Source organism: Zophobas morio, unplaced genomic scaffold, assembly GCF_036711695.1.
Source record: "Zophobas morio isolate AGI-343-1 ecotype UQ-CSIRO unplaced genomic scaffold, CSIRO_AGI_Zmor_V1 ptg000008l, whole genome shotgun sequence".
In the NCBI taxonomy this organism is placed as follows: domain Eukaryota; kingdom Metazoa; phylum Arthropoda; class Insecta; order Coleoptera; family Tenebrionidae; genus Zophobas; species Zophobas morio.
Window position 1 is genome coordinate 581,737 of NW_026972113.1, and position 427,914 is coordinate 1,009,650.

Below are 427,914 nucleotides of genomic sequence, written 5' to 3' on the forward strand. Positions count from 1 at the left end.
AATTGTCAAAAATCCGCATTTCGTACCGATTCTTTCGAAAACGTTCGTCCGTGACCATCAACATGTTATATTTTTGGAATCAGCATGTCGAAATCTACGTCCCTGAATTTTTTCGCAATTTTTAGACGACTTTTTTGAACAGTGAAATTTTTCCAATGGTCCCACCTTCTTCAAATTTCGGCCAATTTTTGACATTTTCGAAACTTAACTAAACACATTTTCTTGAAGATTTCGAGCTCTAGAACTCATTTCCGGCCTGGATTCTTTGATGACTGCAACCGTTTTTCCGGAATCGACCGTTGAAATATCGAAATTTATAGAAATTGTCAAAAATTCGCATTTCGTACCGATTCTTTCGAAAATGTTCGTCCGTGACCATCAACATGCTACATTTTTGGAATCAGCATGTCGGGATCTACGTCTCTGAATTTTTTCGCAATTTTTAGACGATTTTTTTGAACAGTGAAATTTTTCCAATGGTCCCCCCTTCTTCAAATTTCGGCCAATTTTTGACATTTTCGAAACTTAACTAAACACATTTTCTTGTAGATTTCGGGCTCTAGAACTCATTTCCGGCCTCAATTCTTTGATGACTGCAACCGTTTTTCCGGAATCGACCGTTGAAATATCGAAATTTATAGAAATTGTCAAAAATTCGCATTTCGTACCGATTCTTTCGAAAATGTTCGTCCGTGACCATCAACATGCTACATTTTTGGAATCAGCATGTCGAGATCTACGTCTCTGAATTTTTTCGCAATTTTTAGACGACTTTTTTGAACAGTGAAATTTTTCCAATTTCGGCCAATTTTTGACATTTTCGAAACTTAACTAAACACATTTTCTTGTAGATTTCGAGCTCTAGAACTCATTTCCGGCCTCGATTCTTTGATGACTCTAACCGTTTTTCCGGAATCGACCGTTGAAATATCGAAATTTATAGAAATTGTCAAAAATCCGCATTTCGTACCGATTCTTTCGAAAATGTTCGTCCGTGACCATCAACATGTTATATTTTTGGAACCAGCATGTCGAAATCTACGTCCCTGAATTTTTTCGCAATTTTTAGACGACTTTTTTGAACAGTGAAATTTTTCCAATGGTCGCCCCTTCTTCAAATTTCGGCCAATTTTTGAGATTTTCGAAACTTAACTAAACACATTTTCTTGTAGATTTCGAGCTCTAGAACTCATTTCCGGCCTCGATTCTTTGATGACTGTAACCGTTTTTCCGGAATCGAAAGTTAAAATATCGAAATTTATAGAAATTGTCAAAAATCCGCATTTCGTACCGATTCTTTCGAAAATGTTCGTCCGTGACCATCAACATGTTATATTTTTGGAATCAGCATGTCGAAATCTACGTCCCTGAATTTTTTCGCAATTTTTTGACGACTTTTTTGAACAGTGAAATTTTTCCAATGGTCCCCCCTTCTTCAAATTTCGGCCAATTTTTGACATTTTCGAAACTTAACTAAACACATTTTCTTGTAGATTTCGAGTTCTAGAACTCATTTCCGGCCTCGATTCTTTGATGACCCCAACCGTTTTTCCGGAATCGACCGTTGAAATATCGAAATTTTTAGAAATTGTCAAAAATCCGCATTTCGTACCGATTCTTTCGAAAATGTTCGTCCGTGACCATCAATATGTTATATTTTTGGAATCAGCATGTCGAAATCTACGTCCCTGAATTTTTTCGCAATTTTTAGACGACTTTTTTGAACAGTGAAATTTTTCCAATGGTCCCCCCTTCTTCAAATTTCGGCCAATTTTTGACATTTTCGAAACTTAACTAAACACATTTTCTTGTAGATTTCGAGCTCTAGAACTCATTTCCGGCCTCGATTCTTTGATGACCCCAACCGTTTTTCCGGAATCGACCGTTGAAATATCGAAATTTTTAGAAATTGTCAAAAATCCGCATTTCGTACCGATTCCTTTGAAAATGTTCGTCCGTGACCATCAACATGTTATATATTTGGAATCAGCATGTCGAAATCTACGTCCCTGAATTTTTTCGCAATTTTTAGACGACTTTTTTGAACAGTGAAATTTTTCCAATGGTCCCACCTTCTTCAAATTTCGGCCAATTTTTGACATTTTCGAAACTTAACTAAACACATTTTTTTGTAGATTTCGAGCTCTAGAACTCATTTCCGGCCTCGATTCTTTGATGACTGTAACCGTTTTTCCGGAATCGAAAGTTAAAATATCGAAATTTTTAGAAATTGTCAAAAATCCGCATTTTGTAACGATTCATTCGAAAATGTTCATCCGTGACCATCAACATGCTACATTTTTGGAATCAGCATGTCGAGATCGACGTCCCTGAATTTTTTCGCAATTTTTTGACGACTTTTTTGAACAGTGAAATTTTTCCAATGGTACCCACTTCTTCAAATTTCGGCCAATTTTTGTCATTTTCGAAACTTAACTAAACACATTTTCTTGTAGATTTCGAGCTCTAGAACTCATTTCCGGCCTCGATTCTTTGATGACTGCAACCGTTTTTCCGGAATCGACCGTTGAAATATCGAAATTTATAGAAATTGTCAAAAATCCGCATTTCGTACCGATTCTTTCGAAAATGTTCGTCCGTGACCATCAACATGTTATATTTTTGGAATCAGCATGTCGAGATCTACGTCCCTGAATTTTTTCGCAATTTTTTGACGACTTTTTTGAACAGTGAAATTTTTCCAATGGTCCCACCTTCTTCAAATTTCGGCCAATTTTTGACATTTTCGAAACTTAACTAAACACATTTTTTTGTAGATTTCGAGCTCTAGAACTCATTTCCGGCCTCGATTCTTTGATGACTGCAACCGTTTTTCCGGAATCGACAGTTAAAATATCGAAATTTATAGAAATTGTCAAAAATCCGCATTTCGTACCGATTCTTTCGAAAATGTTCGTCCGTGACCATCAACATGTTATATTTTTGGAATCAGCATGTCGAGATCTACGTCCCTGAATTTTTTCGCAATTTTTTGACGACTTTTTTGAACAGTGAAATTTTTCCAATGGTCCCCCCTTCTTCAAATTTCGGCCAATTTTTGACATTTTCGAAACTTAACTAAACACATTTTCTTGTAGATTTCGAGCTCTAGAACTCATTTCCGGCCTCGATTCTTTGATCACTGCAACCGTTTTTCCGGAATCGACCGTTGAAATATCAAAATTTTTAGAAATTGTCAAAAATCCGCATTTCGTACCGATTCCTTCGAAAATGTTCGTCCGTGACCATCAACATGTTATATTTTTGGAATCAGCATGTCGAAATCTACGTCCCTGAATTTTTTCGCAATTTTTAGACGACTTTTTTGAACAGTGAAATTTTTCCAATGGTCCCACCTTCTTCAAATTTCGGCCAATTTTTGACATTTTCGAAACTTAACTAAACACATTTTTTTGTAGATTTCGAGCTCTAGAACTCATTTCCGGCCTCGATTCTTTGATGACTGCAACCGTTTTTCCGGAATCGACCGTTGAAATATCGAAATTTATAGAAATTGTCAAAAACTCGCATTTCGTACCGATTCTTTCGAAAATGTTCGTCCGTGACCATCAACATGCTACATTTTTGGAATCAGCATGTCGGGATCTACGTCTCTGAATTTTTTCGCAATTTTTAGACGATTTTTTTGAACAGTGAAATTTTTCCAATGGTCCCCCCTTCTTCAAATTTCGGCCAATTTTTGACATTTTCGAAACTTAACTAAACACATTTTCTTGTAGATTTCGAGCTCTAGAACTCATTTCCGGCCTCGATTCTTTGATCACTGCAACCGTTTTTCCGGAATCGACCGTTGAAATATCGAAATTTATAGAAATTGTCAAAAATCCGCATTTCGTACCGATTCTTTCGAAAATGTTCGTCCGTGACCATCAACATGTTATATTTTTGGAATCAGCATGTCGAGATCTACGTCCCTGAATTTTTTCGCAATTTTTTGACGACTTTTTTGAACAGTGAAATTTTTCCAATGGTCCCACCTTCTTCAAATTTCGGCCAATTTTTGACATTTTCGAAACTTAACTAAACACATTTTTTTGTAGATTTCGAGCTCTAGAACTCATTTCCGGCCTCGATTATTTGATGACTGCAACCGTTTTTCCGGAATCGACAGTTAAAATATCGAAATTTATAGAAATTGTCAAAAATCCGCATTTCGTACCGATTCTTTTGAAAATGTTCGTCCGTGACCATCAACATGTTATATTTTTGGAATCAGCATGTCGAGATCTACGTCCCTGAATTTTTTCGCAATTTTTTGACGACTTTTTTGAACAGTGAAATTTTTCCAATGGTCCCCCCTTCTTCAAATTTCGGCCAATTTTTGACATTTTCGAAACTTAACTAAACACATTTTCTTGTAGATTTCGAGCTCTAGAACTCATTTCCGGCCTCGATTCTTTGATCACTGCAACCGTTTTTCCGGAATCGACCGTTGAAATATCGAAATTTTCAGAAATTGTCAAAAATCCGCATTTCGTACCGATTCTTTCGAAAATGTTCGTCCGTGACCATCAACATGCTACATTTTTGGAATCAGCATGTCGAGATCTACGTCTCTGAATTTTTTCGCAATTTTTAGACGACTTTTTTGAACAGTGAAATTTTTCCAATGGTCCCCCCTTCTTCAAATTTCGGTCAATTTTTGACATTTTCGAAACTTAACTAAACACATTTTCTTGTGTATTTCGAGCTCTACAATTCATTTCCGGCCTCGATTCTTTGATGACTGCAACTGTTTTTCCGGAATCGACCGTTGAAATATCAAAATTTTTAGAAATTGTCAAAAATCCGCATTTCGTAACGATTCTTTCGAAAATGTTCGTCCGTGACCATCAACATGCTATATTTTTGGAATCAGCATGTCGAGATCTACGTCTCTGAATTTTTTCGCAATTTTTAGACGACTTTTTTGAACAGTGAAATTTTTCCAATGGTCCCCCCTTCTTCAAATTTCGGCCAATTTTTGACATTTTCGAAACTTAACTAAACACAATTTCTTGAAGATTTCGAGCTCTAGAACTCATTTCCGGCCTCGATTCTTTGATCACTGCAACCGTTTTTCCGGACTCGACCGTTGAAATATTGAAATTTTTAGAAATCTTCAAAAATCCGCATTTCGTACCGATTCTTTCGAAAATGTTCGTCCGTGACCATCAACATGCTATATTTTTGGAATCAGCATGTCGAGTTCTACGTCCCTGAATTTTTTCACAATTTTTAGATGAATTTTTTAAAAGTTGTCTCAACCGGGCTTAATAAGTATTAATTCCAGAAAAAATATTTATCTTCGGGAAAAGAACACAGATACAACAACGAAAGAATCTCACGTAGATATTTGTTCGATTTGAATGAGTTTATCGCATCAAAACAGATGACTAAAACTATTATAAGCCTGAATTGAATAAAATACGCAAAATGCATCTTGCCAGAGGAACATTTTGGTGTGCGCTCCCCTACCACAAGTTCCGCTACCACAGCCGTGTTTGGTCGATAAAATTTTCTCACTCGCCTCGTCCATTCCCATTATTTTTATTTATTTCCTCCCAAAATGAAATCAGAACAAGAGCAATCCAACCCAACACCAGCCAATATCAACAAACAAATGCTGGAAATAAAAAAAAAGATCCAACTTTCCGGTAAGTGTAACACATTCCACCAGTCCCACAGCTAAAATAGGAAATTATATTCTAACGGATAAAGTCATTACCGACTGCGCTAAGACTGCAATTTGCAAAATTGATACATAATTCCGTGTGCCACAATAATTCACCAACAAACTCACACCAAAAAAGAATAGATAAAAGTCAAGGAATTAACAGTTCACAAAGTTAGAATGTTTACAAGAGCTAATTCATTCGGGCCAGCATTTCTCACAGGAAAAGGCGTGAATACACTTTTTACACGCGTCGAGAGCTGTCCAAATATTATGCAAGCCAGTGGCGGAGCAAAGTGGGGCGTGATTAACGGGGGTTTTGAAAAAAGCGTGGTTTGTAGAGGGACAAAGAAAAGCGGCGTTCGAGGACTGCGAAGTCGAGAGAAAAACGAATTGTGAGGAAATCCACAAGCTGAAGAAGGAGATCACGGAGTTGGTGAAGGAGTTGAAGGATAAAACGCAGGCTACGGCGGGGGTTAAAGTGTTGAGTAAGCGATTGGAGCGGCTGGTGGGGCCCTGCGAGGACAAGGATGTAGGAGAAATTAAAGAGTTGTTGGATTTGCAAATTATTGACAAATCGAAGGCGCTGAATCTGGTAACTTATAAAACCAAGAAGGTAAATAAAACCAACTAGTAATTACTGAGCAATTTACGTTAAGATAATTACATTTCGTTCGACAGTTCTCTGCTTTTTGTATTATTTTTGAAAGAGGCGGGGAACTTCCTAGTAAACAACTTTGTAAATTTTTTAAGAAGTACATCTTCTCAAATGTCGATTGTTCTTGAAATTTCGCTACTTTCACATCTTGACGTTAATTATAGGTGTTGGGGAATTTGTAATTGTTCTTTTTGAAAATGGTCGTGGAATTTTTTATGCCTTGAGACTCGTACATTTCGTTTATTTGTTTACCTAACGTGTGTGATGGACTTACCTACCTTTTCCTAATTTTCAGTGTGATATAACCACTCCTAATGCAACATCTGAAGTGTCCATTTTCAGAATAAACTTGCAAACCCAACCATTTTTTCACACAAACAAAAACTTAATAATTAATTCAAAAACAGGACTAATAAAAATCACCAAAAATGTTCAGAGTCGTAATATTTTGCATATTTTTAGACAGGATTTATTCGGCAAAATATTGAGATGACGTCATTTTTCGTATTCTAGGGGTCCTGATGGAACGTCATAGGTTACGCTCAGGAAATAAAAAACAATTCTAACCCAACTATATTTAAAAAAATTAGGTTATACCATGACAATATATCAATTTCAAACCTGAATTAATTTACTCATTTTATCCTCCCGCCGCTAATCGCCAATTAGCTCGGTCGCATAACGACAAACGCCGAAAAATGAACACCACATTCTTGAACATCCAGTTGAACGCCCTCATTATACCACATTTTCGTTTTATCCTTTCCAGCGCCAGAAGTTCCTATCCGAACTGGGAAAAGACTACCAAACCCTCGTTTCCCAAAAAGCGCAAAAAGAGGTGGTGGAAAAAGTCGACAAACCCACAAGAAAAGTCCTACACTTTATTTAAACCGACCAATTTTATAATCGAGCTCAATTTCAGGCAACCTGTGATTTACAGAACAGCATTCACGCTGTCGAAATTCAATTGCGTGAGGCAAATCACATTTCAGTCCGTTATCGTGATATAAAAAAGTCGCTGATGAGAGATGCGGCGAGGTTTGAAAGTAACATTAAAAAAATCGAAGAACAACTGGAGGAGCAGAAGAGCGACATTAATGCGCTGCAGCAGGTGAGTCAAAAAATACGAAAAAAAAAAAAAGATAATTTGCCAGGAAATATCGACTCATCGCGGTCTTTACATCCAGGTGATGAACGAAGCCACCCAGAAACGCGGGACGGCCCGAAACCACCTCCTTCGTGAGGAAAAGCTCGCCACAGCCAAAGCCAACTCCCGAGATCGTCAAACCTCTGAGGGGCGCCGGTTGGTGACCAAACGGCGCCAAGAACTAGAACTTCTGGAAAAACGTATTTTCCAAGTCACCAAATCGAACCCGCGCCCGTCCACTGGGACCGCCGAAGACGTACAAACTGCTACTGATGATGAAATACCCGAAACGCCGTCTCCTCCTGAAAATGTGCTTTCTAGAGCTTTCGAGGTGCTGAAGCAGGCTACTGGAGCCAGTAGTACGGAACAGGTTTTGCAGAAGTTTAGTGCTCAGAGGGATACGTTGGAGAGGTTGATTATGCTGAGGGAGAAGGCGGAGGAGGAGAAGATGACGCTGGAGAAGGAGTTGGAGGATTTGACGTCGGAGTTGGAGTTTTATAAATATGCGGAGGTGAAAGATAGCGAAAGGTAGGTACCGAATTTATATATTCCCTCATACCTGATGCTTGTCAGGTCAGGTCAGGTTTCTTCGCTGAAAAAAGACGCTTAAAATGCGAGCGCAGTGTGCACGTTCAGGTGTAATATAAAAAAAATTGGTCTAAAGAGTTTAGACAGTACTTCCCTCGCTGTCGGAAACTTGACGACTGCATGCCTATTGTGTTTTTTTCTCATTACATTTTTGTAGTGGGAATTTAAAAAAAAATTGCGATGACGTCATCAACATTTTTGCAAGGACACGTATATCAGTTGGGATAGATGTAGTGTAATACTAAGAATAAAATTATTATATTCTCAAATTTTCGGGAAAATGAATTGGGTCGTTTTGAATATTGATTTGTAATAATCAATAAAATAACGAAACAATTTACTCACGTATACCTACGTATCAGAGGCAACTGAAAATCGTGTATGTATAAACATTCTTAATTTAAGATGACAGGCGTAACAGTATACGTGAGAGTCAAACAGAGAAACTGTAAACAAAACGACCATGGGTTTTATTGCTTCGACTTCCGCTTATTATATAAAACATTGGGTTTTATTTTAATTCTTGACGGTGAAATTCACAATTGGTTGATTATAAACATGTCTATTTCACATTCGCGGAACCAAGTGAGCGCATAAAACAAATGCAGGTCTGTAATGTTAAAGTCGATGTAAATAAGAGTGCTACCCTTATGTTTCAACCGAGTTTTTCCTTTAACAAATTTTGTGTCTACCAAATTGGGTTGGTTGGGGTGTAATACTAATAATAAGTGTTGCCTTTAATTTAATCAATAAAATAAATTGACTTCATTAATTTTTTTGAACCACCTCTTAAGAAAATCTAAAAAATATGAATGGAATGATAAATCACAAGTACAAACTCATCATATTTTTTGCATTTTAGATAGGATTTATTCAGCAAAATTTAAGGGTGACGTCATCAATTTTTTTAGGAGGGATGAACAAATACATTTTGAACAAAAGTTTACCATGCTTATAATAACTTTAAAATATTCCCAAGATTTCAAAGCATTCGGTTTTGTAATTCCTGATTAAATCGATAAAATAAATTCACGCCTTCATTAATTTTTTTGAGTCACCCTGCATATGCAAATCCAAAAATATGAATGGAATGATAAATCACAAGTACAGACTCATCATATTTTGTACATTTTAGACACGATTTATTCGGCAAACTTTTGAGTTGACGTCATCAGTTTTTTGTAGAAGATAACCAAATATATTTTGACTAAAAATTTATTATGCTCTTTATAACCTTAAAACATCTGCAAGATTTCAAAGCATTCGGTTTTGTAGTTCCTGATTAAATCAATAAAATAAATTTACGCATTCATTAATTTTTTTGAGTCACCCTGTATATGCAAATCGAAAAAATTTGAATGGAATGATACATCACAAGAAGAGACTCACCATATTTTGTACATTTTAGATAGGATTTTTTCAGCAAAATTTTGTGGTGACATCATAAATTTTTTAGGGGGGACGACCAAATACGTTTTGATCAAAAATTTACCATGCTTATGATAATTTTAAAATATCTTCAAGATTTCGAAGCATTCGGTTTTGTAGTTCCTGAGTAAATCAGTAAAATAAATTTACGCTTTCATTTATTTTCTTGAATCACCCTGTATATGCAAATCCAAAAAATATGAATGGAGTGATAGATCACAAGTACAGACTGATCATATTTTGTACATTTTAGATATGATTTATTCGGCAAATTCTCGAGCTGACGTCATAAAGTTTTTGGAGGGGATAAGCAAATATATTTTGACTAAACATTTATTATGCTCTTTATAACCTTAAAACATCTGCAAGATGTCAGAGCATTCCGTTTTGTAGTTCCTGATTAAATCAATAAAATATATTTACGCATTCATTAATTTTTTTGAGTCACTCTGTATATGCAAATCCAAAAAATATGAATGGAGTGATAAATGACAAGTACAGGCTCATCATATTTTGTACATTTTAGATATGATTTATTCGACAAACTTTCGAGCTGACGTCATCAAGTTTTTGGAGGGGATAAGCAAATATATTTTGACTAAACATTTATTATGCTCTTTATGACCTTAAAACATCTGCAAGATTTCAGAGCATTCGGTTTTGTAGTTCCTGATTAAATCAATAAAATATATTTACGCATTCATTAATTTTTTTGAGTCACCCTGTATATGCAAATCCAAAAAATATTAATGGAGTGATAGATCACAAGTACAGACTCATCATATTTTGTACATTTTAGATATGATTTATTCCACAAACTTTTGAGCTGACGTCATCAAGTTTTTGGAGGGGATAAGCAAATATTTTTTGACTAAAGATTTATGATGCTCTTTATAGCCTTAAAACATCTGCAACATTTCAAAGCATTCTGGTTAGCAGATTAAAAATTAAATTTCAAAATGTTGTTTTATAATTTTGATTTTTTTTCCAAAAATCTGGACGTTTCGGGTGAAAAGTCGATTCAGAGTTGTAAACTACATGTGTAGGACTATGTTATTTTATACAATTGAAAACCCATTTACTATGTACAATTTTGAAGTGACGTCATCGCATTAGTGGTGGGGATGATTAGACAAATTTTGGTTAGCGTTTTACCATCTACATGATATTCTTAATATAAGTACAAAATTTCACAACAATCGGTCGAGTACTTTCGGAGATTATCTGTCTAATAAAATCCGGGACAACAGACGGACAGACGGACAGACAGACGGAAATGGGAGACCTATTTCTTCGTCTTCTAGGGGTCATGAAAGATCGAGAAAACGTAAAAGTAGAGAGTCGGCCGACGGACTCGATTACAATACTTCCTTTGCTTACGCTCGGGAAGTAAAAATATTTATTGTGCGTTTTAATGTGTCAAAAAAAAAAAACATAAAATTGAACGATATTTCAGAAAATCGATCAAGATGGAACAAATGCAAACCCTCATCGACGTCGAGCACCAGCGCTCCCAAAACCTCCGATCCCTCAAATCCACCAAAGACAAAGCCATCACAACAATTTTAACAGCTTTACAAGACCTCCACCTCTGCATCAACCCCCTGGCCATGCCCAAGACCGACATCCTCCTCATCGTGAGCTCCATCAACTCTGACTTGCGCACCGTTTTCGAAAAAATCAAGAACGAAAATATCGAAGACGCAGTGGAGGAAAACGTACTCTCGTTTCTGGTTTTTGTAGCTTTAAATTATCTTGTGTTTGCAGATCGTGACCGTGGAGGCGGTGGAGGAGAAGTGGCTGCCGGCGCCGTACAGCGGCCTCGTGCGCCGCACCCCGCTGCCTCAGCCGGGAGCGTCTCCGGCGCCGCCGCCGCCCCCGGGCTCCGACGAAGAGGAGGAGGTGCCGTCGAGGGGCTATCTCAAGCGGCAGGCCCAGCTCGTGGTCGACGCCAAGCTGCGTCGAAAAAACGTGCGTTTGGGACAAAAAAGGAACTAATAAAATGGGAGAGTATAATACAAGTTGCTTTATTAACAATTATCGTTAATATTAATAAAAAATACAAATTTTGACTGAAGACAGTGGCGTTACACGCGCACTTCAACACATCTGCAAATATAGAACGGCCTAGGCCAAATTATTTACACTTTTTTTTACAAATAAAAAGGGTGTTTCCACGCCGGATAAAAACTAGTAAAATAAGTTCAGTCTCATTAACTACATACTTAAGATAAGAGGTGATGAACAAAATATACTTATGTCCCAACTAATATTATTGAAAATATGCTTCGCGATTTGTGTATAGAAATGTCAAGGCCATGTAATTTTCAACTCCAAATACACGCTATGGCGAGTAAATCATCGAACGATTAAAATTAATATTCCCTAATTTTTTCCATTTTTTTATATCACAACTTTAGTTGGATTTACACTAAATCTGCTCTGTATATACATCACATATGAAATTTCTACATCCAATTACACTTTTCATACACCGTGTACGCACAAGTGTTACAACTGTTAAAGAAAAATACATCAAATGAATTACAATCATACATTTAGGACTCATGTTATTTTTCAATAATGGCAGTGACTCATAATATTGTTTGGCAGTAGTTTAAAATTACGGTACGACTATATATACATTTGATTTTCAGCTACGCAAATAAAAGACATACGATTAAACGGCCGCCATTACTCCATCTTTGGCAACATGGAAATTTTGTCCAATTGTAGTGACGAGGAACTCAAAGAGAGACGACAAAGCCCCCATTTTGTGGCATCTGAACCCAACTGGCAATACCGTCCAACCATCGACGCGTTTCACCAGCGTAGCTGCTGAAACCCGTCGACGATTTCCCACCCTCGGCCACAAACCAAACATTCGTCACAATTTTATTTACAAAGCACCAGAATTCCAAACAAATCCCACCAACAAAAACAGCTAACAACTGCTCGTGGCAATCCGACGACGAACTTGCCACAACAAGATCTCTAATTCTCTACATCCTTAACGGCCGACGCCCACACGCTAAACAAAATAAATAAATATTGTTCGATTTGACCATGTGCGCCGAAATGAACATAGATTAATGGTCACATGAACACAATGAAAGTAGTATAGTCTATTACTTGGATCAAGTCATCCCGTTTCCGGGTCCTTCCCATTCTATCAGGAACTCCATCTTTCCCGAAGGTCCGATCCGTTTCGCCCTCACTGTGAATCGCTCTCCGGCGGCGATCCTGTTCGCCGCACCGAAATACATGTTTACTGAAGTCTTGAGGTCGTCCATGTTGATGTCGGGCTCTTGCTTGACGGGACTGGGCTTGGAAGGCGGCGTTGGCGGCGTTTTTTCTTTCTCGGGGGGCTTCTCCGGACGTTGCCGCAACCTTCACGAACAACATTAATTATTATCGCCAGTTCTTATAGGTTAAGCGAAGTGTACACGTACGCGAGTCGTGCAAGCAACGTCGCCAGTCTAGCTTGGAGAAAACTCGTACGTGTATTCGGGGATTTAGAGGGCGGCATTGGCTATACGCAAGATTTTCACGCATTTCAAAAAATAAATCAAGGTCACGCCTATGAACCACTCACTCAGATGAAGCTGGCCAGACACGGTTTTTAAATTTTAATAATCAGAGCAATCCCTATAAGGCTTAATGGACTAATTGTCAATAAAGTTAATTAATTTCTACAGTTTCCGACAAAAAATTTCAAACATCACTTTTCTGTCATGTCAAAAATTTTAATGTAGTCTATGCTTTATTGTCATTATTTTGGACAGCTGAAATGTCAAACTTTCAAAATTCCAGCTTACGCTACAGCTATAGTCTTTGCCATTTCTATTGAAACACCACCTGTTAATCGTAAATTTGGCAACGTTCATATTCAGACAATTTTGGAATTAAAAGCCGTTGTCAATCAACCGAAAGCTGTTACCAATTGCTAAATTTTAACCAAAATCAACAGGTGGTGTTTCAATAGAAATGGCAAAGACAATACATTCATGTAAGTGTCAAATGTAAAAGTTAAAAATGACTATCAAATATTTAGGTTAGAAACATCTAAAGGTTGCTTTACACCATCTGACGACTGAATGACATTGACGTCTGAAATTTTTTGGCGGCAACTGTATGTTCATTATATTTTTTCTCGATATACATTAATTTATAATGTTCTGTGTGGCGTCTATATTAGATTTCCTGGAGAGATTGGACACCTACGATACTTTACTTCTATGTAATGATTACATGGCCATGTTTCTTGGAGGAACTGGACACCTACATTTTAATATTATATTTTACTTCTGCCTCCATATATTGATTTGTGGTTTCCTGAAGGAATTGTACATCTATTCTATTCTTTTATAATATTTTATCCTTGATATATCGAAGGAAAAGATAAAAATTTCCTTGTGAAATTAAAACATTACTGCATCAACTTTCCAAGTGGTACCTGTTTTTGGAGATTTCCTGGAGAAATTCGACACCTACTACATTTTTTTATTCCTATATGATTATGTGCGAACATTTCCTAGAGAAACTGGACACTTACTATACGGGGTGTCTAGAAAATGGCGAATTAACTCTTCAGTACGTTAGTATGGGGGTTCGGGAGTCCCAAAAAAGTAATAAATTTTTTTGATGACGTAGATTGCGAAAAAAAAAAATGTAATTTTATAAAGGTAAAATTGTCTTGTGGATGAAAGTAAAATCGTAATGTTTCCAAATTTTGACCATTTTTATCATCGTCTAAGATAAAATTGATTTGGCAATGACATACCCTCTAAGAAAAGAGAGGGCGGGTGGGTGGGGCTAGTACCTGCTAAGATAAGACTGATTCTGGCAAATGACATACTCCTAAGAAAATAGGGGGCGGGGTGTAGCAGCTACTAGCCCCGCCCACCCACCATCTCTTTTCTTAGAAGGTATATCATTTGCTAAAATCACAGTTTTCTTAGCAGGTACTAGCCCCGCCCACCCGCCCTCTCTTTTCTCAGAGGGTATGTCATTTGCCAAAATCATTCGTATCGTAGCAAGCACTAACCCCGCCCACCCACCCTCTCTTTTCTTAGAGGGTATGTCATTTGCCAAAATCGATCTTATTTTAGCAAGTACTTACCCCACCCACCCTTTATTTTCTTAGAGGGATCTCATTTACCAAAATCAGTCTTATCCTAGCAAGTACTAGCTTAAAACTTTTTCAAATTCATAAGAAATTAAAACACCAGGGATCTAAAATTAATTGCGAACATTTTTTTATGAAAACCAAAATGTGAGAAGGAATTTTTTTACTATTTTTTCCAGACTCACCAGTTGAGTGTTAAGAGCGTAATGGAGAGTTAATCCGACATTTTCCCGGTATTGCATTTCTATGTAGTAACTGTCAAGTTAATCGTGGTGTAGTGTCTGTATTGAAGTTTCTTGGAGGAATTATTCACCTATTGAATTTCACCTCCGTGTGATAACTGTGTACGGGAGTTTCCTGATCGAAATTAACATCTACTGTATTCATAGTATTTTTTCCAATACGCGTGACAGACACACTAGTGTAAATTTTGTAAATCATTGGAGTGTTGAAGTTCTTTTAGCACAGCATGTTACCGTTGGATGAAACTTCTTGGAGGAGTTAAACACCTACTTATTTCACCTTCGCGTCGTAAATGCATGTGGGGACTTCCGTCTTTGTCTAGATTGTGTTAAACTCTACTCCATGGTCTGGGCTAAGAAAAACCCAAAAAGAAATGGAACCAGGAAAAATAAGCACGGAAGTTTTAACCTGGAAGTTACGAAATTAATGTTAAAATTACTAGAAGTTTTTTGGGAAAATATAACGAAGACCGACTAGATAATTCGTACAGGGGAAAAACTTTTTTTTTTATTTCAACAAGAAATGTCGTTCTATACCACGTGACACTTGCGTGTTTTTTACTTGCCACAACAATCACTTGTATGGCAGTAGTTATATAGTGGAGGTTCTGGCTCAATTTTCGCGGGAAAATTTGAAGTACGAATTTAAAATTTTCGCCAAAATGTGACAGAAACCCCACTATACCTATGACTGCTCACGATCTTGCATCGACTGCAATTTTCGCCTCTACGTACTCTCCCCTGGGGATAGCGGTCGCCCAAAAAATTCTCTGGCATTCCTGACATCCCCGTTACAAGTAATAAAATTTAATGGGAATGCAACTACAACGTACAGCCAATTCCATCGACGCAAACGTATATTGTTTTCGAAATTCGAAGAAATACTTTACCTTCTCCCGTTGAGGGCATAGTCCACGCAGCCGTTCAATTGACTGGTCCCCGGTTGCGCCCCTCTCTGCCCCCACTCCTTCGCGTCCGTCCGCACCGGCATCACCGTCGCCGTCTTACTGGCCGTCTGCCCCGCCACGTACATCTGGTGACACCTATTCCTCCTCAGCCTCCTCCTCTTCACCTCCCCGTTTGGTCCAATGAAAATGTCTTTTTCACTCAGCTGACGTTTGGTCGGTCTCATGACAGGTTTGCCCGGTATCACAGCAGTTAAAGGTAATGGTAAAGTGATCTCCTTCCCCTTCTTCTTCGTCCTGTCCTCCCCCGCGCCCCTCAGCAACGTCAAGAACGGATTATTCTTCCCCTCGAAGTCCTTCGGCGGCGGTATGATCAAATCCAGCGTGCTCTTCGACGACGTCTCGTCTCCCGACGTGTCGCAGGGCGTGTTCTCCCCGCCGTTCTCCTTCGCCTTGCCCCCCTTCGCCGTCGAGTGCTCCGAGAAGTCGTCCGACAGCAGCGAATTCGAGCCGGACGCCGGCGGCGTGGGCGGAGCCGAGACCGACGTGGGCGGGGTCAGCGGCAGCGACTCGCTGTTCTTGTAGCTCTTGTTGTCGAGGCTGAGCCGCGTCAAGTACCCGCCCTCCGACTCGTTCCGGCACACGCCGTCGTTCGTGTTTCTCCGCTTCGGACGGCCCGCCCGGTCCCGGTCGCGCCCGCTGGCCGACATCAGCCTCTTCCTCCGCTGGCTGCCGATGTTCGAGAACGGCACCGTCTTCTTGGCGCAGCCGGCGAGGATGGGGGCGGGCTCCTCGCGGTCCACTTCGGGACTGGGGCAGGGCGAGTCGGTCTCGGAGGGGTTGCTGTTCTGTTGGTAGGCGAGGCCCATCATGAGGCCGCGCATGTGGTTGTCGCACGGCACGACCACGCCTTCAGCAGGGGAGAGGAACTGCAAGCGCCGGTTCCCCTGCCACATCTCGCGGAGCTCCTCCTCCGAGACGCGCCCGCTGAACGTTATCGTCACGGTGGGGGCGGGCGGGGGCAGGCGGACTCGGAGGCCCCATATCGTGGTGCGCTTCTTGATCTCGCGGCCGCACTTGAAGCGATTCCGGTTGTTGGTGAGGACCGAGAGGATGTTGTCGCGGCGCTCGGATCTGCTCACCGAAGCGATCTAAAAATACAATTGTGAAATGTACATAGAGCATCAAGACAAGAATAGAAAGAAAACACCCGGAGTAGTGAACTTGATTTAAAAGTCGCTTTTCTGTTGCCGGAAAAACTGTCCGTTAAAATGAAAAGTGCTCTATTGTCTATCTAAATTATTATTAGACGCTAGAAAAAACATTTGAGCATCGAAAACAAAAATAAAACACATCCAGTCACTACTTGATGCGCAATGTTTTTTAAACGGATGTCGTAACTGACATCGTATTCTTCACATCTGTCAGTGTCAAACTCGTTCTGACGCTCTCATCTGTAGACTATCTGTCACAATCAGCGTTGCCACCTATAAAATAATTATTGGTATTACACAATAATTTTAAGGGTTGGTTATTTAGTCCTTCAATTCTTCAAAAAGCATTGTGCACTCGTTTTTGTTTTATTCCTTGTGTAACATTGCTGTTCGTGTGTTGGTAACAAGGTAGCATTGACGCACTGACATTTCATTGAACGATTTGACAAATGACAGAATTTTTACTTGCCTGTTCAAGCCTTCATTTATTTGTTATATGTACTGCGTGATCAGAAATTTACAGGGTCTGTTGGTAGTACTTTTTAAACAAAATTGTGTACTTTTCTCGTGTTTATGTTGGCATAACGGAAGTAACTGTGATATACATTTTGCAAAATTAAAAATGTCGAAATCGAAAGATCATGAAATCGAAACATGAAGAAACTGAAAAATCTAAAATTTATAAGAGGACCGAAAATCGAAATAGCCCAAAATCGATAAATGGAAAAATCGAAACATATAAATCTTGATAAACCGATGGATCGGAAAGTTGAAAAATCGAAAATCGAGATATAGAAAAGTTCAGAAGTCGAAACAAACATATTGAAAAATTTGAAAATCGAGTTCCCAAAACATACAAAACGAAAAATCCCTGTCTGTTAAAAATTATGGACAAATTTTAAACATGAAATGCCAACTGCGTGAACTATTAATTTTTTAAAACTTATAAACAAAGTCACTTATTTTATTGCAAATGAACTACTGCTTTTATTATTGTTATAAACTTATTATAGGTGACAGCACGAGTCTTCGAGGGCGGGAAAATCAAATTTGAATGTTACGAGTTACAATATGTACTATATAATAAATTTGTTTAAATAATCTTAATTATCCATCATAAATCAAAAACTATGTATCTAGAAAACACTAACAATAAAATTTAAGTGGACTTTTTACCTAAAAATAAATAATAATTTGACTGATTTACCACAATAAAGCCAAAATAAATAAAAGATATTAATAGAAATTTTCATTTATTAGTAGTTACATAATTCTTACGTTGAGCAAAACCCGGCGATAAATTAATTATAAAATTAGACCATAATTTCACGATTAATTTAAAATCACGTCCAAGTTAAATCGAACTTGGTATATTTAACTGCGTCTTGCGTAGAAGTGTAAAGAATTTTTGCTAGCAACTCCAGTAGGTACTTATCGTGTTTAAAACTTTTCCTTACCACATCCTAATGTGGTACGATATCAACTTCAAGCATCTATTCACTCATTTATTTTAATGTTAGCTTTTTTTTCTAAAAAAATTTTAATATTTCGTGTCCAACAAATCCAAAAATTTTTTTTACGTCTGCTATAATTAAAAATGGAATTATTCTTCACCTTATAAACATGTTCATACCAATTACATACGCATGAAACAAATAAACATTCCTGTGCATCGACTGGTTTTATCTACCGATGAATCATTCTACGTCATATCGAAAACGATTTCAAGTTTCAATAAATTATTCCACTTGAAATGAAAACAAACATCGCAACACTGCGACTCTCAACTTGCCATTAAATCAAGCTTTTACTCCGTCTTACCTTTGGTGGAAGCTGTAACGCGTGCCAGTTGTCGTTAATGTAAGGAATGATGATCGTATCCAGATCGTAATACTTCTTGCTATTGTACACAGTCAAATTGAACAACATCAAATGGACCAAATCCACCCACTTCATCTCCAATCTTCTCAAAAATTCCTTACCGTGGTTGCAAATTGAACATACGAAAACGTAAAACCTGCGAATCCAAATAATCGTAAAATTAAAAACGCAAAAATTACTAGTTACCTGTCGCCACAATACAAAGGATATTGCAAACAATCTAAACATCTCTCATGAAACCACTGTTTGCACCTACCACATTGCAACATTTGTTTGTACCATTCGCCATTATCCCCGCAGTAACAGTAGGTATGTTCCGTGTTCACTCTGTGATATGTATCCCAAGTAAGCGAGTTTAACTGCAATAATACGGTTTATAACGTTCTTACTTTTTTTTTTTGGTGGATTGACTTACTTCATATGGTAATACTTTTGTTATGGGAGCAGTAAATGAACTATCAGTACTTGATGAAGCTGTGTTTCGAGAAGATTCTCGTTTGAGATGCTTCGAATCACTTTTTTTCAGTCTATGAGGTTCACTGCTCAAGCAGCGTCTGCACACCCATGTCGCATCTATTTAACAACAGAAAATTATTCTTAATATACTTTAAAGCTCAAAAGAATAAATATAAAAAATATATATTTAATAATTTTCTGACATGACGTCAACAACTTTTAAGAGGGGATTTCTAGTTAAGAAAATGAGCATTCTTTTAACTATTCCGTGGGAACCTTCTACTGTCGGTGAATAATTGAGACCGGAAATGCATTAATACAAATAAAATTAAAAACGCACAGTTCACGACTGTCGCGTTTTTCACAATGGGGGGAAATTCATATTCATAAAAAATTCAAACCGAAGAACATGCCACGAATCAATAACATCCAACCTCCAAATTAATAACAGTGTACCGATTAGGGTTGCATCCCTCAAAACATCCGCACAACTGCGACCCCGACCCTCCGTTAAAATCCACACTCGAACGAAGATATCCAACTTGTGGACATCCTGTCTACTCAAGCAAATCAGTCAAGCGTCAATTTCCTCTCCCTGTCTCTTTTCCACATGCAAACGCGATACCGTAACGGTTATTTCCGCCCAGAATACACGAATTATAACGCGATAAAATTTCAACTATTTGCTTAATTAGCTTTAATTTACAAATACTGGAAATTGATAAGGACTTAATGCGTTACCCTGCGGCAGCTTCGTTCTAATTGGACGAAATTTCTCGAAACGAAAATTAAGTCTCGTTTTATTTGTGGACGCGTTAAAAACACATTTCGTGATGATAGAATGCAAGTCATTGGAGGAATTCGCGATGAAACTTATCTGCTTTGAGTCACGGTTTGAAATTGTGGCTCTAACAATGGAATTTGATTCAAGGGTTTAAAAAAGCTTTCGGAGATTTGCGAAAATGTGTTGTCTGTGGAAGCACATTTTCATTGCAGGATTAAGCCGCTAAAAGAAATAGTGTGTACCTCGTAATGAACTTATCTCGGCTTCGCCTCGGTAATTAATACCCACATTCGCATTAAAAACTTTACACTTGACTGCCCCGATACACAACATTTTTGTTTGTTTTTATTTCTCCAGCGCAAACTAAGGGAGGAATGGGGAATTTTTTGACGTTTCACAGTTTATAGAAGGCGTAAATGCCAGACTCCCATTTCCGTCAGTCTGTCTGTTGGTGACGTTATTACAAACAACATCTCAATCTTTTTCAAAAATATGACCTTTGGTATTTTTTTTTATTTTTTCCGAATGATACTATATATTTCAGACAATCATAATAGGCCATGAAATTTAGTTTTAAAATAATGATGTTGGTATTGCAGCTTTTTGACACTTTATTTAACAGTTTTCTAACAGGAACTGTCAAACCAAACACGAAACGTGTTAGTATTGCCAATATAATTTTTTAATATTAAATTTCATTGCTTACTAGACGACTTTTTCGCTTATTTTTCACGACAGAAATTACTATTTTTTGAAAAATCGACAAATTGACTCCCGTTTTAAGACCAAGAAAAAACAAAAGCCTAAATTAACAAATCCCAGCCTTGTAAAAATTGTTCTACTGAAAATATTTTCCAAATATGGCGGCCTACACAGAAAAATATCATAAAATATTTACATATATGTACTTCTGGAAAAATTTAAAGCTCTTTAATTGCGGTTTTATGCAAGAGACTTCTGTGGTGTTTTTTCTTGTTGAATAAATTTTCTAGTAACAGATCGGATTAACCAGTGGAAACCAGCTTTTAACCTAACTAAAGAATTCAATTGTCCAGCAAAGACGATTTGGTTGATTTAAAACTTGTGCTTAATTAAATTACAACATGTTTGACATATCTGAAAATAAATATTTTGTGAATAATTTTTGGTTATTCATTTGTCATTTGGCTGCTTCCATTTTCTGGTATTTTTGTATGAGTGTATCTGCTTAGCTCCGCCCACCACTGCAATCTTTAAAAAAAGATGAACCCCAAATAAACCCACCACGAATGAGTTCAGAACTGAATCATTCGGCCGAAAAGAATTTCAACCTATCCCGCATTACCTTCTTTCTGGCACTCAGCTGGAATCTCCGGATGATGACACTTCTGGTGATACCCTCTGCCGCACTTGTCGCACACCGTGATCTCCCTCTTGTTCTTGGGCGCTGACTTCTTGCACACGACACACAGCAGGTCCTCCTGCTGGGGCGTGCTCAGCTTGGTCAGATCCTTGAAGCTTGACCAGCTGTCTGTGTTGTCCCCAAACTTGACCAGACATTGCTCCCTGATGCCGTCCACCTCGACCACCGTCCCCAAGTAGTACCTGCCGTCCTTCTGCTTCAGGAGCACGTCCTGGCCGGGGCAGAACTCCGCCTCCCTGGTGGTGGAGTCCGGCACGGCGGCCTCCTCGGGCTCGGCGCCCTTTCTGCCCTTCGCCTTCACGGACGTCATCGCCAACGCCAACTCCTGCCGCCAGGTCACGGCTTACATGGCCCCCGACGCGAGCGCTCCACTCCCCTGGCTCTGGGGGCTGCGATCACTGCAACAGACGGGGGCGCATGAGGGGCGGCTGGCGCGCGCGGACGGGTTACCTGCTGTGGCGTCGCTCTTCAGCAAAGTCCATCGAGAGCGATTACATTTGCGGCCATTAAAACAACTGTTTGTTCAAAGCGCGCCAAACGGAATGTCGAAATTTGGGAGAGGTTTCGCGAGGGGAAATGGGGCGGCCGGCGCGGGTGGGGCAGGGGGTGCACTGTGCGGGGGGCGAATCGGGGGGGTTTATTCAAAATACACAAGAAAATTGCACCACGGGAACGATTGCTTTCAAAATTAACGACATTTTCAACTGCTGACACTTTGTGGAGAGGTAGGGGGCGCCACGGGCACCAACACAAACGCGACAGGGGGGCCAACGTGACGGACGCGGTTTGTTTGTTTTTGCCGCAACGGGGAGGAGGGCGTCGGATTGGGGCGTCTGGGGGCCACGGTGTGGATTGGGCGGCTGCGGACGCACCAAAAGCGAATTTAGCGCCCAAAGTTTACGCAAAATTGGAAAAAATTACACGCCTCGTTGCCAACCTAAAGTACGTAAACACTAAATGTTTGCGCAGCAGTGGCGTAACATTAAAGTGGGGGCAGTAAATATTTAATGAAAAATAAATCTTCCGCGAAAAGAGGTCACTTAAAATCTTTGTCAAAACTTCCGCGTTACAAAGATTTTTTTTAACGCAATTGAAAATACAAATTTAAATTCTAACCTCAATCTCTTTGGCAACAAAACTCAACAACCCTGCAGCGAGTCAAAACCAACTACTAACGAAACGCTTTGTTACGAAAAAGAACTTTATTATAAACACAAAACAAAAATAAATTCTGTAAATTGAACTTATGTGTCAAACTAACATCAAAGTGAAAAATTACAAGTGGCATTACTTCATCTGTGATAATGTCCCTTCCTATATTTACTATGTTCTCTATCAATACTAGACTGGCCCTTTCTTTCTCGATACGGACTCCTTCCTTTGTTTGGACTTCTCTCTCGTTCTCTATATCTATCTCTATCCCTTTCTCGTTCTCTACTTCGTTCCGTGAATTTCTTATCGTATCTAGATCCCTCCTCCCTGTATCTATCTCCTCGCTCTCTTCTATCCCTGTCGTTCCTCCTTTCACGGTCGTTATCCCGCAGGAAATCCCTCCTAAGATCCTCCCTAACGTTGTGGCGCTCTCTCTCTCGTGGCCAGTCCTTTCTCTCTCTTTCCACGTTCCTGGAACGGTCGTTAACCGCCGCTGCTGCTGCCTGCATCGCATGCGGGGGAAATCTTTCCTAAAAATAGCACAACCACACCAATAGAATAAAAATCCCTCAAAATGAACCCAAACCCTAATTCGAAACCCAGTTTCAAAATAATCACTAACCTCCAAGTGTTTCTGTATCTTCTGCTGTATGGGTACCGGTATTCTGGGAAACAGCGTCGAAAACCACTCGAGCTTGACCAACCACTGCCTCAGCATCGTCCCGATGGTCATCACCTGTCCACCACCTGCTTTTACATCAAGTTCCTGCAACACTCCCATTAATTTCATCATCAAGTTGGCAATAAAAACCCCCGAATTCGTTTAAATTACGATAGGTCACTCTACCTGTTCGTACGCACCTCTTCATCTTCTAGGTAAGATTCGTACCATTCCAGCAAGTCTTTGGGCGGAAGTGTATATCTGATGTACATGAATCCTAACGCACGAATGAACGGAGAGTCGCAATGATTGATAAGGCCGTTTACTTGTTTTCTGGTCAATTTTAAAGTGAAAAGTTTGTAGAGGAGGCAATAGGCCGTGGAGACGATGCCCCCGGCGCCGACGCCCCTGACGCCGCCGCACATTCCCGTTTGGCCTGAGGTGCGTCTGGACCCTTTCTCCCACGGTTCCAGGTGGTTGACTTTGTAGTAGATCTCGTCGACGACTTCGTGGTAGGTCTTCAGCTCATAGAGATTGACTGTAAGTTTGTAAATTCAACGTCAAAAGGCACTTTCACCCCACTCGAACTCACCCTTAAAATAATGCGAACTTTGTATATTTGTCAAAATTAAAGGATTCAAATTCATCGTCCTCTCGTTGCCCCACAGAGGTAAAACGTTGCTCTGCTTCGAATTGGGCTTTGAAGAATATTCTGAAACAAACCATAAGCTTTCACTTGTGGAAAAACACCCAAAACATGAATCAAACTACCTTCATCGCTATTCCCACCCTTGTTGTCCATGGTAAACCAAAAATACCGTAAAAACTCGCAAACGAAAGCGCGTAAATGCCAAAATGAGCAATTTTTGCAATTTATTTACACATTACGAGACGTGAGATCGCCATTGCAAATAAAAATTCACCATTTGGGGAGTTCAGGAATACCAACAGTAGCAACTGTCGTCTGAAAGTCGTTTGCTTTTATAGGTTATGTTTACGATTTTGTGTTATTCTAAAAAACATGAGCGAAGAAGTGAACTCTCTCGAAGAACAAGCCAGAGCAAGGCAAGAACGCCTAAAGTCGCTCAAGCGAAAGCGCGAAGAGAAAAATGAAGACAAAAACGAAAAAGACGACCCGAAGCTGACTCTTCCTAGGTAACTTAATGCACAACTTTACCGATTTGTCACTTAATTCAATTTATTAGGCCAAAATTCCGAAGCTATAAACCACAGGATAAAGAACTGGGTGAATTCGTGATGAAAAAGCCTGACGTTGCCGATGCCCAAAACGAAGTGAAAGATTTGTTGAGTTTGGCCAAAAGTGAGATGGTTATCGACCAATTGGACATCTCTGCATTGGCCCCGCGACAACCAGATTGGGATTTAAAGCGTGACGTTGAAAAAAAGTTGGAAAAGCTGGCTAGGAGGACGCAGAAAGCCATGGCAGAACTTATAAGGGAGAAGCTTAAGGAGAAGCAGGATTTGGCGGAGGTGCCGAGTGCTCCAGTTGATGTCTAATACAATCTGTTATAATAGGAATTAGTTGTAAAGATGTATTTATTTCCATATTGTCATTTTATAATTTGTTTTCTAATGAATCAGTTTGAAATTTCGCGCCTAAGTATCTTTGATATAGGCAACACATTATACATCAATTAGAATAATTAGATTGTAAAAAATTAAAATATAAAAAAATATTTTCAACTATACAGTGTGTTTTGTTTTAAGGCGAAACCAAATTTAAAAGCGGAGAGTTAATTCGTCATTTTCCAAACACCTGGTATATTACTAATATAGGGACTTTGCACGCGCATTACCAACGCAAGTCACTACCAACCTAGCGCGCCGAAAACAACCACGCACAGTCGCCGCAACAACCAACAACACTGTTCAGCAGCCATCTTGCGAAGTGTGACGCCTTGGCATTGTTGTCGCGTCTCCTTCACAATTTTAAACTAAAATTAAGTACAAATAGTCACAGTTTATCAAGTTTCGGGCAAATTCCAAGGTAAGAACCCCCCCGTTCCATTTTTGCGCAAAGCACGTTTTTCCGCGCCGCTTCGTCGAGGGCGTACTTTCACCAAACCAGTTATTCTTCATTCCACAGAAAAATGTCGCGTTACCGTGAATGGGATTTATCTTGCAAAGTTTACGTTGGAAATTTGGGCTCATCGGCCAGCAAGCACGAAATCGAGAGTGCTTTCAGTAAGTATGGACCTTTAAGGAACGTGTGGGTGGCCAGGAATCCTCCAGGTTTCGCTTTCGTGGAATTTGAGGACCCGAGGGACGCGGAGGACGCCGTGAGGGGTCTGGACGGAACGTAAGTGGCTTGTGGAGGTGTGATGGGTTTTTGAGGATTGGGTTGCAGGCGGTGCTGTGGGACGCGCGTCCGGGTGGAAATGTCCAACGGGAGGTCCAGGAGAGGAGGCGGAAGGAGGGGACCCATGAGATACTCCAGGTTTGTAAGGGTTTGGTGGTAACGTGATTGGAATTTTTGAGAATGTTCAATTTAAGCACAGTGGATTTGAAGCTAGCGTGTTATTAACTCATAAGGAAGCCACCTGAAATTGCTTGCGAATTTAAAAACGTGTTGAATTATTTATTTTCATTTGAACGGTTTAGTTATTTTGATGCGTTTGTGTCGGTGCCAGGTGAGTCATTTTTTGGCGCTTGTGCGCCTTCAAAATAGTGCACTGTTTATTTGAAAAACGGACGTATTTAAAGCGGAATTTGCTTTTTTTCATTTTAAAATATGCAACCAGTATTACTAGGAGTTTATAGATGGAGACAGTGGTGTTTAAAAAAAAATCGAGCTGGAGTCGGTTGTAAAAAAGGTTGGTTGGTTAACGGGGGCGAATTTCTTTTATGAGTTAATAACGCCGAATCGTTAGGCGGCAGCAGTTAAAGTGCTTTGGCGCACGTTGCAGGGCAGCGCCACTGCTGTTGTTTTCTCCCCCCGACTGAGACCCACCCCCTCCCCGGCCACACATCTCATCTTACATCGACACACCCAACTACTACAGCTACATCCACCATCTGTGGTGACCGCCCTCCTCAATCAACTATAATAACGAGACCGCGCGACTACTACTACTCACCAGCTGCATTTTACAACCTCTATTAAAAATCAACGTGTGGTTGAAAAAATTCCAGCTCAAAGTTTCAAAACAACATGCAACATAGCAAGGCATAGCAAAACCAACTATAATTTCTCCTCTTCCAAAAACGTCTCTTCATTATATTGGTGGGATTATTGAAACATTTTTTCGTTCGAATATATACGGCGTGTCGCAAAATGATTGGCTACCCGAAGATGGTAATGTATCACATTTATTTACACAAGTGCCAGTCAATCATTTTCGAACATCCCAGTATATCAATGTTAGTCATTTTTTTCATTGTCTAACTCTACTATGAGATGTTTGTGCCTGAAAACTTTAAATTACTCCCATCGTAAAATTGTTATAGATAACACTTTGATTTTGTTTTGTTTTTTTCTTTTAAAGCGGTAGTGGGCAAACGGATTTCTGTTTGGTTTCGTTATTTCGCGAAGATTTATAAAAGTTCTTACAAAACTTGTGTATTTGTAGGTCCAGATCACCAAGACGCTCACGTACACCAAGGTCGAGGTCACGCAGCAGGGACAGACGCAGCCGATCAGACTCCAGGGATCGCCGTTAAGTGACTTTTTTCATTGTATTCTGATTATAACAATGTGTAATTTACATGCTTTTTTTTATCAAACATAGCGATTAGGTACATATGACATTATTTCATTTACACGTGAATGTTCAGTTAGGTGTGAACTGATCTTGTACAAACCAGAATTAGCGATTTTTCGTCTACAGTTGGTCACACTGTACGGGGTTTACCCGATTTTGTCATGAATAAACATATTTTAGTGGTACAAATTTTACTCATCTCCTACAATCCACCCAGGTTCGAGGTTTCGGGGATCAGTCCACCACACCATACTTGAAAAATATATTTTATTCAGAATAAAGACAAGAAGAAATTTAAGGGAACCTGAAATGTACATTCAACAACGGATTGTATAAATACGTTAAAAACGCCTTCGTCGTCGAGTAGTCTGTATCGAGACTGTTGCGTAAAAATTTCAAGATCCTCGAATTAAAAAATGTCCTAAAATTAGTATGGAAATCGTTCCCGATCGTACAATCCTCGATAAACTTTGAGATACATTTAAAAACACAAATCACAGTACGTTTTGTTTGTTTGTCCATCATGGGCGATGGTACCTTGATGAGTGAGTTGAGCACGACGGTAGTGATGAGAAGGGCTTGTTCTTCCAGGAAGATGGAGCGGTCGTCGCAACGCACGACGTCATTCAAATTCCACAGCAGCGTATGTAGGACTTTAGCGGCGCTGTGTGTGACTGGAATATTTTCGGCGAAGGTGTTCATCTCGCCGCGTTCGTACACCTGAAAAGAGTGTCATTTCCGGCGAAACTGAAACGAACTACTCACCTCTGACGTGTCTTTAGTCACCTCCGGGAGTCGTCTGAGGGCCCACGACGTCAAACAACAAATAGCAACGTCGTTTTTAAAATCAGAACAACTGGTTAGAAGAAGAGTGTACCTAGCTCTATTCGGAATAACGTACCACAGAGTCCTACAAACACATTTAAGACGCACATGACTAAGTATGACCATTGTTTAAGTATATTATAGTTGGACAACCTATATGGACAATCACTTTCCCATGTAGAAAAGAATGAACATATATTTTACACCTCACTCGCTTCACTATGAAGTGGCGGTACCTTACGAAAGGGAGTAAAAATAGTCTGTAAGCACGTGATGTCGATAAGGTAGTAAACGGACGTATTAGTCAGTACGTTGTACGGGTAGCAGTCACAAAATAAGCAAACGTACGTGTTCAGGACTTTACATATATGTAATATATGTATATGTAGTGCATACCTGTTTCATGTGTGTGGTAGCACGTATATTTGCACAAAAACAAATAAAGGTTAAGGTAACAAAAATTTAATATTATCGCGGTATATGTATGTATTATCCATGAACTGCATGGCTAAGAAATATGCGTCCCTTCGTCCATTTTAAAGGCACGAAATTAAACGACCACTACTTTAATTAATAAGTAACAAGTCATCTAATTTGCCTCCAGAATAACTATGGATTATCATCAAACTATGAACACCAAATTCATTCAATATGAACATCTTCTTACGTATTTTTTTTATTAACAGTAGTCAAATCATTAAATACATATTATTATCTTTGAAACTAAAATGCATTTTACCACAAAATATTTATTACCATTTAAATATATACGATTTAGACATCAAGAAATAAATTTAAAATCGCAAAAATTAAATATAGCAGACTTAAAACAGCCTTAAATGCGTCTTGTATGTACGTGCTTATCAGTATGTAGGCATTTTAACGCACATCAATAATCGTTCTTGATGAGTAATGACTGATGACTACTGTAACACAGTAAATCCTCGAAATCGAAAATTTAAAACATTGAAAAATTCAAATATGGGAAAATTGTAAAATCGAGAAATCGAAACATAAAAAATCAAAAAAATAAAAATTGGAAAATCTAAAATTTAAAAATCGAGAAATTGAACAATCGGTTAATTCAAAAATCGAAACATCGAAAAATTAGAAAATCGAAAAATAAAAAAAAATTGGACAGTCGAAAACTGAAAAATTTCGAAAATTAAAAAATTGAAATATGGAAGAACTGAAAACAAAAAATCGAAAAAAAATAATTATTTAAAGATTGAAAAGTTAAAATTGAGAAATCGAAAAATTGAAAAATCAAAAACCTGAATAATCGAAAAATTGAAGAACTGAAGAACTGAAAAATCGAAACTTTGGGAAATGGGGAAATGGGAGTATAAAAAATAAGATTAATGGAGAAATCCGAAAACTAAAAAATTCGAAAATATAAAATTTAAAAATCGAAAAAGTGAAAAATCAACGAATCGAGAAGTCGAAAATTGAAAAAATTGGAAAATTGAAAAATCGGATAAATCAAAAATCGAAATATCGAAAAATCGAGAATCCGAAAAGCAAAAAATCGAAAATTTAGAAGTCGAAAAATCGAAGAATCGTAAAATTCAAAAATTGAGACATCGAGAAATCGAAAAATCAAAAGACCAAAAAATCTAGGAGTGGAAAAATTGAAAAATTGGGAAACCGAAATAGGCCAAAAATATGGAAAAATTGATAAAGCGAGAGATTGAACAATCGAAACATCCGAATCTCAATAAATTGAGGTCTCAAAAAATTTAAAAATTCGGAAATTTGAAAAATTAAAATATAGAACTGAAAACTCGAGAAACCGAAAAATCCAGAAATTTAACAATTAAAATATGGAAAAGTTGAAAAATTGAAAAATCGAAAGTATAAAAAATGAAAAATTGAAAATCCAAAAATAAAAATCGAAAATCTAGAAGTCGAAAAATCAAAGAATCGAAGTATTGAAAAGTATCAAAACTGAAAGAAAATCCAAAAATTGAGAAATCGAAAAACCAATAAAGCGAAGTCGAAAAATCGAAGAATTGAAGAACTGAAAAATCGAGAGAAGTGGGAAAATCAAAAATAGAAAAATTTAAATACTGAAGAACTGAAAAGTCAAAAAATCGAGAAATCGAAAAATCGAAAATTTAAAACATTGAAAAGTTAAAATATCCTAAAACTGAAATATGGAGAAATCCAAACATCAAAAAATCAAAAAAATTAAAATTCGAAAATCTAAAATTTAAAAATAGAAAAACTGAAAAATCAACGAATCGAGAAGTCGAAAATTTAAAAAATTGGAAAATTGAAAAAGCGGATAAATCAAAAATCGAAACATCGAAAAATCGAGAAACCGAAAAGCAAAAAATCGAAAAACCAACAAATCGAAAAATCAAAAGACCAAAAAATCTAGGAGTGGAAAAATTGAAAAATTGGGAAACTGAAATAGGCCAAAAATATGGAAAAATTGATAAAGCGAGAGATTGAACAATCAAAACATCGAAACATCCGAATCTCAATAAATTGAGATCTCAAAAAATTTAAAAATTCGGAAATTTGAAAAATTAAAATATAGAACTGGAAACTCGAGAAACCGAAAAATCTAGAAATTTAACAATTAAAATAAGGAAAAGTTGAAAAATTGAGAAATTGAATTATAAAACAATCGAAAAATTGAAAAATCGAAAGCATAAAAAATGAAAAATTGAAAATCCAAAAATAAAAAATCGAAAATCTAGAAGTCGAAAAATCAAAGAATCGAAGTATTGAAAAGTATCAAAACTGAGAGAAAATCCAAAAATTGAGAAATCGAAAAACCAATAAAGCGAAGTCGAAAAATCGAAGAATTGAAGAACTGAAAAATCGAGAGAAGTGGCAAAATCAAAAATAGAAAAATTTAAATACTGAAGAACTGAAAAGTCAAAAAATCGAGAAATCGAAAAATCTAAAATTTAAAACATTGAAAAGTTAAAATATCCTAAAACTGAAAAATTGAGAAATCCAAACATCAAAAAATTAAAAAAATAAAAATTCGAAAATCTAAAATTTAAAAATAGAAAAACTGAAAAATCAACGAATCGAGAAGTCGAAAATTTAAAAAATTGAAAAATTGAAAAAGCGGATAAATCAAAAATCGAAACATCGAAAAATCGAGAAACCGAAAAGCAAAAAATCGAAAAACCAACAAATCGAAAAATCGAAACATCGTAAAATTCAAAAATTGAGACATCAAGAAATCGAAAAATCAAACGACCAAAAAATCTAGGAGTGGAAAAATTGAAAAATTGGGAAACCGAAATATGCCAGAAATATGGAAAAATTGATAAAGCGATCAAAACATCGAAACATCCGAATCTCAATAAATTGAGATCTCAAAAAATTTAAAAATTCGGAAATTTGAAAACTTAAAATATAGAACTGGAAACTCGAGAAACCGAAAAATCCAAAAATTTAAAAATTAAAATACGGAAAAGTTGAAAAATTGAGAAATTGAAATATAAAACAATCGAAAAATTGAAAAATCGAAAGTACAAAAAATGAAAAACTGTAAAATCAAAGAATCGAAGTATTGAAAAATATCAAAACTGAAATAAATGTCCAAAAATTGAGAAATCGAAAAACCAATAAAACGAACTCGAAATAAAGAAGAATTGAAGAACTGAAAAATCGAGAGAAGTGGGAAAATCAAAAATAGCTTCTTTGAGAAATCAGAAAACTGAAAATTTAACGTAAAAATTTGAAAAATTGAAAAATTTAAATACTGAAGAACTGAAAAGTCAAAAAATCGAGAAATCGAAAAACCTAAAATTTAAAACATTGAACAATTAAAATATCGCAAAACTGAAGAATCGAGAAATCCAATTCAATTTAAAAAATTAAAAAATTGAAAAATCGGGGCATTGAAAAATTGGAAAATCCAGAAATTGAAAAGCTCAAAAGAAAAAAATCGAAAAATCGAGAAATACAAAGATCGTAACATCGAAAAATTCAAAAACTGAGACATCGAGAAATCGAAAAATCGGAGGATCGAGATATGGAGGACTCGGAAGCCGAAACGGAAAGTTAAAAATTGAAAAATTGAGAAATTGAACAATCAAACCAACGAAACATCTGAATTCGATAAATTGAGAAATTAAAAAATTGAATAATCGAAAAATTTTAATAAAAGAAAAACTGGAAAATCGAAAATTAAAATTAAAAAAATCGAAAAATTGAAATATAGAAGAATTGAAAACTCGAGATATCGAAAAACTTAGAATTTTAAAAAATGAAATATTAAAACATCGAAGAGTTGAAAAATTGAGAAATCGAAGTATAAAACAGTCGCAGAATTGAAAAATCTAAAGTTTACAATAAATACAAATACACCCAATAAAATCGAACAGACAAAATAAAGCTTCAAACATGATTATTTTTATACTAAAATTCTGAAGTTTATAAACTGCACATTTTATTTATTTATTTATTTTATCTTGTTTTCGAAATATAATAAACATTTCAAACAATGTCTGTAACTTATTTTAATGTAAATTATATTCATGTGGTTGACAAAATCAGATGTAATATTAGTCTGATTTTGACCTTATTCTAGATTTTATTACAGCAGAACTGCGTATCCTTTTTAAATTTTAGAAGTTACGGAAACTAGTTCAAGAAACAATTAGTTATCTCGTATTTTTGGAACAAAATCTACCAAAACGTGGATAACAGCAATTGTTTTTCATAGAAACAGTCTTCAAAGGAGCCTTTAACAACTCGATATTACAAACATGCCTCTTAAGTTCTTAATGCGTTTTCTTCTGTCTTGTAATTATTTGTAATGTCAACGCCCAAAGTTTATGTCATTCTGTTATTTACTTTGAATATATATTTTCATTTTGTGTTAATATTTTTGTAACACCACGAATCTAAATTTTACTAAATCTTGTAAAACTAAACAATTATACTAGTTTAAAAACTCTTGGAAAGTTTCTGTCAGTCTTCAGATATAGTCAAATCAAAATAGGCCTCAAATTCATTTAAATTCAATTCTTTCGTATCACGTTGCGACGCGTTGCTTCATATTTTTTATGTCAAGTACATTTTCATATTTTGTACATATATGTTTATACACATTACTGTTTACGGAACAATGTTAGTTATGGATTTATGGATAACTCCTCGTATTAGAGCAGAATGAAGGGTGTTTGTCTTTGCTAATGTTTGATGGCGCCATCTGATGTAGAGTAAAATAAACCTAATACATTGGTTCACTGTGGTGAAAATGCGCGTTGATGAAAAATTTGTCCCACGCCCCCTGGATTCCTTGTCCTAAAGCTCACTATTTAGGCGAAGTAAAATTTGTATTAGGTTGTCCAACTATAATATACTTAAACAATGGTATAACTATAAAAACTTACGGTGTCGTTTGAACTCGGTTTCGTTTCGTCGGAAACACGCTAATCGTTTCCCTAATGAGGACTTCGTCGTCCTCTAACAACACCATAATGATATTCAGCACGTTGTACCTATCATATTCTAAAAACACACCGTAAGTACGAGTACCACCACGAATTATAAAGTACCTGTGAAGATTTTGTTTTTGAATAAAACCTGAGTACCGATAAGGAAGTGCGCAACCGCGAGTCGTCTGAAATCGGCTGCGCTCGGACTCGCCGACTCCATCAGCAACCTGATCAGATCCGAGTACCTCAAGTGCTTCATTTCTTCGTACTCCAACGTCATGATGAAAGTCTTCAGACAACAAATCACTCCCGCCGTGACTTCCTCGTTGTAAACTTTCGTCATCGTGAGGAACCAATCGAGAACGTTCTGTTTCCTCTCCGTGCGCAAACTATCGAAGAAACACGGGTAGAACCTCAACAAAAGGAACACCAAGATAAAGTAGTCGTTCTCCTCTTTCAGTTGCGCTTTCAACTCGGCGTAGAAGAACGATATTAAGTATGGATGAGTGAAACTTAATAGTTCTTTCTTGCTCTTGAAGTCGAACGAATGGACTAGACTTTTGATTTGAGGGGAGATTTCCACGTCCCCGCTCGTGATTAAAGGGTGTTCTTTGTACTCGTCCTCGCTGAACTCTTGGTTGAGGTAGATGAACAAGTAGAGACACTTTTTTTTCATGTCGATGTCTCTGCCGTAGAGCGATCGGAGGATGATCCGAGTGATGATGGCGTACGTCGCCCCTACGTGTTGGAATTTAGTTAAGAGGATGAATAGGATGAGCTGGAAGCGGCTGTAAGCGAACGACGTTCTACAGGTCGATAGCACGTCGTCTTCGGTGCCTTCGTTGCTTTCTAGAGCTAAATACCCGACGACCTGTTTCAATACGTCCAAGTCGGTGTAGTCTCGGTATCTGGAAGACGGCTGCTCATTAGGACTGAGGAAGAAGATTTTAGTTTGTCATACTGCCAAACGCTCTGTGTAAATGTGGTTGTTAGAATAAAGGGAATTTTGAGGCGTTTTGCTTTCACTCTTGTGACAGAGTTGAAGTGCGAAAATGGATTTAAAAAAATAATTTATTGAATGACGGCATCAAAATATACTTATGTTTGAGTATTATCAAGCGTTTATTTTTGCTACTTATAAACTGTTGTTCGCTAAATTAGTGTTCTTTGTTATAATCACACTACTAAATGGGCTTTCTGTGTTTCCCGAGACTTAGTACTTTTATAGCGACGCAAACACAGAAACACTACGTTTTGGATAACAGTGTCACGTGTATTGCGCGTTTATAATTTTCAGTGTTTGAAGAAAATTTTCTTTGTTTTGGTGCCCCTATTTGCAATATTATTTGTACGCCAGATTCTGGTCGATATTTTTGGCGCTTTTCTAAATGGCCACCCAGACTTAAACGACAACATCGTAAATGCAAATAAACCCGACTTTGTACAATTTTGTCAAAATATTTTTAGACTGGGGTCATTCGAAGACATGTAGGTGTGCACGAAACTCATCAAACTCAAACTGAAGACGGTTACATTTTGACTATTTTTCGAATACCAAAAAACAATCCTAAAGGGATAATTTTATTTCAACGTCCCATTCAATATGATGCAAGGGTGTGGATGAGTCAACACAACGAATCGATTGCTTTTTTCTTCTGGAGAGCAGGATACGACGTTTGGCTGGGGAATACCCGAGGTAATTTCTTTTGCAAGGAACACGTAACCCTAAAATCCATCGAACGAGAATTTTGGAATTTGACGTAGGTTTTTTATCGTTTTTATTAAACAAAACCAGGAATCGTTTAGATTTAACGAGATGGGTTACTACGATAATCACGCCATAGTTAATTATACCCGAAAAAGCACAAAGGATTCCAAAATTGTTTATTTGGGGTAATTATCTTGTTACGGGTAAGGATTGGTCAGAATCAAAAAAATGTGTTTTTCCAAAACCAGTAGTCGATTTTTGCAGAAATTTTTCAACTTCCCAGACATATTGTCCACGCTAAGTCGAGATGACGGTTTTTACGAGGTTTCAGAGCTCTGTATGTCCTTTTTCCATGCAGAACATGCGTGACCTGTTTGGTTCAATCGTTTTGTGGAAAAAGTTCCGAAACAGATTTTTACCCGAAACGTCCAAATTTTTGGAAAAAATCGAAATTATAAAACAATATTTTGCAATTTAATTTTGAATCTGCAAAACCGAATTCTTCGAAATCTTGCAAATATTTTAAAGTTATATTAACTTTTAATCAAAATGCATCCGTTTATCAACCCCAAAAAATTGATGGCGTCATCTCAAAATTTCGCCGAATAAATCCTATCTAAAATGTGCAAATTATGATCCGTCTATGCTTGTAATTTATCAATCCATTAATATTTTTTAAATTTGCTTATACAGGGTGACTCAAAAAATTAATGAATCAATCAATTTATTTTATTGAATAAATCAAGAATTGCAAAAATTAATACTTTGAAATCTTGCAGATGTTTTAAAGTTCTTGTAAACATGTAACCAAAATATATCTGTTTATTCCCCCCCAAGAAATTGGTGACGTCATCTCAAAATTTTGCCGAATAAATTCTACCCAAAATGTGCAAAATATGATTTATCATTGTATGCATATTTTTTAGATTTGCCCCGTATTTTCTTAGAGGATGTGTTATTTGCCAAAATTAGTCTTATCTTAGCAAATACTAGCATTTTGGAAAATGACATATCCTTTGAGAAAATAGAGGGCAGGTGAACGGGGCTAGTACTTGCCAAGATAAGACTTATTTTGGCAAATAACATACCCTCTGAGAAAATAAGGGGTGGGTGGGCGGGGCTGGTACTAGCTAAGATAAGAGTTATTTTGGCAAATGATATACTCTCTGGGAAAATAGGGGGCGGATGGGCGGGGCTAGTACTTGCCAAGATAAGATTGATTTTGCCTCTATTAATCTTGTAAAAACTTATTAAATTTAAAGGGTGTTAAATTGCAAAATTTCCATAGTAACGAGTTAAATTTCTAAAACTGATTGGGTGTTTATTTTTTATGCTTCATTCTACTGCAGGAGTGAGGGAAGTTCTGATGAAACAACTTTGGACCATTTTTTTTTAAAGTAAAACCTCGGGGCTGCCAAATGTAGATTTTTAACAATGTGAAACCTTATGGGGGTTCGCAATTGTTTATTTAAAAACGTAGAATTTTCTCCTAGGCCCCAACTGTCTTTTTCTAAAATTGTGAAACCTTGTCGGGTGTCCCAACTGTCTATTTTAAAAATGTAAAACCTTCTCGAGGGCATCAAATGTAGATTTTAACAATGTAAAACCTTCTCGGGGGTCCCAACTGTTTTTTTTTTTAATGTAAAACCTTCTCGGGGACCCCAAATGTCTTTTTTTTTAATGTGAAACCTTATCGGGGGCATCAAATGTAATTTTCAACAATGTAAAACCTTCTCGGGGGTCCCAACTGTTTTTTTTTAATGTAAAACCTTCTCGTAGGCCCCAACCGTTTTTTTTTAATGTGAAACCTTCTCCACGGTACCAACTGTTTTTTTTTAATGTAAAACTTTCTCGGGGGGCGCCAAATGTCATTTTTTTAATGTGAAACCTTCTCGAGGGTATCGAATGTAGATTTTTAACAATGTAAAATCTTCTCGGGGACGCCAAATGTCTTTTTTTTATCTGAAACCTCGGGGATCCTAACTGTCTTTTTAAAAAATGTAAAACCTTCTCGAAGGCCCCAACTGTCTTTTTTTTAATGTAAAACCTTCTTCAAAGTCCCAACTGTCTTTTTGAAAAATGTAAAACCTTCTCGAAGGCCCCAAATATCGTTTTTTTTAATCTGAAACCTTCTCGGGAGTCCCAACTGTCTATTTATAAATGTAGAACCTTCTCGTAGGCCCAAACTGTCTTTTTCCAAAATTGTGAAACCTTCTCGGGTGTCCCAACTGTCTATTTTAAAAATGTAAAACCTTCTCGAGGGCATCAAATGTAGATTTTTAACAATGTAAAACCTTCTCGGGGGTCCCAACTGTTTTTTTTTTATGTAAAACCTTCTCGGGGACCCCAAATGTCTTTTTTTTAATGTGAAACCTTCTCGGGGATCCTAACTGTCTTTTTAAAAAATGTAAAACCTTCTCGAAGGCCCCAACTGTCTTTTTCTTAATGTGAAACCTTCTTCAAAGTCCCAACTGTCTTTTTGAAAAATGTAAAACCTTCTCGAAGGCCCCAAATATCGTTTTTTTTTAATCTGAAACCTTCTCGGGAGTCCCAACTGTCTATGTATAAATGTAGAACCTTCTCGTAGGCCCAAACTGTCTTTTTCTAAAATTGTGAAACCTTCTCGGGTGTCCCAACTGTCTATTTTAAAAATGTAAAACCTTCTCGAGGGCATCAAATGTAGATTTTTAACAATGTAAAACCTTCTCGGGGGTCCCAACTGTTTTTTTCTTTAATGTAAAACCTTCTCGGAGACCCCAAATGTCTTTTTTTTAATGTGAAACCTTCTGGGGGGCATCAAATGTAGATTTTCAACAATGTAAAACCTTCTCGGGGGTCCCAACTGTTTTTTTTTTTTAATGTAAATCCTTCTCGTAGGCCCCAACCGTTTTTTTTTAATGTGAAACCTTCTCCAAGGTACCAACTGTTTTTTTTTTTAATGTGAAACCTTCTCGGGGACCTCAAATGTCTTTTTTTAATGTGAAACCTTCTCGGGGGCATCAAATGTAGATTTTCAACAATGTAAAACCTTCTCGGGGGTCCCAATTGTCTTTTTAAAAAATGTAAAACCTTCTCGTAGGCCCCAACCGTTTTTTTTTTAATGTAAAACCTTCTCGGGGGGCGCCAAATGTCTTTTTTTTTAGTGAAACCTTCTCGAGGGCATCGAATGTAGATTTTTAACAATGTAAAACCTTCTCGGGGACACCATATGTCTTTTTTTTTATCTGAAACCTTCTCGGGGCTCCCAACTGTCTTTTTTTTAATGTGAAACCTTCAAGGTCCCAACTGTCTTTTTGAAAAATGTAAAACCTTCTCGAAGGCCCCAAATATCGTTTTTTTTAATCTGAAACCTTCTCGGGAGTCCCATCTGTCTATTTATAAATGTAGAACTTTCTCGTAGGCCCAAACTGTCTTTTTCTAAAATTGTGAAACCTTCTCGGGTGTCCCAACTGTCTATTTTAAAAATGTAAAACCTTCTCGAGGGCATCAAATGTAGATTTTTAACAATGTAAAACCTTCTTGGGGGTCCCAACTGTTTTTTTCTTTAATGTAAAACCTTCTCGGAGACCCCAAATGTCTTTTTTTTAATGTGAAACCTTCTCGGGGGCATCAAATGTAGATTTTCAACAATGTAAAACCTTCTCGAGGGTCCCAACTGTTTTTTTCTTTAATGTAAAACCTTCTCGGGGACGCCAAATGTCTTTTTTTTATCTGAAACCTTCTCGGGGATCCTAACTGTCTTTTTAAAAAATGTAAAACCTTCTCGAAGGCCCCAACTGTCTTTTTTTTAATGTGAAACCTTCAAGGTCCCAACTGTCTTTTTGAAAAATGTAAAACCTTCTCGAAGGCCCCAAATATCGTTTTTTTTTAATCTGAAACCTTCTCGGGAGTCCCAACTGTCTATTTATAAATGTAGAACCTTCTCGTAGGCCCAAACTGTCTTTTTCTAAAATTGTGAAACCTTCTCGGGTGTCCCAACTGTCTATTTTAAAAATGTAAAACCTTCTCGAGGGCATCAAATGTAGATTTTTAACAATGTAAAACCTTCTCGGGGGTCCCAACTGTTTTTTTTTTTATGTAAAACCTTCTCGGGGACCCCAAATGTCTTTTTTTTAATGTGAAACCTTCTCGGGGGCATCAAATGTAGATTTTCAACAATGTAAAACCTTCTCGGGGGTCCCAACTGTTTTTTTTTTTTAATGTAAATCCTTCTCGTAGGCCCCAACCGTTTTTTTTTAAATGTGAAACCTTCTCCAAGGTACCAACTCTTTTTTTTTTTAATGTAAAACCTTCTCGGGGGGCGCCAAATGTCATTTTTTTAATGTGAAACCTTCTCGAGGGCATCGAATGTAGATTTTTAACAATGTAAAACCTTCTCGGGGACGCCAAATGTCTTTTCTTTTATCTGAAACCTTCTCGAGAATCCCAACTGTCTTTTTAAAAAATGTAAAACCTTCTCAAAGGCCCCAATTGTCTTTTTTTTTAATGTGAAATCTTCTTCAAAGTCCCAACTGTCTTTTTGAAAAATGTAAAACCTTCTCGAAGGCCCCAAATATCGTTTTTTTTTTAATCTGAAACCTTCTCGGGAGTCCCAACTGTCTATTTATAAATGTAGAACCTTCTCGTAGGCCCAAACTGTCTTTTTCTAAAATTGTGAAACCTTCTCGGGTGTCCCAACTGTATATTTTAAAAATGTAAAACCTTCTCGAGGGTATCAAATGTAGATTTTTAACAATGTAAAACCTTCTCGGGGGTCCCAACTGTTTTTTTTTTAATGTGAAACCTTCTCGGGGACCTCAAATGTCTTTTTTTAATGTGAAACCTTCTCGGGGGCATCAAATGTAGATTTTCAACAATGTAAAACCTTCTCGGGGGTCCCAATTGTCTTTTTAAAAAATGTAAAACCTTCTCGTAGGCCCCAACCGTTTTTTTTTTAATGTAAAACCTTCTCGGGGGGCGCCAAATGTCTTTTTTTTTAGTGAAACCTTCTCGAGGGCATCGAATGTAGATTTTTAACAATGTAAAACCTTCTCGAGGACGCCAAATGTCTTCTTTTTATCTGAAACCTTCTCGGGGATCCCAACTGTCTTTTCTTGAAGAATGTAAAACCTTCTCGTAGGCCCCAACTGTCTTTTTTTTAATGCGAAACCTTCTTCAAAGTCCCAACTATCTTTTTGAAAAATGTAAAACCTTCTCGAAGGCCCCAAATATCGTTTTTTTTTAATCTGAAACCTTCTCGGGGGTCCCAACTGTCTATTTATAAATGTAGAACCTTCTCGTAGGCCCCAACTGTCTTTTTTTTTTAATGTGAAACCTTCTCGGGGGCCCCAAATGTAGATTTTTAAGAAAGTGAAACCTTCTCCGGGATCCCAACTGTCCATTTTTAACGAAGGCGAAACCTTCTCGGGGGCCCCAAGTGTCTTTTTTTAAGAATATTAAATCTTCTCGGGGCTCCCAACTGTCTTTTTTTAAGATGAACCTTTTTTTTTTATTTCACCTTCGATATTGTTTTACTCCATAGAGGTTATCACAAAAAAGTAAAATTCCCCAAAATCAAATTTTATAATTTTTCAGAGAAGCAGTATTTGTTGGACTGTACTTGGATTTTTTAATACTTCTTGACATTTTCCAAATTTTACTGTTTTTTAGTAGTTGTACCTTACGTAATGTGAAAATTTCTTGTAATAAAAAACCCCATTTTTGTGTTTTTCATATTGTCGGTTATTAATGTCAAACATGTTTTATTTTACACAGTGTATGTTCAATAATGCATTTGTCATGTTTTCTTATATTCTATATTTTTATATCAACGTAATTTATACTTTACAAAAGCAATACATAAATTACGTTTACTTCGTCTCCACCTTTGTACACAAACCATTCTCGCAAAAATGAACACGAAAATTGTTTTATTTGTTATAGTGCCCGTACTTACAATATTTTTCGCTTCTCGAATCACACGCAACTTTCACCGCCACCCAGACTTAGACGACAACATCGTAAGTGAAAATAAAACCAACTTTGACCACCCCTGTCAAAAAATTTTAGACCGGAATCATCCGAAGACATGTCGGTGTACACGAAACTCATCAAATTCAAACGGAAGACGGTTACATTTTGACTATTTTTCGAATACCAAGAACGACTCCTAAAGGGGTAATTTTATTTCAACATCCCATTCAACATGATGCGAGGGTATGGGTGAGTCAACACAACGAATCGATTGCTTTTTTGTTTTGGAGAGCAGGATACGACGTTTGGCTGGGGAATACCCGAGGTAACTACTTTTGCAAGAAACACGTAACCCTAAAATCCAGCGAACGAGAATTTTGGAATTTTACGTAAGTTTTGTATTGTTTTTATTAAATATAATCACGAATCGTTTAGTTTTCATGAGATGGGTTACTACGATAATCACGCCATCGTTAATTATATCCGAAAAAACACAAACGAGTCCGGAATTGTTTATTTGGGGCATTCACTGGGCACTACTAACGGTTTAATTTACGCTAGCCTCAGACGTGAGGAAAGTATGAGATTTATTAAATACATGGTACTGTTAGCACCAGTTGCTCACATCAGAGTGGCAGGTTCTTTCGCTTTAAATGCGATACCACGAATCGTGTTATTACGGGTAAGAGATGAAGTCGACGAAGGAGATAATACCAGATTTTTGTAGAATTTTTTCAACTTCCCAGATCTTTTGTCCACAGTAGGTGGATATGACGGTTGGTTTTTTCGAGGTTTTAGAGCCCTCTATGCACTTTTACCATGTCGAACGTGTATGATCTATATGTGTCAATTATTAGGTGGGGAGAGTTCCGAAACAGATCCCGTAAGATGAAAAATAAAAATGTTAATCATTATTCAAATTCTAAAATATTTCAGGACTTAATGGATATGCTCGTACAAGTGTACGGTTCCGAATTTCCTGTTAAACTTTCAGAGCACTTTAGGCAGCTATACTTTAATAGGACATTTCCTATGTACGATTTTGGATCGGAACGAAACTTGGAGGTGTATGGGACTAAAAAACCCCCGTTATACCCCATTGAGAAGATAAAAATCCCACTTCTTCTGGTATATGGACAAAACGACAGTTTTGCTGATCCTAGAGTAAGATATTAATTTCAGTTAGTTGTTTTATTCTTTCAGAAACTTTTAGAATTTCGACTACACCTACCGTCATTTACCCACAAATCCCAAAAGTGGAAAAATGTTAGTCGACGGATTCAGTCATATGGATTTCATTTATGGTCGTCGACGAAATGAAAAATTGTATGCAAAGATTCTTAAAATACTCGACACGGTTTAAATGAAAATGTAGTTCGGGTGTCCCATACACAACACTTAGCTCAAAAATCAAACCTACTGCAATAATAAAGTACTTACTTTGACAACATCATAAAAACAATATCCATGTACAGGGTGACCGTCAAGTGGCTGTACTTCTTACCAACTTCCCCCAACAAAAACATACTTTTCGTCAAGTAGTCCGAAATAGGTAATCGTGTCAGCGTCGTAGTATGAAAAATATGTAAAATCTAAAACACCACGTCACTACCTCCAACCCAAAACCCACCAATCTTACTTGAAGCAGCAACCCATGACACTCTGTATCCTTAATAGTTCTCTCTGCAATCCTATCAAAATTCTTGTTCAGCTGTGCCGGTAAGCAATGCTCTGAAATAAGCGACACCGACGCCCTCGCTGCCAAATCCCTCGTTCTATACACCGGATTCCTAATACACACATTTATATACGGCACGTGCTCCTTCACCTACAACCCAAAAGTCACAAAAACCCACACCCATCTTTCCACAAACCTTCTCATTTATGGCCTCGTTGTGCGACGGATACAACCTAGACAAAATCAGCAGCACTGGATGCAGAATCAAGCTATCAGTCTTCTCGCACTCCTCCTCTAGTGTCTTCAGCAAAAAATCGAACAATTGTTTAAAGCGCAAGTAGAACATGGCCAAGGTCATGCGATTTTCCTCCTGTTCCGAGTCGGCCACGGTTCGATTGGGCACTCCGAACATCCTGGTGATCAAGGCCGAGAGGAGGAGGGTGGCCGAGTTGCGGATGCCCCAGGCTTTGCTGCGGAAGCCTTCGAGGGCGGCGATGGCGCCGCGGGCCACGTAGATGTTGACCCGCTCGCTTAGTTTGGAGTTTTTGAAGATGAAGCGGAGGACGTTGAGGCTGTGGATGCGGTGCTCTTCGGTTTGGACCTGCGCGGCCATGAGGAGCGGGCCGATGGTGCGGCGGACGTAGTCGGGGTTGGTGTCGGCGAGGGTGGGGATGATGCTCTGGAAGAAGTCGGGGCTTGTTTGAGTTTCGTTTGGTAACTTTTTCACAGGTTTCCTAGGTTCATTTTTCAGTTTAACAAAAACACCACGAAGACCTTGCGATTATAGTTAGAAATGAATTTTTTGTGAAACTGATCATTTTTGCGCTATTTTACAACCTATTTGAAGGTCTAGTCGCACGTATGATACACAAAACTGAAAAATCCGAAAATTGACAAATTCGAAATTGAAAAAATTCACATTGAAAACAAAAAATTATAAAATCAAAACAGTGAATAAATGCGGGAATGAGCAAAGAGGAAACGGGGGAAAAGGGGAAAAAGAGAGAAAGGGCGAAAGGGCAAAAGAGAAAGGGGGAAAAAAGAAAAAGGGAAAGGGGAAAATGGGGAAATAGGAAAAAGAGAAAAGAGAAATGGGGAAGTGGGGGAAAGCGGCAAAGGCAGAAAGTGGGGAAAAAGAAATTTTCTTGTTTCCAAACACTCAAACATTGAAGAATTGGGAAACGAGAAATCGAAAAGTCTAAAAATGGGAAATCTAAAAACTTGAAAAATAAAAAAATTGAGAAATCCAAAAACTGAAAAATCTGGCAATCGAGAAATGGGAAAATTAAAAATTCGATATATCGAAAAATCGAAATCTCAGGAATGCTTAAAATTTGAAACATCGGAAAAAATCTAAAAATAAAAAATAAAAAATCGACAAGTATAGACAGACAGATAGACGGAAACGGGAGACCACTTTTTTCGTACTCTAGAGGTCATGACACATCGAGAAAATATGAAAGTGGCAACTCGGCCGATGGACTCGATTACTATACTTCCTTAGCGTACGCTCGGGAAGTAAAAACATAAAAAAAAAAAACACGAAAAATTCATAACCGAAATATAAATAAAAAAATTGAAAAACTGAAACACTGAAAAATTGAGAAATCGAAATATTCCAAAAGAAAAATTAAAAATTCAAAAATCGAGAAATTGAAACATCAAAATATTGAAAAATAGAAAAATTGAAAAACTGAAAAATCAAGAATTCTAAAAATATAATATTTAAAATACTGAAAAATTAATATATCGAAAAACCGAAGAATGGAAGAATTGAAAAATCGATGAATTGAAACACCAAAAACTCGAACAATGAAAAATTGAGAAATACAAAAATCAAAGAACTGAAAAATCGAGAAATTGAAAAACCGAATTTTAAAAATCAAAAAATTAAAATATGGAAAAATTGCAGAATCGAGAAATTGGGAAATCGAAAAATGGAAGAATCGAAATATGTACCGAAAAATCCCAAAAATGAAATACTGAAAAATTGAAAAATCGAGAAATCGAAAATTTGAAATATCAAAAAATTGAAAATTCGAAAAATTAGAAAATCGAAAAATCGAAAAGTCCATTAACTGGGAATTCGAAAAATAGACTAATGGAAAACTGAAAAACGCCAACAATTGAAAAACCAAAAAACGGGAAATCAAAAAATCGAAAAATTCCAAAACTGAAATGCCGAAAAATTGAAAAATCGCAACATTGAAAAATCGAAATAGCCCAAATGAAAAATTAAAAACTGAAAAATTGAAAAACTTAAAATTAAAAAAAAATGTTTAAATCGAAATTTTGAAAAATTGAAAATGATCAATCGAAAAATCGAAACTTTGAAATCTCTATAAATCGAGATATTGAAAAATTGAAAAAACGGGAAATAGAAACATTAAAAAATCTGAAATCAAAAGATCCAAAATTGAAGAATTTTACGTGGTAAAAAAGAAAAATTATAAAATCAGAACTTTAAAAAACCGAAAAACTTAAAAATAGAAAAATCAAAGAACTGAAAAATCCCAAAAATCGAAAAACCGAAAAGTCCATTAATTGGGAATTCCGAAAAAAGAAAAAATTTAAAAATCGAAAAACTGAAAAATCAAAAAATCGAAAAATCTAAAATTTACAAAATCGAAAGATTGAAAAACAGAGAAATTGGAAAATTCCAAAACTGAAATGTCGAAAAATTGAAAAATCGAAATGGCCCAAATGAAAAATTAAAAGCTGAAAAATTGAAAACCTTAAAATTAAAAAAAAATACGGTTGAATCGAAATTTGAAAAATTGAAAATTCGGGAAATTAATCAATCGAAAAATCGAAACATTGAAATCCCCATATGTAAATCGAGATATTGAAAAAATTAAAACTAAAAAAAAAATTGAAAAACTGAAAAATCTCAAATCGAAATATACAAAATTGAACAATTTTACGTAGTAAAAAAAATAAAATCAGCACTTTAAAAAACCGAAAAATTTTAAAAATAAAGAGATAAAAAACCGAAATGAAAAACTGCAAACAGAAAAATGTAAAAATTCGAAAAATTAAAAAATCGAAGAACTGAAAACTCGAAAAATTGAAAAATCGAGAAATCGAAAATTTGAAAATCAAAAAATTGAAAATTGGAAAAATTAGAAAATCGAAAAGTCCATTAACTGGGAATTCGAAAAATAGACTAATGGAAAAGTGAAAAACGCCAACAATTGAAAAATCAAAAAACGGGAAATTAAAAAATCGAAAAATTCCAAAACTGAAATGCCGAAAAATTGAAAAATCGCAACATTGAAAAATAGAAATAGCCCAAATGAAAAATTAAAAACTGAAAAATTGAAAAACTTAAAATAAAAAAAAATGGTTAAATCGAAATTTTGAAAAATTGAAAATAATCAATCGAAAAATCGAAACTTTGAAATCTCTATAAATCGGGATATTGAAAAATTGAAAAAACGGGAAATAGAAACATTAAAAAATCGAAAAATTTAAAATATACGAATAATTGAAAAACAGAAAAATCTGAAATCAAAAGATCCAAAATTGAAGAATTTTACGTGGTAAAAAAGAAAAATTATAAAACCAGAACTTTAAAAAACCGAAAAATTTAAAAATAGAAAAATCAAATTACTGAAAAATCCCAAAAATCGAAAAACCGAAAAGTCAATTAATTGGGAATTCCGAAAAAAGAAAAAATTTAAAAATCGAAAAACTGAAAAATCAAAAAAACGAGAAATCAAAAAATCTAAAATTTACAAAATCGAAAGATTGAAAAACAGATAAATTGGAAAATTCCAAAACTGAAATGTCGAAAAATTGAAAAATCGAAATGGCCCAAATGAAAAATTAAAAGCTGAAAAATTGAAAACCTTAAAATTAAAAAAAAAAATACGGTTGAATCGAAATTTGAAAAATTGAAAATTCGGGAAATTAATCAACCGAAAAATCGAAACATTGAAATCCCCATATGTAAATCGAGATATTGAAAAAATTAAAACTACATATAAAAAAAAAAATGAAAAACTGGAAAATCTCAAATCGAAAGATACAAAATTGAACAATTTTACGTAATAAAAAAGAAAAATAAAATCAGCACTTTAAAAAAGCGAAAAATTTTAAAAATAAAGAAATAAAAAAACCGAAACGAAAAATTGCAAACAGAAAAATGTAAAAATTCGAAAAATTAAAAAATCGAAGAACTGAAAACTCGAAAAATTGAAGAATTGAAAAATGTACCGAAAAATCCCAAAAGTGAAATACTGAAAAATCGAGAAATCGAAAATTTGAAAATCAAAAAATTGAAAATTGGAAAAATTAGAAAATCGAAAAATCGAAAAGTCCATTAACTGGGAATTCGAAAAATAGACTAATGGAAAAGTGAAAAACGCCAACAATTGAAAAATCAAAAAACGGGAAATTAAAAAATCGAAAAATTCCAAATCTGAAATGCCGAAAAATTGAAAAATCGCAACATTGAAAAATAGAAATAGCCCAAATGAAAAATTAAAAACTGAAAAATTGAAAAACTTAAAATAAAAAAAAAATGGTTAAATCGAAATTTTGAAAAATTGAAAATGATCAATCGAAAAATCGAAACTTTGAAATCTCTATAAATCGAGATATTGAAAAATTGAAAAAACGGGAAATAGAAACATTAAAAATTCGATAAATTTAAAATATACGAATAATTGAAAAACTGGAAAATCTGAAATCAAAAAATCCAAAATTGAAGAATTTTACATGGTAAAAAAGAAAAATTATAAAATCAGAACTTCAAAAACCCGAAAAATTTAAAAATTGAAAAATCAAAGAACTGAAAAACCCCAAAAATCGAAAAACCGAAAAGTCCATTAATTGGGAATTCCGAAAAAAGAAAAAATTTAAAAATCGAAAAACTGAAAAATCAAAAAATCGAAAAATCTAAAATTTACAAAATCGAAAGATTGAAAAACAGAGAAATTGGAAAATTCCAAAACTGAAATGTCGAAAAATTGAAAAATCGAAATGGCCCAAATGAAAAATTAAAAGCTGAAAAATTGAAAACCTTAAAATTAAAAAAAAATACGGTTGAATCGAAATTTGAAAAATTGAAAATTCGGGAAATTAATCAATCGAAAAATCGAAACATTGAAATCCCCATATGTAAATCGAGATATTGAAAAAATTAAAACTAAAAAAAAAATTGAAAAACTGAAAAATCTCAAATCGAAAGATACAAAATTGAACAATTTTACGTAGTAAAAAAAATAAAATCAGCACTTTAAAAAACCGAAAAATTTTAAAAATAAAGAGATAAAAAACCGAAATGAAAAACTGCAAACAGAAAAATGTAAAAATTCGAAAAATTAAAAAATCGAAGAACTGAAAACTCGAAAAATTGAAGAATTGAAAAATGTACCGAAAAATCCCAAAAGTGAAACACTGAAAAATTGAAAAATCGAGAAATCGAAAATTTGAAATATCAAAGAATTGAAGATTCGAAAAATTAGAAAATCGAAAAATCGAAAAGTCCATTAACTGGGAATTCGAAAAATAGACTAATCGAAAACTGAAGAACGCCAACAATTGAAAAATCAAAAAACGGGAAATCAAAAAATCGAAAAATTCCAAAACTGAAATGCCGAAAAATTGAAAAATTGCAACATTGAAAAATCGAAATAGCCCAAATGAAAAATTAAAAACTGAAAAATTAAAAACTGAAAAATTGAAAAACTTAAAATTAAAAAAAAATGGTTAAATCAAAATTTTGAAAAATTAAAAATTCCGGAAATTGATCAATCGAAAAATCGAAACTTTGAAATCTCTATAAATCGAGATATTGAAAAATTGAAAAAACGGGAAATAGAAACATTAAAAATTCGATAAATTTAAATTATACGAATAATTGAAAAACTGGAAAATCTGAAATCAAAAAATCCAAAATTGAAGAATTTTACATGGTAAAAAAGAAAAATTATAAAATCAGAACTTCAAAAACCCGAAAAATTTAAAAATTGAAAAATCAAAGAACTGAAAAACCCCAAAAATCGAAAAACCGAAAAGTCCATTAATTGGGAATTCCGAAAAAAGAAAAAATTTAAAAATCGAAAAACTGAAAAATCAAAAAATCGAAAAATCTAAAATTTACAAAATCGAAAGATTGAAAAACAGATAAATTGGAAAATTCCAAAACTGAAATGTCGAAAAATTGAAAAATCGAAATGGCCCAAATGAAAAATTAAAAGCTGAAAAATTGAAAACCTTAAAATTAAAAAAAAAAAATACGGTTGTATCGAAATTTGAAAAATTGAAAATTCGGGAAATTAATCAATCGAAAAATCGAAACATTGAAATCCCCATATGTAAATCGAGATATTGAAAAAATTAAAACTAAAAAAAAAATTGAAAAACTGAAAAATTTCAAATCGAAAGATACAAAATTGAACAATTTTACGTAGTAAAAAAAATAAAATCAGCACTTTAAAAAACCGAAAAATTTTAAAAATAAAGAGATAAAAAACCGAAATGAAAAACTGCAAACAGAAAAATGTAAAAATTCGAAAAATTAAAAAATCGAAGAACTGAAAACTCGAAAAATTGAAGAATTGAAAAATGTACCGAAAAATCCCAAAAGTGAAATACTGAAAAATTGAAAAATCGAGAAATCGAAAATTTGAAAATCAAAAAATTGAAAATTGGAAAAATTAGAAAATCGAAAAATCGAAAAGTCCATTAACTGGGAATTCGAAAAATAGACTAATGGAAAACTGAAAAACGCCAACAATTGAAAAATCAAAAAACGGGAAATCAAAAAATCGAAAAATTCCAAAACTGAAATGCCGAAAAATTGCAAAATCGCAACATTGAAAAATCGAAATAGCCCAAATGAAAAATTAAAGACTGAAAAATTAAAAACTGAAAAATTGAAAAACTTAAAATTAAAAAAAAATGGTTAAATCAAAATTTTGAAAAATTGAAAATTCCGGAAATTGATCAATCGAAAAATCGAAACTTTGAAATCTCTATAAATCGAGATATTGAAAAATTGAAAAAACGGGAAATAGAAACATTAAAAATTAGATAAATTTAAAATATACGAATAATTGAAAAACTGGAAAATCTGAAATCAAAAAATCCAAAATTGAAGAATTTTACGTGGTAAAAAAGAAAAATTATAAAATCAGAACTTCAAAAACCCGAAAAATTTAAAAATTGAAAAATCAAAGAACTGAAAAACCCCAAAAATCGAAAAACCGAAAAGTCCATTAATTGGGAATTCCGAAAAAAGAAAAAATTTAAAAATCGAAAAACTGAAAAATCAAAAAATCGAAAAATCTAAAATTTACAAAATCGAAAGATTGAAAAACAGATAAATTGGAAAATTCCAAAACTGAAATGTCGAAAAATTGAAAAATCAAAATGGCCCAAATGAAAAATTAAAAGCTGAAACATTGAAAACCTTAAAATTAAAAAAAAAAATACGGTTGAATCGAAATTTGAAAAATTGAAAATTCGGGAAATTAATCAATCGAAAAATCGAAACATTGAAATCCCCATATGTAAATCGAGATATTGAAAAAATTAAAACTAAAAAAAAAAATTGAAAAACTGAAAAATCTCAAATCGAAAGATACAAAATTGAACAATTTTACGTAGTAAAAAAAATAAAATCAGCACTTTAAAAAACCGAAAAATTTTAAAAATAAAGAGATAAAAAACCGAAATGAAAAACTGCAAACAGAAAAATGTAAAAATTCGAAAAATTAAAAAATCGAAGAACTGAAAACTCGAAAATTGAAGAATTGAAAAATGTACCGAAAAATCCCAAAAGTGAAATACTGAAAAATTGAAAAATCGAGAAATCGAAAATTTGAAAATCAAAAAATTGAAAATTCGAAAAATTAGAAAATCGAAAAATCGAAAAGTCCATTAACTGGGAATTCGAAAAATAGACTAATGGAAAACTGAAAAACGCCAACAATTGAAAAACCAAAAAACGGGAAATCAAAAAATCGAAAAATTCCAAAACTGAAATGCCGAAAAATTGAAAAATCGCAACATTGAAAAATCGAAATAGCCCAAATGAAAAATTAAAAACCGAAAAATTGAAAAACTTAAAATTTAAAAAAAATGTTTAAATCGAAATTCTGAAAAATTGAAAATGATCAATCGAAAAATCGAAACTTTGAAATCTCTATAAATCGAGATATTGAAAAATTTAAAAAACGGGAAATAGAAACATTAAAAAATCTGAAATCAAAAGATCCAAAATTGAAGAATTTTACGTGGTAAAAAAGAAAAATTATAAAATCAGAACTTTAAAAAACCGAAAAACTTAAAAATTGAAAAATCAAAGAACTGAAAAATCCCAAAAATCGAAAAACCGAAAAGTCCATTAATTGGGAATTCCGAAAAAAGAAAAAATTTAAAAATCGAAAAACTGAAAAATCAAAAAATTGAAAAATCTAAAATTTACAAAATCGAAAGATTGAAAAACAGATAAATTGGAAAATTCCAAAACTGAAATGTCGAAAAATTGAAAAATCGAAATGGCCCAAATGAAAAATTAAAAGCTGAAAAATTGAGAACCTTAAAATTAAAAAAAAAAAATACGGTTGAATCGAAATTTGAAAAATTGAAAATTCGGGAAATTAATCAATCGAAAAATCGAAACATTGAAATCCCCATAAGTAAATCGAGATATTGAAAAAATTAAAACTAAAAAAAAAATTGAAAAACTGAAAAATTTCAAATCGAAAGATACAAAATTGAACAATTTTACGTAGTAAAAAAAATAAAATCAGCACTTTAAAAAACCGAAAAATTTTAAAAATAAAGAGATAAAAAACCGAAATGAAAAACTGCAAACAGAAAAATGTAAAAATTCGAAAAATTAAAAAATCGAAGAACTGAAAACTCGAAAAATTGAAGAATTGAAAAATGTACCGAAAAATCCCAAAAGTGAAATACTGAAAAATTGAAAAATCGAGAAATCGAAAATTTGAAAATCAAAAAATTGAAAATTGGAAAAATTAGAAAATCGAAAAATCGAAAAGTCCATTAACTGGGAATTCGAAAAACAGACTAATGGAAAACTGAAAAACGCCAACAATTGAAAAATCAAAAAACGGGAAATTAAAAAATCGAAAAATTCCAAAACTGAAATGCCGAAAAATTGAAAAATCGCAACATTGAAAAATCGAAATAGCCCAAATGAAAAATTAAAGACTGAAAAATTAAAAACTGAAAAATTGAAAAACTTAAAATTAAAAAAAAAATGGTTAAATCAAAATTTTGAAAAATTGAAAATTCCGGAAATAGATCAATCGAAAAATCGAAACTTTGAAATCTCTATAAATCGAGATATTGAAAAATTGAAAAAACGGAAAATAGAAACATTAAAAATTCGATAAATTTAAAATATACGAATAATTGAAAAACTGGAAAATCTGAAACCAAAAAATCCAAAATTGAAGAATTTTACATGGTAAAAAAGAAAAATTATAAAATCAGAACTTCAAAAACCCGAAAAATTTAAAAATTGAAAAATCAAAGAACTGAAAAACCCCAAAAATCGAAAAACCGAAAAGTCCATTAATTGGGAATTCCGAAAAAAGAAAAAATTTAAAAATCGAAAAACTGAAAAATCAAAAAATCGAAAAATCTAAAATTTACAAAATCGAAAGATTGAAAAACAGATAAATTGGAAAATTCCAAAACTGAAATGTCGAAAAATTGAAAAATCGAAATGGCCCAAATGAAAAATTAAAAGCTGAAAAATTGAAAACCTTAAAATTAAAAAAAAAAAATACGGTTGAATCGAAATTTGAAAAATTGAAAATTCGGGAAATTAATCAATCGAAAAATCGAAACATTGAAATCCCCATATGTAAATCGAGATATTGAAAAAATTAAAACTAAAAAAAAAATTGAAAAACTGAAAAATCTCAAATCGAAAAATACAAAATTGAACAATTTTACGTAGTAAAAAAAATAAAATCAGCACTTTAAAAAACCGAAAAATTTTAAAAATAAAGAGATAAAAAACCGAAATGAAAAACTGCAAACAGAAAAATGTAAAATTTCGAAAAATTAAAAAATCGAAGAACTGAAAACTCGAAAAATTGAAAAATGTACCGAAAAATCCCAAAACTGAAATACTGAAAAATTGAAAAAACGGGAAATGGAAACATTAAAAAATCTGAAATCAAAAGATCCAAAATTGAAGAATTTTACGTGGTAAAGAAGAAAAATTATAAAATCAGAACTTTAAAAAACCGAAAAATTTAAAAATAGAACTGAAAAATCCCAAAAATCGAAAAACCGAAAAGTCCATTAATTGGGAATTCCGAAAAAAGAAAAAATTTAAAAATCGAAAAACTGAAAAATCAAAAAAACGAGAAATCAAAAAATCGAAAAATCTAAAATTTACAAAATCGAAAGATTGAAAAACAGATAAATTGGAAAATTCCAAAACTGAAATGTCGAAAAATTGAAAAATCGAAATGGCCCAAATGAAAAATTACAAGCTGAAACATTGAAAACCTTAAAATTAAAAAAAAAAAAATACGGTTGAATCGAAATTTGAAAAATTGAAAATTCGGGAAATTAATCAACCGAAAAATCGAAACATTGAAATCCCCATATGTAAATCGAGATATTGAAAAAATTAAAACTACATATAAAAAATAAATTGAAAAACTGGAAAATCTCAAATCGAAAGATACAAAATTGAACAATTTTACGTAGTAAAAAAAAAAAATAAAATCAGCACTTTAAAAAACCGAAAAATTTTAAAAATAAAGAAATAAAAAAAAACCGAAACGAAAAATTGCAAACAGAAAAATGTAAAAATTCGAAAAATTAAAAAATCGAAGAACTGAAAACTCGAAAATTTGAAGAATTGAAAAATGTACCGAAAAATCCCAAAACTGAAATACTGAAAAATTGAAAAATCGACAAATGGAAAATTTAAAATATCAAAAAATTGAAAATTCGAAAAATTGAAGTGAAAAACTGAAAAATCGAAAAATAGGAAAATCAAAATATGGAAAAGTCGAGGAAAATTATAAAATCGAAAAGTCCATTAATTGGAAATTCAAAAATCGAAAAACTGAAAAATCAAAAAAACGAGAAATGAAAAAAATCGAAAAATCTAAAATTTAAAAAATCGAAAGATTGAAAAATGCCAAACCTGAAATGTCGAAAAATTGAAAAATAGCAACATGGAAAAATCGAAATGGCCCAAATGAAAAATTGAAAAACTTAAAAAATGGTTCAATCGAAATTTTGAAAAACTGGAAATTCGGGAAATTGATCGATCGAAAAATCGAAACATTGAAATCTCCATAAATCGAGATGTTGAAAAAATTAAAGATTTAAGAAAAATCGAAAAATTGAAAAATCTCAAATCGAAACATCCAAAATTGAAAAATTTTACGTGTTAAAAAAGAAAAATTATAATATCAGAATTTTAAAAAACCGAAAAATTTAAATAAAGAAATAAAAAATGGAAACGAAAAATAGCACACCGAAAATTTGAAGAAACGAAAAATTGAAAAAACAAAAAAATTATAAAATTGTTAACATTGAAAAATCGAAAAACTGCAAAAACCATAAAAAACCCAAACGAGAAACTGAAAATCGAAAATTTGAAGAAATGAAAAATTAAACAGTCGAAAAACTCAAAAATTAGAAATTGAAAGCTCGAGCAATTTTAAATGGAAAAGCTGCAAAATCTAAAAACTGAAGAAATGAAAAATCGAAATATTGAAAAATAAATTTTAGAAAAGGAGACAACTTAAGATTTTACCCATAATCTCTGTTACCAAGTTTGACAGTTATTTTTCTATTATAACCAATTAACACATTACAATTTAAACAAAATTTTAGTAATATACCAGCGTTCACTAATTTCTGCAATGGTCTTATTGTTGCTGAATTACATTTACTTCGCCAAAAAAAAAAAAATAGTGATCAAATTGTGTCAAAACTAACATACCAGGATTAGGAATGGTAAACCAGCGCTCCGTCGGGTTGGACACAGTCTCGTATCTACTTTTTGTCCCGTAGAGAGAGCTATACCTTCATTCATCCATGTAACAGTCATGTTATTTAATTTTTCACTTTTAGAACTACAAAAAAAAAAGACAAGAAAAATATAGTGTGACCAGAATTTATGATCACTCACTGAATAAAACTCCTACAAAGCGATGTAAACGCGTTGTGTGCCTGCTCAAACACGCCCCTATGTTTCGTCGTGATAAAAATTTCCATAAAAAATTCTCCTATTCCTATCAAATACTCTTCCTCTAACATTTCAAGGACGTTTTCTAAAGTAATAGTTTGATTGGCAAGTTCGGCCAACAATGCCATGATCTCTTTCATAGTTTTCCACGAATAAACCAAAATCCTTTGCGCCCTTGGCGACTGATCCGACTCTAAAAAACTATCGTCGCTGTCGTCACTCCCATCCGGAATATGTCCTTCTGGTGACGTGTTACAAACCACCGGCATTATGTGGTTCTTCATCGTTAGGCACAGGTCGGCCAACTTATGAAAAATGAAAGAGTACACGTGGTTATCCTCTCTACAAGAAGTTATACAACGAGGCGAAGCTGCTTTTGTCTAACTTACCGGATGTCCCTGTTCTGCAACAAATTCCTACAACTCAACAACAAACCGTAAAACGGCGTCGACTTCGCCGCCTCGACGACGTTTTGCTTACTCGAGGCGAACATGCTCTCGAGTTTCTCCGTCATGTCGATCAGCATCAAGCACTGACTTTTATTAGTCAGTTCCATAGTGCTGCGGTCGTGAGTCCTGAAAGGAAATTCTGATTGAAGAATGACTTGAAACATGTAACTGGCCGAAACACTTTGACTGGGGCGAATATCGCACGCCATATCCAAGCACTTGTCAAAGAACCTGCGGGTGTTCTCTTCGTTGTCGAAACCTATAGCCGCCGCAGGCAGCGTCCGCAGCAGCGCCACCGCCATCGCCTTGTTACTCTCATACCCGTCGTTCAGCAAGTGCTTCAAGTTGCGAATTTCGTCTTGCTGGAACGCGCTGAAACAACGATTTAGTACAAAAAAAAATCATGATTGAAGCGCACTTTTGCCACAGATCTCGACCGGCGAACCCCCGCACGAACATGAGGAGCTCCAAGCAGGTGGCTCTTCGGGTGGCGTTGGCGTCGGGGCTGAGGTAGAACGTGAGTAGTCGCAGTAAGTGTTTGAAGAAATATCTGTAGGATTCGACGACGGTTTTACATTCCTCCCACTGGGCTCTGGCTTCTTCGTGGGCGGCGGTTTCCTCCTCGGTCACAGGAGGCCTTTTCAGGATGGCTTTCAACCTGGTTTGACGTTTGTGCACGTTTTGGTCGGTGACGCTGAAGCGGGTGAGGATTTTCTTAAAGTAGTTGGCGACACGATTTCGAGTTGAGGGGGTTAGTAAACCGACGTTGCACTCGAAGTACTGGATGATGAACTGGAGCTCCCACTCGGTGAACTCTTCGGTGGTTTTGTGGCACTCGGCCACGACTTGGAGGGCGGCGGCGCGCACCTGAAGAATTGAGCAATTGCAGTGACATCTACAACCCCAATTTTGGGGTAAAATTTACACTATCTAAACTGATTTACAAAGTCGTCTAGCAACCTTTGAAATTCAAGTGTCAAATACTACCAACATCAATATTTCAAAAATAAATTTCATGGCCTACTACATGACTTGTTTTCGATCATAACGACGATAATTGTAATTTTTAAAGCAAAAAAAAATGACAACAAAACAAACGGTACTACTACGCACATCCTCTCGCTGGTGTATCATGTACAACTCCAGTTTGGCCTTCACGATGTAGTTCCTCCAATAATGACTCTGGTTGACCTCCGGGTCCATCGGTATCGAAATCCCCTTCATCCTCGCGTTATGTATACACCTCAAAAGAATGACGCACTCGTTTCCGGTGCCGGCGGTTTTCGGCGAAAACAATTTCCGAAGGATTGTCGGTTTTAAGTCGAAGGCGTTGGCTACGATTGATGAAAGGACGTTCGTGTATTTGCAGTTTGGTTGTCTGAGGGCGTTCAGACCGGGTCGGAGCCACATTCGTATGACGTCGTCTTCTGACTGATTTTGGAAGCTGCTTCTCAACATGTTGATGTAAGCTTGGCCAGCCTGCGGGTGTTAATCGTGAGGAGACATGGAGTTTTTTCGGGTTGTACCTACCGTTTCTCGCTCGGTGGCAGAGGTTGTACAAAGAGTCAGTAGGTGGCTTTGAACATGTGGACAGTTGGCAACAATGAGCTCGCTGTTGAGGATCTGACTGACACAGAGTAATGCGGTGACGCGGAGTCTGCTGAAAACCGGCAGGCAGTTTAGGCCCGCGTAGATCTGTGCCAGGTAGTGGTCCTCCCCTGCTCATAGTATGGTCAAAAAAAATCGGCCAGTAGATAGATTTATTTTTAAAACAATGATGTTGAAACTGACAGTTACTTGTCAAACTTGTATTGCCAACATCATTATTTTAAAAATAATGGCTTACTAGAGGGCCATAACTAATAACGATTATGACATTCATATGAAAGTATTACCATTGTTTACGTATATTATAGTTGGACAACCTAATACAAATTTTACTTCGCCTAAATAGTGAGCTTTAGGACAAGGAATCCAGGGGGCGTGGGACAAATTTTTCGTCAACGCGCATTTTCACTACAGTAAGCCAACGTATTAGTTTTATTTTACTCTAAATCAGATGGCGCCATCAAACATTAGCAAAGGCAAACACCCTTTACTCTGCTCTTATACGAGGAGTTATCCATAAATCCATAATTAACATTGTTCCGTAAACAGTAATGTGTATAAACATACATGTACAAAATATGAAAATATACTTGACATAAAAAATATGAAGCAACGCGTTGTAACGTGAATAGAAAGAATTGAATTTAAATGAATTTGACGCATATTTTTATTTGACTATATCTGAAGACTGACAGAAACTTTCCAAGGGTTTTTAAACTGGTATAATTGTTTAGTTTTACAAGATTAAAGTAAAACAAGATTTTAAGTAAAATTTAGATTCGTGGTGTTACAAAAATATTAACACAAAATGAAAATATATGTTCAAAGTAAATAACAGAATGACATAAACTTTCGGCGTTAACATTACAAATAATTACAAGAGAGAAAAAAACGCATTAAGAACTTAAGAGGCATGTTTGTAATATCGAATTGTTAAAGGCTGCTTTGAAGACTGTTTGTTTCTATGAAAAACAATTGCTGTTATCGGAAATTTTGGTAGATTTTGTTCCAAAAATACGAGATAACTAATTGTTTCTTGAACTAGTTTCCGTAACTTCTAAAATTTAAAAATATACGCCGTTCTGCTGTAATAAAATCTAGAATAAGGTCAAAATCACACTAATATTACATCTGATTTGTTAACCAAATGAATATAATTTACATTAAAATAAGTTACAGACATTGTTTGAAATGTTTATTATAGTTCGAAAACAAGATAAAATAAATAAATAAATAAATAAATAAATAAATAAATAAACTGTGCAGTTTATAAACTTCAGAATTTTAGTATAAAAATAATTATGTTTGAAGCTTTATTTTGTCTGTTCCATTTTATTGGGTGTATTGGGCCCCTCTCGGGATATAACACCGATATCAGTGCACCAACCCAACGTTCTTCAACCGGTGGGATGATTTATTACTTCCGTTATGCTGGCCCTACACACAACGATTTGGTTTTCGGATTTTCGGCTAGATCTGCACAGTTAACTCTTTGCGCACTGCACACTGATATAGAGTATTTTGTTCACGCGAGCATCAAAAATATTACGCCGAAAGCACTTCTTCAAGTGTTATTTTTTTTTAAGATGTCATATTTGTCAGCGTTTCCAAAATTTTATTCTTTGCACAGGTCAACTAATTTTTCGTAAACCGCATTTTAAAATTTTTGTCATTGTATTTTTTACTTTTTAATTTTCTAAGGCATGAAAAAATCCCATATAGGTTTCTATGAATTTATTAACGAAATCAACTGATAATTTGCGCGCCATTTTGTGTTAATTAACACCAATAGTGATTATGATAATTTTATAATTATCATTTTAATAAAATTGTGTTCTTCACTTCGCGAACGACAGCAAACAATTTAAAATTACCGCTAGTCAAGCACCTGAAAATCCATCTCTCCCAAATATGTCTTTCTTGGCACGATTTGTAATCCGAAGTCTCCCTCCACATGCAATTTTTCGTCGCCTGAGAACTTGTTTGATCTACAGACCAAAGCTCACTCAGGCCAATATCGGCTTTAAGCGATTTATCTATAAACCGATATTCGTTAGAGTTGATGTGATACAATACATCCACTACGAAGAACTAACCCATTTCGACCATTGGACTTTACAACGAATAAGTGAACAAAGTTCTTGAACATCTTAACGATTTAATACATAATGTTCCCGAATGACAAAATTTACATTTCAAACTGTATTATCAAATTACACTCTCCAAAATTTGTCACGAACAATGAAATGACGCAGTCTCCAAATTTTACAATAGTAAAATTGTAGTTTCGCCCCGTTTACGGTTTATGCATCCGTGTCGAGTTTTCACCTTAGACGTCAAGATTTTTGGAAAAAAAAAATCAACATTTTCCAATTTATAATGTTATGTATTTAAATTTTAAAAAGTAGAATAGTCCTGATCTTGTGATTTATACCTAAATACGCTATTGGGATTTTTCGGCTTGTCGATTTCTCGATTTTTCAACTTTAAATGTCTCAATTTTTCAATATTTCAATTTTGGGCTTTTCCGATTCCTCCATTCCTTAAATTTTCTATTTCTCGATTTTTTTATTTTTCGATTTCTCAATCTTACGATGTTTCAATGATACGATTTCTCAATTTTTGTCCTCTTCAATTTTACGGTTTTTAAATATTTCGATTTTTCAATTTTTCAAATTTTCAGTTTGCCGATTTCTAAAGTATTTTTTTTATTTGTCCATTTCTGGATTTCCTAAAGTTTCGATTTTTCACATCTTCAATTCCTCAATTTTTCGATTTTTTAAGATTACGATTTTTCAATTTTGCTTTTTTAGATTTTCGATTTCTCAATTTTCCAATTTTTTAATTTCTCAATTTTTTGAATATTTCTTTCAGTTATGAAATTTTTCAATATTTCAATTTTTCGACTTTTCGATTTTTGAATTGATGGATTTTTTTTGATTTCTCGCTTTTTCCTTTTTGGATTTTCAATTTATTGTAAACTTTAGATTTTTCAATTCTGGGACTGTTTAATGCTTCGATTTCTCAATTTTTAAACTTTTCGATGTTTTAATATTTCATTTTTTAAAATTCTAGGTTTTTCGATATCTCGAGTTTTCAGTTCTTCTATATTTCAATTTTTCATTTTTCGATTTTTTGAATTTTAATTTTTGATTTTCCAGTTTTTCTTTTTTAAAATTTTTCGATTATTCAATTTTTTAATTTCTTAATTTATCGAATTCAGATGTTTCGTTGTTTTGATTGTTCAATTTCTCAATTTTTCAATTTTTAACTTTCCTTTTCGGCTTCCGACTCCTCAATTTCTCGATGTTTCGATTTTTTTCTTTTGAGATTTTCAATTTCTGGATTTTCCAATTTTTCAATGCCCCGATTTTTTAATTTTTCAAATTGAATTGGATCTCTCGATTCTTCAATTTTGCGATATTTTAATTATTCATTGTTTTAAATTTTAGTTTTTTCGATTTCTCGATTTTTTGACTTTTCAGTTCTTCAGTATTTAAATTTTTGAATTTTTCAAATTTTTGCGTTAAATTTTCAGTTTTCTGATTTCTCAATTAATCTATTTTTGATTTTCCCACTTCTCAAAGTTTCGATTTTTCAGTTCTTCAATTCTTCGATTTTTCGACTTCGCTTTATTGGTTTGTCGATTTCTCAATTTTTGGATATTTCTTTCAGTTTTGATATTTTTCAATACTTCGATTCTTTCATTTTTCGACTTCTAGATTTTTCTATTTTTTATTTTTGGATTTTCAGTTTTTTGTTTTTTATTTCAATTTCTCAATTTTTCAACTTTTTTTCTTCTAGATTTTTCAGTTTCTCGAGTTTCCAGTTCTATATTTTAATTTTTTAAATTTACGAATGTTTAAATTTTTTGAGATCTCAATTCATTGAGATTCGGATGTTTCGATGTTTTGATTATTCAATCTCGCTTTATCAATTTTTCCATATTTAAGTTTTCGATTTCTCGATTTTGGCCTACTTCGGTTTCTCAATTTTTTGATTTTTCGATTTCTCGATGTCTCAATTTTTGAATTTTACAATGTTTCGATTTTTCGATTTGTTGGTTTTTCGATTTTTTGCTTTTCGGTTTCTTGATTTTTGGATGTTTCGATTTTTGATTTATCCGATTTTTCAATTGTCCAATTTTTAAATTCTCGACTTCTCGATTCGTTGATTTTTCAGTTTTTCGATTATTAAATTTTAGATTTTTAATTTTATTTTTATTTTTGATTTTTTGATGTTTGGATTTCTCCATTTTTCAGTTTTAGGATATTTTAACTTTTCAGTGTTTTAAATTTTAAATTTTTCGATTTTTTAGTTCTTCACTATTTTTTTATTTTTCAAATTTTGACGTTTCTGAATTTTTAGTTTTCGGATTTCTCAATTAATCTATTTTTTTATATTACCATTTCTCCACTTCCTAAAGTTTCGATTTTTCAGTTCTTCAGTTCTTCAATTTTTCGATTATTCAGGTTTTTGATTTTTCAATTTTTCGATTTTTTAAGTTTGCGATTTTTAGACTCTGCTTTTTTGACTTTTTTGTTTCTCAATTTTTTAATTTCCTAATTTTTTGATATTTCGTTCAATTTTGTGATTTTTCAGTTTTTCGATTTCTCAATTTTAACTTTTCGATTTTTGAAATTATTATTTTTTTTCGATTTTTTGAGTTTTCAGTTCTCTATATTTCAATTTTTCAATTTTCGGAATTTTTAAATTTTCGATTGTCCAATTTTTTTTTATTTTTCGATTTTCCAATTTTTCGATGTTTCGATTTTTGAATTAACCGATTGTTCAATTTCTCGGTTTTTAATTTTTAGATTTTCCAATTTTAATTTTTTGATTTTTTTATGTTTCGATTTCTCGATTTTACAATTTTCCCATATTTGAATTTTTCAGTGTTTTAAATTTTCGATTTCGAGGATTTACTGTGTTACAGTAGTCATCAGTCATTACTCATCAAGAACGATTATTGCTGTGCGTTAAAATGCCTACATACTGATAAGACACATTTAAGGCTGTTTTAGTATAATTTTTGCAATTTTAAATTTATTTCTTGATGTCTAAATCGTATATATTTAAATGGTGATGAATATTTTGTGATACAGTGTTAGGATAAAATGCATTTTAGTTTCAAAAATAATATGTATTTAATGATTTGACTACTATTAATAAAAAAAATACGTAACAAGATGTTCATATTGAATGAATTTGGTGTTCATAGTTTGATGATAATCCATAGTTATTCTGGAGGCAAATTAGATGACTTGTTACTTATTAATTAAAGTAGTAGTCGTTTAATTTCGTATACCTTTAAAGTGGACGAAGGGACGCATATTTGTTAGCCATGCAGTTCATGGATAATAGGTATACCGCGATAATATTAAATTTTTGTTACCTTAACCTTGAAACAGGTATGCACTACATATACATATATTACAGTAAAGTCTTCAACACGTACGTTTGCTTATTTTGTGACTGCTCCCCGTACAACGTAGTGATTAATACGTCCGTTTACTACCTTATCGACATCACGTGCTTACGGACTATTTTTACCCCCTTTCGTAAGGTACCGCCACTTCATAGTGAAGCGAGTGAGATGTAAAATATATATTCATTCTATTCTACATGGGAAAGTGATTGTCCGTATAGGTTGTCCAACTATAATATACTTAAACAATGGTATTACCAACCAAATTTTTAAAAAGACAGCCCGACCCTATTAGAGATTAATTTGAAATACTAATTTTACTTAACGCAGTATAGAATACTATAAAATAATTCTTGCGTCTTACCTTTTTGGAGCCGAATTAATGACTCCTTAGTTAAAGTCATCAAAAGATTCTTCATACTGGTAACTACGATTTCCATAAAATGGTCTAAATGATCCCAAACAAAATTTAAAGCCATATCAAACAATTCAGGAAATCTTTCCAGCTGATAGATGAATTTACCCAACCCACTTAAAGCTCTACTAATAGGTACAATCTCGTCTTGATGACTTGACATCCTACAAACAAATAACGAAAATTTTGGGGAACAATTATTACAAAAAAATTTTACTCCACTCCCAGATCCAGAAAATTGCGAAATACGAATTCCAGAAGCGTCATTCCTGCGACTTTTACACTAAAATATCTTGTTTCTCCGAGTGTGATATACACAACTAGGTTTAAAACAACTTTCATTGGGGGTGTAGTGAATATGTTAGTGAGAGTCTTGCTTTTCAAAACCATGCAATAATCGTTGTCCGGGTTATCCAGAAAATCCACCAATGGTTGTTCTTTGTATTTCTTCAACGACAAAATCAGCGAAAATTTCGTTGACGTGAAAACTTACCAAAAGCTCGATTTCTTCCTCAGGTAAACAAGTGCAACAATGTGCTAATAAAAGAGCACATTTAGATATGCTATCAAACTTTAATTGACTATGGAATTGTAAGATTTCGTGGGTCATTATGACCATTTTCGCAGCAATAATATTTAAAGCTTTAAATTTCGCTTTTGACATAGATGAGGACAGTTGTTGGAGAGTGATATTTAAGATACCGTAACAATCTTCGTATTCTAAAATACTTTTTTCTGTAGAACCGTCTCGACAGAAATTATTGTTACTAAAAAAAAACGTGTCAAGTTCGAACAAGTAATTAATTAAAACCTTACAATAATTGACTATTATACACTTCCATGATGCACAAATAAAACGGGAACACGTTATCCAATACGTAAGAATGCTTCTCACCACTGGTGAAATTGCACGTGAAATTCCCCAAAAAAACTAAAGTTTTATAACACAGCCTTATTGTAAAAATGTTTAAATTGTTTATGTTCTCTTGGATCTCACTTATCACGCTTTTCACGACATATTCAAACAAGGTATTCTCGCCTACGATTTGTGAATTTAATCTTTCATACATGTATTTTCTTAGATTCTTGCGACAGCCAGAGCGATTAAAATATTCTATAACGACGTTTCTGATGTAGGGGCCGTTCGAGGTATTGTACTCTTTCGCGCATCTAGACAACTGCAACGAAATAAAAAAGATTAAATAACTGATGACCCAAAACAATAAACAGTGCTCAATAAAAACAAAAAAAGGGAAAACTTTTTACAAAAAAATCACCAATCTTTCGTAATGAACTCGAGTGAAAATAATTCCGTTTTTTCGCCTTGTAACTAACCAAGATAAAAAATGAATTCGACAAAAAGTACAGCTGTGCCAAAGCTCAACCCACAAACTTACAACTTTATCAATTAACTCCTTGTAATTAGGATCGCTGTTGCATTGATCCACTTGCTCTAAAAGAATATTTAGGTCGGAATCTGGGGGGCACAGGTGGTATTCCGAAATAAATTTAAGATCAGACACCGAAGCCATTTCCAAGAAACAAAAATGCTGATATTAAAAGTCACATCAAACAAACCACTCTGCAAACATAAAAAAAATAGAAAAAGTGTACGCACTGACGCAACAAACGCGTACTTACACACAAATTTTAAGTTAAAACACAAGACACGGCACTTTTTTAAAAATATGCTCAAAAAGTAAGGTTAGTTAGAGTGCCAACAAAAACAAAAACCATAGCTGCCAACGTAGCACCGTGAAGAAACCAAACGAATTTTTTCGTAAGTGAAATAACACAACAACTGCACGGAATAAACAAACACGGCAATTTCGAGCGAGTTGTGGTTGCATTTGGGGGTTATTTAGTGAAAACTAGTGCCACTTGTCGTTGGGTTTATTAAAATCTGAAATGAATTCAAACGTAGCGCCGGTGAATCGGCCTCTGATTGGTGGCAATTTTTGACAGCTGATGTTAGAGGTCATCAAAAATGGTATGGATCCGATAAGAACTTTCTTGTGAATAATTTCTTTATGGTCTATGGATTATGGGTTTATGCGCTGTGATTGTGTCCCATTTTGATAAATATTCTGTGATCTACATTAACTGAAGCCTTAAAACCGCCAACTCTTGATATCCTTGTTGTTTTATTTTTGTTGTGAAAAGTGGGCATTTAATATGAGTTTCCTTTTGTAAGTAGTAGATTTCGCTAGTTTGCGTTTTGCTAAAGTTGATTTTAGTGGCAGCCGTTCTTCCAAGACTTTCAAGCCAAAAAAGAACATCCCCGAAGGTACTCATCAGTATGAGCTGATGAAACATGCAGCAGCCACCTTAGGTTCAGGGAACTTGAGGCTTGCTGTGATGTTACCAGAGGGCGAGGATTTAAATGAATGGGTCGCTGTTAATAGTACGACATTACAAATTTCGGTGTGTAAATAATAACCGATGTTTTTTCAGCTGTGGACTTCTTTAACCAAATCAATATGTTATATGGCACTATAACAGAGTTTTGTACAGAGGAAAGTTGCCCCATCATGTCTGCAGGCCCTAAATATGAGTACCACTGGGCGGACGGACACACAGTAAAAAAACCCATTAAGTGTTCAGCCCCCAAATATATTGACTATCTCATGACATGGGTTCAGGATCAGCTGGACGACGAGACGCTTTTCCCGTCAAAAATAGGTGCGTTTTGGCGACATTATTTGCATTTGTTAGTGTGATCGATTTTAGGGGTCCCCTTCCCAAAAAATTTTCTCTCGATAGCGAAAACGATCCTAAAACGGTTGTTCCGGGTATACGCACATATTTATCACCAGCACTTTAGTCAGGTCGTTCAATTAGGAGAGGAAGCACACCTTAACACTTCCTTTAAACACTTTATATTCTTTGTTCAGGTATGTGGTCAAGATTTCCTGTTGGAGTTACGGCGTAAGTTTGGTTTTGTTTTTTAGGAATTTAGTTTAATTGAGAGACGGGAGCAGGCGCCTCTGCAGGAATTGATCGATAAATTGACGGCAAAGGAGGCTCGATGAGCGTGTCGCGTCGCCTGTTCTCTTTCTACGTATCTCTTTAATGCTTGTATTTTTTTCCAGACAAGGCAATAACGAAACGAGTGCAGGGGGCGCCACAAATGCTAGACCAAAGCAAGGGCTAAGTACAGGGTATGTTTTTAGGGAATGACCAGTTTTTGTGGCGCTGTTTGTACTTAAGTAACTTATTTATTGCACTTAACCATATGTAGGCATCAACATGACTAAGCGATAGTTTATAAATGTAAGTAACAAGCGTGTTTATTGTTTCAATGTTAATGTTTGTTAATTTTTGTATGCACATGTACGAGGCTTCACTTTTTCTACTATTTATTTCTTGTTCCTGTTTTCAAGCCTAAGAGTAGGTTGGGACTTTGTATTTTATTGACAATAAATTACTTTTATTGGAATTTTTGTTTCTAGTCGGTACGACATGCCTATGCGCTATGAATTTGCTGCGTTTTCTTTTGTTGATAGGTCAGCTTGCTTATGAACCAAAATCTAACCCTGTGTAGACGTAGGACCATGTATATTTATAAAAGAGTATTTTTAGAATCAATATACACATTCATAATGCGAGTTTTTTGTTTGTATTGATTACTGATGTTTATAACCTCAGATTTTAATAATAAAGTTCGTCTTAACGGCTTTTAAACATTCCAAATCTCCCTAAGTTACTTCACCCAGCAGTGGCGTAGTTACCACGATGTAAAAATAAAAATTTAATTTAAAAAAAGTTAGGTTATGATTGATATTTGTGACGTGACAAGACAATTACAACGAAGCGGCAAAACCTTTTATGATCATTGATTGAACTACATGATGGCGCCACTATTGCGAACTAATCGGGTAATCAATGAAACAAAAACCTGATATTCCATATAATTTATATACTAAAAAGTAATGCTTTATAAAACTGCTCATATTGTTTATACAGTTAGTATCATAAACTGAAAAATAAAAATGGAGGGTTCTCACAACATCTTCAAACAACCAACTCAATACTCACACAAACAAACGACTGTAAAGAAACGAATCCGAATTGCATGCACAGCCAATATGGAAAAACCGAAAATTCGCAACCCAAAAATCTTGTGGCCGGTTCACTTCAATATTGTACGTTTTCATTAAACAGAATATAAAAATAAGATACAATTTAAGTAAAAAAATATATACCTAGATAAATACTTTAAGTCTTTGTTAACATACGGTAGAAAAAATTATTTCTAGTGGCATCGTAAACGTAAGTCTACCAAACGAAAATGGGAGGAAAAAATTACATCCTTCTCCGACCGTACCCCGAGCCCCCGTTATCAGCAGAGTTCAAGAACAACTCGATGTAGCGATGTTGCATGTGGCCCTTGTCCTTGCTCATGGCCCTCATTGCGTCATCGTGCGAAGCGAACTCCACGTCGGCCTCCCCCGAAGCCCTACCTGTGTGATCCTGGAGCAGGCGCACGTTCACGGGAACCAGGGGCTTAAAGAACTGCTTTTGCGTTAAAACTGTATGGTTTAGCATTAATTTTCAACGTACTTCACTTATGTCGGCGGCCGTGGCCTTGAACGGCAGCCCCCTCATGTGCACGCAATGCATGCCGCTTCTCTCTCCGGTTGTTTGGTTGGTCTCGCCCCACGAATCGATCTCGTAGGGGCTGCGCGCCCCTCCTCTAGTATCGTTTCCGTTCTGGTTATTGCCCATCCAGTTCGACCCTCTATCGTAATTGTTATATTCTGCATTATTCGAAAAATTTGCTCCTTTGAAATTTCGGGAGCCTCTAGATTGGAATCTATTAGAGTTCCCAAACCTATCTCCACGATCGTATGGACTCGGTCTGGAATTGTACATGCCAGAATTGGAACCACCTCGTCGACCTGAGTAGCCCAAGACGCTATTCACTTCAGATAAACTGCTTCTGAATATTTCGATGTATCTGTGGGAAAACATCGAAAAATAAAACCGTGAAATGGAGCAAGCGAATTCATCTTAGGATTAATTTTTTCGAAAGGATTTGAGAACGACGCAACTCAAATGGTTTCGAAGATTTTTACAATTTCTGTATTTGGATGTTTTTTTTTTTTTGAAAATGGAAATGTGTATACACGAAAGTGGAAAAGAAAATATCAAAGACATTGAGGGGTTTTATAAATCACACAAATTTGAACTCGCTTACGCTTTGTCATTTTAATATCTTTAACCATAAGCGAGTTCTCAACATCTACTCTTACATACTATACACTGTAGTGACCATCTAGATCATGTCAAATCCGTCTATCTTGTAATAACACCAAAAAAATATATACCGGGTGTCTGGAAAATGGCGGATTAACTCTACGTTACGCTCTTAAGCAGTGTTTTATTTTTTACGAATTTAAAAAAGTCTTCCATTAATTTTTTTATTGTTTTTTTATTCCTTCGATTTTTCAGTTTCTCAATTAATAGTTTTTGGAACTTTCAATTTCAAATGTTTCCAATTTTTCGATTTTGCAACTTTCGAATTTTTCGATACTTTCATTTTTCGATTCTCAATTTCTTGTGTCTACAGATTTTCGATTTGCAATTTTCGAGTTGTTTGTTTTTTAATTTTTTTTTTTGTTTTCTTAATTTAAAGTTTTTCAATATCAAAATTTTTCAAATTGCAAATTTCGAATTTTTTAATTTTTCAATCTTTCAGTGTTTCTTCGATTTCCCGATTTTTCCATTTTCAAATTTTTTAAATTTTATTTTACGATTTTTTAATTTTTCGATTTTGCAACTTTCGAATTTTTCGATACTTTCATTTTTCGATTCTCAGTTTCTTGTTTCTTCAGATTTTCGATTTGCAATTTTCGAGTTGTTTGTTTTTTCATTTTTTTTTGTTTTCCATTTTTCGATTCCTCAACTTGTAAAATTTTCGGTTTTTCTCTTTTATTTTTTAGTTTCTCGATTTTCAATTTTTCGTTTAGCCATTTTTCTAGTTTTCCATGTTAAATTGTTCAGTTTTTGAATTCGTCAATTTTGCGATATTTTTAATTTTTAAATTAATTCATTTTTACTATTTTCGATCATTCAATTTTTCGATTTTTGATGTTTCAATTTTTCGATCGTTCAGTTCTCCTCTTCTTCGATTTTCCGAATTTTTCATTTTTCGATTTTTGATTTTTCAGTTTCTTAATTTAAAGTTTTTCAATATCAAAATTTTTCAAATTGCAAATTTCGATTTTTTAAATTTTTCAATCTTTCAGTGTTTCTTCGATTTCCCGATTTTTCCATTTTCAAATTTTTTTAATTTTATTTTACGATTTTTTAATTTTTCGATGTTGCAACTTTCGAATTTTTCGATACTTTCATTTTTCTATTCTCAATTTCTTGTTTCTTCAGATTTTCGATTTGCAATTGTCGAGTTCTTTGTTTTTTAATTTTTTTTTGTTTTCCATTTTTCGATTCCTCAACTTGTAAAATTTTCGGTTTTTCTCTTTTATTTTTTAGTTTCTCGATTTTCAATTTTTCGTTTAGCCATTTTTCTAGCTTTCCATGTTAAACTGTTCAGTTTTTGAATTCGTCAATTTTGCGATATTTTTAATTTTTAAATTAATTCATTTTTACTATTTTTGATCATTCAATTTTTCGATTTTTGATGTTTCAATTTTTCGATCGTTCAGTTTTCCTGTTCTTCGATTTTCCGAATTTTTAATTTTTCGATTTTTGATTTTTCAGTTTCTTAATTTAAAGTTTTTCAATATCAAAATTTTTCAAATTGCAAATTTCGATTTTTTTAATTTTTCAATCTTTCAGTGTTTCTTCGATTTCCCGATTTTTACATTTTCAAATTTTTTTAATTTTATTTTACGATTTTTTAATTTTTCGATTTTGCAACTTTCGAATTTTTCGATACTTTCATTTTTCTATTCTCAATTTCTTGTTTCTTCAGATTTTCGATTTGCAATTGTCGAGTTCTTTGTTTTTTAATTTTTTTTGTTTTCCATTTTTCGATTCCTCAATTTGTAAAATTTTCGGTTTTTCTCTTTTATTTTTTAGTTTCCCGATTTTCAATTTTTCGTTTAGTTATTTTTCTAGTTTTCCATGTTAAACTGTTCAGTTTTTGAATTCGTCAATTTTGCGATATTTTTAATTTTTAAATTCATTCATTTTTACTATTTTCGATCATTCAATTTTTCGATTTTTGATGTTTCAATTTTTCGATCGTTCAGTTCTCCTGTTCTTCGATTTTCCGAATTTTTAATTTTTCGATTTTTGATTTTTCAGTTTCTTAATTTAAAGTTTTTCAATATCAAAATTTTTCAAATTGCAAATTTCGATTTTTTTTTATTTTTCAATCTTTCAGTGTTTCTTCGATTTCCCGATTTTTCCATTTTCAAATTTTTTAAATTTTATTTTACGATTTTTTAATTTTTCGATTTTGCAACTTTCGAATTTTTCGATACTTTCATTTTTCTATTCTCAATTTCTTGTTTCTTCAGATTTTCGATTTGCAATTTTCGAGTTGTTTGTTTTTTCATTTTTTTTTGTTTTCCATTTTTCGATTCCTCAACTTGTAAAATTTTCGGTTTTTCTCTTTTATTTTTTAGTTTCTCGATTTTCAATTTTTCGTTTAGCCATTTTTCTAGTTTTCCATGTTAAATTGTTCAGTTTTTGAATTCGTCAATTTTGCGATATTTTTAATTTTTAAATTAATTCATTTTTACTATTTTCGATCATTCAATTTTTCGATTTTTGATGTTTCAATTTTTCGATCGTTCAGTTCTCCTGTTCTTCGATTTTCCGAATTTTTAATTTTTCGACTTTTGATTTTTCAGTTTCTTAATTTAAAGTTTTTCAATATCAAAATTTTTCAAATTGCAAATTTCGATTTTTTTTATTTTTCAATCTTTCAGTGTTTTTTCGATTTCCCGATTTTTCCATTTTCAAATTTTTTAAATTTTATTTTACGATTTTTTAATTTTTCGATTTTGCAACTTTCGAATTTTTCGATACTTTCATTTTTCTATTCTCAATTTCTTGTTTCTTCAGATTTTCGATTTGCAATTGTCGAGTTCTTTGTTTTTTAATTTTTTTTTGTTTTCCATTTTTCGATTCCTCAACTTGTAAAATTTTCGGTTTTTCTCTTTTATTTTTTAGTTTCCCGATTTTCAATTTTTCGTTTAGCCATTTTTCTAGTTTTCCATGTTAAACTGTTCAGTTTTTGAATTCGTCAATTTTGCGATATTTTTAATTTTTAAATTAATTCATTTTTACTATTTTCGATCATTCAATTTTTCGATTTTTGATGTTTCAATTTTTCGATCGTTCAGTTTTCCTGTTCTTCGATTTTCCGAATTTTTAATTTTTCGATTTTTGATTTTTCAGTTTCTTAATTTAAAGTTTTTCAATATCAAAATTTTTCAAATTGCAAATTTCGATTTTTTTTATTTTTCAATCTTTCAGTGTTTCTTCGATTTCCCGATTTTTCCATTTTCAAATTTTTTAAATTTTATTTTACGATTTTTTAATTTTTCGATTTTGCAACTTTCGAATTTTTCGATACTTTCATTTTTCTATTCTCAGTTTCTTGTTTCTTCAGATTTTCGATTTGCAATTTTCGAGTTGTTTGTTTTTTAATTTTTTTTTGTTTTCCATTTTTCGATTCCTCAATTTGTAAAATTTTCGGTTTTTCTCTTTTATTTTTTAGTTTCCCGATTTTCAATTTTTCGTTTAGTTATTTTTCTAGTTTTCCATGTTAAACTGTTCAGTTTTTGAATTCGTCAATTTTGCGATATTTTTAATTTTTAAATTAATTCATTTTTACTATTTTCGATCATTCAATTTTTCGATTTTTGATGTTTCAATTTTTCGATCGTTCAGTTTTCCTGTTCTTCGATTTTCCGAATTTTTAATTTTTCGATTTTTGATTTTTCAGTTTCTTAATTTAAAGTTTTTCAATATCAAAATTTTTCAAATTGCAAATTTCGATTTTTTTTATTTTTCAATCTTTCAGTGTTTCTTCGATTTCCCGATTTTTCCATTTTCAAATTTTTTAAATTTTATTTTACGATTTTTTAATTTTTCGATTTTGCAACTTTCGAATTTTTCGATACTTTCATTTTTCGATTCTCAATTTCTTGTTTCTTCAGATTTTCGATTTGCAATTGTCGAGTTCTTTGTTTTTTAATTTTTTTTTGTTTTCCATTTTTCGATTCCTCAATTTGTAAAATTTTCGGTTTTTCTCTTTTATTTTTTAGTTTCCCGATTTTCAATTTTTCGTTTAGTTATTTTTCTAGTTTTCCATGTTAAACTGTTCAGTTTTTGAATTCGTCAATTTTGCGATATTTTTAATTTTTAAATTAATTCATTTTTACTATTTTCGATCATTCAATTTTTCGATTTTTGATGTTTCAATTTTTCGATCGTTCAGTTCTCCTGTTCTTCGATTTTCCGAATTTTTCATTTTTCGATTTTTGATTTTTCAGTTTCTTAATTTAAAGTTTTTCAATATCAAAATTTTTCAAATTGCAAATTTCGATTTTTTTTATTTTTCAATCTTTCAGTGTTTCTTCGATTTCCCGATTTTTCCATTTTCAAATTTTTTAAATTTTATTTTACGATTTTTTAATTTTTCGATTTTGCAACTTTCGAATTTTTCGATACTTTCATTTTTCTATTCTCAGTTTCTTGTTTCTTCAGATTTTCGATTTGCAATTTTCGAGTTCTTTGTTTTTTCATTTTTTTTAGTTTTCCATTTTTCGATTCCTCAACTTGTAAAATTTTCGGTTTTTCTCTTTTATTTTTTAGTTTCTCGATTTTCAATTTTTCGTTTAGCTATTTTTCTAGTTTTCCATGTTAAACTATTCAGTTTTTGAATTCGTCAATTTTGCGATATTTTTAATTTTCAAATTAATTCATTTTTACTATTTTCGATCATTCAATTTTTCGATTTTTGATGTTTCAATTTTTCGATCGTTCAGTTCTCCTGTTCTTCGATTTTCCGAATTTTTAATTTTTCGATTTTTAATTTTTCAGTTTCTTAATTTAAAGTTTTTCAATATCAAAATTTTTCAAATTGCAAATTTCGATTTTTTAAATTTTTCAATCTTTCAGTGTTTCTTCGATTTCCCGATTTTTCCATTTTCAAATTTTTTTAATTTTATTTTACGATTTTTTAATTTTTCGATGTTGCAACTTTCGAATTTTTCGATACTTTCATTTTTCTATTCTCAATTTCTTGTTTCTTCAGATTTTCGATTTGCAATTGTCGAGTTCTTTGTTTTTTAATTTTTTTTTGTTTTCCATTTTTCGATTCCTCAATTTGTAAAATTTTCGGTTTTTCTCTTTTATTTTTTAGTTTCCCGATTTTCAATTTTTCGTTTAGTTATTTTTCTAGTTTTCCATGTTAAACTGTTCAGTTTTTGAATTCGTCAATTTTGCGATATTTTTAATTTTTAAATTAATTCATTTTTACTATTTTCGATCATTCAATTTTTCGATTTTTGATGTTTCAATTTTTCGATCGTTCAGTTCTCCTGTTCTTCGATTTTCCGAATTTTTCATTTTTCGATTTTTGATTTTTCAGTTTCTTAATTTAAAGTTTTTCAATATCAAAATTTTTCAAATTGCAAATTTCGATTTTTTTTATTTTTCAATCTTTCAGTGTTTCTTCGATTTCCCGATTTTTCCATTTTCAAATTTTTTAAATTTTATTTTACGATTTTTTAATTTTTCGATTTTGCAACTTTCGAATTTTTCGATACTTTCATTTTTCTATTCTCAATTTCTTGTTTCTTCAGATTTTCGATTTGCAATTTTCGAGTTGTTTGTTTTTTAATTTTTTTTTGTTTTCCATTTTTCGATTCCTCAATTTGTAAAATTTTCGGTTTTTCTCTTTTATTTTTTAGTTTCCCGATTTTCAATTTTTCGTTTAGTTATTTTTCTAGTTTTCCATGTTAAACTGTTCAGTTTTTGAATTCGTCAATTTTGCGATATTTTTAATTTTTAAATTAATTCATTTTTACTATTTTCGATCATTCAATTTTTCGATTTTTGATGTTTCAATTTTTCGATCGTTCAGTTCTCCTGTTCTTCGATTTTCCGAATTTTTCATTTTTCGATTTTTGATTTTTCAGTTTCTTAATTTAAAGTTTTTCAATATCAAAATTTTTCAAATTGCAAATTTCGATTTTTTTTATTTTTCAATCTTTCAGTGTTTCTTCGATTTCCCGATTTTTCCATTTTCAAATTTTTTAAATTTTATTTTACGATTTTTTAATTTTTCGATTTTGCAACTTTCGAATTTTTCGATACTTTCATTTTTCTATTCTCAATTTCTTGTTTCTTCAGATTCTCGATTTGCAATTTTCGAGTTCTTTGTTTTTTAATTTTTTTTTGTTTTCCATTTTTTGATTCCTCAATTTGTAAAATTTTCGGTTTTTCTCTTTTATTTTTTAGTTTCCCGATTTGCAATTTTTCGTTTAGTTATTTTTCTAGTTTTCCATGTTAAACTGTTCAGTTTTTGAATTCGTCGATTTTGCGATATTTTTAATTTTTAAATTAATTCATTTTTACTATTTTCGATCATTCAATTTTTCGATTTTTGATGTTTCAATTTTTCGATCGTTCAGTTCTCCTGTTCTTCGATTTTCCGAATTTTTCATTTTTCGATTTTTGATTTTTCAGTTTCTTAATTTAAAGTTTTTCAATATCAAAATTTTTCAAATTGCAAATTTCGAATTTTTTTATTTTTCAATCTTTCAGTGTTTCTTCGATTTCCTGATTTTTCCATTTTCAAATTTTTTAAATTTTATTTTACGATTTTTTAATTTTTCGATTTTGCAACTTTCGAATTTTTCGATACTTTCATTTTTCGATTCTCAATTTCTTGTTTCTTCAGATTTTCGATTTGCAATTTTCGAGTTGTTTGTTTTTTCATTTTTTTTTTGTTTTCCATTTTTCGATTCCTCAACTTGTAAAATTTTCGGTTTCTCTCTTTTATTTTTTAATTTCCCGATTTTCAATTTTTCGTTTAGCTATTTTTCTAGTTTTCCATGTTAAACTGTTCAGTTTTTGAATTCGTCAATTTTGCGATATTTTTAATTTTTAAATTAATTCATTTTTACTATTTTCGATCATTCAATTTTTCGATTTTTGATGTTTCAATTTTTCGATCGTTCAGTTTTCCTGTTCTTCGATTTTCCGAATTTTTAATTTTTCGATTTTTGATTTTTCAGTTTCTTAATTTAAAGTTTTTCAATATCAAAATTTTTCAAATTGCAAATTTCGATTTTTTTTATTTTTCAATCTTTCAGTGTTTCTTCGATTTCCCGATTTTTCCATTTTCAAATTTTTTCATTTTTTTTTGTTTTCCATTTTTCCATTCCTCAACTTATAAAATTTTGGGTAATTCTCTTTTATTTTTTAGTTTCTCGATTTTTCAGCAATTTTTTTTAGTTTTCCATTTTAAATTATTCAGTTTATAAATTCGTCAATTTTCCGATATTTTTAATTTTTAATTCATTTTTACCATTTTCGTTTAAAATTTTTCGATTATTCAATTTTCTAATTATAAATTTTTCATTGTTTCGATTTTTGATGTTTCAATTTTTCGATCATTCAGTTTTTCTTGTTTTTCAAATTTCCGAATTTTTAATTTTTCAGTTTCTTAATTTGAAGTTTTTCAGTATCAAAATTTCTCAAATTGCAATTTCGAATTTCCAGACACCCGGTATAAATTGTCAGAAACGAAATTTTATTTTTTGACAACTCAGACAGACTACGCCACTGTTCGGTGACAGCTGAAGTCACTAAATGAAGTTCGCAAGGTACTCCATCTATGGAAGCGGCACATTCCAATCTAAATAATCACTTGCACACAGAACTTTTGGCAACAAAAACTGTCTTTAAATTCTAATTGTAGATCTCTGGCAATAGAAAAAAAAATATTTTAAATCACTTTCGTATACAGAACTCTAAAATAAAACATACAGGGTGTCCCATCACTTATACCAGAAGTTTTTTTTATTAATGTGTCAAAAATTACTAAAAAACGTAAAATTATTTCTGAATTTACCGGCCATGTTTTGGGACACCCCTGTAAAGCAATAATTTCCCTTGAATCCCACATTTCAAAATAATCATTTTCGAGTAGATTTCAAAAACGGGACAAGATATACCCTCGAATATGTAAATTTTTTTAAAATTCTGAATTTGAATGAAATGAAAACCTTATCTCGTTTTTCAAAATCTGCAAAAATTATCGCATTTGTGGACAGCAACGCATGAAGCGAAAACTATGAATAAAAATGAACATTTATGGATTGCTGTACCCAAATAGACGATAGAACTCGTAATTTCTTACTTTCGTAATGAACTTACCTTACTTGCACATCTATTGCATTTTTATAAAGCGCATAAATAAAAAAACGACACACTAATATAAAAATGCAACAGTGAATAAACAAGTTGTAATTTAAAAAAATTGAAATCGGTTCATGGAAAAAAGGAGGATGACCCTTTCCCTCCCATACCCCACCTGTGTCCAATTTTTTCCCGATGTTTCAGCAGAGCTTTCTCTGCCACTTCTTTGTTAACAAACTGAACGTAAGCCTCCCCAGAACTCCGCCCTGAGTAGTCTGTCAGAAGAGTAATTCCGTTGGGCACTATCTCCAACCCTACCCAAATAACCCAATCAACCCTTGAACTCAACATTTTTCTTATATTATCTCAAAACATATCTAAATTTGAGTGATCACAGCAAACCTTCCCCAACAGAAAATGATTGATCATCGACAAAACTCAATCTTAACAAAAGATGCAATTATTTCCTGTTGCTTTGAGGTCGACGCACCCAGAAAAATGTCACATGAATGTAAAAAAGTTGACAGTGACACTGTTTTGGGCGTTTTTTACTTTTTCATGAAAATGCCAGAGAAATGAAAGCGACGTACCAGTGAAGAATTGGGCGATTTCTTCTTTAGAACAGCCGAAAGGCAGACCTCTCAATCTAACACAACCGTCATCATTGATGCCGTAAGTCGGGCCTGACCTTTTAATCACCCAGTCCATTTCGGCTTTATTCACTTTAAAAACTAAAAACGCGGGCTTAGGGCGGGTTTGTGAGTGTGGAAGACTCACCTTCAATGTATCTGCTGCCGATGTGCTCTCGATCCTTATTCAAAGCGCAGTTTAGGTCATCGTCGCTTTCGAATTCTACGAAAGCTTCGCCGCTGGGTCGCCCCTCACGGGATGAAGTCATGTGGATTCCGTGCTTCCCGTTTAGGACTTTGCAGTTTTTGAAAAATTTTAGGATGTCGTCGGTTGTGGCGGACCAGGGCAAGCCTCGGAGTTTCACTATGTAACCTTCATCGTGGTCACTCATAGACATGGTTGTCTGGTAAATAAAGGTGTTATTTACGATTACTGAATAGCGAATACTTACTGTTTTGTATCGGCGAGGTTTTTATGGAAATTTGTTAAAAGTAAGCAACTTTTCACCGCTTTACTACACCAGACAAAATGGCGGCGTCCTGTGGAAAACAACGAAAAACGAAAATTCCTGTAACTAAATGCGAATAAAAGTCACCAGAAATCTGTGCAACCAACCCAACAGCCGTAAATTACTATATATTTCGCATGTAAAATAAAAAATTTCAACGATGCACATGAAAACAAAATTGTTCTAAAGCACAGTCTAAAGTTACTCAATTAAAAGAACTTCCCTCGTTCCTGAAGTACAACTAAACAAATCAGGTTTCTTAAACAATTAAATTTGATTTTGTGAGTTTTATGAGGATTTTTTTAACTCTGCGTAATGAAGCATGCTACCGATTTTTTTACCCATAGATACCTAAAATAATTTTTAATAACGTCTTCAACAAAAGAAAAAAAAAGACGAAAACCAAAAGGCATAAAAAACGCTAAAAAAGAGGCAAAAAGGCTATTAAAAATGAGACAAAAAAAAAAAAATAAAAGCAAAAAAAGGAGTTGAAAAAACGACAAAAATTGTGAGAAAAAAGATGACTAAAAGCAGTGACTATGTATGACTCTATACTCACTGCTAAAAGTAAAAAGAGACAAAAAGAATGCCTAAAAACCTATGCATAAAAGCAAAAAGGAACAAGAAAATACGAATAAAAATAGACGAAAAAAGAATATGAATATGAAAAATGAGATGAAAACAAAAAATGCGGCAAGAAAATATTAAAAAAAAAAACAATAAAAAAAGGTGACAGAAATGCGAAAAAAAAACAAAATAATGCAACAAAAATTAAAAAAAAAATTGGTCTAAAGAGTTTAGACAGTACTTCCCTCGCTGTCGGAAACTTGACGACTGCATGCCTATTGTGTTTTTTTCTCATTACATTTTTGTAGTGGGAATTTAAAAAAAAATTGCGATGACGTCATCAACATTTTTGCAAGGACACGTATATCAGTTGGGATAGATGTAGTGTAATACTAAGAATAAAATTATTATATTCTCAAATTTTCGGGAAAATGAATTGGGTCGTTTTGAATATTGATTTGTAATAATCAATAAAATAACGAAACAATTTACTCACGTATACCTACGTATCAGAGGCAACTGAAAATCGTGTATGTATAAACATTCTTAATTTAAGATGACAGGCGTAACAGCATACGTGAGAGTCAAACAGAGAAACTGTAAACAAAACGACCATCGGTTTTATTGCTTCGACTTCCGCTTATTATATAAAACATTGGGTTTTATTTTAATTCTTGACGGTGAAATTCACAATTGGTTGATTATAAACATGTCTATTTCACATTCGCGGAACCAAGTGAGCGCATAAAACAAATGCAGGTCTGTAATGTTAAAGTCGATGTAAATAAGCGTGCTACCCTTATGTTTCAACCGAGTTTTTCCTTTAACAAATTTTGTGTCTACCAAATTGGGTTGGTTGGGGTGTAATACTAATAATAAGTGTTGCCTTTAATTTAATCAATAAAATAAATTGACTTCATTAATTTTTTTGAACCACCTCTTAAGAAAATCTAAAAAATATGAATGGAATGATAAATCACAAGTACAAACTCATCATATTTTTTGCATTTTAGATAGGATTTATTCAGCAAAATTTAAGGGTGACGTCATCAATTTTTTTAGGTGGGATGAACAAATACATTTTGAACAAAAGTTTACCATGCTTATAATAACTTTAAAATATTCCCAAGATTTCAAAGCATTCGGTTTTGTAATTCCTGATTAAATCGATAAAATAAATTCACGCCTTCATTAATTTTTTTGAGTCACCCTGCATATGCAAATCCAAAAATATGAATGGAATGATAAATCACAAGTACAGACTCATCATATTTTGTACATTTTAGATACGATTTATTCGGCAAACTTTTGAGCTGACGTCATCAGTTTTTTGTAGAAGATAACCAAATATATTTTGACTAAAAATTTATTATGCTCTTTAACCTTAAAACATCTGCAAGATTTCAAAGCATTCGATTTTGTAGTTCCTGATTAAATCAATAAAATAAATTTACGCATTCATTAATTTTTTTGAGTCACCCTGTATATGCAAATCGAAAAAATTTGAATGGAATGATAAATCACAAGAAGAGACTCACCATATTTTGTACATTTTAGATAGAATTTTTGCAGCAAAATTTTGTGGTGACATCATAAACTTTTTAGGGGGGACGACCAAATACGTTTTGATCAAAAATTTACCATGCTTATGATAATTTTAAAATATCTTCAAGATTTCGAAGCATTCGGTTTTGTAGTTCCTGAGTAAATCAGTAAAATAAATTTACGCTTTCATTTATTTTCTTGAATCACCCTGTATATGCAAATCCAAAAAATTGGTCTAAAGAGTTTAGACAGTACTTCCCTCGCTGTCGGAAACTTGACGACTGCATGCCTATTGTGTTTTTTTTCTCATTACATTTTTGTAGTGGGAATTTAAAAAAAAATTGCGATGACGTCATCAACATTTTTGCAAGGACACGTATATCAGTTGGGATAGATGTAGTGTAATACTAAGAATAAAATTATTATATTCTCAAATTTTCGGGAAAATGAATTGGGTCGTTTGAATATTGATTTGTAATAATCAATAAAATAACGAAACAATTTACTCACGTATACCTACGTATCAGAGGCAACTGAAAATCGTGTATGTATAAACATTGTTAATTTAAGATGACAGGCGTAACAGCATACGTGAGAGCCAAACACAGAAACTGTAAACAAAACGACCGTCGGTTTTATTGCTTCGACTTCCGCTTATTATATAAAACATTGGGTTTTATTTTAATTCTTGACGGTGAAATTCACAATTGGTTGATTATAAACATGTCTATTTCACATTCGCGGAATCAAGTGAACGCATAAAACAAATGCAGGTCTGTAATGTTAAAGTCGATGTAAATAAGCGTGCTACCCTTACGTTTCAACCGAGTTTTTCCTTTAACAAATTTTGTGTCTACCAAATTGGGTTGGTTGGGGTGTAATACTAATAATAAGTGTTGCCTTTAATTTAATCAATAAAATAGATTGACTTCATTAATTTTTTTCAACCACCTCTTAAGAAAATCTAAAAAATATGAATGGAATGATAAATCACAAGTACAAACTCATCATATTTTTTGCATTTTAGATAGGATTTATTCAGCAAAATTTAAGGGCGACGTCATCAATTTTTTTAGGAGGGATGAACAAATACATTTTGAACAAAAGTTTACCATGCTTATAATAACTTTAAAATATTCCCAAGATTTCAAAGCATTCGGTTTTGTAATTCCTGATTAAATCGATAAAATAAATTCACGCCTTCATTAATTTTTTTGAGTCACCCTGCATATGCAAATCCAAAAATATGAATGGAATGATAAATCACAAGTACAGACTCATCATATTTTGTACATTTTAGATACGATTTATTCGGAAAACTTTTGAGCTGACGTCATCAGTTTTTTGTAGAAGATAACCAAATATATTTTGACTAAAAATTTATTATGCTCTTTATAACCTTAAAACATCTGCAAGATTTCAAAGCATTCGGTTTTGTAGTTCCTGATTAAATCAATAAAATAAATTTACGCATTCATTAATTTTTTTGAGTCACTCTGTATATGCAAATCCAAAAAATATGAATGGAGTGATAAATGACAAGTACAGGCTCATCATATTTTGTACATTTTAGATATGATTTATTCGGCAAACTTTCGAGCTGACGTCATCAAGTTTTTGGAGGGGATAAGCAAATATATTTTGACTAAACATTTATTATGCTCTTTATGACCTTAAAACATCTGCAAGATTTCAGAGCATTCGGTTTTGTAGTTCCTGATTAAATCAATAAAATATATTTACGCATTCATTAATTTTTTTGAGTCACCCTGTATATGCAAATCCAAAAAATATTAATGGAGTGATAGTTCACAAGTACAGACTCATCATATTTTGTACATTTTAGATATGATTTATTCCACAAACTTTTGAGCTGACGTCATCAAGTTTTTGGAGGGGATAAGCAAATATTTTTTGACTAAAGATTTATGATGCTCTTTATAGCCTTAAAACATCTGCAACATTTCAAAGCATTCTGGTTAGCAGATTAAAAATTAAATTTCAAAATGTTGTTTTATAATTTTGATTTTTTTTCCAAAAATCTGGACGTTTCGGGTGAAAAGTCGATTCAGAGTTGTAAACTACATGTGTAGGACTATGTTATTTTATACAATTGAAAACCCATTTACTATGTACAATTTTGAAGTGACGTCATCGCTTTAGTGGTGGGGATGATTAGACAAATTTTGGTTAGCGTTTTACCATCTACATGATATTCTTAATATAAGTACAAAATTTCACAACAATCGGTCGAGTACTTTCGGAGATTATCTGTCTAATAAAAATCCGGGACAACAGACGGACAGACGGACGGACAGACGGACAGACGGACAGACGGACAGACGGACAGACGGACGGACAGACGGACAGACGGACAGACAGACGGAAATGGGAGACCTATTTCTTCGTCTTCTAGGGGTCATGAAAGATCGAGAAAACGTAAAAGTAGAGAGTCGGCCGACGGACTCGATTACAATACTTCCTTTGCTTACGCTCGGGAAGTAAAAAGTCAAAAAACAACCAAAAATGCATAAAAAAACTTATTTGATTTGCGAATTACGTCACTATTTTTTTAAAGAGGATGAAAAAACGTGCATAAAAATTAAATTTTGCCTAACGTTATATCATTTTGGAGATAATTTTAAAACTTCAGCGTACAGTATTTTCTAATAATGGAACACGAGAATACGAAAAACTTAATCACTTGGAAAATGAAAAACCAGTTAAAATTTTACTCTGTTGATATTAATTGATGGTTATCTATCCTTGATTTGACAAAATTACAAAATTTAAATTTTTATTTCAATTTAAAATCTCAGAATCAAAGGGCGGTTATTGGTAGTTTGGTTGGCAACACTGCTGTTATGTCACGACTGTCAAACTTGTCAACACATGAAATTTCAGACAAAAAACAAAAATAAAAAAATAAGGACAATTTTTTAAGAACAGTGGCGGCATAACATCGCACTTAGTTTCTTCACCATGATTTTAAGCAAATTAAGACCATTACTAACGAAAAACACCACAGGTAACCTATTTGTTGCTATTACATAACCCTAATGTTTGTGCAGCTTTAGGATTATGGAGACCCATGTCGGAACACCGTGTCTTCCCTATGGAACCCTCCAGGTGGCAATGGAACAAATTCAAGGACCTGTTTCACTTTTATGCATTGGTTGGTATAATTCCGTTGAGTCTTCTAACTCTATATGCAAACGTGTTCATCGGGCCTGCGACTCTTCAAGAAATACCAGAAGGTTACACACCGAAGTATTGGGAGTACTATAAGGTAAAGCGACTTTGTTAAGCCGGTGGGTTTCTCATCTGTGTTTGATTTAGAGCCCCATCACTCGTTTCATCGCTAGATACATGCTCGCAGATCCCCAGCAAGACTACGAGAAATACCTAGCGTACATTTTCATGGAAAACGAGAAAAAGCAACTGAGACAATTGGAGAAAAAAATCAAAGATAAAATGGCGGAGAGACTTGACTATCAAGCCTACTATTACAGGCCAGTGATGGCGAAATACCACAGAATTTCCCGTGAAGCCTTTGACTATCTAGAATCCATTCGCGGTGACTAATTTCATGTACATAATCTAGTATAATAAAGGTAGTTTACGGTTTGCGCATGCGTGTCTGTAGAACTAGCTTTACTCAGTTCTGTACCCGCCATTTCGACTTCATATCGCCCACTCCATGAAACAAACAATTCGCGTTGCTACGGCACCGAAACAACAATTTTATTTGTGCAAAAACCAAAAAAATACGAATAGTCTTTAAGGGTTATATTTTAAGTTGAACCGTGTTAGAAAGAACAAGCAAAAACGTGACGAATGACCTCCCGCCAAGGAATCCTTTTTCCTTTGACATCCTTGTACGTCGGCGATCTTCACCCAGATGTTACCGAAGCCCTCCTCTACGAAAAATTCTCCCCAGCGGGCCAAATCCTCTCCTTACGGGTATGCCGCGACTCCCGGACCAAGCAGTCCCTGGGGTACGCCTACGTCAACTTCAGTCAGACAGGGGAAGCGGAAAGGGTCCTAGACACCATGAACTTCGACCTCCTCAAAGGCAAGCCCATCAGGATCATGTGGAGCCAGCGCGACCCTTCTCTGCGCAAGTCCGGGATCGGGAACGTCTTCATCAAGAACCTGGACAAGAGCATCGATAACAAAGCGATGTATGACACGTTCTCGGCGTTCGGGAACATCCTGTCGTGTAAGGTGGCCACCGACGAGGACGGACTGTCCAAAGGGCACGGGTTTGTCCACTTCGAAAACCTGGAAGCCGCGAATAAAGCCATCGAGAAGGTCAACGGGATGCTCCTCAACGGGAAGAAAGTGTACGTGGGCAAGTTCATCCCGAGGAGCGAACGCGAGAAAGAAATCGGCGAAAAAGCGAAGAAATACACCAACGTGTACGTGAAGAACTTCGGCCGAACACTCACTCAAGAGCAGCTGTTTGAAATGTTCAAGAAATTCGGCAAGGTCACGTCGTGCGTGGTGATGAAGAACTCCGACGGCAGCTCGAAAGGGTTTGGATTTATAGCTTTCGATGACCCCCAAGCCGCTGAAAAAGCCGTCGTGGAGATGAATAACTTCGAATTAAACGGGTCTAATCTCTACGTCGGTCGTGCTCAGAAGAAGTCCGAACGTGCCAAAGAACTGAAGAAATGTTACGAGCAAATGAAGCTCGAGCGGTATAATCGTATCCAAGGGGCCAACGTTTACATTAAGAATTTGGACGACTCCTTCGACAACGAGCGTCTGCGTAAGGAGTTCTCGCCTTTTGGTAATATTACTTCGGCGAAGGTTATGATGGAGGCGGGGCGAAGCAAGGGGTTCGGTTTCGTCTGCTACACCACTCCAGAGGAGGCGGCTAAAGCCATTTCCGAGATGGACGGGCGCATGATTGGTAACAAACCCATTTATGTGGCGCTCGCGCAGCGGTACGAAGACCGGAGGGCGTACCTCAGTGCGCAGTGCATGCAGCGCATTCGTCACCAAACACTGTCGCCGCCTTTGACCACGCCCCAGTTTCTCATTCCGACCATTCCGCAAGGGCCGCGGTTCTACAATCACATGGCGCAGATACGCCCCACGCCGCGTTGGACCACTCAGAACTTGCCACGGCTAAATGGGACGTACAATTTGCCCATTCTCCCGGCCACTGCGTACAGGTCGACGTCCAGGCCCGCCATTCAGGTTAACAATGCGAGGAATAACGTGCACGCGAGACCCATCACGGGTCAGCAAGTGCCCATTTCCCGACCCAATAGTAAGTATACGGCGAACACCCCCATGGTACGACCGGTTAACGTTTCGGTGGGTAATGGGGGGGATTCGAGCACCGAAAGCGTCTGCAATTCTGAAGATAAGAGGATGTTGGGGGAGAGAATGTACCGAGTGATCGAAAAAACGTATCCTGAGATTGCTGGCAAAATAACAGGGATGCTTTTAGAGATCGACATCAGTGAGTTGAAGGCTCTGGTGAACAATCAGGACTCGTTGAAGGCTAAAGTGGAGGAGGCGGTGGCGGTCTTGCAGGCCCATCAAGCCAACAAAAGGCTAACAGTGCAAGATTAAGTAGATTTACAAGTTTTAATTTATTTAAATTTTTAAAAAAAGTTCGCTGAGGATTTATCTTATGTATTAAGTGTTGCTAGAATTAAAATTTTGAAATGTTTCTGGTTTTGTTCAAAGTGTGAAAGGTGGAAATAAAATAATAACAACGCTATATTACAAAGAATTATAACAATGTTCATATAATAAATTACGTAACATTGGTGACCAACATTTCAACTACATTTATTATCAGTCGGTGGGTAATATCAAAAAACTTTCTTTGTCCTAAGAGGAAGTAACGACTCTTTTGCGTAATTGAAAAATGTAAGTAACCCATACTTTCTCTTTTTCGAGAAATAATTGGATACAACGTCGCCATCTGAAACCAAAAAATAATTCTTTGCCACCTCAATTCAACTATATCTACCACTGTGCTCAGTTACTGTAGGTAAAACACTATCATTTGCCGATAGGGATACGAATAAAGCAAATGGAACCAGCCACAACCACAACACGAAGTAAGCCATTACCTAAAATAAAAATTACAAAAACTGAGAAATACACCGGGGCTACGTTACTTCTGAAAACACATAGTGCACCTCTGCAAAGTACTGGAACGCGAAATAATGGTTAAGGACAAGGAGAACCACAGAGGCAATAAATTCGGGCGACGTCAAAGATACCGATGGGAAATGTCTCAGTATGAAAAAGTGTGATATTTGCGCTAAAATTCCAAACACAATCATGAACGTCGGGAAATTTTCAAAGAGCCAGAGGAGGACATAGAGAACAGTCACAATCTACAAATCACCAAATGTAGTTACTTTTTTAGTGTCACAAGTATGCTTACGGTGTTTGTCCACCATATACATTTTTTTGCGACGCTGGAGTATTCCTCCACCAATTCCGCAAGGTAGTAAAGGCCAGCGGCTTCAAAGAAAAATTTTAGGTTAGGTTAGGAAATGTTAAAACTCACCTATTGCTATTGTAATAAATATCAATTGCACTACTATTGCAAAGTAACTAATATAAGTTAAAAACCACATTATAGACGCGTCGAGTGCGCTTTAATTTAATTTTCATGATAATACAAGAATTTCTGTCATTTGTCCGTCTACTGTCATGTCTTGTCTTCATGTCATTCGGTCATTGCACCCAACCCGAAACGCAAAACCCCTAGAATTCTAATTTTCAATCCATAAATACGTTGTTTTGTTACAAATAAACCAACGCGTGTGTTTAGTGTCAACATTTGGTAAGCAAATAATGCAACTATTGATAAAAATATACCACTTTCAATTTTCGATGTAAAAAGAATTTCGTGCAGGCAACCAGTAAAACACCGCTTTTTCCAACTTGTCAAAAGTGACATTTCAGTCAACAAACCTTGTGTTTCAAAAATTATCAAACAACGTTGAAAATGCCGGATTCCGACACCAAAAGCATGGATACAGAAACCGAAGAGGAGCCCTTCGGGCTAGGTTGTGCCTTGGAGCTATTCACCGAAGCCAAAGAAGTGCTCGAAATGATTGACTCTCTCAAAAACACCTACAACGATAAGTCTCTCAGTGAAAAAGCTTACGAACGTTTTAGTGTGATTATTGGTCAGTATAAAGAACAGCCGCATTTACTGGACACCCATTTAGACGAATTGCTCGCAAAATGTATCAGTATCATACGGAGCGAAAACAACATGGATGTTAAACACAGCGTTTTTAAATACATGTTTGTCGTTGTAAATGTGAGGGGGTATAAGGTGATTGTGCGCCACCTTCCACACGAGGTACCTTTAGTTTTTTTCTGACTATTACAAAAAAATAAGTTTGAGGTTATGTTTCCAGGTTTCTGATTTTGAAGCCGTTTTAAGACTTTTGGAAGCGCAAAACCCCAATGATGCTGAAACCTGGACCACGAGATATGTGTTGCTGCTTTGGTTTTCAATTATTATTATGATACCATTCCACTTGAACCGCTTTGATGGGTCCATAGAGACTGGTGATAATTCCAAGACTGTGATGTGTAGGGTATTAGACGTAATAAAACAATATGTCGTTGTCTCTGACAAGTGTAGAGACGCCGCTGCCTATTTATCAGCACGCTTTATCACACGGTAAATTAATTTTAAAAACCTATAGTCTGTCCATTATTTGACACTCAAGGCCACAACTGTCACGCGATTGAGTATCTTATTGGTTACAGAAATGACGTAAAGGAGCAACACTTGTCCGAATATTTTAATTGGGCGATTTCGCTAAGCACCGCCCCCGAAAGTAACGTTTTTGTCAAACAAGGCATCCTAGCTTCGGTAGCTATGATTATAAAGCATGGTAAACGCGAGGATTTGCTACCATACGCCAACGATTTGCTAGCGTGGGTTATAAATGACGATATTAAGCAAAACGCAGGAACGAACGTGCAAAAACTGGTGTACAAACTCGTTCAAAGAATAGGTACGATTTATTTATTTCGCGATTTGTGTTTTATTTGTGGGTGTGCAGGTTTGACGTTTCTGCCTCCTAGAGTGGCTGCATGGCGCTACAAAAGAGGGAGTCGATCTTTGGCGGCTAATTTAAGTGCGGGGGATGGTACAACTTCGCACTTACCCGAAACTGAAGAAAACTTAGAAGATGAAAATATTGAAGTGCCTGATGAAGTTGAGGAGGTGATAGATCAGTTGATTCAAGGGTTGCGCAGTGGTGATGGAGTTGTCAGGTAACTATTTATATTATAAGTTGGGTTATACAATAATACATCTGATTTGTGTAGATGGTCGGCTGCTAAGGGTATAGGCCGTGTCACCGGTCGCCTACCCCAAGACTTGGCAGACGAAGTTGTGGGTTCAATTTTGGAGTTGTTCAGTCCGCGGGAAGGGGATGGAGCCTGGCATGGGGGGTGTTTAGCTTTAGCAGAATTAGGACGAAGGGGCTTGCTCTTACCCAAAAGACTTCCAGTAGTGGTACCTGTAGTACTCAAAGCACTCGTCTATGACGAACCCAGAGGTTACTCATCCGTTGGTTCTCATATAAGAGACGCAGCTTGCTACGTCTGTTGGTCATTCGCACGTGCTTACGAAAAAGAAATTCTCAAACCTTTTGTTAACACTATAGCCTCAACTTTACTTATAGTCACTTGTTTCGACAGAGAAGTACTTGAATGATGACGTGGTGGTCAATTTTTGTTTAGATTAATTGCAGGAGGGCGGCGTCGGCGGCGTTCCAGGAAAACGTAGGCCGCCAAGGGACTTTCCCGCACGGCATTGATATTTTGACAGTCGCCGATTTTTTTGCTGTTAGTGTTCGAAATAACGCTTATTTGAACATAAGTTCGTATATCGCTCAGTTCAATGAGTACACGGTACCTATGATTGACCATTTATTGCACCGGAAAGTCGACCATTGGGACTGTATTATTAGGGAGTTGACAGCCAAGACGTTACACAATTTAGCTTCCAGGGTGAGTATTTTATTTCTAAACTCGGTGTTAATAAAATCGATAAACATGAAGGCTCCCGAATACATGGTCACAACAGTGCTGCCAACCTTGTTCGAAAAAACGAACAGCATTGATCTGAATAGCAAACACGGCGCAGTTTTAGCCATTGGTGAAATCGTCCACGCCCTTTCGATAACTGCGAAATCTCAACCAATCGAAGACGTTCTGACCACGCCCATTCTGGACAAAATCAAAAATTTGGTTCCGCATTTCCGCCAGAAATTCGCCTTCCGGGGTTTAGGTGGCGAGCTAATGAGAAACGCCTGCTGCGATTTTATCGCAAAGTGTTCTCTAGCGTCCCTCGCTTTAACTAATGACGTCACGGGTAACCTAACCTCAATACAAAACCACAAAATCGACATATTTGTTGTAGACGATTGGCTCAATCTTCTCAATGAATGCATCAGTTACAACGTCCCGACTATTCAATCCGCTGCCATTAAAGCGTTACCCGTACTTCTATCCAAGTACTACTATTCGAACAAAGCGGCACAAAAACACCTCGTTGATACGTACATCCACGAGTTGGCTTCTACGTCGCAGCAGGAAGTACGAATGGGGCATGCTTTAGCTCTCGGGGCGTTGCCTAAGTTCATGTTGACGTCACATTTGAGTAGTGTGATTGGTGCGCTCGTGCAAGCTGCGCAGATTACGCCAATTACGAGCAAGTGGGCGGAGAGTAGGCGGGATTCGATTAAAGCGCTAGCGGGTTTGGCGGTGACGATGGCCGATGAAATAGGGGAAGGTAGAGAAGTGTGGTGCACATGATCATAAAATGATACATAATTTTCAGATTTTCACAAAGAGAGTGTTTTAAATATTTACGACGTGTTTCTGGGGGGTTTGAAGGATTACACGCAGGATAAAAGAGGGGATGTGGGGGCGTGGGTGCGCGAAGCTGCCATGATAGGTCTCCAGACTTTGACCTTCAAGGTAGTTGAAAAAAAATCGGACTTGTTGGATGGAGTGTTGGTTAGTAAAATCGTGGCTGGAGTTGCACAACAAGCAGTGGAAAGAATAGACAGAACGAGAGCATTGGCGGGAAGAATTTTTTACAGTTTTCTTCACCAGTAATTATTTTCTTAGTATGACTAGCTTAAATTTAATCGTCGTTTTTAGTGAAATTCAAGTTCCGAAAATCCCGTTTTACGACGACATAGTCACAATTTTTTCCAAAGACTATGAAAATCTGAATTGGAATTCGGCGTCAGACACGTTTCCTAAATTCGTCGAACTGTTGAAATTTCCAGAATACACCTATAACGTGATGCTTGGCTTAATATGTAGCATAGGCGGTTTGACTGAAACATTAGTCAAAAATTCCAGTTCTTCGCTCTTCGCTTATATGCAAAGAGAGAAGAAAAGTAGCAGAATTGAAGAAATCAATCGTCTGTGTGAAGTTATTTACACGATTTTCAAAGACCACCAGAAAATGGACAGAATCACGGTGCCGACGCTTCGCTTCTTAGAAAAATTTTTCAGCTCGGGGTGCATCGATCACCTAACTGAAGACCCCGCTGCCGATTTTTGTAAAAGACTGTTAAAATTAATTTTAGCGGAAATCTCAGGGTGCAAAGATATCTACAAGCTGATCGACGGAATTAATCTTTTGGCCCAGTTTGTTCAGGTATTGCAGCAGTGATTAAGTCAAAAGTCACTATATGTTTGTTGTTTAGGTGAAAAACGACGCTTGTCAGTCAGCTTTGGTGCAGTTAAGTATTCTGTTGTGCCACCGCCAGAGCTACATCCGGAAATCCACGGCGTCCATTTTGTACGAGTCCCTCCTGGTATACGGTGATGGGGCCGTTTTTAAGACGGAAAATTTGGACGAGATTATGCAGGTTTTGAGCAGTGCGGACTGGGAGCAGCCTGTCGACGTGGTCAGACCAGTACGGAATCAGCTGTGTGTTCTGATGGGAGTGCGAGTGCCTGTTCCTAAAGCCGCAACGACTTCGTAATTCTGAGCTTTAATAACGTTTGCCTTTTATACCAGATTTATCAAATTTGTACTAATTTATTTTATTTACTAATTGAGTTTTTTTAATAAATTCGATTACTTTACTGGGGACTTTTTTACGTCGTTTAAAAAAAAAGTGTAGAGGGCAAAGTCGGGCACCAGTTTTTGAAATTTGTTAATTCGTTGTGGGTTGACAGAGTGGCGTTCAAAGATTGATTGATAATAATAAAATTCTTCCATTGTCGACAATCGGGTCGACTACAAATTTATTAAGTAATTTTTTTTTTGTTTATTAGACGACTCAGTATTATTTTGATAACACAAATGTATTTGTAAGACCATCCATTTTACTACTACACAACGCAATTACCATTATCAGTAAATTTTTAATCATTATGGTTTGAAGGTTTTGTACTTGTGTTACTTGAAACATGGTGTATAATATTTGTCTGAGTTGTAGTTTTAATATTATTATTCATTTTCACATATTAACACTATTAGGTAATTATAGTCGGAAATAAGGATAAGATTAGAAAATTATTAATCAACTGATATTGCAGTAATTACACTCGTTTAGGTTTGTGATTGCTAATTTTTTCTTGGCGCGAAATTTAAATTTCAAAATCAGAACACCACAGTGTATTTAATTATCTACAAAAAAAAACTGTTTTCAGTTGCTTGATGCAATTAAAGTTATGAATTTCTGGTCATCTTTGGGAGTTTGGAAATATTTCTAAATGGTAAGGAAACAAAATTTTAGTTAATTTTTTTCTCTATCTATCTCTATCAAAACAACCTTCGACCAGTTTTTTTTAATTAGATTTATTGTAATTTATTTCTTGTTTATTTATTGATATGTTCCTGTCTGGCTGCAGTAAAAAGCATTATTATTATCACGTATAATTTCACCACAACACATTAGCGATATTTAAATATCACTTTTGTAGTTAGTAGTTAGTAACTGTTTATATTTAAGTGTTCACTGTGAACTTAGTACCATTATAGTGACGACTCCTGAGGTTGTTAAGGTAAGTATGGGCAATCTTTCCATCAAATTGAATCCAATTGCACGTAATTTTGCAAAAATATAAAATTTTTAACAACGGCACTTTGCAACCATTACTCAATTTTCCCATCACCGCGTCATGCAACTTTTCATGTTCACAAGCTCGTCGGATTTGCTCGATAATTTTATATTAAATGCAATCATTAATCCTGAGTCACTCTTTCTCCATAAACATCCACACCAGCATGCTAATAACGCCTCTAATTGCGACATCGTTATTTTACCACTGTTTGATTTCGCGGCGGTCACATCCACAGCAACACTTGAGCTATTATCGCTAACAAGTGCGATGTGTCGTCATGTTTCTTTTATCACGCAACGAAAATTCGCCAGTATTCGATATCAGTTGCCGGTGTTGCGGTCTCTGCAGAAGTGCGGGTCCTCTGCGGACGATGAAAAGGGAAAGCTCTGAGTTGGGCTATAACTGAGTACAAACGTTGATAGAATTTTTTGGGTGAGTATGAGTTGTTTATCTGGATTTCCCCTGATTAGGCGCCTTTGTAAATAGAACGACCGATAAGTGATAAATACCAGCTGATGATGAATCGAGGAGAATTGAAATAATTGGTATTGTTACTCACGCAGTGGTGGTTTAGTTAATTTAGTCCTTGCGTATTTTGTGAATAATTTTGCGATTCATGTTACATAATAATAGTAATACAATACTTGTGTTATCGGTGAAGTGGATTCCTTTGAAACAATTCGAGTGACTTTTGTAGTTTGAACAAAACCTTTGTTTGGAAAGATTTCGTGTGAGTGGAGATAATTACGACTGAATTTCAAGTGAGACGTTTTTTCTATTAATTACAAAAATTGTTAGTAGTTTAATTTTAGAATTAATCTATTTTAATCCAATTTACGTAATAATAATTATCGATTTTTTATAACATCAAAAAAGCAATTGATAAGCAATATTTAAATACATAGTTTATTTAATATTGACATTATTCACTCTACTTCAGTTTCTATAGCTCTATTATTAATTCTTGATATTCTTTCTTAACTTGATAAGGAGTATTTGTTGTTTCCATAATTAAACAGTGCGCTTCAGTAGGTACACCACACAGAGGTGTGGTAGTGTACACAAAATTGATGCTGTTTAATATGTAGGCTGTCCGTAATGCACCCATAACCGGTGTGTTAAAAAAAAGACAAACAACAATTACTAAACAAAATTGTCATTTATAAACTCCGCTGCCAAGTTGCCATATTTAAAGGGGTTGTAGAAAAAAAGTGGAGGATTTAAGTTGATTACTACAACAATTTACCATTTGAGACATGTTTTAAATTACTGGTTGTCGAAATAAGTCTACACATACTAAGAAAAACAGGCTAAATGAAGCCCCGCCCACCCACCCTATCTCAATTCTGATGATTTTTTTTATTCGTTGTGAGCCAAAGAGACGGAGCTTAACTGCAAAATCCCTATTTCTCTGCTAGAATTTAAAAACATGTTTTTGAAAATCGTGTTATTCAAAGAATATGATGTATATTAAGAAAAAAAGTAAAGCCAAAAATTAAGCCCCACTCATACCCGCCCCGATCTCTATTCTCAGCTGTCATGAATTTTTCATTCGTTGTCAGATCGAGGGGCGGGGCTTAATTGCAAAATCCATATTTGTCCACAAGAATTTACCATTTTAAATATGTTTTACGTTTCTTGTTATGAAAAAATTGCTATATACATTTTTTTTAATCATCGATATTTTTTTTAGAATTTAAATGCAAAATTCTTATTATTTCTCTACAAAAAACTACCATGTAAGACATTTATTTGAGTATCGTGTTATTCAAAGAATACTACGTATGTTAAGAAGAAATTAAAGCCAAAGATTAAGCCCCACCCATACCCGCCCTTATCTAAATAGTAATGAAGTTTTCATTCGTTTGCACCTAGGGGCGGAGCCTAATTGCAAAATCCATATTCCGTGTTTTAGGTTTCTAAGAATAAAAAAAATCGTCACAATTGAGACGGGGTGGGTGGGCGGGGTTTATATTTTGCCTTTTTTACTTAATATACATGGTATTTTTTGAACAACACGACACTCAAAAACATTTACTTTTTTAATTTCATGTAAAGAAATAAGTATTCTGCAGTTAAGCTCTGCCACCTTGGTTAACAGTGAATAAAAAAATCATCACAATTGAGATCGGGTGGGTGGGCGGGGTATATATTCTGTCCATTTTTTCTTAATGTACGAAGTCTTTTTTTCATAACAAGAAACTTAAAACATTTTTAAAATGGTAAATTTGTATAAGGAAATATCGATTTTTCAATTAGGCCTAAGTTTCTTGTTGTAAAAAGATGGCTATGTGTATTAAGAAAAAACGCGCAAAATATAAGCCCCGCCCACCCGCCCTATTTCAATTCTGATGATCTTTTTTAATCGTCGTTAGCTGAGAGGCGGAGCTTACTTGTAAAATCCTTATTTTTCAACGAGAAATTACCATGTGAAATATGTTCTTAAGTAAACAAAGAAAACCAAAAGAGAAGCCCCACCTATCCGTCTCGATCTCAATCGTGATGAATTTTTCATTCGTTGTCAGACCGAGGGGCGGAGCGTAATTGCATAATCGATATTTTCCTAGACAAATTTACCATTTTAAAAATGTTTTACGTTTCTCGTTGTGAAAAGATGACTACACATATTAAGAAAAAACTGCAAAATGTAAGCCCCACCCACCCGCCCTATCTCAATTGTGATGATTTTTTTATTCGTCGTGAGTCAACGGGGTGGAGTTTAATTGCAAAATACTTGTTTTTCTACAAAAATGTACCATTTCAAACGTGGTTTGAGTTTTTAAGTTTAAAAAATCATCACAATTGGGACGGGGTGGGTGGGCGGGTTTTATATTTTGCCTTTTTTTCTTAATATACATGGTATTCTTTGAACCCGATACTCAAAAACATGTTTTTAATTTCTTGTCTTGGTTCACGACGAATAAAAAAATCATCACAACAAATCGTTTCTTTTTAAAATTCAAGACCTGACCTGACCTGACCTGATTGTGTCTGGGCGTCAGCAGTCGTGGATGCAATGTTTGATTATCGAAATTTCGCGAAAAAACTATTCTTCGACCACTAATTTGCATAAAAACTAGAAAAGAAAAACTCAAGGTAGCCACATCTGCGTGAAAACTTTTGTAATTGAGTGGTATTTCGCTATTTTTTCTTCGAATTAGCTTTTCCATGGATTTATTTTCCGCTAATTAAAGTAACTTTTATTTAACTGGAACTGATTGAACGATTAAGTTTTTATCAATCGACCTCCAGACGTCAAGTTAGTTTTGAAAAAGCTCTCTCTGCAACGTTAATAGGAATGTGCCGCTTCATTATTTCACCAACCAATTTATTACACTCTAAAAGAACATCATAATCTAACACAAATGACAATATGCTTTCGTGTATTCAATCAGACATTCCTACAACAAATGTTCAAAGAAGCCCCCATTTTGCTGCACGCACGTTCCCACACTTTAGAAAATTGGTTTATAATTGACATTGTGACAAACGCAGTCATCAATCATCACAACGAAGCGGCAAATTCACGAAATTTCAAAGCCAACTTGGTGTAGCAGTTGTTTAAATACTGTCAAATTAAAACTGCGAGACGTTGGAGACTGATGACCTTGCCTTTATCTCACACACTGTCATCAAAATCATTAAAAAATGTGATTTAGATGTTCGTTGATACCGTTTCGAGAAAAACAGCGAGTATTGATTGTTCGCTGACCTTTTTTTTCGATTTTTGATTTATGATAGCACAAAATTAATCGAGAATTACGTCAGGTGTTAACTAAATTGGTGAACTTTCATCGAAATCAGACTAATCTTTTGACTTTGACCAACACAAATTACGTTGAGTCATACAATGTGTTTATAATGAAGTACAAGCGGTGGATTTATCTAAGTGGCTTTGAAAGTAAACTAAGTATAAGATACATATTCATTGTTTGGAAACAATAAAGGCATAGTTTACGCAAGATAACAAAGTGTACTTAACTTAAGTCAGATTTTATTTCTGCGGTTTGAATGAATGAAGTGCTAGTGTGTGAGATCCAGGTACAGACGTGTATTTTTAATTTTTAAGTACGCAGTGACAGTAATAACAATGATGTTTGTCTGTTTAGTCATCAGATTACGTAATCTAGGAAAAGAACCGACCGTTAAGTGGGAAGGTTATGTAAATAAGTTCGAATTTTGAAAAAAAATGTACCAGTTTGAGTGATCAGTAGCATTAAGTGTCAGTTAATGTTACTACACAGATTTTGTTGTCGCTTTTATTACCAGTTAACTTTTCCAATTGATTGCTCATGCACATTAGTTCATGACCCGTTTACATAAAAAAAATGCCAACATTGGAAACTTGTATGAAAATTCACCAGTAGTAGAACACAATAGCAGCACGTAGATCAGTGAAACGTTTGTAGCAAACTGACGTCAATGTAGCGATCGTTCCACGCCTTGAAATGTTAGAAAATTTTCACCAAATTCAATTAAACGAAGGCCACTCGAGAGCGTAAATTGAGGCGATTTAAAAGTGTTGACTTAGCGCAGTATTGTGTGATTGCCGCTATAAATCTTCCATCGGTACAATTCCTGCGCACTAAATTTGTCAGAAAAGGCGTTATCACTGTTAACACAACACAAGTAAACATAGTTAGTGTCACGTTTTAGACACCTTTAATTTCAGCCTCTCCCAACCGGTCTGTATAAATTTATTGTTGTTTAAACGTAGCGCCAAAACCCGTGACGTCAGTCTCATTACATACCTACCAACAATCGTGTCAAAATTCTAATTTTCGTGTTTTTCAGCCATGGCTCTCCTACTTTACGTCGTAATGCTGATCATCATCATCACCATTCTCTTCAAAATCAGCCCCATCGCTCGCTACTACCTAAAATATCTTTGGTTCGGCGCGGCAAGTGGTGTTTTTGCCTCGGCCCCCATTCCTCTTATGCTTCTGAGACCAAGGGACAGCCGAAATGCCTTGTAAGTACCCACCCGGCAGCCACCACTCCACTACACATAGGTACATTTCAGGATTCCAGCAGCTGGAATTTTATTCGGGTGCCGCCTCTTGGGGGTCACCACAAGCCTCGAAGGCCACGAAAACATAATCCGAGATTCTGGCTGCGTGGTCCTCATCAACCACCAATCCATGTTGGATTTGTTGGTTCTGGGAAAACTGTGGCCCGCCATGGACAATTGTGCTGTCATTTCAAAGAAGGAGATTTTGTATTTTCAGCCGTTTGGTAGTGCGGCGTGGTTGTGGGGTACCATTTTTATTGATAGAGTGAAGAAGGAAAATGCGCAGGCTGCTGTTAATAAAACGGGGGAGACCATAAGGAGTAGGAAGGTGAGACGGTGGTTTTTGGTGGTGGAATGGTTTTTGATTTTGAGGTTGCAGGCTAGAGTACTTATGTTCCCGGAGGGTACTAGAAATTTTACTGATAAGCTTCTACCTTTCAAAAAGGGTGCGTTTCATCTTGCCATTGCGTCCAAGTGTCCGATTCAGCCTGTTGTGGTCAATAGGTATAGGTTTTTGGGGAAGCATAAGTTTGATAGTGGTGAGTGAATCAGTGGACGTTGATTCCGTTTGAGTTTTGTTTTTTTTTTTTTTTTTTGTAGGACATATAAGGATTAAGATTCTTCCAGCAATTTCCACTGAGAATTACACAACAGAGAATATGCAAGAACTTATGGATAAAACTTACAAGATTATGTCGGAGAATGTCGATTTACTTACAAGGGAAGAAGATGACAAAATTAAAAAGACTAAATAATAATTTTAGGGAAAGTTGTTGATGTTATTATTTATATGATGTTGTTTTTAGTTTGTGTACAAAAATTTTATAATTTATTAAAAATGAACAGGGGTTGGTGTCTCTTACTTTAAGCACAGTAATCAAAAATTGGTGCCCGAGTGGTATCTGTTACGCATCAGTTTACATTATTTACGTCATTCATTTTTCGAAGGGGTGAGGAACCAAGTTGGGTTCATGTTTTACAGTCTGCGTGATAAGGTTCACAGATTTGCCACTTCTTAGTAATGGTAAACATTTTTAAAGATTATGACATTTGAACTTTCGTTACCATGGAGATGGTTAAGACGTTGGCATTATAGTTGCACACTCTAAAAGAGGCGGAACACTTGGATGCTAGAATTATTTTTGAAAGCCCTGTATATTATACGATTAGAACAAACTGCAACGCTGAGGTAATAATACTTTTATTGCACGTTTAACGTAATAACAAGCTGCGATTTTGTCAATAATAATTTGTACGCCACTGAATGATTGTCCATACATTTTTTGCTTATCCTTTACAACCGACGTTTGTTTACATTGTTTCTACGACCTATTTTTGACTTTGTCGCAGGAAATACTGATTAGGTTATAGAGCGAAATTAAAAATACTGGAATAAATAAAGCGCTTAGTCAGGAACGACGCGTCATGTTCATTTTATTAAGTGCACTTCTCCGAAGAGCAATAACTCTTCCCCACATGATGAATGAACCCTCCGCCCCTGCCCTGTGTCCCCGTCGCTTATGCAACCAATAAAACATCGCTTTCCAGGCGCATGTGCCGCTGTATTGATACGGGCAACAGTTTTAAACGGGTCGTTTGAAATTGTCGCGTTTGACAAATTCTCATCTGTCCGCTTATCACAGAATCTAATCTTATCAGTTCCGCCAACAGCGTCTCTGCCCATCCCCCCGAAATCTCGCTAAAAATCGTCGGTATCATGGTTCGAAATGCATGAGTCATGCGCGTTTAGTTATTATTCGGCCATGTTCGTTGGTATACATTGGTAGAGTGTCCAAGTGTTATTGGTTTTTTTCGAGGGAAATTCGCACCTTTCCGGCCTAAAAATGGCAGGAAACACGGGAATGGAGCAGCTTATTCCCATCGTGAACAAGCTGCAGGACGCTTTCACCCAGCTGGGGGTCCACATGACCCTGGATCTGCCCCAAATCGCGGTGGTGGGCGGACAATCGGCTGGAAAAAGCTCCGTCTTGGAGAACTTCGTCGGCAAGTAAGTAGGGCCGTGAGCCCCCCGCGCGAGCCCCCGGCGCCGGCCCGCCGCCAATTACCACGGGGTTTCATTTGGTAATTGTTGTGGTTGACGTCACACTTTTTGCTTTGTAGTCCCGACGTGGGTATGTGGGTTGTGGGTATTGATTTTTGAAGAATTTTGATAACGGGGTGAATGACACGGTATCTTGTTACAGAGACTTCCTTCCTCGAGGCTCAGGGATTGTCACTCGGAGGCCGTTGATCCTACAGCTGATCAATTCAAATTCCGGTGAGTTTGAGCGTCCTGAGCGAGCATTTATTATTTAAGGGTTGAAACCGCCCACTCGTGGACAGAATTCGTCAATTTGTTAAATGGGAAAAGGGTTATTTGTAAAATCAATGTTGTGATAGGGAAGTAACTAGGGCAGGTTGGGGATTGTTGTGTTGGGTTTGTGGCGGGTGGCACCACTGACGCCATTAATGCTATTGATACTAGATTTTGATTAGATGTGGGTTGTAAACAAAGACGTGGTTGGCGTGGCACGAGAATTTATTGGACATTTAAAACCCATAAAACACAAAAGATATTCCTTTGTTGAGTTTTTACACTTATATGCAAACTTCCTACAAAAAAATTAATTTTAAAAATCGTCTGCACCGGTCAGAAGTGACACCTGTCACAACTGACCTGTCAACTTGAATATACAGGCTGTTTCTTCTCAACTGATCAATCATGCTATTTTTGTATGTGAAACAAATTTAATATCAGAGAATCCGTAAAAGAAAGTCTAATTAAGGACATCGTAAAATTCACCGGAAACGAAGACGACGTTTTTACTCCAAGGCGATAATTAGGGATGAATGCAGCCATTTGAAGCACGTTTGAATACATGTTGTGTTACCATGACTTACTTTTAGCTTTATGTATGCGAGTTGAGTGGTCTTAAAAAAATAAATGTGCTATAAAATTGTACCTCGTACCTTACGAGTCTACACAAGGTACTTCGTACAATAACCTCGATAGTTTAACTTTTCTTATCGAATGTTGACCAAAAATTCTTATTTTATCCCCTCTACAAAGTTGATGACGTCATCAAAGATTATTAAACTTGGCTGAAAACTTCTCGCTACATTTTGGTGTTAGTTTTCTGTATTTTAATGTTTCCTCTGTTTATTTTGTTTATCGTATATTTGTTATTTTATTAGAAGACAAATTTCAGAAATTATCGTACTGATAACTTTGGAATTTTCGATGTACTTTAAAGTTGTCGACAAATTGATGAAACGATAATCAAAGCGTGCTCTTTTACTTAGCTATCTGTTGGTATTTTTAACTTTGTATAGAGGTTTTTGAAGGTTTTTCGAAATTCGAAAAAAAGTTTAAGATAAACGTGATCCGAATGATTTTTTCTCTGCATTGTAGTCAATTTACACGGCATATTTGCGCAGAAACAAGGAAAAGACGGTTAAAAGCAAATTTTAATGTTGGAGATCTCCAAAATCTCAGTTTGAACGTTATTTATTTGTTATTTAAGGTTTATTTTTTTTATGTTATACATTATAATACTTAAATAATTCCAACATTTTTTCAGAATTTCCCATTGAATTAGTCATAGTTTTTTGGATTCCATTTCAACCCGAATGTTTTTAAAAATCCTGTCCCGGAATCAAAAGAAAGCTGTATTTTTGAGGATTTTTAGCCAATTTTTTCAAAAGCGAAGTTTTTCAATTTTATGAAAATTTGGAATTTTTGACCACCTTCGAAATTTAAATAAGACATTTTCGTGTCCATTTCGGCCTCTACAAGTTATTTTCGACGTCATTTCTTCAATAACTCCAACCATTTTTCCAGAATTGTCCATTGAAATATGAAGCTTTTTTTTTTAATTTGCATTACAAACGATTATTTTTAAAATCTTGCCCTGGGAACATAAAAAAACCGTATTTTTGGAATTAGGACATCGAAATCTCTATCCCACTTTTTTTTTGAGGATTTTCAGACAACTTTTTCAAAACCAAAATTTTTCGAAAAAATGAAAATTTCGAATTTTCAATTTTGACGAAAGACATTTTGTTGTACATTTCAACTTCTAGAAGTTCCATTTGGTCTCATTTCTTCGATAATTTACCATTTTTCTAGAATTGCCCTTTGAAATATGAGAGTATTTTGAATTTGTTTAAAAAATTGTATTTCAGACCGAATATTTGTAAAATCGTGCCTCGTGATCATAAAAATGCTATATTTTTGGCAATCAATGTCCTAGCATTTTTTGAAGATTTTTAGACAACTTTTTCAAAACCAAAATTTTTTAATTATGAATAATTCGGAATTTTTCGACACTTAACTAAATACATTTTCTTGTACATTTCGACCTCCAGAAGTTACATTCAGTCTCATTTCTTCGATAAATCTTACTATTCTCCCAAAATCGCCGTTTGAAATATCACAGTTTTTTTTGGATTTTTTTAAAAATTGCACTTCAAACCAATTATTTCTAAAATCTGGCCCCGGGGACCGTAAAAATGCCACGTTTTTAGAATGTACATGTCCCAGAATGAATTCCCCTTTTTATGAAATCTTTGAAACTTGACCGAAGACATTTTCTTATACATTTCATAATTCCCACCATTTTTTCCGGATCGCCATTTGAAATCTGATGTTTTTTTTTTGGATCTTTTAAAAAATTGCATTTCAAACCGATTATTTCTAAAATCTGGACTGAGGAGCATAGAAAAGCTATATTTTCGAAAACAGCACGTCGGAATCTATATCCTAGAATTTTTTGAGGATTTTTAGTCAACTTTTTCAAAACCAAAATTTTTCAATTGTGAAAATTTCGGAATTTTTCGGCGACCTTCAAAGACATTTCCTTGTACATTTTGACCTCCAGAAGTTATTTTCGGTCTCATTTCTTCAATAATAACTCTTACCATTTTCCAAAATCGGCCTTTAAAATATGAGTTTTTTTGGATTTTTTTTTAATTGACCTAACTGATTATTTTTAAAATCTGCCCTCGGTAGCGTAAAAATTCCATGTTTTTGGAATGAACACGTTTCAGAATTTTTGGAAATTTTTGGACAACTTTCTCAAACTCACAATTTTGTAATGGTCCCTTTTTATGAAATTTTAGGAATTTTTCCACCATCTTTGAAACTTGACTGAAGACATTTTCTTGTACATTTCGACCTCCAGAAGTAACTTTCAGCTTAATTTTTTAGATAATTCCCACCATTTTTTCAGGATCGCCCTTGAAATGACAGTTTTCTGGATTTAAAAAAAAATTGCATTTCAAACCTATTATTTCAAAAATCTGGTCCCGAGACCATAAAAATACTATATTTTTGGAAACAGCACGTCAGCATCTATATCCTAGAATTTTTGAGGTTTTTTAGAAAATTTTTTCAAAACCAAAATTTTTCAGTTATGAAAATTTCGAAATTTTTACTATGTATAGTAGTATTTATGGGATATATTGAAAATATAGGTAACATAATTTTACCTAACCGCTGTAAATTTTTTGAAATCCAATTACGTGTATTTTAAAGTGAAAATTAGAAAAAAATTAATAGCGTTCATTTTAAATTTCAACTTTTTTTTCCTCTTTCGAAACAGGAAAGACGGTTTATAAAGTTTGAAAATCGTGTTCTGTCTATCTTTGGATATTTTTATTAAAACAGATAATCTCTGAAACTACTAAACCGGCTATTGTGAAATTTTTGGTGTACTGTAATTAAAATCTATGTATCTGCCCCCTTCAAAAAGTTGATGACGTCATCTTAAAAAACGAGTACGTGTTTATTCAAAAATTTTATTGTTTAGAGTAAATATGTGTATTGTTGAAACTGTGGGACGCCGTAGGATGTAATACACTCACACAATTATTAATTCATAATGCTTCGTTTTAGCTGTCGTGAAAACACCCCCACTAATAATCAATAATGCTAACACTGGTTAATACTTTATGTTGAACAAATTTTGTATCGGTAATTCGTTTTTACACTCACAGAAGATTGTATATTTTTTATGAAGTAATTTTAATAATTTTTCTATGTTCTGACTGGCATTAAAAGCTCTTTATTGTATGATTGTTGTATATTTAGTACCACCTGTCGTTAAAATGCAAAACGTCGTGTTTTTCAAATTTTATCGGAACTGTGTTTTTCCACCATCTTTATAGTTAAATATTTAGCAAAAATATTTAAACAGAGATAACATAGTCAGTAACTAAATAGCGAAACAGAAATGTCGGAACGTTTTATTATACATCGATACAGTCGAACTTTTTTTTTCGAATAAAGCATTTCTATACTCGAACAATTTTATAAAGTAAAAACTAAATTCAGTGAATATTAAAGCGTCCCGTCACAATTATTCCGATCATGAACGAGACGTGGCTCCAGAATTCTGCAGATTGTATTGATCTGGAAACTTAAATTGACCTTATATCATTTAAGCGAACGCAGAAACCCATTCAAACAATGCACTAACTTGTATCTTCGTAAAAATAAAGTTGACTTTTTGTTTTGGAACTGTTCCAGTTGGATTACTTTAACACCGCGAGAGAAAAAACAGGGTTGTATAAGACAGATTTATAATTATATTACTTATATTTTTTAAACCGGCGTAATCTTGGTGCGAACGAAAAAATTATTACTTTATCACGTTTTTAATCAATCGCGCTATACGATGTTAAATGTGGAGATTTCGTGTGCGATTAGGTCGGTCGACAAGAGTCGATACCACACTCGAAATACCAGAAGTCATTGTTTTTCCTCAATTGAAGCCGTGTCATCAGTGACTAACACAACAAAAATTGTTTATAACCGTTATTATTTTTGTTAAGTTGCCTATGATTCATCCGTATTAACAAACATTGGGTTTTGATGTACGTTATCGTGGTTGACTTCGCTAGATCAAACAACGGTGTTTACGACATTCCTGACGTAGAAAAAGTAAAAGCGGTTACATTTTTCACACTTTGTAAAGTTGGAAATTTCGACGATGTGTGCTCTCGAGTGGAAATAATTCACGTTCGGCTTGGTGCACGGTTTCACGGAAAAGGAAAAACGCTCAGTCGGAGTTTCGCAAGGAAAATATTTTTTTCGGTTAAGCCGATTGTCGGAGCTTTGTTTTGATCTGATGTTTACGTGTGTTCTTTTAGTATCTGTTGACCGGATTTATCGAATATGTAAGAATTTTGAGCTGATTTTATTCTTGAATAAATAAATCCGGTAGCGAATAACAAGCAGCTGTCTTGCAACAAGGTAGAGAAGACGAAATTAGACTTATAAATATAATCAATCAAGTTTTAGTTACATTGAATTGATAAAAACAAGGTTTTGGAAGAGTGTTTACGTCAAAAAATGACAACGTGATGAAAGTCTAATGTATTGAGTGTCTAGCAGACAATTTAATGACATCGTCTCAAAATGTTGCTAAGTAATAATGTGGCTTTATACTTGTGGTTTATTAGACCGCCTGTATTTTTAACTCTTAAAAAAAATTTAAATTGTACAAGAACCAAATTAAACTGTACTGACTATTTAAATTTTATAAAATAACATACCTCTGTACTTGTGGTTTAAGAATTTGCCTTGAATTCTTAACCTAGATATCCAGATTTTCCCACAAAAAAAATCAAATTATACTAGGTGTATCAAAAATGGCACAACTCTATGATACGATGTTAAGGACTGTTTATTAAGCAAATAAATTTAAAATCCTTGGGCCCAAATGATTTTTTTTTTTAATATTTGACTTTTTTTATTCACTACTTTCATTATTCCAAATAAACTTAAAAATTGTTCTACTTATTATTATTATTTTTTAATATACTTATCTGTCTAAATTGATATTTTGTTTTTGTAAGTTGGCATTGATTTTTTTTCTTACATTGTGACTGGTATTTTCGATAATTTACTTTCCGAACGTAAACTAAGAAAGTATTACAACAAATTTTATAAAATAACATACTTCTGTATTTGTGGTTTATGAATTCGCCTTGAATTTTTTCCACTGTCAATCGAAACAACAAAAAAATCGAAAAATTGAAAGATCCAAAAGTTCCCAAAATTGAAATGTTTAAGAATTGATAAATGCAGAACTTGAAGAATCGATAAATTTTAAAAACGAAATACCGAGATGTCAAGTAATCTAATCAAAAAATCAAAAATTTTAAAATTCGGAAAGTTGAAAAATAGGAAAGCTGAAGAATTAAAAAACTGAAAAATTGAAATATCGAGAAAACAAAAAATTTAGAATTTAGAAAAGTTAATAAATCTAAAATTTAAAACACTAAAAAATCGAGAAATTGATAAATTAAAAACTAAAATGGCGAAAAATTCAAACATCTAAAAATTCAAAACTGAAATATCGGAAAATCGAAAAGTTGGATAATCGAAAAACCAAGTCTTTTTAAAATCGAAAGATTGAGAAATCGAAACATCAAAAAGTCGGAAAATGCAAAATTCAGAAATTGAAAAAATCGAAAATCGAGATAACAAAAAATCGAAAACAGTAAAATTTTAAAAACTGAAACAATAAAAAATCAAAAATTTAAATATTCGAAAAATTGAAAAATAGAAATATCAAAGAGATGAAAAATCAAGAAATCGAAAATCAAAAACAAAAAAAATCGCCAAATCGAAAAATGGGAAAATTGAGGAATCAGACTGAAAAATCCAGAAATTGAAAAATTCCTAAAATTGAAATGTTGAAGAATTGATTAATGGAGAAATTGAAAAATCGAGAAATCTAAAAACAACATTCTATGAATTTTAAAAATCGAACAACCGAGATGTCAATGAATCGAATCAAAAAATCGTAAAACACCGAAAAATTTAAAAATCAAACTGAAAAATCAAAAATTTAAAAATTCCAAAAGTTGAAATTGAAAAATTGAAATATCTAGAAACCAAAAAATTTAGAATTTAGAAAACTGATAAATTCAAAATTTGAAATCCAAAAAAATCGAGAAACTGAAAATTTTAAAACTGAAATGACGAAAAATTCAAAAATTGAAACATCGGAAAATCGAAAAGTTGGATAATCGAAAGAAAAATTGCAAAATTCAAAAATTGTAAAATTCCCAAAATCGAAATGTTGAAGAATTGAGAAACGGAAAATTGAAAAATCTATAAATCGAAAAGTCGAAAACTTCAAAAAATCGAAAAATCGAGTTAACAAGAGATCGTGACATTAATCTAAAAAAAGTAAAATTTAAAAAACTGGAACATTAAAAACTCAAAAATGCAAATATTCGAAAAATTGAAAAATAGAAATATTAAAGAGATGAAAAATCTGGACATCGAAAATCAAAAACAAAAAAAAAATCGCAGTCGAAAAATAGGAAAATCCAGAAATTAAAGAATTTGAAAAATCGAGAAATTTAAAAACAAAAATCGATTAAATTTAAAAATCGAAAAACCGAGATGTCAAGGAATCGAATCAAAAAATCGTAAAATACCGATAAATTGAAAAATTAAAAATTTAGAAATTCCAAAAGTTGAAAAATTGGAAAGTTAAAGAATTGAAAAATTGAAATATCGAGAAACCAAAAAATTTAGAATCTAGAAAAGTGATAAATTCAAAATTTAAAATCCAAAAAAATCGAGAAACTGAAATTTTTAAACTGAAATGACGAAAAATTCAAAAATTGAATCATCGGAAAATCGAAAAGTTGGATAATCGAAAAACAAAGAATTTTTAAAGTCGAAAAATCGAGAGATTGAGAAATCGAAACATCAAAATATCGAAAAATTGCAAAATTCAGAAATTGTAAAATTCCCAAAATCGAAATGTTGAAGAATTGAGAAACGGAAAATTGAAAAATCTATAAATCGAAAAGTCGAGAAATTCAAAAAATCGAAAAATCGAGATAACAAGGGATCGTGACATTAAGAAATCTAAAAAAGTAAAATTTAAAAAACTGAAACATTAAAAAATCAAAAATGTAAATATTCGAAAAATTGAAAAATAGAAATATTAAAGAGATGAAAAATCTGGAAATCGAAAATCAAAAACAAAAAAAAAATCGAAAAATAGGAAAATTGAGGAATCAACAGATCGAAAAATCCAGGAATTAAAGAATTTGAAAAATCGAGAAATTTAAAAACAAAAATCGATTAAGTTTAAAAATCGAAAAACCGAGATGTCAAGGAATCGAATAAAAAAATCGTAAAATACCGATAAATAGAAACATCAAAAATTTAGAAATTCCAAAAGTTGAAAAATCGGAAAGTTAAAGAATTAAAAAATTGAAATATCGAGAAATCAAAAAATTTAGAATTTAGAAAAGTGAATAAATCCAAAATTTAGAAAGCTAAAAGATCGAGAAACTGAAAATTTTAAAACTGAAAAGTAAAAAAATCGAAACATTCAGAAATCAAAACATCAAAAATTCGAAAAATCTATAAATGGAAATGCCGAAAAAGTTAAAAAATCGAAAAATCGGGATAACAAGAAATCGTGATACATTTAAGAAATCGATAAAATTGTAAAATCGAAAAAAGTATAATTTAAAAAACTGAAACATTTAAAAATCAAAAATTTAAATACATATTCGAAAAATTGATAAATAGAAATATCAAAAAAATTTAAAAATTCCAAAAGGTGAAAAATCGGAAAGTTGAAGAATTGAAAGATTGAAATATCGAGAAATCAAAAAATTTAGAATTTAGAAAAGTGAATAAATCCAAAATTAAAAAACCTAAAAAATCGAGAAACTGAAATGACGAAAAATCCAAACATCGAAAAATTCAAAAAAATCGTAACTCAAAAGATCTAAAAATCGAACAATCGAAAAATTGAAACATCGGGAAATCGAAAAGTTGGATAATCGAAAAACAAAGAATTTTTAAAAGTGATAAAGCGAAATCTGAAAAGTCGAAAAATCGAAAGATTCTGAAATCGAAACATCAAAAAAAAAAAATGAAAAATCTATAATATACAAGAAATCGAAAAATTGTAAAATCCAAAAAGGTAAAATTTAAAAAACTTGAACATTAAAAAATAAAAGAATCGAGAAATCAAAAACAACAAAAAATCGAAAAATTCCAAAACTGGAACGACGAAAAATTGGAAAACAGGAACAGTGAGAAATATAAACATCGAAAGATCGAGAAACCGAAAAGTCGGGATGTCGAAAAATAAAAAAACTGAAAAATCGAAATACTCCAGAATCAAAAAATCGAGAAGTTAAACAATTGAAAAATCTATAAAAGGAAAAATTGAAAAATTAAAACATCGAAAAATTGAAAGATCGAAAAAGTAAAAATCGGTGAATTGAAAAATCGAAAAGTTGAAATGCGAATAATTGAAGAAGGAAATATTGAAAAATCCAAAACTGACATAACGAAAAGTTGAAAAATGTGAGAAAAATTGGAAAATGGGTAATGCAGAAATTGAACGATCAAAATATCAGAACATCGAAAAATTGAAAAATCGAAAACTGGAACGTCGAAAACTTTAAAAGCCGAAATATTGAAAAATCCAAAAATAAAAGATTTTAAAAATTGAAAAATTAAAATATCGGAAAATTGAAAAAATTAAAAATCGAAAAATCTAAATTTTTAATTCAGTAGTTTCTAAATTATCCTTAGAAAAGAAAAATTGCGTCGGTGGCAATACAATTTTCTGTGTATTTGTTTCTAAGTAATTTGCACTGAGGTTTTTTTAATTACATTTAGTCATGCCACTGTTCAACATATCAAGTCGACATTATTTCATTATCTACGATTACGTTCAGTATGATATATAATTATTTTTTTTATAAGAAGTTTCTCATAATAAATTAAAAAAGAAAAAAACGTTAATCGTTGTTTATTTTACAGGTTTTATTAAAAAAAGATACGCAAAAGTAAAAATATTAAATTCATTAAATTTAAACATTTAATGCCATTAAAGCGTAGTAAATACTAAAGTGTCGACTTTTCATTGTCTTATCCATGAGTCACTTTTATTTCTCTAGATATCTGGGTTCTCTGTTACTTCCTTTTTTGTTGATTCAATCATCCCACAGGCAAATGTCACCGCCTGTTCGAACTGTCAGAGATTTAAACATTGTTTGGATTAAAGTAACACAATAAAAAAAGTCAAATTACAAAAAATAAGAGATGAACCCATTGTTTACCAATTACAGCAGTTTACTTAACGTTTAGCTTCCAGTGTTATCGATTTTCTCCGATGACATTCAATCATGCAAATTCCACACATTTCGGTTTGTCCTTTTTTTAACCTTAGTTGAATTTTTTATATGTCCTTATCCATTATTTAGTTTAAGGTATTTTAGTGTCGTCTGGGATATGTTGCCCCTGCACGTGTTCATTCGGTCGAAAACATCGAGAAGTCGCTTATATTTTATTTTATTTTGCTCGTATACCTGGCTGCATTTGTCACCTCGCTAATGACTTGTTTATACTGACACGTCTATCGGTACAAAATTTGCACTTCATATTCCAGTCTAATGAGGAACTAACAGCTTTGTTTGATGTTTTGATTCCAAGTTTATACCTCTCGTTGCCTCCCACTAACCCCGTTTTGCGGCGCACATGTCAGCCAACAATCTGGAAACGTCAGACTAATTACCAGATCCGACAATTATGCAATAATAATAATATAGGAATTGCGTCGCATATTATAAATTTAGAATTATTGTAGCTCGATCGACGTTTCGTTTTTGTACCAGGTGGAGTTGTGACATTCCACGAACTAAAAGCGGAATATCTTAACAAGCAACTGAAGGAATCCATCGCTCATTTTATTTGTCGTCTTTTCCAGAATATGCCGAGTTCCTTCATTGCAAAGGCAAAAAATTCGTCGACTTCGACGAGGTACGCCGGGAAATTGAAGGGGAGACGGATCGAATCACCGGGAGCAATAAGGGCATCTCGAACATACCGATCAACCTGAGGGTGTATTCCCCAATTGGTAAAGCTGGAGGGTTGTCAAAGAGAACGCAAAGCTAATCACGTTTTTACAGTTTTAAATCTAACACTCATCGATCTCCCTGGTTTGACGAAAGTTCCCATCGGAGATCAGCCCGTCGACATCGAGCAGCAGATTAAGTCCATGATCCTGCAGTTCATAAAAAGGGAATCGTGTCTTATCTTGGCCGTGACGCCAGCCAACACCGATCTGGCCAACTCGGATGCTCTCAAGATGGCGAAGGAGGTCGACATCCAAGGTAACTCGAACGTTTCACATTTTTGTAAATGTAGGCAACCAACATTTACTTTCTGATTTGTCTGATCATCCCTACCCAGACTGTAATGACGTCACCTTAAAATTTTGCGTAGTAAAAGCCATTTCAAAAAAAAAAAAATGTTCTACCATGTCTGTGCATTAATAAACCTCGGACTCTTCAGGCATACGAACCATCGGCGTCATAACCAAACTCGACCTGATGGACGAAGGCACCGACGCGAGAGACGTCCTAGAGAACAAACTTCTACCCTTACGAAGAGGTTACATAGGCGTGGTGAATCGTTCTCAGAAAGACATCGAAGGAAGAAAAGACATCAAGGCGGCTCTGGCCGCCGAGAGGCAGTTCTTTTTGACGCATCCGTCGTACCGCCACCTCGCCGATCGTCTGGGTACCCCCTACTTGCAGAGGGTTCTCAATCAGCAGCTCACCAATCACATCAGGGACACGCTTCCCGGACTCAGAGATAAGTTACAGAAGCAGCTGTTGACGCTCGAGAAGGACGTCGATCAGTTCAAGCACTTCCGGCCGGACGATCCAGCCATCAAGACCAAGGCGATGCTGCAGTGAGTATAGATGGCGTTGTTCGATGTGAAGGTTGTTGAGACGAAAGATTGGCGTAATTGTACTTAATTATATTTAAAACTATGCGTCTCACGTGAATTTGTCAGACCTCGAGACTATTTGATATTTGTAGACGGAAAAGTTTTGTTCAACAAAGCGAAACGAAGTTATGGAAGTCAACACAAACGGGAATATGTGAAATTATTTACACGGAATTTAACGTTCGTAGTGGTAAATATTCATTTGATGAATCCCGAGATGACGTCATTTATTTTCTGGAGGGGATGAATAAATAACACGCGGGAGCGCCAGAAAAACCAACAGATTTCCAGATTCTAGCTCGTCAAGGTGATTGATCATAAAATTTATTTATTCACTCTCCTGAATATCGATGACATCACCATAAAAGAAACTATTAAAATGAAATATACGTCAGAGATGTGTCAAATCAGATTTTTTTTAGAATTAACGTAAGCTAACCTAAGATGTCTTGATTTAGTTTATTGGACTGAGTATTGTCAAATGGTAAAACGGAACGCAAAATTTGTTTGATAATCCCCATCCAAAATTTGATGACGTCATTTCAAAATTTTGCTGACTAAATTGTATTTAAAATGGTCAGAATCCTCCAAGAAAAGAGAGGGTGGGTGGGCGGGGCTAATACCTGCTAAGATAAGACTGATTTTAGCAAATGATGTATCCTCTAAGAAATTTCGAAAAATAAAAAAAGAAAAACGAAAATATCGAAGATTTAAAAAATCAAAAACCTGTAAAATCGAATAATTAAAGAAAATAAATGAAAATTTCAACAATTTTAAATTCAAAATTGAAAAATCCGGAAACTGAAAAATCGAACAATGAAAAAAAACTAAGATAACAAGAAACTGAAAAATCGAACAATTCAGAAAAATCTCAGAAATCGAAAAACAAAGCCCGAAAATATCTAAGAATTAAAGTGTGAAACGAATAATTATGGAAACAAAAAATGGAGAAATTTAAAAATTTAAAATCAAAAAGTCCAAAAATTTCAAATTGAAAAATAGAGAAATTCAAATATCAAAAAACTGGAAAATTATAATCAAAAAATTGATGACTGAAAAATTTTAAATTGAAACTAGATTGAGGGAACAAAAACTGAAAAATCGAGAAACTCAAAAATCGAATAATTAAAAACGAAAAATAAGATAACTAGAAACTGAAAAATCGAAGAATTCAAAGTAGAGAAAAAACTCCGAAATTGAACAATTAAAAAAAAACAAAAATATTATATAATTCGAAACAGAAAAAACTCAAATCGAAAAAAAACCGAAAATATAACAGAATTTAAAAATCAAAAAAGTGAAGATTGAAAAATTATGGAAACAAAAAATGGAAAAATTACAAATCGGAAAAATGGAAAAACAAAAAACTGAAAAATCCAAGAATTCAAAATAGAGAAAAAACTCACAAATCGAAAAAATTAAAGAAAAACGAATGTATCTAAGATTTAAACATGAAAAAACTGTAAAGTCGAAAAATTAAAGAAAACAAAATGAAAAATTGAAAGATCTAGAAACTGAAAAATTGAGAAACTGAAAAATCGAAAAATTTAAGAAACGAGAAATGCAAAATTTGGAGTCAAGAAGTTAAAAAATTAAAAAAATTCAAGTTGAAAAAACGAAAAATTATGAAATCGAAACACGGCAAAAAGGTAAAATGAAGACTGAGAAATTAAAAATCGGAAACTAAATTGAAGGAACGAAAAATTGAAAAATCGAGAAACTCGAAAATTGAACAATGAAAAAAAACTAAGGGGGTGATTCTGGAAACTCCGATAATTTGCAAATCGCTATCGAAGAAACTCAAAAGTCGAACAATTAAAAACGAAAAATAAGATAACTAGAAACTGAAAAATCGAAGAATTCAAACTAGAGAAAAAACTCCGAAATTGAACAACTAAAAAAAAACAAGAATACCTTAAGATTTAAAAAATCAAAAAATTATATACATAATCGGATAATTAAAAAAAAGGAAAAATTGAAAAATTTTAAATCGAAAAATTGAACAATCGGGAAACTCAAAAATCGCACAATGAAAAACGTATAACTAAGATAAGTAACTGAAAAATCGAAGAATTCGAAACAAAAAAAACTCAAATCGAAAAAAAAAACCGAAAATATAACAGAATTCAAAAATTAAAAAAGTGAAAATTGAAAAATTATGGAAACAAAAAATGGATAAAATTAAAAAAAAGTCAAATTGAAAAATCGAAGAATTCAAAATAGAGAAAAAACTCACAAATCTAAAATGAAAAAACTCTAAATTCGAAAAATGAAAGAAAAGATGAAAAATTGAAAAATTTTAAATCCAAAAATTGCAAAATTGAAAAACTTCAGAAATGAAAAATTGATTTTGGCAAGTGACATATCCTCTAAAAAAAGAGAGGGTGGGTGGGCGCGGTGCGTACCTGCTAAGATAAGACTGATTTTAGCAAATGACGTATCCTCTAAGAAATTTAATTAAATTATTATAAAAAAAAGACACTAGAGGCTCCAAAGCACTTTCAAATTCTTTCGAAACGGGAATACCTATAATCTGAAGATTGTTTTAAATTAAAAAAAAAGAAACGGGGTCCGAAAATTAACTCAAAAACAAGTCTGGTCAGAATTTTCCGAAAAGTCCCCCAACATTGTTTTAAACAATTTACAAAAAAATCTCCATGGAGTTCCAAAATAATACATCATGGGTACCCAAGAATCTCCCGAATTAAAAAAAAAACACTAAAACCTCAAAAGATTTTTTTCAGGTTCATCCAGGAGGGGACCTAAAATTAACTGAACATTTTAAATGTAGGTAGGGTTTTGAAAACAAATCCTATCTTAATTGTGCAAAGTAGATGAGTCTACACTTGTGATTTATCACTGCATTAATATTTTTTATTGATCAAATTAAGAACCCAATTTTCCCGAAAATGTGAAAATACAAACGTCTTTATTTAATAAGAATTATAATAATGATACTGATAACGTTTTGTCGATTGTAGCTTACTACTTATAGTTTTGATCCTCTGTTTTGAGGGACGAACTCATTCAAATCAAACTAATGTCTACGTGACATTATTCCGATGTATAAACATAAACACTTTCATGTTGTTTTTCTTATCGAGGATAACCTAAAGACGTACAGTAATGGAGCCCATCGGGCAATTTGGTACTTTCATATATTCTCGATATTTCATAACCCCTAAACAAGGCCGTAGTTAGGGGTTATGAAATATCGAGAAAATATAAATACTTTACTGGAATATGGAAAATTATTCCTTATAATTTTTGTATGTCTGTTTCTTGTAACACTCGCCTTTTTTTTGTATGCGCAATCCCTCGCACATATAATTGTGTCGACGTAACACTCAATGCCTATAATTTCAGTCATCTGATATTTCCCGTCCGGATTTTGTTAAATTAGTAGAAGCAGCCCTTGAACGGATCGAATGATTTGTAATTTTGATTTGGTTCGTATTCGGCCTCACCATTTTAACACTCGTTACACTATTGCTATTTACGCCGAAGATATATAGATTTAGTTTTAGAGAAAAGTGCGATTAAAATATTCGTTACAGCGTCAAGTTTTTTAGCTTTGTTTAACTGGAGATGATTGTGGTCGTTATTTCTGATTCTCTTTTATATAAACTTTTTCCACTGCACCAATTAGAGCAATTTGCATCATTAAGACTCCGAGTTGACAAAGTTGGCGTTCGATTTCAAGAAACGATTCGATAGATGCACATTGTAATAAAAATTCTCCGTAGGTAGGTATTATTGCGTATTCAGAAAAATCCCCGCTTGTTAGAGCAGATTTTCTCCGGGTACTTTCGTAAAATAAAAAATAAATATAAGGGGAGATATTTGAAGTCTAAAAAAAAAAACCTAGCAAATTTATAAAATCAAAGTTATTGCGATGATTTTGCGCAGAGTTGTAGCCACACGCTTTTTATGCAACAGGCGAGAAGCGCATGCACTTCTATAAATCCTATAAGTATTTGCACTCTGTTGAATGCAACAGTCACATCAAAGTTTTCAGTTTGTTAAGACCTGGTTCTAAAATGTGTAACCTATCGGTGAGCACCTAGTAATAGTTTGTGTTAACAATACTAGAAGTCTTCAGCTTATTGTTAAATTAATTACTTTAATTAATTATTTAATATACATTTTTTTTTTTAGTTTGGTTGGTGATTTTTTGCATTTCAGTTAAATTTTCAGGTGCTGGAAAAAAATTGTGAACCTATTTCGTCTGTATTTTAAAACAGTATTAATATTCTTAATCGATTCAAATAATGTACATTTCGTGTCTACTTCATTTTGCCAGTGTTAGTTCTACAGAGTAACAAGCTTAGAAAAGTTCTGAGTCACCATTCTAGTTTTTGATGGCGAAATTGTGTTATTTTAACTTCATTTTGTCAAAATCCAATAGTGAAATTAAACCAACTGGACTAACAAGTTGATGGATTTTTCACGTTCTGAAAAAGTATGGTGAAATGGGTTCACTGATTATGAAGGGTTGGAATTATTTTAAAAATTAAGAGATCAGATTAATTTAGTGAAATGTTTTAACAATGAAGGTGAATGTTCTTCATAGAATAATTTATAGCCGCCTCACACGCACAAAGTTTGGTGAAAGAAAATGGTGATGTTTGAACTTTTTTTTCTACTACTATTAATACACCAAAAATCAAAATAACACTTGCATATGCGATGGCTCAAGCATAGTCAAGTATCCGCGGTAACCAATCCTGATTGTACTTTTTTTTAGTTGTAGAAACTTTGGCATGTCAGGAAAGATGAAGGTTGTATTCAATTTTGTTTAGATTTACGGGAGACTTCAAAATGTGTATTAATAAAATATTCGTGTAGAATAGAGAACATCTAAAACTACTGTCGATTTGTACTCATTTTGTTAAATGTAATGTAAAAGTAATGACTTAAAACATAAAAGACAGGTAAATCCACGGAAATTCTCGCTGTCAGCAAAATTAAAATATAAGAGAAAAAATAACTGAGAGCTGCTTTGTGCATTTGACAACAATATAACCAGTACACAGGACATGGAATGGAAAATGTTCTATTATATAATACGTGTTTGCTGTGAAAAAAATTGTTAGATGGTTAGTTAAATACCCTCATATGTAAGGGCTCAATTGTCATTTAACTATCCACCATACTAACCCCAAAAAACTAACTATAGGAAACCTGAAGTCACGAACTATATATTATTTGATGTACTATACATTGTTAGATGTGTACGTGTTTAGTGTGTGATAGTTTATAAAGACACTAACAGCGTTAACAGAACCTAGTGGAAACCGCAATTGACTTAATAACATCTGATTTGACTAGTGTGACAAAAACATCTCGAACGAAACCCCAACAAATGACACTGTGTCGTGGTCAATGTTAAATTCCCTGAAAAAATAATTAATCAATAAATGTTTAATATAGCTTGCACGCCTCGACGTACGAAAGCTCACTAGTAAAATCATTCATCTTAGCAAACTATCGTATCAATTTCCAAATTGATACGACCAAAACGACAAATTTCGCAATTTAATTCACGACTACATGAAAGTCGCGTATGAATGATTTTACTAAGGTGTTCACGCAAATCCACAGATCGAGAGATGGCTCCACCAAATTTTGTGCATATCCATCGCGACTCTGTTTTCTTTCCTACGAAGAAGTCTGTTAGACCACAACGCCAACTGGCGCTGTTTGAGACACTCGAGGTACGTTTGATGTGTCAAATACCGTCAATCTTTCGTCTCTCGACAATCTCACTAAAATAAACTCGTTTTTCATTTTTTCTTAATTGTCAGGATGATCCAGCAACTGCAAACGGACTTCGAGCGAACCATCGAAGGTTCGGGATCCGCACAAATCAACACGATGGAGTTGTCCGGAGGCGCGAAAATTAATCGTTTGTTCCATGAACGTTTTCCGTTTGAAATCGTTAAGATGGAGTTCGACGAGAAAGAACTGAGGAGGGAAATAGCGTTCGCTATTAGGAATATACACGGTATTAGGGTGAGTGGTGGTCGTGTTGAGGGGACGAAGTTTGATTGTGTTTTTTTAGGTTGGTTTGTTCACTCCAGATATGGCGTTTGAAGCTATCGTCAAAAAGCAGATTGCTAGATTAAAAGAACCGTCACTGAAGTGCGTGGATTTGGTGGTGACTGAGCTGTCTAATGTAGTCCGTATTTGTACAGACAAAGTGAGTAGATTTTGATGGCTTGAATTTGCGTAAGAAAATAATGAGGATGATTAGAAGTTGTCTCGGAAGCAGAAAACTAGCTTACGTTATTACTCAGTGAAGTAGTTTTCGAAATAAGAGGTTGTTCTTTCGCTTTGAGTTTATTTGACACTAATTGATAATTATTTCAATTATTTTCTTGAGTTTGTAGTCGTTTTTATAATGTGTATTGATCTTGCGTCAAGTATTGCAAGTCTTTGTGATTTATTCTCACGTATCTACGTTATTTTTGAAGAAGTTAGAGCTCTAGAACTTACTTCCGGCTTCGTTTTTTTGATAACTGTAACCGTTTTTTCAGAATCGTCCCTTGAAATATCGAAAGTTTTAGAAATTTTCAAAAATTCGCATTTCGGACCGATTCTTTCGAAAATGTCGCGCTATATTTTTGGAATCAGCATGTCGAGATCTACGTCCCTGAATTTTTTCAGAATTTTTAGACAACTTTTTTAAAAGTGAAAATTTTCCAATGGTCTCCAAATTTCGGCGAATGTTTGACATTTTCGACACTTAACTAAACACATTTTTTTGTAGATTTCGAGCTCTAGAACTCACTTCCGGCTTTGTTTCTTTGATAACTGCAACCGTTTTCCCAGAATCGTCCGTTGAAATATCGAAATTTTTAGAAATCTTCAAAAATTCGCATTTCGGACCGATTCTTTCGAAAATGTTGCTCCGTGACCATCGACACGCTATATTTTTGGAATCAGCATGTCGGGATCTACGTCCCTGAATTTTTTCACATTTTTTAGAGAACTTTTTTAAAAGTGAAATTTTTCCAATCATCTTTTCTTCAAATATCGGCCAATTTTTGACATTTTCGAAACTTAACTGAATACATTTTCTTGTAGATTTCAAGCTCTAGAACTCACTTCCCGTCTCGTTTCTTTGATAACTGTAACCGTTTCTCCAGAATCGTCCCTTGAAATATCGAAATTTTTAAAAATTTTCAAAAATTCGCATTTCGGACCGATTCTTTCGAAAATGTTGCTCCGTGACCATCGACATGCTATATTTTTGGAATCAGTACGTCGAGCTCTACGTCCCTGAATTTTTTCACAATTTTTAGACAACTTTTTTAAAAGTGAAATTTTTCCAATCATCTTTTCTTCAAATATCGGCAAATTTTTGACAGTTTCGAAACTTAACTGAATACATTTTCTTGTATATTTCAAGCTCTAGAACTCACTTCCGGTCTCGTTTCTTTGATAACTGTAACCGTTTTTCCAGAATCGTCCCTTGAAATACCGAAATTTTTAAAAATTTCCAAAAATTCTCATTTCGGACCGATTCTTTCGAAAATGTTGCTCGGTGACCATCGACATGCTATATTTTTGGAATCAGTACGTCGAGCTCTACATCCCTGACTTTTTTCACAATTTTTAGACAACTTTTTTAAAAGTGAAATTTTTCCAATCATCTTTTCTTCAAATATCGGCAAATCTTTGACAGTTTCGAAACTTAACTGAATACATTTTCTTGTATATTTCAAGCTCTAGAACTCACTTCCGGTCTCGTTTCTTTGATAACTGTAACCGTTTTTCCAGAATTGTCCCTTGAAATACCGAAATTTTTAAAAATTTTCAAAAATTCTCATTTCGGACCGATTCTTTCGAAAATGTTGCTCGGTGACCATCGACATGCTATATTTTTGGAATCAGTACGTCGAGCTCTACATCCCTGAATTTTTTCACAATTTTTAGACAACTTTTTTAAAAGTGAAAATTTCCCTTCAAATATCGGCGAATTTTTGACGTTTTCGAAACTTAACTAAATAAATTTTCTTGTAGATTTCGAGCTCTAGAACTCACTTACGGTCTCGTTTCTTTGATAATTGTAACCGTTTTTCCAGAATCGTCCGTTGAAATATCGAAATTTTTAGAAATCTTCAAAAATTTGCATTTCGGAGCGATTCTTTCGAAAATGTTGCGCCGTAACCATCGACACGCTACATTTTTGAGATCAGCATGTCGAGATCTACGACCCTGAATTTTTTCACAATTTTTAGAGAACTTTTTTAAAAGTGAAAATTTTCCAATGGTCCCCCTTCTTAAAATTTCGGCCAAATTTTGACATTTTCGAAACTTAACTAAAAATATTTTCTTCTAGATTTCGAGCTCTAAAACTCACTTCCGGCTTCATTTCTTTGATAACTGTAACCGTTTTTCCAGAATCGTCCATTGAGAAATATCGAAATTTTTAGAAATCTTCAAAAATTCGCATTTCGTCCGATTCTTTCGAAAATGTTCCTCCGTGACCATCGACATGCTATATTTTTGGAATCAGTACGTCGAGATCTACGTCCTTGAATTTTTTCACAATTTTTGGACGACTTTTTTAAAAGTGAAATTTTTCCAATCATCTTTTCTTCAAATATCGGCAAATCTTTGACAGTTTCGAAACTTAACTGAATACATTTTCTTGTATATTTCAAGCTCTAGAACTCACTTCCGGTCTCGTTTCTTTGATAACTGTAACCGTTTTTCCAGAATCGTCCCTTGAAATACCGAAATTTTTAAAAATTTCCAAAAATTCTTATTTCGGACCGATTCTTTCGAAAATGTTGCTCGGTGACCATCGACATGCTATATTTTTGGAATCAGTACGCCGAGCTCTACATCCCTGAATTTTTTCACAATTTTTAGACAACTTTTTTAAAAGTGAAAATTTCCCTTCAAATATCGGCGAATTTTTGACGTTTTCGAAACTTAACTAAATACATTTTCTTGTAGATTTCGAGTTCTGGAACTCACTTACGGTCTCGTTTCTTTGATAATTGTAACCGTTTTTCCAGAATCGTCCGTTGAAATATCGAAATTTTTAGAAATCTTCAAAAATTTGCATTTCGGAGCGATTCTTTCGAAAATGTTGCGCCGTAACCATCGACACGCTACATTTTTGAAATCAGCATGTCGAGATCTACGACCCTGAATTTTTTCACAATTTTTAGAGAACTTTTTTAAAAGTGAAAATTTTCCAATGGTCCCCCTTCTTCAAATTTCGGCCAAATTTTGACATTTTCGAAACTTAACTAAATATATTTTCTTCTAGATTTCGAGCTCTAAAACTACTTCCGGCTTCATTTCTTTGATAACTGTAACCGTTTTTCCAAAATCGTCCATTGAAATATCGAAATTTTTAGAAATCTTCAAAAATTCGCATTTCGTCCGATTCTTTAGAAAATGTTCCTCCGTGACCATCGACATGCTATATTTTTTAAATCAGTACGTCGAGATCTACGTCCTTGAATTTTTTCACAATTTTTGGACGACTTTTTTAAAAGTGAAATTTTTCCAATCATCTTTTCTTCAAATATCGGCGAATTTTTGACATTTTCGAAACTTCACTGAATCCATTTTCTTGTAGATTTCGAGCTTTAAAACTCACTTCCGGTCTCGTTTCTTTGATAACTCTAACCGTTTTTCCAGAATAGTCCGTTGAAATATCGAAATTTTTTGAAATTTTCAAAAATTCGCATTTCGGACCGATTCTTTCGAAAATGCTGCTCAGTGACCATCGACACGCTATATTTTTGGAATCAGCACGTCGAGATCTACGTCCCTGAATTTTTTTAGTATTTTTAGAGAACTTTTTTAAAAGTGAAAATTTTCCAATGGTCCCCCCTTCTTCAAATTTCGTCCAAATTTTGACATTTTCGAAACTTGACTAAATACATTTTCTTGTAGATTTCGAGCTCTAGAACTCATTTCCGGCTTCGTTTCTTTGATAACTGCAACCGTTTTCCCAGAATCGTCCATTGAAATATCGAAATTTTTAGAAATTTTCAAAAATTCCCATTTCGGACCGATTCTTTCGAAAATGTTCGTCCGTGACCATCGACATGCTATATTTTTGGAATGAGCATGTCGAGATCTATGTCCCTGAATTTTTTCAGAATTTTTAGACAACTTTTTTAAAAGTGAAAATTTTCCAATGGTCCCCCCTTCTTCAAATATCGGCGAATTTTTGACATTTTCGAAACTTGACTAAATACATTTTCTTGTAGATTTCGAGCTCTAGAACTCACTTCCGACTTAGTTTCTTTGATTACTGTAACCGTTTTTCCAGAATTGACGCTTGAAATATGGAAATTTTTAAAAATTTTGGAAAATTCGCATTTTGTTCCGATTTTTTCGAAAATGTTGCTCATGTGACCATCGACACGCTATATTTTTGGAATCAGCACGTCGAGATCTACGTCCCTGAATTTTTTCAGTATTTTTAGAGAACTTTTTTAAAAGTGAAAATTTTCCAATGGTCCCCCCTTCTTCAAATTTCGTCCAAATTTTGACATTTTCGAAACTTGACTAAATACATTTTCTTGTAGATTTCGAGCTCTAGAACTCACTTCCGGCTTCGTTTCTTCGATAACTGTAACCGTTTTTCCAGAATCGTCCGTTGAAATATCAATTAATCAACTAATTATTTTTTTTCGAAAATATCGACTTTAAAACAAAAAAATTTAAATTGTAAATTCAACTTTGATAATTTTATTTAATTACAATTCGAGTTAAGGAAACTTCGGAACCCGGGAAACCACGAAACTGCACGATTTTCACCTGATAATTTGTCTCGTAGATGTCGCGGTACCCCCGCCTCCGAGAAGAAGCCGAGCGCATCATCACCACCCACATCCGCCAGCGCGAGCAGTACTGCAAGGAGCAACTCTGCCTCCTCATCGACTGCGAACTCGCGTACATGAACACGAACCACGAAGATTTCATCGGGTTTGCAAAGTGAGTCAAAACCGGTCAAACCCTAAAGTCATCCTAAATTTCTTCATTCCAGCGCCCAGAACCAGTCCGAAAACGCGTCTAAGACGGGCTCGCGAGGTACCTTAGGCAACCAGGTCATCCGAAAGGGTTACATGTGCATCCACAATTTGGGTATAATGAAAGGGGGTTCCAGAGACTACTGGTTCGTGCTAACGTCGGAGAACATCTCCTGGTACAAGGACGAGGAGGAGCGCGAGAAGAAGTACATGCTGCCTCTGGACGGGCTCAAACTTCGGGACATCGAGCAGGGATTCATGTCGAGGAGACACATGTTCGCGCTCTTCAACCCAGACGGTGGTAGGAACGTTTACAAGGTAGAGGGCGACGAGGCGGCGTGAGTGGGTTTTGATGGGGTTTCTTGTAGGACTACAAGCAGCTGGAGTTGAGTTGCGAGACTCTGGACGAAGTGGATTCGTGGAAAGCGTCGTTCCTGAGGGCCGGAGTCTACCCGGAGAAGCAAACGGAGCAAGTTAATGGAGAGGAGGTGAGTGGTATAGGGGGGGGGGGGATGTGGCATGTTGGTGTATTACGGTACAGAGAACTCTGACACACACATACACACAGCTTTTTATTTAGCGTATCGATGTGTTTTTCTTTTTTTCGGAAGTTGTTACTCTATTTTAGAAATCGTGTTAAAGTGCATTCAAACTGCCTGATGGTCATTTGCTTGCACCTTAATGCTTCTAAACACCTTGAAAACTACAGGATTCTCAATAGTGTGTTGTTATGTTTTTTCGACGTTTCATGATCCTTAAGAGTACGAAAAAATAGGTCTCCCGTTTCCATCTGTCTGCCGTCTGTCCGAATTTTTATAAATTTACATTTTGCCCATTGCAATTATGTACAGAAGTTATAATAATTATCGCAATAAATTTGATATTTTCAATTGTAGTTTACGCCAGATCAAAAATGCACATCTATAACAGTCTACTAATTTTTAACTATTTAATTATGCATTTCCAACAATCTAATTTAGACCTAAATTACCACCCTAATAATTGGTTTTTCTGTAGGGGTGGTCAATAATAATAATAGTAATAATTAGTAAATATTTCAATTTAATAAAATGATAATCCTTCACATGTGGTTTATGAATCCGTGTTCAGTTTTTTCCCCTAGAAAATCAAAATTGTCTAACAGTATTTTGCAATTTAATTATGAAACTGCAAAACCGAATGCTCTGGAATTTTGCAAACGTTTTAAGGTTATCGTAATCATGGTAAATCGTTAATCAAATGTGATTCGTTTATCTCGTAAAAAAATATATATATTTTCAATTTTTGTTTCGAGTTTCAAGTGAAAATAGCTGCGGTAGTGTCATTTACGCTATTGATTTTTATTTTGAGGGGTTATCAGAAATCAAAAATCTCAAATTTTTTCAATAATTTTTACTTCCCGAGCGTAAGCAAAGGAAGTATTGTAATCGAGTCCGTCGGCCGACTCTCTACTTTTACGTTTTCTCGATCTTTCATGACCCCTAGAAGACGAAGAAATAGGTCTCCCATTTCCGTCTGTCTGTCTGTCTGTCCGTCTGTTGTCCCGGATTTTTATTAGACAGATAATCTCCGAAAGTACTCGACCGATTGTTGTGAAATTTTGTACTTATATTAAGAATATCATGTAGATGGTAAAACGCTAACCAAAATTTGTCTAATCATCCCCACCACTAATGCGATGACGTCACTTCAAAATTGTACATAGTAAATGGGTTTTCAATTGTATAAAATAACATAGTCCTACACATGTAGTTTACAACTCTGAATCGACTTTTCACCCGAAACATCCAGATTTTTGGAAAAAAAATCAAAATTATAAAACAACATTTTGAAATTTAATTTTTAATCTGCTAACCAGAATGCTTTGAAATGTTGCAGATGTTTTAAGGCTATAAAGAGCATCATAAATCTTTAGTCAAAAAATATTTGCTTATCCCCTCCAAAAACTTGATGACGTCAGCTCAAAAGTTTGTGGAATAAATCATATCTAAAATGTACAAAATATGATGAGTCTGTACTTGTGATCTATCACTCCATTCATATTTTTTGGATTTGCATATACAGGGTGACTCAAAAAAATTAATGAATGCGTAAATTTATTTTACTGATTTACTCAGAAACTACAAAACTGAATGCTTTGAAATCTTGCAGATGTTTTAAGGTCATAAAGAGCATAATAAATGTTTAGTCAAAATATATTTGCTTATCCCCTCCAAAAACTTGATGACGTCAGCTCGAAAGTTTGCCGAATAAATCATATCTAAAATGTACAAAATATGATGAGTCTGTACTTGTCATTTATCACTCCATTCATATTTTTTGGTTTGCATATACAGAGTGACTCAAAAAAATTAATGAATGCGTAAATATATTTTATTGATTTAATCAGGAACTACAAAACGGAATGCTCTGAAATCTTGCAGACGTTTTGAGGTTTTAAAGAGCATAATAAATGTTTAGTCAAAATATATTTGCTTATCCCCTCCAAAAACTTGATGACGTCAGCTCGAAAATTTGCCGAATAAATCATATCTAAAATGTACAAAATATGATCAGTCTGTACTCGTGATCTATCACTCCATTCATATTTTTTGGATTTGCATATACAGGGTGATTCAAGAAAATAAATTAAAGCGTAAATTTATTTTACTGATTTACTCAGGAACTACAAAACCGAATGCTTCGAAATCTTGAAGATATTTTAAAATTATCATAAGCATGGTAAATTTTTGATCAAAATGTATTTGGTCGTCCCCCCTAAAAAATTTATGACGTCACCACAAAATTTTGCTGAATAAATCCTATCTAAAATGTACAAAATATGGTGAGTCTCTTCTTGTGATTTATCATTCCATTCAAATTTTTTCGATTTGCATATACAGGATGACTCAAAAAAATTAATGAATGCGTAAATTTATTTTATTGATTTAATCAGGAACTACAAAACCGAATGCTTTGAAATCTTGCAGATGTTTTAAGGTTATAAAGAGCATAATAAATTTTTAGTCAAAATATATTTGGTTATCTTCTACAAAAAACTGATGACGTCAGCTCAAAAGTTTGCCGAATAAATCGTATCTAAAATGTACAAAATATGATGAGTCTGTACTTGTGATTTATCATTCCATTCATATTTTTGGATTTGCATATGCAGGGTGACTCAAAAAAATTAATGAATGCGTAAATATATTTTATTGATTTAATCAGGAACTACAAAACCGAATGCTCTGAAATCTTGCAGATGTTTTAAGGTCATAAAGAGCATAATAAATGTTTAGTCAAAATATATTTGCTTATCCCCTCCAAAAACTTGATGACGTCAGCTCGAAAGTTTGCCGAATAAATCATATCTAAAATGTACAAAATATGATGAGTCTGTACTTGTCATTTATCACTCCATTCATATTTTTTGGTTTGCATATACAGAGTGACTCAAAAAAATTAATGGATGCGTAAATATATTTTATTGATTTAATCAGGAACTACAAAACGGAATGCTCTGAAATCTTGCAGACGTTTTGAGGTTTTAAAGAGCATAATAAATGTTTAGTCAAAATATATTTGCTTATCCCCTCCAAAAACTTGATGACGTCAGCTCGAAAATTTGCCGAATAAATCATATCTAAAATGTACAAAATATGATCAGTCTGTACTTGTGATCTATCACTCCATTCATATTTTTTGGATTTGCATATACAGGGTGATTCAAGAAAATAAATTAAAGCGTAAATTTATTTTACTGATTTACTCAGGAACTACAAAACCGAATGCTTCGAAATCTTGAAGATATTTTAAAATTATCACAAGCATGGTAAATTTTTGATCAAAACGTATTTGGTCGTCCCCCCTAAAAAATTTATGACGTCACCACAAAATTTTGCTGAATAAATCCTATCTAAAATGTACAAAATATGGTGAGTCTCTTCTTGTGATTTATCATTCCATTCAAATTTTTTCGATTTGCATATACAGGGTGACTCAAAAAAATTAATGAATGCGTAAATTTATTTTATTGATTTAATCAGGAACTACAAAACCGAATGCTTTGAAATCTTGCAGATGTTTTAAGGTTATAAAGAGCATAATAAATTTTTAGTCAAAATATATTTGGTTATCTTCTACAAAAAACTGATGACGTCAGCTCAAAAGTTTGCCGAATAAATCGTATCTAAAATGTACAAAATATGATGAGTCTGTACTTGTGATTTATCATTCCATTCATATTTTTGGATTTGCATATACAGGGTGACTCAAAAAAATTAATGAAGGCGTGAATTTATTTTATCGATTTAATCAGGAATTACAAAACCGAATACTTTGAAATCTTGGGAATATTTTAAAGTTATTATAAGCATGGTAAACTTTTGTTCAAAATGTATTTGTTCATCCCTCCTAAAAAAATTGATGACGCCACCCTTAAATTTTGCTGAATAAATCCTATCTAAAATGCAAAAAATATGATGAGTTTGTACTTGTGATTTATCATTCCATTCATATTTTTTAGATTTTCTTAAGAGGTGGTTCAAAAAAATTAATGAAGTCAATTTATTTTATTGATTAAATTAAAGGCAACACTTATTATTAGTATTACACCCCAACCAACCCAATTTGGTAAACACAAAATTTGTTAAAGGAAAAACTCGGTTGAAACATAAGAGTAGCACGCTTATTTACATCGACTTTAACATTACAGACCTGCATTTGTTTTATGCGCTCACTTGGTTCCGCGAATGTGAAATAGACATGTTTATAATCAACCAATTGTGAATTTCACCGTCAAGAATTAAAATAAAACCCAATGTTTTATATAATAAGCGGAAGTCGAAGCAATAAAACCGATGGTCGTTTCGTTTACAGTTTCTCTGTTTGACTCTCACGTATGCTGTTACGCTTGTCATCTTAAATTAAGAATGTTTATACATAAACGATTTTCAGTTGCCGTATACGTGAGTAAATTGTTTCGTTATTTTATTGATTATAAAAAATCAATATTCAAAACGACCCAATTCATTTTCCCGAAAATTTGGGAATACAATAATTTTATTCTTAGTATTACACTACATCTATCCCAACTGATATACGTGTCCTTGCAAAAATGTTGACGTCATCGCAATTTTTTTTAAATTCCCACTACAAAAATGTAATGAGAAAAAAACACAATAGCCATGCAGTCGTCAAGTTTCCGACAGCGAGGGAAGTACTGTCTAAACTCTTTAGACCAATTTTTTCATAAAATTGTGACGGTTTGCGCAACACACATCGAGAATTCTCATTTTTGTTGACTTTACTCTCTCTTTCTTTTTAAATTTGGTTGGCCCATTTGCAAGGTATAGACACTATTTATATACTGATGATTGCATTTTCTTGTTTATCAGAAGCGCCGGGCAAGTATTGCATAAAGAAGTCCTGTGACTGGTCAGATGATTTTCGCATCTCTTGTGTTTTGATTGGTTCCTAGTTACGTGTGATCAAAATATTGGCGAATCGCCGAGAAGGCACGCGCCAATTTTTGATCATGCGCGGTGTGCCGTTGATTAACATTCGGATGTACATAATAACTTTAACTCTGCATTTTTTTTTGTGGAGTAACACAACCTCATTTTGCTATACCTTGTGAGTACTTTGCATGTTACTAACCTGGTGTGTTTGTGTGTTTCGCTTTTCCGCCGCAGGGAGAAAATTATCAGGTTCGTAAAACAGAAGAGTAGTGAGTTTAGAGTTGAGTTTTGGGGATTTGTAACAAGTTTACGTCTTCTTGTGTCGTCGAAATGGTTTTATTTGTTAAATGAAAAATTGCTTTTTTTACAAATAAATTTAACAATATTAATTTTTTTCTATGTTATTTGAATATATGTACACCCTATTCTACATTAACTATGCATGATTATGTTTTTAATTTTGTGTACATGTATCTCAAAAAACAACTAATCCTTTCCAATACCGTACGTTCGATTTACCAACGAATCACCTACTTTAGACCGGCGGCGAGAACGTCAGCAGCTCCATTGATCCCCAGCTCGAGCGTCAAGTCGAAACGATCCGAAATCTGGTAGACAGTTACATGAGAATCGTAACAAAAACCACCCGAGACCTGGTACCAAAAACCATAATGTACATGATAATCAACCACACCAAAGACTTCATCAACGGCGAACTCCTAGCACACATCTACGCCAGCGGCGATCAAGTACGTAAACAAACAAAAATAATAATATAAATCATTCACACCTCCACTCATAGGCGCAAATGATGGAAGAAGCCCCCGAAGAGGCCCAGAAACGCGAAGAAATGCTGCGAATGTACCACGCGTGCAAGGAGGCGCTGCGCATCATCGGCGACGTGTCCATGGCGACGGTGTCGACGCCCGTGCCGCCCCCGGTCAAGAACGACTGGCTGGCGAGCGGCCTGGAGAACCCCAGGTTGTCGCCGCCGAGTCCTGGCGGGCCCAGGAAGACGGCGCCCAACATGGGACAGGTCGGCAGCAGCGGTGAGTGCGGTTTGATTTTGTGGTGGACGGAGGGTTAATCAATGTGGTAGGTTCGTTAGGTTCGCGAGCGCCGCCCCCGCCGCCGAGTTCCGGAAGGCCGGCGCCCGCCATCCCGAACAGGCCTGGCGGCGGAGTGCCGCCGATGCCCCCAGGGAGACCTCAAGGACAAGCCTTGCCTGCACCGCTCGTACCAACGTAAGTAGTCGCTTCGTAACTAACGATTCGAGGAAGTTATCAATCTGAATCCAATGTCGAAATGACGTGGTCGGAGGGTGGGCTGGGGTAATTTGGGGTGGTTTTTCTATGATAATAGGGTGTGATTGAGGATAAAACCAATTAGGTTGGTACTACTGTTGTTAAATGTTGACATTTAGCGTTAAATTGATGGCAGTGATACCACCCAAAGTTTGACAGGCAACGCCAACTTGTAATTCGTTTTATTTTCGATTGCACAATAATCGCTCATGAGTGTGTGTGAGAGAGAGAGATAGGGAAAAAGTGTCATTGGAAAAGTTTTCCTGATTTCATTAGTTGAATTAGTTAGACATTGTAGTCTCATTATATGTTTAGGTTGACTTGCGACTTTTATGTTTTCTCGTCGCTTCAGTGAATTTTTTTTAATCTTATAAAATAAGATACTTGTGGTGTATGAATCCGTGTTGAATTTTCACCCTAGACATCCAAAGTTTTGGAAACAAACTAAAATTTTATAACAACATTTTGCAATTTAACTTTGAACTTGCAAAAGCGAAAACAAAATTGGAGCCGTCATCTCAAAATTTTGCCGAATAAATCTTCCAAAGTATGCAAAATATGATGACATTATATAAGGTGACTCAAAAATATAATACAAGTTTTGTTTTTTTCATGCCTTTTTTTTTTAATGTTTCTTTCGAATTTATAATTTTTCGTTTATTTCATTTTTCAATTTTGCGCTTTTTCGATATTTAAGTTTCTATTTTTAATTTTTCGCTTCTTCAATTTTTCAAGTTCTCGATTTCAAAATTTTCATTTTATGCTTTTGGGTTTTTTTCATTTTTGATTTTCCAGTTTTACTATTTTTCCATTTTTTTTTTGATTCGAAAAAAATAGAAAAATCGGAAAAAATTGAAAAATCGAAAAACTAGTCAGAAAAAATTTAAAAATCAAAAAAGTGGAAAATTGAAGAACTAAAGAACTGAAAAATTGCGAAGAAGAAAAGACGAATCGAATCGAAAAATTATGGAAACGTCAACACATTGAAAAAAGAAAAAATTGAAATCAGAACATTGAAATTTTTCCATTTTTCATTGTTTGGTTTTTTAGTTTCTCAATTTTTTATTTTTCGATTTTTCAGTTTGTCATTTCCTCAATTTTTCAAGTTCTTGATTTTTATTTTTCCTTGTGCCGATTTTTTAGTTTTTTCATTTTCTCGATTTTATATCACAAATTTCAAATTTTTAATCTTTGATTTTTTCAAATTCCTCGTTTTTTCATTTCTTACTTATCCGATTTTCCGATTTCTTTAATTTCAATACATATTTCATTTTTTCGATTTTGCACTTTTTCGATATGTTTCGCAATTTTTCAATTTTATAAATTTTTCGTTTCTTCAATTTTTTAAGTGTTTGATTTCAAAATTTTCATTTTATGCTTTTTCGTTTTTTTAATTTTTGATTTTCGACAAACTAAAAAATCAGAAAAAAGAAAACTCGGAAAACTAAAAAATGAGAAAAAACTGCAAAATCGAAAAAGTGGAAAATCAAAGAACTGAAGAAACGAAAAATCGAAATGTTTTTCAATGTTTACTAAAAATAAAAAAAAATGAGTCGCAAAATTGGAAAGAAGGAAAAACGAATTGGATCGAAAAATTGAAAAATCAAAAAATTATTGAATCGTCAAAATTGTGAAGTCGAAAAACTAAGGTTGAAAGATCGAACAATTGAAATATGAAAAAGTTTTAAAATCCAATAAATGAAAGAAAAATGGAAAAATTCTAAAATCGTCAAATTGAAAACCCGAAAAATTGCAAATGAAAAATTGAAAAATCGAGAAACTGAAAATCGTAAAATTGCAAATCGAAATATTGAAAAATTCAAAAATTGAACATTTTCACATTGAAACAACAAAAATTATGAAATCACAATTCTTCCGTTTTTCAATCTTTCGGTTTTATAATTTTTCATTTTATTCAATTTTTATTTTATAAGTTTTGCAATTTTTCGATATTGCCGTTTTTCATTTTTCGGTTTTTTGGTTTCTCATTTATCAATTTTTCAAGTTGTTGGTTTTTATTTTTCCTTTTGCCGATTTATATATATTTTTTTTCAATTTCTCGATTTTGTATCAAAATTTTTCGTTTTTTTTATTCCCTTTATTTTTGCAATGTTTCTTTGGAATTTCTTTGATTTTTCAATTCGTCGATTTTTCATTTCTTACATTTTTCAATTTTGCATTTTGAATTTCTCACTTATTCGATTCTCCGATTTCTTTAATTTTTAATATTTCAAAATTTTCATTACATGCTTTTTGTTTTTTATTTTTATTTTTTTTATTTTTGATATTTCAGTGCTACTATTTTTCCATTTTTTTGATTAAAAAAATTGAAAAATCAAAAAAATCTGAATAAACAATTGTTTTACCCTGTATGAATAAAGTCATTATTATTATTATTAAAATTGAAAAATTACAAATTGAAAACTCGCGAAATTTTAAATCGAAAAATTAAAAAAAATAAACTTAAAATTGCACTTCTGCACGACCAAGATGACCGCGGACTCAGGGGTACCAATCACGTAAAAACAAATAATTTTGTCCCAAATTTTGGTTGGCAACAAATGAATCTTTTAAATTAAGCACCACATTCGATCGATGGATTTCGTTGCGCCAAATTTAAAATGAGGGGAAATCAGCCCAGATGATTCATTGTTGCCAACCTAAATTTGGGGTGCGGACAAATATTACCATGTTTTTTACTCGATTGGTACTAATATCTTAGTCAAATTGAAATTGAAAAACTGAAGAATTGAAAAATTCAATTCGAAAAAGATGCTACGGCACTGGTTTTTCCTTTATAGCGGTTATCAGAAAACAGAAATTGCACCAATTTTTACATACAGGTGTACCAACATTACAAGTGTAAAATAAATTTTCAAATACATCTGTTCCACGCATCAAAGTTGTATTTTTTAAGCGATAGGGAAGCAACTATTTCAATGACAGTAGCGACATTTTGTGAGTGGAAACATACTAAATCAGCTTATTGTTTTGTTTGTCGTCATTGTTCACCTTTTTTGTTACAAGCACATTACCATTTCGACACTTATCTTTACAATTTTTGCTATTCTTCTTGCGTAGTAACAGCTAATCAGATTAGTTGTTTTGTCATTATTTCTATCATGTTATCATCGTTTACTTATTTTTCATTAAAAATATATGGACGTGTTGTAACGCGCAATATAGTTCGATTTCGTTTCCTCATTGGATCAGAAGCATCGTCTGAAAGCAGGACCACAGGTTAATGGGACTTGTGGTTTATTTTCAGGAGGCGTTAAGAGCATATTAACCACCACTAACCTATTGTTGACATCAATTATTCGTAAATTATAAGCTCTGAGTGGGCTTGTAATATGTTACTAGTTGTTTGCACAGTTGATTTCTCCGTGTTACCATGTTTTGATGATGTTACTTTGTTTAATGTAGGGTGAAATAAACTGTGTGAAATTCGTACTAACTAGGGTGCTATGTTTGTTACACGCTTTCGCTTATAGTAATGTATCATGTCTTGTCAAATATCTTGTAAAAAATGTTATGATTGTACATTTAAATTATTGTCTACTGTATATTCCGATGTTACCAGTGCTTATTCTTCTAAAACAACCATATAAAACTGTTGCATCCGTTATTCTAAACTAACACAACATTTAACGGAAAGTAGTGTTGTATCGTCTGGAATTGCCATTAGCCATCTCGCGCGTTCTCTACAATAGTTAATATACAGGGTGTAGTCGAAAGTACGGTTGCCTTTGTCGTTTCTATGTGCGATGTATAGGATATTCTAATCGTAGTTGTAAGTCTGTGTTTCTAAAATAGTTCGTCTTCGGCTGCGTGTGTCAAAATGGCGAGAGTTTGTCAACGATATTTTTAACGGATTTAACGTTACTTTGGAAGCGAAGATAATCGAAAATATATGTACAGTAAATGTTCCAAACAATGAGTATGGCTGTTTAAAATTCGTGTGTTTCTTTTTCCTTTACGAACACTCGGAAATATACACATGCTACCTCAAATTCATTTAAAGGAATTCTTTTAATGTCGCGTCATCAATCAAAACGCTTGTGCGGCGCCATTTTGCGACGCGGAAAAAGAAAAATTCAAAATTCGCGCCACTTTTGCTACATTCTGTATATTCGAAAAACTCGGACTGGCATGTATGGTAGGCAATCGAGACTTAATCGAATGATAAGAATTGTCTCTGTAACAGTCGAGTTGGGGGCCAAGGACCGCAAGGGGGCGTTCAAGTGCCCCCTCAGGTGCAGATGGCAGTTGGAAGAGCTGTAACCAATGCTGCTATCAACGAACTCTCCAATGCCTTCAAGTTCCATAAGTAATTTTCGTTTTTAACATGCTTGTACTTCAATAACTACATCATCTCAATCATACTAACACTTGTTTGTCAACATCAGACACAGCATGTCCTAACTGTCGAGCGAGTCATGACAATTTTGTTATAATATATATACACATTGTACGAAAAAAGGGGCTGTGCGCTAGCGCGATTGGCAGTTCTAACCTCAAAACGTTGACATTTCAGAAGGACTACCAACCGCGGTTGGTGATCACAGCCGACTGAGACTAGTTTTTTGCCGAACATTCCATGACAACAACTTAAGGGGCATCCACAGGTGTCCCGTAGTCTAGGTCGAAATAATTTAAGCATTTTTAAGAGTCGATGTGCTAGATGCAGACGCACATTCCAAAAATATGATCTTCCGTGTAGTGTACGACGTAACCAAAACTGGATGTCTATTCTATCGCTTTCTATAACAAGACGCTTACTACATATAAAAATAGTACATCGGTGTTTCATACTTGCATTGATTTTTGCACAATTAGTTGACATGGTGGCATATCAGTTTTGACGACTAGCGGACCGTAGAGGGTGGCCGCTTTTCCGAATAGAGTGTAGTAAAGACAAATAAAAAAGACGTACCATTTATATGTAGGTGTCTGTAGGCGCAGTCAATTATGACGTTCGTAATCATTCCAACATAGTGATGTTACGCAATAGTGTAGATTATAAGAGTTATAGCTTACGATCAGCATCATTACGTCAGAAATTCAAGTATTGATATTTTTATGAAGATTCGATTCTTTTGTAAGATATTTCGGGATAGCCTATGAAAACATCATTTGCTTAATGATCTTGTTGTAATGAAATTGTTGTTAAGTATTTATAATAAGTGGCTAATCCGTGAACATATATAAAATAACGATATAGCAGAACTGTACGTCGATGTCATGTATGAACACATTCTGTAGATAGAGTTCCATAAATTTTCTTAATTTTAAAATGTTACGCAAGTGATCTAGTACGCAGAGCTTTAAGTTGTTATGATGAGGCCGTTGTTGTACATAAATTTGTAATTATCGTGTTAACATTTTAAAATTATAACAGATGAGTGCACTGAGCACGACAATTATGTAGTTATTCTGAATGTGTAAATATAGAAATAATATATGAGTTCTTTATTTCGTCTGAACCCTACCCCGTCCTTGTGCTGGTGGTGGGCTTGTCTCGTGTGCTTTCTCTTCAAAGTAACTGCACTGCGACTTTAATCATCTTACTCACTCGTGTGTGTTTTCTCGAAAATCCTTAAACCTCTTTAGAAGCTAGAGAATGCTGCATGATTGCTTGAATCGGAGGTAAGTACCGCGAGAGGTTTAAGGAGCGTTTAATACGATAATCGTAGACATTTTTTATTTTATTTGTTCCGTTTCAGTCGGCCAGTTCCAAATATACCTCCAAGAATACCCGATAGGCCCTATCCTGGAAGACCAAATTAAAGTTTCTAGTCAAAATTCAGATTGTGGGACCAACGAGGTTAACTTACTCAGTGACACTACACACAAGATTGTGAATTCAAAACTATGTGATTGTAAATGTAAGGGATAAAGACTTCTTTATATTGCTTACGTTTGTTTATTTTAATTTCGAGCTGTAACAACACAGTACAACTGACAGTAATAATTTGTACCTAGTCTACATGTATAGTATTATCCCACTTATGTTTTCCTGAACGAAATTAATTTAATTTTATAAATTCAGTTGCTGTATATATTTAATTGTTACTTTGTACTCTTAAACTTATTTGTAATATATTGTTTATTTTTATTACGCATTCTTTTCATTTACGCACAATTAGACAAACACCGTCTTTCTACCACTTTATTCTTACTATTTACAACTACTCTGTTTCAAAAGTGTAGTGTTTTTTACCGTCAATGGGGTACTGTCTGGGGACAAGCGGGTGAAACATTTTGAATTTTTCAAAAATACAATAAATCCCGAACGTTCCGAACATCACCCCCAAGAACTGCAACCACTGCGTGCGCAACGAGTACCTCAGACGTGCACTCACATTGTAGCGGTCCTCCCTCATCAAGTCAAATTCGGCATGCATCTAAAAAACCTAATTAAAACTAGACAAAAGTACCAATTTACGTACGGGTTCGTTAAAGTTGCGCTTAAGCTCAGGGTTATCCCACGGGTAGTAGGGGTCTTTGCTGTCCGCCCCGACCTCCGGCAATTTTGGATAGTCGCCCCAGCCGGTCCCATCATTGGGATACAATTTATACTCAGAAGGGTGCAAACCGTACTTCTCCGCCGCCTTAAGCTTTTCTTCTTCAGTGCGGGGGTACGGGCCTGGTTTATAGTCCTTGTTCCAGTCTAAAAGGTTCATTACATAAGTGTTTTGAGGTTAGGTGGTGACTTACGATTTCTGACTGCAGTTACTAAAACGGGGTTGTATTTTAAACTCAACTGGGTAATTTTGGCGGATTTAATTAAAGACGACATTGTTTTGTGGTTTTAATAATAACTTTATCGATGGTCCAAATGGTGTTGACAGCTGTCAACTGTCAGTCATTGTGACGTATGAACAAATTGAAAATTTTAAATTAATTAAAACTGGAATTGTATGTAAGTAAAGTGATTCGGGAAAAACTGCTGATTGTATTTAAAAATTGCATTGTTTTGGGACGAAATGTTGCTTTTCTTTTTGTTTCTTCAGGTTCAATGTGTTGTTGCGTTGCCAACTTGGTGCATCAAAGTAACTAAATAACTAGAAAAATCACCAACCTAGATTGGTTAATCTAACCTCAAAGTTTAGCGGAATTAAGGTAAAAAAAAATCAAACTTCGCTAATTTATTATAGATTATTAAATTAGTTCCAACTCCAAATTTCAAGAGGACTGATTTTTTTCAAGCATTTGATGGTAATTGGAGCCCCAAATGGAAAATTGTATTGATTTTTGGCGTGTCTTCAATTGTAGAACATTTGTGAATGTAGAAGTGAAAGGGATGATTTGTGCAGAATTGGAAGAGCACATCAAATATAGCCACAATTGGTGAAAGGGGGGCTAACGCTTCAGGTAGTATTTTCTGAACTGAAAAAACATTTTGTTGTCGGTGCCTAGACTGTTAATTCTGCAATAGAAATAAATCCATCGGTTTCATCATTAATCAGCCACTAGAGCGGCTGAAAGTAAACAGACTTGACATGTTTAGCACGAAGTTTGAGCCTTATAAGGCGAGAAAAAATCTGGCTTCCAAGTTGGAACTTGGAATATAAGTATGACACACAAGTGCGGTAAATTGAACTTACCGGATGATAGGACACCGTTACCCAATAGAAACAAATTTATTATAACTTGTTTTGATTGTTTCAGATTTCCGTTTAGTTGTGACGCATGCGCTAACGTCATCGGTGTGTGCATTACCCATTTCTTGCAACAGCTGCAGTTTTTCCCCTATTTTTGAATTACGAAATAGGTCATGTTGGTGTATTTATAACTAAGATGCAGTTCCCGCAATTTTTATCTACGTCCGCTTTGTTATCTGATAGTGGCAACAATGCAGCTTCTGCAATAATAATTTCTTTGTGATAAATTTAAAAAAGATTCACGTGTCGGTATAGAATAACCGCTGAATCAGGTTTCGTTGCTACGCGTTTGCATATTTATAACATCTGGTCAGTTTTTTGTTTAAATTGACGTCCTGATGGTGTAGTACAAGTCCTGTAAGATAGGTAGCGCCACAGTAAAAAATACAAAAAAAAGTTTAAATTTTAATTAAATTGTTCGTCCAGTACTGTACCCAAATACCATCGCACCATCTACCTGCCCACCTGCAAGGTGGCAAAACTTTTCTAAATATAGTCCTCTCCGCCAACCACTTAAATTCCAATAAATTAACCGTTGTCGATCCTTCGATGGTCACTCAATGGTGAATCATCCCAAACACGTTCCCAACGTCTAGAAGCCACTAAAATTAATTTCCCAATGGGTCCGACACCACAACAAAAATTTAACACGTACCTGTGACCATTACCTGAGAAGCGGCAAACTGGTCTGTCAACAAAAAATTCCACGTTCGGAAACAATGAGTCGTTAAAACGCACATCAGAAATTGTTGGCAAAGGCGAGGCGACCAAAATAAATCAAAAAAAGATGCTCGAAAACCGGAATCGTCTTTATGGCACTCGTACCATGGTAACTCGATACAGGTAGGTCCGTTGGCGGTGAAATATTGCGGATGGGACTTTTACGGCCCTAACAATGAAGACGTTGCTGTGGCGGGGTTGGACGAAACGTTTTCTTTATCGGGGAAAAATCGGATACGCCTCTGGAGAGAATAATGTTTGTAGGAATGATAATGGTGTGTTGGTGGGATGGTTATGGAATATCGGAACAAATCTGGACTAGCGTTGCGTGGATGCATTTAATGGAGTTTTATCGCTTTGATAATGCTTAAAAATATTAAAAACTTTTCCCGCCAACTACTCAAAATTAATTTTTTGTTTTTGTATCTTGTTTTGCAACGTTGTTACTTGTAATCTGAACGTTCTAATAATCGAATTCTTTCGAAGTATAAATATAAACACTCGAAGTTAAGCATGTAGTGAGAAACTGAGAATACATTTTTTCGCGTAGGTTATCCGATTTAAATATATTTCATACTGACCACATCCAAACTCAGCTTTTATACATTTTTGAAGAAGCGGAATTTTTTGGACTCTACTGTAAGAGTGAGGGAAGTTTTATCGAAGTAACCTTTGATAATTTTTTTTATCCATTTATATAATTTACTGAAAATACTGATTTTCTCTCAACGCTTGGAATATAACTAAAAAAATAAATCCAAATAAGGATTCCCTACCAGCAAATACAAAATTGATTTCTTCAGAAAATTTTCAAGTAGTGTTATAATATTTCAATTTGTAATAATTACATTAAATTTTGACTGTCTAAATAGCAAACTCGATTTTTTTTTTGATAAAATTTTGGCGATGTTTCTCAAATAACTTGGTTCTAACAAATTTATTTCTTAAATTTTGTTTTTCCTTTAGAAATGCTGAAATTCCTTCAAAACACTGAGTTTTCTTTGGATATTTGTAAAACATTGACCAATTTTATAAAAATTTATCAGAAAATTGTGACTTCTAAACTAGTCAATTTTGTACAAAATTTTAAATATGTACTCGAAAACATTCGAAATTTTTGAAAATAAATATGCAGATTTTGCGAATGAAAATTTTACTTTGTTTAAATATAGTCCGATTTTAGCTGAAGGATTTTTTTCTTCTAGTGGAAACGATGAAAAAATAAATTAAAATAAGAGTGCCTTACCACTAAATAAAAATCCTGTCTTCAGAATTTTTTCATTCGGTCTTAATTTTTCAATTTGTAACTTGGACATAAAATTTTTTGATACAATTTTGACTTTGTTTCTCAAATAATTTGGTTCTAACAAATTTTGATTTTTCTTAAATTTTGTTTTTCCTTTCGAAATGCTGAAATTTCTTCAAAACACTGAGCTTTCCCTCGATATTTGTAAAACAGACCAATCTTACAAAAGTTTTTCAGAAAATTTTGACTTCTAAACTAGTAAATTTTGAAAAAAATTTAAATACTCGAAAACATTCGAAATTTTAGAAAATAAATATGCAGATTTTGTGAATGAAAATTTTACTTTATTTAAAGAATTTTTTTTCTTCAAGTGCCAAAATTTAGTCTAAATAATGATTTTCCTTCAACGATTGAAAATGAAAAAATAAATCAAAATAAGACTTCCTTACCACGCAATAAAAATCTAATGTCCTCAGAATTTTTTCAATTGGTCTTTAAATTTTTTGATAACATTTTAACTTTGCTTCTCAAATAACTTGGTTCTAACAAATTTAGCCTTTTCTTAAATTTTGTTTTTCCTTTCGAAATGCTGAAATTCTTTCAAAACACGGAGTTATTTCTCGATATTTGTAAAACATAGACCAATCTTACATATTTTTTCAGAAAATTTTGACTTCTGAACTAATAATTTTTGTACAAAATTTTAAAAACTCGAAAACATTCGAAATTTTTGAGATATTCAAAATTCCTGCCTTGTACGTATAAGCAAGCTCGTAATGTTTTCAAATTGTGATCATTTGTTGTAAAAGTTAGTCATCAGTACTTGCTAAAATAAAACGGATTTTGCCAAATGACATACTCTCTAAGAAAAGAAAGGGTGGGTGGGCGGGGCTACTAGCTGCCAAGATAAGACTGATTTTGGCAAATGAGATACACCCTAAAAAAAGAGAGGGTGGGTGGGCGGGGCTAGTAGCTGCCAAGATAAGACTGATTTTGGCAAATGCCATACCCTCTAAAAAAAAGAGAGGGTGGGTGGGCGGGGCTACTATCTGACAAGATAAGACTGATTTTGGCTAATGACATACCTTCTAAGAAATGAGAGAGTAGGTGGACGGGGCTAGTATGCTAGGATAAAACTGATTTTGGCCTATAAGAAAATAGAAGGTGGGTGGGCGGGGTTAATGCCTGCTAATCTAAGATCGCTTTTGGCAAATGAGATACCCTCTGAGAAAATAGTGGGCGGGTGGGGCTAGTACCTGCTAAAATCAATTTTTATTTTAGGAGCTACTAGCCCCACCCACCCGCCCTCTATTTTCTTAGAGGGATCTAATTTGCCAAAATCAGCCTTACCTTGGCAAGTACTAGGCCCGCCCACCCACCCTCTGTTTTCTTAGACGATATTTCATTTGCCAAAATCAGTTTTTTCTTAGCACGTAGTAGCTAAATTTTTTGATAAAACTTTGGCTTTGTTTCTCAAATAACTTGGTTCTATTTTTTTTTCTTAAATTTTGTTTTCCGTTCGAAATGCTGAAATTCCTTCAAAATCCTGAGTTTTCTCTGGCTATTTGTGAAACATTAAGCAATCTTACAAAAGTGTTTCAGAAAATTTTGACTTTAAACTAGTAAATTTTGCAGTGTTTATCACAGTGAATTATGTATAAGAGTTTAAATATTCGAAAACATTCGAAATTTTTGAAAATAAATAAGCACATTTTGTGAATGAAAATTTTACCTTGTATAAATATAGTGTGATTTTAGCTGAAGAATTTTTTTCTTCAAGTGTCAAAATTTACTCAAAATAATGATTTTCCCCCAAAAATGAATCAAAATAAGAGTTCCTTACCACGAAATAAAATTTAATGTCTTCAAAATTTTTCAAATGGTCTTAATTTTTCAACTTTCTGAAGATTTGTACAAAATGAGTAAATTTTGGCACCTGGCTTGTCAATCAATTGTGTCTGCGATATCGCTCTGGGAAAGTTCTACGGCTGGGAAAACCACTACATTTAATAACTGAATATATTAAAAATGTTATGTCACATCTCATATTTTAAAATTTGTTGAACCAGCTTCTGTCTTGGCCTCCGAAATTCCAGGTGTATGTTAATAATTTTATTTATTTCATGTTATGTTTTCGCCATTTGCGTCAATCTAGGCTACTGTTCTCCGTAAAGAAAGAAAATCGGTTTGATGTAGCACTAGAATTGTTCAAAATCTCGTACGAGTAGTACCTGATTATTAATTATCTTGTTATTTAAGTCGTTGTTGCGTATGAAACCATCGACCAGTTTCTGCATTGTCTTTGTCCGCAACAATACCCAAATCAGCCTTGCAATTCCGAAAAAAACCCGTCCAAAGTCCATCCCCGGCCATCTCGTTTTGATCGGTCTGTGGTCGGTGCAGACCGCTAGAGGCTGTTAGGCATCAGAACTTATTTTCACGGTCGCCTCTCCGGCGGAGGAGTGAAGAGGAAATGGGTAACACGGTGAATAAAGTGGGTGGGAACCGGCCGTCTGTCCGATTGTGAGAAATGGATAAGTCGTTAAGACATTTCATAGGTGTCCAATGTAATGACCGCTAATCTATGACGTGGCCGTCGGTATTACAAAAGAATGCCAGCTCGAAGGCCCCATGCCGTTGAAATTTCGAAAAATTCTTGTCTTGCAGACTCGTCGTGGATACAGAGAGGTTGTTGCCTCCGCTTGCTTGGATGCTGCAGGTGCGGTTATTGCTGGCTGGCTGATGGCTGGAGTATGGCCCCACATGGCCTCGACTACCGACGACGGCTTCTGTTCACCTTCTACTATTCAGCGCTATTTTTATGGGCCAAACGGTGGTCCGTTACCCATGTGATGGCTCTTCGGAGCGTAATTATTTTATCAGTGGTCGACGCGAAAATGGCGACGATTTTTCGCGGTTTTTCCAGTTTCGCCAAAATTTTAGAGTCACAGGGCTATAAAGTCTCATTAGAAACGTCTTAGTTGCCCGTAATTGATCAAGAAAAGTGGCACATTGCACATGGCGTCATTTCGCACGGGTTGCCATGGCAACGGCTATAGCGAAATGTCAGTTCTGATTTCCTCATTCCGTCATAGTCAAATTAAATAGTATCTGTTCCAGTAGCAATTGGAGTACCTCAAGGCACAGTCTTGGGGCCATTATTATTCTTGTTTTCCACTTGTGACATCTTCTCGGTATAAACTATCAAAAATTATTAGTTATGCAGACGATACGCAAATTTATCTCTCATTTAAATTAAAAGATATAACTTTTCCTTGTGACAAAATCAACGTTTAACCCAGTTTTTCCTTTCGAAGTATTGAAATTTCTTGAAAATACAAATTAATTTAATGCTTCAAAAGTTCAAAAATAAACTCGAAATAAATATTCACAGTTTTGGATGAAATTTTTGCTTAGTTTATAAAATATTGTGATTTTTTGCGATTTTTTTTTTCTTATTTATTCTCAATAACATTTTGTTTTTATTTTTCAATTTCCACCTAACGATTTTTTTAAACCTAGTTTTCTTTTCCGAAGTGCTGAAATTTTTCCAAAATACTATTTTTTTTTCTCGATATTTGCAAAAATAAATGAGAATTTTGACTTATATTGAACGAAAGTTTAATGCTTAAGAAATAAATTCTAATTTTTCTCTTGATATTTGGAAAACAGTTAAAAATAACTCAGTCTTAAAAAAGTTTTTGAAGAAATTTTGATTTATAAACTAGTAAATATTGAACGAAAATTCAAATGCCTGAGAAATAAATTCGAATTTTTTGAAAAAAATACACAATTTTGGATGAAATTTTTGCCAAGTTTGTTATATACTGTGTTTTTGGCCAAAGAATTCTTCTTTAATGTAATTTTTTCACAATACGTACATTTTTTAATAAAATTTTAACGTAGTTTGTAAAATATAATTATTTTTAAGAAATTTTGGCATTTAAAGTACTTAATATTGAACGAAATGTTGAATGCTTGAACAGTTCAAAAATGAACTCGAAATAAATATTCACAGTTTTGGGTGAAATTTTTGCTTAGTTTATAAAATATTGTGATTTTAGCGATTTTTTTTTTCTTATTCATTCTCAATAACATTTTGTTTTTATTTTTCAATTTCCACCTAACGATTTTTTTAAACCTAGTTTTCTTTTCCGAAGTGCTGAAATTTTTCCAAAATACTATTTTTTTTTCTCGGTATTTGCAAAAATCAATGAGAATTTTGACTTAAATTGAACGAAAGTTTGTTTAATGCTTCAGAAATAAATTCTAATTTTTCTCTTGATATTTGGAAAACAGCTAAAAATAACTCAGTCTTAAAAAGTTATTGAAGAAATTTTGATTTATAAACTAGTAAATATTGAACGAAAATTCAAATGCTTGAGAAATAAATTCGAATTTTTTGAAAAAAATACACAATTTTGGATGAAATTTTTGCCAAGTTTGTTATATACTGTGTTTTTGGCCAAAGAATTCTTCTTTAATCTAATTTTTTCACAATACGTAAATTTTTTAATAAAATTTTAACGTAGTTTGTAAAATATAATTATTTTTAAGAAATTTTGGCATTTAAAGTACTTAATATTGAACGAAATGTTGAATGCTTGAACAGTTCAAAAATGAACTCGAAATAAATATTCACAGTTTTGGATGAAATTTTTGCTTAGTTTATAAAATATTGTGATTTTAGCGATTTTTTTTTCTTATTCATTCTCAATAACATTTTGTTTTTATTTTTCAATTTCCACCTAACGATTTTTTTAAACCTAGTTTTCTTTTCCGAAGTGCTGAAATTTTTCCAAAATACTATTTTTTTTCTCGATATTTGCAAAAATAAATGAGAATTTTGACTTATATTGAACGAAAGTTTAATGCTTCAGAAATAAATTCTAATTTTTCTCTTGATATTTGGAAAACAGTTAAAAATAACTCAGTCTTAAAAAAGTTTTTGAAGAAATTTTGATTTATAAACTAGTAAATATTGAACGAAAATTCAAATGCCTGAGAAATAAATTCGAATTTTTTGAAAAAAATACACAATTTTGGATGAAATTTTTGCCAAGTTTGTTATATACTGTGTTTTTGGCCAAAGAATTCTTCTTTAATGTAATTTTTTCACAATACGTAAATTTTTTAATAAAATTTTAACGTAGTTTGTAAAATATAATTATTTTTAAGAAATTTTGGCATTTAAAGTACTTAATATTGAACGAAATGTTGAATGCTTGAACAGTTCAAAAATGAACTCGAAATAAATATTCACAGTTTTGGGTGAAATTTTTGCTTAGTTTATAAAATATTGTGATTTTAGCGATTTTTTTTTTCTTATTCATTCTCAATAACATTTTGTTTTTATTTTTCAATTTCCACCTAACGATTTTTTTAAACCTAGTTTTCTTTTCCGAAGTGCTGAAATTTTTCCAAAATACTATTTTTTTTTTCTCGGTATTTGCAAAAATCAATGAGAATTTTGACTTAAATTGAACGAAAGTTTGTTTAATGCTTCAGAAATAAATTCTAATTTTTCTCTTGATATTTGGAAAACAGTTAAAAATAACTCAGTCTTAAAAAAGTTTTTGAAGAAATTTTGATTTATAAACTAGTAAATATTGAACGAAAATTCAAATGCTTGAGAAATAAATTCGAATTTTTTGAAAAAAATACACAATTTTGGATAAAATTTTTGCCAAGTTTGTTATATACTGTGTTTTTGGCCAAAGAATTCTTCTTTAATCTAATTTTTTCACAATACGTAAATTTTTTAATAAAATTTTAACGTAGTTTGTAAAATATAATTATTTTTAAGAAATTTTGGCATTTAAAGTACTTAATATTGAACGAAATGTTGAATGCTTGAACAGTTCAAAAATGAACTCGAAATAAATATTCACAGTTTTGGGTGAAATTTTTGCTTAGTTTATAAAATATTGTGATTTTAGCGATTTTTTTTTTCTTATTCATTCTCAATAACATTTTGTTTTTATTTTTCAATTTCCACCTAACGATTTTTTTAAACCTAGTTTTCTTTTCCGAAGTGCTGAAATTTTTCCAAAATACTATTTTTTTTTCTCGGTATTTGCAAAAATCAATGAGAATTTTGACTTAAATTGAACGAAAGTTTGTTTAATGCTTCAGAAATAAATTCTAATTTTTCTCTTGATATTTGGAAAACAGCTAAAAATAACTCAGTCTTAAAAAGTTATTGAAGAAATTTTGATTTATAAACTAGTAAATATTGAACGAAAATTCAAATGCTTGAGAAATAAATTCGAATTTTTTGAAAAAAATACACAATTTTGGATGAAATTTTTGCCAAGTTTGTTATATACTGTGTTTTTGGCCAAAGAATTCTTCTTTAATCTAATTTTTTCACAATACGTAAATTTTTTAATAAAATTTTAACGTAGTTTGTAAAATATAATTATTTTTAAGAAATTTTGGCATTTAAAGTACTTAATATTGAACGAAATGTTGAATGCTTGAACAGTTCAAAAATGAACTCGAAATAAATATTCACAGTTTTGGATGAAATTTTTGCTTAGTTTATAAAATATTGTGATTTTAGCGATTTTTTTTTCTTATTCATTCTCAATAACATTTTGTTTTTATTTTTCAATTTCCACCTAACGATTTTTTTAAACCTAGTTTTCTTTTCCGAAGTGCTGAAATTTTTCCAAAATACTATTTTTTTTCTCGATATTTGCAAAAATAAATGAGAATTTTGACTTATATTGAACGAAAGTTTAATGCTTCAGAAATAAATTCTAATTTTTCTCTTGATATTTGGAAAACAGTTAAAAATAACTCAGTCTTAAAAAAGTTTTTGAAGAAATTTTGATTTATAAACTAGTAAATATTGAACGAAAATTCAAATGCCTGAGAAATAAATTCGAATTTTTTGAAAAAAATACACAATTTTGGATGAAATTTTTGCCAAGTTTGTTATATACTGTGTTTTTGGCCAAAGAATTCTTCTTTAATGTAATTTTTTCACAATACGTAAATTTTTTAATAAAATTTTAACGTAGTTTGTAAAATATAATTATTTTTAAGAAATTTTGGCATTTAAAGTACTTAATATTGAACGAAATGTTGAATGCTTGAACAGTTCAAAAATGAACTCGAAATAAATATTCACAGTTTTGGGTGAAATTTTTGCTTAGTTTATAAAATATTGTGATTTTAGCGATTTTTTTTTTCTTATTCATTCTCAATAACATTTTGTTTTTATTTTTCAATTTCCACCTAACGATTTTTTTAAACCTAGTTTTCTTTTCCGAAGTGCTGAAATTTTTCCAAAATACTATTTTTTTTTTCTCGGTATTTGCAAAAATCAATGAGAATTTTGACTTAAATTGAACGAAAGTTTGTTTAATGCTTCAGAAATAAATTCTAATTTTTCTCTTGATATTTGGAAAACAGTTAAAAATAACTCAGTCTTAAAAAAGTTTTTGAAGAAATTTTGATTTATAAACTAGTAAATATTGAACGAAAATTCAAATGCTTGAGAAATAAATTCGAATTTTTTGAAAAAAATACACAATTTTGGATAAAATTTTTGCCAAGTTTGTTATATACCTACTGTGTTTTTGGCCAAAGAATTATTCTTTAATCTAATTTTTTCACAATACGTAAATTTTTTAATAAAATTTTAACGTAGTTTGTAAAATATAATTATTTTTAAGAAATTTTGGCATTTAAAGTACTTAATATTGAACGAAATGTTGAATGCTTGAACAGTTCAAAAATGAACTCGAAATAAATATTCACAGTTTTGGATGAAATTTTTGCTTAGTTTATAAAATATTGTGATTTTAGCGATTTTTTTTTCTTATTCATTCTCAATAACATTTTGTTTTTATTTTTCAATTTCCACCTAACGATTTTTTTAAACCTAGTTTTCTTTTCCGAAGTGCTGAAATTTTTCCAAAATACTATTTTTTTTCTCGGTATTTGCAAAAATAAATGAGAATTTTGACTTATATTGAACGAAAGTTTAATGCTTCAGAAATAAATTCTAATTTTTCTCTTGATATTTGGAAAACAGCTAAAAATAACTCAGTCTTAAAAAGTTATTGAAGAAATTTTGATTTATAAACTAGTAAATATTGAACGAAAATTCAAATGCTTGAGAAATAAATTCGAATTTTTTGAAAAAAATACACAATTTTGGATGAAATTTTTGCCAAGTTTGTTATATACTGTGTTTTTGGCCAAAGAATTCTTCTTTAATCTAATTTTTTCACAATACGTACATTTTTTAATAAAATTTTAACGTAGTTTGTAAAATATAATTATTTTTAAGCAATTTTGACTTTTAAAGTACAATATTGAACGAAATGTTGAATGCTTGAATAGTTCAAAAATGAACTCGAAATAAATATTCACAGTTTTGGATGAAATTGCTGCTTAGTTTATAAAATGCTGTAATTTTAGGGAAACTTTTTTTTTGTTATTTATTCTCAATAACAGTGTTTTTTTTTTTAATAAAATTTCCAACTAACGATTTTTTTAAACATAGTTTTCCTTTCCTAAGTCCTGAAATTTTTCCGAAATACTAATTTTTTTCTCGATAAAATAAATGAGAATTTTGACCTAAATATAAACTAGTAAACTTATATTGAACGAAATTTTGTTAAATGCTTGAGAAATAAATTCTAAATTTTTGAAAAAAAATCACACCATTTGATGAAATTTGTGCCCAGTTTGTCATTGACTGTAGTGAAAGATTTTTTCTTTATTTAATTTTTTTTCTCAATACTCAATTTTTTTAAAAAAATTTTGACTTGGTATACAAAATAATGTAGTTCTACATAACGATTTTTTTTGACCTAATTTTTTCTTTGTTGAAATTTCACCACATATTAATGTTCTAATTTTTCTCTTGATATTTGGAAAACAGCTAAAAATAAATGAGCCTTTAAAAAGTTTTTGAAGAAATTTTCACTTATAAACTGGTAAATATTGAAGTTAAAGGCTTGAGACGTAAATTCGAATTTTTTGAAAAAAACCATATTTTTTGATGAAATTTTGACTTTGTAAAATAGTGTGGTTCCAGCCAAGGATTTTTTTTGACCTAGTTTTTCCCTTTGAAGTATTGAAATTTGGAGAACAGCCAAAAATAAAACAATCCAAACATGTTTTGAAGAAATTTTGATCTATAAAGTAGTAAATATTAAACGAAATCTTACAGATTTTTTTAATATTATTTTTTCTCAGTATGCAAATAAAATAAATATAAATGATAACATTTTAACTTTCATTTTATTTCATTTTAACTTTCAAGTTTAGTGTGGTTCTACCTAACGATTTCTTTAAGTCAGTTTCTCCTTTCGAAGTGCAGAAATTTGAAATTTGTCGAAAATCCTAATTTTTCACTCCGTATTTGGAAAAACAACTAAAAATAAATCAGTCTTAAAAAACCGTTTGAAGAAATTTTATAAACTAGTAAATATTGAACACTTTTGGATGAAATTTTTGCTAAATTTAGCGAAAAAAATTCTTTTTATCTAATTTTTTCTCAATATATACATTTTTTGTAAAATTTTAACTGTTTTTATAAAGTAGTATGCTTATTTTTTTGAGGACACCTTGACTCTAATATGAACTAGTAAATATTGAACGAGGTCTTAAAAATAAACTCGAAAGAATTATTTTCATAGTTTATAATCGCGAAATAAAAATTATCTTGAGAAGTTTTCCAAGTGATCTGTGTTTTTTCCATAGCAATCTTCAGTTTTGCTTCTTTTCTGATGTAAAGTAATTGTGCCAAGTGTGTGATAAGATAAATCTACGTAAACCAAAAATCGACAGAGTCCTGATAGGAACCCTTGCAGTTGACCCAAATCAGTCCCCATTAAAAAATCGGATAAAGTAATTTTTAATTTTAACTATGTTGTATATTTAATATTTTCTAATAAAGTTGCTATAAGCTCATTTGACCACAATTTATTTTTGAAATTCTATCCATTGCGACGTTGCCACGTTATTCCAGTTTTCTTGAGATATTTTCACGAAAAAAATCGCAACAGGTTTTTTTAAAATTTCGCCAGAAAGAGAACAAAAAAATACAATGTGAGATATTGGGGATCAAAGTACATCGTTTCCTCAAGCCGTGATAAATTTTGACACAAATGCATCCGAATTTAATTTTTTTCCGATAAGATAGGTAAATACAAAAAGCGAATATGCAATTTTGATTGATGTGACAGCACTGCAAGATCTTTTAGTGATAAAGTTTTTTTTGTTTCATCAAGATTTCGATTTACTAATTCGCATATTTTTATTTCTACCTGTCAAAATTTTATCAAATTTAAAATTAAAAAACGAAAATTGTCATTTGTAAAAGTAGTAAATTTAAAACATGTGAATAATTATTTCGTGTGTTGTACTCAACATTACAAAAGTGCCGATTGACCGGCGTTCTGCTTTTAATAATGAATTAACCTTAAGTATAACGTTTAAGATCAAAAGGTCAAGGTGACCTTTGCAGACTCAATAATTTCCACTCGCCGCCTGTAGATAATCACGTCCATTTTCTTATCGTTATTATATTAATTTTATCCATCACATCTCACCGATAACATAATTCATTTAGACCACTGTTACACATTTTTAAAAAATTATCTTGTCAAAAAAAATAGTTTTTTCGTCTTTCGGTTTTACTATCTCAAACGTCGCCAGCTACCCCATTAAACTTTATCTTTTATCACGTCTCCAAGTAATTAAACCGCATAACTCAGCTACCGAATTCCTGGTCAAAAATTCTCCAAATCGCTGCGAACGAAAACTCAAAACTGTACAATATTTCAGTCAGACTTTGAGACTTCCACACAGACACATTTTTAATTGTTATGAGGTTGTCTATTTCGAGACAGCCATCGAGCACCTGCTTCACCGGTTCTTAAAATACACCAACCCTTGTGTCTATTTTTATTCAAATTGTTTTAGGGTGTGAGTTACGTAAAAACGTTACTTTACGAATATTTTGACGGCTTCAAGATCAAGTTCTTTGTTTGCCGTCTTTTAATAAATGTGGCAGGCAGGTAATTTTCGAGATTTATGATCTGCTAATCGCATCCTATATATCTTGATGACATTTATAAATATGTATAATAAACTACAAAAGAAACGACAAAAATATTCAAATCGTGGAGGCAAAAAACTGGACGAATGTGTTGGATTATTGTCACTTTGTTGATAATTTTGGCGCTAGATGAATGTAAGATTTTATTTATATCCTTATGAATAATCTAATCTTGTTACACTTCCTTTGGTAATCCTAACACTTTTGACGTAATTTAATTATCCGATGATTCACGACCGCAATTTGACAGCTAAAAGACTTTTTTTTTTTAAGAAAAGACAATTTATCAAGTATAAGTATTTTTTATTTATAATATGAAAGACTCAAGTGTCTGTGTTATTGTCGTTCAGAACTTGTATAATTTTGTACAGTGGAATTTAAACAGATGTCAACATCTTCTAGAAACTAATACGTCAATCCGGTGATTGTGATTTAATCTAAAAATCCACTTAAAACTGAGTGACTTGTCGAGATTTTCCAGAAACGTAAAGATTTCGCGATAATATTTTAAAAAACAATACACACTTCAACTTGACAAGCTGACAAGCGAACTTTGTTTAAAACCCGAAGTTTTAATAACAATTTAAATTTACTCAGCAAAATTTCGAAATTACGTCATCAAATTTCGGCGGGAGTGAGCAAAATGTTCATAGTATATCTGCTTAAAACCGACACAAATCAATTATGCAAACCACACGGCTATTGAGTTTCACAACACAATGATAAAATTACAATAATCGCATGATCCGTAAAGTGATATTCTTCTGGTTGTAGTTCTGCGGAAACGTTTTATTGTTTTTTGTTGGAACTGATGTTTACTCCAGTGATTACTAGTTACGATGATTTTATTAAAGGTACTGCTTCTAACAATTCCGGCAGCTGCGTTTCCAGGAAATTTGAATAATTATCTGTTAAGTCTTTCCGGTAAGATATACTGCATTCCAAAAACGGGGTGTTGAAACGAGACATTTTGTTATATATTACAAATGTTTAGCTGGTAAACCGCGTCGCATGCAACAATACCGGAAATATGCGAAATTAATTTCTATAATCTTGTTTTTTAAAAGACGGTAATCTACACTGTTCCGTAACAGGTGGTCTTATTCTTCCAATTTTCTTTTTCTCTTTATCCTATTATTTCTCTGTCATCGTGTTTTTCATTGTTAAATAATAATTCGTTTCGTCTTTCTTCACCTCGGTTGCTCAGTGTCAATAACCACAATTATTCTCTTTTTGCAAATATCTCCTTGTTTCTTTTTTATTTTCATGAAAATTTAATTTTAAATATTTCGGGGTGGGGGTGAATGAACTCAAATAACAAGGAAAAATGAGATAATTACGGAAATAAAACAGTATAGATATAAAATAAATAAAGGCTTCATGGTATCTATACAGGATGTCTCAGTGGTTTCGTGGTGGAAGATTACGCATTTATTGTTGACTATTCAGACATTTTTTTCACGTAGAATTGTACATTATTATAGGTTACCCTGTTACACATAAAATTTAATTTCTCAAATAGAGCACCCTACATTTTTATTTACAGCGATTGATGATATCAAATCGAAATTTTGTGTTTAAATTTTATAAAATAACATATTCTTGTACTTGTGGTGGTGTATGAATCCGCCTTGATTTTTACTTCCCGAGGGTGTGTTAAGAAAGAATTGAAATAGGATTTATCTGGCGAATGGCCACTTTTATATTTTTATGTACTCCATTATTTATTCGACGTTTCATGGCTCCTAGAGTACGAACAAATAGGACCCCTGTTTCCGTTTATCTCGTCTGGCGTCTGTGCACAATATAACAATATTGGTTAGTGATTTACTTCAGAGGTAATTAAACTAAATTCACAAATTTTGTATTAAAAGAAGCTTGCTTAGAGATAAATCCAAAAGTGTATTAAATATAGAGTACCCCTTTTGAATTGTTGTTGTTTAAATATTGTTAAGTTAATCCTGAAAATATCTAATTTCCCGGCCAAAATATGAAAAATAAGTTTTGCAATCTCATCGTGACGTGCGATGACGACACTGTCACGTGAGCTACCTGTCCAAAGGTCACGTATTTCGGTCCATTGTGTTCAGTTTTAATTTCTGTTTGATGGCGACAAAATCGTCGCGTCCTTTTGGCGTAAAAGTAGAGCAATTTCGCGAATTTCTAATTTATTATTAATAAATATTAGGGAAAATGTTTGTGTTATTGCTGTGAACACGAAAGAAAATGGATATTTTTCCGAAAAGGACCGAAAACGGGGTAAGTACGACTTCAGTTTTAATTTATCAGATTCCGTGATTCGTTTACTCGACAAAGTTTAAATTTTAGGGAAATTTTCGAAACGATTGAAGTTGGTATATCAAAGCTATACATTTTCACCATATAATTAAATAATATTTAAACAATATTATTTATAATGTTTAAATGCAATAAGTACTAATATATATATGATAATTAAATCGAACACCGTTTTCTTCAAAACACAAAGTTACTAAAAACAAAGCAATTTGTTTAAATATTATTAAATTAACCCTGAAAATGTGCAATTTCCCGGCCAAAATATGAAAAATAACTTTTTAATCTCATCGTGACGTGCGATGACGACACTGTCACGTGAGCTACCTGTCCAAAGGTCGCATTTTTCGGCCCCTTGTGTTCAGTTTAGATTTCGGTCTGATAGCACCAACATCGGAGCTCTGGTTTGGCTTAAAAGTGGGGCTTTTTTCGCGAATTTCTTAAAATAAATGTTAGTGAAAATATGTTGTGTTGGTGCTGTGAACACGAAAGAAAATGGATATTTTTCCGAAAAGGACCAAATATAGGGTAAGTACCACTTCAGTTTTAATTTATCGAACACCGTTTTGTTAAAAACACAAAGTTACTGAAAACAAAGCAATTTGTTTAAATATTGTTAAGTTAATCCTGAAAATGTCTTAATTTCCCGGCCAAAACATGAAAAATAATTTTTGCAATCTCATCGTGACGTACGATGACGACACTGTCACGTGAGCTACCTGTTCAAAAGTCGCATTTTTCGGCCCCTTGTGTTCAGTTTAGATTTCGGTCTGATGGCAGCAACATTGGAGCTCCGATTTGGCTTAAAAGTAGGGCTCTTTTCGCGGATTTCTAATTTATTATTAATAAATATTAGTGAGAATGTGTTGTGTTGGTACTGTGAACACGAACGAAAGTGGATATTTTTCCAAAAAGTACCGAAAACGGGGAAGTACGACTTCAGTTTTAATTTATCAAATTCCATGATTCGTTTACTCGATAATATTTAAATTTTGGGGAAATTTGCGAAACGAGTGAAGTTGGTCTGTCAACGCTATATAATTAAATAATTTTTAAACATAGTTAATATAATTTACAATGTTTAAATATGATGAGCTTATAATTCACAAAGCACGGCGTCGGAATATACGAAGTGCGACGTTCATTTATAAAGTACGACGTTCATAATTTACACCCTTCATGCTAGCAAACCCTAGCACAGTCATCGCTCTTTGGTGGCAAACGTGGAGCTGTGTGTATTTTGTAACTTTTGTAATTGAAACATATTGTATGTGTTACTAACTTAACTTTGCAATAGTGTGTGTCTTGCCAATTTAGTTCCAGTGGTGTAAATGCTTTGAGGATTTTCATGGTGTACTTGCTTGGGTATTAATTTTGCAACAGTGCATCCTTTGGTTCCGAGTCTGAATTCTCCAGGTCGAGAAAACGTAAAAGTGTCTTAAGCTCAGGAAGTAATAAAAAAAGTCGTCTAAAAAAGAGACAAGAAAATGCGACCAACAGAGGTCCAAAGAAAAAGGCGATTAAAAAAATGTTAAAAAAGTGGGAAAGAAAATTAAATAAAAAAGCGACAAAAATAACAAAAACAATACGACGTAAAAAGCGATAAAAAGTTATAAAAAAAAATCGAAAAAGTCCATTATTTAAAAACGAACCCAAAAACCTATTATTGAAAGAGGGCAAAAGACGACAAAAAAGGAAGACCCAAAAAATGCCAAAAAAAAAAGGAGAACGAGAACGAAAAAAGCAAAATAGGTGGTAAAAAGGCCAGGAAAAAAACGGCAAAAAAGGTGAAAAAAACAATAAGAAAGCGATTAAAAAAGGGTAACAAAAAGCAACCAAAAAGAAGGATGAAAATAAACCGATAAACTATAAAAAAGGGAATTGAAAGCGGCGAAAAAGTTCGACCAAAAAGCCAAACAAAGAACAAGGCGATTGAAAAAATGCAAAAAAGGCGACAAGGAAAATGTAATAAAAAAGCGAGATGTACACAAATAGCGAAAACAAGGCGACATAAGAAGGGATAAAAATATATTAAAAATAGGGGAGCAAAAAGCTATTGAAAAAGGGCAAAAAATGACCAGAAATCTATTGAAAAAGAGCAAAAAACCGCCCGAAAAAAATACGACGAAAAAGGAAGAGCCATAAACGGAAAAAAAAATTGCGAAAAGGAGGCGATTAAAAAAAATGATAAAAAAAAAAGGAGACCAAACGAAAAATAAGCAAGAAAAGATGTCAAAAAAGACTACGGAAAAAGCGCCAAAAAAGGTAGTAAAAAGCAAATAAAATTTTACAAAAAATGTATATATTGAGAAAAAATTAGATAAAAAGATTTTTTTTCGCTAAATTTAGCAAAAATTTCATCCAAAAGTGTTCAATATTTACTAGTTTATAAAATTTCTTCGAGAGGCTTTTTAAGGCTGATTTATTTTTAGTTGTTTTTCCAAATACGGAGTGAAAAATTAGGATTTTCGAGAAATTTCAAATTTCTGCACTTCGAAAGGAGAAACTGACTTAAAGAAATCGTTAGGTAGAACCACACTAAACTTGAAAGTTAAAATGAAATAAAATGAAAGTTAAAATGTTATCATTTATATTTATTTTATTTGCATACTGAGAAAAATAATATTAAAAAAATCTATAAGATTCCGTTTAATATTTACTACTTTATAGATCAAAATTTCTTCAAAACATGTTTTGGATTGTTTTATTTTTAGCTGTTTTCCAAATTTCAATACTTCAAAGGGAAAAATCCTTGGCTGGAACCACACTATTTTACAAAGTCAAAATTTTATCAAAAAAATTACTTATTGAAAAAATACACAAAAAAAGAATTTTTTGGCTTAAGTCACAGTATCTAATAAACTTTGTAGAAATTTCATCAAAAAATATGATTTTTTTCAAAAAATTCGAATTTACGTCTCAAGCCTTTAACTTCAATATTTACTAGTTTATAAGTCAAAATTTCTTCAAAAACTTTTTTAAGGCTCATTTATTTTTAGCTGTTTTCCAAATATCAAGAGAAAAATTAGAACATTAATATTTCGGTGAAATTTCAACAAAGAAAAAACTAGGTCAAAAAAAATCGTTAGGTAGAACTACATTATTTTGTATACCAAGTCAATTTTTTTTTTAAATTTGAGTATTGAGAAAAAAAATTAAATAGAGAAAAAATCTTTCATTACAAACACACTGGGCACAAATTTCATCAAATGGTGTGGTTTTTTTTCAAAAATTTAGAATTTATTTCTCAAGCATTTAACAAAATTTCGTTCAATATAAGTTTACTAGTTTATAAGTCAAAATTCTCATTTATTTTATCGAGAAAAAAATTAGTATTTCGGGAAAATTTCAGGACTTAGGAAAGGAAAACTATGATTAAAAAAATCGTTAGTTGGAAATTTTATTTAAAAAAAACACTGTTATTGAGAATAAATAAGAAAAAAAAAGTTTCCCTAAAATTACAGCATTTTATAAACTAAGCAAAAATTTCATCCAAAACTGTGAATATTTATTTCGAGTTCATTTTTGAACTATTCAAGCATTCAACATTTCGTTCAATATTAAGCACTTTAAAAGTCAAAATTTATTAAAAATAATTATATTTTACAACTACGTTAAAATTTTATTAAAAAATTTACGTATTGTGAAAAAATTAGATTAAAGAATTCTTTGGCTAAAAACAGTATATAACAAACGTGGCAAAAATTTCATCCAAAATTGTGTATTTTTTTCAAAAAATTCGAATTTATTTCTCAAGCATTTAAATTTTAGTTCAATATTTACAAAATTTCTTCAAAAACTTTTTTAAGGCAGTTATTTTTAGCTGTTTTCCAAATGTCAAGAGAAAAATTAGAATTTATTTCTGAAGCATTTAACAAAATTCCGTTCAATATAAGTCAAAATTTTCATTTATTTTTGCAAATATCGAGAAAAAAAATAGTATTTTGGAAAAATTTCAGCACTTCGGAAAAGAAAACTAGGTTTAAAAAAATCGTTAGGTGGAAATTGAAAAATAAAAACAAAATTTATTGAGAATAAATAAGAAAAAAAATTGCTAAAATCACAATATTTTATAAACTAAGCAAAAATTTCATCCAAAACTGTGAATATTTATTTCGAGTTTATTTTTGAACTTTTGAAGCATTTAATACTTTGTTCAATATTAAGTACTTTAAAAGTCGAAATTTCTTTAAACACGTTTCAAGATTGGTTTATTATTACATGTTTTCCAAATATCCAGAAATGAATTTGTATTTTCAAGAAATTTCAATACTTCGAAAGGAAAAACTGGGTTAAACGTTGATTTTGTCACAAGCAAAAGTTATATCTTTTAATTTAAATGAGAGATAAATTTGCGTATCGTCTGCATAACTAATAATTTTTGAATAGTTTATACCGAGATGTCACAAGAATAATAATGGCCCCAAGAATGTGCCTTGAGGTACTCCGATTGCTACTGGCAGTTATTGGAACAGATATTATTTAATTTGATTATGACGGAATGAGGAAATCAGAACTGACGTTTCGCTATAGCCGTTGCCATGACAACCCGTGCGAAATGGACGCCGTGTGCAATGTGCCACTTTTCTTAGTCAATTTCAAATTCACAAAGACGTTTCTAAGTCACTTTACGGCCCTGTGACTCTAAAATTTTGCCAAAAATGGAAAAACTGCGAAAAATCGCCGCCATTCGCGTCGACGACTGATAAAATAAGAGACCAAGAACGAAAAATAAGCAAAAAAAGGTGTCAAAAAAGTCAGGGAAAGACTCCGAAAAAAAAGACTACGGAAAAAGCGCCAAAAAAGTAAAAAGTAAATAAAAAAAGCGGAAAAAAGCAACATTAAATGCGATAAAAAAGGACTTAAAAAAAGCGTCAAGGGGACCAAAAAGTTAGTGAAAAAAGGCAAAAAACGACCAAAAATAGACGACGAAAAAAGAGAGAGCCAACACGACAAAGCAACCCAAAAAGGTGACAAAGAAAAAAGAGACAAAAAAGCAACCAAAGAAGGCGACAAATATGGTGAAAAAAGCTACAAAAATTTGGGAAAAATGTCGGAAGAAAGTGACAAAAACTATAATAATAACCAAACAAGGCGAAACAAAAATGGCAGGAAAAAACGAGCAAAAAGTGTGATTAAAATAAAAAACGAAAAAAAAGGCAACAAAAAAAGGAAAAAACAACTAAAAAAATGCGAAAAAAAGCAATGAAGCAATTGCAAACAAAGAAGAAATAATAAAGTGTAAAAAGCGACAAAACTAAAAAATGGCGAATTCAAAGCCATTAGAAAAGGCACAAAAAATCGATTAAACTTTTTTAAAATTAAACGCCCTGTATTTCACATTCTCGAACTCGTTTCTGAGTAACTTTATAACATCTGGATGGTGGTGTTTATTTTAACGATTATTGCACTCACATGTCACATGATGTCAACTGACCAATCAAACGCGTCAATATTTGTAAATTCAACCAATCAGCATACAATTACGTGATAATTGCACACTGTGCAATTACCACTACCGATAATTATCACTAGCCAGATGTGCCAACTATAAGATAAGCAAGTACCAGTTAATTGCAAAAAAAAACAAGAGGTTACTAACCAAATATTTAATTATGAAACTAAGAATTGTAATTAATTATGGTACAGTTGTAGTAATTTACAGGGGTTTGTGTGCTTGGTGAAGTAGTAACTATATTTTTAGACATTTGTACCAAAGCAGACGGTGCGCAATTTGTGGATTTGTTATTAGACTCTTCCATAGCCGTTGAGTTGGCGCGTAATTTGTCAATCATTTGATAATGATGATCTCCATCGAGCTGAAGGTATGGTTTGATGGAGAAAGTATTGGCATGACCGGTAATCTTTATAAGCTGTTCTTCACCGACTCCCGCTTTTGCAAGTTGCGACACTGCAGTTGACCGTAATGAATGATTACTAATCTTCTTTTTCTTTATGTCGATGCCTATTTCTTCTGCGGCGGTTCTTGTCCATTTCCCCATTTCATTCCTTCCAACGGGTGAATTTTTGAACCATCCTACAGAACTAGGTTCTCTCCATGCAGGATTTGGCGTTAAAAATAAACGATCGGTGGTTATATGTTTACCTCTCTTGCTCAGCATTTTTTTGTAGAGCCTTAAATAATAAAATAATTATTATTTTGTATTTGAAACAGTATTTAATTACCTAACAGGGCAAATTCTAGGATCTGTGGTGTTTGTTGCAAGCCATTTGCTGTCTGTTAATTTATGGCTACCTCCTTGAGCTGTTTTGGAAAAAATACAATTGTATTCTATTCGCCCCGTAGGCAAACCACAATTATCACTTTCTTCCTTAAAATGTTTGATAGTAACGTTAACACCTTCACATCCCCTCCAAGCTAATTCTAATCCAGCCACATAAAAAAACATTTTCTGTAAACCATCTGGCGTGTCTTCGTTATAAATCTTTAGAATCTTGTTGTATTCTTCTAGAGTCAAAATTGAGGAACTAGTTTTGCGTTTTTCCGGTTGTATTTGTAGGTTCCGGCGTTTTGCGTCGCGTGCATTTCTACTACCCTTGAATTCCAGGTCAACAAAAGGATCAAACTTTATACCAAATTTATTGAAATACAGTTCTTGCAACTGCTTTGCCGTTACATTCCACATCGTTTTTATTACTGCTTCTTTGTAGTCATTACCATCGACTTTTTTCATATTGTACCCCCAATCTTTGAGGATGAATGCTAGTTTTTCCGTGGAAGTGTTTCCATCAAAAACATATTTGCGTTCACCGCAAAACTTCTCAAATTGCCTCCAGATTGAATTTCGTGAGTTCTTCGTATTTAGCGGCGTAATGTTTGTAATAGAATCATCAATTTCTTTTGGCGTGTTACGACCAAAACGAAAATTGGACATGGTTTTTTAAACCCACACAAATTTTGCAAAATGGCTGTTCTTATTTACTTGCGTCGCCATAGTATCGCACACCAAACTACTTCGTAAATCATTATAAAATTATTTTTAAAATGTTTGTTCTTGCAATAATCTGTTGAATATATTGCGTGCATCACAATGAAATCGATAATTTTGAACAACAATAATCTCTCATGCTTGTTGCCTAAGAAAAATGCACTCGTGCTAAAGCACTCGTGCGTTTTCAATGCAACAAGCATTCGAGTTATTGTTGCTCAAAATTATCGATAACATTGCGATGCACTTAATATATTATAACTGATAATTAAACAAAAATGACAAATTTGACAAATTTTGTATTAAAAGAAGAGTTGCTTGGAAGAAATCCAAAAGTGTATGCAATATAGTGGCCGTTTTGAAAATGTGAGAAAACTGACAATTTGCAAATTTAATCACCCTGTATAAATGAGTCAAAAGAATGACTTTTTTTTCTTTTGACATAACAAAGTAAGTAAGAAGTATCCGAAAATCTTAGTAAGCTAAGGATTGTGATAGGTCCTAGAGTATCCCTCAAGATTAAATTATGTGTCAACTGCTAGTCGAATTTTAAACATTTTCGAAAGTTTTCTTAAAATTTAGATACAAAATCAAGTTTTAAATAAGTTGTCGTTGGGACACCATATATACCATCTCAAATAAATGGAAACGACGGAAGTTATCAAAACATAATTATAAACAAATTATTATCACAAGTAATATTTTCTCCTTCATTTAAACCTATATCATGTGTCTTGTGTAGATTTTTTTGTCAAGACGGTTTTAAGGATAAAATATTTGGAATGTCCAGTATTTCCGTTAAAAAAACTGAAGTAACCTTAAGATTTCCTCGTGACGAATTGATCAAGAACCGCAAAACTAATAAATTATGTTCTACTTTTAGTTCTTTAAAGAGATGAGTAATAATAGAGACCATAGCATGACAAGCTAAAAAATATATAATCCATATAGTTCGAAAGCTCTTCCAGTGCCAACTTGACGACGTGTTTTTGTTGGTCGCACTTTATGTTACAAATTGTTTAAACATTAGAAGTTACAAGTGTGGATCTTTTGTCTCGTTATCAGTGTTTATATTTTCGTCAATTTTATCTTCGTAACCTTTCGCTATCACTCTTCCTCTGCTGTGTTTTCTGACCACTAAAAATCGCCACTGGCCCGATTACAGCTGTTCCAACAATTGCATAATAAAAATTCCTACACATTCAACTATCGTTTTTTCGAAACCGTGTCACCGCTTTGTCACACGCCACTTTTCCAGTGGAAATCGTCGGCCCTTCCCAATTCATCGTGAAACCAGATAAGCACGAACCATTTCCGTAACTGATTCATTGTGAACATAAGGACTTCATCGGCCGTCATTCTCTACACTTTGAAAACTTGTGGCCGTGACCCCACGCAGGAATGCTTCAGACAACTTTACCTGTCTCTACACGAGTTGTGGGAGAAAGTCGCCTCTGTGAATTGCTTATTAATAAATTGCTGCATTATTCTGCCCACTTTTTGGTATATCCGCGTCCACATAATTGCTGGATAATGGAGCAAAATTCCGACCTAATCTGGTCGAATTCAGTCCAGATCCGTCCTCGTCTTCGACATTCTTGCCTCATTATAATCAATTACTGTTATTGCCTGACCCTTCGTTCTACTCTTTAACCCAATTTAGAATTTTTAACAATCGCACATGCTTGATTACGACGGCGTGTGGTGTTACATAATAGGTGATGTGAGCGCGGGAGATTAGATTAGGTTATCAGTTATCATGGTCAATGTGTTGCATATTTAGTGATCAGTTTTTGCATGTTTTGCAATTGGGGTTAGTGCATTGATGATTTGAGAGCACTTAGGAAGGTTAATTGCTGATTAGTAGTGGAGATAAGTTCGGTATTAAGTGATAATAATAGTTGTAAGCCTGATTTTAGTGATTAGTGTAAAAAATTATTGATAGAAGTGGGTTGATGGATTTTACAATTTAGGTGTGATTGAATTATTTTATTGTTGTTCTATTGTGTTATTTTCTACCTGATCTGGCCCTGTTTTCAATGCCACTTCGGCTACAGAAAGCTAATAAAATCATTTGACAGAAGATCATACGGTGTAAAAAGTTAGGTCTGCCACTTTTATTTGCCAAGACTATACATCTAGATTTTTCGAAAAAAAAAACAAAATTATATAAATCCTACTCTTTAAAGTTGTAGTCGTAAAATTTTGAGATGACGTCATCAAGTTTTTGGGGGAAATAAACAGATACATTTTTATTAGCAATTTACATAGTTACCATAACCTTAAAATGTTAGCAAGACTTCACAGTATTCAGTTTAGCAGCGAAAAAAATAGGTGACAAAAAGGTAAGAGTCGATAATAAATAATATAAAAAAGGGGACAAAAATGCCATTAGAAAAAGCCATAAAAAGTATGACAAGCAAAAGCAAAAAAGCTGACAAAAAAAGGCCAAAAACAAAGGCGACAAAAAAAATGACTTAAAGGGGAAAAACGCCTAAAAATGTTAATAAAGTCGACAAAAAAGGCAAAAAGGGTAAAAAAGTTGCAAATGAGGGACAAAAAAGGTGGCAAAAAGAGTATTTTTGATGCTGAAAAACCACAAAAATAGACCGAAAATATTTTCTATATTTTAGATAAGATTTATTCAACAAAATTTTGAGATGATGTCATCAAATGTTTGGGACGAATAAACAGATAAATTTTGATTAGCGATTTATCAGACTTGCGAGAAATTTAAAACGTTGAAAAATTTTACAGGGTGCGGTTTTGTAGGGAAAAAAAAGGTGATAAACGAAAAGAGATGGTAATAAATGTAGAAAAAGCGATAAAATATCAGAAAAAATTGATCAAAAAGGGCTCCAAAGAAGTAAAAAAGTTATCCAAAAAAACAACAAAAAGAATTACAAACAAAAAAAAGATAAGAAAAAAGGCTAAAAAAGACGATAAAGATGACAAAAAGTCGATAGAGAAAGGGTGAAAAAAAAGGGCAACAGAAAAGAGAACCAAAAAATTCAAAAAAGTTCCAAAGAAATTGCCAAAAGGCCACAAAAAGTGACAAAAATGCGAAAAAAGCGAAAAAAGCCCACTTAAAAAAACGACGACTGAAAAAAAAAACAGCCAAAAAGTATGACAAACGAAAGCACAAAAAGCGACAGAAAAAAACCACGAGAAAAAAGCCAAAAAAGATAACACAAAGGCGCCAGGAGAAAGAAAAAGACAAAAAAGAAGCCAAAAAAAAAACAGATAATGCAAAAAGGGGCCTAAAAACACCTAAAAAGATTATAAAAAGTCAAGGACAACCTAAAATATGAACAAGAAAAACATCAAAGGGCGGTAAAAAGGAGGACAGAAAACTAACAGAAAAAAGGCGAATTAAAAGAAAAAGTAACAAAAAAGCTGAAAAAGTGAAAAAAGCTACAGAAAACGTGATAAAGTATATATATGTAGATAAAAGAGGGATTACAACAATCTCAAAAAAGTGCCAAAAAGTATGACAAAATCAAAAAAAGGCGACACAAAAAAATGAAAAAAGTAAGAAAAAAATCCAAAAAAGGCGACAGACAAAAAGACGACAAAAAGGCGAAAAGAAAAGAAGATTAAAAAGTTACAAACATTAAAAAAAAACGGAGATTGAAGAGGAGGAAAATAACAAAAAATATATACCTAAATAAAACAACCACAAAAAACGACAAGCGATAAACAAATGAAAAAAAAAGGTGAGGAAAGTGCCAAAAAAAAACGATAACACCAAGGCTACAGAAAAAACAGAAAAAAAACACAACCAAATAAGCCACAAGAAAAGACAATAATACACAGGGGGATAAAAAATAGCGCCTAATTTAAAAACCTGATAAAAAACGACTAAAAAAAGATGATAGAAAAGTAGACAAAAAAAAACTACCAAACAAAAACTCAAAAAAAGGTCCCAAAAATCGCTAAAAGTGATAGAAAAAATAACAAAAAAGGCAATTAAAAAAGAGGAAGAAAAAGCGACAAAAAAGTATAACAGAAAAGGGAAGAAAAGGCGACAAAAAAAAAACAAAAAAAGGGAAAAAAACAAAAAAAGGCGACTAAAGAAAACGGTAAAAAGACGAACAGGAAGAACAAAAAAATCTAAAAAAAATAGAGATTCAACAAAAATACTACGATTAAAGAAGAATATTAAAAAGTAACAGCAAAGGTGGAATAAAGAGGGGAAAAGGAGAAACAACGCGATAAAATATATAAATAAAAAAGGGAGTAAAAGGGTGCATTTTGATATTTAAACCACAAAAATACAAAATATTTTGTACATTTTAGATAAGATTTATCCAACAAAATCTTGAGATGATGTCAAAAAATTTTTGGGAGGAATAAACAGATAAATTTTGATTAGCGATTTATCAGACTTGCGAGAAATTTAAAACTTTGAAAGATTTTACAGGGTTTGGTTTTGTAGGGAACAAAAAACAAGTAATAAAGAAACGAAAAGAGATGGTAATAAATGTAGAAAAAGCGATAAAATATCAGAAAAAATCGATCAAAAAAGTTATCCAAAAAAACGACAAAAAGAATTACAAACAAAAAAAAGATAAGAAAAAAGACGATAAAGATGACAAAAAAGTCGATAGAGAAAGGGTGAAAAAAGGGAAACAGAAAACGAAAGCACAAAAAGCGACAGAAAAAACCGACGAGAAAAAACCCAAAAAAGATAATAACACAAAGGCGCCAGGAGAAAGAAAAAAGACCAAAAAAGAAGCCAAAAAAACAGATAATGCAAAAAGGGGCCTAAAAACACCTAAAAAGACTATAAAAAGTCAAGGACAATCTAAAATATGAACAAGGAAAACATCAAAGGGCGGTAAAAAGGAGGACAGAAAACTAACAGAAAAAAGGCGAATTAAAAGAAAAAGTAACAAAAAAGCTGAAAAAATGAAAAAAGCTACAGAAAACGTGATAAAGTATATATATGTAGATAAAAGAGGGATTACAACAATCTCAAAAAAGTGCCAAATAGTATGACAAAAGCAAAAAAAGGCGACACAAAAAAATGAAAAAGTACGAAAAAAAATCCAAAAAAGGCGACAGAAAAAAAGACGACAAAAAGGCGAAAAGAAAAGAAGATTAGAAAGTTACAAAAATTAAAAAAAAAACGGCGATTGAAGAGGAGGAAAACAACAAAAAATATATACCTAAATAAAACAACCACAAAAAGCGACAAAAAGTATGAAAAACAAATGAAAAAAAAAATGGTGAGGAAAGTGCCAGAAAAAGACGATAACACCAAGGCTACAGAAAAAACAGAAAAAAACACAACCTAATAAGCCACAAGAAAAGACAATAATACACAAGGGGATAAAAAATAGCGACTAATTTAAAAACGTGATAAAAAACGATCGAGAGGAAAAAACGACTAAAAAAAGATGATACAAAAGTAGACAAAAAAAAAAACTACCAAACAAAAACTCAAAAAAGTGATAGAAAAATAACAAAAAAGGCAATTAAAAAAGAAGACTAAAAAGTGACAAAAAAGTCGAAAAACCCTTTTTTCGACTTTTTTGTCACTTTTTAGTCTTCTTTTTCTTTCATAGCACTTTTTCTCTAAAAGTGCTATGAAAGAGGAAGAAAATGCAACAAAAAAGTATAACAGGAAAGGGAAGAAATGGCGACAAAAAAAACAAAAAAAGGCGACTAAAGAAAACGGTAAAAAGACGAACAGGAAGAACAAAAAATCTAAAAAAGATAGAAATTCAACAAAAATACTACGATTAAAGAATATTAAAAAGTAACAGAAAAGGTGGAATAAAGAGGGGAAAAGGAGAAACAACGCGATAAAATATATAAATAAAAAAGGGGAGTAAAAGGGTGCATTTGATATTTAAACCACAAAAATACTAAATATTTTGTACATTTTAGATAAGATTTATCCAACAAAATCTTGAGATGATGTCAAAAAATTTTTGGGAGGAATAAACAGATACATTTTGATTAGCAATTTATCAGGCTTATGAGAAACTTAAGATGCTGAAATATTTTGCAGGATTTAATTTTGCACGGAAAGAAGGTGACGAAAAGAAAAAAGAAATAAACGTGGAAATGCGATAAAATAGAAGAAAAAGTGGATCAAAAAGGGGAAAAAAAATTACAAACAAAGAAAAAAGGCAACAGAAAAAGAAAAAAGCCAAAAAAGGGCGATCAAGCAAAAGCGATAAAAAACTAAAAAGAAAAATAACCAGCCATAAAATTGTATAGACAAAAAGGGCATTAAAAAGGCGCCAAAGAGGACGAAAAAAGCTTCGAAAAAAGACAAAAACGTGACAGAAAGGCCATTCTAATATTGATAAACGAACAAATGAAGCCGAAATAATTTCTACAAACCAAAATCAACCAAAAAGTTTCTTCTGGTAATTTCCAAAGTCCTCGAAAAATGGTCAAAAGTTTCGTTAAATAAATGACCTTTCGGAATATTTGAAAACACGAAGATAAGATTTTAATATTCTTGACAAAATTTTGACATGACATATCCACATTTTTGGAGCGAATTAACAAAAAAATTGGTCCGAAAATGGATATCCAGGGTAAAAATCAAGGCGGATTCACAAACCATTACTACGCAAAATTTTGAAGTGACGTCATCAACATGTTAATGGGGATGATCAGACAAATTTATACAATATAAAGCTAAGGTAGGTAAATTCACCCACTACAAATGGTTGTGAAACTGAACTGATTAAATAAATAAAAATTATGACGATAATTCCAGTGGTAGCGGTAAATCCAATTGTTTCAGACAAATTCTAGAAACAATAAACAATAATTCCCGTGTGCAAACTATTCCAAAAAATCCACAATTTCCAATAAATAAATGCATAAGCGTCCACTATAATCAGTACAGTCCCTCAAAACCCACACCAGAACATAAATAGTGCGAAACAAACTATCTTATCATAAAATAAACACAAAAAGACCCACACAAGCGGTTAAAAACGAAGCTATCAATCAAACAAGTAACCACCATTTAATACAACAATAAAATTTCGGCACGTATTATCTAAGTCCACTAACGAATTAGCGCAAATATCCCGATTTTTCCAAAATCTAAACATTGTTTCACAAACAATAATAATGCATGAACCAGGGATTATTTTCTTATTTATGAATGAATATTGTGATTGCGATAGCGTGCCATCCATTAATCGAAAACTAACTTTCTGTATTAAAAAAGTTTAACTTGCTTTTTTTTGCAAAATGAAGATTAAAAGAGAGCTTAAGTGGCTTTTCATGCGATTACTTCAGGAATTTTTAAACACGTCTGTATAGAGTAGAAAATATATACCAGATTTCCTTTTTCCGGCTATCTGTCCTCCAACATCATTTGACAGCTACATGTACACAATTATCATCATCCATCCAAAATTAGCACCCAATTACACAAACGACTCCGTCATTCTAAAAAAACAAATCTTTGAATTACCCATTTTTATGGTTCAATTAACACACTTAAACGTCGCTCATTTTCCGCTTATCATAATTTCGCAAACAATTATTATCCGAAAAAAGTAATAATAAAAGCGTGACAATTTCACAATGACTCGCACGTTTCCATGTAAACCGAGCACGTTTCTCGACATTTTTCAATCGCATTCTCACGTCTGATAAGTTTCTTATTAACGTCATACACCGCCTGTTTGTTACGGTGCAGATTTTTCGAATTCTTCTGGGGTAAATCGTACCCTGTGCCACACAAATCAAGAAAGCAAACGATCTGGCATTCTGCTCTCATGTAGCGATATTTATTAAACGTTTGCTCTTTGAATGTTGCAGCGCCGACGATATTTCTCTGTGTGTATCCATAAGAAGTGGAGGATTTTTTTCGAGGCGATTTAACGCTATGCAAACCGAGCTCGAGCACGTAGAAGAATAAACCAACAGGAAATGTGCAAGCTATTGTTTATTATCAAACACGGTTATGTAATATTGACAAAGAGTACCGGAAATAGGGAGTGATTGATTTTCACTCTTAACAGGGAATGGAAGAAGTGTTTCAAAACGGTATCCTTGTATCTATTTTGATCATTTTCCAAAGTGCTCGGAAAAAGTTCAAAAATTTCCTAAGGAGAAGATCGAACAATAAATGTTCCCTTTTGGCGTTTCCAGACCAAGATTTATGAAAATTCGATTTCAAATTCAATTTTTTTTAAATATTCCAAAAATGGTCCAATTTCATTTTGACGATTCTGGAAAAATAGTTAGAATTTGGGAAGAAATGAAGTCGAAAATAACATCCACAAATCGAAATCAACAAAAAAATCTCAAAGTGTTCGGAAACAAGTCAAAAATTTCGTGTATGGAAAAACTGAGCTTTCGGCACAGTTGCCTAAAAATTAATAGAAAATTCTGGGACATAAATCTCAACGAACTAATTCCAAAAATTATAGCCTCCTGATGGTTCCGAAATATTCGATTTCAAAATCAAATTTTTTTAAATATTTCAAAAATGGTCCAATTTCATTTTGACGATCACGGAAAAACCAGTGGACAGCAAAAATAAATTCTACAAGTGGAAAGCGGCCAAGAAATCTGCGGTAATTTTCGAAAGTGCTCGGAAAAAGCTCAGAAATTTCATAAGGGATTTTGAAAAATCGATTGTTTGCCAAATTTGCCTAAAAATTCACAGAAAATCTGGGATATGGATTTCGAACAAACTGATTCGAAAAACGGCCTGTTGATAGTCCCAGGCCAAGATTTCGGAAATATTTATTCGGTTTCTATTTCAAATTTTGAAAATTTCCCAAAAATGGCTCAATTTGATTTTGACTATTCTGGAGAAATGGTTGGAATTGACACAGATGTGAAGCCAAAAATAAATTCTAGAAGTCGAAAAGAACAAAAAAATCTCATTTGATAATTTTCCAAAGTGCTAGATTTCAATAAATGGGTTCAAAAAACATGGCCTTTTCATGTTTCCAGACCAAGATTTACGAAAATTGGGTTTCAAAATCGAATTTTTAAAATATACCAAAAATGGTGAAATATATCACTTTGGCGATTCTGGAAAAATGGTTGAAATTTTTGAAGAAATGAAGCGAAAAATAACTTCTGTAAATCGAAATCAACAAAAAAACTTCTTTGGATAATTTTTGAAACTGCTTGGGAGATAAAAAATTTCATTAAAAAATTGATTTTTTTTTTGTAAATTTAATTTTGGCGATTCTGCAAAATGGTTTGAATTGGAGAAGTTCCTAAACATTTACAAAAAAATTCTCGAATATAGATTTCGACGAACTGATTCGAAAAACATTTCCTAGATCACGATCTTCAAAATATTCGGTTTCAGAATAAAATTTTTAAAATATTCCACAAATGGTGATATTTCACTTTGGCTCTTCTGGAATATTTGGAAAAATGAAGCCGAAAATAACTTCTGAAACTCAAAATTAGCCACAAAATTTCTTTCGGTAATTTCCGAAAGTTCTCAGAAAAGGTCCAAAAGTTTTCATAAGGGGTTTTGAAAATTCAATTTTTTGGCGAATTTGCCTAAAAACATCAGGCGTATGAATTTCGAGGAGCTGATTCGAAAAACAGCCTGTTGATAGTCCCAGGCTAAGATGTCGGAAATATTTATTCGGTTTCTATATCAAATTTTGAAAATTTCCCAAAAATGGCTCAATTTGATTTTGACGATTCTGGAGAAATGGTTGGAATTTTCACAGATGTGAAACCAAAAATAAATTCTAGAAGTCGAAAACAACAAAAAAATCTCATTTGATAATTTTCCAAAGTGCTCGGAAAAAGTTCAAAAATTTTGGTAAGTGCGAGATTGAAAAATCGAGCTTTTAGGAAATTTGACTAAAACGCAAAATAAAAAATCCTGGGATGTAGATTTCAACAAATGGGTTCAAAAAACATGGCCTTTTCATGAGATTTACGAAAATTCGGTTTCACAATCGAATTTTTAAAATACTCTAAAAATGGTCATATGTCATTTTGGCGATTCTGGAAAAATGGTTGGAATTTTTGAAGAAATGAAGCGGAAAATAACTTCTACAAATTGAAATCAACAAAAAAACTTGTTTAGAAAATTTTCGAAACTGCTTGGAAGAAGGTCAACAATTTGAATAAAAAAAATGTTTTTTTTGTAAATTTAATTTTGGCGATTCTGCAAAATGGTTTGATTTGGAGAAGTTCCTAAAATTCACAAAAAAATTCTCGAATATAGATTTCGATGAACTGATTCAAAATACATTTCTCAAACCACGATTTTCAAAATATTCGGTTTGAAAATCAATTTTTTTAAATATTCCAAAAATGGTGACAGTGCACTTTGGCACTTCTGGAAAAATGCCTGTAATATTTGAAAAAATGAAGCCGAAAATACCTTCTGCAACTCAAAATTAGCCAAAAAATCTCTTTCGGTAATTTCCGAAAGTTCTCGAAAAAAGTTCCAAAATTTTATAAGGGGTTCTGAAAATTCGAATTTTTGGCGAATTTGCCTAAAAATCCACAAAAAATCTGGGATATGGATTTCGAACGAACTAATTCGAAAAACAGCCTATTGATAGTCCCAGGCCAAGATTTTGGAAATATTTATTCGGTTTCTATATCAAATTTTGAAAATTTACCAAAAATTGCTCAATTTGATTTTGATGATTCTGGAGAAATGGTTGGAATTTTCACAGATATGAAGCCAAAAATAAATTCTAGAAATCGAAAAGAACAAAAAAATCTCATTTGATAATTTTCCAAAGTGCTCGGAAAAAGTTCAAAAATTTTGGTAAGTGCGAGATCGAAAAATCGAGCTTTTAGGAAATTTGACTAAAAAGCGAAAGAAAAAATGCTGGGATATAGATTTCAATAAATGGGTTCAAAAAACATGGCCTTTTCATCTTTCCAGACCAAGATTTACGAAAATTGGGTTTCAAAATCGAATTTTTAAAATATTTCAAAAATGGTCAAATATATCACTTTGGCGATTCTGGAAAAATGGTTGAAATTTTTGAAGAAATGAAGCGAAAAATAACTTCTGTAAATCGAAATCAACAAAACAACTGCTTTAGATAATTTTCGAAACTGCTTGGGAGATCCAAAATTTCATTAAAAAATTGATTTTTTTTGTAAATTTAATTTTGGCGATTCTGCAAAATGGTTTGAATTGGAGAAGTTCCTAAAAATTCACAAAAAAATTCTTGAATATAGATTTCGACGAACTGATTCGAAAAACATTTCCTAGATCACGATCTTCAAAATATGCGGTTTCAAAATCAAATTTTTAAAATATTCCAAAAATGGTGATATTCCACTTTGGCGCTTCTGGAATATTTGGTAAAATGAAGCCGAAAATAACTTCTGAAACTCAAAATTAGCCACAAAATTTCTTTCGGTAATTTCCGAAAGTTCTCAGAAAAAGGTCCAAAATTTTTCATAAGGGGTTTTGAAAATTCGATTTTTTGGCGAATTTGACTAAAAATCCACAAAAAATCTGGGATATGGATTTCGAACGAACCAATTCGAAAAACAGACTGTTGATAGTCCCAGGCTAAGATTTCGGAAATATTTATTCGGTTTCTATATCAAATTTTGAAAATTTCCCAAAAATGGCTCAATTTGATTTTGAAGATTCTGGAGAAATGGTTGGAATTTTCACAGATGTGAAGCCAAAAATAAATTCTAGAAGTCGAAAACAACAAAAAAATCTCATTTGATAATTTTCCAAAGTGCTCGGAAAAAGTTCAAACATTTTGGTAAGTGGGAGATCGAAAAATCGAGCTTTTAGGAAATTTGACTAAAACGCAAAAGAAAAAATGCTAGGATATAGATTTCAAGAAATAGGGTTCAAAAACATGGCCTTTTCATGTTTCCCGACCAAGATTTACGAAAATTGGGTTTCAAAATCGAATTTTTAAAATACTCCAAAAATGGTCATGTGTCATTTTGGCGATTCTGGAAAAATTGTTGGAATTTTTGAAGAAATGAAGCGGAAAATAACTTCTACAAATCGAAATCAACAAAACAACTTCTTTAGATAGTTTTCAAAATTGCTTGGAAGAAGGAAAAAAATCATTAAAAAAATTGCATTTTTTTTGTAAATTTAATTTTGGCGATTTTGCAAAATGGTTTGAATTAGAGAAGTTTCTAAAAATTCACAAAAAATCCTCGAATATAGATTTCGACGAACTGATTCGAAAAACATTTCCCAGACCACGATCTTCAAAATATTCGGTTTCAAAGTCAAATTTTTTAAATATTACAAAAATAGTGATATTTCAGTTTGGCGCTTCTGGAAAAATGCCTGTAATATTTGAAAAAATGAAGCCGAAAATACCTTCTGCAACTCAAAATTAGCCAAAAAATCTCTTTCGGTAATTTCCGAAAGTTCTCGAAAAAAGTTCCAAAATTTTATAAGGGGTTCTGAAAATTCGATTTTTTGGCGAATTTGACTAAAAATCCACAAAAAATCTGGGATATGGATTTCGAACGAACTAATTCGAAAAACAACCTGTTGATAGTCGCAGGCCAAGATTTTGGAAATATTTATTCGGTTTCTATATCAAATTTTGAAAATTTCCCAAAAATGGCTCAATTTGATTTTGACGATTCTGGAGAAATGGTTGGATTGTTCACAGATGTGAAGCCAAAAATAAATTCTAGGAGACGAAAACAACAAAAAAAATCACTTTTGATAATTTTCCAAAGTGCTCGGAAAAAGTTCAAAAATTTTGGTGAGTGGGAGATCGAAAAATCGAGCTTTTAGGAAATTTGACTAAAAAGCAAAAGAAAAAATACTGGGATATAGATTTCAAGAAATAGGTTCAAAAACATGGCCTTTTCATGTTTCCAGACCAAGATTTACGAAAATTGGGTTTCAAAATCGAATTTTTAAAATATTTCAAAAATGGTCAAATATATCACTTTGGCGATTCTGGAACAATGGTTGAAATTTTTGAAGAAATGAAGCGAAAAATACCTTCTGTAAATCGAAATCAACAAAACAACTTCTTTAGATAATTTTCGAAACTGCTTGGAAGATCCAAAATTTCATTAAAAGTTGATTTTTTTTTGTAAATTTAATTTTGGCGATTCTGCAAAATGGTTTGAATTGGAGAAGTTCCTAAAAATTCACAAAAAAATTCTCGAATATATATTTCGACGAACTAATTCGAAAAACATTTCCTAGATCACGATCTTCAAAATATGCGGTTTCAAAATCAAATTTTTAAAATATTCCAAAAATGGCGATATTCCACTTTGGCTCTTCTGGAATATTTGGAAAAATGAAGCCGAAAATAACTTCTGAAACTCAAAATTAGCCAAAAAATCTCTTTCAGTAATTTCCGAAAGTTCTCGAAAAAAGTTCCAAAATTTCATAAGGGGTTTAGAAAATTCGATTTTTTGGCGAATTTGACTAAGAATCCACAAAAAATCTGGGGTATGGATTTCGACGAGCTGATTCGAAAAACAGCCTGTTGATAGTCCCAGGCTAAGATTTCGGAAATATTTATTCGGTTTCTATATCAAATTTTGAAAATTTCCCAAAAATGGCCCAATTTGATTTTGACGATTCTGGAGAAATGGTTGGAATTTTCACAGATGTGAAACCAAAAATAAATTCTAGAAGTCGAAAACAACAAAAAAATCTCATTTGATAATTTTCCAAAGTGCTCGGAAAAAGTTCAAAAATTTTGGTAAGTGCGAGATCGAAAAATCGAGCTTTTAGGAAATTTGACTAAAACGCAAAAAAAAAAAATGCTGGGATATAGATTTCAACAAATGGATTAAAAAAACATGGCCTTTTCATGTTTCCAGACCAAGATTTACGAAAATTGGGTTTCAAAATCGAATTTTTAAAATATTCCAAAAATGGTCAAATATATCACTTTGGCGATTCTGGAAAAATGGTTGAAATCTTTGAAGAAATGAAGCGAAAAATAACTTCTGTAAATCGAAATCAACAAAACAACTTCTTTGGATAATTTTCGAAACTGCTTGGAAGATCCAAAATTTCATTAAAAAATTGATTTTTTTTGTAAATTTAATTTTGGCGATTCTGCAAAATGGTTTGAATTGGAGAAGTTCCTAAAAATTCACAAAAAAATTCTCGAATATATATTTCGACGAACTGATTCGAAGAACATTTCCTAGATCACGATCTTCAAAATATTCGGTTACAAAATCAAATTTTTAAAATATTCCACAAATGGTGATATTCCACTTTGACTCTTCTGGAATATTTGGAAAAATGAAGCCGAAAATAACTTCTGAAACTCAAAATTAGCGACAAAATTTCTTTCGGTAATTTCCGAAAGTTCTCAGAAAAAGGTCCAAAAGTTTTCATAAGGGGTTTTGAAAATTCGATTTTTTGGCGAATTTGCCTAAAAATCCACAAAAAATCTGGGATATGGATTTCGAACGAACTAATTCGAAAAACAGCCTGTTGATAGTCCCAGGCCAAGATTTTGGAAATATTTATTCGGTTTCTATATCAAATTTTGAAAATTTCCCAAAAATGGCTCAATTTGATTTTGGCGATTCTGGAGAAATGGTTGGAATTTTCGCAGATGTGAAACCAAAAATAAATTCTAGAAGTCGGAAACAACAAAAAAATCTCATTTGATAATTTTCCAAAGTACTCGGAAAATGTTCAAAAATTTTGGTAAGTGCGAGATCGAAAAATCGAGCTTTTAGGAAATTTGACTAAAAAGCAAAAGAAAAAATATTGGGATATAGATTTCAAGAAATAGGTTCAAAAACATGGCCTTTTCATGTTTCCAGACCAAGATTTACGAAAATTGGGTTTCAAAATCGAATTTTTAAAATATTCCAAAAATGGTCAAATATATCACTTTGGCGATTCTGGAAAAATGGTTGAAATTTTTTAAGAAATGAAGCGAAAAATAACTTCTGTAAATCGAAATCAACAAAACAACTTCTTTCGATAATTTTCAAAACTGCTTGGAAGAAGGAAAAAAAAATCATTAAAAAATTGTTTTTTTTTTGTTAATTTAATTTTGGCGATTCTGCAAAATGGTTTGAATTGGAGAAGTTCCTAAAAATTCACAAAAAAATTCTCGAATATAGATTTCGACGAACTGATTCGAAAAACATTTCCCAGACCACGATCTTCAAAATATTCGGTTTCAAAGTCAAATTTTTAAAATATTCCAAAAATAGTGATATTTCACTTTGGCGCTTTTGGAAAAATGCCTGTAATATTTGAAAAAATGAAGCCGAAAATAACTTCTGCACCTCAAAATTGGCCAAAAAATCTCTTTCAGTAATTTCCGAAAGTTCTCGAAAAAAGTTCCCAAATTTCATAAGGGGTTTAGGAAATTCGATTTTTTGGCGAATTTGCCTAAAAATCCACAAAAAATCTGGGATATGGATTTCGAACGAACTAATTCGAAAAACAGCCTGTTGATAGTCCCAGGCCAAGATTTTGGAAATATTTATTCGGTTTCTATATCAAATTTTGAAAATTTCCCAAAAATGTCCCAATTTGATTTTGACGATTCTGGAGAAATGGTTGGAATGTACACAGATGTGAAGCCAAAAATGAATTCTAGGAGACGAAAACAACAAAAAAATCTCTTTTGATAATTTTCCAAAGTGCTCGGAAAAAGTTCAAAAATTTCGTAATTGGGAGATCGAAAAATCGAGCTTTTAGGAAATTTGACTAAAAAGCAAAAGAAAAAATACTGGGATATAGATTTCTAGAAATAGGTTCAAAAACATGGCCTTTTCATGTTTTCAGGCCAAGATTTACGAAAATTCGGTTTCAAAATCGAATTTTTAAAATACTCCAAAAATGGTCATATGTCATTTTGGCGATTCTGAAAATATAGTTGGAATTTTTGAAAAAATGAAGCGGAAAATAACTTCTACAAATCGAATTCAACAAAAAAACTTGTTTAGAAAATTTTCGAAACTGCTTGGAAAAACGTCAACAATTTGAATAAAAAAAATGTTTTTTTTGTAAATTTAATTTTGGCGATTCTGCAAAATGGTTTGAATTGGAGAAGTTCCTAAAATTCACAAAAAATTCTCGAATATAGATTTCAATTAACTGATTCAAAAAACATTTCCCAAACCACATTTTTCAAAATATTCGGTTTCAAAATCAAATTTTTAAAATATTCCAAAAATAGTGATATTTCACTTTGGCGCTTCTGGAAAAATGCCTGTAATATTTGAAAAAATGAAGCCGAAAATAATTTCTGCAACTCAAAATTAGCCAAAAAACTTCTTTAGATAATTTTCGAAACTGCTTGGAAGAAGGTCAAAAATTTCATTAAAAAAAATTGACTTTTGCGACTCACAATTCAATTTTCAAATAAATGAAACCGAAAAGAAATTCCGCAAGTCGAAATCAACAAAAAATCTCTTTTGGTAATTTTCAAAAGGATTCGGACGGTCAAGAATAATCATTAAAAAATTGAACTTTTGAAGAAGTTGCCTAAAAATTCATAGAAAATTCTGAGGAATAGATTTCGACGCATTTTTTTAAATATTCCAAAAATGATTGGAATTTTCGAAGACGAAACTTCTGTAAATCAAAATCAGCCAAAAAACTTCTTTAGGTAATTTTCGAAAATTCTCGAAACACGATTTTCTAATGAAATCTGGCTACATTAAATAATGTACCACCACAATAAATGTCGACAACTGTGTTCATCTATTATCACGATGACTGAGATTATTTTAGACTTAAGTATCGTAAAAATCTAAAAAGAGAAATAAAATTTAATATAAGTATTATCAACAATTTTAGCAGGAACAAATTTTTGAAATTCGATTTACTTAAGCTGCTTCTCCCTATTCTGAGGTTAATTTGAACCACAAAAATGCAAAACCCAAAATTTGCGCCATTTGGTTTTTCCCTGACGACCCCACTTGTCCCCGATTGTGTGGAAACGTTACCAACAATTTCCTCGTAAACACTGAACATTGACACTTTCGTCACGTCCAACCACTTGATTTGTGGAACGATTTATCTAATACGCGGTAACAAATTTCACATCTGATATCCAATTAATAGCCAGGTTTTACCGAAGAATTTCCCCCATTCGAGATAACTATAAACCACCAGATCTTTTCCGGAAATGTTAAAAATACCGTGAAAATAGCGTCTGAAACCACCACACCCTGGTAAATATATTTATAATGCTTAACAAATATCGTAAAGTTTTAACATTCTAAAAGCAAAGTCGGCGGTTGAAATTCTGGGAAACCTGAATGGTACTGTTGGTAGTTTTTATAACCCGCTAAGTGACAATGGTATAATTAAAGGTTGATGATAAAAGCGAGATTATCTACAGAGTGGATGTTTATATTAAACAGAAAGTATTCTTATGTACAGTGGAAAAGTATGTTAGATAGCACGATGTATGGTAGATAACATTCATAATTTTACTTGCGTAACTGTAATTATGTGTTCGGTGTACGCGCTACGCCAGACTGCGTGTGACGTGCATAACCTCAAAACTGACCACTGACCAATAAGAGCCGAGATTTCTGTAAATGTTACATATCGATTTAATCCGCGAAATAAGTTGTGTTACAAGTCGATTATTTTTATCTCCGTTTTGTATCTGATTATCTCATACCATTTGCATGCATATCCAAAGTGGTTTCTTCTCTCACCAGCCTTAACCCTCAAGGTCAGGATCAATAACTTCCCCTTCCACCAATACACGATTTGCATAACAAAATCAAACCCAGTGAGGTAGTCCCGTCGACTTTTTCTCCATCGCATCGTCTGAAACCAATAAATCAAAATCAAGTCGAAAACGCTGCAAACCGGCAGAATTTCATCAGCAAAATTATCATATTAGCTTGCAGTGTCTAGACTTCAGGTACGAGTCCTCGTGGTAAAAATACCAGTTTTCGCTTCGTCACTATGCAATAATTCATCTCATATTTCGTTTCCAACTGGCATATTTATAAAATAGTTTGCGTTCGTTTCCCCCGAAAGTGACAAAGAGACTTTGTAGCTTCTCACGTGTGCTGAAAGGACGCTTGTCGGACAAATTGCTGCAACAATTTGTCGCCATTTTCCCATTAGCAACGTGTAAATGTCTGCATAATATACCTGTTGAATGTATGCGTGGGCTTTCACGATGTTTGTGACATTATCTAAAGGTTGATGGCATTCGGTTAAGACATGCACAATCGACGGGCTTTTGTTAACAAAGCTCGAACGTTTTAATTTCTCGGCAAATATTATATTCATTGTTTTCGCAGCGGCGGTGTTGAAAGAGAGGAATTTTGTTCACCCACACATGGAATTTGCGATAACTGAGATTCATAGCGTTGCATATTAGTTTTAATGAGCGTTTCGATTCAAAAAAGGCAAGCGGAAGAATACACCCATATTTGATTTGTTCAACAGTATAATTTCGCTGGGTTGTGCTCATGTGACAATCATACGACATGTCAGATGAAGTTGGGTTAAGTAAGTCAAGTCAGGTAGGATCAGCAGTTCTTCAAAGTCCTTTAGGATTTAAAAAATACAAAATGTCCTTTCGATGGTTCCAAATCAAGTTTTTCCAAAATTCGGTTTCAAATAAAATTTTTAAAATATCTGAGAAATGGTCATATATCAATTTGACCATTTTGCCAAAAAAGCAAGGAATATATATTAGAAAAAATGAGGTCGAAAATAATTTCTTCAATTCAAAATTAACCACAAAAATAGGTATTTTTTGAAAGTTTTCGGAAAAAGATCAAAAATTTCATAAAGGGTCAAAGATTGATTTTTTGGCAAATTCACCTAAGAATCCACAAAACATTCTAGGATATAGATCTCGACGAGCTAATTCGAAAAATACGGCCATTTGACTGTCACAAATCAAGATTTTCGAAAAATATTTGGTTTCAAAATGAAATTTTTAAAATACATACATACTTATATCAAAAATGCACATCTTTCACTTTGGCGATTCTGGAAAAATTATTGCAATTTTTGAAGAAATGAAACCGAAAATAACTTCACCAAATTAAAATCAACAAAAAAACTCGTTTGCTAAGTGCTCGAAAAAGGTCAAAAATTTTATTTAAAAAAATTGAGCTTGAGTCTGTTGAGAGTTCCTAACCAAGATATAAGAAAGGGCTCGATTTCCTATTGACGATGATGGAAAAATGATTTCAATTCTAGAATAAAAATAAATTCTAGTCCTCAAATAATAATCAGAACACCATAATCCTCAAATCCTCAGAACACTAGAATCCTCAAATCCTCAGATCACCAGAATTCTCAAATCTTGAGGACACCAGAATCCTCAAATCTTCAGAAAATCATAATCCCCAACTCCTCAGAATACCAGAATCCTCAAATCCTCAGAACACCAGAATCCTCACATTCTCGGACCACCAGAATCCCCAAATCCTCAGAACACTAGAAGCCTCATACTAAGAAAACCAGAATCCTCAAATCTTGAGAACTCTAGAATCCTCATATCCTCGGAATTCCAGAAACCTCAAATCTTCAGAACACATAGTCCTCAAATCCTGAGAACTCTAGAATCCTCAAATTCTTAGAACACCAGATTCCTCAAATCCTCAGAACACCATAATCCTCAAATTTACAGAACATCAGAATCCTCAAATCTTGAGAACTCTATCGTCCTTTGAAATATATAAAAATATGCAAAATTTTCGACCAATTTTCAACGAAATTTTCGAAATTTCACTAAATACATTTTCTTGTAGTTTTCGGGCCGTAGAAGTCATATCCGTTTTCATTTCTTCGATATCTCCAACGGTTCTTCCAGAATCGTCCTTTGAAATATACAAAAATGTGCAAAATACCACCAATTTTTGAACCAATTTTCAACAAAATTTTCGAAATTTCACCAAATACATTTTTTTGTAGATTTCGGGCCCCAGATGTCATATCCGCTTTCATTTCTTCGATAACTCCAATAGTTCTTCCAGAATCGGCCTTCGAAATATACAAAAATGTGCAAAATACCACCAATTTTTGGACCAATTTTCAACAAAATTTTCGAAATTTCACTAAATACATTTTCTTGTAGTTTTCGGGCCGCCGAAGTCATTGCCGCTTTCATTTCTTCGATAACTCCAATGGTTCTTCCCGAATCGTCCTTTGAAATATACAAAAATGTGCAAAATACCACCAATTTTTGGGCCAATTTTCAACAAAATTTTCGAAATTTCACTAAATATATTTTCTTGTAGATTTCGGACCCCAGAAGTCATATCCGCTTTCATTTCTTCGATATCTCCAACGGTTCTTCCAGAATCGTCCTTTGAAATATACAAAAATGTGCAAAATACCATCAATTTTTGGACCAATTTTCAACAAAATTTTCGAAGTTTCACTAAATACATTTTCTTGTAGATTTCGGGCTCAAGAAGTCGTATCCGCTTTCATTTCTTCGATATCTCCAACGGTTTTTCCAGAATCGTCCTTTGAAATATACAAAAATGTGCAAAATACCACCAATTTTTGGACCAATTTTCAACAAAATTTTCGAAATTTCACTAAATACATTTTCTTGTAGATTTCGGGCCCCAGAAGTCATTGCCGTTTTCATTTCTTCGATAACTCCAACGGTTCTTCCAGAATCGTCCTTCGAAATATACAAAATTGTACAAAATGCCGCCAATTATTGGACCAATTTTCAACAAAATTTTCGAAATTTCACTAAATACATTTTCTTGTAGTTTTCGGGCCCCAAAAGTCATATCCGCTTTCATTTCTTCGATATCTCTAACGGTTCTTCGAGAATCGTCCTTTGAAATATACAAAAATCTGCAAAATCTCACCAATTCTTGGACCAATTTTCAACAAAATTTTCGAAATTTCACTAAATACATTTTCTTGTAGATTTCCGGCCCCAGAAGTCATATCCGCTTTCATTTCTTCGATATCTCCAACGGTTCTTCCAGAATCGTCCTTTGAAATATACAAAAATGTGTAAAATACCACCAATTTTTGGACTAATTTTCAACAAAATTTTCGAAATTTCACTGAACACATTTTCTTGTAGTTTTCGGGCCGCAGAAGTCATTGCCGCTTTCATTTCTTCGATAACTCCAATGGTTCTTCCAGAATCGTCCTTTGAAATTTATAATAATGTGCAAAATACCACCAATTTTTGGACCAATTTTCAACAAAATTTTCGAAATTTCACTAAATACATTTTCTTGTAGTTTTCGGGCCACAGAAGTCATTGCCGCTTTCATTTCTTCGATAACTCCAATGGTTCTTCCAGAATCGTCCTTTGAAATATACAAAAATGTGCAAAATACCACCAATTTTTGGACCAATTTTCAACAAAATTTTCGAAATTTCACTAAAAACATTTTCTTGAAGATTTCGGGCCCCAGAAGTCATTGCCGCTTTTATTTCTTCGATAACTCCAACGGTTCTTCCAGAATCGTCCTTTGAAATATACAAAATTGTGCAAAATGCCACCAATTCTTGGACCAATTTTCAACAAAATTTTCGAAATTTCACTAAATACATTTTCTTGTAGATTTCCGGCCCCAGAAGTCATATCCGCTTTCATTTCTTCGATATCTCCAACGATTCTTCCAGAATCGTCCTTTGAAATATACAAAAATGTGTAAAATACCACCAATTTTTGGACTAATTTTCAACAAAATTTTCGAAATTTCACTAAATACATTTTCTTGTAGTTTTCGGGCCGCAGAAGTCATTGCCGCTTTCATTTCTTCGATAACTCCAATGGTTCTTCCAGAATCGTCCTTTGAAATATACAAAAATGTGCAAAATACCACCAATTTTGGAACCAATTTTCAACAAAATTTTCGAAATTTCACTAAATACATTTTCTTGTAGATTTCGGGCCCCAGAAGTCATTGCTGCTTTCATTTCTTCGATAACTCCAACGGTTCTTCCAGAATCGTCCTTTGAAATATACAAAATTGTGCAAAATACCACCAATTCTTGGACCAATTTTCAACAAAATTTTCGAAATTTCACTAAATACATTTTCTTGTAGATTTCCGGCCCCAGAAGTCATATCCGCTTTCATTTCTTCGATATCTCCAACGATTCTTCCAGAATCGTCCTTTGAAATATACAAAAATGTGTAAAATACCACCAATTTTTGGACTAATTTTCAACAAAATTTTCGAAATTTCACTGAACACATTTTCTTGTAGTTTTCGGGCCGCAGAAGTCATTGCCGCTTTCATTTCTTCGATAACTCCAATGGTTCTTCCAGAATCGTCCTTTGAAATTTATAATAATGTGCAAAATACCACCAATTTTTGGACCAATTTTCAACAAAATTTTCGAAATTTCACTAAATACATTTTCTTGTAGTTTTCGGGCCACAGAAGTCATTGCCGCTTTCATTTCTTCGATAACTCCAATGGTTCTTCCAGAATCGTCCTTTGAAATATACAAAAATGTGCAAAATACCACCAATTTTTGGACCAATTTTCAACAAAATTTTCGAAATTTCACTAAATCCATTTTGTTGAAGATTTCGGGCCCCAGAAGTCATTGCCGCTTTCATTCCTTCGATAACTCCAACGGTCCTTCCAGAATCGTCCTTTGAAATATACAAAAACGTGCAAAATGCCACCAATCTTTGGATCAATTTTCAACAAAATTTTCGAAATTTCACTAAATTCATTTTCTTGTAGTTTTTGGGCAGCAGAAGTCATTGCCGCTTTGATTTATTCGATAACTCCAATGGTTCGGAATGTTAAAAATATTATTGAAAATTTGACCTAGAAGTGGCCTAAACATCCACAAAAATTCTGCAATATAAATCTCGACGAACTGATTCGAAAAACATAGCCTGTTGATAGTCCCAGACCAAGATTTCCGAAATTTTCGGTAATGGAAAAATTATTGGAGTTTTCGAAGATGTAGAACCAAATATAAATTCTACAAGTCAAAAGCAACAAAGAAATCTGTTTTTGCTAATTTTTTAAAGTGCTCAGGAAAATACAAATCTGGTCAAGTTTTACAAAGTTCTATAACATCTTAAAAATAAATCTGTAGAACTAAAATAGGTCAGGTCAGGCCAGATCAGGAAGAATAATGGAAAGAAGAACAAGAAAAACGATTTAAACCAACATTATTTTTCAAATAATGGCCTTAATTGACCTTGAGTGAGACTTTTAGGACTATAAAGAGCAATAACCGAAAAACAGACGCAATCGCCATAAAGTGCACTTGAGAAAAGTTACATTTTGCCAAATATCACGAAATCGCTAATTATCCATTGTTGTTTATACAGTTCCAAACATCATTTATTCCTTTATTTTTATGACCAAAAGTTATAAATATCTTCCGATTCAATTTCAAGCTTTATCGACATTGCTGATTTTAAGTGGACTGACGTAAAAGACACACATAAAACAATGCTTTTTATTATATCGATTAATTTTAAGTATATTATAATGTCATACTTTAATTTTAGCTAATAAAATCGTTTGTAAAACCCGACCAATGAAGGATTTTCCAAAATGACTGCGTATCTCGGAAGATTTAAAATATCTAAGTCAGAAATTGAATGCGTGTTTGGTTTTTTATTTTTTACAACCATGGATTTATATTTTTGTTGAAATAAAAATACAATTATTTAATATTGATCTTAGTTAATCCTCGAAGATTTTGCAAATCTCCTTAACTAGGTTGTGTACAGTGTACACATCCTAGGAAGTTTAGTGTTATATTTTTTAATGATTGTGCGTGATATGTCTTTAGATTATAAATTAAAGTAGTGCAGGGACACCCGTAATATTATTAAGTCATAAAAAAAACGTGCCACAGTTTTATCGTCATAATCACCTTAATACTAGTGGAACTTGCACGTTATACCCTTACAAAATTCTTAATTCATAACTAATACTTGCTTTTACTTAGTTTCACACTACTCGAGCGAATTTAATAGCAACGTAAAAAATATCCCATTGAAAAACATCTGATGTATTATTAATCACTACATCCACATTCATAAGATCGATGACCCAGTCGTTTACCCACGATGTTTTTATTAAAATTCGTCATGATTATGCTGGTAGTCATTTTTCTAATACGTCACCAACTTCCGGAAACCAAGTGGGCAATTTTATGACATTTGTAATAGTTAATTGTCGTAGTGACACTGAATTTTACACTTCCCCGAAAATGTTTGAACAAATTTATTCCAGATCTTTCTGATAATAATCAATAGATTAATTTTTATTCTTATACGTGACAATAATCAACGATTCTCAGAATTACGAGAAATCGCATCGTATTTTCTAAGATAATCGATAACAAGTCGACATTTCGCAGAAATTTTTTAAGTTGAATTCAAAAACTGCATACACCTTGACAATGAAAAAATCAATTTTACAAAGAAAAAAAGTTGTTAAGACAAACAAAAAGATGACACACGTGCTGTAAAATTCGGCGTCATCACAATAAAACTCAATTTTAATCCGGTTGTTGCAGATCTGTCTGCTCTAAATTTAGCGACTCAACAAGTGGTTTCCACATGCGTTGGAGGTTGGAGAATTATTGTAAGAGGGAAATCCTTTCAACTAATTTTACAATTTTCTTTTGTATTACACTACATTTTTTAGTGTATGTTCAATATTTGCTTATTCTTGATTGCTTGTTTGTACTTTACAATAAAATTATTTTTTACTATCCCACTTAATTTCAAGCTCTACATTCTTAAATAGATTTTTCACGGTACGTTAAACATAACAGTTGAATTGGAGTCAGTATGTTTGGGTTGATTCAGAGTTATAAAACCAATGAAATTATTTATAATAATAAATAAATTGGTTTACAAAATGCAAAATAATTAATTTGACAGCAAAAACAAGTTCATTAGTATTATCACAAGTGTCAATGCGCTAGCCATAAATTTTTATTGTTTGAACTTGAACGATTTAATTGCGGTTTTTAACGTCAAATTTATAAATAATAATAATGTAATGTGAAATTTTTTCATTTCTATAAATTACTTCGTACGTTTTATTGTTATATTAAGTAATGTCAATGATCCAGAGAAAATTTGATAAAAGGTAATAATTTTAATCCACAAAGTCGGAAGAAATGCATTGTAACTGTTATCAGGATGATAATAATCCCTATTTTTTGCTTAATTCACATTTACTTGCGTCAAAGTTAGCCAACTGTCAGTCAAGTGATGGAAAAACACGCATTCCTGTGCAACGTTAAAAAAAACGTTTAGATTTGCAATCAAAGATTATCCTTGATTTAGTTTTATCCTTTTTATGCTCCAACTTATACGTCAGTCGTTTCTTTGATTTTTTGTCGTACCGATAACTCGAACAATTTATCTTTAAATAAGCTTTAGTTTAATAATTTAATAACAGGGTTATTATGCTCCTATCCAACAGTTTTTTATTAATAGTTTTTACTTTGCTTTCACGTAATATGAGTACTTTGTAAAATATCTTATCTTGATTAAGTGAGCTTTCAAAATAAAAAAAAAATAACGTTTTAAAAATAAAATAGCAGGGGCTTCTAAGACCCTGACATACTGTTTTAACTTTTTCAAAAACAAAATTCTAGGGGCTCTGAGATTCTTTTAAATTTTTGAAAATCGAAACAGCAGGGGTCCTTGAGAATCTTTCAAACTTTTTCAGGATCTAAACACCAGAGGCTTTGAGATACTTTTAAACTTTTTCACAAACAGAACACCAGAGGTCACTGAAAATTTTTGAAACATTTTAAAAATAATGGAACAGAGGCCCCTGAGATGCTTTCCAAAATTTTCAACAATAAAACACCAGGGGCCTCTGAGATTCTTTTAAACTTTTTCAAAATCGAAACAATTGAGGCCTCTGAGATTCTTTTAAACATTTTCAGGATAGAAACACCAGAGGCCCTCGAGGTTCTTTCAAACCTTTTCACACAGAGAACACCAGAGGCCCTTGAGAATTTTTAAAACATTTTAAAAATAATACGAGGGAGGCTCTTGAGATGCTTTCGAACTTTTTTAAAAATAAAACACCAGAAGCCTCTGAGATTCTTTCAAACTTTTTCAAAATCGAAACAGCAGAGACTTCTGAGATTCTTTCAAACTTTTTCAGGATCTAAACACCAGAGGCCTTGAGACACTTTTAAACTTTTTCACAAACAGAACACCAGAGGCCACTGAAAATTTTTGAAACATTTTAAAAATAATGGAACAGAGGCCCCTGAGACGCTTTCCAAAATTTTCAACAATAAAACACCAGGGGCCTCTGAGATTCTTTTGAACTTTTTCAAAATCGAAACAATTGAGGCCTCTGAGATTCTTTTAAACTTTTTCAGGATAGAAACACCAGAGGCCCTCGAGGTTCTTTTAAACCTTTTCACACACAGAACACCAGAGGCCCTTGAGAATTTTTAAAACATTTTAAAAATAATACGAGGGAGGCCCTTGAGATGCTTTCGAACTTTTTCGAAAATAAAACACCAGAAGCCTCTGAGATTCTTTAAAACTTTTTTAAAATCGAAATAACAGAGACTCCTGAGATTCTTTCAAACTTTTTCAGGATCTAAACACCAGAAGCCTTGATACACTTTTAAACTTTTTCACAAACAGAACACCAGATGTCACTGAAAATTTTTGAAACATTTTAAAAATAATGGAACAGAGGCCCCTGAGATGCTTTCCAAAATTTTCAACAATAAAACACCAGGGGCCTCTGAGATTCTTTTAATTTTTTTCAAAAATGAAACACTAGAGGCCCCTGAGATTCTTTCAAACTTTTTCAAAATCGAAACAGCAGAGACTCCTGAGATTCTTTCAAACTTTTTCAAAATCGAAACAATTGAGGCCTCTGAGATTCTTTTAAACATTTTCAGGATAGAAACACCAGAGGCCCTCGAGGTTCTTTTAAACCTTTTCACACACAGAACACCAGAGGCCCTTGAGAATTTTTAAAACATTTTAAAAATAATACGAGGGAGGCCCTTGAGATGCTTTCGAAATTTTTTAAAAATAAAACACCAGAAGCCTCTGAGATTTTTTCAAACTTTTTCAAAATCGAAACAGCAGAGACTCCTGAGATTCTTTCAAACTTTTTCCAGGATCTAAACACCAGAGGCCTTGAGACACTTTTAAACTTTTTCACAAACAGAACACCAGAGGCCACTGAAAATTTTTGAAACATTTTAAAAATAATGGAACAGAGGCCCCTGAGACGCTTTCCAAAATTTTCAACAATAAAACACCAGGGGCCTCTGAGATTCTTTTAATTTTTTAAAAAATGAAACACTAGAGGCCCCTGAGATTCTTTCAAACTTTTTCAAAATCGAAACAATTGAGGCCTCTGAGATTCTTTTAAACATTTTCTGGATAGAAACACCAGATGCCCTCGAGGTTCTTTTAAACCTTTTCACACACAGAACACCAGAGGCCCTTGAGAATTTTTAAAACATTTTAAAAATAATACGAGGGAGGCCCTTGAGATGCTTTCGAACTTTTTTAAAAATAAAACACCAGAAGCCTCTGAGATTTTTTCAAACTTTTTCAAAATCGAAACAGCAGAGACTCCTGAGATTCTTTCAAACTTTTTCAGGATCTAAACACCAGAGGCCTTGAGACCCTTTTAAACTTTTTCACAAACAGAACACCAGATGTCACTGAAAATTTTTGAAACATTTTAAAAATAATGGAACAGAGGCCCCTGAGATGCTTTCCAAAATTTTCAACAATAAAACACCAGGGGCCTCTGAGGTTCTTTTAATTTTTTTCAAAAATGAAACACTAGAGGCCCCTGAGATTCTTTCAAACTTTTTCAAAATCGAAACAATTGAGGCCTCTGAGATTCTTTTAAACATTTTCAGGATAGAAACACCAGAGGCCCTCGAGGTTCTTTTAAACCTTTCCACAAACAGAACACCAGAGGCCCTTGAGAATTTTTAAAACATTTTAAAAATAATACGAGGGAGGCCCTTGAGATGCTTTCGAACTTTTTTAAAAATAAAACACCAGAAGCCTCTGAGATTCTTTCAAAATTTTTCAAAATCGAAACAGCAGAGGCCCTTGAGAATCTTTCAAACTTTTTCAGGATCTAAACACCAGAGCCCTTGAGACCCTTTTAAACTTTTTCACAAACAGAACACCAGAGGCCACTGAAAATTTTTGAAACATTTTAAAAATAATGGAACAGAGGCCCCTGAGACGCTTTCCAAAATTTTCAACAATAAAACACCAGGGGCCTGTGAGATTCTTTTAAACTTCTTCAAAATCGAAACAGCAGAGACTCCTGAGATTCTTTCAAACTTTTTCAAAATCGAAACAATTGAGGCCTCTGAGATTCTTTTAAACTTTTTCAGGATAGAAACACCAGAGGCCCTCGAGGTTCTTTTAAACCTTTTCACACACAGAACACCAGAGGCCCTTGAGAATTTTTAAAACATTTTAAAAATAATACGAGGGAGGCCCTTGAGATGCTTTCGAACTTTTTCGAAAATAAAACACCAGAAGCCTCTGAGATTTTTTCAAACTTTTTCAAAATCGAAACAGCAGAGACTCCTGAGATTCTTTCAAACTTTTTCCAGGATCTAAACACCAGAGGCCTTGAGACACTTTTAAACTTTTTCACAAACAGAATACCAGAGGCCAGTGAAAATTTTTGAAACATTTTAAAAATAATGGAACAGAGGCCCCTGAGATGCTTTCCAACATTTTCAACAATAAAACACCAGGGGCCTCTGAGATTCTTTTAATTTTTTTCAAAAATGAAACACTAGAGGGCCCTGAGATTCTTTTAAACTTTTTCAAAATCGAAACAATTGAGGCCTCTGAGATTTTTTTAAACATTTTCAGGATGGAAACACCAGAGGCCCTCGAGGTTCTTTTAAACCTTTCCACAAACAGAACACCAGAGGCCCTTGAGAATTTTTAAAACATTTTAAAAATAATACGAGGGAGGCCCTTGAGATGCTTTCGAACTTTTTTAAAAATAAAACACCAGAAGCCTCTGAGATTCTTTCAAACATTTTCAAAATCGAAACAGCAGAGACTCCTGAGATTCTTTCAAACTTTTTCAGGATCTAAACACCAGAGGCCTTGAGACACTTTTAAACTTTTTCACAAACAGAACACCAGAGGCCACTGAAAATTTTTGAAACATTTTAAAAATAATGGAACAGAGGCCCCTGAGATGCTTTCCAAAATTTTCAACAATAAAACACTAGGGGCCTCTGAGATTCTTTTAAATTTTTTCAAAAATGAAACACAAGAGGCCCCTGAGACTCTTTCAAACTTTTTCAAAATCGAAACAATTGAGGCCTCTGAGATTCTTTTAAACATTTTCTGGATAGAAACACCAGATGCCCTCGAGGTTCTTTTAAACCTTTTCACACACAGAACACCAGAGGCCCTTGAGAATTTTTAAAACATTTTAAAAACAATACGAGGGAGGCCCTTGAGATGCTTTCGAACTTTTTCAAAAATAAAACACCGGAAACCTCTGAGATTCTTTTTTTTTTCAAAAATAACATACTAGTGGCCTCTGAGATTCTTTTAAACTTTTTCACAAACAGAACACCAGAGGCCTTTGAGAATTTTTAAAACATTTTATATATAATACAAGGGAGGCCCCTGAGATGCTTTCGAACTTTTAGAAAAATAAAACACCAAAGGCCTCTGAGATTTTTTCATTTTTTTTCAAAATCGAAATAGCAGAGGCCCCTAAGATTCTTTCAAACTTTTTCAGGATCTAAACACCAGAGGCCTTGAGACCCTTTTAAACTTTTTCACAAACAGAACACCAGAGGCCACTGAAAATTTTTGAAACATTTTAAAAATAATGGAACAGAGGCCCCTGAGATGCTTTCCAACATTTTCAACAATAAAACACGAGGGGCCTCTGAGATTCTTTTAATTTTTTTCAAAAATGAAACAATTGCGGCCTCTGAGATTCTTTTAAACTTTTTCAGGATCGAAACACCAGAGACCCTCGAGACTCTTTTAAACCTTTTCACAAACAGAACACCAGAGGCCCTTGAGAATTTTTAAAACATTGTAAAAATAATACGAGGGAGGCCCTTGAGATGCTTTCGATCTTTTTTAAAAATAAAACACCAGAAGCCTCTGACATTCTTTCAAAGTTTTTCAAAATCGAAACAGCAGAGACTCCTGAGATTCTTTCAAACTTTTTCCAGGATCTAAACACCAGAGGCCTTGAGACACTTTTAAACTTTTTCACAAACAGAATACCAGAGGCCAGTGAAAATTTTTGAAACATTTTAAAAATAATGGAACAGAGGCCCCTGAGATGCTTTCCAACATTTTCAACAATAAAACACCAGGGGCCTCTGAGATTCTTTTAATTTTTTTCAAAAATGAAACACTAGAGGGCCCTGAGATTCTTTTAAACTTTTTCAAAATCGAAACAATTGAGGCCTCTGAGATTTTTTTAAACATTTTCAGGATGGAAACACCAGAGGCCCTCGAGGTTCTTTTAAACCTTTCCACAAACAGAACACCAGAGGCCCTTGAGAATTTTTAAAACATTTTAAAAATAATACGAGGGAGGCCCTTGAGATGCTTTCGAACTTTTTTAAAAATAAAACACCAGAAGCCTCTGAGATTCTTTCAAACATTTTCAAAATCGAAACAGCAGAGACTCCTGAGATTCTTTCAAACTTTTTCAGGATCTAAACACCAGAGGCCTTGAGACACTTTTAAACTTTTTCACAAACAGAACACCAGAGGCCACTGAAAATTTTTGAAACATTTTAAAAATAATGGAACAGAGGCCCCTGAGATGCTTTCCAAAATTTTCAACAATAAAACACTAGGGGCCTCTGAGATTCTTTTAAATTTTTTCAAAAATGAAACACAAGAGGCCCCTGAGACTCTTTCAAACTTTTTCAAAATCGAAACAATTGAGGCCTCTGAGATTCTTTTAAACATTTTCAGGATAGAAACACCAGAGGCCCTCGAGGTTCTTTTAAACCTTTTCACACACAGAACACCAGAGGCCCTTGAGAATTTTTAAAACATTTTAAAAACAATACGAGGGAGGCCCTTGAGATGCTTTCGAACTTTTTCAAAAATAAAACACCGGAGACCTCTGAGATTCTTTTTTTTTTCAAAAATAACATACTAGTGGCCTCTGAGATTCTTTTAAACTTTTTCACAAACAGAACACCAGAGGCCTTTGAGAATTTTTAAAACATTTTATATATAATACAAGGGAGGCCCCTGAGATGCTTTCGAACTTTTAGAAAAATAAAACACCAAAGGCCTCTGAGATTTTTTCATTTTTTTTCAAAATCGAAATAGCAGAGGCCCCTAAGATTCTTTCAAACTTTTTCAGGATCTAAACACCAGAGGCCTTGAGACCCTTTTAAACTTTTTCACAAACAGAACACCAGAGGCCACTGAAAATTTTTGAAACATTTTAAAAATAATGGAACAGAGGCCCCTGAGATGCTTTCCAACATTTTCAACAATAAAACACGAGGGGCCTCTGAGATTCTTTTAATTTTTTTCAAAAATGAAATAATTGCGGCCTCTGAGATTCTTTTAAACTTTTTCAGGATCGAAACACCAGAGACCCTCGAGACTCTTTTAAACCTTTTCACAAACAGAACACCAGAGGCCCTTGAGAATTTTTAAAACATTGTAAAAATAATACGAGGGAGGCCCTTGAGATGCTTTCGATCTTTTTTAAAAATAAAACACCAGAAGCCTCTGACATTCTTTCAAACTTTTTCAAAATCGAAACAGCAGAGACTCCTGAGATTCTTTCAAACTTTTTCAGGATCTAAACACCAGAGGCCTTGATACACTTTTAAACTTTTTCACAAACAGAACACCAGAGGCCTCTGAGATTCTTTTAATTTTTTTCAAAAATAAAACACCAGAGTTCTCTGAGATCCTTTTAAACTTTTTCAAAAATAAAACACGAGGGGCCTTTGAGATTCTTTTAATTTTTTTCAAAAATAAAACACTAGACGCCCCTGAGATTCTTTTAAACTTTTTCAAAATCGAAACAATTGAGGCCTCTGAGATTCTTTTAACCTTTTTCAGGATCGAAATACCAGACACCCTCGAGACTCTTTTAAACCTTTTCACAAACAGAACACCAGAGGCCTCTGAGATTCTTTTAATTTTTTTCAAAAATAAAACACCAGAGTTCTCTGAGATCCTTTTAAACTTTTTCAAAAATAAAACACTAGAGGCCTCTGAGATTCTTTTAAACTTTTTCAGGATCGAAACACCAGAGGCACTCGGAACGTTTTAAAAATAAAACACCGGGTGCTCCTGAGACACGTTCAATTTTTTTTCAAAAGTAAAACAAAGAGGCCCCTGCGATTTTTTTTAGCTTTTTCATAAACAAAACACCAGAGGCCACTGAAATCTTTATAAACTTTTTCAAAATCGGAACATCACGTTTTTTGGATTATTAAAAAAACACGAAAGAACAAATTTAGTCTGATTTTATTCAAAATTTCACACATATTTTTAATCATAGAACAGATATTGCAGGTAATTTTTTACTGTATTTCAGTCGAAAACTAAAAAATAAGAATGAATAAGAATTTTAGGAAAATAAAAAAAATTGTTTTTAATATTTAATTAATAAAATAAATTATTTCATTTACAATTGTAAGAAATATGAACATATTCCCAAAACAAGCAAAATTTCATGTCGAGGTCATTCAATAAATTTCTGTGATGACGTCATCGATTTTCAAGAGGGGATGAGTAAATTATAATCGATATTCGATGTTCTATAATAACTCAAATCATGTCGGTAACTCGCTAAAATTTCAAAAATTTCTAAGAAACTTTGTCATGTTACAAACTTTATTGTTTTGTGAAAATCCACATCATTATCGTTAAAAGCATACACTCGTTAACCACAGATAAATTTATTTTAAAATTTCACAACAATTATTCCTAATCACGAATTCCTGCCGTCACTTATTTCCTCTTTATTGAAAAAAGTGGGTGTTCCATGATTTATTAATTATTAAGAAGACAACTTAAAGTGATGCATGCATAATGGAGGCAAATGTAACTCCGACCTTTAACACACAACTGTTATCAGAGTGGTAAATTGGTCGTTTATTGCCATTTTCTTAAATAGGCACGGAATGCGTTTGTTCACAACCACAATCAGAACTTCGTCCATTCATGAATTAAACTTCGATAACAAATGTGATGAAGGACGCTGAAACTAGAGAACAAAACACTTAACCGTGTCGCCAATATTGATTTCCCTGAACGTGAGTTTGTGGGGCGAAATTGCAGATTTTAGTCGAGTCCGTGGCTCTAAATTTAGCAGTTCAACAAGTGGGTTTACATGCGCTCGAGGATAATTAGAATCGGGACAACCTTGTAAATTAAAACAGCTAATTTATTCCGTCAATAAATAAAAAACATTAAACCAAACCGCTAATAAAAAAAATCAAGAGGGGACGGATAAATAGTCAAAACCGTCTCAGTATCTGCGCAAAATTCCAAAAAAATCGGAGAAAATTAAAGTCCCGATCGTTAAATATGCATTAGATAAAGGATCGTGGTACAATTTGAATTTCAAGCGACGCCATAGAAAATTTCACATTAACTAGTCCTAATCACGAATTGTTGAATTTTTTTAGTTTAAAAAGTGACATCTAAAGTCTGAAGTGCATAGTGGAGACAAATATAACTCCGACCTTTAACACAGAATGTTATCAGAATGGTAAATTAGTTGTTTATGTTTTTATACAGAATGCGTCTGTTCTTACCTGTTTGTTCGAGCCTAAACTAGAGAGCAAAATACTTACTGTTGTGTCGCCGGTATCGATCGGTGCAAATTTGTGCGTTGTAGGATGATTCGAAGGATACAGTGTGTTAAATTAAAATAGCTAATTTATTTCGTCAATAATTCCATACATTTAAAAAAAAACCAAGGCACTCTCGGTGTATATCATTTACACAATGATTTGAACACATAACGATTTTTATACAAATTTTCGCGATGTAAAATGTATGTGTATGGAACTTAATCTAGCCTAAATCCTAAATCACATGATTTAAATTATTCGATTAATAATACCTAGACACTAATATGGGATATAAAACAGAGCATATAATCAGATATATCACAGAGAATGCGATTTCGCCCGCTGCACTGCTTAGGAAGAGTAGACAAGCAACAGCCAGCGGCGAAAACGTCTCTCTCTGCTGGCTTGTTCATTTTTATTGCCGAGGACGCGAGATATGGAAGAGTATATCTTGGGAATGATATTGAGCTAGAACCTAAGCGAAAAATGCTAATATCACAGCCTGTTCGGCCGTCTTTTGCACAGTCTTTTTCTGTCATCACAGAATGGTCCTTGGAAATGTTCAAGGAATGTACGAGCCACCTCCGATGTGCAGCAGGTAAATCGATCATCGAATTAAAAAAAAAAAAAACAGTACAAAAATTTAGAAAAAGGCACGCTCGGGCATGCTGAAACTATGTCTTTCGTAATCGTTCGTAAAGGCACGCTAGACAGTCTCTTTCCCCTCGAGCTTCTTCGACAAGTCCGAAATGATCTCCCTGTAGATCAGCGGGTCGATGTTCTTACCCATCTGGTAGAAGACGTACCAGTCCCCGATCTCGCACCGGCTGTTGATGGTCTCCACCTCCTTCTGGGGCGCGATCTTGCACTTGCCTCGCAGCAGGTAGAGGCGCACCTTGGGCATGAAGATGACCACGAGCCGGTACACCAGCGACAGCCCCGTCAGCACGCTGAGGAACACGAACCAGAACCACAGGAACACGTAGATCTTCTCGTTGACGATGTTCAAAGGCAGGACGCACAGCCCGTCGAACTTCTGCACCGAACCGGAAGGACCGTATTTGTGGAAGGTGCACTTGGTTACCTTCGGGAACACCCGGGACATGGGGTCCTCGCGGTCCTCCGGTTCCATCTCGGTGAAGCTGAGGACGTCGCGCCCGTACGTGCTGAACTCCCCGTCGAGGAAGTAGTCCATGAAGAAGATCTGCCCCACCACGTTGACGAAGTTGAGGACTTCGCAGATGAAGAAGCGGAAAGCGTAGAAGTTCTGCATGTGCAGGTTGGTCACGAAGTAGTCCACGAGGAGGCGCTTACGGTCGGTCTTGCAGTCTTCGTTGACGATGGGGTCGTTGAGGTCGAGGACGAGCATCTTGATGCGTCCGCCTTCCCAGGTTTTCCACAGGTAACGGGGGACGTAGAAGAGCATGGCTTGGAAGAAGAGGGCGAAGCACACCCACTGGTAGTACTTGTGGTACTTGACCTCGTCGGTGCCGTCCACGTGGCTGGCCACCCCCGGCTGCACGATATCCAAACCCACGCGTCCCGTCAGCCGGTTGGGGATCGTGAACGTGGAGTAGATCCAGCAGTAGGTGTCCATGACGTTGAGCGGGATCTCGTCGACGATGCAGTCGATGGGATCCCCGATGTATTGCCGGCTGGTGACCAGAAGCGAGAAGGCTATAAGGATGATAACGGTCGCTTTGTAATGCAAACGGAACACGTTGTTGTCGATGCACACCGCATCGATCTTCAGCAGCCCCTTGACGGAGCCGAAGACGTCGAACATGCTGGCAGTTGTTCGCGCACTAGCACTACCGAAACTTTTTCCTACTGGTATTAATTAGCTAATTGTTGGTGGCACTTTCTACTGTGTATTTATCTGTACGCTGCGAGCGCTACTACGGCAACGCTCGCTCGGTCTGCGGCTGCACTCGAGGGGGGCTCAAGCTAGTAGGGATGGCGCGTTCTGATTGGTCGGCGCAGTAGCCTCTTTCGCGGGACAACGATGCCGACCGGAAAAAAGTTTTGAGAGGGAGCGAGAGCCGATGTCGAGCGCGTTCAAAGTGCAGCCGGCGATTGGGAGATGCAACAATTTAGCGAAGAACTGAACCGAGCTCCGGAGGTGGAACCGAAAAGAGCAATGGAAATCGTTCGAGGTGTTACGTCATGCGAACTTTGCCTTTTTGCGAGGGGATCATAAAAAGCGACGACTGATAGCCGGCGACAGAAAATTTGCATATACACGGAGTGTTCATTTTTGTGATTAACTCGAGTGGCGCGAATTTGGTGAGGTTCTACACACTAGTTATAGCGAATCAAATTTAACAAAAAAAAAAAAAAACGTCCATATCAATGTGTGAGGACTTGAGTAAAGTTATTAAAAAAATCATCAAACAAGTTCGAGAAAGGTGCAAGTAAGAAGAAAGATCTTTCACTTCCAAGTATTTTAATAAGTGAAAGTTTTCACAGACAAATTTTGTAACATTGTGGTTCAAAATTTGATATTTGTGTTTATTACTCTTGCTTATCACATTTTGTTTGGAAGTCTTTGCATTTTCTGTACCTGGTATGGTGTGACTAACCTAAAAAACCTTTGGACAATCGAGCTGAATCATGTTATTGTTAAAAGTGTTATCTTAGAATGATCGGGAAATCTGAGAAATACCAAAACGAGATATGTGTTAATTTTCAGAATTTTTGTGTAAATTCTTAAACCGTTAATTATTTATCTTTACCCTGCTTTGCGTGGTACATTATGTAAATGTTGTCTAAGAATGATATTTCGAAATCATCGAATAAATGCACATATTTAACTTAGATAACTATGTGTAATGACTTGCTTCTAAAATTATAAAAATGGAAACAACAAAAAATAACTATTCTTCCAGTTTTTCCTATAGCGGTTTAAATGTATATATTGTGTCGATTTAGTTTCAAAATTAAGTGCCACTTACGCAGTGTAAGCTATAATGGGGTCTGGCGAATTGGTTATTTAGCGTTTTCTCGACGTTTCGTACTTTCTAGACTGAGAAAAAAATAAGTTTCTACTTTCCGAAACTGCTTATCAGACAGTAAAATGCTACGCAAAATCTGTCTGATCATCCTCACTAAAAATTTGATGCAATCATTTAAAAATTTTCCAAAGTAAATTCTGTATCGCTGAATTCATTACTGTTTTTAACTTCATTGTGAAGGTTTGTGAAAAAATCAAAATTGCAAAATTTCACTTCAAAATTGTATTGAAACTCAGCACTTTAAGGTTATCAACAACATGAAAAATCGCTAATCAGAATTGATCTGATTAGATCATCTTTTCCAAAAACTTGATGAGGTCATCTGAAATGGTGCCAAGTGTGTCCTATTTACCTAGAATGTGCAACATAATATGCTTTTTATCTGTGACTTAATATTATTAATCTACACTTATTTCTAACCATTTAAGTTTTTTAAGGGGAAAAAAAACAAAAAAAACATAGTGTAACAAAATTTTCACTTTCTAAGATATTAAACCGCCAATCGCAATTCATCTGATCATCCCTTACAAGAGCTTAATGACGTCATCCCAAAATTTGTCTTGGAATGTACTGAAATTTTCGTAATATGATTGATTATACAAGATTGCATGATTAAAACTTATTTATTTAGAAAGTTAATAACGTCAAAGCAGACATTTATTAAATAAATATTGGCGAAAAATGTGTTTGGGATGCAATCTTGTATGCACTTTAGTAACATATATTTATTTTTAAATTTTTAATTCCCGGGCGTGAGCTAAGAAAGTATCGTAATAAGGTCCAACTGACGAGCAATTTTCAAGTTTTCTCGACGTTTCGTGACCCCTAGAGTACGAAAAAATAGGTCTGGCGATTCCGCTTGCCTGTTGTCTGAATCTTCGAAACTACCGGATCGATTGCTGTCAAATTTCTCCTAGTAAACGCCATTTAAATTTTATAAAATAACATACTCTTGTACTTGTGGCTTATGAATCCGACTTGAGTTTTTACCCCAGATATACAGATTTTCGCAAAAATGCAAATTGTATAATATCAAAATAAAATATAGCTTTCATTATTATTATCTTTTTATAGAGCTTTTCACGAAAAAAATGTATAGTTTTTGAAGAATCAAGATTTGTTAATGCTTCTATGAATGTTGAAATAAATTAATACTATTTTTGTTCTAAATATAGAAATATTACTATAAAAAAATGTAATATAAAATGGGTTTTGACAAACGGTAGAATCTAAGATTTAAAACAAAGTAAAAAGTGGCCCCGCCCACCCACCCCAAAATGAAGAGCGGGTTGGTGGGCGGGATTATTGCTTACTTATAAAAGATTCAGTACGAAAAAGTTAAATTTAGCCCCGCCCACCCACCCGTCCTGAACTTTTATAATTTACCCAAGAATTTTGATTACTTTGATTATTCTTCAGGGGAGAGGATAGTTATGTCTAATAAATTTATACCATTTTTACTTATAGTAGTTGCTACGATATGACTGAACAATACTAAGTGCAGTCACTAGAATGAAGAGCGGGTGGGTGGGCGGGCCTATTGCTTAATATAATAAAAGACTCAGTAAGGAAAAATTAAACTAAACCCCGCCCACCCACCCGTCCGTTTTCTTTTATTTTCTTCTGAAATAAGAAATAATTTTCTTGTACAAAAAATTACTTAGTTGCCCTGTTTCCGGTTCCGGACCGATGTTGTCAAATTTTATGTCTGTTAAGAATATCGTGTAGATGGTAAGACACTAGTCAAAATTTGTTTAGTCATCGCACTATCAATTTGATGACGTCACGTGAACATTGTTCTTAGTAAATGCGATTTACATTTTATAAAATAACATACTCGTGTACGTGTGGTTTATGAATTCGACTTGGAAAATCGGCGACTGTGTAATTGTACCTTTATTATTTGTAGAAATTGTAGTACGTTATCGGTAAGCAAAATAACTCAAATTTAAGGTGGGTCTTTAATTGCAATGCAAACTACAAAGTTAGTTTTACAAGCGAGCTATAACCGCCTCCACGTTGCCGCCCCCGGCTTTTTTAATCGTTTAATGCAATTTTATATTTTAGTTTTATTGATTTCACATTTATTACGGCTATTGTTGGAATAAAAAATATTTCTATCGAAAAATGAATTTTTTTGGCATATACAGGGTGAGTCACTAGGCGCGCGGTCTTCGAGCTCTCATTAATTAATCATTAGGGAGAGAATAAAAATTTATAGACCAAAGTTGTACGGTTCTCTGAAAAACATACATTAAAATTATTTTCGAATATACAGAGTGTTTTGATTTTGGGGCACAATTCATAGTTTTTAGAATGACGTATACAGGGTGATTAAACTGAAAAAAAAGTTTTATTGTATAGGAACCTCACGTTGGAGTGATCGTCCTGAAATGCTATTACGGATTAATGTAAAAATTTTGCATAGATATAATCGCAAATCCGAGACTCGTATTTGTTACAATTGAGATTAACCTGGTTGAGAAATCGGGGCGCGATTTAGCTCGATTGTAGTTATTAATCCGTACTAAGTACGACAATAATAAAAATCCGGGTCTGAAAAGCTTGCATCAGCGGCGTTTCCTCTCCAATTTTATTACCCATTTTTAATTGATGTTATCCGGAAAGCCGCGGGTACTCATCCAAACAGTAGCCATTAAGGACACAGCATAAATTCTTTCGATAATCTTAAGTATTCGCAGCACGCCGAGGCGAGAACGTTGCGAGAAAAGTCGGACCTTGAAGTGGCTTGTCTCTACTCAGTATTGTAAGTAACCCCTTTGGAATGCAGTTCGATCAATCCGGGTAGCTTCAGCTTTGTCCGCCGTTCTGTTGAGTCATCCACATCGTAAGTGGTACCGACCGGATCGGATTGAACTCGCCGGTACCACTTGCAACTCAGATCCAATCGCAGAAAATTGCAAAGCATCGCTTTTTCAGTTTTGAGGTGACGCGTTGCAGTGACACGGGGTTCTGGTACCGCCGCGGTACCGGCGAGGCGGGTTTTAAACGAACAGTTATTCTCGCCGCTGGAATGGATGATAGGTTCATTATCTAGGTCGTTTTCATTCAGAACGGCTTGAGAACTGGCTGGGATGAATTGAAGATGGTTTCTGCTCGTTAGAGTGGTACCGAATTGATGGTGTGAGGCTCGAGAGCGTCTTTTGTCTTAGACGAGATTCGGTGGCTGCTGGAGGTTTTAATGACAGTTCAGCGAACGGTAGACTGGAATGTCACCTCTGTTAGCGGTCAACGCTGCCTACCCCTGACCTCCCGAACCCAGCAGCGGCGCATCTTTGCAGACACCGCCGATGCTGGTACTACCGAGAATTATGGACGTCTTCGCGGAGAAGCGGTGGTACCGATTAGGAAAGTTGTAGTACGACTCATTCTTTTACATTTGTGATTGTAGTTGTGGCTTTAACTACATTGCAGACCAAATGTGTGCGCAAGTACTGGTACTTATGGTTAAAATGGATTGAGGTCAGGGTGGTCTTATACCTTTTATTTTGCTTTTATGGTAAGTTAAAGTCTGTTTTTAGTGCGATAATAGTTTTATGTAAAATGACACAAAAAAAAAACAGGGACAAGAAAATATAGCAGAGGTAAAGAATGAAATACAGTTCTTATCACCGATATGCACAGGAATTTCGACGACTTTTTTTTTTTTGAAACTTTTATTACTTTATTAGGTTTTAAATCCGCTTGCTTGGGAAGACCTTCTCCCATAGTAAGAGTAACAAATAAAATACAACTTTTACAGTTGTATGGGTTGACGCTTACAATCGGTTTAAGATATTTAAATAACGTCTAGAATTCGTATTTAAACAGTGTAATCCAGTAGAAAACGTTAATCCACTGGACCATCCCAAAATATTCTTGGAATTGACTTTGGTCCCTCTTGTCATAGACCATTGTGCTTCTCCTACCTGCTAGTCAGGGTGCATCTAAATTATCGTACTCGACAGAGGTCTTTACGCCTATTTAGCATAAGAGTCAGTTTTCGTTTCGCGTTCGCTGCTCGTTTTACTTTCTAGTTCGGTCGACAAAGCGGCACTCATCGAACTGATAAATGGTTTGCTAATGATTTATTTGCAGTTCTAGCTAAGATTCATAAATTAAATTTAGACAAACGTCTACAAATCGTAAAGTTAAGGTGTTTCTAAATATTTAATCTTTGATGAACACATGTCTAAAATCGACATCAATGTCACTTTTAGGATGTGCGGTAGCACTTGTTTGTTATTATTTTTTTAATATAAGTGTTTTTGACACACAATAAAATACAAAACGCGTGCAGGTGCGGTAAACAAGGTTAAAACGCTGCATTATTGTATTTTAAAGCTATTGTAAATTTCGTAACAAATCGATGATAAAATCATAATTTATTATTTTTTGTTGCAATATTTCGTAAGTGTGTTTCGTAATGTTGAAAAAGAAAGATTATATAGGTTAGATAAATCTTTCTAAAGTACAATAATTTTGTAAATACTACTAAATTTTAGAAGGTATTTTGACCAGTTTGTCTCTATCAAAATCATAAGACATTCTCAAGTAACAATAATTAATGTAATAATTCAATAATTAGTTTTATCATTGATTCTTCTTGCTGACAACAACCTGGAAAAATGATTTAATCAATAAAATAAATTGACACATTCATTAATTTTTTTTGAGCCACCTGTATTAGCAAATCTAAAAAATATGAATGCAACGATAAATCACAAGTAAAAACTGCCCACCTGCCCCCTATTTTCTCAGAGGATATGTCATTTGCCAAAATCTGTCTTATCTTACCAAGTACTAGCCCCGCCCACCCACCCGCTATTTTTTCGGAGGATATGTTATTTGCCAAATTCAGTCTTATCTTACCAAGTACTAACCCCGCCCACCCGCCCCGTATTTTTTCAGAAGATATGTCATCTGCCAAAATCAGTCTTATCTTACCAAGTACTAGCCCCGCCCACCCTCCCCCTATTATCGCAGAGGATATGTGATTTGCCAAAATCAGTCTTATCTTACCAAATACTAGCCCCGCCCACCCGCCTCCTATTTTCACAGAGGATATGTCATTTACCGAAATCAGTCTTATGTTAGCAAGTACAAGTCCTGCCCAGCCGCCTTCTATTTTCTCAGAGGGTAGTATTTGCTAGTACTTGCTAAGATAAGTCTTATTTTGGCAAATGACATATCCTTTGAAACAATAGGGGCGGGTGGGCGGGGCTACCACTTGCTCAGATAAGACTGATTTTGGCAAAGGCATACCTTCTGAATAAAGAGAGGGCGGGTGGGCGGGGCTAGTACTTGGTAAGATAAGACTGATTTTGGCAAATGCGATTACAATACTTCCTTCGCTTACTCTCGGGAAGTAAAAAGACAGTTGGGACCCTCGCGAATGTTTCACATTTTCAAAAAAGGCAGTTGGGATCCTCGAGAAGGTTTTACATTTTTCAAAAAGACATTTGGCGCCCCCGAGAAGGTTTTACATTTTTAAAAAAGACAGTTGGGGCTCCCGAGAAGGTTTTACATTTTTAGAAAAGACAGTTGGGGCCCCCGACAAGGTTTTACATTTTCAAAAAAGACATTTGGCGTCCACCAGAAGGTTTCACATTCTCAAAAATTGGCAGTTGGGACCCCCGAGAAGGTTTCACATTCTTAAAAAAGACATTTGGTGCCCCCGAGAAGGGTTTACATTTTTAAAAAAGACATTTCTCGCCCCCGAGAAAATTTTACATTTTTAAAAAAGACAGTTGGGACCCCCGAGAAGGTTTTACATTTTTAAAAAAGACAGTTGGGATCCCCGAGAAGGTTTCAGAAAAAAAAGACATTTGCCGCCCCTGAGAAGGTTTTACATTTTTAAAAAAGACAGTTGGGGCTCCCGAGAAGGTTTTACATTTTCAAAAAAGATAGTTGAGGCCCTTGAGAAGGTTTCAGATAAAAAAAAGACATTTGGCGCCCCTGAGAAGGTTTTATATTTTTAGAAAAGACAGTTAGGATCCCCGAGAAGGTTTCAGACAAAAAAAATACATTTGGCGTCCCTGAGAAGGTTTTACATTTTTAAAAAAACAGTTGGGTCCCCTGAGAAGGTTTTACATTTTTAAAAAAAGACATTTGGCGCCCCCGAGAAGGTTTTACATTTTTAAAAAAATAGTTGGGTCCCCTGAGAAGGTTTTACATTTTCAAAAAAGACACTTGGCGTCCCCGAGAAGGTTTTACATTTTTAAAAAACAGTTGGGTCCCCTGAGAAGGTTTTACATTTTTAAAAAAGACACTTGGCGTTCCCGAGAAGGTTTTACATTTTTAGAAAAGACAGTTAGGATCCCCTGAGAAGGTTTTACATTTTTAAAAAAGACACTTGGCGTTCCCGAGAAGGTTTTACATTTTTAGAAAAGACAGTTAGGATCCCCGAGAAGGTTTCAGACAAAAAAAAGACATTTGGCGTCTCCGAGAAGGTTTTACATTTTTAGAAAAGACAGTTAGGATCCCCGAGAAGGTTTCAGATAAAAAAGACATTTGGCGTCCCCGAGAAGGTTTTACATTTTTAAAAAGACAGTTGGGTCCCCTGAGAAGGTTTTATATTTTTAAAAAAGACACTTGGCGTTCCCGAGAAGGTTTTACATTTTTAGAAAAGACAGTTAGGATCCCCTGAGAAGGTTTTACATTTTTAAAAAAGACACTTGGCGTTCCCGAGAAGGTTTTACATTTTTAGAAAAGACAGTTAGGATCCCCGAGAAGGTTTCAGACAAAAAAAAGACATTTGGCGTCCCCGAGAAGGTTTTACATTTTTAGAAAAGACAGTTAGGATCCCCGAGAAGGTTTCAGATAAAAAAGACATTTGGCGTCCCCGAGAAGGTTTTACATTTTTAAAAAACAGTTGGGTCCCCTGAGAAGGTTTTACATTTTTAAAAAAGACACTTGGCGTTCCCGAGAAGGTTTTACATTTTTAGAAAAGACAGTTAGGATCCCCGAGAAGGTTTCAGACAAAAAAAAAGACATTTGGCGTCCCCGAGAAGGTTTTACATTTTTAGAAAAGACAGTTAGGATCCCCGAGAAGGTTTCAGATAAAAAAGACATTTGGCGTCCCCGAGAAGGTTTTACATTTTTAAAAAACAGTTGGGTCCCCTGAGAAGGTTTTACATTTTTAAAAAAGACACTTGGCGTTCCCGAGAAGGTTTTACATTTTTAGAAAAGACAGTTAGGATCCCCGAGAAGGTTTCAGACAAAAAAAAAGACATTTGGCGTCCCCGAGAAGGTTTTACATTTTTAGAAAAGACAGTTAGGATCCCCGAGAAGGTTTCAGATAAAAAAGACATTTGGCGTCCCCGAGAAGGTTTTACATTTTTAAAAAACAGTTGGGTCCCCTGAGAAGGTTTTACATTTTTAAAAAAGACACTTGGCGTTCCCGAGAAGGTTTTACATTTTTAGAAAAGACAGTTAGGATCCCCGAGAAGGTTTCAGACAAAAAAAAAGACATTTGGCGTCCCCGAGAAGGTTTTACATTTTTAGAAAAGACAGTTAGGATCCCCGAGAAGGTTTCAGATAAAAAAGACATTTGGCGTCCCCGAGAAGGTTTTACATTTTTAAACAACAGTTGGGTCCCCTGAGAAGGTTTTACATTTTTAAAAAAGACACTTGGCGTTCCCGAGAAGGTTTTACATTTTTAGAAAAGACAGTTAGGATCCCCGAGAAGGTTTCAGACAAAAAAAAAGACATTTGGCGTCCCCGAGAAGGTTTTACATTTTTAGAAAAGACAGTTAGGATCCCCGAGAAGGTTTCAGATAAAAAAGACATTTGGCGTCCCCGAGAAGGTTTTACATTTTTAAAAAGACAGTTGGGTCCCCTGAAAAGGTTTTACATTTTTAAAAAAGACATTTGGCGTCCCCGAGAAGGTTTTACATTTTTAAAAAGACAGGTGGGTCCCCTGAAAAGGTTTTACATTTTTAAAAAAGACACTTGGCGCCCCCGAGAAGGTTTTACATTTTTAGAAAAGACAGTTAGGATCCCCTGAGAAGGTTTTACATTTTTAAAAAAGACACTTGGCGCCCCCGAGAAGGTTTTACATTTTTAGAAAAGACAGTTAGGATCCCCTGAGAAGGTTTTACATTTTTAAAAAAGACACTTGGCGCCCCCGAGAAGGTTTTACATTTTTAGAAAAGACAGTTAGGATCCCCTGAGAAGGTTTTACATTTTTAAAAAAGACACTTGGCGCCCCCGAGAAGGTTTTACATTTCTAGAAAAGACAGTTAGGATCCCCTGAGAAGGTTTTACATTTTTAAAAAAGACACTTGGCGCCCCCGAGAAGGTTTTACATTTTTAGAAAAGACAGTTAGGATCCCCTGAGAAGGTTTTACATTTTTAAAAAAGACACTTGGCGCCCCCGAGAAGGTTTTACATTTCTAGAAAAGACAGTTAGGATCCCCTGAGAAGGTTTTACATTTTTAAAAAAGACACTTGGCGCCCCCGAGAAGGTTTTACATTTTTAGAAAAGACAGTTAGGATCCCCGAGAAGGTTTCATATAAAAAAAGACATTTGGCGTCCCCGAGAAGGTTTTACATTTTTAGAAAAGACAATTGGGATCCCCGAGAAGGTTTTACGTTTTTAGAAAAGACAGTTAGGATCCCCGAGAAGGTTTTAGATAAAAAAAATACATTTGGCGTCCCTGAGAAGGTTTTACATTTTTAAAAAAGACAGTTGAGACCTCCGAGAAGGTTTCAGATAAAAAAAAAGATTCGTGAATCACATTTATAGGACTATATTGTTGTATAACAGTTGAATCAAATAAACATAGAATTATTTGAAATGACGCCATCAAATTTTTGGTGCAGATGACTATCAAAATTTTGGTTAGCATTTAACCATCTACATAATATTTCTAATATACTTACATACAAAATTTGGCAACAATCGGTCGAGCAGTTTTGGAGATTACGTGTCTAATAAAAATGGATACAGACACCAGATAGACAGACAGACAGGATTGTACTTTTCAAAATGTCAAAACTACGAAACGCTGAGACATTCTTCAAGTGGATTATGCTCAAACCAAAAAATCTCAAATGATAATAATCAATACAAAGGGGTCACGGTTAAAATCGCAATCCTCTCTAGTAACAATTTAATAACCGTGTTATCGAATGAAGTTCTGACACAATAAACCCCAACCCGCATTTCCTCTACAAAATCTGTCCCCAATCTCGTGACAGATAAGTAATTTTCCTTTTGATTAAAGACAAAATTAGCATCGAGCACTAAGTCAATAGACCAAATCAGAAAGCAAACACCCCAGTTCTTGGCACCTAAAGCACACTTTTTGTCTGTTCCAGTCCGCTATTTCTAAACCACAAGCTGCAACTCTCTACAGTACCTTTCATCGCATCAGTCACTTTGTCTCAGTCGCGACAAAAATTAAATAACAGGTGACTCGGTGAGTAACGAATACATTTATAAAAATCCAAATATTTGTTTCTGTTCAAACGAAAAACGTCATCGACCTGTGACACCAAAGCCTTATCATATCATTGTGTCTTCGTCTGGCGGGTTCAAAGGCGACGGAAAAGCAGGTCAATTTAATCAAACGCCGCTGATTGGAATCGGATTCTGAAAGAGATACCTGGATTGATGTGGCTGCCTTATTAGGGTTATGTACTTTCATTTCGAGATAAATTTTTGTGTTGAAACATGATTGTTACGCTTTATCAATCTTTTGTTCTTATGTTTACCGTGTGTGCAATGTCACACGTTACGGAAAATTTCGTGGGATGCAGTTGTTTACCTCATGATTCTAGAAAACTTGATTGGTAATTGGTTATCACGACTTTAAAAAAAGTGTGAGCGCTGAATTTAAATATTTGATTGTTCATTAGCGGTTTTTAATTATGTTATCACTATCAGTGTGGCGGAGATTGTGCATATTTAAACAATTTTATTTAGATTTTCAGGAAAATTGCGTTGAGGTTTGTATTTTCTCGTAACTTTTACTGAGTCAATTGTATAAAATTAGTCGGGTGTTATTAACCTTGATAGGTATTAGAACACACACATGCATATTGCAACTGGAAAATTTTAAAACCACTTAATAAAAACAATCGTTACATAAGTAGCCTTGAAGACGACTTGTATTCACACCAGGGTGAAACTTTCACGATTTTTGGAAAACCGTACCTAATCGTACCGCAGGATCATCTACATGTTTAGAAAAAAGCGAAGGGGTGTTATCGGACCCCTGCATGCTCCTTTTTCGCAACGACCATTTTATTGCCCGGCAGTGCGCTACTGCACCACCTCCTGATAATTTTGTTCGAATTTCGTTCACAATATATCTAATCACACTCATTAAATCAACTTCATTGTGAACAGTGCGCGCAGGCTTAAGGTGACTTAAATTTATCTGAACTTATAATTGACGGTCCGGACTCGATGAGTAAGAAGAGACTTTATTAAACGGTCTTTAATAGTGGTTCGGTGTCTGCTCGCGAATTAGCTTCAATATGGTAATTAGTGTTAATTAATTTCTCCCCAGCGGTGGATCGTGGCGTTTTAGGTAGGTCTTGTAGTTTTATTGCTTGTAATTTTTTTTATTTTGGCGATTTTTAATTGATACGTGTATGGTTAAGTGGATGTAGGTGTGCAGGTGGTTTGATTGCGCTGCTGCATTAATTTTTTTTTTTTTTTGGAAACGGCTACAGAATTTTATTTGAGGTATGATGAAATAGCGAGAGTTCGAGTACTACTGGGAGATAAAATTAGTAATTGTTCTTAGGCTTTTGTTAAGATTAGAGATAAGATAAGATGACAATAAGAGGAATAGGAAACGTCGTTGTTGATAATAATCGCTGCAATCATTCGATTCGAATTTCGCAACAGTCGCTCCCTCTCTCTCCTAATTTGTACTCTACCTGCGGCTCCTCTCACTCCTGACTGTCATTCTTGCAAAAAATCTATTTTTTCCACTATGACAAGATATTTCTTGTTTTAGTTCGTTGTATCTTGCCAACTGAGTCACCAAAATGTTGACCACTTTCGAATCCATCAAGAAGAATTTTAAGCTAAAACCTCAAACTGTCTGCATCGATAACTGGATTTTCCGTCTCCATTATCGCATCACGACTTTGATATTTCTGGTGGCCACCATCTTGGTGACCTCTAGACAATACATAGGGGAACATATCAGATGTATCAGCGACAAGGGAGTCCCCGAGAATGTCTTGAACACTTTCTGTTTCTTCACCAGCACGTTCACTGTGGTAAGTACCAAAATTGAAGCCCGAAAACAACTAAAAACTGACAATAGGTGAAACAATATGACGACAAAATGGTGGAAAGAGCAGAAGTAGCCCATCCTGGTGTTGGCTCATATGGGTTCAATTCGACTGAACCCATCCAGAGACACGCCTACTACCAATGGGTTCCTTTCGTCTTATTTGGGCAAGCGATCATGTTCCACCTGACCCATCTCATGTGGAAGAAGTTTGAAGGTGGAAGAATTCGCCTCCTGATTGAAAAACTTCGCTACAGCAGTTACTCTCTATTAGAGAAGGAAATTGAAATCAAAGGCACCAAAATTCCCCCGAAAGAACAAAAGTGAGTGAGTTGTATCATCAGACCGTACTAACTAAAATTCACTCCATAGGGAAGAATTTTTGAAAACTATCAAAAGAGCTTTCATTGAACGCATCCTTATCAACAAATCGTGGGGCCGGTGGCTGGTTTTTTGTGAATTCTTGAACGTACTTAACGTGGTACTTCAAATCTACATCACAGACATGTTCCTAGGGGGGAAATTTATAAATTTAGGGATTGACGCTGTGAACGATGGGCTTGAAGAGACCGTGACTGTGTTGGACGAGGTGTTTCCCAAGGTAAGAACCGTGATAACACTTTGTGTCAACACTGGTGGAATTTGTCAACACGTCTCCAGTAATTTTTAAGTCAAATAACACAACTAACAACTTGCCAATTGTATAATTACTAATTAGTAGTAATTAGTCACATGATTATAAAATTCCAGGTGACGAAATGCTCCTTCTACAAGTACGGTCCTTCCGGCAGCATCCAGATCCACGACGCCATGTGCGTCATGGCGCTCAACATCATCAACGAAAAAATCTACATCATCCTGTGGTTCTGGTTCATTATCCTCTTCATTGTGTCGTCTTTGGCGATCATCTGGAGGATCCTCACCATCTGTCTGCACTCCAGGAGTACCAAGTTCAATCAGATCGTCTTCTCGACGACGAGTCCTGGAAGGCTCAATCCTTGGAACACGCTCACGGTGACCCAGCGTTGCGATTTTACGGATTGGTTGTTTTTGAACTATTTGGCGAAAAATATGGACGCTTTGGTTTTCAAAGATTTGTTTATTGGGTTGGCGGAGGATTTGGAGGAGAATAAGAAACCGTTGATTACTTTAGATAGTGATGAGGAGAGTGGGACTCTCGAAAAAACGCACAAGTATGACTGATGTGATATTATTGGCTTTTGTATTCTAGTCGTTTTATAGTGTGCTGATGTAAGTCTGAGATATTTTGTGCAGTGTTATGCACGACGATTTTTTGTGTAGCTATAGTTTTTAAGTCTTGTACTGAGCTTATTAAAGAATAGATGTTTATACGATGTGGTTTTTATTCTTCCGATGAAGATTAACAAAAAGCGTTAGAGAAAATAGAAAGGATTCTATGAAATCGCCATTTCGACAAGAGAAAATGTTCAAGGTTTCAACAGGCAAGACCAAGAGTAGACACATGTTAACAAAAGAAAATCTTAAGTGTGGTTTTCAAAATTTAAGAGAGAAATAGCTGGGTATTGTGTGACTAAAGATTTTGAAGAGAAAGAAATTGTTATTGGCTTATTCTCCGTTTCGCTCCAGAATGGTTCAACTTTAAGGGTAGAAGAAGAACAAGAAGAAGGAAAAAGAAGAATATTAAAAGAAAATCTCTCTCGCTCCTGAAGAACAGTCAAACAAATGCAGTTTCTGATATAAATTTATGAAATTTGATTTTGAAAATTTAATTTTTTTATGACTAAAAAGTTAAAAAAAAATAAAAAACGACCAAAATAAAGGGCTGAAAAAGAGTCACAAAAATCCATAACAATGCAAAAAAAGAGAGATTACAAAGTGACAAAAAAGGCGCCTACAAAAACTGTCAGAAAAAAGCAATAAAGAAAAGAAACAAAAAAAGGCATCAAAAGTGTCCAAAAGTGACAACAAACTAAAAAGGTGGTACAAAAACACCACAAGTGAGACATAACAGGTAAGAAAAAATGTACCAAAAAAAAAGGCAATGAAAAAAGAGGGCAAAGAGTCTACAAAAGAACTTAACCAAAAATGCTGTTAAAAGAATATAATCGAAAAGTAACTAAAAAAGCAAACAAAATGACAAAAAAACTTATAAAATGCAACAAAAAAGTCAAATAAAATAAAAGAGGTCAAAAACTCTACAAAAAAGGGTGATACGACAAAAAGACGCCTAAAAGAAAGAAATCAAGAAGTGACAAAAAAGATCAAAAAAGCTACAAAAAAAAAAGAGGACAAAAAACGCCATAAAAAGTCAACAAAAAGCAACAAAAACGCGTTTAAAAACAGGAAAAACAATCAAAAAAGACGACTACAAAAAGGACCAAAAAGGACGGTAAAAAAGGAGCAAAAAAGAGACAAAAGAGTCCGCAAAAAAAGTGCCAAAAAAAGGGCCCAAAAAGTGTCAAAAAAGGTAAAAAAGGAACTAGAAAAGGGAACCAGAAATTGCGTCAAAAGAAGAGGGTCAATAAGACAGGGGCGAAAAAGGTAACAAAAAATGTTACAAAAAGGCCACAAAAAATCCACAAAAAAAAACTGCACAGAGGACGAACAAAATTCAACAAAAAAGTCGACTAAAAGTGATAAAAAGCTAGAAAGCGTCAAACAGATCACCAAATATACGATCAACAGAGTCAGAGTCAGGTTAGAAAAATGTCAATAAAGGAAAAACACAAAAAGTCCAGAAAATAAGACAATAAAAATGTCAAAACAGAAGACAAAAATCCATAAAAAATTAAAAACCTACTGCAAGAACCAAAAAATGTGTCAAAAAAAGGAAAAAGCGTCTAGAAAATGCGACTAAAGCAGGGAGTCAAAAATGGAGACAAAAAAGAAAGTAATTAAATGCAGCAAAAAAGGACAGAAAAGAACAAGAGTCCACAAAAAAGGCACTAAAAATGCCAAAAACAGGACAAAAAATAAAAAAAAAAATGTAAAAAAGTTACCAAAAAAGAAGAAACACGTCAAAAGGAAGAGATATAAAAAAGTGATAACAACCGAGGAGAGTTAAAAATAAAATAGAAAAGAACGAAAGAGGCGACAAAGATGCCAAATTAATTAAAAACATTCGAAAAAAGACCAAGAAAAAAAATGACTAAAAAGGAAGCCAAAAACTCGCCAAAAAATGCGACTAAAAGAAGAGCGAAAAAACAAGCGTAAATAGAGGAAAAAAACATAAAAATGAGAAAAAAGCCACTGCAAAAAGGAGGCTAAAACCATGACAAAGAATGCGGCTAAAAGAATAAAAAAAATGCTATAAAAAAATACAAAAGGCCCACAAAAAAGCCACAAAAAAACAAACAGTGACAAAAAAGACGATAAAAAAACAAAAACATGACAAAATAGTCCACAAATAATGCAACAAAATAAAGGTGACTACAAAAAAAGAAAGTTCACAAAAAGGCGACAAAAATGTGAAAACAGAATTTAAAAATAATAATACGGATTTATTTACAGAAAAAAATCATTAAAAAATGCAAAAAAAAAACAAGAAAAAAGTGAAAAAGTTGGTTAAAAACGCGATAAAAAAGGTGAGTAGTAGTAATAATAGTACTTGGTGAGATAAGACTGATTTTGGCAAATCACATACCTTCCAAGAAAGTAAAGGGTGGGTGGGCGGGGCTAGTACCTGCTAAGATAAAACTGATTTTGGCAAATGATGTACCTTCTAAGAAAACAGAGGGTGGGTGGGCGGGGCTAGTACTTGGTGAGATAAGACTGATTTTGGCAAATCACATACCTTCCAAGAAAGTAAAGGGTGGGTGGGCGGGGCTAGTACCTGCTGAGATAAAACTGATTTTGGCAAATGATGTACCTTCTAAGAAAACAGAGGGTGGGTGGGCGGGGCTACTACTTGGTGAGATAAGACTGATTTTGGCAAATCACATACCTTCCAAGAAAGTAAAGGGTGGGTGGGCGGGGCTAGTACCTGCTGAGATAAAACTGATTTTGGCAAATGATGTACCTTCTAAGAAAACAGAGGGTGGGTGGGCGGGGCTAGTACTTGGTGAGATAAGACTGATTTTGGCAAATCACATACCTTCCAAGAAAGTAAAGGGTGGGTGGGCGGGGCTAGTACCTGCTAAGATAAAACTGATTTTGGCAAATGATATACCTTCTAAGAAAATAGAGGGTGGGTGGGCGGGGCTAGTACCAGCTAAGATAAAACTGATTTTGGCCCCATTAATCTTGTAAAAACTTGTGAAATTTAAAGGTGCTAAATTGCAAATTTCCATAGTAAAGAGTTAAATTCCTAAAGCTACCCGAAATTTGAAAAACATCATCAGTTTTTACTTGTGAGTTATCATTGCATTCATATTTTTTAGATTTGCTTATACAGGTGATTCAAAAAAATTAATATGTATTTTTTTTATATGTGAACCTTCTCGGGGGTTCATACTGTTTTTTTTAATGTAAAACCTACTCGGGGGCCCCAAATGTATTTTTTTCATATGTGAAACCTTTTCGGGCGTTCAAACTTTTTTTTTATGTAAAACCTTCTCGGGGGTCCCAAATGCATTTTTTTAAAAATGTGAAACCTTTTCGGGGGTTCCAAGTGTGTTTTTTAAAAAATGTAAAACCTCCTCAGGGGTTCCAAATGTCTTTTTTTTTTAATGTGAAACCTTCTTGGGGGTTCAAACGTTTTTTTTTTTAATGTAAAACCTTCTCGGGGGCCCCAAATGTATTTTTTTTTTTTTGAATGTGAAACCTTCTGGGTAGTTCAAACTGTTTTTTTAATGTAAAACCTTCTCGGGGGCCCCAAATGTATTTTTTTTTTAATGTGTGACCTTCTCGGTAGTTCAAACTGTGTTTTTAATGTAAAACCTTCTCGGGGGCCCCAAATGCATTTTTTTAAGAATGTGAAATCTTCTCGGGGGTTCCAAGTGTGTTTTTTTTATATGTGAAACCTTCTCAGGCGTTCAAACTGTTTTTTTTTAATGTGAAGTGACGTCATCACAAAACCAACGAAAACCAAAAGCTGAGGTGGGTGGGGTTAGTTTTACTTTTTCGTCTAGATTCCAATGTTTATCAATATAAAACTCCCTTTTAGTCCAATGAAATGAGTAATCAAGAGAAAAATCGGGTGGGTGGGTGGGTCCACTTTGAATTTTTGTAAATAGATTCGGTCACATGACATAAAAATTAAATTTCCATCGAATCCAATAAGCCAATGAAGTGGGTGGGGCTAGTTTTAGGCTTTTGTGTAGATTCCACTGTTGTTCAATACAATGCACTTTTCGTCCAATAAAATCACTTTAAATTTTTTAGACATAATTCGTCTTGACACAGTAACTAATCATAAAAACCAATGAAATCCAAATGCGTCGGTGGGTGGGGTTAGTTTTACCTTTTGGTTGAGATTCCAATGTTTTAGCCACTTGGAATTTTTTTAAGCATAAATTGGACCACCCCACAAAACGTAATTCAGTTTTCATCTCATAATAAATAAAATAAGCCAATGAAATGCAGATGTGGTGGTGGGTGGACTTAATTTTACCTTTTTGACTATTTACATTGCGTGTTAACATAAACTCCCCAACCAGTAAAACGTGTGATTAATTTCATTGGCTCTTAATCAAAGAAGAATCTCATCTGTGCAAAATGATATTTTGTAACAGACAAGAGTGAAATTATTCCACATGGTTTGTGCATTTTATCAAATTTGCAGAAAATTTAGAGAAAAATTATTCAAATATTTCGTCAAGGTTTTGCTATTCGCCCGTAAATATTACACTTATTGTGTCACCTGTCAAACGAGCACGGCATAGTTCAATACTTATTTATTTTGTAGGGAACTATTTTTGTAAAACACAATCTAGACCATCCAACACACATCTGTGCAAGACTTTTTTCATTGTCATAACAACCCATTCTTTGAATATTAAAAGCCGAAACCTAACGTCTGTTTAATAAAAAAAGACAATCCAAACAAACACCCAGCCACACAAAAAAGCACACAAGTAAATTTGCGGCATGCTTGACGCAACCATAGTTCAACAACATTTTTAACTTCAACACATACTGGCAGTACATGAGCCACAAGAAGAACAAAAGCAACACAAGTGCAAAGTTTGCTCACAACGAGACGCAGGTGAGTTGTGTAATCACTCGAGTATGATAATAATGCCACTCCAGAACTTGTTTAAAACAGATTTAAATAAACTCGAAAAAAAAAAGTATGTGTGCGGTAATCGGTTGAGTGCGATAAGGTGAATTTATCTCACCGTTGTAGACCAGAACGAGACGCTGGACAAATGATTAATTAACAGGGAACGATGAGACATTTTGTTAAATTGACGAAAACAAACACAAAAAACTAATTGAATAAACAGTGGAGAGTGTACGTATTGGGTTTTTATCTATACGCAAACCCAACAGGAAGAGGAATTCTCGACATTCATACTTCCTTATCGCTTCCAAGAGAACGCTACTTACCACGAAAGATAACGAGGTTTCTCCATTTACCATATCAGAAGGGCATTTATTATAGTAATGTCATAGCGGGAAGTGCGGTGAAGTTGGTCCTGGAGTTTTTCGTTATTTTGGTTTTTGAAACAAAGGTAAGCGTGCATGAACTACGAGTACACGCTTCATAAAAGCCCATAAATTACTTAGTAAGTCATAATTATGGTCGAAACCTGGAATTTTTATCTTATTTGACAATAATATGCACACAAGATATCTGTGTCATTAAGATGAACTCATTTACTTATATCTTAAATGCTTATTAATTAATTAGTGGTAGATAATTTCGAGTAGTCAGTAGGTACTAGTCAGTGGTATAAGGAATCTTTTTTAGTAATCACGATGTTGGGTCTGTTTGACGTTATTAAAGACCAACTGAAACCAAAATTCGGCTCCATCTGTATCGACAATTGGGTCTTCAAACTCCACTATCGAGCCACCTGTATCATCTTCTTCATAGCCACGATTCTAGTGACATCTCGGGAGTACATAGGCGAACACATAAAATGCATCACTGACATGAGTAGTCCCGGTTTTGAAAAAGTCATCGAGACTTTTTGCTTCTTTACGACGACCTTCACCGTGGTGAGTACTTTTCCAAAGTAAGTAGTACCCAAAAGTCACAGCTTATAGGTCGACGACACAGAAATGGACTTCTTCCGATTCGGCTTCAACGGACATAGAGGCATTCTACCCTATGGTGTAGGTTCCAAGCAACCCATTCGCAAACACATGTACTACCAATGGGTCCCGTTCCTGCTTTTCGGTCAAGCCATAATGTTTTACCTCACCCATCTATTCTGGAAGAAAATGGAAAACAACCGAATCCATAAATTGGTCACAGGCCTCGCCAACTCTAGGTTCGCCCTCCTCGACAAAGAAGTGAACATCGACCACCACTCAATCCCCACCAAAGAGAACAAGTAAGTTTTGAAACCCATGCAACCACACGTTTCTACTTTTCGTCTTCAGGAAAGCCTGCATTCAAAGAATTCGGGAAGAGTTTCTGCAGCGCATCAGACTGAATAAATCGTGGGCGTGGTGGTTCATGTTCTTCGAAGTACTCAATGTGGTACACGTAGGGTTCCAGTTTTACGTCACGAACAAGTTTTTGGGTAACCTGTTTAGTACTTTAGGGAGAGATGTGGTGCAAAATGGGTCCAAGGTTCTGGATGAAGTTTTCCCAAAGGTAATCGTACCTTTCGTATCAAAACTCGTCTAACGTGTGTGTTTTAGGTGACGAAGTGTACCTTCCACAAGTACGGTCCGTCAGGGTCCATTCAGGTTCATGACGCTTTGTGCATCATGGCGCTTAATATAATCAACGAAAAAATCTACCTGTTTTTGTGGTTTTGGTTCATGATTTTGTTTGGGGCGTCGTGCCTTATTGTGGTTTGGAGGGTTTTGAGTATGTTTCTTTACTCGAGATCAGTAGGGTTCAATCAGATCATTTTTGGACATACTGCTCGAGGGAAGTTGTACCCGTGGCACCTCCAGATGGTTATCAAACGCTGCAACTACCCAGACTGGCTACTCCTTAGATACCTATCAAAAAACATGGACGGGTTGGCTTTCAAAGATTTGTTCCTGAACATTTACGAAGAACTGGAAGAGCGGAAACCGCTATTTTAGTGTGACTGCACCAAAGATCATCTCGTTTATTTTTATACATGACTTAAGTATTATATTAAGTACTTAATTTTTATATACTCGAATTTTTACAATAAAGTCTTGTTTGCTCTATCTAATCGCACGAAAAGGTGTATATGTTTATTCATGATATGGGGTCTTCCCCTTTCTTTGATTCTGGGTGTATCCACAATCTCTTCGATATAGGTAATGCAAACATTTTGTGTAAACATGTGCCATTTGGTAAGTTTTCAACGCATCGACGACAATGTTGAACCTGATCAAAACCTTCAAAAATAACGTTAAAATAAAATCGGACTCTCTATGTATCGACAATTGGGTGTTCAAACTTCACTATCGTGTGACGACGGTGATTTTTCTGGTATCAACGGTCTTGGTGACGTCGAAGGAGTATATAGGTGAAAGCATGAAGTGCCTAACCTCTAAATTAGCAGACAGGACGTACCAAAAGTTCCTGGAAAGTTTCTGTTTCTACAAAAGCACCTTTACCGTGGTGGTGAGTCTTGTGGTTGTTTTTTCTGGCTAGTTAAAACTGTTTCAGAGTGATGATGATTTCGACTCTAACAATGTCTACAACTCCTATGGTCTTGGTATGCCAGGTCCAAGACTCATCAGAAAACACATGTACTACCAATGGGTACCATACGTACTGTTTTTGCAAGCGATAATGTTTTACGCAACGCACTACCTTTGGAAAATCGTGGAAGGTACTTAAGTCCGGTTTTCACTTAATTAAGTAACTAGGATATTTCTGTGACTAGGTGGCGAGGTTCGTAAATTAATGTCACTGGAAAAAAACTTACAACACGGTGTGACGGTCCAGGAGAAAAAGTAAGTACTTTCTTTGTGGTCCCAAAACTATTTCTCTCTTTGTAGAGGGTACTCCGTCCACAGACTCAAAGCCACCGTTTTGGTACACATCCGTTTGAACCAAAGTTGGGCTTGGTGGTTTATATTCTTCGAAGTGTTAAATTTAGCTAACGCGGCCTTCCAAATCTACCTTACCAACTTATTTTTGGACAAACAATTCTTCGATTTGGGGGTCAAATTTGGTAATCAAGGTCCGACAATCTTGGAAAAAATTTTCCCCAAAGTGAGTCTGTGTCCCATAGAATGACTAGTACTTATAGTTTAGCCCGTTTTAGAAAACCAAGTGCACTTTCTTCCAGTATGGTCCTTCTGGTACCATCGAAATTATAGATGCTCTGTGTATCCTAGCGCTGAATGTCATCAACGAAAAAATCTACCTCTTCTTGTGGTTCTGGTTCTTGGTACTATTTGCAGCTTCTGCTTCTATCTTGGTCTGGCGATTGGTGACCATGCTGCTATATTCTAGAAGCCTAGCTTTCAACAAACTCGCCTTCGGGTATTTGACTCAAACCAAAGTCAGACCGTCTGATTTCCATAGAATTTTGAACCACTGGAGCTACTCGGATTGGTTTCTGCTGCGATATTTGTCAAAAAATATGGACGGTTTTGCGTTCAAGAGTCTCTTCGATTTGGTTTGTCAAAACACCACGATCGTAAACGATATTTCTTGAACTGAATAATTAAAACCTATTTTGAAACTAATTAGTGTTAATAAATTCTCGAAGTCATCAATCCGAAAGCCTCACCTATCAATTACAATCAAGAGAAGTATTTGATTAAAAGCCGTCCACTTAAAATGCAGAAAAATAAATCGTTCCTAATTCCCTCGTGAGAAACACCTCGGGTCAAACGAAAAGCAATAGAGAAATTGTCGAAATTGATATAAACGATGTCTTGAGGCGTCTGTGTCGAAACCGACGGTAGTTGACACCAGAGAATACATTATTTATAACGGTTAGACTTTAGATTCGCTCGGTTTTCCCTCTACCATTGTAAAACTGTGACAACAATCAAAACTAGTAGGCAGAATTTTTCTAAATGTTCGAAAACCAGGCAATAAATCACCACCAACGGTCGTAGAGACAATTATTTCGTGTCCACTTTACGGCCAATAAAAATGTGGATCGTGTTTCTGTCTCGCTCCCACTCATGCGCCAGCCCCTGTCTCTCTCAACTCTTATTAGCATTAATCACTAAACATGAGTTACGCCGCAAAGTGCATTAACTTCCAAAGGAGTCGCTACACTAATTAAAATTAATATAATCAGCAATAAAATTAACGATGAAATTTTTCGATTGATGCGATTCGCTGAAAGTGCAGAGGGTCGCATTTGCGCCGCACCCAAAACTCGGTGATTCGAAAAGGGTCGCATTTGCGCCACACCCAATATTTTCAAAATTAGACAAACCGTTGTGCGAATGCTTTGCTTCCCTCAACAGGTGACCGCCACAGGTTGTGTTTAGAATCGGCATTCGTTATATGTTACTATGGAAACCAGTTAGCAACAGCGAGCACAGACTCTCTTTCTTATCTTGTGTCGGTCGCAGTCGGTTCTGCATTCCAGAGACGGGTCTTTTTGGCCTATTGACTTTTGTGCGGAACGTGGCGCTGTCTGGTTGGCGGCGGTCGAACTAAGCGGTGTGAAGTTCTGGATGATCGCGTTGTTGGCGCCACCTTACAGGAGTTGGACATGTGTTTAAAATTAATTAGTTGTAATTTCGGCGACTGGTCCAATTTAGGGAATAAAAGGGACGTTGTTGGTTGTTTATTTTGTTGCAGATGGTCTTAATTATCGAAAAATGCGAATTCCTAATTACGAGTCATAGAAATCTGACAAGTTAAAAATGTTAGAATGATTATTATTATTTAATAAGTATTTGCTTAATTTGTTAACATGGCTATGATTTTCATATGTCAAGAATAATAACGTGTTTGTTATTCATGAACTGAATGTTGATAAACATGGTCTGGAAACATTTTACGCATCCAGGGACGGAACAAACATGTGTAAACAATATATAATAATATTGTAGTAAACAATTTGCTACGACTTTATAACAGTAAAAAAATAAATTAAGGAGAAATGGGAAATGAGAAATGCGGAATCCGAAAAGCAAAATCAGAAATGCGAAATGGAAATAAAAAGTGCGAAATGAGAAATTAGAAATGTGAAATAAAAATCTGACATGAGAAATGAGAAATTAAAAATGTGGAATCAAATATGAGAAATGAGGAATGGGAAATGAGAAATGTGGAATGAGAAACTAGAAATGCGAAATGGAAATGAAAAGTACGAAATGAAAAATTATATGTGCCAAATGAGAAATTAAGAATGCCAACTGATGTATCAAAAATGAAAAATAGAAAATGGGAAATTCGGAATGAGAAACTACAAATGCGAAATGGCAATTAGAAATGTCAAATAAAATATCAAAAATGAAAAATAGGAAATGGGGAATGAGAAATTCGGAATAAGAAACTAAAACTCCTGTAAAATGAGAAATGCGAAATGAAAAATCTGACATGAGAAATGAGAAATTAAAAATGTGAAATCAAATATGACAAATGAGGAATTGGAAATGGGGAATGAGAAATTCGTAATCAGAAACTAAAAATGCGAAAGAGAAATACGAAATCAGAAATGAGAAATGAGAAACAAAAAATGGACAACGAAAAATGGGAAATGAGTAATGGGAATCGAGAAGAGAAAAATGAGAAATGCGGAAACAAAAATTAGAAATATAAAATGGAAGTGAAAAATGCGAAATGGGAAATTAGAGGTGAAAAATGAGAAATTAAAAATGCGAAATGAAATATCAGAAATGAAAAATGGGAATTTCGGAATGAGAAACAAAAAATGCGAATGCAATGAGAAAATCAAACTCAGAAATGGGAAATGGAAATGAAAAGTGCGGAATGGGAAATTATAAATGTGAAATGAAATGGGAATTGGTGAATGACAAATTCGGAATAGAAACTAAAAGTGCGAAATGCGAAATGAAAAATCAGAATGAGAAATGAGAAATTAGAAATTAAAAATGAGAAATCAAATATTAACTAGAATTAGATATGGGAAATCAGAAATGCGAAATGAGTAATCAGAAATGAGGAATGCGACATGGGAAATTAGAAATGCGAAATAAAATATTAGAAATGAGCAATGGGAAGTAAGAAATAGGAAACGATAAATTTTGAGTGAGATACTAGAAATGCGAAATGAGAAATTAGAAATGCGAAATGAGAAATTAGAAGCACGCAAAAACTCTGAATTAAAAATCAGAAATGAAAAATGGGAAATGGGAAATGAGAAATTTGGAATGAGAAACTAAAAAACCAAAATGAGAAATGCGAAATGAACTATCAGAAATGGAAAATGAAAAATGAGACATTAGAAATGCCAAATGAAATGTCAGAAAATGCCAAATGAAACTGCAGAAATAGGAAACGGAAAATGAGAAGTGGAAAATGAGAAATAGGAACTGAGAAATTCTGAATGAGATACTAGAAATGCGAAATGCGAAATTAGAAAAACACAAAAATTCGGAATAAGAAATTAGAAATGCGAAATGAAATATCAGAAATGAGAAATGGAAAATGGGAAATCGAGAACTGGGAATGAGAAACTAAAAATTGGAAATCAGAAATGCAAAATGAGAAATGGGAAACAGGAAATAGGAAACGGGAAATGGGAAATGAGAAATGGGAAACGAGAAGTGCGAAACGAGAAATGGGAAATAAGAACTGGGAATCAAAAGCGCGAAATGGGAAATTAAATGTGCGAAATAAGAAATTAAAAATGAGAAATGAAATATTAGAAATAAAAAATGGGAAATGGGGAATGAGAAACTAAAAATGAAAAATGAGAAATACGAAATGGACTGTCAGAAATGGGAAATGGAAAATTAGAAATTAGAAATGCCAAATGATATGTCAGAAATAGGAAATGGAAAATGAGAAATAGGAAATGAGAAATTCTGAATGAAATACTAGAAATGCGAAATGAGAAATTAGAAGAACATAAAAATTCTGAATGAGAAATTAGAAATGCGAAATGAAATATCAGAAATGAGAAATGGAAAATGGGAAATCGAGAACTGGGAATGAGAAACTAAAAATTGGAAATCAGAAATGCAAAATGAGAAATGGGAAACGAGAAATGGGAAATGAGAAATGGGAAACGAGAAGTGCGAAACGAGAAATGGGAAATAAGAACTGGGAATCAAAAGCGCGAAATGGGAAATTAAATGTGCGAAATAAGAAATTAAAAATGAGAAATGAAACATTAGAAATGAAAAATGGGAAATGGGGAATGAGAAACTAAAAATGAAAACATGAGAAATGCGAAATGGACTGTCAGAAATGGGAAATGGAAAATTAGAAATTAGAAATGCCAAATGATATGTCAGAAATAGGAAATGGAAAATGAGAAATAGGAAATGAGAAATCCTGAATGAGATACTAGAAATGCGAAATGAGAAATTAGAAGAACATAAAAATTCTGAATGAGAAATTAGAAATGCGAAATGAAATATCAAAAATGAGAAATGGGAAATAGAAAATCGGAAAGTGGGAATGAGAAACTAAAATTTGGAAATGAGAAATTCAAAATGAGAAATGGGAAATGAGAAACGGGAAATGGTAAATGAGAAATGAGAAATAGAAACTGAGAAATTCTGAATGAGATACTAGAAATGCGAAATGGGAAATTAGAAAAACACAAACATTCTGAATAAGAAATTAGAAATGCGAAATGAAATATCAGAAATGAGAAATGGAAAATGGGAAATCGAGAACTGGGAATGAGAAACTAAAAATTGGAAATCAGAAATGCAAAATGAGAAATGGGAAACGGGAAATGGGAAAGGAGAAATGGGAAACGAGAAGTGCGAAACGAGAAATGGGAAATAAGAACTGGGAATCAAAAGCGCGAAATGGGAAATTAAATGTGCGAAATAAGAAATTAAAAATGAGAAATGAAATATTAGAAATAAAAAATGGGAAATGGGGAATGAGAAACTAAAAATGAAAAATGAGAAATGCGAAATGGACTGTCAGAAATGGGAAATGGAAAATTAGAAATTAGAAATGCCAAATGATATGTCAGAAATAGGAAATGGAAAATGAGAAATAGGAAATGAGAAATTCTGAATGAGATACTAGAAATGCGAAATGAGAAATTAGAAGAACATAAAAATTCTGAATGAGAAATTAGAAATGCGAAATGAAATATCAAAAATGAGAAATGGGAAATGAGAAACGGGAAATGGGAAATGGGAAACGGGAAATGGGAAAGGAGAAATGGGAAACGAGAAGTGCGAAACGAGAAATGGGAAATAAGAACTGGGAGTCAAAAGTGCGAAATGGGAAATTAGATGTGCGAAATAAGAAATTAAAAATGGGAAATGGGGAATGAGAAACTAAAAATGCAAATAAAAAATGATAAATGGATTCTCAGAAATGGGAAATGGAAAATGAGAAATGGGAAATCAGGAATGAGAAATGAAAGCTGGCGTGCTCGAGTGGGATGAGAATGGGATGAGCGAAATAAGAAATGGAGTGTATGAAATGAGAATCTCAAGTCTCAGGCGAAATGAAAAATGAGATAAGCGAAATGAAAAATAAGATGTGCGAAATGAACAGTAAGATGATTCACAATGAGATGTGCGAAATGAGAAATGGGATATAGAGGTTGCACGAAATGAAAAATAGGTGGTTTGTGCAAAATGGGGTGTTTACAATGAGAAATGAGGTATACTAAATGAGAAACAGGGTGTGCGAAATCAAAAATGTTATGAACGAAATGAAAAATGGAGATTAGGTTGTGCGCAATGAGAAATGGAGTGTGGATTTTTAGTTCCGCACATCTCATTTCTCAAAATAAGAACTACAAATGTAATGTGCGAAATGAGAAAACAAGTGTGCGAAATGAGACGAAATGAGAAATGAGGTAAGTAAGTGCGGTGTGGAAAATAAGAAATAGCAAATGGGTTGTGCGAAATAAGTAATGGGAAATAGGGTGTGAGATGGTGTACGAAATGAGAACTGGAATGTGCTAAATGAGAGATAGGTTGTGTGAAATAAAAAGTGTGATATGCGAAATGAAAAATGGAGAATATGTTGTGCGAAATGAGAAGTGGGGTATGAGATGTGAAAAATGGCGTATGTGGAGTGTGAAATGGAGTGTGGGTTTTTAGTTTCACACATCTCATTTCTCAAAATGAGACCTAGAAATGTGAACGGGCAGGGTGTGCGAAATGAGACAAGGGTGTTAGAAATGAAAAATCATGCGTGTGAAATGATAAATGGGCTACAAGAACTGAAAATGAGATGTGAGAAATAAAAATTGAGAAATGAGAAAAATTGTAAAAGAAAGATGTTACCAGTCATTTTTCGTAAGTTCAATTTCAGTGACGTTTATAGTCTTTAGTCTCGAACAGCTACAGTACTTTTAACCGCCAATATTGCAGTGGATAAGCAAGTAAAGGTGAAAACCGCTACTTCACGGAATTCCTCGAGTCCCCATTTATTCAAAAGAAACCATTAAATTGTAAATTACTCCCACGACACAATAAAGACAAACTGTTGGCATCAATTTCAATTTACTGATGCACTATTTGAATTTCAAGTGGTTTTTAATCCGTAAAACCATTATTATTATCATGGTCTTTACACCTCTTTTCAGTTAATCGTAATTTTTATCACGAATGCAATATGTGACTTCAGGCAACATTTAACATTTAGGGGAACCTCAGTATGAATAAATCAATTTGATCATTAAAGAGCAAATAATAATTCAAATTTAAAACAATACCCAAACTAAATTTAATAAAAACAACACGATTTGCATTGTATTTCCGCCAGACTACAAAACAGTGTAAAATTTTAAATTTCGCCATTGAATAAACATCATTAGCTGTTGTTTCCTACAAAAACTGTCACGCTAATTTGCAAACCTGTGACTTTCCAAAGGTAAATAAACCTCACGGCACAATTACATCATATAACACTACAATAATCTATTTTTGTTAAAACGACCTTGTGACGTATCGTAATTCAAAAATAATGACTTGCTTTCACGTGCCCTATGGATTTTGTTAACGACTTCCTCGATAGATAATTACAGTTTTACACAAGATCGAAGATAACAGAAATGACAATGAACAAACACGAAAACGATGCCCGGTGTATTTCCTAACGTCCCAAAATTTCGAAAACCAGTCTCGACCTGTCGAGATTAACTCCTGTACCTGCACTTGTCAACCAAAAAAGGACAATGCCGTGATTATAGCCTTTCGCAGAAGCGTTTCTTTCACTGATAAACCTTACCCAGAACTAACGGACCGACATGCAAATTAAATATTCTCGGAGCTTTCTCGCTTGCATTTAGCCGCAAGACATCACGTACAGCGTCAATAATTATGCAAACCACAGAAAATCAATGGTTTTGGTATAATCACACCGCCAAAGAAAATTCCCATGTAGTGGCCACACGGGTCGGGTGAGCAATTGCCCGCTTACGAAAAAATCGCGACATGTGGTGATCACATTTCAGCGCTTATGGTCTAGGAAGCTGTAATTAGGTCAACTTAGTGCTAAAAGGGAAAATTAGCAAGTTCATCTATGTTTAAACCTCGCTCATCTTTTACTGTTACCATTTATTATGTAGTTTTCCGAACAAATTAGCACGTATCGAAAATAAATACCTTCGAAGAATGTGTGTATTTTTTTCCGGCTAGTGGCGGGTTCGAAAACGCTAATTACACCGTTGGGAACCGTTTTGGGGTTTTTGCACTAAAATAAATGGGTTTGAACCACGGTTCAATGTCCAATTTGGTAAGGTACCGTTGGGTAAACATTTCGCAATGTTACATTTTGTGGACAAAAGTTGCTGAAGGTAAGGGAACTCAAGCGGTACAATGTAGGTATTTATCTAGGTAAAAGACCATTTCATCATAACAATAACCTTTGTATTTTTGTTCGTGGTTTAGAATGAGTGGAATCAAAAAGTGAGCAAACACGTGCTTGTATATTCTCGGCGGTTCTAGTATGTTCGGTTCCCGAGTGTCCAGAACAGCAAAGTCTACACTTTTCGCATTAGATCATCCTTCTAAAACATTACTCATTCAGGGATCGATATGAATAATAATGTCACGTTGTTTTAGTTTTAGATCTACCGACTTAATAAATTTCACATTACACAAATGTTACTAAAACGTGCCTAGATTTGAAACCAAGTGACACATAGATGTATATGATGTGGTAGTTTGTGTTCTATATTTGGACGTTTATTATTATTAAAGTATGATTAATTAACCACGTCATATTTCACCAAGGTACAATTTTTTTTTTGGTGCTGTTAAAAGATTATTTGACTAATATTTAATGTTTTTTCTACATTTTACAACTCATTTCCGTCTGCCTGTCTGTCTGTTTGTCGTCATTTCCTCAGTTTGTCTGTTGTTTGTACGTCCTCACCCACAACGTGATGCCATTTCAAAATTTTGGGAAATGAGAATTGGGAAATTAATGCGAAATGAGAAATTAAAAATGCGAAATAAGAAATACGAAAAGTAGTTATATAATGGGGGTTCTAGGACAGTTTGACCTCATTTGACCTGTCCTAGGATCCCCATCATTTTCTGTCAACCATGCGAAACGAAGAGTAAGAAATGCGAAATTAAAAGTGTGAAATGCAAATTGAGAAATGAGTGCGAAATGTGAATTGATAAATGAGAAATGAGTATGAAATGCGAAATGAAAACTATGAAACTTGAAATTTGACAAAAAGATGTGCGAAATGAGAAATGAGAAAAGTGAAATGGGATATTTTAAAATCTGAAAGAAAAAGGAAAGAAAACTTAGAAATGTGAAATTTGAAACGCGAAATGCGAATTGAGGAACAAAAAATGCGATATGAATGCAAAACGGAAATTAGTACTAATGCGAAATGCGAAATAGGAACTGAGAATTGAATTCGAAATAAGGAATGCGAAAGGTGAATTGAGAAATTATAAACGTAAAATCAGGAATTAGAAATGCAAAATGAGAAATTAGAATTTCGAAATAAAAAATGAGTTGTGCGAAATGAAAAATGCGAAACAAGAAACGGGAATGAGAAATGGAATCTAGAAATGCGAAATGTGTAATTTGAAATCAGAAATGAAAAATAATAAATGCGAACTGGGAAATTAGAAACTTGAAATTGTGTAACACGAAATGTGAAATGAGAAATGAGATATTAGATATGCGAAATGCGGAATGAGAAATGAGAAATGGGAAAGGCGAAATGAGAAACGAGGAGCGCGAAATACGCAATCACAAATGAATTGAAACGAGAAATGAGATATTAGAAAAATGGAATGCGAAATAAGAAATGGGAAGTGTGAAATGAAAAAGTAGAATGCAAAATGAGAAATTAGACACGTGAAATGAGAAATGAGGAATGCGAAATGACAAATGCAGAATGAGAAACGAGGAATTTTGAATGCGAAATGAGAAATTATAAATGCGCAATGAGAATTAGGATACGACGATGGTTTTTGTCCTATATTTGGACGTTTATTATTATTAAAGTATGATTAATTAACCACCTCATATTTCACCAAGGTACTTTTTTGAGTGCTGTTGTGTGTTGTAGATTTATCTCGATGATTTTGGGAAATGTGAAATGTGAAATGAAGAATAAGCAATGCGAAATTAGAACTTAGAAATGAGAAATACGAAAAGTAGTTATATGATGGGGGTTCTAGGACAGTTTGACCTCATTTGACCTGTCATAGCCCCCCCCCCATCATTTTCTGTCGACCAGTTCGTCCCTCGTAGGGGAAATGTAAAATGATGATGTGAAATGAGACATACAAAGTGAGAAATTAAAAATGTGAAATGCAAATTGAGAAATGAGTGCGAAATGCGAAATGAGAAATGAGTTAGATACGAAAATGAAATGCGAAATGAAAACTGAATACAAACTATGAAATTTGAAAAAAAGATGTGCGAAATGAGAAATTTTAAAATCAGAGAAATAAGAAAAGAGGAATGAAAAATTAGAAATGGGAAATTGAGAAATTCGAAATTGAAAATTAAGAAATGTGCGAACTTGGAAATTAGAAATTAGAAATTGGAAATGAAAAATGAGAATTGCGAAATGAGACATTAGACATGTGAAATGGGAAATGAGAACTAAATGCGAAATGAGAAATAAAAAATGCGAAATGAATGCAAACCGGAAATCAGTAATGCGCAGTGCGAAATAAGAAATGCGAAATGAGTAATGAGAAACGCAAACTACGCAATGTGAAACGAATTTGAAATGAGAAATGTGAAATGAGAAATTATAAATGCGAAATTAGGAATTAGAAATGCCAAATGAGAAATTAGAATTTCGAAGTGGGGAATGAGTTGTGCGAAATGAGATGTGAGAGATGACAAATGGAGTGTGCGAAATGAGAAATGGGGCTTGCGAAATGAAAAATACGAAGTGAGAAACGGAAATGACGGATGAGAGAAATCAGGAACGAAAAGTGAGAAATGCAAATTGAGAAATGAGAAGAAATGAGAAATGGGACACTAGAAATGCGAAATGAGGAATGAATGCGGTATGTGAAATTTGAAAACAGAAATGAAAAATAAGAAATGCGAAATGCGAACTTGGAAATTAGAAATTGGAAATGAAAAATGAGAATTGCGAAATGAGACATTAGACTTGTGAAATGTGAAATGAGAACAAAATGCGAAATGAGAAATGAGAAACGCAAACTACGCAATGTGAAACGAATTTGAAATGAGAAATGTGAAACGAGAAATTATAAATGCAAAATTAGGAATTAGAAATGCCAAATGAGAAATTAGAATTTCGAAATGGGGAATGAGTTGTGCGAAATGAGATGTGAGAGATGACAAATGGAGTGTGCGAAATGAGAAATGGGGCTTGCGAAATGAAAAATACGAAGTAAGAAACGGAAATGACGGATGAGAGAAATGAGGAATGAAAAGTGGGAAATGCAAGTTGAGAAATGAGAAGAAATGAGAAATGGGACACTAGAAATGCGAAATGAGGAATGAATGCGGTATGTGAAATTTGAAACCAGAAATGAAAAATAAAAAATGCGAAATGCGAACTTGGAAATTAGAAATTGGAAATGAAAAATGAGAATTGCAAAATGAGACATTAGACTTGTGAAATGGGAAATGAGAACTAAATGCGAAATGAGAAATGAGAAATAAAAAATACGAAATGAATGCAAACCGGAAATCAGTGCGAAATAAGAAATGCAAAATGAGAAATGAGAAACGCAAACTACGCAATGTGAAACGAATTTGGAATGAGAAATGTGAAATGAGAAATTATAAATGCGAAATTAGGAATTAGAAATGCCAAATGAGAAATTAGAATTTCGAAATGGGGAATGAGTTGTGCGAAATGAGATGTGAGAGATGACAAATGGAGTGTGCGAAATGAGAAATGAGGCTTGCGAAATGAAAAATACGAAGTAAGAAACGGAAATGACGGATGAGAGAAATGAGGAATGAAAAGTGAGAAATGCAAATTGAGAAATGAGAAGAAATGAGAAATGGGACACTAGAAATGCGAAATGAGGTACGAATGCCGTATGTGAAATTTGAAAACAGAAATGAAAAATAAGAAATGCGAAATGCGAACTTGGCAATTAGAAATTGGAAATGAAAAATGAGAATTGCGAAATAAGACATTAGACTTGTGAAATGTGAAATGAGAACTAAATGCGAAATGAGAAATAAGAAATGCGAATTGGGAAATAAAAAATGCGAAATGAGAAACGCAAAATACGCAATGAGAAATAAATTTGAAATTAATTCAAATGCACTTCTATATTTTTCAAAAATATTAAAAACTGAAAATTTATTTCAGAAAATACAGAACCGACGATTATTTGTTTATCTTCCTGAAAAAATCCTACTTAAAATATGTAAAATATTATGCCCACATATTTTTGATTATTTCTCATGCAGATTTTTCGAAAAAATCGGAAAAGTACATTTTTTTTTTACAAAATTTGGCTATCCATCCTCATCAAAATTTTGATGAAGTCAACAATTTATTGTTCAGTAGTTTTAATATATTACATTTTTACAATAAGTAAAGTAGTTTAAATTTATTATTAAATTTTATTTGTAAAAAAAACCTCCATTTATTTTTCTATAGAATACGAAGATGAAAAGAACTGACCGCTAGATCATAAATATATACGAGAAAAGAAAACGGACCCAAAATTGTCCCCTGCGGCAGCCTGTAGTAATTGCTTGTAAACCAGAAAGGACGGTTTTTGGACACCCAGTTTCCAAGAATTTTGAAATCCGTTTCTAGGTTTTCGAAGTTCGTTATTTATTTTCCAGTCCAACTTCATCGCCAGAAGGCACAGAGCCGTATCAGGACATTCTACCCCGAAGATCTGATGAAATCGCCACACGACAATGTCCCTTATCGTCCTAATCCCTGCCACAAACAAAAGTGAACAAATACTTGGTTGCGAAACCTTCAAGTCTAGCGTAAAAAAGACAAACAAAACCCGTCGCAAACTCTGTTAAGTAATTACAACTTGTCGGCCCATAACCGTAAACTTAACATAAAACACTTACGCTTTAAACACTTTTGTTTTCGGTCATAAATGGGTCGCAACGATTTCAAACCGCAATAAAACACGCTGTTTGTTGAAAAAAGACTTATGATTTTACGACTCATGACAATAACTAGGTAAAACAACGAAATTTGAATTTATGTTGCGTGATTAACCTTGCAGAGGCATTTGCATATGAAAAAGCTATAAAAAAATTCCAGGAATCCTCATTGCATTACGCAAGCATCTTCATCTGTTGATCGGACGGAGCAGTTGCATAATCGATTTTGTACAGGGTGTTTCTCGCGTTTCCGCCACTTGCACAACATTTCGTCACGTAGTGCATCGACTGTCTGATACAGAATTTAAAAGAAAAGGTCGTTGTTCGGAGTTGACCGGTGAAGCAAAGAGGATTGCATAGTCCAGTAGCTCAAGTCTATCGAGCTCTTCATCTATAGTGGGCAAGCTTTGGGTGCGTTGATCTCGTTTTTCACGAAAACAAGAAGTGCAGGTTTTGAAGAATATGCAACGAGATTTTTGATAAGGGAGTCGCGACGGAGTGGACGTGAGTTGGGTGCTGAGGAGGTGGAACGTGGTATTGTATGGGTTAAGTGAAGAAATTTTAAAATGTCAAATCTGAACCCAACTAAAATCCTCCGAAACTGCAGACGTCATCATTTGGTTAGCAGATGTGACGCGGTGTCGGCATTGTCGGCACCCCTCGAGCTCCACAGCCATTCTTTCCCCATAAAAACGAAATTTCCCTTTTTACAAAAAGCGGCAAACTCCACCTGGTCCACTGTAACTGTTACCTACCTACCCTTATCATTAAGGGTACACATCTGCCTTCGTCGAACTCGGCCATAAATCCTACTCGAACAGACACGTCGTAACGCCATATTTGTCTTTATTTGGTCTAGGAATAAATAAATCCTAACTTTAGGACGAGCATCGCTGCACAAAGTCACTAATTGTAGAGGTCAATTTTACAATTTATTTTGATTGGGATAAATGAAGGCTTTGGCTGTAATCGTGTCCTCTTAGTTAAGAGCCGGATATGCATATTAAGAGGAATTTTGGGTTTTATGTACGTCAAGGTTTTTACTTGCGTCGAGTTTACACTTTTGCTCGGATTATTATTAATTATTAACAATGACAGTAAGAATAATAATTATTTTATATTGAAAGTAAAAATTTGTGTTACGTGTTGCACGCAATGCTTACGTAAGGTTGTTTGTAGTTCACACGCACGTGGTCAGAGTCCAAAAAATATACTTATGACGTTAAATAATTTTTTGGCATATTTTTACATAGTTTTGTTGATATGTATTTCTTTTCGACTTAATTCTTCTAAGATTTCTTCATAATGTTTAATCAGTTTCATGACCTTATTTTTAAATTTGTTTGATTCCTTTTTTCAAAATTTTCTAGTTTTTGACTTCTTCGTTACTATTCTTCAATTACTTTTCTGGCTTTGTTAATATATTCTTAGATATTCGTTTACTTTTTTAATTTTTATTTTTCTTTTTGTGTGTCAGTTACCCTATTTTTAATTTTTAATCGTGTTGTTTTCTTCTTTCCTTTATTATGCTTTTTTGTTCCCACGTTTATCTAGTTTTTTGAAAAAAAACACTACTCTTTTTATATTTATTATACTCTTTTTTAATTTGTTGCTGCCATTACTTCTTGTTTTCTTTTTATTTAGTTTTTCTAATTAATATTCGTGACGTCAATTGTTGTTTTAGTTTACTTGTTACTGTGTATCTAGCTATTTTCAAGAATTTAGTTGTTGTTGTTTATTTTTTGTTCTCCATGAACTCTTTATAATCTTTTTTTTATTTTTAAGTTTTTTCTACATAATTTTTTCTATAGATTTCTTATCAGGCTTTAATCAGTTTTCAGAATTTATTTGTATTCGATTTTTAATGTTCTTCTCATTTCTGTATTTTTAGTTTTTTTTTTAAAGTCCGTTCTCTTTTTATATTTGTTTAAATATTCGTTTACTTTTTCGATTTTGACTTTTCTTTTTGTATCTCTGTTGTCTCAATTTTTTTTCTTTGACATCAATTTTTGTTTTAGATTTCTTGTTACTATGTTGTACTTTGCTATTTTTAGGAACTTAATTTTTTATTACTTTTTTTATACTTTTGTTTTCATATTTTTCTAATCTGACAAAAATTTCATCTCCGTTTTGATATTTATATTTCGATATATTTTTAATTTTTAATAGCGTTATGCTAAATGGTGATTTGATGATTTTGAGGAATTGGCAATTTGAGGATTTGGTGATTTGTGGTTTGAGGATTTGGTAATTTGATGATTTGACCATTTTGAGGATTTGAGGATTTTGAGAATGGAAAGGATGATTCGTTTATTTGGGAATTCGAGGATTTGACGATTGGAAGATTTCGAAGAAGGATTTGAGAATTTGTTGAGTTGAGGATCTTGAGGATTTGGGGATTTCGTGATTTGAAAATTTCGAAAATAGACTTAGTGATTTAGTGATTTGGAAATTTCGAGGATTTGTAGACTTGAAGATTTGGTTTGCTGATATGAGGATCTGAGACTCTGAGGATTTGTTGATTTGAGGATTTCGAGGATTTGATGATTTGAGGTTTGACGAATTGGTAATTTAAAGGTTTGTTGATTTGAGAATTTGAGGATTTGGTTATTTGAGGACTTCAAGAATTTGAGGATAAGAGGATTTAATGATTTGAAGATTTCGAAGATTTGTGGAATTGAGGATGAAGATTTGAGAATTTGGTAATTTGAGGATTTGATGATTTCGAGAATTAGAGGATTTGGTAATTTGAAGATTTGAGGATTTGGTGATTTGATGATTTCGAAGATTTGAAGATTTGATGACTTGACAAAGTGAAAATTTTCAGGATTTGGTGATTTGAGGATTTGATGATTTGAAGATTTGGTGATTTGAGGATTTAGTAATTTGGGGATTTGAGGATTTAGTGATTCGAGTATTTCGAAGATTTGTGAATTGAGGATGAAGTGTCGAGGATTTGGGAATTTAGTAACTCGAGAACTTTGATGATTGGAGGATTTGGTGTTTCAGCATTTGAGGATTTGGTAATTTAAGTATTTGAGGATTTCAAGAATTTGAGGAAACGAGAATTTAGTGATTTGAGGATTTCGAAGATTTGAGGAATTGAAGATGAAGATTTGAGGATTTGATGATTTGGAGATTTGAAAATTTGAAGATTTGGGGTTTTGAGGAATCTGAAGATTTGAGATTGTGGTGATTTGCAAATTTCGAGGATTTGAAGAATTAAATATTTAGTGATTTGAGAATCTAAGGATTTGATGACTTCAGCATTTGGTGATTTGAGCAATTTGAGAATTTGGTGATTTGAGGATTTCGAAAATCTAGGATACGAATATTTGAGGAATAGGGGATCTTAAGGATTTGAAGAGAAGATCTGACAATTTGGTGATTTGGAGGACTTGGTGATTTGAAGCTTTTGAGAATTTAAGCATCTCGAGGATGTATTTGATGATTTGGAGATTCGAGGATTTGACGATTAGAGGATTTCGAAGAAACATTTGAGGATTTATTCAGTTGAGAATTTTGAGGATTTCAGGATTTGGTGATTTGAAAATTTCGGGGATAGTTTTAATGATTTGATGATTAGGGGATTTCGAGGATTTGAAGATTTGAATTTTTAATGATTTGGTGATTTAAGGATTTGGGGATTTGAGGATTTGGTGATTTGAGGACTTGAAATTTGGTGATTTGAAGACTTCAAAGATTTGAGGATTTGGGGATTTGATGTCTGAAAGAGGTAATTAGCAGGTTTGTTGACTTGAGAAATTAAGGATTTGTTGATTTGAGAATCTGAGGATTTGAGCATTTGATCATTTGAGGAATTTGAGAATTCGGTGATTTGAGAATTTCGAAAATTGAGGATTTGAAAATTTGAGGATATGAATATGTATTTGAAGATTTGGGGATCTTAAGCATTTAAAGATCTGAGGATATGGTGAGTTGGAGGACTTGGTGATTTGAAGATTTTGAGGATTTAAGCATCTCGAGGATGATTTGGTGATTTGAAGATTCGAGGATTTGACGATTGGAGGATTTCGAAGAAGCATTTGATGACTTGAGATTTGGTGATTTGAAGACTTCGAGGATTTGAGGATTTCAAGAAACTGGAGATAAGAGGATTTAGTGATTTGAGTATTTCGAAGATTTGAAGAATTGAGGATGAAGATTCGAGAATTTGAGCATTTGATGATTTGAGGATTCTATGATTTGGGGATTTGGTGATTTGAGGATTTGGTGATTATTTCGTTTATTTTTCATTTTAATTTTTAGTTGTTTTTTCTTTTTGTTCTAAATAAAATCTTCAAAATCTTCCTTAGTGTACTTTTTGTTTACTTGATTGGTTTTTGGTTTCTTTGTTAAAGCACAGATGTTCGTTTACTTTTTTGTTTTTTTTTTTATAATATGTATATAATTCTATCTATAGATTTTTTGTCAAGGTATAGCCACTTTTCAGAACTTATTCGTTTTTGTTTTTTAACGTTCCACCCATTTCTTTTTCCACGTCTCTAGTTTTTTTGAAAAAAAGATTTCTCTATTTATCTTCCTTTTTCTTCTTTTAGTTAGTTCTATATCTTTCAAAATTTTCTGTGGCTAGATTTCTATATTAATATATTTCTAGACATTTTATAATACATATAATTCTTTCAGAGAGAATAAACAGGTCACAGTTTTAGAAGCTCGTCGCTGGTTTACCAGCCGGCGCTGATGTTATTCCATTTAAACCCCATGACGGAAGTCCGGAGCACTTATTCAGGATGAAACGAGACATCTGGAGCTCCCAGAATATACATAGTATTGTTCTATATTTTATTTCTGTCCATAAAATCGCTATTTTAACCCGTTAGAGGCAATAAACGAATTTACAGGTCATTGTTTTACAGCTGAAAATACATTACTGAACATGGTGAATGTTTTACATGCACTCGAGATACATACACGATTTTTTCTACAACAATTAATTATGAAACTAATGTTTTTTTACTAATTAACTTTTTATTATCAATGTGAACCCGCGAGAAATAATACGCGTATTGCATAACCGACTTTATTATCTGTTAATTTTCAAACCCAATAATTATTGTTTTCGCTCGTTATAAAAGCCGCTTTTTGCTAGGAAACGTGAACTTGAAACGTCAGTTTCGTCAAACCACATGGTTTGCATATCCGACTCTAAAAACATCCTTGATTTTTTTCCAAAAAAAAATTCAACAAACAAATTCATCCAACTCGTGTGAAACATTTCCTCTCCGTACACAACAAAACCCAAACCGACTAAACTAACTGTTCACTATTTAAACAAACAAAAAAGCACTTGCGGTTTGTAAGTTTAACGACACGATAATTGTCATAATAAGACCTGCAATTACACTTGTTGATGTCCGCAAGTGAGCCAAAACTACTTTCCTTCAGTGCGAGAATGCCCGGATCCTTGCAGCGAGGCTAGAACTGCACATGCTCAGTGGACAACAAGCCACATTTTGATAAAACAAAGAATAAAGAGGAGATTGTGGGGGTTAGGTACACAATGGTGTATTGTTTACGAGTTTTACTAACAAAGCGTGAAAAAGGAAACAGGACTTTCGGTGTTTTTCTAACTGTAAATGAAAATATAAGCGTTATGGGTTTATTACGCAACGAGTGATAAAAGGAGGTCGTTTGCAGTTCGCGTGCATTTTAATCGTAAGAGAGAGGACAAGATGCGGGAAATTGGGTTACGTAGAGGACAAGGGGCCACTTTGGTCTATTGAGAACCTGTTAGTGCGACCTTTTATCTGATATTGTGATAAGAGATAACACTAAGTAACGATGATTTATTGTCTAATCAGACTACGAGTTATCGTTTATCATTTATTATTTATTGTAATGTAACGATTGCATGGTCGACAACAGAAAAACAGAGCCGTACTTGTGGTCGCTATTAACGACAACTTGTTTAAATGCAGTTTCCAAATATGGCAACGTCGACATTTTTACTCAGCTTTCTATAATCCATCACTTATGTCAAACCCGCTTTGGCCTTTTCTGGCAAGCTGTAAATAATGCAGTTATCTGGTTTCTACTGGGTCATTGCTGTTGCAACTGTAAATAAGGTTAATAAAGTGACTGGGCGGACTCGAATATCAACATTATTCGCTTCAAAATTATAAAACTAGTTCAAACATTTGAAAAATTTTCATAATTAAGACCGTAATTATACCATCATTAGTACCCACATGACGTTTCAAGGATTCAGGAGTGAAGCGTCTGCCCACGACTCTGTCAAATCAACTAAGTGTACTTTAAAAGATGGGAAAAATGGGACGACACACCTCCGAATTTACCACGGTCATGAGTCTTAATTTCTTGGTTTTAATGTTTCATTCATACGGAGAAATAATCCATTGTTCTTACTATTCAGTGATTTCACTTCTGCGTCAGTACAATGATTCAATTAATTCAGAGGTCAGATTACCGAATTAAAACTAGATTAAAACTAGATGAAACTAGATCAAGCAGGCGAAGAATGCACAAGAAGTTTTATCAGTGGACAAAAAAATATATTTTTAAATGTAACTGGGTCGATTTTGTTGGTTACCTCAAATCGGTTTTTATTTGACACTGTATAAAAATTCACTGCAATAAAGGAAGAATTAACACAAAAACATTTATAGAATACTCGGCTCTTTTTGGTCGATCAAGGTGTTCTTCTCAAAATATTTGCACTCCATAAGCTTAATTTCGTATTAATTTGTTGTCTAAATTTTCACCTATAAAAATACACTATGCCAAATCAAGGTGCTTTCATAGTCTTTAAAAATACTAGGAGTCGCCAAGATTCTTTCACATTCTTTAAAACAACACATTATGAGCCCCCGAGATTCTTTGGCGTTCTTAAAAAAGGCTTGGAAGCATCGTGATTCTTTCATTATCTTAAAAAAAACACCAGAAACACCCGTGATTCTTTACACTTTCTTAAAAAAAACTCTGGGACCCTCTGAAATTCTTTCACATTAAAAAAAAAATATTAGAAGATCTTGAGATTCTTTAACATTCCTAAAAAAGACACTAGGAGATCTTGACATTCTTTAATATTCCTAAAAAAGACACTAATAATTCAGTCGTAGCTTAAGAAAAAAGTGACCCTTGAGTGTTCCTTTAATATTATTTAAAAAAAAAACCTAGGCGGATTCATGAATCACAAGTACAGGAGTATGTTATTTAAAAAAATTTAAATACCATTTAGCATGATTTTGAAGCGACTAAAAATAGCAATAAAAACGCCTCCAAAAAAACGTGACAAAAAATACGAAAGGATTTATGTAGCAAAATTAACGGCTCAGACGATTAACGTTTACATGTTTTAATTGAACTGGTAATTAAACGCATAATTGTGTTTTCGAGTCGTAATTACTCAGCAAAAAATTTATGAGAAATTTTGACTTAAATAAAATTCAGCGGCTGGCTCTTTATAAAAAATTGGCGGCGGCACATTTATATCGATAACCTTCGAATCGTCCCGTCAGTAACATCCAGCCGCCGCAATCATGAAAGCCAAAATAATCCTCTGCGTTGTGGTGCCACTGTTGGCCATAAACTTAGCCCGAAACCAAAACCTAACCACAATAAAAAATTTCGTCAGCAAATTTTTTGACAACGCCACCAACCAACATCCAGATATAGATGACAATATTGTAAGTCAAAAATATTACATAATTATGATAAACAAAAATAAAATATGGCTTCAGGTGGACATAATCGAGAGATACACCGGTGTGAGCGAGACACACCAAGTCCAAACTGAAGACGGCTACATTCTGACATTTTTCCGCATACCTAGACAAAACCCAAAAGGGGTAATTTTTCTGCAGCACCCTATATTCTTCGACGCGCGCTTATGGGTTAGCCAGTATAACGATTCCGTGGCCTTTTTCTTCTGGAAGGAAGGGTACGACGTGTGGTTGGGGAATACCAGAGGAAACTTGTTTTGTCAAGACCATGTAACTTTGACACCTTCGGACCCAAAGTTTTGGAATTTTAGGTAACTTGTAAGTGTGTGGTGTCTTGATAATGATTATAGTTTTCACGAAATGGGTTACTACGATAACCATGCTCTAATTGGGTACATTTATGGTCAAACTGGAGCGAAAGTGGTGTACGTGGGTTACTCGCTGGGTGCTAGTAACGGTTTGGTGTATGCTAGCAACCGAAGCGACGAAGCTTCCAAAACTACTAGACTCATGGTTGTTATGGCACCGGCTAGTCATATCAGACGGGGAACATCAGCTGCCAAATACACAGTGGCACCATTTTTGTATCTACAAAACAAATTAAATTTTCTGGATTTGCGTTCCACCATACTGAGACACGACATTTGGTATTTGAGAGTTTTGAGATCAACTTTTGCCCTTTTTCCATGCAAGAAGTGTATAGTTTATCTCACTTCCATATTTTCTGGGTGGACTCCTGATGTAATGGATCCTGTAAGTCGACACAGTAACAAATTCAAATTAACCACAGTCAGTAGGATTTGATAGACATGTCCGTACAACGGTTTGGTTCGGAAATCCCGCTCAAAATTTTGAACCACTTTTACCAAACTTACGTTTCTGGGGGTCACTTCCACTTGTATGACTACGGGGAGGAGGAAAATTTGGAGGTGTATGGGTTGAAGAAGCCGCCTTTGTACCCTTTGGGGGATATCAAAATCCCTGTTTTGATAGTGTATGGACAGAATGACAGCTTCGTTTGTCCTGATGTGAGTTCGGTTGTATTTTTTTTTGTTTTGTAATGACGAGGATTGCAGGATCATGAAGTTCTTTACAATTTGTTACCTAAAAAGTCAACAGCTTTTGGCAAAGTGATGATCGAAGGGTTCAACCACGCGGATTTTGTTAGTGGTCGAAGCAGGAACGAGAAAGTATACAGAAAAATGATCGAATTGTTAGAAAAAAATTAACTTGTTATTTGAAACTTTATTTTCTACTAGTATGAAGTAGCAACTAAGTAACTGTCAAACGTCGTCAAGGCTGCAATGATAATTCTTGAGTAATTTAAGTAACAATCTATGTTTTCAATTAGTCGTAACACTTGATTAAAAATAGGACAACCATTTTCTAAATAAACAGTCAAGTTTTGTTGGGTTTAAAGCAGTGACTAATATTTTGAAAATACCCATATTTGTCAAATAAAACAATAAAACGGTTCAAATTTGCATATTCAAATTTATAGTAGTAACACTTACCGCTGTCTAGTTGTATAACTTTACTCACAAAATGAAGGCTTTAAGCACACTGTATTACATTATACCATTATTGACGTTATATTTTTCCATGGAAAAAGTGAATATCTTTTCTCCGTTCAAAACTAATGACTGGCACCAAAATCCCGCTGGTATCGTAAGTAGATGCTAAACACCAGTACTTCAACTACTACACCCAATTTAGGTAAAAATAATCCAACGATATACTGGTGTTTGTGAAACCCATCACCTACAAACCGACGATGGTTACATTTTAACCATGTTCCAAATACCAAGACGAAACCCCAAAGGTGTGATCCTCCTCCAACACCCCATTTTCTTTGATTCTAGAATATGGGTCAGTCAATACAATAATTCCATCGCTTTCTTGTTTTGGAACGCAGGCTACGAAGTTTGGTTGGGAAACACCAGAGGAAACTTTTTTTCCAAGAAACATACAAACCTTTCATCCACAGATCCAGCCTTCTGGAATTTTACGTAAGTTTGGTGGTATAAGTCATTCCTAAATAGCAACTTCAGTTTTCACGAAATGGGTTATTACGACAACCACGCCACAATAGAGTACATTAAAAGAAACACGTCACAGTCAAAAATCATCTTTGTGGGGTATTCTATGGGTGGTACCTCTGGGTTCGTTTATGCTAGTACTAGACCAGAGGATGCCTCTAGATCAGTGAAAGTTATTATAACCATGGCTGCTGTTACTCACCTTTCTAGAGGGACTTCATTTTCCAAGTATATCGTGCCTCCGTTTTTTTTCTTGCAGGTTTGTCATTTCGTTGTCTCGAAAAGGTACTAATTCTAGATTTGTAGCGAAATTTAAAATTTGTGGACGCTTATTTCACGGTACTGCGATACGACTCTTGGTATTTGAGGCTAGTGCGATCTTTGTTTGCAGCTTTTCCTTGTCGGAAGTGTATTATTTATGCTAATGGATTAATATCTGGATGGACTCCAGATGAACTGGATCCTGTAAGTTTCACCACGGACCAAAAACACCAAATACGTGTTTTCGTAGGACTTGGTAGATGAGCTAATGCAAGTGTTTGGTTCTGAAGTTCCTCTTAAGATGTTCGATCATTATAATCAAATATATATATCTGGGGGGGAGTTTCGCATGTACGATTATGGAGAACGGGAAAATGTCCACCTGTATGGAACCAAAAAGCCGCCTTGGTACCCTCTGGAAGACATTAAAGTACCCATTTTTTTGATGTATGGTCAAAATGATAGCTTCATTTGTCCGAAGGTAAGACAGATTTAACTCTTTTGGAAAAGTACTACCGACGTTTTAGGACAACGAATACTTGTATGGTTTGTTACCTAGAAATTCTGCTTATGGAAAACTCTCAGTGGAAGGTTTTAATCATGCAGACTTTGGGTTCGGTCGTCACAGAATTGAAAAAGTCTATAAACAAATTCTTACAGTTCTCGAAAACTTCGAAGAATAAACACGGTTTTGGAGTAGCTTTTTAATACAGTTTGAACTTTGTCCAGCTTATCTCATCCTTGAATTTTATTTCCAGTGTAGATAATTCAAGGCTTTGTATATATTAAAGATTATTTTAGAACTTAGAACTATTTCTTATATTTCTTGGTATATTTCCATATTATGGGCTCTATCCCTATGATTTTTAAATTTAACTTTCTATAAAAAAATTAACTTAAGTACTTGACCTCTACTATCGATAGAATCAGAAACGTATTGTAAAAAACAAGCCAAATTATAATGTAGTCGTATAAAGGATAGTAATTTAAATCTATCTTTAACGTTTGTCCTCCACTCTGCGTTTCGTTTCTAGTTACGTATGTATACTTATCACAACCTTAGTGCATATTTTTACGTTAATTACACAAAGCACTTTATAGACAATTTGAAACTGATTATTTAGTGCACTCAATCATTTCGATTTTTCACATGGACGCTATCGTAACGAAAAAGTCTATTACAAAATTCTGCAATTCCTAGACAAAATTAATCTAGAAAGTTAAAATTGTCTGGGGCTACAGAAAACTTGAAATTTAGTTGTCGGTTGTGGTAATCTGTTGTTCTTTTAGCGAAGTGTACACTCTTCAATAAAATGTTTGATATCTATAGAAAAATTTCGAATTAAATTGTTTCTAATAACTCATTTTGTTATAAATATACACTTGTTCTAATCCCTCTTCATTGATTTGAAGTTTATTAGTATTTTAAGAACAAGTTAAATTATGTTTGTAAAATTTGGAACGTGTTAATTAGTTCTCGAAGTCATAAATATTTATGTACATGTTTCGCTACTATCTAGTATCATCATCAGAACTTAAATGATAAAATAAAAGTAAAGTAAACACTACTGAAGGCAGCTTTTCTCCGTAGTAATGATAGAACTAAAATGAGTGGATTGTAGTGAGACGTCCTCTAGCGGAAGAATTGGCAAACTATATTTAGAGCGGTCATCTAGCGGATAAGATCAGAACTTTTCTTGAATGAGTATGAATGTTACCTAGCGATAGTTAAGGCTTTGTTTCAGACAAAGTGGGAATCAAAATTTGTTTTTAGTTTTGAAATGTTGAAATTTAACTTTCTGAAAATTCTTGAAATAGATAGAGAAAGGGTACCAATGAAAGATAATGAAGGTACGATAAAAGCTGCTGTGGAACATAGACTAGGGATTTAGTTATGAGTAAGTTTGTACTTGTAGAGAAATTTAGTAAATATGTTCATAATTAAATATGTAGAGAAATTGTTAATTATTTTAGTCCTTTGTTTCGAGAAGACAAATTCATTCAAATGAAACTAATCTCTAAGTGATATTCTTTCGATGTATGCAAATAAACACTTGACGTTCAGATTGCTATTACTAGTCCTGAAGGACAAGCGTAAAACCAAATTTGATGTATTTTTTAAAGAGCTGGATTTTTTTGCTTACACAGGGTCACTCAAAAAAATTAATCAATCAATCAATTTATTTTATTGAATAAACCAAGAATTGCAAAACTGAATACTTTGAAATCTTGTTTCCGAATTAATTCTACCCAAATATGCAAAATATGATAAGTTTTTACTAGTAATTCATGTTTTTTAGATCTGTTTAAACAGGTATCTCTAAAAAATTAATGAATGAGTCAATTTATTTAATTGATGAAATCAGGAACGGCTCAACCCATTTTCCCAGACAACTTTGGGAATATAATACCGTTCTTTTTCAATTTCAATTTTACATTAGATAAGATAAGTCAAATGGAGAAATAAGATGGGCTAAGCTAAATTTAGCATTTTTCTAGTTTTATGAGCAAGCAGTAACCCCGCCCACCCACCCCTTACTACTCTTAATATTGTTCAGTCCTAGCTTAGCAAGTTTTAGCCCCGCCCACCCACCCTTTGTTTTCTTAGAGGGTGTGTCATTTACCAAAATCAGTCTTATGTTAGCAAATATTATCCCTCCCCCAAACGTTGTTCCCATTCTAACGATTTTATCTCTCTTCAATTGAGAACCACTATTTGGACTAGATAAAATGAATCACCCAAATAGAGGCAGGGTGGGTGGGCGGGGCTAAGTTTAACTTTTTCTTAAAGAATCTCTAATAAGCATGCAATAGCCCCGCCCACCCACCCTGTCTTCATTCCAGTGACTACTCTTAATATTCTTCAGTCATTTATCAAAACCAACCTTATCTTAACAAGGACTACCCCCCGCGCTCTATTTTTCTTAGAGGGTGTGTCGTTTGCCACAATCAGTCTTATCTTAGCAAGTTCTAACTAGTTATATACAGACACACTAGCATAAATTAACTGTGTTAAATGTCTAAACATCTAAATCTGGATTTAGCCTTCCACTTGGAGTTTTTAGATAGTTGCAACTAAAAAACTAATATCTTATCACTTTATCGAACTTATCGTAGACTTACTTATACATTTCAATGAGTACGTTGCATCTAATTGATAGTAAATAAATGCAGAAATGAAACGTGTCTTCTGGCTAATAATACCTCTCATAGTAGCCTTAATTTTTTCTCCTCAGAAACAAAACAACACTTGCAAGAGTTATCTAAGTTATTTCAATATATTTTTCAGCAGCGATTGTTACCATAACCCCGACCAAGACGACGACATTGTAAGTACCCACTAACATAGAAGTCTAAAAACAAAACATTTTTAGTTGGGTATTATCCAACGACACGTTGGAGTGCACGAAACTCACGAAGTCCAAACGGATGATGGTTATTTTTTGACGCTTTTTCGAATACCGCGCCAAAATCCTAGAGGGGTGATTTTTTTCCAACACCCTCTGACTACAGATGCACGAGTATGGGTTGGTCAGTATAACGAATCTGTTGCTTTCTTATTTTGGAGGGCGGGTTATGACGTTTGGTTGGGAAATATACGGGGGAGTCATTGTTGCAAGAAACATGTCAGTTTAGACCCTACAGAAGCTGCCTTTTGGAATTTTAGGTCAGTACTTCTATTATATCGTAGTTCTATGTTTCAACAAAAGTTCTTCAGTTTTCATGAAATAGGTTACTACGATAATCATGCCAGCATTGAATATGTTAAACAACAAACAGGTGGATCTAAAATCATCTATTTGGGGTACTCATTGGGTGGTACTAGTGGTATGGTGTATGCTAGCACTAGAGATAAAGAGGCAGCTGATTCTGTTAAAATGATGGTGGTAATCACCCCTACTACTCATCTTCAATTAAGTTGTACCAGTTTGTTGAAGTATCTACTCTTCATATCTTACAATTTACAAGTAGGAACTATTATTCAAGGAATGTCAGAATTCAAGACCACAGTTTTAGGGAGTCGTGAGTTTAGCAGATCCACTTTTTGTTTTCAATCAACAAGACGCTTGGTACGCGAAGATTGGGAGATTTCTGGTAACACATTTTCCGTGCAAGAAATGTATGTTATATTTCTCGTATTTGTTTGTTGGGTTTTCTGAAGATGCCTTCGAGCCAGTAAGACTAGTCTAGTTTAAAAACTCATCTGTTTGACAATTCTAGGACTTGATAAATATGTTCGTCCGAGTACATATGTCTGAATATCCTTTAAAAATGTTATACCATTACTATCAGATGTACGTTGTGGATGGAATATTTCAAAGGTATGACTATGGAGAGGAAACGAACCTACTACTATATGGTACCAAGGAACCAACATCGTACCCCTTGGAAAATATAAAAGTGCCTGTATATATCGTGTCCGGAGCCAATGATAATCTCGATTGTCCTAATGTAAGTCACTAATATCGTTTAAAACTTTGACAGGAAATAGTGTTTTAGGCAATTGAAAAACTATACAACTTGTTGCCGAAAAATTCCACCGCACATGGGAAACTGATGGTTGAAGGTTTCAATCATTTGGACTATGCATATGGACGCTACCGTAACGAAAAAGTCTATTTCAAGATCCTACAACTCCTCGACAAGATACATCTAGACGACCAAAATTGTCTACACTAAACGAGAAGCTGATATTTGTTTTGTAAAGTGTATATTCATTGGTTTTTGGACTTACCAGAAATAACCAAAGTATTTTGGGGAATTCCTTATCGTCTGACTCTTTATCAATGCATTTATATGCATTGAACCTTGTTGTATTTTGTTTGCACTGTTTCCGTGATTAACATAAATTATTCGTTAAATTCTATAGTCGAATTTATTCTTGTCATACACACGTAGCGTCTGTCCATGACTGTTTAATGTTTCTGTCTTTATTGTTGTTAATATCATTACTTTATTTTCTAAAACAATAGTTGGAAAGAGTTAAACTTCTTCAATTGAGAACCACTATTCGGACTAGAAAAAATGAATCACTGAAATGGAGACAGGGTGGGTGGGCGGGGCTAAGTTTAACTTTTTCTTACAGAATCTTCTATAAGCAATCAGTAACCCCGCCCACCCACCCTCTTTTCATTCCAATGATTACCCTTAATATTGTTCAGTCATTTACCAAAATCAATCTTATCTTAACTAGTACTTTTTGAAATGGATAGAGAAGGGGTACCAATAAAAGATAATGAAGGTAGGGTAAAAGTTGTTGTGGAACGTGGTTAAATTATGAGTAAATTTGTGTCTGTAGAGGGATTTGGTAAAAATTTTCATGATTAAATGTGTAGTTAATTTAAAGAAAATCCAAGACCAAATTTTAACTCAAAATCTACACAATTTACGGCGACCTGTCAGAAGTGCCAACTATGACAATAGCAGACTTTACTTCAGATTTTACGAGTACTTTAAGAAAAGAAGTAGAGACAGAAAAAATGATTCATATTTTAAGAATGGCAAACTAGGGAACTCACCTATACTTCGAGTTTTTAGTTAAGTTTGCACACTTAACATATATACATTTACACTGTCATTACCCCATGCATTTTAATGACCACGATGGGTCTAAATGAATACAATTTACTTAGTGGACTCCCATAAACCGAACAGTGCGCAAACTAATAGAAAAATGAAAACTGTGTTCTTGCTGGTCGTACCTCTAATGGTTGCTCTATTTTTTACACCCCAGATACAACGCAACAGTTGCAGAAGTTATTTTAGTTATTTCAATATATTTTTCAGCAGCGATTGTTATTATAATCCCGACCTAGACGACGACATTGTAAGTAAGCAGTAATATAGAGTGTCTAAAAAACAAACCATCTTTAGCTGGGTATTATCCAACGACACGTCGGAGTGCACGAAACTCACCAAGTTCAAACGGATGATGGTTATCTTTTGACGCTTTTTCGAATACCGCGCCAAAATCCTAAAGGTGTGATTTTTTTCCAACATAGTCTTTGTACAGATGCACGAATATGGATTAGTCAGTATAATGAATCCATTGCCTTTTTCTTCTGGAGAGCGGGTTATGACGTTTGGTTGGGAAATACACGTGGGAATTATTTTTGTAAGAAACACGTCAGTTTAAACCCAACGGAAGCCGCGTTTTGGAATTTTACGTCAGTACTACTACGCTATAGTGTATAGTATATAGTGTAGTTCAATTGATACTTTTTAGTTTTCACGAAATAGGATACTACGACAATCATGCGAGTATTGAGTATGTTAAACGACAAATAGGTGGGTGTAAAATCACCTACGTGGGATACTCGATGGGTGGTGCTAGTGGTATGGTGTATGCAAGCATCAGAGATAAAGATGCTGTTGATTCTGTTAAACTGATGGTGGTGATGTCTTCTAGTACTCAGCTTGGACTTGATTGTGCTGGTTTCTTAAAATATACACTCTTCATACCTTACAATTTACAAGTACAAAATGGTTATTCACGTGAAGTTAAATTTCTAGATGACACTTTTAGGGAATCGTGAGCTTTGCTGATCCACTTTTTGTTCTAAATCGACAAGACGTTTGGTACGTAAAAATTGCTAGATTTCTAGCAACACATTTTTCGTGCAAGAAATGTATGTTATTTATTTCGCATTTATTTACTGGGTTTTCTCAAGACGACTTAGTACCAGTAAGATCAACACCTTTTAAAACCTGAATTGACTGACAATTCTAGGACCTGATAAATATGTTTATACGAGTACATGGGTCTGAAATTCCTTTAAAAATCGTCTATCATTATTATCAAACGTATATTTCTGATGGACTGTTTCGAAGATATGACCATGGTGAGGCTAGGAACTTAGAAATATATGGTACCAAAGAACCAACACCGTACCCCTTGGAAAATATTAAAGTGCCTGTACATATTGTACACGGAGCAAATGATAATATAGATTGTCCAACTGTAAGTCACTTCTATCAGTTTGAAAGTTCGACGGGAATAATTTTTTTAGGCAAATGAAAAACTATATAACACGTTGTCGAAAAATTCCACCGTCTATGGGAAACTGATGGTCGAAGGTTTCAATCACTTCGACTTTTTATATGGGCGATATCGTAACGAAAAAGTCTATTCCAAAATTTTGCAAATCTTGGATGATATTAATCTAAAAGAATAACGTTGTGTGTATATTTTTGAATATAACCCATTTTGTTTCTTAATACGGATACTGTATATACAACAGATCCAGAAATAAATCTTTTAAAGAATTTTTTTACCTTGTTTTACATAATTTATAACCGCCCGTCACAAGTAACACTTAACACGGTCTATATCTTGTTGGGTTTTATCTGCACTCACTAACATACTGCGTTAATGGAATTAACTAGTAGATAGAATCATCAAGGGATTGGTTTGGTGTCCTACACACAAGGACTTTGTCCATGAGTTTTTATCATTTTAGAGTTAAGGTTTCAATTTTTATTATTATTTTTTTAAACTCTCCTCTGTCACACAGTGTACTTACCACAACCTACACAGCTCCTAAACAACCAGAAAAATGAAAAGAGTGTTTTCGCTAGCTTTACCTCTTATGGTTGCTCTAATTTTTGTTCCTCAGAAGCAACGCAACGCTTGTAGTAGTTACCTCAGTTATTTCAATATATTTTTTAGTAGTGATTGTTATTATAATCCCGACATAGATGTCCAAGTCTGGAAGAAATTGTTTTTGGGTAATTTTCGAAAATGGTCGAAAAAGTCTCTAAATTTTCATAAATCGGGGTAGGTAATGAAAAATTGAGCTTATGACAAAGTTGCCTAAAAATCCTCAACAGCTTCAGGGATACAGATCTCGACGTCCTGATTTCAAAAATATATTGTGTCTACGGTCCCGGAGCAACATGTTAGAAATATTCGGTTTGACATTTGATTTTTTTTTTAAATCTTAAAAAATTGTCTTATTTCAATTGGCAATTCGGGAAAGACGGTTGGAGGTATCGAAGAAATGACGCCGAAATTAACTACTGGATGTCTAAATTAATAAGAAAATGTTTTTAGATAATTTTGGAAAATGGTCGAAAAAGGCTCAAAATTTTCATAAAGGAGTATTGAAACACTGAGCTTTTGAAAAAGTTGCGTGAAAATCCGCAAAAAATTAGATCTCCATTTGCTGATTCGAAAAATATGACTTGTTTACAGTCCTGGAGTAACATTTCAGCAGTATTGGATTTTGAAATTATATGTATTAAAAAAAATGTTTTAAAATGCCATTTTTCAATTGGTGTTTCCGGAAAAATAGTAGGAGTTATCTAAAAAAAGGAGGTCCAAATTTACTTTTAAAGTGTGAACTCTACAAAAAAATGTCTTTTGATAATTTTCGAAAAGGTTCAAAATTTTCATAAGGGAGTATTGAAAAATTGAGCGTTGGAAAAAGTCAAGAATGTAGATCTCGACGTGCTGAGCCGAAAAATAGATTTTGTTTATATTCCCGGGGCAATATTTTAGAAATATTCAGTTTGAAATTTAATTTTTTTTTAATCTTGAAAAGTGTCATATTTCGACTGACGATTTCGGAAAAATGGTGGGAGTTGTAGAAGAAAGGAGGCCAAAATTTACTTCTGGAGGTTCAAGTCTAAACGAAATTGTATTTGGATAATTTTCGAAAATGGTCTAAAAAGATTCAAAATTTTCATAAAGACTATGCACCTACGTATTGAAAAATGGAGCTTTTGAAAAAGTTGCCCAAAAATTTTCAAAAAGTTCAGGGATGTAGATCTTGACGTGCTGATTCGAAAAATATAGCGTGTAACAGTCTAGGAGCAACATTTTACAAAATAGTCAGTGTGAAATTATTTTTTTTTTAAATTTTGAAATCCACCATATTTCAATTGACGATTCCGGAAAAACGGTGGGAGTTGTCGAAGAAAAAAGGCCGAAATTTACTTCTAGAGGTCGAAATCTACAAGAAAATGTCTTTAGATAAAGGTTCAAAATTTTCATAAGGGACTTGAAACAAAAAAAGCTTTTAGACAACTTGAAAAAGTTGTCTAAAAATTCGCAAAAAATTCAGGAATCTCAACGTGTCGAGTCGAAAAATATAGTGTGTTTACATTCCCGGAGCAACATTTGAAATATTCAGTTTGAAATCTATTTTTTTTTAATTGAAGAAAAGTGGCCAAAATTTACTTCTAGAGGTCCAAATCTGGAAGAGAATGTTTTTGGGTAATTTTCGAAAATGATCGAAAAAGATTCAAAATTTTCATAAAGTTGGGTATGTATTGAAAAATTGAGCTTTTGAGAAAGTTGCCCAAAATTCCTCAAAAAATTCAGGGACATAGATCTCGACGTGCTGATTGCAAAAATACAGCATGTCTGCGGTCCCGGTCCAACATTTTAGAAATATTTGATTTGACATTTAATTTTTTCAAAAATCTTAAAAAATTGCCTCATTTCAATTGGCGATTCGGGAAATCGTGGGAGTTATCGAAGAAATGAGGCCGAAATTAACTACTGGATGTCTAAATTTACAAGAAAATGTTATCGGTAATTTTGGAAAATTTTAAAAAACGGCTCAAAATTTTCAGAAAAAAATATTTAGGTTTTTGAAAAAGTTACCGGAAAATCCGCAAAAAATTCAGAGATGTAGATCTCGATGTGCTGAGTCGAAAAATCTAGTGTGTTTACTGTCCTGGAGTCACATTTTAGAAGTATTCGATTTTGAAATGAAATCAAAAAGAAATATTTTAAATTGCCATTTTTCAATTGGTGTTTCCAGAAAAATAGTAGGAGTTCTCTAATAAGAAAAGAGGTCCAAATTTCTTTTCAAGAAAATGTCTAGATAATTTTCGAAAAGGTTCAAAATTTTCATAAGGCAGTATTGAAAAACTGAGCTTTTGAAAAAGTTGTCTAAAAATCCCCAAAAAATTCATTGTGCCGAGTTGAAAAATATAGTGTTTAGATTCCCGGGGCAACATTTTGGAAATACATATTCAGTTTGAAATCAATTTTTTTTTTAATTTTGAAAACCGTGGTGAAAGTTGTCGAAGAAAAAAGGCCAAAATTCAGCTCTAGAGGTCCAAGTCTGGAAGAAAATGTCTTTGGGTAATTTTCCAAAATGGTCGAAAAAGATTCAAAATTTTCATAAAGGAATATTGAAAATTGAGCTTTTGAAAAATTTGCCTGAAAATCCTTAAAAAATTCTGGGATGTAGATCTCCATTTGCTGATTGAAAATATGGCTCGTTTATGGTCCTGGAGTAACATTTTAGAGGTATTTGATTTTGCAATTAAATTAAAAAAGAAAATGTTTTAAATTGCCATTTTTCAATTGGTGTTTCCAGAAAAATAGTAGGAGTTCTCTAAGAAAAGAGGTCCAAATTTACTTTTCAAGAAAATGTCTAGATAATTTTCGAAAAGGTTCAAAATTTTGATAAGGTAGTATTGAAAAACTGAGCTTTTGAAAAAGTTGTCTAAAAATCCCCAAAAAATTCATTGTGCCGAGTTGAAAAATATAGTGTTTAGATTCCCGGGGCAACATTTTGGAAATATATATTCAGTTTGAAATCAATTTTTTTTTAAATTTTGAAAACCGTGGTGGAAGTTGTCGAAGAAAAAAGGCCAAAATTCAGCTCTAGAGGTCCAAGTCTGGAAGAAAATGTCTTTGGGTAATTTTCCAAAATGGTCGAAAAAGATTCAAAATTTTCATAACGGAATATTGAAAATTGAGCTTTTGAAAAATTTGCCTGAAAATCCTTAAAAAATTCTGGCATGTAGATCTCCATTTGCTGATTGAAAATATGGCTCGTTTATGGTCCTGGAGTAACATTTTAGAGGTATTTGATTTTGCAATTAAATTAAAAAAAAAAAAATGTTTTAAATTGCCATTTTTCGATTGGTGTTTCCGGAAAAATAGTAGGAGTTATCTAAAGAAAGAGGTCCAAATTTACTATTGAAGGCTGAACTCTACAAGAAAATGTTTTTCGATAATTTTCGAAAAAGTTCAAAATTTTCATAAGGCAGTTTATTGAAAATTTGAGCTTTTGAAAAAAAAAAAAAAAATCAGGGATGTAGATCTCGACGTGCTGAGTCGAAAAATATAGTGTCTTTACAGTTCCGGAGCAACATTTTAGAAATATTTAGTTTGAAATAATTTTTTTTTAAATCTTGAAAAGTGTCATATTTCGACTGACGATTTCGGAAAAATGGTGGGAGTTGTAGAAGAAAGGAGGCCAAAATTTACTTCTGGAGGTTCAAGTCCAAAAGAAATTGTATTTGGATAATTTTCGAAAATGGTCTAAAAAGATTCAAAATTTTCATAAAGACTATGTACCTACTGTATTGAAAAATGGAGCTTTTGAAAAAGTTGCCCAAAAATTTTCAAAAAGTTCAGGGATGTAGATCTTGACGTGCTGATTCGAAAAATATAGCGTGTTACAGTCTAGGAGCAACATTTTACAAAATAGTCAGTTTGAAATTATTTTTTTTTTTAATTTTGAAATCCACCATATTTCAATTGACGATTCCGGAAAAACGGTGGGAGTTGTCGAAGAAAAAAGGCCGAAATTTACTTCTAGAGGTCGAAATCTACAAGAAAATGTAGATAAAGGTTCAAAATTTTCATAAGGGACTCTAGACAAAAAAAACTTTTAGACAACTTGAAAAAGTTGTCCAAAAATCCGCAAAAAATCCAGGAATCTCAACGTGTCGAGTCGAAAAATATAGTTTGAAATCTATTTTTTTTTTATTGAAGAAAAGTGGCCAAAATTTACTTCTAGAGGTCCAAGTCTGGAAGAGAATGTTTTTGGGTAATTTTCGAAAATGATCGAAAAAGATTCAAAATTTTCATAAAGTTGGGTATGTATTGAAAAACTGAGCTTTTGAGAAAGTTGCCCAAAATTCCTCAAAAAATTCAGGAACATAGATCTCGACGTGCTGATTCCAAAAATACAGCATGTCTGCGGTCCCGGACCAACATTTTAGAAATATTTGATTTGACATTTAATTTTTTCAAAAATCTAAAAAAATTGCCTCATTTCAATTGGCGATTCGGGAAATCGTGGGAGTTATCGAAGAAATGAGGCCGAAAATAACTACCGGATGTCTAAATTTACAAGAAAATGTTATCGGTAATTTTGGAAAATTTTAAAAAACGGCTCAAAATTTTCAGAAAAAGTATTTAAACATAGGTTTTTGAAAAAGTTACCGGAAAATCCACAAAACATTCAGAGATGTAGATCTCGATGTGCTGAGTCGAAAAATCTAATGTGTTTACTGTTCTGGAGTCACATTTTAGAAGTATTCGATTTTGAAATGAAATCAAAAAGGAATATTTTAAATTGCCATTTTTCAATTGGTGTTTCCAGAAAAATAGTACGAGTTTTCTAAGAAAAGAGGACCAAATTTACTTTTCAAGAAAATGTCTAGATAATTTTCGAAAAGGTTCAAAATTTTCATAAGGTAGTATTGAAAAACTGAGGTTTTGAAAAAGTTGTCTAAAAATCCCCAAAAAATTCATTGTGCCGAGTAGAAAAATATAGTGTTTAGATTCCCGGGGCAACATTTTGGAAATACATATTCAGTTTGAAATCAATTTTTTTTTAAATTTTGAAAACCGTGGTGGAAGTTGTCGAAGAAAAAAGGCCAAAATTCAGCTCTAGAGGTCCAAGTCTGGAAGAAAATGTCTTTGGGTAATTTTCCAAAATGGTCGAAAAAGATTCAAAATTTTCATAAAGGAATATTGAAAATTGAGCTTTTGAAAAATTTGCCTGAAAATCCTTAAAAAATTCTGGCATGTAGATCTCCATTTGCTGATTGAAAATATGGCTCGTTTATGGTTCTGGAGTAACATTTTAGAGGTATTTGATTTTGCAATTAAATTAAAAAAAAAATGTTTTAAATTGCCATTTTTCGATTGGTGTTTCCAGAAAAATAGTAGGAGTTCTCTAATAAGAAAAGAGGTCCAAATTTCTTTTCAAGAAAATGTCTAGATAATTTTCGAAAAGGTTCAAAATTTTCATAAGGCAGTATTGAAAAACTGAGCTTTTGAAACAGTTGTCTAAAAATCCCCAAAAAATTCATTGTGCCGAGTTGAAAAATATAGTGTTTAGATTCCCGGGGCAACATTTTGGAAATACATATTCAGTTTGAAATCAATTTTTTTTTAAATTTTGAAAACCGTGGTGGAAGTTGTCGAAGAAAAAAGGCCAAAAATCAGCTCCAGAGGTCCAAGTCTGCAAGAAAATGTCTTTGGGTAATTTTCCAAAATGGTCGAAAAAGATTCAAAATTTTCATAAAGGAATATTGAAAATTGAGCTTTTGAAAAATTTGCCTGAAAATCCTTAAAAAATTCTGGCATGTAGATCTCCATTTGCTGATTGAAAATATGGCTCGTTTATGGTCCTGGAGTAACATTTTAGAGGTATTTGATTTTGCAATTAAATTAAAAAAAAAAATGTTTTAAATTGCCATTTTTCGATTGGTGTGTCCGGAAAAATAGTAGGAGTTATCTAAAGAAAGAGGTCCAAATTTACTATTGAAGGCTGAACTCTACAAGAAAATGTTTTTCGATAATTTTCGAAAAAGTTCAAAATTTTTATAAGGCAGTTTATTGAAAATTTGAGCTTTTGAAAAAAAAAAAAAAATCAGGGATGTAGATCTCGACGTGCTGAGTCGAAAAATATAGTGCCTTTACAGTTCCGGAGCAGCATTTTAGAAATATTTAGTTTGAAATAATTTTTTTTTAAATCTTGAAAAGTGTCATATTTCGACTGACGATTTCGGAAAAATGGTGGGAGTTGTAGAAGAAAGGAGGCCAAAATTTACTTCTGGAGGTTCAAGTCTAAAAGAAATTGTATTTGGATAATTTTCGAAAATGGTCTAAAAAGATTCAAAATTTTCATAAAGACTATGTACTGTATTGAAAAATGGAGCTTTTGAAAAAGTTGCCCAAAAATTTTCAAAAAGTTCAGGGATGTAGATCTTGACGTGCTGATTCGAAAAATATAGCGTGTTACAGTCTAGGAGCAACATTTTACAAAATAGTCAGTTTGAAATTATTTTTTTTTTAATTTTGAAATCCACCATATTTCAATTGACGATTCCGGAAAAACGGTGGGAGTTGTCGAAGAAAAAAGGCCGAAATTCACTTCTAGAGGTCGAAATCTACAAGAAAATGTCTTTAGATAAAGGTTCAAAATTTTCATAAGGGACTTGAAACAAAAAAACTTTTAGACAACTTGAAAAAGTTGTCTAAAAATCCGCAAAAAATTCAGGAATCTCAACGTGTCGAGTCGAAAAATATAGTTTGAAATCTATTTTTTTTTTATTGAAGAAAAGTGGCCAAAATTTACTTCTAGAGGTCCAAATCTGGAAGAGAATGTTTTTGGGTAATTTTCGAAAATGATCGAAAAAGATTCAAAATTTTCATAAAGTTGGGTATGTATTGAAAAATTGAGCTTTTGAGAAAGTTGCCCAAAATTCCTCAAAAAATTCAGGGACATAGATCTCGACGTGCTGATTCCAAAAATACAGCATGTCTGCGGTCCCGGACCAACATTTTAGAAATATTTGATTTGACATTTAATTTTTTCAAAAATCTAAAAAAATTGCTTCATTTCAATTGGCGATTCGGGAAATCGTGGGAGTTGTCGAAGAAATGAGGCCGAAATTAACTACTGGATGTCTAAATTTACAAGAAAATGTTATCGGTAATTTTGGAAAATTTTAAAAAACGGCTCAAAATTTTCAGAAAAAAGTATTTAAACATTAGGTTTTTGAAAAAGTTACCGGAAAATCCACAAAAAATTCAGAGATGTAGATCTCGATGTGCTGAGTCGAAAAATCTAGTGTGTTTACTGTTCTGGAGTCACATTTTAGAAGTATTCGATTTTGAAATGAAATCAAAAAGAAATATTTTAAATTGCCATTTTTCAATTGGTGTTTCCAGAAAAATAGTAGGAGTTCTCTAATAAGAAAAGAGGTCCAAATTTCTTTTCAAGAAAATGTCTAGATAATTTTCGAAAAGGTTCAAAATTTTCATAAAGTAGTATTGAAAAACTGAGCTTTTGAAAAAGTTGTCTAAAAATCCCCAAAAAATTCATTGTGCCGAGTAGAAAAATATAGTGTTTAGATTCCCGGGGCAACATTTTGGAAATACATATTCAGTTTGAAATCAATTTTTTTTTAAATTTTGAAAACCGTGGTGGAAGTTGTCGAAGAAAAAAGGCCAAAAGTCAGCTCTAGAGGTCCAAGTCTGCAAGAAAATGTCTTTGGGTAATTTTCCAAAATGGTCGAAAAAGATTCAAAATTTTCATAAAGGAATATTGCAAATTGAGCTTTTGAAAAATTTGCCTGAAAATCCTTAAAAAATTCTGGCATGTAGATCTCCATTTGCTGATTGAAAATATGGCTCGTTTATGGTCCTGGAGTAACATTTTAGAGGTATTTGATTTTGCAATTAAATTAAAAAAAAAAAATGTTTTAAATTGCCATTTTTCGATTGGTGTTTCCAGAAAAATAGTAGGAGTTCTCTAATAAGAAAAGAGGTCCAAATTTCTTTTCAAGAAAATGTTTAGATAATTTTCGAAAAGGTTCAAAATTTTCATAAGGCAGTATTGAAAAACTGAGCTTTTGAAAAAGTTGTCTAAAAATTCCCAAAAAATTCATTGTGCCGAGTTGAAAAATATAGTGTTTAGATTCCCGGGGCAACATTTTGGAAATACATATTCAGTTTGAAATCAATTTTTTTTAAATTTTGAAAACCGTGGTGGAAGTTGTCGAAGAAAAAAGGCCAAAATTCAGCTCTAGAGGTCCAAGTCTGGAAGAAAATGTCTTTGGGTAATTTTCCAAAATGGTCGAAAAAGATTCAAAATTTTCATAAAGGAATATTGAAAATTGAGCTTTTGAAAAATTTGCCTGAAAATCCTTAAAAAATTCTGGCATGTAGATCTCCATTTGCTGATTGAAAATATGGCTCGTTTATGGTCCTGGAGTAACATTTTAGAGGTATTTGATTTTGCAATTAAATTAAAAAAAAAAAAATGTTTTAAATTGCCATTTTTCGATTGGTGTTTCCAGAAAAATAGTAGGAGTTCTCTAATAAGAAAAGAGGTCCAAATTTCTTTTCAAGAAAATGTCTAGATAATTTTCGAAAAGGTTCAAAATTTTCATAAGGCAGTATTGAAAAACTGAGCTTTTGAAAAAGTTGTCTAAAAATCCCCAAAAAATTCATTGTGCCGAGTTGAAAAATATAGTGTTTAGATTCCCGGGGCAACATTTTGGAAATACATATTCAGTTTGAAATCATTTTTTTTTTAAATTTTGAAAACCGTGGTGGAAGTTGTCGAAGAAAAAAGGCCAAAATTCAGCTCTAGAGGTCCAAGTCTGCAAGAAAATGTCTTTGGGTAATTTTCCAAAATGGTCGAAAAAGATTCAAAATTTTCATAAAGGAATATTGAAAATTGAGCTTTTGAAAAATTTGCCTGAAAATCTTTAAAAAATTCTGGCATGTAGATCTCCATTTGCTGATTGAAAATATGGCTCGTTTATGGTCCTGGAGTAACATTTTAGAGGTATTTGATTTTGCAATTAAATTAAAAAAAAAAATGTTTTAAATTGCCATTTTTCGATTGGTGTGTCCGGAAAAATAGTAGGAGTTATCTAAAGAAAGAGGTCCAAATTTACTATTGAAGGCTGAACTCTACAAGAAAATGTTTTCGATAATTTTCGAAAAAGTTCAAAATTTTCATAAGGCAGTTTATTGAAAATTTGAGCTTTTGAAAAAAAAAAAATCAGGGATGTAGATCTCGACGTGCTGAGTCGAAAAATATAGTGTCTTTACAGTTCCGGAGCAACATTTTAGAAATATTTAGTTTGAAATAATTTTTTTTTAAATCTTGAAAAGTGTCATATTTCGACTGACGATTTCGGAAAAATGGTGGGAGTTGTAGAAGAAAGGAGGCCAAAATTTACTTCTGGAGGTTCAAGTCTAAAAGAAATTGTATTTGGATAATTTTCGAAAATGGTCTAAAAAGATTCAAAATTTTCATAAAGACTATGTACCTATGTATTGAAAAATGGAGCTTTTGAAAAAGTTGCCCAAAAATTTTCAAAAAGTTCAGGGAGTAGATCTTGACGTGCTGATTCGAAAAATATAGCGTGTTACAGTCTAGGAGCAACATTTTACAAAATAGTCAGTTTGAAATTATTTTTTTTTAATTTTGAAATCCACCATATTTCAATTGACGATTCCGGAAAAACGGTGGGAGTTGTCGAAGAAAAAAGGCCGAAATTTACTTCTAGAGGTCGAAATCTACAAAAAAATGTCTTTAGATAAAGGTTCAAAATTTTCATAAGGGACTTGAAACAAAAAAAACTTTTAGACAACTTGAAAAAGTTGTCTAAAAATCCGCAAAAAATTCAGGAATCTCAACGTGTCGAGTCGAAAAATATAGTGTGTTTACATTCCCGGAGCAACATTTTAGAAATATTCAGTTTGAAATCTATTTTTTTTAATTAAGAAAAGTGGCCAAAATTTACTTCTAGAGGTCCAAATCTGGAAGAGAATGTTTTTGGGTAATTTTCGAAAATGAAAAATTGAGCTTTTGAGAAAGTTGCCCAAAATTCCTCAAAAAATTCAGGAACATAGATCTCGACGTGCTGATTCCAAAAATACAGCATGTCTGCGGTCCCGGTCCAACATTTTAGAAATATTTGATTTGACATTTAATTTTTTCAAAAATCTAAAAAAATTGCCTCATTTCAATTGGCGATTCGGGAAATCGTGGGAGTTATCGAAGAAATGAGGCCGAAATTAACTACTGGATGTCTAAATTTACAAGAAAATGTTATCGGTAATTTTGGAAAATTTTAAAAAACGGCTCAAAGTTTTCAGAAAAAAGTATTTAAACATTAGGTTTTTGAAAAAGTTACCGGAAAATCCACAAAACATTCGGAGATGTAGATCTCGATGTGCTGAGTCGAAAAATCTAGTGTGTTTACTGTCCTGGAGTCACATTTTAGAAGTATTCGATTTTGAAATGAAATCAAAAAGAAATATTTTAAATTGTCATTTTTCAATTGGTGTTTCCAGAAAAATAGTAGGAGTTCTCTAAGAAAAGAGGTCCAAATTTACTTTTCAAGAAAATGTCTAGATAATTTTCGAAAAGGTTCAAAATTTTCATAAGGTAGTATTGAAAAACTGAGCTTTTGAAAAAGTTGTCTAAAAATCCCCAAAAAATTAATTGTGCCGAGTTGAAAAATATAGTGTTTAGATTCCCGGGGCAACATTTTGGAAATGCATATTCAGTTTGAAATCAATTTTTTTTAAATTTTGAAAACCGTGGTGGAAGTTGTCGAAGAAAAAAGGCCAAAATTCAGCTCCAGAGGTCCAAGTCTGCAAGAAAATGTCTTTGGGTAATTTTCCAAAATGGTCGAAAAAGATTCAAAATTTTCATAAAGGAATATTGAAAATTGAGCTTTTGAAAAATTTGCCTGAAAATCCTTAAAAAATTCTGGCATGTAGATCTCCATTTGCTGATTGAAAATATGGCTCGTTTATGGTCCTGGAGTAACATTTTAGAGGTATTTGATTTTGCAATTAAATTAAAAAAAAAAATGTTTTAAATTGCCATTTTTCGATTGGTGTTTCCGTTCAAAATTTTCATAAGGCAGTTTATTGAAAATGTGAGCTTTTGAAAAAAAAAAAAAATCAGGGATGTAGATCTCGACGTGCTGAGTCGAAAAATATAGTGTCTTTACAGTTCCGGAGCAACATTTTAGAAATATTTAGTTTGAAATAATTTTTTTTTAAATCTTGAAAAGTGTCATATTTCGACTGACGATTTCGGAAAAATGGTGGGAGTTGTAGAAGAAAGGAGGCCAAAATTTACTTCTGGAGGTTCAAGTCCAAAAGAAATTGTATTTGGATAATTTTCGAAAATGGTCTAAAAAGATTCAAAATTTTCATAAAGACTATGTACCTACTGTATTGAAAAATGGAGCTTTTGAAAAAGTTGCCCAAAAATTTTCAAAAAGTTCAGGGATGTAGATCTTGACGTGCTGATTCGAAAAATATAGCGTGTTACAGTCTAGGAGCAACATTTTACAAAATAGTCAGTTTGAAATTATTTTTTTTTAATTTTGAAATCCACCATATTTCAATTGACGATTCCGGAAAAACGGTGGGAGTTGTCGAAGAAAAAAGGCCGAAATTTACTTCTAGAGGTCGAAATCTACAAGAAAATGTAGATAAAGGTTCAAAATTTTCATAAGGGACTTGAAACAAAAAAAACTTTTAGACAACTTGAAAATGTTGTCCAAAAATCCGCAAAAAATCCAGGAATCTCAACGTGTCGAGTCGAAAAATATAGTTTGAAATCTATTTTTTTTTTATTGAAGAAAAGTGGCCAAAATTTACTTCTACAGGTCCAAGTCTGGAAGAGAATGTTTTTGGGTAATTTTCGAAAATGATCGAAAAAGATTCAAAATTTTCATAAAGTTGGGTATGTGTTGAAAAATTGAGCTTTTCGGAAAGTTGCCCAAAATTCCTCAAAAAATTCAGGGACATAGATCTCGACGTGCTGATTCCAAAAATACAGCATGTCTGCGGTCTCGGACCAACATTTTAGAAATATTTGATTTGACATTTAATTTTTTCAAAAATCTAAAAAAATTGCCTCATTTCAATTGGCGATTCGGGAAATCGTGGGAGTTATCGAAGAAATGAGGCCAAAACTAACTACTGGATGTTTAAATTTACAAGAAAATGTTATCGGTAATTTTGGAAAATTTTAAAAAACGGCTCAAAATTTTCAGAAAAAAGTATTTAAACATTGGGTTTTTGAAAAAGTTACCGGAAAATCCACAAAACATTCAGAGATGTAGATCTCGATGTGCTGAGTCGAAAAATCTAGTGTGTTTACTGTTCTGGAGTCACATTTTAGAAGTATTCGATTTTGAAATGAAATCAAAAAGAAATATTTTAAATTGCCATTTTTCAATTGGTGTTTCCAGAAAAATAGTAGGAGTTCTCTAAGAAAAGAGGTCCAAATTTACTTTTCAAGAAAATGTCTAGATAATTTTCGAAAAGGTTCAAAATTTTCATAAGGTAGTATTGAAAAACTGAGCTTTTGAAAAAGTTGTCTAAAAATCCCCAAAAAATTCAGGAATGTAGATCTCATTGTGCCGAGTTGAAAAATATAGTGTGTTTAGATTCCCGGGGCAACATTTTGGAAATACATATTCAGTTTGAAATCAATTTTTTTTTAATTTTGAAAACCGTCATATTTCGATTGGCGATTCCGAAAAAATGGTGGAAGTTGTCGAAGAAAAAAGGCCAAAATTCAGCTCTAGAGGTCCAAGTCTGGAAGAAAATGTCTTTGGGTAATTTTCCAAAATGGTCGAAAAAGATTCAAAATTTTCATAAAGGAATATTGAAAATTGAGCTTTTGAAAAATTTGCCTGAAAATCCTTAAAAAATTCTGGGATGTAGATCTCCATTTGCTGATTGAAAATATGGCTCGTTTATGGTCCTGGAGTAACATTTTAGAGGTATTTGAATTTGAAATTAAATTAAAAAAAAAAATGTTTTAAATTGCCATTTTTCGATTGGTGTTTCCGTTCAAAATTTTCATAAGGCAGTTTATTGAAAATTTGAGCTTTTGAAAAAAAAAAAAATCAGGGATGTAGATCTCGACGTGCTGAGTCGAAAAATATAGTGCCTTTACAGTCCCGGAGCAACATTTTAGAAATATTTAGTTTGAAATTATTTTTTTTTAATCTTGAAAATGTCATATTTCGCTTGGCGATGTCGGAAAAATGGTGCGAGTTGTCTAAGAAAAGAGACCCAAATTTACTTCTGGAGGTACCAATCTGTATTAGTGTTTTGCTTGCTAAAATAAAACTTATTTTGGCAATGATATATCCTCTAAGAAAAAAGAGGGTGGGTGGGCGGGGCTAGTAACTGTCAAGATAAGACTGATTTTGGCAAATGACATACCCTCTAAGACAAGAAAGGGTAAGTGAGCGGAACTAGTGGCTGCTAAAATCAGTTTTATCGTAGCACCCACTAGGCCCGCCCACCCACCCTCTCTTTTTATAGAGAGTATGTCCTTTGCCAAATTCAGTTTTATGTTAGTAGCCACTAGCCCCGCCCACCTACTCACCCTGTCTTTTCTTAGAGGGTATGTCATCTGCCAAAATCGGCCTTATTTTATCAGTTTATAAACCCACCCACCCGCCTTCTTTTTTCTTAGAGGGATCTCATTAGCCAAAATCTAGCTAGGATAAGACTGATTTTGGCAGATGACCCACTCTTCTAAGAAAAGAGAGGGTGGGTGGGCGGGGCTAGTACCTGCTAGGTTAAGACTGATTTTGGCAAATCACATACCCCCTAAAAAAACAGAGGGTGGGTGGGTGGGGCTAGTACCTTCGAAGATAGGCTGATTTTGATAAATGACGTATGGTGTAAGAAATTTACTTAAATTATTATAAGAAAAGACACTAGAGGCTCTTTCAAATTCTTTCCAAACAGAAATACCTAGAAACTCAAGATTGTTGTAAATTTTTCAAAAAAAAAGAGGTCCTAAAATCAACTCAAAAGAGAGAGTTAAATCGCCGTTTTCTAGACATCCGGTATGCGCATATTAACGTGTTTGTTTCTGCATATAATTTCGAGCTTTAGTGATAAGAAAAGTAATGTAGTGGTTATGTAAGTACTGTATAAATACAAGTTTAAGAATTGTTGAATATCTACAAACAGATACATTATTTAAAATTAATTAGCTTCTAAAAGGGATATTTTAACAATATTGTGGTTTCCAAAAACTAACTAATAAACGCCACCTGAAGCAATTTTACAGGACATGAATTCTAAGCCTCACAAACTAGAGGACTCACCCCTTCTGCGAGTTTTTAGTTAAGTTTGAGCCTTAATTATACGCTTATCTTACATTTTTACTATTACCATTACCGTACATTTTAAAGTCCACGATGGGTCTAAATGAATACGATTTCCTTAGTGGACTTCCACAAACCGAACACTGCGCAAAATAAAAAAATGAAAAGTGTGTTCTTGCTGGTCGTACCTCTAATGTTTGCTCTATTTTTTACTCCTCACATACAACGCAACACTTGCAGAAGTCATTTTAGTTATTTTAACATATTTTTCAGCAACGATTGTTACTATAATCCCGACCTAGACGACGACATTGTAAGTAAACAATAACATAGAAGTCTAAAAAATAAAACATCTTTAGTTGGGTATTATCAAACGACACGTCGGAGTGCACGAAACTCACGAAGTTCAAACGGATGATGGTTATCTTTTGACACTTTTTCGAATACCGCGCCAAAATCCTAAAGGTGTGATTTTTTTCCAACATGGTCTTTATACAGATGCACGAATATGGGTTAGTCAGTATAATGAATCCGTTGCATTTTTTTTCTGGAGAGCGGGATATGACGTTTGGTTGGGAAATACACGTGGGAATTATTTTTGTAAGAGACATGTCAGTTTAAACCCAACGGAAGCCGCCTTTTGGAATTTTACGTCAGTACTTCTACTGTATGGTAGTTGTGTGTTTCTACATAAGTTTTCAGTTTTCATGAAATAGGGTACTACGATAATCACGCCAGTATTGAATATGTTAAACGACAGACAAGTGGATCTAAAATTATCTATATGGGACACTCGATGGGTGGTACTAGTGGCATGGTGTATGCAAGCACTAGAGATAAAGAGGCCGCTGATTCTGTTAAATTGATGATAGTAATGGCCCCTACTACTCATATTCATTTAACTTGTACTAGTGTCTTGAAATATCTACTCTTCATATCTTACAATTTACAAGTAAAAACAATATTCAAATAATATCAGAATTCCAGACGAAAGTTTTAGGAAATCGTAAGCTTTGCAGATCCACTTTTTCGTCTAAATCGACAAGACGCTTGGTACGTAAAGAGTGCTACATTTCTGGCAACACATTTTCCGTGCAAGAAATGTGTGTTATTTATTTTGCATTTGTTTGCTGGGTTTTCTCGAGATGACTTGGAGCCGGTAAGATCAGTACTTCTTAAAACGTGAACTGACTGACAATTCTAGGACTTGATAAATATGTATATACGAGCACATGGTTCTGAAATTCCATTCAAAATGGTCTACCATTATTATCAAACATATATTTCTGACGGAATGTTTCGAAGGTATGACCATGGGGAGGCAAGCAACATAGAACTATATGGTACCAAAGAATCAACACCGTACCCCCTGGAAAATATTAAAGTCCCTGTATATATAGTACACGGAGAAAACGATAATATAGATTGTCCAACTGTAAGTCGCTTCTATCAGTTTGAAAGTTCGACAATAACGATGTTTTTAGGCAAACGAAAAACTATATAAAACGTTGCCGAAAAATTCCACCGTCTATGGGAAACTGAAGATCGAAGGTTTCAATCACTTGGACTTTTTGTCTGGCCACTATCGTAACGAAAAAGTTTATTCCAAAATTTTGCAACTCTTGGATGACATTAACCTAAAACAATAAAATTGGATGTTTTACATTATTTAGCACCGGACCCATAACCGGTTTCAGCCTACTCCCTGTCATTTCCGAACCCAAGTCCAAAGGGTCGCACGTAAAAAAATTTAAAGTGTGTATCCACTACATCATGTGTTAATGGAAATAACTACTAACTAGAGTTATCAAGAGAGTGGTTTGCTATCATATACACATAGACGCTGTCCATGAATTTGTATACGCAGTCTCTAAACAACCACAAAAATGAAAAGTGTGCTTTTGCTAGTCGTACCATTTATGGTTGCTCTACTTTTTGTTCCCCAGAAGGAACACAACACTTGCAGGAGTTACTTCGGTTATTTCAATACATTTTTTAGCAGCGATTGTTATTATAATCCCGACATAGACGACGACATTGTAAGTAAATAGTAATATAGAAGTCTAAAACACAAATATTTTTAGTTGGGTATTATCCAACGACACGTTGGAGTGCACGAAACCCACGAAGTCCAAACAGAAGATGGTTATTTATTGACACTTTTTCGAATACCGCGCCAGAATCCCAAAGGCGTGATTTTTTTCCAACATTCTTTGGCAACAGATGCACGAACATGGATCAGTCAGTATAACGAATCCGTTGCTTTTTTATTTTGGAGAGCGGGTTATGACGTTTGGTTGGGAAATACACGTGGGAATCATTTTTGCAAGAAACATGTCAGTCTAGACCCCACAGAAGCTACCTTTTGGAATTTTACGTCAGTATTTCTATTTTATAGAAGGTCTCTGTTTGAAAAAAAAATTCTTCAGTTTTCATGAAATCGGATATTACGATAATCATGCAAGCATTAAATATGTTAAAGAACACACAGGTGGATCTAAAATCATCTATGTGGGATACTCTTTAGGTGCTACTAGTGGCACGGTATATGCTAGCATCAGAGATAAAGACGCCGCTGATTCTGTTAAACTGATGGTGTTAATGACCCCTACTTCTCATTCTCAGTTTAACTGTACTAGTTTCCTCAAATATCCATTCTTCATATTTTACAATTTACAAGTACAAACCGTTATTCAAGTAATACCAGAATTGTAGACGACAGTTTTAGGGAATCGTCAACTTTACAGATCCATTGTTTGTTGTAAATCGTCAAGACGCATGGTACGTGAAAATCGTGAGATTTCTGGCCACACATTTTTCGTGCAAAAAGTGCGTGTTATATTTCCTGCATTTGTTTTTTGGGTCTTCCAAGTATGACATAGAGCCAGTAAGATTAGTATGTACCTTTTAAAACCTTATTTGACTGACAATTCTAGGATTTGATAAATATGTTTATACGAGTACATGGGTCTGAATATCCTTTAAAAATTACCTACCATTATTATCAGGTGTACGCTGTGGATGGGAAATTTCGAAGGTATCACTATGGGGAAGAAAGAAACTTACTATTATATGGTGACAAGGAACCAACGCCATACCCGTTGGAAAATATTAAAGTCCCTATATATATTATGCATGGAGAAAATGATAATCTTGATTGTCCTGATGTAAGTCACTAACACCAGCTTAATACTTCCACAGGAATGAGGTTTTAGGCAGCTGAAAAATTATACAACATGTTGCCAAAAAATACCACCATCTATGGGAAACTGATGGTAGAGGGTTACAATCATCTGGATTTTTCTCATGGGCGCCACCGTAACGAAAAAGTCTATTCAAAAATTTTGCAACTCTTAGACAAGATTAATTTAAATGATTAATTAATGTTAAATGTTTTCTAGGTCTGGGGATAATTTTAAAGAGAAGTTAGTTTTTTGGGAATATGGTTTAACTAAAGAATTTCGTCTGTATGTAATGGATTTTCACAAATAAATTTTTTAGGCAAATGTATATTGTTTAGTATTGGACCTGTAATCGATGTCGACCTATTGTAGTTTCAAATCCCAGTCTAAAGTTTTTTACAATTAAGCTCCTCCCTCTCGGCTCACGACGAATCAAAAAATCATCACAATTGAGACAGGGCGGGTGGGCGGAGTTTTTATATATGCTTTTTTTATTTAATATACATAGCCATCTTTTCACAACAAGAAACCTAAAACATGGTTTCCTTATACAAATTTATTATTAACATTATATATATTAAAACAAAAAGGGGAAATGTAAGCCCGCCCACCAGCCCTATCTTAATTGTAATGATTTTTTTTATTCGCCGTGAACCAAGGGAACTGAGGTTAACTGCAAAATACTTATTTTTTTACAGGGAATTAAAGACATGTTTTTGAATATCGTGTTGTTCAAAGAGTACTACGTATATTAAGAAAAAAGACAAAATATAAACCCCGCCCACCCACCCCATCTCATTTGTAATGATTTTTTTTGTTCTTAGACACTTAAAACGGGTTTAAAATTAAATTTTTGGATTTTCGGATTTTTAATTTTTTTATTTTTGAATTTTCAATTTTTCCATTCTTTAGTTTTTTGATCCGTCAATTGTCTTACTTTTCGATATTTTAATTTATTGAGTTCCGATTTTCCCGTTTATCCATTTTTCGACTTGTCCTTTTTTTATTTAAAAAAATTTTTCGATTTCACAGTTTTCAACACAAATTTCAAATTTTCCATTTCTAGATTTTTCAATTTTTCGATATTTTAATTTTAGATTTTTGTCGATTTCTTGATGTTTCAATTTTTCAATATTTCCATGTTTCGATTTCCCAATGTCTCTGTTTTTCGATTATTCGGTTTTTCAAAATTTCAATTTTCGAAGTCTCGATATTTTTTTTGTTCTTTGATTTTTTGAATTTTTCCATTCCTCAGTTTTTAGATTTTTCAATTTTTTTTACTTTCCGATTTTCAATTTTTCCATTCTTCGAGTTTTTCGATTTCTCAATTATTTTACTTTTCGATTTTTCAATTTTTTAATTTTAAAATTTTGCATTTCTTCGAAACTTTTATTTAAAATTTATTGAGTCTCATTAAAAAAAAAAACTAAAATCCAGTTATATTTTAGAAAATTTTGTAGTCCTTGAAAATCATGCCAAATCGTTTAAAAACTTGTGAAATTTTCGACCAATGTTAGAAAATCAAAAAAATCCACTTGGTTCTAGATTCATTCAGACTTCTCAATTTTGGATATTCGAATTTTTAATTTTTTTACTTTTGAATTTTCAATTTTTCCATTCTTCAGTTTTTTGATCTCTTAATTGTCTTACTTTTCGATGTTTTGATTTTTCGGTTTTTCTATGTCGATTTCCCGAGGTTTCATTTTTTCAATACTTCGATGTTTCAATTTCCCAATTTCTCGGTTTTTCGACTTTTCGATTTTTCCATTTTTCGAATATCTAATTTTTCGACGTTCGAATTTTTTTAATTTCCATTTTTCGATTTTTCGAATTTCGACATTTCGTTTTTTCAGTTTAGATTTCAATTTCTTTACTTTTTGATTTTCAATTTCTCCATTGTTCAGTTTTTCGATTTTTCAATTATTTTACTTTTGGATTTTTCGATTTCTGATTCTAATTTCAATTTTTCAATTTTTACCGTCTTCATTTTTTAGACATTTAATTTTTACTTTTCGATTTCTCGAATTTTCAATTCAGTTATTCAGTTTTTCCGTTTATTAATTTGTATCCTTTTAGATTGTTTTCATTTTTCGAGTTGTCGGTTTTTTGAAATTTTTGTAAAATTTTGCATTTCTTTGAAACTTTTTCACATTAAAAAAAGCTAAAATCTAAAAACCGTCGTTTATATTTTAGAAAATTTTGTAGTCCTTGAAAATCATGCCAAATCGTTTAAAAACTTTTGACAATTTTCGACAAAAGTTAGAAAATCAAAAAAATCCACTTGGTTCTAGATTCATTCAGACTTCTCAATTTTGGATATTCGAATTTTTAATTTTTTTACTTTTGAATTTTCAATTTTTCCATTCTTCAGTTTTTTGATGTCTTAATTGTCTTACTTTTCGATGTTTTGATTTTTCGGTTTTTCTATGTCGATTTCCCGAGGTTTCATTTTTTCAATATTTCGATGTTTCAATTTCCCAATTTCTCGGTTTTTAGACTTTTCGATTTTTCCATTTTTCGAATATCTAATTTTTCGACGTTCGAAGTTTTTTAATTTCCATTTTTCGATTTTTCGAATTTCGACATTTCGTTTTTTCAGTTTAGATTTCAATTTTTTTACTTTTTGATTTTCAATTTCTCCATTGTTCAGTTTCTCGATTTTTCAATTATTTTACTTTTGGATTTTTCGATTTCTGATTCTAATTTCTATTTTTCAATTTTTACCGTCTTCATTTTTTAGACATTTAATTTTTACTTTTCGATTTCTCGAATTTTCAATTCAGTTATTCAGTTTTTCCGTTTATTAATTTTTATCCTTTTAGATTGTTTTCATTTTTCGAGTTGTCAGTTTTTTTAAATTTTTGTAAAATTTTAGAATTCTTTTAAACTTTCTGACATTAAAAAAAAGCTAAAATCTAAAAACCGCCTTTTATATTTTAGAAAATTTTGTAGTCCTTGAAAATCATGTCAAATCGTTTAAAAATTTCTGAAAATTTCCGAGAAATTTTAGAAAATCAAAAAAATCCACTTGGTTCTAGATTAGTTTAGACTTTTCAATTTTTGGTTATTCGAATTTTTAATTTTTTTGAATTTTGAATTTTCAATTGTTCCATTCTTCAGTTTTTTGAACTCTCAATTGTCTTTTCGATATTTTGATTTCTCCATTTTTCATTTTTCCGTTTTTCAATTTCTCCACTTTTTTTATCACTTTCAAAAATTCTTCGAGATCTCAGTTTTCATCACAATTTTGGGAAATTTTTTATTTCTGGATTTTTCAATTTTTCGATATTTTAATTTTAGATTTTTCAGTTTGACGATTTCTCGATGTTCCCATTTTTCAATATTTCCATGTTTCTATTTCCCAATTTCTCGGTTTTTCGACTTTTCCTTTTTGCAATCCTTCGATTTTTTCGATTTCTCAGTCATTTTACTTTTCGATTTTTCAATTTCTGATTCTAATTTCAATTTTTCAATTTTTACCGTCTTCGTTTTTTAGACATTTAATTTTTACTTTTCGATTTCTCGAATTTTCAATTCAGTTCTTCAGTTTTTCCGTTTATTAATTTTTATCCTTTTAGATTGTTTTCATTTTTCGAGTTTTCGGTTTTTTTGAAATTTTTGTAAAATTTTGCATTTCTTTGAAACTTTTTCACATTAAAAAAAAGCTAAAATCTAAAAACCGTCGTTCATATTTTAGAAAATTTTGTAGTCCTTGAAAATCATGCCAAATCGTTTAAAAACTTCTGAACATTTTCGACAAAAGTTAGAAAATCAAAAAAATCCACTTGGTTCTAGATTCATTCAGACTTCTCAATTTTGGATATTCGAATTTTTAATTTTTTTACTGTTGAATTTTCAATTTTTCCATTTTTCAGTTTTTTGATCTATAAATTGTCTTACTTTTCGATGTTTTGATTTTTCGGTTTTTCTATGTCGATTTCCCGAGGTTTCATTTTTTCAATATTTCGATGTTTCAATTTCCCAATTTCTCGGTTTTTCGAGTTTTCGATTTTTCCATTTTTCGAATATCTAATTTTTCGACGTTCGAATTTTTTTAATTTCCATTTTTCGATTTTTCGAATTTCGACATTTCGTTTTTTCAGTTTGGATTTCAATTTTTTTACTTTTTGATTTTCAATTTCTCCATTGTTCAGTTTTCGATTTTTCAATTATTTTACTTTTGGATTTTTCGATTTCTGATTCTAATTTCAATTTTTCAATTTTTACCGTCTTCATTTTTTAGACATTTAATTTTTACTTTTCGATTTCTCGAATTTTCAATTCAGTTCTTCAGTTTTTCCGTTTATTAATTTTTATCCTTTTAGATTGTTTTCATTTTTCGAGTTCTCCGTTTTTTGAAATTTTTGTAAAATTTTGCATTTCTTTGAAACTTTATTTCAAATTTAGCGACTCACATTAAAAAAAGCTAAAATCGTCGTTTATATTTTAGAAAATTTTGTAGTCCTTGAAAATCATGCCAAATCGTTTAAAAACTTCTGAAAATTTTCGACAAAAGTTAGAAAATCAAAAAAGTCCACTTGGTTCTAGATTCATTCAGACTTCTCAATTTTGGATATTCGAATTTTTAATTTTTTTACTTTTGAATTTTCAATTTTTCCATTCTTCAGTTTTTTGATCTCTTAATTGTCTTACTTTTCGATGTTTTGATTTTTCGGTTTTTCCATGTCGATTTCCCGAGGTTTAATTTTTTCAATATTTCGATGTTTCAATTTCCCAATTTCTCGGTTTTTCGACTTTTCGATTTTTCCATTTTTCGAATATCTAATTTTTCGACCTTCGAATTTTTTTAATTTCCATTTTTCGATTTTTCGAATTTCGACATTTCGTTTTTGCAGTTTAGATTTCAATTATTTTACTTTTGAATTTTTCAATTTCTGATTCTAATTTCAATTTTTCAATTTTTACCGTCTTCATTTTTTAGACATTTAATTTTTACTTTTCGATTTCTCGAATTTTCAATTCAGTTATTCAGTTTTTCCGTTTATTAATTTTTATCCTTTTAGATTGTTTTCATTTTTCGAGTTGTCGGTTTTTTGAAATTTTTGTAAAATTTTGCATTTCTTTGAAACTTTATTTGAAATTTAGCGTCTCACATTAAAAAAAAGCTAAAATCTAAAAACCGTCGTTTATATTTTAGAAAATTTTGTAGTCCTTGAAAATCATGTCAAATCGTTTAAAAATTTCTGAAAATTTCCGAGAAATTTTAGAAAATCAAAAAAATCCACTTGGTTCTAGATTAGTTTAGACTTTTCAATTTTTGGTTATTCGAATTTTTAATTTTTTTTAATTTTGAATTTTCAATTTTTCCATTCTTCAGTTTTTTGAACTTTCAATTGTCTTTTCGATATTTTGATTTCTCTATTTTTCATTTTTCCGTTTTTCAATTTCTCCACTTCTTTTTATCACTTTCAAAAATTCTTCGAGATCTCAGTTTTCATCACAATTTTGGGAAATTTTTTATTTCTGGATTTTTCAATTTTTCGATATTTTAATTTTAGATTTTTCAGTTTGACGATTTCTCGATGTTCCCAGTTTTCAATATTTCCATGTTTCTATTTCCCAATTTCTCGGTTTTTCGACTTTTCCTTTTTTCAATTCTTCGATTTTTTCGATTTCTCAGTTATTTTACTTTTCGATTTTTCAATTTCTGATTCTAATTTCAATTTTTCAATTTTTACCGTCTTCGTTTTTTAGACATTTAATTTTTACTTTTCGATTTCTCGAATTTTCAATTCAGTTCTTCAGTTTTTCCGTTTATTAATTTTTATCCTTTTAGATTGTTTTCATTTTTCGAGTTCTCGGTTTTTTGAAATTTTTGTCATTTCTTTGAAACTTTCTCACATTAAAAAAAAGCTAAAATCTAAAAACTGTCGTTTATATTTTAGAAAATTTTGTAGTCCTTGAAAATCATGCTAAATCGTTTAAAAACTTTTGACAATTTTCGACAAAAGTTAGAAAATCAAAAAAATCCACTTGGTTCTAGATTCATTCAGACTTCTCAATTTTGGATATTTGAATTTTTAATTTTTTTACTTTTGAATTTTCAATTTTTCCATTCTTCAGTTTTTTGATCTATTAATTGTCTTACTTTTCGATGTTTTGATTTTTCGGTTTTTCTATGTCGATTTCCCGAGGTTTCATTTTTTCAATATTTCGATGTTTCAATTTCCCAATTTCACAGTTTTTCGACCTTTCGGTTTTTCCATTTTTCGAATATCTAATTTTTCGACGTTCGAATTTTTTTAATTTCCATTTTTCGAATTTCGACATTTCGTTTTTTCAGTTTAGATTTCAATTTTTTTCCTTTTGATTTTCAATTTCTCCATTGTTCAGTTTTTCGATTTTTCAATTATTTTACTTTTGGATTTTTCGATTTCTGATTCTAATTTCAATTTTTCAATTTTTACCGTCTTCATTTTTTAGACATTTAATTTTTACTTTTCGATTTCTCGAATTTTCAATTCAGTTATTCAGTTTTTCCGTTTATTAATTTTTATCCTTTTAGATTGTTTTCATTTTTCGAGTTGTCGGTTTTTTGAAATTTTTGTAAAATTTTGCATTTCTTTGAAACTTTCTCACATTAAAAAAAAGCTAAAATCTAAAAACTGTCGTTTATATTTTGGAAAATTTTGTAGTCCTTGAAAATCATGTCAAATCGTTTAAAAATTTCTGAAAATTTCCTAGAAATTTTAGAAAATTAAAAAAATCCACTTGGTTCTAGATTAGTTTAGACTTTTCAATTTTTGGTTATTCGAATTTTTAATTTTTTTTAATTTTGAATTTTCAATTTTTCCATTCTTCAGTTTTTTGAACTTTCAATTGTCTTTTCGATATTTTGATTTCTCTATTTTTCATTTTTCCGTTTTTCAATTTCTCCACTTCTTTTTATCACTTTCAAAAATTCTTCGAGATCTCAGTTTTCATCACAATTTTGGGAAATTTTTTATTTCTGGATTTTTCAATTTTTCGATAGTTTAATTTTAGATTTTTCAGTTTGACGATTTCTCGATGTTCCCAGTTTTCAATATTTCCATGTTTCTATTTCCCAATTTCTCGGTTTTTCGACTTTTCCTTTTTTCAATTCTTCGATTTTTTCGATTTCTCAGTTATTTTACTTTTCGATTTTTCAATTTCTGATTCTAATTTCAATTTTTCAATTTTTACCGTCTTCGTTTTTTAGACATTTAATTTTTACTTTTCGATTTCTCGAATTTTCAATTCAGTTATTCAGTTTTTCTGTTTATTAATTTTTATCCTTTTAGATTGTTTTCATTTTTCGAGTTGTCGGTTTTTTGAAATTTCTGTAAAATTTTGCATTTCTTTGAAACTTTATTTCAAATTTAGCGACTCACATTAAAAAAAAGCTAAAATCTAAAAACCGTCGTTTATATTTTAGAAAATTTTGTAGTCCTTGAAAATCATTTTAATTTTTACTTTTCGATTTCTCGAATTTTCAATTCAGTTATTCAGTTTTTCCATTTATTAATTTTTATCCTTTTAGATTGTTTTCATTTTTCGAGTTGTCGGTTTTTTGAAATTTTTGTAAAATTTTGCATTTCTTTGAAACTTTATTTGAAATTTAGTGTCTCACATTAAAAAAAAGCTAAAATCTAAAAACCGTCGTTTATATTTTAGAAAATTTTGTAGTCTTGAAAATCATGTCAAATCGTTTAAAAATTTCTGAAAATTTCCCAGAAATTTTAGAAAATCAAAAAAATCCACTTGGTTCTAGATTAGTTTAGACTTTTCAATTTTTGGATATTCGAATTTTTAATTTTTTTAAATTTTTCCATTCTTCAGTTTTTTGAACTCTCAATTGTCTTACTTTTCGATATTTTGATTTCTCTATTTTTCATTTTTCCGTTTTTGAATTTCTCCACTTCTTTTTATCACTTTCAAAAATTCTTCGAGATCTCAGTTTTCATCACAATTTTGGGAAATTTTTTATTTCTGGATTTTTCAATTTTAATTTTAGATTTTTCAGTTTAACGATTTCTCGATGTTCCCATTTTTCAATATTTCCATCTTTCTATTTACCAATTTCTCGGTTCTTCGACTTCTCCTTTTTGCAATTCTTCGATTTTTTCGATTTCTCAGTCATTTTACTTTTCGATTTTTCAATTTCTGATTCGAATCTGCAATTTTTCAATTTTTACCATCTTCAGTTTTTAATTTTTTTACTTTTCGATTTCTCAAATTTTCAAACCAATTCTTCAGTTTTTCCATTTTCCATTTTTTTAATTTTCCGATTTTTTCATTTTTCGAGTTCTCGATTTTTTGAAATTGAAAAATTTTGCATTCCTTTGAAACTTTCATTTAAAATGTATTGAGTTACATTAAGAAAAAACTAAAATCTAAAAATTGTCGTTTATGTTTTAGAAAAACAACAATCGTAGGATTATCTTCAAATCGTTTAAAAACTTCTGAAAATTTTCGACAAATTTTAGATAATCAAAAAAATCCACTTGGTTCTAGACTAGTTTAGACTTCTCAATTTTGGATATTCGAATTTTTAACTTTTTTACTTTTAAATTTTCAGTTTTCGATTCCTCAGTTTATGGTCCCTCAATTGTCTTACTTTTCGATATTTTGATTTCTCCAGTTTTGATTTTCCCGTTTTTCCATTTTTTCACTTCTTTTTATCACTTAAAAAATGTTTTCGATTTTTCAGTTTTCAACACAATTTTGGGAAATTATTTATTTCTGGATTTCTCAATTTTTCGATATTTTGATTTAAGATTTTTCAATTTGTCGATTTCTCGATCTTTCAATTTTTTTATATTTTGATGTTTCGATTTCCCAATTTCTCGGTTTTTCGAGTTTTCGATTTTTCAAAATTTCAATTTTCGAAATTTCGATTTTTCGACTTTCGATATTTCTTTTTTCAATTCTTCGATTTTTTGAATTTAGATTTTTTAATTCTTCAGTTTTTATATTTTTCAATTTTTTTACTTTTCGAGTTTCAATTTTTCCATTCTTCAGTTTTTCGATATTCCAATTATTTTACTTTTCGAATTCTGATTCGAATTTTCAATTTTTCAATTTTTACCATCTTCAGTTTTTAGACTTTTCATCTCTTTACTTTTCGATTTCTCAAATTTTCAATTCAATTCTTCAGTTTTTCCATTTTTCAATTTTTTAACTTTCCGATTTTTTCATTTTTCGAGTTCTCGATTTTTTGAAATTGGAAAATTTTGCATTCCTTTGAAACTCTCATTTAAAATGCATTGAGTTACATTAAGAAAAAACTAAAATCTAAAAATTGTCGTTTATGTTTTAGAAAAACAACAATAGTAGGATTATCTTCAAATCATTTAAAAACTTGTGAAAATTTTCGACAAATTTTAGAAAATCAAAAGAATCCACTTGGTTCTGGATTAAGGTTTTGAGTTAAACTACATTTTAATGTAAGGGTTTTTTACCATTCAGACCAGTTTAGATGCCATGAATGAATTGTTATCAATCTAGAGTGAGAATGTTAATGTTAACATGAACTGTTAATTTACCAACACTTTTTTTTTACCAACCAGTAACCGCGATCATTATCACTATTACGCGCAATGCTCCCATCCCACCGGCAACCCATCACTCGGTTCCCGCCCATCGATATCGACCCGATCTCAGCCTGACCTACCGTACAAATCACCCATCCTCGTAAAAAATAGTTGAAATTCCTGACGCCGGGTCCTTCCACGTGACGTACCCGTAGGGAAGGGACTTAGATATTAGAAACTCCAGCCGACCAGCTCGCCATTGGACCCACCAAACCGCACGAACTTCGTTTGGCGGCCCCAGTGGTGGGGGAAGCACAAATCGAGGGGGCAGCACTCAGTAGCAAGTTACGCTACAGAGTGTGTCGGTTCCTTACTACAAACAAAACACGCACAATCGTAAACAATGTGCTGAGTCCGGACATGTCCCGAGTTGGGGTGGAAAGTGAAGTGTGAAAAATAGTTCGGACTGTGACGAAGTGGCAAAACAATCACCATGTTCAAGCTTCTGGGAGGGTTGAGTGACTACCTCAAGCACCAGGAGGTGGTAGTGGACAGTGCGGTCTTCCGCATGCACAACCTCTTCACCACGGCACTCTTGATGGCCTGCAGTTTGATCATCACGGCGTCGCAGTATGTGGGACATCCTATACAATGTATCGTGGATGGGCTTCCGGGACATGTGGTCAATACGTACTGCTGGATTTCGTCCACTTTTACCATGCCGGACGCCTTCAGGAGACAGGTAATTGCGAACTTTGACCCAGGAAACAGGGTGATGGGTCGTGCATGGTAGATGACGCAAGAGGCGAGTGGGATGCACATGTGCAGCTGCAACCAGGCGGGTTTAGCTGATTTATTGATTGAGGATGTGCGGAGGATGAAACGGGGACAGAAGAAAGGGGTTTCTAGGATCAGTTTACTTTCATCATTTTAAAAACGAGTAGCAATTAATTGACATGGTGTCACTCACATATGATGACGCAGAACGTGACGTCAGGTTTCAACTGAATGGAATGCAAGTTTGAAAAAACCAACCCATTTCGCGTACTTTTTTTTGCAGAACATCCTGTATTGCAACTGATGATAGGAACTCTTAAATCATCATTAAATGTGGTAATGCTGTGAATGATGAAACGATCAAAGCGGTACGTGCAATTCTGACATAACTCGATTCGAATGTTGGTTAACTAAACATGTGGTTAACCACACAGAAATAAATACAAATAATGACGTTTTCGAATAAATAAAATGGGATTGCACATACGTTAGTGATTTCCACGAAGCGGCATAAACCACTTTTGCTCTTTCCATATAAGTGCGTTTTTAACCATTTTAATTTAACAGATCGTGTTAACAGTTCTGTTTTCTTAGACCTCTGCAGTGCTAATGGATGCTGTCGGTGTTGGTGTTAATTTAAGTAGATGTGAAAATTTATCCGTAAGGGGGCATTTTTCATAAATAATTTTTAGTCACGTGACAGAATGACCCTTAACCTTTATCACTACTTTCCTTGACACCAGTGTCAACGCTGATAAAAATCAGCGCACACTTGTTACAAATATGCATTGCACAAAAAATATCCGCTCCAGATGCGACACACCACACAGTATCAAATAACCGGACGCAGACCATCATAAATCACAAAATTTCTGCAAATTACCAACCATTAGGAACCTCCTATCATATGCAATTTCATTCTCTTTACTCTCAAGGCTGAATTATTTACGACTTCTTATCACAACAACTTTGTTAATCTCGCATGACTTTGAAACGAGTTAACAAATCCGAGAATTATGGTCAGAAGAGTCAAACCACCGGTGAAAGGCACATCCAAGTGGAACAAAAATGTCAATGGCAGGAAGAAGCGGGTCATCGAGTGGCCTCGGCAGATTTTTCTACAATAGATGCACTTTCACAGAAAAACTGGCGATTCAATGAAAATGTAAAGTGTGTTGGTGACGTAAGCGGAAACGGGTAACACCGGTAAAATTTAAATTTATAATTGATCTTCACGTTGAGGTAATGCAGGTAGTTGCAAGTTGAAACGAGTAGGGGAGAGGTGGATTCGTAGAATGATGGGGTGATTCATTTGTCGAAGTGTCACCATGATCCAAACTAGATTAGTCATGTTTTTTCTCCAGAATAAGTCTTTAATTCAAAGGATCAGAAAGATTTGTTATGTACTGAGAACACTGAAAGATGGATCATTGAATGCTAATAATAACGGATGATTTTAAGCCGGCCCTGGAACAAGTATTACGGATGCTAATAAAAATAAAACTACTGTTATTTTTCGAGGTCCACTCATTTGATAATCAATTAACTCATAAGTGATGAAATTATATATAATGTTCAGTGATTTTTTTTACCTAAAATAAGACACTAGGAGCCCTCAAGATTTTTTCCAATTCTTAAAAAAAGACACTAGGAGTATAAGAAATTGTCAAATTCGTTGAAAATTCCAGAAGTCCAAAAGTTCTTTTTAAATTCTGTCAAAAATAAAACACAAGTGGCCCCAGAGGTTCTTTTATATTCTTTAAAAAATTAGGGGCACCTAAAATATTTATCTACAAATTGTTCCAAAAAAATGAGACACAGAGTCCTCAAGATTCTTCCGGACCATGTATTCCAAAAACACGGAAGGATCTCTCAAGGTTTTTTCAAAAAGAAAACACCTGGAGCCCCCGAATCTTTACTAATTTAAAAAAAACTTTAAAATTATTTTAAATTAAAATATCTCAAAATTAAAAAAATTGAAACATGAAAAAATCGAAAAACTGAATCATCAAGAACGTAAAAAATCGATAAGTCGAACAAGTGGAGAACCAAAATATGTATTTAAAAATCGAAAAATTTAAGAATTTGCAAAACTAAAGTATCGAAAAATTAAAAAATTTAGAAAACGAAAAGTCGAAAAACCTAAAAATTGCTTAATCGTGAAATATTGAAAAATCGTAAAACTAAAACATCGGAAAGTTGAGAATTCCAAAAGTGAAAAAATGGAGAAATTGAAAATTTGAAGAATCGAGGAATTGCAGAATCGAAAAATTGAAAAATCCAACAGTGAAAAATCGAGAAATTGAGAAATCGAAAAATTGAATGTTAGAAACGTTAAAAATTAAAAAATTAAAAAATCGGAAAATGTATAAACTGAAAAATTGAAGAAATATTGATAAATCGCACAACTGGAATATCGAATAATTGGGAAATAGAAAAATTAAAAAATTGAGAAATAGAAAATTCCAGAAATCGAAAAACCAAAAAGTCGGTTAATCGAGAAATCCAAAAATCTCGAAAAAAAGACAATTTAAAGCGTCGAAAATGAAAAAAATGTAAATTAGAAAAATTGAAGAAATTCCAAAACCAAAATATTGAAAATTGAAAAATCGAGAAATCGAAGAGTCGACAAATCGAAAAGTCGAAAACCAAAAAAATGATTAATCGTGAAATTTAGAAATCCACAAATTGAAAATTTTGAAATATGTATTAAAAATTGAAAAATTAAAGAAATCCCAAAGCAAAAATAAGAAAAAATTGAAAAATCGAGAAATCCAATACTCGAAAAACCAAAAAATCAATTAATCGTGAAATACAAAAATCGATAATTTAGAAATGTCAAAAATTGAAAAATTGAAATAACGAAAAATTCCAAAACTAAAATATAGAAAAATTGGAGAATCAAAAAACTGAAAAATCTAGAAATCGAAACATCGAAAAGGCGAAAAATGGAAAAATTGCAGAATCGAAAAATGGAAAAACCGAGAATTCGAAAAATTGAAAACCCAAAAAATCGATTAACGGAGAAATTGAGAAATCGAAAAATCTGAAATTTAGAAACGTCAAAATTGTGTAAAACTGAAAAATCGAAACATTTAAATATCAAAAACTTGAAAAATAAAAAAATTACTATGGAAATTTGCAATTTAACACCTTTAAATTTCATAAGAGTTTTTACAAGAATAATAGGGGCAAAATCGGTCTTATCCTATCAAGTACTAGCCCCGCCCACCCGCCCGCTATTTTCCCAGAGGATATGTCATTTGCCAAAATCAATCTTATCTTAGCAAAAACTAGCCCCGCCCACCCGCCCGTTTTTTCCCAGAGGATATGTCATCTGCCAAAACCAGTCTTATCCTATCAAGTACTAGCCCCGCCCACCCGCCCGTTTTTTTTCAGAGGATATGTCATCTGCCAAAACCAGTGTTATCCTATAAAGTACTAGCCCCGCCCACCCGCCCGTTTTTTTTCAGAGGATACGTCATCTGCCAAAACCAGTGTTATCCTATCAAGTACTAGCCCCGCCCACCCGCCTTTTTTTTTCCAGAGGATATGCCATTTGCTAAAATCAGTCTTATCTTATCAAGTACTAGCCTCGTCCATCCGCCCGTTTTTTTCCAGAGGATATGTATTTGCCAAAATCAGTCTTATCTTATGAAGCACTAGTGATATATCCTCTGGAAAAAAATCGGGCGGGTGGGCGGGGCAAGTACTTGATAAGATGAGACTGATTTTGGCAAGTGACATATCCTCTGGAAAAAAATGGGCGGGTGGGCGGGGCAAGTATTTGATAAGATGAGACTGATTTTGGCAAATGCCAGATCCTCTGAGAAAATAGCGGGTGGGTGGGCGGGACAAGTACTTGATAAGATGAGACTGATTATGGCAAGTGACATATCCTCTGGAACAAAATCGGGCGGGTGGGCGGGGCAAGTACTTGATAAGATGAGACTGATTTTGGCAAATGCCAGATCCTCTGAGAAAATAGCGGGTGGGTGGGCGGGACAAGTACTTGATAAGATGAGACTGATTATGGCAAGTGACATATCCTCTGGAACAAAATCGGGCGGGTGGGCGGGGCAAGTACTTGATAAGATGAGACTGATTTTGGCAAATGCCAGATCCTCTGAGAAAATAGCGGGTGGGTGGGCGGGACAAGTACTTGATAAGATGAGACTGATTATGGCAAGTGACATCCTCTGAGAAAATAGGGGGCGGGTGGGCGGGCCTAGTATTTGTTATGATGGAACTGATTTTGCCCCTGTTAGTCTTGTAAAAACTTGTAAAATTTAAAGGTGTTAAATTGTAAATTACCATAGCAACGAGTTAAAATTCCTAAATCTACCCGACATGTGTAAAATATAAATCACAAATACAGACTCATCATACTTTATACATTTTGGATAGGATTTATACGGCAAAATTCTTTAAAATATAACACACAAGGAGCCCCGGAGATTCATTCTTCTCAGTTCTTAAAAAAAAAATCCAAAGGTCCCGAAGGTACCGTCAAACTCCTTGAGAAACATAAGGATCTGTTGAAATTCGTTCAAAAATAAAACACAAGGGGCTCCAGATGTTATTTCACGTTTTAAAAAACGACACAAGGGACACCAAAAATTTGAAAAATTTGTATCGGAAGATTTTTTAAACTCTTTAAAAAGCGAGGGATTCTTTCAGATTGTTTCTAAAATTTTTAAAATAAGAAACCAGGGGTCCCGAAGGTACCATCAGACTTCTCGAAAAAAACAGCAGCTGAGAATATTATACATTAAAAAAAAGACGTGCTTTTTTGAACACGTGTGTTTTCGGCTTGACCCAAACGGATCTCGGCTTCGTGTATCCCCCAGACGAAGACTTCAGGCCATCTGTAATTTAACCTCCCATAATGACAGCCCACAATTCGTTTCCCTGCAATAATTACAGCGTCTGATCGTTTTTTCAGGTCGGTCGAGAAGTGGCTCATCCTGGTGTGGCTAACGATTTCGGTGCGGAGGATGCCAAGAAGTACTACACGTACTACCAATGGGTCTGTTTCGTTTTGTTCTTCCAGGTGGGTTTACACTTCATTTTAAAAATATTTGTATTTATTTGTGAATTATTTGGACAGGCTTTGGCGTGCTACGTCCCCAAAGTCATGTGGGACGTCTTCGAAGGGGGACTCATGAAGATGCTCAGCATGAGACTGAAGTTTGGGATTTGCCACGAAGAGGAGAAGAATAAGAAGAAGGAGATCATCTTGGATTATCTTCTGACGCATGTCACTGTAAGTTGGGGTTAATTGGGAGAGCAGTGAGCATCTGTATGGCGATATGTGATACTTTATAGTCTGGTGAATAATTATCTATCTTGTCGAGTAATGTACTTAATTATTATAAAAATGCAAAACTTTGGCCTTGCAGTGGCCGGTTTGTGCGTACCTGAAGCTCTAATTGTTTGTTCTATGTCGATTACTGCAATTAAATTCTCGGTTTAATTGCCTACGTTTGAATAACATGTAGGGTCCATTAATTCACTCTGGGAATGAAATTGCAACACGTGGGCTTCGTATCATGCAATAAACGTATCAAGTGTACTGTAATCTAAGCTTCTTTTTTTTTGTTAAATGAGTAATAATTTTTTATACTTACTTAAGTCTAGACTGAAAAAAACTGCTTCGAATTCATGAAGTAATTATAATTCGACCCTTCTTTCTAGTTTGTGGGTTTCATGAAAGATAACCTTGCGGTTGTTTACTTAGATTTGTAATCCAAAGAACTCATAAAATGAGTTATAGGTCGTAATTATGATTAATTAATGGTAATGACAGAATTGCTGATAAGAATTTAAAAATTGGTTATCACTCCTATGATATTATTAAAAAAAGCAATTAATATCGGCCAATTAATATGCAAAATCTTTAAAAATTCGGAGTTCAATGAACAAGTACACATAAATATGTAAATTGTCACACTAATTTAAATATTTCTCTAAAATCTGTTTAACATAACGTTTTCGTTCCACATCTTGTATATACAAATTGGTTGCAAGGTAGCTTCTCATTTATAATTATTGCACCGTTTTAATTAGCATAAACTCGTTACTTCATAAACCTAAACCAAAACCAAACAAATGTACGCACGAAGAATCAGAATCACGTTTCTAACTGTTTGAATCACGAATATAATTACAATTACTTATGAATATGACTAGCAAATTGTGTACTTATATATTTAGTGTGAATATCAAGTTTTATTGTGAGTATTCATTGTCACCGCTTGTAATTAGTACCAATGCTGACTCAACAACAAAAAAACCTCGAGGCAGAACGATTATCTTCCAAGCGCGCATTTTTCGATTCGTGTGATTATGGTTACATAAGTTCTTGTCTTAAGATGTCATTCAAACCTCATCTTGCTGAAGCTTTAACCATACGATGATTAATCGACTTCAAAAGTTTCGTGTAATTGTTTTAAGTGGTCTGAACTATTTAAACAATTCGAGAAACGTGCACGTGTGGATGCCTAAATTACAATTATGCTTGAGTCGCATTTGTGGGAACTAACAACCAACAAGGAATAATCAGCAGAAAGCTGTTTCTGGGTTACACTGGTTATCACAAAGGTGGGTAATTGCGAAACGGTGATAACGCAGACGGCAATAAATTCGAAAAGTGACTAAACTTTGTGGTGCTCGTTATTACGAAAGAGGTTCTTTGGTCACGTAGTGTGGATGAGAAGAAGTTGTAGGCACGTAGTGAGATTTCTTAGTAGCACTGTTTTTAATTGCTCAAGTTTCTTCGACTACTTTTTTGTCGTTAGAAAACACATATACGGCGATGTATTTCTCGCTATTGCGGTTTTAATCGAACTCTTGTGTTGTCTTGTAAGGTAAACTTCCATTTTTGAAGCTAGTTGTTTAAAGGCAGACGGTGTTCTTGGAATCAACTGTTCGCCAAAAGCGGCTTCAGCCGTTCGCTTTTCCATAAGGAGAAAATCAAAGCGCAATTTTATAATATTTTATGGCTTTACAACATTCTGTGAGATTTTTCTAATGCTAAATACTAAGTTTTAACTGCACTGCAAATTCTAAACAAGGCGAATCGATTAAACGCAACCGTTCTGCAGTTATGTCCCGTTAAATTTGAAAGAAGGCAAAATATAAGCCCGCCCACCCACCCTGTCTCAATTCCGATGATTTTTTTTATTTGTCGTGAGCCAAGAGGGCGGAGCTTAACTGCAAAATCCTTATTTCTATACGAAAAATAAAAACGTATTCTTTAGTATTGTGTTGTTTAAAGAATACTATGACGTATCTTCAGAAAAAAGGAAAAATATAAGCCCCGCCCACCCACCCTATCTCAATTGTAATGATTTTTCTTTTTAATCGTCGAGAGCGAAAGGAGCGGAATTTAATTGCAGAATCCGTATTATTTCTCTACAAAAAATCAGCACGTAAGACATATTTTTGAGTATCATATTATTCAAAAATTACTATGTATGTATATTAAGAAAAAATGAAAGCCAAAGATTAAGCCCCACTCAAAGCTGCCCTGATTTCAATAGTAATGAAGGTTTCATTCGTGGGCAGACTTTGGGGCGGAGCCTAATTGCAAAATACATATTTTTCATCACAATTGAGACGGGGTGGGTGGGCGAGGTTAATATTTTGTCTTTTTTTCTTAATATACATGGTATTCAGAGCATTCTTTGAACAACACGATACTCAAAAACATGTTTTTAATATCATGTAAAGAAATAAGTGTTTTGCAGTTAAGCTCCGCCCCCTTGGTTCACAGCGAATAAAAAAAAACACCACAATTGAGATAGGGCGGGTGGGGGGGCTTACATTTTGCCTTTTTGTTTTAATATGTGTAGACTTCCTTTCACAACACGAAACTTAAAATATGGTTAAAATGAAAAATTTATAGAAGGAAATATCGACTTGTCAATTAGGCTCCGCCCCATAGTTGCAAAATCCATATTTTCTTGTAAAAATGTACCATTTTAACCATGTTTTAAGTTTCTTGTGAAAAAATGGCTGTGTATATTAAGAAAAAGAAGGCAAAATGTATGCCCCGCCCACCCGCCCTATCTCAATTCTGATGATTTTTTTTTATTCATCGTGAGCCGAGGGGCAGAGCCTAACTGCAAAATCGGTACTTTCCTACAAAAATTTACCATTTTAAACATGTTTTACCTTTCTAAGAATAAAAAAAATCATCACAATTGAGGTGGGGTGGGTGGGCGGGGTTTATATTTTTTCTTTTTTTCTTGATATACATAGTATCCTTTGAACATACGATACTCAAAAACATGTTTTTAATTACTTGTAAAGAAACAAGTATTTTGCAGTTAAGCTCCCTCTTGGTTCACGGCGAATAAAAAAAATCGTCACAATTGAGATAGGGCGGGTGGGTGGGCTTACATTTTGGCTTTTTGTTTTAGTATGTGTAGACTTCTTTTCACAACAAGAAACTTAAAACATGTTTAAAATTGAAAATTTGTATTAGGAATTATCGATTTTGCAACTAGGTTCCGCTCCATAATTGCAAAATTCATATTTTCTTGCAAAAGTGTACAATTTCAACCATGTTTTAAGTTTCTTGTGAAAAGATGGCTATGTATATTAAGCAAAAGAAGGCAAAATATATGCCCCGCCCACCCGCCCTATCTCATTTCTGATGATTTTTTTATTCATCGTACGCCGAGGGGTGGAGCCTAATTGCAAAATCGATACTTTCCTACAAAAATTTCTCATTTTAAACATGTTTCTTATGAAAAAATCGTTACAATTGAGACGGGGTGGGTGGGTGGGGTTTATATTTTGTCTTGTTTTCTTAATATACATAGTATTCTTTGAACAACACGATACTCAAAAAGGTGTTTAATTTCTTGTGAGGAAATAAGTATTTTGCAGTTAAGCTCCGCCCTCTTGGTTCACAGCGAATAAAAAAATCATGACAATTGAGACGGGGCGGGTGGGCGGGCTTACATTTTGGCGTTTTGTTTTAGTATGTGTAGACTTCCTTTCATAACACGGAACTTAAAACATGTTTAAACTGTAAATTTTGTGTAAAGAAATATCGATTTTGCAATTAGAGTCCGCCCCGTAATTGCAAAATCTATAGTTCCTTGCAAAAATGTACCATTTTAACCATATTTTAAGTTTCTTGATGTGAAAAGATGGCTATGTATTTTAAGGAATAGAAGGCAAAATATAAGCCCGCCCACCCACCCTGTCTCAATTCTGATGATTTTTTTTTATTTGTCGTGAGCCAAGGGGGCGGAGCTTAACTGCAAAATACTTATTTCTCTACGAGAAATTAAAAACATGTTCTTTAGTATTGTGTTGTTTAAAGAATACTATGACGTATCTTGAGAAAAAAGGAAAAATATAAGCCCCGCCCACCTACCCTATCTCAATTGTAATGATTTTTTTTTTAATCGTCGAGAGCGAAAGAAGCGGAATTTAATTGCAGAATCCGTATTATTTCTCTACAAAAAATCACCACGTAAGACATGTTGTATCATATTATTCAAAAATTACTATGTATGTATATTAAGGAAAAATTAAAGCCAAAGATTAATATTTTGTCTTTTTTTCTTAATATACATGGTATTCAGAGCATTCTTTGAACAACACGATACTCAAAAACATGTTTTTAATATCATGTAAAGAAAGAAGTGTTTAGCAGTTAAGCTCCGCCCCCTTGGTTCACAGCGAATAAAAAAAAAACACCACAATTGAGATAGGGCGGGTGGGGGGCTTACATTTTGCCTTTTTGTTTTAATATGTGTAGACTTCCTTTCACAACACGAAACTTAAAACATGGTTAAAATGGAAAATTTATAGAAGGAAATATCGACTTGTCAATTAGGCTCCGCCCCATAGTTGCAAAATCCATAAAAATGTACCATTTTAACCATGTTTTAAGTTTCTTGTGAAAAAATGGCTGTGTATATTAAGAAAAAGAAGGCAAAATGTATGCCCCGCCCACCCGCCCTATCTCAATTCTGATGATTTTTTTTTATTCATCGTGAGCCGAGGGGCAGAGCCTAACTGCAAAATCGGTACTTTCCTACAAAAATTTCCCATTTTAAACATGTTTTACCTTTCTAAGAATAAAAAAAATCATCACAATTGAGGTGGGGTGGGTGGGCGGGGTTTATATTTTTTCTTTTTTTCTTAATATACATAGTATCCTTTGAACATACGATACACAAAAACATGTTTTTAATTACTTGTAAAGAAACAAGTATTTTGCAGTTAAGCTCCGCCCTCTTGGTTCACGGCGAATAAAAAAAATCGTCACAATTGAGATAGGGCGGGTGGGTGTGCTTACATTTTGGCTTTTTGTTTTAGTATGTGTAGACTTCCTTTCACAACAAGAAACTTAAAACATGTTTAAAATTGAAAATTTGTATTAGGAATTATCGATTTTGCAATTAGGTTCCGCTCCATAATTGCAAAATTCATATTTTCTTGCAAAAGTGTACAATTTCAACCATGTTTTAAGTTTCTTGTGAAAAGTTGGCTATGTATATTAAGAAAAAGAAGGCAAAATATATGCCCCGCCCACCCGCCCTATCTCATTTCTGATGATTTTTTTATTCATCGTACGCCGAGGGGTGGAGCCTAATTGCAAAATCGATACTTTCCTAAAAAAATTTCCCATTTTAAACATGTTTCTTATAAAAAAATCGTCACAATTGAGACGGGGTGGGTGGGTGGGGTTTATATTTTGTCTTGTTTTCTTAATATACATAGTATTCTTTGAACAACACGATACTCAAAAACGTATTTAATTTCTTGTAAAGAAATAAGTATTTTACAGTTAAGCTCCGCCCTCTTGGTTCACAGCGAATAAAAAAAATCATGACAATTGAGACGGGGCGGGTGGTCGGGCAAATACATTTTGGCTTTTTGTTTTAGTATGTGTAGACTTCCTTTCACAACGTGAAACTTAAAACATATTTAAAACTGAAAATTTGTGTAAGGAAATACGAATTTTGCAATTAAGCTCCGCCCCATAATTGCAAAATCCATATTTCCTTGCAAAAGTGTACAATTTCAACCATGTTTTAAGTTTCTTGTGAAAAGATGGCTATGTATATTAAGAAAAAGAAGACAAAATATATGCCCCGCCCACCCGCCCTATCTCATTTCTGATGATTTTTTTATTCATCGTACGCCGAGGGGTGGAGCCTAATTGCAAAATCGATACTTTCCTACAAAAATTTCCAATTTTAAACATGTTTCTTATAAAAAAAACCGTCACAATTGAGACGGGGTGGGTGGGTGGGGTTTATATTTTGTCTTGTTTTCTTAATGTACATAGTATTCTTTGAACAACACGATACTCAAAAACGTGTTTAATTTCTTGTAAAGAAATAAGTATTTTGCAGTTAAGCTCCGCCCTTTTGGTTCACAGCGAATAAAAAAATCATGACAATTGAGACGGGGCGGGTGGGCGGGCTTACATTTTGGCTTTTTGTTTTAGTATGTGTAGACTTCCTTTCACAACACGGAACTTAAAACATGTTTAAACTGTAAATTTTGTATAAAGAAATATCGGTTTTGCAATTAGACTCCACCTCGTAAATGCAAAATCTATAATTCCTTGCAAAAATGTACCATTTTCACCATGTTTTAAGTTTCTTGTTGGGAAAAGATGGCAATGTATATTAAGAAAACCAAAGGCATAATATAAGCCCTGCCCACCCGCCCGGTCTCAATTGTGATGATTTTTTTTATTCATCGTGAGCTGAGGGACGGATCCTAATTGCAAAATCGATACTTTCCTACAAAAATTTCCCATTTTAAACATGTTTTACTTTTCTAAGAATAAAAAAAGCATCACAATTGAGACGGGGTGGGTGGGCGGGGTTTATATTTTCCCATTTATTCTTAATATACGTAGTATTCTTTGAACAACACGATACTCAAAAATATGTGTTTAATTTTTTGCAAGGAAATAAGTATTTTGCAGTTAAGCTCCGCCCTCTTGGTTCACGGCGAATAAAAAAATCGTCACAATTGAGACAGGGCGGGTGGGCGGGCTTTCATTTTGGCTTTTTGTTTTAGTATGTGTAGACTTCCTTTCACAACAAGAAACTTAAAACATGTTTAAAATTGAAAATTTGTATAAGGAAATATGGATTTTGCAATTAAGGGGGGGGGAGCCTATTTGCAAAATCCATATTTCCTTGCAAAAATGTACCATTTTAATGTTTTAAGTTTCTTGTTGTACAAAGATGGCTGTGTATATTAAGAAAAAAAGGCGTAGATTCGTCTTTTTCATTGCTGTAGTAGGTATATCGACCCTAATCATAATTGCGTCCTACTACATCGAATTGTTTCTCGATGCCTGTTATGGGTGAATCGTAATTATTGATTGACCATTGTAATATGTACCGGGTAGCTAACTGTCCATGTTTGAGCATGTTGGCAGTTCTGAATTATTGGCAACATGTCAATTCACAGTTGTCAATTTTGAAATTAACGCCCCTCACAAACTAGGTAGCAAAATGTCATTACAGTCCAAAACTCATTCCATGTTCAACATAATTGCATCACAGATTTTTTGTGCATAAACTTTTTAACCGCAAAATGATCAAATTTTAGTAATTCATATTTTTTACGACACACTCAGATAGACGTATTTAGAAATCACAAAAAACACCAAAGTCGTTAGCGTGCTATTGCTAACCGTGTATTTGTTACAAAACACTAAAGTGAAATTATCGCACAAAAAATCCTTTTATCGACTCGAGTAGTTTCTCTGTTTCTTTCCGATCACGTTAAGACTCAGTGGTGCGTTAACAATTAAATACTTCGAAAACGCCACTTTTTATCCGTCTCACAATACAACACTCACATCCGCTTATTTACAGAACGTGAACCTTACCAAATTGTTACCGAAAATAAAAAAAGTCGGCGTTCCTTGATGATGATGAGCAACCGCAGACTATTTCACTGATTGCTTAAATTTCTACACGAGAATAACTTCTTTCGCTCGAAATCCGGCTCTCCGGACCACTCTCCGACTTCCCCATAAAAACAGTCACGTTTCTTTTTTTCCAGCGTCATAACCTCTACGCCCTCCGGTACTTCGCCTGCGAGTGCCTCTGCCTGGTCAACGTCCTCGTCCAGCTCTACCTAATGAACCGCTTCTTCGACGGCGAGTTCCTCTCCTACGGTTGGCGCGTGATGAACTTCTCCGAGCAAGCCCAAGAGGACCGCATGGACCCCATGGTGTACGTGTTCCCTCGGGTCACCAAGTGCATCTTCCACAAATACGGTGCCTCCGGGTCCATCCAGAAGCACGACAGCTTGTGCGTCCTCCCGCTCAACATCGTCAACGAAAAAACCTACATCTTCATCTGGTTCTGGTTCATGATCCTGGCTAGCATGCTCACCGTCATGGTCCTGTACAGGATCTTCATCGTGGCGATGCCGAGACTCAGACCCCGTTTGCTCAACGCCAGACATCGCGCCATCCCCATCGAGGTGTGCAAGTCGCTGTGCCGGAAAATCGAGCTGGGGGATTGGTGGGTGTTGATGGTGCTGGGGCGCAATATGGATCCGATGATCTACAGGGAGGTGATTTGCGAGCTGACGAAGAGGATAGATTCGCACTCGAATCGACAGCACTGATTTTTTTTTTAAGTTTGCATTCCTGTATTTGGCGTTGTTGAAGGGGTTCAATTTGACGCAGGACTTTTTTAATACTCATGACAATCGTCAGGACCAGGCACTTTCGGTTTCGACAAATCTCGAAGGTTTTTTCTGTGATCCACACTCAAACAGACTTGTTAAAATCTACATATCAAGCGAAAGATTTGTATGTGTATACAATTTGCTGTTTAAGGTTAGGTTAAGGATTTGAGACGATTTTACATTTAGACAGTTTTTATCTTTATTGTATAAACGTATTGAATGAAGTCTATAATAAAAATGTTTACGAGGAAGTTTTTTTGTTTTCGTTTTCCCAAAGTGTGAAAATTAAGTCAGGTGATTACTACTTCAGTCAGTGGCTCGAACGTGCAAACTGTTTCCTCTAGTCCTTTCTGAATTAAAGTACAGTTTTAGTGTTGTAGTCGTCATTTCCTACATGTTCGTGAAGTCACTGACCCAAAATGGGTCAACGATAATGTAATTACGACGTAAGCAGCCGACATTATTCAGTTATTTAGATTTACTGCGTACATTAAAGCATTGAAAACGCTGAATGCCACTTTGCATTTATAACAATAAAGACTTTTGTCTGACGTTTAATATTTACATTTCAAAACGGGTTATGGTGACACTTAAGCATGACTAGCCATTTGCTATGGGTAAAAGGCATACGTTGCAAATTTTCTCGTGGTAGATGAATAGTAAATGTGCATTAGATGATGCAATAATTGTAAGAATGTCGCTGTTCTGCTGATTTGCATTTAAAGAAAGAGTAGGCGCTGTAATTTTGACGGTTGGAACAAGGCGCGCCCTCTGTGGTAAAATTTAGATACTTATACCTTTGAATGGGTGGTCAATAGGTGGCGCTGGATGGTCAACTTATAAAGTTATCAGTTATTTTCTCGTCAAAATTGTCATTGTCTCCCTAAACATTTAAATAAATGTACTTGTTTTTTATTTATAGATTCCTCATTATGACATACACTATACAACACGGCTGATAATGAATTCTCTAATTAAACATGCAGTATACAAGGGCAAGCAAATAATTATAAAAACAAATTTGTTGAGAGGATTTATTTTTAGATGTGGATCTATTTTTCCGCTTTCTGTTGTTAATATTCAAAGATACTTTGAATTGATTTCTTCAAAAAATCTAGACGTCCAAAGTAAAGATTAAAACCGATTAATAAACGACAAATTTATTATTATTTGGACATTTGTTACATTTCCTGTGTTTATTTATACGTCTGGATCTGCATTTCAGAACGAGCTAATGCCATAGTGTGGGATGGCTATTAGCATTTATTCTTTAGAATAAAAATTTGCATTTGAATAAAGTCGTGCAGTTGTCAATTTATTTATTCGTGACAACCAGCGCCATCTGTCCAGAAAAATCGTCAGCTATGACGATTATCTTTCATTTATTTGGAGATGTGTTTCTATATTGTAATACCCATGTATTGTTTATTGCTTTCATGTAAACGTAAATAAAACCGTAAAATGATTTCTTAAATGCCACATTTTGTTATACAGAAATTTACAGACACTGGTTTTATTTTAACTACACTTCCACAGATGTCACTGACGACTAGAGAACTGATTATATATTCCGTATTTGGAAATGTTTTAGCCGTGGCATTGTACACTACTGATGTTGTTTGGCTATTATTATTACTCTTACTATTTTCAGTTTCAGTGACGAATTTCATGTTTACTTTCTTGTAGAGAAATGAGGAATTTGCAACTAAATCCCGCCCTTCAGCTCACGATGACATTCATCACAATTGAGAAGGGGTGGGTGGGCGGGGCTTATATTTTGTCAATTTTTTTCTTAATATACGAAGCCTTCTTTTCCCAACAAGAAATTGAATACATGTGTAATTATCCTGTTGTTAAAAAAAACTCTATATATGTATTAAAAAACAAAACAAAGATTAAGCCCCACCCACCCGCCCCAATCTCATTTCTGATGAATTTCATCTGCAATTTCTTGTAGAGACATGAGGATCTTGCAACTAAATTCCGCCCTTCAGCTCACGATGAATAAAACATTATCACAATTGAGAAGGGGTGGGTGGGCGGGGCTAATATTGTGTCTCTTTTTTCTTAATATACGAAGCCTTCTTTTCCCAACAAAACACTGAAAACATGTTTAACTATCCTGTTGTTGAAAGAAAACTCTGTTCTATGTATTAAAAAATAAATCAGAAAAATTAAGCCCCACCTACTCGCCCCAATCTTAATTGTGATGAATTTCATATGGTAATTTCATGTAGAGGAATGAGGATTTTGTAATTAAACTCCGCCTTTCAGCTCACGGTGAATAAAATATTCAGCACAATCGAGAGTTGCATATATTTTGTCCATTTTTTCTTAATATACGAAGCCTTCTTTTTCCAACAAGAAACTGAAAACATGTTAACTATCCTATTGTTGAAAAAAAGTCTATATTTCAATTTTCCAATTTTTCCATTTTTTTAATTCGAAAAGTTGAAAAATCTAAAAAATGAAAAATCACGAAAAATTACAAAATCTAAAAATTGAAAACCGAAGAACTGAAGAAACAAAAAATGGAAACAATGAAAAACTAAAAATCGGGAAACTTAAAAATCGAAAAATTTGAAAACCTAAAAATTGTAGTTCAACAACTTTTCAAGTTTTTGATGTTTATTTTTTATTTTTTTGATTTTTTAATTTTCAATATTTAATGTTTCATTTCCTCGATTTTCAAATTTTTAAATTTTTCAATTTTTGGATTTCCTAATATCCAATTTTCCGATTTCTTTAATTTTCTGTGTTTTGATTTTATAATACGTATTTTCATTTTTCGATTTCTCATTATTTCGAACTTTAAGTTTCTCAATTTTAAATCTTTCGTTTTGTCAATTTTTCAAGTTCTTGATTTCCAATTTTTAGATTTTTAAAGTCTTCGTTTTATACTTTTTCGTGTTTTCATTTTAGATTTTTCGATTTTCCAATTTTTCCATTTTTTGTTCCAAAAAGTTAAATAAACTGAAAAATCGAAGAACTAAAAATTGGGAAAAAAATAAAAATCATGAAATATTGCAAAATCGAAGAAGTGGAAGACCGAAAAATTGAAAACCGAAGAACTGAGGAAACGAAAAATGGAGAACCCAAACGAAAAATTGCAGATCAAAAAATTAAAAAAACGGGAAATTGAAAAATCGAGTAATCGTAAAATTAAAAATTTAAAACGCGTGAAATGGGAATTCCAAAGATTTTCAAAATCTAAAAATTAAAACATCCAATAGTTGGAAAAACGAAAAATTGAAGAATGGAAAAATTCAAGTCAAATAAAAGCAAAGGTTCGAAAATCCAATAATTTAAAATCGTAAATCGAAAAAGTGAAATATTTTTTAAAAATTATTATTATTATTATTACATATTTAAAATGAAAACTAGAAAAATTACAAATTAAAAATTGAAGAAACGAAAAATCGATAATCGAAAAAACGCAAATCGAAAAATTGAAGAAGCGAATGAGTGAAAAAATTAAAATTGAAAAAACAAAAATTAAAATTGAAATATTGAAAAATCGAATAATTGAAAAAATAAAGAATAAAGAAGAGAAATAAAAAAAAACTGAAAATCCAACAATTGAAAAATTTCACATTGAAAAAAGCAGAATTCTAAAATCAGAACATTGAAAAATAAAAAAATTGTAAAAATGAAGAAAATAAAAAACCGAAACGAAAAATTTCAAAACGAAAATTTGAAGAAATGTAAACTTAAAGAGTCCAAAATGAGAAATTAAAAATTGAAAACTTGAGATATTTTAAATTGAAAAATTGCAAAATCTAAAAATTGAAGAAACAAAAAACGAAAAATTGAAATACCACCAATCGAAAAATAGAAGAAACGAATCAGTGAAAAAAAATTGTAAAATCGAAACATTGAAAAATCGAATAATTGAAAAAATAAAGAAAATAAAAAACCAAATCGAAAAACTGAAAAATTAAAAATTGAAAACCTATGGAACTGCAAATCGAAAAATTGCAAAATCTAAAAATTGAAACATTCAATAGTTGGGAGATCGAAAAATTGAAAAAATTGAAATTGAAAAAAATGCAAATCGAAAATTTGAAGAAGTGAAAAATTGAAGAACGTAAAAATTCAAAAGTCAAATTAATGAAAAATTCCAATAATTGAAAAATGGAATAATTCTAAAATCATACTTAGAAGAAGTGACATATTTTAAAAATTATTATTATTATTATCATTACTTATCATTACATATTTAAAATGAAAACTAGAAAAATTCCAAATCAAAAATTGAAGAAAAAACAGAATTCTAAAATCAGAACATTAAAAAATGGAAAAATTGTAAAAATGAAGAAAATAAAAATCCGAAACGGAAAATTTCAAAACGAAAATTTGAAACAATGAAAAGTTAAAGAATCGAATAACTGAAAAATTAAAAATTGAAAACTGGAGAAATTTTAAACTGAAAAATTGCAAAATCTAAAAATTGAAGAAACCAAAAAAGAAAAATTGAAATATCGCAAATCGAAAAACCGAAGAAATGAATCAGTGAAAAAATTAAAATTGGAAAAACAAAAAATTGTAAAATCGAAACATTGAAAAACCCAATAATTGAAAACAAAGAAAATAAAAACCAAATCGAAAACTGAAAAATTAAAAATTGAGAAATTGAAAAAAAAAATGCGAATCGAAAATTTGAAGAAATGAAAAATTGAAGAATGGAAAAACTCAAAAGTCAAATAAAAGAAAAGGTTCGAAAATCCAATATTTGAAAAATGGAATCATTCTAAAATCATAAAAAGAAGACATCGTATATTAAGAAAAAATGGACAAAAGTAAGCCCCACCCACCCGCCCCAATCTCAATTGTGATGAATTTCATCTGCAATTTCTTGTAGAGACATGAGGATCTTGCAACTAAATTCCGCCCTTCAGCTCACGATGAATAAAATACTCATCACAATTGAGAAGGGGTGGGTGGGCGGGGCTTATATTTTGTCAATTTTTTTCTTAATATACGAAGCCTTCTTTTCCCAACAAGAAATTGAATACATGTGTAATTATCCTGTTGTTAAAAAAAACTCTATATATGTATTAAAAATCAAAACAAAGGTTAAGCCCCACCCACCCGCCCCAATCTCATTTCTGATGAATTTCATCTGCAATTTCTTGTAGAGACATGAGGATCTTGCAACTAAATTCCGCCCTTCAGCTCACGATGAATAAAATATTCATCACAATCGAGAATTGCATATATGTTGTCCATTTTTTCTTAATATACGAAGCCTTCTTTTTCCAACAAGAAACTGAAAACATGTTAACTATCCTATTGTTGAAAAAAAGTCTATATTTCAATTTTCCAATTTTTCCATTTTTTTAATTCGAAAAGTTGAAAAATCTAAAAAATGAAAAATCACGAAAAATTACAAAATCTAAAAATTGAAAACCGAAGAACTGAAGAAACAAAAAATGGAAACAATGAAAAACTAAAAATCGGGAAACTTAAACATCGAAAAATTTGAAAACCTAAAAATTGTAGTTCAACAACTTTTCAAGTTTTTGATGTTTATTTTTTATTTTTTTGATTTTTTAATTTTCAATATTTAATGTTTCATTTCCTCGATTTTCAAATTTTTAAATTTTTCAATTTTTGGATTTCCTAATATCCAATTTTCCGATTTCTTTAATTTTCTGTGTTTTGATTTTATAATACGTATTTTCATTTTTCGATTTCTCATTATTTCGAACTTTAAGTTTCTCAATTTTAAATCTTTCGTTTTGTCAATTTTTCAAGTTCTTGATTTCCAATTTTTAGATTTTTAAACTCTTCGTTTTATACTTTTTCGTGTTTTCATTTTAGATTTTTCGATTTTCCAATTTTTCCATTTTTTTGATCCAAAAAGTTAAATAAACTGAAAAATCGAAGAACTAAAAATTGGGAAAAAAATAAAAATCGTGAAATATTGCAAAATCGAAGAAGTGGAAGACCGAAAAATTGAAAACCGAAGAACTGAGGAAACGAAAAATGGAGAACCCAAACGAAAAATTGCAGATCAAAAAATTGAAGAAACGGGAAATTGAAAAATCGAGTAATCGTAAAATTAAAAATTTAAAACGCGTGAAATGGTAAATCCAAAGATTTTCAAAATCTAAAAATTAAAACATCCAATAGTTGGAAAAACGAAAAACTGAAGAATGGAAAAATTCAAGTCAAATAAAAGAAAAGGTTCGAAAATCCAATAATTTAAAATCGTAAATCGAAAAAGTGAAATATTTTTTAAAAATTATTATTATTATTATTACATATTTAAAATGAAAACTAGAAAAATTACAAATTAAAAATTGAAGAAACGAAAAATTGATAATCGAAAAAACGCAAATCGAAAAATTGAAGAAGCGAATGAGTGAAAAAATTAAAATTGAAAAAACAAAAATTAAAATTGAAATATTGAAAAATCGAATAATTGAAAAAATAAAGAATAAAGAAGAGAAATAAAAAAAACTGAAAATCCAACAATTGAAAAATTTCACATTGGAAAATAAAAAAATTGTAAAAATGAAGAAAATAAAAAACCGAAACGAAAAATTTCAAAACGAAAATTTGAAGAAATGTAAACTTAAAGAGTCCAAAATGAGAAATTAAAAATTGAAAACTTGAGATATTTTAAATCGAAAAATTGCAAAATCTAAAAATTGAAGAAACAAAAAACGAAAAATTGAAATACCACCAATCGAAAAATAGAAGAAACGAATCAGTGAAAAAAAATTGTAAAATCGAAACATTGAAAAATCGAAAAACTGAAAAATTAAAAATTGAAAACCTGTGGAACTGCAAATCGAAAAATTGCAAAATCTAAAAATTGAAACATTCAATAGTTGGCAGATCGAAAAATTGAAAAAATTGAAATTGAAAAAAATGCAAATCGAAAATTTGAAGAAGTGAAAAATTGAAGAACGTAAACATTCAAAAGTCAAATTAATGAAAAATTCCAATAATTGAAAAATGGAATAATTCTAAAATCATACTTAGAAGAAGTGACATATTTTAAAAATTATTATTATTATTATCATTACTTATCATTACATATTTAAAATGAAAACTAGAAAAACTCCAAATCAAAAATTGAAGAAAAAACAGAATTCTAAAATCAGAACATTAAAAAATGGAAAAATTGTAAAAATGAAGAAAATAAAAAACCGAAACGGAAAATTTCAAAACGAAAATTTGAAAGAATGAAAAGTTAAAGAATCGAATAACTGAAAAATTAAAAATTGAAAACTGGAGAAATTTTAAACTGAAAAATTGCAAAATCTAAAAATTGAAGAAACCAAAAAAGAAAAATTGAAATATCGCAAATCGAAAAACCGAAGAAATGAATCAGTGAAAAAATTAAAATTGGAAAAACAAAAAATTGTAAAATCGAAACATTGAAAAACCCAATAATTGAAAACAAAGAAAATAAAAACCAAATCGAAAACTGAAAAATTAAAAATTGAGAAATTGAAAAAAAAAATGCGAATCGAAAATTTGAAGAAATGAAAAATTGAAGAATGGAAAAACTCAAAAGTCAAATAAAAGAAAAGGTTCGAAAATCCAATATTTGAAAAATGGAATCATTCTAAAATCATAAAAAGAAGACATCGTATATTAAGAAAAAATGGACAAAAGTAAGCCCCACCCACCCGCCCCAATCTCAATTGTGATGAATTTCATCTGCAATTTCTTGTAGAGACATGAGGATCTTGCAACTAAATTCCGCCCTTCAGCTCACGATGAATAAAATACTCATCACAATTGAGAAGGGGTGGGTGGGCGGGGCTTATATTTTGTCAATTTTTTTCTTAATATACGAAGCCTTCTTTTCCCAACAAGAAATTGAATACATGTGTAATTATCCTGTTGTTAAAAAAAACTCTATATATGTATTAAAAATCAAAACAAAGGTTAAGCCCCACCCACCCGCCCCAATCTCATTTCTGATGAATTTCATCTGCAATTTCTTGTAGAGACATGAGGATCTTGCAACTAAATTCCGCCCTTCAGCTCACGATGAATAAAATATTCATCACAATCGAGAATTGCATATATGTTGTCCATTTTTTCTTAATATACGAAGCCTTCTTTTTCCAACAAGAAACTGAAAACATGTTAACTATCCTATTGTTGAAAAAAAGTCTATATTTCAATTTTCCAATTTTTCCATTTTTTTAATTCGAAAAGTTGAAAAATCTAAAAAATGAAAAATCACGAAAAATTACAAAATCTAAAAATTGAAAACCGAAGAACTGAAGAAACAAAAAATGGAAACAATGAAAAACTAAAAATCGGGAAACTTAAACATCGAAAAATTTGAAAACCTAAAAATTGTAGTTCAACAACTTTTCAAGTTTTTGATGTTTATTTTTTATTTTTTTGATTTTTTAATTTTCAATATTTAATGTTTCATTTCCTCGATTTTCAAATTTTTAAATTTTTCAATTTTTGGATTTCCTAATATCCAATTTTCCGATTTCTTTAATTTTCTGTGTTTTGATTTTATAATACGTATTTTCATTTTTCGATTTCTCATTATTTCGAACTTTAAGTTTCTCAATTTTAAATCTTTCGTTTTGTCAATTTTTCAAGTTCTTGATTTCCAATTTTTAGATTTTTAAACTCTTCGTTTTATACTTTTTCGTGTTTTCATTTTAGATTTTTCGATTTTCCAATTTTTCCATTTTTTTGATCCAAAAAGTTAAATAAACTGAAAAATCGAAGAACTAAAAATTGGGAAAAAAATAAAAATCGTGAAATATTGCAAAATCGAAGAAGTGGAAGACCGAAAAATTGAAAACCGAAGAACTGAGGAAACGAAAAATGGAGAACCCAAACGAAAAATTGCAGATCAAAAAATTGAAGAAACGGGAAATTGAAAAATCGAGTAATCGTAAAATTAAAAATTTAAAACGCGTGAAATGGTAAATCCAAAGATTTTCAAAATCTAAAAATTAAAACATCCAATAGTTGGAAAAACGAAAAACTGAAGAATGGAAAAATTCAAGTCAAATAAAAGAAAAGGTTCGAAAATCCAATAATTTAAAATCGTAAATCGAAAAAGTGAAATATTTTTTAAAAATTATTATTATTATTATTACATATTTAAAATGAAAACTAGAAAAATTACAAATTAAAAATTGAAGAAACGAAAAATTGATAATCGAAAAAACGCAAATCGAAAAATTGAAGAAGCGAATGAGTGAAAAAATTAAAATTGAAAAAACAAAAATTAAAATTGAAATATTGAAAAATCGAATAATTGAAAAAATAAAGAATAAAGAAGAGAAATAAAAAAAACTGAAAATCCAACAATTGAAAAATTTCACATTGGAAAATAAAAAAATTGTAAAAATGAAGAAAATAAAAAACCGAAACGAAAAATTTCAAAACGAAAATTTGAAGAAATGTAAACTTAAAGAGTCCAAAATGAGAAATTAAAAATTGAAAACTTGAGATATTTTAAATCGAAAAATTGCAAAATCTAAAAATTGAAGAAACAAAAAACGAAAAATTGAAATACCACCAATCGAAAAATAGAAGAAACGAATCAGTGAAAAAAAATTGTAAAATCGAAACATTGAAAAATCGAAAAACTGAAAAATTAAAAATTGAAAACCTGTGGAACTGCAAATCGAAAAATTGCAAAATCTAAAAATTGAAACATTCAATAGTTGGCAGATCGAAAAATTGAAAAAATTGAAATTGAAAAAAATGCAAATCGAAAATTTGAAGAAGTGAAAAATTGAAGAACGTAAACATTCAAAAGTCAAATTAATGAAAAATTCCAATAATTGAAAAATGGAATAATTCTAAAATCATACTTAGAAGAAGTGACATATTTTAAAAATTATTATTATTATTATCATTACTTATCATTACATATTTAAAATGAAAACTAGAAAAACTCCAAATCAAAAATTGAAGAAAAAACAGAATTCTAAAATCAGAACATTAAAAAATGGAAAAATTGTAAAAATGAAGAAAATAAAAAACCGAAACGGAAAATTTCAAAACGAAAATTTGAAAGAATGAAAAGTTAAAGAATCGAATAACTGAAAAATTAAAAATTGAAAACTGGAGAAATTTTAAACTGAAAAATTGCAAAATCTAAAAATTGAAGAAACCAAAAAAGAAAAATTGAAATATCGCAAATCGAAAAACCGAAGAAATGAATCAGTGAAAAAATTAAAATTGGAAAAACAAAAAATTGTAAAATCGAAACATTGAAAAACCCAATAATTGAAAACAAAGAAAATAAAAACCAAATCGAAAACTGAAAAATTAAAAATTGAGAAATTGAAAAAAAAAATGCGAATCGAAAATTTGAAGAAATGAAAAATTGAAGAATGGAAAAACTCAAAAGTCAAATAAAAGAAAAGGTTCGAAAATCCAATATTTGAAAAATGGAATCATTCTAAAATCATAAAAAGAAGACATCGTATATTAAGAAAAAATGGACAAAAGTAAGCCCCACCCACCCGCCCCAATCTCAATTGTGATGAATTTCATCTGCAATTTCTTGTAGAGACATGAGGATCTTGCAACTAAATTCCGCCCTTCAGCTCACGATGAATAAAATACTCATCACAATTGAGAAGGGGTGGGTGGGCGGGGCTTATATTTTGTCAATTTTTTTCTTAATATACGAAGCCTTCTTTTCCCAACAAGAAATTGAATACATGTGTAATTATCCTGTTGTTAAAAAAAACTCTATATATGTATTAAAAATCAAAACAAAGGTTAAGCCCCACCCACCCGCCCCAATCTCATTTCTGATGAATTTCATCTGCAATTTCTTGTAGAGACATGAGGATCTTGCAACTAAATTCCGCCCTTCAGCTCACGATGAATAAAATATTCATCACAATCGAGAATTGCATATATGTTGTCCATTTTTTCTTAATATACGAAGCCTTCTTTTTCCAACAAGAAACTGAAAACATGTTAACTATCCTATTGTTGAAAAAAAGTCTATATTTCAATTTTCCAATTTTTCCATTTTTTTAATTCGAAAAGTTGAAAAATCTAAAAAATGAAAAATCACGAAAAATTACAAAATCTAAAAATTGAAAACCGAAGAACTGAAGAAACAAAAAATGGAAACAATGAAAAACTAAAAATCGGGAAACTTAAACATCGAAAAATTTGAAAACCTAAAAATTGTAGTTCAACAACTTTTCAAGTTTTTGATGTTTATTTTTTATTTTTTTGATTTTTTAATTTTCAATATTTAATGTTTCATTTCCTCGATTTTCAAATTTTTAAATTTTTCAATTTTTGGATTTCCTAATATCCAATTTTCCGATTTCTTTAATTTTCTGTGTTTTGATTTTATAATACGTATTTTCATTTTTCGATTTCTCATTATTTCGAACTTTAAGTTTCTCAATTTTAAATCTTTCGTTTTGTCAATTTTTCAAGTTCTTGATTTCCAATTTTTAGATTTTTAAACTCTTCGTTTTATACTTTTTCGTGTTTTCATTTTAGATTTTTCGATTTTCCAATTTTTCCATTTTTTTGATCCAAAAAGTTAAATAAACTGAAAAATCGAAGAACTAAAAATTGGGAAAAAAATAAAAATCGTGAAATATTGCAAAATCGAAGAAGTGGAAGACCGAAAAATTGAAAACCGAAGAACTGAGGAAACGAAAAATGGAGAACCCAAACGAAAAATTGCAGATCAAAAAATTGAAGAAACGGGAAATTGAAAAATCGAGTAATCGTAAAATTAAAAATTTAAAACGCGTGAAATGGTAAATCCAAAGATTTTCAAAATCTAAAAATTAAAACATCCAATAGTTGGAAAAACGAAAAACTGAAGAATGGAAAAATTCAAGTCAAATAAAAGAAAAGGTTCGAAAATCCAATAATTTAAAATCGTAAATCGAAAAAGTGAAATATTTTTTAAAAATTATTATTATTATTATTACATATTTAAAATGAAAACTAGAAAAATTACAAATTAAAAATTGAAGAAACGAAAAATTGATAATCGAAAAAACGCAAATCGAAAAATTGAAGAAGCGAATGAGTGAAAAAATTAAAATTGAAAAAACAAAAATTAAAATTGAAATATTGAAAAATCGAATAATTGAAAAAATAAAGAATAAAGAAGAGAAATAAAAAAAACTGAAAATCCAACAATTGAAAAATTTCACATTGGAAAATAAAAAAATTGTAAAAATGAAGAAAATAAAAAACCGAAACGAAAAATTTCAAAACGAAAATTTGAAGAAATGTAAACTTAAAGAGTCCAAAATGAGAAATTAAAAATTGAAAACTTGAGATATTTTAAATCGAAAAATTGCAAAATCTAAAAATTGAAGAAACAAAAAACGAAAAATTGAAATACCACCAATCGAAAAATAGAAGAAACGAATCAGTGAAAAAAAATTGTAAAATCGAAACATTGAAAAATCGAAAAACTGAAAAATTAAAAATTGAAAACCTGTGGAACTGCAAATCGAAAAATTGCAAAATCTAAAAATTGAAACATTCAATAGTTGGCAGATCGAAAAATTGAAAAAATTGAAATTGAAAAAAATGCAAATCGAAAATTTGAAGAAGTGAAAAATTGAAGAACGTAAACATTCAAAAGTCAAATTAATGAAAAATTCCAATAATTGAAAAATGGAATAATTCTAAAATCATACTTAGAAGAAGTGACATATTTTAAAAATTATTATTATTATTATCATTACTTATCATTACATATTTAAAATGAAAACTAGAAAAACTCCAAATCAAAAATTGAAGAAAAAACAGAATTCTAAAATCAGAACATTAAAAAATGGAAAAATTGTAAAAATGAAGAAAATAAAAAACCGAAACGGAAAATTTCAAAACGAAAATTTGAAAGAATGAAAAGTTAAAGAATCGAATAACTGAAAAATTAAAAATTGAAAACTGGAGAAATTTTAAACTGAAAAATTGCAAAATCTAAAAATTGAAGAAACCAAAAAAGAAAAATTGAAATATCGCAAATCGAAAAACCGAAGAAATGAATCAGTGAAAAAATTAAAATTGGAAAAACAAAAAATTGTAAAATCGAAACATTGAAAAACCCAATAATTGAAAACAAAGAAAATAAAAACCAAATCGAAAACTGAAAAATTAAAAATTGAGAAATTGAAAAAAAAAATGCGAATCGAAAATTTGAAGAAATGAAAAATTGAAGAATGGAAAAACTCAAAAGTCAAATAAAAGAAAAGGTTCGAAAATCCAATATTTGAAAAATGGAATAATTCTAAAATCATAAAAAGAAGACATCGTATATTAAGAAAAAATGGACAAAAGTAAGCCCCACCCACCCGCCCCAATCTCAATTGTGATGAATTTCATCTGCAATTTCTTGTAGGAACATGAGGATCTTACAACTAAATTCCGCCCTTCAGCTCACGATGAATAAAACATTCATCATAATTGAGAAGGGGTGGGTGGGCGGGGCTTATTTTTTCCATTTTTTCTTAATACATGAAGCCTTCTTTACCCAACAAGAAACTGAAAACATGTGTAATTATCCTGTTGTTAAAAAAAACTCTATATATGTATTAAAAAACAAAACAAAGATTAAGCCCCACCCACCCGCCCCAGTCTCAATTGTGATGAATTTCATATGGTAATTTCTTGTAGAGAAATGAAGACTTTGCAACTAAACGCCGTCCTTCAACTCACGATGAATAAAACATTCATCACAATTGAGAAGGGGTGGGTGGGCGGGGCTTATATTCTGTCCATTTTACTTAATATACAAAGTCATCTTTTTCCCAACAAGAAACTGAAAAAATGTTTAATTATCCTGTTGTTGAAAGAAAACTCTACATATTAAAAACCAAAACAAAAATTATACACACTCGAAACAACATTTAAGCTTTTTTTTTGTTTACCTGGTAATACGTTTCTCGAAAAAGATTTCTGCGAAAATAATTTTAGTGCAGTTCTTATCTACATTAATCTACAATAGAACAATAAGTACGCGGAAATAATAAAACTGACTAATTTGGGTCCCGTATTGGAGAATAATGCGATTTTGATCATTATCAAGATAAAATCAGTGTCTAAGTATTATAATTCTGAAGTAGCTCTTTTATTCGGAATTAAAAAAACAACTTTATCAATTTTGGAGTGCTCATGTGCACTGTATAAAAAGATGCGTAAATGCATTCACAAGACAATAATCAGCAAACTGTTAAATATATAATTGTGCTTAAAATTCTGATGTCATCACTTCAAAATCTTGCTAAGCATACTAAGAATAAAATTTTGGAATTTCTTTGATAAAATGATTTACTTCTCTATGATGTCGTTCTCTTCTCTACACAACTTCTCGTTCTTGTCTTTCATTTCCTGAAGATGCCCTTTACGAAAGTGGGAGAAACGTGCTCATTTGAACCCGCTGCTTTTGTGAAACCAAGTCCTTGATGACTTCCTGGAATTTTCTTTTTCAAGTAGTTGCAAAATGTTTTTGTTATTCGATCTCTACTATCTTCCAAGCATAATTTACATTTAACGACCTGTATATTTTGACTTGGTTAAGTGTAACATAATAACCTTAGCCACTTATAAACAAGTTTTGGAAATGTTTAGTATAGTCGGGTACGCCAAAACTGTCCACTACAATCTGCGTTAAAAATAGTGCCCCCCTTGGGTACAAATAAATCCCCATCACTTTTATTCGCTTTTATCTCCGTAAATATTTAAACCCATATACTTCAAGAGTCATAACAATCATTTAATAGCCTCCTTAACACACAATTCCTCTCTCACGGGCAATCCTCATCTCCCCATCGTCACCCATTCCTTACCATATTGCAACTTCCGCCCCACATTGCGGATTCGCCTGGCCACATTGCCAGCCTCGCTGAAAGCTTTAAACACTCTTTACTTCCAATGTTTACCAATTACAAAATTAGCGCAAGCTCGTTAAACGCGGTCCGCCCGAATGACAGTTCGACATTCCCTCAAACCCCGAAACTAAGCCCCTTTTCTTTCTCTTTGTGTGTTTTCGTAGCGGTAATTTATGGAAATGATGCGCGTTCCGCAATACATCGATGCTGGAGCAGTTTAGTCTATCTATTTTATGTAGTAAAAATAAAAATAAGCTCATTTTACATCATAGTGCGCTAGGTGGTTGGAGCCGCTTTCAGTTGTTCGCCGGTGTCGCGGCGTCACGTACGCCCACTTGATTCATGCGGCATGTGTCATGTACGTTCACGTGTACGTCGAACGTGACTACGAGTGACGTTGTGAAGCTTCAGGTTGAGTCAAAAGTCCGCCAAACTGCAGTCGGTGAGTCGTTTTGTGGGGTGTGAGGAGAATCGAACGCTGATGCGCTCCGCAATACGGGGAGGATCGTTTTTCTACAAATTTCGGCCAAATTTTGACATTTACAAAACTTAACTAAACACATTTTCTTGTAGATTTCTGGCTCTAGAACTCACTTCCGGCCTCGTTTCTTCGATAATTGCAGCCGTTTTTCCATAATCGACTGTCGAAATATCGGAATTTCTAGAAATTCGCAAAAATTCGCATTTCGTACCGATTCTTTCGAAAATGTTGCTCCGTGACCATCAACACGTTATATTTTTGGAATCAGCATGTCGAGATCTACGTCTCTGAATTTTTTCACAATTTTTAGACAACTTTTTGAAAAGAGAAATTTTTCCAATGGTCCCCCCTTCTTCAAATTTTTGCCAAATTTTGACATTTTCGAAACTTAACTAAACACATTTTCTTGTAGATTTCGGGCTCTGGAACTCACTTCCGGCCTCGTTTCTTCGATAACTGCAGCCGTTTTTCCGTAATCGACCGTCGAAATATCGGAATTTTTAGAAGTGTCCAAAAATTAGCATTTCTTACCGATTCTTTCGAAAATGTAGCTCCGTGACCATCAACACGCTATATTTTTGGAATCAGCGTGTCGAGATCTACGTCCCTGAATTTTTTCACAATTTTTAGATAACTTTTTGAAAAGAGAAATTTTCCCGATGGTCCCCCCTTCTTCAAATTTTTGCGAAAATTTGACATTTTCGAAATTTAACTAAACACATTTTCTTGTAGATTTCTGGCTCTAGAACTCACTTCCGGCCTCGTTTCTTCGATAATTGCAGCCGTTTTTCCATAATCGACTGTCGAAATATCGGAATTTCTAGAAATTCGCAAAAATTCGCATTTCGTACCGATTCTTTCGAAAATGTTGCTCCGTGACCATCAACACGCTATATTTTTGGAATCAGCATGTCGAGATCTACGTCTCTGAATTTTTTCACAATTTTTAGACAACTTTTTGAAAAGAGAAATTTTTCCAATGGTCCCCCCTTCTTCAAATTTTTGCCAAATTTTGACATTTTCGAAACTTAACTAAACACATTTTCTTGTTGATTTCGGGCTCTAGAACTCACTTCCGGCGTCGTTTCTTCGATAACTGCAGCCGTTTTTCCGTAATCGACTGTCGAAATATCGGAATTTTTAGAAATGTCCAAAAATAAGCATTTCGTACCGATTCTTTCGAAAATGTTGCTCCGTGACCATCAACACGCTATATTTTTGTAATCAGCGTGTCGAGATCTACGTCCCTGAATTTTTTCACAATTTTTAGACAACTTTTTGAAAAGAGAAATTTTTCCAATGGTCCCCCCTTCTTCAAATTTTTGCCAAATTTTGACATTTTCGAAACTTAACTAAACACATTTTCTTGTAGATTTCGGGCTCTAGAACTCACTTTCGGCCTCGTTTCTTTGATAATTGCAGCCGTTTTTCCGTAATCGACTGTCGAAATATCGGAATTTTTAGAAATTCCCAAAAATTCGCATTTCGTACCGATTCTTTCGAAAATGTTGCTCCGTGACCATCAACACGCTATATTTTTGGAATCAGCGTGTCGAGATCAACATCCCTGAATCTTTTCACAATTTTTAGACAACTTTTTGAAAAGAGAAATTTTTCCAATGGTCCCCCCTTCTTCAAATTTTTGCGAAATTTTGACATTTTCGAAACTTAACTAAACACATTTTCTTGTAGATTTCGGGCTCTGGAACTCACTTCCGGCCTCGTTTCTTCGATAACTGCAGCCGTTTTTCCGTAATCGACTGTCGAAATATCGGAATTTTTAGAAATGTCCAAAAATTAGCATTTCGTATCGATTCTTTCGAAAATGTTGCTCCGTGACCATCAACACGCTATATTTTTGGAATCAGCGTGTCGAGATCTACGTCCCTGAATTTTTTCACAATTTTTAGACAACTTTTTGAAAAGAGAAATTTTTCCAATGGTCCCCCCTTCTTCAAATTTTTGCGAAATTTTGACAATTTCGAAACTTAACTAAGCACATTTTCTTGTAGATTTCGGGCTCTAGAACTCACTTCCGGCATCGTTTCTTCGATAACTGCAGCCGTTTTTCCGTAATCGACTGTCGAAATATCGGAATTTTTAGAAATGTCCAAAAATTAGCATTTCGTACCGATTCTTTCGAAAATGTAGCTCCGTGACCATCAACACGCTATATTTTTGGAATCAGCGTGTCGAGATCTACGTCCCTGAATTTTTTCACAATTTTTAGACAACTTTTTGAAAAGAGAAATTTTCCAATGGTCCCCCCTTCTTCAAATTTTTGCGAAATTTTGACATTTTCGAAACTTAACTAAACGCATTTTCTTTTAGATTTCGGGCTCTACAACTCATTTTCGGCCTCGTTTCTTCGATAACTGCAGCCGTTTTTCCGTAATCGACTGTCGAAATATCGGAATTTTTAGAAATTCTCAAAAATTCGCATTTTGTATAGTTTCTTTCGAAAATGTTGCTCCGTGACCATCAACACGCTATATTTTTGGAATCAGCGTGTCGAGATCTACATCCCTGAATTTTTTCACAATTTTTAGACAACTTTTTGAAAAGAGAAATTTTTCCAATTTTTCTTCAAATTTTTGCGAAATTTTGACATTTTCGAAACTTAACTTAACACATTTTCTTGTAGATTTCGGGGTCTAGAACTCACTTCCGGCCTCGTTTCTTCGATAACTGCAGCCGTTTTTCCGTAATGGACTGCCGAGATATCGGAATTTTTAGAAATTTCCAAAAATTCGCATTTCGTACCGATTCTTTCGAAAATGTTGCTCCGTGACCATCAACACGCTATATTTATGGAATCAGCATGTCGAGATCTACGTCCCTGAATTTTTTCACAATTTTTAGACAACTTTTTGAAAAGAGAAATTTTTCCAATGGTCCCCCCTTCTTCAAATTTTTGCCAAATTTTGACATTTTCGAAACTTAACTAAACACATTTTCTTGTAGATTTCGGGCTCTAGAACTCACTTCCGGCCTCGTTTCTTCGATAACTGCAGCCGTTTTTCCGTAATCGACTGTCGAAATATCGGAATTTTTAGAAATTTCCAAAAATTCGCATTTCGTACCGATTCTTTCGAAAATGTTGCTCCGTGACCATCAACACGCTATATTTTTGGAATCAGCGTGTCGAGATCTACGTCCCTGAATTTTTTCACAATTTTTAGACAACTTTTTGAAAAGAGAAATTTTTCCAATGGTCCCCCCTTCTTCAAATTTTTGCGAAATTTTGACATTTTCGAAACTTAACTAAACACATTTTCTTGTAGATTTCGGGCTCTAGAACTCACTTCCGGCCTCGTTTCTTCGATAACTGCAGCCGTTTTTCCATAATCGATCGTTGAAATATCGAAATTTTTAGAAATTTCCAAAAATTCGCTTTTCGTACCGATTCTGTCTTAAATGTTGCTCCGTCACCATCGACACGCTATATTTTTGGAATCAGCGTGTCGAGATCTACGTCCCTGAATTTTTTCACAATTTTTAGACAACTTTTTGAAAAGAGAAATTTTTCCAATGGTCCCCCCTTCTTCAAATTTTTGCCAAATTTTGACATTTTCGAAACTTAACTAAACACATTTTCTTGTAGATTTCGGGCTCTAGAACTCACTTCCGGCCTCGTTTCTTCGATAACTGCAGCCGTTTTTACGTAATCGACTGTCGAAATATCGGAATTTTTAGAAATTCTCAAAAATTCGCATTTCGTACCGATTCTTTCGAAAATGTTGCTCCGTGACCATCAACACGCTATATTTTTGGAATCAGCGTGTCGAGATCTACGTCCCTGAATTTTTTCACAATTTTTAGACAACTTTTTGAAAAGAGAAATTTTTCCAATGGTCCCCCCTTTTTCAAATTTTTGCGAAATTTTGACATTTTCGAAACTTAACTAAACACATTTTCTTGTAGATTTCGGGCTCTAGAACTCACTTCCGGCCTCGTTTCTTCGATAACTGCAGCCGTTTTTCCGTAATCGACTGTCGAAATATCGGAATTTTTAGAAATGTCCAAAAATTAGCATTTCGTATCGATTCTTTCGAAAATGTTGCTTCGTGACCATCAACACGCTATATTTTTGGAATCAGCGTGTCGAGATCTACGTCCCTGAATTTTTTCACAATTTTTAGACAACTTTTTGAAAAGAGAAATTTTTCCAATGGTCCCCCCTTCTTCAAATTTTTGCGAAATTTTGACAATTTCGAAACTTAACTAAACACATTTTCTTGTAGATTTCGGGCTCTAGAACTCACTTCCGGCCTCGTTTCTTCGATAACTGCAGCCGTTTTTCCGTAATCGACTGTCGAAATATCCGAATTTTTAGAAATGTCCAAAAATTAGCATTTCGTACCGATTCTTTCGAAAATGTAGCTCCGTGACCATCAACACGCTATATTTTTGGAATCAGCGTGTCGAGATCTACGTCCCTGAATTTTTTCACAATTTTTAGACAACTTTTTGAAAAGAGAAATTTTTCCAATGGTCCCCCCTTCTTCAAATTTTTGCGAAATTTTGACATTTTCGAAACTTAACTAAACACATTTTCTTGTAGATTTCGGGCTCTAGAACTCGCTTCCGGCCTCGTTTCTTCGATAACTGCAGCCGTTTTTCCGTAATGGACTGTCGAAATATCGGAATTTTTAGAAATTCTCAAAAATTCGCATTTCGTACCGATTCTTTCGAAAATGTTGCTCCGTGACCATCAACACGCTATATTTTTGGAATCAGCATGTCGAGGTCTACGTCCCTGAATTTTTTCACAATTTTTAGACAACTTTTTGAAAAGAGAAATTTATCCCATGGTCCCCCCTTCTTCAAATTTTTGCCAAATTTTGACATTTTCGAAACTTAACTAAACACATTTTCTTGTAGATTTCGGGCTCTAGAACTCACTTCCGGCCTCGTTTCTTCGATAACTGCAGCCGTTTTTCCGTAATCGACTGTCGAAATATCGGAATTTTTAGAAATGTCCAAAAATTAGCATTTCGTACCGATTCTTTCGAAAATGTTGCTCCGTGACCATCAACACGCTATATTTTTGGAATCAGCATGCGAGATCTACGTCTCTGAATTTTTTCACAATTTTTAGACAACTTTTTGAAAAGAGAAATTTTTCCAATGGTCCCCCCTTCTTCAAATTTTTTCGAAACTTTGACATTTTCGAAACTTAACTAAACACATTTTCTTGTAGATTTCGGGCTCTAGAACTCACTTCCGGCCTCGTTCCTTCGATAACTGCAGCCGTTTTTCCGTAATCGACTGTCGAAATATCGGAATTTTTAGAAATTCTCAAAAATTCGCTGTTCGTACCGATTCTTTCGAAAATGTTGCTCCGTCACCATCAACACGCTATATTTTTGGAATCAGCGTGTCGAGATCTACGTCCCTGAATTTTTTCACAATTTTTAGACAACTTTTTGAAAAGAGAAATTTTTCCGATGGTCCCCCCTTCTTCAAATTTTTGCGAAATTTTGACATTTTCGAAACTTAACTAAACACATTTTCTTGTAGATTTCGAGCTCTAGAACTCACTTTCGGCCTCGTTTCTTCGATAATTGCAGCCGTCTTTCCATAATCGATCGTTGAAATATCGGAATTTTCAGAAATTTTTAAAAATTCGCAGTTCGTACCGATTCCTTCGAAAATGTTGCTCCGTGACCATCAACACGCTATATTTTTGGAATCAGCATGCCCAGATCTACGTCCCTGAATTTTTTCACAATTTTTAGACAACTTTTTGAAAAGAGAAATTTTTCCAATGGTCCCCCCTTCTTCAAATTTTTTCGAAACTTTGACATTTTCGAAACTTAACTAAACACATTTTCTTGTAGATTTCGGGCTCTAGAACTCACTTCCGGCCTCGTTCCTTCGATAACTGCAGCCGTTTTTCCGTAATCGACTGTCGAAATATCGGAATTTTTAGAAATTCTCAAAAATTCGCTGTTCGTACCGATTCTTTCGAAAATGTTGCTCCGTCACCATCAACACGCTATATTTTTGGAATCAGCGTGTCGAGATCTACGTCCCTGAATTTTTTCACAATTTTTAGACAACTTTTTGAAAAGAGAAATTTTTCCGATGGTCCCCCCTTCTTCAAATTTTTGCGAAATTTTGACATTTTCGAAACTTAACTAAACGCGTTTTCTTGTAGATTTCGGGCTCTAGAACTCACTTCCGGCTTCGTTTCTTCGATAACTGCAGCCGTTTTTCCGTAATCGACTGTCGAAATATCGGAATTTTTAGAAATGTCCAAAAATTAGCATTTCGTACCGATTCTTTCGAAAATGTTGCTCCGTGACCATCAACACGCTATATTTTTGGAATCAGCGTGTCGAGATCTACGTCCCTGAATTTTTTCACAATTTTTAGACAACTTTTTGAAAAGAGAAATTTTTCCAATGGTCCCCCCTTCTTCAAATTTTTGCCAAATTTTGACATTTTCGAAACTTAACTAAACGCGTTTTCTTGTAGATTTCGGGCTCTAGAACTCACTTCCGGCTTCGTTTCTTCGATAACTGCAGCCGTTTTTCCGTAATCGACTGTCGAAATATCGGAATTTTTAGAAATGTCCAAAAATTAGCATTTCGTACCGATTCTTTCGAAAATGTTGCTCCGTGACCATCAACACGCTATATTTTTGGAATCAGCGTGTCGAGATCTACGTCCCTGAATTTTTTCACAATTTTTAGACAACTTTTTGAAAAGTGAAATTTTTCCAATGGTCCCCCCTTCTTCAAATTTTTGCGAAATTTTGACATTTTCGAAACTTAACTAAACGCATTTTCTTGTAGATTTCGGGCTCTAGAACTCACTTTCGGCCTCGTTTCTTCGATAATTGCAGCCGTTTTTCCATAATTGATCGTTGAAATATCGAAATTTTTAGAAATTTCCAAAAATTCGCATTTGGTACCAATTCCTTCGAAAATGTAGCTCCGTGACCATCAACACGCTATATTTATGGAATCAGCATGTCGAGATCTACGTCCCTGAATTTTTTCATAATTTTCAGACAACTTTTTGAAAAGAGAAATTTTTCCAATGGTCCCCCCTTCTTCAAATTTTTGCCAAATTTTGACATTTTCGAATCTTAACTAAACACGTTTTCTTGTAGATTTCGGGCCATAGAACTCACTTCCGGCCTCGTTTCTTCGATAACTGCAGCCGTTTTTTCGTAATCGACTGTCGAAATATCGGAATTTTTAGAAATTCTCAAAAATTCGCATTTCGTACCGATTCTTTCGAAAATGTTGCTCCGTGACCATCAACAAGCTATATTTTTGGAATCAGCACGTCGAGATCTACGTCCCTGAATTTTTTCAAAATTTTCAGACAACTTTTTGAAAAGAGAAATTTTTCCAATGTTCCCCCCTTCTTCAAATTTTTGCGAAATTTTGACATTTTCGAAACTTAACTAAACGCATTTTCTTGTAGATTTCGGGCTCTAGAACTCACTTCCTGCCTCGTTTCTTCGATAACTGCAGACGTTTTTCCGTAATCGACTGTCGAAATATCGGAATTTTTAGAAATTCTCAAAAATTCGCATTTCGTACCGATTCTTTCGAAAATGTTGCTCCGTGACCATCAACACGCTATATTTTTGGAATCAGCGTGTCGAGATCTACGTCCCTGAATTTTTTCACAATTTTTAGACAACTTTTTGAAAAGAGAAATTTTTCCAATGGTCCCCACTTCTTCAAATTTTTGCCAAATTTTGACATTTTCGAAACTTAACTAAACACATTTTCTTGTAGATTTCGGGCTCTAGAACTCACTTCCGGCCTCGTTTCTTCGATAACTGCAGCCGTTTTTCCGTAATGGACTGTCGAAATATCGGAATTTTTAGAAATTCTCAAAAATTTGCATTTCGTACCGATTCTTTCGAAAATGTTCCTCCGTGACCATCAACACGCTATATTTTTGGAAGCAGCACGTCGAGATTTACGTCCCAGAATTTTTTCACAATTTTTAGACAACTTTTTGAAAAGAGAAACTTTTCCAATTATCCCCCCTTCTTCAAATTTTTGCGAAATTTTGACATTTTCGAAAATTAACTAAACACATTTTCTTATAGATTTCGGGCTTTAGAACTCACTTCCGGCCTCGTTTCTTCGATAACTGCAGCCGTTTTTCCGTAATGGACTGTCGAAATCTCGGAATTTTTAGAAATTCTCAAAAATTCGCATTTCGTACCGATTCTTTCGAAGATGTTGCTTCGTGACCATCAACACGCTATATTTTTGGAATCTGCATGTCGAGATCTACCTCCTTGAATTTTTTCACAATTTTTAGACAACTTTTTGAAAAGAGAAATATTCCCGATGGTGCCCCCTTCTTCAAATTTTTGCGAAAATTTGACATTTTCGAAACTTAACTAAACACATTTTCTTGTGGATTTCGGGCTCTAGAACTCACTTCCGGCCTCGTTTCTTCGATAACTGTAGCCATTTTTCCGTAGTCGATTGTCGAAATATCGGAATTTTTAGAAATCCTCAAAAATTCGCATTTCGTACCGATTCTTTCGAAAATGTTGCTCCGTGACCATCAGCAGGCTATATTTTTGGAATCAGCACGTTGAGATCTACGTCCCAGAATTTTTTCACAATTTTTAGACAACTTTTTGAAAAGAGAAAGTTTTCCTTCTTCAAATTTTTGCGAAATTTTGACATTTTCGAAACTTAGCTAAACACATTTTCTTGTAGATTTCGGGCTCTAGAACACACTTCTGGCCTCGTTTCTTTAATAACTGCAACCGTTTAACCGGAATCAACCCTTGAATTATCGAAATTTAGAAATATCAAGTCCAATACACATTTGCACTATTTTTCACTCAAACTAGAAATAAAATTCGTTCCAATATTTTTTTCTTTTTCTTTGTATTCACTTTGAACTCTTCCGAAAATTCACAGACAACAAACCCAATCCACTTTTTGTGTGCATTTTTTTCGGTGATTTTTTCCGATCTCTCCACCCGGAAGAATAATTTCAGCGGAAGCAAAACCATAAATGTAACAAAATTGACCGATCTGATAGCTGCAATATAAACGGTCCTAAGAATTGGCTTCTGACGAAAACAACGATAAGAAAAAATATGATGCAAGTTATCGATATCATTTATTACATTTCATTTACCATCCCAGCTACAAACTTCAATGTTTACGTTACAGAATCTATAAATTTAAGGTGAGAATTTAGAAAGTTCGATCTAAAAATAACGGGTGAATAGAGCAAGGGGATTTATTTATGGATCTTTATCTCATCAGTCCATGTCTAAATCATTTATAGAACATTAAGACTTACCTATGTTCGTTTTGACTGAGAGCGAAGTGTTTTCATTATTTGCTGTTAGCGTATTGTGGCTTATTTTTAATTCCGACTTCTTTGAAGTGGCTGTTGTTGTGCCAAGAAATAATTTAGTTGTGAAAGGAGTCGGCTACAATGAGATTAATCAGCTTGTTTAGAGTCCCCGAAATTAAGTCAAACATAAAATTTGTGGTTATTTTGATATTTTATTGTTGTTTTATATTATTAACAAGACGCTTCTACACACTTCCCAGAGTTACGTTTCTGAAAAAATAAGTTTCATTCATATTATAACACAGCGAAGCTCAGTTTAGAATCCTAAAGCCGGTTTGTTTATTCGTCGATATCGTTTAAAGCTCGATCCCCTATTGTGTTCCAAATGGAGGCGTTAACGTTCGATTTTTAAACTTGATCAGCTTCGCCATTAACCCAATTACTAATATAAACCGAAATAATTCCCCCTCTGAAGTCTTATCAGTCTAAGGAGGATCGATCTTCCCATCAAGCTTTCCGTTCTGCGATCCTCACTTTGTTCCCGAATTTGTTGGTTGTTGTCATATCATACGAGCTTTTTTCAGATTACATTTCACGACTGATGATTTTCTCAAGTGTTTGTTTGTGAGTGGCGCAATAAAAATTCCCGACTAAACCGAGACAACTTCATGTGAGGAAAAGAAGTTTGTGCACTGTGCTTGTGGCCAATGCATCACGCTTTTTACGCACTGAGTAATGGACCTTTGGCGATTGTGCTGTCCCAGATGGGGAGGCTTAGAACTGAACGGTTTCATAAAGGGCGCTTTTATTACCGAACACAGGCTCCGCTGAGGACTCGTGTCTCTCGGAAGATCGACGACCGGGAACCGGCGAGGAAGAGGCGAGTCCACGACGACGGCTTCACCAGCATGGACCTTCTCCGAGGAGTGTACATGCTGACACAGGTAATTCTAGTTGATATAAGCTGCTAAGTTGCTGTGCTTCGCCGGCTGTCACTCGAGATGGGTCGACAATGTGTCGATAACGAAAATTTAAATCAGCTTTTTCACTATTTTTCTATTGGAGCTTTATCATATTCATTAAGGTTAAGTTAACCTACAAAATACAACTATAGCGCTGCAGATGTTCACTTCAAACATTTTAAATGAGTCTTTCGTTCGATTCCACAATCATCTAAAATTTACACAAATTACTAAGTCATTTTTAAGTAGAAATTTTGTTGCCTCTTATATCAACTCTTTTTGATCCTTCTTTTTTCATCATTAGAAAACACACTTACGAACTATTGTTAAATAGAAGAGTAATTAATTTTTTACATTGTTTTAAACTAAAAAAAAATGAATCTTGCATTTTTGGAATCAGCACGACGAAATCTATATACCAGAATTTTTTTGGAATTTTTGACAACTTTTTCAAAATCAAAATTTTTCAGATTTTTTTTACTAAACAATCGTGCTCGTTACGCTCAGAGATCAATTTTTTTAAGTAATTTACCTTGACAGGGGAGAACTCGAGAGTTATTACCTTAAAAATTTTTTGTGACACTAAATTTTCAGAACATTCAGCTATTACTAAAAAAAATCGTTAATGTTCCTGAGAAGCTAAATTATTAAGAAAAATTTTGTTGTCGTTAAAGTATGAGTTTAAAGATTATTTGTGATCGCTAATATCTGTGGAACTGAAACATCCTGAACGTGCTCGCTACGCTCGCATTTGGAGGTTGATTTTTTTAAATAATTTACCTCGACAAGGAGATGTGTAGCATCCGTAATATTTTAAGAAAAACAAATACAAAATATATGCCCCGCCCACCCACCCTATCTCAACTGTGATGATTTTTTTATTCGTCGTCAGCCAGGGGACAGAGCTTAACTGCAAAATTTTATTTTTTTTACAAGAAATTACCATGTTTTTAAAAATTATGTTAAAAAAAAAACTATAATTATTAAGTAAAAAGGAAATTAAAATTAAGCCCGACCCACCCACCCCAATCTCAATTGTGACGAAGTTCATCTGGTAATTTCTTGTAAAGAAATGAGGATTTTGCAACGAAACTCCGCCCTTTAGCTCACATTCATCAGAATTGAGAAGGGGTGGGTGGGCAGGGCTTATATTTTGTCCGTTTTTTCTGAATACAGGAAGTTTTCTTTTCCCAACAAGAAACTGACAAAATGTTTAACTATCTTGTTGTTGAAAGAAAACTCTATATATAAAAAAAAACAAAAACAAAAATTAATTCATTCATTGTTACACCGAAAGGCGGAGCTTAAGTGCAAAATCCACATTTCCTTGCAAACATTTACCATTTTAAACACGTTTAAAGTTTCTTGTAGTGAAAAAACTACTTATATTAAGAAAAACAATTACAAAATATTTGCCCCGCCCACCCACCCTATCTCAATTGTGATGATTTTTTCTATTAGGCATCAGCCAGGGGCTATAGCTTAACTGCAAAATTCTTATTTTTCTACAAGAAATTATCATCTGAAACATGCTCTTAAAAAATTATGTTCAAAGAAAACTATAATTATCAAGTAAAAAGGAAACCAAAAATTAAGCCCCACCCACCCACCCCAATCTCAAATGTGACGAAGTTCATATGGTAATTTTTTGTAGAAAAATGAGGATTTTGCAACGAAACTCCGCCCTTCAGCTCACATTCATCACAAGTGACAAGGGGTGGGTGGGCGGGGCTTATAATTTTCCGTTTTTTCTTAATATACGAAGTCTTCTTTTCCCAACAAGAAACTGAAAAGATGTTTAACTTTTCTGTTGTTGTAAGAAAACTGTATATATTAAAAAACAAAACAAAGATTAAGACCCACCCACCCGCCCCAATATCAATTGCGATGAATTTTTCATTCATTCTTACACCGAAGGGCGGAGATTATTTGCAAAATCCATATTTCCCTCCAAAATTTATCATTTTAAACACGTTTTAAGTTTCTTGTAGTGAAAAAACTACTTATATTAAGAAAAACAAATACAAAATATATGCTCCGCCCACCCACCCTGTCTCAATTGTGATGAATTTTTCATTCGGTCTCACACCGAGGGGCCAGAGCTTAACTGCAAAATTCTTATTTTTCTATAAGAAATTACCATCTGAAACACGTTCTTAAAAAATTATGTTCAAACAAAACTATAATGAACAAGTAAAAAGGAAACCAAAAATTATCTCAATTGTAATGAGTTTCATATGGTAATTTCTTGTAGAGAAATGAGGATTTTGTAACGAAACTCCACCCGACAGCTCACATTCATCAGAATTGAGAAGGGGTGGGTGGGCGGGGCTTATATTTTGTCCGTTTTTTCTGAATACACGAAGTTTTTTTGTTCCAACAAGAAATTGACAAAATGTTTAACTATCCTGTTGTTGAAAGAAAACTGTATATACAAATACATATATAAAAAAAAAATTAAGCCCCACCCACCCGCCCTGATCTCAACTGTGATGAATTTTTCATTCATTGTTACACCGAAGGGCGGAGCTTAATTGCAAAATTCACATTTCCGTGCAAAAATTTGTTATTTTAAACAGGTTTTAAGTTTCTTGTAGTGAAAAAACTACTAATATTAAGAAAAAAATTACAAAATATTTACCCCGCCCACTCACCCTGTCTCAATTGTGATGAATTTTTCATTCGTTCTCACACCGAGGGGTCAGAGCTTAACTGCAAAATTCTTATTTTTCTATAAGAAATTACCATCTGAAACACGTTCTTCAAAAATTATGTTCAAAAAAACTATAATTATCAAGTAAAAAGGAAACCAAAAATTAAGCCCCACCCACCCGCCCTAATTTCAATTGTGACGAATTTCTTATGCTAATTTCTTGCAAAGAAATGAGCATTTTGCAATTAAACTCCGCCCTTGTGCTCACTAGGAATTAAACATTCATCACAATTGAGAAGGGGTGGGTGGGCGGGGCTTATATTTTATCCGTTTTTTCTTAATACACGAAGTTTTATTTTGCCAACAAGAAAGTGAAAACATGTTTAACTATTCTGTTGTTGAAACAAAACTCTATATACTAAAAAAAAACAAAAAAATTAAGCCCCACCCACCCGCCCCTATCTCAATTGTGATTAATTTTTCATTCATTGTTACACCGAAGGGCGGAGCTTAATTGCAAAATCCATATTTCCCTCCAAAATTTATCATTTTAAACACGTTTTAAGTTTCTTGTGGTGAAAAAACTAGTTATATTAAGAAAAACAAATACAAAATATATGCCCCGCCCACCCACCCTGTCTCAATTGTGATGAATTTTTCATTCGGTCTCACACCGAGGGGCCAGAGCTTAACTGCAAAATTCTTATTTTTCTATAAGAAATTACCATCTGAAACACGTTCTTAAAAAATTATGTTCAAACAAAACTATAATGAACAAGTAAAAAGGAAACCAAAAATTATCTCAATTGTAATGAGTTTCATATGGTAATTTCTTGTAGAGAAATGAGGATTTTGTAACGAAACTCCACCCGACAGCTCACATTCATCAGAATTGAGAAGGGGTGGGTGGGCGGGGCTTATATTTTGTCCGTTTTTTCTGAATACACGAAGTTTTTTTGTTCCAACAAGAAATTGACAAAATGTTTAACTATCCTGTTGTTGAAAGAAAACTGTATATACAAATACATATATAAAAAAAAAATTAAGCCCCACCCACCCGCCCTGATCTCAACTGTGATGAATTTTTCATTCATTGTTACACCGAAGGGCGGAGCTTAATTGCAAAATTCACATTTCCGTGCAAAAATTTGTTATTTTAAACAGGTTTTAAGTTTCTTGTAGTGAAAAAACTACTAATATTAAGAAAAAAATTACAAAATATTTACCCCGCCCACTCACCCTGTCTCAATTGTGATGAATTTTTCATTCGTTCTCACACCGAGGGGTCAGAGCTTAACTGCAAAATTCTTATTTTTCTATAAGAAATTACCATCTGAAACACGTTCTTCAAAAATTATGTTCAAAAAAACTATAATTATCAAGTAAAAAGGAAACCAAAAATTAAGCCCCACCCACCCGCCCTAATTTCAATTGTGACGAATTTCTTATGCTAATTTCTTGCAAAGAAATGAGCATTTTGCAATTAAACTCCGCCCTTGTGCTCACTAGGAATTAAACATTCATCACAATTGAGAAGGGGTGGGTGGGCGGGGCTTATATTTTATCCGTTTTTTCTTAATACACGAAGTTTTATTTTGCCAACAAGAAAGTGAAAACATGTTTAACTATTCTGTTGTTGAAACAAAACTCTATATACTAAAAAAAAACAAAAAAATTAAGCCCCACCCACCCGCCCCTATCTCAATTGTGATTAATTTTTCATTCATTGTTACACCGAAGGGCGGAGCTTAATTGCAAAATCCATATTTCCCTCCAAAATTTATCATTTTAAACACGTTTTAAGTTTCTTGTGGTGAAAAAACTAGTTATATTAAGAAAAACAAATACAAAATATATGCCCCGCCCACCCACCCTGTCTCAATTGTGATGAATTTTTCATTCGGTCTCACACCGAGGGGCCAGAGCTTAACTGCAAAATTCTTATTTTTCTATAAGAAATTACCATCTGAAACACGTTCTGAAAAAATTATGTTCAAGCAAAACTATAATTAACAAGTAAAACGGAAACCAAAAATTATCTCAATTGTGATGAGTTTCATATGGTAATTTCTTGTAGAGAAATGAGGATTTTGTAACGAAACTCCACCCGTCAGCTCACATTCATCAGAATTGAGAAGGGGTGGGTGGGCGGGGCTTATATTTGGTCCGTTTTTTCTTAATACAAGAAGTTCTCTTTTCCCAACAAGAAACTGACAAAATGTTTAACTATCCTGTTGTTGAAAGAAAACTCTATATATATAAAAAAAAAAAAATTAAGCCCCACCCACCCGCCCTGATCTCAATTGTGATGAATTTTTCATTGATTGTTACACCGAAGGGCGGAGTTTAATTGCAAAACCCATATTTCCCTCCAAAATTTATCATTTTAAACACGTTTTAAGCTTCTTGTAGTGAAAAAACTACTTATATTAAGAAAAACAAATACAAAATATATGCCCCGCCCACCCACCCTGTCTCAATTGTGATGAATTTTTCATTCGGTCTCACACCGAGGGGCCAGAGCTTAACTGCAAAATTCTTATTTTTCTATAAGAAATTACCATCTGAAACACGTTCTTAAAAAATTAAGTTCAAACAAAACTATAATTAACAAGTAAAAAGGAAACCAAAAATTATCTCAATTGTGATGAGTTTCATATGGTAATTTCTTGTAGAGAAATGAGGATTTTGTAACGAAACTCCACCCGTCAGCTCACATTCATCACAATTGAGAAGGGGTGGGTGGGCGGGGCTTATATTTGTTCTGTTTTTTCTTAATACACGAAATTTTCTTTTCCCAACAAGAAACTGACAAAATGTTTAACTATCCTGTTGTTGAAAGAAAACTGTATATATATACAAAAAAAAATTAAGCCATACCCACCCGCCCTGATCTCAACTGTGATGAATTTTTCATTCATTGTTACACCGAAGGGCGGAGCTTAATTGCAAAATCCACATTTCCGTGCAAAAATTTGTTATTTTAAACACGTTTTAAGTTTCTTGTAGTGAAAAAACTATTTGTATTAAGAAAAAAATAACAAAATATTTGCTCCGCCCATCTACCCTATCTCAATTATGATTAATTTTTCATTCATTGTAACACCGTAGGGCGAAGGTTAACTGCAAAATTGTTATTTTTCTATAAGAAATTACCATCTGAAACACGTTTTAAGTTTCTTGTAGTGCAAAAACTACTTATATTAAGAAAAAAATTACAAAATATTTTCCCCGCCCACTGTCTCAATTGTGATGAATTTTTCATAAGTTCTCACACCGAGGGGCCAGAGCTTAACTGCAACATTCTTATTTTTCTATAAGAAATTACCATCTGAAACACGTTCTTAAAAAATTATGTTCCAAGAAAACTATAATTATCAAGTAAAAAAGGAACCAAAAATTAAGCTCCACCCACCCGCCCTAACCTCAATTGTGACGAATTTCTTATGCTAATTTCTTGTAAAGAAATGAGGATTTTGCAACTAAACTCCGCCCTTCTGCTCACGATGAATAAAATATTCGTCACAATTGAGAAGGGGTGGGTGAGCGGGGCTTATATTTGGTCCGTTTTTTCTTAATACACGAAATTTTCTTTTCCCAACAAGAAACTGACAAAATATTTAACTATCCTGTTGTTGAAAGAAAACTGTATATATATATAAAAAAAAATTAAGCCATACCCACCCGCCCTGATCTCAACTGTGATGAATTTTTCATTCATTGTTACACCGAAGGGCGGAGCTTAATTGCAAAATCCATATTTCCCTCCAAAATTTATCATTTTAAACACGTTTTAAGTTTCTTGTGGTGAAAAAACTAGTTATATTAAGAAAAACAAATACAAAATATATGCCCCGCCCACCCACCCTGTCTCAATTGTGATGAATTTTTCATTCGGTCTCACACCGAGGGGCCAGAGCTTAACTGCAAAATTCTTATTTTTCTATAAGAAATTACCATCTGAAACACGTTCTGAAAAAATTATGTTCAAGCAAAACTATAATTAACAAGTAAAACGGAAACCAAAAATTATCTCAATTGTGATGAGTTTCATATGGTAATTTCTTGTAGAGAAATGAGGATTTTGTAACGAAACTCCACCCGTCAGCTCACATTCATCAGAATTGAGAAGGGGTGGGTGGGCGGGGCTTATATTTGGTCCGTTTTTTCTTAATACACGAAGTTTTCTTTTCCCAACAAGAAACCGACAAAATGTTTAACTATCCTGTTGTTGAAAGAAAACTTTAAATATATAAAAAAAAATTAAGCCCCACCCACCCGCCCTGATCTCAATTGTGATTAATTTTTCATTCATTGTTACATCGAAGGGCGGAGCTTAATTGCAAAATCCACATTTCCGTGCAAAAATTTGTTATTTTAAACACGTTTTAAGTTTCTTGTAGTGAAAAAACCACTTATATTAAGAAAAAAATAACAAAATATTTGCCCCGCCCATCCACCCTATCTCAATTGTGATGAATTTTTCATTCGTTCTCACACCGGAGGGGGCAGAGCTTAACTGTAAAATACTTATTTTTCTGTAAGAAATTACCATCTGAAACACGTTCTTAAAAAATTATGTTCTAGGAAAACTATAATTATCAAGTAAAAATGAAACCAAAAATTAAACCCCACCCACCCGCCCCAATCTCAATTTCATATGCTAATTTCTTGTTAAGAAATGAGGATTTTGCAACTAAACTCCGCCCTTCTGCTCACGATGAATAAAACATTCGTCACAGTTGAGAAGGGGTGGGTGGGCGGGGCTAATATTTTGTCCGTTTTTTCTTAATACACGAAGTTTTATTTTGCCAACAAGAAAGTGAAAACATATTTAACTATTCTGTTGTTGAAAGAAAACTCTATATATTAAAAAAAAAAAAACAAAAATTAAGCCCCACCCACCTGCCCCGATCTCAATTGTGATTAATTTTTCATTCATTGTTACACCGAAGGGCGGAGCTTAATTGCAAAATCTACATTTCCGTGCAAAAATTTGTTATTTTAAACACGTTTTAAGTTTCTTATAGTGAAAAAACTACTTATATTAAGAAAAACAAATACAAAATATATGCCCCGCCCACCCACCCTGTCTCAATTGTGATGAATTTTTCATTCGGTCTCACACCGAGGGGCCAGAGCTTAACTGCAAAATTCTTATTTTTCTATAAGAAATTACCATCTGAAACACGTTCTTAAAAAATTATGTTCAAACAAAACTATAATTAACAAGTAAAAAGGAAACCAAAAATTATCTCAATTGTGATGAGTTTCATATGGTAATTTCTTGTAGAGAAATGAGGATTTTGTAACGAAACTCCACCCGACAGCTCACATTCATCAGAATTGAGAAGGGGTGGGTGGGCGGGGCTTATATTTTGTCCGTTTTTTCTTAATACGCGAAGTTTTCTTTACCCAACAAGAAACTGAAAACATGTTTAATTATCCTGTTGTTGAAAGAAAACTCTATGTATTAAAAAAAAAACAAACAAAAATTATGCCCCACCCACCCACCCCAATTTCAATTGCGATGAATTTTTCATTCATTGTTACACCGTAGGGCGGAGCTTAACTGCAAAATTCTTATTTTTCTATAAGAAATTACCATCTGAAACACGTTTTAAGTTTCTGGTAGTGCAAAAACTACTTATATTAAGAAAAAAATTTACAAAATATTTGCCCCGCCACCCACCCTATATCAATTGTGATGAATTTTTCATTCGTTGTCACACCGAGGGGCGTAGCATAATTCCAAAATCCGTATTTCCCTGCAAAAATTATTTTAAAAACTTACATTAAGAAAAAAAAAAACAACAAAATATGTGCTGCAGATTCGCCAAATGAAATATTGAAAATTTTTGGATAAAATAAATATTTTCAGGCAGATTATTTTTAAATGTTGCACCGAAAGCATAAACACGGTATGTTTTTGGAATTAGAACGACGAAACGTAGATGCCAGAATTTTTGGGAATTTTTTGGCAATTTTTCAAAAGGAAAATTTTTCAGTAACTCCTATGAAAACTTCCGGTAATTTTGGACAATTTTCGAAATTTAACTAAAGACTTTCTTATAGATTTCGACCACCAGAACTTTGTTTAGGACCCATTTCTACAATATATGCAACCATTTTTCCAAAATAGCTAATTGAAATATTGAAAAAATCTAGATGCTAAAATTTTTTCAGTATTTTTTGGCAAGTTTTTCAAAAGCACAATTTTTCAGTAACCCCCATGAAAAATTCGGGCAATTTTTATTTAGAAATCCGTAGTATATTAAGAAAAAGAAATTCAAAATATATGCCCCGCCCACCCACCCTATCTCAATTGTGGTGAATTTTTCATTGATTGTCACACCGGGGGCGGAGCTTAATAATAAAATATTTGTGATTTTGTGTTTATTTGAATAAATTGTAACAATTATGAAATAAGATTGAAATGGTGAGTGCGGAAAGCAGTACGCTAACATTTTGATTAAATAGTTGGGAACAGTGTTGTCAAGAAGCGGCAAAATATTTGCTTTCGTAGTAACGACTTGTAAAGAAGTATGTGGCACATTCCTCATTTTCCTGTGCTTGTAACTTGATACAAAAACATGCACGCAGAGAACACCAAATGGGCAGCCTGAAAACCGTCAAAATTACTTTAAAAAATGACAAACAATATACCTTTACTCTAGCGAGAAATTCGTGGTTATAAGTCACCATCTTCGAAGCACCGAAACCAACAGGATTTTTCAAATTGATTAAAAAAATCAAAAACAGTTTTTTGTTTTTCAAGTTCCAGGTGGTCCAGAACGTGTCAAAAGCCCTCTGATAAGTTTCAACCGACTAAAACGATTTTAAAAATTTTGAAAAATTGTTCAACTCACCGCGTCTGTCACCGATTGTCCACAGTGAAAACAAATTTTGCATGTTTAAACCTGATGCTAGCAGAGCAAGTATGGTCAGTGAAACATTGTATGACTCCTTCACGTTCGAAAGGTCCTAGACGTACGATTTTTAGACATTTTTTTAATAAAGTAATATTTTACAAAATCTTACTATATCGAAACTAAAAAAATTAAAAATGACGCTGACGATGAAACACAAACCTACAGTAACTACAGAAATGGCGGGGATAAAAATGATTCGAGAAATTTTTTTACGAAATTCTGTGTTAACTTGTTGAATTTTTTTAGCCGTGTTTAGTGTTACAAGAATTCCGATTATCCCCTAGTCAATTGTAAGTAAGATTAGTCAAAGTTTATATACAAGAACGAACTTACGGTTAAAAATATGAAGAACGTGGGTCCATGTTTCACAAGGAAAACTTTGTCAAAGCTTCTAAGCAGATGCCCTAATTGGATTAAATGTAACGATCCGTGAAAAATAAGCACCAAAATCGAAATTAGTTTGAACGGTTTGTTGTTCATTATTCGAAACGTGAGGATGTGAATGTAAGTCCAAAGATTTGCTGAAAAATAACTAATAACTTAGGTAAAACCTGAGGTCAACATTTACTATATTCATCCATATTTTTATTAGTAACGAACTCTGTCTCGATCGATCGATGAATCTCATTAAATAAAGCAATTACTGGACAATAATGGCACGGAATTACCGTCTGCTGAAATATTTGTTCCACAAATTGTTTCTTCCATCGCATCGTAAATTATAAATGAATGAAATTTTCGTTCCCTTTAACACACTTATTTTCGCTTAATTTTTCCCGATTATAATAATAAATTATATTTTTCGTCAAATTAATTACGCTGCCCTACAATTTTGACACCGACCACGTGTGTTTACACGTGCCTCAAGGTGGCTTCATATTGTTGAAAATGTAAACATTCTTTGTGCCAAAATATCTATAGACCCAGCAGCCAAGCAAAAATCGATTATCAACAAACAATTCTCGAAAAATGAAAAGTTAGTGTGTTCCAGCAGCCGCTATTTATTTGGTTAGATCAGGGTTGTTACTCGAACTCGGCGAGTAAATAATTTACGCTTCAATCAAAAACAGCTTGTTAAGTCCGAAGATTAAAAATATAACAGACCCTACTTAAAAATAATCGTATGTGGTAATCGCGGAAGCGACACAAAAAGACAATGCGAACCGATTGGGGACAAGGTGTTTGCCGCTCGTTTCACACGATGAGCTGGATTCCAATTTTCAGATAAGCCACTTTATTTAATATTGCGTAAGGGTATTTGCATACGAGGGTTTGGTTCCAAGTGGCTTTTTTAAATTGCTCCGCATAGAGTAGTTTTATGAATGCGGAATGTTGTGTTATCTTGTCAAAATGTGGAATTTTGATTTTTTCAGGTCAACCATGTCACGATTGATAGTTTGATTTTTCGGCTGCACACCAACGCTACTGTTATTCTTCTTGTCACCTTTTCGATTGCTGTGACGACGCGACAATACGTGGGGAACCCCATCGACTGCGTACACACGAGGTAAGAATTCGGGTTATATTACAGAAAAGTCGGGGAAAAACTCAATTATTTCCAGAGATATACCAGAAGAAGTGTTGAACACCTACTGTTGGATTCATAGCACCTACACCGTTATCGACGCTTTTAAGAAACCTCCAGGCAATCATCAAGCGTCTTATCCAGGCGTCCACAACTCCGGAAAATCTCCAGTCAAGCAAGTCAAGTATTATCAGTGGGTGGCTTTCACTCTTTTCTTTCAGGTAAGATACGTTTACGAAATTTCTACACTTTGAGCAACACTTATCAGAAATTGTAGCTGTCTTGGCTGCAACTACGCACTATCAAATAAATAAACATCCACAAATACACTTGAATCATAGAACCTGAAGTGCTGTAGCCCGGTTTGCGTTGGAATTACAGAAATATACATGTTTTAAATTTTCCAATAACTGCGTCATTCGCAGTTACGCTTATTAAATTTTTATTGAATCGTAACCTGACATTGCTTATTATTTACACTTCAATAATACTTTTACTGTTATTGTTGTAATAAAAGCATCAATGTGTTATGCAATGTTTAGCGGAGGTTGCTGATCTTGTGAGAGGGCTTTGTGGGACTGAATGCCTCTATTGTTTCCCGAAAATAAATAAAAGGTTTATTTTTATGGTGGGCTATTTCGGTTTTTCAGCGACTTTCAGTTCAGTGCTTGTCTTGTCGATTTAATTTTTCTTAATGTGCATGAGGTTTTAAAATTCGGCACCAGACGTGAGTTGGAAGGAAACGTTTGTTTCGATGGGGTTGTAGACGCTCTAAGAAATATTTTAAAAATAGTGTCTCCATTTAAAGAAATTCTATGACGTTGTTTTAAAAATACCTATCCGCGCTAATGATAAACATCCTTGCGACCATTATTTTTCAAAAGCATCCTTGAGCACTCTTATTTAAAAAGTAAAAATTACATGGAATTTCAATTTAAAAATCGAAACATATTTATTTAGCTCCGAGATTGCTACTTCTAAAAACAAATGAAAATCGGAAACTCGTGGTACAATCGCACGCAAATGTTTTGAGCCTATGGGCGGATCGTTTTTGCCTGCCCTCACCGAAGAAGGCGGTCCAAATCCTTCAAGGGCAGAATTTGTAGGTAGGCTCAATCTACAACGAAATTTACATTTTACTCTATAAAATTTTATTGACAATAACGGGACGGACAGTAGTTACATTTGGTAAGAAATATTTATTATCTTTCGACCAATTGTTTCGTATAAAAAATTTCATCACTTTTTCAAATAAAATACTCTTAAATGTTCATAATAAATAAATAAATAAAAAAAAACGATATTGTCGTTGAGTGACATGTAACTGGCATAATAATAAAAACGTGCCATTTTTGTTAACTGATATTTTTTTCATAAATGTAGCAAAATTATTAAATTTGTCTAATCATCCCCACCAATAATGCGATGACGTTACTTCAAATTTATGCATAGTAAATGGGTTTTAAATTGTATACAGTAACATAGTCCTACACATGTAGTTTATGACTCCGTGTTGAATTTTTATCCGAAACGTCCAGATTTTTGGAAAAAAAAATCAAAATTATAAAACAATATTTTGCAATTTAATTTTGAATTTGCAAAATCGAATACTATGAAATCTTGCAGATGTTTTAAAGTCATGATAAATATGATACATTTTTAATTAAAATATATTTGCTTATCCCCTCTAAAAAAGTTATGACGTCACCTCAAAATTTTGCAGAATAAATCCTATCATAAATTTATAAAATATGATGAGTTTTTATACTTGTGATTTATCACTGCGTTAATATTTTTTAAATTTGGTTATACAGAGTGTCTCAAAAAAGTTAATGACTGAGTCAATTTATTTTATTGAAGAAATCAAGAATAGCAAAAATGAATACTTTGAAATATTGTAGATGTTTTAAAGTTTTTGTAAGCATGGTAACTTTTTCGAAAATTTGATTAATCAAATATGCGCAAAATCGAAAATCGGAAAAACTGAAATTCACTAATGCAAAAAACAGAAAATCGAAAAATACGAATCGTAAAAATCGAAAAGTCAAAAATTTGTAATATTGAAAATTAAAAAAATCAAAAACAAAAATAAAAAAAGATCGGAAATTTAAATAATCAAAATATATAAAGTAGAAAAAATTGCAAAGCCTAAAAACTGAAACGAACAGAAAAATCGAAAAAGCAAAAAATTGGAAAAACAAAAATTCGAAAAATCTAAAACCGAAAAAGTGGAAAATCGAAAATCTGAGTAAAGAAACTTGGAAATTCTGAAAATTGGAAAATCGAAAACCAAAAAATCGGGAAGTAACAAAATTGAAGTCTAAAAAGTGAGAATGGCAAAATTGAAAACCCGAAAATTCTAAAAATCGACAATGGACAAATTGAAAATCGCAAAATTTAAATTGAAAAATTGAGCATAGAAAAATCGATGAAATGAAAAATCGAAAATTCGACTACTCAAATTTTCTAAAAATCGAAAAATCATAAAACCGAATTATCCAAAATTCTAATGGTCGAAAGTCTGAAAACTGAAAATCGAAAATTCTGAAAAGAGGAAAATAGAATATCGAAAAGTTTAAAAGAAAGAAAATTGAAGTCTAAAAACCGAAGAATGGAAAAATTAAAAATCAAAAATTCGAAAAATCAAAATCGAAAACTAAAAAAATTGAAGTCTAAAAGCTGAAGAATGGAAAATTCAAAAATCAAATGTCGAAAAATCGAAAAGCCGAAAAATCGAAAATTTGATGAATCAGATATGCGAAAAACAGAAAATCTGAAAATACAAAACTGAAAAATCGAAAATCTAAAAATGGAAAAACCGAAAATCGAAAATTCAATGAATATAATACATAGGTCGATCGAAAAACCGGAAATTCACAAATCTAAAAAATCGAAAATGTGCAAGACTGAAAAACCGAAAATCCGAAAAATGGAAAAATCAAAGATCGAAAAATAGGAAAACAGAAAATTTGAAAATTCATAATATTGAAAACTCTAAAAGTCGACAATTCAAAAATCGAAAAGTAAACAAATTTCAAAGCCTAAAAAGTGACGAACAGAAAAATCGAAAAATCATAAAATCAAAAAGTGGAAAATCGAAAACTGGAAATTGAAAAATCGAAGATTGGAAAATCGAAAAAGCGAAAATCGAAATATCGAGAATCGACAAATTAAAAAACCGAAAAATCGAAAAATTAAAAAATCGGAAATCGAAAGATGAAAAAAAAACGAAATTCCAAAAATCGAATAATCCGAAACTAAAATAATAGAAAAGTGGAAAAGTAAAAATTGCAAAGTCTCAAAACTGACGAACAGAAAAATCGAAAAATTAAAAAAAATCGAAAAATATCTAAAAATGGAAAATCGTAAAAATGATAATCGAAAAATCGAAATGCTCAAAACTCGAAAATCGATTAATCAATATTCTAAAAATCGAAAAAACGGACACAAATCCATAAATCTGAAAAATCGAAAATCGAAATATCGAGAATCGAAAAATTAAAAAACCGAAAAATTGAAAAATCCCAAATCGAAAAATGGATAAACCAAAAATTCAAAAATCAAACTATCGGAAAGTAAAATAATCGAAAAATGGAAAAATAAAACAAATGGCAGAACCATAAAAACTGAAACAAACTGAAAAATCGAAAATCTAAAAATGGAAAAACCGAAAATCGAAAATTCAATGAATATAATACGTAGGTCGATCGAAAAACTGGAAATTCACAAATCTGAAAAATCGAAAATTTGCAAGATTGAAAAACCGAAAATTGAAAAATCAAAAATCCGAAAAATGGAAAAATCAAAGATCGAAAAATAGGAAAACAGAAAATTTGAAAATTCATAATATTGAAAACTCTAAAAGTCGACAATTCAAAAATTGAAAAGTAAACAAATTTCAAAGCCTAAAAAGTGACGAACAGAAAAATCGAAAAATCGTAAAATCAAAAAGTGGAAAATCGAAAACTGGAAATTGAAAAATCGAAGATTGGAAAATCGAAAAATCAAAAATCGAAATATCGAGAATCGACAAATTAGAAAACTGAAAAATCGAAAAATTAAAAAATCGGAAATCGAAAGATGAAAAAAAACGAAAATCCAAAAATCGAATAATCCGAAACTAAAATAATAGAAAAGTGGAAAAGTAAAAATTGCAAAGTCTCAAAACTGACGAATAGAAAAATCGAAAAATTAAAAAAAATCGAAAAATATCTAAAAATGGGAAATCGTAAAAATGATAATCGAAAAATCGAAATGCTCAAAACTCGAAAATTCGATTAATCAGTATTCTAAAAATCGAAAAAACGGATACAAATCCATAAATCTGAAAAATTGAAAAATCCCAAATCGAAAAATGGAAAAATCAAAAATTCAAAAATCAAACTATCGGAAAGTAAAATAATCGAAAAATGGAAAAATAAAACAAATTGCAGAACCATAAAAACTGAAACAAACAGAAAAATCGAAAAACCACAAATTCGGAAAAACGAAAATCGAAAAATCGCAAATCGAAAAATCGTAAAATCAGAAAATGGAAAATCGAATACTCGAAAATTGAAAAATCCAAGGTCGAAAAATAAAAAAACCGAAAAATCGAAAAATTTAATGATTAATGGAAAATCGAAAAATCGAGAATAGAAGAATTAAAAAACCGGAAAATTGAAAAATCGGAAATCGAAGAATTAAAAACGTAAAATCGAAAATTCAAAAATCAAAAATTCGGAAAGTAAAATATAATCGAAAAATGCAAAAAAATTGCAGCAAAGTCTAAAAACTGATGAACAGAAAAATCAAAAAATCTAAAAATGGAAAGACGAAAAATCGAAAATTGAAAGAATGGCAAATCAAAAAATCGAAACATCGAAAAATCAAAAAAACGAAAAACTAAAAAATCGAAAAACGGAAAAACCGAAAACGCGAAAATTCAAAATACCGCAAATTTGAAAAATCAGAAAATGGGAAAGTAAAAAAATCGAAAAGTTGATAGAAAAATGGAAACTGAAAAATCTAATTTGATGAAACGGTTGGTCGAAAAAACGAAAAATCGAAAATCGAAGTGGTCTTTTTTTGAGACAGCCTGTATAAGTAAATCTAAAAAATATTACTATTAAAAAGATTAAATTGTTACGTTGTATATTATTTATAAAATCTAAACATTATTAACTCCTAAGTTTGCTAATTCTAAAAACAAAACATAATTAACTCCTGAAATTGCTACTTCTAGAAATAAAACAAAATCGGAAACTCGTTTTTTTATTATGTTGTATGTTATTTCTAAAATAGGAGCATAATTAACCCCTAAAAATACAACTTCTAAAACTGAAACACAATTAGCCCCTGAGATTGCTAGTTCTAAAACCCAAACACAATTAACCTCTAGAATTCTACTTCTAAAAACGAAACGAAATCGCGTTGTGGAGGTTCTTTACTCTGTTGCATGCTATTTCTAAAATTGAAACACAAATAATGAAAGGTGATTACCCCAAGATTATAATTTCTAAAAACGAAACACAATTACGGCCCGAGCTTGCTAATTCTAAAACTAAAAATAAAACTCAATTAAAACTCAAAAGATTGCTACGTCTAAAATCAAAACACTATTGTCTCCCAGGGATTGCTATTTTCAAGAACAAAAAAAATCGGTAGTTCGTTGTTTTTTATTATGTTGTATGCTATTTCTAAAATCGAAACATAATTAACCTCTGAGTTTGCTATTTCTAAAACCGAAACGCAATTACGCTCCGAGATTGCTATTTCTAAAAACAAAACAAAATCGGGAGTCCGTTATTCATTACGTTGTTTGCTATTTCTAATGTCTAAACATAATTAACTCCTGAGATTGCTACTTCTAAAAACAAACAACTCGTAGTTTTTTACTACGTTATATCCTCTTTCTAAAGCCTAATCATTAACCCCTTAGATTGCTACTTCTACAAGCAAACGAATATTAAAAAAAACGAAACAAAATGGTTTTTTTTCAGTTAAAAAGGAAAACTCGTTATTTTTGAGTTTTGTGTCATTGATAATTGAATTGTTAATGTTAATTTTTTTGCAAAAATATACACAGCTTCGTTTTCGAATTTTCCGCCTTAATTAGGTTAATGTTCTTAAGTCTCGCTAGATGTCATTGTTGTCTTCGTTATATACATCCACCACAAAAATTTATTGGGTGAAACTTTAACATTACAACAAATCTACAAAAAATTGTTATTAATACAAATTTGCGTCTTCCGTTGTACAAAACGAAGAAATCGTGTGACCACTTTCTAGAACACGCCAACAAAAAACGCACATTTTTAGCTTCTCGACTACAGATGGCGCCACCTAACAATCCGAATATCCGCCAACTAGCGAAAAACATTCAAAATGTGCCATTTACAATTCGTAACATGTTAATGCTCTCTTTTATAACCCAAACATACGTATCCAAGATTTATCCATCCTCCCCTATTTTTTCTCTCAAGTCCGTTCCGGAACCACCCCGCCTCTCCCGGAAGTGGAAATTCCACCGGAAACACCCGGATTTACCCCAATTTAATCGTCGTCAATTCTCTCCTTCCTCCGAACTTTGCGTTTATTTTCTCTCCGACGAATCTGTTTATGATTTAAACACGTTTACACGGCAAACCGAAGAAAGCTCGTGTTTACACACCTGGCCAGCCTTGGCCGAATCAGCGGCATCTGTCAAATAAATAACCCGAAACATAAAGAGGAAGTAAGTATAAACATATTAGTACAAACAACTGAATAAAAGTAAATGTATGATGCGAATCCGCCAGAAATATTCGCCGAGAACGGACGAAATGGGGCGAAGAGGGGCGAGCCGCGGTTTAAGTCGGGCTTAATTTCGTAAATATGTATCAGTTTTCCGGGGAAATGTTCGTTTGCGCGGATTGACGTCGGGGTGGTGGTAGCGTCGCGACGACGGTGACTTACCGAAGCTGGGACAGTGGCGGCGCGAGAAGGGTGCCGGAGGAGAAATTTCGAAGCGTTATTTTTAGTAAAGGTCGGGGTTTGGTCGCAAGTGTTGAAGAAAACATATGGTATAAGAATTTTTAACTTAGACTATAGTCTTTGAATGACCACAATTTTTTCAAAAATACAAAAAAATGTAAAGGGTTTTCTGCTTCATCCATTCCAGAAAGTTGATGACGTCATTTCAAAAAAACGAGAACAAGTTTTGAAATAATTAATTTCAGACAAACCACTCACTAAAACAAATCTTTCAATGAAACTGACATTTAAAATTATTTTTAAAACATTGCTGCTTTGTTCTCACTAATTTTGACCCTAATAAGTGTTAATTTAACTCTTAGCCCACACAAAAAAATTTGTATTATCAATGTGTTGTAAAATAAGTGAGGATATAATTGAATTTAAGAAGGTTTCGTATTTAATATTATAGCTCAGACACCTGATAAACTAATAAAAATAGAATAACATTTAAATGAACCATTAAGCGGTTAAATATGGCTGGAAACACACATTTTAACGGCTCACCATCAAAGTAAATAACCAGTTTTATCAAGTATTTTTGTTAAAATGTATACAGTGTGTCCAAAAAAGCCGGATTAATTTGACGAAAACAAGCAAAAATGTCAAGAAATCTGACTTTTAAATCACGGGTGAAAATATGTCAAATCGGTTTTGCATTACCACAAAAAAATTACGGGCGTTAAATCTGGACTACCAGCTGGCCATGAAGTACAAGTCTATTGCCGATCCAGTTTTCATCATAAATGTTTTTCAGAATAAAAAAAAAATGGTCTAATGTTATTACTTATTAGGCAGAACTTCTCTCGTCCTTAAAGTGAATCAAACAAATCCAGTGTTGTTTTATAAAAGTTGAATAGCATTTATTACGCAAAATTTGAAGATAATCGTAACTTAATTATATATTAAAATTCGTCAAAAAAAGTATAAAAATTTAAGTATGTAATGTAATCTACTTTGCCGTCTTTATTTTTTTTTTGTTATTTTTTGAAGTAACCTTTTTTATTAGCATTTTTGCGGACTTCTTTGATCCAGTTTTTCCATTTTTTTTGTTTTTTTTTCACTTTTTTAAGTTACCTTTTTTTGTTGCATTTTGTTGTTAACTTTTATGTTGCGTTTTTTGTTTCTTTCTTATCGCCTTTTGCCATTTGTTTTTGTAAAAATCTTTTTTTTGTTGATTTTTTTGTTTCTGTAGCCTTTTTTGTGGACTTTTTTTGTCACTTTTTTTGTAACGTTTTTTTATTTTTTTTTTGCGACTTTTTTTGTGCCATTTTTGACTTTCTTATTTTGTCGCCTTTTTTGGCCTCTTTTTTAGTCACTTTTATAGTGGTCTTTTACTGCGTTTTCTTGGGTTTTTGTTCTCTATTTTCGCATTTTTTGTGACTTTCCATAACTGTCTTCTGTTGCCCTTATTTTTTGTGAGTTGTCGCTTTTCCGTTTTGAAGCGAAAAATTTCAAATTGCAAAATTGATAAATCGAAAAACTGAAAAATTAAAAATTGAAAACTTGTGAAATTGTGGATCAAAAAATTGAAAAATTGGAACTGAAAAAAAATTATGAAGTCGGAAAATTGAAAAATCGAAAAATTGTAAAAAAAAGAATAATTGTAAATCGCAAATTTTAGGAAATGAAAAAATAAATAAAAACAATCGAACTAAAAAAAGAAATAGAAAAATTGAAAACGCAAGAAATTTTAAATCGAAAAATTGCAAAACTAAAAATTGAAGAAACAAAATAAATGAAAAATTTGGGAAATCGCAAATCAAAAAATTCTTTTAATTTCTGTATTCCTATTTTCGATTTTGCACTTTGCACAGTTTTTGTTTTCCACTTTTTAGCTTTTTCAAATTTTCATTTTGGTTTATTTCGTTTTTTCATTTTTTAATTTTCGATTTTATAAGTACGCAATTTTTCCATTTTTTGATTCGAAAAGTTAAAAAATCGAAAAATCGGAAAAACTGAAATACCAAACACCTGAAAAAACGAAAAACTGCAAATCGATAAATTGGAAGATCAAAAATTGTAAAATTCAAAAATTACCGAGCCGTCAAATTGTAAAGTCGAAAAACTGGAACAGTGAAAGTCAAATGACAAATGACAAATTAAAAATCGAAAAATTAAAAATGTAATAAAACAGTCTAAAAATCCAATAGTTGAAAAATTAAAAAATTCTAAAACCGTAAAATTATTATCAGATTTTTGAAGTGAAAACTAGGAAAATTGCAAATCAATTGAAGAAACACGAAAAATTGAAAAATCGAGAAACCGAAAAATCCAACATCGAAAAAACGAAAAATTAAAAAAATGTAAAAATTGAAAAATCGGAAAATTGAAAAATTTTACATTGAAAAAAAGAAAAATTATAAAACTGGAACGTAGGTTGTTTTTGTTGATTTTTTTCTTTGTTTGTGTAGCCGTTTTTTGTTTTTTTGTAACTTTTTTCTTTTTTGTGACTTTTTTTGGTGCTATTTTTGACTCCTTTATTTTGTCGCTTTTTTTGACACGTTTATTTTTTTTTTCTTATTTTTTTCCACTGTCGTTTTTTATTTTTGTTGTGACTTTTTATAACTGTTTTATTGTCCTTATTTTTTGTAATTTTTTGTCGCTTTTTCGTTTTAAAACAAAAAATTGCAAATCGCAAAATCGAAAAATCGAAAAACTGAAAAAAAAGAAAATAAAAACCCAACTGAAAAATTTAAATCGAAAATTTGAGGAAATGAAAAAGAAACTAAAAATTGAAAAATAAAAAATTGAAAACACGAGAAATTTTAAAACGAAAAATTGCAAAATTAAAAATTGAGGAAAAATAAATGAAAAATTTGAGAAATCGCAAATCGAAAAATTGAAAAAATTAGGTTGAAAAAACAAAAAATTGTTTGAGTTTCTTTATTCGTTTTTTCGATTCTGTACGTTTTCGATTTTTAAGTTTTGCAATTTTTGGATATTGGAATTTCCAACTTTGCGTTTCTTCAATTTTTCCATTTCTTGATTTCCACTTTTTAGGTGTTTCAGATTTTCATTTAATCCTTTTTCGTTTTTTCATTTTTTAATTTTCTGTTTTATAAACATGCAATTTTTCCAGTTTTTGATTTGGAAAGTTAAAAAATCGAAAAATCGGAAAAAATCAAACACCAAAGAACTGGAAAAACGAAAAATTGCAAAATCGAAAAAGTGGAAAATCGAAAAATTGCACTAGAGAAATCAAAAATTGAAACATTGGAAAACTAAAAATCATGACACGTTAAAATCGGAAAAAATGATGAAAAAATGGAATGGACAAAATAAATTGAATCGATAAATTGGAAAATTGAAAAATCGAAAAATTATGGAATCGTCAAATTATAAAGTCGAAAAACTAGAACAGTGAAAGCTCGAAAATTTGAAAAATTAATAATCGAAAAATTGAAAAAGTGAAAAATTGGAAAATTGAAAACCGAAAACTTGTAAATTGAAAATTTGAAAACTCCAAACATTGAAAAACTTCACATTGAAAAAAAGAAAAACTGATTTTATGTTGCGTTTTTTGTTTCTTTCTTTTCGCCTTTTGCCATTTGTTTTTGTAAAAATCTTATTTTTGTGGACTTTTTTGTCACTTCTTTTTGTAACGTTTTTTTTATTTCATTTTTTTGCCACCTTTTTTTGGTGCCATTTTTGACTTTCTTATTTTGTCGCCTTTTTTTGGCCTCTTTTTTTAGTCACTTTTATAGTGGTCTTTTACTGTGTTTTCATGAGTTTAACTGCCTTCTGTTGCCCTTATTTTTTGTGACTTGTCGCTTTTTCGTCTTGAAACGAAAAATTTCAAATTGAAAAATTGATAAATCGAAAAACGGAAAAATTAAAAATTGAAAACTTGTGAAGTTGTGGATCAAAAAATTGAAAAATTGGAATTGAAAAAACAAAAAATTATGAAGTCGGAAAATTGAAAAATCGAAAAATTGTAAAAAAAAAATAATTGCAAATCGCAAATTTTAGGAAATGAAAAAATAAATAAAAACAATCAAACTAAAAAAAGAAATAGAAAAATGGAAAACGCAAGAAATTTTAAATGGAAAAATTGCAAAATTAAAAATTGAAGAAACAAAATAAATGAAAAATTTGGGAAATCGCAAATCAAAAAATTCTTTTAATTTCTGTATTCCTATTTTCGATTTTGCACTTTGCACAGTTATTGTTTTCCATTTTTTAGCTTTTTCAAATTTTCATTTTGGTTTATTTCGTTTTTTCATTTTTTAATTTTCGATTTTATAAGTACGCAATTTTTCCATTTTTTGATTCTAGAAGTTAAAAAATTAAAAAATCGGAAAAAAATGAATATCAAAGAACCGAAAATTGAAACATTGGAAAACTAAAAATCAAGAAACGTAAAAATCGGAAAAAATGATGAAAAAACAAGATGAACTGAATCGATAAATTGGAAAATCAAAAAATTGAAAAACCAAAAAATTACGAAATCGTCAAACTGTAAAGTCGAAAAACTGGAACAGTGAAAGCTGGCAAATTTGAAAAATAATTTGAGAAATTAAAAATCGAAAAATTAAAAATGGAATAAAAGTTTGAAAATCCAATATGTAGTTGAAAAATTAAAAAATCTAAAAAAATCTGAAAAAGTGAAAAAATTTCACATTGAAAAAAGATAAATTGATTTGAATTGTTGCGTTTTTGTTTCTTTTTTATCGCTTTTCGTCACTTTTTTTGTTGATTTTTCCTTGTTTCTGTAGTCTTTTTTGTCGTTTTTTTTTTGCAAAGTTTTTTTTATTCTTTTTTGTGACCTTTTTTTGGTATTTATTTGTTGGCTCTTTTGATACTTTTTTACATTGTCTTTTTTAATTGCTTTTTTGTGCCTTTCTATAATAAATTGATGACGTCATCTCAAAATTTTTATTAATCCTATCTAAAATGTGCAAACTATGATGAGTTCAGATTTATCATTCAATTCGCAAAATCTAATTTTATAATTAAAAAAAAAAAAAAACTTGGAGATGTTTTTTATTGTACTTAACTTGTAAACGTCATAATTGTCATAATTTTTTCATTGTCTTTTTCATTACATTCATTGTGATGTTAACTCCTTCTGTTAGCCACGTTTTTTGTGACTTATTTTATTATTTTTGTGTATTTTTTTTGTTGTGTTTTTTGTCCTTCTTTGTCGTGTTTTTTGATTCCTGTCTTTTAAATGTTATAACATATGCTGTATTGTACTTTATATATCCAAATTCTATAATAGCATTTTAAAGTAGTATACAATGAACACGAGCCATTTTTTTTACATTGTGACTAATATTATCTACATATATATTTTATAACTTATAATTTTAAACTTTTAAGGTGGATTTGTTGAACTTTACTTCGGGGGCGAGGGAAGTTCTCTCAGTGTAACCTCAGATTAATTTTTTGTCACATAATATATATTTAGTCTTTTTGTGAGTGTTTTTTTATTAAAAAATATTCGGACTGGAAAATAGATATAGTTATGTGGGAAAATTTGTTCTGTCGGGGAAGTCGCTATGTCGAGGTTATCACTTATCACGACCAAGAAAGCTCGTTGAAATCGTTCGTAAGAAATTCGTATCCTCCGCCGCTCCCGGCGCCCCGCCTCTGTCCATAACAAGCCCATTTATCCCGGCTCCGTATTTATAACTCCCCCAAGAAAGATAATCATATGACGCGCTCCCAGCAGCACATGGCCGGCCGTTCCGTTGGGCAAGTCAGTGTTAAAATAAGCGTCTCGACGCTAGGAAGCCGCAGCCCGCAGCCGCCGCGAAAGTCGTACCTGTGCAGACGCGAGTGTCCCAGCCATGGACTCCCCCCCTCGCAAGCCGCGGCCCATCCTGCCCTAAGCGGCCGCCGCCGAGTCCGATGGTAGAGCAAGATGTTGGACATCTTCCGCGGACTCAAGTCCCTCATCAGAGTCAGCCACATCCACACCGACTCGCCGATCTTCCGCCTCCACTACTCCATCACGGTGCTGGTCCTGGTCGCCTTCAGCCTGATCGTCACCACCAGGCAGTACGTGGGCAACCCCATCGACTGCATCCACACGAAGGACATCCCCGAGGACGTGCTCAACACCTTCTGCTGGATACACTCCACGTACACGATCAAGCCGGAGAAGCGGTGGAAGGCGGATGCCAAATTGGGGTACCCGTACCCGGGGGTGCAGACCACGGTGGACGAGAAGGACAAGAGGCTGATCAAGTATTACCAGTGGGTGTGCTTCTGTCTGTTCTTTCAAGTGAGTAATTAATGAGATGGGGTCTAGAAAAAAAAAGAGCGGAACGGGAAGAAGGGAAAACTACCAGATTGATATTTATTAGGCAGCGTAGACACTGACAAAGGGCTTGAATAAGTGCCAAGATTTATTTTGGAAAAGTCTTAAGTTTAGGCGTATGATAAACAAAATTGAAATCGTGGGACGGCATAAGTAACAAAAGTTAATTTCTGAATTATCGCTTCCTGAGATCGTGATTTACTAAATATAAATGTTTCTTTTTTTCACATCCTGTCAAAATTATCATTTTTTTGAAGTTTCGATAGTTTTCTTACAATTTTTTTTTTCATAAATAAAAATGTTTTAATTATTACAATTTTCAAATATCGATTTTTCAGTTTTTAAATAGAACAACCCATATTTTATTACTGCATCTTATACTATTTTTTGTTTTGTTCTTATCTTTTTTTATAAACAGTCTATATTTAAATTTGATTTAGTTGATATAGTAAGACAGACTTTAAACATGAGCCTAGTGCGATTTTTTGTGAACCCTTCCATTGCAAGAAAATTTTAAGGAAATTGGAATAACGTGGCAACGTCGCATCAAGTAAAATGTGGTAGACGTCACTAAAAATATGCAAAAATATATAGGATGTTTCATTAAAAAAACTAATTAGTATGTTATCGTCTATCTGTCTATTTATATTACGAATATCATGTAGATGGTCACACGCTAACCAAAATTTCTCTAATCATCCCCACCAATTATACGTTACTTCAAAATTGTACATGGAAAATAAGTTTTAAATTGCATAAAATAACATAATCCTATACATGTAGTTTATGATTCCGTATTGAGATTTTACCCAAAACGTCAAGAGGCTTAGAAAAAGATCAAAATTATAGTCTATACTTGTGATTTATTTATAATATATAATTAGTATTTTTTTAAATTTGCTTATACAGTCTGTCTCAGAAAAATTAATGACTGTCTTGTTAAATAATAAGTAATCAATCAGATTTAGGAATTTACCACCTTTTAAATTTAGCAAGTTTTTACAAGTTTAATAGAGGGAATAATCAGTCTTCTCCTAGCAAGTATTAGCCCCGCCCACCCGCCCTCTATTTTCTCTCAGGGTATGGCGTTTGCCAAAATCAGGCTTATCTGAGCAAAAGCTAGCCCCGCCCACCCGCCCCTATTTTCTTAGAGGGTAAGTCATCTGCCAAAATAAGACTTATCTTAGCAAGTACTAGCAAGACTACCCTCTGAGAAAATTATGGGCTGGTGGGTGGGGCTAGCATTACTTGCTAAGATAAGTCTTATTTTGGCAAATGACATATCCTCTGAGAAAATAGGGGGCGGGTGGGCGGGGCTAGTATTTGGTGAGATAATACTGATTTTGGTAAATGACATATCCTCTGGAAAAAACCGGGTGGGTGGGCGGGGCTAGTACTTGATACGATAAGGCTGATTTTGGCAAATGACATATCCTTCGGGAAAATAGGGGGGGGGGGGCGGGCCAAGTATCTGTTAAGATAAAACTGATTTTGCCCTTGTAAAAACTTTTGAAATTTAAAGGCGTTAAATTGCAAATTTCCATAGTAACGAAAATTCATAAATCTACTCGAAGTGTGCAAAATATGATGAGTTTTTACTTGTGATTTATCATTGCATTAATATTTTTTAGATCTGGTTATACAGGTAGCTCAAAAAAAAAAAAATGAATGTGTCAATTTATTTTATTGATTAAATCAGGAACGACTCACTCCATTTTCCCGGAAAATTTTGGGAACACAATACTGTTTTTTAGTATTACACTGCACCAATCCAAGTTGATATTCGTGTCACTGGAAAAATGTTGATGACGTCATCACAAAATTCTGTAAAATAAAAACTCCACTCAGAAATGCTGGATTTATTTCTTTCGGTGCGAGGGAAGTTCTTTTTTTTATTTTTTGGCACCATTTTTTGACCTTTTTTTTAGACAGTTTTTGTAGTGATGTTTTTCTCTTTTTTAATGTTTTTGGCATTTTATCGCATTTTTTTTAACTGTTGTTATTTTTTGATTGATCTTTTTTGTTGTTTTTTTCGTGACGCTTTGTCTCTCTTGTTAGGTGCATTTTTTGTTACTTTTTTCTTTTGGTCAATTTTTTGTAGTTTTTTTGTTGCATTTTATGCATCGTTTTTTTTGTTTCTCTTTTAATGATTTTTTTTTCGCCACTTTTGAGTCCCTTCTTTTGTGGTCTTTATGATTTCTCATGTTCTAACTGTTTTTTTTGTCCTCTGTTTTTGCACTTTCTACTTTGAAAATTTTAACTGCCTTTTTTGTTGCTGTTTCGTGACCTTTTTGACTTTCTTGTTACTTTTTTCGCTTTTTGTTCTTTGTCCTTTTTTTTTGTAAATTTTTTGTATACACCTTTTTTTTTTGTCGCGTTTTTTTACATCGTTTTAATTTTATTTCTTTTTTTAATGTTTTTTTTTGTCGCCACATTAGACTCTTTTCTTTTGTCCTCACTTTGATTCTCTTCTTTTAGTCGCATTTTTAGGTTTCTACTTTTTAATTTCTTTTACAGTTTTTTGTCTTCTGTTTTGGCATTTTTTGTTGTATTTTTTGTAACCTTTTTTGACTGTTCTGTCAAGTGCATTTTTTGTTACTTTTTTGTCACTTTTTTCTGTGTTCTTTTTTTAAATATTTTTTTTGTCACTTTTTTGTAGTCACATTTTTTGCATCGTTTTTTTTTTCTTTCTATTTTTAAAGACTTTTTATTGCCAATTTTGACTCTCTTCTTTTATCCTCTTTTTGACTCTCTCCTTTGTCATTTTTTAGTCACTTTTTGTAGCCTTGTTCTCATATTTTATCTTTTGTTTGTCCTGTTTTTCGCTTATTGTGGAATTTTTGTTTATTGTTAATTCGTAATTTTTTTATGAGATTCAATTAATTAAAAAAATAATATTCATAACTTAAATTATTATTAATGCGAGAAATTTTTCAAAATCTAAAATATAGTGAATCTCGAAAATGTGTGTGAATACTGAAGTCTCTTGCTTTTTTAAGTTGTGGCGGCACAATAACACGTCGGTAAGCGGAGAAAGATAAGCTTCTCCGTAGTCTAGTGGTAAGGACACCCACCCGGCAAGCGGTAAACTTGTGGTTCAATTCCCACCGCTTATTTACAGATTAATAGGTCTAGAGATTTATTTTTATAACAAAACCTAGACAGTTTAGCTGAGAATATTTCTTAATTACTTCTATGGAACTAAAATTATAAAATTTTCAGCCGTTCTTGATTTGATTCATTCATTTTTCTCAGTCACCCTATACCAGTATCAATAAAAATTGATAAACTACAAGTAAGAGATCATAATATTTTGTTTATTTTAAATAGGATTTACTCGGCGAAATTTTGAGATGACGTTATCAATTTTTTGGAGTCGAGATCTCCCTGTGAAGGTAAATTGTTTTTAAGAATTTAGCTTCTCACGGACACCAATAAATATTGTTTTTATTTACACCTGAACGTGCTCGCTGCGCTCGCATTTTAAATTTGTTTTAAAGATTATGATCATTATTCCAAAACAGTACACACTAACAAATAAGACTGTGTTTAAAATATGTACATAATTAGTAATTACACAAACGGACTAGATATACATTGTATTTTTACAGACTCACATAAATCTTGACCTAATTAACCGTACAAACGACATAAAATTGTTGAAGTGAAATCCTGAAAGTTTATTTATTTTTTCACTTTTACATTTTCGATGGTCGAGAGTGCAAGTTCACCTAAACAGTGTTAGAAGTTTATAGAAAAATCATCTTGTAAAGTAGGTTGCCCTGAAGTATACTTCTGTGAGGTTAGTTTATTTCTGAAAATGTCTGCAATTTTACAATTTAATGATAATGCATTTCCTCCGGAAAGTTGATGACGTCATCTCAAAAAATTAACACAGGACGTGGTATCATAAGAAATGAGCTTACTTAATATTTAGGTATTTATTATGGTGACGTTATTTTAAAAATCTGTTAAACATTAAAAGTTTGGATTGTAGAGTGAGTGTTAAGTTTTTTGTCTCTTGTCTCATCGTGGTCTTGTAGATAAGGTGCCAACTGTCCACGAATATCCTCTTGGATCGAAAAAATTACTTTTGTGTTTTTTCAAGGCGAAACCCAACTGCTGATTCACAAATTAGCATCGAGGACACCGCTCCACATTTTTACGATTGCACTAACACTCGTCTTTAAAAGCCCATAAACCGTGTTTAGATTGCGCAAATATAGAAAAAGCAGTCGGACGTTAATCATTGAGGAAACACAAACTCGGCTGGATATTGTTTGGACTTTAATTATTACTGAGTCAGTCAGCTTCAGATTAGTCAACTTCTAATTTAGATACCAACAGGTGTTTCTTTCCACTTCGCGACCTCTGCGCTGCTCTATTTTCACGAATGTATATCGCATTGTTCCATTTATTCGGGGTTTTTGGGGCATGATTTGATGCGTATTGTTTGCTCTTAAATCTGCTTCGAATTGGATCGTCGGAGGAAAGGAAATAATTGCTCTTGCTATAAAAGAAAACAGATGGGGGGTTGTTGGCAGCGGGATTTCTTTCGGACGGGTTATGAGCTTTTGTACTCGATAATGGCAAGTCGAAAAGGCGATTCACTCGTTCGGGAATGGGGCAAAAAGTTTTATTGAATATTAGCTGAATAAGAGCTAATTTGGTTTATCAGTAACCGAATAACCCTTTTTTTGGAAGGGAATTTTATTGTGTTTTTAAATTTAAACGGGTTTCATGGAGAGCTGGAAAAAACGGGAACATTCAAGGAGATCGTGGAGATAAAGTTGTTGCGAGAATAGTAGAAGTAAATAAAAAGACGAGAAAAAAAACGAACTTTTGAAAACGAGGTGGATGAAAAAAGAAAAATGTAGACAAAGAAACGTCAGACAAAGACTGGGAGAATTTAGAAACGAAATGAAAGCTCACGATAAACTAAAAAAAGAAAATTAAACAAGAGCTTTTGGAGTTGGATTAAATCAGGTAGAACAAATTGTGTATAAGTTAACGAATAGAAAAAACGACAATATACAAAAAGTAACGAAGAATTTTAAAGTGGTATCTAAAAAGTGGTAAATTTTTCATCGTCTACTTATAATGAAATATAAGAAAGAGATCTATAAATCTAGCGTCAACTAGATGAGAATTTTGGTTAATTGCACATTATATCTCACGAGACATCCTGTTGCTGCAATAAAAATAACATAAAGAAGCGGCGCACTGTCTTGTTGAAACCAGATTTAGAGCATCTAGAACTTATTCGGAAACATGGTCACGAGAAAATATTGTTGTCAAGAAAAGAGCCACTTTCGTGACACGTGAGGTAAATAGCTATAAATACCGCGCTTTTCTTATTTCGTTGCAACGTGCCTAGGTCAGTGTCCATTACTTAAAAGGCGACCGAAATCCAATAATACCCATTTTATAGATTTTATCTCTCCCAACACCTACAACGTGTTAAACAAATCGTTAAATAAATGTCCCATTTCTTAGTTCGCAGTCTCCTAAAAGTCGCACTCAAAATAGAGACGAATAATTTTTATTCCCCGCGTACAGAACACGAATGATATCATTATTTGTTATTCGTATTATTTTTAATATTAATAATTTAATAAATCTAAAATTAATTTTAGTTTGCACCTCATATAAAAATTTTATTTCTGCTGCAAGAAACACACGATTAATGATCCCGGGAAAGAGCCTGCGGAGGTTTTCATGTTTCATGATGTAAAAATATAACGGAAATGCTTTTGCAATGACACTCGTGGCAATAATACTGCAATAAATAAGAATAATTTTTACATCGAACTGGAACATCTGGCTGAGGAGTTTCGTAAACGTTTTCCAAAGAGGTTTTTGATTGATCGTCGCATAGAAATCTTATTCATTGTAGAGTCGTCTAGTGTCTAGTGTCACAAAAAATACTAAAAAATAAAAAACGCGTTATAACCCAGCGCGAGTTTAATTATAAGTTATCCCGACATCGAACAAGGGAAAATTTTTGCTGCCATTCACCTTTGCACTATCCGCATTAAATTAAACCGGACTGGCTATGAAATATCAAAGCTTTTCATAAACTCGATTACTGCCAGCTTTGACGCTTTGTGTAGTAACTTCAAAAAATCCCCTCGTCCCTGAAATTATAAGGGCTCTTTAATTAATGAATCGATGAAAAGTTTTGTCCTCGTAGCGTCCATTTTGCTCCCTTTTTAATTAGTTTTTGTGAAAAATTTACAAATTCGACCCGAGCCGTTCAAGGCAAGTCGGTCGAAATTTCCAAACACCTATTCATCAAATCGGCTGAAAATTATGAAATTTTCAGTATATCTCGCGCCGGCTATTTTCGTAACAATATCGTGATACCCGGATGATTCAGGTACTATTTTTGCGTTTATTTAAAATTGCATCAGTTTTGTTAATACAACTACACTCTCTTTTATTCGGCTCGATTCAAAAATAGACGCTCGCTGGAGCAGGATTTATGAAGTTTTAGTACAGGGTGAAGGCTTGGAATCGTCAGCAGATGAAGATTTATGAGCGGATTTCCACAGACTGGGGCTTTAATTGCAATGTTAATTTTAGAAAGTTTTGAGTTATGGCGAAGAAAATCTGGACGCTGTTTGCTGCTAGGTTGGAAAAGCGGTGCGAGGAGTTTGACGTTGGAAAAAAGTGAAATGTAAACGAAGTGTTAGTTTACGCGTAGTTGGGTTGGATGTGATGATTCTAACATCATTTGAATTGGAAATATGGTTCAGCACTGTTAACTTTAGGCGGGGATAAATATACGATCTGGCATGAACAATGTAACACTTTGTTGTTTCTATAATTTTTTAGAAGAACTATGAAACAGGCCTTTAAATAAGTTATGAAGAAGCGGGATTTTTTGAAATTTATTGGGAATTACTCTGGAATGATTGTGCGGAAGTACTTGAATTTGGAATTAATTGGAATTATTGTGGACAGAATTGAAATTACATCGCATGCAATTTTAGAAATGATCAGCTGTTTGACGTTCTCTAATTTTTAATTCTGTTCAAAAAAACTCCAGTTTAAAAGGATTAAAAATAATTTTGTACATGTACTGGAATTAACAAATTTTATTTGGAATTGTTCGGAATTTTTTCGATATAATTATCTCTGACTTTTTTAAATCATTGTAATTTTTAAAGAATTACAACTGGGTTTAGTAAAAAGAAGTTCATTAAATATTTGGAATGTCAGAATTATTTTGGAACTAGGAGAATTTCGTTACATGGTTCGATCGAATTATTTTGGTAATTATCCATATATTTAATAGGAATTGCTGAAATTTCATTGTTCTATGTTTATTTTTTTTTATTCAGTTTGCCAGTATGCAAAGTTTGAAACAAGTTCTAAAAAAACTGCGTGGAATTACTTTAATTTGGAATTAAATGGAATTATTGTGGAATAATCAGAATTGAAATTATATCGCATGCAACTTTGGAAATGATCAGCTGTTTGATGTTGTCTAATTTTTAATTCCGTTCAAAAAAATTCCAGTTTAAAAGGATTAAAAATAATTTTGTATATGTACTGGAATTAACAAATTTTATTTGGAATTGTTCGGAATTTTTTCGATATAATTATCTCTGACTTTTTTAAATCATTGTAATTTTTAAAGAATTATCACTGGATTTAGTAAAAATAAGTTCATTAAATATTTGGAATGTCAGAATTATTTTGGAACTAGGAGAATTTCGTTACATGGTTCGATCGAATTATTTTGGTAATTATCCATATATTTAATAGGAATTGCTGAAATTTCATTGTTCTATGTTTATTTTTTTTTATTCAGTTTGCCAGTATGCAAAGTTTGAAACAAGTTCTAAAAAAACTGCGTGGAATTACTTTAATTTTGAATTAAATGGAATTATTGTGGAATAATCAGAATTCAAATTATATCGCATGCAACTTTGGAAATGATCAGCTGTTTGATGTTGTCTAATTTTTAATTCTGTTCAAAAAAACTCCAGTTTAAAAGGATTAAAAATAATTTTGTACATGTACTGAAATTAACAAATTTTATTTGGAATTGTTCGGAATTTTTTCGATATAATTATCTCTGACTTTTTTAAATCATTGTAATTTTTAAAGAATTACAACTGGGTTTAGTAAAAATAAGTTCATTAAATATTTGGAATGTCAGAATTATTTTGGAACTAGGAGAATTTCGTTACATGGTTCGATCGAATTATTTTAGTAATTATCCATATATTTAATAGGAATTGCTGAAATTTCATTGTTCTATGTTTATTTATTTTTTATTCATTTTGCCAGTATGCAAAATTTGAAACAAGTTCTAAAAAAACTGCGTGGAATTACTTTAATTTGGAATTAAATGGAATTATTGTGGAATGATCAGAATTCAAATTATATCGCATGCAACTTTGGAAATGATCAGCTGTTTGATGTTGTCTAATTTTTAATTCTGTTCAAAAAAAATTCCAGTTTAAAAGGATTAAAAATAATTTTGTACATGTACTGGAATTAACAAATTTTATTTGAAATTGTTCGGAATTTTTTCGATATAATTATCCCTGACTTTTTTAAATCATTGTAATTTTTAAAGAATTACAACTGGGTTTAGTAAAAATAAGTTCATTAAATATTTGGAATGTCAGAATTATTTTGGAACTAGGAGAATTTCGTTACATGTTTCGATCGAATTATTTTGGTAATTATCCATATATTTAAAAGGAATTGCTGAAATTTCATTGTTCTATGTTTATTTTTTTTATTCAGTTTGCCAGTATGCAAAGTTTGAAACAGTTCTAGAAAAACTGCGTGGAATTATTTTAATTTGGAATTAAATGGAATTATTGTGGAATAATCAGAATTGAAATTATATCGCATGCAACTTTGGAAATGATCAGCTGTTTGATGTTGTCTAATTTTTAATTCTGTTCAAAAAAACTCCAGTTTAAAAGGATTAAAAATAATTTTGTACATGTACTGGAATTAACAAATTTTATTTGGAATTGTTCGGAATTTTTTCGATATAATTATCTCTGACTTTTTTAAATCATTGTAATTTTTAAAGAATTATCATTGGATTTAATAAAACTAAGTTCGTTAAATATTTGGAATGTCAGAATTATTTTGGAACTAGGAGAATTTCGTTACATGTTTCGATCGAATTATTTTGGTAATTATCCATATATTTAATAGGAATTGCTGAAATTTCATTGTTCTATGTTTATTTTTTTTATTCAGTTTGCCAGTATGCAAAGTTTGAAACAAGTTCTAAAAAAACTGCGTGGAATTACTTTAATTTGGAATTAAATGGAATTATTTTGGAATAATCAGAATTCAAATTATATCGCATGCAACTTTGGAAATGATCAGCTGTTTGATGTTGTCTAATTTTTAATTCTGTACAAAAAAATTCCAGTTTAAAAGGATTAAAAATAATTTTGTACATGTACTGGAATTAACAAGTTTTATTTGGGATTTTTGGAATTGTTCGGGATTTTTTCGTTGTAATTATCATTGAGTTTTTTAAATCACTGTAATTTTTAAAGAATTACAACTGGGTTTAGTAAAAATAAGTTCATTAAATATTTGGAATGTCAGAATTATTTTGGAATTAGGAGAATTTCGTTACATGGTTGATAGAATTATTTTGGTAATTATCCATATATTTAATAGAAATTGCTGAAATTTCATTGTTCTATGTTTATTTTTTTTTATTCAGTTTGCCAGTATGCAAAGTTTGAAACAAGTTCTAAAAAAACTGCGTGGAATTACTTTAATTTGGAATTAAATGCAATTATTGTGGAATAATCAGAATTCAAATTATATCGCATGCAACTTTGGAAATGATCAGCTGTTTGATGTTGTCTAATTTTTAATTCTGTTCAAAAAAATTCCAGTTTAAAAGGATTAAAAATAATTTTGTACATGTACTGGAATTAACAAATTCTATTTGGAATTGTTCGGAATGTTTTCGATAAAATTATCTCTGACTTTTTCAAATCATTGTAATTTTTAAAGAATTACAACTGGGTTTAGTAAAAATAACTTCATTAAATATTTGGAATGTCAGAATTATTTTGGAACTAGGAAAATTTCGTTACATGGTTCGATCGAATTATTTTGGTAATTATCCATATATTTAATAGGAATTGCTAAAATTTCATTGTTCTATGTTTATTTTTTTTTATTCAGTTTGCCAGTATGCAAAGTTTGAAACAAGTTCTAAAAAAACTGCGTGGAATTACTTTAATTTGGAATTAAATGGAATTATTGTGGAATAATTAGAATTGAAATTACATCGCATGCAACTTTGGAAATGATGAGCTGTTTGATGTTCTCTAATTTTTAATTCTGTTCAAAAAAACTCCAGTTTAAAAGGATTAAAAATAATTTTGTACATGTACTGGAATTAACAAATTTTATTTGGAATTGTTCGGAATTTTTTCGATAAAATTATCTCTGACTTTTTTAAATCATTGTAATTTTTAAAGAATTACAACTGGGTTTAGTAAAAATAAGTTCATTAAATATTTGGAATGTCAGAATTATTTTGGAACTAGGAGAATTTCATTACATGGTAAGATCGAATTATTTTGGTAATTACCCATATATTTAATAGGAATTGCTGAAATTTCATTGTTCTATGTTTATTGTTTTTATTCAGTTTGCGAGTATGCAAAGTTTGAAACAAGTTCTAAAAAACTGCGTGGAATTACTTTAATTTGGAATTAAATGGAATTACTGTTGAATAATCAGAATTCAAATTATATCGCATGCAACTTTGGAAATGATCAGCTGTTTGATGTTCTCTAATTTTTAATTCTGTTCAAAAAAACTCCAGTTTAAAAGGATTAAAAATAATTTTGTATATGTACTGGAATTAACAAATTTTATTTGGAATTGTTCGGAATTTTTTCGATATAATTATCCCTGACTTTTTTAAATCATTGTAATTTTTAAAGAATTACAACTGGGTTTATTAAAAATAAGTTCATTAAATATTTGGAATGTCAGAATTGTTTTGGAACTAGGAGAATTTCGTTACATGGTTCGATCGAATTATTTTGGTAATTATCCATATATTTAATAGGAATTGCTGAAATTTCATTGTTCTATGTTTATTTTTTTTATTCAGTTTGCCAGTATGCAAAGTTTGAAACAGTTCTAAAAAAACTGCGTGGAATTATTTTAATTTCGAATTAAATGGAATTATTGTGGAATAATCAGAATTCAAATTATATCGCATGCAACTTTGGAAATGATCAGCTGTTTGATGTTGTCTAATTTTTAATTCTGTTCAAAAAAACTCCAGTTTAAAAGGATTAAAAATATTTTGTACATGTACTGGAATTAACAAATTTTATTTGGAATTGTTCGGAATTTTTTCGATATAATTATCTCTGGCTTTTTTAAATCATTGTAATTTTTAAAGAATTACAACTGGGTTTAGTAAAAATAACTTCATTAAATATTTGGAATGTCAGAATTATTTTGGAACTAGGAGAATTTCGTTACATGGTTCGATCGAATTATTTTGGTAATTATCCATATATTTAATAGGAATTGCTGAAATTTCATTGTTCTATGTTTATTTTTTTTTATTCAGTTTGCCAGTATGCAAAGTTTGGAACAAGTTCTAAAAAAACTGCGTGGAATTACTTTAATTTGGAATTAAATGGAGTTATTGTGGAATAATCAGAATTCAAATTATATCGCATGCAACTTTGGAAATGATCAGCTGTTTGATGTTGTCTAATTTTTAATTCTGTTCAAAAAAATTCCAGTTTAAAAGGATTAAAAATAATTTTGTATATGTACTGGAATTAACAAATTTTATTTGGAATTGTTCGGAATTTTTTCGATATAATTATCTCTGACTTTTTTAAATCATTGTAATTTTTAAAGAATTATCACTGGATTTAGTAAAAATAAGTTCATTAAATATTTGGAATGTCAGAATTATTTTGGAACTAGGAAAATTTCGTTACATGGTTCGATCGAATTATTTTGGTAATTATCCATATATTTAATAGGAATTGCTGAAATTTCATTGTTCTAAGTTTATTTTTTTTATTTAGTTTGCCAGTACGCAAAGTTTGAAACAAGCTCTAAAAAAACTGCGTGGAATTACTTTAATTTGAAATTAAATGGAATTATTGTGGAATAATCAGAATTCAAATTATATCGCATGCAACTTTGGAAATGATGAACTGTTTGATGTTGTCTAATTTTTAATTCTGTTCAAAAAAACTCCAGTTTAAAAGGATTAAAAATAATTTTGTATATGTACTGGAATTAACAAATTTTATTAGAAATTGTTCGGAATTTTTTCGATATAATTATCCCTGACTTTTTTAAATCATTGTAATTTTTAAAGAATTACAACTGGGTTTAGTAAAAATAAGTTCATTAAATATTTGGAATGTCAGAATTATTTTGGAACTAGGAGAATTTCGTTACATGGTTCGATAGAATTATTTTGGTAATTATCCATATATTTAATAGGAATTGCTGAAATTTCATTGTTCTATGTTTATTTTTTTTTTATTCAGTTTGCCAGTATGCAAAGTTTGAAACAAGTTCTAAAAAAAGTGCGTGGAATTACTTTAATTTGGAATTAAATGGAATTATTGTGGAATAATCAGGATTCAAATTATATCGCATGCAACTTTGGAAATGATGAGCTGTTTGATGTTGTCTAATTTTTAATTCTGTTCAAAAAAACTCCAGTTTAAAAGGATGAAAAATAATTTTGACATATACTGGAATTAACAAATTTTATTTGGAATTTTTGGAATTGTTCGGAATTTTTTCTTTGTAATTATCATTGAATTTTTTAAATCATTGTAATTTTTAAAGAATTACAACTGGGTTTAGTAAAAATAAGTTCATTAAATATTTGGAATGTCAGAATTATTTTGGAACTAGGAGAATTTCGTTACATGGTTCGATCGAATTATTTTGGTAATTATCCATATATTTAATAGGAATTGCTGAAATTTCATTGTTCTATGTTTATTTTTTTTATTCAGTTTGTCAGTATGCAAAGTTTGAAACAAGTTCTAAAAAATCTGAGTGGAATTACTTTAATTTGGAATTAAATGCAATTATTGTGGAATAATCAGAATTCAAATTATATCGCATGCAACTTTGGAAATGATCAGCTGTTTGATGTTGTCTAATTTTTAATTCTGTTCAAAAAAATTCCAGTTTAAAAGGATTAAAAATAATTTTGTACATGTACTGGAATTAACAAATTTTATTTGGAATTGTTCGGAATTTTTTTGATATAATTATCTCTGACTTTTTTAAATCATTGTAATTTTTAAAGAATTACAACTGGGTTTAGTAAAAATAAGTTTATTAAATATTTGGAATGTCAGAATTATTTTGGAACTAGGAGAATTTCGTTACATGTTTCGATCGAATTATTTTGGTAATTATCCATATATTTAATAGGAATTGCTGAAATTTCATTGTTCTGTGTTTATTTTTTTTTATTCAGTTTGCCAGTCTGCAAAGTTTGAAACAAGTTGTAAAAAAACTGCGTGGAATTACTTTAATTTGGAATTAAATGGAATTATTGTGGAATAATCAGAATTCAAATTATATCGCATGCAACTTTGGAAATGATCAGCTGTTTGATGTTGTCTAATTTTTAATTCTGTTCAAAAAAACCCCGGTTTAAAAGGATTAAAAATAATTTTGTACATGTACTGGAATTAACAAATTTTATTTGGAATTGTTCGGAATTTTTTCGATATAATTATCTCTGACTTTTTTAAATCATTGTAATTTTTAAAGAATTATCACTCGATTTAGTAAAAATAAGTTCATTAAATATTTGTAATGTCAGAATTATTTTGGAACTAGGAGAATTTCGTTACATGGTTCGATAGAATTATTTTGGTAATTATCCATATATTTAATAGGAATTGCTGAAATTTCATTGTTCTATGTTTATTTTTTTTTATTTAGTTTGCCAGTACGCAAAGTTTGAAACAAGTTCTAAAAAAACTGCGTGGAATTACTTTAATTTGGAATTAAATGGAATTATTGTGGAATAATCAGAATTCAAATTATATCGCATGCAACTTTGGAAATGATCAGCTGTTTGATGTTGTCTAATTTTTAATTCTGTTCAAAAAAATTCCAGTTTAAAAGGATTAAAAATAATTTTGTACATGTACTGGAATTAACAAATTTTATTTGGAATTGTTCGGAATTTTTTCGATATAATTATCTCTGACTTTTTTAAATCATTGTAATTTTTAAAGAATTACAACTGGGTTTAGTAAAAATAAGTTCATTAAATATTTGGAATGTCAGAATTATTTTGGAACTAGGAGAATTTCCTTACATGGTTCGATCGAATTATTTTGGTAATTATCCATATATTTAATAGGAATTGCTGAAATTTCATTGTTCTATGTTTATTTTTTTTTATTTAGTTTGCCAGTACGCAAAGTTTGAAACAAGTTCTAAAAAAACTGCGTGGAATTACTTTAATTTGGAATTAAATGGAATTATTGTGGAATAATCAGAATTCAAATTATATCGCATGCAACTTTGGGAATGATCAGCTGTTTGATGTTGTCTAATTTTTAATTCTTTTCAAAAAAATTCCAGTTTAAAAGGATTAAAAATAATTTTGTACATGTACTGGAATTAACAAATTTTATTTGGGATTTTTGGAATTGTTCGGAATTTTTTTGTTGTAATTATCATTGAATTTTTTAAATTATTGTAATTTTTTAAGAATTACCACTGGGTTTAGTAAAAATAAGTTCATTAAATATTTGGAATGTCAGAATTATTTTGGAACTAGGAGAATTTCGTTACATGGTTCGATCGAATTATTTTGGTAATTATCCATATATTTAATAGAAATTGCTGAAATTTCATTGTTCTATGTTAATTTTTTTTATTCAGTTTGCCAGTATGCAAAGTTTGAAACAAGTTCTAAAAAAACTGCGTGGAATTACTTTAATTTGGAATTAAATGGAATTATTGTGGAATAATCAGAATTCAAATTATATCGCATGCAACTTTGGGAATGATCAGCTGTTTGATGTTGTCTAATTTTTAATTCTGTTCAAAAAAACTCCAGTTTAAAAGGATTAAAAATAATTTTGTATATGTACTGGAATTAACAAATTTTATTTGGAATTGTTCGGAATTTTTTCGATATAATTATCTCTGAATTTTTTAAATCATTGTAATTTTTAAAGAATTACAACTGGGTTTAGTAAAAATAAGTTCATTAAATATTTGGAATGTCAGAATTATTTTGGAACTAGGAGAATTTCGTTAAATGTTTCGATCGAATTATTTTGGTAATTATCCATATATTTAATAGCCATTGCTGAAATTTCATTGTTCTATGTTTATTTTTTTTTATTCAGTTTGCAAGTATGCGAAGTTTGAAACAAGTTCTAAAAAGCTGCGTGGAATTACTTTAATTTGGAATTAAATGGAATCATTGTGGACTAATCAGAATTGAAATTATATCGCATGCAACTTTGGAAATGATCAGCTGTTTGATGTTGTCTAATTTTTAATTCTGTTCAAAAAAACTCCAGTTTAAAAGGATTAAAAATAATTTTGTACATGTACTGGAATTAACAAATTTTATTTGGAATTGTTCGGAATTTTTTCGATATAATTATCTCTGACTTTTTTAAATCATTGTAATTTTTAAAGAATTACAACTGGGTTTAGTAAAAATAAGTTCATTAAATATTTGGAATGTCAGAATTATTTTGGAACTAGGAGAATTTCGTTACATGGTTCGATCGAATTATTTTGGTAATTATCCATATATTTAATAGGAATTGCTGAAATTTCATTGTTCTATGTTTATTTTTTTTTATTCAGTTTGCCAGTATGCAAAGTTTGAAACAAGTTCTAAAAAAACTGCTTGGAATTACTTTAATTTGGAATTAAATGGAATTATTGTGGAAAAATCAGAATTCAAATTATATCGCATGCAACTTTGGAAATGATCAGCTGTTTGATGTTGTCTAATTTTTAATTCCGTTCAAAAAAACTCCGGTTTAAAAGGATTAAAAATAGTTTTGTACATGTACTGGAATTAACAAATTTTATTTGGGATTTTTGGAATTGTTCGGAATTTTTTCGTTGTAATTATCATTGAATTTTTTAAATCATTGTAATTTTTAAAGAATTACAACTGGGTTTAGTAAAAATTAGTTCATTAACTGCTTGGAATGTCAGAATTATTTTGGAACTAAGAGAATTTCGTTACATGGTTCGATCGAATTATTTTAGTAATTATCCATATATTTAATAGGAATTGCTGAAATTTCATTGTTCTATGTTTATTTTTTTTATTCAGTTTGCCAGTATGCAAAGTTTGAAACAAGTTCTAAAAAAACTGCGTGGAATTACTTTAATTTGGAATTAAATGGAATTATTGTGGAATAATCAGAATTCAAATTATATCGCATGCAACTTTGGAAATGATCAGCTGTTTGATGTTGTCTAATTTTTAATTCTGTTCAAAAAAATTCCAGTTTAAAGGGATTAAAAATAATTTTGTACATGCACTGGAATTAACAAATTTTATTTGGAATTTTTGGAATTGTTCGGAATTTTTTCGTTGTAATTATCATTGAATTTTTTAAATCATTTTTAAAGAATTACCACTGGGTTTAGTAAAAATAAGTTCATTAAATATTTGGAATGTCAGAATTATTTTTGTAATTATCTAATCATTTAGAGGAATTGAATGACTAAGATTCCATTCTTATATTTTTATTTCTTTTTAATCTGTTTTCCAATATGGAAACTCTGAAAGCCTCCGCAGAAATGGAATTGATTGAAATTGACAGAAATAAAGCGGAATTATTCTAATATAATCTTTTAGTCAGTTGAAAAAGCTTTGGTTTAAAAACATGATGCAACCCGTTGTGATGAAATGTATTGTTTTGTAAACAATTGCCTTAGAAAGATTTGATATGACGTCATCAAATATGTGGTGGGGATACGCAGACATCTTTTAATATGGTTAAAATTTCACAACAATGAATATAGTAGTTTCGGACACTATCCGACTGATAAAATCACCAACAGACAGACAAACGGAAAATGGTAGACCTACTGTTTTATATTCTAGGTGTTACGAAACGTCGAATGAACCTGTTTCAGCAGAAAGAAGTCAGACACGCAGTCTCAATTTACTTTTAGACTTTGGTCATATCTCAAAGAGTCTCAAAACGCTCGCCCATTATTATTTATCATCTCTGCCCATAAAGATTTTATAGATTTAGTGTTTTATTTGTTGCCACTCTGTAACTGCGAACGCCAGGTCGTTACAAAATTTAAGACTGCCGCAGCGGCTGTAAATCGCCAAGATTTTTCCCTTATGTTCTGTTTAAAGCAGTAGATTGCCGATGAATTATAAATAGTAACTTAAGCGTTAGAGTTCAAGAGTCATAATAAATTCTATTTACGTTTAAAAAAGACCGGAATCGCAGGGATTAGGTGGAGATTCGCTATATTACAACACGACGCGTGTTAATAATTGCAAGCTTTAAATGTACTGTTGGAAAAATCTCGAAGCGCTTTTTCCCTAATTGCCAACAATAAGAGCATGCTTAATTTAACACAGGTGAAATATTTTAACAATTTCCGGTGGTTAAATTTGTGCAACATGTTGGAAAAGCCTGTTAAGAAACTCCGGTTTATTTTAGTTCAGACATTAGTTATATACTTAACAAACAACACATCAAACAGTCCGTCATAAATGTTTAATAACCGCTCGATTGATTCCTTCTATCACGTTTTGTTTCACACAATACAAGCGCGCATCGTAAATAATCCCGAAAAATAATTAATGGCTCGGATAAAATAATTCGTCTTTCGTCCGATAAATCACCTGCTCGGAAACATCACTGTCATAACAGATTTCCGAAATAACGACGGAATGACTTTAAACAAGTTATCTCAATTTAAATTCTAAAATTTGATCGGCCGTAAAAATAGATTCTGGAATTTGCATCTTGCAAGTCTCAATGACGGATGGAAATTACACGCTAGAAATCGTCTGGTTCTTATGTTTGTACTATTATTAGTGGTGAATACGTTTAAATGAAACTTGCAGTACAGGCGTTTGACGGGAAAAATTAAATTGCTAAAAGCTCTTACAAAATAATCTCGAAGGATTTTATGCGTACTTGCAATTAGTTTTATTGCTGAAATTGCATGCAAAAATAGGATCACACGAGGAACCAATTTAGATAAAAATATTATTAAACCGAAAGATGTCTTTGTCTTCATCCAGTGAGTAAAACAAGCGCAGTGAGGTAGTGCAGGAAAAATATTAAAAATTGTGGTTGTTACCTATTAGAAAATGAAGAGTGGTCTGTGAAAATGTGATAAATATGCCAAGAAAGAGTCTGAATAACCCTGAAGAGTCTGAAGAACGCGAAGAACCCTCAAAACCTGAATAACCTCTATAATTTGAAAAACTCGAAGAACCCGAATAACCTGAAGAACATGAAAAACCTGAAGAATCTGAGGAGCCTTTTAAGGTTGTTAAGGCTTTACGAGTTCTTCAGCATCTCTAGATTGTTCAAATTCTTCAGGTTCTTTAGATCCTCCACGGTTATTCAGGTGTTTTGGATTTTTCACCCCCTTCAGGTTGTTCGGAGTCTTCAGGCTGTGGCTCTTTAGATTATTCAGGCTTTTTAGGCTATTAACGCTCCCCGAGTTCTTCAGGTTCTTCAGAATATACAGGTTTTTCAATTTCTTCAGCAGACTTTGAAGATTATAGAAACTGAAGACCCATAAAACCTCAAGAGCATGAAGAGCCTGTAAAATATGAATAACCTAAGGAATCTGAAGAATCTTAAGGATTTAAAAAACTTGAACTTGAACAAGAAGAAGCTGAAAAACCTAAAAAGCGTGTATATTCTTGAAGGATATGAAGAATCTGAAGAAACTTGAGCACCTGAAGACTGTGTATAGCTTGAAAAGTCTGAAGAGCTTGAAGAAATTGAAAAGCTTGAACAACATGAAGAAACTGAAAAACAAGAAGAATCTGAAAAAGTTATAGAGCCTCAAGAGTCTGAAGAATCTAGAAAAATTGGAAATCCTAAAGAATACAACAAAACTGGAGATGTTAAAAATAAATACTGAAGACCTGAAGAATCTCAAGAGCATAAAGAATTTGAAAAATATCAAGAAAATGAAGAACTTGAAGAAAATCAACAGCGTAGAGACTCTGAATAACCCGAAGAACCTGAATAATTTAAAGAGTCTGAAGTCTCAAGGGCTTGAAGAACTTGAACAACAACCTAAAAAACCTAAAAAGCCTGAATAACACTGAAGAATTTGAAGAAGCTGGAGAAGTTGAAAAATTTGAAGTAACTGAAGAGCCTTAAGACTTTAAACGTTCCGCAAAATCTTAACAACCCTGAAGAACTTGAAGAACCTACAGAAATTAAAGATCCTGAAAAATCTGATGAAAATGAACAGCTTGAGGACCCTGATAGCCTAAATAGTTCGAAAATTCTGAAGAGCTGGAAGAATTTGAGGAGCTTGAACAACATGAAGAACCGGAAGAACATGAAGAATAATCTAAGGAGCGTGAAGAGCCCAGAAAGCCTGGAAAACTTGAATAATCCTAAAGACTTTGAAGAATCAGAGAAGGATGAAGAATGTGAAGAATGTGGAGAGTTTCAAAAGCATGCAGAGTCTACAAAATCTGAAGGACCTGAAGAGCCTGAGAATCCTGAAGTATCCAGAGAAACTGCTTGAAGAACCTGAAAAGGATGAACAGTTTAAAGACCCTAAATAACCTGAGAAACAGAATAAGCCTGAAGAATCTGAAGAAAGTGAAGAAAAAAAACGCCTGAAGGGCTTAAAGAACGCGAAGAACCTGAAAAACTGAAAAACGTAAAGAATTCGGAAAGCCTGAAAAGCCTAAATAATCCTGAAGAGTCTAGTTTGAAGAATTTGAAGAAACTGGAGAGCAGCTTGAAGGATTTGAAGAATCCCAAGAGCATGAAAGACCTGGTAAACCTGAAGACTCTGAAGAGCTTGAAGATTTTAAAAATCTGAATAACTCTGAAGAGACTGAAGAATCTGGATAAACAGAAGAAACTGAAGGGAATGCACAGCTTCAGAACGCTGAAAAACCTGAAAAATCCGAATAACCTAAAGAGTCTGAAGAGCTTGAAGAACATGAAAAATTGAAAAATCTGGAGGAAAATCCCGGAATTTCTAGTCTGAAGAATCTGAAAGAACTGGCAGCCGGAAAAATCTGAAGAATATGAAGAGCCTGCTCTGAAGAATCTGAAGAAAGTGGAGAACATGAAGAGCCTGAAGAGCTTGAAGAATCTGAAAAACTGAAGAACGTAAAGAATTCTGAAAGCTTGAAAAGGTTGTAAAACATCCTAAAGAGTTTGAAGGATCTAAAGAATTTGAAATAAAGCTAGAGAGCGACCTGAAGAACCTGAAAAATTGGAAAATCTGGAAGAAAGATCCGGACACTCTGTAGAGTCTGAAAATTTTGAAAAAACTGGCAGCCTGAAATTCTGAAGAATGTGAAGAATTCGGAAAATCTGAAAAGCGTAAATAATCCTGAAGAGTCTGAAGAATCTGAAAAAACTGAAGAGCCTGAAGAATCTGAAAAAACTAGAGGGCAACCTGAAGCACCTGGAGAACCTGAAGAGCATAAAGAGTCTGAAAAATATGAAGAAAATGAAGAACTTGAAGAAACTCAACAGCGTAGAGACTCTGAATAACCCGAAAAACCTGAATAATCTAAAGAGTCTGAAGTCTCAAGGGCTTGAAGAACTTGAACAGCTTGATGAGCATGAACAACCTGAAAAATCTAAAAAGCCTGAATAACCCTGAAGAATTTGAAGAAGCTGGAGAAGTTGAAAAATTTGAAAAAACTGAAGAGCCTTACGACTTTAAACGTTCCGCAAAATCTTAACAACCCTGAAGAACTTGAAGAACCTACAGAAATTGAAGATCCTGAAAAATCTGATGAAAATGAACAGCTTGAGGACCCTGATAGCTTAAATAGTTCGAAAAGTCTGAAGAGCCGGAAGAATTTGAGGAACTTGAACAACATGAAGAACCTGAAGAACATGAAGAATAATTTAAGGAGCGTGAAGAGCCGGGAAAGCCTGGAAAATTTGAATATTCCTAAAGACTTTGAAGAAACAGGGAAGGATGAAGAATCTGGAGCGCTTCAAAACCATGCAGAGTCTACAACATCTGAAGGAGTTGAATAGCCTGAGAATCCTCAAGAATCCAGAGAAATTGCTTGAAAAACCTGAAAAGGATGAACAGCTTGAAGACCCTAAATAACCTGAGAACGAGAATAACCTGAATGTGAAGAGCCAGCCCTGAAGAATCTGAAGAAAGTGGAGAAAATGAAGAGCCTGAAGGGCTTAAAGAACGCGAAGAATCTAAAAAACTGAAAAACGTAAAGAATTTGGAAAGCCTGAAAAGCCTAAATAATCCTAAAGAGTCTAGTTTGAAGAATTTGAAGAAACTGGAGAGCAGCCTGAAGGATTTGAAGAATCCCAAGAGCATAAAAGACCTGATAAACCTGAAGACTTTGAAGAGCTTGAAGATTTTAAAAATCTGAATAACCCTGAAGAGCCTGAAGAATCTGGATAAACAGAAGAAATTGACGGGAATGCACAGCTTCAGAACTCTGAAAAACCTGAAAAATCCGAATAACCTAAAGAGTCTGAAGAGCTTGAAGAATATGAAAAATTGAAAAATCTGGAAGAAAATCCCGGAATCTCTGTAGAGTCTAAAGAATCTGAAAGAACTGGCAGCCGGAAAAATCTGAAGAATATGAAGAGCCTGCGCTGAAGAATCTGAAGAAAGTGGAGAACATGAAGAGCCTGAAGAGCTTGAAGAACGCGAAGAATCTGAAAAACTGAAGAACGTAAAGAATTCTGAAAGCTTGAAAAGCTCTAAAAAGTCCTAAATAATCTGAAGAACCTAAAGAATCTGAAATAAAGCTAAAGAGCAGCCTGAAGAACCTGAAAAATTGGAAAATCTGGAGAGTCTGAAAATTTTGAAAAAAACTGACAGCCTGAAATTCTGAAGAATGTGAAGAGCTTTCCCTGAAGAATCTGAAGAAAGTGGAGAACGTGAAGAGCCTGAAAAACAGAAGAACGTAAAGAATTCGGAAAATCTGAAAACTCTAAATAATCCTGAAGAATCTGAAGAATCTGAAAAAACTGAAGAGCCTGAAGAATCTGAAAAAACTAGAGCGCAAACTGAAGCACCTGGAGAATCTCAAGAGCATGAAGAGCCTGATAAATCTAAAGACCCTGAAGAGGTTGGGGAGTTTAAAAGTCTGAATAACTCTGAAAAGCCTGAAGAATCTGGAGAAATAGAAGAACGTGAAGGGAATCCACAGATTCACAACCCTGAATAACCTAAAGAGTCTGAAGAGCTTGAAGAACATGAAAAATTGGAAAATCTGAAAGGAAATCCCGGAAACTCCGTAGAGTTTGAAGAATTTGAAAAAACTGGCAGCCTGAAAAATCTGAAGAATGTGAAGAGATTGTCCTGAAGAATCTGAATAACCTGAAAAAATTCAAGAGCATAAAGGGAAGGAATGCACAGATTCAGAGCTCTGAATAACCTGAAGAATCCGAATAACCTAAGAGTCTGAAGAGTTTGAAGAACATGAAAAATTGGAAAATCTGGAAGAAAGATCCTGAAACTCTGCAGTCTGACAAATTTGAAAAAACTGGCAGCCTGAAATTCTGAAGAATGTGGAGAGCTTGCTCTGAAGAATCTGAAGAAAGTGGAGAACGTGAAGAGCCTGAAAAACTGAAGAACGTAAAGAATTCGGAAAATCTGAAAACCCTAAATAATCCCGAAGAGTCTGAAGAATCTGAAAAAACTGAAGAGCCTGAAGAATCTGAAAAAACTAGAGGGCAACCTGAAGCACCTGGAGAATCTCAAGAGCATGAAGAGCCTGATAAATCTGAAGACCCTGTAGACGTTGGGGACTTTAAAAGTCTGAATAACTCTGAAAAGCCTGAAGAATCTGAAGAAATAGAAGAAAGTGAAGGGAATGTACAGATTCACAACCCTGAATAACCTAAAGAGTCTGAAGAGCTTGAAGAACATGAAAAATTAGAAAATCTGGAAGGAAATCCCGGAAACTCCGTAGAGTTTGAAGAATTTGAAAAAACTGGCAGCCTGAAAAATCTGAAGAATGTGAAGAGATTGTCCTGAAGAATCTGAAGAACCTGAAAATTTTTAAGAGCATGAAGGGAAGGAATGCACAGATTCAGAGCTCTGAATAACCTGAAGAATCCGAATAACCTAAGAGTCTGAAGAGTTTGAAGAACATGAAAATTTGGAAAATCTGGAAGAAAGATCCTGAAACTCTGCAGAGTCTGACAAATTTGAAAAAACTGGCAGCCTGAAATTCTGAAGAATGTGGAGAGCTTGCTCTGAAGAATCTGAAGAAAGTGGAGAACGTGAAGAGCCTGAAAAACTGAAGAACGTAAAGAATTCGGAAAATCTGAAAACCCTAAATAATCCCGAAGAGTCTGAAGAATCTGAAAAAACTGAAGAGCCTGAAGAATCTGAAAAAACTAGAGGGCAACCTGAAGCACCTGGAGAATCTCAAGAGCATGAAGAGCCTGATAAATCTGAAGACCCTGTAGACGTTGGGGACTTTAAAAGTCTGAATAACTCTGAAAAGCCTGAAGAATCTGAAGAAATAGAAGAAAGTGAAGGGAATGTACAGATTCACAACCCTGAATAACCTAAAGAGTCTGAAGAGCTTGAAGAACATGAAAAATTAGAAAATCTGGAAGGAAATCCCGGAAACTCCGTAGAGTTTGAAGAATTTGAAAAAACTGGCAGCCTGAAAAATCTGAAGAATGTGAAGAGATTGTCCTGAAGAATCTGAAGAACCTGAAAATTTTTAAGAGCATGAAGGGAAGGAATGCACAGATTCAGAGCTCTGAATAACCTGAAGAATCCGAATAACCTAAGAGTCTGAAGAGTTTGAAGAACATGAAAATTTGGAAAATCTGGAAGAAAGATCCTGAAACTCTGCAGAGTCTGACAAATTTGAAAAAATTGCGAGCCTGAAATTCTGAAGAATGTGAAGAGCTTGCCCTGACGAATCTGAAGAAAGTGGAGAACGTGAAGAGCCTGAAAAACTGAAGAACGTAAAGAATTCGGAAAATCTGAAAACTCTACATAATCCTGAAGAGTCTGAAGAATCTGGAAAATCCGAAGAGCCTGAAGAATCTGAAAAAACTAGAGGGCAAACTGAAGCACCTGGAGAATCTCAAGAGCATGAAGAGCCTGATAAATCTGAAGATCCTGAAGAGGTTGCAGAGCTTAAAAGTCTGATTAACTCTGAAAAGCTTGAAAAATCTGGAGAAATAGAAAAAAGTGGAGGGAATGCACAGATTCACAACCTTGAATAACCTAAAGAGTCTGAAGACCTTGAAGAACATGCAAAATTGGAAAATCTGGAAGAAAATCCCGGAAACTCCGTAGAGTCTGAAGAATGTGAAGAGGCTTCCCTGAAGAGACTGGAGAAAGTGGAGTACATGATAAGCCTGAAAACCTTGAAAAAAAAAATGAAGAATTCGGAAAACCTGAAAAGCCTTGAAGAATCTGAATAAACTGAAAAAAACCGGAAGTCTGATGAGAGAACTTTAAGGGCGCGGAGAGCCCTAAAAGCCTCAAGAACCTGAAAAAATCTGAAGATCCTGAAGAATCTGAAGCCTGAAGAATAACTTGACGAACTTAAAATCCCTAAAAAATCTAAATAAAGTGAAAAAGCGTCTAAACTAATTTAAAAAATAAATAACTTCGATATTTCAGGATGTCGTGTGAATTATTTCTAAAAAATTGCGTATTTTTACTTCGATTTATTTAATAATTTGTGAGATTACGTCATTAGAGTTTTAGATGTTATGAATACATAAAGCTGAGTTAAAGTTCAGTATTTATATCAGTTTCTTTATCTTTTTGCAGGGTTTATTTTTATTTCCAGTAAGATTTATTTACTTACTAAAATTTTGAGATCACACTATTTTAAAAAGAATAAATGAATGGATATCGTAATTTCGTATAATTTGTACTTTTTTTTTGTTACATGTTTGTCACATGAGGACAGCTATATTTCATAAAATGTCAAAAATATCTCTATAACGCAAGAATAAGACTTTGAACTATTTTTGATCATTACGAAGCTACTTGATGTACATGTGATGATGTTATTGCTAGCGATGACAGACGACGTGTTGAAATTTTTGGCTCCTTGAGGACAATAACATATTTGAGTTAGTGTCAGTGTAGCGAGTGCACTTTTGGTTTGAATTATTTCTTCAACCCTCCCACTCGAGCTCAGATTTTAAACTTTCCGTGCGTAGTAGTCTGTTGTAGTAGATTTAAGCTCTGTTTGTTGAACCAACCGTTTTTACTATTCCCGTTATTGCGAATTGATGTTGTAAGCTTTGTGGGCTGTCATTACCATCCGTAAATAGGAGCACCGTTTGCGTAGTACAATATATTTCTGTACTCTGTTCCAGTTTTAAAATTAGTAAGCATTTTTTACTTAAAACTGCCAGATTTTCAACACTCTTGACTTCGGGGGCAAAGCAGTTCCAATAAAATTTCGCTGCACCGGAAATGGGGGTTCAGACCAGAGGCAATTTCCGCGCCGCGTTCGCATCCGATTATTCTTTGACCGGATAATTCGTGCACCCTGTGGCACGATGCCAAAATAGTTAGAGCAATGACCGTGCCATACATGCCTGTTTAATAATCTGTAAAAGATTGTGTATAAACAAAGGACCGACTTCCACATCTGCAGTTTCAATTAGTGCCCATTGCTCCAGAATTTCCGGGCGGATTCGACAAATTCCATTAGTGATTGGTTGTGGCGAGTGGTATTTATAGAGGTCTCCGGGGCTTCGCATTACCAGCAAAGAGAATAATTAATTCTTAAATATTTACGTTACATTCACCAGTGTATACATCCCGAGCGTACAGTTGGCAAGAAATGACCGAAATTTTTCTCCTCGTGAGTGTATCGGGTATTGCTTGGGGAATATGTTATGGATGTGTTTTCCGTCTCGTGAAAATTATACGGGCTTTATTCGTTTCGACGTTTTCATTCACGGGAGATTTACATTTTTCATGCTTAATGGATTGGCTGGCTCGTGGCTCGTGACCTTACATATCGGGATTTTTTCGGGAGCGTTTGACTGATTTTAGGGAAGTTAGCGCTAATTGGGAATTCGTGCTTTCGCCGACTGAGTTTGTGGTAAATAAAATTTGGTTGGGGAATCGCGCCACTTTGTATCGATTCCAGCACCCAGACGCTCGTCTCGGCCCAATTTTCGGAGCGTGGTTATGAGAGACTTCTTATTATACGTTATTTCATTGTGATATGAAATTATGGTGTGTGTTCTCGGATTCACGCTACGAAATTTTACAAAAAAAGTTTTGTCTTTATAGCGAACATATGAACATCGAATTGCTCAGAAATGTGGCCTTATTTTGAAACTGACTTATGAAAGGGTGTAATTAGTTGAAATAGACGTTAACACTGCACTAATCATGCTTGCAATTCTACATTGAAATTATTATTAACAGACAAGAAGCAAGTTGAGTTAGTTACGCTAAATTGAATCCATAAAGCGGACCTTTCAAGTTGCTTCCGTAAATTTTAAATGAAACTGAATAAAATTCCTCTGAAAATTTTCATTAAACAGTTAATTAAATATCGTTTTAATAATACCTTGTCTACAACTGAAATTAATTATTGTGCTAGGAATTCAGTCTGAAAAACTTATCACATGGAATGGACCTATAGAACTATTTCCCATGGCTTTTTTATTTTATGTTATAAATACGTCTTCTAACGCGCTGTTAAGTGAGCAACTAGTCTGATTAGCCGTGTTTCGAGACCGAAATTAATTTTCTTTTACACGCTTTATGATTAAAACGTTAATTTTTTATCAACTCAGCGCTCAAAAAAGGGCTATAAAATCTTAAAGTTGATGATACATATTTTATTTTACAAGGAAGTCCACAATTTGTCTTCGTTTTTATATACAAGAAAATGGCAGAATGGGACAATTTTATGCTTAACACCAGATGAAAAAATTCGAAAGGAGAAAAAACGATAGTTTTAAAGTTTGAACAACCTGAACAACCTGACGAATTTGAAGAATCTGAAGAATCTGAAGAATCTGAAGAATCTGAAGAATCTGAAGAATCTGAAGAATCTGAAGAATCTGAAGAATCTGAAGAATCTGAAGAATCTGAAGAATCTGAAGAATCTGAAGAATCTGAAGAATCTGAAGAATCTGAAGAATCTGAAGAATCTGAAGAATCTGAAGAATCCGAAGAATCCGAAGAATCCGAAGAATCCGAAGAATCCGAAGAATTCGAAGAATCCGAAGAATCCGAAGAATCCGAAGAATCCGAAGAATCTGAAGAATCTGAAGAATCTGAAGAATCCGAAGAATCTGAAGAATCTGAAGAATCTGAAGAATCTGAAGAATCTGAGGAAGGTGAGGAATCTGAGGAATCTGAGAAATTTGTGCAACCTGAGGAATCTGAGTAATCTGAGGAATCTGAAGGACCTAAAGGACCTGAAGAATTTTAAGGATCTGAAGGATCTGAAGGATCTGAAGGATCTGAAGGATCTGAAGGATCTGAAGGATCTGAAGGATCTGAAGGATCTGAAGGATCTGAAGGATCTGAAAGATCCAGAGGATTCATAGAGTTTAGAGGATCCAAAGGATCCATATGATCCAAAGGATCCAAAAGATCCAAACGAGATCCAAAGAATCTAGAGAATCAAACGAATTCAGAAAACCAGAGAGATCAAACAATTCAGAGAATCCAGGGAATCCAGAGAATCCAAAGAATCCAAAAAATCCAAAGAATCAGAAGATCCAAAAATCCAAAGAATCCGAAGAATCATAAGAAATCTAAAAAATCCGAAGAAACCGAGGAATCAAAGAATCCAAAGAATCCAAAGAATCCAAAGAATCCAAAGAATCCAAAGAATCCAAAGAATCCAAATAATCCAAAGAACCCAAAGAATCCAAAGAACCCAAATAATCCAAAGAATCCAAAGAATCCAAGAAATCCAAGAAATCCAAGGAATCCAAGGAATCCAAGGAATCGAAATAATCGAAATAATCGAAAGATTCGAAAGAATCGAAAGAATCCAAAGAACACAAAGAATTCAAAGAACCCAAAGCATCGAAAGAATCGAAAGAATCCAAGGAATTCAAGAAATCCAATTAATCCAAGGAATCCAAAGAATTGAAAGAATCGGAAGAATCGAAAGAATCGAAAAAATCGAAAGAATCTAAAGAATCTAAAGAATCCAAAGAATCCAAAGAATCTAAAGAATCTAAAGAATCTAAAGAATCTAAAGAATCTAAAGAATCTAAAGAATCTAAAGAATCTAAAGAATCTAAAGAATCTAAAGAATCTAAAGAATCTAAAGAATCTAAAGAATCTAAAGAATCTAAAGAATCTAAAGAATCTAAAGAATCTAAAGAATCTAAAGAATCTAAAGAATCTAAAGAATCTAAAGAATCTAAAGAATCTAAAGAATCTAAAGAATCTAAAGAATCTAAAGAATCTAAAGAATCTAAAGAATCTAAAGAATCTAAAGAATCTAAAGAATCTAAAGAATCTAAAGAATCTAAAGAATCTAAAGAATCTAAAGAATCTAAAGAATCTAAAGAATCTAAAGAATCTAAAGAATCTAAAGAATCTAAAGAATCTAAAGAATCTAAAGAATCTAAAGAATCTCAAGAATCTAAAGAATCTAAAGAATCTAAAGAATCTAAAGAATCTAAAGAATCTAAAGAATCTCAAGAATCTAAAGAATCTAAAGAATCTAAAGAATCTAAAGAATCTAAAGAATCTAAAGAATCTAAAGAATCTAAAGAATCTAAAGAATCTAAAGAATCTAAAGAATCTAAAGAATCTAAAGAATCTAAAGAATCTAAAGAATCCGAAGAATCCGAAGAATCCGAAGAATCCGAAGAATCCGAAGAATCCGAAGAATCCGAAGAATCCGAAGAATCCGAAGAATCCGAAGAATCCGAAGAATCCGAAGAATCCGAAGAATCCGAAGAATCCGAAGAATCCGAAGAATCCGAAGAATCCGAAGAATCCGAAGAATCCGAAGAATCCGAAGAATCCGAAGAATCCGAAGAATCCGAAGAATCCGAAGAATCCGAAGAATCCGAAGAATCCGAAGAATCCGAAGAATCCGAAGAATCCGAAGAATCCGAAGAATCCGAAGAATCCGAAGAATCCGAAGAATCCGAAGAATCCGAAGAATCCGAAGAATCCGAAGAATCCGAAGAATCCGAAGAATCCGAAGAATCCGAAGAATCCGAAGAATCCGAAGAATCCGAAGAATCCGAAGAATCCGAAGAATCCGAAGAATCCGAAGAATCCGAAGAATCCGAAGAATCCGAAGAATCCGAAGAATCTGAAGTATCCGAAGAATCCGAAGAATCCGAAGAATCCAAAGAATACAAAGAATTCAAAGAACCCAAAGCATCGAAAGAATCGAAAGAATCGAAAGAATCGAGAGAATCGAAAGAATCCAAAGAATCCAAAGAATACAAAGAATTCAAAGAACCCAAAGCATCGAAAGAATCGAAAGAATCCAAGGAATTCAAGACATCCAAGTAATCCAAGGAATTCAAGGAATCCAAAGAATCGAAAGAATCGAAAGAATCGGAAGAATGGAAAGAATCGAAAGAATCCAAAGAATCCAAAGATCCGAAGAATCCGAAGAATCTGAAGTATCCGAAGAAATCAAAGAATCCAAGGAATCCAAAAAATCCAAAGAATCCAAAGAATACAAAGAATTCAAAGAACCCAAAGCATCGAAAGAATCGAAAGAATCCAAGGAATTGAAGAAATCCAAGTAATCCAAGGAATCCAAGGAATCCAAAGAATCGGAAGAATCGAAAGAATCGAAAGAATCGAAAGAATCGGAAGAATCGAAAGAATCCGAAAAATCCGAAGAATCCGAAGAATCCGAAGAATTCGAAGAATCCAAAGAATCCAAAAAATTCAAAGAATCCAAAGAATACAAAGAATTCAAAGAACCCAAAGAATCGAAAGAATCGAAAGAATCGAAAGAATCGAAGAATCGAAAGAATCCAAAGAAGCCAGAGGATCCAGAAGATCCTGAGAATCCACAGAATGTAGAGAATCTAGAGAATTTGGAGAATCTAAGGGATCAAAGGGATCTAAGGGATCTAAGGAATCAAAGGGATCTAAAGGATCGAAAGAATCGAAAGAATCGAAAGAATCGGAAGAATCGAAAGAATCGAAAGAATCGAAAGAATCGGAAGAATCCAAAGAATACAAAGAATCCAAAGAATTCAAAGAACCCAAAGCATCGAAAGAATCGAGAGAATCCAAGGAATTCAAGAAATCAAGTAATCCAAGGAATTCAAGGAATCCAAAGAATCGAAAGAATCGAAAGAATCGGAAGAATGGAAAGAATCGAAAGAATCCAAAGAATCCAAAGATCCGAAGAATCCGAAGAATCTGAAGTATCCGAAGAAACCAAAGAATCCAAGGAATCCAAAAAATCTAAAGAATCCAAAGAATACAAAGAATTCAAAGAACCCAAAGAATCGAAAAAATCGAAAGAATCGAAGAATCGAAAGAATCCAAAGAAGCCAGAGGATCCAGAAAATCCTGAGAATCCACAGAATGTAGAGAATCTAGAGAATTTGGAGAATCTAAGGGATCAAAGGGATCTAAGGGATCTAAGGGATCTAAGGAATCAAAGGGATCTAAAGGATCGAAAGAATCGAAAGAATCGAAAGAATCGAAAGAATCGAAAGAATCGAAAGAATCGAAAGAATCGAAAGAATCCAAAGAATACAAAGAATCCAAAGAATACAAAGAATTCAAAGAACCCAAAGCATCGAAAGAATCGAAAGAATCCAAGGAATTCAAGAAATCCAAGTAATCCAAGGAATTCAAGGAATCCAAAGAATCCAAAGAATCGAAAGAATCGAAAGAATCGGAAGAATGGAAAGAATCGAAAGAATCCAAAGAAGCCAGAGGATCCAGAAGATCCTGAGAATCCACAGAATGTAGAGAATCTAGAGAATTTGGAGAATCTAAGGGATCAAAGGAATCTAAGGGATCTAAGGAATCAAAGGGATCTAAAGGATCTAAGGGATTAAAGAGATCTAAGAGATCTAAGGGATGTAAACATGTAAAGTATGAAAGGATCTAAAGGATTTAAGGGATCTAAGGGATCTAAAGGAGCTAAGGGGTGTAAAGGATCTAAAGGATTTAAGGATATTAAGGATCTAAAGGATCTAAAGGATCTAAAGGATCTAAAGGATCTAAAGGATCTAAAGGATCTAAAGGATCTAAAGGATCTAAAGGATCTAAAGGATCTAAAGGATCTAAAGGATCTAAGGGATCTAAGGGATCTAAAAGATCTAAGGGGTCGAAAAGATTTAAAGGATTTAAAGGTTCTAAAGGATGTAGGGTATCTAAAGGATCTAAAGGATTTAAGGATCTTAAGGTTCTAAAGGATCTAAAGGATCTAAAGGATCTAAAGGATCTGAACCACTCGGACAGCCCTAAAAGGCTTATTTGCCTGAAGAGTTCAAAGATGTTGAAGAAACTGAAGCGCTTGAAGAGACTGAAAACCCTAAGGAGCCTGAACAACCTAATCACCCTAAATAACCTAAGAACTTGTATGTGAAAAGTCTGAAGAGAGTGCAGAACGTGAGTCCAAAGAATCCAAAGAAACTAGAGGATCCAGATGATCCAGAGGATCCAGAGAATTCAGAAAATCCAAAGAATCCAGAGAATCTTGAGAATCCAAAGAATGTAGGGAATCTAGAGAATTTATAGGATCTAGAGAATTTAGAGGATCTAGAGAATCTAGGGACTCTACGGGATCAAAGGGATCTAAGGGATCTAAAGGATCTAAAGGATCTTAAGGACCTAAAGGATTTAAGGGATCTAAACGATCTAAAAGATCTAAAGGATCTAAAGGTTCTAAAGAATCTAAAGGATCTAAGGATCTAAGGAATATAAAGGATCTAAAGGATTTAAAAGATCTAAAATATCTAAAGATACTAAAGGATCTAAAAATCTAAAAGATCTAAGGGATCTAAAGGATTTAAAGGATATAAAGGGTCTGAACAACTCGGAGAGCCCTAAAAGTCTTAATTGCCTGAAGAGTCAGAAGAGATTGAAGAAACTGAAGCGCCTGAAGAGACTGAAAACCTTAAGAAGCCTGAACAGCCCAATTTCGAGCTATAGATTTTATTTTACAAAGACCTCCACAATTGTCTTCGTCATTTTATACACAAAAAGGGCGGAATTGAACAGTTTTGTGTTTAACGACGGCACTGGAAAACGATGAAAAATGTATAAAACGCTTTTCTAGGGTCTTGAAAGGCTAAATTTTCATCAACTTCCACTACGAGACAACTTTTTATCATGAAAATAGTTAGATATCGTTTTAGCAAAATGAAATATTGAGTGGTAGTTCCCTATGATCCTCTGGACGGTTTCATAACTGGGAAAGACATAATATTTTAGTCTAAAAAATGTATCGAACCGAATTGAATTTTAAAATTGTGGGTTTTTTTCCTTATTTTTAACACTGCAGCCAAGTTGGGTATATAATATATAATCAGCCCTGCTGGTTAGACCGAGCCGAGTCTTTTAACGCGGGCTAAGCGAGCAACGCGCCTAATTAGCTTAGTTTTGGGACAAACATTCACACGTTTACATATTAGAACGTTAATTTTTGATCAACTCAGACCACGAAACATCACAAAATCTTAATTTAAAATTTCAAGCACATGTTTTTTTTTATAAAGACGTCCAAACCGCATTAGTCATTTTATACGCGGAAGGAGCAATGGCACAGTTCTGTCTTTTACGACGCCACTGGGAACCGTTAAAAAATTTAAAACGCACTTGTAAAGTCCAGGAAGTGCAAATTTCCGCCCACTCCCATTACAAAACTTTGAGGAAATCGATCCCGGCGCCACCACTTTGACATCTTTTCCTGTATTTTTACTAACCTTGTTTTCTTCGACTGGAGGAAATTTATTTATATTTTAGGAAGAAAGTCAGACGGAGTGTAGGCGGCTGCTCGCTGAAAATCTCAAGTGTTCGGCAAAAATAATTTGTTTCCACTGGTTCGAGCCATTAGTGTGTTATAAATTTACACTTAATACAGTCTCCATTGTGTGAATTTGTGACTCATTACTGACATTATTAAATAAAACGGGGATTTCATTTCAGCGACGCTCGAACAATGCCAACTCCAACTTTACACTTTCCTCTAGAGTTTTATCTAGTCGACTAAAGTGAGTCTGATTTAAACCTGAAACCACCCACTCGTGACACAGTAATAAAATAATGAGGCGATTTGTACATTCACTCACCTTTTTGGCAGAGAGTCGCTAATAAAACAGTTATAAAAATCCGAGCAATAAATCTCGGACTATTTAGTGACTAATTTTTCAGCTTTTGTAATCGCGTGTGCTTTCAGGCTATCCTGTTTTACACGCCCCGATGGCTGTGGAAGTCCTGGGAAGGCGGCAAAATCCACGCTTTGATGATGGACCTGGACGTGGGCATTTGTTCCGAAATCGAAAAGAAACAGAAGAAGAAGCTCATGATAGACTACTTGTGGGAAAACCTCAGGTACCACAACTGGTGGGCCTACAAGTACTATTTCTGTGAACTTTTGTCCCTAATAAACGTTATAGGTACGTAGATTTTTGTCTGAGCGCTACTTTTCTCAAAAATAATTAGCTTGTCGCCTGTCAGAAGCAATGTTTTGGTGTGTTGAAATCCGTCTACGATTCAATTAATGAATGATTTATGCTTTCAGTTTTTATATTCTTTACAAAAATAAACAGATCGGACACGGTTTTACGATAGGAGCTGTCATTTCGTTGTGAATTCAATTTGGTAAAGTGAGTTATTTTCACGGGATCAGCTGTTGGGAGTAAGTGGGTGTTGGTGTTTCTAGTTTATTTTTTCAAATTCAAGTTGTTTGTTACGTATTAATTCCTATTAAATTTTCATTTCTGGTTTGTGGAGCTAAACGCGACGATTTCATTCGAATTGTTTACTAATCTCGCCGGTATTGTTCCTGTTTTCATTGCTTTATGTTTGCAGTTTATTTCCTAGAAGCTGTTATTTTGGGTGTTAAGTTTTGCCGTTGCACTAATTCGACAAAATCACTTATTAATTATTAGAAAACAGAAAATATCCTGAACGATTTTCGAGGCACATAATTGTGGAAATTTTCTTGACCGGTTTCGACAGAGTCCTTGTTCTTCTTCAGGTTTTTTGATATCCACTTTTGGCATTCCTCTAGAACATACTTAAATCGAGATTCACTGACTTGCTTTTCTTTGTGAATGTTTGTCGTTTTAGTTTCTCATTATAAATCTTTTAGAATACTAGTGCATCTATCTTCTACCACACACAAGTAAAAATTCTTCTAGTTCTTTTCCGTTCAGAACATAATTCTTCTAGAATATGTTCGATCTCACCTTGACTAAGTCTGTTGACGGCTCTTTTACACACATTTCTCTGAACATTTCTTCTAAAATTTTCTTGGACCTTGATCTTAGTATACACATATTCTAGATATTTCTAAAAAATCGCTTTTGTAACTTTCCTTAAATAATAATCATCATTTAGAAATTTGTTGTGTTTTCTTGACCAATTTCTGTAATTATAGAAGTAATTTTTGACTCTTTTTGGTGAATCTTTGATAGCTTCTAGTTTCTCATTTAGAATCTTCTAGAATATTATCAGATTCTCCCTGTCATACCAGAGTGAAGTAAAAGTTCTTCTATTTTTTCTCCATTCATTGATAGTGAAGGATTTATGCTAGTAAAAAATAGGAAGCTAAAACGTACAAGTCAACAAACTGTTATTGGGACTGCAGAGGTTTCTACAGATGATAACTCGGGAATAAAAGGTCATGAACGAAAGGCCTGGATATATGTCGGAAGAGTAAGCATGGACTCAGATGACGTTAAATTAGCAAGATTTATTTGTCAGAAGATTCCAGGAGCTCGAAAACTTAGCGTCACCAAGCTTACGACAAGAGGAAACACATATGCCTATTGCGTCGGTATTGATTTTGAATACAAGGATCGTCTTTTTGAAGCTAGTTTCTGGCCGAAGGGTATTGTAGTGCGTAGATTTAATTTTAGTTTCAATAAAAAAAGTATGCCTTCACTTAATAGTGATTCTAACAATATGACTCAAAGGAATAAGGTAACTGATACTTTTGATGTTAAAGAAAATGATGTAAATTTTCACCAAGGGGCGATACCGAAAATATACAAATGATGCGTGGTAAGAAGTTTTATCTTAATTTATTCTACATGAATATGCAATGTATAAGAAATAAAATATTAGAGTTAGAGGCATTTTTGAAAGATTCTCAACCTATAGAAATATTATGTTGTAGTGAACATTGGTTAAATGACCTTGAATGTAATGATATGCAAATAGAAAACTACTCGATTGTGTCTAAATTTTGTAGAGTTCTTAAAACACATGGCGGTGTGAGCATTTACGTTAGGAATTCTTGTAGGGATATTTTTATACCAATAGATTTAAGCAAGTACAGTAGAGAAATCCATTGTGAATTTGCAGGAGTAAAAATCTTAAATGTGGTTATTGTATGTTTATATCGATCACCTGATGGTGATCTGAATATTTTTATTGAGAATCTAAATCTAATGTTATCCTATGTAATAAAAAATAATAATATAATTTTGATTGGAGATTTCAATGTTAACTTTGATAATAGCAGAAATAGTCAAACACAGCTAGTGGTAAATTGCCTTTCATCATTTAATTTAATACAAACTATATTTCAACCAACGAGAGTTAATTCGAACTTAGACAATATGTTCACAAATATGCATAAAAATTGTTACGAGACAGTAGTGTTTGATCCAGTTATCTCTGACCATAGCGGTATATGTGTTACATTTTCTTTACAAGAAACTGCAAACTTGATAAAAGGCAAAGTATCATGCAGACCAGTCACAAAGGCTGGCATGTATAATTTATACAACTCAATTGAAAGGGCTGATTGGTCTTTCATTGATGATATATCTTTGAACTGTAATGTGAAATTTAGTAAGTTCCATAATATCTTAGTTATGACGGTTCAGAATTCCTTTCCCATAAAAACATTACCTTATAACAATTTAAACAGACCGAAAATACAATGGTTTAACAATAATCTTAAAAATATGCGAGAGAAGTTACATTTTTTAAAAGAACTTTATAATTTAAACCTAATATCAAAACAAGAATTCAATAGTTACAGAAATAAATACCGTTCTGAGTTGGCTAAAGCAAAAAAAACAGCGCATGATAATTTTATATTAAAAGCTGACAACAAACATAAAGCAGCATGGGATATCATTAAACCCCAGTCAGTACAATTACCACCCACAAATGATTTGACATCCAATGATTTTATAGATTATTTTACTAATGCTCCGGGAAACATTGTAAAAGACTTGCCTCAATCAAATTTTGATCCCTGTAATTATATGTCAGTTGTTAATACTTCTCAATTTAAGTTCAAGGAAATAACATTTAATGATCTCAGACAAATTATTTCTTTAATAAAAAATAGTAATAGTAAAGACGCCTATGATATAAATGGAAAAATGATAAAAGTTTTAACTAATGTAATCATAATTCCACTAACAAAGCTTATAAATCTATGCTTACGAGAATGTGTATATCCGGATGTTTTAAAACTCGGAAAAATAATTCCTGTTTTCAAAAAAGGTACGGATAATCTAAAAAATTATCGTCCAATATCCATAATTCCAACAATTAGTAAAATATTTGAAATAATTCTCAAAAATCAAATAAATAATTACTTTGAACAAAACATGTTATACTGTCATAATCAGTATGGATTTAGGAAGAACCACTCAACTACAATGGCAGTAAATAAAGTAGCGGAAATTGTGTTCAACGCATTTAGTAAGAAAGAACATGCCTATGCAATATGCCTTGATCTAACTAAAGCATTCGAATGTGTCGCACATGATTTACTGTTAAAAAAACTGGAACTTTATGGATTCGATAGTTCAAGTCTATTATTGTTAAAATCATATTTGACAAATCGGTACCAGTATGTAAATTATAAAAACGTAAACTCAACACGACAATTAATAAGATATGGTGTTCCTCAAGGTTCTGTCTTGGGTCCCATCCTATTCCTAATATTCATCAATGATTTACCAAGCAGTTCTTTCATGACGAACTTTATTTTGTTTGCAGACGACACGACACTAGCGGGTAGTAATCAGGATGTAAAGAAATTAATAAACGAAATTACTCAAGCAGAGAATGAAATCAATACTTGGTTCTTGTCCAATAAATTGTGTAGGAATGAGAGTAAGACTCAAAGACTATATTTTTCTTTACGAGAGCTGGATACTGTTGAGGAAACAATTAATATGCTAGGGATAATATTGGATAAAAAAATGACTTTTGAACAACATATTGTTAAGTTAAGCAAATCAGTATCAAAAAGAATCTACACACTTCGCAGGCTACGACTAGTTGTGTCTGAAAAAACATTAAGAGCAGCTTATTTTGGATATATTCATAACTGTTTATCATATGCAATTTTAGTATGGGGTCATTCTCATCATTTGTTAAAATTATTTGCTATACAAAGAAAATGTATTCGCATTATAGCCGGGTTAAATTATAGAGATGACTGTAGGGTATCATTTAAAAATTTATGTATTATGACACTACCATCAGTTTATATTTATGCTTGTCTTAGATATGTGAAAGCTAATCCAAATCAGTTTAGATCCCTGGACCATGAGCATCAAACAAGATATAAAGAATGGCTACAAACAGATTTTCAAAGATTAACGAGAACAAGAACAGCTCTACGGTATTATTGTATTACACTATTTAATGTACTTCCAGTGTCATTAAAAGAGTTACCTGAGAATGTATTTTGTAAAGTTGTCAAAGAATTATTAATTAATAACGTTTTCTATTCTACATCTGAGTTTATTAAATATAAGTTTACGGACATGTGAAACATTTTTTGTAATGATTATCACGAAATATATTATTATTATTATTATTATTATTATTATTATTATTATTCAGAATATAGTTCTTCTAGAATATTCACCAAGTTTTTCTTCGAGGACCTCCCACATTTTCTCTAAGCATGCCCTTCTAGAATTATTGTGGGAGTTGTCTTAATAAAAGTAAGATTCTTTAGATATTTATAGAATATTCCTAAAATAACCACTTCGAGAAATCAATACGGCTTTGGAAATATTCTAGAAAATTTTATGTAACTCTAGAAGTAACTGTTTCAAACGTTCAGGGTATTGTTCTGGAATGAAATGTTCCAAAATACTATATTCTTTCTTGAACAACGATTACGCTTTGAAGTTCAAATTTTGTTCTGTTCCTGCTTTCGCTTATAAAACTTCTAGATTATTGATTCTAGTTATTAAGCAGAATTTTTAGAATAGAACTTTTTAGAACCTTCTGTATACGTTTACAATGGATTCGTTTGCTTAAGATAATGATGGCGTCGTAGGCTAAATGTTCTAGAAGCACCTTATATTTTTCCAAAACTTAATCGAATATTCTAGAACCATCACAAAATTTCGTTAATTGTATTTTTGCAACTTTTTTTCTACAGTGCAGTAGCATATTGCTTCAAATCTGTCATTAGGAGTCTTCTAGAAAATTTTCGTACTCAGGTTCTCTCTCTTTTCTACCGTCTAAAATATAGTCCTTCTAGAAAATTTTCGATTTCGCATTGAGCGAGTTTTTTCGATCCTATTATTTAAACATATCCTTCTAGGATTTTGCTTGGGCGTTGGTCTTAACAGAGATAAATTTTTTTAGATATTCTAGAAAATTTGCTGCCTTTGAAATATTTTAGAAATTCGTAGAACTTTCTTCGTCGGGAATTGATTTAACTGTACAACTATATTCTGAAATAGAATGTTCCAAAAGACTATATTCTTACTTGTACAACGAGTATGCTTTGAAGTTGAAATTCAATACCTATTTCTGTTTCGGATTATAACTCTTCTAGAATATTGATTCTACTTTTTAAATAAAATTTTTTAGAATGGAACTTTTTATAACCTTCATTTGATTTATCTCGATTTTTTTCTCAGGTAGAAGTTTTCTAGACGTTATTTCGATTCCCAAATCCTCTAGAAGTTCCTATTTTTTTAATCAAATATTCTAGTACTTTGCGAAACTACAGTATAAGCGTCTTATTTTTTCTAAACTTCTGGTTTCCTTCTGAAAGGAATATTCTAGAACCCTGACAAAATTTCCTTATATGGACATTTTTGGAACTTTTTCCGTAATGCAGTAAAATTTCTGTAGTTCTTTATTACTAAATAGAATTTTTCTAGAGGATGCTTAAAGCTAGGTCAAGTGATTTTCTTATTTTTCAGTGTTTTCGCGAATTTTTGATAGCTTCTAGTCTTCTAGAATATTATCATTTTCACATTTTCCCTCTTCTAGCAGAATGAAGTAAAAGTTCGTTTAAAATTTCTCCATTCAAAATATAGTTCTTCTAGAATATTTTTGATCTCATATTCCATCTTCTCTAAGCATGCCCTTCTAGAATTATTTTGGGAGTTGTCTTAACAAAAGTAAGATCTTCTAGATATTTCTAGAATATAACCACTTCGAGAAATCAACACGAACGTTTATACGGCTTTGGAAATATTCTAGAAGTTCGTAGAGCGTCTTTCTTTGAAAATTTATATAACTCTAGAAGTAACTGTTCCAAATTTTCAGGGTAATATTCTGGAATGAAATGTTCCAAAAGACTATATTCTTTCCTGAACAATGGTTACGCTTTGAAGTTCAAAATCTATTACCTTTTCCTACTTTCGTTCATAAATCTTCTAGAATATTGACTCCAGTTTATAAGCAAAATTTTTAGAATAGAATTTTTTGGAATATTCTTCAGAATGGATTCTTTTGCTTAACAGAATTTATTTATCTTGATTTTTTCTGAAGCTGAAATTTTCCATGTGCTATTACAGTACTAAAATATTCTAGAAGCTCCTGCATTTTATCTTATATTTTCCCAATACTTAATCGCATATTCTAGAACTTTGCGAAACTGTATTATGTATCTTATTTTTCTAACCTTCCTGTTTTCTTCTGAATGGAATATTCTATCCTTTCTGAACAGAATTGCTCTATAATGTGCTTAAATCTAGGTCAACTGGTTTCTCTTATTTTTGACTATGTTTTCGTGAATTTTTGATAGCTTCTAGTTTATCATTAAAAGTCGTCTAGATTCTCCATGTTCTACTAGAATGAAGTAAAATTTCTTCTATTTCTTTATCCAATCAAAATATAGTTGTTCTAGAATATTTTAGATCTCATCTTTACCAAGTTTTTCTTCGAGACTATCCTACACCATTTTCTCTAAGCATGCCCTTCTAGAATTATCATAGGAGTTGTCTTAACACAGGTAAGATCTTCTAGATATTTCTAGAATATTCCTAAAATAATCGCTTCGAGAAATCTGAAAAATTATACGGCTTTGGAAATATTCTAGAAGTAAGTCTTTCAAACTTTCAGGGTAATGTTCTGGAATGAAATGTTCCAAAATACTGTATTTTTTCTTGAACAACGGTTACGCTTTGAAGTTCAACTTCTATTACCTATTCCTGCTTTCGTTTATAAATATTCTAGAATAATGATTCTAGGTTTTAAGCAACATTTTTAGAATAGAGCCTTTTAGGACCTTCTTCATATCTTCACAATGGATTCTATTGCTTAACACAATGCTGTCGTAATAGGCTATACGTTCTAAAAGCTCCTGTATTTGATCTTATATTTTCCCAAAACTTAATCGAATATTCTAGAACTTTGGCGAAACTGCATTAAGTGTCCTATTTTTCTAACCTTTCTGTTTCCTTCTGAATAGAATATTCTAGAACATTCACAAAATTTCGCCAATTTTACTTCTTTTGGAACTTGGAATAGAATTTCTCTAGAACGTCTTAAATCTAAGTAGGTTAACTGCCTTCTCTCATTTTTTCGTGAATTTTTTATCGCTTCTAGTCTCTCATTAGAAATGATCTAGAATATTGCCATGCTCAAGTTCTTTCTCTTCTACCAGAATGAGTTCGATTTTTGAATTCTGAATATAGCTCTTCTAGAATATTTTCGACTTTCTTCTATTTTCCCAAGTCTTAACGAATATTCTATAACTTTCTTTTTTTCTGAACGGGATATTCTAGAATCTTCACAAAATTTTGTTAACTGTAAATTTTCTTCATAGTGGTAGAATTTTTGTGGCTCTCCAGACTGAAGTCAAATTTCTTCTATTATTTTTTCCTTTCTAGAATTTTCTGGACTCTTGGTCCTAATAGAAATCTTTCTCTATAACACCATACACATTGAATATTTTCCATCCAGAACACCACTAAAGTTCATTATCAATATTTCTTCAATTTTGACTCAAGCTGAATTAATTTATTTATGAATTTGAACTTCCGAAATTTCAAAAATAACAGACGAGGAAATATCAACAAAAGCACACTTACAAAAATTGCTCAAGCGACTTAACACAGGCCACTTTTTGGAAAAAGTGCTGCAAAATATCGTTCGTCGACCGTTTCTGTCTCACGTTGAGGCGTGCATCAGACAAGGACGAGAGATCACGGTTTACAATTTATAACGTCTAGACAGGACATATTTTAGAAATCGTGTCATCTGTATAGTGATATTTCACGTTGTTCGGTGTTGAAAAACTATTGTTTGGAAGTTTAAGCCAACGATAATAATTGTTAGTATTTTAAACTGTTTTCGGAAGTTATTTTTATATTTGACAAGTTGATTGCTTCCAGGATTGTTTTACTTGTGGGTTAATGTTAAGTTCGATAACAATGCGTGAAAACATAAATAGAAGAGTTATAAAAATAAATATCATTTTAAAACGTATTAGGTTGCCTCAACCAGGAAGTTTTTAAACCGACAGACAGAGAAATAAAGTGGTAATTCTTAACGACTGACGAAAAATAGATTTGATTAATCAACAGGTTGTACATTTCCATCCGGTTTGTTGACTTCGTTCAATCTAAACATGTTTTCTTTAAAAACGTCCATAAACATCACACTCGGTCTATAAAAGTTATGGCTCCATTTTACATCGCGGCTAATCGAAAAAGATCAAAGAATAATCAGTATTAACACGAATTTTGTTTCAGGGCAAATGTTCCTGATGAACCGTTTCTTCGATGGTGCCTTCCTCATGTTCGGCTTCGACGTGATAGCATTTATTAACAGTGACCAAGAAGACCGGATCGACCCCATGATCGAGATCTTTCCTCGGATGACCAAGTGCACGTTCTACAAGTACGGTGTTTCCGGAGACTTGGAGAAGCACGACGCCATGTGTATTCTCCCCTTGAACGTGGTCAACGAGAAAATCTACATCTTCTTGTGGTTCTGGTTCATTATTCTGTCCGTTTTGACATTTTTTACGTTGATATACCGGATTGTGATTATTTTCTCGCCCAGGATGCGCGTCTACTTGCTGCGAATGAGGTACTTGTGGGTACTGTTTTTTTCGGTGTGTGGACAATCTGGCGTGTTTCAGGTACCGACTGGTCCGGAAAGACGCCATAGACCTCATCGTCCGACGCAGCAAAATGGGCGACTGGTTCCTCTTCTACATGCTAGGAGAGAACGTAGACTCGGTTATTTTTCGCGACGTCCTCCAAGAGCTGGCCAACAAGTTGGCCAGACACAACTTTCACCACATCCCCGGTTTTAAGGGGGAAATTCAAGAAGCATAGATGTTGGCCGTGCCTTAGCTGCCTCACTGCCGCCATACAGAAGATGTACGAGTGTTCTAGTCACTTCTAGTCTATAGTTGTAAGTCGAATAGTCTTTTCAAGACAGAGTCAGTATTGTCGCGGAGGAAGTCTTTCCTGCCTATGTCAAAGAAAACATTCCGAAGTTTCGAAGAGGAAATGAAGACAGTTTTGAATGACCGGTGGCTGCCGGCTTTTTTGAACTATTCGTGCATCTCTGTATTTTGGAAAATAGTCAATCTCGTTACGAAATGTTTATTTTTTATTAGTTCTGTGGACGATATACAATCTATTGTGTAATTGTTATTGTTATAAGTTATCGTATCTTTTGTATTTTTTAGAGAATAAAAGATTTTCTCATACGGTCATTCTATTTGTTGTTTGTTTTTGGATATGGCCTGAGGAAATTTGTTGAAAAGTTTTGCGTTACGCACGTGTCTGTTCGTATTTCACGTACATTTTTAATGCTTTGCCAACTTCGTTAATTTACGCTTGTTCAGAAACAGGTAGTTAAATGCCCACCAGTCGGAATCCGCTTGGGTCTACCCTCAGTTTTATTTATGACCGCAATTCACCCTAATCTCCTAGTGCTATTTAGAGTAGCCGGAAGCTTGAAACTTGTATTTCTACCATATTTATTCCATTATCTATTTTAGTTTTCTTTAATTACTTTTTCAAACTATTTATCTACTCACAGTTTGTCGTTTCTTTGTTGATTATTATCTGTTAAAAAATATACGAAGCAGGGTAAATAATACAAATTAAATTTTAGAAGAGTCTGAACGTGACCAACCTGAAAGACCTGAAGAATCTGAAAAATCGTTCTTCTTGTCTCTAAATTCCTGAAAATTTCTCACCCGGAAATCATATTTAAGTAGATTTTGATTTTTTCTATTATTTAAATTCAGCTGGGGAGCCTGAAAATCTAAAGAATAATCTGAGAAACCTAAAAAATCCGAACAGCCTGAAAAACCTGAAGGACCAGAGAAGCTTCAAAAGTTTGAAAAATTCAAATAATTTGACAAACCTGAAGAACATGAAGAGTCTGCAGATTCGTACTTGTTTCTAAATTTCTGAAGATTTCACACTCCGAAAACGTTCTTTAGTTAATTTTAAATTTTTTAAAACACCATAGAGAGCCCGGAAAACCTAAAAATCAGAAGAGTTTGAAAAACCTGAAGGACCGGAAGAGCTTTAAAAGTGTGGAGTCTGAATAACCTGACGAACCTGAAAAGTCTAAAAAGAAGAACTTGAAGGATCTGAAGAGCTTCAAAAGCTCGAAGAATTTAAATAATTTGATAAACCTGAAGAACCCGAAGAGTCTGAAGAATCGTTCTTTTTGTTTCTAAATTCCTGAAGAATCCCCGCCCCGGAAACTTCTTTTATTTAATTTTGAATTTCCCTTTTTAACTTAAATTTAGCCTGGAGGGTCTGGAAAACTTAAAAAGTGTGAACAATCTAAAGAATCTGAAGGATCTGAAAAACTTCAAGAGCCTGAAGAGTTTGAATAGTTTGATGAATCGGAAGAACTTGAAGAGTCTGAAGAATAGTTCTTATTTTTAAATTTCTGAAGATTTCACACCCCGAAAACGTTCTTTAGTTAATTTTGAATTTTCTTTGTTTTTTTTTATTTAGCCTGGAAAAGTTGGAGTCTGAACAGCCTGAAAAACCTGGCGGACTAGAAGAGCTTCAAGAATCTGAAGTCTGAAAAGTTGATAAATCTGTTGAATCTGAAGAATCTGAAGAATGGTTCTTTTCGTCGCTAAATTCCTGAAGATTTCACTATTGCGAAACGTCTTTTAGTCAATTTAGATTTTTGTTTTTTATTTAAATTCAACCTGAAGAGTCGGAAAACCTATAGAATCTGAATAATCTGAGAGCTTGATGAACCTAAAGAGCTTCAAGTGTCAAAGAGAACCTGAAGAGTCTGAAGAATTGATATTTTGCTCATAAATTCCTGAAGATTCCACACTCGAAAAACGTATTTTAGTAAAGACTGTTTTTTTTTTATTTAAAACACCATAGAGAGCCCGGAAAACCAAAAAATCCGAAAAGTTTGAAAAACCTGAAGGACCGGAAGAGCTTTAAAAGTGTGGAGTCTGAATAACCTGATGAACTTAAAAAGTCTAAATACTCCGAAGAACTTCAAGGATCTGAAGAGTTTCAAAAGCTCGAAGAATCTAAATAATTTGATAAACCTGAAGAACCTGGAGTCTGAAGAATCGTTCTTTTTGTTTCTAAGTTCCTGAAGATTCCCCGCCTCGGAAACTTGCTTTATTTAATTTTGAATTTCCCTTTTTTACTTAAGTTTAGCTTGGAGAGTCTGGAAAACCTAAAAAGTGTGAACAATCTAAAGAATCTGAAGGATCTGAAAAACTTCAAGAGCCTGAAGAGTTTGAATAGTTTGATGAATCGGAAGAACCTGAAGAGTCTGAAGAATAGTTCTTCTTATTTTTAAATTTCTGAAGATTTCACACCCCGAAAACGTTCTTTAGTTAATTTTGAATTTTCTTTGTTTTTTTTTTTTAATTCAGCCTGGAGAGCGTGGAAAACCTAGAGTCTAAACAGCCTGAAAAACCTCACGGACTAGAAGAGCTTCAAGAGTATGAATAATCTGACAAATCTGTTGAACCTGAAGAATCTAAAGAATTGTTCTTTCGTCTCTAAATTCCTGAAGATTCCACTTTCACGAAATGTCTTTTAGTCAATTTAGATTTTTGTTTTTTATTTAAATTCAACCTGATAAGTCTGAAAACCTAAATAATCTGAATAATCTGAGAACCTGAAGAACCTAAAGAGCTTCAAGTGTCAAAGAGAACCTGTAGAGTCTGAAGAATTGATATTTTGCTCATAAATTCCTGAAGATTCCACACTCGAAACATGTATATATTTTAGTAAATATTGCTTTTTTTTAATTAAATCACCATAAAGAGCCCAGAAAACCTAAAAATCCGAAGAGTCCGAAAAACCTGAAGGACCGGAAGAGCTTTAAAAGTGTGGAGTCTGAATAATCTGACGAACTTGAAAAGTTTAAATATTCCGAAGAACTTGAAGGATCTGAAGAGCTTCAAAAGCTCGAAGAATCTAAATAATTTGATAAACCTGAAAAACCCGAAGAGTCTGAAGAATTGTTCTTTTTGTTTCTAAGTTCATGAAGATTTCCCGCCTCGGAAACTTGTTTTATTTAATTTTGAATTTCCCTTTTTTACTTAAGTTTAGCTTGGAGAGTCTGGAAAACCTAAAACGTGTGAACAGTCTAAAGAATCTGAAGGATCTGAAGACTTTCAAGAGCCTGAAGAGTTTGAATAGTTTGATGAATCGGAAGAACCTGAAGAGTCTGAAGAATAGTTCTTTTTATTTTTAAATTTCTGAAGATTTCACACCCCGAAAACGTTCTTTAGTTAATTTTGAATTTTCTTTGTTTTTTTTTTTTTTTAATTCAGCCTGGAGAGCATGGAAAACCTAGAGTCTAAACAGCCTGAAAAACCTCACGGACTAGAAGAGCTTCAAGAGTATGAATAATCTGACAAATCTGTTGAACCTGAAGAATCTAAAGAATTGTTCTTTCGTCTCTAAATTCCTGAAGATTCCACTTTCACGAAATGTCTTTTAGTCAATTTAGATTTTTGTTTTTTATTTAAATTCAACCTGATAAGTCTGAAAGCCTAAATAATCTGAATAATCTGAGAACCTGACTAACCTAAAGAGCTTCAAGTGTCAAAGAGAACCTGTAAAGTCTGAAGAATTGATATTTTGCTCATAAATTCCTGAAGATTCCACACTCGAAACACGTATATATTTTAGTAAATATTGCTTTTTTTTTAATTAAATCACCATAAAGAGCCCAGAAAACCTAAAAATCCGAAGAGTCTGAAAAACCTGAAGGACCGGAAGAGCTTTAAAACTGTGGAGTCTGAATAACCTGACGAACCTGAAAAGTCTAAAAAGAAGAACTTGAAGGATCTGAAGAGCTTCAAAAGCTCGAAGAATCTAAATAATTTGATAAACCTGAAAAACCCGAAGAGTCTGAAGAATCGTTCTTTTTGTTTCTAAGTTCCTGAAGATTCCCCGCCCCGGAAACTTCTTTTATTTAATTTTGAATTTCCCTTTTTTACTTAAATTTAGCCTGGAGAGTCTGGAAAACCTAAAACGTGTGAACAGTCTAAAGAATCTGAAGGATCTGAAGACTTTCAAGAGCCTGAAGAGTTTGAATAGTTTGATGAATCGGAAGAACCTGAAGAGTCTGAAGAATAGTTCTTTTTATTTTTAAATTTCTGAAGATTTCACACCCCGAAAACGTTCTTTAGTTAATTTTGAATTTTCTTTGTTTTTTTTTTAATTCAGCCTGGAGAGCGTGGAAAACCTAGAGTCTAAACAGCCTGAAAAACCTCACGGACTAGAAGAGCTTCAAGAGTATGAATAATCTGACAAATCTGTTGAACCTGAAGAATCTAAAGAATTGTTCTTTCGTCTCTAAATTCCTGAAGATTCCACTTTCACGAAATGTCTTTTAGTCAATTTAGATTTTTGTTTTTTATTTAAATTCAACCTGATAAGTCTGAAAACCTAAATAATCTGAATAACCTGAGAACCTGACTAACCTAAAAAGCTTCAAGTGTCAAAGAGAACCTGTAGAGTCTGAAGAATTGATATTTTGCTCATAAATTCCTGAAGATTCCACACTCGAAAAACGTATATATTTTAGTAAATATTGCTTTTTTTTATATTAAATCACCATAAAGAGCCCAGAAAACCTAAAAATCCGAAGAGTCTGAAAAACCTGAAGGACCGGAAGAGCCTTAAAAGTGTGGAGCTGAATAACCTGACGAACCTGAAAAGTCTAAATACTCTGAAGAACTTGAAGAATCTGAAGAGCTTCAAAAGCTCGAAGAATCTAAATAATTTGATAAACCTGAAGAACCTGTAGAGTCTGAAGAATCGTTCTTTTTGTTTATAAATTCCTGAAGAATCCCCGCCCCGGAAACTTCTTTTATTTAATTTTGAATTTCCCTTTTTAACTTAAATTTAGCCTGGAGAATCTGGAAAACTTAAAAAGTGTGAACACTCCAAAGAATCTGAAGGATCTGAAGACCTTCAAGAGCCTGAAGAGTTTGAATAGTTTGATGAATCGGAAGAACCTGAAGAGTCTGAAGAATAGTTCTTTTTATTTTTAAATTTCTGAAGATTTCACACCCCGAAAACTTTCTTTAGTTAATTTTGAATTTTCTTTGTTTTTTTTTTTATTTAGCCTGGAAAAGCTAGAGTCTGAACAGCCTGAAAAACCTGGCGGACTAGAGGAGCTTCAGGAGCCTGAAGTCTGAAAAGTTGATAAATCTGTTGAATCTGAAGAATCTGAAGAATGGTTCTTTTCGTCGCTAAATTCCTGAAGATTTCACTTCCGCGAAACGTCTTTTAGTCAATTTAGATTTTTGTTTTTTATTTAAATTCAACCTGAAGACTCAGAAAACCTAAAGAATCTGAATAATCTGAGAGTTTGAAGAACCTAAACAGCTTCAAGTGTCAAAGAGAACCTGGAGAGTTTGAAGAATGGATATTTTGCTGATAAATTCCTGAAGATTCCACACTCGAAAAACGTATTTTAGTAAAGATTGTTTTTTTTTTATTTAAAACACCATAGAGAGTCCGGAAAACCTGAAAATCCGAAGAGCTTTAAAAGTGTGGAGTCTGAATAACCTGACGAATTTGAAAAGTCTAAATACTCCGAAGAACTTAAAGGATCTGAAGAGCTTCAAAAGCTCGAAGAATCTAAATAATTTGATGAACTTGAAGAACCTGAAGAGTCTGAAGAATCGTTCTTTTTGTTTCTAAGTTCCTGAAGATTCCCCGCCCCGGAAACTTCTTTTATTTAATTTTGAATTTCCCTTTTTAACTTAAATTTAGCCTGGAGGGTCTGGAAAACTTAAAAAGTGTGAATAATCTAAAGAATCTGAAGGATCTGAAGACCTTCAAGAGCCTGAAGAGTTTGAATAGTTTGATGAATCGAAAGAACCTGAAGAGTCTGAAGAATAGTTCTTTTTATTTTTAAATTCCTGAGGATTTCACACCCCGAAAACGTTCTTTAGTTAATTTTGAATTTTCTTTGTTTTTTTTTTATTTAGCCTGGAAAAGCTAGAGTCTGAACAGCCCGAAAAACCTGGCGGACTAGAAGAGCTTCAAGAGTCTGAAGTCTGAAAAGTTGATAAATCTGTTGAATCTGAAGAATCTGAAGAATGGTTCTTTTCGTCGCTAAATTCCTGAAGATTTCACTTCCGCGAAACGTCTTTTAGTCAATTTAGATTTTTGTTTTTTATTTAAATTCAACCTGAAGAGTCTGAAAACCTATAGAATCTGAATAATCTGAGAGCTTGAAGAACCTAAAGAGCTTCAAGTGTCAAAGAGAGCCTGGAGAGTCTGAAGAATTGATATTTTGCTCATAAATTCCTGAAGATTCCACACTCGAAAAACGTATTTTAGTAAAGATTGATTTTTTTATTTAAAATACCATAGAGAGCCCGGAAAACCAAAAAATCCGAAAAGTTTGAAAAACCTGAAGGACCGGAAGAGCTTTAAAAGTGTGGAGTCTGAATAACCTGATGAACTTAAAAAGTCTAAATACTCCGAAGAACTTCAAGGATCTGAAGAGTTTCAAAAGCTCGAAGAATCTAAATAATTTGATAAACCTGAAGAACCTGGAGTCTGAAGAATCGTTCTTTTTGTTTCTAAGTTCCTGAAGATTCTCAGCCCCGGAAACTTCTTTTATTTAATTTTGAATTTCCCTTTTTTACTTAAATTTAGCCTGGAGAGTCTGGAAAACCTAAAACGTGTGAACAATCTAAAGAATCTGAAGGATCTGAAAAACTTCAAGAGCCTGAAGAGTTTGAATATTTTGATGAATCGGAAGAACCTGAAGAGTCTGAAGAATAGTTCTTCTTATTTTTAAATTTCTGAAGATTTCACACCCCGAAAACGTTCTTTAGTTAATTTTGAATTTTCTTTGTTTTTTTTTATTTAGCCTGGAAAAGCTAGAGTCTGAACAGCCTGAAAAACCTGGCGGACTAGAAGAACTTCAGGAGTCTGAAGTCTGAAAACTTGATAAATCTGTTGAATCTGAAGAATCTGAAGAATGGTTCTTTTCGTCGCTAAATTCCTGAAGATTTCACTTCCGCGAAACGTCTTTTAGTCAATTTAGATTTTTGTTTTTTATTTAAATTCAACCTGAAGAGTCTGAAAACCTATAGAATCTGAATAATCTGAGACCTTGAAGAACCTAAAGAGCTTCAAGTGTCAAAGAGAACCTGAAGAGTCTGAAGAATTGATATTTTGCTCATAAATTCTTGAAGATTCCACACTCGAAAAATGTATTTTAGTAAAGACTGTTTTTTTTTTATTTAAAACACCATAGAGAGCCCGGAAAACCTAAAAATCCGAAAAGTCTGAAAAACCTGAAGGACCGGAAGAGCTTTAAAAGTGTGAGTCTGAATAACCTGACGAACCTGAAAAGTCTAAAAATGAAGAACTTGAAGGATCTGAAGAGCTTCAAAAGCTCGACGAATCTAAATAATTTGATGAACCTGAAGAACCTGAAGAGTCTGAAGAATCGTTCTTTTTGTTTCTAAGTTCCTGAAGATTCCCCGCCCAGGAAACTTCTTTTATTTAATTTTGAATTTCCCTTTTTTACTTAAATTTAGCCTGGAGGGTCTAGAAAACTTAAAAAGTGTGAACAATCTAAAGAATCTGAAGGATCTGAAGACTTTCAAGAGCCTGAAGATTTTGAATAGTTTGATGAATCGGAAGAACCTGAAGAGTCTGAAGAATAGTTCTTCTTATTTTTAAATTTCTGAGGATTTCACACCCCGAAAACGTTCTCTAATTAATTTTGAATTTTCTTTGTTTTTTTTATTTAGCCTGGAAAAGCTAGAGTCTGAACAGCCTGAAAAACCTGGCGGACTAGAAGAGCTTCAAGAGTCTGAAGTCTGAAAAGTTGATAAATCTGTTGAATCTGAGGAATCTGAAGAATGGTTCTTTTCGTCGCTAAATTCCTGAAGATTTCACTTCCGCGAAACGTCTTTTAGTCAATTTAGATTTTTCTTTTTTATTTAAATTCAACCTGATAAGTCTGAAAACCTATAGAATCTGAATAATCTGAGAGCCTGAAGAACCTAAAGAGCTTCAAGTGTCAAAGAGAACCTGGAGAGTGTGAAGAATTGATATTTTGCTCATAAATTCCTGAAGATTCGACAGGCGAAAAACGTATTTTAGTACAGACTGATTTTTTTTTTATTTAAAACAGCATAGAGAGTCCGGAAAACATAAAAATCCGAAGAGTCTGAAAAACCTGAAGGACCGGAAGAGCTTTAAAAGTGTGGAGTCTGAATAACCTGACGAACTTGAAAAGTCTAAATACTCCGAAGAACTTGAAGGATCTGAAGAGCTTCAAAAGCTCGAAGAATGTAAATAATTTGATGAACCTGAAGAACCTGAAGAGTCTGAAGAATTGTTCTTTTTGTTTCTAAGTTCCTGAAGATTCCCCGCCCCGGAAACTTCTTTTATTTAATTTTGAATTTCCCTTTTTTACTTAAATTTAGCCTGGAGGGTCTGGAAAACTTAAAAAGTGTGAACAATCTAAAGAATCTGAAGGATCTGAAAACCTTCAAGAGCCTGAAGAGTTTGAATAGTTTGATGAATCGGAAGAACCTGAAGAGTCTGAAGAATAGTTCTTCTTATTTTTAAATTTTTGAAGATTTCATACCCCGAAAACGTTCTTTAGTTAATTTTGAATTTACTTTGTTTTTTTTTTATTTAGCCTGGAAAAGCTAGAGTCTGAACAGCCTGATAAACCTGGCGGACTAGAAGACCTTCAAGAGTCTGAAGTCTGAAAAGTTGATAAATCTGTTGAATCTGAAGAATCTGAAGAATGGTTTTTTTCGTCGCTAAATTCCTGAAGATTCCACTTCCGCGAAACGTCTTTTAGTCAATTTAGATTTTTGTTTTTTATTTAAATTCAACCTGAAGACTCTGAAAACCTAAAGAATTTGAATAATCTGAGAGTTTGAAGAACCTAAAGAGCTTCAAGTGTCAAAGAGAACCTGAAGAGTCTGAAGAATTGATATTTTGCTCATAAATTCCTGAAGATTCCACACTCGAAAAACGTATTTTAGTAAAGACTGATTTTTTTTTATTTAAAACACCATAGAGAGCCCGGAAAACTTAAAAATCCGAAGAGCTTTAAAAGTGTGGAGTCTGAATAACCTGACGAACTTGAAAAGTCTAAATACTTCGAAGAACTTGAAGAATCTGAAGAGCTTCAAAAGCTCGAAGAAACTAAATAATTTGATGAACCTGAAGAACTTGAAGAGTCTGAAGAATCGTTCTTTTTGTTTCTAAGTTCCTGAAGATTCTCCGCCCCGGAAACTTCTTTTATTTAATTTTGAATTTCCCTTTTTTACTTAAGTTTAGCTTGGAGAGTCTGGAAAACCTAAAAAGTGTGAACAATCTAAAGAATCTGAAGGATCTGAAAAACTTCAAGAGCCTGAAGAGTTTGAATAGTTTGATGAATCGGAAGAACCTGAAGAGTCTGAAGAATAGTTCTTCTTATTTTTAAATTTCTGAAGATTTCACACCCCGAAAACGTTCTTTTGTTAATTTTGAATTTTCTCTGTTTTTTTTATTTAGCCTGGAAAAGCTAGAGTCTGAACACCTTGAAAAACCTGGCGGACTAGAAGAGCTTCAAGAGTCTGAAGTCTGAAAAGTTGATAAATCTGTTGAATCTGAAGAATCTGAAGAATGGTTCTTTTCGTCGCTAAATTCCTGAAGATTTCACTTCCGCGAAACGTCTTTTAGTCAATTTAGATTTTTGTTTTTTATTTAAATTCAACCTGAAGAGTCTGAAAACCTATAGAATCTGAATAATCTGAGAGCTTGAAGAACATAAAGAGCTTCAAGTGTCAAAGAGAGCCTGGAGAGTCTGAAGAATTGATATTTTGCTCATAAATTCCTGAAGATTCCACACTCGAAAAACGTATTTTAGTAAAGATTGTTTTTTTTTTTTTATTTAAAACACCATAGAGAGCCCGGAAAACCTAAAAATCCGAAAAGTCTGAAAAACCTGAAGGACCGGAAGAGCTTTAAAAGTGTGGAGTCTGAATAACCTGGCGAACTTGAAAAGTCTAAATACTCAGAAGAACTTCAAGAATCTGAAGAGCTTCAAAAGCTCGAAGAATCTAAATATTTGATGAACCTGAAGAACCTGAAGGGTCTGAAGAATCGTTCTTCTTGTTTCTAAATTCCTGAAGATTCCCCGCCCCGGAAACTTCTTTTATTTAATTTTGAATTTCCCTCTTTTACTTAAATTTAGACTGGACGGTCTGGAAAACTTAAAAAGTGTGAACAATCTAAAGAATCTGAAGGATCTGAAGACCTTCAAGAGCCTGAAGAGTTTGAATAGTTTGATGAATCGGAAGAACCTGAAGAGTCTGAAGAATAGTTCTTCTTATTTTTAAATTTCTGAAGATTTCACACCCCGAAAACGTTCTTTAGTTAATTTTGAATTTTCTTTGTTTTTTTTTTATTTAGCCTGAAAAAGCTAGAGTCTGAACAGCCTGAAAAACCTGGCGGACTAGAGGAGCTTCAGGAGTCTGAAGTCTGAAAAGTTGATAAATCTGTTGAATCTGAAGAATCTGAAGAATGGTTCTTTTCGTCGCTAAATTCATGAAGATTTCACTTCCGCGAAACGTCTTTTAGTCAATTTAGATTTTTGTTTTTTATTTAAATTCAACCTGAAGAGTCTGAAAACCTATAGAATCTGAATAATCTCAGAGCTTGAAGAACCTAAAGAACTTCAAGTGTCAAAGAGAACCTGGAGAGTCCGAAGAATTGATATTTTGCTCATAAATTCCTGAAGATTCCACAATCGAAAAACGTATTTTAGTAAATATTGTTTCTTTTTACATATTTAAAACACCATAGAGAGCCCGGAAAACCTAAAAATCCGAAGAGTCTGAAAAACCTGAAGGACCGGAAGAGCTTTAAAAGTGTGGAGTCTGAATAACCTGATGAACTGAAAAGTCCAAATACTCCGAAGAACTTGAAGGAATTGAAGAGCTTCGAAAGCTCGAAGAACCTGAAGAGTCTGAAGAATCGTTCTTTTTGTTTCTAAGTTCCTGAAGATTCCTCACCCCGGAAACTTCTTTTGTTTAATTTTGAAATTCCTTTTTTTTTACTTAAATTTAGCCTAGAGTGTCTGGAAAACCTAAAAAGTGTGAACAATCTAAAGAATCTGAAGGATCTGAAGACCCTGAAAACGTTCGTTAGTTAATTTTGAATTTTCTTTGTTTTTTTTTTAAACTCAGACAATTTAAACTTGTTAGGTTTTTCAGGTTTTCTGGATTGAAGAACCTCTAAACCCTAAAAAGTCTGAACCTTCAAGAGTCTAAAGAGTCTAAATAACCTGACAAATCTGATGAACCTGAAGAGTGTGAACAGTATGAAGAAATTTCTTTTTACTTTTTTTAATAAACTGGAGAGCTGGAAAACCTAGAATCTTAATAATCAGAAGAATCACAAGGATCTGAAGCACTTCAAGAGCGTGAAGAATCTTCCTTCTAATATTTCTAAATTCCTGAAGATTCCACAATCGGAAAATATCTTTAACTTAATTTTGAATTTTCTTTTTTTATTTTTATTTTAATATATGTAGCTGAAAAACCTAAAGGGCCTGTACAGCTTGAAAAACCTCAAGGACCAGAAGAGTTTCAAGGGAGTGAAGTCTGAATAATTTTTTTATTCAATCTGAAGAACCGAATAACCTGACAAGTCTTAGGAATCTGAAGAAACTGAAGAATTTTTCTTCTAATCTCTAAATTCCTAAAGATTCCAGAATCGGAAATCATATTTTACTAAATTTGTTTTTTTTTTATTTAAATTTTGCTGAAAAACTTAAAGAGTCTGAACAGCCTGACAAACCTGAAGGACTAGAAGAGCTTCAAGGGTCTGAAATTTAAGGAACCTGACATTTGATGAATCTGAAGAGTCTGAAGGATTGTTCTTTTCGTCTGTAAAATCCTTGAACAGTCTGAAGAACCTGAAGAAACTGAAGAGCTTTAAGAATCTGAACAGTCTAAATAACCTGAAAAGTTTGATAAATCAGAATAATCAGAAGAATTGTTATTCTTATCTCCAATTTCCTGAAAACTCCGGTAAACATTCTTTAGACAATTTAGAACTTTGTGTTTGTATGTAAATTTGGTCTTGAAAGACTGCAAAACCTAAAGAATTTGAACAGTCTGAAGAACCTGAATGACCAGAACAAAACCAGTCCGAAGAGTCTGAAGAATTGTTCTTCTCGTCTCTAAATTCCTGAAGATTTGACATCCGGAAAAGTCTTTTAGTTAATTTTGAACCTTATTACATATTTAAATTCAGACAATTCACATTCGTTAGGTTTTTCAGGTTCTCCAGGCTGAAAAGGCTCTAAAACCTAAATAGGCTAAATGATTTGAAAAAAAAAAAAAAATCCTGAAGAGTCTGAACACTCTGAGGAACTTTAAGGATCTGAAGAGCTTCAAAAACCTGAAGAACCTGAAGAATCTGGGGGAGCTTGGGAAAACCAAAAAGTGTGAATAAACTAAAAATTCTGAAGTATCTGAAAATCTTCAACAGCCTAAAGATTTTGAATAATTTTACGAACCGGAAGAACCTGAAGAGTTCTTTAGTTAATTTTTTCTTTTTTCTTAAATTCAATTAAAGCGCCTGGAAAAGCTAGAGTCTGAACTGTCTGAAGATTCTGAATAAGCTGACGAATCTGAAAAACCTTTGGAGTCTCAAGAATCTTTTTCGTTGTCTCTAAATTCCTAAAAGTTACACATCCGGAAAAGGTCTTTCAGTTAATTTTTAGTTTCTTTTTTTTCTAAGTTCAACCTGCGGAGCCTGAAAAATCTATAGAGTCTGAACAGCCTGAAAATTCAGAAGCTCTCTAAGAGTGTGAAGTCTGAATAACCTAATAAATATAAAGAACCAAAGAATTTGAGGAATTAAACTGAGAAGAATTTCTGAATGTGTATATAGATCCAGATATAATAAAGAATTTAAAAATTTGCTTCAATGACTTCGGTCAACGTTAAAACATCGTTTTCAATGTTCAAATATGTGTTATGTGTCATAAATTCTTGTGACAAACAACAAACCAGACAAGTGTAACTAATTACCGAACATTTCACCACTAATCACCCCTCGTCTTCATAATGTACCTAATCCCTCCCTCACCACTCCCTGCAGCCTGCAGACGCCTCATTATCCCACAATCCTTCAAACAACCGGAAATAATGACTCTCGTTAGGCTCGTTACCTTTCCACTAGTGGTTTTTAAGACCATTTCAAGTGAGCACCCCTTCAGTAGTATCGGTCAGTGAAAATCAAATCGTCAAGTCATAACAATGTTGTTCCTCACCCTCGTATTCCTCCTGCCGTCGCTGACGTTCTCCAGATATCACCGATTTCAATATTACCCGAGAAGTACACAGTGCCATTGTGTGGCTCCGACTCTTTGTAGCGACGACGATGTTGAGATGAATGGTTACGGATTATTGAATCCTCGGTAAGTGATGCGTGGAAAGTTGTATTTTGCGCGAAATAACGAATTCGCACTTGAAAGTCGTCGATAACGTGATACCAAAAATTCTAGAATGATGTTACTTAATGTTTGTTGTAGTAAATCGTGTAAATTCCGTTGCGGTTTGCTAAATTTATACGTTGTGGGAATGTCTAGGAAGCTGATACGTATTCTGGGCCATTCTGTCAGTAGCAGTTACCTTGATATAATCCATAACGCACGACTGCGGTGCTCCAGGTCATGGCTTAAGGGTGATCCAATTTCTAAGGATTTACTCTTTGACTTGAATCATTGACTACTAAATAAATTTTATTTTTTAAACTTACACAAATATAGTTCTGAGAATTTTAGTTTTAATTATTTTTATTTATTATAAACACAATAAGGTAGCCAATTTGGAATGTCTGACAACACAGAAATAACTTTCTCCAGTACAAAAGACTTTTATGGTGCAGCAAATTTACCTGTACTTGAGTTAATCCTTGGTCCCAAATTTCTTATTTTTGGTCCTTAATGACTGCATAAATTGCCTCGTTAAAATGCATTCCTTTTTGAGAACTGGATAAAAGCAAAAATTTATTATTGTCTAACGTTTTACGTTTTGTTTTTAACTTCAGTGCCTACATTTTTAGAAAAAAATCAAATCTGTACAAGAAAATTTGAAAATGGTTTCAGACATTATTGAAATTCTTATCTTATTTACATTATATAAAATGGGCGATTATCAACTTCAGTCCAAGGTCTTATCTCGTTACATTGGTATACCTGGACTACCTGGAGTGCCTTAATCCCTCGTCCAAACTGATAAGCGCACCCATTGTAAACTTTCCATAAATTTTAGCTAACACTTTATAAATTCCAATTTTAAAATCCATGCAAATAGAAATAAACGTGAAACTAAATAAGTCAGAAAGTCCAGTAGTAGTAGTAGTAGTCGTAGAAAAAAAATTGCCGAACCGGAGTTAATGCTATATCCAAAGAGCGTGTTTTTCTCGAAACATTTAAAAAAAAATTTGTCTTTATTGTTTCAGATTTTTGGAAAAAAAAATTAGTAAAAAAAATGAAAATTGAAAATAATAATTGAAATCTTCGGTTTCCTAGTGTTTTTCTTTTGAAACATTTAGAAATAATTTCAATAAATCTTGGAAGTTCACCCGGTTTCGACAAGTTTTATACATTATTATACATTTACTGTTACAACACAAGTCTCGATTTTTGATAAATGTCAAAATTTACAACAAAATTTGAAAATATATCTTAAAAAATACCAAAATATTGGCATTATCAAAAAAATTGAAATCTTGGTGTCTCTAATGTCTGATTTTTAATGTTTTTAAAGATCCTTTGGCGTCCCTGATATTTTGTTTTAGAAATAATTTCAATAAAGCCTAGAAATAGAAGGTTAGAATTTTGGATTTTTTTTTTAATTTGGAAAATGTACCCAAAAAAATATGAATCAACAGGCGTTATCAAAAAGTTGAAATTTTGGAAATTCTAGTGTCTTTCATTTGAAACATTTTTAAATTTTATAGAACATTATGCCTTTACTGTTACAATAGAAATTAGAAACCCAAATTTTTGGAAAAAAGTCAAAATTTTCAGTAAAATATCAAAAAATTTAAATCTTGGTGTCCCAAGTGTCTTCTTGTGACCTTAGAAAATATCAATCCATAGGCATTATCAAAAAATTAAAATTTTTGGATCTCTAGTGACTTTCTTTTGAAATATTTTTAAAGAATCTTGGAAGTCCCTGGTGTTGTGATAAATTTTATAGAGTATTATGACTTTATTGTCGACAATAGAAACTTAGATTTTTGGAAAAAGTGTAAAAATTTTCAAAATAATTTGAAAATATGTCTTAGAAAATATCAATCCATAGGCATTATCAAAAAAATTGAAATCCTGGTGTTCTTTGTTCCATTTTTTTGAAACATTTGCAAAGAATTTTCGAAGTCCCTCGATAAATTTTGGAAGTTCACGCTGTTTTGATAAATTTTATGGAATATTATGCCTTTACTGTTACAATAGAAGACTTGATTTTTGATAAATGTCAAAATTTACAACAAAATTTGAAAATATATCTTGGAAAACATCAAACCATAGGCATTATCAAAAAAATTGAAATCTTGGTGTCTCTAGTGCCTTCTTTTTAACATTTTTAAAGAATTTTTGGAGTTCCTGATGTTTTGTATTAGAATTAATTTCAATAAATTTTGGGAGTTCCTGCTGTTTGGATAAATTATATACAATATTATGCCTTTACTATTACAATAGAAGCTTAGATTTTTGGAAACAATGAAAATTTCCAAAAATTTGGAAAATATCAATCCATAGGCATTATTAAAAAGTTGAAATTTTGGGATCTCTTGTCCCTTTCTTTTGAAACATTTTTAATTTTTTATTGCAAACAAAAGAGCTTAGATTTTTGAAAAAAAAGTCAAAATTTTCTAAGAAAATTAAAAATATGCGTCAGAAAATATCAATATTCAGACATTATCAAAAAAAAATACTTTTGATGTTCTTAGTGTTTCTTTTTTTTGAAACATTTTTAAAGAATCTTTGGAATTTTAGCAATAATTCAATAAATCTTGGGAGTTCCTGGTGTTTGGATAAGTTATATAAAATATTATGCCTTTACCGTTACAATAGAAGCTTAGGTTTTTGGGAAAAAATAAGTTTTCAAAAAATTTGGAAAATATACCGTAGAAAATATGAATCCATAAGCATTATCAAAAAATTGAAATTTTGGGATCTCTAGTACCTTTGTTTTGAAACATTTTTAAAGAATTTTCGAAGTCCCTGTTGTTTTGTTCTAGAAATAATTTCAATAAATCTTGGAAGTTTACGCTGTTTTGATAAATATTACTCGTATTGAATACTATACGTTTACTGTGATAATAAAAGTTTAGATTTTTGGCAAAAAAATCAAAATTTTAAAAAATTGGGAAAATATGTTTTAGAAAATATCAATCCACATGCATTATCAAAAAGTTAAAATTTTAGAAACTCTAGTGTCTTTCTGTTGAAACATTTTTAAAGAATCTTGTGAGTCCCTGGTGTTTTGAAAAATTTAATAGAAAATTATGCCTTTATTGTTAACAATAGAAGCTTAGATTTTTGGAAAAAATGTAAAAATTTTTAAAATAATTGGAAAATATGCCTTAGAAAATATCAATCCATAGGCATTGTCAAAAAAATTGAAATCGTGGTTTCCTTGGTGCCATTTTTTTGAAACATTTGCAAAGAATTTTCGAAGTCTCTCGATAAATTTTGGAAGTTCACGCTGTTTTGATAAATTTTATAGAATATTATGCCTTTAGTGCTAAGAATAGAAGCTTAGATTTTTGGAACAAAATAAACATTTTCAAAAAAATTTCAAAGATGCCATTGAAAATATCAGTCCACAGGCATTATCAAAAAAGTTGAAATCTTCGTGTCCTTGGTATCCTTTTTTGAAACATTTTTAAAGAATTTTCGAAGTCCCTGTTGTTTTGTTCTAGAAATAATTTCAATAGTTCTTGGAAGTTTATGGTGTTTTGACAAATTTTATGGAATATTATGTCTTTATTGTTATAATAGAAGACTTGATTTTTGATAAATGTCAAAATTTACAACAAAATTTGAAAATATGTCTTGGAAAACATCAGACCATAGGCATTATCAAAAAAATTGAAATCTTGGTGTCCCTAGTGTTTTTTTTTAACATTATTATGCATTTACTATTACAAGAGAAGCTTAGATTTTTGGAAAAAATGATAATTTCCAAACATTTTGAAAATATCAATCCATAGGCATTATTAAAAAGTTGAAATTTTGGGATCTCTAGTGTCTTTTTTTAAAACATTTTTAAATAATCTTGGGAGTCTTTGGTGTTTTGATAAATATTATAGGATATTATGCCTTTATTGTTAATAATAGGAGCTTCAATTTTTGGAAAAAATGCCAACATTTTCAAAAAAATTGAAAATCTGCTTTAAAAATATCAGTCCATGGGCATTATCAAATAAATTGAAATTTGGTGTCCCTAGTGCCTTTTTTATTGAAACATTTTTAAAGCGTTTTCAAAGTTCCTGGTGTTTTGTTCTAGACATAATTTCGATAAATCTTGAAAGTTCATTCTGCTTTGTTAAATGTTATAGAATACTGTTACAATGGAATCCTAGATTTTTGGAAAATTGTCAAAATTTTGAACAAAATTTTAAAATATATCTTAGAAAATATCAATCCATAGACATCATCAAAAAGTTGAAATTTTGGGATCTCTTGTCCCTTTCTTTTGAAACATTTTTAATTTTTTATTGTACACAAAAGCGCTTAGTTTTTTGAAAAAAATGTCAAAATTTTCGAAGAAAATTAAAAATATGCGTCAGAAAATATCAATATACAGACATTATCAAAAAAAAAAATTACTTTTGATGTTCTTAGTGTTTCTTTTTTTGAAACATTTTTAAAGAATCTTTGGAATTTTAGCAATAATTCAATAAATCTTGGGAGTTCCTGGTGTTTGGATAAGTTATATAAAATATTATGCCTTTACCGTTACAACAGAAGCTTAGGTTTTTGGGAAAAAATAAGTTTTCAAAAAATTTGGAAAATATACCGTAGAAAATATGAATCCATAAGCATTATCAAAAAATTGAAATTTTGGGATCTCTAGTACCTTTTTTTTTGAAACATTTTTAAAGAATTTTCGAAGTCCCTGTTGTTTTGTTCTAGAAATAGTTTCAATAAATCTTGGAAGTTTACGCTGTTTTGATAAATATTACTCGTATTGAATACTATACATTTACTGTTATAATAAAAGTTTAGATTTTTGGCAAAAAAATAAAAATTTTAAAAAATTTGGAAAATATGCTTTAGAAAATATCAATCCACATGCATTATCAAAAAGTTGATATTTTAGAAACTCTAGTGTCTTTCTGTTGAAACATTTTTAAAGAATCTTGTGAGTCCCTGGTGTTTTGAAAAATGTAATAGAAAATTATGCCTTTATTGTTAACAATAGAAGCTTAGATTTTTGGAAAAAGTGTAAAAATTTTCAAAATAATTGGAAAATATGCCTTAGAAAATATCAATCCATAGGCATTATCAAAAAAAATTGAAATCCTGGTGTCCTTAGTGCCATTTTTTTGAAATATTTGCAAAGAATTTTCGAAGTCCCTCGATAAATTTTGGAAGTTCACGCTGTTTTGATAAATTTTATAGAATATTATGCCTTTAGTGCTAAGAATAGAAGCTTAGATTTTTGGAAAAAATTAAACATTTTCAAAAAAATTTCAAAGATGCCATTGAAAATATCAGTCCATATCAAAAAAGTTGAAATCTTCGTGTCCCTAGTACCTTTTTTTGAAACATTTTTAAAGAATTTTCGAAGTCAATAATTCTTGCAAGTTTATGGTGTTTTGACAAATTTTATGGAATATTATGCCTTTACTGTTACAATAGAAGACTTGATTTTTGATAAATGTCAAAATTTACAACAAAATTTGAAAATATATCTTGGAAAACATCAAACCATAGGCATTATCAAAAAAATTGAAATCTTGGTGTCCCAAGTGTCTTTTTTTTAACATTTTTAAAGAATCTTTGGAGTTCCTGATGTTTTGTATTAGAAATCATTTCAATAAATTTTGGGAGTTCCTGCTGTTTGGATAAATTATATACAATATTATGCATTTACTATTACAATAGAAGCTTAGATTTTTGGAAAAAATGATAATTTCCAAAAATTTTGAAAATATCAATCCATTGGCATTATTAAAAAGTTGAAATTTTGGGATCTCTAGTGTCTTTTTTTAAAACATTTTTAAATAGTCTTGGGAGTCTTTGGTGTTTTGATAAATATTATAGGATATTATGCCTTTATTGTTAATAATAGGAGCTTCAATTTTTGGAAAAAATGCCAACATTTTCAAAAAAATTGAAAATCTGCTTTGAAAATATCAGTCCATGGGCATTATCAAATAAATTGAAATTTGGTGTCCCTTGTGCCTTCTTTATTGAAACATTTTTAAAGAGTTTTCAAAGTTCCTGGTGTTTTGTTCTAGAAATAATTTCAATAAATCTTGAAAGTTCATTCTGTTTTGATAAATTTTATAGAATACTGTTATAATGGAATCCTAGATTTTTGGAAAAATGTCAAAATTTTCAACAAAATTTTAAAATATATCTTAGAAAATATCAATCCATGGACATTATGAAAAAGTTGAAATTTTGGGATCTCTTGTCCCTTTCTTTTGAAAAATTTTTAATTTTTTATTGTAAACAAAAGCGCTTAGTTTTTTGAAAAAAATGTCAAAATTTTCGAAGAAAATTAAAAATATGCCTCAGAAAATATCAATATATAGACATTATCAAAAAAAAATTACTTTTGATGTTCTTAGTGTTTCTTTTTTTGAAACATTTTTAAAGAATCTTTGGAATTTTAGCAATAATTCAATAAACCTTGGGAGTTCCTGGTGTTTGGATAAGTTATATAAAATATTATGCCTTTACCGTTACAACAGAAGCTTAGATTTTTGGGAAAAAATAAGTTTTCAAAAAATTTGGAAAATATACCGTAGAAAATATGAATCCATAAGCATTATCAAAAAATTGAAATTTTGGGATCTCTAGTACCTTTGTTTTGAAACATTTTTAAAGAATTTTCGAAGTCCCTGTTGTTTTGTTCTAGAAATAATTTCAATAAATCTTGGAAGTTTACGCTGTTTTGATAAATATTACTCGTATTGAATACTATACGTTTACTGTGATAATAAAAGTTTAGATGTTTGGCAAAAAAATCAAAATTTTAAAAAATTTGGAAAATATGCTTCAGAAAATATCAATCCACATGCATTATCAAAAAGTTGATATTTTAGAAACTCTAGTGTCTTTCTGTTGAAACATTTTTAAAGAATCTTGTGAGTCCCTGGTGTTTTGAAAAATTTAATAGAAAATTATGCCTTTATTGTTAACAATAGAAGCTTAGATTTTTGGAAAAAATGTAAAAATTTTTAAAATAATTGGAAAATATGCCTTAGAAAATATCAATCCATAGGCATTGTCAAAAAAATTGAAATCGTGGTTTCCTTGGTGCCATTTTTTTGAAACATTTGCAAAGAATTTTCGAAGTCTCTCGATAAATTTTGGAAGTTCACGCTGTTTTGATAAATTTTATAGAATATTATGCCTTTAGTGCTAAGAATAGAAGCTTAGATTTTTGGAACAAAATAAACATTTTCAAAAAAATTTCAAAGATGCCATTGAAAATATCAGCCCACAGGCATTATCAAAAAAGTTGAAATCTTCGTGTCCCTGGTATCCTTTTTTGAAACATTTTTAAAGAATTTTCGAAGTCCCTGTTGTTTTGTTCTAGAAATAATTTCAATAGTTCTTGGAAGTTTATGGTGTTTTGACAAATTTTATGGAATATTATGTCTTTATTGTTATAATAGAAGACTTGATTTTTGATAAATGTCAAAATTTACAACAAAATTTGAAAATATGTCTTGGAAAACATCAGACCATAGGCATTATCAAAAAAATTGAAATCTTGGTGTCCCTAATGTCTTTTTTTTAACATTATTATGCATTTACTATTACAAGAGAAGCTTAGATTTCTGGAAAAAATGATAATTTCCAAAAATTTTGAAAATATCAATCCATAGGCATTATTAAAAAGTTGAAATTTTGGGATCTCCAGTGTCTTTTTTTAAAACATTTTTAAATAATCTTGGGAGTCTGTGGTGTTTTGATAAATACTATAGGATATTATGCCTTTATTGTTAATAATAGGAGCTTCAATTTTTGGAAAAAATACCAACATTTTCAAAAAAATTGAAAATATGCCTTAAAAATATCAGTCCATAGGCATTATCAAATAAATTGAAATTTGGTGTCCCTAGTGCCTTTTTTATTGAAACATTTTTAAAGAGTTTTCAAAGTTCCTGGTGTTTTGTTCTAGAAATAATTTCAATAAATCTTGAAAGTTCATTCTGTTTTGATAAATTTTATAGAATACTGTTATAATGGAATCCTAGATTTTTGGAAAAATGCCAAAATTTTCAACATTTTAAAATATATCTTAGAAAATATCAATCCATAGGCATTATCAAAAGTTGAAATTTTGGGATCTCTTGTCCCTTTCTTTTGAAACATTTTTAATTTTTTATTGTAAACAAAAGAGCTTAGATTTTTGAAAAAAATGTCAAAATTTTCGAAGAAAATTAAAAATAAGTCTCAGAAAATATCAATATATAGACATTATCAAAAAAAAAATAACTTTTGATGTTCTTAGTGTTTCTTTTTTTGAAACATTTTTAAAGAAACTTTGGAATTTTAGAAATAATTCAATAAATCTTGGAAGTTCCTGGTGTTTGGATAAGTTATATAAAATATTATGCCTTTACCGTTACAACAGAAGCTTAGGTTTTTGGGAAAAAATAAGTTTTCAAAAAATTTGGAATATATACCGTAGAAAATATGAATCCATAAGCATTATCAAAAAATTGAAATTTTGGGATCTCTAGTACCTTTGTTTTGAAACATTTTTAAAGAATTTTCGAAGTCCCTGTTGTTTTGTTCTAGAAATAGTTTCAATAAATCTTGGAAGTTTACGCTGTTTTGATAAATATTACTCGTATTGAATACTATACGTTTACTGTGATAATAAAAGTTTAGATTTTTGGCAAAAAAATCAAAATTTTAAAAAATTTGGAAAATATGCTGTAGAAAATATCAATCCACATGCATTATCTAAAAGTTGATATTTTAGAAACTCTAGTGTCTTTCTGTTGAAACATTTTTATAGAATCTTGTAAGTCCCTGGTGTTTTGAAAAATTTTATAGAAAATTATGCCTTTATTGTTAACAACAGAAGCTTAGATTTTTGGAAAAAGTGTAGAAATTTTCAAAGTAATTGGAAAATATGCCTTAGAAAATATCAGTCCATAGGCATTATCAAAAAAATTGAAATCCTGGTGTCCTTAGTGCCATTTTTTTGAAACATTTGCAAAGAATTTTCGAAGTCCCTCCATAAATTTTGGAAGTTCACGCTGTTTTGATAAATTTTATAGAATATTATGCCTTTAGTGCTAAGAATAGAAGCTTAGATTTTTGGAAAAAAAATAAACATTTTTAAAAATTCAAAGATGCCATTGAAAATATCAGTCCATAGGCATTATCAAAAAAGTTGAAATCTTCGTGTCCCTAGTACCTTTTTTTGAAACTAAATAATTTCAATAATTCTTGGAAGTTTATGGTGTTTTGACAAATTTTATGGAATATTATGTCTTTACTGTTACAATAGAAGACTTGATTTTTGATAAATGTCAAAATTTACAACAAAATTTGAAAATATATCTTGGAAAACATCAAACCATAGGCATTATCAAAAAAATTGAAATCTTGGTGTCCCAAGTGTCTTTTTTTTAACATTTTTAAAGAATCTTTGGAGTTCCTGATGTTTTGTATTAGAAATCATTTCAATAAATTTTGGGAGTTCCTGTTGTTTGGATAAATTATATAAAATATTATGCATTTACTATTACAATAGAAGCTTAGATTTTTGGAAAAAATGATAATTTCCAAACATTTTGAAAATATCAATCCATAGGCATTATTAAAAAGTTGAAATTTTGGGATCTCTAGTGTCTTTTTTTAAAACATTTTTAAATAATCTTGGGAGTCTTTGGTGTTTTGATAAATATTATAGGATATTATGCCTTTATTGTTAATAATAGGAGCTTCAATTTTTGGAAAAAATGCCAACATTTTCAAAAAAATTGAAAATCTGCTTTAAAAATATCAGTCCATGGGCATTATCAAATAAATTGAAATTTGGTGTCCCTAGGGCCTTTTTTATTGAAACATTTTTAAAGCGTTTTCAAAGTTCCTGGTGTTTTGTTCTAGACATAATTTCAATAAATCTTGAAAGTTCATTCTGTTTTGTTAAATGTTATAGAATACTGTTACAATGGAATCCTAGATTTTTGGAAAAATGTCAAAATTTTGAACAAAATTTTAAAACATATCTTAGAAAATATCAATCCATAGACATCATCAAAAAGTTGAAATTTTGGGATCTCTTGTCCCTTTCTTTTGAAACATTTTTAATTTTTTATTGTACACAAAAGCGCTTAGTTTTTTGAAAAAAATGTCAAAATTTTCGAAGAAAATTAAAAATATGCCTCAGAAAATATCAATATATAGACATTATCAAAAAAAAAAATACTTTTGATGTTCTTAGTGTTTCTTTTTTTGAAACATTTTTAAAGAATCTTTGGAATTTTAGCAATAATTCAATAAATCTTGGGAGTTCCTGGTGTTTGGATAAGTTATATAAAATATTATGCCTTTACCGTTACAATAGAAGCTTAGCTTTTTGGGAAAAAATAAGTTTTCAAAAAATTTGGAATATATACCGTAGAAAATATGAATCCATAAGCATTATCAAAAAATTGAAATTTTGGGATCTCTAGTACCTTTGTTTTGAAACATTTTTAAAGAATTTTCGAAGTCCCTGTTGTTTTGTTCTAGAAATAATTTCAATAAATCTTGGAAGTTTACGCTGTTTTGATAAATATTACTCGTATTGAATACTATACGTTTACTGTGATAATAAAAGTTTAGATTTTTGGCAAAAAAATCAAAATTTTAAAAAATTGGGAAAATATGCTTTAGAAAATATCAATCCACATGCATTATCAAAAAGTTGATATTTTAGAAACTCTAGTGTCTTTCTGTTGAAACATTTTTAAAGAATCTTGTGAGTCCCTGATGTTTTGAAAAATTTAATAGAAAATTATGCCTTTATTGTTAACAATAGAAGCTTAGATTTTTGGAAAAAATGTAAAAATTTTTAAAATAATTGGAAAATATGCCTTAGAAAATATCAATCCATAGGCATTGTCAAAAAAATTGAAATCGTGGTTTCCTTGGTGCCATTTTTTTGAAACATTTGCAAAGAATTTTCGAAGTCTCTCGATAAATTTTGGAAGTTCACGCTGTTTTGATAAATTTTATAGAATATTATGCCTTTAGTGCTAAGAATAGAAGCTTAGATTTTTGGAACAAAATAAACATTTTCAAAAAAATTTCAAAGATGCCATTGAAAATATCAGCCCACAGGCATTATCAAAAAAGTTGAAATCTTCGTGTCCCTGGTATCCTTTTTTGAAACATTTTTAAAGAATTTTCGAAGTCCCTGTTGTTTTGTTCTAGAAATAATTTCAATAGTTCTTGGAAGTTTATGGTGTTTTGACAAATTTTATGGAATATTATGTCTTTATTGTTACAATAGAAGACTTGATTTTTGATAAATGTCAAAATTTACAACAAAATTTGAAAATATGTCTTGGAAAACATCAGACCATAGGCATTATCAAAAAAATTGAAATCTTGGTGTCCCTAATGTCTTTTTTTTAACATTATTATGCATTTACTATTACAAGAGAAGCTTAGATTTCTGGAAAAAATGATAATTTCCAAAAATTTTGAAAATATCAATCCATAGGCATTATTAAAAAGTTGAAATTTTGGGATCTCCAGTGTCTTTTTTTAAAACATTTTTAAATAATCTTGGGAGTCTGTGGTGTTTTGATAAATATTATAGGATATTATGCCTTTATTGTTAATAATAGGAGCTTCAATTTTTGGAAAAAATACCAACATTTTCAAAAAAATTTAAAATATGCCTTAAAAATATCAGTCCATAGGCATTATCAAATAAATTGAAATTTGGTGTCCCTAGTGCCTTTTTTATTGAAACATTTTTAAAGAGTTTTCAAAGTTCCTGGTGTTTTGTTCTAGAAATAATTTCAATAAATCTTGAAAGTTCATTCTGTTTTGATAAATTTTATAGAATACTGTTATAATGGAATCCTAGATTTTTGGAAAAATGCCAAAATTTTCAACATTTTAAAATATATCTTAGAAAATATCAATCCATAGGCATTATCAAAAGTTGAAATTTTGGGATCTCTTGTCCCTTTCTTTTGAAACATTTTTAATTTTTTATTGTAAACAAAAGAGCTTAGATTTTTGAAAAAAATGTCAAAATTTTCGAAGAAAATTAAAAATAAGTCTCAGAAAATATCAATATATAGACATTATCAAAAAAAAAATAACTTTTGATGTTCTTAGTGTTTCTTTTTTTGAAACATTTTTAAAGAAACTTTGGAATTTTAGAAATAATTCAATAAATCTTGGAAGTTCCTGGTGTTTGGATAAGTTATATAAAATATTATGCCTTTACCGTTACAACAGAAGCTTAGGTTTTTGGGAAAAAATAAGTTTTCAAAAAATTTGGAATATATACCGTAGAAAATATGAATCCATAAGCATTATCAAAAAATTGAAATTTTGGGATCTCTAGTACCTTTGTTTTGAAACATTTTTAAAGAATTTTCGAAGTCCCTGTTGTTTTGTTCTAGAAATAGTTTCAATAAATCTTGGAAGTTTACGCTGTTTTGATAAATATTACTCGTATTGAATACTATACGTTTACTGTGATAATAAAAGTTTAGATTTTTGGCAAAAAAATCAAAATTTTAAAAAATTTGGAAAATATGCTGTAGAAAATATCAATCCACATGCATTATCTAAAAGTTGATATTTTAGAAACTCTAGTGTCTTTCTGTTGAAACATTTTTATAGAATCTTGTAAGTCCCTGGTGTTTTGAAAAATTTTATAGAAAATTATGCCTTTATTGTTAACAACAGAAGCTTAGATTTTTGGAAAAAGTGTAGAAATTTTCAAAGTAATTGGAAAATATGCCTTAGAAAATATCAGTCCATAGGCATTATCAAAAAAATTGAAATCCTGGTGTCCTTAGTGCCATTTTTTTGAAACATTTGCAAAGAATTTTCGAAGTCCCTCCATAAATTTTGGAAGTTCACGCTGTTTTGATAAATTTTATAGAATATTATGCCTTTAGTGCTAAGAATAGAAGCTTAGATTTTTGGAAAAAAAATAAACATTTTTAAAAATTCAAAGATGCCATTGAAAATATCAGTCCATAGGCATTATCAAAAAAGTTGAAATCTTCGTGTCCCTAGTACCTTTTTTTGAAACTAAATAATTTCAATAATTCTTGGAAGTTTATGGTGTTTTGACAAATTTTATGGAATATTATGTCTTTACTGTTACAATAGAAGACTTGATTTTTGATAAATGTCAAAATTTACAACAAAATTTGAAAATATATCTTGGAAAACATCAAACCATAGGCATTATCAAAAAAATTGAAATCTTGGTGTCCCAAGTGTCTTTTTTTTAACATTTTTAAAGAATCTTTGGAGTTCCTGATGTTTTGTATTAGAAATCATTTCAATAAATTTTGGGAGTTCCTGTTGTTTGGATAAATTATATAAAATATTATGCATTTACTATTACAATAGAAGCTTAGATTTTTGGAAAAAATGATAATTTCCAAACATTTTGAAAATATCAATCCATAGGCATTATTAAAAAGTTGAAATTTTGGGATCTCTAGTGTCTTTTTTTAAAACATTTTTAAATAATCTTGGGAGTCTTTGGTGTTTTGATAAATATTATAGGATATTATGCCTTTATTGTTAATAATAGGAGCTTCAATTTTTGGAAAAAATGCCAACATTTTCAAAAAAATTGAAAATCTGCTTTAAAAATATCAGTCCATGGGCATTATCAAATAAATTGAAATTTGGTGTCCCTAGGGCCTTTTTTATTGAAACATTTTTAAAGCGTTTTCAAAGTTCCTGGTGTTTTGTTCTAGACATAATTTCAATAAATCTTGAAAGTTCATTCTGTTTTGTTAAATGTTATAGAATACTGTTACAATGGAATCCTAGATTTTTGGAAAAATGTCAAAATTTTGAACAAAATTTTAAAACATATCTTAGAAAATATCAATCCATAGACATCATCAAAAAGTTGAAATTTTGGGATCTCTTGTCCCTTTCTTTTGAAACATTTTTAATTTTTTATTGTACACAAAAGCGCTTAGTTTTTTGAAAAAAATGTCAAAATTTTCGAAGAAAATTAAAAATATGCCTCAGAAAATATCAATATATAGACATTATCAAAAAAAAAAATACTTTTGATGTTCTTAGTGTTTCTTTTTTTGAAACATTTTTAAAGAATCTTTGGAATTTTAGCAATAATTCAATAAATCTTGGGAGTTCCTGGTGTTTGGATAAGTTATATAAAATATTATGCCTTTACCGTTACAATAGAAGCTTAGCTTTTTGGGAAAAAATAAGTTTTCAAAAAATTTGGAATATATACCGTAGAAAATATGAATCCATAAGCATTATCAAAAAATTGAAATTTTGGGATCTCTAGTACCTTTGTTTTGAAACATTTTTAAAGAATTTTCGAAGTCCCTGTTGTTTTGTTCTAGAAATAATTTCAATAAATCTTGGAAGTTTACGCTGTTTTGATAAATATTACTCGTATTGAATACTATACGTTTACTGTGATAATAAAAGTTTAGATTTTTGGCAAAAAAATCAAAATTTTAAAAAATTGGGAAAATATGCTTTAGAAAATATCAATCCACATGCATTATCAAAAAGTTGATATTTTAGAAACTCTAGTGTCTTTCTGTTGAAACATTTTTAAAGAATCTTGTGAGTCCCTGATGTTTTGAAAAATTTAATAGAAAATTATGCCTTTATTGTTAACAATAGAAGCTTAGATTTTTGGAAAAAATGTAAAAATTTTTAAAATAATTGGAAAATATGCCTTAGAAAATATCAATCCATAGGCATTGTCAAAAAAATTGAAATCGTGGTTTCCTTGGTGCCATTTTTTTGAAACATTTGCAAAGAATTTTCGAAGTCTCTCGATAAATTTTGGAAGTTCACGCTGTTTTGATAAATTTTATAGAATATTATGCCTTTAGTGCTAAGAATAGAAGCTTAGATTTTTGGAACAAAATAAACATTTTCAAAAAAATTTCAAAGATGCCATTGAAAATATCAGCCCACAGGCATTATCAAAAAAGTTGAAATCTTCGTGTCCCTGGTATCCTTTTTTGAAACATTTTTAAAGAATTTTCGAAGTCCCTGTTGTTTTGTTCTAGAAATAATTTCAATAGTTCTTGGAAGTTTATGGTGTTTTGACAAATTTTATGGAATATTATGTCTTTATTGTTACAATAGAAGACTTGATTTTTGATAAATGTCAAAATTTACAACAAAATTTGAAAATATGTCTTGGAAAACATCAGACCATAGGCATTATCAAAAAAATTGAAATCTTGGTGTCCCTAATGTCTTTTTTTTAACATTATTATGCATTTACTATTACAAGAGAAGCTTAGATTTCTGGAAAAAATGATAATTTCCAAAAATTTTGAAAATATCAATCCATAGGCATTATTAAAAAGTTGAAATTTTGGGATCTCCAGTGTCTTTTTTTAAAACATTTTTAAATAATCTTGGGAGTCTGTGGTGTTTTGATAAATATTATAGGATATTATGCCTTTATTGTTAATAATAGGAGCTTCAATTTTTGGAAAAAATACCAACATTTTCAAAAAAATTTAAAATATGCCTTAAAAATATCAGTCCATAGGCATTATCAAATAAATTGAAATTTGGTGTCCCTAGTGCCTTTTTTATTGAAACATTTTTAAAGAGTTTTCAAAGTTCCTGGTGTTTTGTTCTAGAAATAATTTCAATAAATCTTGAAAGTTCATTCTGTTTTGATAAATTTTATAGAATACTGTTATAATGGAATCCTAGATTTTTGGAAAAATGCCAAAATTTTCAACATTTTAAAATATATCTTAGAAAATATCAATCCATAGGCATTATCAAAAGTTGAAATTTTGGGATCTCTTGTCCCTTTCTTTTGAAACATTTTTAATTTTTTATTGTAAACAAAAGAGCTTAGATTTTTGAAAAAAATGTCAAAATTTTCGAAGAAAATATCAATATATAGACATTATAAAAAAAAAAATAACTTTTGATGTTCTTAGTGTTTCTTTTTTTGAAACATTTTTAAAGAAACTTTGGAATTTTAGAAATAATTCAATAAATCTTGGAAGTTCCTGGTGTTTGGATAAGTTATATAAAATATTATGCCTTTACCGTTACAATCGAAGCTTAGATTCTTGGGAAAAATAAGTTTTCAAAAAATTTGGAAAATATACTGCAGAAAATATGAATCCATAAGCATTATCAAAAAATTGAAATTTTGGGATCTCTAGTGTCTTTCTTTAGTCATTTTTAAAGAATTTTCGAAGTCTCTGGTGGTTTGTTCTAGAAATAATGTCAATAAAACTTGGAAGTTTACGCTGTTTGATAAATATTATTGAATACTATACCTTTACTGTTATAATAAAAGTTTAGATTTTTGGCAAAAAACCAAAATTTTAAAAAATTTGGAAAATATGTTTTAGAAAATATCAATCCACATGCATTATCAAAAAGTTGAAATTTTAGAAACTCTAGTGTCTTTCTGTTGAAACATTTTTAAAGAATCTTGGGAGTCCCTGGTGTTTTGAAAAATTTTATACAAAATTATGCCTTTATTGTTAACAATAGAAGCTTAGATTTTTGGAAAAAATGTAAAAATTTTTAAAATAATTGGAAAATATGCCTTAGAAAATATCAATCCATAGGCATTATCAAAAAAATTGAAATCGTGGTTTCCTTGGTGCCATTTTTTTGAAACATTTGCAAAGAATTTTCGAAGTCTCTCGATAAATTTTGGAAGTTCACGCTGTTTTGATAAATTTTATAGAATATTATGCCTTTAGTGCTAAGAATAGAAGCTTAGATTTTTGGAAAAAATTAAACATTTTCAAAAAAATTTCAAAGATGCCATTGAAAATATCAGTCCATATCAAAAAAGTTGAAATCTTCGTGTCCCTATTACCTTTTTTTGAAACATTTTTAAAGAATTTTCGAAGTCCCTGTTGTTTTGTTAAATAATTTCAATAATTCTTGGAAGTTTATGGTGTTTTGACAAATTTTATGGAATATTATGCCTTTACTATTACAATAGAAGCATAGATTTTTGGAAAAACATTTTTGAAAATATCAATCCATAGGCATTATTAAAAAGTTGAAATTTTGGGATCTCTAGTGTTTTTTTAAACATTTTTAAATAATCTTGGGAGTCTTTGGTGTTTTGATAAATATTATAGGATATTATGCCTTTATTGTTAATAATAGGAGCTTCAATTTTTGGAAAAAATGCCAACATTTTCAAAAAAATTTAAAATATGCCTTAAAAATATCAGTCCATAGGCATTATCAAATCAATTGAAATTTGGTGTTTCTAGTGCCTTTTTTATTGAAACATTTTTAAAGAGTTTTCAAAGTTCCTGGTGTTTTGTTCTAGAAATGATTTCAATAAATCTTCAAAGTTCATTCTGTTTTGATTAATTTTATAGAATACTGTTATAATGGAAGCATAGATTTTTGGAAAAATGTCAAAATTTTCAACAAAATTTAAAAATATATCTTAAAAAATATCAATCCATAGGCATTATCATAAAGTTGAAATTTTGGGATCTCTTGTCCCTTTCTTTTGAAACATTTTTAAGTTTTTATTGTAAACAAAAGAGCTTAGATTTTGGAAAAAATCTAAAAATTTTCGAAGAAAATTGAAAATATGCCTGAGAAAATATCAATACATAGGCATTATAAAAAAAAATAATAAATTTTGGTGTGTCTTGTTTTGAAACATTTTTAAAGAATCTTTGGAATTTTAGAAATAATGCAATAAATCCTAGGAGTTCCTGGTGTTTGGATAAGTTATATAAAATATTATGCCTTTACCGTTACAATAGAAGCTTAGATTTTTGGGAAAAAGTAAAAGTTTTCAAAAAATTTGGAAAATATACCGTAGAAAATATGAATCCTATTATAATTATCAAAAAGTTGAAATTTTAGAAACTCTAGTGTCTTTCTGTTGAAACATTTTTAAAGAATCTTGGGAGTTCCTGGTGTTTTGAAAAATTTTATAGAAAATTAGGCCTTTATTGTTAACAATAGAAGCTTAGATTTTGGAAAAACTGTAAAAAAATAAAAAAAAAAAAATTGACAGCATATCTTAGGAGATATCAATATATAGGCTTTATCAAAAAAACAAAAACTAAATCTTGGTGTCTGTTTCTCTATCTTTCTTTCGAAATATTTTTAAAGAACCTGCGGAATCTCTCGTGTTTTGTTTTACATAGAATTTAAATAAATCTTGCGAATTCCCGCTTTTTCAATAAATAATTTAGAATATTATGCCTTCGGGGAAAAATTAAAATAAAAAAATGAAAATATATCTTTGAAACTATCAAAACATAGGCATTATCAAAAAATTGAAATCTCGGGACCCCTAGTAACTTCCTTTTTGGAATTTTTTAACAAATCTTCGGAGTTCTTGGTTCTAGAAAGAATTTCAGTAAGTCTTGGAACTTCCTGGTGTTTATAAGGCCTTTACTGTTTTAGATTTTTGAAAAAAATTTTTTTTTGAAAAAAAAAACAAAAATATATATATCATCTTACAAACTATCTATCAATACATAGGCATTATCAACAAATTGAAATCTTGAGGTCCCTAGTGCCTTTATTCCGAAACATTTTTAAAGAATCTTCGGAGTCCTTGTGATTTTAATAAATTTTATAAAATATTGTGCCTTTACAATTAACAAAACAAGCTTTTTTGGCAAAAAAGTCAAAAACCTTTCGGTGTTGTTTTTTAATTAATTTTAGAAAATTTTATGAAATCTTGGCGTTTTATTTCGTTCCCTTTGTAGGTCGAGCACTCCAAACTCATAATTCTTCTCTTCAATGTTCATTAACTACCAACATTTTTTTTTTGCAGAGTAGGCAAGCAACGCTGCCCCAACCCCACCGACGTCTGCTGCGACAAGCCCTCAGACTCTCCCCAATCCAACCCCCACGAAGAACTACCCCCTTGTGGCTACTCCACCACCAAACTCAACTCCCGAATCGTATCCAAAACCACCGCCTCTTTCGGCGAACTCCCATGGAACCTCATCATCCAGGAAATAGCCAAAGACGAAGGCAACATCTACAAGTGTGGGGCGGCTCTCATCCACCCCAAAGTGGCAACAACCGTCGCCCACTGCGTTTTCGCGTACTCCGAGCAACCCGAAAAGCTCCTCGTGAGAGCAGGAGAGTGGAACGTTGACAGCGAAGACGAACCTCTTCCACTCCAAGAAAAAAACGTGGAAGAAATTTTGATTAACGAGTCCTACAATCCAAGAACTTTGCAGAACGATATTGCTTTGGTGGTACTTGCGGAGAATTTCGAACTCCGGGATAACGTGAGAGTTGTGTGTTTGTCGACTCCTTATGACATGATTGTTGAAAATGGGTGCGTTGCGAGCGGCTGGGGGAAAGACGCCCATGACTCGGGGAAGTACTCTCCCATTTTGAAGAAAGTCCAAGTGCCCATCGTATCACGGGAATATTGTCTGAGGATGCTAAGGGCCACGAAACTGGGTCCTAGGTTCCAGTTGCACAAGAGTTTCATCTGCGCCGGTGGCCAAAAGGGCAAAGATTCCTGTAAGGGTGACGGCGGGAGTCCTTTAATCTGTCCCTTGTTGGAAAACCAGGAAAGGTTTGTACAAATCGGGATCGTGTCGTGGGGAGTGGGGTGCGGGAATGAGGGTGTTCCCGGAATCTACGTGAACGTTCCCTACCATCTGGACTGGATCGAAGGCGAACTGAACGAAAGGGAACTCGACACGGCTTATTTTACAATTTAGACTTTTTATTGTTGTTCCATTGGAGTTTTTGTGAACAAATATTAAAGTTTTATTTATGTTGAAATAAAGGGATGTTTTTGGATGTTAATGAGGTGTATTTAAGCTAAATGAAATCGTTACGGTTGCTGGGTTACTCGGAGGATATCTTTTTATGGAGGTTTTTACGATAAAAGTCGAACGGGATTTGGTGCGGGTTTTAATTTTGTAATCTGTATCTCTCATGTTTTTGATTACGCGAACTCGGTAAATAGCTTTACGCGTGTAGATGATAATAAAACACTCTGGTGGATGATTTTCGTTTTTTCGGCCTTAGTAACTGGGGGGAATTGAGGGCAACAGGGTTTTAAATGAAAAAGTCTTCGTAAAGTTTATGTATTTTTTATGAGTAAACATACACATTTTATTCACATTGTTTACATAAAAAAAGAAGAGCTAAATTATTAGGGACAATTTTGCTTTTTGTTTAAAATAAGAGTGTAAAGATTGTTACTGAATTATTAAAAAAAGAATTATTATCAATGGATGAATTTTTTAGTATTTCAAATAAGCGAATTTTGAAAAGTCGGAGAGAACCCAGCAACCCGAACGTGCTCGCTGCGCTCGTATTTTACAGTTTTTTTGGTTTTCTAATTTTTCGATTCGATTCATTTTTTCTTCTTTCCAATTCTTTGATTCATTATTTTTTCTTGATTTTTAAGTTACTCGATTTCTAGTTTTTCAATGATTCAGTTTTTCATTTCTTTAGTTCTTCTATTTGCAATTTTTCGATTTTGCTATTTTTCTTTTCTTCAGTTTTCCGATTGTTTAGTTTGTCGATGTTTCAATTTACCGATTTGTAACTTTCGGTTTTTCAATTTTTTGGTTTTTCAATTTTTCAAAAATTTTCCAATAAATAGTGAAAATTGATCCAATCGACTCAAAATTGATAACAAATTGTAAATAATTTTCCGCCAGTTACAACTTCTAACTCGCCTTTACGACATCTGTTGAAATAAATATGAAAAGTGAATTCAAAATTAAAAAAAAAATCCAAAAAATGGTTAAAATTGACTAAATGGATCGAAAATTGGTGTCAAATTGTAGATAATTTTCTTCTAGGTACAAATTTGAAATCACCGTTGCGATATCTGTCCCAATAAATACGAAAAGTGAATTAAAAATTTTCAAAAATTTTCCAAAAAAATGGTTAAAATTTGTTCAATCTACCGAAAATTGGTGTCAAATTTTAGATGATCTTCCACCAGTTACAAAATTGACATCGCCGTTGTGATGATAACTGCTCCGATAATCACAAAAATTTTCGAAAATTTTCCAAAAAAGTGGTTAAAATTGGTTGAATCGACTGAAAATTGGTGTCAAATTGTAGATAATCGTCCACAAGTTACGAATCTGAAACCGCCGTCATGATATCTGTTCCAATTAATACGAAAAATGAGTTAAAAATTTTCAAGAATTTTCCAAAAACATCGTTAAAATTGGTTCAAGTCACTGTAAATTGGTTTCAAATTCTAGATACTCTTCCACCAGTTTCCAAATTGAAGTTGCCGTTGTGATATACATACACAAATAGTGAGTTCAAAATTTTCGAAAATTTTCCAAAAAATGGATAAAATTAGTTAAGCTACTGAAAATTGGTCTTAAATTTTAGATCATTTTCCGCCAGTTACAAATCTGACATCAACGTTACGATATCTGTTCCAATAAATACGAGAAGTGAGTTCGAAATTTTCAAAAATTTTCCAAAAAAATGGTTAAAATTGGTTCAAGTCACTGAAAATTGGTGTCAAATTGTAGATAATTTTCCACCAGTTACAAAATTGAAATCATCGTTGCGATAACTGTTCCGATAAACACAAAAAGTGACTTCAAAATTTTCAAAAATTTTCTAAAAAATGGTTAAAATTGGTGCAAGTCACTGAAAATTGGTGTCAAATTGTAGATAATTTTCCACCAGTTACAAACATGAAATCACCGTTTCGATATCTGTTTCAATAAACACGAAAAGTGAATTCAAAATTTTCAATAATTTTCCAAAAAAATGGTTAAAATTGGTTCAATCGACCGAAAATTGGTGTCAAATTGTAGATAATCCTCCGTTAGTTACAAATCTGAAATCACCGCTACGATGTGTGTTCCAATAAACACGTAAAGTGAATTAAAAATTTTCAAAAAGTTTCCAAAAAATGCTTAAAAATGGTTTAAGCTACTGAAAATTGGTCTCAAATCTTTGATTATTTTCCGCCAGTTACAAACCTAACACCAACGCTGCGATATCTGTTCCAATAAATACGAAAAGTGAATTCAAAATTTTCAAAAATTTTCCAAAAAAATGATTAAAAATGGTTCAATCGACAGAAAATTGGTGTCAAATTGTAAATAATTTTCTACCAGTTACAAAATTGAAATCATCGTTGCGATAACTGTTCCGATAAACACAAAAAGTGAGTTCAAAATTTTCAAAAAGTTTCTAAAAAATGGTTAAAACTGGTTCCAGTCACTGAAAATTGGTGTCAAATTGTAGATAATTTTCCATCAGTTACAAATCTGAAATCACAGTTTCGATATCTGTTTCAATAAACACGAAAAGTGAATTCAAAATTTTCAAAAATTTTCCAAAAAAATGGATAAAATTGATTCAATCGACCGAAAATTGGTGTCAAATTGTAGATAATCCTCCGTTAGTTACAAATCTGAAATCACCGCTACGATGTGTGTTCCAATAAAGACGTAAAGTTTATTCAAAATTTTCAAAAAGTTTCCAAAAAAATGGTTAAAAGTGGTTTAAGCTACTGAAAATTGGTCTCAAATTTTAGGTCATTTTCCGCCAGTTACAAGTCTGACATCAACTTTAAGATATCTGTTCCAATAAAAACGAAAAGTGTATTCAAAATTTTCAAAAATTTTCCAAAAAAATGGTTAAAAATGGTTCAATCGACAGAAAATTGGTGTCAAATTGTAAATAATCTTCCACCAGTTACAAAATTGAAATCATCGTTGCGATAACTGTTCCGATAAACACAAAAAGTGAGTTCAAAATTTTCAAAAGTTTCTAAAAAATGGTTAAAACTGGTTCCAGTCACTGAAAATTGGTGTCAAATTGTAGATAATTTTCCATCAGTTACAAATCTGAAATCACAGTTTCGATATCTGTTTCAATAAACACGAAAAGTGAATTCAAAATTTTCAAAAATTTTCCGAAAAAATTGTTAAAATTTATTCAGTCGACCGAAAATTGGTGTCAAATTGTAAATAATCCTCCGTTAGTTACAAATCTGAAATCACCGCTACGATGTGTGTTCCAATAAACGCGTAAAGTGAATTCAAAATTTTCAAAAAGTTTCCAAAAAAATGGTTAAAAGTGGTTTGAGCTACTGAAAATTGACCTCAAATTTTAGATTATTTTCCGCCAGTTACAAGTCTGACATCAATGTTACGATATCTGTTCCAATAAATACGAAAAGTGTATTCAAAATTTTCAAAAATTTTCCAAAAAAATGGTTAACAATGGTTCAATCGACAGAAAATTGGTGTCAAATTGTAGATAATCTTCCACCAGTTACAAAATTAAAATCGTCGTTGCGATAACTGTTCCGATAAACACAAAAAGTGAGTTCAAACTTTTCAAAAATTTTCCAAAAATATGGTTAAAATTTGTGCAAGTCACTGAAAATTGGTGTCAAATTGTAGATAATTTTCCACCAGTTACAAATCTGAAATCACAGTTTCGATATCTGTTTCAATAAACACGAAAAGTGAATTCAAAATTTTCAAAAATTTTCCAAAAAAATGGTTAAAAATGGTTCAATCAACAGAAAATTGGTTTCAAATTGTTGATAATCTTCCACCAGTTACAAAATTGAAATCGTCGTGACGACATCTGTTCCAATAAATACGAAAAGTGAATTCAAAATTTTCAAAAATTTTCCAAAAAAATGGTTAAACTTGGTTCAAGTCACTGTGAATTGGTTTCAAATTGTAGATAATCTTCCACTAGTTACAAAATTAGAGTCGCCGTCGCGATAACTGTTACGATAAACACAAAAAGTGAGTTCAAAATTTTCAAAAATTGTCAAAAAAAATGGTTAAAATTGGTTCAATCGACTTAAAATTGATGTCAAATTGTACATAATCCTCCGTTAGTTACAAATCTGAAATCACCGTTACGATATCTGTTCCAATAAATAAGAAAAGTGAATTGAAAATTTTCAAAAATTTTCCAAAAAAATGGTCTAAATTAATTCTATCTACCGAAAATTGGTGTCAAATTGTAGATAATGTTCAACCAGTAACAAAATTGAAATCGCCGTTGCGATAACTGTTCCGATAAACGCAAAAGGTGAGATCAAAATTTTCAAAAATTTTCAAAAAAAATGGTTAAAACTGGTTCCAGTCACTGACAATTGGTGTCAAATTGTAGATAATTTTCCACCAGTTACAAATCTGAAATCGCAGTTTCGATATCTGTTTCAATAAACACGAAAAGTGAATTCAAAGTTTTCAAAAATTTTCCGAAAAAATGGTTAAAATTTATTCAATCGACCGAAAATTGGTGTCAAATTGTAGATAATCCTCCGTTAGTTACAAATCTGAAATCACCGCTACGACGTGTGTTCCAATAAACGCGTAAAGTGAATTCAAAATTTTCAAAAAGTTTCCAAAAAATTGGTTAGAAGTGGTTTAAGCTACTGAAAATTGGCCTCAAATTTTAGATCATTTTCCGCTAGTTACAAGTCTGACATCAACGTTACGATATCTGTTCTAATAAATACGAAGAGTGAATTCAAAATTTTCAAAAATTTTCCAAAAAAATGGTTAAAAATGGTTCAATCGACAGAAAGTTGGTGTCAAATTGTAGATAATCTTCCACTAGTTACAAAATTGAAATCGTCGTTGCGATAACTGTTCCGATAAACACAAAAAGTGAGTTCAAACTTTTCAAAAATTTTCCAAAAATATGGTCAAAATTGATGCAAGTTACTGAAAGTTGGTGTCAAATTGTAGATAATTTTCCGCCAGTTACAAATCTGAAATCAGCGTGACCATATCTGTTCCATTAAATACGAAGAATGGATTCAGAATTTTCAAAAATTTTCCAAAAAAATTGTTACAATAATTTAATTCCACCGAAAGTTGGTGTCAAATTTTAGATAATCTTCCGCTACTTACGAAAATACGAAAAGTGTTTTTCCAAAAAAATTGTCGAGAAAACATGAAAGTAGCCATCCAACCGATGAACTCAGTTACAACACTTACTTAACTAACGAAGCGAAAATAGTGGTGAAGGAGGAAATATAGAATACACGTACAGTTTACAACAAAAAAATGAAGAAACTGAAGAGGCAAATAGATAAATTAAGACAACGAAGAACAATTAAAAAGTGGGGTTAGAACGAACTAGGGTTGAAATGGTACAAAAGAAAACTCAGAAGAAAAAATTCTCTAGGAATAACAGAAAACAGGGGCTGCGAAATACTAAATGGAAATAAGGAGGAAGATGAATATGGTGAATGGGCATTATATAAGAATAAGTTACAATTAAAGGAGAAAAAAAATTACGAAAAAGATAATCAAGAAACGAGATCAGAATACGTATTGTATTCAAGGTTGCATATTCAAAAAATTTGCTGCGAAGTTTGGTTTCTAGTTTGCAACAGGAACATGGGTGTATTATAAGTTGCCTATGCTTGACACACTAAGAATTCAACACCCAGTCGTCTTCCAATAAACCAAAAAGCACTTATTAAATAAAAACAAAACAAACAAACAATAAAAAACAGCAATATTATAGTTGTTAATTGAACACACAAAATTTTATATTTAAATGTCCAATTTAAATATTTATTTCATATGAAAGTGGCTACCCTTGAATGTCTCTTGGAAATGTTATCAAAAAATATTTAAAATTAAATATACCGTAATTTACCGTTTTTAAATTCTATTAATTAGCTTGTTGTTTTGACTTTTAAAATAACCTTACAACTGCGTTGGTGTAATATAATGATTGTTATCTAATTCTTTACAAAATAGACTGAAATGTCACGAATTTCTTAGCTTTAATTTTATGACTCGATTACAAATTATTTTGCTCTTTTCTATTAAATGTATAATAGGGTCAATGACGTCACGCACCGATTAGAACACCCACGTATCTAAATTTCCCACATCTCCTCTACCTCCTCAAGCCAGCACGCAAAGCACGTCCTCACCAACAAAGCATCTTTTTATTTCCAAGTCATGACATTTCTTAAAACCACTCCGAGCTTCCGAACATCAATTTAAATTTCTCCAACATCCTCAACAGTGAAACAAACAAGTACACAACACTTTCTTCATTTATAATGCAAATCCACAACTTATCAAAACGTACTTCGACATCTGTTCTCTCAAAAAATCTTTTCACTTCGTTCCGACTTATCAAAACATGGAAATTAATTAAAACAGCCTCTCGCGTTCTTGAACCTCGTGAACTTACAACATCTCTAACACAACAAGGCTGTTAGAAGATTTTTCTATCTTGACATTAACACGTGTGTAAGAACCGCTAGAATTTTAATAGTAAATATTTAAGATAAAATGGCAGTTGTGACAAGTGTGTGTCGATCGCACCCAAATGGGACCGGTACGAGTTTGGTAGTACCACGGAGACACTCAAGTACCACTATTAAAATTATTAATTACTTGTGCCTTCTCCATCCACGCACGTTTCCCACATTAAATCCCGATTACTGTATCTCATGTCGAAGATCTTATCAGAAATTTTAATCATCCGTTTCTCCATTAAGCATCGATGCGCCAAGATTTAAGCACTTAATTAAGGCAATCAGGATGACGTATGTCCAAATTCCAGTCCGAACATAGCACCAAAGACATGTCTTTAATTGCCTCGCATACCGTGTGATCGCAAAACACAACTCCCCCTTCTGAAAATCAATCACGGGATGAGACGAAGACGCCCCTTAATACGAAGAAAATTTTATTGTTGAAGTGCAAGAATCCGGTTTGGATTAAAAATTTATTTATTAATAACGGCTGAGAATGAGCTGTGTAGCAACACAGCTCGTAAATTTAAATTCAAATGGATGCTGGGATCGTAAACGGTCTTTATGGGAAGTTTGGGCAATCCGGAGAGAGCACAGAGCTAATTTCAAAGGGCCTGCTTTGGAATAATTAGGGTTGCCAAAATCCTGTGTGCTATGAATAAGTTAGGGAAGAGGAAGGGACGAACGCTGAAAAGAATATTGCTGAGTTCTGGAATTTTAAATTTTTGTAAATCGTAGAATTTGTTTTTTTTTTCATTAAAATGCTTTTATAAGTTAAACTTGTACGATATATTTACGTTTTTAAATAATAAATGACTTATTTTTTTAGATGTCTAGACCATAACCAAACCCAAAAAAATGATCGATGATCTATAAATATAGTCTAACCAGGTAGATTTTTTTTTGCCGTTAGGATACGCTTGTGTTGAGCTAATCGAGAAGATTGTCGGTTGTTGAAGGGGCATAGAGTATTTGCCTTTATAGTCTTTTGTTTTCTGGGAAAGAATAGTGATTGTGGTTGGGTTATAGTTTAAGATGGGTATTCAGCGGGAATCTTTATTTCTGCAACTGTTGAACTTTCAATCAAATTCGCAAGATTCATAACTTTTATATAGTTTTAAACAAAATTAAATTGTCTGCCACAATCTATTTTTTTTAATATATACAGGGTGTCACACTATTGTTGCATATCCTCAAAGCATTAGCTTTTGAATAGGACTATGCCTACATGATAATACAAAAAATAAAACACTAGAGGCTCATGGCTTTACAATCTTGAAAAAAGACAAAGCCCTCTAAAATTCTTTTAAACTCTTTTCAAAAACTAAATACTAGGAATTCTCCAGATCTTTACAAACTCTTTAAAAAACAAAACACGAGCGGTGCGGCGATTCTTTCAACTTTTTTCAAAATTAAAACATCAGTAGCTTCCAATATTCTTTCACATTCGTTCAAAAAAGGCACCTGCGGACCCTAAGATTTTTTCAATTAAAAAATACACTACCTTCCCCTTCAAAGATTTTTTAAAAAAACTAAACATAATTTTTTTAAGTCTTAAAAAAGGACCAAAAACTCCCAATATACATTCACATCCTTTAAAAAGACACTAAGGACCCTTGAGATTCTTCTAAATTTTTTCAAAAGCAAAGCACAGAGTCCCTAAAATCTTAACACTAGAGATTTTTCAAATTAGTTGAAATTCTTCGTTTATTTTATTTTTCACAAATTCTTTAATTGTCCTTTTTTGTCCTTATTCGTCCTTTTTCGTCCCTTTCGTTCTCTTCGTCCCTTTTCGTCCTTGATCGTCCTTTTTCGGCCTTTTCCACCTTTTTCGTCCTTATTTGCCCTTTTCGTCCTTTACGTCCGTTTCGTCTTTATTCGTCCTTCTCGTCCTTATTCGTCTTTTTTCGTCATTTTCGGCCTTTTTCGTCCTTTACGTCCTTTTTCGTTCTGAATAGTCTTTTTTCGTCTTTTTGGTACTTTTTCATTCTTATTCGTTCTTCCCCGTCCTTTTTCGTCCTCTTTTGTCCTTTTTGCTCCGTTTCGTCCTTTTTCGTCCCTTTTCATCCTTATTCGTCCTTTTTCGTCCTTCGCCCTTTTTCGTCCTTGTTCGTAGTTTTCGCCCTTTTCGTATTTTTTCTCCCTTTTCGTCCTTTTTCGTCCTTGTTTGTCCCTTTTCGTTCGTCCTTGTTTGTCGTTTTTCGTCCTTTTTGGTCGTGTTCGTCCTCTTCGTCCTTTTTCGTCCTTAGTCGTTCTTTTTCGTCTTTTTCGTCCTTTTTCGTTCGTCTTTGTTCGTCCTTTCTCGTCTTTTTTGGCCCTTTTCGTCCTCTTCGTCCTTTTTCGTTCTTAATCGTCCTTTTTCGCCTCTTTGGGTCTTTTTCGTCCTTCTTCCTCCTTTTCGTCCTGTTCGTCCTTTTTCGTCCATTTTCGTTTTTTCCGATCTTTTTCGTCCTTTGTGTCCTTTTCGTCCTTTTTCGTCCGTTTCGTCCTTATTCGTCCTTCCCGTCCTTATGTCCTTTTTCGTTCTTTTCGTCCTTTTTCGTCCTTTACGTCCTTTTTCGTTCTGATTAGTCCTTTTTCGTCCTTTTCGTCTTTTTTCGTCCGTTTGGTACTTTTTCATTCTTTTTCGTCCTTTCCCGTCCTTTTTCGTCCTCTTTTGTCCTTTTTGCTCCGTTTCGTCATTTTTCGTCCTTTTTCGTCCTTTTTCGTAGTTTTCGCCCTTTTCGTCCTTTTTCGTCCTTATTCGTCCTTGTTTGTCCTTTTTCGTTCGTCCTTGTTTGTCGTTTTTCGTCCTTCTTGGTCTTGTTCGTCCTCTTCGTCTTTTTTCGTCCTTAATCGTCCTTTTTCGTTCGTCCTTGTTCGTCCTTTCTCGTCTTTTTTGGCCCTTTTCGTCCTCTTCGTCCTTTTTCGTTCTCAATCGTTATTTTTTCACCGTTTTTCGTTTTTTCCGATCTTTTTCGTCCTTTTTGTCTTTTTCGTCCTTATTCGTCCTTTTTTGACTTTTTTCGTCCTTCTTCGTCTTTTTTCGTCCTTATTTGTCCTTTTTCGTCCTATTCCACCTTTTTCGTCCTTTATGGTCTTCTTTTGTCCTTTTTTCTCCTTTTCGACCTTTTTCGTCCTTCACGTCCTTTTCGTCATTTTTCGTTCCCCTTTTGTCCTTTTTCCTTCTTTTCGTCTTTTTTCGTCCTTCACGTCCTTTTTTGTCCTTTTCGTCCTTTTCCGTCCTTCTTCGTCCGTTTCGTCCTTTTTCGTCCTTCTCGTTCTTTTCGTCCTTCTCGTCCTTTTTGTCCTTCCAGTCCTTTTTCGTCCTTCTCGTCCTTTTTGTCCTTTTTTGTCCTTTCTTCTCCTTTTCGTCCTTTTTCGTCTTCTTCGTCCTTTTTCGTCCTCTTGCGTCTTTTTTTTCCTTTTTCGTCCTTTGCGTCCTTTTTTTCGTCCTGTTCGTCCCTCTCGTCCTTTTTGTCCTTCTCGTCCTTTTCCATCCGTCTCGCCCTATTTCGTCCTTCTCGTCCTTTTTCGTCCCTTTTTGTCCTTTCTTCTCCTTTTCGTCCTTTTTCGTCCTCTTCGTCTTTTTTCGTCCTTTTGCGTCTTTTTCGACCTTTGTCGTCCTTTTCTTCCTGTTTGTTCTTTCTTCTCTTTTTCGTCATTTTTCGTCTTTTTTCGTCCTTATTCGTCCTTTTTCGTCCTTTTCGTCCTTTTTCGTCCTTGTTCGTCCTTTTTCGTCCTTTTGGTCCTTTTTCGTCTTTCTCGCCCTTTTTCGTCCTTTTCGTCCTTTTTCGTCCTCATTCGTTCTTTTTCGTCCTTTTCCGTCCTTATTCGTTCTTTTCGTCCTTGTTCCTCCTTTTTTCGTCCTATTTCGTCCTTCTCGTCCTTTTCCCTCTTTCTCGTCCTTTTAGTCCTTCTTGTCCTCTTTCGTCCTTTTTTGTCGTTTCTGCTCCTTTTCGTCCTCTTGCGTCTTTTTTGTTCTTTTCGTCCTTTTTCGTCCTGTTCGTCCCTCTCGTCCTCTTTCGTCCTTCTCGCCCTTTTTCGTCCTGTTCGTCCCTCTCGTCCTTTTTGTCCTTCTCGTCCTTTTCCGTCCTTCTCGTCCTTTTCCGTCCTTCTCGTCCTTTTTCGTCCTTTTCGTTCTTTTTCGTCCTTGTTCCTCCTTTTTCGTCTTATTTCGTCCTTTTCCTCCTTTTCGTCCTCCTCGTCCTTTTCGTCCTTCTCGTCCTTTTCGTCCTTCTCGTCCTTCTCCCTCTTTCTCGTCCTTTTTCGTTCTTTATTGTCATTCTTGTCCTTTTCGTCCTTTTTCGTCCTTCTTCGTGCTTTTCGTCCTTTTCGCCCTTTTTTATTCTATTTCGTCCTTTTTCGACCTTATCGTCCTTTTTCCTCCTCTTTCGTCCTTTTTCGTCCTTTTCGTCCTTTTTCGTCTTTGAAAAAGGTACTGGAGCCCCATAAGATTCTTTAAAATTCCCTCACCATTTTCACAAATGGAGTTGCCAAGATTTTTTCTAATTCTTTTAAAAATAGAACAGAAAGGCTTCCGAAAATTTTATTATTATTAATATGTATATATAATTATCCGAAAAGATTATTCGCGTTCTTAAAAAAAATATATACTAGGGGTTCCTAAAATGTTTCGAATTTTTTGAAAAATTAAACACAAGAAGTCCCGAATTTTTTTTCAAATTTATTTTAAAAATAAGACAATGAATTTCCAGGAGGCTTTCACATTCTTGAAAAAAAAATCATTAGGAATTCCTAAAATTCTTTCTAACTTTTCTCAAGTACTTTAAAAAGTTGTAACCATATACTAATGGCATGCGTGGCCCGACATCGATTTAAACCAATGAGAACCGAGTTTTCTGTAAATGCTGCTACCCGTTAAACCTGGAACAGGACGGACTATTACGACTTATAAAAATATCTTTTGCTTAAAGTTCCAATACACACAAAAATTCCCCCGATTAAATCTCGACGAAACACTAAAATTTAAACGAAATGGATCGCCCACACGCCAGCTAAATATAGAATGTTTGTCAACGAATTGCGGTAAAAGATATTTACGAAAGTTTAACGAAAATATTTGCTCGAAATACGGTTGGAGTTGAGACTGGAGGTAGAAAAACGGTTTATTTTTCACTTGCTTTGTATTTCAGGATTTCGTCGGACAACTATTGGTGTTCGCCTGAAAATGGTAAATAAGCAAGTTCTGTTTACTCTGGTAAGAATAGCAACTAAACAATACACGCTGGTGAATACCGTTACTCATAACAAAACACAAACATCAAAGACCAGAATGCACAAAATGCGCTGTTTCATATTTAACTACTTAGAATAAATACTGAGCTGCAACTTAGTTTATTTATTTATTTTTTTTTTGACCTTTAAACACAACTATAAACAAAAATCGAGATCCGGATTTCGAAAACACCACACTAAATTTCGACTTTCTCAGCGCCACTCGAGTCCCACACAAAAAGTAAAAGTCCCCGACCATTTTTCAACCCGTGGGCCGTCCTGATTTCGCATTCACCCATGGCCTCAATTACCATTAAGCGCATTACCAGAGCCATCCTCTTTCGTACGAAACTTTATAATCAAGCATTTGTTAAAGGTGCAATTTAGCGAGCCGCCGCCGCCGCTCAACAATGCATGATTTAAGAGCTGCCGATCTCGTTTGTTAATTTAGAAGGATGGTGATGGTAACAGAGCCATGCGGTAGCTGCTGAAAGTAAAAAAGAAGCGTGCGTTGGGTCGCAGCCTTGCCAACCACGCTACCAAATACGGTATCGCGTGGTAGACGAGAGTTGCCCACTGCACCCCACACGATCGCTTACCTGCTATGGTATTTATGGAGGTGGACGAGATCTGCAGACATGGCGAGATTTTCAGCGAGATTTTTTACGGGTTGTTGGGATAGCGGTAAAAACGAGCGGATTGTTTTCTTAATTCGGGGAAGATGGACGCGTTGGTTGGGTTTAAGGCCAAACAAGCTTTTTTTGATAGGTAGAAGATCAAAATTTTTAACTCAATTTTTAACCTCTTAAAATTCCTTCAAACTCTTTCAAAAATAGGCAAGAGGATTTCCCAAGATCTTCCCAAGAGTCCCGAAGATTTTTTTCACGTTTTTAAAAAAGACACTAGGGAATCGTGAGATTCTTTCATACTCTTTCAAAATTGAAATATGAGGATCTTTTCAAATTCTTTCAAAAGGAAAACAAAAAGAACGCCTAAGATTATTTACATTTTTTTTATTTTACTAGGGGCTCCTAGAATTTTCTGGAATTCTTTCGAAAACAAAGCATCAGAGGTCCTAGATATATTTCTTCCAAAAACAAAGCATATAAGGCACCTAAAATTCGTCAGAATTAAAAATCTGGTGTTTTATTTTAAGAATTTGAAAAGATCTGAGGGACTCCTCGTGATTTGTTCTTGAAAGAATTTGAAGAAATTTTAAGGCTTTTTGGTATTTTTTAAGAATATATCTTGTGAGCTTCTGTGTTTTTTGTTAAGAATTTTAAAACATTTTTGGAAGTTTTTGTATTTCGTTTTGAAAAAAAAAAATAGAATCTCAGAGGGGCTCGGAGTCGCTTTTTAATTTGATTGATTCCTAGTGTCTTTTTTTGTAAGAATCTAGAAGTCTTTGGGGTTTTAAATGTTCTGTTTTTGAAAGAAATTTGAAAAAGAACTCGGGGAGCTCTGGAGTTCTATTTTTCAAAGAATGTCAAAAATTTTAGGGGCCCTTGGTGCATTGTTTTACCAATGTGAAGGATCCCTCTGGCCTTGTGTCTTTTATTTTAAAGAAATTTAAAAGACCTTTGAGAGTTTTTGTATTTAGTTTGGAAAAAGAAAATTAAGAATCTCAGAGGAGCTCGGACTCTTTTTTTTAATTTAAAAGAATCTTTGCGTCTTTAGTGTTTTATTTTTTAAAAAGGATTTGAAAATAATTAAAAAAAATGTTATTGATCCCTAGTGTTTTTTTTTGTAGGAATGTAAAAGTCTCTTAAACGTTTCAGGTGTTTTATTTTTGGAAGAGATTAGAAAAACAAAAAATATAATCTCAATTGTGATGAATTTCATATGGGAATTTCTTGTAGAGAAACGAGAATTTTGTAACCAAACTAAACAAAACCAAAAATTTTCTAAAAAAGTGGTTAAAATTGGTTTAATCGACCGAAAATTGGTGTCAAGTTGTAGATAATCTTCCGCTAGTTACGTTTCTGAAAGCGCCGCCGCGGTATCTGGTCTAATAAACGCGAAAAATGAATTCAAAATTTCCAAAAATTTTCCAAAAAAGTGGTTAAAATTGGTTTAATTGACCAAAAATTGGTGTCAAATTGTAGATAATCTTCCGCTGGTTACGATTTTGAAATCGTCGTCCCGAAATCTGGTCTAATAAACGCGCAAAATGAATCCAAAATTTCCAAAAAATTTCCAAAAAAGTGGTTAAAATTGGTTTAATCGACCAAAAATTGGTGTCAAATTGTAGATAATCTTCCGCTAGTTACGATTCTGAAAGCGCCGCCGCGGTATCTGGTTTAATAAACGCGAAAAATAAATTCAAAATTTTCAAAAATTTTCCAAAAAAGTGGTTAAAATTGGTTTAATCGACCGAAAATTGGTGTCAAATTGTAGATAATCTTCCGCTGGTTACGATTTTGAAAGGGCCGCCGCGGTATCTGGTTTAATAAACGCGAAAAATAAATTCAAAATTTTCAAAAATTTTCCAAAAAAGTGGTTAAAATTGGTTTAATCGACCGAAAATTGGTGTCAAATTGTAGATAATCTTCCGCTGGTTACGATTTTGAAATCGTCGTCCCAAAATCTGGTCTAATAAACGCGCAAAATGAATCCAAAATTTCCAAAAAATTTCCAAAAAAGTGGTTAAAATTGGTTTAATCGACCGAAAATTGGTGTCAAGTTGTAGATAATCTTCCGCTAGTTACGTTTCTGAAAGCGCCGCCGCGGTATCTGGTCTAATAAACGCGAAAAATGAATTCAAAATTTCCAAAAATTTTCCAAAAAAGTGGTTAAAATTGGTTTCATTGACCAAAAATTGGTGTCAAATTGTAGATAATTTTCCGCTAGTTACGATTCTGAAAGCGCCGCCGCGGTATCTGGTCTAATAATCTCGCAAAATGCATTCAAAATTTCCAAAAATTCTCCAAAAAAATGGTTCAAATTGGTTTAATCGATCGAAATTTGGTGTCAAATTGTAGATAATCCTCCGCTAATTATGATTCTGAAAGCGCCACCGCGGTATCTGGTCTAATAAAGGCGCAAAATGTGATTCAAAATTTCCAAAAATTTTCCAAAAAAGTGGTTAAAATTGGTTTAATCGACCAAAACTTCATGTCCAATTGTAGATAATCTTCCGCTAGTTACGATTCTGAAAGCGCCGCCGCGGTATATGGTCTAAAAAAGGCGCAAAATGCATTCAAAAGTTCCAAAAATTTTCCAAAAAACT

At 33.0% G+C, this 427,914-nt stretch overlaps 29 protein-coding genes and 2 long non-coding RNA genes across 54 annotated transcripts; 21 read left to right on the top strand and 10 right to left on the bottom strand.

The window, feature by feature from the left end:
* Positions 1-5,569: 5,569 nt before the first annotated feature.
* Positions 5,570-11,493, top strand: LOC135125508 (uveal autoantigen with coiled-coil domains and ankyrin repeats). The gene is made up of 7 exons (XM_064051168.1): positions 5,570-5,657; positions 6,016-6,290; positions 7,102-7,203; positions 7,255-7,443; positions 7,520-8,007; positions 10,952-11,213; positions 11,263-11,493. The coding sequence occupies exons 1-7, from the start codon at positions 5,570-5,572 to the stop codon at positions 11,491-11,493; spliced, it is 1,635 nt and encodes a 544-aa protein (XP_063907238.1).
* Positions 11,494-11,506: 13 nt separating this feature from the next.
* Positions 11,507-22,234, bottom strand: LOC135124959 (polycomb protein Pcl). Of its 2 annotated transcripts, XM_064050190.1 has the most exons (7): positions 21,958-22,234; positions 21,430-21,905; positions 19,281-19,438; positions 19,052-19,224; positions 18,806-19,001; positions 15,756-16,921; positions 11,507-12,885 (listed from the first exon to the last, which is right to left on the bottom strand). In XM_064050190.1, the coding sequence occupies exons 2-7, from the start codon at positions 21,815-21,817 to the stop codon at positions 12,633-12,635; spliced, it is 2,334 nt and encodes a 777-aa protein (XP_063906260.1). In that variant the 5' UTR covers positions 21,818-21,905; positions 21,958-22,234; the 3' UTR covers positions 11,507-12,632. The 2 variants fall into 2 exon arrangements, with proteins under 2 accessions (XP_063906260.1, XP_063906261.1); XM_064050191.1 differs by having other exon boundaries at positions 21,430-22,234.
* A 456-nt stretch (positions 22,235-22,690) lies between these two features.
* On the bottom strand, positions 22,691-24,259 carry LOC135124961 (pre-mRNA-splicing factor 38B-like). Its single transcript, XM_064050195.1, has 5 exons — positions 24,092-24,259; positions 23,913-24,032; positions 23,521-23,858; positions 23,282-23,425; positions 22,691-23,189 (listed from the first exon to the last, which is right to left on the bottom strand). The coding sequence occupies exons 1-5, from the start codon at positions 24,120-24,122 to the stop codon at positions 22,800-22,802; spliced, it is 1,023 nt and encodes a 340-aa protein (XP_063906265.1). The 5' UTR covers positions 24,123-24,259; the 3' UTR covers positions 22,691-22,799.
* Positions 24,260-24,270: 11 nt separating this feature from the next.
* Positions 24,271-25,328, top strand: LOC135124962 (coiled-coil domain-containing protein 12-like). The gene is made up of 2 exons (XM_064050196.1): positions 24,271-24,475; positions 24,526-25,328. The coding sequence occupies exons 1-2, from the start codon at positions 24,342-24,344 to the stop codon at positions 24,836-24,838; spliced, it is 447 nt and encodes a 148-aa protein (XP_063906266.1). The 5' UTR covers positions 24,271-24,341; the 3' UTR covers positions 24,839-25,328.
* On the top strand, positions 25,197-27,231 carry LOC135124963 (RNA-binding protein 1-like). Of its 3 annotated transcripts, none has more exons than XR_010279850.1 (5): positions 25,197-25,328; positions 25,428-25,640; positions 25,689-25,778; positions 26,248-26,636; positions 26,911-27,045. XR_010279850.1 is itself a non-coding variant. In XM_064050197.1 (4 exons), the coding sequence occupies exons 2-4, from the start codon at positions 25,432-25,434 to the stop codon at positions 26,999-27,001; spliced, it is 390 nt and encodes a 129-aa protein (XP_063906267.1). In that variant the 5' UTR covers positions 25,200-25,328; positions 25,428-25,431; the 3' UTR covers positions 27,002-27,231. The 3 variants fall into 3 exon arrangements, 1 of the variants encoding a protein (XP_063906267.1); XR_010279851.1 differs by having other exon boundaries at positions 26,248-26,564; XM_064050197.1 differs by lacking the exon at positions 26,248-26,636 and having other exon boundaries at positions 25,200-25,328; positions 26,911-27,231.
* Positions 27,232-27,292: 61 nt separating this feature from the next.
* On the bottom strand, positions 27,293-64,436 carry LOC135124960 (tRNA (32-2'-O)-methyltransferase regulator THADA). Of its 2 annotated transcripts, none has more exons than XM_064050194.1 (19): positions 64,369-64,436; positions 64,125-64,309; positions 63,544-63,905; positions 63,221-63,494; positions 62,945-63,174; positions 62,677-62,891; positions 56,807-56,994; positions 56,390-56,755; positions 55,695-56,143; positions 55,217-55,648; positions 54,771-55,169; positions 54,582-54,714; positions 42,816-43,298; positions 42,581-42,769; positions 42,382-42,533; positions 33,402-34,189; positions 33,237-33,354; positions 27,808-27,952; positions 27,293-27,762 (listed from the first exon to the last, which is right to left on the bottom strand). In XM_064050194.1, the coding sequence occupies exons 2-19, from the start codon at positions 64,257-64,259 to the stop codon at positions 27,337-27,339; spliced, it is 5,484 nt and encodes a 1,827-aa protein (XP_063906264.1). In that variant the 5' UTR covers positions 64,260-64,309; positions 64,369-64,436; the 3' UTR covers positions 27,293-27,336. The 2 variants fall into 2 exon arrangements, with proteins under 2 accessions (XP_063906264.1, XP_063906263.1); XM_064050193.1 differs by having other exon boundaries at positions 33,402-34,213.
* On the top strand, positions 34,470-42,382 carry LOC135124911 (gastric triacylglycerol lipase-like). Its single transcript, XM_064050128.1, has 9 exons — positions 34,470-34,559; positions 34,639-34,698; positions 34,749-34,977; positions 40,912-40,988; positions 41,038-41,330; positions 41,377-41,623; positions 41,669-41,824; positions 41,878-42,105; positions 42,155-42,382. The coding sequence occupies exons 1-9, from the start codon at positions 34,470-34,472 to the stop codon at positions 42,302-42,304; spliced, it is 1,530 nt and encodes a 509-aa protein (XP_063906198.1). The 3' UTR covers positions 42,305-42,382.
* A 262-nt stretch (positions 64,437-64,698) lies between the features above and the next one.
* Positions 64,699-66,335, top strand: LOC135124965 (MOB kinase activator 1B). Its single transcript, XM_064050200.1, has 5 exons — positions 64,699-64,916; positions 64,965-65,131; positions 65,182-65,409; positions 65,458-65,621; positions 65,679-66,335. Exons 1-5 carry the CDS (start codon positions 64,903-64,905, stop codon positions 65,757-65,759), a joined length of 654 nt encoding a protein of 217 aa, XP_063906270.1. The 5' UTR covers positions 64,699-64,902; the 3' UTR covers positions 65,760-66,335.
* Positions 66,336-66,626: 291 nt separating this feature from the next.
* Glo (glorund) lies at positions 66,627-77,265 on the bottom strand. The gene is made up of 6 exons (XM_064050198.1): positions 77,159-77,265; positions 76,855-77,110; positions 76,668-76,808; positions 76,253-76,391; positions 67,291-67,687; positions 66,627-67,242 (listed from the first exon to the last, which is right to left on the bottom strand). The coding sequence occupies exons 2-6, from the start codon at positions 77,102-77,104 to the stop codon at positions 67,033-67,035; spliced, it is 1,137 nt and encodes a 378-aa protein (XP_063906268.1). The 5' UTR covers positions 77,105-77,110; positions 77,159-77,265; the 3' UTR covers positions 66,627-67,032.
* Positions 77,266-82,184: 4,919 nt separating this feature from the next.
* Positions 82,185-82,954, top strand: LOC135124969 (NADH dehydrogenase [ubiquinone] 1 beta subcomplex subunit 5, mitochondrial). Its single transcript, XM_064050206.1, has 3 exons — positions 82,185-82,355; positions 82,399-82,616; positions 82,667-82,954. Exons 1-3 carry the CDS (start codon positions 82,310-82,312, stop codon positions 82,910-82,912), a joined length of 510 nt encoding a protein of 169 aa, XP_063906276.1. The 5' UTR covers positions 82,185-82,309; the 3' UTR covers positions 82,913-82,954.
* A 77-nt stretch (positions 82,955-83,031) lies between these two features.
* On the top strand, positions 83,032-85,016 carry LOC135124967 (polyadenylate-binding protein 4-like). Of its 2 annotated transcripts, XM_064050203.1 has the most exons (2): positions 83,032-84,608; positions 84,792-85,016. In XM_064050203.1, exons 1-2 carry the CDS (start codon positions 83,165-83,167, stop codon positions 84,914-84,916), a joined length of 1,569 nt encoding a protein of 522 aa, XP_063906273.1. In that variant the 5' UTR covers positions 83,032-83,164; the 3' UTR covers positions 84,917-85,016. The 2 variants fall into 2 exon arrangements, with proteins under 2 accessions (XP_063906273.1, XP_063906272.1); XM_064050202.1 differs by having other exon boundaries at positions 83,035-85,016.
* Positions 85,017-85,048: 32 nt separating this feature from the next.
* On the bottom strand, positions 85,049-86,036 carry LOC135124968 (protein TEX261-like). 2 transcript variants are annotated; one of them, XM_064050205.1, is made up of 5 exons: positions 85,872-86,036; positions 85,746-85,825; positions 85,474-85,695; positions 85,326-85,425; positions 85,049-85,274 (listed from the first exon to the last, which is right to left on the bottom strand). In XM_064050205.1, the coding sequence occupies exons 1-5, from the start codon at positions 85,939-85,941 to the stop codon at positions 85,162-85,164; spliced, it is 585 nt and encodes a 194-aa protein (XP_063906275.1). In that variant the 5' UTR covers positions 85,942-86,036; the 3' UTR covers positions 85,049-85,161. The 2 variants fall into 2 exon arrangements, with proteins under 2 accessions (XP_063906275.1, XP_063906274.1); XM_064050204.1 differs by having other exon boundaries at positions 85,323-85,425.
* A 21-nt stretch (positions 86,037-86,057) lies between these two features.
* Positions 86,058-90,448, top strand: LOC135124966 (tubulin-specific chaperone D). Its single transcript, XM_064050201.1, has 12 exons — positions 86,058-86,150; positions 86,211-86,678; positions 86,737-87,005; positions 87,095-87,345; positions 87,394-87,607; positions 87,662-88,040; positions 88,079-88,348; positions 88,400-88,712; positions 88,761-89,132; positions 89,181-89,457; positions 89,507-90,014; positions 90,064-90,448. The coding sequence occupies exons 2-12, from the start codon at positions 86,316-86,318 to the stop codon at positions 90,343-90,345; spliced, it is 3,498 nt and encodes a 1,165-aa protein (XP_063906271.1). The 5' UTR covers positions 86,058-86,150; positions 86,211-86,315; the 3' UTR covers positions 90,346-90,448.
* An 830-nt stretch (positions 90,449-91,278) lies between these two features.
* LOC135124970 (1-acyl-sn-glycerol-3-phosphate acyltransferase alpha-like) lies at positions 91,279-97,292 on the top strand. Of its 7 annotated transcripts, none has more exons than XM_064050210.1 (5): positions 91,279-91,372; positions 96,227-96,404; positions 96,456-96,771; positions 96,823-96,982; positions 97,044-97,292. In XM_064050210.1, the coding sequence occupies exons 2-5, from the start codon at positions 96,229-96,231 to the stop codon at positions 97,196-97,198; spliced, it is 807 nt and encodes a 268-aa protein (XP_063906280.1). In that variant the 5' UTR covers positions 91,279-91,372; positions 96,227-96,228; the 3' UTR covers positions 97,199-97,292. The 7 variants fall into 7 exon arrangements, with proteins under 7 accessions (XP_063906280.1, XP_063906278.1, XP_063906279.1 ...); XM_064050208.1 differs by lacking the exon at positions 91,279-91,372 and adding an exon at positions 91,649-91,864; XM_064050209.1 differs by lacking the exon at positions 91,279-91,372 and adding an exon at positions 91,979-92,193.
* A 715-nt stretch (positions 97,293-98,007) lies between these two features.
* On the top strand, positions 98,008-134,108 carry LOC135124971 (dynamin). 9 transcript variants are annotated; one of them, XR_010279852.1, is made up of 17 exons: positions 98,009-98,451; positions 98,648-98,721; positions 109,211-109,360; positions 109,413-109,616; positions 109,798-110,200; positions 116,047-116,254; positions 116,304-116,441; positions 121,056-121,213; positions 121,266-121,566; positions 121,617-121,736; positions 126,921-126,935; positions 127,226-127,435; positions 127,489-127,735; positions 127,786-127,930; positions 132,198-132,320; positions 132,528-133,639; positions 133,717-134,108. XR_010279852.1 is itself a non-coding variant. In XM_064050216.1 (16 exons), exons 1-16 carry the CDS (start codon positions 98,288-98,290, stop codon positions 133,778-133,780), a joined length of 2,715 nt encoding a protein of 904 aa, XP_063906286.1. In that variant the 5' UTR covers positions 98,008-98,287; the 3' UTR covers positions 133,781-134,108. The 9 variants fall into 9 exon arrangements, 6 of the variants coding, with proteins under 6 accessions (XP_063906286.1, XP_063906285.1, XP_063906291.1 ...); XM_064050216.1 differs by lacking the exon at positions 132,528-133,639 and having other exon boundaries at positions 98,008-98,451; positions 127,795-127,930; XR_010279853.1 differs by lacking the exon at positions 132,198-132,320.
* Positions 134,109-134,148: 40 nt separating this feature from the next.
* Positions 134,149-134,874, bottom strand: LOC135124973 (NADH dehydrogenase [ubiquinone] 1 beta subcomplex subunit 8, mitochondrial-like). Its single transcript, XM_064050222.1, has 3 exons — positions 134,711-134,874; positions 134,443-134,663; positions 134,149-134,397 (listed from the first exon to the last, which is right to left on the bottom strand). Exons 1-3 carry the CDS (start codon positions 134,790-134,792, stop codon positions 134,182-134,184), a joined length of 519 nt encoding a protein of 172 aa, XP_063906292.1. The 5' UTR covers positions 134,793-134,874; the 3' UTR covers positions 134,149-134,181.
* A 266-nt stretch (positions 134,875-135,140) lies between these two features.
* On the bottom strand, positions 135,141-135,873 carry LOC135124974 (uncharacterized). The gene is made up of 2 exons (XR_010279855.1): positions 135,601-135,873; positions 135,141-135,422 (listed from the first exon to the last, which is right to left on the bottom strand). It is a non-coding gene; the product is annotated as an uncharacterized LOC135124974 (long non-coding RNA).
* Positions 135,874-140,666: 4,793 nt separating this feature from the next.
* On the top strand, positions 140,667-155,820 carry LOC135125509 (uncharacterized). The gene is made up of 3 exons (XM_064051170.1): positions 140,667-140,688; positions 153,225-153,302; positions 155,750-155,820. The coding sequence occupies exons 1-3, from the start codon at positions 140,667-140,669 to the stop codon at positions 155,818-155,820; spliced, it is 171 nt and encodes a 56-aa protein (XP_063907240.1).
* Positions 155,821-156,598: 778 nt separating this feature from the next.
* LOC135124731 (uncharacterized) lies at positions 156,599-157,414 on the bottom strand. The gene is made up of 2 exons (XM_064049940.1): positions 157,191-157,414; positions 156,599-157,139 (listed from the first exon to the last, which is right to left on the bottom strand). Exons 1-2 carry the CDS (start codon positions 157,412-157,414, stop codon positions 156,626-156,628), a joined length of 738 nt encoding a protein of 245 aa, XP_063906010.1. The 3' UTR covers positions 156,599-156,625.
* Positions 157,415-159,635: 2,221 nt separating this feature from the next.
* LOC135125510 (uncharacterized) lies at positions 159,636-162,772 on the top strand. The gene is made up of 2 exons (XM_064051171.1): positions 159,636-159,677; positions 162,341-162,772. Exons 1-2 carry the CDS (start codon positions 159,636-159,638, stop codon positions 162,770-162,772), a joined length of 474 nt encoding a protein of 157 aa, XP_063907241.1.
* A 12,588-nt stretch (positions 162,773-175,360) lies between these two features.
* On the bottom strand, positions 175,361-212,492 carry LOC135124978 (uncharacterized). The gene is made up of 3 exons (XR_010279856.1): positions 212,425-212,492; positions 175,534-175,685; positions 175,361-175,441 (listed from the first exon to the last, which is right to left on the bottom strand). It is a non-coding gene; the product is annotated as an uncharacterized LOC135124978 (long non-coding RNA).
* On the bottom strand, positions 191,749-193,753 carry LOC135124976 (innexin inx2). The gene has a single exon (XM_064050227.1). The coding sequence runs from the start codon at positions 193,465-193,467 to the stop codon at positions 192,388-192,390; it is 1,080 nt and encodes a 359-aa protein (XP_063906297.1). The 5' UTR covers positions 193,468-193,753; the 3' UTR covers positions 191,749-192,387.
* Positions 197,694-207,305, top strand: LOC135124975 (innexin inx7-like). Of its 3 annotated transcripts, XM_064050226.1 has the most exons (6): positions 197,694-198,053; positions 198,108-198,215; positions 205,672-205,939; positions 205,987-206,276; positions 206,326-206,554; positions 206,704-207,305. In XM_064050226.1, the coding sequence occupies exons 3-6, from the start codon at positions 205,703-205,705 to the stop codon at positions 207,154-207,156; spliced, it is 1,209 nt and encodes a 402-aa protein (XP_063906296.1). In that variant the 5' UTR covers positions 197,694-198,053; positions 198,108-198,215; positions 205,672-205,702; the 3' UTR covers positions 207,157-207,305. The 3 variants fall into 3 exon arrangements, with proteins under 3 accessions (XP_063906296.1, XP_063906293.1, XP_063906294.1); XM_064050223.1 differs by lacking the exons at positions 197,694-198,053; positions 198,108-198,215 and adding an exon at positions 204,006-204,120; XM_064050224.1 differs by lacking the exons at positions 197,694-198,053; positions 198,108-198,215 and adding an exon at positions 205,025-205,236.
* Positions 212,449-214,202, top strand: LOC135124977 (innexin inx7-like). The gene is made up of 5 exons (XM_064050228.1): positions 212,449-212,549; positions 212,789-213,039; positions 213,088-213,377; positions 213,427-213,643; positions 213,691-214,202. Exons 2-5 carry the CDS (start codon positions 212,797-212,799, stop codon positions 214,084-214,086), a joined length of 1,146 nt encoding a protein of 381 aa, XP_063906298.1. The 5' UTR covers positions 212,449-212,549; positions 212,789-212,796; the 3' UTR covers positions 214,087-214,202.
* Positions 214,203-214,298: 96 nt separating this feature from the next.
* Positions 214,299-215,676, top strand: LOC135124979 (innexin inx7-like). Of its 2 annotated transcripts, none has more exons than XM_064050229.1 (5): positions 214,299-214,600; positions 214,646-214,811; positions 214,866-214,935; positions 214,981-215,197; positions 215,250-215,676. In XM_064050229.1, exons 1-5 carry the CDS (start codon positions 214,352-214,354, stop codon positions 215,643-215,645), a joined length of 1,098 nt encoding a protein of 365 aa, XP_063906299.1. In that variant the 5' UTR covers positions 214,299-214,351; the 3' UTR covers positions 215,646-215,676. The 2 variants fall into 2 exon arrangements, with proteins under 2 accessions (XP_063906299.1, XP_063906300.1); XM_064050230.1 differs by having other exon boundaries at positions 214,981-215,203; positions 215,255-215,534.
* A 19,319-nt stretch (positions 215,677-234,995) lies between these two features.
* Positions 234,996-236,635, top strand: LOC135124732 (lipase member N-like). The gene is made up of 5 exons (XM_064049941.1): positions 234,996-235,299; positions 235,354-235,646; positions 235,686-236,088; positions 236,133-236,363; positions 236,412-236,635. The coding sequence occupies exons 1-5, from the start codon at positions 235,153-235,155 to the stop codon at positions 236,562-236,564; spliced, it is 1,227 nt and encodes a 408-aa protein (XP_063906011.1). The 5' UTR covers positions 234,996-235,152; the 3' UTR covers positions 236,565-236,635.
* A 238-nt stretch (positions 236,636-236,873) lies between these two features.
* Positions 236,874-242,405, top strand: LOC135124733 (uncharacterized). The gene is made up of 11 exons (XM_064049942.1): positions 236,874-237,003; positions 237,052-237,344; positions 237,387-237,633; positions 237,681-237,839; positions 237,886-238,116; positions 240,872-240,964; positions 241,010-241,302; positions 241,354-241,603; positions 241,653-241,811; positions 241,857-242,087; positions 242,136-242,405. The coding sequence occupies exons 1-11, from the start codon at positions 236,881-236,883 to the stop codon at positions 242,313-242,315; spliced, it is 2,259 nt and encodes a 752-aa protein (XP_063906012.1). The 5' UTR covers positions 236,874-236,880; the 3' UTR covers positions 242,316-242,405.
* An 877-nt stretch (positions 242,406-243,282) lies between these two features.
* On the top strand, positions 243,283-244,853 carry LOC135124734 (gastric triacylglycerol lipase-like). The gene is made up of 6 exons (XM_064049943.1): positions 243,283-243,462; positions 243,510-243,802; positions 243,862-244,111; positions 244,162-244,320; positions 244,366-244,596; positions 244,646-244,853. Exons 1-6 carry the CDS (start codon positions 243,310-243,312, stop codon positions 244,808-244,810), a joined length of 1,251 nt encoding a protein of 416 aa, XP_063906013.1. The 5' UTR covers positions 243,283-243,309; the 3' UTR covers positions 244,811-244,853.
* A 27,635-nt stretch (positions 244,854-272,488) lies between these two features.
* LOC135124980 (innexin inx1) lies at positions 272,489-286,949 on the top strand. The gene is made up of 4 exons (XM_064050231.1): positions 272,489-272,962; positions 277,943-278,050; positions 278,108-278,263; positions 286,063-286,949. Exons 1-4 carry the CDS (start codon positions 272,714-272,716, stop codon positions 286,633-286,635), a joined length of 1,086 nt encoding a protein of 361 aa, XP_063906301.1. The 5' UTR covers positions 272,489-272,713; the 3' UTR covers positions 286,636-286,949.
* Positions 286,950-330,290: 43,341 nt separating this feature from the next.
* Positions 330,291-379,922, top strand: Shakb (shaking B). The gene is made up of 5 exons (XM_064050232.1): positions 330,291-330,330; positions 336,074-336,628; positions 370,254-370,473; positions 379,009-379,348; positions 379,401-379,922. Exons 2-5 carry the CDS (start codon positions 336,266-336,268, stop codon positions 379,597-379,599), a joined length of 1,122 nt encoding a protein of 373 aa, XP_063906302.1. The 5' UTR covers positions 330,291-330,330; positions 336,074-336,265; the 3' UTR covers positions 379,600-379,922.
* Positions 379,923-412,184: 32,262 nt separating this feature from the next.
* Positions 412,185-412,929, top strand: LOC135125511 (phenoloxidase-activating factor 2-like). The gene is made up of 2 exons (XM_064051172.1): positions 412,185-412,263; positions 412,334-412,929. The coding sequence occupies exons 1-2, from the start codon at positions 412,185-412,187 to the stop codon at positions 412,927-412,929; spliced, it is 675 nt and encodes a 224-aa protein (XP_063907242.1).
* Positions 412,930-427,914: the final 14,985 nt, after the last annotated feature.

Excerpts from the sequence above, each read along its gene's own strand:
- LOC135124965 (XM_064050200.1), top strand. Across the intron at positions 65,132-65,181 it reads TGAATGGGTCGCTGTTAATA|CTGTGGACTTCTTTAACCAA; the intron begins GTACGACATTAC and ends ATGTTTTTTCAG. Across the intron at positions 65,622-65,678 it reads ACTTTATATTCTTTGTTCAG|GAATTTAGTTTAATTGAGAG; the intron begins GTATGTGGTCAA and ends TTTGTTTTTTAG.
- LOC135124734 (XM_064049943.1), top strand. The coding sequence starts at position 243,310 with ATGAAAACTGTGTTCTTGCTGGTCGTACCTCTAATGGTTGCTCTATTT. Across the intron at positions 243,803-243,861 it reads GCCGCGTTTTGGAATTTTAC|TTTTCACGAAATAGGATACT; the intron begins GTCAGTACTACT and ends GATACTTTTTAG. Across the intron at positions 244,321-244,365 it reads CTCAAGACGACTTAGTACCA|GACCTGATAAATATGTTTAT; the intron begins GTAAGATCAACA and ends TGACAATTCTAG.
- LOC135124960 (XM_064050193.1), bottom strand. The coding sequence starts at position 64,259 with ATGGCTTCGGTGTCTGATCTTAAATTTATTTCGGAATACCACCTGTGC. Across the intron at positions 56,756-56,806 it reads CTGCCACCGAGCGAGAAACG|GCTGGCCAAGCTTACATCAA; the intron begins GTAGGTACAACC and ends TAACACCCGCAG. Across the intron at positions 27,953-33,236 it reads AACCGAGTTCAAACGACACC|GACTCTGTGGTACGTTATTC; the intron begins GTAAGTTTTTAT and ends ATGTGTTTGTAG.
- LOC135124966 (XM_064050201.1), top strand. The coding sequence starts at position 86,316 with ATGCCGGATTCCGACACCAAAAGCATGGATACAGAAACCGAAGAGGAG. Across the intron at positions 88,041-88,078 it reads TCACTTGTTTCGACAGAGAA|ATTAATTGCAGGAGGGCGGC; the intron begins GTACTTGAATGA and ends ATTTTTGTTTAG. Across the intron at positions 88,713-88,760 it reads TTTAACTAATGACGTCACGG|ACGATTGGCTCAATCTTCTC; the intron begins GTAACCTAACCT and ends TATTTGTTGTAG.
- Shakb (XM_064050232.1), top strand. The coding sequence starts at position 336,266 with ATGTTGGACATCTTCCGCGGACTCAAGTCCCTCATCAGAGTCAGCCAC. Across the intron at positions 370,474-379,008 it reads GTCCCTAATAAACGTTATAG|GGCAAATGTTCCTGATGAAC; the intron begins GTACGTAGATTT and ends ATTTTGTTTCAG. Across the intron at positions 379,349-379,400 it reads GTCTACTTGCTGCGAATGAG|GTACCGACTGGTCCGGAAAG; the intron begins GTACTTGTGGGT and ends GGCGTGTTTCAG.
- LOC135125511 (XM_064051172.1), top strand. The coding sequence starts at position 412,185 with ATGGAACCTCATCATCCAGGAAATAGCCAAAGACGAAGGCAACATCTA. Across the intron at positions 412,264-412,333 it reads CGGCTCTCATCCACCCCAAA|GAGAGTGGAACGTTGACAGC; the intron begins GTGGCAACAACC and ends TCGTGAGAGCAG.
- LOC135125509 (XM_064051170.1), top strand. The coding sequence starts at position 140,667 with ATGGCAACGGCTATAGCGAAAT. Across the intron at positions 140,689-153,224 it reads GGCAACGGCTATAGCGAAAT|CAAGAAAAGATGTCAAAAAA; the intron begins GTCAGTTCTGAT and ends ACGAAAAATAAG. Across the intron at positions 153,303-155,749 it reads AATAAAATTTTACAAAAAAT|GTGTCAAAAAAGTCAGGGAA; the intron begins GTATATATTGAG and ends AAGCAAAAAAAG.
- LOC135124732 (XM_064049941.1), top strand. The coding sequence starts at position 235,153 with ATGAAAGCCAAAATAATCCTCTGCGTTGTGGTGCCACTGTTGGCCATA. Across the intron at positions 235,300-235,353 it reads CAGATATAGATGACAATATT|GTGGACATAATCGAGAGATA; the intron begins GTAAGTCAAAAA and ends ATATGGCTTCAG. Across the intron at positions 235,647-235,685 it reads CCAAAGTTTTGGAATTTTAG|TTTTCACGAAATGGGTTACT; the intron begins GTAACTTGTAAG and ends TAATGATTATAG.
- LOC135124733 (XM_064049942.1), top strand. The coding sequence starts at position 236,881 with ATGAAGGCTTTAAGCACACTGTATTACATTATACCATTATTGACGTTA. Across the intron at positions 237,004-237,051 it reads ACCAAAATCCCGCTGGTATC|GTAAAAATAATCCAACGATA; the intron begins GTAAGTAGATGC and ends CACCCAATTTAG. Across the intron at positions 240,965-241,009 it reads CCGACCAAGACGACGACATT|TTGGGTATTATCCAACGACA; the intron begins GTAAGTACCCAC and ends AAACATTTTTAG.
- LOC135124971 (XM_064050215.1), top strand. The coding sequence starts at position 98,288 with ATGGCAGGAAACACGGGAATGGAGCAGCTTATTCCCATCGTGAACAAG. Across the intron at positions 127,436-127,488 it reads TCTACGCCAGCGGCGATCAA|GCGCAAATGATGGAAGAAGC; the intron begins GTACGTAAACAA and ends CTCCACTCATAG. Across the intron at positions 127,931-132,197 it reads CCTGCACCGCTCGTACCAAC|TCGAGTTGGGGGCCAAGGAC; the intron begins GTAAGTAGTCGC and ends TCTCTGTAACAG.
- LOC135124977 (XM_064050228.1), top strand. The coding sequence starts at position 212,797 with ATGTTGGGTCTGTTTGACGTTATTAAAGACCAACTGAAACCAAAATTC. Across the intron at positions 213,378-213,426 it reads ATCCCCACCAAAGAGAACAA|GAAAGCCTGCATTCAAAGAA; the intron begins GTAAGTTTTGAA and ends TTTCGTCTTCAG. Across the intron at positions 213,644-213,690 it reads TGGATGAAGTTTTCCCAAAG|GTGACGAAGTGTACCTTCCA; the intron begins GTAATCGTACCT and ends TGTGTGTTTTAG.
- LOC135124962 (XM_064050196.1), top strand. The coding sequence starts at position 24,342 with ATGAGCGAAGAAGTGAACTCTCTCGAAGAACAAGCCAGAGCAAGGCAA. Across the intron at positions 24,476-24,525 it reads CCGAAGCTGACTCTTCCTAG|GCCAAAATTCCGAAGCTATA; the intron begins GTAACTTAATGC and ends TCAATTTATTAG.
- LOC135124979 (XM_064050229.1), top strand. The coding sequence starts at position 214,352 with ATGTTGAACCTGATCAAAACCTTCAAAAATAACGTTAAAATAAAATCG. Across the intron at positions 214,812-214,865 it reads CCTTTGGAAAATCGTGGAAG|GTGGCGAGGTTCGTAAATTA; the intron begins GTACTTAAGTCC and ends TTCTGTGACTAG. Across the intron at positions 214,936-214,980 it reads GTGACGGTCCAGGAGAAAAA|AGGGTACTCCGTCCACAGAC; the intron begins GTAAGTACTTTC and ends CTCTCTTTGTAG.
- LOC135124963 (XM_064050197.1), top strand. The coding sequence starts at position 25,432 with ATGTCGCGTTACCGTGAATGGGATTTATCTTGCAAAGTTTACGTTGGA. Across the intron at positions 25,641-25,688 it reads GTGAGGGGTCTGGACGGAAC|GCGGTGCTGTGGGACGCGCG; the intron begins GTAAGTGGCTTG and ends ATTGGGTTGCAG. Across the intron at positions 25,779-26,910 it reads GGACCCATGAGATACTCCAG|GTCCAGATCACCAAGACGCT; the intron begins GTTTGTAAGGGT and ends GTGTATTTGTAG.
- LOC135124969 (XM_064050206.1), top strand. The coding sequence starts at position 82,310 with ATGATTTTAAGCAAATTAAGACCATTACTAACGAAAAACACCACAG. Across the intron at positions 82,356-82,398 it reads ACTAACGAAAAACACCACAG|CTTTAGGATTATGGAGACCC; the intron begins GTAACCTATTTG and ends ATGTTTGTGCAG. Across the intron at positions 82,617-82,666 it reads AGTATTGGGAGTACTATAAG|AGCCCCATCACTCGTTTCAT; the intron begins GTAAAGCGACTT and ends TGTTTGATTTAG.
- Glo (XM_064050198.1), bottom strand. The coding sequence starts at position 77,104 with ATGTCTATGAGTGACCACGATGAAGGTTACATAGTGAAACTCCGAGGC. Across the intron at positions 76,809-76,854 it reads CGGCAGCAGATACATTGAAG|TTTTTAAAGTGAATAAAGCC; the intron begins GTGAGTCTTCCA and ends CCGCGTTTTTAG. Across the intron at positions 76,392-76,667 it reads AATCGCCCAATTCTTCACTG|GGTTGGAGATAGTGCCCAAC; the intron begins GTACGTCGCTTT and ends TTATTTGGGTAG.
- LOC135124961 (XM_064050195.1), bottom strand. The coding sequence starts at position 24,122 with ATGGACAACAAGGGTGGGAATAGCGATGAAG. Across the intron at positions 23,859-23,912 it reads AAGTTCGCATTATTTTAAGG|TCAATCTCTATGAGCTGAAG; the intron begins GTGAGTTCGAGT and ends ACAAACTTACAG. Across the intron at positions 23,190-23,281 it reads AGATACAGAAACACTTGGAG|GAAAGATTTCCCCCGCATGC; the intron begins GTTAGTGATTAT and ends TGCTATTTTTAG.
- LOC135125508 (XM_064051168.1), top strand. The coding sequence starts at position 5,570 with ATGAAATCAGAACAAGAGCAATCCAACCCAACACCAGCCAATATCAAC. Across the intron at positions 5,658-6,015 it reads AAAAAAGATCCAACTTTCCG|AGGGACAAAGAAAAGCGGCG; the intron begins GTAAGTGTAACA and ends CGTGGTTTGTAG. Across the intron at positions 7,444-7,519 it reads ACATTAATGCGCTGCAGCAG|GTGATGAACGAAGCCACCCA; the intron begins GTGAGTCAAAAA and ends CTTTACATCCAG.
- LOC135124980 (XM_064050231.1), top strand. The coding sequence starts at position 272,714 with ATGTTCAAGCTTCTGGGAGGGTTGAGTGACTACCTCAAGCACCAGGAG. Across the intron at positions 272,963-277,942 it reads CGGACGCCTTCAGGAGACAG|GTCGGTCGAGAAGTGGCTCA; the intron begins GTAATTGCGAAC and ends TCGTTTTTTCAG. Across the intron at positions 278,264-286,062 it reads ATCTTCTGACGCATGTCACT|CGTCATAACCTCTACGCCCT; the intron begins GTAAGTTGGGGT and ends CTTTTTTTCCAG.
- LOC135125510 (XM_064051171.1), top strand. The coding sequence starts at position 159,636 with ATGCTTGATTACGACGGCGTGTGGTGTTACATAATAGGTGAT. Across the intron at positions 159,678-162,340 it reads GGTGTTACATAATAGGTGAT|ACTTGCGAGAAATTTAAAAC; the intron begins GTGAGCGCGGGA and ends GCGATTTATCAG.
- LOC135124967 (XM_064050202.1), top strand. The coding sequence starts at position 83,165 with ATGACCTCCCGCCAAGGAATCCTTTTTCCTTTGACATCCTTGTACGTC.
- LOC135124968 (XM_064050204.1), bottom strand. The coding sequence starts at position 85,941 with ATGTGGTTTTTAACTTATATTAGTTACTTTGCAATAGTAGTGCAATTG. Across the intron at positions 85,826-85,871 it reads ATTTATTACAATAGCAATAG|CCGCTGGCCTTTACTACCTT; the intron begins GTGAGTTTTAAC and ends TTTTCTTTGAAG. Across the intron at positions 85,275-85,322 it reads TACAGTAACTGAGCACAGTG|ATGGCGACGTTGTATCCAAT; the intron begins GTAGATATAGTT and ends TTTTGGTTTCAG.
- LOC135124959 (XM_064050190.1), bottom strand. The coding sequence starts at position 21,817 with ATGACGTCCGTGAAGGCGAAGGGCAGAAAGGGCGCCGAGCCCGAGGAG. Across the intron at positions 19,002-19,051 it reads CCTTTGTATTGTGGCGACAG|GTTTTACGTTTTCGTATGTT; the intron begins GTAACTAGTAAT and ends TTGGATTCGCAG. Across the intron at positions 16,922-18,805 it reads CGTTACAGCTTCCACCAAAG|ATCGCTTCGGTGAGCAGATC; the intron begins GTAAGACGGAGT and ends TTGTATTTTTAG.
- LOC135124731 (XM_064049940.1), bottom strand. The coding sequence starts at position 157,414 with ATGTTTTTTTATGTGGCTGGATTAGAATTAGCTTGGAGGGGATGTGAA. Across the intron at positions 157,140-157,190 it reads CCTAGAATTTGCCCTGTTAG|GCTCTACAAAAAAATGCTGA; the intron begins GTAATTAAATAC and ends TTATTATTTAAG.
- LOC135124976 (XM_064050227.1), bottom strand. The coding sequence starts at position 193,467 with ATGTTCGACGTCTTCGGCTCCGTCAAGGGGCTGCTGAAGATCGATGCG.
- LOC135124973 (XM_064050222.1), bottom strand. The coding sequence starts at position 134,792 with ATGTCGTCTTTAATTAAATCCGCCAAAATTACCCAGTTGAGTTTAAAA. Across the intron at positions 134,664-134,710 it reads AGTAACTGCAGTCAGAAATC|ACTGGAACAAGGACTATAAA; the intron begins GTAAGTCACCAC and ends TGAACCTTTTAG. Across the intron at positions 134,398-134,442 it reads AGCGCAACTTTAACGAACCC|ATGCATGCCGAATTTGACTT; the intron begins GTACGTAAATTG and ends TAGGTTTTTTAG.
- LOC135124970 (XM_064050210.1), top strand. The coding sequence starts at position 96,229 with ATGGCTCTCCTACTTTACGTCGTAATGCTGATCATCATCATCACCATT. Across the intron at positions 96,405-96,455 it reads AGGGACAGCCGAAATGCCTT|GATTCCAGCAGCTGGAATTT; the intron begins GTAAGTACCCAC and ends GGTACATTTCAG. Across the intron at positions 96,983-97,043 it reads GAAGCATAAGTTTGATAGTG|GACATATAAGGATTAAGATT; the intron begins GTGAGTGAATCA and ends TTTTTTTTGTAG.
- LOC135124911 (XM_064050128.1), top strand. The coding sequence starts at position 34,470 with ATGGGCTTTCTGTGTTTCCCGAGACTTAGTACTTTTATAGCGACGCAA. Across the intron at positions 34,978-40,911 it reads TTGGCTGGGGAATACCCGAG|TGCCCGTACTTACAATATTT; the intron begins GTAATTTCTTTT and ends TATTTGTTATAG. Across the intron at positions 41,331-41,376 it reads CGAGAATTTTGGAATTTTAC|TTTTCATGAGATGGGTTACT; the intron begins GTAAGTTTTGTA and ends CGAATCGTTTAG.
- LOC135124975 (XM_064050226.1), top strand. The coding sequence starts at position 205,703 with ATGTTGACCACTTTCGAATCCATCAAGAAGAATTTTAAGCTAAAACCT. Across the intron at positions 205,940-205,986 it reads TCACCAGCACGTTCACTGTG|GTGAAACAATATGACGACAA; the intron begins GTAAGTACCAAA and ends AACTGACAATAG. Across the intron at positions 206,277-206,325 it reads ATTCCCCCGAAAGAACAAAA|GGAAGAATTTTTGAAAACTA; the intron begins GTGAGTGAGTTG and ends TTCACTCCATAG.